The sequence below is a fragment of the Hemicordylus capensis genome, chromosome 3 (genome assembly GCF_027244095.1).
Source record: "Hemicordylus capensis ecotype Gifberg chromosome 3, rHemCap1.1.pri, whole genome shotgun sequence".
In the NCBI taxonomy this organism is placed as follows: Eukaryota; Metazoa; Chordata; class Lepidosauria; order Squamata; family Cordylidae; genus Hemicordylus; species Hemicordylus capensis.
In genome coordinates, this window is record NC_069659.1 from 16,754,524 (window position 1) to 17,315,510 (window position 560,987).

Consider the following 560,987-nt stretch of genomic DNA (forward strand, 5'->3'; position numbering starts at 1 on the left):
ATATGATGTACAAACAACCACTTTGTATATATTTGTGCTTTGGTAATGTACTGTATGCTTTGGTAGTTTGTTGGTTCAATTAAAAAAAATCTTTTTCTTTTTCTTTTTTAAATTGTATCTTGGAGAAGCCAGAGAGGGGACTTGGAACCATCTGCTCTCCCCAGAGCAGCTCCATTCTCGGAGGGGAATATCTTGCAGTGCTCCCACTTCTGGTCTCCCATTCATATGTAACCAGGGCAGACCCTGCTTAGCTAAGGGGACAAGTCATGCTTGCTACCACAAGCCCAGCTATTGGAGGTCCTTCCCTGTGAGTTATTGGGGAGCACTCCAGACACAATTTGGGTTTTTCACTGCGCCTTAGAGTGCAGCCTGACTTGTATGTCGGGTTAATCATCATCATCATCCACTTTTAGCATCAGGTTTTGGGGATCACTTTGAGTTCACAGTAAAACCTCTCAGAAAACTTGTGGTAAACTCTGGAGACTCTTCCTCCCCATGTTTTAAATATTTTGTTTATTTTTTAATGTGTGTTAACTGTATGCTGGTTTTTTTTGGTTTGGTTTTTTGAGCTGCCCAGAAAACATTTGGTATGGGTTGGCTATCTATTTAGCAACTCAGGGTAGATCCCCTGGTGCACGTGAGAGGAGAGGCGTTACAGATAGTGCTGTTACCCAGAATCTCCTTTGGAAGAGAGTTTGTGCGTTCACACACCAGCCAAACTTACCCTGAAGTCCCTTTGAGGTCCTTGGAGGCACTCCACACACAAATCGGGCTTTTGTCTTCCAAATTCTAGCTTATCTGGATGTATTTGAGTGCTGGACTAGGACCGAGGAGACCCGAGTTCAAATCCCCTTTCAGCCATGATACTTGCTGGGTGACTCGGCCATTCACCTCTCTCTCAGCCTAACCTACTTAAGTATGTAGTATACCACTCTGGGCTCCTTGGAGGAAGAGTGGGATATTATTTTATTTTATTTTTAATGGGCCTTCTCCATTGCGGAGGGACTTTGGAATGTGCTCCCTGTTGAAATAAGAGCTTCCCCATCTCTGGCAACTTTTAAAAAAGCACTGAAGACACATTTATTCACCCAGGCTTTTAATTAGTTTTATAGTTTTAAATAATCTTAATACTGGATTTTAAATCTTTTTAATCTTTTAAGTGATTTTAATTGTTAATTGATTTAATGTTTTAAATTATTTTAATTGTAAACCGCCCAGAGACACAAGTTTTGGGAGGTATAGAAATATTTTAAATAAATAAAATAAGAGGGATGTTCTCTTTAGAAATGTAGTTGGCTCTTTAGGAAGCTTCCCCCCCCCCCTTGGCTAGAAGGAAAACACGGAGACATGCAATGTGAACTTGCACCAAAACAAAACCTGAGAATAGAGGTGAAGGGCTGCTTCCCCCCCCAACCCCCCCACTTCTGTTCCAGAAATCTAATATGTGGGACACAGCTTGCCCACCCATAAATGCACTTTGTCCCTTCTCTGCCCCACCCTCATTTTTTCTAGTGCCTCCACTGTCCTGGGCATAGTTCCAATCACTACAATGTATGCGTGCAATGGGAGCCTGACCATGTTTACTCTAAAGGAGTCCCACTGAAGTCAATGGGTCTTGCTCTGCAGAAAGCGAGTTTAGAGTTGCATCTCACAGTGTTAACCAGTCTGGAATTATTACTGCATGCTCCCTGGTCCAGTATGTGCCAAAAACTTGGCCTTAGCCATTGTGGCTGGGGATGATGGGAATTGTAGTCAATCAATGTAGTCAGCAACATCTGGGGGCTCAAGTTTGAGAACCTCTGTAACAAGTAACAAGTTTGGACTATGAGGGGTAGGCAACCTTGGCTCCAACTCTTGCTGAACTCTGATCACCCACAGCTGCAATAAATTGTATGCATGCATCAGGTCCTCTCCAGATTAAGGATCATTCCCCAACTCTGATGTTGCCAGACAGTGGTAGGATCCTTTTATGTTGCTCTGATCAGTAAAATACACTGAATCTTTTCCAGCTTTTGAATCACCACCACCCCACTAACCCACCCAGAAGCCACAGAGCATATTTGCCCATTTCCAAGGGCTTCCCCGCCAAATCTCACCGGAATGAAGGACCCTTTTTCTGAAACGGACCTGTTCACAAAATGCAGCCCCTAGTGTTAGTTTAGGTTTGCATCCATACAATCCAATGTTAGGCATCTTTATGCAGAAGTAAGTCTAGCTGTAGCCAGTGGGGCTTGCTGCCAGGGAAATGTGCAATCGGTTGTGGCGCAAGGAACACTTTCAACATCTCAGTTACAGAGCTGACACAGAATGGCTATATCTGTTACAAAACGTGCAGAGCTAATGCCAGGGAAATTGTTGCTAGCTGCAAGGACTGACAGAATGGATGGGTGCATTTCCTTTATGCCAGGGGTTATCAAACACGGGTCCCCAGGAGTTGCTGGACCACAGCTTCCACCATCCCCAGCTTTGGGCCATTGAGGCTGGGGATGATGAGCGCCAGATTCAAGAACCCCCGTTATATGTAATTCACACCCAGACCTGTCTCACAAGTTCAGGCTTCTAAAGCCCCTCCTCTCCTTCTCTGTGAGAACTGCACAAACCCACACAGCCTGCTGCAGACCTACCATAAGGCAAGCTTAGGCATTCACCACAAGCACTGGATTTAGTGGTGTGCTCAAAACCAGAAAACCTAGTTTGGTTTGAGTCGAACCGGACTTGAGCCGAACTGGACCCAGTCCGGTTTTGTGCACGTCAAGCATCGTTAATTGGATTTCTGAGATGCTAAGATGCCCCTGATGCCTCTGCCACCTAACCTGCCAACCCCGTGCACTGTTGGAGATGAACTTCCAGTGCATCGGCGTTTTGCACCAACTGTCCTAATGGCCACTAGGGGCACTGGGAGTAGAGACGGTGAGTAAGGGTCTCCCTATCCGTCCCTGCTCTATGACCCCTGAACTGATTCTGCAGCACTTCCTGTGCTGAGTCACAATCCTTCCTTTCCTCCTAGGGAGCAGATGGAAACATATCTCTCTCTCTCCTTACCTATCCATTATGTAGTCCTTTAGATTAGATATAGGTCTTTCCTATCTAAGTGTATTTTAACCAATAAATGTTTAGTGTTTAGTCATACAAGGATCTCCATGTGTTTTCTCTAAATAGCTGCAACATCCAAACCATCTTCTGCTACCTACTCTGTAACTGGAGTGTGTGCTCATTCCTTAGTGATCTGCTGTTTTACCTATTGTGGGTAAAAACAACCTCTAACATGCACATCTAGGTAGAAGTAAATTGCATTGAACTCAGTGGGGCGTTCTTCTGAGAAAACATGCATAGGATCAAGCCCCACATGGCCTTTCTTGTATTCTGTATCATTCCACCATAACAGCCCTAACAGCTACACACATAAATATGACTGGCTTCAATTCTCACACCCACATTAGTCCATGAGCCAGCCCCCGCCAAATTGGCCATTTTGGTACCATCACAGTACTGATCATACTATCATACTGATTTTGGGCAGTGTGTCTAAAGACAGAAGATAGGCTTACAGCTTTTCCTGTGTTATCATGCTACTTTATTCCTACCCAAAAAAACAATTGGGGTAAAATTGCAGTCATTTTTTGCACAGAGGAAAGGGTTAGGGTCAGGGCTATGGTAGGGTTAGGGTAGCAACAAACAAACTGTTATACTCTCTAGGGATGTGCACGAAGATCCTCGGCGCTGGCGGGGGTAGCACTTTAAGGGCGGGGGAGGGTGTACTCACCCCTCCCGCCACATTTCCCCCGCTGGTGCGCTGTCGGTTTTAAGCCCCTCAGGGCGGCAGTGTTCCTCCCTGCTGCCCCGTCTCTACCATTGGCCGGAAGTGGCCGGAAGTCGCGAGTGCGCGTGTGCCCATTGTGTGCGCGCGTGCCCCTCTGCCGTGCACACGCACGACGGGCGCACGCACACTCGCCACTTCCGGCCGATGGCAGAAATGGGGCGGCAGGGAGGAATGCTGCCGCCCCGAGGGGCTTAAAACCGACAGCGCACCGGCGGGGGAAATGCGGCGGGAAGGGTGAGTACACCCTTCCCCGCCCTTAAAGCACTACCCCTGCCGGCGCCGAAACACCAAAACGGTCCCAAATCCAAAACGTTTCGGAGGCCTTTACAATGGCCTCTGAAATATTTCGGGCACATGCCTAATACTCTCTCCATGGTGTAACCATTGGGGGACATTCCTACCAATTTCCATTTCCATTCCTTTGGTAACACTGACTAAATTTTCTAGTAGCTTTTGTGTTTTTAAAACCTTTCAATGCTTAAAGGGGGGGGACTCCCTTGCAAATTTGGCCACTGCAGGCTCGATGGTTAGGATAATAAAAGCATAACACACCAAAAGCTGTGAGTCTTACAGTGCTTTCACCTCTTTTCCACCCCTAGGAATGTACCTAAGAATGGCGCAGCTGGATCAGGCCCAAGGCCCATCTAGTCCAGCATCCTGTCTCTCACAGTGGCCCACCAGATGCCTCTGGGAAGCCTATGGGCAGGAGGTGAGGGCATGCCTTCTCTCCTGCTGTTGCTCCCCTGGCACTGGAATTTATTGCCTCTGAGGCTGGAGGTGGCCCATAGACACCAGCCTAGTAGCTGTTGAAAGACCTGTCCTCCATGAATTTGTCTAAGCCCCTTTTAAAGCCATCCAAGCTGGTGGCTCTCACCACATCTTGTGACATGTAGACCTTGTCAAAAATCATGATGAGCATTTATCCCTGCAGATGTTGCTGAGCACCCCAGCTGGCTCATGTACTATCTATCTATCTATTTCTCTAAGGCATACCCATCACTAATCCCATGCGTGGCAGCTCTCACGAGAGTTTGCAAGCAAGCTGCTGGCAGCGGGAGAGGAAAGCGGCAGCACCAGAAAAGCCTGCGGGCAAGTGGGGGGAAAGAAGACAGCGGCTGGGTGGGCAGGGGACGAAAACAGTGTCAGCGGGTGGGCGGGGGAGAAAATGGTGGCAGGTGGGCGGAAGAAGGTGGTGGCGGGCGGTTGGGCGAAGAAAACAGTGGCGGGCAGACAATAAAAGTGGTAGCGGCAGGGGGAGAACTAGAGTTGCAGATGCTCTGCGCCCAGCCCAGCTAGTATCATATACTCCTTAACAGCCTAAATCCAGATGGCTCAGCTTTTGCTTGTACTGCCAATAAATATCTCCCTACTGCCAACAGACACACACATTTTGCATAACTTTGATGGAACGCAGAGCTTTCTCATAAATTTGCTGATTGCCGAAGGCTGGAGAGTAATAATGTGAGGGGAATGCCGATTGGAAATTTAGCATTTTCAGCTAGAACAAAACAGCCCAACAAAAGGAAACTGATTGAAATTAAAACTGGTGTGCAAATTTCATTACCCCCCAAACTGCTTGAAGTACGGCTTGCATACAGAGGAACTGGGGAGGGGGAGAACCTTCACAGATACAACTATGCACTGTGTTCTAGCAGGCAACAACATGCAGTGTAAATACACACATTACTGACAGATGGCAGGGACTCACACTGAAGTGAGATGTGGTTATTAAGGTTTCACAGTTTGCACGATCACCTTGCTCATTTCCAATCAGGGGAAATTGCATCTTCATTAACAGGCTTGTGCAACTGATTTTTGTTTAATATCTCTCAGTTAATTACTGTAGGTCAGCGTGGCAGCCCCTTTCAGGACTGACAAGCAGAAGAAGCATATTTGATGTAAATATTAGAATATGGCCCATGAGGGATGCCAAGAGGGATGGAAAGAATCTCTGTGCACTTATGGTCTCTGCTAGGGATGTGCATGAAATGGAGTTTGCGTTTCATTTTGAGCTTGAAACAATGCAAAACAGCAAAAACATTTTGCTGAAACAGCAATCGAACTGACTGTTTTGTCAAAATAACTCAAAATGTTTCGATTGTTTCAGCCATAGATAACAATGGGGAAACATGAAACACCACATTGTTCCCCATGGGTAGCTCCTAGGGACAGCAAAGTGGGTTGATTGGTATGGTGCTACCTACCACCCAACCCACAAAGAAATGGGCGAGCGGGTGATTTTTAACAATTTTTTTACCTTTCCCCATAGGATCTCATATGGGTTTGGGGAAAAGGTTAAAAATTGGTTTAAAATTGCCTGCTTGCCCTTTTTTTGTGGGTTGGGTGGTAGGTAGCACCTATCATGCCCTATCACACAACCCACTTTTAGTAGTGTGTGAGCTTGAATCCAGAATGGAGTCAAGCTGGCCCAGTCCAGCTTTGGACTTGGCCGAAACAGGTCCAATCCACTTCAGCCATCAAATCAGGCTGAACCAGTTTGCAGGCCGGCTCAGGTATACTTGTAAAGGGGAATCCTAGAGGATTGCCCTTTACAAGAAAGGAGGCAACCCTAAACGTAATGATGAAGGCGCAGGTAGGGGCAGGGGTTGAGAGAAGAAGCAGCCTCTGTAGGCATCCGTACCTTTAGCAGAGGTGGTGAAGAAGCAGTGGGGACTCCTCCCGAGTAAAACATGCCTGCCGGCCTCCCAAATGACAACCTGGGCTGGCTGCAGCCTGGATCAGGCCTCTGTATGTGCGTGCGTGGGTCAAGAAAATGAAATGCGCTCCATTTTCCAATGGAATGTGCGTGGGTCAAGATTGTGGAATGCGCTCCCTGCTGAGATACGATCCTCCCCATCTCTGACAATTTTCAAAAAACACCTGAAAACCCATCTTTTCGCCCAAGCTTTCTCAGCTTCCTAAATTTTTTGGGTTTTAATCTCTGGTTTATTTTTAAATTGTTACATTGTTTTTAAGGTTTTTGTATATGTTTTTAACTGGTTTTATGCTATTGTTAACCGCCCCGAGACGGAAGTTTGGGGCGGTGTACAAATATGATAAATAAATAAATGATAAAAATAAATAAGAAAATGACAGCTGGCCAGGGCTGTCATCTGGGAGACCAGCGGGGGGCTTGTCCGCAGCCCTCCACCGCCTGTGCCACTCCTTCGGTAAGTCCCAAATTGTGCAAACCTGTTCTTCAGTGAGGAATTTTTCCCCATGGAGTTTTTGTGGTGCAAGTTGAACAGCATCCTAAATGGACTAAATTACCAGATAGTGGGGCCTGTTAAAGGCAGGGCTGGGGTGTGTGTGGAAATGAGTCACAGGCATGACTCTTTCACACTGTGAGGGTGTGCACAAAACTGGGTTGCCCGGTTTGGTTCAAGTCCAGACTGGACTCGAACCGGACCGGGCATGTTTGTTTTTGTGCACCTGACCCCTCCCCGCCGGTTTGGTTTGGATTTGCCAGGTTCATGTTAAAACAATTCTTTTTAAAAGAAAAATAACTCCGTGGGGCTTCTCTGAGGCCGCGGGTGTGTGTGTCTCTGGAGGTTCCCCCTTTCCTCGCCGGCCTCCGTTACTGTCCAAATTACCCAGTTCAGGTGGTCTTCAGCCCATTCCGGGCCTTCCCTCTATGTTGGTAGCCATTTTGGAGGCAGGGTAGTGCTAGGAAAAAGGGTCAGAAAAATCAGGTCCAAGGCCTTTCTAGTCCAGCATCCTCTTTCCCACAGTGGCCCACCAGATGCCTCTGAGAAGCCCACAGGCAAGAGCTGAGGGCATGCCCTCCCTCCTGCTGTTGCTCCCCTGCAACTGTTATTTAGAAACGTCTTGCCTCTGAGGATGGAGATGGCCTCTAGCCCTCAGACTAGCCGCCTTTAGGAACATAGGAAGCTGCCATATACTGAGTCAGACCATTGGTCTATCTAGCTCACTATTGTCTTCACAGACTGGCAGCAGCTTCTCCAAGGTTGCAAGCAAGAATCTCTCTCAGCCCTATCTTGGAGATGCTGTCGGGGAGGGAACTTGAAACCTTCTGCTCTTCCCAGAGCAGCTCCATCACCTGAGGGGGATTATCTTACAGTGCTCACACTTTGGGTCTCTCTTTCATATGCAACCAGGGTGGACCCTGCTTAGCTAAGGGGACAGGTCATGCTTGCTAACACAAGACCAGCTCTCTTCTCCTCTCCTTTGATTGTCCTCCATTAATTTATCTAAGCCCTTTTTAAAGCCCTCCAGGCTGATGGCTGTCACCACCAGCCTGGTGGCAGAGAATTCCATAGGTTAATTATGCATTGGTTTAAAAAGTACTTCCTTTTGTCTGTCCTAAATTTCTTCGCAATCTGTTTCATATGATGACTCCTGGTTCTAGTGTTACGCGAGAGGGAGAAAAAAAATTCTCTTTGCTCTCTCTCCACACCGTGCATAATTTTATAGGCCTCTATCACTGCAGTCAACAGCATCTAGGAGTCCTTGTTACAGAGAACACTGTGGCCAAGTAGGTTTGCCAGTTTAGTTTGTTTTTACTAACCTTGTTCTTTTGCCTTCATCAGTAATTTGACACTCAGAACCGTAGCAAATGAAGCTTTACCTGGCATGGAAATAATCCATTGGAAAAGCCTGACCTGCTAGCTTTCTGTGTGCCTGGCTGGCCATAAAGGCACAGGGCTGAGGGTGAGGTGGGGTGGGGTAGGGGACCACTTGTCAGCATCAGGCCAGTGGACCATAGGGTAGAAGATACTGATAAGGAAAGCATTGACAAAATGGTGGTATTGATTTTTTAAAAAAATAGCTTGACTTTTCTTCAAGGGAGATCTGGTCGAAGGGAGGAGCATGAATTGTCCCCTTTGCTAAGCAGGGTCTGCCCTGGTTTTCATTTGGTTGGGAGAGTGCATATGTGAACACTGTAAGATATTCCCCTTAGGGGCTGGGCTTGCTCTGGGAAGAGCACCTGCCTGCTTGCATGCAGAAAGTTCCAAGTTCCCTCCTTGGCATCTTCAAGATAGGGCTAAGAGAGGCTCCTGTCTGTAACCATGGAGAAGCCACTGCCAGTCTGTGTAGACAGTACTGAGCTAGATGGACCAATGGTCTGACTCGGTATATGGCAGCGTCCTACAGGGGCATAGCTAGGGGAGATGGGGCCCATGTTTACCCCTCCTACCACCGGCCCCTCAGAGTGAGGGAGTTAATGAAGAAAATAGGGAGGGGTGGAGCTGGGGGCGGGCCCTCAGGAGCTGGAGGGTCCGGGTTCTTTGAACCCTCACGCTCAATTATAGCTACACCCCTGGCTTCCTATGTCCCTGTGACTTGGCCTAAGGACTCATGCTTTAAAGAGAGTGGCCTTCTAGCTTTTGGCCCTTGTCAGCACACAGTGAGCCGGGTCTCACGATCTGTGAGACCCGGTTTCATTTGGTGAGCGGGAAGAGCGGGCTAAGCCTCCTCACGAGCGGGGAGGGAGCCCTGGGCGGCCGGATTGGCCGCCCACACGATGCCCGGCACCGAGACGGAGCCGGCTGGGGTGCTCGGGGGCTGCGTGGCCCCCGGAAGCCCCAGTATGCCCTGTGCGAGCGCACAGGGCATACTGGGGAGACCCCCGAGCCGGGAGGCTGCTTTTAAGCCTTCCCAGCCGGGGGTCTACTCGTGAGTAGCCGCACCACGGCTACTCATGAGCAGTTAGCCCAGGTTTGCAGAGTGCTCGCTCCACAAACGCGGGCTAAGAGGTGGGCTACAGGAGCAGGTTAGCCGCTCCGGAACTACCGGGCCCGGTGGTTCTAACGATCACAAAAATCGGGCTAGGATTTTCCTAGCCTGATTTTTGTGATTGTAAGAATAGCCCCAGTAACTGGTGGCCACAACCTGTCCCAAGCACCGATGTCTCAACACTTATGGTTAAGTAATCACTGCTTGAGAAGTATAGGCCTTGCTACACAGTGTTTCAGGACAGGGATTTCCACAGAATAAGACAGGAAGCTGCAGTGGTTACACAGGTAAACAAGAGGTATTTATGCCTCAACAGATGTAAATCACTAACTGAGCTCTCGTGGATCATGGGGAGAGCCAATTAGGAGTTCACTAGGAATGAGGAACCCGGACCAGAACCAATCACCAAACACATAAACAAGCTGCACCATATTGGGATAAGGGTTCCTATGAGGGAAAGGGGTATCAAAGCAGAAGGACAATTTGGGTAATGGTCACCGGGGAGTTATTCGCACTTGGCTTCAGGGTCAATGTTGAGCGAAGCCACTTCAAAGTACCCGCGGCATTGAGGGAAGCAGCCCCTCCGCTCTGCTCTCAGTTTTCTTTTGAAACAAATCCACATGGCATGCTCCGTGTTTTCCTTCTAGCCAATGTTGGCGGGAGGGGGGGAGCTCCTGCAGAGATAGATCTGCATTTTTGAAGAGAGCATGCCTCTTATCATGCTAATGAATCTATGTCAGAGCCTCTCCCATTTGCTCTGGCCTTTTTAAAGAAAAAGTAGCTTAAAACCAGCATTTAAAAAACCTGGACATACGTCGAGATAAGCTAGAATTTGCACCACAAAGTGTGTGGGGTGGATCCAAGAATCTCGAAGGAACTTCAAGGTAAGTTTGGCTGGTGTGTGAACGCACACACTCTCTTCTGAAGGGGATTCGGGGCAGAAGCCCTTTGTGTAAAGCCTCCAGCTCTTCTTAAGAGACCTGGATGTCTTCCTTAGGACTGAGCTCCTTCGGCTAGCTTTTAAAGCAGTTGTATTTCCTCTGCAGATTTCTGTAACTCAAATCCATTGTTGAGAAAAATAAACTTTATGTGTGTTTGCATCTTGGTGATGTTTCTGACTGTTTTGCTTGTGGGTCAAATGGGCAAACAGATCTGGAGAAACGAATACTTAGTCTCGCTGTCCCTATGCTGTGGCAGCGGCTATGCCTCAGTAGATGAGAGCCAAATGTATAGTTTTCATTCATTTTAATTCCAACAATAGGAAACAAAGCACACAGGAGCCCTGTTCAGACATTGAGTGTGCACAGGTAGGGACCTGTATACAGGTACGGATCTGTACATGGGTACAGTTGGTCCTAGATGCTGCTACAAGAGGCTTCTCTGTTGCTGTACTCTGTATGACTGAATTCTTAACTGAATGTAGTAGTATTTGTTTGTATGTACATCTGAACAATGATTGCAATAAAGCTATTCATTCATTCATTCATTCATAGTTGGAGCTCTACACAGGTAACCATCCCCTAAGGGGAATATCTCACAGTACTCACACATATAGTCTCCCATTCAAATGCAAACTAGGATGGACCCTGCTTAGCAAATGAAACAATTCATGCTTGCTACCACAAGACCAGCTCTCCAGTCTTAAAGGGGATGATCACTATGTGCCATTTTTCTCGTTCCTGCATGACAGAAAGGCACCTGATGAGACTTCTGTCATCTATAGTACATAGCCATTAAAACAGGGGTTCTCACCTAATGGTGCGGCGGGGAAGCAACCTGCCCAGAGAGCAGGAGGCTGTTGGTCCAAATCCCCACTGGTATGTTTCCCAGAATATGGGAAACTCCTATATCGGGCAGCAGAGATACAGGAAGGTGCTGAAAGACATCATCTCAGACTGTGTGGGAGAAGGCAATGGTAAACCACTCCTGTACTCTACCAAAGAAAACCACAGGGCTCTATGGGTGCCAGGAGTCGACAACGACTTGATGGCATAACCTTTCCTTTCCCCCGCCCCACCTTGGGTCCCCAGATAGCCATTAATAGGCATGAATGCAAGGGTTCTTTTGAGTCCTCAGGTGTTGAAGGCCACTGTGTGAAATAGGATGCTGGACTGGATGGGCCTTGGGCTTGATCCAGCAGGGCTGTTATGTTTTTGGACTACAACTCCTGTCACAATGGCCTTTGTGGGCAGGGATGATGGGAACTGTAGTCCAACAACATCTAGAGACCCAAGGTTGGGAACTTCTGCATTAAAGGTAGCTGGTTTTTGTCCCTTGCCTTCAGTCATCTGAATAAGGAACCACCTCATAATGTTTTGTTAGGAGGATAGGATGGTCAGTGTTCCCTCTAACAGGGATTCCCAGATGTTGTTGACTATAATCCCCAAGCAAAATCCATTGCAGCTGGGGATTCTTCTGGGAGCTGTAGTCAGCAACATCTTGGAATCCTTGATAGAGGGAACACTGGTCAGGATTAGCACTTTGTATTTTGCAATATTTATTTATGTAATATGTTATTTGCTAGTCATTTTTTCTAAAAAAAATACTGAACAGCAATTTGCATTTACAATCACTTTAACATCGTTATTTTACACCTAGTTTTATACTCTTTCATCCAGTTTGCCCTGTCAGCTATAGCATGTCACTTTGGTTAAAAAACAAAAACAATAAAACACTGAACAAGCAAGAAGGTCAGCTTGTGGTATTGTTCTGGGTGACTTCTAAGCAAAATAACAATTAAATACTGGATGCAATTAGGAAGAAAAGCTTCTTAAAATATAAGAAACTACTGATTACATTTCTCTCAGGGGAATGTGGAATTATATTGCCCCCTTTCTATTTCCAGTTCCTTACCTCCTGCAATATTTATTTATTAAAGTTTTCTTATATGCCGCCTCCTCCAAAGACTCTAGGGGGTGAACAATAATACCAATAACAATTAATAATAATAATAAATAATTTGCCTGCGTTGTGAATTAGGTTTTGTATAAACAATATATTTCTAGATAAATCAGGTATATGTCACTTTCCCCCTCTAAAATATTGTCAGAACTAACCATACCATTTTCTCATCAGATCTGAAAGCTTGAGGAAAGGGGGCGGGATTTCTCTCCCCCACCACACACACACTTTTTTCTTCGTTAATTGCCTTTCCTTTTATTAATCATAAGGGACCTGATTACTTTTTATATGCTAACATAGTTTAAAAGAGGTCTCTTAGACATGCTCAGGCACTGTTTGTAACATCTCTATTAGGACATCAAGGATCTCTTCATGAGCAATACCCTTCCATTACTACAGATTGGGCAGTATCCTGATTAGTAGCCCTGCCCTTTGAAGATGATCCGCTCAGGCAAGGGGAGAGGGAAGATTCTCATCAGGGGCATAGCAAGGTTGGTGGTGGTCCTCGGGCAAGATTTAAGGATGGACGCCCCCTGTCCCGCCTGCTTCCTTCTTTGCTGCTGCCCGGTCTGTCAGCCACCCAACCAGGCACCTTCACGGCCTCCCCCCACCCCCAGTCCAGCCACCTGTTCCATGTGGTATGGCCTGATGATGTCACTGAGTCCAGAGTGGATGCTCTCTCTAAGGTGAAAACTGATGAGCCAGTGAGAACACACCTGCCTTAAAGGGGACACCTGTTCTCACCTGCAATTGCAGCAGCTCTGGGATTTTGGCCCGCACACATCCCAGTGCAAGATGTGCACGGGGAATTAACTGGTGGCCCCCGGGCAGTGGCAGGGCAGTGGCGGCCCTGATGCTGCCACACTCTCTGGCTCAATTGTCCCTAGATCCCTGGTTATCATGCATCCCCCCTTCCATCTGCTGCCCTTTAGCCTCCCACCCCATCCCTTCCTCCCAAATTTCTAAAAGTCTACCCTTGTGGTTTCTCCAACATCCACGGACTGTAGAGAGATGAGAGGATCAGTGGAAATCATCCTTTGAGCAGAAAATCTTCCATTCACAGAACTATTTGCCAAGAATCAGATGCTTTCCGTTGTTGAAAGTTCTTCACGGCCTGCTCTATGATGCAATAATGGACTCTATAGCAGCCTGTCCTCAGCTGACTTTGATGCCAAGAAGGGAATTGTTCTTTTGGTAATGCTATACTAAAAAAAAGCATAATTATCCTACAATATGTTATCGACAAATGCTGTACATATACTACACAGTGTCTGCAGTGTGTGAATTATCAAGCTATGCACACAGAGCTTGATGCCTTAGTATTCATGCATGTGCAATTAATTTCACATGGGACTCACATGAACAACATGGCATCCCCCACAAATGCAAAAAAAGAGAGGCAAAATGGGAGAGTGGCTTTACCAGGGACAGGTGCCCCAAAATAGGGACTGTCCCTCCCTGATAAAGGGACCATGGAAGGGTATGCAGTCTCCCAGTTCTCAAAAGGAGGGGTGCTTGGTAGAAGGAACAGAGCATGCCTTTCTCACACTCTCCAATCAGGAGACTGGAGATTGCTCTAGCATCTCGGGCTGATGGATGGCCCTCGGCCATGCCATAGATCTCAACAAGTGCCCAACCATGTTAACCACTGATGCTAGCCCTTGAGGTAGGGCCAGAGCAGTGAATCCTTGTGGGTAACCTCCTGGTGGGTGGGTTCTTTGGGCTCTTTAATTGTTTAGCTCATTTACGTTTTTGCAGTTTGGGAATTCATTTGGGGACTCGGGGAGGAGCAGAGGCAATGCACATTCAACTTGTGGAATTCTCTGCCACAAGATGTGGTGACAGTTAGGGATATGCATGAACACGTTTGGAGGCCTTTTTAAGAGCCTCTGAACCGGTCCAAGCAATCGGCTGTTTGGCCGTTTCGAAGGCGGGGGCGGGGGTCACACTTTAAGGGTGGGGAAGGGTGCACTTACCCCTCCCTCTGCTTTCCCCCTGCTGGCATTCTGTTTTTTAAGGCTCCTCCAGGGCAACAGCATACCTCCCTCCCACCTCATCCCCTCCTTGCCCCGTCCCCTCCTTTGGGTACTTCCGGGCGAGGGGATGGGGTGGCAGGGAGGTATGCTGTCGCCCCGAAGGAGCCTTTAAAAATAGAGCGCCGGTGGGAGAAAAGCAGGGGGGGTGTAAGTGCACCCTCCCCCACCCTTAAAGTGTGACCCTGCCTGCCCTCGAACCCCCTCCCGGTTCTGTGCACATCCCTAGTGACAGCCAACTAACTAGATGGCTTTAAGAGAGGTTTGGATAAATCAATGGAGGAGAGGTCCAATGTTCTCTCTAACTTTTTTCATCCGTGTGCGGAATGAGTTTTGTTCTGGGTAGCAGTATCAAGGCCGTGTGTGGGCACATGCATTCAGAGAGGGTCCTTCCTGATTCAACCTGCGTGGGATTTAAATTTAACTGAGCGGACATCAAGAAACTTGTGACCGTGCACACATGTGCACACCTTAGAAACACTGGAGAGATCTATCAAGATCTAGTCGGAGGGCTATAGGCTCCACCTCCAGCCTCAGAGGAAGGTTGCCTCTGAGTACCAGTTGCAGGGGAGTAACAGCAGGAGAGAGGGCATGCCCTCAACTCCTGCCTGTGGCTTCCAGCGGCATCTGGTGGGCCACTGTGTGAAACAGGATGCTGGACTAGATGGGCCTTGGGCCTGATCCAGCAGGGCTGTTCTTAACTCTGTGCCTCTCCACTTCTACCTTTCTGGGGCTTCCTAATAAATGATTAATCAAGGTACACACACACACACACACACACACACACACACACACACACACACACACACACATTCTTTTGCTGCAGGCTTTTGCACATCAGTTTTAAAATTCCATTCTGCTGCTGTTAATTTTAGAACTTGCTCCTGGGGATGGGGGAAGGGGAAATCCCTTTAGCAGACTTTGATTCAGAGGGAAAAGAGGAGTCCAGAATTGTGTGCAATTAATGAAATAATGTTAACAGGTGCAATTAGGTGGCATCAAAGTTTGTCATTCTTTGTGAACCCCGTGGTGTAGCAATTATCTTAATTAAGATCAGCCCTGCTAAATTAAGCAATCATGGGGCAATATCAGGGGATTTTCGTAACTGGCATGAGATTGGTAGGGATTTTACAAGCTGCCTTATAATGAGTCACGCCATTGGTCCAACTAGCTCAGTATTATCTACACAATCTGGCAGTGGCTTCTCCAAGGTTGCAGGCAGGAGTCTCTCTCAGCCCTATCTTGGAGATGCTGCCAGGGAAGGAGGAACTTGGAGCCTTCTGCATGCAAGCATGCAGGTGCTCTTCCCAGAGCAGCCCCATCCCCTAAGGAGAATATCTTACAGTGCTCACATGTAGTCTCCCATTCACATGCAAACCAGGGCAGCCCCTGCTTAGCAAAGGGGACAATTCATGTTTGCTACCACATGAAAGATGTGAATCCATGAAATATGTAAATCCTAACAGTGAGGAGGGCTATATTATAATCAGCAGAGATGATAACAGGATTAGGAAGACATAAAATGTATATCTGCATAAAATGACCACTTACCAATATTCTGTCACAGTTTACATAACCAAGTAACTTTGGTGGATGTCCTACAGTTCTATGAATGCAGAAGAAGCACTTCTGGACTGCCAGTGGTGGTGGAGGGAGGGGGGAATTTTCCTGCTTGCCCCTCCCTCCAGAAGTACTCTTCACTTCCAGAAATATTTTCCTGAAGGTTGCACAACCTTCAAGGACATATTCCTGAAAGTGAAAAGTCCTTCTGGAGGGAGGGGCAAGCAGCAAAAATCCTTCCTCTTCCACTGCGGTGTGCAACAGTGCCTGTTGGTGTCTACATTGTGTTTCTTTTTAGAATGTGTGTCTCTTTAGAACAGGCATAACTCCAATGTCCTTATTTACCGGGTGAGTCTGTTTTCTAGCATCTCTATTTGGTTAATTACTGTCCCTACTTTTATTTATTTTATTTTATTTTATTTACTTATTTGATTTATATACTGCCCCTCCAAAAATGGCTCAGGGCGGTTTACAACAAATAAAAACAATGAAAATCCAACCTAATTCCATTTTAATCTAAAATTAACTGAGTGAACATCAAACAATGTATGAGCGTGCATGCACATGAGCAGGCCTTGGAGTTGGCCTGCACAACATAAGGTCTGGGGACCAGATTCATCCCGTGGGGACTTTTTTGTTGGACCTCAAATAGAAATATTCTTCAGCAATAGCAGGAGCCATGCTCTTGGCTTGTTCCCTCTTCTCCAAGTATGGGGGCATCTTCTCTGGAAATTGGCTTTCAACACCATCTTATACAAGTTTACTCAGAAATACATCCCACAATTTACCCAGAAAGGCTTACTCCCAAGTAAGCATGCCTAAAATTTCAGGCTGGAAAGCAACATCAATGAGAGAGGAGAGGATTTGACATATATTTGTGGCTGGCGTGCACTCCAGGTGCCCTGTTGACTGAGCAGGGAGAGGGCCTATTTCCTAGTCACTATCCTTGGTTAAAATTGTGTGTGTGTTGTGGGGGGGCGGGGTCCACAAGTAGCTAATACTTGCTTTCATTAATATTGTTAATTAATTTGAATATAATAATATGCTGAAAATGGACCTTGGCCCCCCGCAAACTAAGTCATGCTTGATTCTGGCCCACTGGGGCACTAGAGTTGTGCCCCCCTGCCTTAGAGAGAACACCAGCTGGCTGTACCATTCCCAAAATGCCACATTTGTCTTCACTAAATCTTTTCATCCACTGAAAATCCAACCTTCCTGCCACTTCTTTTCTTTGGGGGCAACTCACACACTGTGAGGTTCACATGTAGTTTTGCAATTTACTAAAGAACCAAATGATTTGAAGGTTTTGGTCCAGTGCCATCTCCCTCAAATTGGTACACCAACAATTGACACTGATTAGGACTCTCAGCAGAGTATCTGAGAGTAGAATGGACAAGAAATCACTGTGGCTGAATGCCAGCAGGAAGCCGTCTGTCCCTACCTCCCACACATGCCCGGCGCCTGGAGGTCTTCAAGCAGAAGCTGGACAGCTTGGGGATGCTCTAGCTCTGGATATCCTGAATGAAATGGGGATTGGACTAAATGGCCAAGAAGTCCCTAACAACTCTTTTTTAAAAAGGACACTGCATGTGGAAACAGTGCCGAAATGGCCCTGACACACTCCGAAATGGCCCTGATGTGGCTGCAGCCACCGCATGGCTGCCTCAGCACTCCCTGAGGCTGCCGCAGCCACCGCCAACAATAAGTACCTCATGGTTTTTTAATGTTCCAATTCTAAGTGAAGCCCCTGGCCCCTACCCCCCTTGAACTGGGCCCAAACCAGCTCAAATTCGAGCCAAGCTGGGCCCCCCATTCAATGGGGCAAAAAATGAACAGGGCCAGTCCAGTTTGAACCGAACTGGGCAAACCGGTTTTGTGTACATCCCTACTAGAAGTTGGGGTAAGCAGCAAAGTGGCCAAATTTGCAGATGACACCAAACGATTTAGGGTAGTGAAATCCAAAACAGATTGTGAGGAGCTCCAAAAGGATCTCTGCAAACCGGGGAAGTGGGCGACACAATGGCAAATGTGGTTCAGTGTAAGCAAGTGTAAAGTGATGCATATTGGGGCAAAAAAACCCCAACTTCACATATAAACTGATGGGGTCTGAGCTGTCAGTGACAGACCAGCAGAGAGATTTTGGGTTTGTGGTGCACAGCTCATTGAAAGTGCTGACTCAATGTGTGGCAGCTGTGGAAAAGGCCAGTTCCATGCTAGGGATCATTAGGAAGGGGGTTGAACATAAAAATGCTAATATTATAATGCCCTTGTACAAATCTATGGTGCAGCCACATTTGGAGTACTGTGTGCAGTTCTGGTAACCATATCTTAAGAAGGACATTGTAGCACTGAATCATTGTAGAACCTGATCAAGATGATCAGGGGCCTGGAGCATCTCCCTTATGAAGCTACAGCATCTGGGGCTTCTTAGTTTGGAAAAGGGCGACTATGGGGAGACATGATAGAGGTGTATGAAACGAGGCATGGAAGGAACAGAAAGTAGAAAGAGTGGACAGAGAGAAATTTTTCTCCCTCTCTCACAACACTAGAACCAGTGGTCATCCCATGAAACTAAAGGCTGGGAAATTTAGGACCAACAAAAGGAAGTACTTTTCCACACAGTGCATAATTAATCCATGGAATTCTCTGCCACTGCATGTGGTGTTAGCCACTAGCTTGGATGGCTTTAAAAGGGCCTTAGACAAGTTCAGGGAAGAGAGGTAAATCAATCACTACTAGACTGGTGGGTATAGGCTACCTCCAGCTTCAGAGACAAGATGTCTAGTTGCAGGGGAGCGACAGCATGAGAGAGGGCATGCCCTAGGGATGTGCATGAATCGGTTTTTTAAAAATTTGATTTGAGCTTGAATTGCATCAGCCAGATTTGTTTTGAGCCCAAATTTGAACCCCCCAAACACTCCTGATTCAATTCAGATCCAGATTTTCTGAATCCAAATACAAATTGATTCGGGGTCAGGGAGGGATTCCTGGGGGCAGCTGATTAGGTTGGGTGGTAGTGTCCAATGGTGGTTTTCAATCACCATGACTTACAATCCATTCCGAGCGAATTGTTTGGTCGATAATCATTCATTCTGCACCAAAGAATCCACTCAGAACACCTCAAAAATTGTGAATAAGAACAGAACCCAGTACCCCATGGGCTTGTGGTTTGGGGGAGTGGTTGGCACCCCATGTGCACTACACTGAAACCCACTTCGGGTCACCCTGGCATCACCCACATGGAGTTATGGGGCCTCTGAAATCCCCATTATTCCCGATGGGGGAAAAATAAAAACGTGCAAACCTCAAAAAATTATTTTAAAAATCACCCCTTTGGCCAATTTCTTTGGAATTTAGGTGGTAGCTGCTACCCATTGGGAACTACCACCCAACTCACTGTAGTGCTCCTAGGAGGCTCCCACAGGTAGAAATTGTTACTTGTGTCCCCATTGTCCCCTATGGGTGGTACAGTGCATGACAACAAATATACTGCTTTCCAACAAAGGTTTCCAAAAATCACACACTACATCCACTTTGTCCCACCCTCCCCATCAACAGAAATGCAATTGATATACACAACAATGAGAAACAACGAAATGCACTGCCCACACACCCCCCCCTGCACCAAACGCAGGATAACAGCAGCAGCCAGCAACCAGCAAGTGGGACAGCAGAGACAACTAGGACCAACATCAAATGCCCTCTGTCCTCCAACCATTTCACCAACAAGCAACTAACACAACACCACTACACAATACATCCGCAAAGCTGAGACCTGTGTGTGCTACATTGACACCCGTCCTTAAGCAGATTAAGTTCAGATTCCTGGACACAAAACACAGCTGGCAGTGGCACAGCAAGGTTACTCATCCGCCCCCCCCCCCACACACAGGTAGAAGAGTGATGACAAAAAAAAAAAATCTGCAATGGAACATAGCCTATGGCAATAGCAGAACTTATTGTAATGCAAACAATCTAGCTTGAATAAAATGATGATGCTTCTTGAACACAAGTCACAAAATGACCCAATCTTCATTGCAAAGATGTCACACACAGAGAACCTGTGCCCATCCATGAGGTTACCAAAATATATGTACAGGCACAGCAACAAACCAAGGCACTTGAATTACGTACATACATATACTGCTAGTGATTATTAGCGATGGAGAAAAAACACAACATATACCGGTGCGTACTGTGTAAAAGGTTAGGGTTCTGTTTTGCCATGGCCTTAGAATGCTATGTCCTCTGTGTGACAGACAGGCTGACACATGTGAGGGCGCCAGCAGCAAGCTCATCTCTGGCCATGGCTGGGGGTGGTGGTTAGGATGGGTTGGGGGAGGTACGTGTGTATATGTCAGGCTTGCTCAACTTTGCCTCCCCAGCTGTTCTTGGACTACAACTCCCATAATCCCCAGCCACAGTAGCCAACAGCCAGGGGTTATGGGAGTTGTAGGCCAACATCTGCAGGAGGGCGGAGGTTGAGCAGCCCTGCTGTATGTGCTGCTTCAGTCACAGTCCTTCCATGGGAAAGAAACAGCAAAGCAAAGTTGCATACAAAGGCATTAAAGAAACAAGAGCAAAGCCATATTACAAATTCAAAGAAAGAAATCAAATCGCCATCATCAATCATATACCAGATCCATCCTTCATATTAGCATCAATTAATCAATGAAATCAATTCATATCAGCATGCAAGTACTTCCCAACAGAACACACACACACACACACACCCCTCCGGCCCCACCACATCACAGTGTCTGATGGATGGGTGCTGCTTCTGGGCCATGGTGGCAATAGTCCATCACCCACCACCATCATGGGCCTCGTGATAGGTCATGCGTGATGTGGATGCATGCAAGACAAATTCAACACAATGCATTCAACACTAAAGGAACACCAAACCCAACCCTCTGTGACTGTGCTCACACACCAACAGACATCACAGCCTCTGATGGATGGGTGCAGCTGGGCATGTGTGGAAGCATGTGAAACATACAAAAGCATGTATGCAGCATACAAAAAAAGCAGTAGTGCTATACAGAATGCAAACCTGTCCTGTGCTGGCAGTAGGCAGTGATTTCTCTCTCAGCAGCAGGAATAGGAGGTGGGGGGCTAAAAAGGAGGATCGATCTTTCTTTCCTCAGGGGGGAAAGCAGTGCAGCAGCAGCAGAATCCAAGGAAGGCAGCAGTGGTGGCACACAGGCAACACAGCTCTTCTCTGGCTTGCTCTCCCCTCCCACGAGGCAGAATGATGGCTGGCTGTAGCCTTCCTTAAGTACATTTGAAAATCCCTCCATCTCCACCCACCCCTCCCCCTTCCCCCTAGCCAATGCTGGCACAGTTACCCCTGGTAACACAAGACTGGCATGGAAGCAAGCCAATCTGGAACCAAGGGAGATTCACCAGCCAATCATTCACACTTGTAAGTCACCAATCTGAATCTTGGAGGGTGGGATTTTCAAAAATGTTTGCAGGGACGCAAAATGGAGAGCAAGTGACGTCGCCACAAAATAGAGGTCTGAATCTCCATATTTTTTTGCAATCTTCCTTCTCTCTCTTTTCTTTTATGTATGAGGAAAAATATGTTCCAGTTTTCAAAAAAAATGCATATGAAAAAAATACAGTCACTCCAATTTACTCAGGGTTGCCTCAGTGTTCTTCTAGTTTTCTTCCAAACCCTAATCCCACCATGCTGCCACCATGTCATAGCTCCTACCAGAGCCAGAGGAGGTCTGGGGAGTTCACTGGGGTGAATTTTTGACTGTAAGGGATTCACAGTAGGCTGCCACCATCCACTTTATTTTGATATAGGAAAACCCACTGTCCATATAAGATTTCTGAGGGGGTAAAGGGGCAAAACCCTCCCTAGAAGGGGCTGAGCATTCCTAGACCTCTAGAGGTATAACTAAGGCAAACCCAAAATGAAGAGTAGCACACTTCTTCCACGAGTGTTTATTATTAGATTAAAAGAAAAACAAAAGTATGCAATAAGAACAATCATCTCTTCATAAAGCAAATTGTAAGAGAGAGAGAGAGAGTTTTCATTAACCAGGCAACTCAGACTCAAGCAATATATTAAAGGAAAATAACTTCCCTCACACATCTAACTGAACAGGTCCGTATTTTATTATTCACAGGCAGAGATCTTCCTGCTGTCTCCAGCCTCCCCATTTCCCCAGCAGCTTCTCAGCCAGCTGCTTCCTCAGGGCACTCTTGGGACAGAACCAACAAACAGACCAAAGCTTTCTCTTCTGCTGGCAGCCGTGAGTGTAGTTCTTGCCCAGTCCTCTGGATTGGCCCTTCTGTTTTGATTTTCCTGGGCTTTTCATTTTCTTAGGAAAGGCCCATCCTCCTAGTAGTTGTTCTAAGTGAGGCTTTGTCCTCCCTCAAATCCTTCCCACCACTACAGTGATGTTGGGATTTTGCCATGGACATTGTCTCAGTTCTTTGTTTGGGGCATAGGGATGTGGAAACCAGCTTGAGGTTGAGCCAATTTACCATCAAACTTGGGGCTGGTTAGGAGGTTCGAACATTTTTTAAAATTTAAGAATGACTCATCAGTGGGTCTGGTGGCCTCAAGGGGTGCTGATGCAGCCACAGAGGGGATGGTGATCTCCACAGCCTCCCTCTCCCTCGCCAGCCTCACCCTGGTCTTCTAAGGGCCATTTTGGCTCATTTTCAGGGTCATGACCTGGTCACGCAAATGGCCAGAGCGAATGTGTGGAGGCCTCCAGAATGGCCACCACCACCAGGGAAAGGGCCAGAATGGCCCGAAAAGGGCCTGAAACAGCCCTTAGAGGACCGGAGGGAGGTCAGTGGGTGGAGAGGGATACTTTGGAGACCCTCCATGGCCACGACAGCACCCCGCCAGGCCGCCGGATCTACCGGTGAGTGATTCTAAAAATATACTTTAAAAAAAATGTTAGAACCCCCCCAATGACTCAAATTTGAGGCTTGTTTGGTGGCGCAAAACTGAACATCTAGTTCAGACGTGAATCGAACCAGGCAAACCAGTTTCATGCACAACCCCTAGTGGGGCATGCTTGCATATATCTGAATGGGTCTGCAAACTGCCTTGCTGGGTGGAGTCACTGTGGTTGTTTGTCTCCTCCTCACTTGCTGAATTCAAAACTGAGAGGTTCTCCCCCTCTCTGCATAAGAGACTATTAGTCTGTTTATTGTTTTCTTAGCCTATATTTTAGTTAGTAAGAAATATCAAACCCTTGTTTCTCAGTTAAAAGTTGTTTCTTGTACAATTACTTACAGAAGATAAGTAATTTCTCTGCAACATCTACTGTGGCTGGCAGTGGTCATAATAATAAAGCAAGCTCTCCCTCCCTTTCTCTATCTCCAGTTTCCCATTCCCAGACACATCTACTGTTGACCCAGTAGACTGTGCTTCTGACTTCCGCTGCATCTTGATTCCCCTCAATTCCTCCTGGTCTTCAAAATTCCTTGCCAGCTGCCTTCCCGTTTCCCTGGTTCAATGCCACCTCCACATCATGGGCTTTTTATATTTTTCTGAACCGAAATGACATTCTCTCCAATTGTCTCCTAGAGACCGCCTTTGATTGCACACCCTGTTGAGACTCGCTCTGCAGCAGAACTGGCGAGGAGGCTTGTACAAAGCAAATTGAGTGGTTTGAGAAAGTATATTGTTTTGGACTCTCCCTCCCTTTCCCCATCCCCTTGCAAATGCACAAAGGAGGTGGGGGGGGAAGCCTCTGAAATTAATCCAGATCTGAGCAAGCTTGTCACTCCGTAGTCATAATGAAAGATCCATAATACGCCATGTGACCACCCACACACGCAGAAAATGCTCACTTAATAGATCTCTGTCCTAGTTGACTGCTGGGTGATAATGGCAGCTTCTCGGCGACCAATGGCTTGTGCGAGAGCTCCTATGGTGCAGTGGGCGTTATGCGGGCAAAAGCTCCTCTTGCCAACAATTCTGGCCGCAGCCAGGAGTTCGTATCTCAAAACCCGTGACCGACTACTTCGCCCGGTTCCTTTGAGAGGTTCTTGGCAGCTTCAATTGGTTTTAGCACTGTCTGTCAGTTCCTCCCTCATGAATGTGGGAAGCATAGCATTGTAAGAACAGACCAGTGCTGGATTCAGACACAAGCTACACAGGTTATTGCTTAGGGCCTCACATTATGTGGGGCCCTTGGATTTTTAAAAAGGGACTGCGTTTCAATTCTTATATAATACATTTTCATGTAAATGTATTTCTCATATAAATAGGCTGATTGCAAAGTAATCAATTTTGTTAGATTAACAGGGTTTTTTGTTGCATCTCTGCCAAGTAAAAATAAAGCTTTCATATTTCTACTTTCATTGCCCCATCATCCCCAACTTATTTTGGCTGGGATGATAAGAGTTGCAGTTCAGCAACATCTGGAGTATCGCAGGTTGGGAACCCCTCGGTTAGGGCCTCAGCATATCATAAGCCAGCCCTGGAGCAGTTTCTGACCACATGCAGATTTTTATACTACTCCTGCTACTTGGTTGGGGGAAGCTGGTGGCCCAGTCTGGTCCCAGCTTCTCCCTCCAGGGTACTCTGTTGAGGAGCAGGGGAGGGGACATGGGTGGGGATGTGGAGTGGCTGTGGTCTATAAGAACAATATCTCCCTTGCCAGGATCCCTGTCGAAGGGTCTGACCATATTGAATGTGTGTACCTAGGTTTGGGGACCAGACATAGACTGGGACTTCTGTTGGTATCTCGATCGCCCTGCTGCCCAAGGGAGTCCCTAACTGAGCTGACAGACTTGGTCTCGGGTTTGGTGTTGGAGTCTCCCAGGCTTGTGGTGCTGAGGGACTTCAATGTCCACTTTGGGGCCAATTTGTCTGGGGTGGCTCAGAAGTTCATAGCGGCCAAGACAACTATGGGCCTATCCCAAAGGGTCTCGGGACTGACACACCTTGCAGGTCACACACTTGATCTGGTCTTTCACTCTGATCAGGGTGGTGTTCCATGGGTGGGGACTCCTGTGATTTCCCCATTGTCATGGACGGACCACCATCTGGTTAAGGTTGAACTCACAACCACATCCCACTTCCGCAGGGGCGGGGGGCTTATTAGGATGCTCCACCTGAGAAGGTTATTGTATTCAATAGGATTCCAAGAAGCCTTGGAGGGATTTAGTGTTGGCTCTGCTGGTGACCCTGTCGACATTCTGGTGGAGAACTGGAATAATCAACTCACAAGGGCAGTGGACACGATCGTTCCTAAGCGTCCTCTCTGACCCTCTTCAAAACTGGCCCCTTGGTATATAGAAGAACTACGGGGGCTGAAGCAGTGAGGTAGACAACTAGATCACAAGTGAAGAAAGACTCGACTCGAATCCGACAGATTATTACATAGAGTGCATTCGAAGATCTATGCTCTGGCAATGCTCTGGCAAAGAAGCAATTCTTTTCCTCCTGTATCGTGTCCACAAGTTTACGTCCAGTGGAGCTGTTCAGCGTTGTGAAGGGGCTAACGTGTGCCCCTTCCCTCTTGAATCGGTACTTGCTCTGTGCCTGCTCTGTGGCATTCTGAGTTGCGAGTGCAATTGCAGAAGGGCGCTAAAAGTAAAGTATGCCGCCAAGTCGATTTCGACTCCTGGTGCCCACAGAGCCCTGTAGTTTCCCCTGTGGTAGAATACTTGGTTTACCATTGCCATCTCCCGTGCAGTATGAGATGATGCCTTTCAGCATCTTCCTATATTGCTGCTGCCCGACATAGGTGTTTCCCATAGTCTGGGAAACATACCAACGAGGATTTGAACCGGCAACCTTCTGCTTGTTAGTCAAGCATTTCCCAGCTGCGCCATTAGGTGGCTTAGAAGGGTGCTAGAGCGCTAGTATTTTGAGGCAGTTTCCCATGCTCCAGAAGTGGTCTTTAGAAGTGAAAACAGGTTGCTATGCAGATTCTGGATGTTTTTAACCAGGCTTGTAATAGTTTCAAAATTTCAAAGTTATTTTTATCTATATTGTAAACTGTTTTAATGTTTTAATTTAAAACTGCCCAGAGATTTCTTAATGTTTGATTGTTAAAATGGTCCATCCTATCTGAAAAGCCAGTGTAATGTAGTGGTTAGAGTGTTGGACTAGGACTGGGGAGACCTGAGTTCAAATCCCCATTCAGCCATGAAACTCACTGACTGACTCTGGGACAGTCACTAATCCCTAAGCTAACCTCCCTCACAGGGTTGTTGTGAGGCTAACCATAACCATGTTCACTGCTCTGGGCTCCTTGGGGGAAGAGTGGGATATAAATATAAACAAATAAATAAATAATTTGAAATTCATGCAGCCCTGGGAAGGGCTGGTCCTGGGGTTTTTGGTGCCCTGGACAAAATTAGACTTTGGTGCTCCTCCAGCTGAGAAGTGTAGAACCTGGTTTTAACTTGAGCTGAGCAGGCTGCTCATTCAACAGGTCAGATGACCAGCTTGTGTGGATAAGTTGTGAATAACTAGCCTGCAGGGTTTGGGGATACAGTGGGAGAGGGGAAAGAAATGAGGATCTTGGAGTCTGTTCAATGCCTGCCTTTCCTTTATTACATCATTGACTGACTGGCTGGTATACTGTGGGGCAGGGTAGCACAACACCAATGCTTACCAAATCTTGATTAATTTACTTGGGTGGGCAGTGAAGCCAACTGCCCCTAAGAATTGGTGTCTAGTGGATAGGCCGGCCCTGACATAAACGCTTGGCCTGTGTACAGCCAGAAAGCTTATATTAGGAATCCCATCAAGTAGGCACCTATACCTGATAATAAATAAAGAAATATCAATTTATTTTTCTTAATAAGTTATTGTGGGCTGTTTGTTGTTTGTCAAACAACAGAGAGTCTATTTCCATTCCATTCCCTGCACATGTAGAAGGTAATGCAATATGTGCAGTTGCCAAAGGCTTAAATATAGGCACTGTATAGATAGCACTTAATGTTGCCCTGAAGAATTAGACAACTGCATATATGCAGCCACGGTATTATGGAGACAGAAGAAGAGAACAAAAGGCATGTGAGCAACAGGAAGTCTAGAGCTCAACATTTATTAAAATAGCTCCAAGAAAGCTGTGGTTGCTTGCTACAATTGTACAGCTCTCCTGCGGAGAAAATGTAATGAATAGTTTGGAGCTTCCTTTTCAAACAGCTCTATGTTTTTTTCCCCCTCCTGTAATTTTTTTAAAAAAGGTTTCCCCTCCTCCTGGCCTCCCTTTTTGCTTTCTATAGATATCCTTCAGTTGGATGTGACACCTCCAGTCCAATTAGTCTCAAATACCACCAAATGAAGGTAACCAAGAAAAAAGCATGCTGGTGCTGTCACAAAACAGAGACCTGATCCACACTGCAAACTGCAAAGGGCTGCTGGTCTGGAAGCAAGTGCATGGAACCAGTTCCAATGGTTCAATTCAAATTCAGACCAAATTAGAATCGAACCACTGGTCCGTGAGCCAGTTCGACCAAACTGGCAGGTGGTCCAGTCCATTCGGTCGAACCGGATCAACCCATTTCGACCTGGCTCAAACTGGTTCGAGGGCTGTGCTTGTAAAGGGTGGGGATCATTTAAAAAAGGGTGGGGAGAGGGCACCTAACTGGCTGTCAGGGGGGTGGGGATGTCACCTTACTGGAGTGGTGGCAGTGGCAACAGCATGGCGGCTTCTCTAAGCCCCGCCAGTGCTCCCCAACACACAGAAGTGCAGGCTTGTGGCTGTCCGGTTCCGGCCTCTATGGATGTGCAGAAGCCATTTGATTCGACGTGGTTCGGCACACCCCTCGAAGCAAGCATGGGTCAAGCAAGCATAGGAGTGTTTGCAGATCAGGTGTGCTAACACAAGACTCCTTTATTTCATCATTCTTGTGTACCACTTTCCAACCATAATGGAGATGGGGCTGTAACTCAGTAGTAAACCGTCTGCTTCACACGCAGAAGGTCCCAGGTTCAATTCCTAGCATCTGCAGGGAGGGCGAGGAAAGACTCTTGCACGAAACCCTAGAGAACCACGGAGCAGACAATACTGAGTTAGATGGACCAATGGTCTGACTCAATATAAAGCAGCTTCCTATGTTGCTGTGCTTTGCAAAAGGCTTCTCAATAATGCAATCAAACTGAGTACGGTCGTTCACACAAACAGCCCTATGGGACTAAGACAGGGCTACCCCTGTATCACTCCCTATCCCACTGCGCCTCCCCTGGATAGCCCTGCTTTTGGACCCAGGTTAAAGGTGATGTAGGACACGCATGCACCTCCTACCTCACTGCCAGGCCTGTGGGCTGTTGGGCTTCTGGCAGCCATTATAACCATAAAGCCAGGGGGAAGGAGTGGCCTAATAGCAAGGAGTTTCCCCAATGCATTGCACCACTCACAGTGCAATCTGGGATTCCTGGTGACCCAGTTGCGTTCCCCCTGCCTCCCAATCACCATGTTGTCCACAACCACACTGCTTATCTGTCTGTTGGCAGCAGAGCCCTGTTGAGGCTCTAGTCATGTGGGGGAAGGCAGGTAAGCTTCTGCTTTCCCCCAAGCTTCCCCCTCCCCTGGTTTGGTCATATGAATGACCTCATTGTCTTCTTCAGGCAATAATACCTTGTCTGTGGAATACTCTGAGCTGTCCATCATCTCAATTAAGCCCGGGATAATAGCCAACAAATGTGGCTCATATCTCTGATTCCCTCAAAGGCTGTCTTGCCAAAGGGAGGTCCAAGGAGGGCAAGTATTCTTCAGCATCCTCTCTCCAGTCCCCAGTTGTTCCACTAATGCTGCTCTTATTGTGAACTAGGAAGGTGATATCAGTGGTTTCAAGCTGTTAGAACTCTCTAGGGCAGTGGTTGTTGAAAGAACTGAAGAAGCAAGATAGTGTTGGAATATTATTTGCAAATAGCAATCAAACAGCCAAAAAAACACAGTTGGTTTGAACAGCACTAGCTATATACGCCTTATCAATGGAGCTTGCAGTGGCTGGTAGAGCCCCCCCCCCCCCCAACACACACACCTTGAGGATATTTTATGACAACACTGCCTTAAAGTATGTCTCAACAGGGAGGGGAGGGAAACCAGGCCAAGGCCTCAAGCCAGATGTCTTGAAAAGTGTAAGTGAGAAATATAGCACTTAGAAGCAAATTGGAACCTTTGGGGTTAAAAGTAACGCTTTGGCTTGTATACAATGCGCAGGTGCTAAAGTTGTTGTATATAAGAGTTGTTGCAAAAGTTGTTGTATATAAGATGGATGGGCTGCCAGACTTGGGGCGGCCGCACCCAAAAGCTTTTGCTAGCAATGAAATAGAGTTTTGTTTGAAACTTTGATACTGGTTACTGGTATCCGGTGAAAATACCTAACCAAAAAAGGAGCGACAGGGCGTAAATCTCTCTTCTAACAACAGGAAAAGTATTGACACTTTTGAACTTTGGTGCTGAAGAAGACTTTTGAGGAAAGCATGGACAGCCAGGAAAACAAACAGATGGATCATAGAACAAATCAATCCAGCATTTATACTCGGGGCACACATGTCCAGGCTCAAACTATCATACTTTGGACACATTATGTGAAAACCCAGCTCCCTTGAGAAGTCAAAAATGCTGGGAAAAGTTGAAGGAAAGAGAAGAAGAGGATGACCAGCAGCAAGGTGGATGGACTCGATTATGACAACAATGAGTGCACCACTGAGAGACCTTAAAGGCCACGTTGAAGACAGATCATCCTGGAGAGAATCTATCTATGTGGTTGCTAAGGGTCAACACTGACTTGACAGCACTTAATCAATCAATCAAAAGTTTGTGTTGCTGTTTTATCGATGTTCAATGGATATGTTGGTCTAGATGCAGGGGAATCAGGTTCCATTCAACTGTGAATTCTGTAGCATTGTAATGAACCAGTTCATGAGGCAGGTCTCACATTCCGTGAGACCCGCTTTCTGCCAAACTGTGCGGAGAGCGGGCTAAGCCCTGTCCACACGGTTGCCGGCTCCATGATGGAGCCGGCAGGGTTTGGGGATCTCGGGGGCTGCACGGCCCCTGGAAGCCCCAGTATGCCCTGTGTGAGTGTGCAGGGCATACTGGGGAGACCCCCGGAGCTGGGAGGCGGCTTTTCACCTCCCGGTCAGGAGTCTACTTGTGAGTAGCCACAGCACGGAGCTGCGCTGCGGCTACTCATGAGCAGATAGCCCGGGTTTGCAGAGTGCTTGCTCCGCAAACCCGGGCTAAGGGCAGGGGTTATCGAGTGGGTTACCTGCTGTAGAACCACCGGGCTCGCAGCCGAGCCCGGTGGCTCTGACCGACAAAAATCGGGCTAGGCTTTCCTAGCCCGATTTTTGTGATCGTCAGAATAGCCCCTATATCTCTCAGTCTAACCTATTGTTCTGGTTGTTGTGAGTGCCAGTACAATAAGACTACCAAGCATTGGTTATATTTAAAGAGACTTTAACATTAATAGTGTATCAAAATCTGAATCTCTCTTTTTCTAATCTCCTTGATCTGAATGACCAACCTGCCTTTGATAATTTCCTCCTGGCAGATCCTCGCTACAGGGTTGGGTTTACTCCTGCTACTCCTCTTCCTGCTGCCACTGCTGGCCCTTGAAGATGCCGGTTGTCATCCAGAGCAAATATTTGCGGGAGTGCTTGCAGGAGGATGTTGGGCTAGCACAAAACTGTTCTACTGGTTAGTTGTGATAAGTCTGGACTTTGTGCTATAGATGAGAGTTGTCCTACTGCAAGCCTGCTTGCTGTTGTGCAATAGTTGCACCACTGCGCCATACCTGGTTAGTTTTGCTTTGTGCAATAGCATTTTACTGCAATAGCACTCTTTCACAAACTCCCCCCCCCGCTTTTTTTGTACAACTAGGCTGACTTCTTAAGCCAGCACCAATTTGCTCATTCCGCAAATCTGCCATTGCTCTGGATATCAGCCACCATTTACCCAGGGTCCAACGCTGTTTGTGATACAGTGAAGGGTATGCTATTCAGACAACAACTACTACTACTACAACCCACAAAGTATGCCCAAGCCCATGGATGAACCTGAAGCCCCTCTTTGGAAAGAGGAAACATGTTGCTTCTGTTCAGCAAGGGCTGACCAACCAACAACAACAACAACAACAAATATTTATTTATATACCGCTTTTAACAACCAAGTGATGCAAATGCACAGGTGAATCTGTTTTCAAAGTCTGTGCATCTTGGCTTATGGTTCATGGCAAGTGCTTTCTGTAAAATTGTGCGTATTCACTCATTGGTTCCATACACTCGAGGACAATTAGAAGTAAAAAGTGTTTAAATCATGTTTATTATGCTTCACTTGTTATATGGATCTATTTGTATGAATTATTTAGTGAGTTTTGGAATGTAAAAATAAGGAGAGGTGGAGGGGGAGAGATTTCCTCTGGTTGCAATATTAGCAAATCACCAAAAGTGCTGTAGAACTCAGATAATTAAAAAGCAGTCAAGGATAAGAAGAAAGACGATGAAAGTCTCAGCAGGACTAGCTGTAGGTTTAGTTTTCTAAAGGAAGCCTAGCTTGTCTCATGCAGAGACAAATGCAAATTAAAAATACACCCATTTCAGCAAAAGGGGATTTGAACAGAATGGTGTCATATAGAGAAACAGCAGAGAATAGTGGGGAAATCATGAAACAGAGAAATTGATTAATTAATTAATTGTTTATTGGTGCTACGTTGGGCTGCATTTGTATGTAGTTTGGAAACTGCAGTTGGTACAGAATGCAGCAGCCAGGTTGGTCTCTGGGGTTGCCCAAAGAGATCATATTACACCCATTTTAAAAGAACTACACTGGCTGCCAATAAGTTTCTGGATGAAATACAAAGTGCTGGTCATTACTTAAAAAGCCCTTAATGGCTTGGGTCCAAGGTATTTAAGAGAATGCCGCCTTCTTCAACGTGGTGATTCTCTTTTATTTAGCAGGGGGAGAGTAATTGGCCCTATCCACCCCCAGCACAGTACCTCCAGTGACTGTTGCTGGTGTCTATCTTATGTTTCGTTTAGATTGTGAGCCATTTGGGGACAGGGATCCATCTTATTTATTTGTTATTTCTCTGTGTAAACTGCCCTGAGCCATTTTTGGAAGCGTGGTATAGATAGAAATCGAATAAATAAATAATAAATAAACCCCACTGCGTCTTAAGATCATCTGGTGAAGTCCAACTGTGGTTGCCACCAGCTCGGGTGGTGGTGACTCAAAACCGGGCCTTTTCTAGAGTTGCCCCGGGACTCTGGAACGTGCTTCCTAATGAAGCGAGAGTTTCCTCTTCTCTGAAAGTTTTTAATAAGGAACTAAAAACATATCTGTTTGGTCAGGCTTTTCGTTTATAGTTTTAAAGTTTGGGTTTTTAGGGTTTTTATTGTGTTTTAAATTGTTTTAATGGTTTTTATATTGTGAACCACCCAGGGACATTTTGTATAGGGTGGTATAAAAATGCAATCAATCAATCAGTAAACTTGTTTATTTGATTGCTTTGTATACCACCCTTCCTAGTGTGGCTCAGGGCACTTTACATTAAAATGAAAAACACATAACAATTAAAACCAAATACCATTTAAAAGTAGATTAAAATTAAAACTAGATATTATTAAAAGCCAGGCTCAAAAGATGGATTCTTAAGGCTCTCTTGAAGGCCTCCAAGGAAGATAATCTTAATCTCCACGTGGATCATGTTCCACAACCCAGGAGTGACAATTGAGAAGGACTGATCCCAGGTTGCCACCAGATGAATTGGTGGCACCCAAAGTCAGACCACTCTGGATGATCTTAATGAGCAGTGGGGGTCTTATAGTGAAAGGCGCTCTCTCAGGTAACCTGGACCTAAACTATTCAGAACTTTAAAGGTAATAACCAGCACTTTGTACTTTGACCGGAAACATATTCGCAGCCAGTGCAACTACTGAAGAACGGGCATAATGTGGTCTCTGCAGGACACCCCAGAGACCAATCTGGCTGCTGCTTCTTGAACTAACTGAAGTTTCCAAACTATGTACAAAGGCAGTCCTATATAGAGCACATTGCAGTAGACCAACCTGGCGGTTACCAGCTGGTGTACCACTCTTTTCAGGTCATTTTCCTCAAAATGGGCAAAATTGTAAAATCAGTCACAGCTGGTAAAATGCACTCCTGGCCACAGCCTCAACTTGAGGCACCAGGTTGTGACTCAGGTCCCAGAGCACTCTCAAGCTGTGAACCTGTTCTTTCTGGGGGAGTGTAACCTCTTCCCGAACAGGAAGTTCTATCCCATCTTGCAGATTATGACCCCCAACAATGAACACCTCTGTCTTGCTTGGATTCAGCTTCAGCTTATTATCCCTCATACAGCCCATTACTGCCTGTAGGTAGGCATTTAAGGGGCTAATGCCATTTCCTGATATTGATGACAAGGATAAATAGATTTGGGTGTCATCAGCATGTTGATAACACCCAGCACCAAATCCCCTGATTACCTCATCCATCACTTTCATGTAGACATTAAGCTTGGCTGATACGAACGATGAAGTCACCAAAGTGGTAGCCAAATTTATTTATGAGGCGATGAGAAAGACATCCCGCCACGGTCTTTTATAGGTTTGATTTTATGGTAGTTTAAGTTTTATCTGTATATGTGTTATATTTACTCTATTTACTGTTACTCTGAATGGTTGTTTTGTTGTCACTTTTGTTTCTGTTTGGCCTACGGCTGCAATAAAAGAACTACTACATGTAGATGTTAAAAAGTATTTGTGACAGAATGGAGACCTGAGGGACTCCATATAGTAGCTCCTGTTTGGAAGAGCAATTGTCACCAAGCGCCACCATCTGAAATCTACCTGAGACATCGGAGTGGAACCATGTAAAACAGTGCCTCCTATCCCCAAAGGTGATCCAGAAGGATATGATAGTCGATGTTATTGAAAGTCTCCGAGAGATCCAAAAGAACCGGCAGATTCCCACTCCCTCTTTCAATTCCCAGGTGAAGGTCAACTATCAGGCTGACCAAGGCTGTCTCTACCCCATAGCCCAGTCTAAAGTCAGTGTGAAATGGTTCTAGATAATTACTTTCCTCCAAGACCTCTTGAAGCTCATCAGCCACCACCCTCTCAATCATCTTACCTAACCATTGGAGGTTGGAGACTGGCCTATAATTATCCATCACCAGAGAATCCAGAGTGGGCTTCTTAAGAAGGGGTCTAACCACTGCCCACTGCCTCCTTCAAACAAGGTGCCATCCTACCCTCCCTCAGTGAGGTATTAATGATATCACCAGGCCAGCTCCAAGAACTTCCCTGCAAGATGAAATCAGTCATGCTGGGCAAGAACAGGTGGTAGACCATAACGCTCTAAGCAGCTTGTCCACATCCTCAGGAGTCGCAAACTGAAAGTGATCCAATCTAATCTCACAAGAGGGATTGCTGGACACCTCCTTAACTTCCCCTGCAGAAATACTGAAGCCCAGATCAGCCAGAATGTGAGAAATTTTATCTGCAAAGAACTCATTGAAAGGGTCACAGTGAGACATTGTTTCTAGAAACAGATTTGAAACAGAATGGGCTTGAGTTAAACTACAGGAGACCACACCCACAGAACACGCCCCCTGATCCAAGCAAAAGACCAAATCCAGCATGTGACCAGCAACATGCATAGGTCCCAGGACTAATTGGGACAGGCCCATAGTTGTCATGGCCGCTATGAATTCCTGAGCAGCACTAGCAAGCCAGTCCCAAAGTGGACGTTGAAATCACCAAGCACCAAAAGCCTGGGCGACTCCAAGACCAACTCACTGACCAACTCCATCAGATCATTTCGGTTAGGCAGTGGCGTGGATGGTACACCAAGGGAATCCCAGCCAGCCTAAGGTACACATGCACAATATAAGTCAATTCTCTCACAGGGATCCTGGTAAGGGAGATGTTATTTTTATGCACCACAGCCACTCCACCCCCACCCCACCCACTTCCCCTAACCGGCTCAGCAACAGAGAACCCTGTAGGAAGACGTTGGGCCCACACAAGACCACTAGCCTCTCCCAACCAGGTCTCAGTTATACAATAAATAAGTGAAATATACCAGATGTGGGGAACAGGTAGATAGGGGCCGGGCCAACAAGCAGGTCCTTGATTTGTTGTAGATTGGTGAGATTTTCCTGATTTCTAGTAGCTTCATGCTGACCAGTAAAAAAAATGCAAGCAAACCCACCCCACTCAGTTATGATTGGCCTTGTGCGAATTGCATCTGTCTCAGCCTTGGTGGTCCTCACCCGTTTTAAGTGGTTGCCTTTGCCCAGGTGTTTGTACAGCTTGCTGACCACTTTTGTGATTTCATTATATTTTTAATAATTGATATTCCACCTTTGTTGCAGAATAGCACAAGGTAGCTACAAACACATCTGTATAGTAAGATAAAGCAAGTTAATGTCAATATGATTTTTAAAAAACACCTAACTTCTTCCATAAAACAATAATTGGCAGCAATTTAAACAGCAGTTTTAATTTGTTGAAAAGGTGCATAGTGGATCAGTGGCAGAGCGCATGCTTGGCTTGCAGAAGGTTCTGGGGTCGAAACCTGGACTTCTCTGGGTAGGGCAGGAAACGACTTCTGTCTGAAATGCTGGAGAGTAGCTGCCAGTCAGTGTAGACCAGGGATTCTCAATCTTGGGTCCCCAGATGTTATTGGACTTCAGCTCTCACAATCCCCAGTCCTAGTGGCCTTTGGTTGAGGTTTATGGAAGTTGAAGTCCATCAACATCTAGGGACCCAAGGTTGAGAACCTCTGGTGTAGACAATAGTGGTCTGATTTAGTAGAAGGTGGCTTTATATGTTCACTGGTTCAAAACAGCTGTGGGGAAAAAAAAAGAAAACAAACAATCCCAGAGTCTTAAAACAGTTTACCTAAGTAAAATTGCCTTTGTTGCCTCCTTGGAAGTAGGCAATGAAAGGACTGGATCAATCTATCTATCTGTCTGATCCCAAAGGCCAAAGAAAAGGGAATGTTTTACAGCTCCCCGTCCCTGAAAGGCAGGCAAAGAGAAACACTTCCTCTATTCTAAATGGAAAGTATTCTACAGCCTTGGAACCACAGCTATAAAGGCCCCAGTTCTAGTAGCCAGTTGCAAAGCCAGTTGGTAGCTAAACCTGGGCTTGATTTGACAAAGGAAGATGATGGGACAGTTCATATGAGCAGAGATTCTTTTTTAGCTATATGGGTCTCCTTCTCCTTTAAAAATGTTGGTACTGCCATGTGAAGAGGGTGCTGTGAGGTGCCTAAAGTTGGCTTAGGAGCACACAACACGTTACACACACGTCAGAGAGTTCTCAATGGATGGTTTTTGTAATGAAAAGTAGTTCTACGTGTAACCACAATAAATTATGGTTGGGAATTATGGAAGTTGTAGTTCAGCAGCCGCTGGAGGGCCAAGTTTACCCACCCCTGGGTTAGGCCCTCAGGTCACAACCCACTCCCTTGCAGACATATGCTCTGGATCTAGTCATTCCATTAAGCAACAAATAGTTCACTGTGAGGAATTCACAGCCAGCCTGATAATGATTACAGGACACGTTTGACAACCCAGCATGCTAGCCTGAGTTGAGGAAAGGAGATGGTAGGCGTAAGAAATCAATTTTGGAGGAAGCAGCAATGTTCAGGGACAAGAAAGCAGGGCTATATAGATGCAGCAGAACTTGTTTAGATTCCCTTTAGAGTGTGACGAGGGTCCAAAAAGACATTAGCACTTTTCAAAGCAGAATTTATTTCTTCTTTGTTTTCCTAAGAAAGAACCATTGGCAGAATACTTATGGGAAAAAGATACCCCCAAATGGCGGCTGCTGTATTAACTGGACTAGCGTTCTACTCTCTTTCACACCTGCCTGGTAACTACCCACAGTGGTGGCAGTTTTTGTGGTGCAGTTGTGCCTGCCTGACTTGGCCTTTTAATGTGTACAGGCTCTCTAGAGCAGTGTTTCTCAACCTTTTTGGAGTCAAGGACCGCTAAATTCTTTGTGCGGAGTTTCAAGGACCGCTACATTCTTCATGTGCAGTTTCCCAGACCAGCAGTTAGTAAAGGGGTTTCAAGTTTATCTATTAGTACTATACTACAGGCGTGCACAACTCAAATGACCTGGTGGGCCAAAACTGGCTTATGGGTTATTTTAATTATTTTAATTATAATAAAAAAAATTGAATTAAAATTCTAATAAAATAAATACAATACAATCTGTACAAAATACATAATAATAAAATGTATTGTTCTTTCTTTCCCCTCTGCCAAATCATCACACGGAGCACTTCTAAGGAAAAAAATTAGATAAGTTTTTCTCTTAATTTTTGATAAGAAGATTATACTTTGATCCTTCACCACACAGGCTTTTATAAGAAGGAAAGAGAAGTGAGACGGGGGAAGAAAGAGGGAAAGAATAGGGCAGGCTTGGCTTGAGGAAGAGAATGGGGCAGGCTTGGCTTGAGAGAGAGAGACAGAGGGATGGAAAAAGGAAAAGAGGATGGAGCAGGCTTGAAGGGAGAGAGGGAGAGAAAGAGAAAAAGCTAAAAAAGAAAGAAATGGAAAGAGGATAGGTAGGTTTGGCTTGAGGGAGAGAGAGAAAGTCTCTATAAGCTGCTCAGATCTTGCAGAAGGAGCTATGTAAAGAGGCACAGAAAAAGCAAAATTAGGCAGGAGCCTGGGTAGGCAACAAGGTAATTGACAGGCCTAGGAAAGGATGTTAAGCTGAGGGAGCAGTCGAAGAAGGGCGGGGGGCAGGGGGAGAAGGCCAGAGAGAAAATGGGTATATAAGTGAGATGCATGTGGCTGGGGACTGCAGAGGTGAGAGAGATTGGAGTTAACCCATTCATTTGAAATAACAAATCTAATCTTAAGATGCAGACATCTACATTTTCTACAGACAATGCTAAAAAAAAAATAATAAAAATATTTTTTAAAATCCCAGTGCTGAGGGGATGGCTGGGGATGGCTGCTGGGTGGGTGGTGAGCCAGTAGTCCTTCCACCCCCCACCCCCTGAAAACCTCCGTGTTGTTTTTTGGGCAGGCAGGCAAGCAAGCAGTTTTCCGCTTGCCTTCCCCTGCCGCGAACCTCCGTGTATCTTTAAAAAAACCCAATGCTGAGGGGATGACTACTGGGGGGGGGGTGAGCCAGTAGTCCTTCCACCCCCCACGTACCTCCGTGTTGTAACCAAAATTCTTCACATTCCAGCTGCCGCGTGACTGAGGAGATAGCTATTGGGGTGTGTGAGGTAGTCCTTCCTATCACACACACCCCGGCGGTGGCGGGTGGCAAGCAGAGCGACGCTGTGGCCTGCCGTTTGGCCCGGCGCCGCTTCCCAACTGAGAGGCGCATCTGGGTTTTTTAAAGATACACGGAGGTTCGCGGCAGGGGAAGGCAAGCGGAAAGCTGCTTGCTTGCCTGCCTGCCCAAAAAACAACACGGAGGTTCGCAGGGAGGGAAGTGTTAACTCGCGAAGGCACGGACCGGCACTCAAACCTCCGCGGACCGGCACCGGTCCACGGACCGGCGGTTGAGAAACACTGCTCTAGAGAACGGAGTTTCAAACATTTTTTGTTCAGAATATTCTTTCCACATTCATTTGTCTGCTGAGGAAAGGGCTCTTAAATGGCTGCCACAGAATCCCAACACATTGCAAAGCATTCTGGGAAAAGCTGTAGGGCGCCCATTTAGTTGCCACAGGCACTGACAAGGCTTGTTAGGTATCACTGCCAACAAACTCCGCAGAACCCACAGAAACAGCAGGGGAAGATCAGAAGTGGCAGGCAAACTGCCTTCACAGTAGATAATTTTGGTCACTTTTGTATCTCACTTTTCCTCAGGGCAACGCACATGGGTGGTATCCATATGTAACCTACCTTGTAAGCTGTAGACAAGCTGTAGGTACCTTGTAAGGTAGGTTAGGATGAGAGGTAGGTAGGTGTAAGGTTGGTTAGGTTGAGAGACAGAATGAGAAGTTCTCTCACCCATTATGCTTCATGTCTCCCATGTTGAAGACCAACGTATGGTTCAGTGGCATAGTGATGCTGAAGGCAGACCTGCGACGAGATCTGAGGTAGTTCCCCACCCCTTTCTCTCTTCGTTGCCCCTCCCCATCACCCATATTTTGGGCCACTAAAGCTTACCCACTACTTATGTTCTGATCCTGCCACCCAGCCTGCCTCCCTTTGCTAGGCTGTGGCGTGGTCCAGTGATGTCTTATTCTGCTGACATGAGCCCTCGGTCCTATCCCAGCAAGAACAGGTGCCAGTGCAGTGATGTCATTTGGCTGATTGGCTGGCAGGGGCCACAGAGGCAGGCCCGGCCCCATGCTCATCAGGGGGCAAGGGTGATGTTACCAGAAATGCTCCGAGGTGCTGACTAGACATAAAACCTATCTGTTTGGCCTGGCCTTCCAGGGTTTTTAAACTGTTGTAAACTGTTTTAGATTGTTTTAAATGTTTGCCCTAGTTTTCCAGGGTTTTTAACTGCATTATTATTATTAGTAGTAGTAGTATTAGTATTAGTATTACCCCTGCTAACTGGGCAAAGAGGCACCTTTTACCGTGGTGATTCTCTTTATTTAGCAGGGGGAGAGTAACTGGCCCTATCCACCCCCAGCACAGTACTTCCAGTGGCTGTTGCTGGTGTCTATCTTAAGTTTCCTTTTAGAATGTGAGCCCTTTGGGGACAGGGTTCCATCTTATTTGTTTGTTATTTCTCTGTGTAAACCGCTCTGAGCCATTTTTGGAAGGGCGGTATATAAATCGAATTATTATTATTATCTCTTGTTTACACAGTCAGACAGGTGTTATTGACTGGTTTGTTTTATCCAGACATTGAGTCCTTCCCAAGGACCTGGGATGGCTGAATTTTATTGTCAGTTGTTATAGATATCGTCGCAGAATATAGGCTGTTCCCAATAAAGCTGCTTTTTGTAATTGGCTGATGGTGATTTCTGTGGCTCCTATGGTCTTGAGGTGCTCTTCAAGGTCTTTTGGAACTGCACCCAGGGCGCCAATTACCACTGGGATTATTTTGGTCTTTTTCTGCCAGAGCCTTTCAATTTCAATTTGTAGATCTTTGTATTTGGTGATTTTTTCTATTTCTTTTTCTTCTATTCTGCTATCCCCTGGTATTGCTTTGTCGATTATTTTCACTTGTTTTCCTTTCTTCTCGACTACAGTGATATCTGGTGTATTGTGTGGCAGATGTTTGTCTGTTTGTAGTCGGAAGTCCCATAATATTTCTACATCTTCATTTTCTTCAACTTTTTCAATTTTATGGTCCCACCAATTCTTGGCTACAGGTAGCTTGTATTTTTTGCAGATGTTCCAGTGTATCATCCCTGCTACTTTGTCATGCCTTTGTTTGTAGTCAGTCTGTGCGATCTTTTTACAACAGCTGATCAGGTGGTCCACTGTTTCATCTGCTTCTTTACAAAGGCGGCACTTGCTGTTTGTGGTTGACTTTTCTACTTTTGCTCTGATTGCATTTGTTCTTAGTGCCTGTTCTTGTGCAGCCAGTATTAAACCCTCTGTTTCTTTCTTCAAGCAACCATTCTTAAGCCATTGCCAGGTCTTGGTGATATCTGATTTTCCACTTATATTGTGCAAATATTGACCATGCAGGGGCTTCTTTTTCCATTTTTCTGCTCGGTTCTTGACTTGTTCTTTCTTATAGGCCTGCTTTCTTTCATTGGTGTTGAATAGTTTCGCGTTATTGACCATTTGAAGTGCATCTTCTTCACTGTCCTTGATATATTCTTCAAGGCCTCTTTTCTGCTCCTCTGCTGTTTTATGGACTTGCAGCATTCCTCTTCCACCTGAGCTGCGAGGGAGGTATAGCCTATCTACATCACTGCGGGGTTGCAGAACATTATTATTATTATTATTATTATTATTATTAATTGGTTTTAGACTGTTTTTATAGTTTTGATTTTAATTGTTAACTGGTTTGAATTGTTTTTATTCTGTTGTAAACCGCCCTGAGCCATTTTGGAAGGGCGACATATAAATCGGATAAATAAATAATAATAAATAACAGACACCTCAGCTATGCTTTTGGCTGGAAGTGGGGAAATTAGCTTGGCTTGGGGAGCAGTTTGGCTTCAGGATCAATTTGAGTAAGTTTTGGCATCTTGGAAAAGATAAGGAGACAGAAATACAGTTCAACAAGATTTATTAAGTGCATACGGGGGTATAGAAGTCAAAGGTTTAATTCGGCAGGGCAATAAATCTTAGCTGATATGGCTAGCAATAATTTAGCTTGAGGTTCTAATTGGAGATTGATCAGCTTGGCTAAGGTGCTTAGACCAGAGACTGGCTTAAGGCTTTCCATGGCAATTTTTTAAGAGCGGGGGACGCTGAAAATAGGCGGGGTGCAAGGAGGCTTAGAAGGACAAGAGATTAGTTTACTTATCCTTCCTGGTTTAAGTTGGTGTGTTCATTGCACATTGGCAAGGAGGCTTCCTCTCAGGGGATCATGCAGGGAAAGCAAAGAAGAGGAGCCAGGATCAGAGGGGTGACAACTCGCGTGTATGAGTGTCTGTAGGATAGAGATCCAAGCAGATTCCGAGGCCATCTGCTTTGGCTGGAGGTATATATACTTTGAAACATGCCCTGGTAGTTTCCAAGCCATTCTGCTTACTCAGAGGATGGCAGATTCCATGCAAGACAAAGATATCTATTGCCACTCAAACATAATCACTCTGAGAGTAGCTTGCCCAACAAAGGCATTGGTAAAGTTATGTAAATGTATTGGACCTGTTGAATAGAAGAGCTAGGCTTCAAGTGTCTAGATTACACACCACCAATTTTGATGCACTCATTCCCCTAAGTCCTTGCCAGCTGATTTGTTGATTTTGAACGGGTTAGGAAATGCACCAATTATCTGTGTGCTTCTCGAGTGCTCCACTATTATCTCTTGTGAAAGGGAGGATTCCTTTCTAGATTAATTCACCTTTTGAAATGGGGGTCTGCTCACTGGCTATTGCTTTCTCTCTGAAAGAGAGGGGTGGGGGCATCCCTTCCAGTCATTGCTATTCTGATCTTGGGGTATATTGCCCCACACTTTGTTCATGCTGAGTGACCAGCTGTGAGTCTTGCCAAACATAGGCAGGTGCAAAGTTCACCATGGAGACTGCAATCCCATAGTCTTGGGCTGTATAGCTTTCCCACGCATTACAGACAGAGGGGTGCTCTCTGGGCTATCCTAAAATCGAGCTGTCTGGCAACAGTGGGAGGGCACCACCTTCCTTCTTTATATCTGTGTGCCTGGTGGGTTTCTTAAGGGCCAAAATCAGAAATGAATTTGCAAGAATATAGTCATTAGAATATTTTTTCTTTGTTTTTGCACAGGAAATAACATTAGATATATATTCAGATACACATTTATTCCCCACTTCAAAATACAGGCACTCCCCGACTTACAAATGACCCATACTTACAAACAAAGCTCCATAACATATTACTTTAAGTCCTCAGCTTATGAATGCCAACCCTCTCTTACAAATTGTCCCCCATAGAAGGCATGTGTGTTCCAAATTATGCACAGGGCTGTCCTTAGGGTGGGGCAACTGGGGCAATTGCCCGGAGCCCCTCACAAGCACGGGCCTCGCTCTGGGCACACTGCAGTGCAGCCTGCTCTCCTCTCCCCCAGTCCCAGCCACTTATCTTTCCCTGCAACCCAGCTGGAGCTGATCTTTTATGCCTGTGTGCAGTTTGAAGGGCTCCCAGGCAAACTGCTAGAGCTCCATCTCTCCTGCCTCTCAGCTGTTTAGCAGTGGGCGGGGCTTCCGGAGAGGCTTCCATGGAGGCTTCCCTGAAGCCTGAAACTCAGGAAAGAAGCAAACAGTCGGGCAGGCAGGCAGGCAGAGAGTGTCCAGCATCAGAGCTCTCTGCAGACTCTCTGCCCAGCCTTGCCCAGTTTTAGTAATGGAGGTATGATGTGATTTCCTTTTTGTGGTTATCTTCACCCCACTTGAATATTTAAGGATTGGCTTGCCATAGGGCTTTGGTATTGAGCAGAGATGCAGGGCAGGGTGGGAGGAATATATATCTTTAAATTGAAGTGGACTGGACAAATTGTTGGTTTTTAATTTTTTTAATTTTAAAATAACCACCCAAAAAGTGGTGAAAACATGAAGTTTTCTGCTTCATGGAAGAAAATTACAAAAATGTCTGGAACTGAACCCCTTAGACCACCCCCCTTAGACCATCATTCCACCCCCATATAGAAGAATTTTCCCTTTTCCTTCATAAAAAAGGGTAAAATGCCCTTATTTCTGCCCCAGCCTTTAGATCACCTATCCTGGAATAACTTGGCATAGGGCTTTGATATTGAGCAGAGATGTAGGTCAGAGTGGGAGGAACATATATATATTAGGGATGTGCGGAATGTTTCGGGTACAGAACGATCTGTACCCAAAACAGCCAATTTCGGGTGATTCAGATCCGAACAGAATCACCCTTCTAGCCATCTGAAATTTTTCGGAGCCGAAACAAATCACCCCCGTTTCGGCTTCAAAATATCTGTTGTTTCGCCCCTCCATTTTGTGGCCAATAAATGCCTTCTTCTTCCCCCTGCATTTTGAGCAATGACGTCTATTTGAATTTCCTGCCCTTTTGCCTCCCATTGACTTCAATGCAAAAAGGTCTGATGTGACGTCTACTCGAATTTTGGGTCCGAGGGGCAAAATAGTGGGGTGTGGTGGTAGTGCCTAATGGGTGGAGGCTACCACCCAAATTTCAGAGTGATTGGGGAAAGGGCTGATTTTTGGTGAATTGTTGAATTTTACGCATCTTTAAGGTTTCCCCCCATTAGGTATAATGGAGGATGTATCGCTTCACGTCAGGGAGAAAGGGGTGGCCTAGAGCAGTGTAGGGTTGGTGGTAGTGCCAGGTAAGGGCAAGGAAGCTACCTGAATTTTTTCAAAGGATTTGGGCAGAGGGCTGATTTTTGGGGAATTGTTGAAGTTTACGTGTCTTTAAGGTTTTTCCTCATAAGGTATAATGGAGCTTTCAGCAGCCCCATAAGTGCACTTGGGGGGTGCTGGGGTGGCGAGTGGTGGTGTAGTGCACATAGGGTGCCAACCACCCCCATGGGTTTCTAACCCATGGGGTACAGGGTTCTGTTGTTTCTGAGGTGTTCTGAGTGTAGATTCTATGATAGCAAATGAGAGTGGATTCATGGTGTCTCATTGAAAATCTCATAATGATATGGAATGTTAAGGAGACCCCGCATATGCTGATTCTCCCCCAGCCCCGCACCCCCCTAGGGACAGCCCTGGTTATGAACATCCATTCTATAAACAAACTTTTGGAACACAACCCATTTGTACGGTAAGTTGGGGACTCCCTGTACATATAACTCCCCAAAGAGCAGTTAAAGTTCTCCTTGCTTGAAGAAGTCTGTGCTCTGAATCTCAGAGAGATGACTTACTCACTCCTGTTCCTCCAGAACTTACTGGTTACCTACTAAGATCCAGAAGAATATCAACACCCAGAGATGTAAGATTTGGGCGTCAAATAAAACAAACAAGCAAGCAAACAATGCCTTCTAATATACAGTATATACAGGTGAAACTCAGAAAATTAGAATATCGTGCAAAAGTCCATTAATTTCAGTAATGCAAATTAAAAGGTGAAACTGATATATGAGACAGACGCATTACATGCAAAGCGAGATAAGTCAAGCCTTAATTTGTTATAATTGTGATGATCATGGCGTACAGCTCATGAAAACCCCAAATCCATAATCCCAGAAAATTAGAATATTACATGGAACCAAGAAGACAAGGATTGTAGAATAGAACAATATCGGACCTCCGAAAAGTATAAGCATGCATATGTATTCAGTACTTGGTTTGGGCCCCTTTTGCAGCAATTACTGCCTCAATGCGGCGTGGCATGGATGCTATCAGCCTGTGGCACTGCTGAGGTGTTATGGAAGACCAGGATGCTTCATTAGCGGCCTTCAGCTCTTCTGCATTGTTTGGTCTCATGTCTCTCATCCTTCTCTTGGCAATGCCCCATAGATTCTCTATGGGGTCAGGTCAGGCGAGTTTGCTGGCCAATCAAGCACAGTACACTGTATACTTTTCAGAGGTCCGATATTGTTCTATTCTACAATCCTTGTCTTCTTGGTTCCATGTAATATTCTAATTTTCTGGGATTGTGGATTTGGGGTTTTCATGAGCTGTATGCCATGATCATCACAATTATAACAAATTAAGGCTTGACTTATCTCGCTTTGCATGTAATGCGTCTGTCTCATATATCAGTTTCACCTTTTAATTTGCATTACTGAAATTAATGGACTTTTGCACGATATTCTAATTTTCAGAGTTTCACCTGTATACACATATTAAACAGCCACCGTTGAAAGAACAAATCCCTATGCTTTTCCATTATCAATAGATTTAAACACGATGCAATCTGTATCATGAGCAAGCATGGGCCCCCAGTCTCAGAGCTCCAAATTGCCTCCCCCTCCTCCCTAAACTCTTCCAGAAAGGAAGTGCAGCAGAGGAGCACAAAAGATGGGAGATTGCTCCCTAGCCTCACCTAAGGGGGTACAATTTCAGTGCTTGCCCTAGGCACTATTTTTCCTATATACGCCTCTGCCTAACTCTCTGCTGCTTCCACCTCTGTAGGAGCTGTATTCTAATATTAGAGACTTCACATACATAATTATTCGGGGGGGGTGAATTTAAGTGGGGGCTGTGGGCACATGCCCCAGATAAAAGGCAGGCTGACTCTATTTTGATTTTTATCCAAGTGTGGCAAGTTAGCAGTATGTTCTGTGACATCATTTTAAAATGACTTCCAAACGTGTGTAGTTTGTTTTTAAAAAAAACATCTTCTCCCGCTCTTCTTGGAAAGGCACAGTTGTCTGGGAATTGTAGTCTTTTCTGCATCTACAGCCACAGCCATATAAAAGATTATAGTTTCCAGGAAACCCTGTACCTTTCTCAGGAGTGAAGGGGGCAAAATGCTTCCAGGAGTCATTTTTAAAATATACCTAGCAAAGCCTCTGATTTTGAAACAATTCAGTGTCAATTCACCTTCTGTGCAACTAGGTGGCGATGAGACAGTGCTCTGGATGGGAGAGAGACGTTTGTGCCCATGCTCCTTCAGCACATGGTTAAGATAGGAAAGTAGACAAATCATCCAAACTGGCCCATTAATTAAGTTCAGCTTCCCTTCAAGGACCACTACACCATAAGGGAAGATAAATAATTTTATGTTGCTGTGCTGCATTGTGTAATAAAATCACACCCCTTACACTCTATGCCTGGTTATATAATAAAATCTATATGCTCTAAGCAAAGCTAGATCTTTCCTTGCCACCTCTAACAAATCAGTTCATCCCACCTGAATTTTTAAAAATAGGGCTGAAAAGTCATTCTTCTCAGTTACAAGGACTGGCTATCAGTAAATGCTGTTCCAGTTCATGGGCAGCTGGAGAATGATTTGAGGCTCTCCCTTGGATAAGAAAAAGCTCCTTGCAGTGGAATGGAATTTATCAGTTTCAATCAAATTTCTTAAGCCTGGAAGAATGAGTACCTGTGGGTTAACAAACTAAGAATCTTTCTACACATGAGGCCCATTCACATGTCATGTTCAACACTTGTACGACATGTAGAGGTACAGAGGTACAATCAGGGGGTGTAGCTATAATTGAGTGGATGGGTTCAAAGAACCTGGAGCCCCCAGCTCCATCCCTCCCTATTTTCTTCATTATCTCCCTCACACGGGCCCCCTCTCCCCTAGCTATGCCCCTGGGTACAGTCTTTCACATGTTATGCTGAATACAGGTACAGCAGTACACTTCCGATTTGTACTAGGCATTTGAGGGGCCTGTACCCAGGTTTGCTTGTAACATGAATGTAGGTAATGTCTGAATGGGGCTATTTGCTGTCTGAATTCTGGAATGTATGTACCACTACAAACTTCAGTTTTGTGTATGTATGTGAGAAGAGTCCTAAGTCCTATCCACATGTTAAGCTCAACACTTAAAGCCCTCTTTGGGTGTTATGAGTGCCATGGGTGTTCATGCGTACAACAGAAAAATTGGGAAGGAAGTCTCACCCCATTGCTGTCACTCACCTTGTACACCCAGTTACGGTGCCATTTGTCTGAAGGAGGATATGCTGTAAGTATGTTCACCAGCAGGGCTGTAGCTATAATTGAGAGGATGGGTTCAAAGAACCTAGCCCCCCCCCCACCCCCCGGAGTGTTCCTTCTAACAGGGATTCCATAGCTTCCATGGTTTTTCTATAACTACTACGAATATTTATATACTGTTCTTCAACCAAAAGTTCTCAAAGTGGTTTCGTGGAAAACATTTCCCTTTCCCCCTCTCCCTTTTGCCATATATTTTACATCAATATTACAGCAAACTCATGAAGGAGGAAGAACAGAAGTGCATTGTGAACACTTGAGAGCAATCCCAATCAGAGATTGCACATATCAGGGATCCCTGATTGGCCACAACTACTGTGCATTTGTGTGTGTGTGTGTACACGTGCATGTGTGTGCTCCACATTAGAGGAGTCCCAAATGTGTGTTATCAGATGATCTAAAATTTGCATATCAGTCCCTGTGGCTTCATCAGCGTTATATCTGTATCACAGCAAACTCATGGATCAGGCAAAGCAGATGTTCATTTTGAGGGCAATCCAAATCAGGGATCCCACATGTCAGGGATCCCTGATTGGCCACAACTATCATATGTGTGTGTGTGTGTGTGTGTGTGTGTGTGTGTGTGTGTGTGTGTAAATGTGTGCGTGTGCATGCACTGCACATTAAAGAATAGGCACCTGCTTTTCACACTCTGTGTGTTTGACATGGGAAACATTGGTGCAGTCACAGCAAATGTGTTTGCCTCCTAAAGCAAGAGGTGCCCCCTTACAGTAAGTTAAAAAAGTGAGCTGTTTGGTTTTTTTAAGCACATGCAGCTTGGAGATATATTTTAGGAGACTATCCATGTTTCTCTTACAGTACATTGCTTCTGTATTCTTTTCAGCCTCTTCTGATGTGCTTTGCTCTCACTGTGACCTTGAGAGAAAGAACGCCACTATGGAAGGCAAAACATGAAAGGGAACAAAAAATGCCAGAGAAAGACATAATACATTGAGCTCAAACGGTTTATTTTCTTAGACACAGTCTCACACTCTATTGGCTCTCCCTCCCGCCCGCCCTCTGTCTTTGAAGGATGCTGTCTGTCAGCAAAGCAAAACAGACATGATGTGGGCGCTCCATAATGGGATTTCCTGAATTTTTCTTTCTTACTAAAAAGCAGCCGGGTGTCCATTTCACCACCACTCTTGAGACGTGGGGGATGTTCTTATCGGCTACTAGGTGGAGGGCTATAGGCCACCTCCAGCCTCAAAGGCAGGATGCCTATGAGTACCAGTTGCAGGGGAGCAACAGCAGGAGAGAAGGCATGCCCTCAACTCCTGCCTGTGGCTTCCAGCGGCATCTGGTGGGCCACTGTGTGAAACAGGATGCTGAACTAGATGGGCCTTGGGCCTGATCCAGCAGGGCTGTTCTTATGAAGTCATCATAGGTGCACGTAGGTAATTTTGGAACCTGGACCTAAAGGCCTTTGGAGGGCCCCCCTTGCTTTGTTGCTTTGAAGCCCCCTCCCCCCCACACACAATGTGACACACACATATTTTTTTACTGTTGTTCCCCTGCAACTGGTACTCGGAGAGGCATCCTGCCTTTGAGGCTGGAGGTGGCCTATAGCCCTCCAACTAGTAGCCGATAAGAACATCCCTCACCTCTCAAGAGTGGTATAAAATTTAAAATCCATCAGCTAAAAATTAGCTTAAAACATGTTAAAAACACATTAAAATTTAAAAATCGAATCTCAGTTGAAGGTCTGGGAAAACAGGTACGTTGTCAGGGTCCTCTTAAAAGCAAACAAAAAAGGAGATGCTCTTATTTCAGCAGGGAGAGCATTCCAAAGCCCTGGGGCAGCCACAGAAAAGGCCCAGTCCCGAGTTGCCACCAAACGAGTTTGCGGCACCTGTAGTTGGATCTCTCCAGATGATCTTAATAGGCAACAGGGTTCATGACAGAGAAGGCGCTTTCTTAAATACTCTGGACCTAAGCCATTAAGGGCCTTATAGGTAATAATAGCATCATCAATGATAGTTTGCCTGATTACTTGTACTTGCCTCATCTGACCAAGGAGTGGACAGCCAGTTTTATGGCAGTGAGCATGAATTGTCCCACTTACTATGGAGGGTTCACCATGGGTTGAATTTGGATGGGTGGATACATGTGAGCACTGTCTGCTGTATGATATCTCCTCTAGGGGATGGAGCTGTAGATCAGTGGCAAAGCATCTGCTTGCATGGAGAAGCTCCCAGGTTGAATTCCTGGCATCTCCAGGTAGTGTTGAGAGGGACTTCTGCTGAAACTCTGGAGGGCTGCTGCTGCCAGTCAGGGTACACAATACTGAGCTAGATGGACCAATTGTCTGATTCTGTCAGACAAATTCACTTCCAAAGAGATTAAGCTGATTTGGCCCTTCCCCCCAGCCCCAACTTCACTACCTTCTCCTGACCTTGGTAGATACTTTCTGGTTAAGGTAGGAAACAGGCTGGCTCTGTTTTAATTTTTACATGGGCATGCCCAGACAGCAGGATCTTAAGAACATAAGAACAGTCCTGCTGGATCAGGCCCAGGGCCATCTAGTCCAGCATCCTGCCTCGAACCAGATGCTACTGGAAGCCACAGGCAAGCGTTGAGGGCGTGCCCTCTCTCCTGCTGTTACTCCCCTGCAACTGGTACTCAGAAGCATCCTGCCTTGCTTTGAGGCTGGAGCTGGCCTATAGCCATCCAACTAGTAGCCGTTGATAGACCTCTCCTCCATGAAGTTATCCAAACTCTTAAAGCTATCCAGGTTATTGGCTGTCACCACATCTTGAGCCAGGGAATTCCACAAGTTGATTATGCATTGTGTGAAAAAAATACCTCTGTTTGTTAGTCCTAAATTTCCTGGCCATCAATTTCATGGGATGACCCCTGGTTCTAGTGTTATGTGAGAGGGAGAAGAATTTCTCTCTATCCACTTTCTCCACACCATGCATGATTTTATAGGCCTCTGTCATGTCTCCCCGCAGTCGTCTTTTTTCTAAACGAAATAGCCCCAGAAGCCTTGCCTCATTAAAAAAAGGTGCTCTAGGCCCCTGATCATCTTGGCTGCCCTCTTCTGCACCTTTTCCATTTCTACAATGTCCTTTTTTAGATGTGGTGACCAGAATTGTACACAGTACTCCAGGTGTGGCCAGACCATAGCTTTTATCAATCCCCTTCCTAATGATCCCTAGCATGGAATTGGCCTTTTTCACAGCTGCCACACATTGAGTCGACACTTTCAACGAGCTGTCCACCACGACCACAAGATCCCTCTCCTGGTCCGTCACCGACAGCTCAGATCCCATCTGCGTATACTTGGGGTTTTTCAGCCCAATGTTCATCACTTTACACTTGCCAACACTGGATCGCATTTGCCATTTTGTCACCCACTCACTCACTTTGGAGAGATCCTTTTGGAACTCCTCATAATCCATTTTGGATTTCACTACCTGAAAGAGTTTGGTATCATCTGCAAATGTGGCCACTTCGCTGCTTACCCCTACTTCTAGATCATTTATGAATAAACTAGTGGGCCCGGGCACAGAGCATCTGTGCCTCTAGTGCGGCCGGGCCCACCGCCGCCTGCGCTGCGACCAGGCCCGCCGCCTTACCTCCGCAGCCGGGCCCGCCGCCTTACCTCCGCGGCTGGGCCCGAGGGTGCCGCCGGCAGCGGCGGGCCGGAGAGTGCTGCTGCCGCGGCCGGGCCCAGGAGTGCCGCCGGGCCCGGCCAGGCTCGCCTCCGCGGCCGGGCCCGGCCAGGCCTGCCGCCTCGCCTCCGCGGCCGGGCCCGCCTGGCTCCCTGGCCATGGCCGCCGCCGTTCTCCTGGGTGCGCCAGGACCAATCAGGCGCCCCCGCAGCCCAGCCAATCAGCTGGGCTGCCGGGACGCATTTCTCCTGGGCACACCCAGGAGAAATATATATATATAGATTAAAAAGCCCTGGTCCCAGTACAGATCCCTGGTGGACCCCACTTCTTACTTCCCTCCATTGTGAAAACTCTCCATTTATCCCTACCCTCTGTTTCCTCTCCTTCAACCAGTTAGCAATCCACACATGTACTTGTCCCCTTATCCCATGACTGCTAAGTTTCCTCAGGAGTCTTTGATGAGGAACTTTGTCAAAAGCTTTTTGGAAGTCCAGGTAAACTATGTCAACTGGATCACCTTGATCCACACACTTGTTGACACTCTCAAAGAACTCCCAAAGGTTTGTGAGGCAAGATTTACCTTTGCAGAAGCCACTCTGGTTCTCTCCCAGCAGGGCCTGTTCTATGTGCTTTACAATTTTAATCCTTGAGGATGCTTTCCATCATTTTGTCTGGATTAACCGGCCTGTAATTTCCCAGATCTCCCCTGTATCCCTTTTTGAAAATCGGTGTTACATTTGCTAGTTTCCAGTTCTCTGGTACAGAGCCTGATTACAGGGGTAATTTATATATTTTAGCAAGGAGGTCGGCAATTTCACATTTGAGTTCTTTGAGGACACTTGGATGGATGCCATCCGGCCCTGGTGATTTGCTAGTTTTTAGTTTTTCCAGACAGTTTAGAACATCATCTCTTGTCACTTCTATCTGACTCAGTTCTTTAGCTGCCATCCCTGAAAAGCCTGTTTCAGGAACAGATATATGCTCAGTATCCTCTGCTATGAAGACAGATGTAAAGAACTCATTTAGCTTCTCTGGAAAGAACTATTTAGCTTCTCTTCCATGGCATATTTTAAAAATGACACCTGGAAGCACTTTTCCTCCTTCACTCTTGGGAAAGATACAGGGTTTCCTGGAAACTATAATATTTTCTGGAGCTGTAGCTGCAACTGCAGAAAAGACTACAATTCCCAGACAACTGTGCCTTTTCCAGAACAGCAGATGTTGTGAGGGAGTGCCACCATGAGTGGGGAGCCCGTGTTCACCATGAGCCCTAGCCTGAGGGAGTGCTGCCGTAAGTGCGGAGCCCGTGTTAGGAACATAGGAACATAGGAAGCTGCCATATACTGAGTCAGACTATTGGTCTATCTAGCTCAGTATTGTCTTCACAGACTGGCAGCGGCTTCTCCAAGGTTGCAGGCAGGAGTCTATCAGCTCTAACTTGGAGAAGCCAGGGAGGGAACTTGGAACCTTCTGCTCTTCCCAGACTGCTCCATCCCCTGAGGGGAATATCTTACAGTGCTCACACTTCTAGTCTCCCATTCATATGCAACCAGGGTGGACCCTGCTTAGCAAAGGGGACAAGTCATGCTTGCTACCACAAGACCAGCGCACCATGGGCCCTAGCCTGAAGTAGTGTGGCCATGAGTGGGGAGCATGTGTTCACCATGAGCCCGTGTTCATTATGTAAACATGGGCCTACTCCCCCCTTCCCCTCCACAAAGCCCCAAATCAAATTAGGCACTGAACTGAAACAGAGCTGCTTCACACAGCCCTAATATGTATTTATGACTACAGTGTTCAAAGTCTTCATGGAAGTACACAAGTACTCTGTGTGCATGAAGGGAACAACATAATAAGCTGTAAGGTTTGGAATTTAAAGTCTAATTTTCCCCTCCCAGACATATTTCATTCTATTTAGCCTTTCCCGTGCCTCTTGTGGAGAGAATTAATCAATTGCGGCTATCATATGTCATTAATGAATCTGTGTCTTGTCAGGGGCATTGCGTTAAGCAGAATTATCTGTGATGGTTACCACCTCACCTAATTAAGACCTGCTAAAGTCCCGTCTGAACATAATTCTCTGCTAATGTTAGCACATTTGCAATGTAACCAGGATTATGTGTCAGGTCTGATCATTTTATGGTGCTGAATCCCAAAGATGGCTGGAAATAAATTAATCTGCAATGGAAATATTTCTGCCTAGGATCTGGAAGTAGAATTACATTAGCATCGAGCAACCTAAAAGAGCCTACTGCACATTTTGTCAGACTAACATTGCATACTTAATTATTATGCTGAGGAACTAAAAGAAAGGCCTTTAAGAGTTATGATTGCATAAAACCCTTTACATATTGCATAAATGCATAAGATTGCATCAACCTGACATTATAGGAGCTCAGCATCACTGACGATTGCTCTAATATAACAGAGATATGTGAGATCAGGAATATTTTATTCTACTATAGCCAAGGCAAAACTAGAGTAATATAAGAAAGCAAAACCACAAGCTGGAATATTAGTAGGGCTTCTGTCTAGTCCTCTCATCTATCCATTGTGGAGTCTATTAAATGATCCCCCGTGGATTCTAATTTGTAAGAGATTTCAACAGTGTGGCCACCATCAGTGTGGAACGTATGCATCATCATATATAAACAACATAGTAGTAGCTGATGTGGTAGAAGAGGGGTGGTGACCCAATGCTGGACCTCTGGCTCAGGGGTGCTGGGCAGGCACAGCTGGGGGTGAGGCCAAAAGTGTGGGGGGTGAGGCAGCATCAGTGCTAGGCCAACACAGGGGTGAGGCCATAGCAGCAGGGAAAGAGAAGCTGTGGGACAGAGTTAATTATGGTGGGGCGATGCAAAAACAGCATGGTGACTCCCAGAGGAGTACAGACCTGTAACCGGGGGGGGGGGGCGCTAGGGAAGCCCTGTTCCCCAATTTTTCTCTGCCCCCCCTTTTATTTTTACAAATATTTTTTTAAAGAACTGAATGTTACTTGAACTTAGGACTGATAGGTGCCAGATAATATCCCCCCTAGTTATGGACCTGCGAGCGTATCACGGCTGCTGGTGGCCCTGGGGCACGATTTAAGGAGGGGCTCTCCGTCCCCGCCACCGCACCTACCTTTCTGCCTGCCAACCTCCTTCTCTGCGGCCCACCAGCTGCCCTATTGGCCGCCTTTGCCGCTACCCGCCAACCCACCTGTTTCATGTGGCGCGGCTTGATGATGTCACTGAGCTGATGGGACGGTGCCCAGAGTGGCACCTCTGTCTAAGATGAAACTGATGAGCCACTGAGAACGTGTCTGCTTTAAAGGGGCCACCTGTTCTCACTGGGATCAAGACCGCTCTGGGACCGCAGCTGGCAGAGTGGCCAGAGCAGGCTGTGTGTGGGTGTGTGGGGTGGGGAGGAGGTGTTTGGTGGCCCTCAGCCTGGGCAGAGTTAAGGCAGTGGGGGCCCCCGTGCTACTGCACCCCCCTCTCAATTGTATCTACACCCCTGGTAATGTGTCTGAGCGATACATAGCTAGCATTGAACAATTTGCAGCGGGGGGAACGCATGAAAGGCGGCCTCATTTGGCATATCAGTCTTACATTGCTCACCTTCCTGCTTTAGATGATCAATATAAATGCAGAACAGCATGGATAATTTGTTTTCCTGCCCCTCGCTAAGCAGGGCTCGTCTTGCTTAGCATGCCCTCTAAACTACTCTACGTTAAATAAGAGGGGAGCGTCTTGTTCTTGGCATCGCACAATGGGCCTGCTCATGTATTTTAGAAGGGATGCCTGGCCGATTTGGTTAATGAAGATACACAGCATTAATCCACTAACTACACTGTGCCTGAGTCCCAAATTTCCTCTCCGTTTCCACTGCGGCGACAAAAGGAAATATTTGCATATTTGTCAACACTGCAAAAGCAGTTAATTGAGTGTTGTAGTCCCCTGGTGGAAGGGTTAAGACTTCCAATTTCAGTTTTCGCTCCACACGAAATGGGTAATTGCCTTGAAGTTGAGCTCGACATTGATTGTGTACTTAAAGGAATCTTATCTCTGCAATATTCACTGGGTATTCCCATTGAATTCTGTTTTACCTCTTGACTGTAACAGGAAATATTGGTGATGCTTATGGGCTTGAAAGCATTAGCTAGAAATATTTACACTAGAGGTTAGGAACAGCAGAATTTCCTCCTCTTCCTCTAGAGAGGAGAGCTGGTCATGTGTCACATGCATGAATTGTCCCCTTTGTTAAGCAGGGTCTTCAATGGCTTGAATTTGAATGGAAGACTACATGTGAGTGCTGTAAGACATTCCCCTTAGGAGATGGGGCTGCTCTGGGAAGAGCAGAAGGTTCCAGATTCCCTCCCTGGCATCTCCAAGATAGGGCTGAGAGAGATTCCTGCCTGTAACCTTGGAGACGTCACTGCCAGTCTGGGTAGACAATACTGAGCTAGGTGGACCAAGGGTCTGACTCGGTATAAGGCAGCTTCCTATGTTTCTATGTACCAGGATCGTAAAACCATTGTAGATTTTCCACCACGTTAGGACTCCACCTGCCAGCTTACCAGGGGGTCCACCTGCCAGCTTACCAGAGGGGAAAAAAACCCACCATGATACCTTTCATTGCAGCTGGATCTGCAGAAAGCAGCAAGGTTCTGACAGCAAGAAGATAAACTTCAGTTAGTTCAAAATGTGGCAGCCAGATTGGTCTCTGCGGCAACCCGGAGAGACCATATTATGCTTGTTTCGAAACAGCTGCACTGGCTGCCAATATGTTTCCAGACAAAATACAAAGAGCTGGTTATTACCTTTAAAGCTCTGAACAGCTTAGAACCAGGTTACCTCAGAGAGCACCTTCTTCTGCACGATCTCCATCACACATTAAAGTCATCTGAAGAGGTCCGTCTCCAGTTACCACCGGTGCGTCTGGTGGCAACTCAGAGGCAGGCCTTCTCTGTAGCTGCTCCTGGATTGTGAAATGCACTCCCTGCAGAAATCCACAATTTGAATTCTTTATTGGCTTGGCCTTCCAGGGTTTTTAAATATGCTTTTAATGTTGTGACCTGGTTTTTCAGGGTTTTAAATTGTTCTGATTGTTTAATTGTTGTTTCACGATGTTTTAATTGTTAGTTGTTGTTGTTTTGTGCTGTTTTATAATTTTTATTTTAGCAATAGCAATAGCAATAGCACTTACATTTATATACCGCTTTATAGCCGCAGCTCTCTAAGCGGTTTACAATGATTTAGCATAATTTTAATTGCTAACTGATTTTAATGGCTTTGTTTTCATTGTAAACCATCCTGAGCCATTCTGGAAGGGCAGTATAAAAATTGAACAAACAAACAAACAAACAAACAAAAACAAATAAAATATATCACCTTCTACTGTCTCAAGCAGCTCTTATCTATCTATCTATGTATCTGTCTATCTATATTTTTATACTGCGCTTCCGAAATGACTCAGGGCGGTTTACAATTAAAAACAGAAACCATTAAAACCAATAACAACTAAAACTGAAATATAAATATGATCACCAATTAAAAAACATCTTTAAAAACTATTAAACTATCAGAACAATTAAAACCCTGAAAAACAGGTTAGCATTGAAAGAATTAAAACTAATTAAAAACCCTGAAAGGCCAGGCCACATAAATGGGTTTTAAGGGCTCTCTTGAAGGTCAGTAAGGAATTAAGATTGTGAATTTCTGCAGGGAGTGCATCCCACAGCCCGGAAGCAGCTACAGAGAAGACCTGCCTCTGAGTCACCACCAAACGAACCATTGGTAACTGGAGACAGACCTCCTCAGATGACCTTAATGTGCGGTGGGGATCATGTAAAAGAAGGCGCTCTCTAAGATATCTCAAACCCAAGCCGTTCAGGGCTTTAAAGGTAATAACCAGCACTTTGTATTTTTCCTGGAAACATATCGGCAGCCAGTGTAACTGATTCAAAACAGGCATAATATGGTCTCTCCAGGTTGCCTCAGAGACCAATCTGGCTGCCGCATTCTGAACTAACTGAAGTTTCCGGACTACATGCAAAGGCAGCCCCACGTAGAACACATTGCAATTGTCAAGCCGGGAGGTTACCAGCTGATGCACCACTGTTTTGAGGTCATCCTCTTCAAGGAATAGGCGCAGCTGTCGAATCAGCCGAAGCTGATAGAAAGCACTCCTGTCCATGGCCTCCACCTGAGATACCAGGGTGAGGTCTGGGTCCAGGAGTACTCCCAAGCTGCACACCTGCTCCTTCTGTGGGAGTGTAACCCCATCCAGCACAGGAAGATCTAACTCACCCCTCAGATTCTGAGCCTCCACAATGAGCACCTCCGTCTTGCTTGGATTCAGCTTCAATTTGTTATCCCTCATCCAGCCCATTACTGCCTGTAGGCAGTCATTTAGAGAATTTTTTTATTTTTTATTTTTTACATTTTATATCCTGCTCTTCCTCCAAGGAGCCCAGAACGGTGTACTACATACTTAGGTTTCTCCTCACAACAACCCTGTAAAGTAGGTTAGGCTGAGAGAGAAGTGACTGGCCCAGAGTAACCCAGCAAGTATCATGGCTGAATGGAGATTTGAACCGGGTCTCCCCGGTCCTGGTCCAGCACTCTAGCCACTACACCACGCTGGCTCTCATGAGTGCCATTTCCTGAATGAGTGCCATTTCCTGAAGATGAAAAGGAGAAGTAGATTTGGGTGTCATCAGCATACTGATAACACCCAGCACCAAACCTCCTGTTGATCTCACCCAGCGGTTTCATGTAGATGTTAAAAAGCATTGGTGACAGAATGGAGCCCTGAGGGACTCCATATAACAGCTCCTGTTTTGAGGAGCAGTTGTCACCAAGTTCCACCATCTGGAATCTACCCGAGAGATAGGAACGGAACCGCAGCAAGGCAGTGCCACCTATCCCCAACTCCCCCAGGCGATCCAGAAGGATACCATGGTTGATGGTATTGAACGCCGCCGAGAAATCCAGAAGAACCAGCAGAGTCATACTCCCTCTGTCGATTCCCCGGTAAAGGTCATCCATCAGGCCGACCAAGGCTGTCTCAACCCCATAGCTAGCTCTAAAGCCAGTTTGAAATGGTTCTAGATAATCAGTTTCCTCCAAGACTGCCTGGAGCTGGTCGACCACCACCCTCTCAATCACCTTGCCCAAGTAACCAAGGGAGATTGGAGATTGGCCTGCAACTGTCCATCGCTAAGGGGTCCAGGGAAGGCTTCTTTAAGAGTGTTCTAACCATTGCCTCCTTCAGACAGTGGGGCACCCTACCCTCCCTCAGCGATGCATTTATGATATTAACTAGGCCACCTCCAACAACCTCCCTGCTACACAGAAGCAGCCAAGCCGGGCAGAGATCCAGAGAACAGGTGGTAGACCGCACTGCCCCAAGCAGCTTGTCCACATCCTCAGGAGTCACAGATTGAAACTGATCCAGTCTAATACTGCAAGAGGGATTGCTGGACACCTCCTCCATAGATCTTGCAGAAATAGTGGAGTCCAAGTCAGCCCGAGTACAAGAGATCTTATTTGCAAAGAACCCATTAAAGGCTGGCTTAGGCATAGTAACAGTGACATGGTGGAAAAGTTGGCAACTTTACTGCAGATTTAAAAATCTATTTTTCTGAAAAGATGCACTTATGTAGAGTATAATTTACTGTCACTTTACACCGCAGTTTAAGAAATCTTTTATTTCTAAGTGTGGCCGTGCTTTAAATGTCAAACAGCAGGCGCTGGGATATTAAATCCTTCAAGTTATCTTCCCCTCACCCCACTTCACTTCTCCCCATCTTAAACATTCTAAATGTTTTGCTAGTAATTTGGATAGGCACATACATTGCAATTATGATCCTCTTGATGAGTGTTGAAATTACCTTAATCCGTCAGAAGAAAAACAGTTTTATGGAAATCAGATGGTTCCTAATCTTTTAAATAAGACTCTCTTGCTTGCATTTTATTTTATTTTATTTTTTATTCCTTCCTTCCTTCCTTCCTTCCTTCCTTCCTTCCTTCCTTCCTTCCTTCCTTCCTCCTGTGCAAGGCTCTTCTGAGTTTGACAGAATGCAGTGTGAAGGTGCAGTGAAGGTGGGAAAGCCACAAACTGAATGTCAATTGTCATGCTTCAATGTAGTGCGACCCTGACATAAAATGTTGGAAATAATAGTAATAATATATTATTTTAAAATAATAATTATTAGAAATAATTACTAGAAATACAGTGGTCCCTCGACTTACAATGTTAATCCGTTCCGAACGCACGTTCGGAGGTCGAAATTTTCATAAGTCAAAGGGCGCATCCACGGAGGTCTGAAAACATTTGTAAGTCGAGAAAGCCGCATCTAAAAATTCGTAGGTCGAGTAAGCCGCATCTAAAACGGCAACGACTTCCGGTCTTTTTTGTCATTCGTACCTCGAAAACATCGTAGGTCGAGTAGTTCGTAGGTCGAGGGACCACTGTAATAATTATTTCTAGTAAGGGTATGTTTACAGACTCACGGAGGGGGGGCCATGGCAGACCTTGATGTGCCCAAGAAAGGCATCAAATTCCCCCCCCTAGAGATGCACCTCCTCTTCTGCCAGATGCTGTCACCTCTTTTGCACACAAGCACATGCACACCCAACTGTGAGTCCACCTTCTCCTCCTCTGGGGTTTTCTGTGCAGTGTGTGCTTTTCTGTGCTTTTCTGTGCAGTGTGCACCTCCTGTACTTGATCCATTTGATCACCTGTTTTAGTGCACCTATTTGAAGACTTTGTGAAGAGTCTGCGTGTGAGTGGCATAGTAACTGCTAAGCAAAGAGCTGTTCCAATGACAGGGAGAAGAAGTGGGAGGCAGATAAAGTACAGGTAATGGTGGTGGGGCACCTTGCTGCCCCTTTGGTGCCCTAATAATCTGCTACTCTAGGTCAGGGATTCTCAACAGAGGGTGCCCAGATGTTATTGGACTTCAACTCCCATAATCCCCAGCCCCAGTGGCCTTTGGTTGGGAATTAATGGGAATTGAAGTCCACTAACATCTGGGGACCCAATGCTGAGAATCCCTGGTCTAGGTGACCATCTTTCCTCACCTCATGGAAGAACCACTCCCAGGGGGGAAAGAGATCATATCTGTAATCCTCCTATCACAGAGCTTTCTCTCTATGGTTCTCCACCCGTATGATCCTGTCCTTGTTCCGAATTCTCTCCTGAAGCAGAGAAGCCAGTTTTCTGAACCCCTTAGTTAATTTCTGACTATTAATGTGGACTTCCAAATCAAGCGCTGAGAGCAAAATATCTATTCCTTTCCTTGCAATGGAAGAGCAGATTATTAGAACTGAACATTGGTAAGGACTCTTCAGATACTTGTTGGTCCTGCCACAGTTTTTGCATGGTAGAAGAGGATTGTGTGTGTCCCATTCCACTCCACTCTTCAGCTAAGGTCACGTGTGATGAGAGTGCTTCATTAACATATATAAAGGCCATTGATCCATGTATTTATTTACTTACATTGCGGGGTGGGGGGAGATCTGCCTCTCACTTATATGGATTCCCAAGGAGGCTAACAATAACAAAAAAACCATTTATACAAAATTAACAGATGAAAAAAAATTAACAATTCCAATTCAGCAGCACACATTGACCTCCATTAAAAGTCAATGACAGGAAAAAGCAATTCTTTTAGTTGTTTTCTACTAACACCTTCAGAGTAGGAGAGTGCCAGCCGGCAATGAGAAGGAGTTTTAGAGACAAGGTGCCACAACTAAAAAGGCCCCGACTCTGGTTGCCACTCAACTCACCTCAGAATGTAGTGTCACTCTGAGCAGGGACTCTGAAGAAGGTCCAAATAGTCAGGTAGATGAGGATAAATAGGAAAGGAGGCACTTCTTAGGCGAAGGATGGGATAAACATGAAAACCTTTTAAAATGGCATGTACAATTTTGTACCAAACACACGACCCATTCAGTGAGCCCTTTCACATGATCATATGCGGGTGGTTCCGGGGCAGTAAAGAGCATCTACCCTGATAGCCATAGATGAGCACAACCTTGGTTTGGATCTGCAAATTCAACACACAGACGATCCAGGCAGTAGCAGTCTCCATTACTGAAATCGGGAGCTGGGTCCTCTGAGGACTGAAATAGCTATCCCAGAAATGCATTGCACTAGGGGACCAGAAACCCTGATTACATCATCAGCTGTTCTCTGATTGGCCATGGAAGGGCAGGAAGGCATTGCAAGCCAATGCCTCGTCTGAAGGCATTGCAGGCAAAGGATAATAGAGTGTGCTTTGCACGCCTAGAGCACCCGTCTGATGGTGGAATCCCCCAAGGATATCTGGTGGCCGGGAAAACAAGTCCTGGCCTCTGTTGATCAACACTGCCGGGAGCAGTGTGGATTGTGTGGGTGCACAGCTCATGTGCCAAAGAAGCTACCATCGATGATCTGGGGGAAGGTAGGCTGAACCCTGCCTTCCCTCCCCACTCAATCATCTGCCCACTCGGTCGTGTGAATAGCCTCAATGTGTGCATAACCCTAGTGCCTCAGAATGGGGAAAATGGATATCCAGCCTATCTGTGGCTTGCCTTCCAAGTATTTTCTTTTTCCATATAACACCTTACTGTTGCTCCCAAGGCTGTGTTTATTGCTATTGATTGCCTGTGATTTGTATTCTTTGTGAAGCATATTTAACCAGAAGAGAACAGATTCACTCTTCCTTTCTCGTCAAAGCCTTGAGCAGATAAAAATTCTTCATTCTATTAGCACTGCTGAGATATAACATCTCACATAGAATAGTTTGTTAGGAGCTTGCAGTTTGAGGGTTTTTAAAATTGGCATGCTCTTGTCTCCAGTGTTTGAGTAAGGAAGTCTTCATTCCCCTTAGGGGATGGGGTAATAGCTCAGTGGTAGCCCATCTGCTTTGCATGCAGAAGGTCCCAGGTTCAATCCCTGGTATCTCCAGGTATGGGCTGGGAAAGACACCTGCCTGAAACCTTGGCGAGCTGCTGCCAGTCTGTGTAGACAATAATGAGCTAGATGGATCAATGGTCTGACTCAGTATAAGGCAGATTCCTATGTTTCAGAAAGGCCTTTGGTTTCACAGGGCTGCAGGTCCCCCCTAACGTTTGAGGAGTTCCCTCCTCATTTTACTTAACTCCCCTGCCAAATGAATTAATTCAGAGGTTCCCAACTGAACTACAACTCCCATTATCCCAAGCTACAGTTTATTGTAGCACGTTCTAAACTGTCTGGGAATATTAAAAATTAACAAATCGCCAGGGCCAGATGGCACCCACCCAAGAAACCTTAAAGAACTCAAATGTGAGACTGCTGAGCTCCATGCAAAAATATACAACTTACCCCCACAATCAGGCACTGCACCAGAGGACTGGAAAGTAGCCAATGTAACACCAATTTTCAAAAAGGGGTCCGCGGGGGATCTGGGAAATTAGAGGCCAGTTAGCTTAGCGTCTGTTGCAGGCAGATTGATGGAAAACATTCTGAAGGATAAAATTCTTAAGCATATAGAAGAACAGGCCCTGCTGGGAGAGAACCAGCATGGCTTCTGCAAAGGTAAATCTTGCCTCAGAACCTTTTGAATTTCTTTGCGAGTGTCAACAGGTATGTGGATGAAGGTGATTCATTTGACATAGTATTGATTGATTGATTGATTAAGTGCCGTCAAGTCAATGTTGACTCTTAGCAACCTCATAGATAGATTCTCTCCAAGATGATCTGTCTTCAACTTGGCCTTTAAGGTCTCTCAGTAGTGCATTCATTGCTGTTGTAATCGAGTCCATCCACCTTGCTGCTGGTCTTCCTCTTCTTCTTTTTCCTTCAACTCAGCATTATGGACTTCTCAAGGGAGCTGAGTTTTCACATAATGTGTCCCAAGTATAAGAGTTTGAGCCTGGTCAATTGTGCTTTGAGTGAAAATTCTAGATTGATTTGCTCTATGATCCATTTGTTTGTTTTTCTGGCTGTCCATGAGCTTTCAACAAAGTTCCTCATCAACGTTTCTTGAGAAAGCTTAGCAGTCATGGCATAAAGGGACAGGTTCACGTGTGGATTGGTAACGGGTTGAAGGACCGGAAACAGAAGTTAGGTATAAATGGAGAGTTTTCACAATGGAGTGAAGTAAGGTCCCTCAGGGATCTGTACTGAGACCGGTGCTCTTTATCTTGTTCATAAATGATCTAGAAGTTGGGGAAAGCAGTGAGGTGGCCAAAGTTGCACGACACCAAATGCTTTCAGGTAGTGAAATCCAAAATGGATTATGAGGAGCTCCAAAAGGATCTCTGCAAACTGGGAGAGTGGGCAACTAGATGGCAAATGCGGTTCAATGTAAGCAAGTGTCAAGTGATGCATGTTGGGGCAAAAAAACCCAACTTCACATATATGCTGATGGGGTCTGAGCTGTCAGTGACTGACCAGGAGAAGGATCTTGGAGTTGTGCTGGACAGCTCATTGAAAGTGCCGACTCAATGTGCGGCAGCTGTGAAAAAGATCAATTCCATGCTTGGAATCATTTGGAAGGGGTTTGTCAGGGCTATAAGCCACCTTTTGCCACAGAGGCAAGATGCCTCTAAATACCGATTGCAGTGCAGCAACAGCAGGAGAGAGGGCATGCCCTCACCTCTTGCCTTTGGGATTCCCAGAGGTATCTGGTAGGCCTCTGTATGAAACAGGATGTTGGACTAGATAGGTCTTGGGCCTGATCCTTCAGGGCTTTTCTTATGTTATGATGCCCAGCCTGGGTTAGGCTGTGCATGAGAACTGCTGGGATTGGGCCTGATTCTGATGGCCCCACTTTGTAGCCCGGCTCTTAGCCAACGATAAGGGCTCAACGGAGCCCTTAACCAGGGCTCCGGGATCGTGTGTTCCCTGAGGCTTTATTTAGCCCCAGTGGACAGAGAGACAGGTGCCTAGAGTGCCCATCTCCTGGGGTAATCCCCCAAGGCATCATGTGTGTTGTGTGGTGCATGGTGGAATCTCCGTATGGCCGGGCATTGTCCCACCCTTCAGAGCTCCATGCTGCAAGCACACAGCAAAGCGAGTATTGTTTGGGAGTGCAATTTGTGCTCCCAGCAACTCTGCAGGCATTGTCTGGGGGGAAGCTGAGTTTGACCAGCCTCCCCCCTGCCCGCCCACCCAGTCCTGTGAATGACTTTGTCGAGTTGCTTCTGAATAAAGCCTTAGTTAGGCCAGCATAAGACGTCTTTGAGTCTACAGGGGAAGCAGCTATAAAATGGCAAGCTTGGCTCTCTAGCTCTTGTTGAACTACAACTCCCATGATCTCCAGTCACCATTTGTTGGGGCTGGGGATGGTGGGAATTGTAACAGCTCGAGAGGCAGGCTTGCCTAACCCTGATGTAGAGAAACCCGCCAGAGAGATAGGTGCATATGTTTTCCCCCAGTAATGGAATCTGAGAGAAAGGATGTGTGGGAAACAGAGAAAACTTCATTCCAAAGAACAATCAAAGCTAGATTCATATCACAGGTGGTTTTTTTTAATACTGTTCAAAAAGTACCTGACTCTACATAAACACCAACTATAACATGATGTAGGCAACCAAGAAACAAGCAAATGTATTTTTTCTTAAAATGCTAAAATAAATTACATTTTTTGTACAAGTAAGAAAGCAAAAAACAGAGCTGATAAAAAGGTTAAGATTTTGTTTAATGAAAAATCAGTCTCAGTTCACATCAGAAGAATAACTTTACATTCTCTATTGTTTTAATAGTTTTTAAAGCGGCAACAACGTTAAAAAAAAAAGAACCCCATATACTCACAGAATGTTCCAAAACCAAGTTGTCATAATAGGTTATTAGCAAATTAAAAAATAATTACAAGCACTTGTAGCCCACACAATATTGTTTAGAATTGGCACCGTCTCTCTAAAACATCTATATCCTATATAGATTTCTAATTATACAAATATCACCAGCAGCTGCCATTGAATCCTATTAGTACACGTAATATACGTAATATATTTGTTCACATTTGGCAGATCAGAGCGAGTTGGCATTTAGCAGGCGGCACTGTCTCTGATATCGTTGCGCTATCCTTGCTCAGACAAGACAGACTCAATCAATCATGCACACTGATTCCTTACTGAGATGAGAATATTTTGAGTTCCCTTCACTGATCTGTAACTTTTGAACAACATATAGCGATACGGTGGTGGTGTTATTTCACAGTATAAAATAGAAGAGATCTTGATAGCTTGGGTGCAAGAAAAAGCGGTAGCATAAAAGCAAAGTTGCACTATTCAATTGAAGCCTTCAGCAGTCCCCTATGAGGTTTCTCCATGGACATTTCTCCTGTGGAGGAGGAAATGGAAATTCCTGGGTTGTAAGTTAGGAGAATGCAGTAGAACCAAGAGGTGCCTCTTAGCGCTTGTCTGGAGACAAGTTCCCTATACTCTCAGCTGGGTGTTGTAGCTCACAACCAAGTATGCAAGAAACATGCCAGGGGAAGCCAGGTACATCTTTCCCTCATATACCCCAGTGGAGACCACCAGAAGCAATCTGAATGGACTCATCAGCCTGTGTCAGTCTTATGCCAGTAACATCATCACACAAGCCAGCAGAGAGCTGTCATTCACATCCACTATTTCAAAGAAAAACAAAATGGCTGCCCTTGTGGACATGCTCTATTTCAAGATGAATTCCTATCTGAACGAGCCCTTATTTATGGAGATCACACTCCCATGTCCTTTGGCACATTCTGCAATTTGCTACATTTCCTTCTTAGACTTCAGGATGACAGTAAACCTGGGGGGAAATATTAGATTGGGGGAGCAAATGTGTGGATGCTTGATTTCCTTTCCCTTTTTCCTGCTCCACTGTCTCTAGTACCCTTGGACAAATGCTACTAAAAGGTCAACTATCTTTGTCCAAGCGAGCAAAAACATAAAAATGTAAGGCCCAATTTACGAGCCCATCTTTTTTTGGATTGATGTTGACACAAGTTGACATTGGGGGTAGCGTTTCTGTTTGAAATGGTCTGGCATATGTCCAGCACCTTTCAAACTATGGCCAAATGAAAGTTTGACTGAACACTTGTAACTCAACACATTTCTAATTCATGGCTTTGAAGAAAAGAAAAAGCATCCCCATTCCAATATTCTCTATGCAAAATTCAAACATCCACCTTGGAAACACTTGTTTCTTAGCAACTTTTGAATCTGAAGTTCATATCAAATTTTGCATCTTCATATCTATAAGGTTGTGGGTAGCAAATTTCAGTGATGTGGCATGTTTGCTTCCCACATGAATGAATTTGAACATCAATACGTTTCTTGCATTTGCATTCAGAAGTCTGAAAAATTATCCACATTCCAAACATTCCACATTCAAAAACACCCAAATGTTGACATTAGAAGTTCATTTTTCTTCATGAATTCTGAACTTTACTAACACTTAACATCCACACAAATACCCCAATCTAGTGATTTATTGTCAGAGTAAGGACTCCAAATCACACAAGAAATTTTCAGGTAAGAAGAAATAAGGCTGAAAACTAGACTAAGTTATGCAGTAGTGCTGCTCAGGAGTTGCTTTAAAGGACTATTTAATTCCAATAGGACTTCTGTCGAGTAATTTAGTCAGAATGCCAGCCACTGTCTTTCTTTACAGGGGTATCCCCCCCCCACTCCTTAGATACATGGGGTTGCATCCAAAATTTCTCATCCTATGAAAAAATGAATCTTTTTCCAACAGAAGGAAGCTTCCTCTGAAGGAAGGATCCCTTCCTCTGGAGGATGCTTCTTCTGTCAGAGGAAGGGAACTTTTGGTTCATACCAGTGGAATTTTCCCATTCACTTCACTTGAGGGGATCGTCCAATGAATGCAAAAAAAAAAAGATCGTGTTGGAGCTCCATGTTTGCATTAGAGCATTCATGGAGACTTTGACTAGGGCACAACACAGTCTGAGGCTTGGTTCACACATGCATGATCATCACTCCATAACTGGAGCAGCAAGTGGTACTTGCATGTGTGAATGTGCTAGCACACATCAAACACCACAGGTAATACTTTCATGCTACTACCAACACAATGCTTTGCAGGGGAGTAAGTTCACATTGTCAACTATTAATCATTGCTTGCAAATTCATACTGTTCATGTATGGTTATTTTATGCATGCATTTTAAAATCTTTTTAGTTTGAGCTCTGTTTTTATTTTTTACCTTAATATTTTAATGGTGTAATTTTTATAGTCTTGTTTTAACTTTTCTGTGTGAACCGCCTTGGGATTGTTTTAATGAAAGGTGGCATACAAATTTAACAAATAAATAAATAAATAAATAAAATGTGTACAGCAACCCCGAGACACAGACTTTGCTGCTGGCTTCTACTTCTCAAGCACATTCTAACCTCAATTAATTTTTTAAAAATGATTATTTGATAGTTATACATTGACATGTGAAATGTGGGAATTCAAAAGCAGATTCAATTACTCAGATACAGCTCAAACTGTGGCAGCTTTGGGAATGTTGGGAATGTTCTTGGATGCACTCTCCATGTATGCAAGATGATGATGAGCACCTGCTCTGCACGCAGAAGGTCCCGGGTTCAATCCTTGGCATCTCCAGGTAGGGCTGGGAGAGACTCTTAAGTGAAACCTTGGAGAGCCCCAATCGCTATAGACAATACTGAGTTAGGTGGACCAATGGTCCAACTCAATATAAGGCAGCTTGCTGTGTTCCTATCTGCACATCACAATATGTGAGATAATTACTTTTGGCAGTGACCTAACCTAATCCCAGTCTCAATTACAATCGAGGATACTGTGTCAAATCTGTGATTCTTTATTAAGATACGGGAGTAAAGGAACCAAGAAAGTTCTCAGCATTCAACTTTTTATGAACTACCAATATATACTCACAATAGACTGTCCCAGCATGAAAATGGCAGCATCTTCCTCATATGTTTTCCTCATATTGGGGCAACAGTAACCTGTTGTTTAAATAGGGGTTAAACCCTCTTAGCGAGACCTCACCCTGATGGCATGTTGCAGCTGATGTTCATCTGAACTGGCTCCTTGATAAACTTTTCAGGAAACCTAGGTTTCCCCACAACACTAGACTGAATACCAGTTGCAGGGGAGTAACAGCAGGAGAGAGGGCATACTCTCAACTCCTGCCTGTAGGCTTCCAGCGACATCTGGTGGGCCACTGTGTGAAACAGGATGCTGGACTAGATGGGCCTTGAGCCTCATCCGGCAGGGCTGTTCTTTTGTTAACACAGTTTGAAACCTACTTATGTTTGGTCTCTCCACTTTCAGGATATTCTCCTTTGTCGTAACACTTTGCCAGACAGTCTCTATTCCCACTGCCCACTCTGCCTTAGACTCATGTCATCTAAAATCTTCACTGCCATATCTTCCTTGTGCATCTTGCCAAGGAAGGCAACTTGTGCCACAATGCACTTTTGGTCCACAAGACTTATGGTGATGTTTACGTTTATTGCTGACAGCCAAATTCATTTTGTTTTCATGGCGCCCTGATTATTTGTGAGACCACAAAAGCCTTGTATCAATGCCCTGGGTTATTATTATTATTATTATTATTATTATTATTGCATATCCTATGGACATGGCCTCCTACCCAGCCAAAATGAGTCATGTTTAAGCTCCACTGATATAAATGTGATGAACTGGCTGTTACAAACCGAAGCCCCATTGATTATAGTAGGACTGATGTGTAGACGCTAACCTTAGCTGGATTGGTGTTTGCAGGACAGCTGCTCTGATTCCACCTGGTGTCTTGACATGTGACCAGTGGATGTTGATGCAGTTCTGTATTGCCCAAGTCAGATGTTGCTGCTCCCCCTGCTGGCTAGGAGGACAATGACGGCCCAAGTAAAAGGAAGTGTCAGATTGCTGTGTACTATTGTAATATGTTACAGCTCCCCATGCCTTGGGTGATTTTGCTGCTGGTCTACTGAGCTATGGAGAAGAAAGTAGCACAATACAGTGGAGGCAAGCAGAAATACAGGCCTGACTCTGTCTTATCATCCAGTCTGAAGATCCTCATGCTCTAATCCAGGGATGCTGTCAGTGCCACTTATGGCACCAGTAACCCACCACCTACTGGAACACATCTCTCATCAAAGCAAACCATGATGATCTGGTATGAATGGCTTTGATCAGTGGACTTTCACCAGCCCACAACAAAACACAATTTCCTCCCCTTATCCATTCATATGTGAAACCTACTTTCCATCTCTATTGTCTCTCCGAGCTTATCTACACAACAAACCTACATGGGTTTAATACATAGCCTAGTACAATATAACTGGCAGTGACTCCCCAGTGTCTGAGGTATTGAACCTGGGACCGTCTAGCTTTGCATGTAGCCACAATTTATTGTGGCAGGGGATGATGGGAGTTGGAGTTCAACAACAGCTGGAGAGCCAGGGTTGCCTACTCCTGCTCTACATGCAATGTTTGTGCTCTCCCATTGAGTCATGGTTTTAGCTAGGATCTGAATCCACCATCTACATTGTCTCTTACTAGGCACATTAGTGCTCATGATTTTGGTCAACCATATTTATTCTTCTGCTGAAAGTTTCCAGAGTTTTTCCTCTGGAAAATCTTAAAACTGCAACGGATGTTCAAAGACTTCCTGCATTTTTGCAAACAAGGAACAATCACCTCTCCCCTCTGGGAATCACAAAACATTCCTATGGCAGTTTGAATTTGCATACTAGAAGTAAGTAAAGTTTGTAAAGTTATTCTTATAAATAAGTGCTACTTGTCCACAAAGCTCTAGCAGCATAATCAAATCATGTTCTGTCAATCACAACACTTGTCCCTCCAATCTCCTTAGTCCAAAATCAAGATCGGATGGTTTCTAGAGACATGCAAACCTGGTGAGAAATTTTGCTAATCTTGCTGGTCAATGACCAAATAAACTTATAACTAAATGTTTATTTCTCCTTGAAATTTCTGCAGATGCTCCACCTGAGCAGGACCTCTGAATTAACCTCAAACTTTGCTGTAGGTGAAAGCTGGCAGCAACTCTGTATGGTCTGCAGGAGATAACTTTCACCTTTCCAAACTCAAGAACTGCCCATTAATGTAGTGGAATATTGCACAGCCAACCTCTCAGACCATATGCTCATATCATCATCATTGCTGTCAATTGTGGGTCTACTCAGAGTAGAGTAAAATTAAGCCTCGGCACACGTAGGGGAAATTTAGCACACATGGCATCTTTCAGTTGCATTGGGTGAAGTGTTCTGCAAAGCCAACATATCCCCTGCCCCCTACACACTATTATTACACCTAATAAAATGTGCAACACTGTAAGAAATCTGAAAAGGGTTGGGGAGAGACTTGCATAATGACAACAGTGCTTGGATTGGGGAGGGTGAGGATGGATTTGGTAGTTTTCAACTACAGTATATATCGGATTTCAACCCATTAATTTTGTCTCAGAGGACTCAACTCAAGCCACTGGGAACATAATCTGCATCTCTATGCCCCATCAGCTGCATAACCCTGTCATTGGCTGAACTTCTTTGTTTACCTAGGATGGGCTCACACAAAGCGGGACCCTCCGGTTCCTCCAGTCTGAGGTATGGAGGGAACTTGAAGTCGGCGCTCCAAATGGTCACATATCTTAGTTGGTTGAAAGGAGCCAAGTGGAGCCAGAGATGCGCCCCCTGGATGCTATCCCAGCCTGCCTGGCCCTGCCATTCAACTGGAAAGCCTTTCCTACACCAGTTGCTTCCAAGTCCCAGTTGTAAAGGGGGCTGGCTTGCCTAGAACCAGCCAGAGGTTCATGAAGAGCATGGGCTCAGACATAATGTGCACCACAGGGGGAGCGACACCAAATCTTGGCTACACATCTAGGTTTCCTGCCCCAAGGAAACATGCACTTCCTGCCATAGGGTGGGTTCACACGACCACGGACAACTAGGTAACCAAGATTGCAGTAAGTTCCATGCTATGTGGTCTTAACATGTGGCACAGACTGAACTAAAGAACTGAGTTCTTTACACACAATATTTCCTGTGCTGAAAAAAAGAACACGGGAAGAAACGGTTGTTCGGATGAAGATGGCTAGTTAATCACCTTCAGCACTTTCCATTAACAGTTCAATTGAGTTGCACAATATAAAACCCAGGAGAGAACATCGTTTGAATGGTTCTGAGGTGGTGAACCATTGCTTCAGAAAGCTCTTTGCTCAGGATCGCGGAAGGGGGGCGGGGCACGGGACGAGGGCCCACAATTACTATTTGCACAGTATCCATGGCTACAAAGTAATAAGACAATTTTAAAAAATGCAGAGCAGTCTTTTTGCAAGGCTTCCTTCTATAAGGCTATCTTTGTATAAGGCTGTGTCGACTCCCTTGTGAACTGCAACACAAAATTAAACCAGAGTTTGGCACATGAGGGCAGCGGCTTTGAAGAAGGGGGTGCAATAATCAATGCGCATGCAGAGTTTCAATGAGAGGGAGAGCTTTGATTCATGCTTCTACCTATCAACATGATTTGATTTCTGTTCCTACATTCAGTCATTTCCCCTGTATATGAAGATATTTAAAGTAACATAACAGCAGGAAGTTCAGGAAGTTATAGAACCACCACTCAGATAGAGGGGTGTGTGTGTGTGCTGGGGGGGGTGGGGCTGTCAATTACCTTCTAACATTGGATGAGCTGCTAAGAAACAAAAGAAAGACTTTGTTGTTCTGTATCTCTTTAAGTCTTTTCTGTTTTAGGATGTCCTCTGTATTGCTTTGAAACTTTTTTTTAAAAAAGCATGGTTCGCAGCTGCAATGCACAGGAAAGTAAACAACGCTAAAAAAAGGATGCTTGTTACAGAATAGCAAAATTTCCTCTCATCAGATTGTGACAATTTTCTTTTCCTCACCCTCATTCTTTCTGGGGTGGCTTCACGCAACTGCCGGCATCTCCCAAAGCCTGGGAAATGTTGGTAGAATGTGTTGGAAAACACAAGCATACACATTCCCAGCAGGCGTGTTGTGTGAACCTGGTCTGGTTCCTGTGCTGTCTGCCTGACATTCTGCTGACTTCCTGTGCCCACTGGGAATCATCAAGATGCAAAGCTGGGTGGAGAACTTCAGTAAATGTTGGTCAGACAGCGTAGGGACTGGATTTCAGTAGGTTCACACAACACACTCACCGGAAGTGGGTGCTTACAGTTCCCAATATTCTACCAACATTTTCCTGGCTTTGGAACTTGACAGGACTTGTGTGAAGCTGCCCTTGATTTGAGGAAGTGAATTATGAGCATGTAACCTTGTCCTGAATATCTTCCATTTATTCCACCAGGGGTGTAGCTATAATTGAGTGAATGGGTTCAAAGAACCCAGGCTCCCAAGCTCCCCCCCCCAGCTCCATTTCTCCCTATTTTCTCCATTACCCCCTTCATTCCAAGGGGCCACCAGAGAGAGGGGCAAACATGCCCCCTCTCCCCTAGCTACACCCCTGATTCCACTGTGTCCCCAGAATTCTCTTCCTGTGCTCCAAATTGGTCACAAAACTCCTCAAAGCAAGTCAATGTGTTGAGCCTCCCCAATGATACATGGGAACCGCTTCTCATGATTCAGTCACCACATGGAAGGTGTCTTAATATATCTGCTCATGTTCATTGCAGCCCAGTCATGTGCTCATTTATCACTTGATGAGTGAGACATCAAGTGACCAGTTCCGTGTCTTGGTTTGGCCTACACATGAAGCAGAAGGAGATCATTGTTGGAGATTAATGTTCTAGGTCCCGAGGTGCCATTCACACTGGTGTGTATGTGTCTTTCTCTGTGTGTGTGGGGGGGGGGGGTAAGAGGGGGGAAGGGAGAGAGGGAGAGGTGGAGGAGAAGGAGGGAGGATATATATGTGTATGTGTGTATATATGTGTGTATATGTATGTATGTGTGTGTGTATATGTATGTATGTGTGTATATGTATGTATGTATGTGTGTGTGTGTGTGTGTGTGTGTGTATATATATATATATATATATATATATATATATATATATGAAAGAGAGAGAGAGATTTAATGCTCCCTTATTTTTTTTTAAGTCCCTGCAAATATAAAACTAGCACAATAAGGAGCAGTCTCAGCTAGAACCTCTCTCTGTTCTATAGGTGTTTTGTTTTGTTTTGACTTGCAGGAAGATTTTTTTGTACGTGAGGGAGCACTGAAAAGGGCACCTTGCCACTAGCGTAAAGTGGTACAGTCCTCTCGACCACCACAGGATTCCAGATCTTCGTTCTGCTGCATGTGAGGACCAAGTCACAGAATGAATGTCTCAGGCAGAACATTCAAATCTCTTCATGTAGTCAAATCTCATGTCCTCGAGGGCTGTGTGACCCTCAGGGAATATTTTCAGCAGGCATAGAGGCTTCAGAATGAAAGGGAGACTAACAAAAATTGCCCCTCCCAGCACCAGTGCACCATTAGCCGCATGAGAGCTGCGTTAATCTGGATGTCAGCCAATGCTTTTCAGTGATGTCCATTCACACATTCACCTGTGCATCATCAAGTACTGATAAATCAAAGGACAAGAAAGCAAGTGATGTATGTGCATGTGTGAACAAGACTCTTTGCAGCAGCAATAATGAACATTTGTGTGTGATCAGCTTGCTGTGCGAACTGGGAGCCTTCCAACCACATAGTTTGCCTCCATCCCATTGCAGGCTGTTTATTAGGGTTGTCACTGGATTAAAGAAATCATATTCAAAGGAACTATACCAGTTCCAGTCACTTAATCTATCACTTAAATTTGCACATATTCACATGTTGGTAAAACAATTGTTCTGAAGACGCATACTCTTTTGCTTTTCAATGATACACATGTGTGTCATGACAGGCGCTAAATTAGAGGAAATATTCCCTCTAGTGAGAGAGAAAATATATGTCACAGGGAATGATGCAGGGCTATCTGCTTTCCCTGTTGTGCATGTGCAACAGATGTGCAACACTTGCGCAAGCAGACTGCAAGATATTTGGAACAGCTTGCCGCATTTGCTCATGTGGCCTTCTTGCATGGGTGCATCTTTGTTCATTGCACCAGTGCAGGGATTTCCAACTTGTGGTACTCCAGAAGTTTCTGAACAACAACTCCCATCATCCCCGGTCATAATAAACTGTAGCTGGGGATGATGGGAGTTGTAGTTCATCAACATCTGGAGTACCACAGGTTGGGAACCCCTGCATTAGTGCAACGTTAGTCTAGTCTAGATGTCAACCAACATTTATGAATTGCTTCTGTAGTGCAAAGCACCCAAACTAACAATGTTAACTAAAAAAAGACCATTAGGAAAGATTGGTCACAGCTTGAGGCATGGCAGCATGAACTTGGCAAGGCTGGGTGTCTCCTCAGGGCCCACAGAGTCTGAAGAGTCCTGCTCCAAACGCAGCATAATCTACTTTCCTAATCCCTAATCTAACCTCCACCAGATAAGGAAGACATGGACTGCAGAGTGGTGTCTTCCTGCGGGTGGGTTTGGGAGGTAGTTCTACTCAAGTGTTTTGTCAAGATGTCCACAAAAGCCTGGAGCTGGCTTAGACACCAACCAAATGGTGGGGTTCCTCACTCCTTTAATGCACGTAGCACATTGGCACACACAAAATGGCTGGTTGTGTGAAGCGGCCCTTGCAGTGAGGCAGTTTCAAGCACCTTGCATGTGATGCCTGGATCGTGAGAAGCACCCCTTGACATAAAGAAGCCCAAAAGCATCTTCTTGTGCATGGACCAGACTCAAGGAGACTGAAAGGGAAGAGAGGGAGCAAAGCCACATTCTGGGCCTGCTTTATCACCTTAAAAAGTGGGGAGGGAGAACAGTGGCACCTCAACCACTCTGTGCCCCTGAGGCAAGGTGTCAAATGCTGCCTCCTTGTGCATACACTTCCCCCTTCCTGTTAAAGTGAGGGGCAAGACAGCATCCTGTTGCCTCACTGGTACTCCAGTAATCTGCTGCCTGAGCCAACCACCTCATCTTGCCTCATGGAAGGGACACTCCTGAGGGGGACTCACTGCTTGGAAAGTGAAAAACCTGTGAAAAAGTGATGGTTGCCTCATGGACTACACGGCATTAAGAATTCACTCAGCAGACAGGGACACACAGCCTCTTGTATTGCAGTTCCCTCTGCTTGAAAGAGAATGGGCAGTAGTCTAGTACTCTGTCTCTCCATCAAAAGACAGGTGGGAAGGGCTTGGAAGAATCTCTCGCTTCCTGACAACTGCCTATACCTCCCTCGAGAAACCCGCCTCATTCTTTGACTGCTCTCAGAGAAAAACGTCAGACAGTCCATCGCTTCCTTACGAGTAAAAGACCTTTCAGCCTGATAAAAATTTTGAGCTGGCAATGTTAATGTAAGAATGTCCATAAAAATGTGTGAATTGAATTTCACTTGGGAACACAGCTATGCTATGGCTCCACAACGCTGCTAGAAAGAGAACATTTTCCTTAACATTTGCCCTGATCAGGGAATTACAAAACAGTACTCCAGAAAATATTATTAATTTCTTTTTTGCTACTCCATTATTGGTTGGCAACATGGTGAAATAGTCAGGAAATCCTCCTGGAATTGTGTAGCTCTGGAGATGAATCCAATGTTGACAAATAAAAATTTAGATACTTATCTGAAGAGAATTTTTTTCCCCTCATAAACAAATCTGTCAGATGAGAAGTCTTTTTTTTAAGCCCTCTGTGACTGCAGTCAATCGCTGCAATGCATCAACTTACGTTTGTCAACATGCGGTGCACCGCTGTGTACATAATACGCTTTTGCCAAAATGGTTAGTTGTTACAGAATAGGTTACTATTAGTTGAGATCTTCATTAAAAAAAAAAAAAGAAACAAACACCATAAACCAAAACGAAAAGGAGCTGGATAGTTTGGTCCCAGGTCTCAAGTCTGTTAGAAAATGTACATTCAATGTTTGGTCTTCTATGTCTTGATAAAAGATCAAGGTTCACTTCCAGGTTAAGGAATCCAAGTAAACAAGCACTGGACCGCTGTTTACAATCGCCACCCTTTTCTCTCCCTGTTGTACGCATCAACAGTTCATTGTTGTATACTAATGCAAAGCACTTGGTATGTAAGTGATTTAAAAGACTCCTCAAAAGCCCTCCCAAATAGATGCAATTTTTTTTTTTCATTTAAAAGCCCATGTTTTTAAGGCCACAAGAATCTGCTTAAAGTTTTATTTTCTGTATGTGTATTTAAAAGAGCATACTCCATCTGTCATTTTCAAGTCTCCCTTCCGCGTTTTTTCAAGATGACCCATTATTCTCACTGTGTCTGTAAACACCGGAGATCCTGGAAGCTGGGCCTCCCCTCCCATTGACCTGAAGCTGTCGAGATCCAAGGTTGGACTTGAACTACATTCACAATGAAGAAGAACTTTGAGTATAATCTCTTATAATAAGCGAGTCATATTTCGGTGAGGAGGGGATACAAAGGGCAGATTCGGAGGCCGGGGAACTGGGAGAAGCGCTCCCAGAATCAACAGAGTCCCTGAAAGGAGAGGGAGGCGTTAAAGCCACCAGTTCTTCCAGTTCCGGCTTGGCTGCTGCTGGTGCTTCTGCTGCAGAAGGGCCTTCTTTGACACTCCCACAAGAAGGTTTCCTGGCCGATTGGGACGGTCTGTTGACCTCAATCGCAGGAAGTGGCTGGATCTCCGCAAACGTCGTCATGGTCGTAGGCAGCTGTATCTCTCTCGGGATTAGGTAGGAAGAACATAGAGGAGTCGCCACCATTGTCCCTGGTGTGGTAGTGGAAAGCATCATGGAGTTGAGTTCACTGATATTGGCTGTGAAACGGGTCACCACGCTGCTGATCTGCTCCATCAGAGAACCTTGGGAGGAACTGCTTCTCTGGGCTTGCTCTGTCTGAAAGGTTGAGGCATCGTCTTCCGTCCGGCTCAGTGAGGCAGTTCTGTGGCTCACTGTGCTGATGGGAGAGGGGGTTTGGACTCGGTACTGAGCTGGGTAGTGCTCTTCTGCTTCTGAGACATCATAAAGTGTTTTGGCACTGGACTCTGGAAACGTGGCGGTGGTGGTGGTAGCGGTCGTGGCGCTGCTGTGTCGGCTGCTGTCTGTGCTTTTTGAAAAAGGCTTGATCACTGCTGTTTGGTTGGGATTCTCTTTCTTGTTGATGTGAATGGAAAGCCTTTGCCAGAGGTGGGCTCCCCTACTCGTGCTCTTCTCATTCGGGGCCCACGTGACTGATTTCCCATTGGAGCTGCAATATGGAAGAGAGAGGAAGAGAGAGAGAGAGAGGCAAAGTGTAAGGGTTATGTAGGAAAGACTTAATGAAACGGTGAATTAAAAGCATCGATCTGATAGCCCCAGGGCATGGTTCTTGCAAAGCTGAATGTATAATATTTGCAGCTGCCATCGAAATAAGTATTAGCACACACCCGTGGATATAAACACTGTAGTTGTCAGTCAGCCTTGAAGTAAACAGTCACGATACCCAAGTGAACCTGCTGCTTACACTTAAATAATCTGTTTAGTATTAACGGTTTCTTTACCATGCTGAGGAGGTAAAGGACTCTGCAGGCATCACACAGCCTATGAGGCAAACCCTCATTATGCCACATATAACATTATGCCACACATAACACATTGGAAGTGTGTTGCACAAGGCCACACAGCAGTGTTCTTCATTGTAAGGCCTGGGGCCAGAGGAAGCCCACATCAATTCTCCCAGACAAATTGTTTCCTGGGCCTGTATGAAGCTTCAGCCAAAGCTGAATACTCTGCACAGCCCCCCTCATACCATGAGGAGATGACCTTTCTTACCATGCCGTGCTGTGCTTTTGCCCAATGCCAGTGAAGAGGCTCCTTAAAGGAAAATGGAGCCCTCTTGAGCCCCTGCCCTATCTTGGAAGGCATGCACAGACTGCTGGGAAGTCCAGCCTTTCCCAATACTTTCCCCACAGAGCTCTTAAGAGGGGGCTCCACCTTTCTTAAAGGGCATTCCCAGCACTGAGAAAAAAGTACTGTGCAGAGGTCACTCAGCGCCATGGAAAATGGTTCTCACATTGAAGGTATTTTTTTTGCCAAAGTGGCCCACACATGAAAAATAATGAAGATCACTCTAAGACACTGTGGACAGTGAATACGCCCACTCACACATTATGTTCAACACTCGCAAAATGAGTACACTGTACACTCATTTTATGAGTGTTGAACATAATGTGTGGACATAATGTGTACACTGTACACTCAAGTACAGATTTGTACCCAGGTATAGTCATTCACATGTTATGTTGAATGCAGGTACAGAAGTATACTTCCTGCCTGTACCATGCATTAGAAGGTCCTGTATCCAGGTTCACTTTTGAAATGAACACAGGTACAGCCATTCACACAAACACATGTACGAGTGTACAGACATCTGTACACTTGTACAACATAATGTTGGAATTGGGCTCACATAGAGCTTTAATTTGACATTTCCTCATTCTTGAGGGGGAAGAATTGCATGCATCAAGCCCATGGGCCTCTGTGTGGAGTGTCCATATCACAGGCTATTTATGTCTATGTGGTGAAGTCCATACATGCCCCGAAATCAGAAGAAGAGATTGGTAAAATTTGCTGCAAGACTGGGAAGTACAATATAGTACAAGTGACTACATGTACTCTGTGATATGATGATCACAGAGTATGGGGCAAATAACACAGAGATTATCACAGAGTATGGGGCAAACCCAGCCCCATAATCTAGTGGGTCACCACTAGAGATGTGCAAATTGATTTGAGTCAGATTGATTCAAGCTCGAATTGGGCCGATTCAAATAATCCAAATTTGAATCGAATCACTGTTAGAATAAGGGCCTGGTTACAGTGATCTGATGATTCAAGCTCAAATCGATTCGAGTGATTAAAGTGCCATTCTGGCAGGCTTTGCTGATTGGTTTTCTGGCACTGGTTTCTAGTTGGCTTAAGATCTTCTTGCTTCTTGGTTGGCTTGTTATCATACAAATTAAGTGTTGTCATGGGCAACTGTGGCCCCATTGGCTGGGTGGAAGGAGGAGGGAATGGGAACCAAAAAGGAGGGAATTTCAAAATGTTTTCAAAGGGCCTGGGGAGGGGAGGCAGAGAGAGCCCTTAGTATACCCTTAAAGAGGATACATAAGGAGAGGAGGAATGAATGAATCAAGGAACGCATGATTTTGTGGTTTTCTTTTCTCTGCACTGAGTATAATAAGCGGTACTATTGCTGCTAAATTAACTATCTGTTTTTGCTGGATCTCAGATTGACCAAGGCAGAACTTGGGTGCCTTCCTTCCTTGAGTTGTGGTTTGGTCTGTTTGTACATAGGAACATAGGAAGCTGCCATATACTGAGTCAGACCATAAGTCCATCTCGCTCAGTATTATCTCCACAGACTGGCAGCGGCTTCTCCAAGGCTGCAGGCAGGAATTTCTCTCAGCCCTATCTTGGAGAAGCCAGGGAAGGTACTTGGAGCCTAGATGCTCTTCCCAGAGCGGCTCCATCCCCTAAGGGGAATATCTTACACACTTCTAGTCTCCCTTTCATATGCAACCAGGGCGGATCCTGCTTAGCTTAAGGGGACAAGTCATGCTTGCTACCACAAGACCAGATGGTGTTGTGGTGAGAAATGGACAGTGGCAGCTCAGCTCTGTGTGTGTGTGATGTTTCTTGGTGATTTGAGTGATTTTCTTCATCCTGTCAGACAGTGTTTTCCCCCGAAGTCACAGGCTGGCAGCTGCCTTCTTTTTCTCCCAGATGCCCCTGAGAACGATGCTACTTAATGGAATAGTGTTGCTATGAATGGTCATCACAGAGTGTTGTTCTTGTGAGTTTCTTAGTGATTCACCTGGTGGCCAGGCCACCAGCCCACAAAATGGTGGCCACTAACCCACAGTCACCAGGTGAATCACCAACACAAAACAGGCAGTAGTCAAAAAAGGTAAACTGGGGGACTTTTAGCTCCCTTTGGTAAAAACATAACATCAGAAGAACTTTGCTGGATCTGGTGGTCCTATCTAGCCCAGCATCCTGTTTCCCCATGGTGACCCAGTAGATGTCTCTGGGAAGCCCCCAAGGAGATGAAGACATACCCCCTCACCTGTTGTTGCTACCCTCCAATTGATATTTCCCAAATGTGAGACAAAAGTTCTCCAATGAGAACGTTCAGTTCCGTCCTATCTTGCATAGATTCATTTCTCTCATGTAATCTCAGAATAGGATTTAAAAAGTCGAGGTGGGTGGGTAGTTGAGAATATTGTCCATTGGTTCAGGATGATTAAAAACCTGGTCTTGTTGGGAGTTAATTGTTTAATTACATACCACCTGCTGGACAAAATAGAAGTATGTCATTTAATAACCAAGGGGCATTGACTCTCTCATCTGAGGCTGCAACTGAATGCTGGGCCTTTTGCCATGTGGATATATAGAATGTGCCAACCTGTTTTTATTGCAGAGTCCTGTGTCACATTTATGTAGCAAATTAATCCTCTTCTTCCCCAAAGAGTGTCAGTCATAAAAACCAGTGGCATTTCCAGGAAATTGGAGGCACAAGGCCAGTTTCTGGGTTTTCAGCCTCGGGATGGATGTGTCACTCAGCCTGCATATCCAGGAGGTTTAATTGAGGGACAGTCAGCTCATATCACTGGCGTTCTCTTTGAGGGAAAACAGAGCAACGCACAAGTCTACAAGAGCTATCTTCCTGCCTCAAAGACGGAAGGCAAAGTTTTTGGAGAAGGAGATTGCAACAGCCCAACTTGCAAGAGGCTGTTAGTCTGAACTGGGCCACAGTGTCCAGAAAGTAGACGCATTTAAACACACACACACACACACACACACACACACACACACACACACACACTGTGGCAGATGAATCAAGCAAGTGAGCCAAGTCAGAGGAAGGCAACTCTCTTCTCAGGCATTAGCCAATGGACCCAATCCACAGACTTACATGCAACAAGACACTGAGGCTATTCGCAAGTGTGGGGCGGGGGGAGGCTTTGCCAACTTACCTCAGATAATTAACAGATTGCTTCTGGGAGTGTGTGTCATGCTCCCAGATGATCCATGCTGTTGTAAGCAGAGCAGATCTCCAGAGGCCGGGACAATGCACCCCAGTCTCCAGATATCCCACAATGCACCACACAACTAGCGCGGTGCATTGGGTGATACTCCCATGAGATGGGTGCTCTAGTCCCAGCAGCCCAAGCACAATCACGATTCCAGCGCTGGGGTTAAGGGTGCACTCCCACCCTTAAATTTGGGGTCCTCAAAGTGGGTTTAGGCAGTGCAGGGATCCATCCTGGTGCTGCACAGGAACAGCCGAACCCCGGCTCATGAGAACAGCGTACTGTGTGTGATTAGTACCACACAGTCCATGAGCCAGACCCACACATTTTGGGCATCATTGTGATTTGTGGCAATGTTTACCCCACTAGAGATGGAAAACAGGGACAGCATTGTTGCACTTACAGCCTTCTCTGTGTTATCACCCCTTCTTTATCCCTACCCCCAAATGATTCTAGTGAAAGCAAGGTGGTTTTTGCACAGAGAAAAGGGACAAGTTAGGATAACAATGAACAAATTGTTGTACTCTCCATAGAGTAATATACGGAGTAATCAAGAGAGTATGAGTTATCTATGGAGTATTCTATGGAACAATGGAGAACATCCCTGCCCATTTTTATGTCCATTCCTCTGACAATGACAACATTTTATAGCAGTGTTTGTGTCTTTAAAACTTTTCAAAGCTTTAAAAGCACTCTTGCAAATTTGGCCACTGCAGGCCCAATGGGCAGAACAAGAAAAGTATGCTAACTTTTCTGAAAGTTATCATGAAAGTATTGCAGCGCTATCACCTCTTTCCCCTTTCCCATCTCTAGGGCTGTAGACCTTGACAAAAATCACAACGAGCATCCATCCCCCCAGATAATACCAGCCACCCCAACTGGCTCACGTACTAACATGCAGAGCAAGGCACGTGGGTATGCATCCACACTGAGAGACGGAGGTGGAAAGACAGAAATGGAACCTGCACCCTCATTCATCCAGGGTAGGGATGTGGGCTGCATTGACGCACACGTGTGCATGTGGTTTGTCGGTCACTTGGTTTGCCTGCAGGCAACAACATCGAGGATTGACTCATAAGCAGGATTGGTAGGCTCTTGATCTGCTCTCTGCCCTGCACACAGTAGCAGCCGGTGAGGGCCCCACGGGGGGGGGGGGAGTGAGAGGCACCTTTAAGAGTAAATGAATTAGTGTTTATCTCCACTCTCGCCACACCTGAACGCTGCTTGGAAGCGACGCGCCGCCCAGCACCCCCTGCAGTGGGGGATGGCCTCTGCCACTCACCTGGCCTCCATGGAGCTGATCCTCCATCTGCAGCCAGGTGAGTGGTGGAGGCGATCCCCTGCCGCAGGGGGTGCTGGGCAGTGCACTGCTTCTTTGAGCAGCATTCAGGTGCGGCGAGAGTGGAGGTAAGCACCAATTCATTTTAAGAGAGGCACTCTTAAAGGTGCCTCTCCCCCCCCCCCCCGGATCCTTCACTGGCCGCTACTACCTGCACAGCAAGATCCAATATGGGGTCACTACATGCAGAACATCTGCTCTGTGTGTGGACATCCCCAACTGCATAGAGTAGCTGCTTGATCAGGACAAAGGCGTTCTGACCTGCAGACCTTGGGGACCCGGTCCGTGGCCTCTAAAGTCCAGAGGGGCCTCCAAAGGCCCAGGGGAACCTCCTGCCACCACCCTAACCCTGCCCTGTGGCGCCAAACTGCAGTGCCAAATACCTCAAGAATTCTAGCCATGCCAGGGGTGTGGGGGGTGTGGGGGTGAGCCGAGCATGCCTCCCCCACTCCCATGGTGGCAGCAGTGGGTTGAGTGGGAGCGACCACTGGGCTTGACCGTTTGGCCCAGTGGCCCTTGAGAACTGTGAAGAAGCTCCGTCCCCTCACCCCCACACCCTGGCCATGCACATGGCGCAGCTAGAATTCTTGTTTCGGTGCTGCGGTTTGGTGCAGTGGCGAGTTGGGGTGGCGGTGGGAGGCCCCCTGGGCCTTTGAGGTCCCCTCGACCTTTCGGCTCCACAGTAAAATGCAGGTTAGACTTTTTTATTATTTTTTAAAAATGACTTTTTACATTTTAACTCCCAGGGGTGGGGGTGGGGCTCCGTAGCCCTTTAGGCCAGGGCACCAAAATTACCTAGGTGCACCCTTGGATCAGGATATTGTGAGCCCTACTTGGAAATTCCTCCCACAACACCACATTCATTCAGATCTACAGCATGACTGAAATCCAACACAATGCCTGGGATGACCAAATGTGGCCATCTAATGTGAGACTTGAATCACCCACTTGCAAAACCATGGCCCCCTTCTTATCTGAACTCCCTGACTGCTATGCATCATTGCCAGAGTTGATATATTTAATTATACTGATGCTGCCAGCTGGAGAAGCCAAAGGGAGCTTAACATGGGACTTGCCATCTCCTAGGTGGAGAATGTCAGGTAGCAAAGGGAACCCAACATTGGCAACTTGACATTGGCATGTTCATATGTCACAAAATGAAACAAACTTGTCGCTTGGGGTATGCTCCCTGGGAACCTCTGGTGACTCCCAACTTACTTTCTGGCAGTTGTCTGAACCCATCCAGAGTCACAATGTAGCACTTCATTGCAAAGACTTAAAATAGGGATTCCCAACACAGGGTGTCTGGATGTTACTGGACTACAACTCCCATCATCCCCAAGCACAATGGCCAAAGGCCAGGGAGAAATGTAGTTGAAGAGCAGCTATCTGAGAAACCAAGATTCAGAACCCCTGGTTTCAAGGGATTCCAGGCAAGAGGACTGGGAAACACCATGACCTAAGACCCTGAAGACCCACTATCTGGATAGAGAATGCTGTGGTAGACAGACCAACTATCTGACTCAGTCTAAGCCAGCTTCAGATGTCCACCTTACATTGCGGCTTCATTTATGTGCAGCAAACCCACTGATACACACACACACACACACACACACACACACACACACACACACACAGCTCTGCGCCTTTGTGAAAAATCACCACAGTTGAGTGCTTGTAGCTGTGGATAAATCAAGTTAAAAGGCTTGATTCTGTAGTTGTAGCTGCAAGACAGTAGAAGTCTGCCTTGGCTTTTGCTTGAAAAAGATACTTAAAGCTTTTGCTTGAGCCGGAAGCTTACAATAAAACACCTACGTGGCTCAGGATTGCCCAAGATTGATCTGGTCTGTCTACCAATCTATCAGAGAAGCAGCATTTCTGAAGTTCAGACTGAACAAGACTCTGAAGTTCAGGCTGAAGTGCAAACTGTGCACTCAGGCAACCCAGACGATTTTTCTGCAGATAAATAAAGCAGTTGCCTTATCAAAAAAAACCATAAGAAGGGCTGGCTGGATGCCAGCCTCTCAGAACAGCCATCCGCTGTCTGCTGCCAAAGGAGGTTGAGGTGGCCTCAGAGGAGCTTCAAAGCTTGTCCCATCTACCAGCCCCACCCTAGTGTTGCTACCCTCAAGGCTCAGTCAGAACCCCAAGCTCCATCCACACCAAACCCTCCCCCTGGACTGGCCAGAAGGGATGTGCATGAACCAGCACTCAGCCGGTTTGGTGTGTGTGTGTGGGTGGTGGTGGTGGCATTGAGGAGCAGGAAGGGTGCTCACCCCTCTCCTGCTGCATTTCCCCTGCCGGCGCGGTCTCTAAAACTGCTGGTACAGGGTGGCAGTGTACTTCCTTGCTGCCCCAGTCAGCGTTGGACCGGAAGTGGCCGGTGCATGTGCAAGACGTGCATGATGCTGACTGGGGCGGCAAGGAGGAACGCTACCACCAGCAGTTTTGGAGACACAGTGCTAGTGGGGGAAACATGGCAGGGGAGATAAGCACCATCCCTGCTCCTTAAAAGTGACCCCACCGCTGCCACACCAGACTGAACTCTGTACCTCCGAACTGGTCCGGCAGTCTGGAAAGGATCGCTGAACTGGTTCATGCATCTCCCTACTAGCCAGTCCTCCCTTATATCGCTCCTGACAACTGCGGCAAATCTCGGGAGATCTCACCTTGAGATCCTGCAAGAGCCACTCCCGATTCTGTGAAGCTATGCTGTCTGTTTATGATAAGGCAACATCTCCCTGCCAGAATGCTTCCAGGTAGGCATGTTGATATCTACTTCTTCCCCCACCCAATAGGGTCCCCCCTGAAAGACCCAGGTGGGGGAAGCCCTGACATGAAGCTCACCGTGTTCACCCGTGGTGTGGAGCTCCACCTTGGGGATTCTCCTACACTGGATTAGACCAGGGTTTCTTAACCTTGGGCCACCAGATGTTGTTGGACTACAACTTCCAGAATCCCCAGACATGGCCTTTGTGGCTGGGAATTCTTGGAGTTGTAGTCCAACAATATCTGGGGGCCCAAGGCTAAGAAACCTTAGATTAGACTAAGGTCCAAGACTCTCCTTTGCTAGAAGTTTTCAAACAGGCTGAACAGCCACCTCTCAAGGATCTTAATCTAGAAGATCACCAAGGTCCTTTCCACCACTAAAATTCTATGATTCTATGATTTATTATTACTGGCTGACATCCAGCCTAATGGTACACTAGTGCAAAGAGCAAAGATGCATCCATGTGAGTAAACTGAAACAGATGCTCAAAGTTGCACTGTCTCCTGTGCTCTTGGTCTGCTTCTGCAAGCATTGCGCTTATGCAACAAGGATAGTGGGTAGCTTTGCATCATTTCGTGCCACACCTATGGATTGAAGAAGAGGATTCACAGCAGCAAGTTTGTGCAAATGCCCCCTGTTGCAGCTGTGCAATACTAGTCTGGAAAGCAAGCTCTCAACTGAGCAGAACTAGCTAGCGCAACATCCGTTCACTAGTGCAACATGTTTGCACTAGTGCAGTGCTAGTCTGCCTGTTATTCTATGTTGCTGCTTCATCTTTCAGCTCCAGTGGCAGGCTATACGCTGAGGAGGAGGAAAATGTGGAAGGGGCAAATAAACCCAGGCCATTGGCAGTTGCCCTCTTCAGCTACCCAGCAGTTTTGCCACTGCCATCTCATGCCCAGTTATCTCACCCCCTAGTTGCTTTGTTTAACATCCAGCCTGATGAAGAATTCTGGAGAATGCAAAAGCTTGCAAAACAGTCTCTGAGCCAGACCCACAAATTGTGGGCATTGGTCCCATCTCAAAGGGTGAATGCTCATAGTGATTTTTGGAAGTGACTACCACTCTAGAGATGGAAAGCAGGTTGCTGCACTGACAGCTTTCTGTGTTTTATTATCTCTTCTTTATACATAACCCCAAATGATTAGGGTAAACCTGTAGTCATTTTTGAACAGAGCAAAGGGTTAGGGTCAGAGTTAACAATGAACAAATGGTTGTACCCTCTCCATGGAGTACTTTTTGGAGGACATTCTTGCCAATGTCCACTTCCATTCCTCTGACAACATCAATATGGTATAGTAGTTTTTGTGTTTTTAAACTTCAAATGCTTTTAAAACACCATTGCAATTTGGGTCACTGCAGGCCTGATGGACGGGTCAATAAAAGCATGGTAACACTCTGAAAGCTGAAAGTATTATAAGTATCACCTATACGTAGGTGATAAAGTATTATCGCCTATTTTCCATCTCTGATAGTAAAGGTGAAGAGTGCCATCAAGTCAGTTTTGACTCCTGGCACCCACAGAGCATTGTGGTTTTCTTTCGGTAGGAGGGGGTTTACCATTGCCTCCTCCCGTGCAGTATGAGATGATGCCTTTCAGCATCTTCCTATATTGTTGCTGCCCGATATAGGTGTTTCCCATAGTCTGGGAATATGTTCCCCATATTCTGGGAAACATACCAGTGGGGATTCGAACCGGCAACCCTCTGCTTCTTAGTCAAGCATTTTTCCACTGCGCCACTTAAAGTGACATCTCTGATGGAAGACCTTGTCAAAAACCACAATGAGCATTCATCCCTATCCCCCCAGATGGTATTGACCAGTTGGCTCAAGTACTATAAGATGTTGTGTCTTTTTGTTGTTGTTGTTGTTGTTTTTGATGATGATCCTAATAAAGGGTTCATTTGTGATTTTGGTCCCTTCTCTCTGCACTTTCTCTACAGTTTCATGCACATGTCAGTGATGGCAGGATGACTGTCTAGAGATGGCCCACTACAGTCAGTGGGCTGGCGCATTAGTCCATGGCATAGCACAGAAACTTGCATGACATGTGCATTGAGAGACTCTCTGGACTATGAAACTTGTTCATGCATTGAAATCAATTCTGATGTTTTCTGAGCAGCACTGGATTGACACAATAGCTTTTGGCAATCAATCTTATCCACCAAGAAGGCTGTTCTTTTCTTCATCTTATGAGTTAAGAGAAATCACACTAATGCAAATGATAACAGAGGGAATTGATTCTGGAAAAGGAGAAAAAACATTAGCTCTTTTCACCCAGGCACTGATATCTGACTTGCATTGTTCTACGTTTCCCCCATCTGTGCCAAATATTCAGCATGGGTTTAATTTAAGTGTATACGGCTTAACTGACTTGTCATGAGAATCTCTCATTTGGGGTTTGAGTAACTGGCGGGGAAAAAAGCTCTCACCTGAATTATTAATCAGTTTCTTATTTGTTGCATTTAATTAAATCGGTAATTTCAAGCTTAAATTATAGCAGCAGTACCAAGATATCTATATTTTGACAGCCTCATAAAACATCCCATTGCATAACTGATTTTATATGATGAAAGGGAAAGCTATTCATGTGTAGTTGACGAGTGACGGTTTCTCAAATATATTCTTGCAAATAACCGACATGACATAAAGCACAAAATGTCACATTTCTGCAACACCTTTCACTATATGTTTTTTGTTTCTCCTCCTTGGTATGGATCACTTTGTGTGAAAAATCACTTGTGTGAAATTACCTTTTCAACTTAGTGCTATTATAGACTAAAACATAGTGGACAATATCCAAACTAATGCTGCACTAGTGCAACGAACCAAGATGCAGCCACACAAGAAGATCATGTAGCTAAGCAGATGCTCCAAGTTGTGCATTCTCTTGTGTTCTTGGTCACTTGTGCAAGCATTGGAGAGCAGATAGCTTTGCTTCATTCCCTGCAACATATGTGGACTGAGGAAGAGGTTTTGCAGCAGGAGGCATGCCACAGATTGAGTAAGCACATCCTGTTGCACCAGTGTGACACTAGTTTGGAATGCGAGCTTCTGACTTAGTAGAACTAGCTACTGCAACATCCTTGCACTAGTACAACATTCTTGCACTAGTGCAGCATTAGTCTGGATGTCAGCCAGCAGCTTTCAGCATAGGTTCTTATTAGGGGTGTGCAAACAGGTTCGGAACCGAACGAATTTGACTTCGAGTCGGTTTGGTTTGACAGTTCGGGGTCAAACCAAATTACCTACGGTTCGGCTTGACCCCGGACCAAACCTAATTTGGCCGTTCGTGCAGGTTGCTGACTAAATAGTTAAAATATATATATTGTTTTTAAATTTTCCCCCAACTTACCCCCTCCAGGGGGCTCCTCCAAGACCGTGAAGGTGTGTGTCCATGGAGGTTACCCCTCCCCCCGCTGGCCTCCATTATTGCAGCCATTGTCTGGTTCAGGTAGTCTTCGGCTCTTTCTGGCCCTTTCCCCTGGCACGGCAGTCTACAACATGGCAGATGGCCCCTGCGTGGCCTGGGTCATGACCACACTTGGATGGCTTTAAAAGGGGCTTAGACAAAGTCATGGAGGACAGGTCTATCAATGGCGACTAGTCTGGTGGCTATGGGCCACCTGCAGCCTAAGAGGCAAGATGCCTCTCAATACCAGTTGCAGGGGAGCAACAGCAGGAGAGAGGGTATGCACCTATCTCTTGCCTGTGGGCTCCCCAGAGGCATCTGATGGGCCACTGTGCCCATGATGCTGGACTAGATAGGCCTTGGGCCTGATCCAGCAGGTCTGTTCTTCTGTTCTTATGACCCCTGATTCTAATATTATGAGAGGGAGAAAAACCTCTCTCTCTATCCACTTGATCTGTACTGTGCATAATTTCATACATCTTTATCACATCCCCCCTCACCCACCTCCTTTTTAAGCCGCCAAAGCCTAAGCATTGTGGACTTTCCTCATTGGCGGGTCACTCCAGCCCCCTGATCATTTTGGTTGCCCTTTTCTATGCCTTTTCTAACTCTACTTTTCTATGCCTTTTCTATGCCTTTTCTAACTCTACAATATATTCTTTAAGGTGTGGTGACCAGAACTGTGCACAGTATTTATTCCAGGTATGGTTGAAACATAGATTTATATAGGGGCATTACTATATTGGAAATTTTATGTTCAACCCCTTTCGTAATGATTCCTAGCATGGAATTAACCTTCTTTACAGCTGCCAGACACTGGGTCCTAATTCTGCTTATACCAGGAGAATGTCTAGCCTTCTAGCAAACTAATTCAGCACATCTTCTTTAAAAGCATGCTTTCTCTCATCCCTCATCCCCACTGAAATGGAATTTATTGTGCTACGGAATGCATGTTCTTCACTGGGGGGAAAGATACAAGATGAGGATTGCATGTACTGGTGAAAAAACCCACTGTAAACAGTAGAAAACAATGCATGATTAATTGATATTTGCATGCACTTTTCTTCCCCACCAATTTGCTTCTTGTTTTTCAACTGAATTGCTTTAAGCAGAACAGATCAATCTAGTTGAATTTAGGAACAGAAACAATGACAAAAGGTGGTGGGGGGGGAGAGAACGCTGCACAGGGCCAGGAGGCTGACAAACAAATAGAAGCTGTCGATCAATCCAGAGCAGAAATGTGAACAAGAATGACCAGCTTTGACATGGTTGAAGCCCGAAAAGGAAATAAGGTGGGGAAACAGTGATCAAACGGACAACCTGGGCACCCCAGAGATCACCACCAAAAAACCACCCTACCATCCATAAACATGGACCGTGACTAGTTCTGATTGGCAACTTGGACCACCTACTGAAACTGCTGAACTACTAGTAGTAGTTGTTTATTTACGATCTTAGATCAAACATCAATATACACAGAATATACACGGTAAAGAGAGAAAACAAAAACGGAAACAAAGTCTAAAATGTCATCAAATACATAAAATCAGGAACCTTCAACAGTAACTGATTGCTGTGCTCTAGCTTCTCTTAGTTTGGTTAATGTGTAACAGAATTTAGCAACCGCCAGGGATATTGTTGGGTCCCTATCTTCTAATAGACATATAAGAATTGTCTCCACTGAGTGGCTTTTGAGATCTTTCAGATACTGAGATAAAAATAAATCTCTTTCATCAGTATAAAGTGGACAATGTAACAGTGAATACATCAATGTTTCGGGAGCAGCTCTGCAGGGGAGTTGTTGGACCACTTATGATAAACATCAGTCACTACTGGGATGCCTTTTAAGCTTTTTTAGGGAATTATCAATTTCTGTTTTCTCAGGGACAAAGAGAAAAAGCCATTTTTTCAGGCGAATGGTCTCAAGGCCCAGAAGTGTATTTTGTAAGGCTGCAATGTTTAATCAATTAATTGCCCCTCACATAATTTTTTTTTAAAAACCTCATCTCCAATATACCATGCTGTGAAAAATGGGCAGTTGGAGCAACACCCGTGCTGCTCTATGTGTAACCACCGCCGACAGTGTTGAAGAACAGGGCTGTTCTGCTATGGCAGCGGGCTTAAAGGTGCACAAATGCAGTTGTGCAATGCAACACCTGTTAATTCCAAGGAGCGCTGTGTGCCACAAGTGCATTTGCACAACTTTAAGGTGAAGTGGAACAGTCCTGTTTTGCAACACTGTTGGCGGTGTTTAGACACACGCAACAGTGTGGGCAGTGCTCCAGCTGCCCATGTTCTACTGCAGAGCATAGCTGGCGCCATTTGGATATTATAACCCCCCCCCCCCGCTGTAGCCATTTACAGCAGGGCGAAGGGGAGGAAGTCCGGAGGAAGTCAATCACCCTTGAGACCTGCTGCTCACGCTTACAGTGGGGCTTGTCCAAAGAGGGAAAAGCCGAATGTGTGATGGTGGGCAGTTCTGTGATTGCGAGACTGGATCCAGAACTGATGGAAGAATGCCTCTTCTAAGATGATAGCTGCTATGGTGCATACATACACCACCTGAAAACAAAGGAAGGATACCTCTTGTTTCAGAGTGATTGCTTTAATTTGTACACAAATGTGTACACATGTTGCCAAAAAGTGACCCCCTGCACAGGTGGTCAGGCTCTAAGATAATCTTTGCAGCCATCTAGCATTAAGAACTTCACCACGATGGAGCACAGATTAATAGTCAGGCTGTTAATACACACAACACACCAAAAGTGATGCGGTATTAAAGCATGCAATTTCTCTCTTTCTTAACATGCTTTTCAAAAACCTTTTCCTTACAAGTGAAAATGGGGCCAAGTGTTCTGCTTCACCATTTAAAAATGGTCTGGCTGCCATGGGCCAGATAATGTTGCTCTGGGGGCCAGCTGGCCTAGCTGGCATAGCTGATTCTTCCTTGTCAGCCATTAATTTAAATGTCAAATTTTGATCTGATCAAAGGCTGAAGGGCCATTGACTCATTAATCTATGAGCAAATCTCAGCAAACGATGTTTCCACAAAGCTTTTTGTTACAATGTGGCTTTTTTTTTTTAAAGGAACATTTCTGTGAGGAGGAGATCTATCTTTGCACCGCAGAAAATTATATGGAGATGAATCACAACCATCTGTGGCTTGCATACCACATAGGGATGTGAGAACTGGCTCAATCTCCCCCTCCCTCTGCTGACCTCCCCCATCTCTACCTGTGCTGTTTCAGCCGGGTCATATTTCGGCTGGGTCATGACCCTGGTCGTGCAAATGTCCCGTGCGCATGTGTGGTGCCCCCAAAATGGCTGCTGTGTGTGCAAATGGAGCTGAAACAGCCTGTGGGGAGAAGGGGGGAGGCCAACAAGGAGAGAGGGAGCCTCCAGAGACCACCCTGCAGCTGCAGCAGCACCCCTTGAGGCCGCACAGGCCCTCGATAGCTTTAAGTTGACCTTCTTTTTTAAAAAACAAATTTATTAGCACCTCCAAAACAGGCCCAAACCAGTTCAGATTCGAACTGAACCAGGCCCTCCACTCAGGGGTGCAAAACTGAACCTGCCCAGTTTTGGCATGTTCAAAACCAAACTGGATTCAAACCGGACTGGGCAAACTGGTTTTGTGCACATCCCTAATACCACACAAAAAACACAATATCTAAGAGATAGAGAGGATGCTGCTTGTGGGGTGTGTGTGTGTGTCTGCTCTGTGTCTACTAAGCATCGTGGCAATGCAATTGTGTTACTTCTCTTATCGTTATCAGTGGGAATAGTGTTGCAGCTGAATTAATGCTACGTTTAATAGACACGGAGCACCCCCAGCTCCACAAACAGCGTGGGCATGTTTTTACGGTAGCTCTCAAGCAGCACCTCTCTCTGTGATGTCTGGTTGCCTGACATCAATTAATATTTATCAGCTGGAGTTTTCTTCAAAATGTGTTTCTGGTCTTTTTCTTTAGAATGTCCCCCCCCCTTTTTAAACAGAGCATGCTTTTGTTTTCTTGAACATGTGATCTAATTGTACATCTGCAGTATATCATGCACCTGTATTCTGTATTTTCAGACCGAACACTGAAGATGGAGCCAGTGGCTGTCTTACACAGCTGAAGGGGAACTGAAGCAGAAATTGATTGGCACAAATGCTTTGTATGCCAAGAAGAACAGGGAAAAGGTGGGTAGGTGGGGGAGGAGAAAGCATATCAGGCAACAGAACAAGGTGTGCATCACCTCCTGGAATCTGTATTCGTGCATCAGAACGGAAGAGATACAATGATCATGTATTCATTGACACATTGGGCTGGAGACAGATGCATGTCATATTATCATTCCGACATACTGTGCACCATTCAGTCTACCTTGTAATGGAATTGCTCAAGAGCATTCCTAAGCAAGACTTAAGAATTGCGCCAACGCAGCTGCACAATGGATGGCCTTTGGAAATAATGGCCCTCCACTGCGCAACTGCATTTGCACAATTCTTGAGTCTTGCCCAAGAGTGCTCTTGAGCAGCTGTGCACATGTTCTGTTACAAAGCAGACGGAACATGGTGCAGTATTAGGGATGTGTGCAAAACGTATTCGGGATTCAGCACATTCAGTAGGGATGTGCCGAATCGCTTCAACGGGGCGGGTAGCGGGACCATTAAGGACGAGTAAATGAGGTCCTTAGCTGCTCCTCCATTGTCCCACTGCTTTTCCTGTTGCGGCGCTGCGCTGCTCAGAAGTCCGTGTGCAGCTGCTGCACTGACCCAGCAGCCTGCATGCAGCACAGGACACATCCAGGCTGCTGGGTCAGCATAGCAGCTGCGCACGGACCTCTGAGCAGAGCAGCACTCCAGTAGGAAAAGCAGTGGGGCAGCAGAGGAGCAGGTCAGGACCTGCTTTCCTTGTCCTTAAAGGTCCCGCTCTCCACCGAAACACTTTGTTCACGTCCCTCCCTACGCAGTGTCAGCTTCTGCCAGCAAGGTGTGCAGCTTGTGGCACACCTCCTATGTTTGCAGGGAACTGTTGCACAACAGCACAAGGGTGAAAGAGGTTGGGCAAGGTGTTTGAGTGGGTGGTGGCCTCTCAGCTCCAGGCAGTTTTGGATGATGCAGATCATCTAGACCCATTTCAAACTGGCTTTCATGTGGGCTATGGGGTTGAGACTGCCTTGGTTGGCCTGATGAATGATCTCCAATTTGCTATTGACAGAGGGAGTGTGAATCTGCTGATCCTCTTGGATCTCTCTGCGGCTTTCGATATCATTGACCATGGTATCCTTCTGGATCGCCTGAGCGGGTTGGGGTTGGGTGGCACTGTTTCACAGTGGTTCTGCTCCTACCTCTCTGGTGGATTCCAGATGGTGTCACTTGGAGACTGTTGCTCTGCAAAGCAAGAACTGAAGTATGGAGTTCCACAAGGCTCCATACTGTCTCCAATGTTCTTTAAAATCAACATGAAACCTCTGGGAGAGTTCATCAGGAGGTTTGGTGCTGGGTGTTATCAATATGCTGATGACACCCAGATTTACCTTTCCATGTCAACCTCATCAGGAAATGGCTTATCTTCCCTAAATGCCTGCTTGGAGGAGGTAATGGGCTGGATGAGGGATAACAAACTGAAGTTGAATCCAAATAAGACAGAAGTACTGACTGTGCGGACCCGATGGTTTAGATCTGCCTGTTCTGGATGGGGTTACACTCCTCCTGAAAGGAGCGAGTAGCATGGGAATGCTCCTGGACCCAAAGCTTTCCCTGGTTTCTCAGGCTGAGGCAGTGGCCAGGAGTGCTTTTTATCAGCTTCAGCTGATTCGTCAGCTATGTCCATTTCTAGAGGTGAATGACCTTAAATTCTGACCAGCCTAATGACATAGGCTGCTAACCTCCAGACTTGACTACTGTAATGCGCTCTACATGGGGCTGCCTTTGTATGTAGTCCGGAAACTACAATTCGGACAGAATGCAGCAGCCAGATTGGTTTCTGGGACAACATGAAGGGACCATATAACAGCCATTTGGAAAGAACTGCACTGGTTGCCAATATGTTTCCGGGTGAAATACAAAGTGCTGGTTATTACCTATAAAGCCCTTAACGGCTTGGAACCAGGCTATTTAAGAGAATGCATCCTCTGTCATGAACCCGCCCGCCTTTTACGATCTTCTGGAGAGGTCCGGTTGCAGTTGCCACCGGCTCGTCTGGTGGTGACTCAGGACTGGGCTTTCTCCATGGCTGCCCCAAGGCTTTATAATATGCTCCCTACTGAAATGAGAGCATCTCCTTCTCTGTTTGTTTTCAGAAAGACCCTCAAGACTTTCCTGTTCTTGCAAGCTTTTAATTAGAATTTTAATAGTTTTAATAATTTGTTTTATATTGTTTTTATCATGTTTTGTTTATTTTAACCTGTGATTTTAATATTGAGATTTGCACACCGCCTAGAGATTTACATATCAGGCGGTATTAAAATATGATTAAATAAATAAATAAATAGTGCCATTTTGAGCATCCCTGTGACTTCATGGAACTGTGCAATCTTCTTGCACTAGTGCAGCTTTGTTCATTGTGAAAGTGCTTTCTGAGTCTGGATGTCAGCCAGCCTCATTGAAGACATGTGAAACCATGAGCATGAGCAGTTTAGAAATAAAATGAAAGGGGGGAAAAGGGTGGGGGCACCACCAAAGAGACAGAAAATGAGAGGGGACCCTCAGAAGTCTCATTATCTTTAACAGGCCTTTAAAAATCATTTGTCAAGGGCACCTTCTTCCTAAGGAGGCTAAAATCAACCAACCTCACTACAGCCCTGCTCTGCTTAGTACTGAGGACCCTACTGAGTGTCTACTTAGTACTGAAGGTCCCCTCTCAGTTTTTGTCTTCAGAAATAAATTGAGGAAGACACTTGGTGATAAAACGGACTTTGCCCAGCCCCTCAATCCATGGGCATCACAGCTGCTATTCCTCACAGAATCATCTGGATGTGCATTTCAGACAGATGGCTGAAGAACTGCCAAGAGATGTGGAGGAAGCTCTTAATGTGTTAATAGAGGAGGTTTCCCAAGGGCCTGCAGACAGAGACCTCAAGCTGCTAAGCTGGTTGTACTGTGTCTCTGTGAAAATTACAGCAGACACCAAATCTTCTCCAGGGCACAACTCTATTGGAGGCCTCATCATGCAAAGTTCATAAATTGTAGTATCTGAGACTTTGCACCTGTTCCGTCAATGGCAGTACTCCGGAGATTACGTGGATGAGGACTCCAACAGTGATTGCCACACACGGCTGATGGCTATTGCCCAGGACATTGTGTTCTTGGCTACAAAAGGATGCAAGCAGACTCCCAGGCATGTGGGACTTGGAATGACAATTCATCAAGCAACTAGATCCAAATACAAGAGCAGTTTCTGCATGCAGCAGGCTGTTGGCTGAGCTATGACAGAGTCATACAGTACTTGCTGACACTGCCAGGGAATGTTGCACTATCAAGGTGCACTATCACGGTGTAATGAACTTGGGAGATGGTTTTGATCTGCCTGTTCTGGATGGGGGTCACACTTCCCCAGAAAGAACAGGTATGCAGTCTGGGGATACTTCTGGACACAAAACTCTCCCTGGTGTCCCAGGTTGAGGCAGTGGCCAGAAGTGCCTTTTATCAGCTTCGGCTGAAACACCAGCTGCGTCCATTTCTTGAGATAAATGACCTCAGAACAGTAGTACATCTGATGGTCACCTCCAGACTTGACTACTGCAATGAGCTCTATGTGGGGCTGCCTTTGTATGTAGTCCAGAAACTGCAGTTAGTCCAGAATGCAGCAGCCAGGTTGGTCTCTGGGTCATCTCGGAGAGACCATATCACTCCTATCTTAAAAGATCTACACTGACTGCCGATACGTTTCCAGGCAAAGTACAAGGTTTTGATTATAACCTATAAAGCCCTAAACAGCTTGGGCCCTGGGTATTTAAGAGAGTGTCTTCTTTGCTATGAACCGCATCACCCATTGAGATCATCTGGAGATGTTTGTCTACAGTTGCCACCGGCTGATCTGGTGGCTACTCAGGGACAGACCTTCTCCATTGCTGCCCCAAGGCTTTGGAACACACTTCCTGCTGAAATAAGAGCCTCCTCATCTCTTACAACTTTTAAAAGGGCAGTCAAGATGCATTTGTTCACTCAGGCTTTTAATTAGATATTGTTTTAATTGTGTTTTATTTGTGTTTTAATAATTTTAACTTTTTAAATTTTAATTGTTGAGATGCGTTGGTCTTTTTATTGGTTGTTTTTGTTGTCTTGTGAACCTCCCAGAGAACTTGCATTTTGGGCAGTATAAAAATTGTGTGAAAGAAAGAAAGAAAGAAAGAAAGAAAGAAAGAAAGAAAGAAAGAAAGAAAGAAAGAAAGAAAGTTTGGCTGACATGATGAGGAAAAATACTCAGAGTAGTCCCATTGAAATTAAAAGGACAAGTTAGACATTTCCTAACTTGTTTTAAATTTCAATGGGACTACTCTGAGTAATTTCCCTCCTATCATTCACTGTGTTTACAACAGCATTACTCACCCGTACCATTTTGTGTAAGTCTGAGTACTATTCATGTGGAAAGTTGCTGAATCAATTATTGTAGCACTGAGTCGGTTTAAAAGGAGACAGCTGTGTATGCAAGCTAGTTGCCCTCTGAGTCAGAAAAGAAAAGGTGTTCTGTATCCTGCTGCCTGTTCATACTCATATTATCTTTGTTTGTGGACAATACTCGGCAATTGCTTTTGTGCCCGACAGGATATACACATGACTATAGAATACACATATGACTTTTTCTGCATCTGATTACGAATTTCCTTAGGACAGTCCTTTAGTGGTGCTCTCTGGGTGGTCCAGGCATCATTTATGCTCTCCAGGCATGCTTTTTGTAGCGCTATCATTGCAGACTCTATGTGCCTGCGCATTGTTCAGTGATGCCAAGAGTGCCCCAGGAAGCCCTTGTCCAATCATCACAATGCATCTCTAGCATCAAACAGAATAAAGCCAATGGCAGATTTGGAACACATTCACAATCTGCATAGCTGACAGCTATACATTCAGGAAACTAATGCAGAACACTCTTTGCCACAGAGGCAAGGCCAAATATCTTCCTGCAGAAGCAAAGACCTCCCTGTCTGTTGGCAAAAATACAAATAATGGACAAAGTGGTTCCTGTCACTGAAATAGGGATGCTGGCTTTGATTTCCCCCTAGATTCTATACTTGCACCTTGAAATGCCGCTTGATCTGCAGACACGAGATGATCATGCTTCTGTGATCCATGCAGCCAATATCTTCACTTGCTGTAGATCAAGCGGCTGTGAAAGGTGCAAGGGTAGGTAGACCGGCTCGGTTTCTTTCCCCCTCATCCATTAGCAACCCTATTTGCAGACCTGACAACATTAAAAAGTGACAGTATCCAAGCTCTTAGAGACATACTGTATGGGATGCGCGGTGATCACAAACTGACGAACTGGACGACAGTGTTCCAGGAATGCTTTTCTGGCTGACAGACATCTGACATGGCCTGGGAGGGGGTGGCACTCATGCTTTTGCTTACCTGCTCATGGTCGCTCGCCCACCATTGCCCATACTCCCTTTTGGAGTGAAACACTCTATTTCCGACTTGTGCTGGGCCAGCCTCCTGCCTTTGTACCTAACAAATCATGACAACGACAGGAGCAACAAAAACAGAGAGAAGTGATTGTGTGCCCAAGTGTCCCCCTATCCTACAGCAACGGGGTGGAGGAGGGAGGGCCAGGCGCATGCAGAGACAGTGGTGCGTCTTCCTGAAGGCACTGTAGGCCTCGGGTGGAACTTACAGCTCAACGTGCGCAACCTGACTGCTCCTTGGTTTTTGGCAAATGGGACCCAAAATAGCAGTCCCTCAAGACACACCTTTGGAGCCCCATGGGAAGGAAGCTGCTGGAGGGATTGCAGGGGAAAGGGCTAAGCACGGCCACCTCGTGCACCACTTCTCGGAGAAAGTTCATCCATCATGGCGGCAAGTAAGTACAGAAGGACCACCAGTTCCCGCCGCGCATGCACTCCCACCTCAGCTGCCACCTCCATGTCACATGAAACTGGAAATATCAGCTGGAGAACATGGGGTACTCACTTCAGCCCGTCTTTCACTTGACATCCATAACCAACATTTGAAGTTGGCCTGTTGATGTTGGGCGGAGATGGGCACTGAAAATTTTAAGCGCAATATTTCTGGCTTCATACAACATGGAAGCAGCAGCTGTGGCAGGAGCACACACTTGGTGGGAACTGGCAGTTCTTCCGGGTTTTCTTGCTGCCATTACTTGTGAACCTGCCTTCTGCTACAAATAGCTCGTTCCTGAAATGCCTTTGCTGTGTTAGGGTTTTGTTACACACATGGGCATGTGGCACATAATTCCACCCAGGCAAGGTCAACCGAGTTCGATAGCTGCCCCGACATATTCTGTTCGCAGACATTGTTTCCTCCTCTTCTTTTGCTTTCCAAGTAAGTATTAGTAAGAGTTAAATAATGCAGTGTGATACCGTAATCAGATTGCTTATTTATTGACTGTTTGTTGGGTCTGGTCTGTGCAGATTGCAGAATGAGGTGGCAGAATCTTGAGGTGATAGAATGGATTGTATCACATCAGACCATGGTGGGGGGGGGATGCCACTTTTAATGCTCCCCCATTAAAAAAAAAAGACATTTGCAAGCTCAAAAAACTAGCACATCTGGAGCATTTCCAGAAGGGGCTTTTGGCTTGGAATGGAGGGTGTGCATTTACATGTCAACTGGATTTGCACTGAAGTCGGTGCATGATATTAAGGAGCCCTTCACACATAATACAGGTTTTTGTTAAAGCCCACCCTGATTTATGTCTGCCGTTAAAAAATCCACTTTTTGCGTCAGAATTTTTGGACAAATTTGAACTCGCAGTAAAGCCTTGTAGTAAAGCCTGCTGTCTGGGAAAGCTCTAGGAGAGAGGTTCTAGCCCTTTCCCTGCGATGCTAATTTTCTGCTTGCAAGGTTTTCCCCCTCATATTGGAATATCCATAAATGTGATCCCTCACCTGCAGTCCGAAGTGGAGCAATTCATTCTACCCCCTCAGAACTCCACCACCTCATTCTGCTGCATGTGTAGCCTAGGCCTAAATGTGAGCAACAGCCCCCAAAGATTATGCAATCCTGAGCCTGGAATGAAGCTAGCATTGTAGTAAAAGAGCATCAGCTGGGGTGCGTGTGTTGTGCTTTGGGGAGCAAAATGGTGGGTACGGTGTGGGATAACTGTAACAGAGTCACGGAGAGGGAGCAACCAAATAGAGCATCCAAGACACTGGCTTAGCAGCCAAGTACATCCAGAACAACCAAACCCTCGGCTTAGCAGCGAGTTACAGACTACATATCAAAGTGACATTTGTGAAGTAGCTAGGAGGATAATTTGACCTTTCAAATCTGTTACCATTTCCAAAAGCAGTGTTCTGTGCAAGACTGTGCCAAGATCGCAAGTTATAAATGAGAACCATGCAGGGTAGATAGATGAATATATACGTACTAATATACGTCGATTCCTACAATGGATGAAAAAAGCAGAAGCACTTACTTAAAGAAAGGAAAAAGCTGGATCGGCTAGAAGTAAATGAAATTCAGAGATGCCATTTCGATAATAAACAGTTTTTCATACCAGGGGGAGGGAAATTAAGTAAACTCCTAGCAAGCAGATTAAAAGCAAAACTGGATTCAAGATTCGTTGCAAGTATAAAATCACAAACATTTTGTTCAAGTCAGATGATAATTCTAACAAATTTGCTATTCATTATGAAAGGTTTTATTTCTCTAGTATGCCGGGGGGGGGGGGGGTGGAGACCCAGAAGCACTTGAGCTGCAGCTGAAATCACTGAAAGATACAAAGGAAGTCAAACTGGATCACACAAGTCCTGCCCTGACATGGACCCTTTCCTCAGAAAGGTAGGGGAACAAACTCACCAACAAGGAAAGGAATATTTAACAGACCATGAGGCTGTTCTCACACACACCCCTAAACCAGACTAGGGGTAGCGCCATCTAGCCCCATTAAAAAACCTGGCTCTTAGCCAGGGTTAAGGGCTTGAGCAAGCCATTAGCCCAGGCTCCAGGACTGTGTATTTGCTGGGGCTATGTTTAACTGAACTGGCACAGAGATGGGCACCTAGAGCATCTGTCTCCTGGGCAGGGACGTCGGTAGGCGAGAGGGGGCTAGTGTTCACCCCCTCTCCAGCGGCCCCTTGGAGTGAGAGAAAGAATGAAGAAGATGGGGATGGCTGGAACTGGGGGGCCCTCAGGAGCTTGGGGACCCGGGCTATTTGAACCCATCTGCTCAATTATAGCTACACCCAGCGGTTTAGCAAGGTTGGAGTGGGCCCAGAGACAAGATTTTTAAATGCTCCCCCCTCACTGAAGCTCAGCTCTTGAAGTAAAGAAATCTTAAATGAGGCTGAATAGTGGTAATAAAAAGCATAGCAAATATATATCCTATGTGCACAATAGAACATCATCCTAAATTATTTTTTTAAAGGTTTTGTAAATTGTGGACGATGCAAGTCATTTAATGGTACTAGAGAAAGACATGCTCTTCTGGTAGCTCCAGGTCTTAACACTCACATCAATTTCAGAGGATGAATACAACTGAAGGAAGCCTTGGCAGGTGTGCGGCTGGGGGAGTCAGTCATGTGACTTGCCTCTGGGGCCCCCTCCAAGGCAGTGGGCCCCCAGACAACTGTCTCCCCTTGCCCTATTATAGTTACGCCCCTGGCTACACCCCTGCTTCTGGGGGATTCTCCCAGTGCACTGTGCATTTCACGCAGTGCATTGTGGGAACCCTAGAGGCCGGGACACATCGTCCCAGCTTCCAGAGCTGGATGCTGTGCCACACAGCGCAGCTCATCTGGGAGCACATCCTGCACTCCCAGAAACAAGCCATCACTTGTCAGGGGGGACAGTAAGCATAACCAGCCTTCCCCCCTGCCCACTGGCCGCCCTGCCCACCGATGACCTCCATGTCTTTGTGACACAGACCCACAAAGCGTGCTGTGACATCTTGTGACATCTTGTTGGCGTGAGCCTTCATTACCAAAATCTTTCTTCATTTGATGCATGAAGTGAAATGTCTTTGATGGTCACTATAAGCAAGGTTGGTCAGATTTTTCACAGCTACAATCACAGAGCTCAAACTCAGAATCTGGCAACTGGTTCAGAGTTCTGCAACCTGGTTCAGAGCTCTGCAATCTGGTTCAGATTGCAGAACTGGTTCAACAGCTTCAGAGTTCTGCAATCTCTGCTGCAGCAGTGATTGCTGCTTAACCCCTTTAAATTCCACTGGTACATCTTGTTAAGGCATGGAGGCTCCATGCCTTCATGGAGTGCATTCTTACACTACCACGGCTACGCCCATTATTCCCAATGGGAGTGGGAGGACTCAGTAGCCATGGAGGCTCCCTGCCTTTGCAAAGCTGCGCCAGTTGGGTATAAAAGGGCTCAGAAATAGTGAGCTCATTTGTTGCTCTGTCAGGTAGTGGCAAGTGAGCCGCTAGTCCTCCTGGTTGTAAAGATAGGTGGACAAGTAAGAATGAGGGGTATTAGTATTTGTGGACATTTTTTCTATACTATACTATACTATACTATACTATACTATACTATACTATACTATACTATACTATACTATAAATATTTTGAGTCAATAGAATAAATAAACACTGCTAAAACCATCTCCAACCGGTGAAAGGTATAATTAAGGCCTATAATTAATTAAGGCCTATACGTCTCATCTGGAAAGTTCTGCATCTTGTGCTCTCTCATATTCTGAACACTATATTTTGTCAATAAGCATATGTAATAATTTCCCCTGGGTTTTAAAAAACGAATGGTTTCGATTCGCTAAATTTTCCACTTATTTTGATTTAATGCATTGTGTTAATTTCATTCATTTTTCATTCATGTTTGTTTTCTAGAGATTTTTGAGACTCAGCCAGTTTTCTATTGCCTGTGTCTTTGTTGTTTTCAATGGGATGGAGATTTCCAGTATTGCACTACACTCTCAAGGTATCAAACCTGCCAGATTTCAGACAGATTGGGGAAAGGGTCACCATTTTATAGGCAGTTAAAAAATGTATGCATAGTATACGAATCCCAAAAAGAAAAGAAAAGAAATGAATACTGGATGAATGCTCATATTTCATTCATTCTCTGTATAAAACAAATGGAAATGAATGGGGCAGATTTGTTTTCATCCCATGCATTTAAAAAACAAATTCACATTCCTATTTATTAATGGGTTCTAGAGGCATTAAAATCGAAGTGCTATTCACACGACCACGTGAGTGTTTGGGCAGGCAGGTGCGGGGAGGCAGGGTTCAACCTACCTTCTCCCAGATGACTGCTAGTAGCCCTGCTGTGCACAAGCCACAAGCCCACACAACCCAAGCTACCGGGAGCAACACGGATGACTGTCCACAGTGCTGCTGGCAGTGTGGGTAAACAGAGGCTGGGACCTGTTATCTGAGCCTCTGAGAACCCCACAGTGCACCATGTGCCAAGGACAGTGCACTGGGGGATTCCTGCAGGGGACAGGCACGCTAGGCAACCGTATTTGTGTCAGCGCAAGCTGCTTGCAGCTTGCAACCAAGCCCAGGATTGGCTGCTTAAGCCTGCGGTCGGCCATTGGTAGGGCAGCTTCCTAGTCTTAGATTTAGGTAAATACAGTAGTAAAAGAAAACAGTAGACAGTTCTGTGTCTTCAAAGGGCTCACAGTTTCACACATAACACACACAGAGACACAGACACAGACACAGACACAGACACAGACACAGACACACACACAACGCTATACAGGGCTGAATAGGGACCATTGCTCTCCCCTTGCTAAAGATAGGAGAACCACCATTTTAAAAGTCCCCCCTTTGCTCAGTCAGCGGGGATCACTTGCCTGTGTGGTGCTGAAATAGCACCCCTTGTGTCCCCTCCACCACCGTCTTTCATCAAGGAGATAGAGGCCCCACACAATGCAATGGGGGCACTTTAATTAATTTATTTATTTTAGTGTTAAATTTATATACCGCCTTTCATTAAAACAATCCCAAGGCGGTTTACACAGAATTTAAAGACAAGATTGTAAAAAATGACACAATTAAAATCTTATGATAAAAACATAAAACAAATCTGATTAAAAATTTAAAAGAACAAGTATAAAAACAGTACAAAATACAAAGAAGCAGCAGCAGAGACCATCATATAAAAGCCTGGGCAAAAAGCCAAGATTTAACATGCTTTCTAAAAACTGTGATGGAGACCGAGGAGCAAATAGCCACTGAGAGAGCATTCCGGAGTCTGGGGGCAGCAACAGAGAAGGCCCTGTCCCGCGTGCATGGCAACTGAGCCTCCCTCATTGTCGGCACCGGGAGCAGAGCCCCCTCAGATGACCTCGTCAAGTGGGCAGCAACCCTTGGGAGCAGGCGGTCCCTCAGGTATCCTGGGCCCAAACCATGAAGGGCTTTAAAGGTCAAAACCAGCACCTTGAATTGGACCTGGAAATAAACTGGTAGCCAGTGCAGTTATTTCAAAATGGATGTGATGTGCTTCCACCAGGCAGCTTCAGATATTACAGCAGATATTAGCAGTCTGCCAGGGAAGCATCTCACAAGCTTACACTCTGCTGGGTGGGAAATACCTCTGGCATGGGGAGCATAAGGTATGTTTGGCTTTCTCTCTGGAAAATGATTACTCTGAAGCATATCTTTAAATCCCATTGACTTCGATGGGTTGTAAACAGATAAGCAATTTGCTTACCCTTTCCCTTGTTTTGGTTCTAGAAATCCCACTCAGGGAGCACAGATTATTTCTCATAGCATACAGCATGCATGCCCTTTTTCTTTCACCCTATAGCATGTGAGAAAGAGCCCCAGTTTGTGACAGGACACCAACAATGCTTGGATTTTAATCTCTCTAATTAGGCAGTGAGTAAGCCCAATAAGTTTATAGAGGCATTTTTCAAAGATGTGCGAAAAATGAATTGAACCTGTGTGTGTCTCTCTGTGTGTGTCTATATTAAAAAGTAGTTCTGTTTCCAAGCATATGGAAACACATTATATCTTTCACAACATATTTATATATTGAATCCACAATAATATCTGGCTTTGATATTTGGGGGCGGGGGGAATATCCCACATTTCACAGCAGCAGGATAAACTCTGGCAATGGTAGATAACAGAAGGACATTCTAGTTTGTTTCTAGTTGGAAAGAAATAACACCCTATAATAGTATCATACTGTCCAACGTTTCTCACATGGAAATAGGGATATTCTTGTACTGTACTGAAGGCAAATGCAGAATTGAGGGAGTATGTAAAGTTTCATCCCATTACAAGCTAAGCTCAGACTACTCTGAATGCAGATCCAGCTTCAGATGGCGGTCACCACTGCTGTTAGAGCCATCTCAGGACACGGTCTGATACAGGATGTTTACTGAAGTTAAGCAAGTCTGGTCAGAGTCTTTAAAGGAGACTGCCTGGGAACTCTGAATACACCACCTTGAGTTCCATGGTGAGGGAAAGATGGGATATAAGTGAAATCTATATTCTATTTCTGAAAGTGTTGAAATTTGGGATCCTTATTTCTTTCTTTAAAATATTTATATCCCGTCCTTCCAATACAATACTGCCCAAGGCAGTGAACAACAGAAGTAATATAAAATTTAACACAATAAAGCAAATAAAACACAATGTAGAATAAAAAGAATTAAAATTAAAAAGAATTAAAAGAATTAAAAACCCAATTAAAATTTAAATTAAAAATCCATCAGGTTGTAATAAAACATATTAAAAAGCCTATCGAAATAATTATGTTTTTAAGATTTTTTTTAAAAAAATCTTAAGGTTTTTATGGGAGGGGAAGCAGAGTACCAACAATTCTTAATTGCTGGGGAGCACTGTTTATTCCCAGAAAGCTCCAGAACAAGGGCAGGAAGCATTGCCTTCACTCTGATTTGGCTTCATGATGACATCCAATGATTGATGTGGCATTATCATTAAGCCAAATCAGAATGAGGGCAATTGCCATTATTGATAAGTTTGCCCTATGCCTTTTCATAATTTGATCCCCAAAATCAACAAAATGGCCCCTAACTTTCCAAACTGCAAACTGGTTAAGAAGAGGATAAAATTAAGCTCAGCCCTAGTCAGGAGGATAATCAATGGCTAAGTTTAACAGAGCCAACTTTCCTCTCCTATTTCAAATACACATTTAAAAAATAAAGCAAAATTTCCAGAGTGATGTAGTTTCAACAAACAATTTAAAACCTAGCTCACAATTTTATTACTTAGCAATTTAGCTGCATCTATGGGAATAACCTAAAAAAATAGCTATTGTAATCAGGCAATCACATGTAATTGCAACTACTGGTTTACACTAGTTGAAATGAATTTTCATGATGTGCAAGTCTAAATTTAATCTCTGCCATGGACGTACCAGGTGGCCATAGACAAGCCTCTAGGCCAGTGGTCCCCAACCTGGGTTCCTCCAGATGTTGCTGAACTACAAATCCCATCATTCCCAGCTTTGGCTGGGGGTGATGAGAGTTGTAGTTCAGCAACATCTGGAGGAACCCAAGTTGGGAACCACTGATCTTGCCAGATTCAGATGATCACTGGTGCCTGGGATCTTGTGCCTGGGATTCTGGGAATCTCCAGTTTGGTGTCTGGGAACCTCCAGCTCCTGGGGAGTGCACACTCTCAGCAGGCGTGTCGTCAATCACCAAAGTCTGGTTTCCGACTTTCTCCATTCATTTGTACCTGCATCTGAAGATGGGCAAAGAATGTAGAGTGAAAGCTGGGTGGAAGGCTCAGGAACTGGACTTTTGAGGGTTCACACAACATACCTGTCAGGAATGTGCAATCCCTGGGAACCAGAGGTTCTTGTGGACCTGCAGTGGATTGTGTGAAGCCATCCAGTAGGTAATATTTTAAATAGTAGATCATAACAACAACAACAACCCATGCTCAGATTACTCTGAACAAAGGGCTATCTAGCCTTTATTGCTGTGTTCTCCATCCAAAAGCCCTCTCCCTTGGTTTTCTTCCAGTAGTATATGAGGCAGCTGGGGTGGCCAGTACCATCTGGAGGAACTGATGCTTGTCATGATATTTGACCAGGTCTACACCCCTAGAGATGGAAAGTAGGTAATAGACTTGCAATACTTTCAGCGTTCAGTTGTTATCACGTTTTTCTAGTCCTCACCATTGGCTCTGCTGTGGCCAAATTTGAAATCGTGTTTTTAAAAACACAAAAATAACTATAAAACTATCAATGTTGTCAAAGGAACGGAAATGCAAATTGGCAGGAATGTGCACCAAAGATTACTCCATGGAGGGAGGACAACCATTTGTTCATTGTTACATAATGCTGACCCCAACACTTTCCTCTGTGCAGAAATGACTGCAATTTGCCTGTAACGTTTGGGGAAGGGATAGAAGGGCTGACAACATACAGAAAGCTGTCAGTGCAGCAACCTGTTTTCCATCTCTAGAGGGGTAGACATTGCCAAAAATCTCTATGAGCTTTCATCCCCTAGATGGTACTAACAGCCAAAATTTGGCTGTTACATACATCATTACTGTACTGTAATGATGTACATACATCATTACTGTACTGAGTACAGTGTTTTTAAGAAACACCAATTTAAAAATCTGAGTTTTAAAGAAACAACTGAAGACACAACTTTTTAGAGAGGCTTTTAAATACAGGTTCAGTATCCCTTATCCAAACTGCTTGAGACCAGAAGTGTTCCGGATTTTAGACTTTTCCAGATTTTGGAATATTTGCACACTGTAATGAGATATCTTGGGCATGGGATCCAAGTCTAAACACGAAAGGTTACTGTGCACTGTATTTTATTTTTTTAAGCTTTTAATTAAAGTATAAAAACAAATAAGCATTGAATTTACGATAAATACAGGTAGCTGTAAATGTAATTAAAACTAATTGCAAGAAAATTGTCACGTAATAATGTTGCTGGTCATGTTGGACTCAAACATGGCATTTTAGGTGGAGATGAAATTCAGATTTTATGTGAAAATAATGTTTTGTTCTTACTAAAAAAAGAGAAAAAGCCGTGGTGGTTTCTGGATTTTGGAGCATTCCGGATTTCTGATGTCCGGATTAGGAATACTCAATTTGTATCTTATCCTCTGCTTTTATCTGGTAGGTTTCTTAGTGTTTAGCTTTTTATTGATAATTTTTATTTTCAATTTTTAAAACTTGTTATTTTAATTGTGGATTTAGTCTGATCTTTTCACTTTTTTTAACCTTATTTTTAAAAATTCTATATGTATCTTCTTCTATATTGTATCTTCTTCTATATTTTAATGATGTTGTACACTGCTCCAAGCAGCAGTGCACCCAAGGGGATGGCTATACTATACATATTCTTAATAATAAATTAATTATGATCTTCATCATCATTAAGGTGTGATCTTAGCCCCTGAGCTACTCAATGAGGCTTTCCTCAGTTTAAATCTCAGCTCTGCCATTGACTCACTAGGACTCACTCTGTCTCTGAGCTTCTCAATCTGCAAAATGGGGAAACAATACTGAACCTATTTTACAGGGTTGTTGAAAAGCACTGTCTTAACAGAGGTTTGGTTTTTCACACACATTTTTTAACTTGGTTGTGAAAGAAGGTGCTCCATTCATGCAGCCAGCCAAACCATTTGTATCACTCAGTCAAAAATTATTTAATCAGATTAATGCCACAGAACACTCCCCTAAGAGAACTCCAGTTCTGCATGCAAATTAAAATCCATTGTAATCACAGTGTACAAGAAGCTCAATTCATTACATGATGGAGCATTTTTAAGAGCAATTCATCAAAACCATTCAGATCTAATATCCTTCACCGAGTTTCACAAATATGTCCCAGCTATTTCTTTCCAATTTTAATTAATCACATTATCAAACTTGTCTAGAGAGGTGGCTGAAATAAATTATCTAGGCTGAATGAATGAGACAGGTTAGCCAGCGGCCTCCAAAATTCCAGACTGTGTGGAAGGACAAACTTGCCATAGAAATAATACACACCTTTTTAAAAAGGAATGTCGCTCATAGTACTGAAAGGATAACAAACTTGAATCATCCAAAAAGGAAGTTCTGAAATAAGAGATGGAAGACCAAGGCCCTGATATAGCTTTAGATCATGATCTAGCATTAGATCATGACTAGTTTTAGATCATGACTAGCAGGTGTCATTCAAACATGACACCTACTAGTCATGTTTGAATGGGGATGGACATCCCCAACTGCATCAAAAAACACTTCCAGTTATACAATGGGAGCAGAGCATTGCCTTCACTCAGTGGCAGAGCATTGCCTTCCCTCTGATTTGGCTTCATGATGACATCCAATGATTGAGCGATTCATCCCATTCATTTAAAAAACAACAACAGTGATTCAGTGGCAGAGCACATGCTTTGCGTGAGAAGATCTCAGGCTCAGTTCCCTGTATCTCCTGATCAGGATAACACCTGTTTCTGAATCACTGGAGAGCTGCTACTAGTCTTGTAGAGCAGGGATTCTCAGACTTGGCTCCCTAGATGTTGCTGGGCTATAATGCTCATTATCCCCAGCTACAGTGGTCCCTATAGTCTATGTTGTTGGACCTCCACTTTGCCCGTTGTAGCTGGGAATAATGGGAGCTGTAGTCCAATAGCATCTGAGGATCCCAGTTGAGACTCCCTGGTGTAGACAACGTAGGGCTAGACTAGCCGATGAGACTAGACTAACCTGGAGAAATAGATTTGGGTGTCATCAGTATGTTGGATAACCTCCCTAAATGCCTGCCTGGAGGTGATGATGAGCTGGATGAGGGATAACCTGAATCCAAATGAGATGGAGGAACTCATTGTGCAGGTTTGAAACTCGGGAGATGATTTTGATCTGTCGGATCTGGATGGGGTCACACTTCTCCAGAAGGAACAGGTATGCAGTCTGAGGGTGCTTCTGGATCCAAGCCTCTCCCTGGTGTCCCAGGTTGAGGCAGTAGCCAGAAGTGCCTTCTATCAGCTTCGGCTGATATGCCAGCTGCGTCCATTTCTTGAGATAAATTACCTCAGAGCAGTGGTACATATGCTGGTAACCTCCAGACTGGATTATTGCAATGCGCTCTATGTGGGGCTGCCTTTGTGTGTAGTCCGGAAACTACAGTATAAATAAGAGCCTCTCCATCTCTGACAACTTTTAAAAAGTTGTCACGCAACTACAATACACACAAACTACAATCAACTACAAAGTTGTCACACAGTTACAATACACACAATCTTTAAAGACACATCTGTTCACCCAGGCTTTTAATTAAATACTGTTTTAATAGTTCTTAGCTTTGTTTTAAAATTGTTGTAATGTTTTAACTTTTTGTGTTATTTATTTTGTTATAACTAATGTTTTAGCTTTTTCTATGGTCATTTATTTTGTTTTGTTGTAAACCACCCAGAGACATAAGTTTTGGGCAGTATTAAAAATATATTAAATATAGAAAAATAAGCAAAGCCTCTTATGTGGGATGGGTAGAGCATGTGTCCTACTGGTATCTCAGTGGTCTGGTAGCTCATTAGTACAGCATGTGCCTTGCAGGCTCAATGTTTCAAGTGCAATCCCTAGCTAGAGATGTGCACAAAACTGGAAAAACCAGTTCATGTCTCTGCAACATCATGTCTCGGTTTGGGTTAGAACTGAGCCGGTCTGAAAGGGAATCCAGTGAGGATTCCCCTTTACCAGTAAAGGACAGGGAGCAGGGGGCCGTCTCTAAAGGTAGATTGGGTGGGAGGCACTGTTCTCTCTAATTCTTTTCTCCTGTGTGTGGAATGAGTTTTCTTCTGGGTGGCAGCATCAAGGCAGTGTGCACGCACACATGTATTCAGAGTGGGGCCTTCCTGATTCAACCTGAGTGGGATCTAAAATTAACTGAGCGGACATCAAAAAACCTGTGAGTGCGTGCATGTGTGCACACCTTAGAGGGAACACTGGAGGGAGGGGTGTGTGTCAAAAAGTACCTTAAAAGTGAGGCAGCCTCAAGGGGGGGGGCAGTGGTGGTAGATCCACCCCCACCCCCACCCCCACCAGCCTCCCTCTGAGTAGCTTGGGCTGGTTCAGGCCTGGTTTGGGCCCAATCCAGGCCTCTGCGCAGGCTTGGTAGTCTCTAAAATAGCCTCTACACATGCACAGAGGCCTGATCCATGCCAGAACCAGGTCCAAACTGGCCCAGGCTACTCAGGGGGGGCCACCCCTCGCCTACCGTGGTCGCTGCAGCTGCTGGTAGCATCACTTTTAAGGTACTTTTTGACTCCCCTCCTTCCTGATCTACCTTTAGAGAAGCCCTTTGTATGTATCACAGCATTTAATAGAATACTATGGGAGCTATTTTTAGTTCCTGTTATTATACATATGTCTAATATGTATGATGATGCATGATGCATATGATGCATAAAGGGGAATCTTCACTGGATTCCCCTTTACCAGTAGAGTTCTGAGCCAGCTCTGCTTGAACTGGGCCTGGTTCGGTTTGAACTCAGACATGCCGAAGTTGTTCCGGTTCGACCCTGAACCCATCAAGCCAAGCCAGCTCAACATCAAGCCCAGCTTGAGCCAGGGCAGCTCGCACACCCCTAAACCTGGCATCTCCATCAGTCTCCTAGTTAGCAGAACTGGGAAAGACCTCTGCCTTGAACCTTTGGAGAGCTGCCCCCCATCTATGTAGGCACAACTTGGCCCAATCTTCCTAGGAATAGGAATGTGCATCCAGTGGCAGATGGGCAACCCTAATTTTTCTGGACTGGGATAAAATACACACAATCAAAACCCTTTCTAACTGTATTCTGAGGGGACACAGCACCCACGCTTGCTGCCCATCGTCTATGTAATATCACCTGCATTGGCTTTGCGTAACGTTATATCTCGTGTGCTTGCAAAGTTAATTCCCACCTTGGCAATATGCTCTTTCCCTCTTTGTTCTCAACCCCTCAAAGAAATGGTAAAATCCTACTAGTGATTGAGATGCACAGATTCACAAGAGATGCACACCATCTGCCTGGTTTTTATATTTCCAAAGGGAATGGAACTTTTTTACTCACTATGTGGACTGTTGCAGAATTTGAAATCTTATCAGCATGCCCTGTCCATAACTGAATTGAGGGCTCCTTGGCACAGCTGGGAACAGAAGTGTGCACCCGACTTCTTCAATAATATACCTACTTATTGTTTACAACTCTGGCCCAGGGCAAAGCCCAAAACAAAACAGAGAAATAACAAGTACAATCACAATGAAATGACCAGATGTAGCCTAGGGGCTGGTTCTCATGACCAATCAGGGTAAGAGGAGGAGTATCTTCCAAGCCCTGTATCCTGAGAAGTAGTTGTGTGTCAACGAAAACTGAGGTCATAGGAAGGGGAAGTGACCTTGTGCTGGGTAGGATGGTGTGGGATGGTGTGGGCCATGTGTTCCCTTCAGCCACAGTGCTGGGCACATGAGGGGCTTGGCGATGGCCGTCCTACTCAGCTCAGAGCTAGCAGATGATCACTTTCCCCTCTCCCTCCTTGATTTTTGCTGACACTTGGCCATTTTTGGGGAGCACACACAGGGCTTGCAGACTGGCTGGATGCTACTCCTAGCTAGATTTTGGTCATGAGAACCAGCTCAGAACTGGCTTCAGAGGAGAATCATAACGGCTCAACCACTCATACAAAACTCTGCTGGAAAAGCAGACTGTTTCTCCCTGGTCCTCACATGGTCCATCTCATCCTGAAGCCTTTCAGGCTCACCTCTTAAAGAGGCAGTACACCACAGGCAGAGTTGGTTTCATCTCCATGCAATGCTGCCATCAAGTCCCCAGAGATTTGGATGTGCCTTGATGCTGTTATTGGCCATTGCTGATCCAGATATTTGGCAACTCATCACTTCTTTGTATGTATCACAGCATTTAATAGAATTCTATGGGAGCTATTTTTAGTTCCTGTTATTATTGTTATGCAACCAGTATAATACTTTTGCTTTTCTGTAAGCTGATTTTAAAATCACTCCAATCTTAGTCCATTCAGCATATGTGTTTTGCTGGATCAATTGATTTGCTTTTGATATTCCCCTCAGGGGATGGAGCTGCTCTGGGAAGAACAGAAGGTTTCAAGTTCCCTCTCTGGCTTCTCCAAGATAGGGCTGAGAGAGATTCCTGCCTGCAACCTTGGAGAAGCCGCTGCCAGTCTGTGAAGACTGAGCTAGATAGACCAATGGCCTGACTCAGTATATGGCAGCTTCCTATGTTCCAGTGATTAATCAGTTATATGCATATGAACAAAACCAAGCATTTCATAGAAAAGAGCCTACAGTACTTCCTTCATTTATAGGTGCACATTTGTGTTGCAGTAGATGCTTTCTAAGGAGGAGCATTCCCTTTGGCGCATGAGAGAGAAAGGGAACTGTGGATTTAAAATTGTGCCAACTGTATCTGTATTACAGATACTTGGAAATTATCTATCTATCTATCCATCTGCTGCTCAGTTAATCAGGGACACATCTTTAGTCAATCAACAGATTTTAAATTGATTAAACATTTAATCATCCAACCTCCCCCCCCCAAAGTTGCATAGGTCATAAACTTGTTAACCTGTATCCATTACAAAATGCTGAGAGGTGTGCCGCTAAAAAGCAGAAGAGCCAGCCTTCAAAGTGCTAAGAGTCCATTAACTATGAAAGGATCACAAATTAGAAAGTGGTGTGCATGGATAAAATCCATGTCTCATACTCCATATGAGAGCAAGCAAGACTTGAGACCACAAAACTGGATGGTTCAGGGGGTGTAATGGGAGATAGAGGGATTTACACTGCAGCGAGCAAATCCTAAATCTTATTTTCATGGCAGCCCATCGGCATTTGACTTTTTAAAGATACAGAAATGAACTATGGGATCACTTCTTTGTCACAAAAATGTCACATGGGAAGTAACAGCTCCAGAAGAAGCAGAAACCAGAAGAGCACACATTTCCCAGCACAGAGATTCAGTGACGAAAAGAGCATCCTCTGCTTATTTTTTTACCAGTGTCTTTCCACTTGGGGTCGGATAGCTGCCATCTAAAAACAAAACCAGCCAATACTGACCCTGCCTCCTTGACTTCCACTAGCAACGGCCTCAAACTGACTTGCAGGTCCTGACTGTGATGCAGACCTCTTGGTAAGCCAATCTGGACTCCCAGATGTTTCACTAGCGGGAGGGAAAATAGCCCAGTGGTAGAGCAGTGACGTTACATGCACATTCAATCTCCAGCATCCCCAGGCAGGAACGGAAAGACCGCCCCCCCCGTGTCTGAAACCCAGCAGCTGCCAGTCAATGTTGACAATACTGAGCTAGATGACCAAGTGGTCTGACTCAGTAGATGGCAGCTTGCTATGTTCCATGTCCTGCTTCCTGCTGGGCCTGGGCATTCAGCTACTTGGTTTGGCCATTTATCTTTTCTGGCTGCACGATCTGTGATCCCAGAATGGTATCGGTATTGCCAGGTTGTAACCGGGCGGTTGGTTCACATTGTACCTTTAACAGCATGGATGCAAGAGGAAATAGGGGAGGGGTGTGGCTCAGGGACAGACGACAGGGTCCGAGATGCATTCCTTGCCATCTCCAAGCAGGGCCAAGAAAGGCCCCTGTCTGAATCCCTGGAGAGCTCCTGACGGTCAGCACAGACAATACAGGGCTAGCTCAATCAATGGTATGACTCAGTATAAGGCAGCATGTTCCTAAAAGAAGCAGCTGCGGCTTCTCAACAACACTGATGTTGTTGACTAGGAACATAGGAAGCTGCCATATACTGAGTCAGACCATTGGTCTATCTAGCTCAGTATTGTCTACCCAGACTGTCAGCGGCTTCTCCAAGGTTGCAGGCAGGAATCTCTCTCAGCCTTATCTTGGAGATGCTGCCAGGGAGGGAACTTGGGACCTTCTGCTCTTCCCAGAGCAGCTCCATCCCTTGAAGGGAATATCTTACAGTGCTCACACATCAAGTCTCCCATTCATATGCAACCAGGGTGGACCCTGCTTAACTAAGGGGACAAGTCATGCTTGCTACCACAAGACCAGCTCTACTCTCCTACAACTCCCCTAATCCTCAGCCAAAGGCCACTGCAGCTGAGGATGGGAATTGTAGTCAACAACATCTGGGAATATGGAAACACTGGTGTTGTAGTTTGACAACAGCTTACCTTGACTAAATCTTAGTTTGAACCAAGGCTGGGAACTCTTGGTCTAGAATTCCTGGTCTACTCCAACTGGAAGCATCTCTCCAATGACTCAGACAGGCATCTTTCCTCCACCACTACCAGAGATTCTTGAACCTGGGACCCTCTCCATGCAACGATGTGCTCCGTCACTGAGCTACAGCCCCTCTCATGTGGGCTATACCTACCTACCTACCTACCTACCTACCTACCTACCTACCTACCTACCTCACCACCACATCCAATATGGCACAACTGTTCATGCCAGCCTAGATCTTTTTCAGAGATTCTGCCAAAAAAAGCATCCTATTGGGGGGGGGGAGCCCTCTCGGCTTGTGGTAGCTGCACTGCTTTTGTTCAGCATCTTTAATGCTTCTTTTTAAATGCTCCTTTCAAAATTGACAACAAGCAAAATCTGGATTGTAGCCCTGGTGTTATCTCTCTGACAATTCTTTTGATGCAATCTGGCAGTGCCACATCAATTACCATCAAAAGGGCACAATATTAATGGATAGGGGTCCTACTGAGCCCTGGCATGATTTAAACAGCATGTTTCTTTAAGAACTTGGTGGTGACTCACTCCTTTACAAAATTCTGTACTATCTAAATATAACCCCACAGGCCCAATGCAAAAATCTTTTGGGGTGGGGTGCATTATTTTGGTTTGGTGGGGAAAGGTAGGTTTGTTACTGACAGAAGGGTTCAAATCAGCACTGTGCATAGCCTTTTCCTGAGAAGGAGAGGAAATGGCTTTGTGAGTGACAGAAAGGCCAGCCAATTAGCACTATGCATATTGGAGTGCTGCTTTCTGTTCCAAGAAAGGAGGGGTTGAGGTTTCATGACTGATGTAAGGACCAGCTAATAAGCAGAGCACTGCGCAAATCTGGTTTCTGCTGAAAAATCAGAGGTTTCCTCTGAGTTAAATCCAGTGGAAAAGATTATTTGTGTGCTCCAATTTTTCTGAATATCCTTCCCTAGAAGGTGCATTTCTAAAATTATATACATCTCTGATCTGAGATAATTGAAAAAGAAGTAGGTAGGTTCTCATTTTAACAGCAAAAGATAATACTGGTGTCAGGTTGCTGGGTACAACAGCGTTCTTGCACAACTGCACAAACATTAGTTCCATTGTGTGTGTAATGCTGCACAGCATGTCAGCCATGGTTGCTTTTGATGCTGGTGCTTTTGAGGACCAGTAAAAGTAAATGAATAGCTTAAGGTGGGGGTTCTCAAACTTGGATTCCCAGATGTTTTTGGACCACAATTGCCATCATCCTCTTTCACAAAACAATCCTGGTAGGGGAATTATGGGAGTTGTAGTCCATCAACATCTGGGAACCCAAACCCCTGGCTTAAAGTATTGCCAACAGGATGAAAAGTAGTATGTATGGAAGCTATGGGCCATACAAGGAGATATTGATAGGGATTACATGAATTAATTTTTTCAATTTTATTCAAATTCAAATCGGTTCAGAACAGGGTCAGATTCAGATTTGACCCTGTTTGGGCACCTTTTTAGCTAATCAGGGTGCCTGAATGGTTTTTTAAAAGTGCCAAAATAGTTGTCAAATTAATTTGAATCAATTCAAATTCGAATCAGGTCGATTCAGATTGGATTCGGATTGAATTACCCTTTTTAGGGGTGATTCAATTCAAATTCGAATCACTCAAATCACCTAGATTCGCGTCGAATCAATTTGAATTCGAATTGATTCACACATCCCTAGATACTGATAGCACCATGAATGTTGAAGTGCAGCAGAAAGCAATATATCAGAATAGTGGCAGACAAGAAAAGCAGTAGGAAGCAATGACAAAATGTATACTAGTTAAATCACTTGGAAAACATTCATGGAATTCCAAAAATAGCTGCTAATGATCTTTACTGAATGGTGAATGATTAATTTCTAGTTACAAAGCAATTAGGTTGTCTATTCACTGTGAGGAGATCTACTGTAAGCCAGCAAGTTTGACTATCAGCAGAGAGAAAGAGATTTGTGTTGAACGGCTTTAAAAAAAAAGAGGAAGCAATTTGCACATCTTGTTTTATACATACTCTTCTTTTTCTTCTTCTGACTCATATGCAGCTGAATTAATAGGTTCTTATACACCAGCCATTATGGTTGTGCTATGTTTCCTTTCCTAGTCAGGACATCCTTCATAGACAGGCAGTATACTAATGGTTGGAATGAGGGATGAGCATTTTCCTAGACTTTTTGCCACATTTCTGCATCCAATATAAGGTACGATCCTTCTCATCTCTTGCCAGTATGGTACAAATAGCTGCTTCACAAGCACACACAGAGGAATGGGAGCCATAGCTCATTACAAGATAATGTGACTCCACATGTATGTATGCTGAAATGATATTGGCACTGCCGAGTTTGTGGGTCTTTCCCACCAAACATCACTCAGCAATAATTTGGGAAAACTGATGTACTTTGGCTCACCCATGGAGTCCTGTTATACACATGCAATTGTGGGCAACTGGACCATAGGGAAATGACTCCATTGTGCGGAAACATGTGAAGAGGGGCAGACAACCAGCTCACCAAAAGGTTACATGACCATTATGGTGATTTCCCACTTGGCAAATGGTTCTCTGTATCCACCCACTGTGGTCAGCTATTTTGGTCTAATGGACTGGATATATTCAACCACTAGGCCAGGACTCATAACTGGATTGTTACCTGACCTAGGAAAGGTTGCATCGGTTTACAGAGGAATGGCAGAGAGAGAACAAGAAGGCAAAGAACGGAGAAAGAGGGAAAAGAAAAGAGAGAGGAGGATAGATCCAGATAGATAGATAATGTAAACAAAAAGCAATAAACAAGATTCAGGTAAACAAAAAGATTAAAATTAGGAATAAGGTCAAGAAAAAGAAACACACAGGATTAAACAATTAAAAGTGGCTGCCATGTTTCAGGATGCAGTTAAAAATGGATCCTGAATCTGAAAAGGTTCCTAGGCTTTGCTGAATAGTCTCATCCTTCATCAGATCTATAGCAATGTAGAAATGGCATTCTAATGCCTTCCACTGTCCACCCACGAAACCCCACTGTGTTTAAATCTCCTAACTGAGCAAGCCTCACCTTAGAGTCTCTCCAGATGACCCTCTTCTTTTCCACAGGTTGACCAAACTGCTTGAACGGCTGGTAGCAGAAGACGACTTCCCATCCCCAACGTGCATGCGGACCACAGTGGAGGTGGTAAAGGCGCTGCGTACATTCCTCTCCGGCTTGGCGAGGATGATGTATACCTTTGGCACAAACATGCAGCCAAGAGCGACGGTGGCACTCAGGCTGACGGAGAAACACATGGTGATGATCTTATAGTTGCTCCCGAAATAAATGGGCACGAAGGCCAGCCAGATGATGCAAGTGGTGTACATGGTGAAGGCAATGTACTTGGCCTCGTTGAAATTGGCAGGGACATTTCTTGTCTTGAATGCATAGAAGGTACAACTTAAAATGAGCAAGCCATTATATCCAAGAGGGGTCACGACCCCCAGGTTGGTGGTGTTGCAAATGAGAAAGACTTCGCTGATACTGGGGTAATCATGCTTGATATCTGGTGGCTCCATGATGAAAAGGGCGACAATGATGCCCAACTGGATGCATATTAGGATAAATGCAATGACCAGCTGGGCACAGGCGCTCATGAATCGAGGCTTCTTTGTGCAGATTTTCTTCTTGCTGCCGGCAAGGATCCTGGCGATGCGGTTGGTTTTTGTCACAAGGGCAGAATAACTCATTGCGGGAGAGAGGCCAATGCCAATCCGTTGCAGATAGCAATAGATCTGTTGAGGCTTTGCAATGAGGCAGAAAGTGCACAAGTAGCCCAAAAAGATGCCAGCCAGGATGATGTAGCAGAGCTCTCGGCTGGACGACTTGACCACCGGTGTATCACGGTACATGATAAATACGGCCGTAACAAACATGGTGGCCAGGAGACCCAAGCAGGCAAACACAACTGCTGCAATTGGTTCTGGATCACCCCATCGGAGATATTTGACTGGGATTAAATTGCAGCCTTGCATGGAGAGAGAGAGAGAGAAAGAGAGAGAGAGAGAGAGAGAGAGAGAGAGAGAGAGAGCAGTTAGTTTGTGATCACAGGAAGTTGCTTCATATAAGAACATAAGAAGAGCCCTTCTGGATCAAGCCCAAGGCCTATCTAGTCCAGCACCCTGTTTCACACAGTAGCCCACCAGATGTTTCTGGGAAGCCCACAACCAGGAGATGAAGGCCTGCCACCTCTCCTGCTATTGCTCCCCTGCAATGTTCCCTCTAACAAGGATTCCCAGATGTTGTTAACCACAACTCCCATAATCCCCAAGCAAAGGCTATTGCAGCTGGGGATGCTGGGAGTTGTAGTCAACAACATCTGGGAATCCCTGTTAGAGGGAACACTGCTCCCCTGCCACTGGTATTTGGAGGCATCCTATAGCCAACTGCTTCTACTGAGTCAAATACTGCTTAGTCTTTTACCTTTTACTACCTTATGCCTTTACTGAGTCTTCTGCCTTCTACTGAGTCATACCCTTGGTTCAGCTAGCTCACTCTTGTCTACATTTACTGCTAGCTCACTCTTGTATACATTTACAACCTCTCCAAGGTTTCAGGCAGGTGTCTTTCCCAGCCCTACCTGGAAATGCCAGGGATTGAACCTGGGACCATGCAAAACAGATGCTTTACCACTGAGCTATAGCCCCATCCCTGTGAACAGCATTGGGAGTGCTCTTTGGCTGGGAATGATAAATAAGGAAGTTGCATCTGATGTCTCTTAGTCCAATCCTTCCCAACAGCTCATGGGGTGTTACATGTACGGATGATATTTGACTACTCTTTTAACAGTGATGTAGTTGCACATTCAGAAGTGCAGGTGCTCTCCATGACAGCCCCCTTGGCCATGCCCACCCCAACACCTAGAGAAGCTGAAAAGTAATGGCGTTCCATCCCTGTGCACCCCCCCCACTATACCTCTGATTTTAAACCTTGCAGTTGCCATAATTTTGGGACCCTCAGAGGTTATCCGTAAGTCCTGAACCTGATCAGTCTATTACTGTCTGGCTTTCCCCAAGGTTGAGCTTTTTGACCATCAGCCCAGCATTAAGCTCTTTGAGAAATCTCACCCATGCTCTCACATCCCACCTGATTGCATTTCAGTATAATTTATAGCTGTATACCTCATTTGAATTATTAAAAAGGACACACCCTTTCCTAATCAACTTGGCCACAATGAGAAGGGTTATACTCTCTGTTAAAACCTGGCTTTCACCATCTCCCTCTTTGTAGCCTTCTGTAGAGGATAATCTATTTAGCTATTCACCCGAATATTCACACAAATGTAGTGGTAGTATTAGTAGCAGTGGTAATTTTTACAGCATTTTTTCTAGTGTTCAAACTGCTCCACATACATTCTGAATGGTGCTGGGGACAGATCCAGGTAATAGCTAGAAACTACATCTTTTTAAAAATGCAGAATATTATGTATTTGACCCACCAGGCCTTGGTGTGACCTGGAATTTGTAGGCCTTGTAGAGTCTAATCTAATTAAGTCTGCCTGATATTTCCAGCAGCCACCTAATAAATAGCACAGTGGGGAAATGACTTGACTAGCAAGCCAGAAGTTGCCAGTTCGAATCCCCGCTGGTATGTTTCCCAGACTATGGGAAACAAATATATCGGGCAGCAGAGATATCGGAAGATGCTGAAAGGCATCATCTATTACTGCACGGGAGAAGGCAATGGTAAACCCCTCTTTTATTCTACCAAAGACAACCACAGGGCTCTGTGGTCACCAGGAGTCCACACCATTTGACTCTCCCCACTGCCGTCCCTGCCTGCCAGCATCTCCCTGCCACTGCCCCTGCCCTGCCACTGCTACTTAACTGTTGGCCTCTGGTGCGGGGATGAGCCAAGTGGTAGCAGTGGCGGGCACTGTGGCTGCCTGGCAGGCCTTTCCTCTCCTCTCTGGTTGGCTGAACTGCGTGACTGCACAGTTTGAATACGGATGTTGCATGCCCGTGACATCACGGGCATGCAACGTCCACATTCAAACTGTGCAGGTGCACAGTTTGGCTGGCCAGAGAGGAGAGGAAAGGCCCGCCAGGCAGTCACAGTGCCCGCTGCCAATGTGCGGTGGTGGTGGCCTGCCCTGCTTGGTTCACCCCCCACCCCCAGAGGCCAACAGTAAAGGAATGGTGGGGCAGGGGCAGTGGGGTAGGGCTGGCAGGGTGGCCTGCTTGGGGCCCCCTGACTCTCAGGGCCCAGGGACATTTGTCCCTGTTTGCCCAATGAGTGTTACACCCATGGGCTAGAGTTAACTTCCTTCACCCACCTCCCCCAAACCCATTGGCCAACATCCAGCCTAACATGGCACTTGTCCAATGCATAAGGTTGTACTAGGGCAGGCCTGTTCAACTTTGGCCCTCCTGCAGATGTTAGCCTACAACTCCCATAATCCCTGGCTATTGGCCACTGTGGCTGGGGATTATGGGAGTTGTGGTCCAAAAGCAGCTGGGGGGGCCAACGTTGAGCAGGCCTGTACTACGGCAAGAAAGTCATGTAGCTGCACAATGTCACAGGGAATGTTCAAAGTTGCACTCTTGCACAAAGGTTCCCTGCAACATATGTGAAGAAGTTTTTTCACAGCAAGAGACGCACCACTGTGTTGCACAAGCATAAATATGTTTGCGCTAGCATGACACTATTCTAGAATGCAAACTGCTGTCTCAGAGCATCTGGCTAGTGAAACATCCTTGTGCTAGTGCAATAAGTCTGCACAAGCACAGCATTAGCCGGGAGGCAGGCCATTTCCGCCAAAGGCCATTGTGACTGGCCAGGATGGGAGTTGTAGTCCAACCAGATCTGGGGACCCAAGGTTGGGAACCCCAGGAGTTTTATCTGAACAAGACTCTCCAAATGTATTCCCCAAATGTATGAAAGACTCTCCAAATGTATGAAATTGGGGTGGCAATGCAACTAGAATTGTGTTGGCAACAGAGCTCCTTAGATCAAGAACTGCCAGCCAACGCCTCATTAGTATTCTTAAGATATGGCTACGCTGGCTGCTTGTCAGAGAACGTCTTGTGAGCTTACAGTTTAAGTGCTAAAGGGCTGATCTGTGAGAGCCAGGAGGAGGAGGAGGTGGAAGAGGAGGAGAAACTCCCAGGCAGGAGTGTCCTTAATTTACTCTATCCGATCAATTAGATGCTTTTCCTTGCAATTATAGTAAAACACACATTTCTAACGTCCCGCCATTAATGAAGGATTCAAGGCATTTCATGAACTGCAAAATATCTGGCTTCCTGGTTCTCATCTCAGAAATCAAATTGCCACACATTTAGAGGACATTTAGCATGAGAAACGCCAATATAGCCTGAGTGCTGGTGGAGGTAATTGCAGCCATGCTCCGTCCTTGAAGCTACTGCAACTACACTTTATTTACGAGGCTGTTCACAAGGGCAGCCAATCCTGGCACTGCCTCAGCCAAGCCCTGGAACTCACCCCAGGCTTTAACCTGGGTTTAAGGGTGCGAGCATGCCCTTAACTCCAGGTTTGGGGTTGTGTGCGTGTGTGAGCTGCAGGTGGCTTACAGAGGTCATACACATGGCCCGATTTGTCACCTGCCTCCCTGCACATGATCTCCCTCCCCCATTCACTCTTCCACTCACCACAGCACGAGTGGTGTTGTGGTGAGGGTCAGAGCAGGGAGACGGAGGAGGAAGTCCTTTGGCATCTCTCAATGCACACAGCACAAGAGCACCCGGTTGAGGGAGAATCTCTCAATTCACCATGCTTCTGGCGTGGTGTATTGAAAGATTCTGGAGGACTTCCTCCTCTGGTTCCCTGCTCTGATGCTTGCTGTGGCAGCACTTGTGTGCTGTGGTGAGTGGCAAAGTGAATGGGGGAGGGAGGTCATGTGTGGGGAGGCAGTTTCCTGCCTGCATCCCTGCCAGCCTTCCCCCTGGCAATGAATCGGGCCATGTGTATGACCTCTATAAGTTGCCGATAATGTGACTTGTGCTTATTGCCCCCATAACAGCGAGAATGGGAGAAGAAAGACACCAGCAAGAAGAGAGGAATAGTAAGAGCAAAACGCTGCCCTTTCAAACATAAGCATGATCCTCTAACCTCTTTCCACTAATATTGGCTCCACTAAACGGATGCCCTTTGAATGGTTAGTGACCCTAAGAGTGAGTGAGTGACGCAGGCACCTAAAGAACATATCCGCACTACTTTCAGAATCAGCTGGTGCCAGAAACCCAAGCTAGATAAGATCTCCTCAGAAGAATACCCCACCACTGCTTGGGTGGTTCAAGGATGGGGCCATAGTTCAGTGGAAGAGCATCTACATTGCATATGGAAGGTCCCAGGTTCACTCCCTGCTGTCTTTAGATAGGGCTGTGAAAGTAATGCCAGTCAGAGTCGAAAATACCGAGGTAGATGGACCAATGGTCTGACTTGATAGAAGGCAGCTTCCTATGCATCGATGGCTCCAGCACAAACTGGGACCAAGCACCTTAGCAGAAACCCCAAGGCTGCAACCCTGCAAAATGTCCCATTCAAGGCGTCTGTAGAGTCAAGGGACACAATGCATCTCAACCCAACAGAGGTTGTGATGCATCCAAGAAGAAGTCCAGTCCGACAGTGCCTGTTTGACAGCTTCAGGTAATGAAATTAACTATACTTTGGATCAAGGTGTCACTGATGCTCCAGGAAGGGGTGGTGCAGTAGAGACAGCAATAAAATCTCTCATGCTCTGCCCGGCTGATGCTGGTGCAACAGTTAGACATAGGAAGCTGCCATATACTGAGTCAGACCATTGGTCTATCTAGCTCAGTATTGTCTTCACAGATTGGCAGCGGCTTCTCCAAGGTTGCAGACAGAAATCTCTCTCAGCCTTATCTTGGAGATGCCAGGGAAGGAACTTGGAACCTCTTCCCAGAGCAGCTCCATCCCCTAAGAGGAATAACTCACAGTGCTCACACATTCATATGCAACTGGGGCAGTCTCCCATTCATATGCAACTGGGGCAGACCCTGCTTAGCTAAGGGGACAAGTCATGCTCCCTACCACAAGACCAGCTCTCTTCCCTGTTCTTTCTGCCCAGCTCCTGGCTTTGTGTTCCAATATTTCATTTCTTTCTAACCATGTATGTAGAAGAGGCCAGACAAAATGCTGGTGAAGGCTAGAGTCTTGGGCTGCCAGTTGGCAATCCTCAGTTTAAAGTAAATGTCTTTGACTTGCATATTTTGAGTGCAGAATTAGGATTTGTTGTTGACATCCTGACTAACGCTGCACTTGTGTAAGGATGTTGCATTAGTGCCAGGTTAAAATTTGCATTTCAGGCTAGTTTTGCACTTGTGCAAATGTGTTTGTATTTGCACAACAAGGTAAGTAATCTGTGGCACCCCCATATGTTTTGTGGGGAACTTTTGTGCAAGTGTGCATGATTTAGCACAGCTATTATTTATTTAGTACATTTATATATTGCCCCATACAAAAATGTCCCTGGGAGGTGCAATCTTATTGTACTAACACAAGTTTGTTTGTTGTGCAAGTGCTCCATTAGCCTGGATGTTGTCCAGTGTCAGGTTGTGTGTGAATGTGGAATATCTACATTCCCTCTTTTAATACACTCTCAAACCCAAAACCCAAACTGTGTTCAATATTCTGGAAAAAACAACATGGAAAACCTTTTTTTAAAAAATCTTGGCAATCTCCCCAGCTGGATCTCCCCAGGCTGGTTCTGACGGCCATGCCAGAAAATATGAAAAATCCATCTTCATCAATGAAGAAGGGGAAAAAAAGATGGAATCATATTTTAGGTTGGACAAGACAGATAAAGAAAAAGGTTTTAATTAGAGATCAAAATTCCTGACACACAGCAAGCTGTGCCTTAGTTGAGGACACTGGTAATAAAACACAAAGAATTATGCAAACAAACCCTACTGGTGATTTCTTGGCTGTGGAGCATACTTTTCTAGGCTATGTACTCTCTGCAACACACACACACACACACACACACACACACACACACACACACACACACACACATCTCAATTATGTGCTAACAAATGTTGATGTAATGCATAAATTATGCAAATTTAGCACATATGCAAATATTTATTTGGTACAGTTATCCTTGTGCCAATGTTCTAAAATGGGAACAATCAATATATTGTGTTTGTGTGGGTGGGTGGGGTGAGCAGATTGAGATCATGCCCACTGGTTCAATTCTGAGAGCCAATGAGGAGAGCTGATCCTGTGGTTGTGAGCATGCATTGTTCCCTTTTGTAAGTAGGGTCCACCTTGGCTTGCAACACGGTTTGCTACATGGGAAACTACACACGAGTACTAATCTGTGACTGGATAATTCTAATAATTTAGATATATCTATATCTATATATAGAGAGAGTTGTTCTAGTAACTAAGGAATTCAGTAATCCTATTGGACTGATTATATATCTTGTGATTGTTTTGTATTTTATTTTGCTGGTCAAAGACCATAAATAAATTCTGTTCTGTTCATGTGAGCACTGTAAGATATCCCCCTTAAGGGCTGGATCCATAGTCAGTGGAAGAGCATCTTGAGGCTTGCATACAGAAATTCCCAGGTTAAATCTCTGGCAGCATCTCTAGGTAGGGCTGAGGATGATTCTTGCCAGAAACCTTGGAGAAGCCACTGCCAGTCAGTGTAGACAATATTTATTTATTTATTTATTTATTTATTTATTTATTTATTTATTTATTTGAGACATTTGATATACTGCCCACTCCGAAGACTCTGGGCAGTGTACAACAACAGGCAAACAGGCACACTAAAATTACATTACATTAATAATTAAAAATTATTAAAGAACTAAAGTAACTACCAGAAAACAGCAAAATGAACTACAGGGCAAAGGCCTGGCGAAAAAGAAGTCTTCAATAGTGATCTGAAGATCGGTAAGGAAGGTGCTAGCTGGATCTGTAGGGGGAGAGAGTTCCCAAGGAGTGGGGCAGCAACCAAAAATGCCCTTTCACGGGTCCTAGAGCCCCAAACATCTCGGAAATCAGGGACTGACAGAAGGGCCATCTGAGCTGATCTAACCGGACGGGATGTAACTGGATGGGAGAAGTGGGTCTGTAGGTGGACAGGCGCCAGGCCCCACAAGGCTTTGAAGGTCAGAACCAGGACCTTAAATTGAACTCGGAAGTGAATAGTCAACCAGTGCAATGACTGCAGGAGAGGTGTTCCCCTGTCATATTTTCTGGCACCCATGAGTAGGTGAGCCGCTGCATTCTGGACCTGCTGCAGCTTCCCGATTGTCCTCAAAGGTAACCCTAGATAGAAAGCATTACAATAGTCTAAATGGGAGATAACAAGGGCATGGGTCACTGTCATTAATGCCTGCCGATCAAAGTAAGGGTGTAATTGGCGAACCAGATGAATCTGGGCAAAAGCACTTCTGGCCGCAACTTCCACCTGCTGCTCAAGCAAGAGGCGCGAGTCCAAAAGGACCCCTAAATCACAAACAAGCTCTTTTGAGGGCAGTGCCACCCCGTCTAAAACAAGGTTCACATCCAGCTGTTGGCCGTTATGAGGGCTGAATAAAAGTAATTCAGTCTTAGTGGGATTCAGTCTGAGCTTGTTTTGATTCATCCAGACGTTAATAGCTTCCAGGCAGCGAGTAAGCACAGAAACAGCGTTCCCAAAATGGTCTGGGATGGCAATATATAGCTGAGTATCATCAGCGTATTGATGAAATCTCACCCCAAACTGGGAAATGACCTGACCCAGCGGCTTCATATAGATGTTAAAAAGGACAAGGGCAAGAACCGAACCCTGGGGAACTCCATAAAGGAGTGGCCATGGGTCAGAGCACCTGTCCTCAATGCATACCGACTGGACACGCCCGCTAAGGTAAGAATGGAACCACTGTAAAACAGTGCCCCCGATACCCAACCCACGCAGGCGGTCGAGAAGGATAGCATGATCAACAGTGTCAAAAGCCACTGAGAGATCTAAAAGGACCAAGAGAGGGACACTACCCTCATCAAGGTCCCGAAGAAGGTCATCTACCAGAGCGACCAGTGCTGTCTCTGTGCTATGCCGAGGCCTGAAGCCCGACTGATAAGAATTAAGATAACTAGTTTCTTCTAAGACCCTCTCGAGCTGGGCACACACAATCCTCTCTAACACATTTGCTAAAAAAGGGAGGTTGGAGATCGGCCTATAGTTGTCAAAGACCTCAGGGTCCAGAGAGGGTTTCTTCAAGTGAGGGCGAACTATTGCCTCTTTAAGGGCTGCTGGCACGAAACCCTCGAAACAGTGCTGAGCTAGATAGACCAATGCTGTGACTCAGGAAGGCTATACTCATGATCATTCCTGGGTTGGGGAGGATGGGTGGGAGAGAAGGCAGGGATGGACCTACCTCCCCCCAAGATGATCGCTCATGGCCTCTTCGCTGTGCACCAACGTGCCCACAAAAGCTGTGCTATAGATCTATGGAGGCTGGGACCTGTTTCCCTGGCCTCCAGGAATCCCAACTTGCACCATGCAACGAACACAGTACATTGGGGGATTCTACTGGGAGTTGGGCGCTCTAGGAGTCTGACTCTACGTGTGCTTGGGCTGTGTGGGGGTTAAGGGCGCACTCGCATCCTTAATCCTGGCTAAAGGCCAGGAATCAAAGTCAGGTTAGGTGGGGGTGGAGTGCTGGGACTGAGAGTGATCCTGGTGCTCCACACAAGCAGCCTAGCCCAGACCTGGCTGCCCTAGCCAGGGCTAGGCTGATAGTGAGAATAGCCTCAGTCTAAGGCAGCTTCCTATGACCTCTGGAGACACAGATTGTGCGAGTGATCCTAACCCTCCATGCACGGATTGTAATTTTGCTTCGCCCCACACTTCAAGGTACCTTGTTCAGGGGACTGGCAGAAGTACAAGACCGACTGCAGTGTCCATAAACTGGCGGTCTTTAACCCTTCTCAAACATTCAAGTTGTATAGAATGAACACACCAGTGGGAGACACCAGCAGCTTGGCAGCAGGCTCCACTCCTGCTTACGTGTGTTCACAGTGGTAGTGCCACGTTGTAGAGGGCCTTGGGGAAAAGCTCTCCATGGGACCACCCATGGTGAGGTGGGAGCCCTGCCCCCCTCAGCTGACTGGAGAATGAGGGAGGGAGATGTCAGCATCAACTTTAGTGGCGGACAGGAAGCAGATGAGCACCACTGCACCCATTCTTCTCATTGGCCAACAGGAACTGTGGAGGAGGGAGAAGGAGGGATTGCCACATGTGTCTCTTGGCTAAGAGACTTGCATAACAGCTCCTTCTCTTTCCTTCTTCTCTAGTCCCCATTAGCCAACAGTCTTTCTCCCAAAGGCCTCTGTGTCATCATCAAGGGACTTGGGCGGTAGTTCCTCCATCTCCTGCCCTTGCCAAGGACTAGAATGAACATCCACTAGAGGCACTGCCTTCTAGGGGTGGTGGTGTTCCTCTTTGCTGATGATGCCAGCTGATGAAGGCAGAAGTGACAGAAGGGCATGGTTGAACTCTGGCATGTATCTTTGGAGAAATTACATGAGAGGAAATGCCTTGCCCCCTATAAGAACCTTTCTTTGGCGGCCCTCCATTGTGCCCTTGCCAAACGAAGTGAGGCGGGTGGCTACCAGGGAGAGGGCCTTTAAGTGAGACAGAGCGCCTTGCCCCCCGTAAGTCCCAACCCAGACATTAAGATCTTCTTCAGAGGCCCTCCTCCGCGTGCCCCTGCCGAAGGAGGTGAGGCGGGTGGTTACTAGGCAGAGGGCATTTTTGGTGGTTGCACCCCGTTTATGGAATAGCCTCCTTATTGAGATTCACCTAGCTTCATCACTTTGTTCTTTTAGATGCCAGGTGAAGATCTTTTTGTTCACTCAGGCTTTTTAAATTTAAAAATTTTGATCTGATTTTAACTGATTTTTAAAAAATGTCTTTTACATTGTTTTTAATTGTATTTTGTATTTTCTTCCCCTCCCCCTTCTTGGTCTATTATGATTTAATGTGTTGTGTGTTTTTATTTCATGGTTTAATGTTGTGTTGTGAGCCACCCCAGAGAACAAAATTGTATTTTTCATAATTATCATTATCATCATCATCATTATTATTATTGGCTGCATAAAGGAGAATAAGCACTGTTATATATTTTGACTTTAAAATTATAATCCACATACCAGTGAGTTCAGGGTTGGGCCAGGAGCCCAATTCACAGGCTTTGCATGTGTATTCATCAAAGACAAATTCATTTTCTTTGCATCGTGTGCAAGTCCAGCAGCAACTGACTTCTCCTTTGCGGATAACCTAAGAACATTAGACAACATATACTGATTTCTTACTTTTTAAGAGCTTTTGCTTCATTTTTGCATCACCATCATCATCATCATCATCATCATCATCATCATCATCATCATGCCCCATATATGTATTGTAGATGAAAAAAGGAGGAGGCAAATTCTAAAGGGGTTTCAAACAAGAAGGCAAATTCCAAATGCCTAGAGTAGCAGCAGTGGCTAGTATAGCAGACACTGCAGCCCTGCCCTGCCCACAGCCAGGACTTTCAGATGCAGGCTAAGTGGTGCATCAACCAATTCTGCAGAAGTAGTATCCTCATTGTGCTGCCCTTTATATCCTTTGACCAGGGCTCACACATTCAGCCCTCCATCATCCTTGACTATTGGCCACTTTGGCTGGGAAGGGTGGGAATTGGAGTCCAACAGCAGCTGGAGGGTCAGAGTTGTGCAGCCCCGACTTTGACCCTCAGAATTCTAACTGGACTTTGGACTAATCTTCCATGGGCGTCTGTCAATTCAACAACTCACTGGTCCATAACTCTGTCAAATGACTCTGTCCAATGACTCTGAACAGAATTTCGACCAGTTGACCAATTGGCACAATTACACAATGAAAGCACTTAGTAACATGACTTCCTTTCTCCTTTGGCCAACCTTTAATCTTTGCCCAGGACAATTTTCTAAATCTCCTGCCTGGATTCTCCACAGTATGACTTGGGTCTACAGTGGCCTTTGCTCCCCACTTCTCTTTCCGCCACGTAACATGGATGGTGATTAGGGTTCATCAATGGTGGCTCCAGACCTCCTTGCACCTGGGGCAGGACACCAAATGCTGCCTCCCTATGCATGCACTGTCCTTTCCTCTTTCCCATTTAAAAAGGGGGGGGGGGCAGGAGGGCATCTTGCTGCCTCGTTGGTGCTCCAGTAATCTGCTGCCTGAGGTGACTGCCTCCCCTTGCCTCATGGAAGGCCCACCCCTGGGACTCATGGTGGATTTAAGACTGGAAACTAGTTGTCAGGTGGTATTCAGGATACTAGCAGCATCAAACATTCCAAAATACATTTATTTACCTTGATCTCTCCTTTCTCACAAGGTTCACTGCAGACAGATGAGATGACAGTACTTTTCTTGGACCAAATTTCATCATCGTCCATTTTCAGTTCACCATTGTCCCAGCTTCCAACATTGATATAATCAAAGTAGTCCTTCCCCATTTTCTTAAAGTTCATGATCTCATACCTTTCAAAAACAGAGACCAATCACTCTGTTCACTTTAACACAGAGCTATGGACAATCTCAACATGAAAAATGTTTAAATACAAAACAACAACAGGCAAGGTGGCGATCCTAGGCACATGCTAGAAATTACTGTCAGGAATAGCATCAGATTATAAAACTCACAATTTTCCTCACCTCACCTAAAAATTCATGCAAGTATGATCATTAGATATGGTAGAGAATTCAGAAAAGTGGATGCCAAAATTTAAACATCTCGTGGACAAAAAGATGTGTTGCGACATTATTACAGAACTCCGTTTGAAAAATGTGTTATGTGAGTCTGAGATAATACTCATAGGAACATAGGAAGCTGCCTTAGGCTCAGACCATTGGTCCATGAGCTAGCTCAGTATTATCTAACTGGCAGTGGCTCTTCACGATTGCCAGCCCTACCTGGAGATGCCATGGATTAAACCTAGGTAGGACCTTCTGCACACAAAACGCATTCTACCACTGAGCTATGGCCCCACACATCTCCTGATGCCCAGCTCAATCCCATCCAGTCTTCAAGGCTAGATGCTATTCAGCCTATGAAAGTGCACCAGGGTCATCTCCTGAGACACTGTGCTCTTGGAGATTCCTTGGACCTCTCTCTGAAGGTTTTCTGGTCACTCTAGATCACTGATTGGGGGAAGTGAAACATAATCAGCTATGGTGGAGGCAATAACTTTGCTCATCCTATGTGGGAGTCCACTTGCCTTCGTATACACTCAGCATAATAGTTTAATTTGCTCTGACTATGAGCCTGGGGTTGCATGGTCATGATCTGACCATATTGGCTAACAGCCACTGTGATTTCCTGTCTCTGTGAATCTGTCTAGGCCTTTTCTAAGCTTCGGAGGACACAGGCATTTAAAAAGGTCTTATTAACAAGTAATTTCCATGGACAAGGCTTCCAAATAATTGGCGGCGTAAGTGGCTGCTGTTAGGACTGTGGTTCAGTAACCATTTGCATTGCAAACTGAAACTCTGCATATTAGGCTGCTTGCATTTCGCTTGAGAGCCCTCGCTTTTCTCCCTTTCGAAAATGATGAGGCAGCAAAGCTTAGTTGAAACTTGGAGTTGATTTTCTGTAACCCTGTAAAAAAGATATGCAAATCTCATGTGTCTGGAAATATAATTTCTCTTCTGAGGATAATATGATAGACGAGAGACCATTCTGGAGCATTCAGCAGAGAGAGGAAGAGTGATGGAGACGAGGAAATTTGACTGACTGCCAAGGAAAAAGTTTAAGGTTTTTGATGTCCTCTTACGGTGATCTAAAGCATTCACTGGCAGGGGTTTGCTGTCAATCGGCTAATTCATATTCAAAATCCAGAACGTATAAGAGTAAAGTGTGATTTGTATTCTCTATAAACACTGGAACAGACAGTTGGTCAAATCCAGAGTGGTATTTGTATGTTTAAAAAACAGCTTGCTCTATGGACATTTAAAGGAAGGAAGGAAGGAAGGAAGGAAGGAAGGAAGGAACACACAAATGCTGTATTAATCTAGATCAAGGATATCAAAGATAAGGCCCAAAGATAAAGTTCCAGCTGCAGGGCCGGAGTGGGGACACTGATAGGGTGGTGGAATGTATGTGGGGAGGGCGCCGGGTTTTGAGCAGAATGGGTAATTAAGGGCGGACTTCGGGGTGCAGGGGGGCCCTGCGGGGTGGGGGGGGTGCACCAGGAATATGCCCTGTGGGCCAGTCTGAGCCTGTCCAGCTGCAGAACTCAAATGTGCAGCACCTGAGCAGGGGCTAGCAAGTTGAGCCACTGTTGCGTTCCCCCCCCACTCAAGGAGCAGTATTTCTCCCCACTGGCTGCAGCTTCTTTCCTTCCCATCTTCCGTCACTCAGATTTATCTCCCTTACCCTCCCACCCCCGCCACTCATGCAGAAGCCACCACATTTGACGTGGCTTGCTTGCTTCCTTCCTCCTGCCACCACCACGGTCCTCCCTGCTTCATCCTCATGGCAGACTCTTCAGTCTGCAAAGCCCTGAGAGAAAGAGGACGGCAGAAGAAGAAGACAAAAAGGTGATGCAAGGCACCCTCTCCCAGCATGAGTGAGTGAGTGGCGTGCAAGGGAGGAGAAGGGACATAAGAACATACGAACAGCCTTGCTGGAGCAGGCCCAAGAAGGCCCATCTAGTCCAGCATCCTGTTTCACACAGTGGCCCACCAGATGCCGCTGGAAGCCTACAGCAGGAGTTGAGGGCATGCTCTCTCTCCTGCTGTTACTCCCCTGCAATTGGTACTCAGAGACATCCTGCCTTTGAGGCTGGAGGTGGCTTTAAGCCTTCCAACAAGGAAGAGAGTGAAAGAAAGAGGGAAGAGAAAGTGGTGGCATGAGGCACCTTCTCCCAACACCAGTGGGCAAGGGAAGGGGAGACAGAGGGGGAACAGGAAGGAAGAGAAGTTATTCACATGACTGAGTGGGGGCGGGTGGGTAGGGGGAAGGCAGGGATGGACTTACCTTCCCCCCCAGGTGATCATCAATGTTTGCTTGGGTGCGCCATTTTATGTCCACATGATCTGTGCTGCTCCATACAGCGCAGATCACTCGAGGCTGGGAAAACGAGTCCTTTCCTCCAGGAATCTCTATATGCATCTCACAATGAGTGCAGTGCATTGGAGCATTCCCACAGAACGGTTTGGGCCCGGGGTATCTGAGGGACCGCCTGCTCCCAAGGGTTGCTGCCCGCTTGATGAGGTCATCTGAGAGGGCTCTGCTCTGGGTGCCTACAATGAAGGAGGCTCGGCTGTCGTGCACTCGGGACAGGGCCTTCACTGTTGCTGCCCCCAGACTCTGGAATGCTCTCCCAGTGGCCATTCACTCCTTAGACTCCATCACAGTTTTTAGAAAGCTTGTTAAATCTTGGCTTTTTATCCAGGCTTTTACATGATTGTTTTTATTGCTGCTTCTATGTGTTTTTACCCGTGCATAGTTTTTATGCTTGTATTTTATAGCTTTTAAATTTGGTTTGTTTTTATATTTTTACCTTAATATTTTTATTGTCATTTTATTGGATGTTTTTTAACTTTTGTAAACCGCCTTGAGACTGTTTTTAATGAAAGGAGGCATATAAATTCAACAATAAATGAATGAATGAATGAATGAATAAATCTGACTCTGTGTATGCAGCCTGAGCATACTCACAGCCCCAGCATAAGGGCTGGGGTTAAAAGTTGGGCTGCCTGAGAGGTCAGTGCTGGGATCGGGATCTCTCCCGGTGGTACACACAGGCACCCTGACCCAGGCTGGTCTGCCCTAGCCTGGGTTAGGCTGTTCAGGTGCATAGCCCTAAGGAGTGAGAGAAAGAGGGATCGACAGGATGGAAGAGGAGGGAGAAGACAGAAGGTGGTATGAGGTGAACATGAGGGGACAGAAGGCAGCACAAAGAGAGAAGCTACAGAGGAGGAGGAAGAGTTGATACCAAACTCTTTCGGGTAGTGAAATCCAAAATGGATTGTGAGGAGCTCCAAAAGGATCTCGCCAAACTGGGTGAGTGGGCGACAAAGTGGCAAATGCGGTTCAGTGTTGGCAAGGGTAAAGTGATGCATATTGGGACGAAGAACCCCAACTTCAAGTATATGGTAATGGGATCTGAGCTGTCGGTGACTGACCAGGAGAGGGATCTAGGGGTCGTGGTGGACAGCTCGTTGAAAGTGTCGACCAATGTGTGGCAGCTGTGAAAAAGGCCAATTCCATGCTAGGGATCATTAGGAAGGGGATTGAAAATAAAACGGCTAATATTAGAATGCCCTTATACAAAACTATGGTTCGACCACACTTTGACTACTGTGTACAATTCTGTTCATCACATCTTAAAAAGGACATTGTAGAACTGGAAAAGGTACAGAAGAGGGCAACCAAGATGATCAGGGGCCTAGAGTACCTTTCTTATGAGGTAAGACTACAACACCTGGGGCTTTTTAGTTTAGAAAAAAGACAACTGTGGGGAGACATGATAGAGGTCTATAAAATCATGCATGGTGTGGAGAAAGTGGAGAGAGAGTAATTCTTCTCCCTCTCCCATAACACTAGAACCAGGGGTCATCCCATGAAATTGATTGCCAGGAAATCTAGGACCAGCAAATGGAAGTATTTTTTGTGGAATTCTCTGCCACGAGATGTGGGGTGACAGCCAACAACCTGGAAGGCTTTAGGAGGGGTTTGGATAACTTCATGGAGGAGAGGTCTATTGATGGCTACTAGTCGGAGGGCTGTAGGCCACCTCCAGCCTCGGGGGAGGGGTGCCTCTGGGTACCAGTTGCGGTGGAGTAACAGCAGGAGAGAGGGCATGCCCTCAACTCCTGCCTGTGGCTTCCAGCAGCATCTGGTGGGCCACTGTGCGAAACGGGATGCTAGACTAGATGGGCCTTGGGCCTGATCCAGCAGGGCTGTTCTTATGTTCTTATGTTAAGATACTAATATAACTTTATTCATAATTTATTTATTTTTGTGCAGCCCCTGGAGGTGCATTTGAATCAAATCCGGCCCATCACCCTATTGATTTTGACACTCCTCACCTAGATGTCTGCCAATATCTTACAGCCCAATAAATCTATGCATGAGACTGTATTCCAAGTTTCAAAATCAATTTTCTGTGTGTTATAGAAGAGAGGTACAGAGGCTAGAGGGACATTCTTCAAGAAGTCCTAAGGCTCATTGAACACATGGAGGGGTGTGGTGAAACTGAGACAATTCTCTGATATGTTTCCTTGGGAGGAATCCAGAAACTGCTCTTTGAATTTCACTTTGGAGAAATGCCTGTTCCAACTCTTTGTGGACCTAGCTTCTGGACATTGGAAGATGAATAACCTCAGTCCATTTTGGACAGTACTCTTCCCTGAGCTTCCTCCTATGTGTGGTGAATGAGCAAGAACACACCACCCCCTGCAATGCCCCCATCTTGTGCAAAGCTAGAACACATCTCTTTGTGGACGTAGCATCTGCATAAGGTGTACAATGTGAGAATCCAATATGTATAAGCCCAGATATCATTACTTCTTTGGGATACTGATTGTATTGTTCTGGGCCTAAGCGCATTAGATTGTATGCATGTCCATGCTATTCAAATATTATAGCCATACATGGATGTTTGGCAGGGAAGGCATGTATGGTGGATGCAGCAGAAAGATGTTATCTCACTCCTTCTACCACATGTAGAAGACAGTTCTAGATTGTCTGAACTAACTCCGTAGCAGAGGTTCTCACTCCAGTGGGTGCAATATTGTTGAATACCTTTAAGGAAATAATGGCCAACATTCTGATGAATGCTGCAATTTTCAATAATATTCAATAATGCAAATATTCAATAATGCAAAAAGATCACATCATTATGCTAAATCATGGGGATTTTTGGACTGGCACTATTGCGCAAAAGGTCCCCACAAAAACATGTGGATGTGCACCTTGTTGTGCAAGCACAAACATATTCCAAACAGTAGTCAGCACCAGACCTAGTGCAACTAGCTAGCACAACAACCTTTTGCTAGTGCAACATCCTTGCACAAATGCACCATTACTCAGATGCTGGCTAAAATAATTTAAATATGTTCATGCTTAAACTCTGAGTAATTAGCAAAATAAAACCCTTAATGTTGGCTAGATAAATAAATATTTACAGTACCGTCCTGGTGAATCTCCATTCTCATCAAACGAGATCATGTCCCCAGAAACCCCAGTGAAGTTGGACTTCATAAGAGAATCCAGGAGTTTCTGTCCATCGATTGGTCTCATGGCATCACAAAGACCCGCGTAGCCTGGGCACAGCGCCAGTTGCAAGTTATGGAGGCCATGTGCCATGGAGTAGATTGCGTTAATCACAAACCCCATCTTGGAATCTTGCACATGTTGTGTTTTCAAGGTCAAATCACCTGTTGGGAAACATTGCACATTGTCATCATTAGCATTTTAAAGTTAAGGTAGAAACCAGATGAACTTTTATGGGGTGTTTTTCCTCTCTCTCGGAAACTTTGGAATGTATTTGTAGGGGCGACATCCAGCACAGCCCTTCAGCAACAGACAGAGGGCTTCAGGACTTCAAGGACCCTGCAGTGAAGACCTCTTCTGAAACGGACTGGGTATGGGTGGGGGGAGCCATTTATATTTGTTTCAACATGTTCCAGAGGGCTCTACAATGCCCAGTCCACTGTGGAAGAGATATCTTCAGACTGCAGTGACACTGAAACGTCCTTGAAGACCCATGGTTCGCCCTCTGTCACTAAAGGATGCCGGATGCTGTATGTTGGCCAAAATATTTTGTGAATGTTTCAGGTTCTCTTGGACTTGCTTACAAACCTTCACCCCTCATCCAGGTCTGCAATAAAGCACCATTATTTTCAAAGAAGTCATCCCACAGGCTTCACAGATTAAGTGGCAGCCAACCAAGCTGCTGGCATCCCAACAAAGGCAGCAGTTTAAAAGAACAGTGGGAAGAAAATGTTCCTGGGCATATTAGGCATAAAGAACCAAGAAATTTCTCTGCAACCAAAAATATTACCATGACAACAAAATATTGTGAGATTGTCCAAGTAGCATGCCAGTGACAAAACACGTGGTTTTGACATCTCGTTGTGCCGTGGTGTAAAAGACATTGAGGACAAACAGTTTCTGTTGAAATCTGTGAGAGCTGTAAGCACACAAGGACCTTTGAGGACAATGGCCATTAAAAGTCATTCAACATGGAACTCACCCACACCTTCTGCTGGAAGTGAATGAATAGTGTTCAGTTAGAAAGGGGAGTGTTGGGGTTTGTTTTTCCCAAGAAGCTATTGGGTGCTCCGCACTCATCTTTTAAAAAGAACCATTTTATATAATCCCTATTTATTTATTTATTTATTTATTTATTTATTTATTTATTTATTTATTTAACATATTTTTATACTGCCCAAAACACAAGTTCTCTGGGCGGTTTACAAAACAATAAAAGCAACCAATAAAAAGACTGACATATTTCAACAATTAAAATTTAAAAGTTAAAAACAATTAAAACACAATTAGATACTCCAGCCTTCCCAAATGCTCTAAGAGGACCTATTCACCAAGTACAGTTCCCATTTTCTAGAATCTGCTCTTGCTATCCTTCAGGGACCAGCTTGCTACTTGAATACTCTACAAGTAATAGAGTAGTCTGTTACCCTTGGAGTGGGCAATGGATGCATCACAATTCTAACAGACTCTAACTGCCTTTAGAGACCTATAACTCCTCATGCCTCTAGTAGTCAAAATAAGTTACTGCGGTGCTAAGAGTTGATGCTGTAGAATTCTCAGTTCTAACAGACACCATGTCGCTACTATGCCTGGAGAGAAACACAAGAAAAATTGGTAAAATTCATTACAGCAATCTTTCCACGCAAATTCTTGGAAATCCAGGATAACACTTTTTCTGCATCCTGGTCCAGGCCAATTCTGGACATATGGCAAGCCTAGGTGGGTCACTGTGAGAAACAGAAGCTTGGACTAGATAGGTGTTGGACCTGATCCAGCAATGCTCTTCTTATGTCCTTGCTTGCAGTCTGACATGGGACAATCTGTTCTACCACTTCTGCATTCTACCACCCACCTGTGTATGCCAAGCCTTATTTCCTACTGGTGCCTTTGAACACATGTACACCATGTTGCCTCATCTTGCTTCAGTCTTTTTATTTCTCCCTAAGGGTGGATATACAGCTGGTAATTGCTTTTCTTACAGGAAAAAACCCACTTAGGAACAAAAGGTAAATATAGTTAGAATGTAGGAGGGAGAGAAGCATCTTGGATTTCTACAGCCTCAGCTTTGAGAACCAGTGACTGCATTTTCCTCTGAAATACAGCAATAAAGTTACCGTTTTGCCAAATTAACCTCCTTTTGAATGGGAGAATGTGTGTTCAGCTGTGTGTGCGATGAAGAGCAGCATCAATGTGGCAAACCATAGCGAAAAACATTTATGGAACTAATCAGATCCCATTGCTTAAGAAAGGAAAGTGGGGGAGAAAAGGATGTTATCTTGGTAAGAAAGCATTGATTTTTCTTGTATTCAGCACTCACAAATCTGATCATCATAAATGGACTAAATTTCAGGCAAGCGTCTCAGACGTCAGATCTTGGCTGCGATCCAGAGACTCTCTTCTGCATATGGAAGCCGGCTTCTGCATGTGGAGGAACGGCTTTCCTTACTGGAGATCTCCCATAAGGAATTCAAGCTGCATGCAGTAAATCTGTTCCACAGGTGTACGCTTCTCTCGTGGAGAGAATTGGGGCTGGCTCCAGGTTTCAGGGGGCTCTTGGCAAACTGCCCCACAGCCCCACTGGCCTGGTTGAGCCCAATTCTGTCCAATTCAGAAGCTAAGTGGTCCTGGTAAGTACCTGAATGGGAGACCACATGGCGGGTGTCGTAGGCCCTTTTGAGGGGTGAAGAGGCCATAGCTCAGTGGCAGCACATCTGCTTTGCATGCAGAAGGCTCCAGGTTCAATCCCTGCTGTCTCCAGGTGGGGCTGGGAAAGACTCCTGCATGGAACCCTGGAGAGCCACTGGAAGTCAGAGTAGGTAATACTGAGCTAGATGGACCAATGGTATGATTGGTCCCATGGTATGGACCAATGGGCAGCTTCCTATGTGCCTGTCCCTTCTATGGGGAAATTCCTATCTGAATGGGCCCCGAAAGAGTCTCTTCAGCACCACAAGATGAAGGCTATGGGTACAGGGTCATGTCAGAGAGTAGACCCTTGCATTCAACTTTGTTGATAAGCTGAACACAATAGGAAGAAACAAGTGAATGAGCAGATATCCATTCAGTCCTTTTGTGTCGCATCCACTCCTTTCCTTTTGCCAGAAGCAGCTAGGATTGACGGGACAGAGAGCGAGAATACAGGGAGACGTTGGGTCCTTCTCAAGCCCTTGGCTTCAGAGGAACAGTGTCAACACCTGATGCCAGACCTGGCAATAGTTATGAGGGCTGCGCTTCAGAACACCCAAAGCTGAATAATGTGCTGCACCACCTCTTTGGGACTATGTCGAGGCAGCTCCTCACAGTGCACACATCTCCACATACTACTGTGATCTTCTAGTATGGGGGTCTCCAGTGTGGAAACAAAGGCCCACAATACCTCAGTGATGGCCAGAAAGGCACACAGGGAGCATGGGGAGATGTGCTTAGAGAGCACTGGGAGATGTAGTCCTTTCCTCATAGAGCTCAGCGGATGGGGAAAGCACTTGAAATGACCTTTTCTTTGTTTATTTTCTCTACTATTTTTAGCCTACTTTCCAGCAGGCTTATGAGATCACCCGGCATTCCATGTCGTGTCTGTGTGTCCGTGAATGTGTGTGTGTGTCCCTATCAACTTCTCAATGCCTGGACCAATATGAACCAAATTTTGCTACAGCTGTAGGGACGCAGAGGGATACCTCAATGGGGTGGTTTGTAATGATATCATCAACCACGATTCAAGATAGCGGACACATGAACTTTTGAAGTGGAAGTGGGAACCAATCTGGACCAAATTTGGTACAGTTGTAGGGACACATAGGGACACCACAATGGTGTAGTTTGTGATGATGACATCCACCAGTGACATCCACCACTGTAATCCAATTCAAGATGTCAAATGCATAAATACTTGAGGAGCAAGTGGGATAACTTGTGAGCCACCTGACTGATTTGAACCAAATTTGCTACAGCTGTAGGGATACATAGGGACAGCTCAATGGCATAGTTTGTGATGATGTCATACACCCTGATTCAAGATGGCAGACATGTAAAAGTATGAGGCGCAAGTGGGCTAACGTGGACCATCTAACCAATTTGAACCAAATTTGCTACAGTTGTAGTGAGTGACACATAGGGACAACTCAATTGTGCAGTTTGTAATGATGTCATCTGCCCCAATACAAGATGGTGGACACATGAATGTCTGAGGTGCAAGAGGGCTAACTTGAGGACCGCCTAACCGATTTGAACCAAATTTGGTTCATTTGTAGTGAGTGACACACAGGGACACCTCAATGGTGTGGTTTGTGATGATGTCATCCACCCCAGTTCAAGATGGCGGACACGTGAATATTCGTGGTGCCATTTGGCTAACTTGTGAATTGCCTAACTGATGTGAAGCAAATCTGATTCAGGTGTAGCGACACATAGGGATGGCTCAAGGGTGTAACCTGTAATGATGTCATCCACCCTGATTCAAGATGGTAGACATGTGAACATTTGAGGTGCAAGTGTGAGCCAATTTGGACCAAATTTGGTACAGTTGTAGGGGCACATATGGACACCTCAAACTAATAGTTTGTGATGATGTCATCAACCCCAATTCAAGATGGCAGACACATGAATGTATGAGGCATAAGTGAAATAATTTATGAACTGCCTAACCAATTTGGACCAAATTTAGTTCAGTTGTAGGGATAGTGAAAGGAAAGTAGGCAAGTTACTTCTTTCTAGAACAATTTGTTTTGTACTATATTTGGCCACCTCCTCCCCACCCCCCGCCAACAAACACCCAAATCATAGCATCCTTCTGGGTCATTCTGGCAAAAATTATATCCAACACAAAAAATGATGGCTGCCAGCAGGAGGTGCTATTTCCCCCCACTGCCGCACAAAATTCATAGCATTCTAGGGTGTGGGGAAATGGCCATTGAGCAGTGATGGCAAAAATAGTCCCCTTAATCTTTCAAAGGATTTTGCTTTCTTGCAAAAGTCTCTTTCCCCTGAATTTCAAGCTGGAATTTCCTCCTCCATCAGAGTCCCCTCCTCTTTCTGGCTGGAAGATCTGTCTGGGTGGCTCAGAGCCTCACAAAGATTGAAGTCAAAAGTGTGTGAGGAGAAAAAATCTCTGTTTTAAAAGGCACCCTACCTGGGAAGATGTCTTCACTCAAAGCCTCATTTTCTGAGATTGCTTCAAAAATGATATAATTTCCCCACTGAGTGCAATCTCAGTGTGTTTTCCCCATCACCCTCCTTGCCTATTTCCCCCCATGCATATATTTCCTTTATTGCTTTCAAATGACTTCCTATATATCCTGCTTTATCTGTTCCTATTATGTTCTGAGTATATTTATTGCCAGATGGCACTAATAACCCTTGGGGCAGTCATTCATTTCTCTTCCAAGGCCTTCCAGCTCCCTATTGAGACATGCTTTGTCATTACTCAGCACTTTCTGCTATTCTCTAGAATCCAACTTCATCAAACATCAGCCTCCCCTGCTATTTCCCTTCCACCCCTAATAACTTTAATTCTCTTTATGCAGCCCAGTCCTCAGTAAGCAGTTGCTAGGCAACCCCCAAGGGCACTCTCCTTCCTGAGTTCTTTTGGAGCTGGTAGCAAAACGCTGGTGATTCAAACTAGCCCAATTCAGATATTATGCTGTATCCGTGAACAGGTGTCTGTACACTTGTACATCTGTTTGTGTGGATGACTGTACCTGATTTCATTTTAAAAGAGAACGTGGATCAAGGCCCTTCAAATTCATGTACAGATAGGACGTATACTTCTGTATCTGCGTTCAACATAACATGTGAATGACTGTACCTGTGTAAAGATCTGTACCTGAGTACACAAGGGGTGGGCAAACAGGTTTAAATTCAAACCGGCTCAACTTTGAACATGCCCAGTTCGGGGGTTCTACTTAACTTTTTTAAAAACCTGAAAACTGAAACCCACTTCCTCTGGGGGGCACTGCTGCGGAGGGGGAAGTGTGTCTCCGGAGGTTCCCACTCCCTCCGTCAACCTTCCCTGGTGTCATTTATGGCCTGGTTTAGGTGGTTTTTGGTCCATTTGGGCCTCTGTATACTTGTGGCGGCCATTTTGGAGGCTGCCGCACATACGCAATGGGCCTCTGCATGGCCGGGTCATGACCACCCTCCAGAGGCAGTGAGTTTCAGATAGATAGATAGATAGATAGATAGATAGATATAGATATAGAGACAGAGACAGAGACAGAGACAGAGATAGAGATAGAGATACACACACACCCTGAACTCGAACTGAACCGGAGGTTGTTTGTGGGTGTTCGGGTATACACAAAACCAAAGTTGCCCGGTCCAGCACCAGCACCAGCACCAGTTCGGTTTGGGCATACCTGTTTGGTGCACACCCCTAGAGTACAGTGTACACTCATTGTCCTAGTGCTGAACAAAACATGTGAACAGGCCTCCTCCTTCTCCTCTGTATGCCTGAAATGTGAATGACTATACCTGTGTACAGTTCTGTTTTTTGGTGCTTTTAGAATGTTAGACTCTAACAGTGGTTAGAGTGCTGGACTAGGACCGGGGAGACCCAAGTTCGAATCCCCGTTCAGCCATGAAACTAGCTGGGTGACTCTGGGCCAGTCACTTCTCTCTCAGCCTAACCTACCTCACAGGGTTGTTGTGAGGAGAAACCTAAGTATGTAGTACACCGCTCTGGGCTCCTTGGAGGAAGAGCGGGATATAAAATGTAAAAAATAAAAATTAAAAATAAATAAATGTGTGAGCACTGTAAGATATTACTCCTAGGGAATGGGGCCAGTGGGAAGGGCACCTGCGTGTTTGCACTCAGAGGGTTCCAAGTTTCCTCCCTGGCGGCATCTCCAAGATAGGGCTGAAAGAGATTCCTGCCTGCAACCTTGGAGAAGCTGCTGCCAGTCTGTGAAGACAATACTGAGCTAGATAGACCAATGGTCTGACTCAGTATATGGCAGTTTCCTATGTTCACTATGTAACCAGGTTCACTTTTTAAATGAACACAGGTACAGTCATTCACACAAAAACTTGAACAAGTGTGCACACATTTATACGCTTGTATGGCGTAAGTCCTATTCAGACATTAGGAGAATGAAACTGCTCCAAAAGTGTGCCAGAAGTCCCGCCTTGACCTGTCACTCACTCACCCCCTCCCACTCAGTGCATCACTCATGTGCCCCCCTTCAAGCTAGAAATGGCTTGACTACCAAGCCAGATGTTGCTGGTGCGAATCCCCGCCGGTATGTTTCCCAGACTATGGGGAACACCTATTTCGGGCAGCAGTGATATAGGAAGATGCTGAAATGTATCATCTCACCCTGCGTGGGAGGAGGCAATGGTCAAACCCTCCTGTATTCTACCAAAGACAACCACAGGGCTCTGTGGTCGCCAGGAGTCGACACCGACTCGACAGCACACTTTACCTTTAAACTAACAAACAGTGGAAGATTTCTTGGGGAGAGGGAAATTCCAGACCCTTGAAACACATCTTAGTTTACTTCTCAGTCAAGCTATTCCTATCAGAATTTATTTCTCCTAGAAAACAGGGTGTAATGGGCCCTCAACCTTGGATCCCCAGATGTTGTTGCACTACAACTCCCATCATCCCCAGCCACAATGGCCTTGTAGCCCAACAACATCTGGGGAACCCAAGCTGGGAACCCCTGATTGGTGCTATTGTGGTTCCTGGCCAATCGGGGCATTTGCCTCAAGCAAGAAGGCTGTGCCACTGAAATGTATGTTATCACATTGTTTGCTCCCAGCCAGGACAAACTGCACAGCTACTGGTACATCCGTCTGAACAGATGCAAACTCCCTCAAGCAGATAGTGCTTGTGTTTTACAGAAGGTAATTTTGTTATTTCATGAGGCAATTTTTTTTAAAAGGAAAATAAAGCCCACTAATATGTTTTATGGAAGATTGTGTGAGAAGTGGCTTTGCTGCAGTACTTTTTCAAACAAATGAAGGCGACACTTGCAAAATGGGCCTCTGCAGTTGCTCTGCAATGGGAAGCTTTTTGTACAGGTAGGGGCGATTCTCACGATTTCCGAGAACAGGTGGGCAGGTGGATGGGGAGGGCTTCAAAGAGCTTACCTTCCCCACAGACGATCGAGGCAAGGGTGGTGGGAGTTCGCTCCATGCCCCCACACAATCAGCCCTGCTCCGTGAAGCATGGAACAGGGCGAAGGGATCCAGGGTCGGAACTTCTTGTTCCATGAATCCCACAATGCAATGCACAACACATGCACTGCAGTGGAGGACTCCCCCAAGAGATGGGCACTCTAGGCACCTTTCTCCGTGTGCAGCCAGGCTGGAAGCAGCCTGTGCTTACACACGAGCAAGTAGCCAGGGGTAAGGGAGCACGCACTACTTTAACTTCAGCGAACAGCCATGGTAAATAGCGGGGCCAGGATCCTCATCAGGATCAGGCCCGATCCCAGCATTCTCACGCGCAGCCTAACCCAGGCTGGGCATCCCTATTCTGGGCTAGGCTGCATGTGATGACAGGCTCGTAGTGTCATATCCATCTGAACCACATTAATTTAAATCAAGTCCTTTCTTTCTTTCTTTTTTAACCCCACATGTATAACCCATAAAAGTGCTGGAGTGGTCCACAACCCCCCTTCTCCCCTTTGCAGTGCTGTGTGAAGCTGGAGTTCTGTACAGAAACTCCAGCTAAATGGGAGGCGAGCTGGTCTTGTGAGAGCGAGCATGAATTGTCCCCTTTGCAAAGCAGGGTCTGTGCTGGTTTGCATTTGAATGGGAGACTACATGTGAGCACTGTAAGATATTCCCCTTCGGGATGGGGCCGCTCTGGGAAGAGCACCTGCATGCTTGCATGCAGAAGTTCCCAAGTGCCCTCCCTGGCAGCATCTCCAAGATAGGGATGAGAGAGATTCCTGCCTGCAACCTGGGAGAAGCCGCTGCCAGTCTGTGTAGACAATCCTGAGCTGGATGGACCAATGGTCTGACTCGGTATAAGGCAGCCTCCCATGCTTCTAAGTCCCTATGTTACAAAATTCCTAGTCAGACATTATGCTACACATATGTACAGGTGTCAGGGGTGTAGGGAGGGCATGGGTGACCTGTATTCCAATGGGCAGCCCTCCCATGCTGGCTGTAGTGGGCTCTCTACCTTGGTGGCCCCTGGTGGTGATGATGTCGGAGGTGTGGCGGAGGTGGCCTCCCACCCCGAGCAATGCTGGAGGCATCCTTCTAAACCCCATGCTCTAGCCAACTTTGAACCTGAGTGGCTGGGAAGCAGCAGGGGACTCATCCCCATCATCCTGGTGATGGGCAGTGCACCACTGTTGAAGATAACAGCGTAGCGGTGGGCAGCAGGTGAGCTGGCCGGTGGAGGAGGGGAGGCAGGGGGCAGGGAGTGAGGCGGTCCAAGGGCAGGGCAAGGCGGCTCTGGAGGCAGTGGGGTCTTCTGCCCCATCTGACTTATTGTAGCTCCGCCCTTCACTGTCCACAGATGCATGTTTTCAAATGAATGGCTGCATATTTTGAAAGTCAACCTGGGTATGGATCCTGTCCAACGCAATGTACAGATTAGACGTGTACTGCTGTACATATGTTGAACATGATGTGCAAATTACTTTGGGTCGGTTTGGATGATACCTTAAGTTGAGGCTCAAGTAGGGGTGCCATTTGCATGAACAACCCCCTCCCCATGATAGAGCTGAAGGGCAAGGGATGGCAGCCCCTTGGGGGTGGGGCAGCAGCTCAGTGGTAGAGCATCTGCTTTGACCATAAGAACAGCCCTGCTGGATCAGGCCCAAGGAGGCCTCTCTAGTCCAGCATCGTGTTTCCCACAGTGGCCCACCAGTTGTGCCTGGGGAGCCCACAGGCAAGAGGTATGTGCATGCCCTCTCTCCTGCTGATGCTCCCCTGCAACTGGATTCAGAGGCATCTTGCCTCTGAGGCTGTAGGTGGCGTATAGCCACCAAACTAGTAGCCACTGATAGACCTGTCCTCCATGAATTTGTCTAAGCCCCTTTTAAAGCCGTCCAAGCTACTGATCATCACCATATCCTTCAACAGAGAATTCCATAGGTTAATTATGTGCTGTGTGAAAAAGTACCCCCTTCTTTGGTCCTAAATATCCTGGCAATCAGTTTCATGGAATGAACCCTGGTTCTAGTGTTGTGATAGAGGGAGAAAAATTTCTCTCTATCCCCTCTCTCTCTACTCCATGGATAATTTTATATACTTCTACCATGTCTCTCCGTAGTCACCTCTTTTCCAAACTAAAAAGCCCCAGATGCTGTAGCCTTGCCTCATAAGGAAGGTGCTCCATCCAGGCCCCTGATCATCTTGGCTGCCCTCTTCTGCCCTTTTCCCAGTTCTGCAATGTCCTCCTTAAGATACAGTGTCCAAAACGGTGCACAGTACTCTAAATGTGGCCACATCATAGATTTATTTAAGGGCATTATAATATTAGCATTCTTATTTTCAGTCCTCTTCCTAATCATTTGTGGTATGCAATTCTCCCTTTTTCACAGCTGCCATGCACTGAGTCAATGCAACACTTTCAGTGAGCTGTCTACCATGGCCCCAAGATCTCTCTTCTGGTCATTCACCAACAGTTCAGACCCCATCAGTGTATACATCTCCAGGTAGGATTGCAAAAAATTCCTGCCTGAAGCCCTGGAGAACCTATACCAATAAAGGAAGTCAATATTGAGCTAGGAACATAGGAAGCTGCCATATACTGAGTCAAACCATTGGTCCATCTAGCTCAGTACTGTCTACACTGACTGGCAGCAGCTCTCCAAGGTTTCAGGCAGGAGTCTATTATTATTATTATTATTATTATTATTATTATTATACATTTTATATCCCACTCTTCCTGCAAGGAGCCCAGAGCGGTGTACTACAGGTATATACTTAAGTTCCTCCTCACAACAACCCTGTGAAGTAGGTTAGGCTGAGAGAGGAGTGACTGGCCCAGAGTCACCCAGCTAGTCTCATGGCTGAATGGGGATTTGAACTCGGGTCTCCCCGGTCCTAGTCCAGCACTCTAACCACTACACCACACTGTCTTTCCCAGCCCTACCTGGAGATGCTGCCAGGGACTGAATCTGGGACCTTCTGCGTGCAAAGTAGATGCTCTAGTTAAAGCACTAACCCCTAGGGCAGGGCTACTCAGTTTCGGCCCTCCTTTAGATGTTGGTCTACAACTCCCATAATCCCTGGCTATTGGCCACAGTGGTTGGAGATTATGGAAGCTGTAGTCCAAAAACAGCTAGAGGACTGAAGTTGGGCAGCCCTGCCATAAGGGAATATTTCCCATCAGACAGGGCTCCCATGTAGTCACCCATCCAAACACAAACCAGGGCAGACCTTGCTTAGTAAAGAGGACAATTCATGCTTACTAGCACAGGACCAGTTCTTTTCCTCAGTCACCATTAGAGTGATTGCAGCTCTCAGGGACATATTTTGCAGCTCTCAGGGACACATGGCAGCTCTCAGGGACATATTTTCAGGGGGCACAGATTTCCCGGGGGAAGGGGAGCTTGCCCAAAGTGCCCTTTCCCTGCTGCAATTATCTTGGAAGTACTGTTAGTCTGCTCCGCTCCCTGCTCCTGTGTTTCATTGCTCTGGTTGTTCGCCAGCAGATTTAGAGAAGAGGAAGAGCCAGAAGCAGAGAGAACGCTTTAGCAATTAAAGATGGGAACTTTAATTTCTACCAAATACACAGCCTAGGTCTGCATGTGAAAATGCCCCAGTGCTCAAATATTGTGTTAGTGGGGAAGAATTCAAGGAATCAATAAAAGCTTTGCATATAGAAAGTTCTTAATTTGACCCCTGGCATCTTTTGTTAAACAACATCGCTAGGGCTAGAAAATATCTCTGCCTGAGATCCCTGGAAGGCTGTAGCCATCAAAGTTGATAATGCTGCTCAAAATTACCCATTGTCGGTACAACTGTGTAAGATACCGCTTTATGCCTTTGTAGAGAGAACTCTTAAAAATAAGCATATTAAAATGAAATTATGGAAGCTTGGAATTATGCCTCCCAAAACAGCCTCTCTGCTCCTTTGGAGCTTTTGCAGCTTGAAATGTAATTGCTTACTATGACTTCCTAATATTTAAATGTGGATTTATACCCTAATTAACTGATGTCAAATTATGATGTATACGCGATGCAGCATAACAATGTAATCCATTGTTCTAAAAGGAACAATAGGAGAGTGGGTTTCCCAGAGTCATCTGGTGGGCCACTGTGTGAAACAGGATGCTGGACTAGATGGGCCTTGGGCCTGATCCAGCAGGGCTGTTGTTATGTTCTTGTGAATAGAAAAATCAGATTTTATTACAAACAGACCACATGCTTAGTAATTGACCTAGCTTCTGCTGCTTAATTCAATAGCTTAATTCAAGCCATTGGACCATAATATTGGATTGTCTGGCATTGTGCTATAAAGTTCCAGTCTCGTGGATGGAGAAGCAAGAAATATTTTGGTGGGGAGTGCCCACTGGCCCTTGCTATGCCTTGGAACAATCCTTGAGAACTGGATTATGTCTACCTCTTGGCTGCCATGGGGCAAAAAAAAGGGGGGGGAGGAGGAGGAGGTGGTAAATGACCATAATAACCTACTTCTTACAGGAAATATCTGACTGGCTAATGTGGGAGACAAGATGTTGAACTAGATAGATCAGGGTTTCTTTACCTTGAGCCCCCAGATGTTGTTGGACTACAACTCTCAGAATCCCCAGCCACAAAGGCCATGTCTGGGGATTCTGGGAGTTGTAGTCCAACAACATCTGGGGGCCCATGGTTAAGAAACCCTGAGATAGATGTTCGGCTAACCCAGCAAGACTTTTGTTAACTAGCTGGTCCTTCCTGCTGCTGCTTGTTCCTGGACTTCTCCCTTCTTCTCCACTGCCTCAGTCCGCCCAGCCTTCTTGCCTGCTTATCTTCCTGGCTGGCCGGCCGGCCTGTCCTTCACAAGATCAAGACTTGTCCTGCAAGTCTTGATTGGCTGTCTTGAACCAAATGCCTAGGCTCAATTCATCTGGCTGGAAGAGATGCCCCAGCATGTGATTAAAACTATGTTTGTGTCTCTTGGCTAAATATATTAACAGGCTCAGACTGCTGGTCTCCCACTGACATTTGTTACCCTGGGAGATTCAGGGACCTGTGTCTGAGAAAGGGAAAGGAGGAAGGGAGGAAGGCATGCAGAAAGAGCCATCCTATCTCTTCTCTTCTTGTGAGGTAATATCTCCTCCTAATTAAAAATAATCAGCATAATAACTGCAATAAAAGATGGTACAGAAAATCCATTTTAATTGAAATTAAGTGGAACACTAAACAATAGATTGTGTTGCAATGTACAAAACTTTGATGAAGTATTCATCCTCAGAATTAAGTGTTCATGCACTATGCAATTAATTATACTAGTTAATTGCACCATGCATTTAGAGCAAGTTAGAGAAATCTAACTTGCTCCAGCTACAACATTTGGTTTCTTCTTTAATCTGAGATTTTTTTAAATGAACAACTTTCATGGATTTCAGGATGCTCTTTATTTATTGGGATCCATGCAGTTAGTTTGTATAAAGTGAATGAAAGGAGAGGAGAGCTGGTCTTGTGGTAGCAAGCATGACTTGTCCCTTAGCTAAGCAGGGTCTGCCCTGGTTGTATCTGAATGGGAGACTTGATATGTGAGCACTGTTAGGTATTCCCCTTAGGGTATGGAGCCACTCTGGGAAGAGCAGAAGGTTCCAAGTTCCCTCCTTGGCTTCTCTAAGAGAGGGCTGAGAGATTCCTGCCTGCAACCTTGGAGAAGCCGCTGCCAGTCTGTGTGTAGACAATACTGACCTGGATGGACCTATGGTCTGACTCAGTACATGGCAGCTTCCTATGTTCCTATGTTATACTGAGATTAGATTGTAACACACCAGTGAAGCCAGGCACTACAAGATGAATGGCCCAGAAAAATAAGAGAGCCTTACCAAATTGCAAGTCTGCCAAATTAGGCAAATTGTTCCTTTTTAAAACCTTGTGACTTGGAAGAGAGGGAAACATATGTGACTTTCAAAACACCATTGCCCATGGCTGATCCTTGACCAAGACGGCTCAAGGATGTGTCCCTGTTTACATATGCTGGTTCTTTCTATTAATCCGATTATTTTGAAGGGCTTGAAGGTACTGAAGGAATGAGAGTTGTTCTCATGATCCTCAATAGGGTGGGACAAGTTTCCTTCCCACTTTTGGGAGCTGTGCACACTCCTGTTCTGTGATTTTCTGTGAGTAAGAAGCAAAGTACGACAATGAATGCAATGATATTCTCATGACTGTGTGGAACCGGGCTAAGGGAAGCCACCCCGGTTCCGTGCAGTCATGTGCTGCAATGGTAGCCACATGGCTCCTGGCAGCAAACCTTTGGAAATACCCCTCACCTTAAATGAGGTCAGCGGAGTGCGTGCCAATTTTGGTGGTCATGAGTCGCCATGGTGCGGCTCTACACCGCAGCGACTCACAAAGAGACACCCAACTAGGAGGCTCCAACAAGCCTCCCAGCCTTGATGGGGGGGGGTCTCCCCAAAATGTCCCACGCACTCATGTGGGGCATTCTGGGACTTCTGGAGGTTGGGTAGTTATGTGGGTAGCCAATCCGGCTACCCAGGGTGACCTCCTGGCTCGTCTGCAGGGAGAGCGGGCTAAGTCCACTCTCCCCTCAGAGCCCAGTTAGGCTCTCCACACTACTTTTGTGGAGAGCCTCATATAATATTTATATAATGCTTTCCAACAAAAGTTCTCAAAGTGGTTTACACAGGGAGAGGGAGAGGGAGAGGGAGAGGGAGAGGGAGAGGGAGAGGGAGAGGGAGAGAGAAGGAAGGAAGGAAGGAAGGAAGGAAGGAAGGAAGGAAGGAAGGAAGGAAGGAAGGAAGGAATTAAATAAAATGGCTCCCTGTCTCCAAAGGACTCACAATTCAAAAAAAGAAAAAAGAAAAAGAAATGTAAGATAGACACCAGCAACAGCCACTGGAGGGATGCTGTGCTGGGGATGGATAGGGCCAGTTGCTCACCACCTGCTAAATAAAGAGAATCACCACTTTAAAAAGGTGCTTCTTTTGTTCAGTTATCAGGGTAGTGATCGTGTTTAAGGCTCATGCTTGATAGGATGACTTTTCATTCAACAGCTGGATGCAGCTGCTAGGTAGGAAAAAGCATGACCCTCACACACTATCACTTCTTTCCTCTTTAACCTTGCTCTTTACTCACAGACATTCACAAAATGGGAGCACAAACAGCTGCTGAACTTGGGTAGGACACATCTTCTACCCTATTAAGGATCATGAGAACATCCCTATTGTCTCTCACGCACTCTCCAACGCATCATAGATGAAAACAGGGACACCTTGTAATACCCCAAAATCACTGTCCAAGGTAAAAAAAAAAAAATCATTGAAGGCATGATGATTTTTTTGGTGTGACACTGTATGGTTTGGGCATAGTGTATCTAAACAACGATCTTCTCCCATATGATTCTGCCTGCTGGTTGAGTTCATCAGGAGAAGCTCTGATTTATATCCCACCTCTATCTGGGATGGTTAAACTAGGCCATGTCAAAATCACCAAAATCAGATGGGTTCGAAGAAAGTCCAGATCCAAGCTTGCCCAGCTCAGTTCAGATTAAAAGACCTTTTTAAAAGTGAAGCTTCCCAGAGATCCAAATGGCAGCAAGAGTATGCTCTTGTGTTTTTTTGCGATCGTCGCTGGGAAGGAGCATCCTCTCTGCCCACTTGTCTGCCTACCCATGCATATCACAAAGTATTTTACAAGGTTTTTAACCCATTTTTCACTCACAAGCTGCTAATTTCTGGGTTTCTCCAGAGATTCTCTGATGTTACATCACTTCCCCTACAACTCTCTGGTGTTAGGTAACTTTTCTTTTGGGTTCACAGTGAGTACCCACATCAACATCTTCAGGGTTGGATTAGATTGGGTCAGATCCGATTTTGACTTTTGTGTTCGAGCACAGGCCTAGAACAGCCTCTTTTGTGATCGCACTTATGCTCTGGAATTCACTTTTCTAGGAGGCATGTTGGAATTCTTGGGATCCTTCCCAGCTCGGAGCTCACTGCTCCCTAAAACCCCAATGAAGGCTCTGCTCATCTGTTCTGCATGGAATAAGGACTTTTCTAAGTCCCAAACACCCCCTTCTGATCATGTGCAAGTGCCCAATATCTGAATAGGGCTAGAGCTGATGTTAAAAGTAGGCTTGGGTCTCCAACCCACTTCCATCCATAACACGTAGTACAACTTCTCTCGAGTCATGACATCATTCCACCAACATCATTGATCATGACATCATCATTGACTGATGCAGGCAGGAACATGCTCAGTGTCATGAAATCAGGACATGATGTCAATTCTACTATTTATTAGGGAGATGGCAGGCTCAAAATGGGACTATTTTTTATAACATGCAGTTCTGTCCTAAGGGGGAAAGCGACACTTTTGATGGTGAAATCCCAAAGGCCCTCAGGCAATTACATGTCTCCTCACTAGAGCTGATTTTTTAAAAATCTGCCTCTTTGTAAGTCAAGATGGCTCACCCGAGTTCTCCAGTGACATGGACCTGAAGGCATTAAGAATCAAGTCGGATAACTCTGAAAACTTCTCACTTTCTATAATGCTTCAGCTGGGCAGAAAATCAATGCACTAAGCAGCGGTAGCAGCAAGTGTTTAAATTAAGTGTGCTGTTGAAAAGTTCTAGTCTAAAATAGGCTGGATGTTTAAATGTTACCCTCACCCTTGAATGAAGGACAAGGAAGCAAGATGGTTCTGCTCGATGACCCCCATGTTTTTTTCACTTCCACGCAGGCAGGAAACAGAAGGTCTCTTCTAGCTCAGATGGACCATCATACTGGGTTACTGGGCTGTATTTGACTTTCTGGTCACAGGTTGTACAGGACAGAAATAAATATCACAAATACTGGCTGACATACAGAGCAAGGATGGACCGGAGCAGCAAGAAAGCAGCCTACAAGAATTTCCCAACTAACTGCACTGGTGCACCAGGGAAAGGGTAATTTTTCACACACCCCACTTCCCCAGGAAGCCCTCTGTGCCGCCCCAAAAATATGCCCCTGAGGGCTGCGCAACTCTCAGGGATGCATTTCCAGACGACACAAAGGGCTTCTGGGAGAAGGGGAGGGGATCAAAAATTGCCACTTTCCTGTTGCACTGGTGCAGTTAATTCAGTAGTTCTGCTTAGTAGCAGCCAGTGCAGGTGCCGTTGGTAGGGTGGGATGGGCTTGTGGCGAGAGACACCTTTAAGCACAAATTAGAAGCACAAATTAGACCTTGCCATTCACCTGCCTGCCAGTGGGGTCAGCTCCACAGAAGCCAGGTGTGTGGCGGAGCTGATCCCCCGCCACAAGGAATGCTGGGTGGCATGCTGCAGCTCACAGGTGCTGCCAGAACAGAGGTAAGCACTTTCTAATGTATGCTTAATAAATGAATTGAGAATTGTTACAATGAAGCTATTCTCACAACCGCAGGAAAGCAGGCTAAGGGAGCCTAGCTCGCTCTCCTGCGGTCGTGAGAGCCACCAGGAGCCCTGCAGCTCCTGGCGGTTAGCCCGCTTAAGTTCCCCCACTTAAACGAGGTTAGCGGAGCAAGCACTCCGCTAACCCCATCTGACTGATCAGGTGCTGCTGCCGTGTGGCTCTGAGGTGACACATGAGTAGACTCCAACCGGGAGGCTACTAGCAGCCTCCCAGCATGGCGGGGGGTCTCCCCAAAATGCCTCGCACCCAACCTTGAGGCACTTCACTTTGATCGTGTGAAGCACCTCAATTACTTTCATAAATAAAAAAGACAAATTAAAAAATGTTATTTTGTCCAAAGGTCCAGTCTACCAGTGTTGTGTGGGCCCTTGGTGAAATGCCATTCTGGTATCCCTGTATGTATGTATGTATATATGTATGTATGTATTTAATTGTTAAATTTATATACCACCTTTCATTAAAACAATCCCAAGGTGGTTAACAGCAGAATTTAAAAACAAGATTGTTTAGTGCAGGGATGCTCAACTTTGCCCCTCCAGGTATTTTTGGAGTACCACTCTCATAATCCTCAACCACAGTCACCAATAGTCAGGGATAGTGGGACTTGTAGGTGAATATCTGTAGGAGGGCTGAAGCTGATCAGCCGTGCCTTAGAGGGACAGCTCCCTTAATGGTACAGCCATGCTGGCTGGTGCAGAATACCTGAGATTAGGGGGTCACTTGCATTAGTCTGGACCCAACAGCTGAATGCCTTACATGGTCTGGGTCCAGCATATATTAGAAAACATCTCTGCCCCATCATGAGTTCAGTTGTTTGTGCAAAGCCCTCTTCCAAATCCTTCCTTCAGAAGCCGGATTGGTGTCTCATAGAGGGCAGGGCTTTTTCAGTGGTGGCACCCACTTCATGGAGCTCTCTTCCCAGAGAGGCCTGCCTGGTTTTTTTTTATATTACTTTGGATCTCCAGAAAGTCACAGGACTTTCTCCAAGGCTTTTGGTTGGTGTTGAGGCCTGTTTGCCAATGCCCTCTTGGGTAGTATCCCCCACAAAAAATGGCTGGTTTTTGTGGGTGATCCTTTATGTTTATCAAGATTGTCCTGTGCAGGGGAATAGTGAAAATGGAGGGGGCCCTGGGACAAAAAATGAAAAAGGGCCCCTGCTCCCCCACCTTCTTCTTCAGAGATACACTACAGGGAGAGCAAGGGCCAAACTGTCATGCATCCAACAGGCACCACTCCCTCAGGGGTCCAAGTTATAGTTTTTCAGCCCAAGGACAACCCCTCCCCCCCGCCTATTCAGTTATAGTTATGCCTCTGGACCTCCGTGCCAAAAAAGGAGCAGAAAGATGGGCTATATATCAACATGCAGAATTCCGTAATTTGAATTCATTATCGGCCTTCAGGAGAGCCTGTTTGGCCTGGCCTTCCAGGGTTTTTAATTTGTTGCCAATGTTTTTAACTTGCTGTAACCTGGTTTTCCAGGTTCTTTAAACTGTTTTAACTGTTAATTGTTTTGTGCTGTTTTATAGTCTCTGTTTTTAATTGTTAATTGATTTTAATTGTTTTGTTTTAATGTAAACCGCCCTGAGCCATTTTTGGACGGGCGGTATAGAAATCGAATGAATGAATGACTAATATAACAACCTCAGAATATAAACTATATGCAATCTGTACATTACCAATGGAAATGGTCATTTGGATCTGCCTCAAGCCAGTGGCACAGAAAATATTTCCAGACATCATATCTTCATCCTGATATTCATACCTCTAATTCCCGTCATCCCCAAAGCAATTAACTACTTGGCCTTCATTCATTTCAAATAAACAAACACACAAGAGCAAAGGTTCTTACTGCTGCAGGTCTTGTTGAATTTGAAATTCTCATGAGGGGATCCCTTCAGCCGGCACTGGAACCGGTGTTGCCAAAATTCCTGAAACCATGGGTTTCGGTGATTGGTTTCCGGCTGGAGCTGCAGGTAATAATCATCAAACCACTTCACATCAGGAGACTGGAGCTTGATCGTTATTCCGCCCACAGCTTCACGCTGGTATCCGTCTGTCACATCATACCTGTCTGCCCAGCCATCGCTGCAGAGATAAATAAAAGGGGAAAGCTCTTTGTGAGGAGGAGACTGCTGTTATGAATCATGGAGAGTAATTATTGGCATGTGTCCTTGAAAACAGCGAGGGGACTCCAACTAAAGGTGAGATCTGGCTAGACATGGCCTGGTTCAAGCAATCATTTGCACCTAGCTTTAATGTGGGTGACTGCCATTAGTGTGATTGTGTGAGCCCATGCAGTGTTGGTAACCCACATCAAACCTAGACTCAAATGATTATGTGCACCAGGTCAATGAATAGGCTGGCTGACATCCAGATTAACAAAGCACTTGCACAAAGCTGTTGTGCTCGTGCAAGGACGTTGTACTCACCAGATGCATTCCATCAGGAGCTTGCGTTCCAGACTAGCACAGTGCTTGCACAACAAGATAGCACATCTCCCGCTGTGGAATCTCTTGCTCAAGTTTTGCAGAGAGCTTTTGCACAAGAGTGCAACGTTGGGATTTTGTGCAGCTATGTAGTTTTCTTTTGTGTGCACAACTATTTTCATTGCACAAGCGCTTCGTTAGGCTGTCATCGCTAGCAGTTACTTTATTGAGTATGTTTATATCCCACCTTTCTTCCACCATAGAACCCCAGGCACTGTATTTGGAGTTCCTGGGTGGTCACCCATCCAGGCACTGACCAGAGCTAGACCAGTTGAAGTGACGGCATGTTTCTGCAGACCATACCCTGGCAGAGGTTTAAGAGTTCATTCTAAATTCACACAGACTGCAAGAATGTGGACTCCTTTTGTCTTTTACCAAGTCACTTACTCAACATGGCCACCGGGGATTTAAGAACTTACGAATAGCCTGCTGTATCAGACCCAAGGTCTCTCTGGTCCAGGATCTCGCTTCTCACAATGGCCAAGCAGATACTAAGTCTGCAGCTGGGCATGAAATGAATAGTCCACTTGCACTGCCCCAGCAACTATTATCCAGAGACAGACTGCCTCACTACTAGGGATTTATACACAAAAATGGACCAGGCATGTTTGGTTTGGTCACCCCCAAACTTGGGGCCCGGTTTGGTTTGAATTTGAACCGCTTCAGGCCCGGTTAGAGGGTGCCAGATATGTTAGGAACATAGGAACATAGGAAGCTGCCATATACTGAGTCAGACCATTGGTCTATCTAGCTCAGTATTGTCTACACAGACTGGCAGTGGCTTCTCTAAGGTTGCAGGCAGGAGTCTCTCTCAGCCCTATCTTGGAGATGCTGCCAGGGAGGGAACTTGGAACCTTCTGCTCTTCCCACAGCAGCTCCATCCCCTGAGGAGAATATCTTACAGTGTTCACACTTTTAGTCTCCCTTTCATGTGCAACCAGGGTGGACCCTGCTTAGTTAAGGGGACAAGTCATGCTTGCTACCACAAGACCAGCTCTCCTCTCCTGGAAATTAAATACTAATGTTAAAATTAGTATTTTTAAAAGGCATTCTTACCACCACCAAGGGCTTCGGGGCCTTGGGGGTTGCTGCTGCTACGGCTCTGGTGGTTCCCTCCCCTGACTTTCCTCCTGTCTCCAATGGGATGTGTCAGGCCAAAACAGCCCCCAAACAGGCCAAAACAGCCCATAGGAGACTGAGGGAAGGCCGGTGTGAGGAGGGGTAACCTCCAGAGACCCCCCGCCCAAGCCCTCAGTGGCAGTAAGTCCATCTAGCCATCTTTACTAATAGATCTAGGGGCTGTTCACACAAGCAGCCCTACCCAGGCTTGCACAGCCCTACCGGGGTAGGGCTTCTTGTGTGGAGTGCCGGGATTGGTCCTGATCCCAGCACTGCTCTGATGGGTAGTCCGAGTTTCCCCCTCGCGGTTTCTACTGAGGTAGAAGGGGCACTTGTGCCCCCTTCCACTCCAGTCCCCAATTGTATGGGTGCTTGGATTGCCTGCAGCCCAAGCAGCCACAGAGCTGGGCTACTGGAGTACCTGCCAGTGGGGAAATATCTCACTGCACTGAGCTCCTCATGTGGTGGACTGTGGGATTTCTGGAGGTTGGCTCAGCCTCCAGATGGCTGCACTGTTCCTGGAAGTGCAGCTTGTGTGGGTGCATGAGCAACATAGCCCAAGCAAGGGAAAGGATCATCTGGGGGTGGGGAAGTAAGAGCGATCCTGCCTTCCACTCAGCCCTTCCTGCCCCACCATACAGGATCATATAGACCAGGGATTCTCAACGTGTGGGTACCAAGATGTAATTGGACTTCAACTCCCATAATTCCCAACTAAAGGCCACTCGGGCTGGGGATTATGGGAGTTGAAGTCCAATAATGTCTGGGGACCCACACGTTGAGAAACCCTGATATAGACAACCTTCTAATGTCCTTCAACAATTTGTCTTATCCTATTTTATAGCCATCAGAGCCAGCGGCCACAGCTCGTGAGACCATGGCTTGTGGTAGTAAATTCTACAAATCAGTTACGTGTTGTGTGAAGAAGTTCTGTATTGTGTCTGTCCCGAATCTGAGCTGAGAGCTGGTCTTGAGAGCTGAGAGCTGAGCTGAGAGCTGAGCTGAGTGGTAGCAAGCATGACTTGTCCCCTTTGCTAAGCAGGGTCTGCCCTGGTTGCATATGAATGGGAGACTGGAAGTGTGAGCCCTGTAAGGTATTCCTCTCAGGGGATGGAGCTGTTCTGGGAAGACCATCTAGCTTCCAAGTTCCCTCCCTGGCTTCTCCAAGATAGGGCTCAGAGAGATTCCTGCCTGCAAACTTGGAAAAGCCGCTGCCAGTCTGTGAAGACAATGCTGAGCTAGATGGACCAATGGTCTGTCTCAGTATATGGCATCTTCCGATGTTCCTATGTTTCTTGTCATCCGTTTTATTGGATGAGCTTGATTCCTAGTATTGTGGGAGAGGGAGGAAACATCTCTCTAAGGACTTTCACTACATTATGCATAATTTGTTATAAATCTTGATCATGTTCTGCCTCAGTTCCTAGAGGGCGGGAGCTATCTCGGAGATGCTTAAAGAGCTTCCTTCTCAGCTGCTGCATCTACATTTTGGTCAGTTCAACAGCAGGTCTCAAATATTGTCCCAGCACATTTTTGTTTGACAAGAGACCCCCATGGTAATCCAAAACCTGCAGCTCAGCCGCAACACAACCCACACAATGAGATTCATTTGGACAAACCAATTATGCAGGAATTCTACCTTTTCCATACGTGAACACCACAAAACTGCTAGTGAAAAAGCTAAGCTGGGGGTGGGAGGTGGCTTTGGAGCAACATTTCCACACAGACCCACATTTCAAATTGAAGAGCAGAACCCGGGGGAAGGACCATAGCTCAGTGGCAGAGCATCTGTTTTGCATGCAGAAGATCGTAGGTTCAATCCTTGACATATCCAGATAGGGCTGGGTAAGACTCCTGCCTGAAACTTTGGAGAGCCTCTGCCAGTAGTCTGGCTTGTTACAATGCAGCTTCCTATATGATTACCTCAAAAGAAGTTCAGGTCAGTCTTAGGTCAGTGCATTATTACTGGAACCATCTGATATATATGTGGTCAGTGAAGGACTACCTTATACAATATGAATGTAAGACATTGATGATAGCAACCATGATGATGAAGGTGGTGGTGGTGGTGGTGAGTGACGACCATGATGAAGATGATGATAATGAGCTTGATCGTGATGCATCAGTCGGCCCCTCTGGATATAACTGAAGTACAAAAAATAGCATTTCAATACAAGAAAAATTCATGAACTCATGAATGGTGTTGTAATGAGCATTGTTAAGCATGGGATTGACTGATATGTGAAGAACGTATTCATGAGATGATTTAGTTGCAAAAACGGGGTCATTCTTCCTAGGATAACCTGGAGAATATCAGTTCATCAGGCAACCAGGAATTTGGCAACTTCCCTCCAGCCATGGTTTGCATGTTCACCAGTGAGTCTGTAAGCAGAGAACAGGACAGTAAAATGGCCACAGGTGAGGGCATGTGAACTTGGGGGGGGGGATGACATCTGAACATGCCCACATCCGATTCCTGAGATTCTCCACCCGGCATTCTCCTGCCATTCTTTGGCATACTTCAAATTTTGGATTCAAATATTGCAAGAACGTTGGGCTGAGAATCTCAGGAAACAGACTTGGACAGGTTGGATATTATGTCCTCCAGGACCAGAGGTGCTCTTATGCCAGACTTCTGGGCAGGCCAAGGTCTCCACACACCCTGCCCCCCCAATCCGCTTTAGTCTGTCCTGGGAGGTGTGGTCGCTGCGCCATTGGACCACACTGCACCAGGCAACCAAGCATGACTGTGACCTTTGCTGGGAGGCTGAGAATGACCTCTGCTTTAGAGACAGAGGTGGGACTGGGGAAAGAAATATGTGGGATGGGGATATTTTAAGTTGCATGTTGAAATGTTTCTGCTAGAACATAGGCAGCTGCCATATACTGAGTCAGATCATAGGTCCATAAAGCTCAGTATTGTCTTCACAGAATGGCAGTGGCTTCTCCAAGGTTGCAGGCAGGAATCTCTCTCTGCCCTATCTTGGAGATGCTGCCAGGGAGGGAAGTTGGAACCTAGATGCTCTTCCCAGAGCGGCTCCATCCCCTGAGGGGAATATCTTACTGTGCTCACACTTCCAGTCACCCATTCATATGCAACCAGGCAGACCCTGCTTAGCAAAGGGGACAAGTCATGCTTGCTACCACAAGACCAGCTCTCCTCTAATGCATATTTGCATAAATATACCTGTTTTATATTCTTACATACTTGTGAGTTCATTTGCTGTTTGTGTCCTCAGGAACCTGCATATTAAAAATACTGTGTGTGGCGGGGGGGGGGGATGATGCTTAACATGCAGTGGTGGTGGTGGTTTGGGGGCTCCAAAGGCCTTTAGGTCCAGGCTCCAAAATTACCCACGTGCATGTGCTCTCACTTGCCAGCATTTTATGGACCTTCTTCCCTATTTAGTCTTACAGGTGACTTTGCAAACCAGGCCAGAGAGAATATGATGCTTCCTCTTTTTCTTCCTTCACATTTTTTCTTAAAACTCACTTTCCCCATGAAGCCGTTGGCACAGTCCCCATCCTCAAATTAATAATAGCATAAATATGTGAAACTGGAACAATTATATATATTATATTGTTAATTTTTTATACCACCTTTCATTAAAATCTCAAGGCATTTTACAAAACATTTAAAAACCAAACCAAACCATAAAAGTTACACAATTAAGAATTAAAATGGAACCTAAAAATACACATCTAATTAAAAGAAACATGTACCATATAACCATGAGATACAAAGCAGCAGCAAACAAAACGCTCATTCAAAAGTCTGGGTAAAAAGCCAAGATTTTACTTGCTTTCTAAAAACTGTGATGGGGAGCGGAGGCCCACCGGGAGAGCATTCCAAAGTCTGGGGGCAATGACTGAGAAGGCCCTGTCCTGCATACACAACAGGCGAGCTTCTCTCATTGCTGGCACATGGAGCAGGTCCCCCTCTCATGACATCGTCAAGCGGGCAGAAACCCTTGGGAGTAGGTGGTCCCTCAGGTATGCAGGGCCCAAACCATTTTGGGCTTTAAAGGCCAAAACCAGCACCTTGAATTGGACCCGGAAACAGATTGGCAGCTAATGTCGCTCTTTCAAAATTGAGTAATAAGGTCCCAGCGGGCAGCTGTGGATAACATCCTAGCTGCCGCATTTTGAACTAGCTACAGTTTCTGAATATTCTTCAAGGGCAGCCCCACATAGAGCACGTTACAGTAATCCAGCCATGACATGACTAATGCATGGGTAACAGTGGCCTGATCTGCCATCTTGAGGCGCACTAGCCGAAGCCATGCAAAGGCACCCCTGGCCACCGTCTCCACCTGAGCTTCCAAAAGCGGAGCAAGGTCCAGCAGTACCCCCAAGCTGTACACTTGCTCCTTCAAGGGAGTGCAACCCCAACCAGAACCGGTAGAATATCCTCATACCAACTGGATCTCCTCCTGACCAACAGTACCTCTGTCTCGCTCAGATTCAATTGCATATCCGTCCCTTGCTTCCCCTTGCCTCCATTTCCCTCCCCTTCCTCTCTTGCCTTCCTTGTGCTAATATCTAGATTGTAAGCCTCTTGGGATGGGGACTTGTCCTCTCATTCTTTGTAAAGCACATGCACATGGATGGTAATACATAATCAAGCAAAATGGAGTGGAAAATATAATGATGGAAAATATGTTGAAATATAATATACATTTAGACTATAGTTCTAAACACATTTGCTAGCAAGTAAATAAATTCCTCGGTTGAACATAAAGGAACTTGCTTCCTAAAAAAAACATGCATAGGATTCTGCTGTTAGATCTGCTGCTGTTTCTCTGTACTTACATCTCGTAAAGCTAAATAACTGTTATCACATATAGTATGATAGCGGCAAAAACTGCCCAGGCAAAGTAATGGAGATGTTTAAAAATCCACTATTAAACTTGGTTAATAAAATGTGGGAGTATACAAAAATCACCAACTATATACCACCAGTGCAGTGCTGGAGTTTCTGCTTTCCATGCAGAAGATCCCAGGTTCAATCCCTGGCACCTTCAGGTAGGGCTGGGCAAGACTCCTACCTGAAACCTGGGAGAAGCCACTGTCAGTGAATGCAGACCAGAGATTCTCAATGTTGGGTCTCAAGATGTTATTTGACTTCAACTCCCATAATCCCCAGCCCCAGTGGCCTTTGGTTGGGGATTATGGGAGTTGAAGTCCAATAACATCTGCAGACCCAGTATTGAGAATCCTTGATGCAGACAATACTGAGCTAGATGGTAGGGATGTGCACGGACCGGTTTGGAGGCCATTCTACTGGCCTCCAGACCGGTCCGGAGACGGGGCAGTTCGGATTTGGAAGAGTTAGGGTTGGGGGGTTCCATTAAGGGTGAGGGGGGGGCTTTACTTACCCCTCCCGCGTTTTCCCAACTCCAGCGCCGTAGTTACTGTAAAAATCCGGCGGCAGGATCCCTCCTTGCTGCCCGCTTCAATCTCTGAATCATGGCTCCTCCATGGTAAACAGTTGGGCGGCAGGATACCTCCCTGCCGCCCCCTTGAAGCCCCCTTCTGCCCCTTGAAGCCCCCTGCCGCCCCCTTCAATCTCGCCCCCACTGCTCGCTCGCGGCAGGGAGATGTCCTCCTGCCCCCTTCCCTGCCAGGCTGCAAAAGTCTTTAAGAAGCACGTGAGATTGAAGGGGGCGGCAGGGGGCTTCAAGGGGTGGCAGGGGGCTTCAAGGGGGCGGCAGGGAGGTATCCTGCCGCCCGATTGTTTACCACGGAGGAGCCATGATTCGGAGATTGAAGCGGGAGGCAAGGAGGGATCCTGCCGATGGATTTTTACAGTAACTACGGCGCCGGAGTTGGGAAAACGTGGGAGGGGTAAGTAAAGCCCCCCCTTAATGGAACCCCCCACCCCAGTGCCGGACCGCAGTTCCGCAGTTCCGCGCACACCCCTACTAGATGGACCAATGGTCTGATGCAGCAGAAGGCAGCTTCCATTGTTCCCATGTCAAGAAGCATCAAAAACTAGCCACATTTATAAATGACTTCGTCCAGCCATGAACACACAGCTAGGGGCATTTCCTTACAGATTGTTAATTCCTGTAACAATGGTCAACTCACTTTCATGTATTATCTTCACGGTGCTTCATATTATCATTATTATCAATATGTGAAATATATAAAGAGCTCTAAAAACAAAAATGAGTATATAGAAGGAACATCTCCTTCTTTATTTCATTGATATATTCAATGGAATATCTTCAATGAAATAGTCTTCTGTATGATCCCCACTGCACGTTAAGGTCATCTGAGGAGGTCCGTCTCCAGTTACCACTGGTATGTCTGCTGGCAACTCAGAGGCGGGCCTTCTCTGTAGCTGCTCCTGGACTGTGGAATGCACTTCCTGCAGAAATCCATAATTTGAACTCTTTATTGGTTTCTAGGAGAGCCCTTAAGACCTACCTGTTTGGCCTGGCCTTCCAGGGTTTTTTAATTGTTATAAAGCATTTTTAATGTACCTGTTTTTCAGGGTTTTAAACTGTTTTATTGTTTTATGGTATTTTATATTTTTAATTGTTGATTGATTTTAACTGTCTTTGTTTTATTTGTAAACCGCCCTGAGCCAGTTTTGGAAGGGCTGTATAAAAATTGAATAAATAAATAAATAATGATAAAATAAAGAGCAACATTTTTATGGAGGGGAAAAGCTTTCCTCCCCTATTGATGTGCTCTTATTCAGACACAATTTAATGTTAAGCAAATCGTAAATCAAAGGGTGGTGGAGTCTGCCATCCAAACAGGGCTGCATAAGCCCTGATTTATCATAGATCTGAAAAAGCAGGCCAACCAATCAGGGCTGCACAAGCCCCGATTTATCATAGATCTGGCATAGCAGGCCAGCCAATCAGGGTTGAAAAAGCCATGTTGAATTACAGAGGACAGCTGTCTCAGATGAGGGAATAGCACGGGCAGAGTTCTTTGGCCAACACAGCTTGTAGGTAACAGGAAACAAATACATAGGTCATCTCACATTCTAGTTCACTGCCCTAGAAGTTCTGATATTTGTTTTACAAGCATGATTGCCAGTGTACAACAATATCCACAGAGCTATAGAAAGTAACCATGGCAACTAAGTGTACAGATAATTTTATATGTGTGTGTGTGTGTGTGTGTGTGTGAAAATGAGGTTTCTTTATTGTTACTGTAAAAGGCATTCAAGTTTTCCCTCTTTTACAGTAACAATAAAGAATGCCACTGTGTTCTTTGTGTTATCTTCCATTTTGCCACTCACTTGGAAAGAGCATGGCAATTAGCATTATGTAACAGCTATAAACTGAGAATGGTTGCCATTCAGCAGAGCGCTATTAATTCCAGATATATTTGGCCTTACATCCATTTAGGTAGTTTACGGGCCTGACTGCATGATAGATGCAAATGCATATATCCAAACAGAAAAGCTGCTGTGGGAGGGGGTGGGGAGGGGTGCTTAAGGGAGTTGTGCAAAGCAGCATTGCTCTGATTCAGAGTCTGCTTTCGTACCTTGGAGGAGGCCCTGGTTCAAACTGGTGCTTTGTGGGGGACAATCCAATTCACATTGGTTCAGTTTTGAGGGCTGCTTCAAACTGGATTCATTACAACTCCAACTCAAGCCCACACTCATCCCCTCTTTACTTGTGGGGAGGGTAGGAGACAGCGGGGTAATCTACACTATCAAAAATTGTGTTCTAACTGGGCTTGGGAGCTGTCTGTGCTTCCAGTTTTCGGTTGTGTGGAAGCACGGAAGAGGGAAACCTGGGTAGAAGTGATTGTGTAGAAGCAAAGTTGGGGGGAAAGCCACCCAAGATTTTCCTCCAACTTGCTTCCACACAACCAAAAATGTGAAGCACACACAGCTCCCAAATCTGGGTAGGAAACAGTTTTTGATTGTGTGACTGACCTCAGGTCATTCTAATTTTTAATCATATTTTACTCACAACAGCAACAATGCTGTGGCTGTGGTGGCTTCCCTTTAAAAAAGACCCGACAGGGATTTTTCCTCTGCAACTTGAAAAAGCACAGGATCTCTTGCAAATCATAGCCTCTTCGGTGCCTGGAGCCATTGCATGTGACCCTGGAAGGATTACAATTCCCAAGAGATCTTGCACCTTTCCCAAGACTGAAGTGACGGGGAGGGGGGGAGAAGTCTTTTTTAAAGTGAAGCTGCTGCAGCCACTGTTCCCTCACTGCCAGGAGGAAAGAACAATTAAAATATAGACTTTCCTGCCTCCTGCCCATCCAGCAAATACAAGAGTCAGGGAAGTGTGTCTATAAATTCGTGTGTCTGTGTCTGTCTGTGTGTGTTGTGGTTTCAGAGGCCAATTTGATTCTGATTTAAAGTGGGCCACATTGGGCTGATAACATCCAGATCCAATTTGGCCTCCAAAGTCCCACACAACCCTATTGCTGAACCCTTTCCTCACCAATCACCTCTTCACTCACCAAGCTTTAAGAGGGGTCTAGATAAATTCATGGAGGACTGGTTTATCAATGGCTACTAGTCTGTGGGCTATAGGCCTCCTCTAGCCTCAGAGGCAAGATGGCTCTGAATACCAGTTGCAGGGGAGTAACAGTAGGAGAGAGGGCATGCCCTCACCTCTTGCCTGGGGGCTTCCCAGAAACATCTGGTGGGCCAAACAGGATGTTGGAATGGATAGGCCTTGAGCTTAATCCAGCAGGGCACCTTTCTAAAATGGTGATTCTCTTTATTTAGCATGGGGAGAGCAACTGGCCCTATTCCTGCTTCTGTTTGTCTTTTTTATGTGGTTTGGAGTGTGGTGGTTTTGTGTGTGTGTGTGTGTGTGTGTGTGCTTTATGGTTTTTACTGTTTAACGGATTTTAAGGTTTTAAATGCGATCTAAATGGAGTTTTATTGTATTTTAACTTTTGTAAACCGCCTTGGGATGTCTTATGAAAGGTGGTATAAAACTGAAATGCAAAAAGATTTCCAAACATCTACATTTATTTTTTTTAAACTGTATCTTGCTACCATGCAGTGACTATGGTAGCTTCACTTTAAAAAGACTTCCAAGAGGGATTTCCTCCCCTGAAACTCAAAAAGGCAAAGGATTTGTATTTTCTGTTTTGCAAATTATAGTGCCCTTAGAGTCATTTCAAGGGCTAGAGCCATTTTATTGACTGATTTGATTTGATTTGATTTATATACCACCCCTCCAAAGGTGGCTCAGGGCAGTTTACATTAAAAATAAAGATACCTAACAATTAAAATAAAAAAACCAATTAAAAGCAGATTAAAACTACATTTAAAACTAAGTAAGATTAAAACTGTTATCCGTTAAAACTGTTAACTGTTAAAACTGTTTTGTATCCCTGAAAGGACTACAACTGCCAAGAGACAATGAGGAGAGTCTCACAATCAGTGAGACCCGCCGTTACGGGGTTAGTGAGAGAGCGGGCTGAACCCACTCTCCCCACAGATGAGCAGAAGGCAGCACTGGGCGTCTCCATCACGGAGCTGCCGGCTCCATCACGGAGCTGCTGGGGACTGTGGGGATCAGGGGCCACACGGCCCCCTCAGGTTCCAGGATACTCCACATGAGTGCGCAGGGCATGCCGGAGAGACTTCCGAGCCCAGGAAGCTGCTTGCAGCCTCCTGGCCGGGGGTCTCCTCATGTGTTGCTGTGGCGTGGAGCCGCGCCACAGCAATACACGACCAAAAAAACCGGGTTAGCGGTGCGCTCGCTCCACTAACCTGATCTAAGGGGAGGAGGAGTTAAGTGGGTGACCCGCTTTGGGGAAACCCGGCCTGCCTGCGAGCCCGATAGCTCCCATGATGCATGGAAAGCGGGCTAAGCTCCCTTAGCCTGCTTTCCACGGATCGTAAGAATACCCTCCTTCTGTCTTTTCCCAAGACTGCGGGGGGCGGATAACTCTGCCAGAAATCTTTTTTTTTTTAGTCAAGCTCCTGCTGCAGTCACTGTTCTCTCACTGGCAGGTACAAGTACAGTTAACTAAACAGAACATCCTGTCACTTGCTTACCTGGCAAGTACAGGTGCCCGGGGAAATGTGGTTCCAGGTGAGGACTGGTTCTAGCGTGAGGGGGTTGGGGTGGGATTCAGAGGCTGAATTGCCTGTGCCTCAAAGAGGGCCAGATGTGGCTTATTAGATTGAGATCTGATTTTGCCTCTAGAATTCCACGCAGCCCTAGTGCTTAACCCCGTTTCCACCCTGCACTTCTTCACTTCAAATAGCAACCACCAAGCTACTTTCATGTTTTATTTTTTGGGAACCACCCTTAGCCTTTGGGGGGTGGGCAGTATAGAAATGAAATGAATAAATTAAACCCCCCAAATCCCTGTGATGTGCAGCTACAAGCATATGCCATAGTTAAAACAAAAGTTCACTAACCATTGCTTATGGGAGGCAATCATCAGAGGTCAAACAAAAACAGAATCAAGAATTGGAAGAAAAGATAACAGAAGGATTCCTCCACAGTGTATTTGACGGAGAGGGAATGTCTGCTCTGTCCTTCACCTAAAATACTTGTATTCTTTGTCTAGGAAAGGAGAGCTGGTCTTGTGGTAGCAAGCATGTCTTGTCCTCTTAGCTAAGCAGGGCCTACCCTGGTTGCATATGAATGGAAGACTTGATGTGTGAGCACTGTAAGATATTCCCCACAGGGGATGGAGCTGCTCTGGGAAGAGCAGAAGGTTCCAAGTTCCCTCTCTGGCATCTCCAAGATAGGGCCGAGAGAGATTCCTGCCTGCAACCTTGGAGAAGCCGCTGCCAGTCTGTGTAGACAATACTGAGCTAGATGGACCAATGGTCTGACTCGGTATAAGACAGTTTCCTATGTTCCTATGAAATGGCATTTGGCAGATGAATGCAGAGGCTGCTGGAACAGACATTTCAACCTCTCTGAAAGGTTTCTATTTGTTTTCATAGAATCCAGCAATTCTCTCTTGCATTTGGTTGGGGTGGAGGGGGGATGCAGAGTTAATTCATTCCCTGGCCCTTCTCCTCTCTGCTGCCCATGCCAATCCATTGCTGATGTCAAGGAGGTTAATGAGTGTATTCATTAGACAGCAGTCCAGTCTCTCTTACCTCATCAAAAGCTGTTCACAGCCCACATAATTATGATGGAAGCTGCAGTTCAACCCTCATGTAATCATTCTGCTGCCAAATCTCTGACTGTTAACACTTTAGCAGATAGTCTAAGATATCCCCTCCCCTCTGCAGAGTAGAATGCTTTTGACAAATTGGTTCTCTTCTGTTCTCTCCTGTTTTCATTCCATTGTATTTTACAACTTCCCTGGCTCTGACCGTCCACACCTAAAAATTCTAAAACTAACTGAACAGAAACCAAGTGGGAGTACGCTCCATTACTACTACAACAAATATTTATATACCACTTTTCAACCAAAGTTTCCAAAGTGGTTTATATAGAGAAATAATAAACAAAGAAACACACAAGTTGGATCCCTGTCCCCAAAGGGCTCACACTCTAAAAAGAAAAATAAGACAGACACCAGCAACAGTCTCTGGAAGGAGGTGATAGCATTGTTGCACTTATAGCTTTCTATGCATTACCGCCCCTTCTTTATCTCTACCCTCAACAGGGTAAAATTGCAGTCATTTTTGCACAGAGGAAAGGGCTAGGGTCAGGGTTAAGATAACAATGAACAAATGGTTGTCCTCTCTCCATAGAGTGATCTTTGGAGGACATTCCTCTAAATTTTCATTTCCATTCCTCTTACCAATAATATTTATTAGTAGTTTTTGTGTTTTTAAAACTTGTAAAAGCTTTCAAAATAGCATCGCAAATTTAGCTGCTACACAGGCCTGATGGTCAAGACAATAAATGCATTACACACTGAAAACTGTAAGTATCACAGTACTGTCACCTCTCTTCCATGTCTAGGCATGTAGACCTGCTCAAAAACCACAATGAGCATTCATTCCCCCAAATGGTACTGACCACTCCAGCTGGCTCATGTACTAGAGCAGGGGTTCCAAGCCTCTGGTACTCCAGATATTGCTGAAATACAACTCCTATCATCCTATCAATTGTAGTACTAGGGTCCCTGTATTAGGAGGTAGGGGTATGCGAATCGGTCTGGTTTGAAAACTGGTTCGACTCGAACCAGGGCAGTCCAAGTGGTCCAGGTTCAAAACAGACAGGCCCCAGTTCGAACTGGACCAGTTCGGAACAGTTTGGGGGCCTACTCATAAAAGGGAATCCGGTGAGTGTCATTGTCAGGGACAGCGTTGGTGGTGGCATCAGCTCCCACCTGATGCCACCTACCCCCACTCATCTCCTGCAGAGTGAATTGGTCTGTACAATGGTCCAAACTAGTGATCAAGGGTCCCTACACAAAGGCCCCCAAATCTGAGAGTAAATGGTTCTTTCTAAACCCAGTTCCCAGGCCATTTGGGGCTGTATAGACAAGAACCAGCACTTTAGCCAATCTCCTCCCATATCGACTCAGCCACAGAGCTCCACAGATCTGTATCTTGCACACACACACACGCACGCACGCACGCACACACACAAACACACACACACCCACGCACGCACACCCACTCCAACTGCTCCAAGGCAGCGCTCTAACAACTCATTCACACACCAGGGTACACAATTTGTTCCATTTCCCCGCGACATGTCCATAACTATATTTTGGGAGCGATTGCGCTAGCGCTGATTAACTTTACATCTGCTTGATTGATGGGATGGTTTCTTTGCATTATGTCTGCCAGGGGAAAAAAGGTAGCAAACATTTAATTGGTTTTCTGTTGGCTTGAAGATTTACAGCAGCTGCCATCTGCGGAATGATTTTCCATTAGATAGTCAAACATAGTTCTTACAGATAAGCTTGACGACTTTAGGCAATATATTCCTGTGTATTTACAATAATAAAGCGATATCAGAGGCAGCTCCAAATTAGAGCAGGAGTAGGACCATGAGTTAGAAATCTTTCTAAAAACCAAAATTCTACATATTTGTGTTGTTAATGGCTGAGTGACAAAAAGACTTTTTAAAAAGTTCGATAAACCATGAATTTAAAAATATTTTTGACAACAGGAGGTGTGAAATTGCATTAATAGCAGTCATTGTCACTTCAATCCAGCAATCTGTTCTGGATAGGGAGATTTGGAGTGTACAAGGAGACCCACATCCTTTACTGGCTCCCCCAAAATGTCAAGAGAAAAAGCCAATCCGCATTCATGCTGCATTCTGCGTGTAGAGGCATGAAGACCACCATGTGCCTAGCTGTCAATGTACAAATTACTTTTTTTGTATTTTGAATATGAGGGCATATGAGCAAGCCGAATGCCTTCAAAATGTTCTCTAGATTGCAGCACCAGCTTTGTGCATCTGAATCCAATTCATTCAGACAATAGGACTGTTAAAATTCAATTCTGGATGCACCTACAGGGAAAGGTGGATTGCCAACATGGATTTGTTAAGAGCAAACCTTGCCTAAACAATTTTGCTTCATTGCATGACAGAATAAGTGGTTCAGTGTTAACTTATGGGAGGCGAGGCAACAGAGATGAGAGCTGGTGGAGCGCAGCTGTCTTCAGACTGGGATGCAGGAGACCCTGAAGTTCAGGGGGTAGCAAGGTTGGGAAAGGCCCTGGTGCAGGATGGGTGTTCTGCCCACATCCCTGCCTGCTTCACTGCCACAGCTGTCAGCTGGCCAACTGACAGCCGGTTGTATTCTTTCCAGTATCTTCTATGTTTTGTTGTTTAGAAGTTTGTCCCAGTGGGAATCCGGTAGACCAGGGGTGCCCGAATCATTTAAATACCCTGGTGGGCCAGAAACAACCATGGCTTGGTAGGCAGGAGCCAAGGTACATTTTCAGCGCATTGATGATTATATTAAAATTAATTATTAAAATATTAATGAAAGCAATTACTAGTTACTCATTAAAGTTATTAATGAACACAAGTATTAGTTACCCACAGCATGAGGAGGGAAGAGGAGGCTCCTGGCAAGCTTTCCTCTTCCTTGTCCCTCATGCACTTTCAACACCTTCAAAGGTCAGTTTTGAAAGAGGGCTGACCCCCACCAGGTCCATGGGGCAAGGCAGCATTTTGCACCTCACCTCAAGCAGCACAATACTTTGGGCCAGCCCTGGGGCCAGCCAAAAAGTCACGGGAACATAGGAACATAGGAAGCTGCCATATACTGAGTCAGACTATTGGTCCATCTCGCTCAGTATTGTCTACAAAGACTGGCAGCGGCTTCTCCAAGGTTTCAGGCAGGAATCTCTCTCAGCCCTGTCTTGGAGATGCCAGGGAGGGAACTGGGAACCTTCTGCTCATCCCAGAGTGGCTCCATCCTCTGAGGGGAATATTTTACAGTGCTCACACATCAAGTCTCCCATTCATATGCAACCAGGGCGGACCCTGCTCAGCTAAGGGGACAAGTCATGCTTGCTACCACAAGACCAGCTCTCATCTCACCTATACGTCTGCACCTTATATTGTGCAGACCTGCTGTAGACAGTGTGTGTGGCGGGTGGGGATGGAGTCCGAAAGGAAAAGGGAGGGAAAGGAGAAAGACAAAATGGTGTAGTTTCTGAATAAATTATTAGTTAAATCTATATAATATTACTTTGTGTTTGTGAAGGAAGCAACTATAAAACATTTGGCAATGAGATTATGAACCAGCTAAGGAAGCATGTGAGCCTGCAAAGCTTGTGAATGTTCCTGCAACTTCATTTCATTGCATTACTGGGCCTCCATTCTTGAACTGCTTTCGGCTATCGCAGCTGCTGACTGCTTCTCCAGTTTCCTGGCCTGCCCTGAAGGTTCTTTTCCCTTACTAATCCTGGACTCTGTTGTTCAGTGGATGTTCACTCGATGCCCACTGCAGCATGGCTCAGATGCCACCACCACCCTTTTTCTTGTCCATCCCATGAGAACCTATTCTTCCCTGGAAACAATGGACAATACTGAGCTAGATGGACCAATGGCCTGACACAGACTGGCAATGGCTTCTCCAAGGGTGCAGGCAAGAGTCTCTCTCAGCCCTCTCTTGCAGGTGCCAGGGACCTTGGAACCTTCTGCACACAAACATGTAGATGCTCTTCCCAGATTGGCCCCATCTTACAGTGCTCACATGTAATCTCCCATTCAAATGCAAACCAGGGCAGACCCTGCTTAGTCAAGGGGGACAATTCATGCTTGCTACCACATGGCTGGCTCTCCTCCCAAAGACAGATCAGATTCATGTATATTCCACTCAGGTTTCACCACCAGATCTTGATTTATTTATATGTATACAGTATATTACTGTCCCACACACATTTATTTTCTTCACAAATTATAGAAAAGAAAGCGAATCATCCAGGTACAAAAAATGTTTTCATACAAAAGTTTGCTTCTAAGCAATGAAAAAAGATGATGGAAAACAAATCCAAAAAAACCTACCACCTACTATTGGAAGGGAAATGATGCTCTAGGAAAGTGCTGATGACAACATAAAGATGGATAGCTATGTTGCAGTTCAGTAATGCAACATAACTTTATTCTGCAAAACTATTTTCCTATCACTTCTCTCCCCAAACAGATTAGAGAAATAAATTATACACTATCAGCAGCCACAAAGATGCCATAAATAATGGAAAGCCAATGGCGCAAAATCTAGGGCCTGATTTCCAGAGTGACTAATACCTTGATGTGTTTTTTGGTTCTGGTACATTAGCCATTTTCCATATCAGAGTTGGATAAGGTACACTGCGGTGCTATCAGTTTGCCTCTGCATACAACACAGGAGCGGAACAATTTGCTGGAATCGGAATGTCTATAATAATAACCCCCCGATATTTCTTTCACAACAAGCCCCGGGAAAGCTTGACTTGATAGGATTAATCAGGCTATACCGGATTAGGTTATTAATTAGCTGGTGTCTGAGCTCCATCTATGGCAGCTGAGAAATCGACAGGTCTGTCACGAATACATCAGAGGGGACTCAAAGCCACCTTTCCACCTTCGGAAAATGGTACACTTAATCTGTTTTAAGTATACATGGAGTTTGACATTTCTACTTGTTTGTATCATTTTGCAGGTGGCAAAAGTCAAACACATATTACTGAACCTTTCCAGGACATTTTTTGTGGATTGAAGAAAACAGGTGAACAGCCCGAGACATGTCTAAATGGCTCCTTACCAACAGGGATGATTCCAAGGGGTATTGGGTGCTCCTTTCAAACTATTCTCCAATCCCCCTTTTACTCCCCATCCATCAGACTGGGACTTTACAGCAGTGCCAGACAATACAGTTGCAGTATATTTATGGTCCTTCAGCTGGCATTATTGACCTTAAAAGGTCACCATTGTTTAAAGAAGCCTCATTCGGTCAGTCCTCTTCCCCAGAACAAGCAGCAGAAGCCAATGCAACCAGCTAGGTAGGACACTTATTAATTACCTTCATTACTACTACTATTAAGGGTACAGGTAAAGTGTGCTGTCAAGTCGATTCCAACTCCTGGTGCCCACAGAGCCCTGTGGTTTTCTTGGGTAGTATACAGGAGGGGTTTACCATTGCCTCCTCCCGTGCAGTATGAGATGATGGGGCTCTTCTCACGATTAACAAAAATCGGGCTAGGAGAGCCTAGCCCGATTTTTGTTAATTGTCAGAACCACCGGGCTCGGCTGCGAGCCCGGTGGTTCTAGAGCGGGTAACCCACTCTGGAACCCCTGGTAAAAAGCAGGTATGCAGAGTGAGTGCTCTCATGAGTAGACCCCCGGCCGGGAGGCGAAAAGCCGCCTCCCAGCTCAGGGGTTTCCCCAGTATGCCCTGCGCGCTTGCGCAGGGCATACTGGGGCTTGCGGGGGCCGTGCAGCCCAGCCCGTCTCGGAGCCGACAATCGTGTGGATGGCCGATCCAGCCGCCCAGGGCTCCCTCCCTGCTCACCCAAAGAAACCGGGTCTCACGGATCGTGAGACCCGGCTCGATGCCTTTCAGCATTTTCCTATATTGTTGCTGCCTGATATAGTGCCAGTGGGGATTCAAATTGGCAACCTTCTGCTTGTTAGTCAAGCATTTCCCTGCTGCACCACTACAAATATGTATATATATCTGAACCGCCTTGGGATTGTTTTAATGAAAGGTGGTATAAAAAATTAACAATTAAACAAACAAATTAACAAATATACTGCTTTTCAAGAAAAGTCTTCATAGCGGATTACATAGAAACAAATTGTTTTACTTATGTCACCCTCTATACATATTAAATTGTACAGCAAAATTCTCAGTCCCCTAATAATGGTCTTTGCCACTCCTTGGCTCTCCTAGACTAGTTCTAGGGTTGCCCTGCTCACCATGCAGTTTGCCCTGAGCTGAGGTTCAACCCGTTTTACTAAACATCATGGGAGACATCTGCAAAGTAGAGGCTAGAAAAGAGAGGGTTCCTCCTGCTCTGTATTCCACACCTGAATGCTGCTGGTTCTCCAGCCTCCACACATTCACCCTTCAAGTTCCACACAACCCCCCTGAACTATCTTTCCTGTTCAGAACACAACAACCCATCTCTCAACTCCCAGCCCTAAACACCTCCTACTCCAATGCAACAAACTCCCACTCTCTCTCTCTCCTCTCTCTGTCTCAACTGCCTTTATTTTAAATCCCTCCCCCTCTGAACCTTCTGTACCTGGTTATTAGGGTAACCCACACACACTCACACACGCTCACTCACCAGCTCCTATATGCACATCCCATCACACATGCATAGGATTTTTGAGTCATCTCCTGTTTACTTGATCATGTAAACTATTCCTGATATTCTCATTTCAGAGGTAAAGAATTGGAAGTCACCCCTCCTACCTGAATTACAACAATTGGAACTGATATTCTGTCATTTTGTCATTACATGCCTGCTGAAGACCTTTCCATTTACCCAGGGTTTTGATTTTTTTTAAATGTTTTTAAATGCTTAAATTTGTTTAAATTAAAACCCTAGGTTTAGTTGTATTTTAGGTAGCTTCATTTGCTTTTATGTGTTTTTATTGTATGTTTTATATATTGTTTTACTGTTTTGTTTTTTGTGAGTCGCCCAGAGAACAGTTTTTATAAAGTGGCCATGTAATTAAAGTAGTAGTAGTAGTAGTAGTAGTAGTAGTAGTAGTAATAGCAGCAGGAGCAGCAGCAGCAGCTGTTGTTGTTGTTGTTGATATTTTAGTTTTCTGACATAACATGTATCTGCATAAGAACATAAGCCAGGGCTGCTCAACTTCAGCCATCATCATCATCATCATCATCATTATTATTATTATTATTATTATTAATTCGATTTCTTTACCGCCCTTCCAAAAATGGCTCAGGGCGGTTTACACAGAGAAATAATAAATAAATAAGATGGCTTTTGGACTACAGCTCCCATAATCCCCAACCACAGTGGCCAATAGTCAAGGATTATGGGAGTTGTGGGCTGGCCAACATCTGCAGGAGGGCCAAAGTCAAGCAGCCCTGACATTAGCCCTTCTGGATCAGGCCAAAGGCCCATCTGTGGTTGTTACCTTGGTTTTCTGACATAACATGGATTTGCACAAGAACATAAGCCCTTCAGGATTAGGCCAAAGGGCCATCTAGTCCAGCATCCTGCTTCACACTGTGGCCAACCAAGTGCATCTGGGAAGCCCGCAAGTGGGGAAAGAGGGCAATTGCCCCCTCCCATTGGTATCTCCCAGGATTCTATTTTAACCTGATGGAAATATATTATTATCCAGGCTAGCAGCCACTGACACCCCTATCCTCCATGGTTTTATCTAATCCCTTTAAAACACTATCTGGACTGGTAGCTGCGACCCCATTCGGCAACAGTGAATTCCATAGTTTAACATATTGTGTAAAGAGATACTTCCTGAATCTACTATCATTTAGCATCAATAGATGACTCTGTTTACTAATATTATGAGAGAGGGAGGAAAATGTCTCTCTATACACTTCTAATTTATGGCTCAATACCTTTGGGTTGTCAGACATGAGAAAAAACCATTCAGAGCAATCTCTTATTACAAACTCCTGACACAAAGCATTCAAGTCAGATACTGTCAGGCCTTGGAGAAGCTGAAGGTTGACATCCAGACTATTTTTTTAAATTTATTGTTAAATGTGTTTACCGCCTTCCATTAAAACAATTATCCCAATTATTATCCCAATTATGGGAGGAGAGCCGGTCTTGTGGTAGCAAGTATGACTTGTCCCCATAGCTAAGCAGGGTCTGCCCTGGTTGCATATGAATGGGAGACTTGATGTGTGAGCACTGCAAGATATTCCCCTCAGGGGATGGAGCCGCTCTGGGAAGAGCAGAAGGTTTCAAGTTCCCTCCCTGGCTTCTCCAAGATAGGGCTGAGAGAGATTCCTGCCTGCAACCTTGGAGAAGCCACTGCCAGTCTGTGAAGACAATACTGAGCTAGATAGACCAATGGTCTGACTCAGTATATGGCAGTTTCCTATGTTCCTATGTTTCCTAATCCCAAGGCAGTTCACATAAAAATTAAAGGCAAGACTATAAAAATGACACAATTAAAATATTAAGCTAAAATATAAAAACACATCTGACTAAGAAGAATTAAAACACAAGATTTAAAATGCTAATGTTCTGTGCATGGAATAATGTTTCACATGTGCATTGAGACACTGGAAATTTTCACCAATTTCTCCTTTCCTTGGCTGTCACTTCTGCCTCCCCAAACTGGCTGTTGCTGGTGTCTACCTTATGTTTCTTTTTAGACCATGAGCCCATTTGGGACAGGGAACCATCTTGTTTATTTTTCTAGTTAGTTATGTAATCCGCTTTGAGAACTTTGTTGAAAATGATATATAATTATTTGTTGTAGTAGTAATAGTAGTAATGAAAGCAATAGACATCTCCATAGCTGCTTAAAAACATAAGAACAGCCCTGCTGCATCAGGCCCAAGGCCCATCCAGTCCAGCAGCCTGTTTCACACAGAGGCCCACCAGGTGCTGTTGGAAGCCACAGGCAGGAGTTGAGGGCATGCCCTCCCTCCTGCTGTTCCTCCCCTGCAACTGGTATTCAGAGGCATCCTGCCTTTCAGGCTGGAGCTGGTCTATAGCCCTCCGACTAGTAGCCATAGATATACCTCTCCTCCATGAAGTTATCCAAACCCTTCTTAAAGCCATCCAGGTTGTTGGCTGTCACCAAATCTATAAGACTGGCTTCTCAACTGCCATTTAGGGGTATATATCCTCTGAACTCCTGAAGCTGCTGCCTGTCAATATCATAGGACAACCCTGAGTTTTAGAGCTACAATGATTGCTATGAGAATATACTCAAGCAGGAATGTATTATCGTCTGCCCTTGGGACAGGAAGAGGGTGAGGGAAACCCCTAAATAATAAGTGGATTGAGGATTTTGGTAATAGCTGATAGCAATGTATACTGATCAGAGATTTCAAGGATGAAGAGAAAGAACTGAGGGGTGTGTAGAGAAAAGCAAGCTGATTACATCTTTGAAAGCTGTAAAAAGAATGAATGGATGATTATGCCTCTTAGCTACTTTGCCACACTGTTAAGCAGGGGAAAATGGGTTTCATATGTCTTTACACTCACCGGGTATATAAGGCATAGCAAATCCAATACCGCTGATCTTCACAATTGTCAGTACTTATTGTTGCAATTCTGACTGAAATCTCTTAGAAAACAAAGTGTGTCATGATGAGGGCAAATGGTTGCTAGGCTCTTGCTGACACCCAAACAAAATCAAGTCCTTCATCAATGTAATTGAAGAGTTTAAGAGCATATTCCCCACCACCCAAGCGTTGGAGAGAAAAGTGGAGGAGTACTGCTATTCTCTTTGTTGTGTTCCTATGTCGTATCATTCTTCAGTTCACAGCCATAGACTGGGGATGCTGAATTTGGCAGTGAAAGAAAAAGCTACAACTCACTGGAACACTACAGATAAGGCGGTTGATGATAAAGCAAAGCTCAACAATTTGGGACAGATTGCATAGATCTGTTGTTCAAAGGAGAGGAGAACAGCTGACATGAAGATGATCCCATCTAAAAATGTTCATTCAGTTGTTCAAACCTCCTCCAGTGAGAAAACGTAAATAGGAAACAAAGTTCTTTGGCATTCATAAACAACTTGGTGTTCTTTTGTGTCATTGAATGTAAGCATAGGGCATCGCTACAGTACTAATTCATACAGCATCCATTTTATACCAATTGAATTGTTCTTTCTTTCTTGCAGTTTCGGTGAGTGAGTGAGTGAGTGTCTGTGTATAAACCAATACAAATTCAAAATTATAATAAAAGAATAATAATAATATAATTCATTGAAGCCAATAAAAAATTCAAAAACTAAAAATGGCACCTCCATCTGCCTAGGGAATTCTGGGAACTGTAGTTCTCTAAGGGTATGGCGTTCCAGGGGTAGTTCTCTACAGTACAAGGAATCTAGAGGAGAGCTGGTGATGAGAGGAGATCTGGTCTTGTGGTAGCAAGCATGACTTGTTCCCTTAGCTAAGCAGGGTCCACCCAGGTTGCAGATGAATGGGAGACTTGATGTGTGAGCACTGTAAGATATTCCCCTAGGGGATGGAGCCGCTCTGGGAAGAGTATCTAGGTTCCACGTTCCCTCCCTGGCTTCTCCAAGATAGGGCTGAGAGAGTTCTGCCTGCAACCTTGGAGAAGCCTCTGCCAGACTGGGTAGACAATACTGAGCTAGATGGACCTATGGTCTGACTCAATATATGGCAGCTTCCTGTGTTCCTAGAGAATTCTATTTCCTAGAAAATCTAGATAATTCTAGAGAACTACAATTGTACAAGTGGAACTAGTGTTGTGTTGGGGCAACAGGGTATGCTTGCACTCTGTGGCTTGCCTCCAGCTGTGAAATCTGTTCTTCAGTCCATATATGTTGCAGAGAATGATGCAAAGCTATTCCCTATCCTGTTGCATAAGCTCAGCAGTTGTGCCGGTGGATCAAGACTGCAAGAGATGAAGCAACCTTGGGCATCTGCTGAGCCACGGGACCTTTATGTGTGGGTTCATCTTTGCTTATTGCACCAGTGCAGTGTTAATCCAGACGGCAGCCTCTGAGGCTGTCCTCACACACAGGCAAAACCAGACTAGGGAAACCCAGCCCAGTTTTACCTGTGCGTGAAAACTGCCGGGAGCCGAGTGGCTCCTGGTGGCAACAAGGCAGAAAACCTACAAGGGAGCCCCAGCTGTTAGCCTGGGTTAGCCATTCACCTGGGCCGCTGTCTTTGGGCCAGATAGGGCAAGTGATTTTTACTAGCAACAATAATAAGACTCGTTGAAATGCTGGCAGGATCATAACTGCGGCAGTCTTCTGCCCTGAAACTTTTCCACTCTCTTTCCTCCTGCCTGCACAGTGAATTTACATATGCAATGCAATTTTTGTGTGTGCTGTTTTATAAATGCGATTCAGAGGCATGGTGATAATGGTTCTGTTCCGAAAGTACTGAGCTGAGCATCTGCATGCATGATGATGCCAGCCCTGTTTGCCCTCCCTTTTGCCATATGGCAGCACCAGTTTGACTCACTTCCTGCAGCCACCTGTCTTTATAGACTCTTGACTTGTCACTGTTATTCCTGTGAATGCGGGGTACAATCCCCAGAGAAAATAGAGGCACAACTGCCTCTAAGGAAGAAACACATGCTTGAAACACATCAGGCCATATTGAGTAAATTATTTAGCAACAATGGTTTGTCATCTTTGGGACCCCCGCCACTTCTTTGTCTCAGCTTTTTGGTGTGGTGTCATTTTTCTCCTCCCTCTCACAAAAAATTGTCCCCTATTGTCTCTACATCTAAGCAGGATCCATGGGGCATACAATTTAAGCCTCAGGCTGCTATGCTGCTCCTCTGGGCTAGATGGCCCTTGGGCTGATGTTCGTCTTTCAATTCCAGTATAGTTTTTGTGTTATGGTACCTCTAAAGTTTCTGCAATTCAAAACATTTCCAGATTACCCTTTTTGGTGTACAATATGAAAATGGCAGTTCATTTATGACATGTGAAATTGGAAACATCTTTTTAAAAAAGAGACCTTGTAGGGGAAAAAACAGTCATTATTTGTAACGGAAATTGACGGGCGGTTTGTTTCTCACCCATTATCTGAAAGGGTTCTCATAAATTCTTTGTACTGCAGGTTATGCTGTTGACAGCTTGCTCAAGAAATAAATGAGATTTCTGAACATTCATTAGCCCACAACTTCCAGACAAAACAGTGATGTAATGCCACTGCACATGCATTTCTGGCAGAGAACAATGAAAACTGGGTAGAACCTTTTTGAAGAAAAACATCAGGAAAAATAAGTTGCCATTACAAGGAGATACAGAATCGATTACAAAGCTCAGAATTCATTTTCGGGCCTTATTGGATTGTCCATAACAAAACAAGCATACAAAACCCCCAGAGTGGCCAAGAAATTCTATCTGGAGCAGAGCCAGCCGAGGGCACTGTGGCACTTAAGGCAAGGCACCAAATGCTGCCCTTGTCCCACAACCCTATTAGGATCATAGGAAGCTGCCATATACCAAGTCAGACCATTGGTCTATCTAGCTCAGCAGGAGAAACCGGGTCTCACTGATCGTGAGACCTGGTCCCAAGTCTCCCATTCAAATGCAACCAGGGCAGACCCTGCTTAGCTAAGGGGACAAGTCATGCTTGCCACCAGCTCTCCTTGCAAACTTTCAAAGTGGTGGAGGGGGAAGGGAGGAGGGAAGGGTGCCAGCAGCCTCTTTTTCTCTTTTCATGGTTCTTGCAAGCTTTGCAAGGAGTGAGAGGAGGGGTGTCCTGACATAGCTTGCAAAGGTCAGATTGTTCCTGAAGAGCTGTTCCGGTGGCAAGAAGCTTCTTGCTGCTCTGGAATAGTCTGCTGCCTGAGACAACTGTCTCATCTTGCCTCATGAAAGCAACCCCCCGCCGCTGATTAGGGATGTGCAAATTGATTCAAATTGATTTGACAAATTGATTCAAATTTGAATCAAATCACCCCCAAAAAGGGCAATTTGATTCAAATTTGTACTGAATTTTCAAAATTTGACTCAAATTCAATTCAAGAGCCGTTTGGCGCCTTTTTTTAACCCATTCAGGGCCTCTGAATGGTTAAAATTGTTTGTTTGTTTGTTTGTTTGTTTATTACATTTATAAACCACCCCATCCAGAGGCTCTGGATATACGACAACCTTTTAAAAAGACATAAAACCCACAATTCAAACACTATGCAAAAAACAATATAAAAACAATTCAAAAATGATTAAAACCATTTAAAACCAATTAAAATACTTTTAAAAAACAACAACACTTTACAAGCTTTGGAAGGCCAGGCCAAACAAATAGGTTTTTAGGGCTCTCTTAAAGGCCAACAGCGAGCCTAAACTGCGGATATCTGCCGGGAGTGCATTCCATAGGCCAGGAGCAGCTACAAAATAGGCCTAATTCTGAGTCGTCACCAGATGTACAAGTGGTAACTGGAGACGGACCTCTCTAGATGACCTTAATGAGCAATGGGAATCATACCGAAGAAGGTGGTCTCTAAGGTAAAAGGCACCAAAACTGGGTTGAATCTATTCAAATTTGATTCAAATTCAAATTGAATTCTCAGACCAGATTCAAATTGGATTCAAATTTGAAATGAATTTTCAGAATTTGATTCAAATTCTGATTCTGATTCAAAACAAGGTGTTAGTTATAACCTATACAGCCCTAAATAGCTTGGGCTTGGGTTATTTAAGAGAACATCTTCTTCATTATGAACCCCACTGCCCATTGAGATCATCAGGAGAGGTCCGTCTGGTGGCTACTGAGGGACGGGCCTTCTTCATTGCCGCCCCGAGGCTTTGGAATGTGCTCCCTAGTGAAATAAGAGCCTCTACATCTCTGACCATTTTAAAAAAGTCTTTAAAGATGCATCTGTTCACCCAGGCTTTTAACTGATACTGTTTTGATTGTTTTTAATGTTGTTTTAGAATATTGTTTTAAATTTTTTAAGTTTTGGGCGGTAGCAATAGCAATAGCAATAGCACTTACATTTATATACCGCTCTATAGCTGGAGCTCTCTAAGTGGTTTACAATGATTTAGCATATTGCCCCCAACATTCTGGGTACTCATTTTACCGACCTCGGAAGGATGGAAGGCTGAGTCAACCTTGAGCCCCTGGTCAGGATCGAACTTGTAACCTTCTGGTTACTGGGCTGCAGTTTTACCACTGCGCCACCAGGGGCTCTTACTATACAAATATGTTAAATAAATAAATAAATAAATAAATAAATAAATAAATGGAATTAGAAAAGGATCAAAAAATTGTTTCATGTACATCTCTACCTTTGATTCAGAGAACTAGAGTTATGGAGAACAGGTCGATCAATAGCTACTAGTCTTCATGGTTACATACTAACTTCAGGTTCAGAGGCAGTATAGGACTGAGTACCAGTTTCAGGGGAGCCACACTGGGAGAAGGAGCATGCTTTCATCTCCTGCTTGTGGACTTCCCAGAGGCATCTGGTTTGCCACTCTGGGGAACTGGATGCTGGACTGGATAGGCCTTGGCCTGACCCAGCAGGGGTCATTCTTGTTTGTAATTGTGATGGACCAATGCAACCAGGAAGGGCAGGGAGAAACCCACCCCCTCTTTGCTTGCTCCTGCTCCTGGCTGGCATCTGTCCAAGATGTAGCTCAGGCAGGCTTAAATTTCCAGGCACTGTGGTGAGCTGGCACTTGAGAATTGTTAAGCCCTGATGCAAGAGTATGTTTGCAAGCACACATCTGATGCATTCACACATTACCTCTTCAGATTTCTGCTCAAAGTATGCACAGTGGTAAGAGGTCCAAAATATGAGGCCTAAACAGTAATTTTCATTGCACCACTGGAAAATGGAAAAGAAAAATGAGCAATGAGGATTTTGTAAAGCAAATTTGCATGCCATGTGTAATCTGTGTACTTCAAAAAGAGAGAGAAAATAAGAAGTGACTTTGATGAAGGAGCTATTCGCACCAGCCCACAGACAACATTCCATGTGTCTAATATTGGATGGTCTCGGTGACTCAGGGTGAGATGCAGAGGCATCAGTTTCCATATCTCCATTTCAAAATAGCACCACACGCTTCTAAAGTGTTCTGTAAACAACTTTAAAAAAATACAATTATGCTTAATTAAAATATTATCATCTTCATGAGTGATTAATGTCAGCTGCCTGCATTTTAATGATGGGTGATATATATTTATTTACGCAAATTCAGAAAGTAAGTCATGATTATATGTAAGCCATTTACCTACTCAGACTGAATTTAGTGGAATTAATCAGGCACCTAAAGAAAAGGATATGAAAAATACACATGCTTGCCAGTAGATAATAAAGCTTCTGCTTGTCCTACATCCTCAAACACTTTATGAACTATGATTAAGTGTGATGTGGTGGTTAGAGTGTTGGACGAGGACTGGAGAGACCCAACTTCAAATTCCCATTCAGTCATGAAACCTACTGGGTGACTCCGGACCAGTCATGTATCTCTCAGCCTAAACTGCCTCACAGGGTTGTTGTGAGGATAAACATAACTATGTACACCACTCTGGACTCCTTGGAGGAAGAGCAGGATATAAATTTAAACATTAAAAAATACAAATAAACATTGATCTTGCCTCATTTCAACTGGTTTGCTTTGCTTTGCAAGGATGTGGTGAAACCATATGAGGCAATTTTCTGATGTTTTCTTTTGAGAAGAACCCAGACATTCTTCTACAATTTTCAGTTTCTCCCTGGAGAATCCTTGACATTTCTTTTGAATTTCCCTTTGGAAATCTGCTTTGCAGGCAGAAGGTCCCAAGGTCAATCCCTGGCATTTCCAGGTATGGCAAGTGAAAGACTCCTGCCTGAAAGCTTGGAGAGTTGCTCTCATTGGTCCATCTAGCTCAGTACTGTCTACATACAATGACTGTTCTGAACCAAGAGATGGTTCCAGTTAGGGTCATTCAAACAAACAAAATTTCCACTGGTTTATAAAGACATTTTTCTTCCAAGCATGCCAGATGACTCACATCTCAGAGGTTCATCATCAGCTTGTAGGTGGTTTGCAGTTCAAATGGAAATCAAAGTTCAGGAGATGGATTCTTGAAGATGGTGATTCATGGAAAGATGATGGCTCAGTGAAAAGACACGTGGGCTTTTTCTAACTGTAAAGGCCTGTGTTACTTTTATCTAATTACAAGGACCCACCGTAGAGTGTTTTTGCCCCATGGCGGCAGCCCTGAGAATCAGAATGAAGAACAAAGGTGAGAGCTGCTTACTCTGGATTGGCTGAGAAAAAGGAAGCTCTCTGCTTCTGGGTAATCTTACAGAGCATAGACTATTTAAATAGGCCACAACTTGGTAGATGAAATCCAAGCTGGGTGTAGGAGTCATGGGGTTTTTATTGGTGAGCACCCTTGAGCTGGTTGGAAACGGGGGATTAGTTAATCAGTCCTTAGAGGCTTTGTGGCTTGGGGCCATAGAGCCTCCCACCTACTCCCGCCATTTTGTACTTCACTATTTGGACTTTGGAGACATCACAAACCTCTGTGGGGAGAAGCCCACAAAAGGGCCCTGGCCCTCTAGGATTGGCAAAGAAGAGGAGGAATCAGCCATACCTGGAGCTTTTCCAAACAGATATTGAATGCAGCTTCACTACACTCAGGCTGGGGGTGAGGGAGTTCATATGAAGGAACCATTTACAGTGACATCAGGACAGTGACAGAAGGTGCCTTCATACATCCAATGGCATTTTCCAGCTTTGCTCCTGATGATTCGCAGTTACTGTGAGTTACATGCATCCTTTAAAAGCCGCACTTTGGTGCAGTGCTCAAAACAACTTAACTTTAGGTACTCCCTGACACAGTAAAGCCTCCTGTCTGGGAAGGCTCCTGGAGATGCCAGGGATTAAGACTGGGATCGTCTACATGCTAAACTACCACTGAGCAATGCTCCCATTCTCTTGGATGTACAAGGCATCTTCTTGGGTTCTTGAGTTCCTTTAGATATCTTTTAGATATCATTCCCTGCTAATTGAGGAAAGTGGCACATTTTTAAAGTGGTGATTCTTTTTATTTAGCAGGAGGAGAGCAACTTGCCCTATCCATCTCCAGCACAGCATCCCTCCAGTGGCTGTTGCTGGTGTCTATCTTATGTTTCATTTTAGATTGTGAGCCTTTTGGGGGACAGGGAGCCATCTTATTTATCTATTTATTATTTCTCTGTGTAAACCACTTTGGAAACTTTTGTTGAAAAGCAGTATATAAATGTTTGTTGTTGTTGTTGCATGCACTCTACACCCATGATGCCCCACAACAACACAATGACTGGCAGCAGCTCTCTAAGGTTTCAGGTAGGAGTCCTTCCCAGCCCTACCTGGGGATGCTAGAAATTAGGACCTTCTACAATTATCCTTTCATCTTGAACTGCCCTCCTTTGCCTTCTGGTGAGGCTAAAATGCTCCGGCTACATTCAAGTTGCTCAGACTTCCTTGTGTTTCTTCTCAGAGCACAGTCACCAGAACCATAATTAAAGCATCCTGAGCTGGAAGAATCCATACCTTTTTTCTTTTTCTTTTGGCACACAAAGAGGCACAACAAACATCTCACTTTGCTTGGAAAATGCTCCTCTCCTTGGAATGGCCCTGCTTGCCTACGGATGAGGAGCAGGCTGTGCCAACCTTCAGCTAGCTCAAAGCAATGGAAAGAAAATGTTCTGTGCTAAGTGGGGCCTTTGAGAGGCAAAAGATCCATCAGAACGCGACCTATTATGTGTAATTAAAGCTTCGGCTCTTCAGGGAAGGGAGTGTTCCATGGCTGTCCTGAAAGCCCCTTGCAAATTTTGCTGTGAATATTAGGAAAGAAGCCAATGTAATTCTAAAAAATTCTACTCAGTGGAAGCTGATGGCATCCAAATATGGCACCACCAAAATCTGGTGGATATAGATGTTCCACCTTCAAGCCCTGCCTCTAATCTGTTATTGCAAGCTTCCTCTGAGGACATATGCACACTGGCTTACGTGGAACATAGAGAAACTTTGGCCTAAGAAGAAGGCACCCATGCTGTTTGCAAGGCACTCTAAAGCGGGGATTCTCAACGTTGGGTCCCCAGATGTTATTGGACTTCAACTCCCATAATCCCTAGCCCCAGTGACCTTTGGTTAGGGATTATGGGAGTTGAAGTCCAATAACATCTGGGGACCCAACGTTGAGAATCCCTGCTCTAAAGCAGTGGTTCACCAGATTTTGCTGAACTACAACTCCCAGCAGCCTCAACCACAGTTTATTGTGGCTGGTGATGCTGGGAGTTGTTGTTCAGCCACATCTGGCAGACCCCACATAAAGAACCACTGCTCTAAAGCATGCCTGTGCATCTGTGGAGGCAAGGTGACTCCATGCCTACTAGGCATTGTGTAATCTCAGTTGTGATACTACTCTCATTATTCCCAATGGGGGTAGTGTTAACACTGTGATTATGCAACACTTAGTAGGCATCATTTATATTTTAGGGATTTTTGAGGTGTTTAGACTCTTTGGTGTGCATTGAATCCGCATAGGGATTCATTATGAGAAAGGTTATTAGACACCAAAGAGCCTAAACACTTGGGAAAAAATCCTAGAACATAAACTGAGTAGTACTCCTCTGCCTTGTGGGTGGGAGTGGGGTGTAGTTTGCACATGGCAGTTGATAGTTGGCACTGTCAAAAAGACAGTCAAAATGAATAGAAGAAATGAAGGCGTGTAATGAATCCTTATACGGATTCATTGAGGAAAAGTTATTATACACCAAAGAATCCAAACACTTGGAAAAATAGTGACTACACATTTTGCTCCATCACTTCTACAAGGGGTAGAGCTTAGCTTTTGTAAAAAATGAAAGCTGGGAATCTGGGGGAATTAATAAGAGGGATCCAAATCTTGAATCAATTCAGATTGAATCAGACGCGATTCGATTTGGACCCAAATCTAGCCAATGAACCACAGGGGTGATTTGTTTTGTCTTCAAATCACCCAACCACAGCCTTTGGTTCATCTACCATTAGTTCATCTAGCTCAGTATTGTCTGCACTGACTGGCAGCAGCTTCTCCACATTTTCAGACAGGAATATTTCCCAGCCCTACCTGGACTGACCAGGAGAGGGATCTTGGGGTCGTGGTGGACATCTCGTTGAAAGTATCGACTCAATGCGCGGCAGCTGTGAAAAAGGCCCATTCCATGGTAGGGATCATTAATTAAGAAGGGGATTGAAAATAAAACTGCTAATATAATAATGTCCTTATACAAAACTATGGTGCGGCCACACCTGGAGTACCGCGTACAATTCTGGTCACCACATCTAAAAAAGGACATTGTTGAACTGGAAAAGGTGCAGAAGAGGGCAACCAAGATGACCAGGGGCCTAGAGCACCTTTCTAATGAGGCAAGGCTACAAGACCCAGGGCTATTTAGTTTAGAAAAAAGATGACTGCAGGGAGACATGAAAGAAGTCTATAAAATCATGCATGTTGTGGAGAAAGTGGATAGAGAGAAATCCTCCTCCTTCTCACATAACACTAGAACCAGGGGTCATCCCATGAAATTGATTGCCTGATTGCCAGGAAATTTAGGTCCAGCAAACAGAGGCACTTTTTCACACAATGCATATTCAACTTGTGGAATTCTCTGCCACAAGATGTGGTGACAGCCAACAACCTGGATGGCTCTAAGAGAGGTTTGGATAACTTCATGGAAGAGAGGTCTATCAACAGCTACTAGTCGGAGGGCTATAGGCCAGCCTCAAAGGCAGGATGCCTCTGATCACCAGTTGCAGGGGAGTAACAGCAGAAGAAAGGGCATGCCCTCAATTCCTGCCTGTAGGCTTCCAGCGGCATCTGGTGGGCCACTGTGTGAAACAGGATGTTGGACTAGATGGTCCTTGGGCCTGATTCAGCAGGGCTGTTCTTATGTTCTTATGAGATGCCAGGGATTGAACTGAGACCTTCTACATACAAAACAGATGCTCTTCCACTTAGCTAAACCACACACCTTTAGTGCAACAGCCTGCAGTCCCAAAATATGGACATTACCGCTACAGCCAGGCAGCCTTTCACTATATGTCCGCCAATGTTTGAGAAGCATCCTGGGTCATATTATTCTCAATTCTATTTTCAAGGCTGAGAGAAAAAAACTGGCAGGGATCATTATTAAAATGAGTTTGCTTTCTAAAATGGTTTGAGGATTCTACGATGCCTCAGGCAGGTCAGGAGGGGCCTATCTCATTCACTCTTTGTTTATTCATCGTCTCCCATTAAAAGATAATGAATCCTCTCCTCTATTACACAGGTCCTTTCCCACACTGCTATGGTTATTTTAGCTTCTTCAGTGTCCCCCTGAAGCAGGTCTCTGGAAAACATCCATTTTCCTTTTGTACACTAACACAATTATGTGGTACGACCAACATGGTCACAAAGAAGTCAGGTTGCCTGTTCCTTTGATGGGTTTCTTCATCAAAGGACAACAGCCAGATTCTCAGTGGCGAGCTAATTACTGTCAAAGCGCAATGGTGCTCGGAACAAACATGGTGTGTGGAATTAGCTTTAATGGAGGTAATGCAGAATATGCAGGCTGGGCTTCATATTAAGCAATTTCAAGGAGAAGGAAAATTTATATATTTGGAGGTGATTTTCCATAATTTAGCAATGGAAATGCAGTCACTTTCTGCTTTGGGCCTACTTTCTTTATGCAACATTATGCCAAGACAGACAAAGGCAACATGATCACTGTTATTTACCCTCCCCTGCTAACTGAGCAAAAAGGCACCTTTTAAATGTGGTGATTCTCTTTAATTAGCAGGCGGAGAGCAACGGGCCCTATCCATCCCCAGCACAGCATCCCTCCAGTGGCTGTTGCTGGTGTCTATCTTATGTTCCTTTTTAAAGATTGTGAGCCCTTTGGGAACATGGAACCCGTTTCTTTATATCTATGCAAACAGCTCTGGAAACTTATGTTGAAAAGTGGTATATAAATATTCATCGTATTCATATTTATGTGTATGTAACATCAGCAGTATTCTGGGTACTGATGAAGAAAACCAATAAGTCATTCATGCCAGTCTACTTTCTCCAAGAGTAATCAGATCTAGGCACAGCAGCACACTGGTGAGAGGCAAACGGTGTTGCCTCCATTTCCCCCCATCTCTTTATGAAATGAGTTTTGTTCTGGGTGGCAGTATCAAGGAAGTATGTGCGCGTGTGCATTCAGAGTGGGGCCTTGCTGATTCAATCTGAGCGGGATCTAAAATTAACTGAGTGGTCATCAAAAAACTTGTGGGCATGCACACATGTGCACACTTTAGAAGGAACCCCAGTTGCAAATGAAAGACTTTGGAACTTTCATGACAGTGGAATCCCTCTAAACACCCCTATGAATACCAGTCAAGTATTTCAACACAAAGTCCACCCTTTTCTGTTAACTCATAAACTGAGCTATGCCACCAGACTCAAATGTCCTAGTTTGGAAGCATGAAACTTGGCAGTTCATAATGCTCCCCTCCAATAGCATTATGAGTCCATTGCCTTCCAGACCCCTCACCAGCTTTATTACCTTCTCCTATGCCCATTCCAGTTTATCAATGTCCTTCTTAAAATGCAGGGCCCAGAACTGGGCTTGTCGATCTGTTTAGGGCTGTGACTTTCAGATATATTCTGAGGAAACTTGAGATTCCTCAGAAGGAGCAATGGCACAGCAAATAATTTTTAAAAAGTGACATTCAAAGCGGCTGCACAATTCCTCCTAAAGCAAAAAATCTGAGATTTTTCAAGGAAAGCCATATGAGTTCTTGGAAGGCAAGTAAATTCTCTTAGTGGGTTTCTGCACAACTCTCTGCAGAAGCTTTTCATGGGTTCCTCAGTGATGGCAGAACAGCTTTCTTGAAAGACAGTTTGGCTACCACTACGGATCTTCTTCTGCAGTGTACAGCATTCCTTCAGAACCCACAACTGGTTCCAGGGTGTTGACAACTTGTTCCAATGAGGGCTCAGCCTCACTGAGACTTTAATATTTCTTGGGACAGATTATGCCTCTCACATCCTCTCCACATCCTGATGGAGGAGTGCCTTAGTGGGGAATCCCACCAACCCCTCTGGCCTGGTGCCTGGCACTCCATTTCTTTTTCATAATTTCTTTAGAACATAAGAACAGCCTTGCTGGATCAGGCCCAAGGCCCATCTAGTCCAGCATCCTGTTTCACACAGTGGCCCACCAGATACCACTGGAGGCCAACAGCAGGAGTTGAGGGCATGCCCTCTATCCTGCTGTTACTCCCCTGCATCAACAAACAGGCTGAGTGGAGCACCAGGCCTTTGGTGCTGAGAATGCCAACTCTTTGATGACATCTGGCCCCAAAGGTGCAATCTCTGAGGCTATTGGCTGAGGAGACTTGGGGGCTTCCTGATTCAGTGACTCACATACTATGTGGTGCATCACCCATGGAAGGGCTGGGAGTGTGTGCTGTCTCCATTTAGCCCCAAACCTCATTCTTGCTTCTCTTACACTCAGAGAGGCTCCATTGCTACTATTAATTGTGCAATCACTGCAGCTACAAGCTTCCCATTATTCTCAATGGGAAGTTCATCACTGTAGTGATTATGCAGATCTTAGTAGTGACAGAGCCTCTCCTAGTTAGATGGACTAATGGTCTGATACCAAGGCAGCTTCCTATATTCCCATGCCTCCCCCAAGAAGGTGGGAGGGCAGGGGTCAATCTTCACTTTTTGTCCCAGGGACTACTCCAAACTTCCTACGCGACTGATGGGCGGTGTGCTGTGCTGTATGTGAATCAGTGTCAGGGCCCAGGTCTAGTGTTTCCTTATTTTGCTTCACTGGCTCCTTGCCCTCTGTGTTCTTTGCCTCCTTGTCAGTCATGAGTCATGGCACTACCAACAAGTTGTTCTAGTAAGAACTAATCAGCCTACTTTCCTTTCACTATCTCTACAACTGGACTAAATTTGGTTCAAATCGAGGTCCACAAGTTAGCTCTCTTGCACCTCAAATGTCCATGCACCTGCTATCTTGGATTGGGGTGGCTGACATTATCACAAACTACACCATTGGGGTATCCCTATGTGTCGATACAGCTGTAGCAAATTTGGTTCCAATTGGTTACTGTCCACAAGTCAGTACACTTGTGCCTCAAATGTTTATGTGTCTGCCATCTTGAATTGGGCTGGATGACATCATCACAATCGATGCTGTTGAGGTGTCCCTATGTGTCCCTACAGCTGTAGGAAATTTGGTTCAAATCAGTTAAGCGGTTCACAAGTTAGCCCACTTTTGCCTCAAAAGTTTATGTGTTTGCCATCTTGAATCGGAGTAGATGACATCATCACAAACTATGCCATTGAGTGGCCCGGTGTGTCGCTCACTACAACTGTACCTAATTTGGTTTAAATTGGTTAGACAGTCCACAAATTCTTACACAGTGGACCACTTCCTTAGCTCTGCAGAACTGAATGTGCCACCTGAATTTTGTCCCTGAGGGTCGTGCAGCCCTTGGAGACATATTTTCAGGTGATATAGCGCACTTCCAGGGGAAGGATAGATCAATGAAAATCCACCCTTTGTGTGATCAGCTCTGCAGAGCTAAGGAAGGGGTCCACGGCAGGTATATTTCTTCTGCATGTAAGCTTGACAGCTAGTGGAGATGTTGGCCACCATTCATCAAGGCTTCCCCTCTGAGGGCCTATAAATGGCCTTGAACAATTCCTCACTGCCAATTTCTCACTGACCAGAACTGACAAAAAGGCAAAACATATGAGGAGGCGATGTACCAAGATAAATGCTTGCCACGCTGAGCCATTTAATTTTGAAACACAATTCGTTTGGGTTTTTTTAATGCAAGTCTCCTTCATTAGTTTCTAATTTCTTTTCAGAGGGATAGATTGGAGTTGTACCACACACTTCATCAGTGCTGAAGATCATGTTATCCCTGGCAGGACACAGTGGTTAGAACAGTGCGCTTGGTCAAGAGACGTTTCTAAAATTAGCAGCACTGTGAGGACAATATTAAATGCCTTGCTTATTCTGAGCATACTGTTCTGATACAGTGAAAATGGAGAAAAAAGAATTAGCCTGTATATACTGAATGGCAATCATTTCATGATGATATTCAGCCTGATTATGTTCCAGCTTGGGCTGGGATCCAATATTCTCCCATTTTGACTTCCAGGCCAAAAACAGTGTGTGCGCTCATGTGTGTGTCTGTGTAAGCTGAAACACTTCTTGAAGAATCTAAGTGCTCACATGTAGTCTCCCATTCAAATGCAAGCCAAGGTGGGCCCTGCTTAGCAAAGAGGACAATTCATGCTTCCTACCACAAGACCAGCAAGTGCAAAGTACCTGCATGTTCCCATGCAAAGCATGCTGAGCGCAATCGTGCCTTTTTGGAATGGACTGCCTGTCCTCCGCAGGGAAAGGGCATTTAAATCCCTTTAAATGCCATGCAAGCCCTTCATCTGACAGCGATTGCACTGCTGTCCTCATAAGAGCCCCACAACAAAACAGTCTCGCACAAGCATAATTCCTGACAGTGGGGGGATGCTGAGTGGTAGGGGTGTGCACGGAACAGGCTGGACCAGTTCAGTTCGGGTACAAACTGCAACATGCACCCGAACCTGACCAGGCCAGGGCAGTTCAGTCTGGCACCCCCTCAACCCCCCCCCCGTTCAGTTTGGTAGGAGGGGGGCGGTTCGCAATTTTTAAATTTTTTTTTTAAATTTTTTAAATTAAATTTACCTGTTTATAAAAAATGGCTGCTGGAAAAATGGCTGCCGCGCTTGCGCAAATGGTCCCTGCGAGACCCTAGGCCATGCCAGGCCTTGCAGAAGCCATTTGAGCATGTGCATCCAAACTGGTCGGTGATTTCAGAGGCTGGCGGGGGGAAGGGGAACATTTGTGTACCCCTCCACTCTACAGTCTTTAGGAAGCCCCAGAAGGGACAACAGGTAAAAAGAAAAAAAATTAATTTGAAAAATAAAAATAAAAATTCACGAACTGGGGTGGGGGTTTGGTTTGGTCCGGCCGGACCGGGTGTGTGTGTTCAGTTCTAGCCTGAACCCCCGAACCCTGAATCCCCCAAACCAGTTTGCACATCCCTAATGAGGGGCACTATTTTTCTATTAGGCAAGGGAAGGAAACATGTTGACTTCCTAGGAGGAGATATGTATATGAAGGTGAGCAAAGGATTCTGGGTTCTGGCCTGCTGTGACGAAGGATGCTCTTGCGACAGCTCACCCTGGCAAAGCAGTCCATGGAGACCAAATGACACTCCTGCCACTGTGGCCGCCCAGGGATTAGCCCTCTCATGAGAGGGACAGTCTACTGGGGAGGATCTGAGGCTTGAACAGCTCGGTCTTCCATCGGACTGCACGCTCATAAGTTGAGCCATCCAAAAAGAGCCCCCCCCCCCGCTTGTGTGGGGCCCTCGTTCTCTCTGGTTAAAGCTAGAACCTGTGCAGAGCGACCCTCTCCTCTCCAGAGAAGCCTTTGACACCTCCTCCCCCCCAGATAATTTGATGCTTCATGTGTCTGGGCATTGCCATGTGGGCCGACTGGGAACCACTGGGGACAGATCTTTACTCTTGTTCAGGTTTCTTGGGTTTGGAATGGCGTTGCGACATATGCAGATCTGCCGCCATGGGGAATCGTGGAGAGGGAGGGGAGCGAGAGGGGAGTCCCGGTTGTCTGCGAGCCCAAGAGAGCGAGGTCGCCATTCTAGGCAAAAATAAAGATGGATATGTTGAAATAGGCAGAGACGGGCTGGCAGAGGGCCTGCTTTGACTGCTTCTTCGTGGCAGTCGGCAAGTTGGGGAGAGCGGTTGCCAGGGTACCAATCCCTGAGGCTTGCTTGTAGAGAGCAACCAGGCTGGGTGGCATCTGCCATCTGGCCCGCATGCACGCCTCCGTGGCCTAACACTCTTGTGAGAGAGCGGTCCATGAGAGAAGGGCTTTCGTCACACATCATTTGTGATTCTGTCCAATCCCCTGTCTGGGAGAGTGGTCCACTCAGGAGCAGCATCCATTGTCATCACACATGTAGAATAGCTCCTGTCTGATCTTGCTGCCCGGCCCTTCTCATGAGTATGCCTAGGGACACATTAACCGCAGGGAAAGGACTGCCCCCCCCTCCTCAACATCACTGTACAAAAAATAGACCTGAGCCATTCAATAATTCCTGGGTGAGGCTGCATTTCTGGAGAGCAAAGCATTTAGTGCCCGTCTTGCCATCCTGTCCCCTTTCTCTCCTGATTGCCCAGAGGGGGGACAATGGACAGAGTGGGAAGAGGGCATGCCCCCATTTTATTTTTCTGTTTTGCAGGCTTACAATTTGGGATGGGATGTGCAGCGTCCTTGTTGCCAGGCAATCACTTTATTAGATCAAAGACAGAGGTGGGCCAAAGTGCTTGGAGAGGCCCGGGCAGGTCTGGGACACCCTGTCTATGACGATGGTTCCAGAAACAGCACAAAACTGGGGTTATGGTGGCATCCATGTTCTGATAGAATGCTGCCGCTGCGAAACCTCTGGCTGGAGCGGTGAAACTCACGACAAACCAAAGGTTCAAATTGGAATTTGGCAAAGGAAACCGCAGGTCACTTTTGCTGTGAAACCACATTCGGACCAGTGTTCCCTCTAACAGGGATTCCCAGATGTTGTTGACTACAACTCCCAGAATCCCCAGCCAAAGGCCATTGCAGCTGGGGATTCTGGGAGTTGTAGGCAACATCTGGGAATCCCTGTTAGAGAGAACACTGTTTCGGACGTAAACAAATTCCAACCTCTGCCGAATTTATCTGAGGTTTCACTTTATGTGTGAATGCTGCCATAATCATACATGCTCTGGAACACAGGTGAGAGCTGAGTGACCATTCTTTTCTTCCTTCCTTAAGTGCCACCATTGTGCTTGGCCCAGCTGATTCTGGAGAACATGAACTTAAAATGAACAAGGACAATAACCTGCTCTTAGATTATCTACCCTGAGTTTACAAAGCAGTAACTTTTGTTCTGGGTACTGATAAGTTTGAACCCTGATTTTCTAGTAGCCCCATAAATCTGATTAACGTGTCGTGCCACTGGTGATATGGCATAATAAAAAAGAAATACACCCCAATGGCAAAACATGCCTATTATTTATTTCCTCTGTGTGTGGGAATGTAATATAGATCCTGTAATGTTGTTATTAGAGATGGCCAAATGTTCCAAACAAGGCAGCACCTCTCCTTAAAGTCTGCACAGAGTGGTTCAAACAGCAATAAGTTACAGAGCTGGCTGAGTAGCGGAGGGCATATGTCAAAATTATGGCATCCTCAGAGTGTTATAAAAATAGCAACCTAAATCATAAAAATAAACCAGAGAAACAGGTTGCCACACATGTCTTTATGTGTGGGACTGAAAATCTATAATTATTTTTTCAAATTTCTTTGAACAAAATCTCTTATGTGATTGAATGAAAGTACTGAAATGAAAATACGAATATGAATATGACAAATATTTATATACCGCTTTTCAACAAAAGTTCCCAAAGTGGTTTACATAGATATAAATAAATGAATAAATGGCTCCATGTTCCAAAAGGGCTCACAATCTAAAACAGAAACATAAGAGAGACACCAGCAATAGCCACTGGAGGGATGCTGTGCAGGGGATGGAGAGGGCCAGTTCCTCTCCCCCTGCTAAATAAAGAGATTTACCACTTTAAAAAGGTGCCACGTTGCTCAATTAGCAGGGAATGATACCTAAAAGATATCTAAAGGAACACGAGAACTCAAGAAGTACATCCAAGAGAATGGGAGCATTGCTCAGTGGTAGTTTAGCATGTAGACGATCCCAGTCTTAATCCCTGGCATCTCCAGGAGCCTTCCCAGACAGGAGGCTTTACTGTGTCAGGGAGTACCTAAAGTTAAGTTGTTTTGAGCACTGCACCAAAGTGCGGCTTTTAAAGGATGCATGTAACGCACAGTAATTGCGAATCATCAGGAGCAAAGCTGGAAAATGCCAATGGATGTATGAAGGCACCTTCTGTCACTGTCCTGATGTCACTGTACATGGTTCCCTCAGATGAACTCTCTCACCTGTTCAGCTGTTCAGCCTTTGAGGTTTATGACGTCTCCAAAGTCCAAATAGTGAAGTACAAAATGGCGGGAGTAGGTGGGAGGCTCTATGGCCCCAAGCCACAAGGCCTCAAAGGACTGATTAACTGCTCCTTCATTTCCAACTAGCTCAAGGGTGCTCACCAATAAAAACCCCACGAGCCCCACACCCAGCTTGGACTTCATCTGCTGAACTGTGGCCTATTTAAATACTTACTTACTTACTTACTTAGGAAACATAGGAAACTGCCATATACTGAGTCAGACCATTGGTCTATCTAGCTCAGTATTGTCTTCACAGACTGGCAGTGGCTTCTCCAAGGTTGCAGGCAGGAATCTCTCAGCCCTAACTTGGAGATGCCAGGAAGGGAACGTGGAACCTTCTGTTCTTCCCAGAGCGGCTTCATCCCCTGAGGGGAATATCTCGCAGTGCTCACACATCAAGTCTCCCATTCAGATGCAACCAGGGCAGACCCTGCTTAGCTATGGGGACAGGTCATGCTTGCTACCACAAGACTTACTTACTTACATACTTATCAGATATGTATGCCACCCCAATCTTCTGTGTCTGGGCAGCTCACAACAACAACAACAACAATCTATTTATTTATTTATTTATTTATTTAAAAAACCAGAAATAAAAACCTCACAACAGTTTAAAACCACAATTAATTTTAAAAGTTTGGGTTTAAAGACAGGCCTTTAAAGATTTCAAAAATGTTGTCAGAGATAGGGAGGCTCTCATCTTGACAGGAAATGCAGTCCACAGTCTCGGTGCAGCAACAGAGAAGGCCAGCCCTTCTCTGTCAACTTAGGAGTTACACATAATTTGTAGGAGGTGGAATACTCCCCAGGCTTGACCAATCTGCTGGGGAGCAAAGAAATTCCTTTTCGGCCTCGAAAAGGACAACCAGCAAAACCCATTCTGTGCCCAGGGGCAGGAGGGAGAATCTGGCTGCTAAAGACTGAGCTGATGAGAGGATGGAGAACCGTACAATGACCGCACATGCCCCACCCTCTCCTGGCTCAGCCAATAGCCCATGCCTCATGCCTTCTTTAATTTATGGGGTGAGGCAATAGTGCCACCCCCAGCACAAAGCTGGGCTATGGCCATCTCAGTACATAATGGTAAATAATGAATGAATTGGTAAAAAAAGGCTAACAAAAATGCATCCATTAATGGAGTTCCAAAGATGATATATCCATTCATTGCACATGACATATTTTGGGATGCATGGGAAATGAAATCAATGGGCCACATTCAGTTGGTTTCCCATGCATCCTCAAAATGAATGCACAAGCCTATGAGCCTATGATTTGCTTTCTGGTTCAATACATGCTAAAGGCCAAGTTGAAGACTGATCATCCTGGAGAGAATCTACGATGTGGTCGCTAAGAGTCGACACTGACTTGACGGCACTTAATCCATCAATCAATCAATACATGCTAGGGTAGGAGTGGGCAAACCTGGCCTTCCAGCTACTGTTGAATTACAACTCTCATCCTCCCCAACCACAATTTATTGTGGCTGGGGAAGATGGGAGTTGTAGTTCAACAATTGTTGGAGAGCCAAGTTTGCCCCACCCTGTGCTAGGGGTTGTGTCAACTGATTTTCATGAGAAGGTGAGGATTCATTGGAGTGCAACGATGTTTCGTGTTTCACAGTTGAAGAAGTGAAGCTAAGCTCTATGAAAACAGGCTGATAAAACCAGGGATGCTTCATCCACTGAAAAGAAAACCTGTGATACTCTGCTAAAATGCTCTCAATTTTCAAATATTTAAATGATCTCTGAAGAAAACAAAAATATCAATGGTTCATCCTATCTATTGAGGACAGGATAAGAATTCAGTGTATATGTGAAAATTATACAACATCAAAACTCAACAGAAAGCAATAAGAGAGTGGATAGTGAGACATCCCTCCACTCCTGTTTCACAACACTAGAACCAGGGGTTATCCCATAAAACTGATTACCCAGAAATTTAGGGCAGACAAACGGAAGTAGCTTTTCAAACAGCACATCATTAATCTATGGAATTCTCTGCTACAGGATGTGGTGATGGTCACCAACTTGGATGGCTTTAACAGAGGCAGAGGCGTGTCTAGGGAAAATAGCGCCTAGGGCAAACACTGAAATTGCGCCCCCTGTCCAAGCATCTGACACCCATCTTTCAGATAACTTTACCATCATATCAGCTGAAAAATACAAGTCAAGCTCGTTAATCTTTTAATATTTCAAAAACTATTTAGCAGTGGACTTAGCCAGACCAAAAAATGCTGGAAAACTAAAAATTTCAGTATGTGGGGGCTCATGAAATACCCAAATACTATGTGGAGAGGTACTTGGAAAACTAAACAGAAGTGCCTGTCTAATTCTCTACTATGCATTGTAGCATCACCATTACATAAGTTTTAAAAATCAATGGAGAATTTGACTTTTCCCAGATACTCTGTAAATAATTAAAGGATATGCAGAGTAAACTGTGTCACTGCTTGGAATATATTCTAGTCTTTCAGAAAGACAGTTAAAATGAGAGAAAGAGAGCAAGAAACTCCCAGTGGGCCTTAATATTAAGGGTTTCACACTGATTCAAAGACAAACTCACCATTAATAGCCATATTAGCAAGACATCACATTTAACTCACTTATCACAAGAAGCAAAGTAAGAGCAAATGAATACAATCCTAGCTCTTAAGCGTCAGCTCAGTATTCACAAGCCCTGATTCTCTGTACATAGTGCCAATCTGAATATGTGTACAGTGTCTTATATTATATTTTAATTATTATTATTTTTATCCGTAGCCCCTTTGGGGGCTTCCTAAAGGCTGGGGTTGGTTTTTTTTGCAAAGATTCCCCCTCACCCTGCTGGCCTCGCAGGGACCATTTGAGCATCTGCAGTGGTCGTTTTTAAAAACAATCTTTTTTTTAAATAAAAAGGCCACTGAAAACAAAATGGCCACCGCGCATGCTCAAATGGCCTCTGCAAAGCCTGGCATGACCTAGAGCTTCACAGAGGCCATTTGAGCATGCACGGTGGCCATTTTGTTTTTAGCAGCCTTTTTTTTTATTTAAAAAAATTAATTTTACAAAATGGCACCCCCCTTCAAGTGGGCCCTGCCTGCCCTACCCCTAGATACACCCCTGAACAGAGGCATATTCATGGAGGACAGGTCAATCAATGGTGACTAGTCTTAATGGTTATAGGCCACCAGGCTCAGAAGAAGAATGCCTCTAAATGCCAGTTGCAAGGGAGCATCAGCAGGAGAGAGGGCATGCCTCCATCTCTTGTCTGTGGGCTTCCCAGAGACATCTGGTGGGCTACTGTGGGAAACAGGATGCTGGACTAGATAGGCCTTGGGCCTAATCCACCAGGTATATTCTTATGTTCTTATGCAATTTAGAGGATCATGCATTTCGGTTCTAAACGAAGCCTAGAAAAGATAAAACTTAATACGGGATTTATAGCAGTAAGAAAAAGTGGTTTATTTGGCATGCACTTATAAAAATGGTGGAGGGTAAAAAAAAGTGGGGGGAGCAGAAGGATGTGCTTATATTAACTCGGCCACAGTGGAAAAGCATTTCATGAAATGCATAGGCTGGCAGCAAGCCAGTTTTTATCTGTCGCCTGATTGCCAAAAATAAGCAATAAACTATCCACATCAGCCTGCATCCAATCAAGTCCAGGCAAATCAAGTCACACTGTGACTTGCCACAGAAATAAAAGCAACAAATCCCAGACTGGACAACAAAAGATTGCTTTATCCAATTAGCAGAGGCCTGATCAGAAATGACAGCCCAGACGCAAAAGTTCTCTTTAATGACAATATCTGCAGCTAAATGGCCACTTTGACATTTGCAGCAATGACTGCACCAGATGTAAAGAGAATGTAAAGACTGGCCCTCATTCCTCCCCACCACCCGCTTAGGAGAGCTGCGTAATTCAGGAACTAGCTGTTTAGAAGTTAATATGTGTGCACCATATCAAAAAACAGAAAGGCTGTTATGTATATTGAGCCTAAAGCATAAGTTGGGCTTCACATTTACAGTCTGTTCTAGTTCATGCTGACTTGGAAGAAGTAAGTCCCACCAAGTTCAGTGGGATTCACTTCAAAAGATGTGAGTTGAGGCTTGCAGATTGGAAAGAAGTCCCATGTAAATAAATGGGGATGGCTTCTAAGCAAGTGTTCATGTGAGTGCAGCCTTAGATAATTAAAACAAGGTTGGAATCCTAAATACACCTACTCAGGAGTAAGCCCCATGGGATACAATGCGACTTACTTTTGAAAAGATCTAGGTATCCATTGATTGATTTATATTTTTAAACTGCCGTTCATCTAAAGACCCCAGGGTGTTTAACAACAAGATAAAAACAACAATAAAACTTTGATTTAAAAATCCTATTTAAAAACAAAACAAAACACAAGTACATTAAAGAGAGAGCCAGGGAACACTTACTGGCCAAAAGCCTGTATAAAAAGGACTGTCTTCAGTTTCCTCTGAAAGACTGGGAGAGAAGAAGCCATGTGGGTCTCAATCCCCAGCAAGTTCCACAGCCTGGGGGCAATTACCAAGAAGGCCCTGTCCAGCATGCTTGACAAAACAGCCTCAGCTGGTGTCAGCACGTGGAGCAGAGCCCTCCCAGCTGATCTAGTTCCATGGGTAGTTCCCACCACCACCACTACTGCTACTATGAATATTTATATACCACTCTTCAACTTTCTTTAAAGGTAATAACCAGCACCTTGAATTTGTACTTGGAATGAAAAAGACAGCCACTGCATATAGGACTGTATTCTTTATCAGTCATCAGCAGAATACACAAAGGAAGGCAAGAGCAAAGGTACCAGTAATTCATGGCAAGAAAAGTAGAAAGAAACCAAGGGAAGTTACCGGCTATGATTTCCACCTCTCAGCCCAGAGATTCTCTAAAGCTGTCAGTTCCCTGAAGTACCAGTCACAACCTTGGACATGCACCCATAAGCCTTGCGTATTGATTCTTGCATTAGCTTTGTGTTTCACTTCTCTGAAAGTTTCAGAGCTCTCATGAAACTTCCCAATAAATGGGGTTGTGCCATATGCCAGACAAGGGCCCTCAGAGGGAATGTAATCATAGACTATAAATCCTTTCAAGGTAGCAATATAATCCAAGGATGAGGGTTATTGCAAGTTGGAGAGAAAGATTGCAAAGCGGAAGCGTGAAAACCTGAAGACCGCCGAGCAGTGTGCAAACACATCTTGTATCTAATTCTGAAAGAGCTGGAAATGTTATGACCCTTATATGGTATGACCTTTATATATGCGGAGCGCCTGTGGGAAGTAAGGATGTACATGGAACTGGTTTTCCCAATTTGGTTTGAATTCAAGGTGAATTTGAACTGAACCGGGAGGCTCGGACTCAATCCTGTACGATCCCGGTCCTGTATGACCATAGAGCCAGCTCTCAAGCCGGCTTGAGGGCTTGAAGGGCATACTTGTAAAGGGGAATCCAGCAAGGGTCCGACAGTGAGAGGCCATTTGAGTCACTCCTGGTTGAACTCCTGGTTTAACCCTCTGCCTCACTTTCTTGATTCCAACTGAAATCAGTCTCCCTTGGGTTGCATTTGTCATTTTTAGCCTACTTTCCAGCATTCTCTATGTGTGTCCGTCCTTGTGTTCCACTCTATCAACTTTGTAATGCCTGGACCAATATGAACCAAATCAGGTACAGTTGTAGGGACACATAGGGACACCTCAATGGCATAGTTTGTGATGATGTCATTCACCCTGATCCAAGATGGCGGGTGCATAAACTTTTGAGGTGCAAGTGCACTAACTTGAAGACTATCTATCTGATTTGAACCAAATTTGGAACAGCTGTAGTGAGTGACACACAGGTACACCTCAATGATGCAATTTGTAATGATTACATACACCCCGATCCAAGATGGTGGACACATTAACATTTGAGGTGCAAGAGATCTAACTCATGGTCCTCAGCACCAAATTTAGTCCAGATGTAGAGACAGTAAAAGGAAATCAGGCTGATTAGTTCTTACTAGAACAACTTGTTTTAAAAATGCAAGAGAACAAATTGGAGATCTCTTGCCATCTCATTGAGCTGGATCCTGAAAAAATGATTTCATGCAAACTGATTTGACTTTGCTAGCTAAAGTCAACACCATGGTATGGTATGGCTGGTTTAATGAAGGCCTTATTCAGAAGCAACTCTATTTTTTCTCCTTCTACTTTCCTTCCCTTTTCTTTCTGATTCCACCCTCACACTCTCTACAGGATCCCCACTGGGACCAAACAACGTCCAAACAACAAAATACAAAAGATTACTAGACAGAACACAACAGAATTTTTTTTAGCATCCCTTAGGTTCCAGCAGCTGTCCTCTGTGGTTCTGGACAGCTGAATTAGGAATGTCCCTTTAATCAGATCCACTGATTGCATATGTGACAACAAAGGACTCTGCAGGCCATTTGTTTCAATGTCCCATTTACAAGAAGATGACATAAATATCCAGACCAGCTTCTTGCTGGCAGAGACCATTGATCAAACCAACAAAAATTGAATTTTCTCTTGTAAACAGAGACAGGGAAATAACTGAAAAGGTTGCTTCATTAGCTTCTGTGGCAATGTGGATGCATCACAACTTCTTATTGGCCAAACGCCTGTATAGAATGTACTGCTGTAACAACCGGCTGCTGTAATGACAAGTGTTTGTATATTGGATGGGTTGGCAGTGTTATATTTGCATTTTATGTTTATGCTATGACCTGTCATGTGGATAATAAACTTATCTAGACAATAAAATGCACTTGTTATATTCTAAATTAGCTCTCTACCTATCAAAGAACCCAAACCAGCTATTTTGTGGTTTAATATATTGGTTTGAGATCGGGAAATTCTAATCTCCCCAATCTAAAACCAAGTTCAAATCTTAGAACATATATATGAATCTGGCCAATACTGAGCCAGACCAATGATAGTCTTGCTACCACAAGACCAGTGAAGAGAGCTGGTCTTGTGATAGCAAGCATGACTTGTCCCCTTAGCTAGGCAGGGTCTGCCCTGGTTGCATTTGAATGGGAGACCACATGTGAGCACTGTAAGATATTTCCCTTAAGGGATGGAGCGGCTCTGGGAAGAGCTGAAGGTTTCAAGTTCACTCCCTGGCTTCTTCAAGATAGGGTGAGAGAGATTCCTGCCTGCAACCTTGGAGAAGCCGCTGCCACTCTGTGAAGACAATACTGAGCTAAATAGACCAATGGTCTGACTCAGTATATGGCAGCTTCCTATGTTCCTGTGTTCCAATGACTCACTGAGCCCTGTATTATCTACTCCAACATGCTGTACCTCATCTGAGCCTCAAATTGAGATCTTCCTTATCACTTGCTATTTTACTTGGAGATGCCAGGGATTGAACTTGGGACCTTCAGCATGTGAAGCATCTGTTCTACCACTTATATATGGCCCCTCTCCAAAGTCAGCTCAGCCATGAAGCTGACCAAGTGGTCAGTCATTCTCTCTCAGCCTAATCCACCTCATCTGGTTGTGTGCAGCCGGCTCCCTGGGGCAGTGGGAAAGAAGGAAAGCCCCGATGTGGACATGTCCTTCATTGGCAGCAAGTTCTGGGCCAGAGTATGCCTGCATTGGGGCCTTTCCTCTTTCCCCACCACCCAGTAGCTGGCTGCATGTGGAGCAGTGGAGTGGTGTGAAGCGCTGCAGTGGGCATGTGTGGCAAGCAGCATCCCCACCATCCGGGCAGGCTGCTTTGGGGCGGCCAATGGTAATAAACACAAGCCCACCCTCCCCTACCTATGTCCCTGGTCACAGGGCAATTCACACATGTACATCACTTGATTGTTCTACCTTCGCTATTCATAGCTAAATATATGAACGACGGGCACCTTTGGAAAGCATCATATTTGGAACAATATGCAATTTCTACTCTATCGCTAGATTAATGACAGTTCATTCACACATACAAGTCACCATGTGGTGCTGCAGAGTACAGTCATCAAGTGATGAACATGCATATGTGAACTAGCTCACGGAGAAACACGGAGTCTGGATTATCCCCCAAGAAATGTGGGTTCTGTAGCACTAGGAGACAGTGGGTGTAGATGGAATGGAGACATGAAACGTTAACCCTGGAACCTAATGCAGAATAGATGTGATGTCACCACCAAGAAATAGCAGACCACAGGTTGGGCATCGTGACTAGATTTGTATTGCTGATCAAACCGGCTGCTATGTAGTCTCAGTGGTTCATAGGACTGGTCCTTTAGTTCTTGACCATACTTAGCTTTGCCCAGTTGACAATTTTTATCAAATAAATCAATTCTTCAGAAGACAGTGGTTGGAAGCCGCACCAGCAACCCTTACCTCTGAGGACAAAGCCAGGCAGAGGGTTGGCCTCCCCACCTCACGGGAAAATGGAGCCAGAGGCAGGGGGTGGGGACAGAGTGAACCGAGCCCGGGGAGGGCTCAGGGGGAGGTGCGCAAGAATGACATCACCTGAAGGGAGGAGGCTCGAAGGGGAGGAGGAAAGAATGGGAATGACAAGGGCTAGAGCTGCCATGGACAAAGGGATAATAAAGAGGGGCATTAGCCCCATAATTGGGGGTGGGAGTGGCACAGCCTGCAAAGGGGCATATAAGGAGCTGGCCTGGGATGAGGAGGAGGCTGGTGGTGAGTGCTGGGGCCCTCCAGAGAGAGGCCAGCACAAGGACAAACAGCCTGGGACGGAGGAGAGACAGGGTGACATTTAACCCCTCCCCATCCCTGCTCTGAGGTTGAACTCTGCATGCCCAGGTAGGCTGAGTGAAGGGGATAGAGATGCATCGCTGGACAGTATTATGAAAATGAAGCAAGTGACTTGAGGAAACTATGCAATTTTGCAGCAATAAGGTGGTTATTCCTTTCAGACAATTTTCATAACTGTTGCGTATATTTTCCCCAGAACCATGACATAATTTGCAGTTTTTATTATATTAGATATTTTGGTTTACCAAATGCAAAACTTTTGATCTGTTTTACAAAAAGGGAGCCTCTTAAATTGCCTCAAATTCCACAGTGCAATTTTGGAAGAGGGTTACGCCCCTAACAAAGCAGTGAGAGATTATTTAGTCACCCTGCAGAAATAAAACAAAACAAAATCCTTTCTGCTGTGGCAGTAATTAATTATGAATCATGTAATACTACTAAACCAGAATGGTTTTGCTATAATAATTAAATCAGTTGTGCAAGTGGCAATAAACAGATGTTATTGCACATAATTACAAAGATCAGCATTTTTGTTTTATTTCAATAATATTTTAGTAAATAAAAAAAATGACTTGCTATTTCTTCCAGGAATTGAGGATCTGATAAACTATTAATGATTTCTCCATTCCTTCCTTCCTGGCCCCAGTCCAGCTGGGATGCTGTGCACTCAATCAAGTGACAATTTGTAAATAATGTTATTTGTTAAGCTCAATTTCTTCCACCAACTGCTTTTCCCAGAGCCCCCTCCCCCAAACCAAATTCTAATTTTGTAACTCAGGAAAGTTGGCAGGAGGAGATACTGGAGTTAATCATGAGCCCAACAAGTTATTCTGGTAAGAACTCGTCTGCCTACTCAGGCGCGTAACAATGATAGGGCAAGGGGAGACAGTTGTCTGGGGGCCCCACTGCCTGGAGGGGCACCCCAGAGGCACCTCATGTGACTCCCCATTGCCCCCTGCCCAGCCCCATAGCCTCTCAGCCACTTGCCCTCTTCGCCATCTCTCCTGCTTGTTCTGCTGGCCCGCAATCGAAGCAGCAGGCAAGCTGCAAAGAGCTCCTTTTCTCCCGCCTCTCAGCTGATCGGCGGGTGGGCGGGGCTTCCACGGAGGTCTCCGTGTAGGCCGCAGTGAAGCCTGAACTCGAGTAGGGCCCAAGCAAGCCAGGAAGGAGGAGACAGCCAGAGTGTTCTCTGCAGCAGAAGACCCCTTGCTGCCCTGCTTAACCCAGACCAGCATTTGCCAGGTAGAGTGTGAACTCCTTTTTGTGGTTACCTTTCCCGCCCCCCCCCCATATATAGGGATATGCTTGCCATAGGGCTTTGATATGGGGGGGGGGGGACCGAGAAGTCTCTGAATATTTATTTTGAAACAGCTTGGAAAATTTGCTGACTTAAAAAAAACTATCTAAAAAGTCCTATAAGTGGCTTGTTTCATGGCAGAAAATTGCAAAAACTTCTGGAACAGTATTTTATTAATTTTATTTATTCATTCATTCATTTATAAATGCACTTATGTTCAAGTTGTTTTGCAACACAGAAGGTCTGAGTGAGAACTGTGAAGCATGTGTGGCGCTTTTATTTTATTTTTCTTGTGTGTGAACTGCTCCCCAATAACTTGCAGGGACTTCAGGGTAAATCTGGCCAACATGTGAATGCAGCACCTCTATTCCAGAGGAGATGTGTCTTAAAGGGCTTTAAAAGCTTCCTGTGAAAAACCTCCTGCAATCAAACTTGACTGAATTTGTTCAGAATTCTGAGAAAACAAACATAGGTTCACCCTGCATGGTTGAAAGTCTCCTTTGCTAATCTGCAGCAAGGGGCCCATTTTAATAATTCATCTTTCTAGTGTGTTCTAGGCATTAAAAGTAATACAAATGTATAGTACTCAGTGTATATCACTATATATTGTGACGTGTGTGTGTGTGTGTATTCAGTGAAATGTATTTGCAGGCAGCATACTTATTTTGGAATATCAGACTTAAATCCTTGGGGTCCTGGGGTGTGCGGAGGCCTGGACTTTGGGGTGGGGGCCCATTTTAAAATCTTGTCTCTGGGCCCACTCCAACCTTGCTACGCCCCTGTGCCTACTTTCTCTTCACTATAAGCTTAACTGATAATTACCATCCTCACAAGTTTGTTTACTTCAGCCTTAAATGTTCACACATCAGCCATCTTGAACTGGGGTGGATGACATAAACACAAACTACACCATTGTGGTGTCCCTATGTGTCCCTACAACTACACCAAGTTTGGTCCAAATCAGTTAGGCAGTCCAGAATTTAGCCTACTTGTGCCTCAAATGTTCATGCATCTGCCATCTTGAATCGGGGTGGATGAAATCATTACAAACTACACCCTTGAGCCATCCCTATGAGTCCCTACAGCTGTAGCAAATTTAGATCAAATCGGTTAGGTAGTTCACAAGTTAATCTATTTGTGCATCAAATGTTTATGCATCCACCATCTTGAATTGGGGTGGGTGACATCATCACAAACTACGACACTGAAGTGTCCCTATGTGTCACTCACTACAATTGTACCAGATTTGGTTCAAATCAGTTAGGCGGTTCGTAAGTTAGTCCAATTATGACTCAAATGTTCATGCGTCCACCATCTTGAATCGGGGTGGATGACATAATTACAAAATATGCCATTAAGGCATTCCTTTGTGTCCCTACATCTGTGTCATGGCTCAGACTTCTGAGTCAGAAGAGTCAGAGGAGGAACGGGAGAACTCGGCTGGGAGTACAGGCTCAGAGGCACAGCAGCAGGATTTGGCTGGGAGAACAGACTCTGGAGCTGAGTTGGAACAGCTGGCAGAGATGAGGGCTGAGGAGACTGATCAGGAGGAAGCTGGAATTTCACCTGTGTTAAGAAGTCTCAAGAGAAAGGCTCAGTGGGAGACACGCAGGCGCAAGATTTCACAGGAGAGGAAACAGAAGTGCTGAGTCAGGAAAGCCGGACTGGCTGCCGGTTATCTTGAGCCCTATATTAAGCAGACTGTTCTTGGCACAGATTACTGGGAGCAACTTTGCCTTTTCGCAGACAGTGTCCTCGTATTTGTATTTTCTCAATCTTCCCTGTTTCAGCCTGTCCTTGTTCTGTTCTTCCTTGCTCCTTTATTCCAGTTATTACTCAGTTATTGTAAAGGGGGGTACCTAGTTTAGTTTCAAGGGACTTTCTTTTGTTTATAATACTTTATCTTGAGAGTCATTCTTTGCTTCCGTTCGTGCAGCTAAGCTGCTCTTAGCTACAGAACTTTATTTTGACTCACACAAGTAGAGCTGAAGGGATCGTCAATCCTGTCGGGTCAGACATGCCAACAGTTTTACGACAATCTGTGGCAAATTTGGTTCAAATTGGTGAGGCAGTTCACAAGTTAGTCCTCTTGTGCTTCAAATGTTCACACATCCAACATCTTGAATTGGGGTGGATGTGACATCATCACAAATTATGCCCATAGGAGTCACCCCTAGGGGTGTGTGAGCTGGTCATTTGGCTGGCTCAGTTCGAATCCAGACCAGATTTGAACAGATCCAGCCTGATCTGGGCACAGGCAAACCAGGTCTGATCCGGCCATTGAGCAAGTCGAGCCAGCTTATGGGCCAGTTTGCAGGCCGGCCCAGGGGATATACTTTTAAAGGGGAATCTAGCTAGGATTCTCCCTTACAAGTAAAGGGAGATTACCTAGACTAAAAAGAGGTGACGATGAAAGGGGAATATTTACTGTTGGTTTCCCAGCGTTGGGGATGGATTCCCCTAGCCGGATTCCCCTTTACAAGGATACTCCCCAAGCCAGCCCGAAGGCTGGTACTTTGAACTGGGGGACATTCCAGTGCAAACTTGGACCAGCACTGGTTCAAACGCAGACCGCCCAAACTGGGCTGGCTCAATGTTGAGCCCAGCTCGATGTGAGCCGGCTCACACAGACTCAGGGGACTCCTCTGATGATCAGCTGGCCAGCAAAGAGGCTCCCCAACTTCACCAGAGCCAGAACCTGCCAAAAAGGGCACTGTCCCTCTTAATTCCAATAACTTCTGCAGGATAGTGAGTGGGGATGGAGTTAGGGAGCAGGAATATTTCAAGGATTACCTGAGAAACACTCCTCACTGGAACAACATCCTCCTGAACCTGGGTGGATGCTTTGCACTGAGCCTCATCACTGCTGCACTTGGATCTCTTCAAATCCTGAACCTGCACTGAGAACCAGTCCCTGGTCCTGTTTCCTGCTTGGCTTGATCTCCTGGCACCTCTGATCCTGGGCTCCCTGGAACCCAGCCAACCCCTTCTGGAACAGGAGAGCTGCCTTGCCCCCTTTGAAGGTGTCAAGTGACACTTACAGGTTATTAATCTGTTGCTTTTGCTGTAATGGCTGGCTGCTTCATGCATGCAAGGCAAAACCTGATGCTGCAGTGTTTGAGTCTCAGGTATATATGTCTGAACCCATGCTCAGGATCAGGATATAACAAAAAAGTAGGGATGTGAGTTTCATTTCGGATACAAAACATTTTGTACACAAAACAGGCCATTTCGGCTGTTTTGCAGCCAAAACAAAACACCCAATGCTCAAAACAGAAAATTTTGTAGCTAAAACAAAATGTCCCTGTTTCGGATACAAAACGTTTTGTTGTTTCGGCTGTTTTGGAACTCCATTTTGCAGTCGCAAAAAGTCTTTCTCCTTCAGTCTCCATTTTGAGTTTTGACATCTGTTTGAATTTCCAGCCCTTCCAGCCCGCAGATTGGCCCGCGAAAGCATGGGCTGATCTTCTGGCAATTGCCTCCTTATTCCTTTTAAGCAAATTTAAGGGTAAATTTTACCCTCATTGGCCAGTGGGGCAGTGTGCATTTCATTGTTGTTGTTTCAAACTGTTGTGTGTAGAACAATTGCATCTCGGGCAGGGTGTGTGTGTGGATGTGCATGACCTTTGGAAATCTGCCTGATTTTTTCCAAAGCTCTGCCGTTGTTGATGTGTGATGTTGATGTTATTTGGGGTGGATTTGGGGCAGATAGGGGGCTTTGGGGGGGCAGAAGAGTGGTTCAGGTGGTAGTGCCCCAATGGGTGCCTGTTGCCACCCAGTTTCCATAGGAATTGGGGAAAGGGCTGATTTTTAAAGAATTCCTGAAGTTGACATGTCTTTGGGGCAGATTCGGGGCAGAAAGGGGGCCTGAGGGGCAAAACAGTGGGTTGGGTGGCAGTGCCCCAAGGGGTGCCTGCCACAACCCAGATCCCAAAGGAATAGGGCAAAGGGCTGATTTCTTAGGAATTGTTGAAGTTTACGCTTCTTTAAGGTTCCCCCCCCACCAGGGAATAATGGAGGTTTTAGCAGACCCATAACTCCACCTGGGGGGCACTGGGGTGGCCAGAAGCGAGTGGTGGTGTAGTGCACATAGGGTGACAACCACCCCCATGGGTTGCTAACCCATGGGGTGCTGGGTTCTGTTGTTTCTGAGATGTTCTGAGTGTAGATTCTCTGGTAGCATATGAGATTTTCAATGACAAACCATGAATCCACTCTCATATGCTACCATAGAATCTGAATCTACACTCAAAACATCTCAGAAACAACAGAACCCAGTACCCCATGGGTTAGCAACCCATGCGGGTGGTTGGCACCCTATGTGCTCTACACCACCACTCTCTCTGGGCCACCCTGGTGCCCCTCAAGTGCAGTTATGGGGCAGGAATTATGGAGGTCCATCATCCCCTATGGGGAAGAACTTTACAGACGCGCAAACTCCATTACATCTTTAAAAATCAGCCCTTTGCCCAATTCCTTTCAAATAATTCTGGCAGCTTCCTTGTCCCCACTGGGCACTACCACCCACCTTACTCTGATCTGGGACACCCCTTTCCCCCCAACATGAAGCTATACTTTTGCTGAAACCTCCATTCTTCCCTATGGGAAAAATCCTATACTTCAAAAATTCATCAAAAATCAGCCCTTTGCCTTATTCCTCTGAAATTTGGGTGGTAGTTTCCACCCATTGGGCACTACCACCTCCACCCACTAGTTTCCCCCCGGGGCCATTTTTTAAAATCCAAAACATTTCAGATTCGGATTTTGCAATTTCGAACAAAGAACAAAATTGGGGTATTTTGGATTGACTGATTTTGAACAAACTACAAAATGGGGGTGTTTCGGATTTGGGTTAAAAACAAAACAGAAAACAACAACAACACATAACCTTACAAAAAAGCCATAAACAAGAGAAGCAGATTTCTGATCTGTGTATTCTAGCAGTCTATGACCACCATCCCAGGTGGTCTTGCCTTTGATCCTGAACAAAATGGAAAGTTCCAAGCAAAGGATCTTTCCCAGTTAGTAAGTCACCCTAGGGGTGACTCCTATGGGCATAGTTTGTGATGATGTCACATCCCCCCCAATTCAAGATGGTGGACACATGAACATTTGAGGCGCAAGTGAGCTATAGGGACACATAGGGATGCCTTAATGGCATAGTTTGTAATTATGCCATCCACCCCATGTCAGGATGGCAGATGCATGAATGTTTGAGGTGCAAGTGGGCTAACTTGTAGACCTGTTGTGGATGTATTTGGTATATTATTTAACCAATTGGCCTAGTAACAAGAAGTAGAATGCAACAAAATATAGTAATTAAAATAATTTAGATGTACTAGGTAGGGTTGTTCACGGAACCAACTGGTCCAGTTTGGTTCGAAACTGAACTGGACCCGAACCAGGCCAATTCAGTCCAGCACCCCCTTGAACCCCCACCCCAGTTTGGTCCAGTCCGGGGGGGTGGGGGTTCACAAGTTTACTTTTTTTTTCAAACTTAGGCAGCAGGGGGGTCCATGGAGATTCACCCTCCACCTGCCGGCCTCCCTTAGTTTCAAAATTGGCTGTTCTTCGGCCTGTTTTGGGGCCTCCCCCGCCAGCGCAGCAGCCATTTTGGAGGCCACTGTGCCTGCACAATGGGCCTCTGCATGGTCCATTGCACAGGTGCGGCAGCCTCCAAAACGGCCACGCACGGGGGGAGGCCTGAAAATGGGCCAAAGAATGGCTGATTTTGGAACTAAGGGAGGCCAGTGGGGGGAGGGTGAACCTCAGTGGGAACCCCCCCCCCACTGCCTCAGATAACTCCCCTGGAGGGGGTAGGTTTGGAGAAAAATATAAGTTTAAAAAATCGCAACCTCCCCCCCGCCAAAAAAAATTGGCCGATGGGATTTGGTCCGGGGTCAGCCCAACAAGAGGTGGTTCGGTTCGACCCCAAACAGTTTGGAGTCTGTTTGCACATCCCAAACAGACCTGTTTGTAACCTGTTTGCACATCCCTAGTCCTAGGGATTGGACTAGGGATCCTGTTTGCACATCCCTAGTCCTAGGCTGCTATCCCAATATTTTGAACAATTTCAAATGCCTTTTAGTACATTAATATTTTCATTCCTTGGGTTTTGTGATTTAAGCCAAATCCCTCCCGCCAACACACCCATTAAGAAAATGCAGTCTCAGTGAATTGCCCCATTTCCTTGTGCCACATTACAATCTGGCTGTTGGGTTTGAATTCTACAAAGGAGGGGGATGTGCAGATCCCGTCCAAACCTAATTGCAGAACTGATTGCCCATGACAATGTAAATAGAAAAGAACAGGAAAGCAGTTCTTTCCTTTGTCATCCTTAATCAATGCCTTGCTTTGCTCAGTACGCAAAGAGAAACTGAAGGCATGCCATGACCTAATAAAGCTTCCGTCGACAGGCTGGAACTTCTATGGGTTTCTTGCTTGGTTCTATGCAAATGACAGCATGTCAAATAATATATAGAGCTATTCTACCCTCGAGGAATAGCATTTCTAGTGGATGATATTAATGATGTATATTCTGGATCATGGGGCAAGGACATGTGCTCTGACTTCTGGCCGAACTCTGGTTTTGGGGTTTTTTTTGCTTCCCTTCTCCTACTACGATGTCCCAGGCTTTGCTGTCTAATGAACCTTAACTACTGGAGCTACACAGATGTTGTTAAATTTAAATGATGTATTTACAACTCCCTGGAAGGGCTCCTAACATAGACCTCTACAGGGTTGTTCCTACTAGTCTAAGGGAAGAGGGAGGGAGTCTGAAGGCTGGGCTAGTTAAGGCAAGTACTGCACAGTGTTGGCCCTCCAGCTGTTGTTGGACTACAGCTCCCATCAACCCCTGCTACAGTGGCATATAGTCAGGGATGTTGGGAGCTGTAGTCCGGCAACAACTGGAGGGCAAGGTTGTGCAGCCCTGACCTCAGGAGACAACATAGAGTCAATTCATTGTGGCTGGATCCCACACAAGGCTCAATTGCCAAGCTTCTGATGTCAATAGAATCTGGATCAGCAACTAGTTTAACAAGAAAACTTCTTTGAGAAGGGAGGGAGGGAATAACAGGCCAAGGTCCAAACTCCCACCCTTCTATGGACCCTTTCAGAGCATTCTTATTTTTATTCCCACTGTTCACATTTATAAGATCCAGCCCTGCTGGATCAGGCCCAAGGCCTATCTAGTCCAGCATCCTGTTTCACACAGTGGCCCAGCAGATGTTTCTGAGAAGCCCACAGGTAAGAGCTGAGGGCATGCCCTCTCTCCTGCAGTTGCTCCCCTGTGTCTGGTATTTCAAGGCATCTTGCTTCTGAGGAAGGAAGTAGTCTATAGCCACAAAATTAGGAACCATTCCTCTTTCCCTTCAGGACTGGTACCAGGGGTTGTGAGACATAGTACCAGGAGTTGTGAGATGAGCAGGTATCTATCTATCTAGCATATTTGTATACCACCCACTACTGAAGTCTCTAGGTAGTTTACAACATTAAAACAAAAATAAAAACTTTTTGAAACCACCTAAAACATATAGAAGTTCAAATTAAAATAGCTAAAAACCGCTTAACAACTAAAAAGCTTGGATGAAGAGATGTGTCTTCAGTTGTTTCCTAAAGGTCAAATCCTAATGGTGCCTTCAGCTGTTTCCTAAAGGTTGTTTCCTAAAGGTAACATCCTTCTGGGGAGTGGATTTGGACCAGGGATTGCTAGCTGCTGACCCCTTCAGGTAAATCATAATTGTCACGACCCCTGTCCTGAGCAGTGGTTTGGATTCTGATCCAAGCAGAGGCTGACCAGACTGGAGGGAAGGACACTGGATTCTGCCCCAGCTCCCATCTCTATGCTGGAGTCTGGGTCTTCCAGTCAAGAGACACTGGGGAGAAAGGACAGTGGTGTTCCTAGTCCATTCCCTGCAGCATATATGGCATGGAAAGGTGACACACTGGGACTGCATGGTGAGAGGTCCTTTTTTTAGAACTGCTGGTGCAGCCCCCTGTAAGGCATTACCTGGACTTAAACCAGGTAATCTAGTAGCTGAGCACTCTGGTGGCTGACTGACGATGCCACCAGTGCAACTGTCAGGCAAAGGGAACTATCACACAGAGCCATCAGGAATCCCTCTGGGTCCATGAACCTCTCACTGCTAAATGGGCAAAAAGGCACCTCTGCAAGTGGTGATTCTCTTACATTTAACAGGGGGAGAGCAACTGGCCCTATTCAACTTCAGTATAGAATCCCTCCAGTGGCAGCTGCTGATGTCTGTCTTGTGTTTGCTCCTTAGATTGTGAACCCTTTGGGGGCAGAGAACCAACTTATTTTTATTATTTTTCTATCTAAATTGCTTTGAGAACTTTTTGGTTTAAAAGATGAATTGATGACGATGATGATGATGTCAATGAGCAAGAAGGCAGGTCGGAAGGATGTCTCCAATTCAACTGTCTCATGCCCAGATTCATTGCCCAAAGCAATGCACTCCATGTCACTGCATGGATGAGACAACCCTGTGTTGTTGTTTTTTAATGGGAGTTACATTTCCCATGATGCTGTACAATCATAGTGGCCATAATCATAGTCAGCCTTCATGTGAGCTTCTAGACTCCAGGAAACATGGTGCAACCAGGGTGTTTTCACTGCCCTCTACCCAATTTGTCCAGAAAACATTGGAGGAATTCCATGAAAATTGAACTCCCAAATTTTGGGGGGAAGGTTAATCTAATGGAGATCTGACTGGTGGAAACTAAAGACGGGGTCCTTTCAGTTGTGGCCCCTTGGCTTTGGAACACCCTCCCGGAAAAGCTTTGTCATGCTCCCTCCCTCAGTGTTTTTAAAAAACAATTGAAGACACATCTTTTTAGAGAATCTTTTAAACACTTTATTGGCTGCTTTATCTGGTTGGTTTCTTAGTTTTTAGCTTTTTATTTGAAACTTTAAATTTGAAACTTTTAAAAGTTGTAAGTGTAAATGTGGTTTTAGCTTGGCTTTTTAAACTTCATTATTTTTTATTGTTTTATGTTGTATCTATTTTATTAATGTTGTAAGCCACCCCGAGCAGTAGTGTAATGGAGGGGCAGGGTATAAATAAATAAATAATCTGCAGAATTCCTCTGATGAATTTTGCTCATTCACACCATGCTTCAATGAAACTGGGCTATATATCAGGTTTTTAAAAGGTCTAAACATGTCAAGTTTACAGCTGCTCAGAATTGCAGATTTAGGGCAATGGTGCATTCTGGACGTGATTATCACCCATCATTTTATTTTATTTAAAACAATCATGAATTATGAAGGCAGATCTGTCCTTTTAGATGAGCTTCAAGCCACATGCAAACATTGATTTTGGATCAAGACGCCCCTGATCAAACTTAACTCCACACAGCATCATGTTTAAATGTAAACAGTTCAGTCTACTCAGTTAATCATATTTGGATAGGAAAAGGTCAGTTTATGGCTCTCCTGGTCCTTTAGATAAGCTTTAGAGATTTAAAAATCGGGCAAGGCTTCCTACCCATTGGAAAAATGGAAAGAAAAATGCAATTAATCCTAGTTGTGCCTGCAGAGTCAAGATCTCCTTATATGATTGATTATCCCATGTCACACTCACAGGAAACAAAATAGAAATACACGATTGCACGGGAAGATAATATGAAAATGGCTTATTAGGTCGAGAGGTGCCTTGGATCACAGCAACCTGTGCTTGTTCCTCCCATGCCTTGCACTCTCCCTGCCCTTGACATCTTTTATCTCCTTTGGACACTGTTAGAGCACTCATCATCACAGTCATCTGCCTTGCCTTTATGAACTGCTCATGCCCCAAGCAGAAAAGCAGAATAAACAGGCTGCCTCTTCACAGCAAATGCCACCATCTCTCCCAGTGAAGGAAGCCTGAGAGAGAAAAATCAATCTTGCTTGCTGCTAAATGACTCGTATATCAAGGGGACTCAACTTAACGGTGGGGGGAAAGCGGAAGCCGTAGCACAGGCAGACATACTGGGATGCTGTCTGGGTTCAGCACTAAACAGGAAACCAGAGAACAAAAATTAATAATAATAATAATAATAATAATAATAATAATAATAATAATAATAATCATTAGAAGAGGCATTTTCCAAGGGGACTCACTATCCCCTCTGTTGTTTGTAATCGCCATGAACCCACTTTCACAAATACTAAACTAAGCAAGCCTCGGATACCAAACATCTAAAACATCCAGTAAAATCAACCATCTGCTGTACATGGACGATCTGAAGTTGTATGGAAAGTCCCAGTCAGAAATTGAATCACTGCTAAGCACTGTCCGTATATTCAGTAGCGATATAGCAATGGAGTTTGGACTAGACAAGTGTGCTGCATTAATAATGAAAAGAGGAAAAATAACAAAAACAGAAGGAATAGAACTGCCCAATGGAAGCAAGATCAAGAACCTGGAAGAGAAAGAACCTTACAAATACTTGGGCATGCTACAGGCTATCATCGCACACACTGAAGTTAAAAGAAAAATTGGAAGTGAATACATCAGGATAGTTAGAAAAATCCTCAAGTCCAAACTCAATGGCGGGAACACCATACAAGCCATAAACACCTGGGCTATACCTGTTATCAGATACACTGCAGGAATAATAGACTGGACCCAGGCAGAGCTAGAGATGCTAGATCGTAAGACTAGGAAAATCATGACCATCAATCATGCTCTGCACCCCTGCAGTGATGTAGATAGGCTCTACCTCCCTCGCAGCTCAGATGGAACGGGAATGCTGCAAGTGCATCAAACAGTAGAGGAGGAGAAAATAGGCCTTGAAGAATATATCAAGGACAGTGAAGAAGATGCACTTCAAATGGTCAATAACGCGAAACTATTCAACGCCAATGAAACAAAGCAGGCCTACAAGAAAGAACAAGTCAGGAACCGAGCAGAAAAATGGAGAAATAAGCCCCTGCATGGTCAATATTTGCACAATATAAGTGGAAAATCAGACATCAGCAAGACCTGGCAATGGCTTAAGAATGGCAACTTGAAGAAAGAAACAGAGGGTTTAATACTGGCTGCACAAGAACAGGTGCTAAGAACAAATGCAATAAGAGCAAAAGTCGAAAAATCAACCACAAACAGCAAGTGCCGCCTTTGTAAAGAAGCAGATGAAACAGTGGACCACCTGATCAGCTGTTGTAAGAAGATCGCACAGACTGACTACAAACAAAGGCATGACAAAGTAGCAGGGATGATACACTGGAACATCTGCAAAAAATACAAGCTACCTGTAGCCAAGAATTGGTGGGACCATAAAACTGAAAAAGTTGAAGAAAATGAAGATGTAAAAATATTATGGGACTTCCGACTACAAACAGACAAACATCTGCCACACAATACACCAGATATCACTGTAGTCGAGAAGAAAGAAAAACAAGTCAAAATAATCGACATAGCAATACCAGGGGATAGCAGAACAGAAGAAAAAGAAATAGAAAAAATCACCAAATACAAAGATCTACAAATTGAAATTGAAAGGCTGTGGCAGAAAAAGACCCAAATAATCCCAGTGGTAATTGGCGCCCTGGGTGCAGTTCCAAAAGACCTTGAAGAGCACCTCAACACCATAGGGGCCACAGAAATCACCATCAGCCAATTACAAAAAGCAGCTTTACTGGGAACAGCCTATATTCTGCGACGATATCTATAACAACAGCAACAACATTGACAATAAAATTCTGGCATCCCAGATCCTTGGGAAGGACTCGATGTCTGGATAAAACAAACCAGTCAATAACACCTGTCTGACTGTGTAAAATAATTATTAATCGAATTATTATTGATATATACACACACACACACACACATATAGAAATCAAATTATTATTGATTTCTATACCGCCCTTCCAAAAATGGCTCAGGGCGGTTTACACAGAGAAATAACAAACAAATAAGATGGAACCCTGTCCCCAAAGGGCTCACAATCTAAAAATAAACATAAGATAGACACCAGCACCAGTTACTGGAAGTACTATGCTGGGGGTGGATAGGGCCAGTTACTCTCCCCCTGATGAATAAAGAGAATCACCACGTTTAAAAGGTGCCTCTTTGCCAAGTTAGCAGGGGTTCAGAATACCATATAGATCTAGATTCTTTGCTTGGATTCAATTATCCCAATAATCACTAGTCTGGTTCAGATATAATGAAAACCATTAACAAAACCATTAACAGTAAACAGCAAAAGGGATGTGCAGAACTGGTTCTATTTGAACCCAGTTTGATTTGACCCGGGCTGGTTCGACCGGTTCAAACACAAACCAGACTGCCCCCCCAAAAGGGAGGGGCAGTCCAATTTCAAACTGAACCAACCCCAGTTCTAATGGTGGTTCAAGGGGCAGGCTTATAAAAGGGAATCTAGTGAGGATTCTCCTTGACAGGTAAAGGGCCAGGAACCCGGCATTTAAAACACATCTAATGGCCACCAGGGTGTGTGTTTGTGTGCCACAAGAGTGCACCTTATCACTGCTGTCAGTGGCGGCTCCTCTAAACGGCAGAGCGTGACTGGCACTCCAGTGTGGCCCCGTTCCAACCTCTGTGCATGGGCAGAGGATGGAACTGGGCTGTGCTGTAGAGCCAGACCTGGTCCAAAGTTTAGAGGAGCTGCTGGTCCCATTTGTAATAAGGTGCCCTCTGTCCGCCTCCCACCCAACTGTTTGCTGCTAAATTAGAACCAATCCACCAGAATCCGTTCTATATACACCTCTACAGTAAGCCATGGTTTAGTATTATGTGAACAAGCTGCCCCATCAGCAGGGCAATCAGATATCCCCCCGTACTACTACTACTACAGCAAATAGTTATATACCACTTTTAACAAATTTCTCAAAGTGGTTTACACAGAAAAATAGAAGGGAGCTACCTTCTACTGCATCTATTAGTCCATCAAGCTCAGCATAGCCTACTCTGACTAGTAGCAACGCTTCAGGGTTTCGGAGAGCAGTCTTTCCCAGCCCTGTCTGGAAATGCCAGGGATTCCAGCTGGGACCTTCCGCGTGCAAAGCAGATGCTCTGCCACTAAGTTATGGCCCCATCCCTGAAAAATGGTTGGATTACATAGGGACATAGGAAGCTGCTGCTTTATACTCAGTCAGACCATTGGTCCATCCAGCTCAGTCGTTTCTACACTCACGGGCTGCAACTCTCCAAGATTTCAGGCAGGAGCCTTTCCCTGCCCTACCATTTCTTTTCTTTTCTTTTTTTGTTCTATCTGGTACGTTCTTTGGGGTGTTTTTAAAAATAATTTTCCATTTTAATATGAACATAATAATGATTGCGGTTTTTAATCTGACAACTTTGGTTTGTTTGTTTAATTTAGTTAATGATATTACTTGTATTGTATCTTGGGTCTATCTTATTGTTGTGAGCCGCCCCGAGCAGTAGTGCACTGGAGGGGCGGGGTATACATATTTCAAATAAATAAATAAAAATAAATACCTGGAGATTGAAACTGGGACCTCCTGCAGGCCAAGTCGATGTTCTGCCACTGAGAGTTACAGCCCTATCTCCACATGACTAATGCATATAGCACTCAACCAAAGTTTCGTGTTCCCTGTGAAATAGGCCAGTGACCACCTATTTTTGCTTCTTTTGCATAACATGGTTAATTTACAAAGCTGATTAATGATGATGCTCCTTTTCCCTAGAGCTGGTGTAATGGTTAAAAGCAAGATCTAGAAGCTAAATGTTCATTATTCTGGACACACCCTGAGAGTAATTCATTCTAAGGAGGTTTTTCAAAGGCAAAAGGAGTTGGATTCCACATGTTTAACCCAATATGCCCTTTGTTGGATATTACCGGAATAAATTGCACAACAACTGGAGGGAGATCCAACAGTTGGAACTCTGATTAAATTCTCTCCTATTGTTGTGGAACTCTGTTGGAGTTCCAGGGCTACATCCACTGCAGGAACTACAATTCCCACAATCCACCATGCTGGCAGGGGCCCTAAAGGGAAACAGACCTTTGAAAACAGAAGCTGCAGCAAGAGGGAAGCACTGAGCCCAGCAGCTGGCTCCAGCCTCCGAAAGAGGACATCCTGCTGCTGTCTCCTCAGGTCCAGGGAAGGGAAGAGAATGGGGAGAGGAACGGGAAAGGGCAGGGGAAGGCAGAAGGGAGGGGGACGAGGGGAGGGCAGTAGAGGAGGAGAAGCGTTCACCAAAATGTTGGAGAATTATTTGGTCCAATGTGATCCAACTCTGACATTTTTTTGGCGGGGGGGGGAAGGGGGATGTTACCTCTCCCCCACCCCCGTGCCCCCCACCACACACAATATTTTTGCTGTCAGAGCAGATCAGCTTAGATTGGATCTGACATTTTTCACCATGCACAGGCCTAACACACACACACACACACACACACACACACACACACACACACACACACCCCAGGAATTTTAAAAACCACCTGTCCACATAGTATGAATTATAGCCTTTATCATTTGCCAGAACGGAGCCAGCCAGAATCCAACGGCTGGCTTTTCCCTATGTGAATTGGCACTGTCGTGATGGCTGCATGCCATGGAGAATATTCAGAGCAATATGGATCTTCTGCAAATGAACAACGTTTTGAAGTTGGAGTGCCAAAGTCTGGGAATGCAAGATCCAATGTAGAGAGCGGGGATATCAGCTCCTGAGACTGGAAGAGACGCCTGAGAAAACTCGAGTTGAGCCTGAAACAGATGTATCAGGTGCTGGCTAGTGATATCTGTGACGTTTGTTTTGTTTTGTTTTATTTATTGTTCAGTTTTTGTACTACCTTACATAAAGCTACCACCTCAAAGAAAGCATCCCAAGGCAGTTCACAAAAGTTAATGAAATTCTATGAAAAAAATCTAAAACCTCAGAATCAGTTAAACAATAAAAACCATGAAACATGAAAAAGCCACCATAAAAATAGATAACAGAAGCTGGAGAGCTGAGAAGCCTGGCAACTCCTAAGGATTAAAAGCCTGGACAAATAAAAAGGTCTTGAGTTGTTTTTTAAAAGCAGCCACAGATGTCAAAAAGCAGATATTCACTGGGAGAGCATTCCAGAGCTTGGGGGCAACAACAGAAAACACCCTGTCCCACGTGCACGGCAATTTTACCTCTCTCAACGTCAGCACACAGAGCAAAGCCACCACCCCCTGATGACTTTGTTGGGCAGACAGAAACCCGTTGGAGCAGGTGGCCCTTCAGGTATCCAGGGCCGAAACCATTAAGGGCTTTAAACCACAACCTTGAATGGGATCCAGAAACAAATTGGCCACTAGTACAGCCTTTTCAGTTGTAGCCCCTTGGCTTTGGAAATCCCTCCCTGAAGAGCTTCGCCATGTTTCCTCCCTCAGTGATTTTTTAAAAACCAACATTTAAAAACACATATTTAAAAAGAGGCTTTTAAATGTTTCACCTATTGCTTAAATCTGGTAGGTTCTTTAGCTTTTAGAATTCTTAGTTTTTAGCTTTTTAAATAATGTTTAATTTGAAACAATCTTAAAAATAACTGAAATTCTGGTTGTAGTTTTAGCTTGGATTTTTAACTTGTTTTAAAATAATTTGATTAATTTTATTAGTCATATTTTAAATTGTATCTATTTTATAAATGTTGTGAGTTGCCCTGAGCAGTAGTGTACTGGAGGGGCAGGGTATAAACAAACAAACAAACAAACATCAGGCTAATAATGTTGCATGCACACAAGTTGCCCATTGGAAATAGTGCCCAATTGGAAATACTTTCATGTAACATGATTTGTGCAAAATTTGCATTTGCACAACTTGTGTAGCTTGTGCAGCTTGCGTGCATGCAATGCTACTAAGCTGACCTGCCATTACCCCTAGTTAACCTGATTTTCACTAGGTTTATGAGATCACCTGGCATTCTGTGTATGTGTCCGTGTGTCCCCCTCTATCAACTTCGCAATGCTTGGACCAATATGAAACAAATCAGATACAATTGTAGGGACACATAGGGGCACCTCAATGGCATAGTTTGTGATTATGTCATCCACCCTGATCCAAGATGGTGGATGCATGAATGTTTGAGGCGCAAGTGGGCTAACTTGTGAACTGTCTAACCAATTTGAACCAAATTAGGTACAGTTTAGTGAGTGACACACAGGGACATCTCAGTGGCATAGTTTGTGATGATGTCATCCACCCTGAGTCAAGATGGCAGACATGCAAACTTATGAGCTGCAAGGGCTAACTTATGAACCGCTTAACCAATTTGAAGCAAATTTGCTACAGCTGTAGGGACACACAGGGATGCCCTAATGGTGTGGTGTGTGCTGATGTTATCCACTCCAATTCAAGATGGTAGCTGTGTGAACATCTGAGGGACAAGTGGGCTAATTTTTGGACTGTCTAACCAACTTAAACCAAATTTGGTGCAGCTGCAGTGAGTGACACACAGAGACACCTCAATGACACACAGAGACACCTCAATCCCCCTCTATCAACTTCGCAATGCTTGGACCAATATGAAACAAATCAGATACAATTGTAGGGACACACAGAGACACCTCAATGGCATAGCCTGTGATGATGTCATCCACCCTGATTCAAGATGGTGGACATGTAAACTTTTGAGGTGCAAGTGGGCTAACTTGTGGACTGTCTAACTGATTTGAACCAAATTTGCTACAGCTGTAGGGACACATGGGGAAACCTCAATGCTGTAGTTTATGATGATGTCATCCACCCCAATCAAAGATAGTGGATGTGTGAATTGTTGAGGCACAAATGCACTAACTTGAGGACTGTCTAAGCAATCTGGACCAAATCTGGTACAGTTGTAGTGAATGACACACAAGGACACCTCAATGGTGTAGTTTGTAATTATGTCACCCACCCCAATCCAAGATTGCAGATGCATGAACATTTGAGGTGCAAGACATCTAACTTGTGGACCTCAATTTGAAGCAAATTTAGTCCAGTTGTAGTGACAGAGAAAATAGGCTGATTAGTTCTTACTAGAACAACTTGTTTTATACTGCAGTACTGTTTATAATTATTTTAACTTTAATTTTTTATTATAATCATGTTATTGTCTGATACTTGTATGCTGCTTTGCCTGAGCTGAAAAAATTTCAAGTGAACTTCATAAAAAAGAACAAATACCAATTGTTTCTTGTTTCTGTTGCCCTTTTATTTATTTATTTGTTTGTTTGTTTGTTTGTTTTTACATTTATATCCTGCTTTTCCTCCAAGGAGCTTAGAGCAGCAGTTTACATCGTTACGTTTACCCACAAAACAATGCTGTGAGGTAGATTGGGCTGGGAGATCATTGACTGGCCCAGAGTCACCCAGTGAGGTTCATGTCTGAACAGGGATTTGAACTTGGGTCTCCCCACTTTAACCACTATGCCATACTGGTTCTCTTTTAATTTGCACATTTTCACAATATGTATTGTTTCTCTTTCCTGCCACAAGACAATGCAATGAGGTTCTTTTCTATTATTCCCATGTGGCAGAGGCAGCAGGGAGGGAGTGGTGGAAGCAGCAACCACTGTTTTATAATTTATGGGTTTAAGTTTGAAATTTAAAAGTGATACACTGGCTGAGATACAGAGCAAAAACAGGTTGTAATGGGCCAAAAATGACTGGGGAGAGGCCGGTGCGGAGAGCCTTGCAGTCTCCATCTTGGCTATGAGCTCACGGTTCCGTGAACTCTGCACATACCCATATTTTGCAAAACTCTCAAGTGGGTCACTTAGCAGAAACAAACACGGGGTAACTATTACCCAAGGCCAGTATAACAAGCGACTGCAAGGTATAACCCAAGTATAACACTCTATTCAGAGAAGGAAGCTGGCTGAGCAGATGCAAGTTAAGGAGAGAGATTATTTCTCAGGGGAATAGTAAAACTCCCTTTTGTGATATAAAGGTTTAGTTTCACTAATCGTCTTCACAGGAACTCAGATAAGGCTGAGCACTCCCACCCCGCTATCGCTGCACTAATGATCTGGTATGGACCAGAAGGAATGGTCGCTGGTTTCAAAAGGATCATAGTGTTCCCACCTGGAAGGTCTTCTTGGTGTGCCATGTAAGCCTTGAGCTCCTCCATTCGCTCCAGCTCATACAAGTTGTCCCAGCCATTTCACTTTATTGTTCATTGAGATCACACCTACTAGTGATCGAATAAAGCAATATGACCTTTTTTGTCAATCATGGATTGACAAACAGCAAAGTGGTGTGACCCATTTATGGCCTGAAGGCACGATTTTGCCCATTTCTAGCCCAGACGCCAACAAATATTGTGCTTTATCTATAGCCATACTATCAGCTACAGCTTTTGCTCCAGCCTTGATTCCAGCTCGGATCCCAGCTTCTGGTCTGGATCTGTCTGACCCAAACTCTGCATCATGTTTTGCTGCTGCCCTAGAGAATTGGACCCTGGAGACCCGACTGTCTTTGGACTTTTCTTGGAACCAGACACTATCCTGGTTTCCTGGCTTGCATGTAGCATTCTTGCCTCTCCTTTTTCCTGCCTTGTCTCTGTGAGGAGACCCACCAATGCACACTACCCTGCAAGTGTGTCCAAAACACTACCGGATTTTGGATTAGGTATTACTAATTGCTTTTCTTCCTAACTCTCCTCAACCCCCGCCCCCAATTCTCTTTTCTCTTTAAGTCTAAAGCTGCTCTTCAGGCCCTTCCTCTAGCCAGCCTTGATTTGATTTGGCAGTAATTTGAACCTTAAGGTAAAATGCCCCGCCGTGAGATTCCAAGTTAGCACTATTAGTTAATATTTTATTGCATCCTTGACTGCTTAATCAGTTTTTCTCTTCCTGTACCACTAATTCACTAAGTAAATCTTGTTGTACCATATCTCTTTCTCTCTCATCATTTCCAGACCAAAACTTGGCACAAATTTATTCTGTAACAGACAATTCACTATAGCTCGCTAATTCTCCACACAAGCCCAAAAGTAGTCTCGGGGCATTCTGCCAGCGCTCCGGAACAGTTCTGTTAACAGAATATATAACAGTGCTCATATCTCCCATTCAAATGCAAACCAGGGCAGATCCTGCTAAACAAAGGCAACAATCCATGCTTAATACCACAAGACCAGTTCTACCCCCATGAGTATTGTTAGCCTCAGTATGGTCTACACTGACTGTCAGCGGCTCTTCAAGGTAACAGTCAAGAGTCTCTCCCAGCCCTGCCTAGAAATGCCAGGAATTGAACCTGGCATCTACTGCATGCAAGCAGGTGTTCTTCCATTGAGTTATGGCGCCATCCCCTAAGGTAAATACCTTACGGTGCTCACGTGTAGTCTCTCATTCAAATGCAATCCAGGGTGAACACTGCTTAGTACAGGGGAAAATTCATGCTCTCTACCACAAGACCAGCTCTCCTCTCTATTGCATGAATGCAATTAGTTGTGAAGTTCTTTTGGGCTGCTCTCTCACTGCACTGGTCCATCCATGTTCTGTCTGTCAGCCACTGGGTTGAAATGATATAATGATGCATGGAGCAGAACTATTTTTATGTAAACTAGCATGGAACACAGTGAAGCTGTCATTCATGAGTGGCAGTTTGAGTGTGACAGTTGAGAGTTATTAGTGGAAAGAGGAGGAGTGGATTTTGGGATCTGGTGAGAAGCTTTATACTTATCTCTCTATATATTTCTCCTGGGTGTGCCTTTAGAATGTGCGTCCCAGCACCCAGCTGATTGGCTGGGCAGTGGGCGCGCCTGATTGGCTGAGGTGCACCCAGGAGGATTGGTTGCCGTGGCGGCAGCGGGCCTAGCCACGGAGGCCAGAGGTGGCGGCGGGCCCAGCCCAGACACGGAGGGAAGGCCCAGGAGGGAAGAAAGAAGGGGGGGGCAGAAATGGCGGTGGGGAGGAGAGGTGGCTGGGCCCGGAAGCGGAGACTGGGGCAGAAGGGGGGTGGGGAAGAGGTAACCGCCAGCCTCAAATTGTGCACAGATGTTCTGTGCGGGGTCGGCTAGTAGAGATTAAAAACAGTCTGTGACAAAGACTGGGTGAATGGCAGTCTGTGATAAGGACTAGGTAAAAAGGACATTTCTAGGAAGGAACTGGGCTAAAGTTTTAAGTACTGAGTGAAACGCAACAAAGCTCTGCAAAAAGAAACAACATCGATACCATCACCAAGCAGGTTAACAGCCCTACTTAATAGTAGTGCACACAAACCTCAGAAAGCATCCTTAATAAAATTGTATCCTTCATTTGGTTTGAAACATCTCTGACTGGGTGGTTCCTGCCGACCACCTTCCCCACGTCTGCTAAGTCACGTTACCGGGAGAAGAAACCCGAAGTGTTACAGAGGCTTCAGAACCAACACATGGTGGCAGTGGAGACATAAGTGAAGTGAACAAGCCTCGCTAACCTTAAAGATGAAAAAACATTGAAATAAACTTCACAAATAGAGCAGAATCAGATCCGAACGCCACAGCCACTACCATCGTAAAACAGCAATCTGTTTTCATGAGCAATTGCGAACGCTTCTTGTTCGGTGCTTTCAGAAACTGGTTTTTATCTGAATGCTCTGCATGTGTGTCTGTGCATGGAAAAAACAAAAACAAAGAGTGCCGGCTTTTGCTGCACAATGGGTTATTTCCCTTAACACGGGCCAAGGCTTGGCTGGGCTTCTAGCCAGATACATTCTAGCGGATACATTTTGATACTTGCAGATGGCCTCTTGGCAGAAGGCCGTCATCCCCATTTGTCAGCCTTGTAATGTGGTCCCAGACTCTTGGCTTGTTTGAGTCATTGAGATTATTATTATTATTCCCGGCGCCAAGTGAACAAGAGAGTAGATGGGCAGCTTGTATCACATCAGGAGGGTGCTGGGGTTTTGCGGGTTCCCCCCTCCCCACTCCTTCATGAAATCTCTTCCCAGCCGGGAGCCTGTTGTGGGAGTGCTTCATCCCCTCCTGTTTGAAGACACTTGTCAAGACTTGAGTACTGAGGAAAGAAAAGGATACCTCTATCCCCTGCTAAGGGGATGGTGGCTCAGTGGGGAAGCAGCTTGCCTAAGGAGCGAGAGGCTGTTAGTTCGAATCCCCGACGGTGTGCTCCTCAGACTGTGCCTACTAAATATATATTTGTAGTTACCTATATCAGGCAGCAGCAATATCGGAAGATGCTGGAGACAGATGCTCACTTCAGTGACGACAGCAAAGGCATCATCTCAAACTGCGCGGGAGATGGCAGTGATAAACCCCTCCTGTATACTACCAAGAAAGCCACATGGCTCTGTGGTCGCCAGGAGTAGACACCAACCTGACGGCACAATCTTCAACTGAGCGAAGAGGCACCTTCTGAAGTGGCGATTCTCTTATAGAGGGAGAACTGTCCCCCTGGGGGAGAACTGTCCCTATCCAAACCCAGCACAGCATCCCTGTACTGGTTGTTGCTGGCATCTTTTTTTTTTAAAGGAATGTAAGCCCTTTTGGGCAGGGGTGACTCTAGAACAACTAGTTGGGGGGAGGCAAAGGGGTGGCAAGAAAGGGGTGGCTAAGATTTTGCTATCCACATTCTCATGCACAGCCTGGGTTCACAGCTGCGTGTGAGAACTGCTGGGATCAGGCATGATCCTGACAGGGCAGCACTGCCTAGCCCAGCTTTTTAGCCTGGGTTAATGGCACCAGCACACCATTAACCCAGGCTCTGGGATCATGTGTCTCCTCAGGATATGTTTCGCCTGAGGAGATACAGAGATGAGTGGCAAAGATGGTCATTGGGTTTTTCAATGGAACTCCTTCCTTCTTTAGGATACGAGCAAACCAAACAAGTATTTTCCCAGCTGGTGGATGATATAGAAGATCAAAATGAAGTTGACAGAATGCCTCAGTATATGAGGGGTTGGGCTGTAAACTTTGTATGGTAATCTGCGAGCTATTTAACAATGCTTACTTTTTCCAGGTTGTGAAAGGAGTTCTTCAGGGCTAGACAAAATGTTCTCCTTTCTGCACTTCTGCAGGGTAGATACTCTAAAAGAAAAGCCCTGCTGGATCAGGCCCAAGGCCTCTTTAGTCCAGCATCCTGCTTCACACAGTGGCCCACCAGATGAGCTGAGGTCATGCCCTCTCTCCTGCGGTTGCTCCCCTGCAACTGGTATTTAGAGGCATCTTCTCTCTGAGGCTGGAGGTGGCCTATAGCCCTCAGACAGCCCTCCAACTGGTAAACAATGATAGACCTGACCTCCATGAATTTATCTGAATCCCTATTAAAGCCATCCAGGCTGTTGGCTGTCAGTGTATCTTCTGGCAGATAATTCTATAGGTTAATTATACGTTGTCTGAAAAAGTACTTCGATCCTAAATTTCTTGGCAATCAGTTTCATGAGATGAGCTATGAGTTCTAGTCTTATGAGAAATGGACAAAAATTTCTATCTATCAACTTTCTCCACACCATGCATAATTTTATAGACCTCTGTCATGTCTCCCCTCAGTCGTCTTTTTTCTGAAGTAAAAAGCCCCAGATGCTGTAGCCTAGCCTTGGAAGGAAGGTGCTCTAGGTCTCTGATCATCTTGGTTGCCCTCTTCTGCACCTTTTCCAGTTCTACAATTTTCTTCTTTTAGATGTGGTGACCAGAACTGTGTGCAGAACTCCAAACAAAGGCCATACCATAGGGCAGTTTAATTTTCAAACCCCTTCCTAATGATTCCAAGCATGGAATTGGCCTTTTCCACAGCTACAACACATTGAGTCAACACTTTCAACGAGCTGTCCACCACAACCCCAAGATCCCTCTCCTGGTCAGTCACTGACTCTAAAGTGCTGTTAGCGGAGAGAACTTGCCCATGTGGGTCAGAGGAGATGGAATTGATCCAACATATGTTGTTATATTGCCCCTTTTATACGCACTCCCGTACAATGTATATCTCCCCACTATTGCAGAGGTATCGAGACAGACTGGAGGGGTTCTATACTAAGCTATTGCTTTCTGATACAAATCAATCCACAACCTGCATGGTAGCTAAGTTTTGTGTAGCAGTGGTGAAAACACGACAATTGACACAGTCATGATTCAGTTGGTTGTAATATTTTCCTTTATTGTTTTTAAACTCTGTATTTGATCTTTGATAGAAATAAACATTGGTTTGATTTACATGATGATATCACTGAAGGCAAATGAGGGCAACAGAGTGTGGGAAAGGGAATGCAAATAAATAAGCAACGTTTCCATGCACAGAAATAATCACAAATGGAAAACCTGTTTGGGCATTGCCAAGAACATAAGCCGAATGTTAAGAGTTATTTTGGTCCATTCAAATCTTTTATCACTACCTTTCACTTTACCCTCTAGATAGAATCTTATTTCTAGGCCCTTAATTATCTCTGCAGCTCTCCACTGAATCCTTTCCAATATTCATCTTTAGTGCCCAGAAAGAAACACACTTCCTTTAAGAAAAATTAAACCTTGGAGTCTCTTGGCTGTGATTCTTGCAGTTGGCAGGCACACGTGGCATCAACTAAATCTTTTAGCTTTCGCTCCAGTTATGAGTTTTACATTTCAAGGTCAGGAAGGCATTAGAAACGTAGCATCTTGCAACAGTCAACCTTTAAAAAATGTACACCTGACTGAAATAAATCCAGGCCTCACTCTGTGGGCCGCAGAAGTTCTATTCATTTGTTATTTAAAGTGTGGGTGTGGTACTCATGTAGAGCACCATAGCAACATAGAAAGCTGCCTTATACCGAGTCAGACCATTGATCCATCCAGCTCATTATTGTCTACACAGACTGGCAGCGGCTTCTCCAAGGTTGCAGGCAGGAGTCTCTCTCATCCCTGTCTTGGAGTTGCCAGGGAGATACCAGCACTCTCTTGGAGATATCAGCAGATGCTCCTCCCAGAGCAGCCCCATTTCCTAAAGGGAATCTCTTACAGTGCTCACATCCAGTCTCCCATTCCAATGCAAACCAGGGATGACCCTGCTTTTTTCTAGCTAGATATTGAGAGGTGATGCTTGCCCCTGTATACCAAATGTCACTATTAATACAGCATCAAGGAAATGGAATGTAAATTTCTTTTCTTGGAGCAATGGTGGTTTAAGAATGCATTGGTGGTAGTGGTGAGGTGGGGTTGTCTTTTTTTCTTTCTTTCCAATTTTAACCCATTCATAGGACCAAATATAACTTATGAAAGTTATATTAAACCATCCATAGAATCAGATTTTCCTAGCTAGATATTGAGAGGTGATGCTTGCCCCTGTAATACAGCACCAAGGAAGCGGAATGTAGATTTCTTTTCTTGGAGCATGCTCAAATGTAACAATAAGCGCTTTATCTATTTCAATGAGTGACTGAAAGATGCAGATTTTTAAGATTTTTTTTAAGATGCTGAAGACTTGGAAAGGAGATCCCTCCTGCCTGCAACCTTGGAGAAGCGGCTGCCAGTCAGTGTAGACTGAGTATATACTGAGCTAGATGGACCAATGGTCTGACTCGGTATAAGGCTGCCTCTTATGTTCCTTTCAGTATTGTGGCAGTGAGCCTAAATTTCTCCCTTTGCGAAGCAGGGTCTGCCCTGGTTTGCACTTGAATGAAGGACTACATGTGAGCACTGTGGACTGCTCACGTGTAAGATCTCTAAGGGATGGGGCCATAGCTCAGTGGGAGAACATCTGCCTTGCATGCAGGTGAAGGCCCCAGGTTCACTCCCTGGTAGCATCTCCAGGTAGGGCTACAGAGACTCCTTGCTGCCAGTCACTGACCAGGGATTCTCAACGTTGGGTCCCCAGATGTTATTGCACTTCAGTTCCCACAATCCCCAGCCCCAGTGGGCTTCAGTTGGGGATTATGGGAGTTGAAGTACAAGAACATCTGGGGACCCAACTCTGAGAATCCCTGGTATAGTCAATACGGAGCTAGATGGACCCATGTGCTTCCTATGTTCCTTGCTGGAAGGGGTCGTGATTTAGTCATCATTCCCTCACTTCCTAGTTCTACTGGCCTTTCAGCAAGATTCATGCAGCCAGTGAGCTGTGGACTGGGGTCATTTTTATAATCAGTAGATTTCTAATTAACATTCTCATCTCCTCCTCCAAAAGGAATAGTTGGGATATTTCAACATCCATTCCTTTGACTTTGACATGAATGTTTGTTGTGGCAGCAAGAGTGCTAATCAGCCCCAATTAAGACTGGAAGCATTTTTAATTATTCCTTCTTCTTCTTCTTTTTGCTCCCAAGGTCAGATTACAAAAACAGTTCATTAAAACTGGGACTTCATATCACCTCCTGGTAATGTTTTCATTTTTTAAAAAGAAATTCCCTCTATATTAAGTAACTGAAGGGTACAATCCCACAGTTCCTTCAAATGTGGTATAGTTCTATATCCTTCAACATTTCACTGAAGAAAACAGGGATATGAAATTAATGTTGGTGCATGGCCAAGCCACCTTGAAAGTGTGGCATATAGTTCTGACTACAAGCATGCTACAAATGGAGAGCAGAAATTACTATATGCAGAGCACCTTATTCCACATGAGCAAAGCAGATGATCCGAACCCATATCCCCCAATATTTTGCAGATGAGAAGAATGAAACACTTGTAACAACCAAATCAAATCTTTATTGTGTTGCTGAACTACAACTCGCATCATCCCTAGCTACACTTTGTTGTGGCTGGGGATGATGGGAGTTGTAGTTCAGCAACATCTGGAGTCCCAAAGGTTGGGAACCTCTGCTTTAAACAATATAGAATGCAAGTGATAAGAGACACAACACATTTACACACACACACACTGGAAGAGCTCTAATCTCTAATTTAAATAAACTACAAAAATTATAATTTACTTCGATTAGTGTTTACATACCATTTTCAAAGCTGCTACACAACGCTTTGCAACGTTGTAAGAAATGTCTGAATATTGATCAGAAAGTGGGAGAGTAATATAAAAATCATTAGGGCTGTTTGGATACTTATTTTAAAAAGGTGAAATTAATTTAAAACATATTTCCCTAGAGAAGGGGCAGTGCGGAAGAATATGACTACTGATTCCACCTCCAGATTTCCTCATGGGCACTTAGGAACATAGGAAGTTGCCATATACTGAGTCATTGGTCTATCTAGCTCAGTATTGTCTACACAGACTGGCAGCAGCTTCTCTAAGGTTGCAGGCAGGAGTCTCTCTCAGCTCTCTCTCAGCTCTCTCAGCAGCCAGGGAGGGAACTTGAAACCTTCTGCTCTTCCCACAGCGGCTCCATCCCCTGAGGGGAATGTCTTACTGTGCTCACACTTCTAGTCTCCCTTTCATGTGCAACCAGGGTGGACCTTGCCTAGCTAAGGGGACAAGTCATGCTTGCTACCACAAGACCAGTTCTCCTCTCCTGGAAATTAAATACTAATGTTAAAATTAGTATTTTTAAAAGGCATTCTTACCACCACCAAGGGCTTCGGGGCCTTGGGGGTTGCTGCTGCTACGGCTCTGGTGGTTCCCCCCCTGACTTTCCCCCTGTCTCCTATGGGATGTTTTGGGCCAAAACAGCCCCCAAACAGGCCAAAACAGCCCATAAGAGACTGGGGGAAGGCCAGCGTGGGGAGGAGGAACCTCCAGAGACCCCCCTGCCCAAGCCCTCAGAGGCAGTAAGTCCATCTAGCCATCTTTACTAATAGATCTAGGGGCTGTTCAAGTCATGCTTGCTACCACAAGACCAGCTCTCCTCTCCACTTGTAACAACCAATTCTTATACTGAGGATGTATCATGTCTCTAGTGTACCTGCACCCATTGACATGCAGGTACACTAGAGACATGATACATCCACCCACCCACCTGAATAATTAACGGTGGGATTGAAGTCAAGGTGGGATAGTAGAAGGGAGGAGGACAAGGGTAGTGGCAGGTAGTATGTGTGTGTCTTCCCAGCTGCCAGGTGAGGTTTGGGGGGACGGCAGGCCAGATGAGGCAAGGGATCAATGGAGGTGGCTGATGGGCAATCTGTTTCCTCCAGATCACCTAAGGCTGCTTCGCCAGCTTTATTAGCAGGACCACTGTGAGCTGAGAGAACATCCTCTGTTTCTATTGCCTGATTCTTCTTGTTTCTGGACCAGTGCCTGGAAAACAGAGCCGCTTCCAAGAATACAGAATTTGGATCCAGATTACAGAAGCTGGTGGAAGATCATGGAGGGGATCTCAAAAGGCAGCGTGATTGGGAAACGGATTTCTAAGACACCTGATGCCCTAAAAAGTCAGAGAAATGCCAGACTTGAACACCCCATGCAGCTGTAGAGACATATCCTGGGATTTAAAGCGATGAACTACAAGTGACTCACTTGCCATTCTGTTTCCCAGGAAGGAAAGACTGCCCAGATTGGCCGGCTTGGTCCAAGAATTCCCAAAGCTAAAGAGTGCAGAGAGTTCCTAACTCCCTTTACACCAATTGTTCAAACATCAGCCTTTCAAAGGGAGCTCAACAGCTTGTCTGCAAGTCAAACTGACATTTCATTTTCCGGTGGAAATAAAAGAATTAGAGCAGGCATTGAAGGACTGCAGTAGGAGCTTCTAAGCTGGACGGCCTTATTTAATGTCTGTAGCAATAACTGGCCCCCTCCACACTCCAGTGTCAGAGAGCCTCTAGAGTACCTGCACAGCAGGACTCAGAATACTGGTAAATCACTTTGAGTATGTTTAACAGAAAGCGGCTAGTTAGGACTGCCACCTTCATCAGAGATACTTCCTGGACACAACTGTCAAAAGTGGTGTGCGCACACATTTTAAAATCCGAGTGTTGGGCTTCTGTTGCAACCACAGTGAATTTGTGGTGGGCCTGGCTGCACTGTGGGAAGCTGGAGAGAAGGGAGACAGGGTGATGATTTGGGGGTGCCATCCCCAAGTCGAGGATGGGTCCAGAGAAGCAGGAGAAGGGCGGGGTTTCACAAGCGGAGAGCTGGTCTTGTGGTAGCAAGCATGACTTGTCCCCTTAGCTAAGCAGGGTCTACGCTGGTCACATATGAATGGGAGACTAGAAGTATGAGCACTGAAAGATATTCCCCTCAGGGGATGGAACCGCATGCCCGGGGAAGAGCAACTAGGTTCCAAGTTCCCTACCTGGCATCTCCAAGATAGGGCTGAGAGAGACTCCTGCCTGCAACATTGGAGAAGCCACTGCCAGTCTGTGTAAACAATACTGAGCTAGATGGACCTATGGTCTGACTCAGTATATGGCAGCTTCCTATGTTCCGAAGAGCTCAGGATCTTGCAAGACAGGATGCTGATCACTTGTGAGGCATGTACAAAGTGTAGGAAAACGTTTAAAAGCTGGGTCAATGACAGCTGCAGAGGATGCTGGCATCCTAAGAAGCTTCCAGGAAGACTAAGAAAGGACAAGGAGCAAAACCAACCATAGCCTTGCAGAGAGGAACATAAGAACAGCCCTGCTGGATCAGGCCCAAGGAGGCCCATCTAGTCCAGTGTCCCGTTTCACACAGTGGCCCACCAGATGCTGCTGGAAGCCACAGGCAGGTGTTGCAGGCATGACCTCTCTCCTGCTGTTACTCCCCCGCAACTGGTACCCAGAGGCACCCCGCCCCCGAGGCTGGAGGTGGCCTACAGCCCTCCGACTAGTAGCCTTCAATAGATCTCTCCTCCATGAAGTTGTCCAAACCCCTCTTAAAGCCATCCAGGTTGTTGGCTGTCACCACATCTTGTGGCAGAGAATTACACAAGTGGATTATGCATTGTGTGCAAAAGTACTTCCGTTTGCTGGTCCTAGATTTCCTGGCAATCGGATGACCCCTGGTTCTAGTGTTATGGGAGAGGGAGAAGAATTTCTCTCTCTCCACTTTCTCCACCATGCATGATTTTATAGACCTCTATCATGTCTCCCTGCAGTCGTCTTTTTTCTAAACTAAACTAAGGAAAACAACTTAACATCTGCTTCCCAGAGATGGTTGCTGCCCAGTGGTGAGAGACAGTGTTTCTGCCTTCTGCTGCTGTGAGCCTGCCAGCCTGTATGCCCCCAAACGTGTGGAGCTGTGGCTGCTGCCCTGTGGGTGATTCTGTGTGGGATTGGGGCTGGGGGCGTGAATCAGCAGTTCCTGAGGACCATCTGCCCAGAGGAGCCATCTTTCTGGGTTTGTAAAGGACTGCTGCCCTGTGGCGGCAGGCTCACCACCAGCGGACTTGCCACCAAAGGGGGACGCCCCTTTGGGGGACAGCGAGGGCTTCTGTTGTTTTTAGGCCCTGGGTGTTTCAGATGGCTTGTCTGGGGATGTTGAGACAGGGGGCATGTCCACTGACTATGGAGTGGCTAATCCGGTGGTGGTGGGGAATTGAGGAAGTAACATTGTTAGGTCAGTGAACTGTTACAGGGGAAGGGAAATCAGAAATCCAATAGCTGTTTCCCTTCCCGGCTGTCCTGCTAGCTCTTTGACCTTGAGGAGCGTGGCCAACCTCCCACAGACCCTCACTTTGCTCCTCTGTAATGCTAGGTCTGTTCAGAATAAGTCAGAAACCAACCATGACTTGATTCTGGATGAAGAGGCAGACCTGGTATGTATCACAGAGACTTGGCTGAGGGAGGCTGGTGGCTTAGTCTGGTCCCAGCTTCTCCCTCCAGGGTACTCTGTTGAAGAGCATGTGCAGGGACATGGGCAGGGAGGCTATGATCTATAAGAACAACATCTCCCTGACCAGGATCCCTGTTGAAGTATCTGGCTATACTGAATATGTGTACCTAAGTTTGGGGACCAGGGATAGACTGGGACTTCTGTTGGTGTACCAATCGTCCCACTGCCCAACAGAGTCCCTAACTGAGCTGACAGACTTGGTCTCGGGTTTGGCGTTGGAGTTCCCTAGGCTTGTGGTGCTGGGGGACTTGAGTGTCCACTTTGGGACCAATCTGTCTAGGGCGGTTCAGACATTAATAGCGGCCATGACAACTATGGGTCTATCCTAAGGGGTCTTGGGACTGACACACGTGGCTGGTAACACGCTTGATCTGGTCTTTCACTCTGATCAGGGTGGTGTTCCATGGGTGGGGACTCCTGTGAATTCCCCATTGCCATGGACAGACCACCATCTGGTTAAGGTTGGACTCACAATCACACCCCACCTTCGCAGGAGTGAGGGGCCCATTAGGATGGTCCGCTCAAGAAGGTTATTGGATCCAATAGGATTCCAAGAAGCCTTGGAGGGATTTAGTGTTGGCTCTGCTGATGATACTGTTGATGCCGTGGTGGAGAATTGGAACAGCAAACTCACCAGGGCAGTAGATGTGATCACTCCTAAGCATAAGAACATAAGAACATCCCTGCTGGATCAGGCCCAAGGCTTGTCTAGTCCAGTACCTGTTTCACACTGTGGCCCACCAGATGCCACTGGAAGCCTACAGGCAGGAGTTCAGAGCATGCCCTCTCTCCTGCTCTTATTACCTGGCAACTGGTATTCAGAGGAATCTTGCCTCTGAGGCTGGAGGTGGCCTATAGCCCTCCAACTAGTAGCCATTGATACACCTCTCCAGCCCACTTCAAAATTGGCCCCTGGGTATATGGAAGAACTAAAGGGGCTGAAGCGGTAAGGTAGACAACTGGAGCGCAAGTGGAGGAGGACTCGACTCAAATCTGACAGATTACAACATAGAGCACATTTGAAGATCTATGCTCCGGCAATATGGGCAGCAAAAAAGTGATTCTTTTTGACCCGGATTGTGTTTGCAAGTTTACATCCAGTGGAGATGTTTAGGGTTGTGAGAGGGCTAGTAAATGCCCCTCCTCCCTTGAATCAGAACTTGGAACCATCTCTTACCCACTGTGACGTCTTTAATGAGTTTTTTGTGGATAAAATCTCTCATATTCGGGCTGATTTGGATTTAGACCCCACAGTTACTGCACTGTCTGAATCAGAGGTGTCCAGCGACTTCTCTTACGTGGTCAGGCTGGATCAGTTCCAATTTGTGACTCCTGAGGATGTGGACAAGTTGCTTGGAAAGGTGCAGCCCACCACCCGTTCTCTTGACCCTTGCTTGATATACTGTATGGCAGGGAGTTTGTTGTAGAAGGCTTAGCAGAGATTATAAATGCTTCTCTGAGGGAGGGCAGGATGCCTCTTTGTCTTAAGGAGGCAATTATTAGATCAGTTCTTAAAAAGCTTGCCCTGGGTTCCTCAGAGCTGAGCAACATTAGGCCTGTCTCCAACCTTCCGTGGCTGGGCAAGGTAACTGAGACTGTGGTGACCTTCCAACTCCAGGCAGTCTTGGATAAAACCGATTATCTCAACCCATTTCAGACTGGCTTTCGGGCGGGCTATGGGGTGGGGACTGCCTTGGTAGGCCTGGTGGATGATCTCCAATTGGGAATTGACAGAGGAAATATGACTCGTTCGGCCCTTTTGGATCTCTTGGTGGCTTTCGATACTATCGGCCATAGTATCTTTCCGGAGCGCCTGAGGGGATTGGGGGTGGGAGGCACTGCTTTGCAGTGGTTCCACTCCTACCTCTTGGGCAGATTCCAGATGGTGTCCCTTGGAGACTGTTATTCTTCAGAATCAGAACTTTTGTATGGTGTCCCTCAGGGCTCCGTATTGTCTCCGATGCTGTTTAACATCTAAATGAAACTGCTGGGAGAGGTCATCAGGAGATTTGGTGCAGGAGATTTGGTTATCAGTATGCTGATGACACCCAAATCTATTTCTCCATGCCAACATAATCAAGAGAAGGCATATCCCTAAATGCCTGCATGGAGGTGATGATAGGCTGGATAAGGGATAACAAACTGAGACTGAATCCAGATAAAACGGAGGTATTTATTGTGCAGGGTCATAACTTGGGAGATGATTTTGATCTGCCTGTTCTGGATGGGGGTCACAGTCTGGGGGTGTTTCTGGACACAAATCGCTCCCTGGTGTCCCAGGTTGAGGCAGTGGCCAGAAGTGCCTTCTATCAGCTTCGGTTGATATGCCGGCTGTGTTTATTTCTTGAGATAAATGAGTCATGGCCTCAGAACAGTAGTACATCCGCTGGTCACCTCCAGACTTGACTACTGCAATGCGCTCTATGTGGGGCTGCCTTTGTATGTAGTCCAAACACTACAGTTGGTCCAGAATGCAGCAGCCAGGTTGGTCTCTGGGTCATCTTGGAGAGACCATATCACTCCTATCTTAAAAGAACTACACTGACTGCCAATAAGTTTCTGGGCAAAATATAAGCAGGGCTATAGGCCACCTCCAGCCTCAAAGTCAGGATGCCTCTAAGTACCAATTGCAGGGGAGTAACAGCAGGAGGGAGGGCGTGCCCTCAACTTCTGCCTGTAGGCTTCCTGCAGCATCTGGTGGGCCACTGTGTGAAAAACGATGCTGGACTAGATGGGCCTTGGGCCCGATCCATCAGTACTTAGGCTCTGGGTATGAAGGAGAACATCTTCTTCGCTATGAGCCCCAACTCCCATTGAGATCATCAGGAGAAGTTTGTCTGCAGTTACCACCAGCATGTCTTGTGGCTACTCGTGGACAGGCCATCTTTGTAGCTGCCTGAGGCTTTGGAATGCTCTCCCTGCTAAAGGCGCTCCCTGCTGAAATAAGAGCCTCCCCATCTCTTACAACTTTTAAAAAGTCTGTCAAGTTACATTTGTTTACCCAGGCTTTTAATTGGATACTGTTTTAATTGGATACTTTTTAATTGGATACTGTTTGAATAGTTTGATGGTTTTTTATAGTTTTAGCATTGTTTTACATCTTAAATTATTGTAATGTTTTAACCATTTTATTAGTTGTTGTATTGTTTTGTTGTAAACCGTCCAGAAAACCTGTGTTTTGGGTGGTATACAAATATAATACATACATACATACATACATACATGTGTGTGATCTTTTTCGTTAATCCATTCCTTGATCCAGGCCAGCTTTTGTATAGGGCTTTAGTTATTTGCATTACATCCTTGGCGTAGAGGCGGGGCTAATGAACAGCCCGCAGCAAGAGCACTGAAGGCAGACTCCACTTGACTCTCTGTAAATAATATCTGTTCCATTAAACCATTAATATCCCTGATTCAACTCCACTGTCTTGTCTTTGCATTCCACAACTCTGGATTCTACAAGGTAAAGAACCCCACCACCACCACCACCACTCCCTTACATCCTATTTCACATGCTGTGATTGAAGATTGGGTCATGATATGCCTAGATGGGGGTGTGTGTGTGATGCATCTTTCATTAACACTCTCTCCACTTATTCTCCCATGATTAGAACCCTGGGAAATGAAGGGAAAGAGAGAAGTAGCCCCCATAGATGTTGCATGACATAGCCAAAGGCATGGGGGACAGGGACAGTCACAGACATTTTGCTGCCTGAGGTGAAGGGCAATATGACAACCTCTGTCAATGAGGAATACACCCCAGCAGGGTAACAAAGGGTTATGGCAATGGATGGTGAGGTGGCACCTGTGGTGATGGAGGAGGCTTGGAACTTGCTGCCCCTCTCTGCACCTGTGCCTGAGACGACTGCCTCACCCTGCCTCATGGAAGAGCTGCCTCTCCATAGGGGCAACCACAGAGATTGAGTAGAGTCAATTTTGAGAGCAAACAGCTGAACATGGTTGAGTTGGAGCATAGGAAGCTGCCAACTTCCTAGCTTCCGAGGGGAGCTGATCTTGTGGTAGCAAGCATGACTTGTCCCCTTAGCTAAGTAAGATTTGCCCCTGGTTGCCTATGAATGGGAGGCCACAAGTGTGAGCACTGTAAGATATTCCCCTTAGGGGATGGAGCTGCTCTGGGAAGAGCATCTAGGTTCCATGTTCCCTCCCTGGCATCTCCATAATAGGGCTGAGAGAGATTCCTGCCTGCAACCTTAGAGAAGCCGCTGCCAGTCTGTGTAGACAATACTGAGCTAGATGGACCAATGGTCTGCCTCAGTATATGGCAGTTTCCTATGTTCCTATATGTCCTATGTTCTTATGTTCCTATATGTTCCTCAGTATGTGGCAGCTTCCTATGTTCCTGATACTAAGTCAGACCATTGGTCCATCTAGCTCAGTACTGCCTACAGTGATGAGCAGAGGCTCTCCACGGTTCCAGGAAGGAGTCTTTCCCAGCCATACCTGGAGATGCCAAGGGTTGAACCTGGGACCTTCTGCATGCAAACAGATGCTCTACCACTAAGCTAGGGCCACATTCCCTAAGGGATTTACCTTACAGAAGACAGCGCTCGCATGTAATCACCTCTCCAAATGCAAAGTTAGGCAACCCCTGCTTAGCAAAGACGACCATTTATACTTGCTGTGGGGGAATAGCTGCCTATACCACCTATACTTTTACTGCTCCCACCAGGTAGACTTTTGGTATGGTCTACTACAACAGCCCTCACACCTTTGCAAAAATTACCAAAACCCTAAAAAAAGAATCACTTGAGTGGAAAGGCTTCTGGGTGTGGGGTGGAGACAATTAAACAAGCTTCAATTAAAATGTTAACTTTTTAGTTTCTTTAAATAGCAACAAGTACCAAAAGAGCATAGAAGAGAATAGAAATGGTTGGAAAAACTCATAAACTAAGCTACCTAAATGGGTCCCTACACAGAGTCTTTTGCAGTTACCTTCTTCTCAGCAACTGACTTGTACAGTCTCTGGACCTGTATTATAAAGTTTTGGTTAAAACGGGTTTTTGCCAATGTAGGCCTGGCTTTCCTGGTAATGATTGATGACATTAATCATAAGTGGAAGACCTTGGTTAAAAATAAACTTCTTCCACTTGGGTTCTCCCAGGAGGAAAATCTTAGATTAGGACATGATCAGGCCTGGCAGGTTATTAAGCAGCGTATTGCTGATACAGAATTACAAGTGGATATCTAAGGAGTGGTATCTACTGTATCTGGGGAAACAACTCTTTAATTCCAAAACGGCAGCATATTAGGTAATATTCTTATCCCCAAATTTAGGCGTCCATTTACTCTTGCCCGCCTAAACACCCTTCCGACGGCTGTTAGGGATGGTAGATATAAAGGGATTCTGTTTAACTTAAGGATTTGCCCCTGTGGAATGGATGCCGTAGAAACTACCCCTCATGTTATTTTATACTGTAAATTTTATAGCGACGCTCATTTAAAACTAATTTCTCCTCTTTGGGGGACGTTTCCAGGTCACTTTGATGAATTTTATTTAGAGTTTTTGTTATCTAACTTTTGTAAAGAGATCACTTTCAATGTGGCTAGGTTTTGCTACACTCTTTGTATTACATGCTCTAGTCTTATGTAATGTTTTTTCTTGTACTGTCTGATCTGTGATTGTAATAGTTCATTCATTCATTCGTTCGTTCGTTCTCTCATCCTGGCCACAGTTCAAGCCTGGGGTTCAACCCAGCCTGGTTCTTTTTGTGATTACAGCTCTTGTTCCAGCCACAGCAGTGAATCTTTCAGCCTGTGTTAGCAATTCCTCAGCTCTAGTTCTCCAGCTGTGTCTTCAGAGAGACTCCCCTTCTCCCCCTTTTCCAAACTACATACTGACTTGCTCCAGAACTCTAACTTCTTCCAGAACTCTCCTGCAGACTAACTCCATGTAAACATATTTTTGCCCCCACAGTTTCTCAAACTATCCCATTAGAACAACTCAAAGTTCCCTCTATTTTTCAAAATATCTTTTCCCTCCAAAACCCAACCGTCAACTGATATTCTAAATGTGAAACTAAAAAAAACCAGTCATGAACGTTTGACCCTGGCACTTCCCAGATTAGACCCTGCAATGGGGTCATGGCGGCTCTCTGAACTGTGCTTCCACACTTCCTTTGTTGTGACACAGCAGTCCCTACGCTGACAGCAGGGTGCCGTTCACATTTCTGATGCCTTGTTTCGGATTTAATCGCTGCGATTTATTGATAAAACACTGTACATCCGGCATTAAAAGGTTGCTATTTTTTCAGGTTGTTAGTTTTTGCAAGACTGCTCCCCCTGCTGGGTGCCTTGCTATTTACATTTTGAATGCGATGTGCCTGAAAAGAAGCATTTTGCCACTGTTGAGCAGCTGTTCTGCAAAGCGCCCATGCCAGTTTTTGCATGCATAGGGACTTTGCAAGCATATTAAACACACAATTATTTACAATAAAGAAGAGTTTTAGGAATATTAATACAATGGTACAATGGCTTCTTGACAACAAGAAGAGATTGGGGAATATCAGTGTAGTTCATTTACAAGGGTTTATTTTACAAAAACAAGAGGTCTCTAGGCCTTATTCCTCCACACTTGCTACGGCAAGACCAGCTCTCCAGCCCTTGAGTGGAGGACTGAAGGTATGGACACAGACAGATATATATCAGGGCAGAAGAGCATAAAAATGCAGAGGAAAGCTCTAGAGATTGTTAAAGCAAATGACAAGGAGTTTACAGAGATGGAGGCAGAAGGGGATAAATCGATGATCATTGATCCTAGAGATGGCATAAGGAACAAGCAATGCAATTTTCAGCCAGGAAAACAAACAAATGGATCATAGAGCAAATCAATCCAGAATTTCCAGTCGAGGCACAAATGACCAGGCTCAAACTGTCATAACTGGGACACATTATGTGAAAACCTAGCTCCCTTGAGAAGTCCATAATGCTGGGAAAATTTGAAGGAAAGAGAAGAGGACAGCCAGCAGGAAGGTGGATGGACTCGATTACGAAAGCAATGAATGAACCACTGAAAGACCTTAAAGGCCGAGTTGAAGACAGATCATCCTGGGGAGAATCTATCTATGTAGTCGCTAAGAGTCGACACCGACCTGATGGCACTTAATCAATCAATGCAATTTTACAAACATGCATCTTCCATATTTACAGTTTCCACTTCTGAGGCTCTGTGTAGCATTCAATTCACCTTATTGGTGATCACAGGATTTTTCACAGATCACAGATAATCCTGGAGAGACTCTATCTATGTGGTTGCTAAAAGTCAACACCAACCTGATGGCACTTAATCAATCAATCAATCAGTCAATCAATGCAATTTTACAAACATGCATCTTCCATATTTACAGTTTCCACTTCTGAGGCTCTCTGTGTAGCATTCAATTCACCTTATTGGTGATCACAGGATTTTTCCAATTTAAAGGATAAAGATTAAAAAAAGTATCATTTGGCTCCTTTTGTTTGGAAAACTGCTCCCTCCTCTTTGGCTTCCTAAAACTCGCCTCCACCTGCCAAGATTTACAAGGCTTTCTCAAGGCTCCTGCAAGTGGGTTGAGGTTTCGAGGTTTTTGGTATTTCATCCACGTTATCAGTTGCCTTCAGCTTTAACCCCCAGAGGCACAACAGTTTCAATACAAACCATCAGTCAGTCACAATGAGGGAGAAATGTGTTTGCTGTTTGCTACTGTGTCATTTTAATCCTGTTGTAGGAAAATTAAGCATACGTCCTACTTTACAAATCAGAATTTTTCCTGACTTTTATTCTCCTTTCATTTCTTTCACTGAAGCTTGTAAAATGAAACATCTTGGTGTAAATCTCCAGAGTGCAGATATTGCTTTTGTGCATTAATCTCCTGGATAATTTTCATATTATTATGTGGATTGTTTTAAACATCAAAAAAAAGAATGATACCCATGTGTCCAGCTGTCCCTTCTTGTGCAAATTCATTAGATAAGGTCCAACAGGCTCAGTGAAGAAATGTTAAAATTGTCATAAATGATCACGTTTTAATCAGCAGTTGCCTTCATTTCCATGAATCAACAACTGTATAATTCTTACATATTGGGATCCAAGATCTTTGGGGTGTCACTCCAAGATTTTTTCCTCGACAAATAACATTTAACATTTAAATGTTAAATAACATTTAATTAATAATTTAAATGTCAAATAACATTTTTTGGCCCATAATAGAACCTGTCAGTGTTGCCTCCAACAGGGATTCCCAGACGTTGTTGACTACAACTCCCATCATCTCCAGCTAAAGGTAATTACAGCTGGGGATGCTGGGAGTTGTAGTGAGCAACTGGAAATCCCTGTTAGAGGGGACAGTGAACAGTGTCCCAACAGAAACATACGAAGTTGACTTATTGAGAGTCAAAATTCTAGACTTTGAGCCTAGTATTTTTTTATTCTACACTCACCAGCTGGGGCTCTCCAAGGCTGTTCAGATAGAACTCTTGAAATCCTTTAACCAGAGATGCTGATGCTGCGCCTGGAATATATAATCTACTGCTGAGCTACCGTGGTAACACCTGGTATAAGTCTCTCTTGCCTTCCTGCAAATTCTTTTACTGTTTCAGGAGACACTGAAATCCTTTTCGGTCTCTGAGGCTCTACACACGATCAATGTGTGGAGTCTCACCAGACTTGGTGGGGAGAGCGGGCTTAGCCCACTCTTCCTGCACACAAGCAGAGAGCTGTCCCTGGGCAGTCGAACTGGCCGCCCATAAGACTACTGGCTCCGTCATGGAGCCGGTAAGGGCGGTGAGAATTGGGGGCTGCCCAGCCCCCAGAAGTCCCAGGATGCCCCATGCAAGTGCGTGGGGTATTCTGTGGAGACCCCCGAGGCCAGAGGGTTTGTTGTAGCCTCCCAGTCATGGGTCTACTTGTGTGTCACCGCCGCATGGAGCTGTGCGACGGCGGCACATGATCTGTAAAAAGTGCTTAGTGGAGCGTTTGCTCCGCTAACCTCGTTTTAGAGGAGGGGTCCTTAGGCAGGCTAGCCGCCGTTTAGCCCGGTTTCCCCTCATCGTGAGAATAGCCTCATTATCTTGTACATGTCTACAAGTGACTATACACGTGCACATGTTAATATGTACATGGCCCCTGAAAACTGAGCAAAGAAGCACCTTTCAACATGGTAATTCTCTTTATAGTTAACAGGGGGAGAGCAACCGACCTTACCCATCCCCAGTAGAGCATTCCCCCACTGGCTGTTGCTGGTGCCTACCATGTCTTTCTTTTTCAACTTTGAGCACTTTAGGGACGGGAAACCAGCATCTCTATAGTACTCTTATTCTCTTTCTATGTAAACCATCTCTCAGCCTGTTTCTAAGTTTTATATGGATGAACAGACTCGTTCCCACCCACCTGCCTCACTCCAGAAAGAATTGCATTGCACTACCTACAGAGGAAGCAGGGAAAGCCCAGTTAGTGGCCCGGAGGGTGTGATTCTCCCATGCATTTGTGGTGCATTCTAGATGGCTGAGCATTATGGCGGATGCAGCTCCCATGATGTCAAGCTGCTGTGGACGTACAGGGACCGAGAACCTGTGGCAATCTTTAGCTGGCAAATGGAACTTCTACTGCTGCCCCCAGCAACTGACTAATCGTTTATTGGGCCTCTGTGAAGCTTTGCCCAAAGTTGTATTCTCTGCACAGTCTCACTGGCATTATAAGGAGGTGACCATTGTGTGCAGTGCTAAGATTTGCCCAGTGCTGGTGTGTGTGTGGGGGGGGCACTTCTTTATTATTTATCTGTTTATTTATTTAACATCTTTTTATACTGCCCAAAACTTACGTCTCTGGGTGGTTTGCAACAAGATAAAAACAACATTAAAACATCAGTTAAAAACAAAAACCAAGAAATTTAAAACACAACAATTTAAAATTTTTAAAACAATATTCTAAAACAACATTAAAAACAATCAGAACAGTATCATTTAAAAACCTTTAAGGGAAATGAAAACCCAGCTTCAACTCTCCCAAAGGGTTATCCCAGCACTGAGAAAAGTGCAATATTGTGTGGAGGTCAACGCAAAGGGAAATGGCTCTTACACTGACAGTTTTTTGCCAAAATGTCCTCTGCTTGCAAAATAGTAAATATCACTGAGGTAGGATGTGGCTGAATCCAACATAGATGTAGGGGGAAAGAGGTGGACAACTAAATCCAGGACCCTGTTTTCCTCCTCAAAAGTCTAGGTGTGCCACCATCACTTAATAAAAGTCGCTAGGCTTTATGCTTGATTCTTGGGCCACTTTCGCACATAACGGCAAACTGTGGGTTCAATGGACCCGCAGTTTGCCCCATTCCCCACCACCACCATGCTCCAAATGAAGCTGATCTGCAGTCTGGGAGACTGCAAGGGGCGGGGGGAGAACTGGCTGTGTGGGCTTCTTCCTTTGCATGAAGGAAAGTCACAGTGACCAATCGGAGAAGGAGAGGGGGAAGAGCTTTCCTACCAGTTTTACAAAGTGGCAGCTTTCAGATGGCACGGTGCCACTTTCTGACCTGAGGTTTTGGCAGCTAAACTTGAGAGGAGCCAAAGGTTCCAAATCAGGTTTGGGGTCAAAAACCTTGGGTCGCTTTTGTGATGGAGCTGTGGGTTCCCACATTGAGACAGCCACAAACCTGATCCTCTGGCATGGTTGCCTCTAGTTTAACATGATATCCAAAGGCGGCCACTGACTGAAGTTAACAGGACTTAAAAGTGCTCCATGCATTTAAATTTCGAATGGCATACAACGTATGGGAGGCTTGAGTCCCTAGTAACATTAGATGTGCAAAGTCTTCTGACCCAGTCTAAGTCAGCTGTAATTGTCAGTTGTAATAAGAGCAGTTAAAATTGTATGGGGGATGGTTGAGAGAACCAAGGATTATCACCGGGCAAATATGAAAGTGTGCTCTTTGATGACTCCTAATTCATTGCTTCATGCATAATCAAAGTACAAAGAAGCCCCTAATAACTATATTGATAGTCCATAATTGTGATGACTGTCACAGAGATGCATAAGAACACTTGTAATGGATGTCACATTGTAGTAGCAAAAAGCAGGGCTTTAAATAGAAAGTAAATATATTTTGTCTGGAAAGGAGGGCATCCCATCACTCCCTATAGAAGGGTTCTTGGCTTTTGTGGATGGAACAGCTGGTATAGATAAGGCCCACATTCTTATTCTCAGCCTAAGGCTGAGGATAGTGCCTCAGTCACTGATGCACCTGCACTGACATTATACTTCACCTCCTGTCTATTCGGTGCTGCCAAAATTATGCCTAGATGAAAGTGAAGCTGGATTGCTCCATTCCAGATAGGATGGAACCATCCTTGATACGGAACTGAAACTTTACAGTATCACAGGGGCATAGGAAGCTGAATTTTACCAAGCCATGAGTCGTATGGGAGGAGAGCTGGTCTTGTGGTAGCAAGCATGAATTGTCCCCTTTGATTAGCAGGGTCTTCCCTGGTTTGCATTTGAATAGGAGATGTGTGAGCTCTGTCTGGTTAAGATATTCCCCTTAGAGGATGGGGCCGCTCTGGGAAGAACAGAAGGTCCCAAGATCTCTCCCTGACATCTCCAATATAGGACTGAGAGAGACTGTTGTAACCTTGGAGAAGCTGCTGCCATCTGGGTAGATAACTCTGAGCTAGATGGACCAATGGTCTGACTTGGTATATAGCAGCTTCCTATGTTCCTATGAGTCAGACCATTGGTCCAACTAGTTCAGTATTGTCTGTATTGATTGGCAGCAGCTCTCCAAGGTTTCAGGCTTCCCCAGCCCTATCTGGAGATGCCCAGGATTGAACCTGGGAACGTCTACATGCATAGCAAATGCTCTACTACTGAGCCATGGCCTAATCTGCGTGCTGTCATTATTTTATTCTTATTGGTTCACATGCCATGCAGCCTTCAAAAGACAGAACAAGAGCTCCATCCTTGCAAGAAGTATTTTAAAATGTTTTAATTCTGTTAATGTTTTAATTGTTGTGTGTTTAGATTGTGAACCACCCAAGGACTTGCATATGGGGCAGTATAAAAATGTGCTAAATAAATAAACAAACCAAGCAAGCTGATTTGTAAAAATCAGGCCCAGGTTCATTTCACAAAAAGAAGGAGGGAGGACGAGGAGATCTAAACAGCCTTCAGCAGGAGATAAACATTTGTTCTTAACAGAAGTGTTTCAAGCTCCAATTGGCCATTTTAGGAACAGGAAGCTGCCATATATTGAGTCAGATCATAGGTCCATCTCACTCAGTATTGTCTGCATAGAGTGGCAGCGGCTTCTCCAAGTTTGCAGGCAGGAATCTTTCTCAGCCCTATCTTGGGGAAGCCAGGGAGGGAACTTGGAACCTTCTGCTCTTCCCAGAGCAGGTCCATCCCCTGAGGGGAATATCTTACAGTGCCCACACATCAAGTCTCCCATTCATATGTAACCAGGGTGGACCCTGCTTAGCAGGGGCATAGCAAGGTTGGCGTGGGCCCAGAGACAAGATTTTAAAATTCCCCCCCTCACTACATCTACCTATGTGCCACAATAGAACATCATCCTAAATTATTTTTTAAAAGGTTTTGTAAATTGTGGACGATGCAAGTCATTTAATGGCACTAGAGAAAGACATGCTGTTCTGGTAGCTGCAGATCTTAACACTCACACTAATTTTGGAGGATGAATACAACTGAAGGAAACCTGGGCGGGTGCGTGGCTGGGGGAGTCAGTCATGTGACTTGCCCCTGGGGGCCCCCCAAGGCAGTGGGCCCCCAGACAACTGCCTCCCCTTGCCCTATTATAGTTACACCCCTGCTGCTTAGCTAAGGGGACAAGTCATGCTTGCTACCACAAGACCAGCTCTCATCCCTCTCTTTTGAGTGTTCTCAAAACACTCTCTTTTGTGTGTTCTGAGATTGAAACAAAGTGCCCTTAAAATAAAGGATCTCTGTTGACCTTGAAACAAAAACAGCTCCATTTCGAGACAAAAAGTTTTGCATTTTTCAATCAAATGCCATTTTGGAAGGGCTGTTTTTTCAGGGAGAGCTGGTCTACCAATTGGGATCACCATGGACTGATTGGGATCGCTTCCACCCTGGACGTCACACATTGGCTCACCTAGGAGGACTGGTCTACCCACCGCATGAGGCAGGTAGACCAGGCCTCCACTGCGGACTTGGCATATTGGCCCACCTCAGAAGACTGGTCTACCCAATGCATGAGGCAAGTAGACCAGGCCTCCTCCCCAGACTTGGCATGTCAGCCCACTTCAGAGGATTGGTTTTCCAGGTAGACCAGTCCTCCAAGGCAAGGCAATGAGCTAAAGTCCAGGATAGAGGTCAGTCTGGGATGTTCTAGTCTCACAAATGTTGAGAGGGAGAACATCAGAGGAACGGGGAATGATCTTTTAAAACAGCCTCTGATGTTTGTAAGGTTTTCCTTTCTCCCAAAAGCTTGCTCCAATCATGTTTTCAAACATGCATGGTAAGATCTGAAACTATGGCACAATATCAGGATCTGGCACTGGCTCTCAAATGCCAAGCTCTTCAACATACTGACCAAGCGACTCCCATTTCTGGTGGCAGTTGCAGGACTGCTTGCTCCACCACAGCAACAGATCTGAGATGTCCTCGAATTTAACAGTTTGTGCCGCTGATATGACTGTGCTTTCATTGGCTGCATTGTGTGGGCTTGCCTGGATTTCTTAAAGGATATATGTTCCTGTTAGAGAACAGTTTAGTGAGCCGTGGCTCTCAAGGCTCTTCCTGTCATCTTCTGTTTCATTCCACTGTTGTTAGCTGTCAGTACAAGGAGATCTTTTGGCAAGAATGATGCATGGAAATGAAATGGCTGGCATCCAGACTCATGCTGCACTAGTGCAACAAACAAAGATGCACACAGGCAAAAAGGTCATGTTGCTGAGCAGATGCTCCAAGTTGCACAGTCTCTCGTGATCCTGGCCAGCTTGCACAAGCATTGAGCTTGTGCAACAAGGACAGCAGATAGCTTCGCATCATTCCCGGCAACATAAATGGACTGAGGAAGAGATTTCACAGATTTTGCATGCCATCAGTTGTGCAAATGCGCCAAGAGCACTCCCAAGATGTGTACCTGTTCCTTCTGGGGAAGTGTAACCCCATCCAGCATAGGAAGATCTAACTCATCTCACAAATTCTGATCCCCTAAAATGAGCACCTCTGTCTTGCTTAGATTCAGCTTCAATTTGTTATCCTTCATCCAGCCCATTACTGCCTGTAGACAGGCATTTAGGGAGTTAATGCCATTTCCTGATGGTGATGATAAGGAGAAATAGATTTGGGTGTCATCAGCATACTGGTAACACCCTGCACTCAGTCTCCTGATGACCTCACCCAGCGGTTTCATTTAGATGTTAAAAAGCATTGGTGACAGAATGGAGCCCTGGGGGACTCCATATAATAGCTCCCGCTTGTGTCCAGCAACATGAGTTGGTCCTGAAACTAGTTGGGATAGGCCCATAGTTGTCATGGCCACTATGAACGCCTGAGGCACACCATACAAGTCAACCTCACAATGGATATTGAAGTCACCCAGAACCAAAAGTCTGGGTGACTCCAACACCACCAGATCAGTCAGGAAGTCAGCTGGGCAGCGGAGTGGGCTGTACACCAACAGAATCCCAAATCTATCCCTAGTTCCCAGCCTCAGAAATACACATTCAATATAAGTCAACTGTCGCCCAGGGGCCCTGGTAAGAGAAATGGTATTCTTATGGACCACAGCCACTCCACCCCTGTCCACTTCCCCTAGCCTGCTCCACAACAGCGTAGCCTGGTAGGGCCACTAGCCTCCCCCAGGTCTCAGGTATACAAGCCAGGTCGGCTCCCTCATCCATGATCATGTCATGGATTATTTTGATCTTATTCTGAACCAACCTGGCATTGCAGAGGAGCAAGTCTAGGTTCTGTGGGTAGGTGGAACTGCTCCCTCAGGCCAGAGAGATGACAGGGCAGCCGGAAGTGGAAACAGTTACTAAATTACTGGTTTCTCTTCCCCTGTAATGCCTCCGGCATGCCTTCTTCTAATTTATTCTCCTAAGGGCTCCAGAAATCTCCCCTCTCATGAGAGATCTCTGGTCCTCAGGGACAGGTGGAATCAGTCAAGCACTCAGGTAGAAGGCACAGGTGGGACAGAAGAGCAATCAACCTGCAATCAACGTATCAGCAAGCAAAGGGGGACGTGTGGAGAGGCACTGATCCAGCCTACTTCCTCCTCTCTACCCCTCCATCACTATTAAGAGGGCTTCTGCTTCTAATGTAAGAATTATGCTGGAAACTTGAAATGTAAGCAGAGCCCTGATGGGTTGGACTCTTCAAATTAGCCCAGTTTCTTCCTTCCAGTACTTCTGGCAGTAGGACATGAAAGCAACAGCAGTTTATCACTATTTATGCCCCCATTGACTGGCATTCAAAGGTTTATTAACTCTCAGCGTGGAGGTTCTACTTAGCTACAGTATTTGTCGAGTCTACTTTTAAAGCTATCTAAAACACAGGTTTTGAACCTTGGGTCCCCAAAGCTTGTTGGACTATAATCCCCAAGGTGGCTGGGGATGGTGGAAGGTGTTGTCCCATGATATATGGGGATTCAAGGTTCAGAACCCTTGTTCTAATACTGGCTGGAGTTTGGGAGGATCTTTTTCGAATATTATATGCGCAAGAACGGTTGCCCAGTAGTGATTTGGAGCTTGATGCAAGGCTTCATGCCTCAGTGGGCACTGGTGACTTGCATGGGAATTGTGGCCTTAGTTAAACAACTTAAGCCTGGCAGAGCCCCTGGTGGTGATTTTGGTACAGCAGAAATTTTAAATAGCAATATGGAGAGGTGGACTCTGGTTTTGGCTCCCTTATTTACTTCTATAGACTGTGCTGTGATGGTCCCAAGAGACTGGGGTATAGCTATAATAATTCCTATTTATAAAAAAGGCAAAAGGGATTGATTGATTGATTGATTGATTGATTGACTGAAGTGCCGTCAAGTCGGTGTCGACTCTTAGCGACCACATAGATAGATTCTTTCCAGGATGATCTGTCTGCAACTTGGCCTTTAATGTCTCTCAGTGGTGTATTCATTGCTGTTGTAATCTAGTCAAAAGGGATATCCCTGCCAATTATCGTCCAATCAGTCTCTTTATAGTAAGTTGTATGCCAAACATTTAAATGAAAAACATTTGGATTGGTTAGAGTCTGAAAGCATCTTGGCAGAAGAACAAGCTGGCTTTAGAGCAAGCCATTCCCCATTGGACCAAGTTCTTATTTTGAAGCATTTGGTCAAAGAATATATGGATAAATCTAGCACTGCATTGGATGCTGCCTTTATTGATTTTAGGTTTGCTTTTGACCTAATTGCTAGAGTAAAGTTGTGGTCCAAATTTAAGAAACCTTCCATAGATAGATGGTTGCTTCTCTTATTGTACAAACTTCATGAAAACTCCTGTTTGAAAGCCTGGAGTAGTGTGCAAAGTCACCTTACTGAAGAAATTTCAACTTGGAGAGGTGTCAGACAAGGTTGTATATTGGTGCCTTAATTATTTAACTTCTATATTTCTATTTAACTCCTTTGGCATCTTATTTGAATAATTCTGCCCATCATCCTCAGAAGTTAGTAAACAAACATATCACAATATTACTTTATGCGGATGACAAGGTCCTGTTGTCTCAGACCCCAATTGGCTTAAAATGCACATTATACTCTCTTACCTCATATTGTAATGGGGAATCCTTAGAGATTAATTATACAAAGACTAAAGCCTTTGCCTTCGCCAAGTGTCCCCAAACCCACACATGGAAACCGAATGGCCATGAAATTGTACAGGTTCAAATCTTTAAATATTTAGGCATAGTCTTCCAAGCCTCTGGTAGGCGGAGTACCCACTTGGATTATGTTTCACAGAACACTCAGAAATCAGCCTCAGCCATACGATCTTTTTATTACTCTAGAGGTGCATTGTTTATTTCAGCAGCTGTAAAGCTATTTTTAGCCAAAGCCTATGCACAGCTTTTGTATGGAACTCAGCTTGGACCTTATGGAAATTTTGCCCCATTGGAGGCCATATGATAGAAATTTTAAAGAAATATCTTCCAAGCTGCATAGAAGATAGCCAACGTCAATGAGGCTAATCCTACTGGGGGGAAAGACATCTTAGTCAGTAAGCAAAAGTCATAGCTCTGTCTCCATCCTAATTACACCAGGTTCTTGGTGGAGAACCACATTAGGTTCTCCACCGAGAACCTATGGCTATGTACCTAATTAGGTACATTAGCTATGCCTATGTACCTAATGTGGTTCTCCACCGAGAACCTATGGCTATGTACCTAATTAGGTACATTAGCTATGCCTATGTACCTAATGTGGTTCTCGACCAAGAAGCTGGTGTAATTAGGGTGCAGATGGAGCTATAGCTATGTATTTTCACTTATTGGCTAAGGTTGTCTTTCACCCCCAGTAGGATTAGCCCCATTGATGTTGTATGATCATTTTGTTTCGAAGTCAAAAAGATCTATCCAGCACCAATTATATAATTATGTATTCTCACGGGAAGCTCTTATGAAGCTGGGCTTTGAGCAGGTTAAGAGAACACTCTGACAATGGGTATTGGTTATGGAAGGACAATTAGATCAATCTCGCCTTTCAAGAGATGTATTTTTGAGCCATCAATCTTACATTTTAAGGCCAGCAAGATATTTAATTCAGATGATGGTGTCAAAATTTAGAAGAGCTTTAATCCTTGCACGTTTTGATGTGCTTCCTACTGCAGTATTAGAAGGAAAGTATAAGAAAACACTGTATGACACTCAGCTCTGCCCTTGCGGTGCCAATGAATTAATGGCTCATGTCCTTTTATATTGTCCTTTTTATAAGGATATTCATACCCATTGCATTACTCCTTTTAAAGTTAATTTTCAGGTCTTTCAGATTTATTTTACCTTCAGTATTTACTGTCTGACCAGAATGATTTAATCTCTTTAAATGTCACTAAATTTTGTTTTATAAGATGCAAAATTCATCAAGAGCTGGTTAAATGTTCTTAGTTATTGTTTTAGTTTATTGTTGATATCATATTGTCTCATCTAAGTTTTTGTATATTTTGTTTTCTGGTTGTTGACTGTAATAAAGATGTTTGATTCAACATTTGCTCCAAAGCAGGCCTGCTAAACTTTGTTCCCCCTTGCTGTTTTTGGACTTGGCTTTCAGGTCTATACTGGGTTCACACATTAGGGTTATGCGTGGACCAAGGATTTGTGTTTCGGTCCAAATTCGGACCAAACCACTGGTCCATAAACTGGTTCGGTACAGGTTGGCCCAACTGTGAACTGGTTTGGTGGTTTGAGGGCCGGTGAGAGCAGTTTGCGGTTGGGCCAAACTGGACCAAAGTGGTTCATGGATGAGCAGTTTGGTCCAAATTTGGTCTGAATTCAGACTGAATCATGAACCCTCAATCCGCGCACACCCCTACTGTATTAACCCATAGGCTTGAAAACCAAGATTTTATTTCTTGTGTCCCACCAGACTGAATGTTTGAAGATTTCAGATTTGTTCTCTGTTTGGGGTTGCAAACCTTAGTGGTAGAGGAGGAAACTTTCAGGCACTGGTCAGGCTTCTATAGATGACCAGTGGACTTCATTTTCACTTGACAGAACAACCAGTTGTATGGGACTGCCTAAGTATAAATGGCTTCAAGTACATTACCAGGAATGAAACCTCTTCAGAACTTGCAGTACACACAGAAACTGCATATGAATCTGTATGGATTTAGACTTTTTTGGCACTATTAAAGCCAAGCATAAAATTAAATGAGAAACATCTCAGTGACTAATAAGGTTTGAATTCCAGGACAGTGTAATTTGCTCAGCTAACGAGGAATAAAAATCATTTTGTTTAAGACAATTAGTACCTTTCTATTTCTTCAGCAATATGTTCCAAAGAGAGCCAGAATGTTTCAAGAATCTTATTTCCTGGAGTCTAATCGGAGCCACATTTGGTGACCTGGAGAAAGCTCTGTGTCACGAATGCAAATGTGCTTAGCCATGTGTACACCCATTTATTAAGTAAAATAACTATATCGTTAAAGGAGTAGAAAATGTACTTTATGGCTGAAGTTCAGTGAGCTCACCTTTTCAGGCAGGATGAAATTCAATTCCACAGAGGCATTACAGGAAAACATATGCAAAGCATTTAAAATGTTTTCTTGGTGTTGGAGATGCTCCAGAGCTGTGTTGTATTGGCACTTAAACATTGACTATCTTCTGAGGTGAATTTGGAGATTCCTGCTCAGGAACCCCCAAATCAACTGAGGAATTTTGGAAAGAAGCAAAAAACCCCACCCAAAATCAGATAGAAATTGGAAAATAAATGAATAAAAATTTCCACTGGGTTATAATTTGCTTTCAGTCAACTTAGCAATATTTCACTCAAAGAAGCAATATTTGGGGGGTTGTGGTTTTTGATAGACCTGTGCACAGTCCAAAATGTCAGATTCTGATTCGACCCAAGCTGACCCCAATGGTGAGACTATCAGGAGGGACCACATCAGCCCCTCCATCCCTGCCCTCTCTTCCTCTCCCTCCTTTACTTTGGACCCTGGTAGCAGCAGCAGATAGACTGTATGACATCTTCTCAACCAGCCAATTGGCCTTTCGGTGCAGCTTCTGCAGGCCGCCCAGTCCTGGAACATGAGGAGCCCCACAATGTTGATGGTGAGGCCGAGTGCACGCGCACCCACCACCACCAGGATGAGGAAGGGTTTGCTGCCTGATCAGGCCGGGCCAGCCGCTACACAGCCTTCACCAAAATGGTGAATGAGAGCGCTGGCACCAGGAAGACGTTGCTCAAGATGCCCACCTCGGTGCGGCTTTAGCCGAAGAAGGCGACGGGGCTCCTTTCGTGCCGGTGAGAGATGCGCGCATGCACCCGGTGGAGATGCCCATGCACATTGTGATCAGGTCAGACACAACATGTGAAGGAGTCCGACACCAGCGTGTGCGATGGTGTTGCCCAAGTAGCACCGTCAGCACCAGCATGAAGATCATGCTTCTGTCGCTGGAAGCAGTGGCGCTCAGCACCCTCCAGCAGGCAGTGCCCCGATGCAGCACATCGTCTGCTTACCGTGATGAGTTGGAACTGCTTCTGCTTTAAAAGGCATTTTTTTTAGATTCTAGATTCTAGATTCCCTAGATCTAGATCTAGATCTCTAGATTCCCTTCTCAGGTCCCTGGCAGTGTTCCATCTAACAGGGATTCCCATATTTTGTTTACTATAGCTCCCCAAATCCCCAGCTGCAATGGCTTTTGCATGGGGATTATGGGAATTGTAGTCAACATCTGGGAATCCCTGTTAGAGGGAACATTGGTCCCTGAGTGGTACAAGTGGCACTGGAATTCATTAGGGTTTTTTTCCTTATGGTTGCAGCACAATCTTAGTTTTTCCATATCTGTTCCTTCTCTCACCAGGGTTGTGTTCTCCATCAGGAACAGATGGAATGCAGTTGGAAGGGGGCACATCAATAACCCTTGAAGAAAAACATGGGCAGCTTCTGCTATGGAAAACTGCTTTGAGGAGCCAATGTGGTGTAATGGTTGGACTAGAAGCAGGAAGACCCAGGTTCAAATCTCCACTCAGTCATGAAGCTCACTCACTGATCTTGGGCCAGTCACTGTTCCTCAGTCCAACTTACAGGGTAAGCTGTGAGGGTAAAGTGGGGAAAGGAAGATGGTCCCATTCATTCATTCATTTTTTCCTCCAAGGAGCTCAGAGTGGTGTACATGGATATGTTTATCCTCACAACAACCCTGTGAGGTAGGTTAGGCTGAGAGTTAAGTGACTGGCCCAGAGTCACCAGTTAGTTTCATGGCTGAATGGGGATTTGAACTCGGGTCTTTCCAGTCCTAGTCCAACACTCTAACCACTATGCTATGCTGGTCCCAGTGGAGGAAGGACAGACTAGAAATTTAGTTAATAACAACACTTGGGAGCACAAAAGGCATTAGTAATTAATTCTTTGGTGGCTATTTCAGGGCACAGCAAATTAAAACCCAGTGGAAATTTTAATTCATTTATTTTCAGATTTATTTCTGGCTTTTGGGTGAGATTCCCCAAAGCAGCTCTCAGGATTTCTGAAATATGGCTCCATTATAAAACCATATAATGTTAAAAATTAAAACCGTAAAATAAACACACCCATGAATAAGGGACAGGGGAGGAAGGGAACAGAATGGAACAGAATGAAAATAGAAGTTGAAAATACGAAACCCAACACACAACGTGACTCTCCAACTGTCCCTCTTTAGTAGGGACAGTTCCTGTTTTTTGTTAGCTGATGCTGGTGAATCATCCTCTGTATTTTGTTCTGGGTTTTGCCTTTTGGCGATGCCTTGTTAACATTGTGTTGATGTGAGCTGCTACAGAGGCCATACTTAAGAGTTCAGAGTCCTCTGCAGAGTCTCTAGGAGAAGTTAAGTCTCAGAGTGGGAAGTAGATGAAAATGTGTGTGTGTGCACATGTGTGTGTGTATACACTAAAGCCCTAATCAAAATGTGGTCATTGAATGCATTGGGGTGGGGGTGGGGAGCAGTGTTCCATCTAACAGGGATTCCCAGATGTTGTTGACTACAACTCCCAGAATCCCCAGCCAAAGGCAACTGTAGTTGGGGATGCTGGGAGTTGTAGTGAACAAATTGTGGGAATCCCTGTTAGAGAGAACAGTGGTGGGGAGTGAGTGGGCTCACCCTGGGCTCACCCTGACCTCTGCGTGTGTGGCAGAAGGTATGTGCAGCGCTCTCTACATGAAGATATGTGTGTGCACAGGCTCCAGTTGCACAATCGAGGAGAGTGATACAGTAGCATTTGCACTCGTGTGGATTTCACATGTGACTGTTACTAAGGAATATTCTGAACTGTTTCTAACTGTAGGGCTACTCTAGTTTCCTAGTTCATCTTCAAGAACGACTAACATTGTGTCTAGCTTTTAAATCAGTGCAGAACAGACTAGTTCAGTGGAAATGAATATGTTGGAGAGTATGAAATGAATATGTTGGAGAGTATGAAATGAATATGTTGGAGAGTATACACACCCATCCTGCCAATAAACAAGCAACTTTTTCTATTAGTTCCTCTAAATATGGAGGAGGCAAACCACGGAAGAGACAATTCTGACCTGATCTAGGAACAGCCATCTATTACTACTACTACTACTACTACTACTACTACTACTACTACTACTACTATTAATATATACTACAACAACAAAACAACCAAATATTTATATACCGCTTTTCAACAAAATTTTCCAAAGCGGTTTTACAGAGAGAAATGTAAAACCACTTTTCAACAAAATATACCATTTTTCAACAACAGTTCCCAAAATGGTTTACATAGAGAAATAAAAATAAATAAATAAATATGGATCCTCGTCCCCAAAGAGCTCACAATCAAAAGGGAAACAGAATAGAGACACCAAAGCAACAGCCAACAGATGCTGTCCTGGGGCTGGATAGGGCCCGTTGCTCTCCCCCTGTGAAAGAAAGAGAATCACCACTTTTAAAAGGTGCCTCTTTGCTCAGTTCGCAGGGGAATCTACCTTCATCTGCCGCCTCCTAGTCCAGGGATACTGAACAATTGGTTTTGTAGGTCTGCCACAGGGACGATCCAAGACATTCGGTTGCCTGATGCAAAGGACAACATGACAACCCACTCATGCATTCTCAGGCCATGCTGCTGAGGCAGTGAGACACAACCACTCTCAGACTATGCCACCAAGCCAGCTAGTGGTGGCGGGGCGTTCCACTGGCTGCCCCTTGCATCCCTTCCTGCACTTGTGTGGCAGCTTCCTCGCCTTGCCTCATAGAAGGATTGGCCCTGGGATGCTGACAGAAACATGGTGATGTCAAGCCACTCACATTTTTCCAGCGACTTCTTTACTTTTCTTACCTGAAATGCCCAGAAAGTGGCCATTGTTCTACCTTCTGCCCCCCGATAGTTTTAGCTCCCCTCCCCCCAGTTCACCCCAATCTCTGCAGCGCCTCTCAGTTCAACAGAGCACGTTAGACGTGTTCACTCAGAACGGTCACATGGAATGAGCATGTGGAAGGGAGTGATGGTGTCAGGATTTCACCCATTCACCCTGCTCCCAATCTCTTGACAGTAATCAGCATCTATCTATCTATCTATCTATCTATCTATCTATCTATCTATCTATCTATCTATCTATTTTTTATATCCCACTCTTCCTCCAAGGAGCCCAGAGTGGTGTACTACACACTTAAGTTTCTCCTCACACAACAACCCTGTGAAGTAGGTTAGGCTGAGAGAGAAGTGACTGGCCCAGAGTCACCCAGCAAGTATCATGGCTGAATGGGGATTCTGAACTCAGGTTACCCTGTATATTGTGCATATCGGCTGTAGAAAAAGAGAATTATAAGGTGGTCAAAATGTTATTCTTCCAATATAAACAACAGGGATGTTCTGCAATGCCATCCTTTGATGATCTGCGACTAAATTCACATTGACTGACCAGTGTTCCCTCAAACAAGGATCCCCAGATGTTGTTGACTACAACTCCCAGAATCTCCATGCAAAAGCCATTGCAGTTGGGGATTCTGGGAGTTGTAGTCAACAACATCTGGGAATCCCCATTAGAGGGAACACTGTGGCTGCCATGTGTAGCAAAATTACATGAAGTCATTCCATTGGCTGACGTGCAGAACAAGGATGTTCCAATGCAGCAAGACAGCAGCCTAACAGAACTTCCCAACTAACTGCACTGGTGCACCAGGGAAGGGGTAATTCCTGATGCCCTCTCCTTCCCCTCTGTGCCACCCTAAGGGCAGCATAAATATCAGGGATGTATTTTTAGGCAGCATTGAAGGCTTCCTGGGGAAGGGGAAGGTGTCAAATATTGCAGCTTCCCTGCTTCCCTGGCCCAGTTAGTTGGGAAGTTCTGTTAGGCTTCTCTCTTACTGCAATGGTGTATCCTTGCTCTGTATGTCAGCCAATGGGACTATTTTCTGCAATTTTCCTCATCATGTCAGCCACTGACGGAGAGTAGGAGGGAGAAATTTATCCAGCTTCAAACTGTGTTCATAAATAGCCTGCATATCCTCCCACCCTTGGTATTTATATCTGGACTGTATTACAACTTTGCCAAAACAACTGGTTCCACTGTATGGTTACTGCATTTCTATTTCTAGCTCTGTTTCCAAAACAGAAAGAAATTGACAGGGGCGCCATGTCCCACCAGAACACCCCTGTTCTACCAAGTTTATATAACATAGCCACACAGAGCTCAGTCTAAGATGGTGGATTCAGACAACTTTCCAATCAACAGTGATTTCTTCAATGATCAAGTGGCAGGAATCCTGTAGTAGAGATGTGCAGAATTGGTTCAAATAGAACCAGGATCAATTCAAATTCGAACCATACTGGTCTAAAGGGGGGGGGGGCAGTTCAACGCAGTTTGAGGGGCAATGCTTGTAAAAGCAATCTGGTGAGGATTCCCCTTTACAAGCAAAGGGAAATCCTGCTTTTAAAAGGTTTCTAATGGTGAGCAGTGAGAGGCCACCTTACCACCAGCGGCAGTGATTCCTCTAACCCCGGCGATCCTTCCGACACCATGCCCAAATGGCAGTGGCATGGTTCCAGGCTCTCTGCATCCGTATCGGATTCCCCTTTACAAGCGTCGCCTCTCGAAATGGTTCGATTGAATAGACAGGGCCACTAGCTGGTTCGAGCTGTGGTTTGGTTCAAATTGGGTTCAAATTTGCACTGAACCACCAAAAGCAGTTCCATGCACACTGCTATCCTGTAGAACCAGACTGGTGACCATGCTGATCTAAGCTCTGAAATGCTTACTAGCTAAAACTGTCCATTCCATACTGGGCATGTCCGTTCAAATGTAATGCCATTGTATTTCCACCAGCTGGTGTAGATTTCACCATTTCTTGGCTGAGCTAATTATTAGAAAAATATGAAGAGAGACGTTTGCAAGCATCTCCTTAAAAACAGGGGACAAGTATTGTACTTCCAAATGGTTAAGACTCCTCCCTTCCCACAACTACCTTCCTCAGAAGCAATTCCACCCTGGCTGCTCCAGAGGCAAAGGCAAGAAAGCAAGGTCTGCTCCATCTAGGACTATGCCATCTGGCTTCACCTCTCCAGAATTGCCTCCATTCAACCTGGCCACATTAAAAAGAGAGGTGAGATCAAGGGTGGTGCCAAATGGTTAGTTATAAGTTTATTCGGTCATTGACCAGCAAAGGTGCCAAATGGTGGGGTGGGGGCAGTTGAGGCAAAGTTCTAGGTGTATTAGCTAAAAACAAAAAAAACCTGATTGGATCCACATGTGCCCTTCTGCTAGCAGAAAGCCTCTTCCACTCATGGAAGGCTGCTCACTTAAGCCTTTCTCACACATTATGTTCTATGCATGTGAATCATGTACACATACATAACTCTAACTGCACACACAGGTATTCATGTTCAGCATATATACAGCAGTACACTCCCTATCTGTACGCTGCATTTGAGGGGGCCTGTACCCAGGTTCACTATTAAAATGAATGCATGTGCCAACATTCACATAGAGAGGTACTTGTACCGACACTACATGCATATATAGCGCAATGTCTGAACGGGGCTTTAGTGGAAGAGAGTCGCCTGAGAGGAGTTTCTCTAACACCTGTGTCAGAGATCACGGACATCATGTTCTCCTTCCACTCACTTTTCTCAGGAACCAAGCCACAATGCTTTTTGCTCCAAATATGTATTATTACCACTGTGCAGATTTACCAGTATAAAAAAACCATGTATCATTTTTTCCAGCATGCAAAAGCTCACGCAATCGATGCAGATTTCTAGCATCAAATGACAGTCCAACAAATGGGATGATTTCTCTTACATTCTGTTTGCATGAAAAAAGGCTTGAATGATTTCCAGCCGTACTCACCTGCCTAGCAGCAAAAATTCTCCAGCCAAGCCCAAACGCCTCATAGCCATCAGCAGCCCCCTCACAGTCATGCCTTCGCAGAAGCACGCCACGACTTTTGCCTTGGGTAAATGGCTTCTCAGCTTCTCCAACAGCTTGTCGAAGCTCTGCTCCCCGGCATTGCTGTAAATCTTGTAGGAATGGGCAATGCAGATCCCTTCTTTGGCTGACATGTCTCTGAAGGCTTCCATCCCACTTTCACCATAGTTTCCTGAACGGAAACAAAAGAGATGCACACAGAACCGTTAGGAAATAGGTTCCTGAAGTGGTGAGGAAAACGGCAGGAGCTGAAATTCCCAGGTCTGGCCGCCTTGCCCACGAGGGGTGTGTATTTATTATTTATGATTATTTATGGAGAGGAGAGCTGGTCTGGTGGTAGCAAGCATGACTTGTCCCCATAGCTAAGCAGGGTCTGCCCTGGTTGCATATGAATGGGAGACTTAATGTGTGAGCACTGCAAGATATTCCCCCACAGGGGATGGAGCCACTCTGGGAAGAGCAGAAGGTTTCAAGTTCCCTCCCTGGCTTCTCCAAGACAGGGCTGAGTGAGATTCCTGCCTGCAAATTTGGAGAAGCCGCTGCCAGTCTGTGAAGACAATACTGAGCTAGATAGACCAATGGTCTGACTCAGTATATGGCAGTTTCCTATGTTTAAAACATTTATAGCCCACCATTCCAGCTCCCTGATGCTCAGCGTAGGGGCAGATCTACCAGTGCGCAGCTGTGTGCACAGACCAACAGGGTGAGTAGCTGCAGGCCTTGCCATTCACTGCCTGCCACCCCAACTGCCCCTCCCCACCTGCTCACCCACCATCCCTCCCTCCCTCCCTCCCTGGTGGCAACATCATTAAACTGTGCCTCGGCCAGCTTGCTCTGTTTTGCTGGCCACAGCAGTGGTTAGTGGGGCTGAGGGTGAGCCAGGTGCAGGGGGGGCAGGCCACTAGGGATGTGCACAAATCACAATTCAAAGAGCAATTCACAGCACATCCCTAGAACTTTCAAAAGGGAGGAGAGAAGGTCCATATCTGCTCCTCTGTTGCTCGCTGCAGCTTCTTGTCTGGGCCGTGCACCCCCAACCTGCCCTCACATGCCGGCAGCACACACATGGCCTCTGCTACTACTTGTGGTCTTGTGGTAGCAAGCATGACTTGTCCCCATCGCTAAGCAGGGTCTGCCCTGGTTACATATGAATGGGAGACTTGATGTGTGAGCAGCGATGCAAGATATTCCCCTCAGGGGATGGAGCCGCTCTCTGAGAAGAGCAGAAGGTTCCAAGTTCCTTCCCTGGCAGAATCTCCAAGATAGGGCTGAGAGAGACTCCTGCCTGCAACTTTGGAGAAGCTGCCACCAGTCTGTGTAGACAATCCTGAGCTATATGGACCAATGGTCTGACTCAGTATATGGCAGCTTCCTATGTTCCGACTACTATGGATATTTATATACCGCTCTTCAACCAAATTTCTCAAAGTGGTTTACATAGGAAAATAAATAATACATAACTAAGATGGTCCCCTGTCCTCAAATGGCTCACAATCTAAAATGAAACATAAGATTGACCCCAGCAACAGCCACTGGAGGGATTCTGTGCTGGGGCTGGATAGGCCCAGTCGCTCTCCCGCTGCTAAATAAAGAGAATCACCACTTTTAAAAGATGCCTCTTTGCTCAGTATGCCATATATGGACCTGCTTTCCTTGCCTTTAAAGGTGCTAGGGTTGTGCTGTGAAATGCTCTTTGAATCGCAATTCAATTGGGCTAGGGTGGTATAAAAATGTGCAAAATAAATAAATAAATAAATAGATAGACAGATAGATAAAATTTGTGCACATCCCTCAGCCCCCACCCTGAATTTGGACATGCCCGCTACCAGTGTCACTAAGTCACCAGCTCAGGGCGGCTTGCAACAGAAGAGTAAAAACATAATATCCACAATAAAAGAATAAGTGCAATACAACACAATAAAACAGCCTCATAAAACACATTGGGGGCCCATGGAAAGGGATTCCCCAGTGTCTCCAGTTCAAAGTGGGAAAGGGGCTTTTGCATTAGGAACTGCTTTTGCCTCCGAAGCATGGAGCTGTGTAGCTGCTTTGCTGGATTTCTAGACCCTGCCAATCTTTCTGGTGTCAGATAAAAAGCAGCTGTTGCCTCAGATGTGCCAAAAAGCAGTCATTTTCGGAGCCCCAGCAGTCAGCGATGCCGCCTCATATAAGATGAGAGGAAGTGCTTCAGAAATAATGAGACCTCTTACTGAAGTGTTACAATTTTCAGCATTTGAGGAAGAAACGGGGAGAAAACTCCTCTCATCTCTGGCACGGTGAATCTAAACAAAATAAAAAGTTATGGGTGTTCCTCCAGCGGGGAAGAGGAGAGATGTGTGGTATATGCAGGCGCTTGAGGGCACACACTGCGGAAAACACAACACAGCTTTGCAATCAAAACGCTCCCATCCAAAAAGCACTTGTCGTGAATAAGCTCTCCCTAATTAATGTTTCATACGCATTATCCCGGTAGTGAGGGAGACATCATTTATTTATTTATTTATTTATTTTTGAGAGCGAGCGAGAACACATGAATACTTAATTGCAGCTATATGGGGGAAGTAATGAACATTTTTCATGGCAAGGAAATGGTTGTTTCTGTTGTATTCCCAACTGTGCTGCCATATATGCAGGCAGCACGGTCCTCAAAAGCTTCTGCCACCGTGAGTTTGCAGCTATGGTTTTGAGCAACCTCTGCTTTTAAATGTAACTCTTTCATGGGCGATTAGCTGCTTTTTTTAATAAGAGAGGAGGCCAAAGCTCAGTGGTCAGACATACAGGAGGACCCAGGTTCAATCTCTGCCATCTTATTTGAAGCACTGGAAAACTGCTGCCAATCACAGCAGATAATACTGAGATCGATGGGCCAGGAGTCTGATTCAGTACAAGGCAGCTTCCTATGCTGATGTCGATGTTTAAGATGGTTTATATATTGGATGTGCTGATTTTAATTTTTGTAAGCCCCCTGGTGAGGCAGACTCAGGTTTGTGGTGGTCAAGAAATGGTTAAAAGGGTCTGCAAACTGCTCTAATTGCAACTTGCTAAAAGCACAATAATTCTTGCTGACCTGCTGGAATGCAGGCAAAGGGGGCCCTCTGATATCTCTAGCTAACAAGGCGCTGGCCAGCAGTACCTTCAAGGCCACATCTGGAAGGGAGTGAAAAATAGTTTGGCTGTATGGAGGGATGAGGAGGAGGGGGGAAATGCTTAATTATAGCTTAGTAGGTGATTGGTATAATTGTAAGATGACAGTGCTTATTAATGAGAATTGTATCTACAATATGTAAATTACTATGAGTTTAAAAGGCGAAGACACAATGTAAACGGGGCTCAAGCTTTGGAATTTATTCCCTTGAGACTAATTGCTAGCAATAAAATCTGCTTTCTCTCAAAATGTTGGTGCCAGTCTCTGTTTATGAGACCCCGGGGGATTTCTGCTATACTGGTGCTAACTTAGGGGAAAGACAGGGTATAGATGTCACCGGCTTTTTTGGTGGTGACACATAAGAAAAGCCCTGCTGGATCAGGCCCAAGGCCCATCTAGTCCAGCATCCTGTTTCAAACAGTGGTCAACCAGGTGCATCAGGGAAACCTCAGAATTGGATCTTCGCTATAGCTGCCCTGAGACTCTGGAATGTGTTCCCCATCAGAATAAGCGCTTCCCCATCTCTGGCTGCCTTTATAAACTCTATAAGACCACACCTGTGTGATCAGGCTCTTTGTTGAATTTTAAATTGTTTAAATCGTTTTTGTTGTTTGTTTTTTAACTCTTTGGTGTGTATATTTTTTATGTAAGTTGCTGAGAGAGGGAGAGAGAGAGAGAGAGATGTTTATAAATATGAGACACAAACAAGTAAATATCCCCAATAAATATCATATTTTCCCCAACAGAAGATGATTCTGAATTTAAGATGACCCCCTTAAATATTAGAAGTTATACATGTATTTACTCCAAAGGAACAGGGCTCTGAATTTAAGAGTCTCCCCTCCGACCCCAATTTCTCTCACCAAAGAACTTGGGAAAAACCTAGGAGTTCTCCACACAGCAGGTTTTACCATGAGCTTTCTGTACAGCTTTACTGAGAACTCAATGCTATCCAAAAAACCCGATGCAAAAAGTGGATTTTTTAACCCCAGATATAAATCAAGTTGCACTCTAATGAGCAGTGAAAAACCCAAATTGTGTATGAAGTGCTCCCCAATAGCTCTCAGAGGCTTTGGGGTAAATCTGCCCAATATGTGAATGAACCCCCTCCATTCTGGAAGAGATGCGGGCTAAAAGTCGGATGTGGAAACTTCCCTAGTCACGGATTCAATTAAATAGGGTAAATAAACAATCCTCCCTTTAGAACCATTATTTAGTTAATGACCTGAGGTGATGTAAGGGCAAATCTAGCTAGATAGATATAGATACACACACATACACACACGTATGTAATAAATTCAGAGTAGTGCTGATGGCAGAGGAGTATTTTCTACTGCATTTGTTATCTGCTGAAGACAGAAAAAGAGTTTGTAATGACATTCCTCGAGTAGGTTTTCCTTTGCACAGCTCTGATACCAGCAAGATGCAACTGGATTTTCACCTGCCACAAAAGCTGTGCCAAATCTGTTCGCCTAATGTGAACTGGATCGACTCAGAAAACTTAAGAAGATTGAGGGGAGGGGGAAGAGATGGGGGGGGAAACAGATTGTGCTTTCTTCCTGATGAAATTTAATACAATCTGGCATAGAGCAAAGTGCCCAGAACTCCCAGTTTAACAGATTTTCCCCATTCTGTATTTGTTTTTTGAAAAGGACTATCTGGTGGGGATAGGCGGAGGGAATGGAGTGATCATAGTTTTAGTCTGTTCTACTGCTTTATGCAAATGTAAAAAAAATTCACATTCTGTTGGTAGATGTTGGCAGCTTTGAGTGATTCAGTCTAGAGAAAGAGACGAACAGAATGAAATTGTTTCTACTGGAGATACTATGAATGCATTCCTGCTTAACACTGCAATTCTATGCTTAATATACCATCCTTGTAGATCCCTTTCCCTGCCAATGGGCAATGAATAGATATAGAAACAAAACTTCTCATTCCCTCTTTCCCCACGTATTAGACATTCCTGATCATGAAAGCAGATGTCTGCGTGCCATGAGAACTTCATGATTATTAACCCTCATCTAGAGTCATGTTGTTTTACACACAAGTAGAACTTCCTACTCCCCAGTAGTCCACTGGTTACATTGGAAACACCCCCCCCAACTTTTTCAGGCCACAGAACCCACAATAATTTTACATTTAATTCCTGGGGAGTTCAGCGGTGACCCCCACATCCCAAGCATGGTGCCCTGTCTGACTGCACTACTCACTGAGAATGTAAGTTTTTAGCTACGGTAATAAAAATGAACATTTCAAACTCCACACTAATGGGAATCCAATCCATACAACATCCCCGTTCTGAGCATTTTAGCTGAAAGAACACGCTGTGACTGACCTAAAGGCAATCTGGGAGCTGTTCAAGTGCATGTTACAGGCCAGTCACCCACAGTCCACACATCTTTTTCTTGTCTGTCCTACGCACCAACCTCCTGGATACACACAATATCAACATCTGCAGTTCATCCAAGCCAAACACAGATAGCAATGCTTCCCTTTGTGAATGTGGTTACATCTCTGGGGGTATGTCTGGCTTGTTGTGTTTCATAGTGCCTACACAGGTCAACCCCTTGGTGTGAAGAGCCTTTGCTAGGAATATACTGGGACAAAGGTTATCCTTCACCACAATTCTCTGAGTGCAGGTTTAGATGAACATTGCCCTACATACACATCAGGTCTGTGGCAAGAATGCACTTGCCCTGATGTCACTGGTGGATGTGCTGATGCACTCCTGGCACATCCTTTAATTGCATGAGAGGGAAGCCTATATGAATCACCCCTCTAAACACACTTCAGCAAGTGGCACCAAGTGTTGTTCCATGGCTATACACATTGCTGCACAACTTGCATGCCTACTTGTCTTTGTTGCAGTCCTCCAGCTTTCTTTCCAAGGTCAACATCTCCTGTCAGTGAGTAGGATGTTTCTGCATCACAGCACCATCATAATTTCAAGCTGTACTTCTTTGGTTTGCTTGGAATGTGTTGCCAGAAGGGACAGCATTTTGGAAACCTAACAGCTGCTCATCAGCTGTGATGACCCAGGAATGTAGGAGTGTCAAACACAGGAATGTAGGTGTGCTGCAGGTTCTGCACAAACAAGGTCCAGATACCTGTAATGGTTGGTTGCCAGCTTGGCAATCACGCCTATCTCCTATCATGAGGCTTTGTCACTGAACCTTAAATTACTTGTGGTGTCTTCAAATCTTCTTAGTGGCATCGATACACAGAAGTAGGAAGACCCCAAAGAAACTGCCCATAGTCCCTGCAGCACTTCTTGATTCTCATGAAACACACCAGCCAGGACTAGCAGGCAAAGATACACTTTCAGTTCTGTTAGATCAAGGTGCTTCCATCAGGACATAGGAAGCTGTTGCCTACTGGGTCTGACTGTAGGTCCATCTAGAGCAGCATTGTCTACTTTGACTGTCAGTGGCTCTCCAGGACTTCAGGCAGTATTTGGATTCCTCCCTCAGGGTTCACAACATTCCCCCCACCACTCTCCATCTCTCTCCATCTCAGATTGCAGGGGAGGGAGTTGCTTCACTCACTGCCTCCTCCTGCTGGACTAAACTTCTCTTAGTCTGGCCTCTCACTGGAGGACACAGACTCCACCTCACCACTGTGCAGTGGGCAAGTAATAGACTGGTTATAGACCACCTTTTGCCATTTCTGCTTTTCAGGTAACCTATAATTAAATGAGAGCCATTTTATTTATTTATTATTTCTCTGTGTAAACCGCCCTGAGCCATTTTTGGAAGGGCAGTATAGAAATCAAACAAATAAATAAATAATCCTGGCTACATCTTCTTGCTCACTCTGCCTGGAACCAAATTCCAACACCCCTCAGTCTGGGCTATATTCCAGTAGGAACAATAGGAAAAGACCAGAGGTCTTTTTCACTGCAAATGGTTGAATCACTGATGCCAGGCTTACTAAAGGTGACATGTTGTGGTTGCTGATGTTGTGATCTTTTTGGCTTTGTTCTGTGGTTAAAATCCCTGCTTCTGAAAAGTCAGATGCTTCTGAATGCTTTACTTGATCCAAATCTGTGTGTTCTGAGAGAGAGACCTTGTGGCCAGGCTCCCTTCAGAGAGATGGTCTCCTCCCTCAAAGCTGCATCTCAGATGCAGATGATTCTCTGAAGGGAGGGGCGGAAGGGAGGCAATGGAAATTGGGATTTTCCATTGCGTGGTCATGAGCCAAAAAACGTGGTGGGAATTCAAACATCGTTTGAGCAATTGGGACCAAACTTGGCAAAGTGACTTGCCAGGACCCTACCAGTAACATAGGGTACCCAGGGACCCTGACAACCACCTCACACAACCAGACGGATGGATATGCAGTGGGCAGAGCCACAAACCCCCCAAACAATGCCGGGTACACTGTGCTAGTATAGAATATATTGCAGCTTATGCTGCAATAAACTTGCTAGTCTTAAAGATGTCACAAGACACTTTATTATTTTTGCTGCAACAGATCAACAAGGCTCTGAAACCTCCCCTCTGGAAGTTATTTCTGCCCAGGAACTGATTTAACTGTAGCCATATTAAAACAGACCCCAGGACTCCAAATTTGACTCCCAAGAAAACCATCCAAAACTTATTCTTTAAAAGAATCAGCTAAATATGCCAACCTCTGTTCCTATCTGATTAGAGGATGCTGGCTAGATAACAGAACAATCCAGCAGAATAAAATAAGAAGGCTGCAGAGAAACATCCTGATGGGGTGAAACAAATTGTTTTCATGTTTCACTATATATACATATACAGTATATATACATAACAAAAAAATACATCTATCTATCTATCTATCTATCTATCTATCTATCTATCTATCTATCTATCTATCTATCTTCTTGTATGGAAATCAAATGATACACTTTAAGAAATGTGAACACCGACATGGTAGTAGATTGTCATCCATTACCCAGTCTCAATGAAATGCTGTTTAGTTTGAAAGAGGCCTCAGTGTAGGGATGCATTTCAGCTATCTGATTTGCTGGCACCTCCCCTTAACTTACATTCCATTTAAAGCAGAGGAGAGCAGGTCCTCACAGGTTTGGAAAAAACAAAATGGCCACTGCGCATGTGCAAATGACCTCTGCGAGGCTCTGGGTCATGCCAGGGCTTACAGGGATCGTTTATGCATGCCCGGTGGCAACCAAAATGGCCACCGCCGTGCACTATAGAGGCCTGAATGGGCCCCAAATGATCAGTTTCCCAGGCCGCAGCAATGACCTCAGAGGCCTGCGGGGGGAAGGAGAATCCTCACAGACACCCCCCCCCCGCAGCATACAGGAAGACCCCCAAAGGGGCGGAAGGTACTTTAAATTTATTTTAATTTTTAAAAAATAAATAAATCTGTGCACGTGTCCAGACCTGGACCAGACCAGGGTGCGGGGTGGGGGTTTCGATGGGGGCCGGACCAGACTTGGCTGTTGTGGTTTGAGTCTGGTCTGGACTTGAACTGAACCAGGTCAGCCAGTTCCGTGCACACCCCTAGTCAGCTGATGCAATAAGAGTGGAGAAGTGAGCAGACTTCATCGCCCTTATCACCACGGAATACTCCCAAAGATAAGAGAGTAACCGTGCTCAGTCGGCTTCGGCATTAGTTTTCCTCCAGTGGCGCTCCAGGTATCTCTTAAGGTGCTTCATCTCCCTAAGCTCCCCAACGAAGCTGAGATCCACGAATCTTGAGAGGCCGTTTAGCGGCAATCTCATCCAGAGCCCTCGTGGCCTCAATGTTCCAGGCCTCAATGAGCTGTACTGGAGAGGTGTCCACCATATTGTTGGGAACATCCCCAAGAGCCCTCTGAAAACCATCAGGATCCATAAGGCACCTGGGGCGGACCATCAAAGTAGGTCCACTGCCCCTGTGGAGGCAAGGAGCCGTGGTAATCTGCACACAGATCAGCGAGTGATCGGACCATGGCAAGGGAGAGACGGCTATATCCCCCATATTCAAATCACATCGCCACTGCCCCGAGACAAAGACCAGGTCTAAAGTGTGTCCGCCGACATGCACTGTACGAAAAAGTATTTCCTTTTGACAGTCCTAATTATGCACTGTGTGAAAAAGTACTTCCTCTTGTCAGTCCTAAATTTCCCGACCTTCAGTTTCATGGGGTGACTCCCGGTTCTAGAGTTGTGAGAGAGGGAGAAAAAATGATCTCTGTCCACCCTCTCTACTCTATGCATAATTTTATACACCTCGGTCATGTCTCCCCTTAGTCCCCTCTTTTCCAAGGTAAAGAGCCCCAGATGCTGTAGCCTAGCCCCTTAAGGAAGGTGCTCCTGCCCCCTGATCATTTTGGTTGTCCTCTTCTGCACCTTTTCCAGTTCTACAACTTTCTGTTCTTGCTGCTGCCTATTAAGGATGTGCAATTAGATTTGAACTTGAAACGATTTGGATCAACAGGAGCAATTCACTGATTGGGCCTCAAATCGACTTGCCCTCAAAATGGAGGGTCCCATTTGGAGTTGAAAAGAATCACCCCCAATTTGACCCCAATTCATTTGGGTGTTTCGAGTGCCATTTTGAGGCCCATTTTGCTGGAAAAACAGGCCACAAAATTATGCTTTTTTCTGGGGAGGTCTACCAATTGGGGTCGTTAGGTAGACCAACCCTCAGCTCTGGACTTGGCGCGTAGACCTGTCCAGGTAGACCAATCATCTGAGGCAGGCTGATACGCTAAATCCAGATCAGAGGGCTGGTCTACCCACTGACCCCAATTGTTAGACCAGCTCAAAAGTGCCATTTTGAGGCCTGTTTTCCCAGCAAAATGGGCCTCAAAATGGTGCTCAAATCACCCGACTCAATTCGGGTAATTTGAGGGTGATTCACTGAGAGAGCTGGCCAAGTTGGCTGTTTTTGACAAATCAATCTGATGATTCTGCTATTCAATTCGAGCTCAAATCAAATTGCAGAATCTGATTTGTTCACAACCCTACTGCTTATTTGTGGGCACATTCTTTCTTGACTGTTCCTTCTCAAACTTTGCCCATCACTCTCCAGGTTTTCAGCTTGTCTGCAACAAGACAGACTGGATAAGCATTATGGAGTAATGAAGAACAGGTTCTGAGTACACACAATGCAGTAACCTTGCTGAAGTTGAGCACATCTGGGTCTGTCCGCTTCAGCTCAGGATCATAGAGTATGCTTTGCAGAGTGGCACATCCATGGATGGCAGCAGCTTAGCTGCAGTTCTCTATGGTTCCCATGTGATGGGTGTTCCATGTGATGTCTCGATAGAAGAGCTTCAAGATTTCTCATGATCAGAGAATCAAGGTAGGAGAACTCTCCTCTCCTTCACTCTCAGTTAAGAGCGGGGTAATAAAGTTGGGTCACCCTGCTTGGAAAAACCTGGGCTGGAGGGATTTCCATGCGTTCTCACCATCATGCAAAACAGGATAACCCAGTTCCTACCCTGGTTTTAATGTTCATGTGAACCAGCCTAGTGGCAGCATGATCCTGAAATGGGGGGAAAGCCCCATCCCAGATCTGGATTCAGGTATGATGGACTAGTTCCTGCCCATGACAAAACAACAAAATAACATAGGAACATTGGAAGCTGCCCTACACCAAGACAGACAATTGGTCCATCTAGCTCAATATAGTCTGCACAGACTGTCAGCAGCTCCTCCAACAATGCAGGCAGGAGTCTCTCCCAGCCCTATCTTGGAGTTGCCAGAGAGAGAACTTATAATCTTTCCAGAGCAACCCCTAAGGGGAATATCTTCCACTGCTCACATGTAATCTTCCATTCAAATGCAATCCAAGGTGAATCCTGCTTAGCAAAGGGCAAGGAAATTCATGCTTGCTACCACAAGGCCAGCTCTCCTAAAGACCAGTGTCTAGAAAGCTGCATAGGAACATAGGAAGCTGCCATATACTGAGTCAGACCATTGGCCCATCTAGCTCAGTACTGTCTACCCAGACTGGCAGTGGCTTCTCCAAGGTTGAAGGCAGGAATCTCTCTCAGCCCTATCTTGGAGATGCTGCCAGGGAGGGAACTTGGAACCTAGATGCTCTTCCCAGAGTGGCTCCATCCCCAAAGGGGACTATCTTACAGTGCTCACACTTCTAGTCTCCCTTTCATATACAACCAGGGTGGACCCAGCTTAGCTATGCTTGCCACCATAAGACCAGATCTCTTCCAGACTGCATTTGCTCTGCAATTCAAAAACAAACCTCATGAAATGCTGCAGCGCCATTACCCAGATGGTCGCGACACCTCCAGCCACCCTTAAAGCCAGACTGACCTGCTCAATTATTCACACCCAAGGATGCCGGTGCCAAATTGAATAATGTTGCCGACTCGTTTTGCAAATTAGCTGCTTGATGGCAGCACTGTGATTATTTACAGCTCTTTCCATTATTCAAAAACTGCGCAGTGCCCTGTTTTCTGAAAGTGCACTGGCCCATGCCTCAGATCTCAGCCCCCTCCTCTTAATTGCCTGGAGAGAATGCAAGTCACATCCTGCGATTTAATGGGCACCTTCTGAGCAAAGCTGGATCTGCTCACCCTCCTGCTCTGAACAATATTAGAGCCGACAGAGCAGCAAGGTCTCCCTGGAACTGCCACGCATCCGAAGTGACAACTGGATGTCAGGAGTCGAATTTGTCAGTTCTCCACAGCAGGGTTAGTCAGAAGGTTTCAGAAGGGGATAATATGGGGAATCATGGGGGAGATTAGCAGCACTTCAGGGAGAGCATGCTTCGAGAGCCTTCCTTTCATCCTCCATTCTGTAGAGACGTGTGTGTGTGTGATTATTTCTGAAGGAGGCATGTCTGCTCACAGGCATTTCATGTTAAGTTAGGGCTTATTGGCTCAGCCACTTCCATGGTCCCGCACTTGATGACTCACAGGAACAAGGGTCAGTAGGCAGCATGTCACGACAAGCACACACTCCAAAGATCTCTAGTCTTTGGCCTTGTGTCTGCAACTTGTTCCCAAGATTCCAGGCAAGATATCTCAGGGATGTTCAGAAGTGGCACATTATCACCATAATGTGGTGATCTGCAAAATGCATCCCATGAATGTGGATGTTTGTGGTGGGCATTGCACAGTCAGCTCATGCATCTGTAACTTTTGCAAAGTGGATAGAATTCACTGCAGTGCCTCTGATGCATATGAATATCTGGAATAGTGCATCATGTTCCCCATTCAAAAGCACAGGCTTCAGTACAGTTATGAATCGTTGCTGCATATTGCATGCACAATTGGGTTCCCTGCACATGATGTTCTCCACTGAAAAGCAGCGACAGCGGTTTAAAAGCAGCTCTGAGTGGACCGAAATCATATTGGCATATTATCCAGAATTGTACATCACATTCCCCATTCAAAACCATAGAAAGCAGTACAGATATCAGATGTGCAGCTGGCTTAATTGCAAACTATATTTCCCATTCAAAAGCACAGATCATTTTAATTTTCACTATTTCTGCTTTTGAATGGGGAACAAAGTTCATAATTAAGCCAACTCCACATACAGTTCATATCTGTATTGTGGTTTGTGATTAATTTTAATGCAGATCTGACTGACCAAATCCTCACTGTTCTTTATTTATTGTTACATTTATATACCACCTTTCACTAAAACAAACCCAAGGCGGTTTACACAGAAAAATCAAAACAAGACCATAAAAATGCACAATTAAAATATTAAGCTAAAATATCTGACTAAAAAGATTTAAAATACAAGCATAAAATAACCATACAAAAGACAATATACAAAGAAGCGGCAGAAGAGACAATCATATAAAAGCCAAAATTTAACACACTTTTTAAAAACTGATGGAGACTGAGGAGCGAATAGCCACTGGGAAAACATTCCAGAGTCTGGGGGCAGCAACAGAGCAGGCCCTGTCCGGAATGCACGGCAGCTGAACCTCCCTCATTGTTGGCACCCAGAGCAGAGTCCCCTCAGATGACCTTGTCAAGCGGGCAGCAACCCTTGGGAGCAGGCACTGTTGTGCAACAGATGTATATTAGCATCCACAGTTGTTCATCTGGTTCCTCATTCAAAGCACAGAGAACAGTACAGATCTGGATCATTGTTACGGATACAAACACAATGAATATTTATATACTGCTTTTCAACAAAAGTCCCCAAGGAGGATTACATAGATATGAATAAATAAATAAATATGTCTCCCTGTCCCCAAATGGCTGACAGTATATATAAAAAAGAAACATAAGATAGACACCAGCAACAGCTGCTGGAGGAATGCTATGCTGGGGATGGATAGGGCCAGTTGCTCTCTCTCTGCTAATAAAGAAAATCAGCACGTTAAAAAGGTGTCTCTTTGTTTAGTTAGCAGGGGTTTTATATCACATGCACCATTGACTTAACTGTACAATAAGAAAGAGCCAGCAAGGTTTAGTGGTTAGAGTGTTGGACTACGAACATGGAGACCTGAGTTCAAATTTCCATTTAGTCATGAAACTAACTGGGTGACTCTGGGCCAGTCACTTATCTCTCAGCCTAACCTGACTTATAGGGTTGTTATGGGGATAAACATAACCACCTACATTGCTCTGGGCTCCTTGGTGGAAGAGTAAGATATAAATGGGAAAAAAACATACAAACCACCCACCACTTTAACAGCAAAATAGCCACCACATTTTGTTTGGGAATCCAACAACAATGTTTGTGAAGAATTTCCCTGTATGGGACACTCAGCAGCAGCAACATTTATGTCATTTTACTTTGGGAATATAGATTTTTGTGGCACACGTGACAATATCTATATCCATGTTGTTAATCCACAGCACCTGGATAATATATCTAGGGGGAAATGGATGGTCCTGTAAGAATTTGTGGAAGCACCTGACATTGAGCAAGAGGCTTGGTCCACCAAGGAGAAGAGAGTTGGTCTTGTGGTAGCAAGCATGACTTGTCCCCTTAGCTAAGTAGGGTCTGCCCTGGTTGCATTTGAATGGGAGACTTGATGTGTGAGCACTGTAAGATATTCCCCCTAGGGGATGGAGCCACTCTGGGAATAGCAGAAGGTTCCAAGTTCCCTCCCTGGCTTCTCCAAGATAGGGCTGAGAGAAATTCCTGCCTGCAACCTTGGAGAAGCTGCTGCCAGTCTGTGAAGCAGGGGTGTAGCTATAATTGAGCAGATGGGTTCAAAGAACCCAGGCCCCCAGCTCCTGAGAGGCCCCAAGCTGCACCCCTCCCTATTTTCTTCATTATCTCCCTCACTCCAAGGGGCCACCAGGGAGAGAGGCGAACACGGGCCCCCTCTCCCCTAGCTAAGCCCCTGCTGTGAAGACAATACTGAGCTAGAGAGACCAATGGTCTGACTCAATATATGGCACCTTCCTATGTTCCTATGTACCTAGTCCAGTATCTGTTTACTTTACTCTCAGCTGCACTGGATCTCCAGGGTCTCAGGCAGATGTTATCCCCAGCCCTTCTGTGCTAGGCAAAGATAACAGGGTAGAAACTTGGACCATATCTCTGAAAAGCATGCACTCTGCTATTGACCAATGGAAACTTTTGGCTTCCAATAGCCATCAACACCCTATTATAAGAACATAAGGAGAGCCCTGCTGGTTCAGGTTTTGGGGGAGGAAGTCCAAACCTCTTCCCAAGAACCAAACACCACCCCCAGAATAAAATAAGAAAAGCCCTGCTGGATCAGACCAATGGCCCATCTAGTCCAGCAGCCTGTTTCACACAGTGGCCAATCAGGTGCATCTGAGAAGCTCACAAGTGGGGGGAAAGAGAGCAACGTCGCCTCTCATTGGTGTCCCCGAATACCTGGTGTTCAGGGCCATGCCTCCTCTGATCCTGATGGAAACATACAGTGATCTAGGCTAGTAGCCAGTGATAGGCCCGTCCTCCATGAATTTGTCTAATCCCTTTTTAAAACCATCTAGATTGGTGGTCATTGGTGGTATTCTCCAGGTATTCCTAACACACATAATAACAGCCCTGCTGAATCTTATGCAGCCTATCTGGGCCTATCTAGTCCAGCATTCTGTTTCCAACAATGGCCCACTAGATTTATTTTATTTTATTTTATTTATTTTAACATATTTCTTTACTGCCCCAAACTCACATCTCTGGGTAGTTTACAACAAGCAAAAAAAAAAAAAAGTTAAAACATTAGTTAAATATCTGCAGTTAGGCTCGCTGTCAGCCTTTAAGAGAGCCCTAAAAACCTATTTGTTTGGCCTGGCCTTCCAAGGCTTGTAAAGTGGTGTTGTTGTTTTTAAAAGCATTTTAATTGGGTTTAAATGGTTTTAATCATTTTTGAATTGTTTTTATATTGTTTTTAGCATTGTGTTTGAATTGTGGGTTTTATGTCTTTTTAAGAAGTTGTTGTATACCACCCAGAGCCTCTGGATAGGGCGGTTTATAAATGTAATAAATAAATAAATAAATAAATAAATAAATAAATAAATAAATAAATAGAAATGACAACAGAAAACTTAAAACAGTAGTTAAAACAAAATAAATGATATAGTAAAAATTAAAACATTATAACAATTTAAATTTTAAAACAACATTTTAAAATGAAGTTAAAACTTTTAAAACAATATTTAATCAAAAGCCTGGGTGAATAGGTGCCTCTTTAAAGACTTTTTAAAAGTTGTCAGAGATGGGGAGGCTCTTATTTCAACAGGGAGCACGTTCCAAAACTTTGGGGCAGCAGCTGAAAAGACCCGTCCTTGAGTAGCCATCGGACGATCCGTCTCTGAATAGCCACCAGATGCCTCTGGGAAGCCCACAAGTAGCTCACAATCATGTCCTTTCTCCTGCTGTTGCTCCCTCTGCAAAGAGTATTCAGAAGCATCCTACTTCTGTACCTGAAGGCAACCTGTGGTCATTCAGACTAGTATTCCTCTCATTAAACTGTAAATAATATACGTGATAGTTGCCACCATCACATCCAATGTCAATGAAATCCACAGACTTTGAGGGAAGCTCACCAGGCTTGGACTGGCCCACAGGGCAATAGGGCATATTCCTGGTGCGCCCCACCCGTGATGCACCCCACCACACTTGGCAGCAGTGAATACTCCCACCCTTAAGTACCCATTCTGCTCAAAACCCGGTGCCCTATCCAAATGGGAAAAAAGAAAACAACAGGAAGAAGGGATTCAGTCTCTACAACTCCAACAGCAGGATCACTATCAGAGAAAATGCCAATTGATTTAAATGAGATGCTAATTGCGATTAGAAAAGGTGTGGAAGAGAATGCTGCAGCTCTGGCGGCAAACTCGCAAACTCGGCTACTTTACAGATGCTTAGTCAAGATATGATAATTATCAAAGGACAAACAGCAGAACTGAGTGCCAGGGTAACTAATTTGGAGGAGACAGTTAAAAAGACGGTGGATGATGTTAATCAAATAGGGAAGAAAATGAACTCTGTAGAGCAAGATATAATACAACGAAAGGATTGCTCTGATCAACTGCAAGACCAGATGGCGATGTTGGAAATTAGACAGAAAGATAAAATATTAAGACTTTGGGGTGTACCTGAAGAAAAGGACCAAGATCTGAGACAATTGCTTATTACAGAGATAGCGGCCCTAATGCAAATGGATTATCGAGAGCTTGAGAGCCAAGTGGATTTGACTTTTCGTGTGAACTCCAATGCTTCGGCAAATAAGCTATCCAGAGATTGCTTAGTACAGCTTACCACTACATCTATTAAAGAGACGATTTTGGGTGCACATTTCGCTAATACACTCACCATTGGGGGTCATGTTATAAGGGTTCTGAAAGAGATCCTATCGAGAATCTTAAAGAAATGGAAGCATTATAAGTATGTGGCGGACGCTTTGAGGAAGAAAAATATAGCCTTTAAATAGCTATTGCCTGAAGGGATGTCTTTTTTTTTTTTTTTAAATAAATCTAAGAAATTTGTTATGAGGGATTGTTCAGAATTAGAAAAATTTTGGCGAAGATACAAAAAAGATTTTGATTCAGATCCAGCTATTATTTCAGAAGAGAATTGAAGTTAGAAAAATTATCAAAATAATAATTATATCAAGAAATGGAGTATTATTTAAGATGTTGTTTTTTATTTTAAATGATACTTGCAACTAATACTCTGGACATGTTGTAAATGTTGGTGCTGGCATGTGTATTTATCCTATGATAAGATCAAAGTAGAAGAAGTTTGATAATAGTTGGGGAAATTATTGAAATGTATAATTTGTTATTATATGAAGAAACAAGAGGAAGTGGTGAAATTAATAATGGTAAAGTGGGTACATGAAGTAGGTTATAATATTAATTTAGAGGTTTGGGAGAAGCGGTGGAAGAAAGATTTCAAATTCACAGTGTGATATAATGTAAAAGAGAATTTGATAAAATTGATGGCTGGCATTTAATATATAAAAAATTGGCTCTAATTTATAAAAATGTATCTAATAAGTGTTGGAGATGTAGAGAAAGCGACAGGGGTACTTTTATCATATGTGGCAGTTTTGTAGAGAAGTAAAGAGGCCTTAGGATATGATTTATGAGGAGTTTAAAAAGATTCTCAAATGTATGTCACAAGAGATTTGAACTCTTTCTGTTGGGTTTAATGAATGAAGAAACCCCGAAAGAAAACAGAAATTTCTAAATTTATTGTATTAGTAAGAGATGGCCATTCAGGATGTTTTTTTTTTGAAGAAACCCTCTTTGTGGTATAGGAAAAAATAAATGTAAACTTGGATTTATCAATGGGGCTTGAAATGTAAAAATAACAGCTGGGGAATTTGTTTGAGTAATGAAACTAAAGGATTATGATGGTAAAATATGAAGAAACAAGAGCAAATACAGATGTTACAGTATAACTATGTTGAAAGATGAACTGGAAGTCACATTGGTATATAGAAAACTAAAAAAAATATCAACAACAACAACAAAAAACCCCGGTGCCCTTCCCACATACATTCTACCACCCTCTTAGTGCCCCCAGTCTAGCCCTGAAGCTCACTTCTGCTTTCTGCTTGGGGCATAGTATAATCCAAGAGATGTGGCTTGGTTAGATTGCCAGGAAATTTAGGACCAACAAAAGGAAGTACTTTTTCACACAACTCATAATTAACCTATGGAATTCTCTGCTACAAGATGTGGTGGCAGCCACCAGTCCAGATAGCTTTAAGAGGGTCTTAGACAACTTCATGGAGGGCAGGTCTATCAATGACTACTAGTCTGGTGGCTACAGGCCACCTCCAGCCTAAGAGGCAAGATGCCTCTAAATACCAGATGCAGGGGAGCAACGGCAGGAAAGAGGGCATGCCCTTGCAACTTGCCTATGGACTTCTGCCATAGTTCCTACCAGATCCAGAGGGGGAGAGGGGAGAGGGGAGTATCTGGGGTAGGCTGCCACCATCCACTTTATAAAGTAGGCTGCCACCATCTACTTTATTTTAATGTGGGACAAACCACTCTCTCTATATAAGAACACAGGAACATAGGAAGCTGCCATATACTGAGTCAGACCATTGGTATATCTAGCCCAGTATTGTCAGGTTGCAGGCAGGACTCTCTCTCAGCCCTATCTTGGAGAAGCCAGGGAGGGAACTTGAAACCTTCTGCTCTTCCCAGAGCAGCTTCATCCCCTGAGGTGAATATCTTGCAGTGCTCACACTTCTAGTCTCCCATTCATATGCAACCCAAGCAGACCCTGCTTAGCTAAGGGGACAAGTCACGCTTGCTACCACAAGACCAGCTCTCCTCTCCATTTCTCCTTCTCTCCAGATTCCTGGGGTGGGGGGTGGGTGTAAAGCCCTCCCTAGAAAGGCTGAGCAGTCCGAGGCCTCCAGAGGCATGTAACTACGCCAAATGAAGATTAGCAAACTTCACCAACAAGGGTTTATTGTTTGATTAAAACAAGGGTATGCAATAAGAACATCTATCTCTTCATAAAGCAAATTGTAAGAGAGAAGTTTTCATTAACCTGACAACTCAGACCTGGGCAATACAATAAGTATGCAGCTTGGGAGTATTACTGGACCTGGCTCTGCTTTTGGAAGCTCAGGTGGAGGCGGTGGCCAGGGGTGCCTTTTCACGGCTTCGGCTAGTGCGCCAGCTGTGTCCCTTTCTTGAGAAGGTAGATCTGGCTACAGCTACCCATGCCTTAGTCACATCACAGCTGGATTACTGTAACGTGCTCTACATGGGGCTGTCCTTGAAGAATATCTGGAAACTGCAGCTAGGATTTTATCTGGAGCTGCCCTTTGGGATCACATCACACCCATTTGGAACAAGCTGCACTGGCTACCAGTTTGTTTCTGGGTCCAATTCAAGGTGCTGGTTTTGACCTTTAAAGCCCTTAATGGTTTGGGCCAGGGATACCTGAGGGAGTGCCTGCTCCCAAGAGTTGCTGCCCGCTTGACGAGGTCGTCTAAGGAGGCTCTGCTCGAGGTTCCAACAATGAGGGAGGCTCGGTTGTCGGGCATGTGGGACAGGGCCTTCTCTGTTGCTGCCCCCAGACTCTGGAATGCTCTCCCGGTGGTTATTTGCTCTTTGGTCTCCATCACAGTTTTTAGAAAGCATGTTAAATCTTGGCTTTTTGCCCAGGCTTTGATGATTGTCTCTACTGCTGCTTCTTTGTATTTTGTACAGTTTTTACACTTGTATTTTAAAGCTTTTTAGTCAGATTTGTTTTATATTTTAGCTTACTACTTTAACGGTGTCATTTTTATAGTCTTGTTTTTAATTTTTGTGTAAACTGCCTTGGGATTGTTTTAATGAAAGGCGGAATATAACCTCCCCAATTCCCCAGCTGCTTACTCAGGGTACTCTCAAGACAGAACGAACAAACAGAACAAAGCTTTCTCTTCTTCTGCTGGTGGCTGTGAGTGTCGTTCCTGAACAGTCCTCTGGATTGGTCCTCCTGTTTTGATTTTCCTGGGCTTTCCCCCTTATCAGGAACAGTGGGGAAACCCAGTTTAGGAACAGGGGGAAAGCAGCAGTTGCTCTAAGTGAGGTCTAGTCCTCCCTCAAATCCTTCCCATCACTACAGCTTCCCAGAGGCATCTTGTGGGCCACTGTGTGAATCAGGATGCTGGAATAGATAGGCTTTGGGCCTGATCCAGCAGGGCTGTTCTTATGTTCTCGTGGCTTATTCTCACATAGTTTGTGGGCCCATCTTTATTTATTTATTATTTAATTTTTTTTACATTTTATATCCTGCTCTTCCTCCAAGGAGCCCAGAGCGCTGTACTAAATACTTGAGTTTCTCCTCACAACAACCCTGTGAATTAGGTTAGGCTGAGAGAGAAGTGACTGGCCCAGAGTCACCCGGCTAGTATCAAGGCTGAATGGGGCGTTGAACTCGGGTCTCCCCGGTCCTCGTCCAGCACTCTAACCGCTACACCACGCTGGCTCTCTGGCAGCCTACATCTCTCTTGCCTCTCTTGCAGCCTACATCTGACTAGACGTCCATCATGCTCTTTTCATCCCTATCACCCTTTCCAAAGGAAGATCCCCTTGAGCAAAACTGCCATGTGCGACTTCACAGCCACACACGACCCAGTGCTTTACCCACTGCTCGTGTATTTCAGTTCACATCAGTTTGCCCATGACAGCGTCTGCCGTCACAGCGTTGACATATTTGGCATGGCAGACTAATGGATGCTTCAGGCCTTCCCTCTATCTTTCCAGCGCACATTTAATCCGACCCAGTCCACATGTGCCACTTTTGTTCTTTGCTACCGTTCAGAACATAACTAATGCGGCCACACAAGGGCCAGATTTATGGCTTGATTCCCTGCCACATCGTCGCTGAAAAGCCTAGAAGGAATAAGGCTGAGAAAATGTTTACAGATGGCAGAACCGGTCATGCTTCTGCCCACTGGCACAGGAAAACCAATACAGTGACTCAAAAAGCGTAGGGGACAAATCCCTCAGAGATGATTCGACTTGTCAGCAGCAACAAGGAGACGGAAACGGTGAGGACACCTGCTTTGCTGGACGGGTGGTGGGAAATTGCTGACAAGTGGCTTTGAGGACAAGGAAGAATCAATAGACACCGGAGCCCTGTTCAACCGTGTTTTGTAAGATGCCTTTAGTGCCTGCAGAAGTACACTAGCAAGCTCTGCTCCTTCCAATGTGCTCTGCAACTCCATTTCCTGAAGTCTATGATTTGAAGCCTTTGCAGAGACAAAAGCTGCACCTGAGGAAAGGTCCTCCTCATGATTAGGAATGGTGCACACCAGACCTGTTCAACTTTGCCCCCCTGCTGTTTTTGGACTACAACTACCATAACCCCAAGCCAGAATGGCCAATAGCCAGGGATTGTGGGAGTTGTTGGCCAACGTCTGCGAGAGGGCTGGAGTTGAGCACCCCTGGTGTACACCTGGTGATGAGAGCTGGTCTTGTGGTAGCAATCATGACTTGTACCCTTAGCTAAGCAGGGTCTGTCCTGGTTGCATCTGAATGGGAGACTAGAAGTGTGAGCACTGTAAGATATTCCCTTCAGGGGATGAAGCTGCTCTGGGAAGAGCAGAAGGTTTCAAGTTCCCTTCCTGGCTTCTCCAAGATAGGGCTGAGAGAGATTCCTGCCTGCAACCTTGGAGAAGCTGCTGCCAGTCTGTGAAAACAATACTGAGCTTGTTAGACCAATGGTCCGACTCCGTATACAGAAGCTTTCTATGCACCTATGCTAACTGAAGAAAGAGGCACCTCTGAAAAGTGGTGGCTCTCATATATTAAGATGTTAAAGTGGCTGGATATCCTACCCAGCCCCAGCACAACATCCTTCCAGTGGCTATTGCTGGTGTCTGCCTTATGTTTCTTTTTATATGGTGACCCCTCTGGGGGCAGGGAACCATCTTTATTTATTTATCTTTATTTTTCTATGTAAACCGTTTTGAGACCTTTTGTTGAAAAGTGGTACATAAGTAGTAGTAGTAGTAGTAGTAGTAGTAGTAGTAGTAGTCATAATAGTAGCAGTAGCAGTCCTGTCGTAGATGCTCACAAGGCTGAGGCTGGTCGAGGCAAGGCAAAGCTGAAGTGAGGCTGCAGGACCCCGGAGAGGTCCCAGGAGCATTTTCAGGCAGCAGGCTTTACCACAGATTTACTGCGAGGCTTTACTGTGAGTTTGAAGTCCCCCTTCCCCCCCCAAAAACCCAACACATATAGTGGGGGTTTTTTTTGCCCCAGATATAAATCGGGCTATGCTCTAACGTGCAATGAAAACCCCAAATTGTGTGTAAAGGGCTCCCCAATAGCTCAAAGGGACTTCGGGGTAAATCTGGCCAATATGTGAATGCACATCCTCCATTCAGGAGGAGATGTGAGCTGAAAGCCCTGCCTGAAAAAGCTCCAGGGAATAAATGGACTCGTTGCTATCTGCAAGCAGACTGAACCCTCAAGTGCTCTGGGGCTCAGACCATGCCTCCTGGGCTCGGCCTCCATGTCATAGGAACATAGGAACATAGGAAACTGCCATATACTGAGTCAGACCATTGGTCTATCTAGCTCAGTATTGTCTTCACGGACTGGCAGCGGCTTCTCCAAGCTTGCAGGCAGGAATCTCAGCCCCATCTGCTGAGATGCTGCCAGGGAGGGAACTTGGAACCTAGATGCTCTTCCCAGAGCAGCTCCATCCCATGAGGGGAATATCTTACAGTGCTCACACACCAAATCTCCCATTCAGATGCAGCCAGGGCAGACCCTGCTTAGCAAAGGGGACAAGTCATGCTTGCTACCACAAGACCAGCTCTCCTCTCTGATGTCTGGAGTGTCCAGGCTTTAAAAGGTTTGCCGCCTGGAGTCTAGCATTTCTTCTCTGTTCCAGCTGTTCGTCCCTGGATGGCTGGTGGCAGGCACTGGTGTGCTGATGTTAGGTGGTGTGATGGAGGAGAGGCCCAATTTGGGGCAGGTTTGGGTTCAGAGCTGAAACAAACGTGCTCACAAAAGCTCCGCTCTAACTGTGTCTTCCCTGTGGCTTGCTCTGCAAATGTGTGAACTCGCCCTTTGCCTTTCAAAGTGACAGCTGGGAAGAATGTCTCCGACAGCCTCAGCGTCACCTTTCTCTTTGGAAGACCTTCCTCATTTGCCGGGTTCTTGGAAACATTAAAGGCCTAGTTAGGCACCTGGTGCTGAAGGTAATGCATTAATCTGTCATCAATGAAGCAGCTTCTTCGTTGCTGTCACTTCCACCTAACTCAGGAGGGAGGGATTTTCTGAAAAGCCGTTTTGTAGAACTGCACATACAGTGGGTATAGGAAAGAATCACCCCCTTTGATAGACCTTAAATTCTGGTTCCCTTACATCCTGAAATGAAAACACAAAGAAAATTCCCTTCACCAGCTGTACTTATCCAATGCAACCTATAACATCCAACTGAATAACATCACAATTACAGTCCAGAAAAAGTGTCAGAAATAAAAAACAAGAATTACTGTGATTGAAAAAGGATCACCCCCCCCCCCAATGTCAATATTTTGTTGAACCACCTTTTACTTTAATAACAGCCTTGAGTCTGTTGGGATACTTCTCTATCAACCTTGCACATCTAGACAGAGCAATATTTGCCCACTCCTCCATACAGAACTGTTCAAGTTCAGTCACATTGGATAGTAGGTCTTGGACTGCTATCCTCCCTGGATCCGGTCGTCCCTCCAAACTGGATGGAAGAGCAAGGAGGAAATTGGTAAGAGAGGTTACCAAGAGGCCAATGGCCACTCTGAAGGAGTTAAAGGACTTCATGGCAAAGAGTGGTTGTTCTGTGCATGTGACAACAATTTCACGAGCGCTCCACAGATGTGGCTTGTTCGGGAGGGTCGCAAGGAGAAAGCCACTTCTCAAGAAAGGCCACATTAAAGCTCATTTGAGCTTTGCCAGAAGGCACCTTGAAGATTCTGATGCCAAATGGAAAAAGGTCTTATGGTCAGATGAGACCAAGATCGAATTATTTGGCCTCAACACCAAACAGTACACCTGGCGTAAATCCAACGCAGCTCACCATCCACAACACACCATACCTACAGTGAAGCATGGAGGTGGCAGCATCCTGTTGTGGGGGTGTTTCTCTGCCTCAGGGACTGGGGCTCTCATTAGGGTAGAAGGAAAAATGGATGGGGCAAAATACCGTCAGATTCTGGAAGAAAACCTGCTACCCTCTGCCAGACAGTTGAGGATGGGCAGAAGATTCACCTTTCCACATGACAACGATCCGAAGCACACAGCAAAATTGACCACACAGTGGCTGAAGGAGAAAAAAGTGAACGTCCTCATGTGGCCCAGTCAGAGCCCAGACCTAAATCCCATAGAAAATCTGTGGAGAGATTTGAAGATAGCAGTCCACCAACACCTACCATCCAATGTGACCGAACTTGAACAGTTCTGTATGGAGGAGTGGGCAAATATTGCTCCGTCTAGATGTGCAAGGTTGATAGAGAAGTATCCCACAGACTCAAGGCTGTTATTAAAGCAAAAGGTGGTTCAACAAAATATTGACATGGGGGGGGGGTGATCCTTTTTCAATCACAGTAATTCTTGTTTTTTATTTCTGACACTTTTTCTGGACTGTAATTGTGATGTTTTTCAGTTGGATGTTATAGGTTGCATTGGATAAGTACAGCTGGTGAAGGGAATTTTCTTTGTGTTTTCATTTCAGGATGTAAGGGAACCAGAATTTAAGGTCTATCAAAGGGGGTGATTCTTTCCTATACCCACTGTAATGCTTCCTTTTGCCTTTCTGCTCCTCGAAAACAAGGAGGATGGTTTTGGGGGCGGGGCTTTTGGAAAGGGGGGCATCTGAGGGCACCCCACTTCACTGACACCAACCATCATGCTTGCTCTCTCCCCCTGAGCCAAGTTCCCATCTTTTGGCCAGATGCTGCTGCTGCTGCTGCTGCTGCTTCTGCTTCTTCTTCTTCTTCTTCTTCTTGTTATTATTATTATTATTATTATTTCTTGTTTACACAGTCAGACAGGTGTTATTGACTGGTTTGTTTTATCCAGACATCGAGTCCTTCCCAAGGACCTGGGATGCCAGAATTTTATTGTCAATGGTTATAGATATCGTCTCAGAATATAGGCTGTTCCCAGTAAAGCTGCTTTTTGTAATTGGCTGATGGTGATTTCTGTGGCCCCTATGGTGTTGAGGCGCTCTTCAAGGTCTTTTGGAACTGCACCCAGGGCGCCAATTACCACTGGGATTATTTGGGTCTTTTTCTGCCACAGCCTTTCAATTTCAATTTGTAGATCTTTGTATTTGGTGATTTTTTCCATTTCTTTTTCTTCTATTCTGCTATCCCCTGGTATTGCTATGTCGATTATTTTGACTTGTTTTTCTTTCTTCTCGACTACAGTGATATCTGGTGTATTGTGTGGCAGATGTTTGTTGTTGTTATTAAATATTATTATTTCTTGTTTACACAGTCAGACAGGTGTTATTGACTGGTTTGTTTTATCCAGACATCGAGTCCTTCCCAAGGACCTGGGATGCCAGAATTTTATCATCAATACTGTTGGTTATTATAGATATCATCGCAAAATATAGGCTGTTCCCATTATTATTATTATTATTATTATTATTATTATTATTATTATTATTATTAATTCAATTTCTATACCGCCCTTCCAAAAATGGCTAAGGGTGGTTTACACAGAGAAATAACAAATAAATAAGATGGAACCCTGTCCCCAAAGGGCTCACAATCTAAAAAGAAACATAAGATAGACACCAGCAACAGTCACTAAAGGTACTATGCTGGGGGTGGATAGTTACTCTCCCCACTGCTAAATAAAGAGAATCACCACGTTAAAAGGTGCCTCTTTGCCAAGTTAGCAGGGGTCTGGCATGCTCTTCCACAGGTGGCATGCTCTTCCACAGGAAACTAGCCAATTGCAGCAGAAACATCTGACCACACAGAGGAGAGGGCAGGCGAGCAGCAAGCATCTGCTACTCCGCCATTCAATACATGGTGAACTTTTCATATTATTTACTTTGTTTCCTCTTTTTTAAAAAATGCAGATTCAATTTGAATGATGAACACTTCATATTTACTTTAGTTTGTGCTTTGTTGGAGCTTATGGTTCAAGCAATAAATGCACCTTCTCAGTCCCATGGCTACACTCTCAGAAACTGCAGGTGAGCAGAAAGCAATGGCAAGAAGCAACAGCAGCAGCAAATATTTATATACTGTTACACATCAGCAGCATTTCTGCTGCTGCAGCATATCATACACACACACACACACACACACAAAACAAGTTAAAGAATTAATTTTCACAGGTTGTTTCTCCACATTTATTCCCCCGATCTTATATCTGTTTCTGAAAGAGCAGGTGTCACATGGTTTTTAGCTCGCATCTCAGCCTGATGTCTGAAAACCCTCCTTATGGGTTATTATCCTTATGGGCAGATCACCAGAGTACCTGTGAGTGAGTGGGAGGTACCAGCAGACTCAGGGTAACCTGCAGATATGTCAGTGTTCAAAAATAAAAATCTTAATTAAAAAAATTAAGAAAGCCAAACCACCAAAGATTGCTCCATGTAAGTCAATGGGACAGAATGTGGTGGGGTCAGGGTAGAGTTAACAAACAAGCAGACGGGTGGAGCTGTTGGAACTCTGTGGCAAGGAGGGGAGATGAAGGGCTTGAACAAAAAGAGTGGGGAATCTCTCAGCTTGAAAAATACTCCCTCAGGACAGTCACAGCCTCTTCTACTTCTGAGGGGCACAGGATCAAGTGGCACATGCACACCATTTCATTATGAGTCAATACTTGTTAATAAAATAACAAACAACAAAACAACAACAGCAGCAACTAGCTGGGCCGGGAACAGAGAATCTGTGCCTCTAGTTTGCAGCCACTCCCCCCACCCACTGCTGCCGCCGCTCCTCCCCACTGCCACCGTTTTCTTCCCCGCTCACCTGCCCTCCACTGCCGCTGCTGCCATTCCCCCCCGCCTGCTGCTGCCGCCGCCATCTTTTTCACCAGCCCTCTTCCACCTGCCTGCCCGCCACCACCTTCATCCCCCTGCCCTCCTGCCCGCTGCCCACCACTGTTTTGTTTGCCTGCCTGGCCAGATGGCTGGCTGCCACCGTCATTTTCTTCCCTCCTGTCCATCCCCGTCGCTATCCGGCACCTGCTTGCAAACTTTCACAGGAGTTGCCACACATGAGATTAGCCACGGGTATGCCTTAGAGAAATATAAATAACAACAACAACAATAATTTGGGTTGATAGCCTAAAGCAAATCCTAAGGAACATATTAAGCCACTGCAATTCAATACTTTTGAAACGGGGTATCATCCTTAGATAGTGAAAATCCTCAGAGATCTTTACTGCAGCACTCTGTTAATACCCACATGCTCTTGCCTTGCATTCAACACACCGACGCTGCTGTCTGTCATGTAGTTAATGCACGCTTAGCATGGTTGAAAGTGCCGTTATGGGAAGGCGCTAGAGCAAAGCTAAGGAAATGTGGTGTTTTTCAGCTGCTGTTAGAAGGGTGACTGGTACAGGGCAAGGACTTGCACAGGCATAAAGGAAGCGGCCATTAACATTCTGGGTCTCAACTGAGGTCAAAAATGTATCTTTTGTCCGCTGTCTTGGAAGAGATAGAAGGTACCTGAGCACACTTTTTCCAAGGACTTCATGTCAGACTAGAGATACTTGACTGAGCAAAGTGATTTGCATTCTATTCACTGGTATGCTTGGCATTCCATCTGTTTCTATGTTTGTGTAACATAACATGTCCCATGAACACAGAGCAATCAGAATGAGAGTTGTCCCTTGAATAGGGATGTGTGAGCCAGCTTGCACTGAGCCGGGCTCAACATCAACCCAACCTGGTTTGGGCAGTCCGAATCTGAACTGAACCAGCTCCGGTTCGATGAACCAGCTCGCGGGCTGGCTTGGGGTCTATACTTATGAAGAGGAATCCGGCTAGGATTCCCCTTTACAAGTACAGGGGAACAAAGGGGGAAGTTGTGCACTGAATCTGTTAATCTGCTGATCATTGTATGCACACACACACATACACACATTTTATGCACGCACACACACACACAAACAATACACTCACAACATCCATCATTTTTTCCTCACACCAAGGATATTTTGCAACATTTTGTTGTGGCTCCAAATCGGTATTTGTTTTCTTTGCAAATACACAAGCAGTGGAAGCAAAGAGGCAGAAGACACACAGACACAGACACAGACACAGACACAGACACACACCTCCTCCCCTCATCTGGAAAGCATCACTTACTCATCAGAACTTGAAGAATCTCATTCAGAAACACAGAGGGGTCCTGACTATCAGAAGTTCATCATCTCTGAACCATTAGCTCCTAATGATGAAACACCAACCATCAACCAACTAATTGACTAGCAATCTACCCAATAGGGGAGTTGTCAGCCAGCAGCCATATCAATATACTGAAAGCAGAAAACCACACCACAATTCTATATCACTCTTGAGCACCAAGATGCTGCAGTGAAACCTAGTACTTATATTGACAAGTCTCTGTTGATATTCAGACACCAGCTGGACCCACACCTGTTTTCAAGTCCACAAAGCACAGATCAATAAGACATTGTAATGTATCTGAAGGGAAGCCTCTCCAACATTATGCTTTGTCAGTAGAGCAAACATTAGGCTATAGACTTCAATGGTGAGATTCAAGGTCAATGCATGTAAAATGAAGACTGGGTTTAAAATGGGTTGTAAACCACTTTATAATAGAGTCAGGCACCAGCCTGATTCACACATTATCCAAAAGCCTCACTTTTGCCATGTACAGTGGAGCAAAGAGGGAGGAAGTCCTACCCTGCCATGTGACTCAGCCATATGCCCCACTGCTCATGGTTGTGACAGGTCTTGTCTGAAGAGGGAAGAGCCATCTCTGTGATGGTGGGCTCATCTGTGAGTGTGAGGGTGGAAAGATCCATGGTGCCCACCATCATGGGGAGGGCTTTTCCCTCTTCTGACAAAACCATGAGCAGCAGGGCATACAGGTGAGTGATGTGCTGGAGGTGGGACCTCCTCCCCCTTTGTCCTGCTGCACAAGACTACAACAGGGCTTTTGGAGAACATCTGAAGGCGGCTACCTGGCCAAGGCTGAGATGTGGGTAGCTGCTACTAAGTGGCATAAGACTAGGACCAGGACCAGGAGAGCCAAGCAACCGGCTGGGGCTCAGGGATTCAAACTGGTAGTTGAAGATCAGGAGCACACCAGAAGTCAACCCAAGCAGACAGTCAGGAGACATGACTGAAGTTCATGAATACACCAGACGTCAAGTCAAGCAGACAGCTGAATGGAACAAGCAGGAACAAACACCAGCAGCAAGAAGAGCTTAAAACTGAAGCAAGGTCTGCTTCAGACAGGAAGTCTCTTATACTCTTCCTGTCTGCAGGGAAGTCAATAAGGTAGTTTATTATTAGGTTGTGAGCCCTTTGGGGACAGGGAGCCATTATTTATTTATTTATTTAGTCAATCTTTTTATTGAACCACTTAGGGAATGTTTGTTGAAAAGTGGTATATAAATAGTAGTAGTAGTAGTAGTAGTAGTAGTAGTAGTAAGTAGTAGTTCACACAATCATTACTTGGGTAGGGCAAGCATCCTACCTAGCTTTAGGAGCTGTGCACCCTCCCAAATTTCAGTCCTATGCTTGTAAAAACCTAGGTAGGAGGAATGGGGAGTGACAGTCTGTGAGGCATCAGCTGAGTAGGACGAGAGTGCATTATATTCAGAGTCCATCCCCAGCATTTGAATGAGGCTGGAGGAAAAACCATCCTGCCCAGCTGACGCCTCACAAACAATCATGCTCCCAGCCTCCTACCTAGGTTTTTACAAGCACACACCCAGAAATCAGGAGCGTCTGCATAGCTCCCAAAGCCAGGTAGGGTGCTTGTCCTACCCAGTCAATGATCATGTGAACTGCCTTATCAAGTAGCCTCACAGGATAGGGCCAGCATAGGACCTGGAAACATGAAAGCTGTTGTAGTACAGCACGTCACCACAAGGGGCAGTGGTAAGTAGAGCCCTGCCCTCAGGGAACGCTGACACATGTTTGCTCCTTACTATCTACATTGCTAAGAAAGCCAGCCAGAGGGTGGGGCTATACATCCTCCAAGACAATAAGCAAACCCCACTGTGTAGAATCCTCCTCTCCAGGTGATTAGGAAGAACCAGTGATCCCCAACCTGAACTCACAACAGGATGACCACTGATGTCAGTGCACAATCAAACAACCATTTCACTACTCTAGGAGTAGATCAGGGGCTCCCAACTTGTGGTAATCGAGATGTTGCTGAACTACGACTACCATCATTCCCAGCCACAATTTATTATGGGTGGGGATGATGGGAGTTTTAGTTCAGCAACATCTTGATTACTACAGGTTGGGAACGCCAATAAAGATCAAGATAATCCAGAACCCAAGATACTCTTGATCTGAATTTTCAACTTTGTACATTGTCTTTTCCTCCAGTTATCACTTCACCTAAATCTCCATATGGAACCCAATCACAGGACCATTTTAATTGGCCTGGGAGATATATGTGCACTTTTATGAGTTATGAATATGTTGGACAGTCTCCATCAAATGATATTAGAAAATGACTCAATATCAGCAGTTAGTTTAAAAAGTGAAAACAGCAGGATATGGTCTGTTCCCTGCAAGGCACAGTTAAGTCCTCATTATTTTTGTCTGTCTTAAAAGTAAATCCTCCGTTTCAGATTAATTTCGGTAGGGTAGGTCAGTTATAGAAAGGGAGAAAGATAGTTCTGCTTTCCAAACCTATTTTTAAAATGTTATCACATTCTCCCATACAGCTCTTCATGTTAAATGATGAACTTTTTCTTTTAATTTATTTATTTGCTAAATTTGTAAAAGGGCAGGGAGAAAGAGAAATTGAAGGGGAGAGAAATATAATTGCAGAAAGTGTAACTTCTTGCCATTTTATGCTCTAGAAAAAACTTGTTTTGTAGCATCATCCATATCCTACACACAATTCACCTGTTACCCTTTTCATAACTGAATTTTTAAAAAATGCACACACCTCTTCAAACTTTATTCATCAACTAAGGTTGTATTTGAATATATTCCTTTTTTAACTTCTGATGTTATTCTGGTGGAAACGTAAGTGGTAATTACTTAATTATGGAAGCATCTGCACACCAGCTGCACTGAAATTTAATTACTCTTGTTTTACCCTACTGTCTCACCCATGTTCATCTTATGCTTTGAACATATTGCTATCTTATATTGCTTCCATTCCCAAATCCTACGCTTCAAGGATAGCAAATCAGAGGCTAAGACAATCAGCCTAGACTGAAGAAAGAAAGGATTGTTTCTTGAAACCCATATCCCCGGGACTCTACACATACACTCCCCCCGACAAACCACTGGGTGAACTTTAGAGCAGTGATTCCCAAGCTAGCTACAATTATTATTGCTGGGGATGAAGAGTTTTAGTTCAACAACATCTGGAGGACCCCAGGTTGGGAACCACTGCCCGAGAGTGGTCCCCAGATGTTGATGGACTTCAGCCCTATAATCCCCAACCAAAGGCCATTGGGGCTGGGGATTATGGGAGTCGAAGTCCAATAACATCTGGGGACCCAAGGTTGAAAATCCCTGCCCTACAGTATTGTATTCAGTACAGATGTGCCACTTTGGAGGCTACCACTCATGCCCAATGGGCCTCTGCATGGCCAGGTCATGCCAGGCCACACAGATGCCCATTGGGCAAGCACAGCGGTCTCCAAAATGGCCACCATGACAGGGGCGAGGCCCGGAATGGGCTGAAACCACCCCCCAGGGGCGATTTGCATCATAATGGAGCACAGGGTGGACCTCAACAGAACCACCTTCCAGGCCTTTGAGAAGCCCCCCAGAGGGGGTAAGTACTAAATATTAATTTTTATAAAATCATTCATGAACCACCACCCCCGAAAGGCTGGAGGGGGGTGTTGGTCTCGAGTGAGGGTTGGTCTTAACCAAACTGGGTTTGTGTGTGTTCAGTCAGACACTGGACCTGTTTGCACATCCCTATCACAGAGTATCCCCTCTGATTAGTTTAAAATAAAAATTGGATGGTCAGGAAAAAGCCTGATCCCGGCTCTGATCCTGACCCTGAAATTCTGAAGGGTCCAAAGGACTCTGAACCGACATTTATGGGGTTGGGTCAGATCAGGTTGGACTCAGTTCTGACATTTGCAAACGTGCACAGCCCTAGTAGACAATACTGATCTAGATGGACCAGATCATTTGTGAATCTGTAGAAGACAGATTCATTTATTCATTGCCTTTCCTGACCTTTTCCCACATTGCTGAGAGCTCATGCTGAACACTGAATTTCATTTATTCTGCAAAAGCCTAACCTGTACTTGCTTCAGAAGGAAGTGCAGGAAAGTGGTTAAAGCAGCAGAGGGAGACCAGCATTCTAATCCTTGCTTATCGATGAAGTTCACCTGATGAGTTTGAGCCAGTTGTGCGCTCTCTCTCTTGCTCTCCCCCTCCCCTCATATTCCTGGTCAGAGGGCTCTCATCCACTGTTCCCTCTAATAGGGATACCCAGATGTTCTTCACTACAACTCCCAGCATCCCCAGCTGCAGTGGCCTTTGGCTGGGGATTCTGGGAGTTGTAGTCAACAACATCTGGGAATCTCTTTTAGAGGGAAAACTGCTCTCATCTATGTTACCAGTGGGAGAATACATTCCAAAGGCAAGTGGCCTCTTCCAATTCCAGCACAGCATCCCTCTAGTGGCTGTTGTTGATGTCTAACTTATGTTTCTTTTTAGATTGTGAGTTCATTGGGGACAGGGAACCATCTTATTTATTATTTTTCTATGTAAACGGCTTTGAATATTTTTTTTGTTGAAAAGCGGTATATAAATAGTTGTTGTTGTGTTGCACCAGTGCAGCTTGTGGCAGACCTGCTGTGAAACGTTTCCCTCTATCCATATATGTTGCAATGAATGATGCAAAGCTATTCTCTAGGCTTGTTGCACAAGCACAATGCTTGCACATAAGTGGTCCAAGAGGGCAAGAGATGGACCAACCTGCAGCTCCACTCAGGTACTTGGCCTTTGTGCATGAGTGCATCGTTGTTCGTTGACCTAGTGCAGAAGGCCTTCTGTATTTCAGTGGCATCTCCCACAACAGCACGAGGTCTTTTCTTTCCTCTTTGAATGCCAGAGATATAGAAGAAGCCATTGTTCTGCCATCTGCAGCCCAGAGAAGGCTGGTTTGTTATGAGCAGTAAAATATGGTATGCTCTAAGTGATCATTTTTCATTTACATATTAATACCTTTATGACTTTTAAGGACCTAATGAAGCAATAAAGCATATCTCAGGGGCTTTAAAAGGAACGGCATAAAAAGAATGAAGAAACCCAGGAGAAAATTCCAGCAATGCATAACAGCATTGTTCTTAGGATGTCTTTCTTCTCAGTTGTTATAAGTTACTTGTGGTGCCTCCAGGAAGGCCTTCGTGTAAAAGTAATACAGCCCTTTGTTAATGAGGCATTAAAAAGGGTGAAAGTATTATTCAATATTCAAAGGGGGGAAGAAAGAATGTTCCTCTCCCTGTATATAAATTATGTATAATTAAAAGACATTTCAGTTCTTTAGAATACATTTGTCCCTTCAACAATGTCTACCGCTATGCTAAGCAAAAATGGTGCTTTGTTGAACGGCACTACTGTGCAGCTCTTCAGAACGCACAGAAGATTGAGCTGAGTCAAGCTTTTGGTTTATAGTTTTAAACAGTGGCGTAGGGAGGCTGGGGCAGCCCCGGTTCAGCCTGCTGCCAGTGCCCCCCTAGCCACGCCCCCGCATCTGATGTCAGATGCAGGGGGCATGGTTTTGCTTGCAAATGGGGCCGCACGCCCTGCTTGCGAGCAAATTCCGGCCAGCGTTGCATTCGCAGCATGGCCAGAAGCGGCTCTCCCTGCTTTAATAGGCAGGGAGATGCATTCCCGGCAAGGCAGAGAAGATGCTCAGCTCCACGATTCAGAAGCGTAGCCAATGCTGGCTTCCCAGCTTGGCCACGAATGTGTCTCCCTGACTTGTAAAGCAGGCAGAGCTGTTCCCGGCTGCGCTGCAAATGTGGCGCTGGCCGGAATTTGTTCACAAACAGGGTGTGCGTGGCCCCGTTTGTGAGTGAAACCGTGCCCCTCCTCCTGTGTCCAACATCAGGCGCAGGGGGCATGGCTGGGGTATGCGGCGCAGTCCCTGAGCACAGTGGCCTGGGTGCTTTGAACCTCCTCGCGCAATGGTGGCTCCACCCCGGTTTTAAAGTTGTACATTTTAGAGTTGTTATCTGTCTTTTACCCTGTTTTAATGTTTTCATTGTTTCGCTTTTGGATTGTGAACTTTTTGGATTGTGACTTGCATATGGCATGGTATAAAAACGTGTCAAATAAATAGACAAACTCAGGACTGCCTCTGTTTGAATCTCATCTCTGTTTTGGGGGGGTGATGGAGAAACTGGCTGATGTCCAGGGCACGGATGCACTGGTGGAGTGAGAGAGCGGCCTGTCTTTTAGGTCAGTAATTCCCATCATTTCCTTTACATTGTCATTGACTACATTGTCATCGAAAGTTTTTGGTGAACACCATGTAAGCAAGTTGTTCTAAACATTTTTTAAAATAGCCAATTAATTAATTAATGGGTGGATGGATTAATTATACTTTTATACTCCCATCAAAAGGCTCTGGGGCTGTGTAATGCAAACACACACCCCAAACAATAATTTAAGACAACCAATACAAAAACAAATTTAAAAGCAGTTTACAACCATTAAAACAATTAAAAACATTTAAAAGCAGTTTAAAAACCCTGGAAGTCCAGACCAAACAAATAGATTTTAAGGACTCTCTTGAAGGCCAGCAATGAACGCAAGTTATGGATTTCTGCTGGGAGTGCATTCCAAAGCCCAGGAGCAGCTACAGAGAATGCCTGGTTCTGAGTAACCACCAGACGTACCGGTGTTAGCTGGATACGGACTTCCTCAGATGACCTTAATGTGCTGTGGGGATCATACAGAAAAAGGCACTCTCTAAGGTAACCTGGACCTCCGTTCAGGTATTTAAAGGTGATAACCAGATCCTCTGGCTGATGAGAGTCAAACTTACATATCAAGGAGTATTAGAAATGCAGCTACATCTAATAATTTATTATGCTCACTTGCAAATGTATTTGCACTCATCACAGTACATTTACTTGCATAATCTACCTGGATTATATTATTACATTATCTCTTCCCACTTGCCCCCACAGACCCCACAGTGGCTGACAGATCACAGGATGGGAACCACTGCTTTAGATCATATCTGCACTATAGAAATAGCCAAGTTTAAAAGTCATCCCATCTCTCCAGAAAAAGCTGGGAACTGTAGTTCTGTTAGAGGAGTTAGGGATCCATAACAATTCGTCTTCACTATGCTGTGATTGCCAGAATGCTTTGGGGAAAGCTATCATCATTAAATTAATATGAAACTAGTATGCCAATACAGGACAAGGAATGGTCAAATCAAATCTGAATCTAAAAGTAAACATGCAAAACCTGAAACACAGAAAGGATCCATAATACGAAGATTGATAACTTGGCTCCTACCCTCTTCCAAGAAAAACAAATTATCCATCATATACTCGGAAAGCTCCCTGAGCCTCTGCAACCAATTTCACCCCCCCCCTTTATTTCTTTTTTGAAAAAGAAAAACAGAGAGAGAACTGTGTCTTAGATTAGAGAAATGATCTTCAGTGACAGATGCTGAGAAAGATGGAGAGACCTTTTTGGTAAATTGATCACCTCTTCTCGGTGCACGAGGAAGAAAACATAAAACAGTCATCCCAATGATCAGGCTGCTTTTATGACCATTTTATAATCCAGAACTGCCACTATGAAGAACCCCCCCCCCGCAGTCTTTTCAAAATATATAAAATAAAAGCTGCAGTGAGTTATGCTAGAATTATGTCAGTAGAAACTTGAGATGAGACAACACAATACAGAGGAGCAGATCTTCATGCCCTGATAACAGGAAGTTGCTTCAGACATGAGATTTCCCATCACAGGTGAAACACAGGAAAAGGGTTCCTGAGTACACTGTCTTGTGTGATAATTGCACCATTTTAGTGGGTGTATACCAGTGTGATGTATAACAGGGATTCCCAAATGTCATTGACTACAACTCTCATAGTCCCCAGTCAAAGGCCATTGTGTGAAAGGAACTGAAATACAATCCAGTCTGGTTAAGGCTTTGTTGGTATTGATTGTTGATACAATACTGTCACCTTAAAAAGGAAAGCCCAGTAGAACTCTGGGGGGAAAGGGGGAGACCCAGAATAGTTTTAGAGTTGGCCTAGAAAGTAAGCAACCAGATTGTAAAAGTATTTGCTGATTTGTGAAGCAATAAAGCTTTGATTTTTCCCCTTGGGTTGTGTTGTAACATTTTGGTGGGCAAGCCAGGATCACCTCCTAGCAATGGGGGTGAAACTTAATAGGCTGCAACCCTAAGCAATGAACTTATCCCATTCTGGAGGACTGAGTGCTACAAGGGAGAATTTCTGAAGACCATAATGCAGAAAGAGGGGACTTGTTAAGAACTGCACAGGCAAGTGGCATTATGGCTGATAATGATACAGAAGGCCTGCTTATGGAGGTGGAAGGGCTTTTGTATCAACTGCAGGAGGATAAATTAAAAGTAGTGTGTGACTCCTGGGGCATTTCTGGGCCACACCATTCTAAGATTGCAACCAAGAACCATTTTGCTTTACACTTAAGAACATAAGAACAGCCCTGCTGGATCAGGCCCGAGGCTCATCTAGTACAACATCCTGTTTCACACAGTGGCCCACCAGATGCCTCTGGAAGCCACAGGCAGGAGTAGAGGGCATGCCCTCTCACCTGCTCTTACTCTCCTGAAACTGGTACTCAGAGGCATCCTGCCTTTGAGGCTGGAGGTAGCCCACAGCCCTCCAACTAGTAGCCGTTGATAGACCTCTCCTCCATGAAGTTATCCAAATCCTTCTTAAAGCCAACCAGGTTGTTGGCTGTCACCACATCTTGTGGCAGAGAATTCCATGAGTTGAATATGCATTGTGTGAAAAAGTACTTCCGTTTGTTTTTCCTCGATTTGCCAGCAATCAATTTCATGGGATGACCCCTGGTTCTAATGTTATGGGAAAGAGTGAAGAATTTCTCTCTATCCACTTTCTCCACAACATGCATGATTTTATAGACCTCTATCATGTCTCCCTACAGTTGTCTTTTTTCTAAACTAAAAAGCCCCAGCTGTTGTAGTCTTGTCTCATAAGAAAGGTGCTCTAGGCCCCTGATCATCTTGGCTGCCCTCTTCTGCACCTTTTCCAGTTCTACAATGTCCTTTTTTAGATGTGGTGACCAGAATTTGATGCAGTACTCCAAGTGTGGCCGCACCATAGTTTTGTATAAGGGCATACTAATATTCGCCATTTTATTTTCAATCCCCTTCCTAATGATCCCTAGCATGGAATTGGCCTTTTTCACAGCTGCCACACATTGAGTTGACACTTTCAACGAGCTGTCCACCATGGGCCCAAGATCCCTCTCCTGGTCAGTCACCGACAGCTCAGATCCCATCTGCGTATACTTGAAGTTGGGGGTTTTCATCCCAATGTGCATCACATGACACTTGCCAACACTGAACCACATTTGCCACTTTGTCACCCACTCCCCCAGTTTGGAGAGATCCTTTTGGAGCTCCTCACAATCTGTTTTGGATTTTACTACCCGGAAGAGTTTGGTATCATCTGCAAATTTGACCACCTCGCTGCTTACTCCTGTTTCTAGATCATTTATGGATAAATTTAAAAGCACCAGTTCTAGTACAGATCCCTGGGGGACCCTCACTTCTTACTTACCTCCATTGTGAAAACTCCCCATTTATACCTACCCTCTGTTTCCTGTCTTTCAACCAGTTAGCAATCCACACATGTACTTGTCCCCTCATCCCATGACCGCTAAGTTTCCTCAGGAGTCTTTGATCAGGAACTTTGTCAAAAGCTTTTTGGAAGTGCAGCTATACTATGTCAACTGGATCACCTTGATCCACACACTTGTTGACACTCTCAAAGAAGTCCAAAAGGTTGGTCAGGCAAGATTTACCTTTGCAGTAGCCATGCTGGTTCACTCCCAGCAGGGCCTGTTCTTCTAGGTGCTTTACAATTTTATCCTTGAGGATGCTTTCCATCAATTTGCCTGGAACGGACATTAAGCTAACTGGCCTATAATTTCCCAGATCGCCCCTGGATCCCTTTTTGAAAATCAGTGTTACATTTGCTATTCTCCAGTCCTCTGGTACAGAACCTGATTTCAGGGATAAGTTATATATTTTAGCAAGGAGGTCGGCAATTTCACATTTGAGTTCTTTGAGGACTCTTGGATGGATGCCATCTGGCCCTGGCGATTTGTTAGTTTTCAGTTTTTCCAGACAGTTTAGAACATCATCTCTTGTCACTTCTATCTGACGCCTCCATCTCTAAAAATCCTGGTTCAGGAACAGGTATATGCTCAGTATCCTCTGCCGTGAAAATGGACGCAAATAACTCATTTAGCTTCTCTGTAACCTCCATATTCTCCATAATAATCCCTTTCACTCCCTCATTGTCTAATGGTCCAACTGCCTCCCTGGCAGATTTCCTGCTTCTGATGTATTTAAAGAAGTTTTTGTTATTCCCCTTGATACTTTTGGCTAAATGTTCCGCAAACTCTCTTTTTGCCTCCCTTATTGTCACCTTGCATTTCTTTTGCCAGAGATTGTGTTCCTTTCTCTTCATTTGGACAGGCCTTCCAGATTCAGAAGGAAGACTTCTTCCCTTTTATGGCTTCCTTGACGGTACCTGTTAGCCATGCTGGCATCCTCCTGGACTTAGTGGTACTTTCCCTCCTTTGGGGTATACAGTCTAACTGGGCTTCTAGTATTGTGGTTTTGAGTAAACTCCATGCACTCTGGAGCGAAGTGACTCTCCTGATTTTCCCTTTGAGCTTTCTTTTCACCATACTCCTCATTTCGGAGAAGTTTCCTTTTCTGAAATTCAAAATGTCTGTGTTAGACTTCCTTGGTGATTCTCTCCCTGCATGTACTCAAATATGTAGTGCAACATTTGAATAGTACGGAACAAAGAGAAGAGGGCCTATTCACATTATTGAAAGTGAAAGATCAGATCGAGGAGTTCAGAACTGTAACTGAAGAGAAGGGACTACAGAAGCAATATCTTGAGAAAGTAAAACTATTAGAAGATCAGCTTTTTTTTTTTTTTTTTAAAGGAGGAGATAGGAAACCTTTGGAGTAGAGAAAATCATCTATAGGAATGGAACCAAAACAGAGGAGAGATTTTAACATAACTGGGCAGAGAGGCAACCCTCTGCAAAAGGACAGGCTGAGATTCGCCAGCTTGGCCTATCAGATTGAGAGTGGAGTCCGAAAGGGGTACAGTTGTTGTGCCATCGAGTCGGTGTCAACTCCTGGTGACCACAGAGCCATGTGGTTTTCTTTGGTAGAATACAGGAGGGGCTTACCATCATCATCTCCCGCACAATATGAGATGATGCCTTTCAGCATCTTCCTATATTGCTGCTGTGTGTTTCCCATAGTCTGGGAAACATACCAGTGGGGATTTGAGCAATTTAGGCTATTTCCCCTGCTTTTAGCCTCAGAAGCTATCTGGAAGGGAATAGAGGGACACATTATGAGATCCTACCACCAGGAAAAAGATGCAACAGAACTGTATTTAATCTTGTCAAAAGTAGTGCAAGAACCGCAAGAGACATCCCAGGATTTCCTAGTCTGACTACTGGATTTGAGACAAAAAATTCTGTTTGCCTCAGAGGAAGCAGACTCTGGCTTATTATGACCCTGCGCTTGTACAAAATATGTTACTGCACTCCTTCCTAACAGGACGTATGAGTGATAATATCTGGATCTTGCTGCAACCTCATTTAAAGGAACTCCAGATCACTGATTATGTTTTATTGGAAAACCTCAACATGGTTGTCAGTCAAGAACAAGGAAAGAACCAGAAATGGGGCAACGGGGCCCATGCTAAGGCTGGAAAAATTCTAACTGTTCCAACACCTATATCTAGAACCTGAGCCTGAGAGGAATGTGGTATTACCACCTGAGCAAAAGACCAATTCTTTGCTGACTGAGATGAAGGAGGAACTGAAAGCCAGCCTTGAAGAGATGGAAGAGATTAAAGCTGAAGTCAAGCTTTTAAAGTGAGCTGTTCAGAGTGCAAACCAACGTGCAAACTATGGGAATATAAGAGACAATGACAGCCAGTATCCACTGGTGGATTAAAGGAGAGGCAGCAGAGGTGGCTGCCTACGGCGGCAAAATTCCCCCAGCAGCAAATTTTGGAAACATTAAAAAAAAATCAGCATGCCTGAGTGACTGAGGTGTGTGTGTGTGTGTGTGTGTGTGCAGAACACAAGCAGGGGCGGGGCGGATGGACAGGATGGTGGCAACATAAAAACTAGTTGGGCTTGGTTGGGCAGGAAGGAACAAAGTAGCCTCAAAAGGGGGGGTTGCGCCATGGCTACAGACAGCATTATTTTTCTGTTCTCGATTTTCTACGGCAGCAAATCTTGGGGAGCAGCAGATCTTGGGGGACAGGGGAAATGTGAAATCTATTTTTTTAACCTTTAAAACTTCCACCGCACAGTGGTAGAACAGCGGTGAGGGCTCCTCATTAACCCGCCCGCCTCCCAAATTATGACAGTGCGGCAGGTACGAGATGGCACTGGCAGCGGAGAGGCAAGTGAGTTCCTGACACAGGTCCGCCTACCTCCCAAATGACAGAGATTGGGGCGATTAGAGGCCTCTGCGCATGGGCGAACATGAGGGATGGATCGAGGCCCAGTTTCAATTATCCTTAGATGATGATATCTTTACTGTTCCTGTGCTTGTCAGTTCACAGGAAATGGAGCATGTGGTAATTGGCTACCATGTTATTGAGGAGGTTGTAACATGTCATAGTAGTAGTTTAACCAGGAAAGCATCCACATACAATTTCCTCAGCAGAATGAAGCATGCATTCCCACATGTTGACGATGCAAAAGTGAAAACCTTAATAAACATAATTAAAGGCAACAATTAAAGGCCTTAAGGTAGGAGAAAGAGATATATTGATTCCGAAAGAAAAGACAATATATGTGAAATGATAGGCCGGTGTACAGCCTCACTAGTAGGGATGTGCAAGCCGGTTCAAATCCTAACCAGTTCGAATATGAACCGGAGTGGTTCAGAGGTTCGGATTCGAACTGAACCAGCCATCAGGTTAGAGCTGCAGGTTCGAATTCGAACCGAACCAGGGGGTGGTTTGATTCGAACCGGTTTGGACTCGTTTAGACCAGTTCGGACACCCAAACATTGGTAGGATGGTAGCTGGCACCCAGGGGTACCTGTCACCCAAACCCCAAAGCAATCAGACACTCGTACGATTTTTAATGAATTTTTGCAAATTATTATTATTTTTTCTCTAGGATATAATGGGACTCGAACCAGGCCATTATACCTTATTGTGGAGCACCCATGGGTGCCAACTACCACCCAAACCCTGAAGCAATAGGACAGTCCTACGATTTTTAATGAATATTTGAAATATTTTAATTATTTTTCTCATAGAGTATAATGGGACCCAAACCAGTCCATATCCCCTATTGTGGAGCACCTAAGGGCACAAAAGCAGGGTGGGTGGTAGACAGACAGGGGTGCCTAACACCCAAAAAGCCCCAAGGCAATTGGACACTCCTCTGATTATTGGTGAATTGTTAAAGTATTTTTGAATTCCTCATAGAGAATAATGAGGATTGCAGCAAATGTATAGCTTCACGTCGGGGGGAAAGGGGTGTCATAGAGTGGAGTGTGGTGGGTGGTAGTTCCTAGGGTGGGCAAGGAAGCTATCAGAATTATTTGAAAGGAATTGGGGAAAGGGCTGATTTTTAAGTGATTTTTGAAGTTTATGCGTCTTTAAGGTTTTTCTCCATAAAGAAGCATGGAGGTGTCAGCAAATGTATAGCTTCACGTTGGGAGCAAAGGGGTGGCCTAGAGCAGTGTGGGGTTGGTGGTAGTTCCAGGTAGGGGCAAGGAAGCCACCTGAATTTTTTCAAAGGATTTGGGCAGAGGGCTGGTTTTTGGTGAATTGTTGAAGTTTATGCATCTTTAAGGTTTTTCCTCATAAGGTATAATGGAGCTTTCAGCAGCCCCATAATTGCACTTGGGGGGTGCTGGGGTGGCCCAGAGCGAGTGGTGATGTAGTGCACATAGGGTTCCAACCACCCCCAAGGGTTTCTAACCATTATACTCTATGAGAAAAATAATTAAAAATATTTCAAATATTCATTAAAAATCGTAGGACTGTCCTATTGCTTCAGGGTTTGGGTGGTTGTTGGCACCCATGGGTGCTCCACAATAAGGTATAATGGCCTGGTTCGAGTCCCATTATATCCTATGAGAAAAAAATAAAAATAGTTTTCAAAAATTCATTAAAAAATCGTACGAGTGTCCAATTGCTTTGGGGTTTGGGTGACAGGTACCTCTGGGTGCCAGCTACCATCCTACCAATTTTTGGGGTGTCTGAACTTGTCCAAACTGGTCTGAACCTGTTCGAATCCGAATCGAACCAGGGGGTGGTTTGAACAAAACCAAAACCGAACCACCCCCTCCTGGTTCGAACCCGGTTCGAATCAGAACCGAACCGGGTGAACCGGTTTTGTGCACATTCCTACTCACTAGGAAAGCCTGCCCTCTATATTTGAAGCAGATCCAACTGCATTGTGGCCTGAGGACCTGTATCTTGAATAAACATTGGTCCATATACCAAGAGAAGCACCTTGCCAAATAAATATCCCCATTAATAACCCCACAAAACATATCCTCTGAAGAGGACGAACCCCACTGGGAAGCCTCCACCAGATCAAGTCTGAAACCCCAGTGGATATTCAGGGGCTGAAAATATTCCAAGTAACTTCAGACTCAAGACCCAATAGCAACAGGCTTAAGCATTCTGAGTCCCATCAGATGAAGTGAAAAGAAGAAAAGTTGTTGTGGATCTAAGTCACCACTCCGGCCCAAAAAATGTTGAGAGAATTAGGAGCATATCCCAGCGATAAGGGAAACCTGGGACAAATCCCCGCACTGCAAATACATATCAATCTGCATGACCAACAACCAGTTCAGAAGGCATACACCTCAATCCCACACCCATTATATAATGAAATAAAGGAATATCTGCAAAACCAAAGCATACATTACAAAATCAAAATCTGCACACTTAACTCCAGTAATCTGTGTTTTGAAGAAAGATGGGGGCCTCCATCTCTGTGTGGACTATCAGGAATTGAATAGGAAGACAATATTAGATAGACAGTCCAATCCCTGAATTCAGGATGTGCTTAATGGATTAAGGGGCAAAGCTTGGTTTTCTGCTTTGGACCAAGGAAAGGCTTATCACCAAGGATATATCACTGAACAAAGCTGTCACATGACTGCTTTCATCAATCCTTGGGGGCTATATGAGTTGGTCCGGATCCCATTTGGATTGACTAATGCACCAGCAGCCTTCAAGGAATAGATGGAAGAATGCCTAGAAGGACTCAGGGGTGACATTGGCATTCCATCTTTAGACAATGCCCTAATTTACAGTGGCACATTTGAGGAACAAGTGGAGAACATGAGAAGGGTGTTGCAGCAGCTACAGAAATATGGCATCAAAGCTTCTAAGTGCAATCTTTTTAAAACAGAAGTTTGGGGATGGTAGAGTCTGCTGAAAGTTACAGAATGGATCCTGCTGACATTTCGGTAGTTTGCACCCTGGCAAAACAAGCTCCAAAGATCATTGGGGAACTTGGCAGACTGCTAGGGTTTCTATATCGGAAGTATATCCAAGATTTATCTTGAATAGCTAAACCTTTCTATAACTTGTTAAATTCTCCTTTAGGATATCTGACATGAATGATTCTCAAAGAGCAACTAAAAAGGGACAAAGGCGGCAAGATCACAAGGGATCTCAGGGTCTCTGTCTTCCAAACAACCAATCAATTGGACTGAACATCATCAGTGGGTATTGAATGAGCTGCTTGACCACCTAGTGCAACCTCCAGCAATGGCATACCCAGATATGTCATTGCCCTTTATTTTACATGTGGATGCCATTTTACAAGCCACTGTTAGGCAGGAAGACCGCATCATATCTTGGGTGATGGCTGTGACCTGCAATTCAATGCCTGTTGATGAGATTGCGGAAGGTGTGGACTGCATCCCATCTGACGGGAAGAACACCAAGCAGCCCAGAGAGCAGATCCTGGCACTCCTTACATCCTGCAGCAAAGGCTTTGGGGCACAAGCCCACCAACTCTGTCCATACTAAGGGAAGCGTTGTTTTACTGTGGAAATGGCACCGCTTATATGTGAACTGTGAGGGGTTATTATATCGGAAGCGCAAGTCTTGGTAGTGGCTCTTCAAAATTTCAGGCAGGAGTCTCCCCTAGCCCTGGAGATTTTGGTGACTGAACCTGAGAACAACTGAATGCCAAACAGAGGCTCTACGACCACATGATCACCCTGAAGATGAAAAGCGAGCAGTGACAAAGAAAGCCGCAAACTGAGAGCTCATCATCTGGCTCTTTGAGCCCTGAGGTACAAGAGCCACTGATGAATACCAATGTTGCGGCAGAATCATCAGTTTTCTTCACAGCTGTCTCTTGAGTTCCTGTGTATTTACTTAACATGCAGTCAAAGGTGAAGAGTTTGTTAAATTTAAAAAAAATTGTCTTCAGCTAGCAGCATCTGTATTTTGGAATGAAGAAAATGCTAAGAGGGCAACCAGACAAGCCCTGCTCATGAAGGTATGTGCCCAGCACTCTTCACCCTCATCTGGAGGCTTTGCACACAGCCTTCTACCCCAAAACTGCTTTGGGAGAGAGTGTGTGTGGTGTGGTGTGGTGTGGTGTGGTGTGTGTTCACACACCAGCCAAACTTACCCCAAAGTCCCTTCGAGGTCCTTGGACCCACTCCACACACAAGTCGGACTTTGTCTTGCACATTCTAGCTTATCTTGAGGTATTTCTGGTTTTTTAAATGCTGGTTTTAAGCTACTTTTTCTGAAAACACCGGAGCAAACAGGAAAAAGCACTGGCATAGAATCATTAGCATGATAAGAAGGATACTCTCTTTACAAATACAGATGTGGCTCTTTAATAGTCTCTCTCTCCCACCCACCCACCATTGGCTAGAAGGAAAACATGGAGGCATGCCTTGTGAACTTGCATCAAAAGCAAAACTGAACGCAGAGGGGATGCACTGCTTCCCTTAATGCTGCGAGTGTACTTCAAATTGACTTCGCTCAACATTTACTCCACAGCATGAAGCCATGTGCAAATAACTCCCTGGAGTCATGACTTTTTTTTTTTTTTGCATACAAGTAGGACTTCCTACTCCTGAGTAGACCCATTGAATATATTGTAAACACACACCCCCCGTTTTTCAGGCCACAACAATTTAACATTTAACTCCAGGGGAGTGCAGAGGTGACCTCCCATTTCTCAAGCATGGTGCTTTATGCCATGCACGACTCACTGAGAATGTGAGTTCTCCTGTAAGAAGAACAAACACTTCAAACCCCACACTAAGAAGGATCCATACTTCAACAGCTCAGTCCTCAACATTTCAGCTGCAAGGGCACACTGTGACTGACCTAAAGGCAATCATCATAGCTCTGGATGCTGGTCAAGTGCCTTCTGCAGGCCAGTCTTCCACCACCATCACATCTTTGCTTGGTTTCTTGTCAGCTCTTTGGGCACCCCCTTCTTGGGTACACACAAGACTGTGATCTGCTGTCCATCCAAGCCAAACACAGATGACAGTGCTTTCCTTTGTGAATGTGGTTGCATCTCTAGGGTACGTCTGGCTTGATGTGTCGCATAATTGCTACATAGGTCAACCACTTGCTCTAGAGATCCTCTGCCAGCTGTACGCAGGGCAAGAAGTTACCCCCCCACCACCACCACCACCACAATGCTCTGAGGGCAAGTTCAGATAAACACAGCCCTGCACATGTGATAACTTTAGGGCCACAGCAATAAGGCATCTGCCCTGATGTCACTGGTGGATGTGCCGATGTGCTCATGGCATATCCTTCAATCATGTGAGAGGAATGCTAATCTGAATCACCTCTCTGCATGCACTCCAACAGAGTTTTGGAGTGCATGTAGGGTGTGATTCACTTGAAGTGGCCTCAAGTGTTGTTCCCTGGCTGTACACATTGATGCACAACTTGCAGCCCTACTTGTCTTTGCTGCAGTTCTCCTCCAGCTTGCTTTCCAAGGTAAATATTGCCTCTTAGTGGATATGATGTTTCTGCATCATAGCACCACCATATATTCAAACTGTACTTCTTTGGCTTGCTTGGCATTTGTTGTTTCAAGGGACAGCACTTCAGAAACCTAACAGCTGCTCATCAACTGTGAGGTCAAACCAAAGAATGTAGCAGTGCTGCAGCTGCTGCACAAACAAGGGTCGGGTACCTCTAATAGTGCCAGCTTGGCAATTAGGGGTGTGCATGGACCAAAAATCATGGTTCAGTTTGAATTCAAATCAAATTTGAACTGAATTGCATGTTGTTGAAGTGGTTTGGTCAAACTGACTGGCAAGTCCCGTCTATTCTATTATTATTATTATTATTATTTTTACTTTTATATCCCGCTTTTCCTCCAAGGAGCCCAGAGCGGTGTACTACATACTTGTATTTCTCTTTCACAACAACCCTGTGAAGTAGGTTAGGCTGAGAGAGAAGTGACTGGCCCAGAGTCACCCAGCTAGTTTCATGGCTGAATGGGATTTGAACTCGGGTCTCCCCGGTCCTAGTCCAGCACTCTAACCACTACACCACGCTGGCTCGAACCGGTTCAGTGGTTTGAGCATGGCTGTACTTGTGAAACTTCTAGAGCCTTTGGAGTCTGGTGGTATATAAATAAAATAAAATAAATAAATAAAATAATATACTGCTAAAGGAGAATCCAGTGAGGATTCCTCATAGGGATATGCACAAACTGCAGTTTGAACCATGGTTTGAACACATTTAGTGAGTGGGGCTTGCGAGCTTTAAGAAAAAGGAGAGCAGGTCCTTACCTGCTATTCACCACCCCATGCAGCTTCCCCATGCTGGGGTGGCGCACAACCCACGCTGGTGTGGCGCTGGGGTGGTGCACACCCCATGCTGGGGTGGCGCACAACCTTTGAAGCTTTGTGTGGCATCAGCATGCACATGGCATCCATGCTGACCACACCATGCTGACCACAAAAATGGCACCTGTGAATGCACAGATGCCATGTGAGTGCTGATGCTCCTAGGGACGCATGCTGTCCCAGGAGAAAGCTGCATGAGGTGGTTGAAAGCAAGTAAGGACCTGCTCTCCTTTTTCTTAAAGCTCCTTGGCCCCGCTCCCGAAGTGTGCTCAAATGGTGATTTGAACCACAGTCAATGCATATGCTTAATTCCCCCTTACTGTGTCGCTGATGCACATGCTCTGATTTGCTGAGATTGGTCATAATGTCCATACTAACTAATCTCAACGCATCCTGTCCTACTTTTGTCAAGGAACTCAGCATCTGTAACTTATGTCAAAATTTAGTCACAGGTGTCACGTTCTCTGAAGGAAGTAGGGCAGAGTGTGTTGAGATTAGTGAGTATGGAAATTATGAGCAATCTCAGCATATTGGAGTATTGTCAGGAAGTAGAGGCTCCTGTGAAGATGGGGGGGAAAGCACATGCCACTGGGCCTGTGCAGCGGTGTAGTAAATTGGAAGTGGGCCCCGGGACAAGAAGTGAAGGTCCCCTTGCTTTCTCCCCCCACACACAAACACACACACTCTAAATTCACAGATTCGGGTGTCTGCGGTCAGGAAAAAGACACCCAACCTCGGCATATGCAGGAGGGAGAAAAACACGTTGACCTCGCATATCTGCAGGTCAGAGATGGCTGGAAATGGCCACAGAGGTCATTTCTTGCCACCATTTTGTATCTTGGAGCCACAAAATGGCTCCCATTTTTAAAAAACAAACAGACACCCAATGGCAATTTTTCAATGATTTTCATGCATTCTGGGGGCACAATGTGCTAATCAGCTTGTGGAATTCTCTGGCACGAGATGTGGTGACAGCCAACAACCTGGCAACCTGGATGGCTTTAAGAGGGGTTTGGATAACTTCATGGAGAAGAGGTCTATCAACGGCTACTAGTCGGAGGGCTATAGGCCACCTCCAGCCTCAGAGGCAGGATGACTCTGAATACTAGTTGCAGGGGAGTAACAGCAGGAGACAGGGCGTGCCCTCATGTCCTGACTGTGGCTTCCAGCGGCATCTGGTGGGCCACTGCATGAAACAGGATGCTGGACTAGATGCGACTTGGGCCTGATCTAGCAGGGCTGTTCTTATGTTCTAACGTGACACAGAGAGAGGAGCAAAGCATGGTAAGAAGCTTCCCTCCACACTTCCCCCCCAAATTTGGCCGAAAATTGGCATTTCCCCCTCATTTTCTTGGTGACCAGGAACCTAGCCCCCAAATGCCTCACTATTTGCAATTTCCACATCTGCGGTATTGAGGTCCTTCTGAATGAGCAAGGTGAAAATCAAAATGTTTTCAGCATGCCTTTTCCGTTACTCCTATGTAAATAATAGCACACACTTTGGGAAGAATGAACAGCAGGCTGTTTTCAAGCTAGTGGGGACCCTCCCCTGTGGGCGCAGGGACAATTGTCATAGTCCCCCACACCTTGTTCAATTGTAGCTATTTTGTTCAACTGGGACTGTGGGTGCTTGCACAAACCTCGGCTGCTGCCTTTAAGAACATAAGAACAGCCCTGCTGGATCAGGCACAAGTTCCATCTTTTCCAGCATCCTGTTTCACACAGTGGCCCACCAGATGCCTCTGGAAGCCACAGGCAGGAGTTGAGGACATACCCTCTCTCCTGCTGTTCCACCCCTGCAACTGGGACTCAGAGGCATCCTGCCTTTGAGGCTGGAGGTGGCCCACAGCCCTCCAACTAGTAGCCGTTGATGGACCTCTCCTCCATGAAGTTATCCAAATCCTTCTTAAAGCCATCCAGGTTGTTGGCTATCACCACATCTTGTGGCAGAGAATTCCACAAGTTGATTATGCGTTGTGTGAAAAAGTACTTCCGTTTGTTGTTCCTAGATTTCCCAGCAATCAATTTCATGGGATGACCCCTGGTTCTAGTGTTATGGGAGAGGGAGAAGAATTTCTCTCTATCCACTTTCTCCACACCATGCATGACTTTATAGACCTCTGTCATGTCTCCCCACAGTCGTTTTTTTTCTAAACTAAAAAGCCCCAGGTGTTTTTTAATTGTTGAATTTATTTATTGTTGAATTTATATACCGCCTTTCATTAAAAACAACCCCAAGGCGGGTTGTTGTCTTGCCTCATAAGAAAGGTGCTCTAGGCCCCTGATAATCTTTACATGAGAAGCTGTCCAATAAGAGAGACAAAGGGATGTGGAGAAACCATCTGAGGAAATTCTTTGAAATTTCTCCTTGGTAAAAGTCCTGAAATACGCATCAAATTTCTTCCAAGAGAAATTTGGGTTCCAGACCTGTATTACTGGGCCCAACGCTCCGAGAAAACCCTCCTTCAGGGCCACTAGCTTGATATTCCATGTAGCAGTCTAATTCCAGAGCACAGTGCCCCAAAGAAGAGTTTTCTTGAGACATGTTGGGTCCAGTTAAGATTATGTTTGTAGTGCACATTGAGGATTGTCTCTCCACTTGTTCCTGCATTGGTGCCTTCCCTCCTCCTTTTCTTAATGCCTTGCTGAACTTCAAAAACCAAAATGGTGACTGAATAAGGTTTTGCACTGCTGGTGGGTATTGAGCATTCCCATTCCTTGTCCCGCCCCACTGAGGTTTTTCAAAAACCAAAGAGTTCAAATGGACATTCTTAATTCACATTCCTATTCTTCAAGCTTCAAGCTGCAGATAATGTATTTGATAGACCAATAAACAAAGAAATTGTACTTGATTTCCAATGGGGGCCAGTTTTATTCAATGTAGGAAAATTTTAATCAGCAGTGCTAAGAGTTAAGGGGGCAGTAATCTTGTTTGTTTTTGTTTTTTAAAACTATTTCTGTGTTCATCTATTAATGTAGTAAAAGACAAAAAAGAGACTATTCAAAAGGTCCTTCTCTGAAAATGAGAGATAACAAATATGTTATCCAACCTTTCCTGTAATTTGGCAAGATATAGATTTATTTAAATATAATATACTGTACATTTAGTTGATTATCTATTAACTGATTCATAAATTTTGTTGGTTAAAGCTAAATAGTCAATCAGCTAAAAAGGTTTTAATCAGTTGTGAGCTCTAATATACGTAAAATCTTAAAGGCTGATCCAAAATGCCCCTGCAATTTTACTACCTCACTCTCAGTGGTGAAAACTGTAAGCATTTTGGAAATGTTCTGGGGGCAGAAAAGTCCCCAAAGGGCTCACAACCTAAAATGGAGCATAAGGTAAACACCAGCAACAACCAGTGTAGAGGTGTTGTTCAAGGACTGGGTAGGGAGAGTGCATACAGAGTGCTCTACACATAATCTGATTTCTTCTTTAATGGAACAATAGATAAATCCTAATACACCAATTTGCACTTTGAAAACAAAATCATGGAATTTGGGTACAATTTGTAGAAGAGGTATTTCGGAAGCATCCATCGAGCCAAATAGGGACAGCATGGGAGGGAAGGATCCCCTTTATGGATGCTTCCAGAATTATTCTCCAAATTCTGGGTCCCTTTAATGCATGGTGTTAGAGTAATCTTTTGTAAGAATGGAAAATTGCTGTAAGTCATTTAAGTTCCTTCTCACACTGTGCATCTCACTAATAATCTGTGGTTAGGCAATGGCTCTTAAAGTGCTCATTTCCCTGTCTCCCAAGTAGAGTTTCCTTCCAATTATCTGGTACATAAGTCACATCAAGTTTACGGGGTTAGCTCTTTGTGTTCCTGATTTTTGCTTTTTTTGTTCCTTGTATTTCTGTGTGTGTTCTTTAATTATACACATGCAGAGTTCCTCAAAGTCAGCTTACTAATGGTGTTCTGCTTCCCATAGATAACCTTGAAGAAAAGGATCACTTCAATCTCTCATGAGAGATATATGCAATATATTTGGTGAACAAATATAGAAAAATAAGTTTTCTTTTCCTTTTTCCTTCCTTCCTACTACTATTTATATACCTCTTCTCAACAAGAAAATTCTCAAAGCAGTTTACACAGGAAAAGAATAATAAGAAAATGGTTCCCTTTCCCTTTCCCCCAGCATAGCTTTGTAGCCACTCATAAAAGATGTTGCACATCATATATTTATTGCTTGGTGTATATGAATGATGGTCAAAATCATTATTTGTTAATGGAAATCATATATACAGAGAGAGAGAGAGAGAGAGAGAGAGAGAGAGAGCGCATCTAAAACACCATTGCATTTGGCCACAGCAGGCCCAGTTGTCAGGACAATAAAAGCATGAAAACACACTGAAAGCTGAAAGTTTTGCAATGCTATCACCTCTTTCCCCATTTCTAAGGGTGAAGTCTTGTCCAATGGCCGACTACAGCAGAGGCAGAAGAGGCATCTACCTATGGCGGTGACATTTGAGGAGTGGGAACTTTTGCCGCTCCTCAAATTTTGCTGTGCCTCTCTCTGGGGGCGGCGGTAGCTGAGGGGGTGGGGAGGGAAAATCTCCCCCTTTTCACTCTAAAAAACATCGCTGCTACTGTGGCTGACTGGCTGGCTGCAGGGCGGGGGGGGGGCAAGGAGGGAAGAGTACCTTTTAAAATGCTCCAGCCCCACCACCCTCCAGGAACTGTAGCATGCCCTCTTTGGCTCGGGAAGCCCAGTGAGCTCCTCTCCCCTTGTGTTTTCAGGCAGCTGTTGCTGCTGTGTTTTCAGGCAGCTGTTGCTGTCTGAACAGCTTGTATTTCTCTTTCTCTCCTTCTAGCGAGGGAGAGAGAGGGAAATAAACACTGTTCAGGCAGCATCAGCGACCTGAAATGCGAGGGGGAGAGGAGCTTGCTGGGCTTCGAAGCCCTGGCCACGCCCCCTTTGCATGTGATGTGATGTCACACGCAAAGGGGGTGTGGGAAGCCCAGCAAGCTCCTCTCCCCAAACCAGGGGGGGGGGGTTTCTTCCTATATCGCTTCTGCCCATTATAGGTGTTTCCCATAGTCTGGTTTATATCTTATTTTTATTCATTCATTTATTTATTTATTTATTAACATATTTCTATGCCGCCCAAAACTTACGTCTCTGGGTGGTTTACAACAAAATAAAAACAGAAAGTAAAATATTAGTTAAAACAAAAATGAAAAGTTTAAAACATTACAACAATTTAAAAAATTTTAAAGAATATTTTTTAAAAGCATTAAAACCATTAAAACAATATTAATTAAAAATCTGGGTGAACAGCTGCATCTTTAAAGACTTAAAAAAAAAAACTGTCAGAGATGGGGAGGCTCTTATTTCACTAGGGAGCACATTCCAAAGCCTCGGGGCAGCAACAGAGAAGGCCCGTCCCTGAGTGGCCACCAGACAAGCCGGTGGCAGCTGCAGACGGACCTCTCCAGATTATCTCAGTGGGCAGTGGGGTTCATGACGAAGAAGATGTTCTCTTAAATACCCAGAGCCCAAACTGTTTAGGGCTTTATAGGTTATAACTAACACCTTGTATTTTTCCCTGAAACATATTGGCAGCCAGTGTAGCTCCTTCAATTCAGGAGTTATATGGTCTCTCCGAGATGACCCTGAGACCAATCTTGCTGCCGCATTCTGGACCAACTGTAGTCTCCGGACTACATACAAGGGCAGCCCTACATAGAGTGCATTGCAGTAATCCAGTAAACCTGGGAGACCAGGGAGAGGCTTCTTAATTAAGAAGTCCATGTAATCTGTCTCTATCGTAACCATCTCTCCTTCTCTCTTAGCCTTTGGAGTTTCAGGGCTGATTTGTCAGAGGATGGTTGCTTTTCAGAAAGTTCCTTGCTCTTCATCAGTACATGAGAAGAACCCAAGTCCCAAGACAGCAAAGAAGTGTGCATTTTTCCTGTATGGTTTCTTTTGACTCTGCTCTTGCACTTTAAAGTAGTTTGGGAAGGAGAGCTGGTCTTCCAGTAAAGGTAAAGTAAGGTGTGCCATCAAGATGGTGTCAACCCCTGCTAACTGGGTAAAGAGGCACCTTTTACCGTGGTGATTCTCTTTATTTAGCAGGGGGAGAGTAACTGGCCCTAGCCACCCCCAGCACAGTACTTCCAGTGACTGTTGCTGGTGTGTGTCTTATGTTTCTTTTTAGAATGTGAGCCCATTTAACCCCATTGGCCAGGGGAGATGTGAAAGAGGAACAAAGCATGGGCCGAGCGACCCCCCTTCAAATGGAACAACGAGTCTTTCGATCTGAGGTATTGAAAAATGAGGAAGTGTGTCTGAGCTAACAGGCTGATTCTCTCATATTAGACGAGAGAAGGTGGGGGCTTTCCTGAACAGTGGGCAAGAAATTACTCACTCAGCACGTCTTTGTTCCTCTTTCACATCTCCCCTGGCCAATGGGGTTAAATGTCAGAAGTTTCGGGTTAGTCGGAGGTCAGGAATGGCCAAGACCTCTCTCTCTGTCCAATCACGTTAGTGCGTGGGCAGATAGAGTAGGGGTACTTAGGACCCTGATCTGGAGCAAGAGGGGGTCAGTGGGACCAGTGGATGCAAGACCGTCCAGGCTCTCTCCCTCAGGGAGGGTGGCGCAGGCACGGCACACAAAAGGAGGAAAGGAGGAAGTTGGTCCGAGGCTGTGAGTATTATGACTGAAATGAGGCTGTTAGGTTTGTGTCTGCTTTGTGTGAGAGAAGTAATTTTGCTGCATGCTGTGATTCATCTGAATATTGGTAAGAAAATAAATCTGTTTTGATTAAATATAATCCCTTCACTTCTCCTCGTGTCTTCTTGGGTCTTGGGATTCTTGGCAGCCAGTACCATCAAAAGAGCCCATTGGTCAGTGTGAGAATTTTTGAAATCTTCAATTATTCCTGGTTGCAGGGAGTTTGGAGAGTCAAAAATCTCTTACATTTCATTTTCACACAACCAATCAGAATCAATTTATCTGCTCAGGCAGTAATTTTCTAAAACTGATTATTTTAAAAGGAAGGAAGATCACAACTGCCCCAAGGAATCAAATAGTTGGTAGGCCTTTCCACACAAGAGTTTCCCAAGGTTTTTGATCATGTTAACCAATGACTGAATTAGGTTAAAAGTCCTGCAGTTGAAAGCTACCATTTTTTCCTTTTGCCTCCTACTGTCAAAATTATTTTTTCATAACTCTAGCCTACTTGGTATATTTAGTTTCTGACTCATCCCTATAGAGAATGAGTCAAGGCCTAGGAATTCTCCCCCCACCCTCCCCTGACTCATTTGGAATCATTATACAGTTCTGGTATCACTACGATAAGTTTTCAGATTGTTTCTTCTTCTTCTTCCAATTGCCATCACTAATGACTCAGAACTTGTTTACAACTATGGTTCAAGGGACAAGGAAAAGAATGCTGGCATCAATCTCCAATGCCAATAACTAAATTTAAAAATACCAGGTCAGTGGGTGGATCCAGTCAAGGGGTGGGGGCTGGTGAGTAGCTTTTGGTGGATTAGGGGATAGAGACTGCTTCTGACAGTATATTGCATTCTGACTATTTCAGCCCAGTTTTGTCTATATATAGTCCACTAGCCAGGCCCAAACCTTTTGGCCATTGGTACCATCTTGGTGCCATTTCACAGTAATGTTTGGCAATCTCTACCCACCTAGATATGGGAAATGAGTGATAGCTTTGTTGCACTAACAACTTTCTTTATGTTATCACTCCTCCTTTCTCCCTGTCACCCAAATGATTAAGGTAAAATTGCACTCACAGAGCAATGAGTTAGGATCAGGGTTAGGGTCAGGACTGGGGTAACAATGAACAAATTGTTGTGCTCTTTCCATAAAGTAATCTTTGGAGGACATTCCTGCCAATTTTCATTTCCATTCCTCTGGCAACTTTGATACAATCTTATAGAAGTTTTTGTTTTTTTTAAAGCTTTTAAAACGCCATTGCAAATTTGGCCACTGCAGGCCTGATGGTCAGCACAACGAAACATGACAACATACTGAAAGCTGTGAAAGTATTGCAACACTATCACTTGTTTTCCATCCATGGGGATGTAGACCTTCTAAAAAACCACAATAAGCACACACACACACACACACACACACACCCCAATGGTACTGACCACCCCAGCTGGCTCATGTCTTAAACCTTGCTTCAGTTGCGGTTTACTTCTTAGTAATTCTAGCCCAGTTTCATATTGTGCTGCTAGGGTCAACTTTTATTTTGTTTTATTGTGATTTATTATTTTTTAAATCACTCTGAGAAGCAGTGCATTGCAGGGAGATGGATATAAATATTTTACTCAAATAATAAACAAACAAACAAACAAACAAATAAAGCTCCTCCAGCAGTCAAGAAATATGCCACAGACTACCACATTACATTTCCAAGGCAATGAAGGCCTTGGAAAGAATATTTAGATGCCATGACATGTCTATACCTACAAAGAATAGAATCTTTCGGAGAATGGTTTTTCCCATGATGGATGCGAAAGCTGGACTTTGAAGAAGCAAGATAGAAGATGACGCTTTTGAACTTTGGTGCTGGAGAAAAGACTTTTGAGGATACTATGGACAGGCAGGAAAACAAATATTTGGATCATAGAACAAATCAATCCAGAATTTACACTTGGGGCACAAATGACCAGGCCCACACTATCATAGTTCAGACACATTATGCAAAAACCCAGCTCCCTTGAGAAGTCCACAATGCTGGGGAAGGTTGAAGGAAAGAGAAGAAGAGGACAACCAGCAGCAAAGTGGATGGACTCAATTACGACAGCAATGAATGCACCACTGAGAGACCTTAAAGGCCAAGTTGAAGACAGATCATCCTGAGGAGGATCTATCTATGTGGTCGCTAAGAGTCGACACTGACTTGACAGCACAAAATCAACCAACCAATCCAAAGCCGTTAAGAAAGTCTTAAGTCCCCTCTAGAGCTTCTTCCAATGCAGTATGCAGAACTGCTATCAGACAGTTGCAATACATTCTGGCATTCTCTCTGCAAGCGAAAGTTCTTGGGTATGTTAACAGAATGCCTTGGATCCTGGCCAAAGCATTAGACTTGAAGGCCTACTCAGATTTAACTAGAAGATGGGAGTGCAGCACCAAACGAAACCATTAAAAAAAAGAGGTGAACCCAAAGATGCTGAAAAGAAATGGGGATGTCTTCTTATTCCATCTAATACATTTCAAGCAAATTACCGTATTTTACGGACTATAAGACGCTACGGACTATAAGACGCACCTTAATTTTAATCCAGTTTTTCAGAGTTTTAACATATTAAACTGTTAAAACATATAAGACGCTCCTGAATTTTGGCGGATATTTTTCGAGGAAAAAAGTGAGTCTTATAGTCCATAAAATACGGTAAATCTTCCTTGATGAAAGCAGCTAACATACAGAGCAAGGATGCACTGGTGCAGCAAGATGGCAGTGTAACAGAACTTCCCAACTAACTGCACCAATATAGTGGGGAAGTGGCAATTTTTATACCTTCCCCTTCTTCAGGAAGACCTCCATTCCATGAAAAATATGTCCTTGAGGGTTGCGCAGACTTAAGGGACATATTTTTGCATTGCACAGAGGGCCTCCTGGGGAAGGGGAAGGCTTTAAATATTGCCGCTTCCTCACTGCACCAGTGCAGTTAGTTGGGAAATTCTGTTAGGCTGCTCTTTCTTACTGCACTGGGTCATCCTTGTCACTGCTGTCTTCTGTTTTTTTTTTTTCTGTTTGTAGAGTTTGTGTGTATCTTCAAGGGTCCATAGTTACTTTGAGGACAGAAAAATTCTACACCACACAAAACCAGAAGACATTATTAGGGATGTGCATGAAATGGATTTTGCACATTTGTTTCTAGCTCAAAATGAAATGCAAAATCCTCAAAATGATTTGGAAAAAAGTGGCCAAGTTGGCTGTTTTGATGAATCAACCTCAAAATGATTAGAGTGATTCAAGTGATTCGGGCATAGGAAACAATAGGGAAACACTATGGGTAGCTCCCAGCAACACCAAAGTGGGTTGGGTGGTAGGGTATGATGGTGGCTTCCTACCACCCAACCCACAAAAGAAACGGGCAAATGAGCAAGGGTTTTTTAAAAAATGTAACCCCCCCACCCAAAAAAACAAACATAGGATAATACAGGTGGGCAGTGTCGGGGAAAGGTTAACAACTTGTTTAAAATCGCCTGCTTGCCTGTTTCTTTTATGGGCTGAGTGGTAGGTACCACAAATCATGCCTTACCACCCAACCCATTTTGGTGTCCCTCGGAGCTATCCATGGGGAACAATGGGGTGTTTTGAGTTCCCCATTGTTCCCTATAGCCAAAATGAGCTGTCCTCACAGAGTTCACACAGCAAGTTTTGCATTGCAACTTGTAATACCTTTTGTTTCCCTGCCTTGCAAAACACTGCCGATTAGAAGCACACAGTAAAAGTCCTCACACAGAACACACATTTTTTCAAAAACCATCCCCAAATGGCCAGAAACGAATCACTGACCCAGAATCCATTGCCAGCCACAGTGCCTGTTCTGCAGTAACAACATTGGCACATGTTGCTCTCTCATATGCAATTATTACTTCAGCATTGCAACAGCTGCCACAACAGCACCCTTAGCAGCAAGCATAGCCATAAGCTCAGCTAGAACAACATGTTCAGTCACATTTTGACTGAGTACCCCTTGCAATGCAGAATGCAGACTGCAGAGCAGACAAGACCAGAGTGAGTTTAGCACAAGTTAGTTTCAAAGTCAGACATGGAGCTCATCTCACAGCAATCACCAAGAAATACACACACACACACACACACACACACACACACACACACACACACCTGCCACTGTCCCATGCCACAACACAAACCAAACCACAGCTCAAGGAAGGCAGGCAGGCACCCAAGTACCACTGTCAATCTGAGATCCAGCAAAACCAGATAGTTAAGATAGCAGCAATAGCACAGCATATTATACTCGGTGATGATAAAAGAAAATCACAAAATCAAACCTTTCATGATACCTTTCTGTAGGGGAAGAATGGCAGTTCAGTCCCCAAATAGCAGAGCAAAACCAGTTTGGTGAGAAAGCAGCAAAGCAAGAGGTCTTGAGACAGTTCTTTAGTACTGAAAAACTACAAGGATTTATTTAAAGAAAAGGTTACAAACAAATGTGAAAGAGCCTGCAGCTTATGTCAGCTGTAGCTCATGGCTGAAGAGAGAGACCAAAACAAAAAACTTTCTCTGGAGAGATAAAATGGAGACTAACACTGGAAGAACAAAGAGGGGAGGAGTCCCACACTTTTATCCATGACCCAAAACCCTCCCTAGTGGTCAGTATGAGATATTGCTGCTGAGAACTGATGCTGCCAGGGTACTAGCTCCAACACTTCCTTCTTCCTCTCCTGAAATATCCTCTTCAAGGGCACACCAATGACTCTTTCTTCCTCCCCTCCCCTCCCCTCCCCTCCCCAGGCCCTTTGAAAACATGTTGAAATTCCATCCTTTTTTGTTCCCCCTCCATCCTCCCTCCCCCTAGCCAATGGGGGCACAATTGCCTATGACAACACTTGATCCTTATGATAACCAGCCAACCAAGAAGCAAGGAGATGTCAAGTCAATTGGAAGCCAGTGCCAGAAATCCAATCAGCAAGACGGGAAAGCCCATCAAAATGGTGTTTGAAACGCAAATCGATTAGAGCTAGAAACTGGGTCATTTCATGTGGTGGACCTGTGGGAAGGCTAAGGCCTATTGGGATATTTATTTATTCACTTATTTATTTATTTGATATGATATATAATGAGTTAAAGAAAATATTTAAAATGACATTTCCTAAGAAGCCAGAATCCTTCCTGCTGGGAATAACACAAGGAGTAATTTCTACAAATAACTTAACATTCTCTTTGTATGCTTCTACGGCGGCCAGAATAATATATGCACAGAAATGGAAGAGTAATGAACTGCCTTCAAAAGAAGATTGGCTGATAAAAATTTTGGAATATGCAGAGATGGCAAAACTTACAACACTGATAAGAGACCAAAACTTAGAATGTTTCAAAGAAGATTGGAAACCATTTTTGTTGTATCTAAAAAATTATTTTCCTACTATGGATCTTACAGCAGGATTTGAAATTTAGAAAAAAAAATGCAGGTTGGGTAGATTAACTGTGTTTGTAAGGGATTAAATTTATGTTTTGAATTATTATTATAGCAAGGGTAAATTTTATAGCTGATGTTTCACGAGAGAGGTGTGCAGGAAGTCCATTTTTGTTTATTCTGCTTGTTATGAATGATAATATTATTATTGTTAAAATCAATAAAAATTGAATTTGGGGGGGGGGGAGAGAAACTGGGTCATTTCAATTTGAACTCAAACCAGGCCCTTTATCTTAAAGGTGTTTTGTTTTGAGTTTGAATCACTCAGAATGGAATTGTTCTGCCCATCTATAGACACTATTGATGGCTTCCATGAAAGAGATAATTGGCTCAAAATGCATTAGGCAAAAGAAGGAGACCTAGAGTGTTTTTATAACATAGTTTTCAAAACTACCTTTGATGTTTGCCTCCTATATCTCCAGCCTGCTGCACTTTTCTTACTCAGCTATTGACTCACTAGATGTGGTTGGAGAAGCCATTCTTATTCGACAGGAATAATTTAAGAATAATATAGGAATGTCAGAGAAATTCTCTTAGCTAGGCTCAGATATGAATTTTGGGGCTCGTTAAATTTTGCCTCCAAGGAGAAGCAAATTTAAAAGCCCTTGGATTCTTCTTCAGATTAAAATCTGAGTTGAGAAAAATTGCTGGATTCCCTCGCTCCTTATTTAATGTTAATTGAGCTCTATGGCTCTGTTACACTAAACAGAGAGTGATTAAGGGTGCAGGAGGAAAGCTGATATTCCATGAAGGACCCATGGGGGAGTGATGTCTTCCCAGACCTCAATTTTTGCCTCTGAAGCAAAAGGTAAGCTTTGCACCTATCTATACAAGGCAAAGCTTTGCCTCTGCAGCAAGCTTTGCACCTATCTGTACAAGGGCATTCGTGAGAAACAATCAGAAGAGGCAACATAATACTGAGCTCCAATCTTACTATACCGGGAATGGTTCTACCAAAATTGACAAAACAACCAGTCTATTAATTTCAAGAAATATGAACACACAAGCCGACCCCTGCGCAGAGCATCTGTGCACTCTTTGGGGCCGGCTACCTCTCTCCTCACTGCCCCAGTCTCTGGCCGGGCTGAGTGCCGCGGTTCGGCCCGCCGCCGCCTCGCCTCCGCGGCTGGGCCAGACCCACTGCCTCTCTCCCCCCACTCCAGTCTCTGGCGGCATGCTGCCACAGGCGGGCCCACTGCCGGGCTGAGAGCCGCCGCCAGCGGGGCCGCCGAGAGCCGCCGCCGCCATCTGTCGGGCCTGCCAACCCCCACGCCAGTATCGGGGCCCGCCGCGCTGCCGCCTCCTCGCTCCTCGGCCTGTCCTCCCCGTCGCTGCCAGGCCGGCCCGCCAGCGGCCATGGCCGCCGCCGCTGTTCTCCTGGGTGCACCTTACCCAATCAGGCGCCCCCACAGCCCAGCCAATCAGCTGGGCTGCCGGGACTCACGTTCGAAAGGCACACCCAGGAGAATTAAATATTTAGATTGATTTATATCAACATACAAGGCTTATGTCCATAATCACTTGACAAATAGTTCTTTTCGAAACAGAGATTCACGAGGTCATCGTAGTGTATGTGGACATCTTTACTACCAATTTAGTTATAGACTACATGTGCTCTGTTCATGATACTCAGTCCGTGGATTTTATCATTTATATGATTATATCTATCATGGCATCTATTGTTGGTATATAACATTGAATTATGCATATTTAATTTATTCATATTGTATATATTTTACAATATAGCAATTTCTGTCTTATTGTGGTATTTCTCAAACTGTTGGTTATTTTATGAGGGATCCTTTTTTGGCTTTTTGGTGACATATTTAGATCCCAGTATGCTATACATATGTTGCAAAACTCTAAACACCCCATTGTTCCCTATGGGTAGTTCCTAGGAACACCAAAGTGGATTGGGGGTCGGGAATGGTGGGTGCTACCACCCAACCAACAAAAGAAATGGGGAAGTGGGTGATTTTAACATTTTTAAAAATCTTTTCCCCAAACCACCACAGAGTGCACTGCACACAAGTTTTGCATTGCAATTTGCAATGCATTTTGCAATCCTGCCTTGAAAAACACAGCAGAAGCACACAGTAAAAGGGAATCTGTCCCTCCCAATGCAGGACACACATTTCAAACACAGTCCAAAAATGGCCAAAAAAGAATCAATGACCCCAAATCCACTGCCAGCTACAGTGCCTGCACTGCAGTAACATCACTGGTACAAGTTGTTCTCTCACGCACAATTATGACTCCTTACATTCCTAGCTTTGCAACAACATTGCAGCACCCTTAGCAGCAAGCATAGCCATAAGCTTAACCAGAACAATGTGTTCAGCCACATTTTGACTGAGTACCACCTTGCAATGCAGATTGCAGAGCAGACCAGAACAGTGAGTGAAGCACAAGTTAGTCTTAAGGCCAGACATGGAGCTCATCACAGCAATCACCAAGAAATATCATACACACACAAAGCTGCCACTGTACATTTCTCGCAACAAACAAACAAACAAACAAACCAAACTCAATGAAGGTAGGTACCAATGTTCTGCCTTTGTTAATCTGAGATCCAGCAAAACCAAATAGTTATAGACGCAATAGCACAGCATATTATTCTTGGTGCTGAGAAAACCACAAAATCAAACCTTCCTTAATTCCTTTCTCCTCTCCTGACGTATCCTCTTCAGGAAAGGCACACTATAAGAGCTCTCTCTGCCTCCAAGTCCCTTTGAATACATTTTGAAACTCCCTCTTTTTGTGTTCTCTTCCTTCCCTTCTCCCTCCTCCCTCCCTCCAGCCTATGGGATCACAGTTGCCCATGACAACATTTGATTAGTATGATAACAACAAGCCAACCAAGAAGCAAGGAGATCACAAGCCAATTGGAAGCCAGTGCCAGAAACCAATCAGCAAGGTGAAAACAGGCCTCCAAAATGGTGCTTGAAATGTCAAAAAAACCCAAGTATCAAAATGGGGTTGTTGTTTTTGTTCCGAGCTCAAAACAAGCCCTTTATTTGAAGGGTGTTCTGTTTTGAGCTCAAAACACTCAAAACAGCCCATTTTGAAATTTAAATGCTTCATACATCCCCAAGGCTGACAGCAGTAAAAACATTCATGGATTCCACATGATCCGAGATGTTTTATTGATGTGCAGATTCAAATGATCAACTGATTAAAATGCATACAATGAACCAACTATGACTGTCTTTTTTATTGGATGACATCCCTATAAATTGTACTTTGAGCACAAAGCTATAATAAACACTGATGTCACTGGTTTGACAGCCTTAACATCCATTACATGCAAAATAACTAAAAGTAGGCTAAATTAAGTGTGTGAAGTAATCTATTCTAAGACTAAAAATAAGTGGCATACATTGGGCTTTACAACCTTCAAAGGCATATGGATCGCCTTTGAAATTTGGATGAAGAGCGACAAAGAAAATTCAGTATGAATACAAGCAAAGTAATGCATCTGGCTTCAAAACGGGAAAGCACAGAGGCACAACAAATGGCATGTAACTGCATTTGAAAACCCTTACAGAGAGCTACATTTGGTGAGCTGCTCATTAAAAATCCTGGAGAACACAGGGAAGTAATTATAAAGTTATTATATAAGCACCTCAGAAATGTAGAAAATAAGAAAGAAAGCGGGAAGGGGCGGGAGGAGAGAGATGTTGCACCAAGGCAAAACATAATTCAAGGCATTTTAATCAGACAGAAGGGAGCCAGCTTCTTGGATCAAGACAGGGGCTGATATACTGTGCAATGTTCCATGTGTGTTTTAACAAAACATGTGTGCAATTGTGCATTAGTGCTCTTGCACGAATGCAAACATTGCACACAATTGCATATGGATGGCCCTTTTTTCTAAGGTCTGTCCATTGGGTTGGGTGTCTGTCCATCCTGCAACTCTGTTTGTTCAATTGTGTGCATTTGTGGAAGAGCACTCTTGCACAACGGTGTGCTCATTTCATTATAACACACACAGAACATGGCACAGTATGTTAGCCAGGGGCATGTCAAATGAACACATACAAATGGTTGGATCTGAAGTGTTTCTTCTGCAAATTGAAAGCACTTCCATCTGTGTAAGAGACAGGGCAATTGGGGGGTGAGAGTGGCATGAGAGTGTGACATTGCTGGGCAGTTACCCAGGTCGAGTGTACTCACAAGAGCTGAAGATGACCCCTGAAGCTTTATTTAAGAATATAAGAACAGCCCTGCTGGATCAGGCGCAAGGCCCATCTAGTCCAGCATCCTGTTTCACACAGTGGCCCACCAGATGCCTCTGGGGAGCCCACAGGCAAGAGGTATCTGCCTGCCTTCTCTCCAGCTGTTGCTCCCCTGCAACTGGCATCATGCCTCTGAGGCTGGAGATGGCCCCCAGCCGCCAGACTGGTAGCCATTGATTGACCTGTCCTCCATGAATCTGTCGAAAACCCTTTTCAAGCCATCCAAGCTGGTGGCCATCACCTCATCCCAAGCTGGTGCCCATCACCACGTCCGGATGTCACCACAAATGTTGGTTGACATCCGGACTAACACTGTGCTTGTGCAAACATGTTGCACTACCACAAGAATGTTGTGCTAACCAGATGCTCTAAATCATCCACTAACATTCCATACTAGTGTTGCATAGTTAAAACATGTTTGCACTTGTGCAACAATGTATGCAACCCTCATGTGTTTTGCAGGGAATCTTTGTGCAAAAGTGCAGCTGCAGACACCCCCATGGGCAGGTTCACAGTTTGCTTGCAACTTCATTTATTGTAAAGGTGTGACATTAGTCTGACTATCAGCCACTAAGATCATTCACACAATAAAAAACAGTGTTCTACCTGGGTTTGGGAGCTGTGTGTGCTCCCAATTTTCAGTTGTATGGAAGCAAGGTAGGAGGAAAAGCTCCCAAACCTGAGTAAAACACAGGTTTTGATGGTGTGAATGACCTCACTGAGTTTAATTGTAAATCAAGACATTGTAGTGCTTAATAATGAATGCCAGTGACACTATGATGAATTTTAATTAGTTGCTTTAATCCATGGCTGTATAACTTTGGCCTTCCAGCTCTTACTGCATGTTAACTCCCATCAGAGCCAGTGTGGTGTAGTGGTTAGAGTGCTGGACTAGGACTGGGGAGACCCGAGTTCAAATCCCCATTCAGCCATGATTCTAGCTGGGTGACTCTGGGCCAGTCACTTCTCTCTCAGCCTAACCTACTTCACAGGGTTGTTGTGAGAATAAACTCAAATATGTAGTATACCGCTCTGGGCTCCGTGGAGGAAGAGCGGGATATAAATGTAAAAAAAATAAAAATAAATAAATAAATCATTCCTGACTATTGGTCACTGGGGCAGGGGACAATGGGAGTTGTAGTCCAACAACAGATGGAGGGCCAAGGCTGTGCAACCCTGGATTAGAATAACTAATTACAATTCATCATAGTGTAACTGGCATTCATCATCATACATTCATATGAAATACCAATGATTTCATTCAGTTATTTTTCTTGAGTACTTAAATGACGATTCAGTCATTTTGATTTATATCAATCCATTCTGCCCATATCACTCATACAGCTGCCTTGGTAAATAGAATGCAAAAGGCTTTCCTCCTTTCATGATGCAGTTCTCTTCAGGCCCCTTTCCACCAGAGATCCACCAGAAGCTCAAATTCTATTTTTCTAAAAGACTGGGATGTGTCAACCTAAACCAGAACATTCCTTACAATAACCATTTCCAGAGATGCCATCAGGGAAGATAAGGCTTGTGCCTCTAAATCTGAGATAATTTCCAAACTAGGAACTGCTAGCTTTGAAACAGTTGTCTTGAAATGGTCTTGAAATATTGTCAGTCGTGAGTCCTAAGATGGTGAAATTCTGCACATGTCTTTATCATGCCAAAGGGCTACAAGATTTGGTACAGAGAGTTCTGAAGCACATGTGCTTATGTTGGATATACAGACCCTACTCCTGTGCCATGTCACTCAGGGAAGAAAAATTTCTTCTTGGATATTACATACTGGCCAAAGTTGAATTAAAACAAAAAAAGCACTCATGGACATCTGCAGGAGCAAGAAAGAAGCATCACAAGAGCGCTCTGGTGCAAGAGTGCTCCCACATTTGCACAAGGGCACTCTTGCACAACGGCAAAGTTGGAATGTTGTGCAGTACATCTGCCTCTGATCATTTTTTGGTAAATATGGCTGATATACAGGGCTGTGTGGCTGCAGAAAATTACATTCTCTCTCTCTCTCTCTCTCTCTCTTGCTCTCTCTCTCTCTCTCATAGGAGCAAAGCTGGCATGAGTTCAGTTTGTTCTGTAGCAATTATTCTTCACTTTACAGTTCCCTCCATTAAGCAGCATGTGTCAAAACTATCGATCAACTAAGCCATCTTGAACTGGACGGCCCTTTTGCTTGGCTCAGCCTTGATATCATAGTCCATGTTTCTAATGCCTGCTAAAAGTCTGAATGAAGCAGCATTCACTAATATGGCCAACTGATTCTCAGATATCCAGGCTAATCACAAAACGTTAAAAATGGCAGTAGATTCAAATAACGCAGGAATTTCAGGAGGCTGAAAATTGTGCAGGTAGGGGGAAAGATGGGATGCTCATCAATTACTGGATAAAATATGGATGAATACACCTTTCTTTGTCTTAGTCCTCAAATGAATTTGCTAAGTACAGAAGGCCCTCTTTTTTCCAAGGGGGGTTCTTTTATGACCTATTGCCGTGAACGGGGAAACCATGAAAAAAGAAACCTTGAGTCTATGGGGATTGGGGGGTTAGGTTCCTCAGCACACTTAAGTGTGCTCAAATCACCACCACCACCACTACCACCACGAAGGAGGAGGAGGAAGAAGAAGCAGGGAGGGGAAGAAATAAGAGGAGTGTGGTGTGCCCGTTCAGGCGGTCTTCAGCCGGTTTTCGGCCTTCTCCTGGCGGGGCGGCGGCCATGTGGGGGGCTGGGAACCTGTGCAATAGGCCTCTGCATGGTCCAGGCAGGTGCCAAGCCCCCAACATGGCCACTGCCCCACTGGGAGAAGGCCAAAAACTGGCCGAAGACCAGCTGAACAGGCGCAGAGCCAGCTGAAATGGATCTTGCGGGCCATATATGAACCCCACCACCCACTGAGATAATCAGGAGAGGTCCGTCTGCATTTGCCACCAGCTCGTCTACTCAGGGATGGGCCTTCTCCGTTGCTGCCCTGAGGCTTTGGAATGCGCTCCCTAGTGAAACAAGAGCCTCCCCATCTCTGACAATTTTTTAAAAGTCTTTAAAGACACATCAGTTCACACAGGCTTTTAACTGATACTGTTTGGATTGTTTTTAATGTTTTTATCTTGTTGTAAACCGCCCAGAGACGTAAGTTTTGGGCAGTATAAAAATATGTTAAATAAATAAATAAAATATAGAAGGCTAGTGAGGGGAAGGGAACCCCCGGACACACACACACCCCGTCGCCTCCAGGAACCCCGCGGAGGGCTGCAAAGTTAAAAGAAAAATGTTTAAAAGACGTTTAAATGTTTGCGAAACCCCCGAACCAACTCAAGGGGGTTCGCCAGGGTACCGGACCGAACTGGCCCAGTAGGGTTCAAGTGCAGTTTGCACTCGAACCAAACCGGGCCAGCCGGTTCCATGCACATCCATATCAGCCAGTGGGGCTCATGGCTAAATGGGGATTTGAAAAGTTCCATGGCTAAGTGGGGATGGGGCTGTAGCTCAGTGGCAGAGCATCTGCTTTGCATGCTGATGGTCCCAGGTTCAATCCTTGGCAGCATCTCCAAGTAGGTCTGAGAGAGACTCCTGCCTGAAAGTGTGAAGAGTTGCTGCCAGTCAGTGTAGATAAGACTGAGCTAGATAGACCAATGGTCTGACTCATTATAAGGCAGCTTCCTATGTTTCTACTTACCATTTAATTAATGCATTAGACAGAGATGTTGTACCACATAAAAGATGAACAGACTGAGTTTCACTTATCTAAGTGATGTCATAAAATTGTTTAATTAGCCCAGCGCATAATATCCCTCTTCCCAGTACTGAGTTGTGACCCATACTTGAAAACCACTTCTCTAAGTAAATATATATGTCGTCTAATTTTAGGAAGGTTACATTACACTCTGCTTATTTAATGGATAGCTTTACTCATGGTGTATGCCAGAAGCAAAGGCGGGTATGTCATTACTGGACAAGGATTTTCATTTTAAGAAAATGAAATGTATGCATGCCGGTCCAAACTCACACGGTTACTCCTCTTTAAGAAAAACAACACACCTTTATTTATTAGCCACTCCATAACCAATTATATTCTCTGGACTTCCTCTGGAAGTCATCTTTATCACGAGGATGGAGAAAGTGGCTTCTGCATAATGAATGCATCCTGTATAATGCAGCAGACCATGTGGTCATTCCACCCAGCATGAGTAGTTTCCATGACAGCGGCAACTACACCAATATAACTGGCAAAACGATCACAGTCTCTGCATGCCAGATTGGAGAATCGCATGAAAGCAGCACTGAGCACTTGCATAGTGGTGTGAAAAGCCATCATCCTGCTGAGTCCATTTCCAGCTTCCCATATATGATAACAGCAAGATTTCTAGACAAGCCCTCATTCTGGGCACAGCCTCTCCTTTTAAATATTTTACTGTAGAATAGAGTACTTCCCTTCTGTACTGTCCACACTGCCAACTCAGTTTACTCCCCCAGTGAGTTTTCCTCTTTCCTCGCAACATTCTGAAGGCCGGTGGATTTGTATCCAACTTCAGAGCTTAGTTGCCAGTTTAACTACTTGGCTAAACCAGTATGGATCAGTGGTGGCTCGTTGGATTGGGATGCTTGAGGACTGTTGCTGAGTCGCCCCGCCCCCTAGAAGAACCTGTCGCTGAGTTGCCCCACCCAACAGGCTAGGAGGCATCCCTGAAGTCTTCTCCATTCACCCTCACCTTCCAGGGCACACTCTGGGCCACTCCACTCCTTGCTGAATCAGACAACTTCCGATTTCTCCATTTTCACTGGCCCATCACTCACTGCCTCTCTCCCTGCCAGTGCCACACTTTTGGTTCTGCGGCAAAGTGCATGGCCGCAGCAAGAGTGATGAGGTTGAGAAATTGTAGGCAATGCTGGCTGCCTGATACAGCAAGGAGGAACAAACAGTGGCATGTGCCGACCACAGGACAAGGATGGAGTGCATACTGCTTGCTCCTCCTTGCTGTATAGGTAGCGTTCCCTGCTTCCTGTTTCACTGAGCTGTTGCTTACGGCTTCTCTCCCTGTGCTGGAAGGGGGGAAAGCAGCGAGCGAAAGGGCCAGCAAAATGATACAGCGAGGAGCTGGGCTGGAGGATGAGAGCAAAAGGGGGCGGAGTCTCTGGTCTGGAAGGTGGGGCGGGAAGGAGAGGATGGGCTGAGGTGGGGAGGAGGGTATGCTGGCCACACAGGTGGTGGCAGAGGTGAGCCTGGAGTGACATTTAGGCAGGTGGGTGGTACCCACAATGGGGGACTGGGCAGGGTGCCCACACTTACCACTCCAGGCCACACTCATTACCTGAGGCCGTTGCCTTATCTGGCCTCATGGGCCAGCCACTTCTGGTATGAACTATCTGATTTGAAAACTGTATCCTGCAATCGGCTGGTTTGGGTCCAATGTCTGATCGGCCCAACCCTCCACATGATTATGTCCATGAACATGCATGTCCCACTCACAGCATCCTTCCAGTGGCTGTTGCTGGTGTCTATCTTATGTATCTTTTTAAAGATTGTGAGCCCCTTACAGATAGGGAGCCTATTTTTTCTTTATTTCTATGTGAACCGCTTTGGGAACTTTTGTTGAAAAGAGGTATATGAATATTCATCATATTTGTCGTATTTGTATTCCACTCTCCCTCTCTGTGTGCTGTTCCAGTTTTCATAATTGTAATTTAAATCCAATGTGTGCGAGGGAGCAGTTTCGACAACCACATCCCACAAGATTATGCAAATCCAAACAGGGCACAGGAAGGGGGATGGAGTGCATACACAGTTGTCACTAATGTTGCAGTGGAGGGAGACGCTTGAATGTATAACCCAAATGGGCGCAATCATTTTGTGACAGTGTGCCAAATTCATTCATTGTATGACAGGGAACAAGCTCAATAAGTGAGGGACAGTCATTCATGAAGATGAAGTGTGCAGCAAGTTGTGACAAACTCTTTTCCAACATTGATTCCAATGTATATATTTCCTGACATCCGAGAACAGAGGGAAACAACTCAAATGCCCCAGTGGGCCAGAATTGCGTGCAAGGGCTGGGATCAATTTTCAGCACTTTAATTGTTATGTTTAAATTAGTTAATTATTATAAACATTTATGAAAGTGAGAAGGCAGAGGGTTGGAGCCAAGAGGGAAGGTGAGGAAAAAGATGAATGGTGTCCGTGGGCTCTGGCCTAAGACTGGGGAAAATCTGGTCAACTCAAAGTGCAGAAGAGGGCAACCAAGATGATCAGGGGCCTAGAGCACCTTTCTTATAAGGCAAGGCTACAACACCTGGGGCTATTTAGTTTAGAAAAAAGGCAACTATGGGGAGACATGATAGAGGTCCATAAAATCATGCATGGAGTGGAGAAAGTGGATAGAGAGAAATTCTTCTCCCTCTCACATAACACTAGAACTAGGGGTCATCCCATGAAATTGATTGCCCGGAAATCTAGGACCAGCAAACGGAAGTATTTTTTCAGTCAACACATAATCAACTTGTGGAATTCTCTGCCACAAGATATGGTGAAAGCCAACAACCTGGATGGCTTTAAGAGGGGCTTTGATAATTTCATGGAGGAGAGGTCTATCAATGGCTACCAGTTGGAAGACTATAGGCTACCTCCAGCCTCAAAGGCAGGATGCCTCTGAGTACTAGTTGCAGGGGAGTAACAGCAGGAGAGGGGGCACGCCCTCAACTCCTGCCTGTAGGCTTCCAGTGGCATCTGGTGGGCCACTGTGTGAAACAGGATGCTGGAAAAGATGAGCCTTGGGCCCAATCCAGCAGGGCTGTTCTTATGGTCTAACTCTGTTGAGCAGCTGGTGCTGGTCAGCAGCAGTGTTGCCTCTAACAGGATTCCCAGATGTTATTGACTACAACTCTCAGCATTCCTAACTGCAATGGCCTTTGGTTGAGGATTATGGGAGTTGTAGTCAACAACATCTGGAAATTCCTGTTATAGGGAACACTGGTCAGCAGACCAGGCCAAGAGCCGTTCATGGCTCCTGCTGTTGTTGCAGGATATTCCTACCTGCGGGCCAACAACAACAACAAAAGCCTCTGTGGTCCAGTTCCATCCCCCAGACCTTATGTTGTACAGACCTGTCCTTGAGCACACACTTTTGCATTTAGATGTCCTAAATTCATACCTTTTATAGTCACAGCTCATCTCACTCTCAAATACTCCCAGATACTAAAATGTTGAAATTTGGTACTCATCATGAAGCTTTTCCCAAGCAAGTAAGGCAGCATTATACCAGCCAAAAAGGTGCAGATATATTCAAGTTAGGGCTTCATGTTCTCATCAGTTTAATTGCTAGATTAATCAGCAAACTCTAGTTGATTAATCTGTGAAGGGTAATTTATATCAGCACAGAGAAATTTTTAATTGGTAGGGCTGTAAGTGAAGGACACATTTGTTTATTCGTGTATGTTTACATGAGACTGTAATAGGGAATTTTAAAAACCACTATTTTGGCTTTTGTTTCCTATGATGAATGCCAGTTTTTGTTGAATGAATTGTAAATCATCTAATCATCTCACACTTCTTTTGATGTCTCAAAAGCCACCTATATTGAGGTTTTGTTGCTATGCAAATGCATTTCGTGGCATCAGTTGTTGAACTGATTAAGAAGCAGATGATAAACCAACTAAATATTATTTACTCAGTCTGTAGGTCTGGCTGAGTTCAATCAAGTATTTTGTTCCAGGCTGAGCAGAAATGGGAGGGACACAAACTTCAAAAAGCTCCAAGTAAAAAAGTGGGCAGGACCTTGGATAGCTCCAGATAAAAAATGAAGAGAGAGACAGTTTTTATGCCTGTTGTTGAGGTAAAGTAGATTGACCCCACCCCTTCCCTGAGGAAGGTTCTGTTGTTTAAAGAGGCCTTGTCTGATTTCCCAAGCTTGCTGGTGCACTACATGGGCTGGCAGGTCCTTGAGGGACACCTCCAATTTAGAGGATGAAGGCAAGGCCATATTTAAGCATCATGCTGGGGGTGCTGACTCTGGTTCCCTTCAAATGGCCCAGGTGGTGTTCACCTGGGAACTGGTCGTAGGGTCTCCCCACCCTGTCTTATCCCCTGAAGCATCCACCTCACCCTCCAATTGTATGTGTGCATGTGTGTCTTGGGGGTGTGTGTGTCACAGATCTGGAGTCACAACAGGGACCCCGGCTTCTGTAATCTCGGGGGCCACTCCATTCTCCACATCCAGGGCCATGGAGACTCTGCTTCATGATAAGCTGGGAGCACCATCTTGAATTCAGGGCTTCACAGTTAATGGAGTGCTTATACCCAAGTATAGCATTACATACAAATATGTACACATTGTAAACAGAAGCTCCAAAAGATGGCTGTGAGCCACTTAATTTTTTTTATGGTCTAGTGCTTCAAGTCCAAACTGCATCTCATATGTGTCTAGTTGGACATGTGAGAGGGCATTCTCAATGGCTGTACCACAATTATGGGCCACCTTGCCTAAGCGGGTGGGTGTCACCCCTTTCCTCCTGGCTTTCTGGCTTCAGGTGGGAACCTTCCCTTTAAGTAGGCCTTTAATTTCTAGTGTTTTTGTTTCTCTTTGGGCTGTGTTCCAGTAGCTCCCTTCAGTCATTCAAAAAGTGGGTAGAGTGTGCCTGGGTATAGGGAGCACAGGAGCCTACTGGCTAAATAACTTCAGAGGCACACTCCGGAGAAATCATCTCCTGGTTCAGCCTCTGAAGACAAGTTCTGAACATGGAGGCATCAGGGTCACATGATATATGACAAAGTAGATCACATGACATAAGCACTAGGTGTGTGAGGTGTGCTCCCATTTCCCCTGTGCCGGTATACCCTGTACCCATTTTGTAATCAAACACTTGGACTTGTTTGCAAGGTCAGCTCATGGCGGGGTGGTGGTGGTGGTGGTGGTGGTGGTGGTGGTGGCATGGGTGGGAAAGCCCTGAAAATTGGCTTCCTCCATACCCCATTTCTGTTTCAGAAATCTAATATGTGGGACACAGGTCACCCACCCACAAATGTTTTTGCCCCTTCTGTGCCCCTGGTGCCACTCCTTGTGTGTCCCTGTTTTTAAAGGATTCTTTCTTTCTTTCTTTCACATATTTTTATACCACCCCAAACTTACATCTCTGGGCGGTTTACAACAAGATAAAAACAAAAGTAAAACATGAGTTAAAAACAAACAAACAAACAAACAAAGAAATTTAAAACACAACAATTTAAAATTTTTAAAACAATATTCTAAAAACAACATTAAAACAATCAAAACAATATCAGTTAATGTGGTGATTTTATTATTGGTTTTATATGACATATTGTTTCCGTGTGCTGTCATGGGCACTATGTTGAAAGGTGGGAAATAAGTCCTGGAATAAATGAATAAAACCAGACCTAGGCAACAAAGGGCTGAATTTCTCACAGCCAAGAAACATGTTTTGGTAGGGCCACACTAGGGCCCAGATAGGGCAGGATGTACTTCTATATGCATGAGTATTTGTGTACGTACATCAAGGTCACACCTACTGATCCCCTCACTTCTTCTGGTCTCCAAGTGAAGGATGAAGGGCTCATCTTCACAGGAGCTACACTAAGGCTGTATCCTGGAAAAATGCAGGGTAATGTTCACACATTAAAATCCTATATGCATTGAGGTGTATGCATGTTGGCCCCCATGCACAAAGGACCTCCACTCCATGGAGGCTGAGGAGGGCAAGGGGATCAGTGTTAATGGACATTATCCTAACCCAGCATGTGTACACATGCACAGGGCTTTAGTCACCAAACCCCACTAAAAGCCATGGATTGGGCTCTTCAGTTCTGAGGAATACCATGCTGGTGTCGCAGAGGCTGTCCTCACGAGCAACCAAGCCCAGGTTTAAGCAGCCAAGCCTGTGCTTGGCTACATGTGAGAACCTCCGGGATCCACACGGATCTGGGTGCTGCTGCGGTGCCAAACCCAACGCTGCATCTCGGCTCTTAGCCAAGGTTAGAACATAAGAACAGCCCTTCTGGATCAGGCCCAAGGAGGCCCATCTAGTCCAGCATCCTGTTTCGCACAGTGGCCCACCAGATGTCGCTGGAAGCCACAGGCAGGAGTTGAGGACATGCCCTCTCTCCTGCCATTACTCCCCTGCAACTGGTACTCAGAGGCATCCTGCCTTTGAGGCTGGAGGTGGCCCACAGCCCTCCAACTGGTAGCCATTGATAGACCTCTCCTCCATGAAGTCATCCAAACCCCTCTTAAAGCCATCCAGGTTGTTGGCTGTCACCACATCTCCGTGGCAAAGAATTTCACTAGTTGATTATGCGTTGTGTGAAAAAGTACTTCAGTTTGTTGGTCTTTTACGGTTAAGGGCAAAAACACACCCTTGAGCCCAATTCCAGGGTTGAACCCTGCCTTCCCTCCCCATAGAATCCAAAGGAAAGTGTTGTGGGATGCAAGCACAAGACAGTGGAGTTGAATCAGGAGAGGCAAGTGCAGTCTGCCTTCAGTGCTCTTGCTGCTGGCTGTTTGTTAGCCCTGCCTCTACTCCTGGACTGGAATAAAAGTAATTAAAGCACCATTCAAAAGCTGGCCTGGATCAAGGAATGGATTAACTAAAAACACCACACACACTGCCTGCCCAACTGCATGTGTGTGTGACCATGTGAGCAGGCCTACAGTCTTCTCCGGAATTTATGCCTTCCACTTCAAACAATGGAGGAGACAATAGAACTGAAGAAGGAAACTAGGTCATGTTAATAGTCAGAGTAACGAGCAGGTGCATTCTTCTCAAGAATCACTGGAAATGTATGAAGAACGTCTTTCATTTCCCTTTACTTTCTTGTTTACAATCCTTTGTTACGTAGACTTCAGGGTTGTGCTCCATTTTCACAGACAAATTACAGGGGTAAATTGATCAGCACTAATTTAGTAGACCATGGGGGGGAAATCATGCTTTAGACTTTCATCTCTGCCTTCATTCATTCCCTGTAATGATAAGCAGCACAATAGGGGAATAGAATGCCATCGTTTTCAAAGACCATGAAGTTCAAAAGGTATATTTGGACTTTATTCTATAAATGTCAAGGTGATAAATTGCAGTGGTACATAACAAATGCATTTGTCTCACACCCCTTTGACCACCTCACCTGTATTTGAAGCCATTTTCCCTGAAGCCATCTCAACAGCCAGCGTTCAGGGTGGGGGGTTTTTTGGGGGGGGGGTTGTTTCCAAGAGAAAGAGCTCTAGGAAACCCTCAATGCCAGGATGTGAGAAAACATAGCACCACTTCACCTTAATTAGCAAAGTCTTTCCTTTGGAAAAACCAGAAAGCAGCCTTCTTTGGACAGCACTTTTCTAAAACAAACTTTGAATATATGGATATTATTTCTTTTATTTCTCTTATTTCTTTTTCTACAACACAAGGTCCACCACCTGGAGTTGGCCCATCCTAAACATAAAAGAGAGAAGCATAGGTGAATATAGCCTGATTCAAACATTATACTGAATGAGTGTACAGATGTCCGTACACTCGTACATGTGTTTGTGTGAATAACTGTACCTGGGTTCATTTTAAAAGTGAACCTGGATACAAGCCCTTCAAGTGTGTGGTACAGATAGGAAGTGCACTGCTGCACCTGTGTTCAACATAACATGTGAACGACTGCACCTGTGTACAGATCTGTACCCATGCACACTACACACTTGTTGTACAAGTGTTGAACATAATGCCTGCATGGACTTTTTGTCTCCCTTTCATCTGGTGCACTGTCAGCTGATCAGATGTAGGGATCGGGGGCATAGGGATCTCACCGCAGCCAGAGATCAAGCTCTTGCCAGCAACCCCCTCCCCTGTATTGTTTTGTGAACATACATAAGCATGCTCCGGCCACACCCCTGCACATGACATCATATTGGAGGGGCGTGGCCACTATTGGCAATAAAGGCCACGGTGCCCTTCTGCCACTTCCAGTCAGTGCTTTGTTCAAGTGCTGTTTGGGTGCTTTCTTTCTTTGAGTGAGGCAGAGAAAGAAGCACCCAGCCAGTGCTTGAACAAAGCGTTGGCTTGGAGCAGCAGAAGGAACATGCAGCTTGTATTGCTGATAGTGGCTACAGGTGAGGGGGAGAGTAGGGCACGAGCATCTGGCAGTCCCTGGAGGTGCAGGGGATGTGGGGGAAGCATTTGGTGGCCCCTGGAAGTGCTCGGGTTGGGAGCAGCCTCCCCTGTGCATTTAGAATGGGCCAGTCAGAATATTGTCTGGCTCTTTGGTGCACTATATGTATTATTATTATTTCTTGTTTACACAGTCAGACAGGTGTTATAGACTGGTTTGTTTTATCCAGACATCGAGTCCTTCCCAAGGACCTGGGATGCCAGAAGTTTATTGTCAGTTGTTATAGATATCGTCGCAGAATATAGGCTGTTCCCAGTAAAGCTGCTTTTTGTAATTGGCTGATGATGATTTCTGTGGCCCCTGTGGTGTTGAGGTGCTCTTCAAGGTCTTTTGGAACTGCACCCAGGGCGCCAATGACCACTGGGATTATTTTGGTCTTTTTCTGCCACAGCCTTTCAATTTCAATTTGTAGATCTTTGTATTTGGTGATTTTTTCTATTTCTTTTTCTTCTATTCTGCTATCCCCTGGTATTGCTATGTTGATTATTTTAACTTGTTTTTCTTTCTTCTCCACTACAGTTATATCTGGTGTATTGTGTGGCAGATGTTTGTCTGTTTGTAGTCAGAAGTCCCATAATATTTTCACATCTTCATTTTCTACCATTTTTTCAATTTTATGGTCCCACCAATTTTTGGTTACAGGTAGCTTGTATTTTTTGCAGATGTTCCAGTGTATCATCCCTGCTACCTTGTCATGCCTTTGTTTGAAGTCAGTCTGTATTATTATTATTATTATTATTATTATTACATTTATATCCCGCTCTTCCTCCAAGGAGCCCAGAGCGGTGTACTACATACTTGAGTTTCTCTTTCACAACAACCCTGTGAAGTAGGTTAGGCTGAGAGAGAAGTGGCTGGCCCAGAGTCACCCAGCTAGTTTTATGGCTGAATGGGGATTTGAACTCGGGTCTCACCAGTCCTAGTCCAGCACTCTAACCACTACACCACGCTGGCTCATAGGCATGTGCACCAGATATTGCTGCACTAAAACTCCCATCACCCCCAGCCACAATGGCTGAAGGGGATGATGGGAGTTGTAGTCCAGCAACCTCTGGGGACCAGAGGTTGAGAAGCCCTGTGGGAGAGAGAGGATGTGCATTCCTCCGAGTCTCCTTCTGGAGACCCTAGGGAAGGAGTGAAGACCTGAACGATAGTTGAAGCAACTTGCACTAACACATTTACAACATGGCATATATAATATAATATAATTTCAATATAAGGCAAAGGTAGAGGTAGTGATGTGCTAGGGAAAGGTACCAGAAAATAATGCTGTCCCTGGGAAACAGAGACAGTTGGAGTGTACAGTAGTCTATGTAAGTTGGGCACCAAGCAAAGGTGTTCCCTTGAAGCTAAACTCTGAAAGCAGTCTAAGAATGTAATTCAGTGAAACAAGCAGCATATGGACTTGCCGCAGAGTCTATAAAGCTTAATACTAATTGAATATTTAATCCTATAATGCCAGAAAACGTGTTGAGATGCTCTGATCCATCCACGAGAGCATCACACAACTGGGAGATCTTGCTACAAAGCCCAGTGAAGGACACAGAAAGGCTTAACTAAAACATGCATTCCCCACCCCACCCGCATTTTCTTTTAAATGCACCCAGAGTTATATGCTGAGATCAGTAATAAAATCTGCATAATAAGCATTACCTTATCTGGAGAAAGCAATTATGAAAAACTTGATTAAAAGCCAATTACTTTTGTGAGACTTACAGAATTTTTTTTTCTTTCTGTCTGTTAGAGAAAATGAAACAACATCTTCAAAGTCCACTTGCTCCTGGAAAATAGAGCCACCAATCCCTTGGCCATGGCCAGAGAGATGGAGAGATTGATGGTGCCAAAACAACTTGGGACAGAGAATCAGTCTTTGGCCTGAAGTTCAAAACTGACATTTGCAAAATTGAGCCATCGAATAAAACCGAATGGCAAGAGATTCAGATCAGACAAAAAGATATACTTCTTCACCACCCGCTTACAAATCAATTTACTGGTATTCACTGATTTGGAGAGCTGGTCTTGGGGCAGCAGGCATGAATGGTCTCCTTTGCTAAGTAGGGTCTGCCATAGTTTACATTTGGATGGGAGACGGCATGTGAGCAGTGTCTGCTGTAAGATATCCCCGATGGGGCTGTAGCTCAGTGGCAGAACATCTGCTTTGCATGCAGAAGGTCCCAGGTTAACTATGTGGTTGCTCCGGGTAGGGCTGGGGCTGAGAGAGACTCCTGCCTGTATCCTTGGAGAGCTGCTGCCAGTCAGGGTAGACAATACTGAGCTCGAGGGAGCAATGGTCTGACTCAGTAGAAGGCAGACCATATCTGTGTTCCTATGTGATGGAGACAGTGGCTGCCATGATGTGCAGTGTTAGGGCACCCTAATACTGTACACCAGGGCTTCTGTAGACTTCAAAGCAAACCCCAATGCTGTTCTGAAACAGCAGATGTGGAAGCAGCATTTCTGCAGGTTTCCCCATTGTCGCAAATGGGGAATCTTGTGAAAATGCTGCTTCTACTTCAGCTGCTTCTGAACAGCATCAGGGGGTTTGCTTAGAAGTCCTCAGGAGCCCCAGGATGCAGCATTACAGCATCACAATGCTGTGTGTCATGTCAGCCACTGATTGCTAACCCAGATGCTTTTAAAGATGATTAGACAATTCATGAAGGATAATTCCATGAGTATCTTTTAGCCATGACAGTTGAGTGGAATCTCTGAGGGAGTATGCCGGTGAATACCAGTTGCTGCATGATAAGCCATGAGAGAGGACTAGTGGCTGACATACTGCGCAGCGTTCCATGTGCATTTTTACAAAAAGTGTACACAGTTGCACCAGAGCACTTTCGTTGAAATGCACAATATTGTGCAAATGGAGTTTCATGATGGATAGCCATTGGAAATCATGGCTGTCCCATCGCAGCACTGAGTTTGTGTAAATTTTGCACTTGTGCAGGAATGCTCTTGCACATCTTCACAAATGTGGGGTGTTTTGCATTATGCCAGTGATTGTCTTCAAAGCCTGTTTGTGAGTTTCCTGGTGGAACCTGGTCAGCCACTGTGGGAAACAGGTCACTGGACTAGTTGAACTCTTAAGCCTATCCACGTTACATTCAACACTCATACAAACTGTGAACAGTGTACACACATACAGATATGTACACAGATACAATTATTTCCATGTTATGTTGAATGCATATAGAGTAGTATGCTTCTTACCTGTATCCAGCATTTCAGGGGGACTGTAGCCAGGATCGCTTTTAAAATGATCATGGGTATAGTCATTCACACAAAAATATGTAAGTATACAGGCATCTGAATGCAGATATAACATAATGTCCAAATAGGGCTTTCTTTTGATCTCAAAAAGACAAAATAGCTTCATTTGGTGGGTGCGTGTTACTAAACGTGCATGCAATTATTTATTCCATGTTTAAGGGACTCCCCCCAAGAAGCTCTCAGTGGTGTTATAATGTAATAAACAATGGGCAGGATCCAGAATAAATTAGGCATGATGAAAAAGATAGATGGTCTGGTTTGGGTTTTGATCTGTTCTAGTATGTTCTAGAATGTTTGATGTGTTATAGCACATTATTTCTTGTTTATTTTCTGGTCATTGACCATAATAAAGTGATTTGATTTGATGAGACGTGAAAAGTGTAAGTCCCGTTTATTTCAATGGGATTTAGTCATAACTAAGTCTGAATAAGTCACAGTCCCAATAAATGCAAGCATAGTCTCATATAACATAACAGTCTCAATAAGTGCAGGTAAAATCAAAATCTGCCCCCCCCCCTCAAAAAACTTCAGTAAAACAATTTTCATGGTTCCTCCTTTTTGTATCCTCACAACAATCCTGTGATGTAGGCTTAGGCTATGCTCAGGATTGGCCTAGGGCAGGGCTGCTCAGCTTCAACCCTTCTGCAGATGTCCTACAACTCCCATAATCCCTGGCCACTGTGGCTGGGGATTATGGGAGTTGTAGTCCAAAAAGAGCTGGCGGGGGGAAGTTGAGGAAGCCTGGCCTAGGGTCACCCACTGAGAGGAGTTGAACCTCTGACCACTAAACATACTGCCTTCCACATTCTTTTTGATCTGGCCTTTTCTATTTCTCTGTTCCAGAGATGTCAACACATACCTGGCCTTTCAATAAGCAACTTTGGATTCTCAAACATGCCAAGATTATTTTCCTGTCCTGTTTCCAGTTGTATTTGTGCAATGCATACTAAACCACTAATGCCTTTCCTGAATCCCCATCAGTTCTGTGTAGGTCACAGCGGGGTGAGCTTCAACGGCTGTTTGTAGGACCGCTCAGTTGTGCGTGACGTAAAAGGTCACTCTTCCCACTTCTTTGAGATGTGTGAATTTAGGAACCTAATGATGCTTTTATTATAACTATTTGAGTTCATAATCATAGCTCACAGATCTGCAAAAGGAAGCAATGGTGGGAATTTAAACATAATTCTCAATTCACAGTGAGCCATGTGAACTTTCCTTAATGTTGGCTGAAATTGTAAGTAGACTCTGGCTAATGAAGGACAATGCACATTAAAGCAAGTTGTTAAAGGGTGTCTGTAATAAAGACTTGTTTTCTGCCTTCTTCTTCTGCCTTCTTCTTCTGCCAAACAGAAGAAGTCTGTGATCCAGCAGGTGGTAGAAACACAGGAAGCTGCCTTCTGCTGAGTGAGACTATTGGAGTCCCCCAGGGATCAGTACTGGGACCAGTGCTCTTTAACTTGTTCATAAATGATCTAGAAGCAGGAGTAACCAGTGAAGTGGCCAGATTTGCAGATGACACTAAACTATTTAGGGTAGTGAAGTCCACACTAGATTGTGAGGAGCTCCAAAAAGATCTCTCCAAACTGGGGGTCAAAACAGCAAATGCAGTTCAATATAAGCAAGTGTAAAGTGATGCACATTGGGGCAAAAAAACACCAACTTCAAATATATGCTGATGGGTTCTGAGGTGTCAGTGACTGACCAGGAGAGAGATCTTGGGGTAGTGGTGGACAGCTGGTTGAAAGTGTCGACTCAGTGCGCAGCAGCAGTGAAAAAGGCAAATTTCATAGATTAATTATGCATGGCATGAAAAGGTACTTCATTTTGTCTATTGTCGTGGGGATGATGGGACTTGATCATCACATCCCATGGCAGAGAACATCTAGGGTGCTTAGATACTAGGGTGCTTAGATTGGGTGCTGATCTAACCCAATGCAGTCCACAACTCGAAATACAGAAAGAAGCCTAGCAGATAGTCAAAATAAAGTTAAATGAGCCAATAATAGCTATCAATATACAAACAAATGCTTCGTACACCACCGGACCTGTCAAGAATTGCCGAAGACCCAGAGGTGTAACTAGGGAAAATGGCGCCCGGGGCAAGCACTGAAATGGCGCCCCCCACGCCCCCCCCAGTCGCCCCCCCCAACATACTACATTATACTTAGGTTTTTCCTCACAAGCGCCCGCCGCCGCCAAGCCAGGCCACTGACTGGCCGCCAGGTGCCAGCAAAGCAATGGGGGGTGGGGGCACAGGCGGCACGGAAGGGACCGCTCGTGGGGAAGGAGGCACCAACGCGCTCCCTTGACTGCTGCAGCGCTGCTGCACTGAGCAGGAAACATTTGTATTAACAAAAAATTTAAAATTTTTTTTAAAAAATTGGTCATGGCGGCGCCCCCCATGTGACCAGAAAAGATGGCGCCCGGGGCACGTGCCCCCCCGCCCCCCCTATAGTTACGCCTCTGCGAAGACCCTTGAGCCAAAAATGTAATTTACCTTCGCAAAAGGTTCTACCTTCCAAGTTCGGTAACTAGCATCACATCTGAGAAACCGAGAGCCTGCTAAGCATCTTAAAGGTTAAGAACAGGAAATTTAATGTGCAGACTGTGATCGGTATTATTAGCATCTTACTGTCTGACCTAAATTGAACAGTGAGGAGAATATTGATCAGCATCAGAACTGGAAGCCTGAAAGGAACACTGAATATGAAATTTCATAATGTAAATCCATGCATACTTGTGAACCAGACTGAGCAGTTCATAAAGAGGGCTGTTATTCAGTGATAAACTAACAGAGCAGTGATCTTCACTATTTTTCAGGCAGGGGCACTTTGGCAGGGAGCCATCTTATTTATTATTTCTCTGTGTAAACCACTTTGGAAACTTTTGTTGTAAAGCGGTATATAAATGGTGGTGGTGGTTGATGTGGGCTCCCACACTGCCCCCTGGGCCTTATAATGAAGAACACTGTATTAGGGCAGGGCAATCTCTGTGCCCCATTGCTTGGAAGGGGTATAAGATAGCCATTCCCAGTATGAAATGCAAGAAGAAGGGAATCACTGATTTGGAGAGTAGTTAAGCAAATATAATACACCTTTATACCACTTTTCCACAAAAGTGTCCAAAGTGGTTTACAAAGAGAAATAATAAATGAAGATGGCTCCCTGTCCCCAAAGGGCTCACAATCTAAAAGGAAACATAAGATAGAGGCCACCAACAGTAACTGGAAGTAACTGGGGGGCTACGTTACGAAGGTACACAGCTTGGGGGTACTCCTGGATCCAGGCCTCACTCTGGTATCTCAGGTGGAGGCTGTGGCCAGGAGTGCTTTTTATCAGCTTAGGCTGATTCGACAGCTGCGTCCATTCCTAGAGGAGGATGACCTCAGAACAGTGGTGCACCAGCTGGTAACCTCCAGGCTTGACTACTGTAATGCGCTCTACGTGGGGCTGCCTTTGTATGTAGTTCGGAAACTTCAGTTAGTTCAAAATGAGGCAGCAAGGCTGGTCTCCAGGGCAACTTGGAGAGACCATATTATGCCTGTTTTGAAACAGCTGCACTGGCTGCCGATATGTTTCCGAGCAAAATACAAAGTGCTGGTTATTACCTTTAAAGCCCTGAATGGCTTAGGTCCAGGTTACCTTAGAGAGCGCCTTCTTTGGTCTGATACCCACCGCACACTAATATCATCTGAGGAGGTCCGGCTCCAGTTGCCACCGGCTCGTCTGGTGGCGATTCAGAGGCGGGCCTTCTCTGTAGCCGCTCCTGGACTGTGGAATGCACTCCCTGCAGACACCCGTAATTTCAATTCTTTATTGGAATTTAGGAGAGCCCTAAAGAACTACCTGTTCGGCCTGGCCTTCCAGTGCTCTTAAATTGTTTTAAAGGGTCTTTAATGTATCGGGTTTCTATAAGGTTTTGAATTGTTTTATTTTTTAGCTCCTTTATTGTATTTTTAAAAAAAATTTATGCCCAGTCATTGATTGATTTTAACTGTTTTATGATGTTTGTGAACCGCCCTGAGCTATTTTGTAAGGGCAGTCTAAAAATCAAATAAATAAATAAATAAGTGTGGTTCCCTGAGTAATTTCTTATTGGGCCTGCGTGAAGCTTCGGCCAAAGCTGAATACTCTGTACAGTGCTTCTGGCACCATCTGGAGGCAACCAATCCCACCATGCAGCACTGCGCTTTGCCCAGGTCCAGGAAGTGCTCTATTAAATGAGGTTTGGCTTTCTTGAGAGTGACTAGCCATCTGTGTTTTTGCAGCCTCCGTTCCCCACGGCCATAATGCCCACCAACTCTGCCATCAGGTGGATTCTGACCTGCCTGTAATGCCAGTGCCTTCATCTCCGCCATGCTCTTGACATGAGTGCCTTCCCCCCCAACTTCCCCCCAACTGGGGATATCCCTGGGTCCCCATAGTGATTTCTTAATGTTTTGTTATTGCAATGTTTTAAATAATTGCATGTCCCTTGGAGGAGGTCCATGTGGCTGAAGAGCAGGGCAGAAATGCAAGATGAATAAACAAACAAACAAGGAAATGACTTATGTCCAATTTCTGTGCAAACCCCACCACAAAGGGCCATCCGGCTACAACAGCTTCTCCGCTGATTTGCATTGTTCCATGATGATGAGCATTTGCTGTGTTCTAAAAAGAAGCTGCCTTATGCAGACTGCTTACATTCAGCACCCAGTCCATGCATCTTGCATGAGAGGAGGTATAATTATATGTCAGGCGGTATTCTGATTCATCCCCTTGCCCGCCCACCCCACTCTAAATTTAGACTGTAAGCTCCTCAGAGCAGGGACCAGTCTCTGATGATCCATGAAACACCCCATCCACAATGGGGGAGGGTCATTTACTTGTTTATTATTCAAACATGCATACCCCGGCCTGCGGAAATACTCAAGGCCGCTCAGAATGACAATGTTTTAAACACTAAACAGTCAATTGTAAAATAAAATAAACCAATAAAAGAATAACAGTTGCAGCACCAGAACATAACACCACCGTTGTCATGGGCATGATGGAAGACTCCGAGGAGGAGCTGGAGGAGGGGATGGAGGTTACAGCAGAGGAGGGAAGGCAAGGACCAGAAGTTGCAAAGGAGAGTGGGTCCGACGCACGGGGAGTTGAAAATGAGTTAGAGCTGGGTGAGGCAGCTCTTGTGGAGGAGGCACGACTGGTCTCAGCTATGGTGAGGCGTCGGTCCAAGAGACAGCAAGAGAAGGAACCGCATGTGTAGAACAACAGGCAAAGCTGCTGACTCAGGAACGCTTGATTAACACCACCGGGGGTCAGCCTGTTTAAAATGACTGCACCACAGCTACCCTGCTGATAGCAATGTGAATTTCCTGTGAGCTAATTGGCTGTGTCCGTGTATTGCCCTGACCGTGTCTGGACTCTGGACTGTGTTGACCTTGCCCATGGACTGCGATTTGGACTCTGTTGGATTGATTGAATTTGACTCGGACTGAACCTGGTTTGGAGAATTTCTTCCTATAAGGCTTTGCTATTCTACTTGTGCCTCTGCCTGTTTTCCGCTCCGTCTGGCTAGCCTGACAGATTTATGACAACAGTTCACATTGGCACTATTCAGACATTCACAACCAGAGATTCCTGAGTAGGAGTGGGTTAACCCAGGAATCTCTGGTCATCTGGAGCATCAGGAGTCATCCTGACCCTGCAGCAATGAGCCTGGGTAGTCCAGATCTGCTTCCTAGACAATGGCTGCCTTAACACATAATGTCAAACCACATGTTGAAGAACTTGAGGTTAATCCTTGAACCCAGGAATCATCCCGCAAACAATCTTTCAAACCAGGGTCGGGGGATCTCCAGTTTCAGGGCAGAGGATCCCCTCCCTCTCCCTGGCCCACTGAGGCTGCCTCCCAGCTAGCCCTGTGGAGCCTGTGTCACCAGACTGTGGGCAAGGCATCAGCATGTCTGCAGGGTGGCAGCCATTGGCCACGATCTTCAGGGAGGTGTGCTCAGCATGATCGTGCCTTTTTGGCATTCACTGCCTGCCCTAGGCAGGGGAAGGGCATTTAAACCCCTTTACATGCCCTGATTGCTGGCCAACAGCTGGAGGAATGCAGAGACAGAGGTGGGTGGGGCAAGTGCTCCAAGAGGCGGCCAGCGAAAAGTGCGACAGGCATAGAGTTGGTGGGCTCCTGGGCTGGTCTGAGCTGCCCTCTCTATGGTTTTGGCAGCAGTCACGGCACAAAACCCAGGTTACAGCAGCAACAGAATTCGAACAACACAATGGTGCCTTCAAACCTCAGGTTGGAGAAGCGGAACTCACTACAAACCAAAGGTTCAGATGATGGTTTCGGCTCAATGAGCGCACCCATCATGATGTCCTCTGTGGATGTCCCTATACACTTCCGGTGCATCCCTTTATCACATGTAGGTGCTGTTCACCTGAGTGTACCTTACACACATGCTCCAAGTACTTGTTTAAACATGAGCATTTGGTAAGTGTTTACCAAATAGCACTAGATCGGCACTAGATCGCAATATCATTTTCTCCTTCTGCTCACTGGCTGAGATCCTTGCACTGCATGTGTGCTTCTAAGATCAGGGCGCATACAGCAGTAGCACCCATGCTTATCCTTGCCCTTCAGAAGCATGGTGCTCTTGTTCATGGGCACCAATATTTCCAAAGCCCCCCTACACCCTGGAAGTACTCTGTTTGAGCCAAAACAAGTTGTTGAGTGCCAGCAATCTATTTTGGTTCTAACAGAGCATTTTGGGAGCACGGGGGAGTTCTGAAAGTATTGCTGCTCTTGTACAAGGGCGCCCACATTTTGGAAGTGCTGGAGCTAGCACAGGGTCTATCTCTGTGTGCGCCCCAATATTAGAAGCTTGCACACAGCGGAAGTCAGGCTGTCAGACACTGTTCTTTAGAGCCAAGCCAATGCCTGCCACAGGGGCCTATTTAATTTGTGGAATTCTCTGCCACAGGATAGTGTGATGGCCACTAGCTTGGATAGCTTTAAAAGAGCCTTAGACAAATTATTGGAGGACAGGTCTATCAATGGCTACTAGTCTGATGGTGACAGAGCCATCACCTTCAGCCTCAGAGACAAGATGCCTCCAAATACCAGTTGAAGGGGAGCCATGGGAGAAGAGGGGGCATGACCTCAACTCCTGCCTGTAGGCTTCCTAGAGGCAGCTGGTGGGCTACCGTGTGAAGCAGGCTGCTGGACTAGATGGGCCTTGGGCCTGATCCAGCAGGGCTGTTTTTATGTTCTTATGTTTTTAAGTTCTAAAACAGCATTGCTACCAAGTACTGTGTTTTTGCAAATATACCCCACACAAGCAAAGTATAACCCACACATGAGTATAACCTGCAGCTGATCATTGGTCCTGCTTGGGGTGGGGGGCATTTGTATTGCCTGCACCTGTATATTACCTGTGGGTGTATATGCAAATTTATGGTATTCCCAGCTAGCAGAGCAGGAGGCAAAGGAGCGAACCAGATGCCAGGGATTGAGCCATTAGAGCTAGGGAGGAACACAGGCAAGAGGGGTGGGATGGCACAGGATAGAATTGGCAGTTGCCAGCAGACTTGGTCTGGTGGGAAGTGTATCAGTTTGAGCATCTGGGCAGCTGTTGCTCTTGGGATAGGAAAGCTGCCGGGGAGAGGCAAGGGTCATGGCATCATTCTCCAGGAGGGAAGGTTGAGGGCCTCAGGATGACCAGCCAGGTAGCCCCCCTCTCAAGTAAAAACAATGTAAAATTATTTTACATTACCCCCACACCCACTTTGTTCCCCATACCACTTTTGTAGAAAACCAAAATGTACTTTTTTAAAAAATACAACTCACAGGTTATATTTGTGATCATACTGTAATTGTTCTGAAGAGCTCCATGGTCAGTCACTGGTTGACTGGACATTGGAGAAATAGGGCGGTACAGGAGGGCCTTGTTAATCATAGGTCTGGCACTCGTGGTTTCACATATCTGCAGCCGGGTGATGGGACACCTAACAGTATGCACAGGTGTGGGGTAAGTGGTCATTTCCTCGGAGGACATTTCCAGCCGCCATTTTTAGTTCAGCAGAGATCAGGAGCCATTTTATGGTTCATTTTTAAAAACCGCCCAAAAACCAGCCAATTTTTTACTCTTAGGGGGTGTTGCTGGACTGCTGGGGACTGGCAAAGCACAGTAGGCCACTCCCCCCATGTTTTAGGGCTATATTACCACTTTTTTGACATTTTTATGACCTCCGGGAACCTAACTCCTGGATTTCCATAGCCCAAATGATCCAGTATTTGTGGTTTCTGTGAATACTGAGGTTCTCCTGTACTGTGTCTGAAAGGCACTTTCCTTTTATTCTGAACAACCTTCTAGACATAGATACTTCAGCATGTATATCGGGAAACATACTCATGTGAATGAGCTGGCATTTCTGTCTTAGGAATAGCCTTTGGTCTGATTTGAGTGTGTAAAACACACACACTTTCCTCGACTGTACCACTAGAGACTACAGGCAGGGAAAACACATTGGTTTTTATTTTCTGTTCTCTCACATAAAAACACTCCTTGAATATTGAAAGCTAGCTTAAGGTTATTGTGGCTGGGGATGATGGGAATTGTAGTCCAACAACATCGGGAGATCCAAGTTTGGCAACCCCTCTCAAAAGCCTGTTAAAACTGCCATGTCTTGGCTAAACATCTGACTCCCCCCACTACAAGATAATGAGGGTGGCATTTCTAAGAGCACAGAATCCTTACCTCTGGAATGTGGCTAATCAGAGTCAGAATGAGGGCATCATGCAGATGCAGCAAAACAGTTTTTAAATACCTGTTAAGAATGTGGCTTCATAGGACCTGCTGGTCTGAGATGGTGATGGACACACTCAGCATCGTGCAAGATATATAGAGAAATAGTGAGGCAATGAGACATCCTCAAGGGAAAGGAGGAGGAAAGGCAACAGCCAGTAGTGGCCAGTGGGCATTGGAGCAGGAGGGGCAAGGGAGAACCTGGTCACAGAGGCAGACACCTATGCACCCCTTTCCTCCACACCAGTGGGCTCTGGTATTTACCCAAGCCTGCCAGCACTGAGGAAAAAAGAAAGAGGAAAAAGCAGGGGCAAAAGCAGGAAAAAATTAAACATTTTGTGGCAGGTGGGGAAGAAGGCAAAAAGCAAAAAGGCCAGGGCAAAAAGCAGGGAGAAAGTCAGAAAGCAAAAAGAAAAGGCAAAAGACAGAATGAGAGACGGAAGAAAGCAAGCAGGGATTGCATCTACCCTCCCACCAAACAAACCAGCTAGTAAAAGGTGAGACGTACCAGCAGCCAGAGAATCCTCTAGAGCAAGGAAGATCCTCTTCCTCCAGGCCCTCCTCCCCTGCCTCCAACTTCCTCTTTTGGTCTTACTGGCTGGAACAGCTGCTTCTCAAATTGCTCCAGCCAATCTGATTCCCAATATACTCCCTGAAGCAACCAGGAAGTGCATTTTTAACCCATTATTTTAGTTCTTCCTGGGGGCAGTGCCAGGAGGAGCCCCCTAGTAATCAGATTGGGTGAGCAGCTTGAGTAGCAGCTGCTCCAGCCTGTAAGACCAAAACAAGAAGTTACAGGCAGGGGAGGAGCAGCTGGAAGACGCTCCCTGCTCTGAAGGTTGCTGCTGGTAAGTCTGATCATTTGTTTGTTTTTGTGGGGCGGGGACTCCTGCCCTTACTGACCAGCCACCACTGGCAACATCACGGCAGGAGAAACAGAGCAACTAGCATCACACCAGCAGATCACGTCTATATGACAGTCTTAAACTGGTTTAGCAATCTTCTGGAGAAACCCGAATGAGTGGATCAATGATCTTGAACATAATTCTCAGGATCTTTACTACCAAACAACAGTTTGCATGACTCTTTGGGGGAAACCATGATGGCAGGGGCATAAGAGGGCTGGCAGTGGCTCCAGGGCACAATGGGGTGGGAGGGTTGGCACCGTGCCTGCCCACAGTGCTGCCACCATCATCAGGGAGTGCACCTACCCCCTTCTTAGCTGGGGGTGCTATCCCATATCAGGCACGCTCCTTCCAACTGTATCAGCCACGGACATGGGGGGCATTGCCAGCATTGATGAGGGCTCCATTCAATCAGCCAGTGTTTTCTTTGCTGGCCCAACTAGGTGCTCCTATCTGCCTTGCGAGCAAGGGAGGAGAAAGAAGCACCCAGTGGGGCTGCAAAGAAAGCACTGGCCAGATGGATGGGCCCTGTGTGTGCATGCAGTGGCAGAAGGGGGTGGGCATGGCACCTGGCGGCAGTGGGGAGGCGGTGTGGGTAGCTGCAGTGGTGTCACGCCCTCGATCTCGGACAGCGAGGAGGAAGGGGAAGCTGTCAACTTTCCAGGCGATGCAGGAGTGTCTGAGGGGCAGAGCCCGGCTGTCAGTGTTCATGAAACAGCTGTGGCTAATGATTCAGAGCAGGCACAACAACCTGAGGCAGCAGAAATCGTGAAAGACCAATCTGAAGAAGAGCTATGCAATCAACCCCCGCTGACTCCACAACAGCTGACTCCACAACCGCTGACTTCACAAGACGCAGGGATCAATTAGAGACTATTAGGAGAAGCATACGCCTCTTGCAGAGGGCTGATAAGCCTTGAATTCCTGCCAGCTGGGAGCTCTCGGCTTGCACTATAAATCACGTCACCAGTCTTCTACTCACTGCTGGAAAGCAACATTTGTCAACTCTTGTGTCGACAGCGTGCAGCCAAGTCTGGTCAAGATGAACTTCCCGAGCCGTATCCAGTTTCAGCAAATGCGCTTTGTCTCGTGATCATCCCTGGCAGTTGGCCAGACCTTGACAAGTGGCAGCTGTGGCAGCCACTGCAGCGGTAACACTAGGGGATGCGGAGGTGCCCAGGGGGAGGAGCAAGGGTATCCTGGCAAGCCCCATCCCCTCCCATCTCAGGGACATTTATACCCCTTGTTCAATGATGGCTACACCACTATATGACAGTTAAGGGGTACTGAGCCAATCTGTTTTTGTGAGAAACATGCCCTAAGCGAGGGGGAAGGAAGAAAGAAAGAGGGGGGAAACATATTCTGACTACCCATGGGAAGAGGAACATATAGTAAAAGGTAATGTATTAGCAGGCCCCTCCTAACTGAGCAAAGAGGCATCTTCTAAAGTGGTGGTTTGGTTATATTTAGCAGGGGAAGAGCAACTGGTCTTCTCCAACCCCAGGACAGCATTTTTCCAGCAGCTGAAGCTGGTGCCTACTTTGTGTTTCTTTTTAGATTGTACGCCCTTTGGGGGCAGGGAGTGATCATTATTGTTTGTTTGTTTGTTTAACACATTTTTATACTACCCCAAATACAAGTTCTCTGGGTGGTTTACAACAAAACAATAAAAGCAACCAAAAATAGATTTAAAACATTTCAACAATTAACATTTTAAATGTTAAAACTATTAAAACACTAATAAAACAATATCTAGTTAAAAATTAATTCTGTATAAGCCACTTTGAGAACTTTTGTTGAAAAGTTGAAAAGAACTTTTGTTGAAAAGTTGAAAAGAAGTTTTGTTGAAAAGAAGTTTTGTTGAAAAGTGGTATATTGTTGGGAAAGTGGTATATAAATATAGGAGGCCCTTATTATCCACGTTTTCATGTATCGTGGTTCCCTATATCTGCAGACAGGTCTTAGAGACCTGGTTTCTTTACTTATGGAACAAAAAATAGGCTATTTTCAACTATCTACAGTTCTTAAGTGGTCAGAAAGGACTTCCAGTGTCATTTCTGGTCACCACTTTGGTGCATAGAGAGCCATTTTGTTACTCTTTTTGTGAAGAAGAAGCAGAAGCAGAAGAAGAAATTCACAAAAAAACTGAGGATTTGGGGGGTTTAGGGGGCACTGCTAGAGAGCTGGAGAGCAAGGTGTTGTGTTTTCCTCCTTTTATTTCTGCCCTGCTTTTTTGTCCCTTTTTTGGTGTAAGGAACCTAACTCCTGGATTCCCATAGGGGTAAGATTTCTTTATTCACTTGTCTCCTATAGGTCAGAATGCAACCCCCATGAATAAAGAGGGCCTCCTGTATGCTTAGTAATGGTAGCAGTACTATTTAAATTTATTTATCACCTTAACCCAGTGGTTCAAGAAGGGGAACTAATATATCCTAATTAGAAGTGTGCAGAACCGGTTCAAATCAAACCAGCCCGGTTCGACCAGTTCAAATTTGAACCGAACCAGCCTCAAAAAAAGAAGGCCGGAACTGTGCCACCGCCACTCAGGCTGCACTACTTGCGGGGAGCGCTGAGGTTTAGAGGAGATGCTGCCACAGAGGGAGGTGCCCTCTCACCATTTCCCCCAGCCATCCTTAGAAACCTTTTAAAGGCAGGATACCCCTTTGCTGGTAAAGGGGAATCCTCACCAGATTCTCCTTTACAACCATTGCCCCTCAAACCAGGTCAAACCAGTTCAAACTGGGTTGATCCAGTTCGATTGAATGGCGCGGACTGCCAGCTGGTTTGACCGAACCGGTTCATGAACCGCCATTTCAGTTCTAATTTGATTTGAATCTGAACCGAACCATTAAAAGCAGTCCCATGCACATCCCTAATCCTAATGATCTAATAAAAACGAGAGGTTTATCCTTGCCAAAATAAGGGTAACTACCTTTTAGCTGACAAATGGTGGACAGTTTAGCCAAGTACCATGCCACTGGATCAGAGCAAGTAGAACAAGGGGATTGTCACAACCACCATATAATCATGGCTACTATCTAGTCATATTGCTTTAATTATTTTAATTATTAGATACAGATTTGGAAAACAGGTCACTCATGCTTAATAGTCGTTATGGCTCCTTATTATGCTGCACAGCAGTTTTAGTTCTGATGATGTGGAGGATAAACAAAGTAACACTGTATCATAATTCTACAAAACAGCTTGTCCTTATGTAATTCCTTTTTTTAAAAAAAAAAAAAACCTTCCTCCAGAAGTACATCTTGCATGTGGGAGGGAAGCATCATAGTTCTGTGACAGAGCAGAGGTTTTTGCATGCAGAAGGACCCAGGTTCAATCCCCAGGCAGGGCTGGCAAAGAGCCTTGCCTGAAACCTTGGAGAGCTTCTGGCAGTTAGTGTCGACAGTTACTGAGCTGGATGAATCCGTGGACTGACTCAGGCCAGGTTCACCTATAACACAGAACCTGAGGTTCCCCAGCCTGAGATACAGAGGGAACCTTAGGGTGGTCCAGCAGACGATCACATATTACGGTTGTCACATATCTCAGTGCTTTATATCCTGACTCCAGGGTACATGCGAGCTTTAAACTGGTTCTTCTTACTGAACTGCACCCTCCTCTCCAGAAAGTCAGTGCTGAAATATGGGGTGTGTATGTGTGTGTCTGAAAAAGCACCCATAAATCCTTGCTTTTATGTGCCACTGCAGATTACTCTGTAGTCATACACCATGGATTTGAATTGTAAAGATGTAATTTACATAATAGACTTCTAATTCTCTGGAGATTAAGGCAGTGAGGCTTAAAATGACAAGCATTTTACTCCGAGCACCAGCAAAGAGTGGGCAGAGGCAATCAGATTCCGCCCAGTTTTCCATTTTGCTCACAAACATACTTCCTTGGTTGAAGCAGAAGCCTAAATATTACAGATGTGCCCATCCCAAATCAATACATTTACTACCATCCTATTATCAGTATCACCACCATTTTTTGCTTGTATGGTTGTTTTACTGTTTTACTGTAGCTGTTTAGATAGGTTTTTATGCTCCTTGATATAAATATACCAACTAGCTGCATTGGTGAAGCAGGGAAGCAACAAATTTTGATGCCTTCCCCTTCCCCAGGAAGCCCTCTGTGCCACTCAAACATATGTCCTTGAGGGCTGTGCAGCCCTCAAGGACATGTTTTCAGGTGGCACAAAGCACTTAAGGAGGAAAGAGATGTCATAAAAAATGGCACCTTCGCAATTTAGCCATTGATTTCTAAACAGGTTTTTTAGACCTCTTTACTGCATAAAATAGAATAAAATAAATGAGAGATCTTCCAACATCAAGCAAACACATTTCAATGTCCAAACACCATTACCAATGCTCTATTTCACCACTGATAATAGTGTTTGGACACTGAACACTTTTGCTCGAATTTGGAAGATCTGTTGTTTATTTTACACATTAGATCTAAAAAAACATGTTTGAAGAACAGAAGTATGCATATATCATTGCCATTATGATTTTTAATGTATATCATCTTACTTTTGGAAGCCATCTTGAATGCTAAGCAAAGGCAAGTTAACAATCTTTTTAAACAAACAAGAGTCACTGAGATCCCAGCTCTGCACAAATAATACTTAAGCCAGCATTCTGATAAATTCCAATGTTCTCTGCCTTCTTCCCTCACACCACCTTTCTCTGCAAACAGAAGAACGTCCTTCTGGGATCAGACCAAAGTCCATTAAGTTCATGATCCTGTTTCACAAGAGCTGACAATCTTGGAATTGACAAGCAGGGCATCAAAGTAATGGCTTTCCCTTGTGGGTTCTCTTTGCCTGGCGCAGCGGGGAAATGACTTGACTAGCAAGCCAGAGGTTGCCGGTTTGAATCCCTGCTGGCATGTTTCCCAGACTATGGGAAACGCCTATAATGGGCAGCAGCAATATAGGAAGATGCTGAAAGGCATAATCTCATAGTGCGCGGGAGATGGCCATGGTAAACCCCTCCTGTATTCTACCCAAAGACAACCACAGGGCTCTGTGGGCGCCAGGAGTTGACACTGACTCGACAGCACACTTTACCTTTACCTTATACTGGCTGGCATCCTAATGCTGCACTATCACAAGGATGTTGTACTAGATATCTTCTAAGTCAGGAGCTTGCATTCCGGGCTAGTGTCGCGCCAGTGCAACAGGGTGGCCATGAACAAGTTGTGGTGCACCTCCTGCTGTGAAACCTCTTAGGAACCTAGGAACACAGGAAGCTGCGATATACTGCATCAGAGCATGGGTCCATCTAGCTCAGTATTAAGAACATAAAAACATAAGAACAGCCCTGCTGGATCAGACCCATGGCCAATATAGTCCAGCATCCTGTTTCACACAGTGGCCCACCAGATGCCTCTGAGAAGCCTACAGCAGGAGTTGTGGGCATGCCCTCCCTCCTGGTATTACTGGTGGCCTATAGCCCTCCAACTAGTAGCCATTGATAGACCTCTGCTCCATGAAGTTATCCAAGCCCCTCTTAAAGCCATCCAGACAAACCTTCTACACAAACTGGCAGTGGCTTCCAGAGGCATTCTTACCCCCAGAACTTGGGGTGCCCATCCATGGCCTCCTGTCTTGGGGGGCTCCAAATATCCAGGGGGGCCTCCTGCTGCCACCCCACGCCTGCCCCGATGCTGCCCTATGCCTGCCCCACTGTCAGTAGCCACCACCATGTGTGCATCTGGGGGTTGGGTGGTGAGCTAAGCAGACCTTCCCCGTGGTGGTGGTGGTGGTGGGGTGCAGTGGCTGGTGCAGCATGTCAGAATGAGGCACACAGAACAAGGTGTGTAAAGCCGATCACCAAGGAGGAAAAGGAGACAGTCAAGGGAGGGAGGAGAGTGTGCAGCAGCCAAGCGCGCGAACTTGAAGCTCGAATAACGGAGGCTTGGGATGTGGCAGGTTGGGGGCACAAGGCACGTGCTGAGCAGAAGCTTAGGTTGGTTGGCGCGCTCAACGTGCTCACGGGCGATGAGCCAGCACTGCACCTCGGAAAAGTGGATTCCATAAAGAAAGGCTGCTTGAGGTGGGTGGAACAAGTTAGCCTCTCATGGCCTTCAGGAAGGAGGAGGAAAGCATCTCTTCCATTCCTCTCCCAATTACTTCCCCCCTTTTTGCCAAGCTAAAGACAAGAGTCAACCTCCCCCACTGAGCTTGTCTTTCTTGTGTTCAATGGGGGGGGGCAGCTGTGTCCACATCTGCCAGAAAAAGCTCTCATTCCTCTTGCAAAGCCTTGGATCTCTCAATAATGCATTCCCTCACTCTGCCTTCCCAGCTCCTCTGACAGTGGGGATACAGACCTGAATGGCAAGTGACATCTGTTCCCTTGCCGGAGTTGTGGGCCTGTAGTGCTGTCTCTCACGGCCAGCTCCATGTCTGCCATGACAGTGCTGGGGACCCTGGCCATATATCTTTGGCACTGAGGACTCCTCCATTTTCACAGCAATGCTATTAATTCCATGGTGCTAGGGCAGCGGCAGGCTTCTGGGAGCCCCTCCAGGATATTTTGAGGCCTCCAAATGAAGGTTTCTTCTCTTTTTTCTCTTTAAATTTTCTAAGGGGGGGTACTCATGTTGGGGAGGGGGCTTGCGGGAGGTGGGGCTCCAAAGCCTTCAGGTCCAGGCACCAAAATCACCTAGATGCACCACTGGCAGCAGCTTCTCCGTTGTTGCAGGCAGGAATCTATCTATGGAGGACCTATCTTGGAGATACCAGGGAGTAAACTTGAGACCTGCTCTTCCCAGAGTGCCTCCATCCCCTAAGGAGAATATCTTAAGGTGCTCACACACGTTGCCATTTGTATGCAACCAGGGCAGACCCTGCTGAGCAAAAGAGACAATTCATGCTTGCTACCACAAGACCAGCTCTCCTCTCCCTCAGTCCACACATGTTGCAGGGAATGACACAAAGCGAACCACTATCCTTGTAGCATGACCACAATGATTGCACAAACGGGCGGAGACAGCAGGAGATTGATTGCGCAACTTTGAGCATCTGTTCAGCTACATGACTTTCTTGTGTGGGTGCATCTTTTGCTTATTGTACCAGTGGGGCTTTGGTCCAGATTTTGGCCGCTGCCTCTGGACATTTCCACCTCGCTCTCTGAAAAAAACAGAGGAAGCTGCCTTCCACTGAATCATACCATCTATCCACCCAGCTCAGCACTGTCTGTACTGACATAGAGAAGCTCTACAGGACTCTATATAGGAGGTATTTTGCAGCCCAACTTAGAGATGTCAAGGACGTAAACTGGGACCTTCTGCATGTAAAACATGTTCTCTGCCATGGAGTTACTGCCCTGTTCCCACTAAATCTCTGAATAATCACTTGCACAGACCCACTACAAGTTGTTTGTAGATGCCACCCACATCAGCCTGTCAAAGCTGCAGAGATAACTGTACAACACACACCCCTCACATAGTATCTTACTTTCAGTATTCAGGCACTGTTATTATCAGTGCATATGATACTTTCCAAAAAAGGTGCTCTTCTGTTTTAATTCAATTTATTTTACGTTTGCAAATGTGCAGCTTGTCTCTTCCAACACATTTTCACCTAATGAGTGGTATTGTTGGTCCTTGATGCTGGGAGGGTGAATCCCACCTGGGAGGGATCTTTCTACCTTTTCTCCTGAACTGCATTTCAGAATCAATGTACTGACAATTGTACTGACAATTAGTTTGAGTAAAATGCAACGTAAGCCCCCTCTTGTTTCTCAGCTGCTAACAGAAGTCACACTTCTAAATACCTGCAAAATAGGTTTGAGCACATCAGCACCTCCTTTTGCCTTTAGAGAGCCCTACCAGCATGCATTAGCTTTCAGTTCATTATTAAGGAGTACCTTAAAGTGATTTCTAGTAAACATGTCCTAACCCTGTCAGCTGTTCCAAGGTCATAAACAAATTACATTTCATTAACACGGCTTAATCATTTCCTTTGTGAGCTTTTCCACAGGAGCTCGGTCAATCTAAGTCCATAATTTTCTCGCTCACCTGTAAGGTCATGGCAATATTAAATCATGCCCACAGGACTGTTTAAATTAGGGGGAGGGGAATCATAAAATGCCACCATCAAATCAAATAAAGAAGCCTGGCTCTGCTGAAAAGCCATACCTTCACTAGGACCAACTCAAATGTCACAAAGCAGCGACTATGCTTCCAAACTCTCAAAACACTTCTTCAGGTTGGATATCGAGCAAAAAAATATGGTGGGGGAGAGAGAAATCTAGCATGCTGGGAAACGCTTGAAATCCATAGATTTTAATTGTCTTAAGCTGGAGTGCTGTATGTGTTAGGCAGATTTAATTAGACAATTAGAATTAATTAGGCTAGACTTGGCTACATGCAAAACAGATTTCAGCCTGCACCAAGGACTGTTGGCAAGAAGAAACAAAAATGGCTGTTCCCTTCATAGATTTCAGAGATTAACTGATCAAAGAGCCACCATTTAAAGTGGTGATTCTCTTATATATAGCGTGCGGAGAGCAAACGGCCCTATCCAACCCCCCAGCACAGCATCCCTCCAGTGGTTGTTGCTACTGTCTGCCTTGTGTTTCTTTTTAGAATGTGAGTCCTTTGGGGACAGGGAAACATCTTATTCATTGTTTATTCCCCCCCCCCCCCGTGTAAACCACTTGGACAACTTCTGTGAAACTGATATATAAATATGTGTAGCAACAGCAGTAGCAGTAGTATTTTATTTTATTTCTTTAATACATTTTTATACCACCTACTACAAAAGTCTCAAGGTAGTTAACAAACAAGTAAAAACAGCCAAACATTTAAAACAAAAATCAAAACAAACATGGAACTCATTTTAAAACCATTTTAAACCAAAAAACAGTAAACATTAAACTATTTATAATATCAACCAGACCCTCTCCAATAATCTCCCTACTAGGTAGTATGGCCCATGTTGGGGAAGGGTCAAGAGAACAGATGGGGTAGCAGCTTGTTTATGTCCTCAGGAGTCATGAACTGAAACTGATCCAGTTTGACCATACAAGAAGAGTTACTGGATACCCCCACAAAAGATTCTGCACCAATAATGGTATCCAGGTTAGTTTGGATATGAGAGATTTTGTCCATGAAAAACTCATTAAAAGTGTCACAGTGGCTAGCCGATGTTCCAGATACAAATCTGGGGAGGGATGGGTGCATATTAGTCCTTTCACCACCCTAGACAAGTCTGCTGGATGTGAGCTTGCAGGCGCAATACGTGTAGCAAGTCTGTGCTGCACGTGTTGCGAGAGCATAGGTCTTTAGCTGTGCTCTGCACTGAAATCTGTTGGATTTGAGTTGAGTCCTCCTCCACTTGTGCTCCTAGGTGCAGCCATCTACCTAGGTGCTTCAGCTCCCATAGTTCTTCCATGTACCATGTACCATGGAGCTAATTTAGAAGCTAGTTGGAGGGGTCACTTAGGAGTGACCCTGTCATAGTTCTCCCATGTACCATGGAGCTAATTTAGAAGCTAGTTGGAGGGGTCACTTAGGAGTGACTTGTCTACTGCCCTAGGAAGTTTGTGGTTCCAAATCTCCACCAGGATATCAACAGAATCACCAGCAGAGCCAACCCTAAAACCCTCCAAAGTTTCTGGGAATCTTATTGTATCCAATAGCCTTCTTGGGTGGATCACTGTCCTTCAGTGATCCTCTCAGGCCCTTCAGCCCTGCAGAGGTGATTAGTGGTGGTGAATCAGACCTTAATCAGGTGGTGGTCCATCCATGACAATGGGAAAATTATAGGAATCCTCATGCACAGAACACCTCCCTGATCAGAGCAAAACTGAGCTAGATGGATCAATGGTATAAGAAAATTTCCTGTGTTTGAAGTAGTAATAGCATTAGTAGTAGCAGCAGTAAATTTTATATTTTTAGTAACATGGGGGAACAGCCATTGTTGTTGCTTTGTTCTAGCAACTCTTGGTATAACCTGAAGTCTGTTTTGCACCAAGCAAAGTCTAATCTCATTAAGTCTAATTAAGTCTGGTTAACACCTGCTGCACTCTGCTTTAAGACTATTACAAATGGAAGGTTTTGAGGCTCAGACAAGATGCTCAACTTGTTCTGTGCCTCCCCACTTTGTTCAACATCCAGCTAAAAAGACTTCTGGAGAACTGGAAAGCTTGCTCTCTGTTTTGTGACCTTTTAGTTGGTCCAGATAAAAGCAAGACTGCAGCATTTGGATTTTTGTGCCCAGACCCCAGCCCAAAAAAGACACGGACACAGACTTTACTTTTTGGGGAAAGGGCCACGACTTTATTTTATAAGCATAGCGGACTGACAACCAATAGGTGATTAAACACCTTGCCTCAACAGTGCGGGTCTGCTAAGGTTGGGTTAAGATTACCTCATCCTTCCCCAAACCTTTAATGGCGACACACCTTGGCTCAGGCAAGAAGCAGGTACAACCTATCTCCCGCCTTCAAGGCCAACCCCCTCTCCTGAGGGGGCCTGAATACTTCTAGGTCTTCACCCGTCCTGGACCACGCAGCCCAAGGGCAGGTGAATTCCCGAAGCTGGTCTCATGGTGAATCAATCTCCCTGGGCCGCACAAACCACAAGGCAGCGATTGACCAATCGACCTGTTAATTATTCAAAGGTGCTCACTGAAATTAATTCCTAAAATTACCCCCAAACCCGCACTGTTCCTGCCCAGTCGTGACCTACCTAACTAAGCTACCTGCCTGTGAGCAGAACGGAGTAGGCGAAAAAAAACCCCAACAGTGGCCAATGCGTTGAGGGTAAAAAATTCCTACACGGCCCCGAAGCGACCAGTCCCTAGACCCGCTCTGCACCAGGGAAAGGGAGGTTGGGGAAAGCCGGGCCCGAACTGCTTGCTTGGGGCGGGCGCCGCGAATACCGCGGCCCAAGCCCCGCCCCCTTTCTTTGGCCCGGCCAATCAGAGGCCTTTTTTGGCCTCGTGCAGTGGTGACTGGCACAAATCGCCCTCCCCTCTGCACGAGGCCAAGGGGAGGGGCATTCTAACAGATCAACATGGCCTCCTATCATTTTTGTATGGCTATTTTTGAAATTCTGTGGTCCATCCACCCATCAGCACACGCGTCTTTATAGATAATGTTTTCTGAGATCTTCCCATCACCACACCTAGCAGATATACTGGTCTTCTAAAGAGAAGCTGTGAATAACTATCTCCTATGCAAGGAAGTGCTAATGCTGATCTCATATATTGTACAAAAGCGATCTGAAAAGCTATCATGCTGAATCATCTCCCACACTTGCCACTGGGGGTAACAGAGTGATTTCTGAAATGTTAAGAAAACAATTATGTGTTAGAAAAGAATTAGCCATAAAGAGATGGTAGGACAAGCCTTTACACACAAATTTCGATGTTCTCCATGCCACATAGTAGTTTCCGTTGTCATTAGGGGCATCATTGGGGTGGCCCATGGGGCACAGGCCCCCAATGAAGTGCTCGGAGCCCTGAATCTAATCAGCCACCTTCCTTCTTTCAGCACCATTGATGCTGTATTATAATATTAGAGATGTTAAAGAAACATATGTAATTATTCTTGCGGGGGGTGGGGATGATTGTGTTTAATTATAAGAACATAAGAACAGCCCTGATTGATCAGGACCAAAGCCTATCTGGTCCAGCATCCTGTTTCACACAATGGCCCACCAGATGCCCCTGAGAAGCTCACAGGCAAGAGGTAAGGGCATGCCTTCTCTCTTGCTGTTGCAACTGGTATTTAGAGGCATCTTGCCTCTGAGGTTGGAGGGGGCTTATAGCCACCAGACTAGTAGCCATTGATAGACCTGCCCTCCATGAATTTGTCTAAGCCCTTTTTAAAGTCATCCAACCTAGTGGCCATCACCATATCCCATGGCAGATAATTCAATAGATTAATTATGTGCTGTGTGAAAAAGTACTTCCTTTTCATTGGTCCTAAATTTCCCAACCTTCAGTTTCATGGGATGGCCCTTGGTTCTAGTGTTGTGAGAGAGGGAGGAAAGTTTCTCTCTGTCCACTCTCTCTACTCCATGAATAATTTTATACACCTCTATTATGTCTCCCCATAGTTGCCTAGAGGTCTGTTTGCCAAACCCCAGATCATTTAAGTAGCTAGCAGTGCTCCTGTCTGTCATACTCTAGAACTTGAACTCTAGGAATATAACCAGAGATGTGATTTTCCCACTCCTGAAATGAACATCACATAGTTAGGCTTGTAGATAACTGGCCCAAAAAAATAATGAGTTTGCAAATACTGGCTGACAGACAGAGCAGGGATGCACCAGTGCAGTGAGAGAGCAGCCGAACAGAACGTCCCAACCAACTGCATAGGTACACTGGGGAAGTAGCAGTTTTTGAAATCCCACCTTCACCAGGAAGCCCTCTGTGCCACCCTAAAATATGGCCCTGAGTGTTGCTCAGCCCTCAGGGACATATTTTCCAGGGGGACAGAGGGCTTCCTCGGGAAGGGGAGTGTGTTTAAAAACTGCCACTTCCCTGTTCCACCAGTGCAGTTTGTGTGGAAGTTCTGTTAGGCTGCTCTCTCATTGCCCTAGTGCATTCTTATGTAAGTCACTCTCTCAGGTCTCTAAGAGGAGAAGTAAGTTAATGTGCAAAATGGTGCACAATTAAACCAATAATTAAATGGTGCACAATTAAGCCAATAATAACCTGTCCATTGAGGCTTCAGAATGACATTAGTTTGTGCTTTTGAATGGGGAATGAGCAAAATAACTCAGCCAGTGCTTTTGAATGGAAAAGAATAAATATCCCAGAATCTTGCGAACAGCTCTGGGGAAAAAAACTACAATAGCCCAGTTTGTGTGTGGAAAATGAAGCATAATAGCTTGACTTCTCCTCTGAAATGGGTAACAATGAGCATTAGCTTGGAAGGATGCACAATAACCTGGGCTGTGCTTTTGAATGAGGAGTGATGAGTTTTTTTGTGAACGTGTTGCACAACAATGATGCACAATACAGACCCAAATGCCCTGAATATCCTATCAGTGCAAAAATCACACATCTGTGTTTGAGGGATAAATGTACCCAACATCCAATGTCAATGTTCAAGAAGGCAGAAATCTCTGCAAAGAATAGATAAGGCTTTTACACCCTTGCTGCCAATTTGCTTGCTCTATTTATACCTAGTTTCAGATTCTGAATGTTGTTGTATCCATATTCGTTTTCAAACCAGCAGAATGAGCAGAGATTTGGGAGTAAAGGGATCAGGATCAGATCCTGATCTGATAGCTAATATGAGTAATAGCTAATATCGATCCAGTGCTAAGGTTTCATATATGAGTGGCAGAAGAGCAACAGTCATAAAAAGATACAAAATCTCGCAGCGCAGCCCAGGGACAGGCAACCTCCAGCTGTTGCTGAACTACAACTCCCATCAGCCCCACCCACAATAAATTTTGGCTGCGGCTGATGAGAGTTGTAGTTCAACAATAGCTAAAGTGTTAAGGTTTCCTTTCCCTGGCACAGCCTATCCTAGAAAAGAGCGCCTGAGTAACTTGTAATAGACAGAGGCCATCATTTAGCCCATTGAGTGGATCTGATCAATCAATTAATTCCCCAGTTAATCAATTAAGCAATCAATTAATCAATTAATGGTAATCAGTGTACTGCTAGGCCTTGGAAGCACTGAAGGAATCCCATTCACTGACAACAGTCAACACAGGCATAAAACACAGAGCTGGCAAGATGGCCTTGGGAAATTAGAAGCCTAATATCGATTGGTGGAATTTCATTGGTTACAATGTCCTTTCAATGCAGTAGAAGAAAATGGATACACTGGGGAAAGAAAGGAGGTTTGGAAATGAGATCGGTACAATGGAAACTAACCTTACTGCTCATTTCCATCAGAAGTCCAAGGATTCAGAAGAATAAAAATAAGTACAAAGCGCCATAGAATATCTCAGCCTTTATCCAAAGGAGATTCAGGTGTAGGACAACAATGCTAATAAAAACCCTATTTGTTGAAATGATATGTCTTCCTGGAAATAATCCAACTTGATCCCTGACACAATGGTGATCTTCATCCGCTCATATTAGATTTCAAAATGAAATGGAAGGGACGTGGTCCATGCTCAACACACCCAATGAAGTCAATGGGGGGTAAATGCAGGATTCCCTACCTTGGGTCCTCTGATGTCGGACTCCCAGCATCCCCATTTCAATGGCCAAAAGGCCATCATTCCCGGCTGCACTGCCTAAAGACAGTGCAGCTGAGGATGATGGGAGTTGTTGTTAATTCAGTTTCAGTTGTCATTCAATAACATCTGGTGACCCAAAGTTGGAAGCTCCTGCTCTAATGGATATTCTCTAATTTTGTTTTAAAAACAACAACAGTCAGATTCCTATCTTTTCAGCTTTCACCTTGCCAAGTATTCCTACTATACTATCCAGCAACTTCATGTTCTCTGAGTTGGTGCTCCTTCTTGGATCCATCCCCCCCCCTTTGCTTTGGCTCACTTCAGCCTCATTGGCCCATGCTAGCAGGGGCAGCCCTTTCATGAAGCAAGGTGAGGCAGTTGCCTCAGGTGGCAGAGTAATAGGGCACCAGCAGCGTGGCAAAATGTACCCTGCTGCTGCCATCAGAGGAGCTCCTTGAGTTTTAACTCATCTGGACATAACAATGAGCCCTTTCTCATGATCCCGTGAGTGGGCTAGCTAGTGGGCGGTGGAAAAGGCTCAGGGGCACACCTAGGTAATTTGGGCACCTGGACTGCCCCTGCTCCAAGGCCCCCACCCACGAGCCCCCCAAAACCTACTTTTTTGGTGGGCTCTCCACACTGAACTTCCAATTTCTCTTATATTTCAGCCACCGCGTGACCGAGGGGTGGCTGCCAGGTGGGTAAGCCGAGCAGTCCTCCCTGCCGGCGGTGGCTGGAGCGACTGCTGGGCCTGTCCATTCAGTCTAGCAGCTCTTGCTAACTGCGAGGCGCACCGGCACAGTTGAGAGAGATTGTCGCAAGCCCGTGAAGTCATGGGCTTGTGACAATCTCTCTCAGCTGCGCAGCCATGCCTCGCAGTTAACAAGAGCTAATGGGATGAACAGACAGGCCAAGAAGTCACTCTGGCCATCATCACTGGGGGCGGGGAGGACTCAGGCTCAGCCCCTGGCAGTGACCCCTAGGTTGCATGGCGGCCAAAAAACCAAACAAAACCAACACCTGTAGGTTCAATGCGGCAGGGAAGCAGCAGGGTGGGCATGGGGTGGCTGCAGGAGCCACCCCCACACTGGCCAGTTGGAGTCCCCCGGACCTTGGGGGACATGGTCCGGGGTCCCAAGGTCTGGGGTTTAGAGCGCCTCTGGGAAGGCTGCAAAAACCTGCCTTCCTTGCAGACAATCCCCAGGACTGTCTGGGTGCGCGAATCACAAGTCCAGATGGTCTGCTGCTGACTGAGGCAGCACGGAGGCATGAGGACGCATCATCCTGTCCCCCGGATATCTCACAATGCACCATGCCAGTGTGTGGTGCATTGTGAGGAGCCCCCGCCCCGGCAATGGCTGGTAGTGGTGTGCAAAAACCACCTGGCCCAGTTAGGTTTGTACCCGAATCAATTTGCACATCCCTAATAACCATGCACAACATTCTGGGCTCCTTGGAGGAAGAGTGGGATATCAATGTAAAGATAAATAAAACAAAGTGTCATGACTCCGGTGAAACATCTGTAGGAATTGCAAGGGAAACCAAAAGGAGAGGTGAGCTGGTCTTGTGGTAGCAAGCATGACTTGTCGCCATAGCTAAGCAGGGTCCGCCCTGGTTGCATCTGAATGGGAGACTTGATGTGTGAGCACTGTAAGATATTCCCCTTAGGGGATGGAGCCGCTCTGGGAAGAGCAGAAGTTTCCAAGTTCCTTCCCTGGCTTCTCCAAGACAGAGTTGAGAGAGACTCCTGCCTGCAACCTTGGAGAAGCCGCTGTCAGTCTGTGAAGACAATACTGAGCTAGATGGACCAATGGTCTGACTCAGTATATGGCAGTTTCCTAATGTTGAGAAGATCAGCCCAACTTCCCTGGGGTTATGTGGGGAGGCTCTTGGCTATCGTTACATTAAAATGATTTTAACTGACTTTCTGGCCGAAGTTGTACTTAGCTGCTTTGCTAGAACTTTGTGTTTACCTAACAAACCCATCTGATTCCAGGATATTCTAGCAGGCGGTTCATCCAGAAGGGCCACTGGAAGCCCACTTTTTCAGGTAAATAATCAGAAAGCACATCAACTTGACATTGTAGCAAGCCGTTTGCCCTGCTGAGAAACAAGAACTGCAGCTCATCATGCCTTCCCTGTCCTTTGAACTGCACAAGAGGGAGATAATGAAGTACTGATGAATAATTCAACAGTGAGAACACTGCCTGTGAGAACACTGCAGTTTTTACGTTCTGAGACCAACAACTGAAATGGAGGGCAGAAAATCAAGCAATCTGCATGCCAGATGCAGTGTTTCTGGTGTGCCTCTCAGAACAATCTCAGACAATTGAGAGGCAAAAATTCTGTAAGAGAAATCGCTGCAGTCTATGGGATAGCCATCATAGGTCATAAAGCTTGGTCCAGAATACAGCAGCCAGATGTTAATTAAAACCCACTGAGATGAACGTATGGAGATCTTCACTGGTGCCTAGGATGCTTCTGGGTGGAATTCAAAGTGATAGTCACAACCAAATAAAAATACCTAAATGGTTTGGAAACACAATAATTCAAGAATTGTCTTAAACTGTATTTACCTGAATAGAAGACAACTCTGAATTCAAGACCACCTCCTTGAAAAATAGAGGTTACTAGCTGAACCCGCACAGAGCATCTGTGCGGTAGTTCACTTCCTTTTTGGGGTTAGTTGGGAGAATTTGTTTGGCTGGTCCTCCCACAGCTCTCTCACTCGCTCTGTCCCCCCCAGAACAGCTCTCTTGCAAATTTTGTAGTATGGAGTGTTGAGAGACAATGTGGTCTAGTGGCTAGAATATCAAACTCTAAAGTGTGTGTGGGGGGGTTATTTTGCCTTTAGCTGATTTCACATGCACAGCTGGATGCCATGAGAATGCAAATCTACTGCAAAGTATTGATGGCATATTTTCTTAGAGGATACTGTCACAATGTACCAGGCAGAAGTCCAAACCCTACAAGAAGATACTGTGGACCTGTTGAATTTCTGCCTGTACATTTACTATTTTAGGTGGCATTATGGTAGCACTGTGCCTTACAGAGGTACATCAGGCAGAAATTCATCAAGGGCATCTCTAGAAAGTGACATGGCAGAGAAGTTATGGTGACCTTCTTCGCTAGCTATTTCCATGCTTTTGAGAACATGAATGAAAATTGAAAATATCTTAACTCTCATCTTAAATTGAAAGTTTTTTAAAAAATATTTGAATGTTGATACGATTATTTCAGTGCTTGGGCAGATCTCTATGGTTAAGGTGGTCCTTCAAGTAGTCTGCACTCAAACTGTTTAGGCTTTTAAGGGCATCAGTAGCACCTTGAACTGGGCCTAGGAATAAATCAGAAATCTGATTCCTCATGTGTTGATCCATCTTGCAAAACATGGCCAAATAACTGATGGGGTCAAAGCACCATGATAGAGCATCTGCTAGCATCTGCTTAGCATGCAGGAGGTCCCAGGTTCAATCCCTGGCAGCATCTCCAGATAGGTCTGAGATAAACTCCTGCCTGAAACCTTGAAGAACCATTGCAGACAGAGCAGATGATACTGAACTTCCTTTGTTCCTAATTCAGAAGTTAAAAAATCCAGAAAGAAATTCAGAAGGGGAGCATTTCCAAAGCTTCCGTCATTTCAGGTGGCATGCTAGTTGCCAAAATACATTGTAGAACTGGAAAAGGTGCAGAAGAGGGCAACCAAGATGATCAGGGGCCTGGAGCACCTTCCTTATGTGGCAAGACTACAACACCTGGGGCTATTTAGTTTAGAAAAAAGACGACTGTGGAGAGACATGATAGAGGTCTATAAAATCATGCATGGTGTGGAGAAAGTGGAGAGAGAGAAATTCTTCTCCCTCTCACATAACACTAGAACCCGGAGTCATCCCATGAAATTGATTGCCAGGAAATTTAGGACCAACAAAACAAAAAGTACTTTTTCACACAACGCACAATCAACTTGTGGAATTCTCTGCCACAAGATGTGGTGACAGCCAATAACCTGGATATCTTTAAGAGGGGTTTGGATAACTTCATGGAGGAGAGGTCTATCAACGGCTACTAGTCAGAGGGCTATAGGCCACCTCCAGCCTCAGAAGCAGGATGCCTCTGAATAGCAGTTGCAGGGGAGTAACAGTAAGAGAGAGGGCATGCCCTTAACTCTTGCCTGTAGGCTTCCAGAGGCATCTATCGGATCACTGTGTGAAACAGGATGCTGAACTAGATGGGCTTTGGGCCTGATCTAGCAGGGCTGTTATAAGAATATTATATTCTTATCTCTCTCTTCTCTAATCACTGAAGTGTGGCAGGTGAAGGGAATTGCCACCTTTCACATTTTGAGTCCATTAATAATTTTAAAGGACAGAATAGTGTGGGATGGAACTCCTCTCAGCTAACATTGGCTTGTTGTGTGGCCCTGTATTTTCTGCATGCATAAATACTGTCTTACTGTTGACAAGCTGCGGAATGGCAAACCGGAAAATCTGCTGGGGAGACCCTGGAGGCTTTGGAATATGAAGTCCCTGGTGCTTCCTTAATTAGGTAGCTTCAGCAGCAAATCTAGTTAAGAGGCAAACTTCTCTTCCCAGGGAGAGTTGACAGTAAATATCTAAGTGGCTAATTTTGGCAGCGAGGTGTGGGGGGGAAATGGCAGGCACAGGATTCTTTTATGCTTTATGAGGCTGCTGTTAATTCTCTCATTTTGGATTCATTATTCCTCAGTGGTCCGTTGAGAGGACTCTGCAACTGGCCTGGTGCAAAGAGATGATCAGCATGAGCCTTGCTGTTGGGTATATCTGTGAACCCAGACAGTGTCCGGTTTCAACGTTCATCTTAATGCATTTGGGAACATGCCATTGATAATCTGGCAGGGAAGCAGCAGTGCAGGTCAGGGTCATTTTTGCACTGGAAGGAAAACCTTTTACACACACACACAAACACAATTTTATGATGTGGTGGCTGAAGGCAGGGATGTTAAGAGGCACCTTTTCAAGTAGTGCTCTTTTGTATTTAGTAGGGAGGTAGCAATCTCCAACTGCCACAAGAGCTGCTTTTGTGGTAGGAAGCATGAAATGTCCCCTTTGCCAAGCAGGGTCCACCCTGGATTATATTTGAATGGGAGACTACATGTGAGCACACTGTAAGCTATTCCCCTTAGGGGATGGGGTTGCTCTTGGAAGAGCACTTGCCTGCTTGCATCAAGAAGGCTCCAAGTTCCTTCTCTGACATCTCCAAGATAGGACTGAGTGAGAGACTCCTGCCTGTAACCTTGGAGAAGCCACTGCCAGTCTGTGTAGATAATAGTGAGATAGATGGCCCAATGGTCTGACTCAGTAGAAGGCACAAGGCAGCTTCCTATGTTCCTAAATTTGGCCCACCATGGTTATTTTCTGTGGTTTGACTTGACCAACATTTCAAGGTTTACCTGCCCCAGAGGCCTGTATCTGGAGGATCTTATCTCTGGCTGATGGTGCATAGGGAAAAATATAAAAAAAGAAAATAATGCCTCAGTATAAGGCAGCTTCCTGAGTTTCTATGTTCCTAACTACCCCTATTCAATCCAGCAAAGCATCCTTCCCAGTGGTTGTAGCTGGGGTCTTTATAAGATTCTTTTTAGACTTTTAACCCCCTTGGGGGCAGAGACCTATCTTCAGGCCCCCTTTTGGCACACAGTTTGGGAATTCCTCCTGCCAAGTGGGTAAAGGGAAAGCTTTGAAAAGGTCTCTCTCTTATATTTCACAGGGACATAGCAACTGTCTCCGTTTGACGCCAGCACAGTGTCTCTCCCAGTGGCTGTTTGCTGATGTCATCCTCCTGTCTCCTTTTAGGTTGTGAGTCCATTTGGGATAGGGAACCATTTCCTTGTCCTTTTTCTCATCTGTGGAAATGTGCTCACAATCCAAAAGGGCTGTACAGCCCTCAGGGACATATTTTCAGGTGGCACAGGGTGGGAATGGCCCACAAAACTGGCTGGCCCAGGTCGGTTCAAGTCCGCACTGGAACCGAACTGGACCAGAACAATTCGGTTTTGCACCCCATCGAACCCCCCTCCCAGTTCGGTTGGGGGGCGGGGGTTCACAAACTTAAAAAAAAAATTGGTCATGACCTGGCCATGCAGGGGCCCATTGCACATGTGCAGCAGCCTCCAAAATGCCCCCCTCAATGGGGGAAAGACCCAGAAAGGGCCGAAGAATGCCTGAACTGGGTTATTTCTGACATGAGGAAGGCCTCCATTTACCCCCCCCCCCCGGGTAAGTACTAAAAAAAACCATGCTTGCGAACCCCCTGAACAGCTGGGGGGTGGGGTTCGGCCTAGGATCAGACCGAACAGGGGGTGATTTGGTTCAACCCTGAACTGTCGAACCGAACCAGTTCGATGTCGAGCTAGCTCGACATCAAACCGGTTTGCATATCCCTAGCCCAGGGGGCTTCTTGGGGAAGGGGTGGGCATCAAAAATCACCCCTTCCCTGGTACAGCAGCACAGTTGGGAAATTTGGTTGGGCTGCACCTTCTCTTCCTTGCTCTGCATATCAGATTGTCTTTCCAATCTTGGTCCAAAATGTAGGATTTAATATTTTATAAGGATTTAAAAATTTTATTCCCTTTTGATGTTTGTGTCCAAGAATTCTCTCAGACAAATTTGGCAACCCTACTCTGCAGCTATGAAACTGCGGTATATAAATTTAACAATAAAATAAAATAAATAAATGGTGGTGAAAGTGGCAAGTCTGGCAAAGAGCCAGTGTGCTGTAGTGATCAGAGTGTTGGACCAGGACTGGTTGGACCCGAGTTCAAATCCCCATTTAGTCACAAAACTCACTGGGCGCCTCTGAGCCAATCACTTCTCTCTCACCCTAACCTATCTCAAAGGGTTGATGAGAAAATAAACATAACCATGTACTCTGCACTAAGCTCCTCAGAAGAGCAGAGAGATAGAAATGTAAACTATATATATATAAATCTCTAAGGTGTTCTTATGGCTAATCCCGTGTGTGGCAGCTCTCACGAGAGTTCATGAGCAGAAGCACCATGGTGATTGGGTAGTGGGGATACCATATGCAGATAGGGAGGAGAAGCCTGTGAGAGCAGAAACACCATGGTGATTGGGCAGTGGGGATTCCATATGCAGATAAGGAGGAGGAGCATGTGATGGTTAAGGTCAGTTGGAATGCAACTGTTACTAGTCAGCAGATGTTCTTAAATGCAGAGGAGAGGAATTTCTGTCTGTCTGTCTGTCTGTCTGTCTGTCTGTCTCTCTCTCTCTATCTATATGAATAGTCAGTCTGCAAAGAGAGGAGTCGTAAGAGAGGAGAGGCCTTTCAGGAGAAGGAGGCTGCCACTGTGTGAATTAGATGAGGAAAAAAGATGAATAAGATCTGTTAACTCAGGAAGGGAGAGAGAGAGAGAGAGAGAGAGAGATAAGGGAGGGGAAGAAAGACAGAGGGGAAGAGCAGGAGGAGAGAGAAAGAAGGGAGGGGAAGAGAGAAAGAAGGAAGGGCAAGGGACGGGCCTGAGCCTGTCAGTGGCCTGAGGGGAACGAGTGGTCATGGTGGTGGCAGAAGCAAGGAAGGGCCCAGTCAATCCAAGGCCATTGGTGGAGGGAGGGAGGCAGGCAGGCAAGGGACAGGCCCAGGCCTGTTAGTGGCCTGAGGGGTAGGAGAGGTCATGGTAGCAGTGAAGAAGGGTCCAGTTAATCATTGCTGCTGCTGCTCCTTTGGGAAGGAGCAGGAGTGAGGCTTGAGTGAGGGTGGGGAGGTCTCTGGGGATAGGGGTCTGCAGCTTGGCCAATAGGTGACACACCGCTGCAGCTGCAACCAAGAGGGGTGAAGGGGATGGAGTAAAGCGATGGAGGAGTGACTGAGAGGGGTGATGGGGATGGACGCAACAGGATGGATGAGGAGGAGCAGGCGTGCGGCTCAGGTGAGGGTGGAGAGAGCTTTGAGGTGAAGGGGGCTGTGGTAGGGGGTGAGGGGAGCAATCAAGTACTAGCACACAGATGCTCTGTGTGGGTTAAGCTAGTATAAATTAAATTAAGTAAAGGAGAAGCTGCTTTCATTTCTCCTTCTCCCATATTTCCCATTCAGTTGGGATGTTGCGCAGACACAGTTGTGTGGCAGGACACCCATGGGGGGAGGGAATACTGTGTTTGCCCAACTTTCCAACTGCCCTGTTGCATAACACCATCACCGGTGGTTATGGAGTCGCAGCAGCATGGGTGGTGCTCAGTCCGTACATGTTGCCCTGTGCAGTATGTGAACCACTAATACTAGTAATGATGGAAATGTTGTTCCTTTCTTCTGCAAGTGGTTATAATTGCTTGTGTTGAACTCACTTTTTAAAAAGCCATGAATAATGCCCTTTTTTGGCAATCCTGCAGCCATGTGAAATGTTGATCTTTATATAAATAGCCACAAAATGTCCAAGGTACATTATGAACTGGAGCCCTGCAGTGCCCATGATGGATTTGATACTATCTATTTTTATTCACTTCCAATCCTTCTTTGAACCCTGGAAGGAGGAAATATCCAAAGTGCACAACTTTGTTTCTTGCCAAAGAATACAGGATTTAATTTTTTTTTTGTCCCTCTGAAGGTGAATGAAAAATATTCCCTAAAATCTTTGGCCTGCAACTCTACAAGTTGGGAGAGCTGGTCTTGTGGTAGCAAGCATGAATTGCTCCCTTTGCTAAGCAAGGTCCACCCTGGTTTGCATTTGAATGGGAGACTACATGTGTGAGCACTGTAAGATAATTCCCCTTAGGGGACAGGGCCACTCTGGGAAGAGCACCTGCATGTTTGCATGCAGAAGGTTCCAAGTTCACTCCCTGGCAGCATCTCCAAGATAGGGCTGAGAGAGATTCCTGCCTGTAACCTTGGAGAAGTCACTGCCAGTCTTTGCAGACACTACTGAGCTAGATGGACCAATGGTCTGACTCAGTAGAAGGCACAAGGCAGCTTCCTATGTTCCTAAAGTTGGCCCACCATGGTTATTTTCTGTGGTTTGACTTGAGCAACATTTCAAGGTTTACCTGCCCCAGAGGCCTGTATCTGGAGGATCTTATCTCTGGCTGATGGTACATAGGGAAAAATATTTAAAAAGAAAATAATGTAAAAAACAAAGAAGGAGAGTCCTGCTAGATCACACCATGATAGTGTATCTACCTGACTCTAAGACTAGGTTTCCCCCCAAGTTTTTTGATATTAGAAATCAGGAGGTCATCACAAATTCAGAGTCCCTTTTGAGTAAATGTAGGTATAACCTGTATTTTAATCTCTACTTTTAAAGAGGGTTGTCTTAAATTCTGAGTCATCTTTGAGTCATTTTCAGGCAAATATGGTAGCAGCCCAGACATGTTATTGGCTGGCTATTTGCCAACCCCCCCCCCCACCCCCCCAAGGAAGCCAATGGGTTCTGAAAGAGCTGTAGAATTCCAGAGGGCTGATGAGCAGAAGTCTAGGCCAGCCCCTAGAAAATTTGTGGTGAGCGTGGCTCTTCCACAAGGCAAAGTGAGGTGTGGTTACCTTAAGCATGGGTACTGGGGTGCTGAGAGGGAAAATGAGAAGCAACTCCTCAATCAACCAGGGCTGAGAACTGATAGAGGTCCATAGGCAGGAGAGGCAGGTAGAAATGGAGGAGTGTGGGTTTAAGAATTTAAGAGCCCTGTTCAGACCAAAATTCAGACCAAAATTCTTTCTCGTCCAGCATGCTAGCTCCCACATGTATTACTTCAGGAAGTGAACAAGCAGAGGGTGGAGACAATAGCCATCTCCCTCTCACATCAGACAATTACTCACCTGGCACTTCAGGAGCTGTGCATAGATGGGGGCCGACATACAGACTAATGCTGCACTTGCATAACAAAGTTGTGCATCCACAAGAAGATCACATAGGAAACATAGGCAGCTGCCTTATACTGAGTCAGGCCACTGGTCCAGCTAGCTCAGTATTGCCTACACTGACTGGCAGCAGCTCTCCAAGGTTTTAGGCTGGAGTCTCTCCCAGCCCTACCTGGAGATGCTGCTAGGGAGGAAACCTGGAACCTTCTGCTCTTCCCAAAGCAGCCCCATCCCCTCACAGGGATTGAACTGGGGACCTCCTGCATGCAAAGCAGATGCTCTGCTGTAGCTGTAGCTCCATCCCCTAAGAGGAATATCTTACAGTGCTCATATGTAGTCTCCCATCCAAATTTAAACTAGGGAAGACCCTGCTTAGCATGGGGTTATTCATGCTCACTACCACGAGACTAGCTCTCTTCCCATGACTGTGCAAAGAATGAAGTTGTGCTTTTGCACACATCTTCCCTGCAGCACAAATGCATAGAAGGGGTTGCCCAGCTGGAGCTGCACCACAGGTTGTGTGCGACATATTGAGCAAGTGCTAGGGTGCTTCTGCTAGCAGAGGGCTGGCCTGGAACACAAGCTCCCAGCACAGTAGAATCAGCGAGCACCATGTCCTTGCACTTGCACATATGCAGCATCATTGGCCTGGAAGTCGGCCATTAAGGTCATTCTCATGACCAATCATTGGGGCAGGGGTGGGGCAGAGCAGAGGGAAGGCAGACTCCTACCTTCCTGGTCCCACACAATATGAGCCTCCTCTGGATCTGCCACTCATGCATCCACATGAGCAGTGTGATGGTGAATACCAGAGTTCAGGTGGGAGTGGCAAAATCAGCGTTGGGTCCTCCAAGATCCCAAAATGCACTGTGTGAGCAGCGGAACAGCTGCCTTCAGCATTGCAGCAGCTCCACTCTGCCTGGCCCCTCTTTCCCCACAACTCTCTGATTAACATGGCCGCCAGCCACCCAGGAAACGTCTTGCAAGAAGTGGTGACACAGACAACCAGAGGAAGAAGTAGGAAGGAGTTTATTCTCCTCCTACCTAACCTGGGTAGACAATCTGGGCTACTGAGGGACGCAACATCCCAGAGATGTTGGGAGGGCTCCCAATGCCACAGACGACCAGAGCTACCTGGAATAACCCTCTCCTACCCAGGTAACTCTAGTTGTGAGAACAGTTCAATATCGAGGATACACATTGGTGGTGGACATGTTCCCAATACACTGTAGATGTGAGAATATCCCAACAAATATTCCAGTACCGGCATTTGATATCCCAGTAGTAGAGCACATGCTACTGATAGCTCATTGGTAGAGCATCTGCTTTACATGTAGATTGTCCCAGCATCAGTCTCCTACTATCTCATGCCAAGATGGATCTCAGGTAAGAGAGCTGGGGCCAACCTTTACCTTAGACAGTCACCGCGAGTCAGAGTAGGCTGAGCTAGATGAGTAGACTGGCTAGAACAACGGTATGACTTTGTGTACAGCAGCATCATATTCAGAAATATGGCAGTAGCAACCAACATTTGACAATAGACCACATTTGACCACATTTGACTTCTTTGGTATGATCTCCATCGCTTGTTGAGGTCATCTGGAGAGGTCCGTCTCCAGTTACCACCGATACGTCTGCTGGCGACTCGGAACCGGGCCTTTTCTGTAGCTGCTCCTGATCTAACTCCCGGCCGATATCCGCAGTTTAGGCTTGCTGTCGGCCTTTAAGAGAGCCCTAAAAACTTACTTGTTTGGCCTGGCCTTCCAAGGCTTGTAAAGTGTTGTGGTTTTTTAAAAATTATTTTAATTGGTTTTAAATGGTTTTAATTGTTTTTGAATTGTTTTTATATTGTTTTTAGCACTGTGTTTTGAATTGTATGTTTCTATGTCTTTTTAAAAGTTTTTCTACACTGCCCAGAGCCTCTGGATGGGGCAGTTTAGAAATGAAATGAAATAAATAAATAAATAAATAAATAAATAAATTTTATTCTTATTTATTTATTTTACATTTTATATCCCGCTCTTCAGAGCGGTGTACTACATACTTAAGTTTCTCCTCACAACATCCTGTGAAGTAGGTGAGGCTGAGAGGGAAGTGACTGGCCCAGAGTCACCCAGCTAGTATCATGGCTGAATGGGGATTTGAACTTTGGTCTCCCCGATCCTAGTCCAGCACTCTAACCACTACATCAATAAATAAATAGGTGTCTCTACACGCATACATGTTGTTGTGCAAATGACTGTACATGCATTCATTTAAAAGGAGAATCTGGGTGCATGAAACTGATTGCCATGAAATTTAGTTACGTGCGGTTCCGTTACTCACAGTAGCAAGCAAGGAACAGAACCCCTGTGGGTAACGAGGTTCTTCTGTACATGCATACATTGTAGACAGATTTATGTGCATTAAACATAACGTGTGGATAGAGCTAAAGTATGATAGCTGACATGTAGCAGCAGTCAGCATTTGATGGTTTGGTTTCTGAAAATTAACCATCAATATTTGACGTTCTCTAGCAGCTGGTATGCAGAAGCTATCTATTTTCTTGTGATGGTATCTGTCATGCAGCTGTCAACACCTGACAATGCATTTGACAGTTGACATGCAATTTGTCAATATTTGACAGCATTTGACACATTGCTGTGAATCTTGTCCACATTTGACAGCTGATAGGGGCAGCAAGGGGAAGCAGCCACTCCTCCAAATACGTTTCCAACTCCCCCGTTCACTCCTCCATCCACCACACTGGAACTTGACAGCAAAGTGTCAGTCAATGCAGTCGTTGTATATTATAGAGGTTGGAGAGGGCCCTGGGACAAAAAGTGAAGATGGGATCCTGGTGCTTTGTCTTCTTTACCTCCCCTTCTCCTTTGCTGCAGAAGAACTGTATGGGCATGTTGAAAAATAAAACATCCCCCAAAATGCCCCCTGTCTTGCTCCTATGTAAATAATATCACACACTCCCCATGTACGTACACACACACACACACACACACACACACTTGTATGTGTGTATTCTTCTGCGTGATCCCCACCGCACATTAAGGTCATCTGAGGAGGTTCATCTCCAGTTACCACCAGCTCGTCTGGTGGCGACTCGGAGGCGGGCCTTCTCTATAGCAGCTCTGGGGCTGTGGAATGCGCTCCCTGCGGAAATCCGTAATTTGAATTCTCTATATAAATATGACAGACAGATAGACAACAGACAGATACAACATCAAAAATGCTTCTATCTATCTCATTTGCCCGTTCATGTTCTCTCTCTCTCTCTCTCTCTCTCTCTCTCTCTCTCTCTCGCACACACACACACACACACACACACACACACACACACACACACCAAAGTATTCCACAGGAAACTGAGTCCCAGATTTCACTTGAAAGCAAAACAAGTCCAACATACCAATATGTTAGGGAGATGGGAGGGGAAGAGCAAGCTGTTGACAGGTCCCCTCTCCCTCAGGGACCCAGGAACATTTGCCCTGCCCCTGTTCAATGATAGCTGTGCCCCTGACTAGCCTATTCTTGTCCTCCACCACCACTGGAACCATCTTTCTGCCAGTACTGTTGGCAACCCTACTACATGCAATCTGTCACCCCAAGGAATGACCAAAGGACTTCTCCTACTCCAGCAGCTACAGCATGACCCCTGTGGGAACCATTACCACCAAGTAATTGCAGGATATTATCCAATCAATCAAAGAATTACCCCCAAACCTGTCTAGAGTCCTTCGTCCTTAAGCAGAGGGGAAAGTAAACAACCTAGTCGAAAATAAAGGAAAGTTACTGCTCTACTGCTCCTGCCAACAACTTGATCAAAGAATGAGGCGTTCTGATGAATCTTTTCAATCGGTCTGGATGAAGTTAAGCTTGGCCATTTAAGCTTTGTCTCTTTTTTTCCTCCCTTTTCTCAGTCCTTACTGAAAACATTGCAGTGGGAAACAAACAGGTTATGAAGAAGGACATTTCCAACAGCACAAATGCCAGGATGCACATTTATCACCTACACAATTTCCTTCCTGAACTGAGGGCAGTGAGGCCAATGGCAGCATAATTGCTCTGGCGCCCTACCAAACAGAGATGCCAGATGACTCTCTCCCCACTGCTTTCCTTTTCTGCTTCTGCCGCTACACTAAAAAAGCTGTGTGGGTGGAGGGAGCAGCAGAAGTGAGGGATACAGCTCATAGTCAAGGGCGGGGGGGGAGGCAACGGTTAGAGAGGTTAAAATGGAGGAAGATAGAGACTAGGGATGTGCGAGGAGAGCTGGTCTTGTGGTAGCAAGCGTGACTTGTCTCCTTAGCTAAGCAGAGAACACCCTGGTTGTGTATGAATGGGAGACTAGAAGTGTGAGCACTGAAAGATATTCCCCTCAAGGGATGCAGCCACTCTGGGAAGAGCAGAAGGTTCCAAGTTCCCGCCCTGGCTTTTCCAAGCTAGGGCGGAGAGAGAGACCCGCCTGCAAACTTGGAGAAGCTGCTGCCAGTCTGTGTAGACAATACTGAGCTAGATGGGCCAATGGTCTGACTCAGTATATGGCAGCTTCCTATGTTCCTATGAGTGGGATCAATTCAAACCACAGTTCAAATCAAACCAGCCCGGTTTGCACAGTCCGAGTTTGAACCGGATTGGCTCCTATTCTAAGAACTGGTTCATGGGCCAGTTGGGTGATATACTTGTAAAGGGGAATCAGGCAAGCATTCCCCTTTACAAGTAAAGGGGGCATTGGCTATCATAAAGTCTGGAGACAGCGGGGGGCAAGAGGCAAGAGAAAGGATATTCTGTGTCTTTAGGAAGCCGCTGTGGAGGTGGTGGAGACGGTAGAGAGACATTAGATGCAGAGTGGGGAGGTGGCAGGGTTCCTCCAAGCCTCCTGCCAGCCTCTTAAATGACAGCCCAGGCTGGCTGCAGCCCGGTCCGGGCCTCTGCACATGCACGGAGTAACAGAAATGACAGCCGGCCCAGTCTGTCATATGGGAGGCTGGCGAGGGGCCAGGGGAGCCCCCACTGCTGCTCACTGCCACATCTGATGTTTCCCCAGCACTTCCATAGTGGCCTCCTTAAGGTACAGAGTACCCTTTCTCTCATCTCCCCCCTCCCTGCCCCGCACACACACCTTTAGGATAGGGAATGCACCCTTTACCTGTAAAGGGGAATTCTCACTGGTTTCCCCTTTACCACCGGCCTACAAACTAGTTCATCCTGGTTAGATGGCTGAACCTGACCAGACCCGGTTCAGATGAACCCAAGACTGGACTGGGCTGGGTTGGTTCGAATCCAGTCTGGATTTGAACCAAACTGGCAAAACTGGTTCTGTGCACATCCTTAGTAGAGACAGCTTAATTTAGGAACATAGGAAGTGGCCTTATATTGAATCAGACCATTAGTCCTTCCAACTCAGTATTGTCTACAGCAGGGATTCTCAACATTGGGTCCCCAGATGTTATTGGACTTCAACTCCCATAATCCCCAGCCCCAGTGGTCTTTGGTTGGGGATTATGGGAGTTGAAGTCCAATAACATCTGAAGACCCAACGTTGAGAATCCCTGGTCTACACAGACTGGTAGTGGCTCTCCAAGGTTAAAGATAGGAGTCTATCCCAGCCCTACTTGGAAATGACAGGGGGTGGACCCAGGACCTCACACATGCAAGCAGATACTCTAGCACTGAGCAACAGCCCCAACCTCTAAGGGGAATATCTTACAGCACTCACATGTAGTCTCTCATCCAAATACAAACCAAGGCAGACACTACGTAGCAAAGGGGACAATTCAGGGATGACTCCAAGGGGTAGCAAGTGCTTCCCCCAAAATATTTCTCATTCCCACATCTGCCAGATTGGAACTTTATAGCAAAGTGTCAGGCAATACAGTCATAACCGTATTTACCCAAATAGAAGATGATCCTTAAATTAAGATGACCCCCCCTTTAAAAATATGGATTAAATATAGGCTATACTATTTATCCAAAAGAAAGAGGAACCAGCATTTAAGATGACCCCTTCCCCCCCATTTCTAACATCAAACAACTTGGAGAAAAACTAGTCTTGCATTCAGGTAAATACAGTAGCATAACATGGCCCTATAGCTTCAATTAATTATATTAAAATGTCTCCATCGTTGAAAGAAGCCTCATTCACTCCCTCTTCCATCCCAAAATGAGCAGCAGAAGCCAGTGTGAACAGCTTGCTAAGGGTCTCCTCCAGGCTCCCAGCAGTCAGTCCAACATCTTAGCTTCCTTCCAGGCCAGGAACTGGACTTGGTGAGACCATGAGGCTGTTCTCACGACCAGCCTAACCCTGCCTGGGCTGCCCCAAGCAGACCCCTCTGCTCCCCACCCGCCTAACCCACTTAACAAACCGGGCTTGTTAGCCGAGATTAAGGGTACTCTTGCACCCTTATCCCAGCTACCGGGTATCGTGTGATTCCTCGGGCTGCAGCCGAGGACATCACAGAGGTGTCACAGAGACAGGTGCATAGAGCGCCCATCTGAGGGGAGGAATCCCCAATGCAGTGCACGTGCCCTGTGTTGCATTGTGGGATGTCCGGAGGCCAGAACAACAAGTTCCGGCCCCAAATCCCTCCGCCCTGCTCTGTGTTTCACAGAGCTGCATAGAGGAGGGCTGCCTGTGTGGGCACGCTGGAGACACACTGAGAAAGGAAAGTTTGTTCATCTGGGGGGGAGGCAGGTGAAGCACAGCCTCCCCCCCCCACACACAAGCCCTCCCAGCCCACCCGGGACGATCATGTGAATCGCCCCACAGTGAGCAGTGGGGTTCAAGGTCATATCTCCTGCAGATTTCTGGCGTGGTATTGACCTCTCTCCCCACCCCAGTCTGTTCTGCCACATGGTCTTGGGCAGGAAGAGAAAACTGGTCAGAAATGCAGACTGTAAGGTTTGGCCTAACCCTAAAAGGCAGCATTTTCTATGAGGAATCCGACCCATTTTCCGAATAAGTTCGAAAATATCATGGAAGCTTCATTAATAAGGTAAGTAAACTAACAACAATAATTACCTTCCCTCTATAAATATTTAATGTATAGCAAAAGCCTTGCCCCCTTAATAACATCCTTTACCATCTTTTTGCTTCCCCAAACTAGTTGTTCTAGAACCGCCCCCACTGCTGAAGCTGGTTCTGTGTCCACTTTATTTCTAACTGCCCTCAGAGACCAAAGCCCTGACTTTGGCTAGCAGTGCTGGCTTTCTGAATGCCTTCTTCCTTTTAGGTGCATGTGTAAAGAGGTAGAAAGGACTCATTGGCTTGAATCCTTGGGAGAGGCCTTTCATTGGCACCAACAGAAACCTCTTTCCTGTAGTTAACAGCAACTGAGCAAAGAGGTACCTTTGAAAATGGTGATTCTCTTATATTTAGCAGGAGGAGAGCAACTGGCCCTATCCGACCCCAGCACAGCATCCTTCCAGTGGCTGTTCCTTGTGTCTCCCTTGAGTTTCTTTTTAGATTGTGAGACCTTTTGGGGACAGGGAATTCTATCTATCTATCTATGAACTTATATTGCAGATCAATATACAAGTATTGGTTATTGTTGTCGTAGCTTCAGGGCTCTGATTTTTATCAGGACTGCAGCCTGAGGGGGAAATTGTTCAGTACACCTTTCCTGCACACCATGGTCCCAATCCTGTTCACCCCTCTCCACTTTGATGGCTATTTAATTTTTTTTTTTTAAAGCTGAGTCAAATTATGCTTTTAATGTAATGTCATTTGACCCATAGAAGTAGCAGAGTCCGTTTGAATTCAAAGAAAACTTGTAAATAGTGGTTGAAAAACTGAATGGTGAATCGGCCCTGTCTTATTAATCAATAAACAGTATCATGTGCTAATAACAACTCATAGTTGATCCCAAGATTGTTAAAACCACCAAACAAATCCATTCAGACATTATGTTGTATGGCTGTACAGGTGCTTGTACATTTGTACATATTTTTGTGAGAATGACTGTATCTGCATTATTTTAAAAGTGAACATGGGTAAAGATGCCTTCAGTTGCATAGTACAGATCAAAAGTGTCTTGCTGTACTTGCTTTCAACATTACGTGAATAATTGTACCTGTGTGCAGATCCGTATAACATATGTGAATAGGGCTATAGTCTCAGTCTGTCTCTCAGCTGCCTAGAACTTCCATTCCCTCTTCCACTTGCCTCATAATGATTGGCCCCGGCTTGAAACCTAGTCCCCATTCAAATCCCAGTCCAAATTCTGGTTTCCTTATCAGTTTACTAGGATGATGAAGAGAGGATAGGAGAGCTGGTCTTGTAGTCGCAACCATGACTTGTCCCCTTTGCTAAGCAGGATCTGCCCTGGTTGTATATAAAAGGGAGACGATGTGTGAGCACTGTAAGATATTCCCCTTAGGGGATGGAGTTGCTCTGGGAAGAGCGTAAGGTTCCAAGTTCCCTCCCTGGCATCTCCAAGATAGGGTTGAGAGAGATTACTGCCTACAATCTTGGAGAAGCCACTGCCAGTCTGTATAGACTATACTGGGCTAAGATGGACCTGTGGTCAGACTCAGTATATGGCAGCTTCCTATGTTATTCTAGCTGATTGTTGCATAAAGTCCAACAGTAGCTTGCATCCTAGTAAATCAGCAGCTCTCCACCTCAGGTCCCCAGATGTTGTTGAACTACAACTCCCATCATCCCCAGCTGCAATGGCCTTCAACCATTGTGGCTGGAAATGATGGGGGTTGTAGCCCAACATCTGGGGGTCCAAGGTCGAGAACCCCTGCAGTAAACAACTGAAGGAGTTAAAATCCTTTAAGCCTGTAACCCTTTTTTAATCAGTAGCAATACGCTAGATTCCCCATCATCTGGGATATTCCTAGAAGAACAGTTGCTTATTCATGGATATCTTGTTTTTTAGCAACCATTCCCAAAGTGGTGAACAAGCAAAATAATAAAAACTCACAGAATGCAAATTAAACAACCTCAGATGCAGTAAACAGCAGAGGAGATGAAAAATGCCCAACGGAACAAAACAGGACAGCCTGTTTGCAAAAGAATGACAGAAAGGCAAGGCAGGGGGTAGGGGCCATAGTTCAGTGGAAAAGCATCTGCTTTGCATACAGAAGGACCCAAGTCCAATCCCTGGCATCACTAAGTAGGGCTGGAAAATACTCCAGAGAGCCAGAGTCCACCCCATTCACCCTTCAGAGAGTAGCTACCAGGCAGTGTAGACAATGTTGACCCAGGTGGCCAATGGCTTGGCTCAGAATAAGGCCATTTGTCTACACCACACTCCTTTATTTGTGTTTCCTTGTGATTTTATTTTTGTGTATGCCAGCATGAATTCATGACCATGTGAAGAATGGCAGCGTATAAATGCTTTAAACTAGTAGGTGAGGCCCGTTGATTGGGCAAAGCCATTTGGTGAAGGTTACACTTATAGAAAAGCTTAAGAAATTAAATACTGTATATATAATAGAATTTTTTCATTAATGTACTTGCAAAAAGGAAGTAAAAGAACACTTCAAAATTTGTAGGATTTCAACTTCAAACATTCAATTTATTGAATAATTACATAACCGCCCTGAGCTATTTGGAAGGGCGGTATAAAAATTGAATGAATGAATAAATACATACATACATAATAAATATATGGTAAATTTGAATCATAGTAAATTTGAATCTGAGAAAGATCTTCTACTTCTCTTGGGCATGATGTCATTTTGGAATTATTGAGCTGATTATGGAGTGATAAAAAATTGACACACCTTGGCTCCAGGCAGCATCAACCCTTTTGCTGGTGCTGCCCATCTTGACCAACCTAATGTCAAGGCACCTGCCTTAGGGATCACCACCCGCAAGCCACCAAGTCTTTAAGGCTGGTGATTCCAGAGGCTGGTGATTCCAGAGCAGGTTGGAGTGAGTCCTAAGCCAGCGATCCCTGAGCCACACAGCTCTTGGGACTGCCAAGGACTCTTCCTAAATGCAAGTCTGAAGGTGCTCACCAACCCTACAATATCCCAAATAAACTGCACTATGCCTGCCATTGTGACCAGGAATCCAACTAACTAAGGCCCATAGTGCAAGGTAGGCAAAAAGGACCCCCAGCCAAGGCCAAACTGCCAGGGGCCAGTACATTCCTTCCCAGCTCTCTGAAGGACAACCAGCCAAAGCCCGCACTATGGCCAGGGATGGGTGGGAGGGGTCACTTCTCTAACTTGAACGGCAGGCTTGAAACATGGCCAAAGCAACGGCCAATTTTTTTCAGAGTATTCCCACTGAAATTAAAAGAACAGGTTAGCCTAACTTATCCTTTTCATTTAAGTGGCTAACATATAGAGCAAGGATTCACCAGAGAGCAGCCCAACAGAACTTCCCAACTAACTGCAATGCTGCAACAGAAAAGTGGCATTTTGAAGCTCTTTGCGCCACCCAAAAAAATGTCCCTGAGAGTTGTAAAGCCCTTGGGAACATATTGCCAGGTGGCACAGAGGGCTTCCTGGGGAAGGCATCAAAAATTGCCACTTCCCCGCTGCAGCAGTGCAATCTGTTGGGGAGTTCTGTTTGGCTGTTCTCTCGCTGCACTGGTGCATCCTTGCTCTGTGTGTCAGCCAATGGGACTACTTTAAGTAATTTTCCACATCATGTCAGCCAATGGAACTAAAGCACAGCTAGCTTTATTTAGAGTAAATAATCCCCCCACCCCAGTGCATATTTATAGATGGTAGCATTCACACTAGGAGGAATTTCACACAAGCAGTGTGAAGCACAGAGATGAGGTTTGCAGGGAGAGCTGGTTTGATCCTCTCTCCCCACAGACAATCGCTTACCCTTTGCCAGATGGGCGAATCACCACTGGGCTACCCCTCGAGCCCGCTGTTTCTCACGAGTGAGCAAACTAGGCTGAGGTCCCTTAGCCCAGTTTTGCTCTCTTGTGAGAATAGCGTCCATATTTTTGTTCCCAGTAGCTCTAACCATCAAATGACATATTATACTGCAAACCACTTAACAGCCACAAAGATTACGATGCAGACCGCTCATTCTTATTTCACTCAAATAAGGCATATCAGAGGAAAAAAGACAAAATATATATCTCAATACCAATTCTTAAATGCAGCCAAGTAAGCGGGGCGGGGGGGCTGTGTCTATTGTGTGGTGGGAACAGCAAAAACCATCTCAGACGCTCCGCTGCTAATTAAAACCTGCTACTAACTGTCTAGAAAATGCAGAGCAACCACTTCAGCCAGCAACAAACATTCGGGTTCCACATTTCCAAATGTCTGCTGTGATCCTGTTCTCAGACAGTTCCTCTCCATGAATGTCCAGCATTTCCTTCTCTGTTGTCTACAGCTGCCACTGACATGATGAATCTTCTCACTGCTGCCCAAAGTGTTGGATTCATTAAACTAATTAGCCAGACATTTTCAAAGTGTTGTCTAAGGGACTTCTGGGTTCCGCAGTGTATTTTAGTGAGAAGTGACATGGAAAACGAGAGCCAGCATGGTGTAGTGGTTAGAGTGCTGGACTAGGACTGGGGAGACCCGAGTTCAAATCCCCATTCAGCCATGAGACTTGCTGGGTGGCTCTGGGCCAGTCACTTCTCTCTCAGCCTAACCTACTTCACAGGGTTGTTGTGAAAGAGAAACTCAAGTATGTAGTACATCGCTCTGGGCTCCTAGGAGGAAGAGCGGGATATAAATGTAATGGCCCCCCAGTGAGGCACTACCTTGGCGTGGTTTTGGGGCTTGTGTGCTCTGAGGAAGGTGAGAGCTATGCCAGAGGTCCAACCATACTGGACAGGTCTCACTAGAGGAGCCAGACAAAGAGTGCCTCTCCCATCAACAATATGGTGAGACGTAACTTTAATAAATCTTTACCGGATCAGTCGTCGCCCGGGTCAACAAGGACCGTGCCAGGTGCTATAGTCCCTGGACATCTGGTGGCAAGTGGGCAATGGGACTCAGGATCTTCAGTTGAGCAATCAGGGCTGAAGACAGCAAAGTTACTGGAAGAAACGTCGCTTAAAAATGCCAACAAGGATCTATAACAACTGACAATAAAATTCAGCCATCCCAGGTCCTTGGGAAGGACTCGATGTCTGGATAAAACAAACCAGTCAATAACACCTGCCTGACTGTGTAAACAAGCAATAATAAAAACATTCTTCAGGTCAACAAAAAAAACCAACCCCCCAGGAGTCTGTGTAATGCTTACAAGGGAGCCATCAGCGGCTTCCCTTCGGCAAGTTTTCTTTTCCCCAGATGGCATGTCTGGGGCCATTCTCAAGACTCACCGGGAGGGCGGGGTGGGGGTGGCTTCCCAAACTTTCCCACCCCCCACTAGGAAAATAGGAAGCTGCCATATACTGAGGAGCTTCATATGACACATGTGAAGTGCCTGACGGGGTTCTGCAGGGAGGATTAGCCCGCTTTCCCCGCAGACAAGCAGCTGCCTGTAGCTGGGTGGCCAGATCAGCCACCCACCCGACTGCTAGCTCCTTCATGGAGCCGGAGGGGGATGTGGGGATCAGGCGCTGCACGGCCCCCAGAAGTTCCAGGATGCCCCATGTGTGAGCATGAGGGGCATCCTGGAGAGACCCCCAAGCCTGGGAGGCCGCTTGCAGCCTCCCGGTCGGGGGTCTACTCATGTGTCACCATGCGTCATGGCAACACACGAGCACAAAAACAAGGTTAACGGAGCGATCGCTCCGTTAACCTCACTTAAGGGGAGGGGGGTTTAATGTGGCTAGCTGCCAGGAGCCACGCATCTCCCGTTGCAGCACACAATCGCCCCAAAGTGGGCTGGGCTCCCTTGGCCTGCTTTGGGGTGATTGTGGGAATAGGCTCACTGAGTCAGAGCATAGGTCTATCTAGCTCAGTATTGTCTTCACAGATTGGCAGCGGCTTCTCCAAGGTTGCAGGCAGGAATCTCTCTCAGCCTTACCTTGGAGATGCTGCCAGGGAGGGAACTTGGAACCTTCTGCTCTTCCCAGAGTGGCTCCATCCCCTGAGGGGAATCTCTTACCATGCTCACACATCAAGTCTCCCTTTCATATGCAACCAGCTAGATGATAGTTTATTACTTGGTAGGCGTGTGAAGCGTGCTCCCCCACACACAGCCTGGCCCCTGTTTCGTGCAGGGCAGAACAGAGTGGATTGATCTGTGGCCAGGACTTGTTGTCCCAGCCTCCATGAATCCCACCATGCACCGTGCAACACACACAATGCATTGGGGGATTCCCCCAAGAGGCGGGTGCTCTAGGCACCCATCTCTGTGTACAGCTGGGCAGGAAGCCCAGCTTGCACATGAGCAAGTAGCCCGGGCTTAGAGTGTGCTCACTCCCTAAACCTCGACTAGCAGCCAGGCTGAAAAGCCGGGCTAGGTGGTGCTGGCCTGCTGGGATCGGGTCCGATCCCGGAAGTTCTCATGTGCAAAGTAACCCAGGCTAGGCTCCCTAGCCTGGGTTAGGCAGCATGGGAGAACAGTCTCTCCAGATCTTACTGTGGAAGCCATGTAATCTGAAACCCTTTTCAGATGTTATGACTGAAAGCCTGTATTTGTGCACAGCAGTGAAAAGCAAGGCCGGGATATGCCAGTGTTGAGCTGAAGAGGCAGGTGCTGTGTCTGTGATGGCAGGCACTTCTGTGATCAGGAGGCTGGGACTTCTTTGAATCACGGAAGCACCAACCATTACAGATAGGGTGTTCACCTCTTCTCCCACCTCTTCAGTGGAGAGAGGAGATTGTGAGTCATGGGCTGGAGCCGGACTTCCAGTCCCATTTTTCACGGCTGTACTCAAGTGCAGTCTTTCAGTGTCTGAATATAGAACTGTAGGCTCTATGCATCCACTGGACATTTCTAGAGGTTGCTGATGGGGTCACTGAGATACTCCACATGATTCTGGTGATCTGCATGGTCAGATTTATAGAAATGAAGCCCAAATACTGCATCTGCTCTCACATTAATCTCTTGTTATCCTAGCTTCTCTCACTACTCTCCTCCTTTGATTGTTACCCTTGCAGTCCAAAGAGGGCCAGCTGAAATTTTTCTCCCTCTCTCACAACATTAGAACCAGGGGTCACCCCATGAAACTGAAGGTTGGGAAATTTAGGAACGACAAGCGGAAGTACTTTTTCCCATCACGCATAATTAACTTAAGGAATTTCTTGCCATGGGATGTGGTGATGGCCACCAGTTTGGGTGGCTTTAAAAGGGGCTTAGACAGATTCATGGAGGTCTGGTCTATCAATGGCTACTAGTCTGGTAGCTATAGGCCACCTCCTGCCTCAGAGGCATGATGCCTCTTAATAGCAGTTGCAGGGGAGCAACAGCAGGAGAAAGGGCATGCACATACCTCTTGCCTGTGGGCTTCTCAGAGGCATCTGGTGAGCCACAGTGTGAAACAGGATGCTAGACCAGATGGGCCTTGGGTCTGATTCAGCAAGGCTGTTCTTATGTTCTTATGTTATGTTCTTATGTCACACAGAACTATTGTTGAAGCCTGGTACAGAAGAACCTTGTTATTTGCAGAACCACTATTTGTGGTTCCACATATCCACCATTTCCATTATTTGCTGATACGACAAGGTTAAAACCCATATATCTGCAGTTCCTAGAGGGCCTGAAGTGATCACGGAGGTCACTTCCACCCTCCATTTTGTCTACAGGAGCCATTTTGTGGCTCATTTCTTCACAAAAATGTACTTTCCCTCACAATTTTTCGTAGTTTTCTGAGACATTTTGTCCTGGGGAGGGCATTCCTTGGTACCTGGGGGACCCGTGGAGCATACTGTGGTATTTTGGCCATTCTGGGCTGGTTTTGGTCATTTTTTAAAAAATTTCCCTCCACCCTGGAACCTAACCCCCCCCCTTTCCCCATAGCAACAATGACTCATTACTCATAGTTTCATTACCCGTGGCATTAGGCGAAGAATGGAATCCCCAGGAGTAACAAAGTTCTCCTGTACTGTGCGACATCCCCTGGCCTCAGGAGAGCATGCTCCCCACCCTGCCCTCACAAATCTCCCAAGAATTATCCTTCTGATTTAGGTTAGCAAGAAACCAAGATCGCTTGTGTCATCTAAAAGGACTGATCTTGGTTTATTCTAACCAACTTGCCAGATATATGAACCCAAGGTTTGAAGTGGGTTCCTATGTACATTTATTTCAAGCAAGTTGTTTAGAATAAGCCAAGGAACTGGCACTTGATGTTGAGAAGAATCAGGAACACCAATGGATCAGTATGGATCAAGAAAACCTATGGATGACAGTGCTATGTGCCTCTGATGCTGAATGGAAACCACAGACCTAATGCTTATTTGGAAATCTTGCCTATAAAAAACAATTGATGGTTACATAGGCAACCAATGTAATATTTAAGATTCCAGCCATAAAGGTTCCTGTCAATCCATTTGTCATAAGATATGTAAAAAAAACACAAAAAACACAACAAATTGGAACACAAAATGAAATCAAACGGATCTAAATTTAGTATTGCAACAAAAATCCTAATAGCAAAAAACTGGAAATCAAACAGCTTGCCTTCAGTACAACTCTGGATTAATAAATCTTGGTCAGTTATTAGTCTCTTAAAGTTAACATATGACATGAAAAAAATAGAGGACAAATCACAACCTATAATAATTTTTTTTTTGTTTTTCTGAAAGGCATAGAATATTGTGAAAACAATTATAAGCTGCTTTAATTTGGATAGTTAGGTTTAATGTGCATACTGAGCACATATACTGTATGTCTACTCAGAGGTAAGACCCAGTGAGTTCTGTGAGAGCCACTCCTAGTCAAATGAGTACAAACCTGTAGTCTTAATCAATCAATCAATTAATTAATTAATTGTATAATATACTTATTGCTGTGTGGTTTGTAGTAATTTGATCCACTTGTGTATGTTGTATGTAATAATAACAGTAATAGCAATAATAGCTGACATAAAGAGCAAGGATGCACTAGTGGAATGAGGGAGCAGCCCAACAGAACTTCCCACCTAACTGCACTGGTGCAGCATGGAAGTGGCAATTTTTAACTCCCTCCCCTTCCCCGAGAAGTCCTCGCTGCTACCCAAAAATATGTCCCTGAGGGTTGTGGAGCATTGTGGGGACATATTTTTGGGTGACAAAAATATTTGTTTTATACACACACACACACACACACACACACAACACCCAAAACTCATGGCTCTGGGCAGTTTATAGTAAAACAGCACAAATTTAAAAAACATTAAAACATTAAAACAATTTAAAATTCAAAACAAGCTTAAAATCTATGAATCTAATTAAAGGCCCATTAAAATATGGGCTTCCTGGGAATATGGGGGGGGCATCAAAAATTGCCCCTTCTCTGCTGCACCGGTGAAGTTAGTTGGGGAGTTCTGTTAGGCTGCTCTCTTACTGCACCAGGACCTCCTCGCTCTGTATGTCAGCAAATAATGACAATGAAATGTACAACATACAGACAAAAACCAGTTATTTCCCACACTATAGCAAACGCTATAACCTGGAAGGTGGTACGTAGCTGTCCCCTTATCCCATGAGAATGCCATAGTTGGATGAAAGAAATCTCTTCCCTTACCTTCAGTATGCACAGCAGAGACATACGTCCAGTTGTATCTTTTGACAATGTCCACCATCGCCCGAGCCTGCTGAGCATCTGAGGGTACCACTCTCATGAAATATTTGAACAAGGTTTTGTCACTTAGGTCCTTGCTTGTAGCAGAGTAGGCAATCTGGGGTATGTTGAAAAGTTGCAACAAGTTCTGCACCTGGATTGCCACAGAACTGGATCCAGGCCCGATAACACCAACAATTGGCTTCTTGGAAAGTAAGGGAGCTATCGATCCTTCCACACACTTCATCAGTCCTTCCTCCTCGTCTGATGAGATGAGCGAATCCCGTATGAACTCGATACTTTGCTCAAGAGCTACTGCTGAATGCCAACACGAGTCCCTTATCTCACAGCCCAACGTTATGTTTGGCAACAATGTTTGGTCTAGGTTAATCCTGTCCAGGGTATGAAGCATTGCCTCCACTCTCTGGATGCCGTATTGCTCCCTCACCTCTCCACATTTCCTCTCGTGGACTTTGTCGACAGTTGGTTGATGGTGGACAGAGAACAAAGCCCCGATGATAAGGTCACCAGGCATGTAGGCCACAACCCTTCTTTCGTTGGACTGTGCAGAAACCAAAAGCCCAAGGTTCCCACAGACATCTTCCTTCAACACCAAGATTGCAAAGAATAGCAAAAGGACCATCTTAGGAAATGGTTTAAGCCAGTACAGGAAACATGATGGGATCACAAGGGGGATGTTGCTAAAAAGCTACTAAAGTCTTTCAGAGGAAAAGGAGCAATCAAGCTGATGGTCAACCGGCCATAACCAGTCATTGTTTAAAGTGTGGCCAACATCTTCTCTCCTGTTCAGAGGAGACAATGCGATCATAGGCTTCACAACCTTGAAGAGAAATTTGATTGAATTATTTTTTTTAAAAAAAATAATCACACACTTTTAGTATCTTTTCTATCTAGAGTTGTCACAGTATTTGTAGTAAACCAAAGTATGACATGAATTTTATTTATTTATTTAAACAAATTTCTTTACTGCCCCAAATTAGCATCTCTGGGCAGTTTACAATTAAAATACAATTAAAACAAAATTATAATGGTGATGCAATACGCATGATGGATCTGCTACAAAACTTCTCTCCAGGCCTTTTTTTATTGTATAAGTTAAAACATAAAAAGGGAACCCTTTTTTATGTTTTTACTTACACAATAAGAAAAGGTCTGGAGAGAAGTTTAAAAATTTTTTAAACATTAAAACAATTTAAAGTTTAAGACAATCTTAAAAGTGTTAACGCTATTAAAATTATAAATTTAATTAAAAGCCCAGGTGAACAGGTGTGTTTTGACTGACTAAAGTTGTCAGATATGGGGAGGCTCTTATTTCAACAGGGAGCTCATTCCAAAGCCTTGGGGCAGCAACAGAGAAGGCCTGTCCCCAAGTAGCCACCAGATGGGCCAGTGGCCACTGTAGATGAACCTCTCCAGATTAATGGGCAGTGAGATCATGGAGAAGAAGACATTCTCTTAAATACCCAGGGCCTAGCTGTTTAGGGCTTCATAGGTTATAACCAAGACCTTGTATTTTGCCTGGAGACTTATTGGTAGCCAGTGTAGTTCTTTCAATATGGGAGTAATATGGTATCTCTGAGATGACCCAGAGACCAACCTGGCTGCCATTCTGGACCAAGTGCAGTTTCCGGACTATGTACAAAGGCAGCCCCACATAGAGTGCATTGCAGTAGTGAAGTCTGGAACTTACCAGCATATGCACCACTGTTCTGAGGTCATTTATCTCAAGAAACAGACATAGATGGCATATCAGCCAAAGCTGATAAAAAGCACCTCTGGCCACTCCCTCAACCTGGGACACGGGAGAGATGTTTGGATCCAGAAGCACCCCCAGTCTGCATACCTGATCCTTCCAGGGAAGTGTGACCCCATCCAGAAAACCCATGTCCCATCTTATCTGGATTCAGTTTCAGTTTGTTATCCCTCATCCAGCCCATCACCACCTCCAGGCAGGCATTTAGGGAGTTTATGCCTTCTCCTGATAATGTTTACATGGAAAAATAGATTTGGGTGTCATCAGCATACTGATAATGCCTTGCACCAAATCTCTTGATGATCTTTACCTTATTTTCAAGCAAGGTAATTAAACATTTAAACTGTAGTCATCTCTGTTTTGGTCAGAACCAAACCATATCTGATGTTAAGGCCATTATGAGCAGATGTGCTTAAACCAGAAAATGTTTCAAACGTGGTCTTTTTGTGTCTAAAGCTGGGGAGACCAGAATGAAAGACTAAATAAATAAACAGCAGCAGATAAAACTGCAGCAGAACAGATCCAAAGATAAAGCACAAGTGACGAGAGAGGATGTTCTAAACTATGTTGAAAAACTAAAAATTGACAAATTGCCAGAGCCAGATGGCATCCACCCAAGAATTCTGAAGGAACTCAAATTTGTAAAGGTGTGGGAAGAGAATATCTCTTCCATTGTTAAGCTTTCCTGAAGCCCAAAGGGGGAACTTGGGGAATAGGGGAAGCCGGTTTGGGGAAAATACTTAAATGCACTGACATTTTACAAGATACTGAACTGCCATCTAGGGCAGGGATTCTCAATGTTGAGTCCCCAGATGTTATTGGACTTCAACTCCCATAATCCCCAATCAAAGTTCACTGGGCTGGCGTTATGGGAATTGAAGTCCAATAACGTCTGGGGACCCAATGTTGAGAATCCCTGGTCTAGGGCAGGCATCCCCAAACTGCGGCCCTCCAGATGTTGCTGAACTACAACTCCCAGCATCCCTAGACACACTTTTTTGTGGCTGGGTATGCTGGAAGTTGTAGTTCAGCAACATCTGGAGGGCCGCAGTTTGGGGATGCCTGGTCTAGGGCATCCAATGAACAGATAGAACCTGTAATATAAGGAAACAGACTGCACTGCAGTTCAACTAAGCTAAGATAACCCAGAGGGCAGAGACTCTTTGCAGAGCTCAGAGACTGCCTAGTGCTAAAGTCTGCTGGAAGGGCTCTCATCTGCATCCTGCCAATATTTGATGGGCATTTTGAGGGGTCACAGAATAGGGCTGTCTCTGGATAATTCCTTCTCTAGAAAGGTACAATTTGCCCCTTGGCAGCCTTCTACTGCCAGGTGAGGAAATCATTGCTTCTCCACCTTTACCCTGTAAGTGACTTAAGCTGGTTATGATTGCTGTGAAGGATGCTTCTTCTGTTCATTTCAGTTGAAAAAAATCTCATTAGCATTCTTGTCCTATAAACAGACCAGGGTCCACCTGTGCATGAGGCAAACTGGGGTGTCCTCCAAAGCACAGAACTGGGATTAGTGCATGTGTGCTAGCTATGGGCTGCCAGGAAAGCCAATCAATGGCTGCGGCCACTGTGCTTATGTTAGCCATGAGCCAGCTGAGAAAGGGGAGGGTTAAGCATGTTCGGGTAGGGTGGGCCTTGTATGATGACCCCATCTGTCTGTGTCTGCCTTCTCCTTGGGGAAGGAATGTCCCATGAGCTGCTTCTGCCATCCAGGGGCGGTCTTCTCATGAGGCAAGGTGAGGCTTTCTACTCAAGCAGCAGAATTACAGAGATGAGAATCTTTGGATCTACAAGCATCACAAGGAGAGAGGGCAGGCTGCTGGCAACCTTCCCTCCTTCTCCCCCACCACCTTCAAGGCTTATAAGGGTCCATTTTGAAAGAGGGGTGGCCGTCTCCAAGGGTGTGGGGTAAGGCAGCATTTGGTGCCTCATCTCAGGAGCCACACCACCTCTGGCCACCCTGGCTGCCACCACTTGGTGTATTCTGGGATCCAATGGAACCAGCAACCACCACAGCACTGAGGCTGTTGGTGGATCCAGAAAGATGGAGGGCACTGCCAGGGGCTTTTATAAGGTACCTCATAGTCCGAGGTTGGGACTCAATATACCATGAACTGTGTATGTTCTGGTTCCAGAGCCCTCTTCAAAAAGGAGACAGGTGCTCAAAACCAGGTGTTCCAACTCCTCTCCTGCATGTGATTGAAACGTCGTTTGAAACCTCCAAGGATTGGCTGGGACTAGTAACAATAATGGGAGCTTGTGCCCATCCCTCTGTCCTTGTCTGGTTAATACAGCACTATTTTCTGCCTGCTGTATTCAAGCTACAGCCACTGAACCAGTGGAATAGCTGCCCAAGACCCCAGCTTGGCTCTGATAGCCCTATTTCATGACCCACCAATTGTGCCAGAGCTTTGCCATTCCTTCAAAATGGTACCTGAACATTTGAGAGAGAAAGGGGTGTGTGTGTAGGTGTGTCCCCTTGTCATACCACCTACACACACACACACACACACACACACACACACACACACATTCTTCTGTATCCTTGGATCTCTCTTCAGTGTGCGGGTATCATTTTGAAGGAATTGCAAAGCTCTGGCACAATGGGTTCCTGTTTTGCTTAAAAGCTGAATTCATAAATTTGTCCCCCCAAATGGACCAAAATATGATACCCTTCAATCAAAAGGACTCCTCCACACACACAAAAAAGTCTTTTGAGAGCTACTGAGTGATAAGAACATAAGAACAGCCCTACGGGATCAGGACCATATAGTCTAGGGAAGTGTGAACCGGCCCGGTTCAGGTGGTTCCAGTACAGATCCTTGGGGGACCCCACTTCTTACTTCCCTCAATTGTTAAAGCTCTCCATTTATTCCCACCCTGTTTACTGTCCTTCAGCCAGTTACCAATCCACACATGAACCTATCTCCTTATCCCATGGCTGCTAAGTTTACACAAGAGCCTTTGGTGGGGAACTCTGTCAAAAGTTTTTTGGAAGTCCAAGTATGCTATGTCAACCGGTTCAGTCTCCACAAAGTGTGGAATCACAGTCATACATCTCATATCTAGTACTCACAGACATAAGCCTTATCTCCAAGGGTGTGAAGGGGTTACGACTCAGTGACAGAGCACAGGCCTTGCATGCAGAAGGTCCCAGGTTCAGTTCCTTGTATCTCTAGGTAAGACTGGGGAAGATCCCTATCCAAAATCCTGGAGAATTGCTGATAGTGCAGACAATAAGGAGCTAGATGGACCAATGGTCTGACTTGGTATAAGGTAACTTCATGTGTACAGTACTGACACAGCAGAGGAGCAAATGCCTCAGGCAGGTTCAGTCCCTCATGTGAGCCTGAGATCTTGCTGAAACCTCCATTATTCCCTATGGGAAAAATCTTAAAACTTCAAAAATTCACCAAAAAGCAGCTCTTTGCCCAATTCCTCTGAAATTTGGGTGGTAGCTTCCACCCATTGGGCAATACCACCCCCACCTACTAGTTTTGCCCCGGGGCTATTTTTTAAAATCCAAAGTGTTTCAGATTCGGATTTTGCAATTTCAAACAAAGAACAAAATTGGGGGGTTTCAGATTTGGGCCAAAAACAAAACATAAAAAAAACCAAAACAGAATGCACAACCCTATCAGGATCACTTTTCTCTCTGAGGTGCAGTATGGGTACCAGAGGGAGAGGACTGATCCACTCATTATGTGTAACACTGATGCAACAAGTGTACAATGTACACAGCTACAGAGGTATAACAGGTACAACCATTCATATGTTATGCTGAATGCAGGTATAGAAGTGCACTTCCTATATGTACCATGCACTTGAAGGGCCTGTATCCAGGCTCACTTTTTAAATGAACACAAGTACAGTCCTTCATACAAACACATATACAAGTATACAGACATCTGTACACTCGTACAGCAAAATGTCTGAATTGGGTTATTGACTCCTGGAGATGGGATTGAAATTATATGTAAATATGTAAGTAAACATGGTGATTAAGATACAGAGGAAGGAAGCATTGGTGCAGTGAGAGGAGCAAGCTAACAGGTTTGGATAAGTTCATGGAGGAGAGGTCTATCAATGGCTACTAGTCGGAGGGCTATAGGCCACCTCCAGCCTCAGAGGCAGGATGCCTCTGAGTAGCAGTTGCAGGGGAGTAACAGCAGGAGAGAGGGCACGCCCTCAACTCCTGCCTGTAGGCTTCCAGCGACATCTGGTGGGCCACTGTGTGAAACAGGATGCTGGACTAGATGGGCCTTCTTGGGCCTGATCCAGCAGGGCTGTTCTTATGTTCTTATGTTCTAACAGCACTTTCCAACTAACTGCACTGGTGCAGTGAGTGAGAGGCCATTGTTTATGACCTCCCCTTTCCCAGGAAGCCCTCCATGCCACCCAAAAATACATCCCCACCAGCTGCACAGGCGCAGTTAGTCTTGAAGTCCTGTCATCCTCCTTCTCTGGCCATAGCAGTGCTTCCTTGCTTGGTATGTCAGCCATTCCAGAAGGAATGGAGTGATGCATCCCCTCCAGTTTGGGGTGGAAGTTAGTTTGATTTGTTCTATTCTCAGCCTGCAACCCGAAATCCCCAGCATATCCATGCAGGGCTAGAAAAGGCCCTTGGCTGAAATATCAGAGAATTGCTGCCAGTCAGCACTGACCTAGATGGACCAATGGCCTGACTCAGTAGACAGCAGCTGCATATGTTTTGCCCTGCTTCTATCTATCTATCTGTCTATCTATCTATCTATCTATCTATCTATCACATTTCCATACTGCCCGATATATGCAGTGTACAAAGTTAAAAACATAACAAATGTAAAAACAATATAAAAGAATTAAAATGCATAAAACAGATAAAAACAATCTCAGTGAATAAAAATATTAAAATTAAATTTTCAGTTAAAAGCCTGGGAAAACAGGTACATCTTGAGGATCTTCCTAAAAGCAAGCAGAGAAGGAGATGCTCTTATTTCAACAGGGAGTTGTTTAATAATAATAATAATAATAATAATAATAATAATAATAATAATAATAATAATTTTTTATTATTATTATTATTAACATTTTATATCCCGCTCTTCCTCCAAGGAGCCCAGAGTGGTATACTACATACTTAGGTTTCTCCTCACAACATCCTGTGAAGTAGGTGAGGCTGAGAGAGAAGTGACCAGCCCAGAGTCACCCAGCTAGTATCATGGCTGAATGGGGATTTGAACCAGGGTCTCCCCAGTCCTAGTCCAGCACTTTAACCATTACACCATGCTGGCTCCAGAGTGCATTCCAGAGCCCTGAGGCAGCCACAGAGAAGACCCATGAAATTCTAAGGGATTTCACTTGTTCCGGGTATGATGGACTACATTAGGTTCAGTGGGTCATAAGAGGCATCCCGTGGGCCACCGTGTGAAACAGGATGCTGGACAAGATAATTCTTGGGCCTGATCCAGCAAGTCTGGTGTTAAGAAACCTTCCATGTGCCCCCCCACCCCACCCCACCCCAAGCTGGTCACCAGGTTACAGGATCCTGCTTTGCTTTATCCAGGATTGTCCTAAAATTCCCTCTGTGCGAGCAGCATTTTGGGCTGTCTGGTGTTGTGTTGGGAGGATGTATCACAGACAGTTCCCCCAAAGTTGTCTGAATAAATGTATCTTCTGTGTTGACAATGTCAGCAAATGTCTAGCCTGTATTTGCACTGCAGACAACTGTGGCCTGTGTACTGCATTTGCAGCTGGGTTTGCAGAGGAAATAAAAATGTGACAGCACACCCCTCAGTGTGATTCCTTAATCACCGATTGCTCAGAAGTGTTGGGAAGGGTGTCCTTTTTAACAGGGTCTCTTCTTCCTTCCTTCTCTCAAGGAAGACAACTGCATTTCTCTACAAACACAGCTATCATGAGCATGAGATGCATTTCAAACTGCTTATGTTATTGTAACAGCACCCACTAGTGGCACCACCTGGTAAGAGCCTTTTTTAACTTTTCCATTATATTTCACCCCACAGTTCCCCATTACTCATCCCTACATCCATTCAGAGAACTCGGTTGTTGTTTTTTTAAGGGAAAATGGCATTTTTCACATTAGACAAATGAGGTAAGGGCACTGCTGTTAGACATTTCTGTTTTCTACGGTCTAGCGATTTTCCAGTTGAAACCATCTCTAAGGACAACAGTTCTGTCTGAACCTTACAGTGTGATTCTATGAAGCCACCCTGGCACAGACGACAGCAGATGACACCACTACCAGCTAGCATGGTATCCTATTTATGTATGCATTTTAGAACAGAAGAACAGGCCCAAGGCCTCAAATCCAGCATTCGGTTTCTCACAAGGGCCCACCAGAGGCCTCTTGGAAGCCTACAGGCAAGAGTTAAGGGCATGCCCTCTCTCCTGCTGTTGCTCCCCTGCAACTGGTATTCAGAGGCATCTTGCCTCTGAGGCTGGAGGTCGTCTATAACCATCACGATGGTAGAATCAGGCCAAGAGTGAAACTTCAAGCATCCGCTCAGCCATGTGACTGTCTCATGCATCTTTGTTCATTGCTCCAGGGCAGCATTAGCCTGGAGATCACCCACTGTCAGCCTCGCTCACGACATGATAAGGGGTTTCAGCATTCACATTTCACTCCCCCTTCACTCCCCCTTCTGACGTACCATTCCACATCACATCATCACATCTGGGGGGCAATTTCTCCCAATCAGCCACTGTGATTTAAATACCACATGATTTAAATACTCACCACATGCTTTAAAGACTACTTTATGGTGGAATGTTAGTTATTTAAATAATTTATTCGCATGTTTGCCTATTTCTTGATTTAATTTGTACCCTGCCCCAAAAGTCCATCTCTGGGCAGTTTGCAGCAACACAAAACAAATTCAAACAGAAAGTAAAACCTTAAAACAATTTAAAACCACAAGACTAGTTTAAAAGCTTGGGTAAATAAATGTCTCTTTAGAGACTTTTTAACAGTTGTCTGGGGTGGGGAGGCTCTTATTTCAGCAGGGAGAGCATTCCAGAGTCTCGGGGTGGCAACAGAGAAGGCCCGTCCTTGTGTAGCCAGCGGAAGAGCTGGTGGCAGCTACAGATTGATGGGGCAGATGTTTTCTTAACTATCCTAGACCTAAGCAGTTTAGGGCTCTATAGGTTATAGCCAGCACCTCATATTTTGCCCAGAAACTTATTGGTAGCCAATATTGTTCTTTGAATATAGAAGTTATATGGTCTCTTCAAGATGACTCAGAGACCAACCTGGCTGCCACATTCTGTACCAACTATAATTTCCGTATTAAGTACAAAGGCAGCCCTACATAGAGCACATTGCAGTAGTCAAGTCTGGAGCTTACCAGCAGATTTTTTTACACTTACATTATATTTTTTTACATTTTATATCCCACTCTTCCTCCAAGGAGCCCAGAGAGGTGTACTACATACTTAAGTTTCTCCTCACAACAACCCTGTGAAGTAGGTTAGGCTGAGAGAGAAGTGACTGGCCCAGAGTCACCCAGCAAGTCTCATGGCTGAATGGGGATTTGAACTCAGGTTTCCATGGTCCGAGTCCAGAACTCTACTACACCACGCTGGCTCTCAATATACTACTGTTCTGAAGTCATTCATCCCAAGAAATGGATGCAGCTGGTATATCAGCCGAAGCTGATTTCAATTGCATGGGAAAGGCAATCTGGATGGTCCATCCACTCACACGATTAGACGAAGCAAAGTAACCCATTAGGAGAGGGGGGTGGAACATGCACATTCTATGGCCCTCATCACATGGGGTGGGGTGGGGCTGCCAGATGGTATTGTCCAAACCATCCTGCTGTAAATATCCCCCCTCCTTCTCCTTCTCCCTGCTTTTGTCTCCACTTTCCTGTGAGGTTTTCAACGGACATCTAATCATTTCTGTTTTAATGGCACTCTTTAGATGCGCAACCATTGACTTAATTTTACAAATAATACAGTCTGTCTGCTTTCTGCTTTCTTTAGATCCTATAAATAAATAAAAAAAATATTATTTATTTATTTACACAGTCAGGCAGGTGTTATTGACTGGTTTGTTTTATCCAGACATCGAGTCCTTCCCAAGGACCTGGGATGGCTGAATTTTATTGTCAATGTTGTTGCTGTTATTATAGATATCGTCGCACAATATAGGCTGTTCCCAGTAAAGCTGCTTTTTGTAACTGGTTGATGGTGATTTCTGTGGCCCCTATGGTGTTGAGGTGCTCTTCAAGTTATTTTACTGGGAACAGCCTATATTCTGTGACAATATCTATAATAACAAGAACAATATTGATAATACAGTTCAGCCATCCCAGGTCCTTGGGAAGGACTTGATGTCTGAATAAAACAAACCAGTCAATAACACCTGTCTGACTGTGTAAATAAATAAAATAAAATAAAATAAAATAAAAAATAGCCACCATTGTGCAAACGGGTTCAAAGAACCTTGGCCGCCAATGGTAGGGGCCGCTGAAGCCCCCAAGGGGGCATGGCCCAGGCTCTGGAAGAGCCCCAAATGAACTCCCCCTGCCCACACCCGGGCTACTAAGAGCCCTGAGTGAGCGCTGATGTCATGCGCAAAGGGGTTGTGGCCTCGAGCTCCGAAGAGCCCGAGCAGCGCTTCCTTGTCATTTCAGGCAGTTGCTTGAAAGCATCTCTTCTCCCTTTCACTCCCCCTTTCAGGCAGCAAATGCTTCCTGAAAAGGACGGGGAAGCCGTAGTACTCGCTGGACCCAGGCCGCTGCTCAGCTGGATCTGCTCCTGCTGCTGCTCATGTGGGCAGGCAATCTGCCCACCCAGGGAAGGAAAGGAGATCATCTGCGGGGATGGCAGGTTAAACCCACACCCTGGAGCTCTTCTCATATGCAATAGTGTGGGATCTGCTGCTGCCAGATGCAGGGATGGCCACTAGTATAGATGGTTTTTTAAAAGGGATTAGACAAATCCATGGAGGATAGGGCTATCAATGACTACTAGCCTGGATAGTAGTCTGGATAGATAATTCCATCAGGATCAGAGGGGGCAAGCCTCTGAACCCCAGGTGCCCGGGAATATCAATATAGAAACATATGAAGCTGCCTTCTACCAAGTCAAACCATTGGTCCATCTGGCTCAGTATTGTCTACTCAGACGGCTTCTCCAAGGTTACCATCTCTCAGCCCTATCTTGGAGATGCCAGGGAGGGAACTTGGAACCTTCTGCATGCAAGCCTGCAGGTGCACTTCCACTGAGCTATGGCCCCATCGCCTAAGGGGAATATTTTACAGTGCTCACACATGTAGTCTCCTATTCAAATGCAACCAGGGTGGACTCTGCTTAGCTACGGGGACAACTCGTGCTTGTTGCTCTCTTTTCCCTGCTTGCAGGATTGCCTGCTGTACCTGGTTGGCCACTGCATGAAATAGGATGCTGGACAAGAGAAGCCATTGATCTGATGCTGCAGAGCTTTTCTTATGTTCTAATGTTACTCGGGGGGTGGCTTTTGGTTCTTGGGAGAAGGTTTGGACTTCCTCCCCCAAAACTAACATTTTTGGGTATGCCTTTTGGTCCCTCCCAACACCTCCAAATGCCGCCACCCTTAACAGGAACTTGCAGAGCCTCTGTCCCTATTGACTGCATAGCCAGCAATATATTCATATATGGTTGTATAACATAACTCCCCACTCTGCACTCCAGTGAGCTTCTCCGAGTGGCTCACAATGTCACTTTAAAGCCATCCAGAATGCAGTTAAAATCATACCAAGAATGTAGGTAAGCATTACGGCATACAAAGAAAAGCAGAAGTGGTTTTTTAAAAGAAATCTTACAAGATTTGTGGGGAGGGTTTCACCAGGTTCTGAAAGAATGACAGACTTAGCTCGGGCAAACGGGTCTAAGGAGATCCTTCCAAAGCTGAGATGCCTCCACTGGAGGAAAAATGCTCTCTCTGGTCACCCTCCTTTCTGGAATTTATACCCAATTCAACTACTTCATGTTGCAGCATGATAAGGCCAGCCCTTTCTTTCCTATGCCCACCCCAAACTCATGGAGAGCAAAGGCATCACTTGACCATATAGGAACATAGGAAGCAGCCTTCTACCGAGTCATTCAAGACACATGCTCTACTAGGGGTGTGCAGAACTGACTCAAAAGCAAACGGAGTTCAGTTCAAATCCAGTTCAACTGGTTCAATACGGAGTGGTTTGACCTGGTTTGAGGGCTATGCTTGTAAAGTCTGGGTTTGGATAACTTCTGTTATCCTGGGTTTGGATAACTTCATGGAGGAGAGGTCTATCAACAGCTACTAGTCTGATGGCTATGGGCCACCTCCAGCCTCAAAGGCAGGATACCTCTGAGTACCAGTTGCAGGGGAGGAACAGCGGGAGAGAGGGCATGCCCTCAACTCCTGCCTGTGGCTTCCGGTGGCATCTGGTGGGCCACTGTGCGAAACAGGATGTTGGACTAGATGGGCCTTCTTGGGCCTGATCCAGCAGGGCTGTTCTTAAGTTCTTATGTAAAATCTGAACCGGAGTGGTTCGACCTGGTTTGAGGGCTATGCTTGTAAAGGCCAACACCACTGCCGACACCCCACCACAATGATGAAACCAGTAAAATGCCCTTTCTCTGCCCCCCACAGCCCTTAGAATACTTTAAAAGGATTCCCTCACCTCTTTGCTTGTAAAGGGGAATCCTCATCGGATTCCACTTCACAAACATAGCCCTGGAACTAGGTTGAACCTGGAACTAGGTTGAACCAGTTTGACTGAACGGATCAGACCGTTGGCCGGTTCAATTGAACCAGCTCGCAGACTGACAGTTCGGTTCAAATTTGGTTTGAATTCAAATCGTACCACCTGAACCAGTTCCGCACACACCCCTATACTCTACAACATTGCTATGACCCCTGCCTTTGAACTCTGAATTTCACTCTCCCCCCCCCCCCAATATCAGGTCCAAAAGGAACATGTGGTTTTGAACCACAAATGCAACTTAAGTCTTTGTCTAGAGCTGATCTGGGTTTGGATGGCTGTTGAATCCATCTGCACTAAAATCCTTCAGCTACTAGACACAGGGCACAGAGTTTAATGGGCTTTAGATTAGACCTTTTAAAAACCAACCATATGTCAGTCCTGAAAAGGCAAAAGGCATGGGGGATATAAACTGCTATGTTGTTACACTGACAAAGTGATAAAGGGAAATAAAGCTGGCAAAAGGATTCTAGGAATATTTATCGAGGTTGTAAATGTTTGAATGTAGGTTGTTAAGTCATACTACTAACTATGCCTGTATTCTACTGTTCATTCAACAATTCTTGGGCCTTATCTATATGGTCTCTATTCTTACATATTTTATATCCAGAGTTGACAGATGCCCCCATATAAAACTATATAGACTCCAAGATCATTGTGCCTTGTTAAAAATTATATATGGCCCAAACAGGAATAGGTATTTCCTGTTCTAGTCCAAACTGCATCTCTGACATACTACTAAATCTCAATAGAGTGTTGGAAATGAAAAAGCAAAGAGAGAATTTAAGAAGTATCATGTACAACTAGCTAGACAATGAATCTGTTGACTCTTTTTAATGTCACCCAAAATACTAACACTATGATACCAATGGCTGACATACTGTGCAAGAATACATCAGCCTAGTAGCGCTGCATTTCTGCTACTTTTGCTACACATGCATAAGCTCATTATTTCCAATGGGCTTACTCTAATTGAATACAAGTTGCATAGATGCAATGTTGATAAGCTGATGTACTCTTGTGCAGTATGTCAGCCACTGTGTTGTGGAGATGTCTTTTTCTCTAGGCTTTTAAAACTAATAACTCTAGATGCCTTGCTTAAAACAGCAGTGATCGTTGGTAGCCACAAGCTATCGAACACCCTTTCAGTGGGGAATGGTCCTTCTCCTGCACCGAATGTGGGAAGGGCTTCTGGGATCAGTGGCTGCTCCTGGCCCAACAGTTATGAAGAGAGCTGGTCTTGTGGTAGCAAGCATGAATTGCTAAGCAGGGGCCACCCTGGTTTGCATTTGAATTGGATATTGCATGTGTGAGCACTATAATATATTCACTTTAGGGGATGAGGCCACTCTGGGAAGAGCATTTGCATGCTTGCATGCAAAAGGCTCCAAGTTCCCTCTCTGGCATCGCCAAGATAGGACTGAGAGAGACTCCTGCCTGTAAACTTGGAGAAGCCACTGACAGCTTGTGTCGACAGTACTGAGCTAGATGGACCAATAGTCTGTCTTGGTACAAGGCAGCTTCCTATGTTCCTAGCAGCTGGGGTAGAAACTGGAGAGAAACAGTTTTGCAGTTGGAGTGTAGTGAGTGAAGGAGAAAGAAGACTGAAATTTGCAGTTGGCTGGCAAGAACCAGCTTTGAAGGGGGAGCTGTTAGTGCAAGCTGTTTGCTTAGGTGTAATGGATGCTGTTTCTAGGGATGTGCACAAATTGATTTTTGTGATTTGATTCAAGATTGAATCTGCTGCCATCGAATCTGGGTCGATTTGATTCAAATTCGAATTGATTCCACCAAATCTTTAAGGGCTAGGGGGTACCAAAGCAGGTTGGCTGGCAGGACCCCTTGGGTGCCAAATGCCACCCAACCCCCAAAGGAATTGAGCAAAGGGATAAATTTTTAGGCACTCTTATGTGTTGTGGATTCTCGGTTGTGAAATGACTTTTTCATAGGGAATCCGGTAAGCATCATCAAAGGTGATTTGATTCGAGGTCGAATCACTTGAATCGCCCGGAGTTGAGTGGGATCTATTCGACTATGAATTGATTTGCACATCCCTAGCTTCTTCAAAGATTTCCTGCCTGCCTCTGTGCAGCTTGTATATTTGTAAATAAGCAGATATTACAAAAACACTGAAAGTATCTAGTGTTCTTTTGCACAGCTGCCTCTTGGAGCTTCCTGCAGGTTGGGGAAGCAGGAGAGTACGCAACTATCTATTTTAGAAGTATATTGACAAGAAGATACAGCAAAGGTGTCTGCATCTGTCAACCAAAACAAATGGGAATTAAGCCAGCAAGACTTCCACTACCCATCCAGATTAACATTCAAATAATACTTCACCTCTTGGGGGTACATGTTTATCACATCTTTTGCCTAAATATGTACACAGGAAAGCCTATACACCCTTGCCATGGGGAGTTGTTTCACAGAAAGCTTTATCTTACACTTTTTGCTCAGAGATTTCTAGCACAGCCATCTGAACAGCACCAAGTAGACCTTGATCCAATTAGAAAGCGGGGGGTGGGGGGGAGATGGTAAACCATTCTACATCAGTTACTGTGTGAGCTATGGAAGTCCATCAGCAAGTGTGTCAGTGTTAAAGTGAGAGCAGATGGGTTCAAATCCAATCTCAGCTGGATATTTGCCCAGGACTTCTGAAGACAGTGGCCATGATCCAGTGAGAGACAGGTTTCTGTGTATGGGTATTCCAAACTGCTAGTGAAAAAGATCTCCTATAGGGTAATTGTGGGGATCTACATCTCTAGAACAACTATTACTGCTTCTATTAGTAGCATTACTACTACCAGGAGTATTAATAAGCCATATTCCAACAACAAAAAATTCTCAAAGCATAGAAAATAAATAATAAATAAGATGGTTCTTTATCCCCAAATGACTCACAATCCAAAAAGAAACATACCAGCAACAGCCACTGGAGGGATTCTGTGCTGGAGTTGAGGATGGACAGTTGCTCCCCCCCACCCCGGCTAAATATAAGAGAATCACCAATCTGCAAGGTGCCTCTTTCAACCTGAGATTGCCACTTCCCTGATCAGGGAAGGACTGATCATCTGGGTTTGGTGGGAAACCTCATCTTTTTCTCAATACCAAAAACACTTGATCATATCTTCCCTAGAGGAAGAATTGCATTTCTCAGCAGTGCACACCAAGTGACTTTCATTTTGCTTATGGTTTACAACATTTAGCCCAATATCATTTGTTCCCCATTCCAGGAGAGTTGCCATGCTAATGCTGTTCCTTTGGCTACAGTGATCTAATGCTATTCTATCTAATAATATCAAAGATCAAATGTGTTTTTATTGGCTGTAGTTATATCTTGGTAGATTCTTGTTTACATGTCCTAAGATACACCTAGCTACTTCCTGGATAGAGAATTGCAGCCAGTGTGAAGTAGTGGTTAGAGTGTTGGACTGGGACCCAGGAGCCCTGAGTTCAAATCCCTGTTCAGCTGTGAAACTCACTGGGTGACTCTAGGCCAGCCACTTACTGTATCTCTCAGCCCAACCTACCTCACAGGATTGTTGTGGGTATAAACACAACCATTTACACTGCTCTGAGCTCCTTGCAGCAGGAGCAGGATATAAATGCAAAAATAAATACATTAATGCAACAGTAATCATGGTACAGTGGTTGACACATAATACGCAGCATGAGTGCATGTTTGGATTTTTAATGGACAAGGCACTTTTGCTGAGCCAAAGTTTTAACCGATAACATTGGAAATAACAATGATCTGCCTCCAACATTCCGTAGACTTCCTTAGAGAAAGAGAGAGAGAGAATCTAAAAAATCCATGGGCGCTACCTGGAATACCAATTATTATGTATTTATTCTAAGGATTTAAATTCCTCTTTTCAACTATCCCTTCCTGAGTCTGAAGCTTAATTATGGATTTGGAATCTCTCCACTTCACCCATCAGCATACAATGAAAGTCTGAGAAATCTCCACACATTCACCACTCTATAAACACTACATTGCTTATGAAACAGGAGGCATTCTCATCCACACTTAACTTACAGTGCAATCCAATAAAATACATGTTTACTCAGAAGCAAGTCCCACGGCATTTTATGGGGCTTACACCTGTGTGTTTAGGACTGCAGTTCCAATTATTAACCCTTTCATGCCCTTCAACCAATTCATCAAGCTCAAAAAGATTGTGGTTTCTTCACCCTCCCGGTGCCTGATTACTGGCGAATCTAATCCATGTTAGTAACTGTAGGGATGGGAATGGGGACAGGGATGTTAAGGAATTTATATGGTGTGATCCAAGGATTGCAACAACAGCATGATCAAAGGACTAAAGGAGCAACAAGACCATCTGAAGGGATATGGACTAGCCACCCTGAGATCTGTCGCCTATAATCACTGGCAGCCCTGAGCCACAAGGACCACTGGTGTGACTCAGTCCATCGCTTCTCCCGCCTCAGGAGAAGACATGTCACAAGTTTAATCGATCTCCCCAATAGGATGTGGCTAATCCCCTAAAGCCGCCAAGCTAAATTTAAACGATCTCTTCCTTATCCAGCGACCGCAGAAACACAATGTGACTACTACCTCCGCCTTCTATTCGCGCTGCCCAACTTCGCTAGTTCCTCTAGGAGCTGTCCATGGTGCTGAACAGCCGACTAGCGGTAAGGAAAATGACGGAGCCCGACTCCCTCCTTCTCAAGCAACCAGCAACCACGGTTGGGACTGAAATAACCGAGTGGTGCGGGCTAAGGCATCCATGACAACTCCGGCGTTGCTAAATGGGGCGCGCGGGGGGGGGGAAGCATCGCTAACACGTTGGCGTCTCGCTTTCCTTGTCATTATGTGCATTGCACTGGTTTCTAGATCTGATGCATTTCTCTCTGCTGTCATTATCTAGCCACGCAAGTGATCGCCTCCTGTTTCAGCAGCCTGGCCCTATACTTCTGCAAAAGTGCACGAGAATACGAGAACATCACCCCTCTTATAGACAATTAAGCCTGAAGTCCAGGATGTGTTAGGCGCTTTACCCAAGGTCAGGGGAAGGGATCTAGGGCTCAGGGCTTGGGGACCGCTTCTTTACCCCCCGCCCTGCACTAGAAGGCTCATTTCATCCTTCTCCATCACCACTTGTTTTTAAAAAAACACCCCCTAAGAGGAGAGGTGCACAACGCCCCCTCCCCACCCCCCCACCCCCGCAGTTTAACTCGACCCCTGACTGGCTGGGATTCAAACCATCCTATCACCTCCCCAAAAGTCCTTCAGGCAACTTGAGATACTGATTCCACCTTTCCCCTCCCTCCAAACCTGCAGCCCCTACCTGGTGTCACTCCTGAATCCCTTTAACAGCTCGAAAGCAGACGCGCCTTCAAGAGAGACCTCGCACGCTCCCTTCCTCCGCCCAACACGCGCTGCATCCCTCCTCCTCCTCCTCCTCCTCCTCCGACCCACTGAGGTTCAAATCTACCCTCCAAAACAGAGAGCGAGCGAGCAGGACCCCTTTCCTCCATCCCTACCGTATCCCATTTCGGAATCCAGACACAGTCTCTCGCTCGCTCTCCCGCCTGGCGCAATCGAATCCGGTCCAGAGCCAGACGAGCAGAGATGGGTGAGGGAGAGAAAAGGCAAAGCCCGGCTGTTGCAGCCTGATGCAGAATTCCTTCACTGCTGGGCAGAGGACAGAGATGCCCCCAGTCCTGGGCAGCCTTGCCTTCGCCCTGGCAAGCGCCACTCGCTTCTCTGGCTCTCCCCTCCAGAGCTGCAAGGAAGGAAGAAGGCGGCACCTCCTCCTCCTCCTCCTCTCCCTCTTCTCTTCCCTGGCTATGGAGCATGCATCGCGCGCTCAAGCCTTCAGTCCCAGCGTCCTCCTTCGCCCATCCTCGCCTCTCGCATCTTCCTCCTCCTCCTCCTCCTCCTCGTCACCAGGTGATGGAGAGAGGAGGCGGCTGGGGCTGCGGACTGCCTGCGCTTGGTGCCTTCGCGGCGGACGCCGAGAGAGCCTCCTAAGCCAAGGCAGAGCAGCCTTCGCCTCCTCCGGCCGTCGCTCCCCCTTTTCCGCCCTTCCTCTCCTGCACGCACCACGCGGCTCTCGCCACTCCATCCACTCCCAGCACTGTCCCTGCCGCTTCTGGCAAGCCCAGGGGGTGGCCGACAGGTGGCGCCCTCTAGTCCTGCCCTGAAGGGACCTCAGAAGATCTGAGTCCCAGGGTGGCCCCAGGACCGGATCAGCCTCAGTTCTACAAGCTGGGGAATGGGACAGTCAGGATGTGCTGGAGGGGAGGGGAGGTCAGGGCTGAAGCTGAGCCTCAGATCCTTAGCGGTGAACTCCAGAACCCCCCTCCCCGGCAATGCCTGGTCCCAAACAAGGGTGGTATGAAGGGAGAGACTGTCTTGGAACATAAGCTTTTGATAAGGCAAGATGGGGAGCAGAGTAAAAGTGGGCACCCTGTGAATCATTATGATCTTACATTTATTTCCAGAAGAGCTGGAAATGTTATGATCCTTAAGGATGCCTCCTTAGGGATATGATCCTTACGATCCTTAGGGATAGGCCGCCCAGACACGTAAGTGGCTGCCCAGAGATGTAACTTTGGGTGGGGTATAAATTTGATAGATAAATAAATAAATAAATAAATAAATAAATAACTGGAGCCTCTTCAGGTGTGAGGGAGGTACAGATTTGGGGTGACCCACGGGTATGTTGGTGTTCAAAAAATCTGAGGAAAAATCTAAGCGGGGGGGGGACCCACCAAATACCCAAGATGCTCCCCATGTAAGTCAATGGGACGGGATCTTTGTGGACTGAATACAGTTAATAGTTAAGCAGGTTGGTGGAGCTAATGGAACTCAGTGGTGAAGGTGGGGAAGGAGGGCTTCGATAAAAAGAGTGGGGCATTTCTCAGCTTGAAAAATATTCCCTCAAGATAGGCACAACAATCCCTTCTGTGTTAAAATGGGATAATGTGCCTACAACTTTCACCATCCTCTGGTACAGGCTCTGGTAACACATGCACACCAGGGATGTACCACAACATGCTGTTGTAGATTCATACTTGTAATAATTATACTACAACTACAGCTCCGAAGAGGATTCATTCAACTGTCTCCTTCTCCCATTGATTTCTAGAGATGGGGAGGGTTTTCAGCCTTGACGCTGGTCCATCTCTTGCTTGCTACCATCACCCCACCAACTAGCCAGGATTTCTCCCAGATTTTGAGTATTTGATGATATCAAATAACAAGAAGCATAGAGAGAGCACTTGTTGACTTTCCCAAGTTGCTTCACTTCAGTTATCACAGCAGTCCTTACAATGACCTTTTTGGGCAGGTTGGTATTCTTCTTCACCTAATGCAGGCAGGGCTGAAGGTGAGAGGTGGGAGCTTTCTAAGGCTAGCTATAGTGGTGTGATTTGAATGGGGAACATGTAAGCTAATGATCTCTTTCCTTTCCTAATTCTGTTAGCTTTTTGATAAATGAACTGGCCACCCTTCAGTACAAAGTTCCTACGATGTCATACAATGTAAGACTCAAACCAGACATGACAGTAAAGAAATCACCATCTTCCCATTTTTAAAGAAATAGCAATGGGGCGGGGGGGGGGAGTGCAATCCAGTCCAGGACCATGACACAGATGGAGGGGGTGAGCTCATCCACCCATCCCACAGTCATAATGACAGTACCTCCCCCACCCCAAGATGCTATTAGGGCCAATAGTAGCGCCCCCCCCCAAGAGCAAATTGCTTTAGGGAGAGGAGAACTGCATCAGAACCACGCTTGGGGAGAAAGGGGGAAATCCTTTCTTTATCCACACAGTTGTCCTAATTCAAATGGAGGGAAGGCAGAGCTGCTATTTAAAATAAATAAATAAATGGAAAGACAATTTCATGTTCAGCATGACGTTCAGTTTGACACTACACATTTTGACTGACGTACATAGCAAGGATACACCACTGCAGCAAGAGAGCAGCCTAACAGAACTTCCCAACTACCTGCACTGGTGCAGTGGATATGCGGCAATTTTTGATCCATTCTCCAGAAAGTTCTCTTTGCCACCAGGGGGAAAAAAAATCTCAGAGGGTTGCATAGCCCTCAGGGACATGTTTTTGGGTGACACAGAGAGCTTCCTGGGGAAGGGCATCCAAAATTGTCGCTTTGCGAGTGCACCAGTGCAGCTAGTTGGGTGGTTCTGTTAGGCTGCTCTTCTGCTGCGTGTACACACAGTCGAGGTGTGTAGTGTGGAAAGTGGTTTAAGCCACGTACTGCTAAAGTGGGTGCCAAGCTAAGCTACATATCCTGGTACATGAGTTTGAGGGATGTGGCTGGCCAATGGCCGTAATAACAGACATTGATTGATTGAGTCTGAGGGATGGAATAAATCCTCTTCTTCCCCCCACCCCCACCCCTAGTGAAGCCTTCCTTTTTTTCAGGGTGTCTGAGGATGAATTAGATCATACTGTTGGAAAGGAGCCATGAAACAAATAGAATCCAATCCCCTGCCACAAGGGGAGTTGATCCATTACCAACACCCCCCAGATTCAACCCATGATGTTCTGCTGCCAAGAAAAGAGCGGACACACATACCACAGAGAAGAATCTACAGAGCAAAAAAGCACCAGCTGACTCAAGCCAGCTAAGTGAAGCTGTGCATTGTCCAGTGGGTTGCACACTGAGGCTGACATACTGCACGATGCTCCATGTGCATTTTAACTAAACATGCACCCAATTGTGCAAAGCTGCTCTTGTGCAAATGCAAACATTGTACAAGTGCATTTGTGCAAGGAGTGGTCATTATTTACATCGCACCACTCCATTTGAACCATGTCACATGTTGGTGCAAGAGTGCTGTTGCACAACTGCACGGGCATTTTGTTAAAGTGCATGCAGAGTGTTGCATGGTAATGTCAGCCTCAATGTGCTATAGGAAGGGAATGCTACTGGCAGCTGAAATACAAAGCATGGAGGCTCAAGTGCATCAAGAGAAACAGAGTAACAGCACTTCCAGACTAACTGCTCCAAGGGAAAGGGTAGTTTTTATGACCTCCTCTTCCCCAGGAAGCCCTCTGTGCCACCTGAAAAAAATATGTCCCTGAAGGCTGTCCTCGGGGACAGATTTCTGAGTAGCACAGAGGACTTTCTGGGCAAGGGGTGGGGGCTGTCAAAGATCACCCTTCATCGGTGCACCGATGTAGGTAGTTTGCAAGTGCCATTAATCCGCTCCTCTCACTGCACTGGTGCTTCCTTGCTCTGTATTTCAGCCAGTGTGGATTGGATTGCTACCTAAGTACCATGGATCCAAGGCCCCTCTCTCAACAATTCTCTCATTTCATTGATACAATTCATTGACATTTGTAGGTGATTTCCATTGGTCATTACATCCAAACCCTCTGCTTTTTAGATACCTTCCCAGCCCTACCTTCCATTAAACATTTGAACGTTTGGGAACTGCCTATAAATGACTTAATTAAGCAAATACGCTGCCTTCTCCAGCCAGGAACACAATATCTATATGGCTTCCTCTGTTATGATGATCCACTCTTAAGCTGGAAGACTCCAGATTCTCTCTTTTTGAGAGATCCATACAGAGTGTAAACATCTTCTGAAGGGGAGGTCCCGTCTACATGTCCCTTAGAATGTCCCTTCTAGAAACTCTCTCTCTCTCTCTCTCTCTCTCTCTCTCTCCCCCCCCCCCTCTCTCTCTCCTCAGATGTTTCTCCTTGTTGAATGACCCTCTTCACCCACCTCTCTGAAGTTAATATTCCATGACACGAGTGGTCAGTTTCTGGACAATTTCCAACTAGCCTTTGGCACTGAGGTCACAGACCCTCGGATAGGAGGGTCTGCAGGACCAGGGGTGAGAGGCTGAGGAGAGATAAACATGATACTCACGGCAACTTCAAGACCCCTCATTTTTTTTATATGGAAGCACTCAGGGAAGTGTCTCTAGTAAAGGAAAGGAACCAGAAAGGCCACAGCTCAATGAAAAATGCCAGCCTTTCACTTTCAGTCAAAGGAATCTGCCTTAAGCAGGGGGAAGCTCTCCTTCTCTATAGGTTTTCAAGCAGAGGCTGGATGCCTACCTGTCAGGGATGCTGTAACAGTTTTCTGCTCTGAACAAGGGGCTGGATTAGATGACCTCTAAGGTGATCGTGCAGAAGATTCCAAGTTACTTCCCTGGCATCACCAAGATAGGGCTGCGAGACTCTCCTGCCTGCAACCTTGGAGAAGCCGCTGCCAGTCTGTGTAGACAAGACAGAGCTAGAAGAACCAATGGTCTGACTCAGTATATGGCAGCTTCCTATGTTGTTCCTATGTCCTTCCCAGTGCTAAAATTCAGTTGTTTTATTATTTCAGGAAGCAGAACTTGCAAAAGACAGAAGCTGAGTCCTGGGGCAGTCAGAGCAGACAGGAACAGAGCTGGTCTTGTGGTAGCAAGCATGAATTATCCCCTTTGCTAAGCAGGGTCCACCCTGGTTTGCATTTGAATGGAAGACTATGTTTGAGCACTATTTAAAATTCCCCTTAGGGGATGGGGCCGCTCTGGGAAGAGAACCTACATGCTTGCATGCAGAAGGTTCCAAGTTCCCTCCCTGGCATCTCCAGATACGGTTGAGAGAGCTTCCTGGCTGCAACCTTGGAGAAGCTGCTGCCAGTCTGTGAAGACAATACTGAGCTAGATGGACCAATGGTCGGACTCAGTATATGGCAGCTTCCTATCTTCCTATGACAGTACTGCACTAGATGAGCTGTTGACTGGATACAAAGCAAAACAGCTTCCTAGATAATCATATGCCTCCAAGCAGACATGCTCCACTATACAGTAGGTTCCCAGTGACTGTCTGTATGAAAAGGGATCAGACATTTCCCCCTGTGGTTGCTGGTGCCTTGTTCTTCTTGCATCCATTTCCAAGTGAGCTCCACAAAGCTCCCACAACCTCTGAGTGTGATAAATCCAGATACATCTCTGTTCTGGAAGTTCTGCCAAGCATAAGGTGGCTAAACTTCCTTTCCAAGGTTGAAGGTGCCTTTCATCCTCCTCTTGTCTCCATCCTCTATCTACTATATTCTTAATATGTTTCAGCTCTATTTCCACTTCAGGATGTTTCTGTCTCCAGGGCTCCCATATCACTCTGGCTGCTCCCTCTCTCCTCTTTAGGTTGGGACTGTGCTTTGGTGAGCGACTGTTTGACATTTTGGCATTATACAGTCATCAGACCGCCTATTAAAGAAATAGCCTTCTTCAGGGATTGTTAGCTTCTTGATGAGCCACAACATCTTTCAAAAGCAGATGTGGGGCAGTAAGGCCCCTCATTATTATTTTTTATTATTATTTATTTATTCAGTTTCTATACTGTCCTTCCAAAAATGGCTCAGGGTGGTTTACACAGAGAAATAACAAATAAATAAGATGGATCCTTAATGTAGGAACATAGGAAGCTGCCATATATTGAGTCAGACCATTGGTCTATCTAGCTCAGTATTGTCTTCACAGACTGGCAGCGGCTTCTCCGAGGTTGCAGGCAGGAATCTCTCTCAGCCCTATCTTGGAGATCTTGCCAGGGAGGCAACCTGGAACCTAGATGCTCTTCCCAGAGCGGCTCCAGCCCCTGAGGGGAATCCAGTTTCCCATTCATATGCAACCAGGGCAGACCCTGCTTAGCTAAGGGGACAAGTCATGCTTGCTACCACAAGGCCAGCTCTTGTGGATAGACCAGCTCTTGTGGATAGAAGCCAAGCTTCTACCAGCTTGGCTGGACACACTGCCATTTGGCTCCTCTGTTCCCACTGGGGCCATTCCACCTGGCCATTATGTAACGCTTACATAGGAAGCTGCCTTATACGGAGTCAGACCAATGGTCCACCGAGCTCAGTTTTGTCTACCCTGACTGACAGCAGCTCTCCAGGGTTCCAGGCAGAAATGTCTCCAAGCTCTACTTGGGGATGCCAGAGATTAAACCTGTGATCTTCGGCATGCAAAGCAGATGCTCTTGAGCTAAAGCCCCATCCCCTGTGGGGACTCTCAGACAGCACTCTGATTTAGTAACCCATCTGAAGGTAGACCAAAGCAGACCCTGCTCAGGAAAGGAGTCGATGCATGCTTTCTACCCCAAGACCAGCTCTCCTCCTCCTCAGAATGTGATGTCACGTTATGTAAGAGGGTACTTGCATGGGCTTATCTTCCTGTGCCTTCCCTGCCCCTCTTCCGTTTGCATCGTGTCTAGTCAGTTGCAAGCCACTGTGGCAGAGACATGTCTATTCTAAACTTGGCATAGCACTTCACGGTATTAAAATGCAGAACAATTTTTTTAAAAACCCAAACCCCAGTCTTTTCCAAGCTCACTCTCTCTACATATATACAGAATGATCACCACTCTTTCCTGATCATAAAACTGAAAACTGATGCAGTTTTCTCTTTTCTTATATATATATATTTGTTGATCCACCATCAGTCCTGCATACTAAAGAGCCATCTCTTAAACCAGCAACTTCCTAACAATGACCAGAGGGAGATCTATCCCTATTCAATCCAGCACAGTGCCTCCCAAGCAGTCATCGCTGATGTTTCCTTTGGGATTCTTTTGATATTGTGGACCTCTTTGGGACAGGGAAACATTTTCTTATTCTTATTCCTTGTGTTGTTGTTGTTGTTATTGTGACATCCAGAGCAAGGAACCACCAGAGATAATTCCTAAGGACGCCTAGAGAGTTGCTAGCTTAGGTGAGAGGTGAAAGAGGCCAAGAGGCACTTACCCACCTCCTGTTTCCATCCTCTATCTAATATATTCCTAATAATTGTAATTACATTTAGCAGAGGGGTAGCAATTGTCCTTATTTCATCTTTATTGTTCTATGACCATAATATAAACCATGCATACATGCATCCATCCATCCACCAATCCATCCCTATTTAGGGAAGAGAGCTGGTTTTGTAGTAGCAGCAAGCATGAATTGCCCCCTTTGCTAAGCAGGGTCCACCATGATTTGCATTTGAATGGGAGTCTACATGTGTCAGCACTGTAAGATAATTCCCTTATGGGATGGGGCTGTTCTGGGAAGAGCATCTGCATGCTTGCACACAGAAGATTCTAAGTTCCCTCCCTGGCATCTCCAAGACAGGGCTGAGAGAGACTCCTGCCTGCAACCTTGGAGAAGCCACTGCCTGTCTGTGTAGACAATCCTGATGGACCAATGCTCTGACTCAGTATAAGGCAGCTTCCTATGTTCCTATCCCAGCACCACATCTTTTCCATTGGCTGTTTTCTGATATCTCCTTGTGTCTTAAAAAAAATTTTTTTTTAATGATTGTGAGTCTATTTGGACTGGAAATGCATGTTCTTATTTCTTTTGCTGTTTAAGCTGCTTTGAAAGCATTGTTGAAAAGTGATATGATGGTGATGGCGATAGTGATGATGGAACTTCTGATCCCGGCTCACAGCTCACCACAACTGCCTGCCGGCAGGGCAGCAAAGATCCACCAGCTCTCCTCACTGCACACAGCTGCATGGACTATCTGGAAAGACCACCAGCAACTATGCCCACGCTCCAGCTTAGGGCTGTAGGGTGTTGTGTGCGTGCAGATGTGTGCTATTTGCGCACCCGCAACTGGAGCTTGTGTGAGCTGGGAAGGAGGGGCGGGTGTTGGTGGGAAGCCCCTCCAACAAAGAAAAAACAGGGAAGTCTCTCATTGATTGCAAGCTATTATAATAAATAATGCCTCATCATCACCATTAATTATTATTATCATATATATATATATATATATATATATATATATATATATATACACACACACATATAAATATTATATTATTTATTATTATTTATTTACACAGTCAGACAGGTGTTATTGACTGGTTTGTTTTTTCCAGAAATCGAGTCCTTCCCAAGGCACTGGGATGGCTGAGTTTTATTATCAGTGTTGTTGCTGTTATTATTATAGATATCCTAGCAGAATATAGGTTGTTCCCAGTAAAGCTGCTTTTTGTAATTGGCTGATGGTGATTTCTGTGGCCCCTATGCTGTTGAGGTGCTCTTCAAGTTGTTTTGGAACTGCACCCAGGGCGCCAATTACCATTATTATTATTATTATTATTATTTATTATTATTATTTTACACAGTGAGTCAGGTGTTATTGACTGGTTTGTTTTATCCAGACATCGAGTCCTTCCCAAGGACCTGGGATGCCAGAATTTTTTATTATTATTATTATTATTATTATTATTATTATTATTATTATTATTATTATTAATCAGTCCTTTTAAGTAATCGCTGATCTGGCATTCAGCAGGCGATTGGGGCTATGCCCGCATATTTCCCGCCCCTCCCCCCCCCGCCCGGCCGCCGCGAGCATTTGCAAGGAGAGCGGATTAGGCGAGAGAGCACATCCATTTTCGAGAATTAACATACTTTGGAAGCTGCAGCGGTTCACATCCTTGTTGATTCCCGATTAACATCTGAGATATGGGTTCCCCCCCTGGCTCCCCACTGGGAAGAGGAGGTGGTGACCCACATCCCCCGAGCCCAAAGCGGCGGGGAAGAAGCTCCCTCGCTCCACACCCCGCCCCCCGCCGATCCGAGGAGGTGCTGCCCGCTGGGGACCCCCCCCCCGCTCGCTCTCCCTTCCCAGAAACGCACCTGTCAGCTCAAGGTGACTTTCTCAAACTTGCGGGGGGAGAGCTTTGGGGGGAGCGGGGAGGGTCGGGCATCCCACACACGCGCACACAGCCTGGCACCGGGTCCCCTCTCATCTCCTTCCCACCCAAAGGGAGAGGAGACGCGTGCTCGCCTCTGCCTCCCTCAGCAGTGCCAGCGCAAGAGGCTTACCTGGCGGGGGATCGGGGCTCCTCTCGCCTCCAAGGTCCAGCTTCAGCCCCCCAGCAGCCAGATCGCAGCCCCCCCGCCCCCCTCTTCACATCTTTGCAAGCCCACCAGGCAAGCGAGCCGCAGAAGCAGCGGCAGCGGCAGCAACACCCGCCTCGCCAATGCAGAAGCCGCTCCGCCAGCCAGTGTGTGTGCCTAGCACGTGTTTCCCCCCAGCCGGCGAGGAGCGAGCGCAGCTGGGCGTCCAGGCGGCTGCCTCCATCCACAAGCCATCAGCCTCTCGCCTCAGCCTCTGGATGGGCTGTTACGAAGAGCCGAGAAGAAGAGCGGGAGAGGGGGACGCAGCGCCCCCTGGCGAACAGACTGGAGCGTCTCGCCGGCGTTGCCCCTGCCTGACACCTCGTTGCAGGACAGAGCTGGTCGGAGAAGCAGAGGAAATCGACAGGCGACAGGCTCTGCAGAGCGGGGAGAGATTCCTAGAAGGGGCTAGGAGCCGCCCCAAAGAGATCAGGCCAGGCAGGAAGCAATAGGGCAGCCGGATGTATTTAGCGAATGCCAACGCGCAGATCAATGAAGGGACAGAGACGGTCCAGGCAGGAGACAAGTCGTCTTCTTTCTAGGAAGCTTCTTGGAAGCTAGCCAGGCAGGGAGCAGCAGATCTGGTTTTGCTGCTGCTGAGGAGGAGGAGGAGGAGAGAGGAACTGCCTTGCCTTTCAGCCAACAACCTTCCTTCTATTTTGCAGTGGTGAAGGAAAGTGGGTATTGTCAGCGGCAAAGTATTAGTGCGGAGACAATAGACCACCCTGCGCTATAATCCTTTAATGTTCAAAACATGTTTAACCTGCTTTGCTGTGGCTGAAGCCTTCTGGTTGATTGTGTGGGGCAATAAGCAACACTACTTTAAAATCGTCTCTGGGCTGACACCCTGCCCACCCCCCACCCCGGCAATTGGTTTCCCCCTTCCATAATTACTGCTCCTCACCGGAAAGACTCCCCCCACTTTGATGCATTCATTCTGCACTGGCCTGCGCTATCATCTCATCGAGGTCATTCACACAGTCAAAAACTCTGAGGGTATTCACACGCACAGGCAAAACCAGCCCAGTTTTGCATGCGCGTGCCAACCTCCGGGATCATGCCCTATCCCAGTGGCTACACAGCGGCAAACCTGCCAAAGTAGCCTCCCTTCTAAATGAGGTTAAGGGAATGAGCACTCCCTTAACCTCATTTATTTGAGGGTGTGTCAGCCGCAGCTGTGCGGAGAGGGGGATTCTAATAACGCACTGTGCACTCACGCGGTGCATTATTGGAGGTCCAGGGAGTGGGGCGACACACGACAGCACTTCCCTGCACCCCGACCCCCGGAGCTGCAAGGAGCAGCCACCGGTCGTCTGGGTGAGCAATCCATCCACCTAGGGAACCATGGACAATCATCTGCGGGGAGGGTAAGTGTAACCCACTCTTCCCACAGACCTCCCTGGAGCTCTTCTCAGTGATTGTGAGAAGTGCTCCTCTGTTTGGAAGCTGTGTGTGCTCCCACACACACAGTGGAAGCAAGGTGGGGGAAAACCTGGGTAGAAGTGACTGTGTGGAAACAAGCTAGGAGGAAAACCTGGGTAGCTTTTCTTCCTACCTTGAGGCTCTTCTCACGATTAGTGAGAAGAGCCTCTAGGAGGTTAGTGGGGAGAGCGCTCTCCCTGCACACGAGCAGCAGTCTGCTCTGGGCGGCTGCAGCAGCCACCCACATGACTGCCGGCTCCGTCACAGAGCTGGCGGGGGCTGGGGAGTTTGGGGGCCGCACGGCATTTGGAAGCTTCAGCATGCCCTGCGTGAGTGTGCAGGGCATACTGGAGAGACCCCCGAGCAGGGAGGCTGCTTTATAGCTTCCTGGTCGGGGGTCTACTCATGAGTTGCCACAGAGCAGAGCCGCACCATGGCAACTCACAATCAGAAAGCCTGGGTTAGTGGAGCACTCACTCCGCTAACCTGGGCTTAGTGGAGGGCTACTTAAGCAGGTGACCTGCTTTGACTGAACCAGGCTTGGCTGTGAGCCCGGTGAGTCTGACGATTGGTGGAGAGCAGGCTAAGCATCCTTAGCCCACTTTCCACTGATCGTCAGAATAGCTTCCTTGTTGACTCCAGACAATAAGTTTTTTCCTCCTATCTTGCTTCCACACAACCGAAAACTGAGAGCACACACAGCTCCCAAAACCAAGTACAGTAGAAAATAGATTTTGATTTTGTGCGTGACTTCATTGTTTAGTACATTGCATCTCACTTGAGTCTAGTGTTCCTTGTAACAGGGATTCCCACATGTTTTGGACTGCAACTCCCATAATCCCCAGCTGCAATGGCCTTTGGATGGGGATGATGGGAGTTGTAGTTAAACAACAAGAACAACCGGGAAACAAAGTTTGAGGACACCTGTCGTAGCAGACGATGTGCCGGGTCTCACAATCAGTGAGACCCAGTTTTGGAGAATGAGTGGGGAGAGCGAGCTAAGTCCGCTGTCCCCGCACACGAGCAGGGCGGGAGCCCTGGGCGGCCAAATCGGCTGCCCAAATGATTGCCAGCTCCGTGATGGAGCTAGCGGGTCTTGGGGGGAGCAGGGGCTGATCAGCAAGTGCGCAGAGCATGCTGGCGAGACCCCCAGAGCCAGGATGCGGCTTTTTGCCTCCCCTCCAGGGGGTCTCCTCATGAGTAGCTGCGGCGCAGAGCCATGCCATGGTTACTCACGATCTTGAAACCCAGTTTTAGGGGAGGGGTACTTAGGTGGGTTAACCGCCTTGGAGCCACCAGGCTTACCTGCGAGCCCGGTGGCTCCCACGATCAGGCAAAATCAGGCTAGGCTCCCCTAGCCCACTTTTGCCTGATCGTGGGAATAGCGCCATTATATTCTCTAGAGTTTAAACAGGGCCAAGAATCTATCTCCAGTTATGACGATCTCAATATTGTAATAATATCACATAATGAAGTCATTCACATAAACAAAAACTGTTCTACCCAGGTTTGGGAACTGCGTGTGCTCCCAGTCTTCGGTTGTGTGGAAGCAAGGTAGAAGGAAAACATGGGTAGCTTTTCCTCCTACCTTGTATCCACACAAAGGGGCTATTCTGACAATAGGCAAAAATCAGGGTAGGAGAGCCTAGCCTGATTTTTGCTGATCATAACAACCACTGGGATCGGCTGCGAGCCCGGTGGTTCTAGAGCGGGTAACCCGCACAAGAACCCCTGCCCTAAAACCAGGTTTGTGGAGCGAGTGCTCCACAAACCTGGTTTTAATAATCATGAGTAGCCACAGCACGGCTTCGCGTAGTGCCTACTCACAAGGAGTCCCCTGGAGGGGAGGCGAAAAGCTGCCTCCCAGCTGTGGGGGTCTCACCAGCATGCCATGCGTGCTAGCACAGGGCATGCTGGAGCTTGTGGGGCCAATCGGCCCCCACTCCCCCCAGCCCCCGTTGGCTCCATCTCGGAGCCGGAAATTGTGTGGGCGGCGGATCTGGCCACCCAGGGCTTCCTCTCCGCTCGTGAGTGGAGAGACCTCTCTCCGCTTACCCTGCAAAACCGGGAGGCGGGTCTCACAATCCGTAAGACCTGCTTTTTGCAAAACTGCAGGGAGCCCTGGGTGGCTGGATCGGCTGCCCACACAATTGCCGGCTCCGAGACGGAGCCGGCGGGGGCTGGGGGGAGTGGGGGCCAATTGGCCCCCACAAGCTCCAGCATGCCCTGCGCAAGCACGCAGGGCATACTGGGGAGATCCCCGGAGCCGGGAGGTGGCTTTTCACCTCCTGGCCTGGGATCTACTCACGAGTAGCTGCACCCCAGAGCCGCGCCGCAGCTATTCATGAGCAGATCGCACGGGTTTGTGGAGTGCTTGCTCTGCAAACCCAGGCTAAGGGGCAGGTTACTTGAGCGGGTTCGCCGCTCATGAACCACTGGGCTTGCTTGCGAGCCCGGTAGTTCTTACAGTTAACAAAAATTGGGCTAGGCTTTCCTTGCCCGATTTTTGTTAATTGTGAGAATAGCCCCTGGGTCTCACGGATCATGAGACCTGGCTCAATCACTTCTACCCAGGTTTTTCTCTTACCTTGCTTCTATACAACTGAAAATTAGGAGCACACACACCTCCAAAGCTTGGGTAGAACACAGTTTTAGATTGTGTGAATGGCCTCATATATCACAATCCTTTTGGCAATTCCCCATGCTTGAAGAATCTATTGTTCTTTATTTATAGATAAATTCCATACTTTGGGGACATACCTCCAAAAGACATGCATATCTTTAACAACCAAACATTACTCATAGAGGCTATTTCCATGATCAGGCGAAATTGGGCTAGGGGAACCTAGCCCGATTTCGCCTGACAGTGAGAACCACCGGGCTTGCACGCGAGCCCAGTGGCCTTCAAGCAGTAAACCCGCTAAAGTAGCCCTCCGCTAAGCCCAGGATAGCGGAGCAAGCGCTCCACTAAACTGGGCTCTACGATTGTGAGTTGCCGCGGCACAGCTCCGCACGATGGCAACTCGCAAGTAGATCCCTGACCAGGAGGCTTAAAAGCTGCCTTCCGGCTCGAGGGTCTCTCCAGCATGCCCTGCGTGCTTAGCCCGCTCTCCCTGAAAACCCTCTGGAGGCAGGTCTCATTGATTGAGAGGTCTCATTGACCCACCTCATAGACATATTAACAATTTTATTTATTTCCAACAAAAACAATGCAACAACAGCACAAACCCAGACCATGTGTGTGCATGTTTCATCTTTTAAATTGCATCACCAGCATTTGGGAGTCAGCAACAAACCTTTTCTAAATGGACTTTGTGGTGTCCAATAAGTATGAAAAAGGAGGTTTTGCTGTATTAGCCTCATTCTGAGGTTTAAAGAAGCACATTTTACTGCCTTAGGGCTACTAGGGATGTGCGGTTCGGTTCGGATCCGAACCAGTTCGGATCCGAACTGAACCAGGGGGTGGTTCGGACAAAACCAAAACCGAACCACCCCCTCCTGGTTCGGATCCGGTTCGGACCTGAACCAAACCAGGCGAACCGGTTTTGTGCACATCCCTAAGGGCTACTTACCATTGATTTAAAAGTTTAGGACACTCGAGCTCCCTATTCTAGAGTTCTTGTATGTAATTAATATCAATCTTATTGATCTCTCTAAATTTTTGATTAAGAAAAGTTGCTGATTTAGGTACACCCCTTAAATATTCCAAATCTAATAATAATGACAGAGTTTTTAAGGCAGCAATTACATCTGGTCCAAAAAGCGTGGCCGTTTAGCAAATGTTTAAGCTGAACCAACTGGCAATTAGCTGTCTGTGGTAATTCAAATTCAGACCTCGAATTATCAAAAGATCTAAAAACAAAAACTCAGATGTAATAAGATGATCCAATGTATTAAGGCTTTGGAAAGCCAAATTACTCCCCCCCCCCGGATTTATAAGAAATCTTTAACCCTCAGTTTCCCAACAACGTGAGCATACAGGGATTAAAACCCTGTCTATGCCCCCAAATTTTCCATATATCTCTTACAGCATAAAGCACAGGCACAAATACAGATTCGTAAACAAACACTGGACCTAAGACCTGCCAAGATTTTAATGGAGCCACATAATGAGGTCATTCATATAATCAAAAACTCGAGTGATTCACACTATCGCCCTGGGCGGGCTGGGAGGGTGCAGGGGGAAGGCTGCACTTAACCTACCTTCTCCCCAGATGACCAAGCTTTCCTTTCTCAGAGCGCCTCCCACACACCCACATGGACAGCCCTGCTCTATGCAGTTCCGTGAAGCACGGAGCAGGACAGAGGGATCCGGGGCCAGAACTTTTTGTTGTGGCCTCTAGGCATTCCTCAGTTGGAATGCACATTGGACTGGGGATTCCCCCATCAGATGGGTGCTCTATGCACCCATCTCTGTGACTCCTCGGGCTGCATGTAGCCCAAGGAATCACATAATACCCGGTAGCTGGGGTAAGGGTGCAGGAGCACCTTAACCTTGGCCAAAAGTCAGGTTTGTTAAGGGGGTTGAGTGAGTGGGGAGCAGAGGGATCTGCAAGGATCCTGCCACTTCTCATGACCAGCCTAACCCTGCTTGGAGCAGCCGAGGCAAGGTTAGGCTGGTTTTGAGAACAGCCTCACAGTGAGGCTATTCACACGATGGGAGAAAATCGGGCTGGCGGAGGCTAGCACAATTTTCTCCCATCGTGAGAACCACCGGGCTCGTCTGTGAGCCCGGTGGTTCTTAAGTGGGTAACCCGCTGAATTGCCCCTGCTTTAAGCCCAGGTTAGCTGAGCGAGTGCTCCACTAACTTGGGCTTTCTGGTCGTGAGTTGCCACGCTGTGGCTCCACGCCGTGGAAAGTCGCAAGTAGAACCCCAACCAGGAGGCTGAAAAGCAGCCTTCTGGCTTGGGGGTCTCTCCGGCATGCCCTGCATGCTCTCCCAGGGCATGCTGGAGCTTCCAGGGGCCACGCGGCCCCATATCCTCTCAGCCCCCTGCTGGCTTTGTAATGGAGCTGGTAGTTGTGTGGGCAGCTGCTTCGGCTGCCCGGAACAGACTGCCTGCTCATGTGCGGGGAGAGCGGGCTAAGCCCGCTCTCCCCGCTAACCCTCCCCAGGCGGCTCCCAGTGATTGTGGGAACAGCCTCATTTTCTACACAGCTTTGGGAGCTGTGTGTGCTCCAAATTTTTGGTTTTGTGGAAGCAAGGTAGGTGGAAAACCTGGGCAGCTTTTCTCCTATCTTGCTTCCACAGAATCACTTCTACCCAGGTTTTTCTGCTGCCTTGATTCCACACACGGAGAGGCGGTTCCCACGATCAGTGGGAACCACCAGATAGGGTTAAGCGGGGAGAGCGGGCTTAGCCTGCTCTCCCCGCAGACGATCCTGCAGTCTTCCCTGGGCGGCCGGATCAGCCATCCACACAACTGCTGGTTATGTTATGGAGCCGGTGAGGGCTTGTGAATTCAGGGGCCGTGTGGCCCCCGGAAGTTCCAGCATGCTCTGTGTGAGCGCACAGAGCATGCTGGAGAGACACCCCAAGCCAGGAGGCTGCTTTTTAGCCTCCTGGTTGGGGGTCTCCTCGTGAGTTGCCAGGCCGCGGAGCCGCGCCGTGGCAACACACAATCAATTAACCCCGGTTAGCAGAGCACTCGCTCCGCTAACCTGGGCTAAGGGGAGGGGTAGTTAGGGCGGTTTGCTGCTGGGAGCCGCTCGGCTCCTGTGGCAGCACACAACCACCAAAAAGCAGGCTAGGCTTCCTCTGAGGCTATTCTCACGATGGGAGAAAACCAGTTTTCTCCCATCATGAGAATCACTGGGCTCGTGGGCTCGCCCGGTGCTTCCCTGGTGGTTAGCCCACCAAAGAAGCCCTCCTCTTAGCCCAGGTTGGCAGAGTGACTGCTCCACTAACCTGGGTTTCCCAATCATGTGCGGCTGCAGCGCAGCTCCACGCCATGGTGACACACAAGGAGACCCCCTCCTGGATGCTCAAGCAAGCCTCCCAGTCCCAGGGGCCTCCCCAAAATGCCCCATGCACTCACGCGGGACATCCTGGAACTTCCGGGGGGCAAGACAGCCCCCGATCCCCACTACCCCAACCGGCTCCATGACAGAGCCAGTAATTGTGTGGGTGGCCCGACAATTGTATGTGGGGAGGGGTAAGTTAACCCACTCTCCCCGCAGTCCCGCCGAAAGCTCTTCTCATCAATTGTGAGAAGAGCTTCAATCACTTCTACCCAGGTTTTCCTCTTAGCTTTCTTCCACACAACTGAAATTTGGGAGCACAGACAACTCCCAAACCTGGGTAGAACATATTTTGGTTGTGTAAATGATCTCAAAAACTCTCAAGCTGTTGCCAAAATGAAGCTGCAAGTTGCTGCCATCCCACTACAGAAGCTAAAATATGAGCCCAATGATAATCTTGAAAATATGGAAAATTAAACCCACCTTCTCCCACTGGCAACTGTGATTTACCAAGAGATAATTTAGGAGGGCTCCCTTGCCACAAAAACTTTCTCACCGATCTATATACCCTCTTGAAATAGGAAACGGGCATTATTAATGAAACTGCTCTGGAGTGTTGGCTATGCACTCCTGAGTAACCTTTGGGCTTGTGTGGAAATTGGCAGATCAAGTGAGCAGCTCATTACATAATAAATTTGTGCAAAGCTTTGGTCTTGGAAATGACTGGCAGATAATCGAGGTAAAATATACAGTCATCCCTTGCCAACCGTAGGTTTCCCAACTGCGGTTTTAAGTATATGCAACTAGGAAATTATGGAAGGTCTCACGAACCATGACCGGAGTATCAATGGTTTGGTGAGATGTTTTGGTAAGGGGGGTGGGTTGTGATTTCTGGGGCTCAGGTATGATTTCCAAGGCTCAGGGGGTGATTATTTTCTATTTTTAACTGTATTTTGTGATCTTTTCATGACTGTGATTCCCCTAATCCCTTGTTTCCCATTGGTTTTAATGCCTTGCCATTTGTGAATTCACCAACCAAGAGATTTTCCCAGAACAGAACCCTCACGGTTGGTGAGGGATGGCTGTAGTCAGGTTTATATAGGGCTTTAGGAGAGAAAGGAAATCTTGAATAATAAGCAACACAATGAAGCTATTCAGACGAGCAGAAAATAGGGTTACATTCTGAAAGCAGATAGAACTCTATTTTTACCTCATAGCAAACAGACGGGTACATGCTGCAAACCCGGCAGGGAGTGTGAGTGACAGACGATTAACTTTTTCAGGTTCTCCAGCCATTGCTAGCATTGTTGGTCCTCCAGCCCTGCCCATGACAACAGCAGTCCGTGAGTGGACAGAGCAAGCACATGACTCAAGGAGACCACTCAGAGGGCTCCAAGCTGCAGTCCCGCTTTGTAGCTCTCTGATTGGTAGCTTTAGTTAACCCTTTCCTGGCAATTGCAGCACTGTCAAAGGAACTGAACCCTGTCCTGATGCCCAAAAGGAGAGAGAAGACTAGAGCAGCTGCAGCTGCCAACCAGCCCCAAAGGAAGAGTCACACACACACCCAACGCACTCCTCAGATCCAGGAGGGACCCAGCAGATGTCCCCTGGAGCAATTGCCAGATGCCGATGAGAGCAATTGCAAGATGCCCCCATAAGTAGTCAGGCACAAGGCACACTCCGTACACTGCAGCATGGTTTGGGAAGGCAGAAGGGGGAACCTTCCCCTCACCCGCTCACCCTCCCCGCAGCTGTGGCTGTCGCCTCCGTGGCACCCCACCCCCACCCCACTGTATAGTGTGTGTAGAAGGTAAAAGGGAGAAACCCCCCCCCCCACTGCTGCCATAGCCAAGTGGCGACTCTGCCTCCCCATCAATCCGCCACTGCCACCCCTTGCTAGCCTCTCTGGGCATAGGAGGGTGGGCATGTGGGGGAGGGTGTCCCCATCACCCACCTGCCCTGATGCTGCCACTTGCCACTCTTGCAGTGCCAGCAGGGTGGGAGAGTGAGTGGCAAAGTGTCAGCCACACCTGCACACCCTCATTGGCACTGCTACCCTCTGCATCTTGATGATGGTGCAGAGGGTGGTCCGGTGGGTGCAGTGTCACACTGAGGCAAATTGGGCACCTGGACTGCCCCCGCCGTGAGGCCCTCTGCCGCTGCTGTGAGCCCCCTGCTGCCACCACGAGCCTCCCCCCACTCCCATTGCCACCATGAGGCCGAACCAGTGACCCTTGCGCGGACAGTCATTCCAGCAGTCGCTCCCACTCCACCAGCAGATGGAAGGAGGATCTGGTGGGGCCCAGAGTGGTGTACTACATACTCAAGTTCCTCCTCACAGCAACCCTGTGAAGTAGGCTAGGCTGAGAGAGAAGTGACTGGCCCAGAGTCACCCAGCAAGTCTAATGGCTGAATGGGGATTTGAACTCGGGTCTCCCCAGTCCTAGTCCAGAACTTTAACCACTACACCACGTTGCAGGCAAGGGCAGCTGCAGGCAAGGGCAGGGACACTCCTGCTCTTGTCCAGTGACTTGCAGGGGACAGGAAGGAGCACAAAAATCCCCATTTAGCCATGATACTTGCTGGGTGACTCTGGGCCAGTCACTTCACTCTCAGCCTGACATACTTCACAGGGTTGTTGTGAGGAGGAACTTGAGTATGTAGTACACTGCTCTGGGCTCCTTGGAGGAAGAGTGGGATGTTCTATATTATTAATTCTTCTAGACGGGCCATGTGCCCTGTGGGGCGGCTGGAAAGCAGTTTGACAGTTGGATTGAGGGCGCTGTGAAGCAGCAGAGAGCTCGGAGGCTGGAGGCAGCTTCGGGAGCTGGACAGTTGGCTCTGAGGGCTGCGGGCGGCAGACGGTTGGCTGAGCTGCGCTGTGAAGCGGCAGGGAGCTCAGAGGCTGTCAGGCGAGCAGGTGACAGTCCCTGGCAGTGGCGGGGGAAGCAAGGACTGTGAGACAGAGATAGAAAGACAGAGGACAGAGAGCACGAGCACGAGAATTGCGGGGGGGGAGAGACTTGCGTGGGGCGAGCGGGGGTGGTGAGAGTGAGCAAGAGCGTTGCGGGAGTAGCAAGAGACTTGCGGGGGGCGAGCAGGGGTGGCAAGAGCAATCGAGAGCGTTGCGGGAGTGGCGAGAGACTTGCGGGGTGTGAGCGGGGGTGGAGCATTGTGGGGGGTGGTGAGAGCAAGCAAGAGCGTTGTGGGGGTGCAGTGCCACAGGCTCAGTGCAAGACCACACAGATGCTCTGTGCAGGGTCAGCTAGTAAAATGTAAAATGAATGAATAGTATGACATGTGAATAATAATAATAATAATAATAATAATAATCGCCCTTCCAAAAATGGCTCAGGGCAGTTTACACAGAGAAATAACAAACAAATAAGATGGAACCCTGTCCCCGAAGGGCTCACATTCTAAATAGAAACATAAGATAGACACCAGCAACAGTCACTGGAAGTACTGTGCTGGGGGTGGATAGGGCCAGTTACTCTTCCCCTGCTGAATAAAGAGAATCACCACGGTAAAATGTGCCTCTTTGCCCACTTAGCAGGGGTATTGTGCAACTATTCCCCTTAGAGGATAGGGCTGCTATAGGAAGAAGGATTTGAGCTCCCTGCCTGGCATCTCCAGGTCGGGCTGAGCGGGAATCCTGCCTGAAAGCCTCGGGAAGCCACTGCCAGTCTGTGTCGACAGTACTAAGCTGGATGGACTAATGGTCTGACTCAGTGGAAGGCAGCTTCCTATGTTCATATTTTCCCTTGGGCTTATTTGCAAGGTGCCTGCCACTTTACGGAAGCTCAGTGCTGTTTGCTGGACAGGCTTTCCCCTCCTTGCTTTACAGCCCACTCTGTTATCCAGGCTCTATGGTACCCCCGGGGAGAGAGCCTCAAGCAGGGTCCCACAGCGGTTCCCTGGCTCCACACGGGCACTGGGAGGGGGTAGGCAACCTCCCCTGCTTGCTGAACCTGGTTTTAGAGGAGGGGCTGGGAACTGGGTGACCCTCTTTTGACTGAGCCCTGTTTGGGAGTTTGCCAAGGTTCCACATGGTAGTGCTAACCCCGCCTTCGGACCTCAAGCCCTCTTTTTGCTGGTCGTGAGAATAGCTTCAATATTGACTAACCAAACTAACCAGGCTAATAATATTAATAATACAATATCAATAATACTAGCCTGAAGCTCACAAAGAGGCGTTTTAGCTGGAGAGCCAATTTAAATCCAATCAAGGCTGACCAGAGAAATTGTCTTAGAGAACAGATTTAGACTTTGAAGTGAGTTGGAAGAGAGGGTTGCAAGAGATTTCAGAGCAGAGATTAGTACAGGTTGAGTATCCCTTATATAAACTGCTTGGGACCAGAAGTGTTCCGGATTTCGGACTTTTCCAGATTTTGGAATATTCGTACACTATAATGAGATATCTTGGGCATGGGATCCAAATCTAAACATGAAAGGTTACTGTGCTGTTTTATTTAAAATATAAGAACAAATGAGCATTGAATTTACGATAACTACAGATAGCTATAAATGTAATGAAAACTAATTGCGAGAAAAACACCAGTCTTCTGTAAGACATTTCACACTTACACCGCTGTCCAGTTTCTCCAACAGCTTTACTTTCTGTGCTATAGATAAACATAAATGCTTCCTCTTTTCCTTATCACCGTTACCCATAGGGGTATCAACAGGCCTTTTTGACATTTTCGACAATACACTGTATTGTACCTTTACAAAACAGAGCAGGCACCAACAGACCGCCAAAACAGACACCAACAGAGCAGGCACCAAACTGAGCAGGGAGTGGGGGGGGGCTATCCCCTTTCATCCCACGCTCCCTCATCCCCCTCCACTTCTTTCCCTTCCTGTCCTCGATTTACACTTCGGCAGTGGCAGCAGCTGCCGGCTGCTCCAGTTGCAGGGCTTGTTCTCCCTCACTCACCTTTGTCTCTAGCACCAAAGTGAGTGAGTGAGCTGAGGCGTTTTGTTTTTTGTTTTGTTATGAGGCGCTCAGCCACAACGGGTCGGTGCTGCGGGTGCACGCCGTGGTGGTTTCTGGATTTTGGAGCATTCTGTATTTCGGATGTCCGGATTAGGGATCCTCAACCTGTATGCCTAATTAGAACCAATGGCTGGTGATTATTCATTCATTCATTCATTCATTCATTCATTCATTCAGTTTTGATACCGCCCTTCCAAAATGGCTCATGGCGGTTTACAATTAAAACAGAGACCATTAAAACCAACAACAATCAAAACAGAAATATAAATATAAACACCAATTAACAATTAAAATATCTTTAAAAAACAATTAAACAATCAAAACAATTAAAACCCTGAAAACCAGGTTAGAACATCAAAACAATTAAAACTAATTAAAACCCTGGAAGGCCAGGCCAAACAGACAGGTTTTAAGGGCTCTCTTGAGGGTCAATAAAGAATTAAGATTGTGGATTTCTGCTGGGAGTGCATTCCACAGCTTCGGAGCAGCTACAGAGAAGGCCTGCCTCTGAGTCGCCACCAAACGAACTGGTGGTAACTGGAGATGGACCTCCTCAGATGACCTTAACGTGCGGTAGGGATCATGTAGAATTAGATGCTCTCTAAGATAACTTGGACCCAAGCCGTTCAGGGCTTTAAAGGTAATAACCAGCACTTTGTATTTTGCCTGGAAACATATTGGCAGCCAGTGTAACTTTTTCAAAACAGGAAAAATATGGTCTCTCCGGGTTGTCCCAGAGACCAATCTGGTTGCCGCATTCTGAACTAACTGAATTTTCCAGACTATGTACAAAGGCAGCCACACGTAGAGTGCATTGCAATAGTCAAGATTAGAATACACTTGTGGTGTATTCAGACACTCGTTGCTCTCTCGATACTGAAATACCTCTCTCTGCAGGGACAAGCAGGGAGGCGGGATGTAAGAGTGGGGACGCGTGTGCCACTCACGGGTCAGGAAGCAAGCAAAAGTCCAAAGCTGTTCGGATCCCAAAAGAGCAGTTTCTTGCTGGAGCCAAGTGTGCTGCAGGCCTGGAAGCAGGGCCAATCTGGAGGCAAAAAAGCAGGTTGATGCTGAAACACTGACAGGTGCCTACCTGTCACTGGGGCAATCCCCACAATGCACCACACACTCCCGTGGTGCATTGTTGGATTTCCAGGGGCCAGGACAAAGCATCCTGTCTCCTGCACCTCTGTGCTGCCTGCGTCAGCCACAGGACCTGGTGTCACGGTCCGTGAGACCCGGTTGGGGGGGGGGGTTTAACGGGAAGAGCAGGCTATGCCCGCTCTCCCTGCTCATGAGCAGGGAGGGAGCCCTGGGTGGCTGGATCTGGGCACACGAGCCCAGGGCACACACGATCTGGGCACACGAGCCCTGGGAACACGATTGCTGGCTCCGAGACGGAGCTGGCAGGGGCTGGGGAGCTCAGGGGCCGCACAGCTGGAAGCCCCAGTATGCCCTGCACGAGTGCACAGGGCATACTGGGGAGACCCCTGGAGATGGGAGACGGCTTTTTGCCTCCCCTCCAGGCGTCTACTCATGAGTAGGAATGGCACGAAGGCATGCCGTGGCTACTCGTGATAATTAAAACCAGGTTTGCGGAGCGCTTGCTCTGCAAACCTGGTTTTAAGGCAGGGGTTCTCGAGCGGGTTACCCTCTCTAGAACCACTGGGCTCAGCTGCGAGCCCAGTGGTTCTTACGATCGGCAAAAATTGGGTTAGGTTCTCCTAGCCCCACAGACTGTTTGGGCACATGATTTGCATGTCCAGCAATAGGGATGTGCGGAACCGGTCCGGCGGTCCGTGGTCCAACAGTTTGGTCTGGGGGTTTGTGGGTTCATGATCAAGCCGGAAAGCCACCCACCCCCGGTTCCATCGGACCAGAACCGGACTGCAGGCCCGCGAACTTTAATAAATAAATAAATGTTAAAGCAAGTACCTGTAGCGCCTTCGGGGGGCTTGCTGTAGCCATGGAGGGAGGCGGTCCACGCCGGTTCCCTCTCCCCCCACAACCTTCCTCATCACTGCTGCGCCCGGGTAAGCATAGCCTTAGAGAATCTGAATCTCGAATCAATTTGAATCAAATCTGGCACGATTCAATTTGGAGTCAATGGACCATTTGTTCTAGCTCCATATCGCCTGAATCAGCTAGGTTCGGGTACAAATCCATTTGTACCTGAATTGATTCGCACATACCTAACAGATTCTGTGAAGTACATACATTACGTTACTGTTCTTTTGGCCATTTTCAGATATGGATACTTCAGGCAAAGACATTTTGTAACTTTTGTACTGTTCACATTGGAGGTGGATTTGGTCAAGTGAGGGAGTGACAAAGGTGATGTTCTGTTCTTTCAGCATTTGTTGATTAATCTGGGAGCTCATTTTTAATCATTGGTGTTAAGTTTTAAGAACATACTTCTTTATTTTTTGAGGTTATTTTGTTTCCGGTGAGTCATGGGGAGGGAAAAATATGGCAGCTCTTTCATCTAACTAGAAATTGTTACTTGTATTGATTAACAGCACACTCCTATGAATATTTAGTAGGAAGTAAATTCCATTGTGTTCAGTGGGACTTGTTCCCAGGTATATGACTGAGTAGTCAGTCTGCAATCCTAAACATACCCTAGAACTGTGGTGAAAATTATAGAGTTTTTTTCACACTCCTATATTTCAAAGAAGTGAAAATATATTTGAAGGATGCAGGATATATTGATGTTTTGGTGAGATGCCAACTCATTTGAATTCAATGGCTTGATGATGAAATCAATTGGTTAAAAGGTGCATGATTAATCTACAGAAATGTATTTAATTGGTTGCCAGCCACACATTGTAATTACATGCATATCTACTCAGGAGTAAACTCCACTGTGCGGCCATTCACACACAGTCAATGAGGCTGTTCTCACAATCCGTGAGAAGAGCCTCTAGCAGGGTTAGGGGCTCGTCACCCACACGACTGCTGGCTCCGTTAAGGAGCTGGTGGGGGCTGGGAGGATCGGTTGCCACGTGCCTACTGGAGAGACCCCCAAGTGGGGAGGCTGCTTTTAAGCCTCCCGGTTGGGGGTCTACTTGTGAGTTGCTGGGGCATGGAGCCACGCTGGGGCAACTCACAATAAAATAAACTGGGTTTGCAGTTTAATGATTTATTTAGCCCCTATATAAAAATGCCCAGGATAGTAAAAAACAAAACACAACACTTATTATGTCAAGGAGAAAACTAGCTTATATGTTCGCGGTGTATTCAACTGTTTTTACATGCAGTGTTATTTTAATATAGGCAGATATTTAAACAGTCAACCCACCCACGCCCCACTTGTAGTCTAAAGTGGTATATGCTACAATTACATAAGACGAGTCTGCTGATAGTGCAGGTCAGCCCTTTGCGCTGTTTCATCTGTTCATGTGTAAATCAGCCTTGAATCCTGATACGGGAATTAAAAATGAGAAGTAACCAACAGATGTTAAGAAGGAATATGTGCTCTGATTCTTGGACTGTTTAACATGTGGACATTACCAGATTAGGGCCTGACCTATCTTTTATTGAATGTTATGGTCCATCATAGACAAAAGAACCATTTCCTTTCTAGAGAAAAAAGTAGAAACCCAGAAAAGCTGGACATATAATGAGGCGATTCACACAATTGCTAGGGGTGGGCTGGGAGGGCGTGGAGGGAAGGCTGCTTTTAAATTACCTTCCCCCACCCCCCAGATGTCCAAACCATCCGTCTTCATCTTGCCTCCCGCCTGCCCATATGGGCAGACTAGATGGAGCAGGGTGAAGGGATCTGGGGCTGGAACTTGTTGTTTCACCCGCCAGATATCCCATAATGCAATGTGCAACACGTGTGTTGCCTTGGGGATTCCAGCACCAGATGGGTGCTCTATGCCTCGGCTAACATCCGGGTTTCTTAAGAGGGTTAGGCAGGCAGGGAGCAGAAGGATCCGTGAAGATCCTGCTGCTTCTCACAACCAGCCTAACCCCAGCTGGTCTGACCCAGGCTGGGTTAGGCTGGTTGTGAGAAAAGCCTCAATAGCCTCAATATGTAAAGATTGGTGGTGTCTAATGAAGTTCCTAGAGGAACAGATCAGGATCATGCCTGCCAAAGTGGGGGGTATAGACTGGAACCGAGAATGCATGGAAGCTGGGGGGCAGTATAGGCGACTTGATTCCGACTCTCCCTCCCCATGCATTAACCAGCATGTAGGGGTGTGCAAACAGATTCGAAACTGAATGGTTCAATGTCGAACTGGTCCGGTTTGAAGATTCAGGGTTGAGCCGGACCCCCTGGTTCGGCTCGACCCCAAACTGAAACCCCCCCTGTTCAGGGGTTTGATGGTCATGACCTGGCCACTCAGGGTCCCACTGCGTAGGTGCAGCGGCCTCCAAAATGGCCACTGCACCAGGGAATAGGTGTGGAAAGGGCCAAAGATGCCCAAACCGGGCAAGTTTTAATTCCTCAGGAAGCCAGCAGGGGGAGGGGGAACCTCCGTGGACCCACCTACCACCTTGGAGAAGCCCTTGGAGGGTGTAAGTTTTTTAAAAATTGCTTGTCGAAACCCCCCCCCCGACTGAACTGAACCGGGGGGGGAGGGGCGAAGGAGCCCCAATCCGAACTAGTTTGGTTTGAACTTGAACCGAACCAGGCCAGGTCTTTTTGTGCACATCCCTACCTGTGTGCCCTTTGTGCATCTACATAGTGCTAATATATCAGCTACATGTGTGAGCTAGGTGGATTTCTTCCACACGCCCACACTTAGTTCCAAACAAACATGCAGCACAAGAACAGCTATATATATGGATTCATGGCTACTGAGTGTGTCTCATCCTCTTTAGAGATTCCCCTCTGAGTGCCCCTGCCAGATGTCTGGAACAGCTGGAACAGCTGGATCAAAGATTAAAGCCTAGTGAAATAAAATGGAGGAGGAAAGCGCTGGCACTTGCCTACCTAATGTGTGTTATTAACCTTCTCATCAAGCGTCTTGCAAAAGGAAAGTCTTTTCAAGTGTGCTTCGCAAATAACATGGGATGGGTGCTTGTTAAATCTGACCCTGCTCAGCAACTGAGTGCTCCGGCTTTTGAACTAGTCCCTTTTCGTGAAGAGCACAATCCTGTGTATGCTGATTTCCCCTTTAGAAAAATGCTAAGAACCTGCAGAAAGCCTCCTTGTGAAAAATGACGTGTCAAACCACTGATGCTCATAAGATCTGTTCCTTTAAGCCAACTGCTATGTGACAGAAGTGGGCAGTATGTACGTATGTATGTGTGTGAAATATTGAAATCCTGCCCTCTCAGTGCAACGCTGCTTAAAGAAGCTTACAATAATAGTCACAACCAAACCGGGGTGGGGGGTGGGGCTGAGGGGGTGCTGGACCAAACTGGCCACATCTGGTTCGGGTCCAGTTCAGACTCGAACCAAACTTGGCCAGCCGGTTCATTGCACTCCCCTAGAAAAGAGCTCTGGGGCAATTTTCGGGGAGAGAGGGTCTCATTTACCTTCTCCCCTTCGGGGAGAGTGGGCCTCCCTTCCCTGGGTAGGCGGATCATCCGCCCAGACTGGCTGCACTCTCGGCAGCTCTGGGTGTCGGGGTGCCATGACATGCTGTGGCGCATCGCCCCACCCCCCGCAGCTCTGATAATGCACTGCACGAGTGTGTGGTACATTATGGGGATACCCCTCCCCTCCCCTCCCCTCCCTGGGCTCCCCACAGTGTGGTAGCTGCGATGGCCACATGACCCAAAACGTCAGGTTAAGGGAGTGCTCACTCCCTTAACCTCATATAAGAGGGTGGCAAAATAGGGGAGTTTGCCGCCATGTAGCCACTGGGATCTGGTCCGATCCCGGCAGTTCACACGAACGTGCAAAATCTTGGCCCAGTTTTGCACGGGCGTGTGAATAGCCTCACTGTCATGCCTGTGAGAGATAAATTTGAGAAACAAGTTGTTACACTTACCAGAGAAGCTGGGAGGGGAAGGACAAGAGGCAAACACAGAATATAAATAAACCATTCTTTAGTCATGTGTAATTGCACAGTTGCTATTGATACACTGCTGAAGGGAAATTTTAAAAAACTGTCAATAATGCCTAGTCAAGAATTCCTTGCAGAGTTTTGTCAGGACAAACTCCTCATTGATTCCTGAGAACTGTCTTTGCCTGCCAGCAAATCTCCAAGGTTTACCGTGCCAGTCTCAATCTTGTTTCACAATATCCAAGCTCTTATTTGTTCAAATGCAACTTCAGCCTTTTAATGAGAACATAGTCTCTCCGTGTCTTTATGACCCATAGTCATCAAATTATTCTTCAGTGGGTTGCCGCCAAACAAGGCTCAGAGAAAAGCCTAGGATGAATTATTCCCAAGAGATAGTTCAGTCTAACCCTCACTGGATTAATTTCTTTAGACTAAACAACACAGATTCTATAGACTAAACTACACACACACACACACACACACACACACACACACACACACACACACTGAGGCTCTTCTCATGATCGGTGAGAAGAGCCTGGAGTGGGTTAGCGGGGAGAGTGGGCTAAGCCTGGTCTCCTCGCAGACAACCCAGCAGTCTGCTCCGGGCAGCTGAACTGGCTGCCCACACAACAGCCAGCTCCATTACAGAGTGCTGGGGTGGGGGGGAGCGGGGGAGTGGGTGCTGGGGGGGAGCAGGGGCTGATCGGCCTCCCCTTTGGGGGTCTCCTCATGAGTTGCTGTGGTGCAAAGCCACACTGTGGCAACTCACAATCAGAAAAACTGGGTTTGTGGAGCACTCGCTCCACAAACCCAGTTTTAGCACTGGGCTACTTAAGCAGGTGACCCGTTTATGAACCACCGGACCCGTAGCCGAGCCCGGTGGTTCTCACAGTCAGGCGAAATCGGGCTAGGCTCCCCTAGCCCGATTTCTCCTCATCGTGGGAATAGCCTCATTCTGTAACACTCTAGTGTGACCAAGAAATAACACAGGGTGGGGCTGTGAAGATGAGGGGTGGGGTTATGCAAAAGAGCAGGTTTGTTTCTCAGTGCTCCTGTTGTGGGAGAAACTGAATGAACGGAAATCTGGGGAAGTAAGGAGTGAATCTGCCTCAAATGCTCGGTCACCATGGGCAGAGGGCAGTTTGGCTGCCCATTCTGTAGATGTCCCTGAGGAGATTCTCAAGATCCACCAAAAGTGGGCTAAGGGAGCTTAGCCTGCTTTTGGAGGGCTGTGTGCTCCTAATTCCCCCTCCCCTTAGACGAGGTCAGTGGAGCGAGCAATCCACTAACCCAGTCTATTTGATCGTGTATTGCCGTGGCGTGGGTACGGGCCATGGCAACACATGTGGAGACCCCTGCCGGGAGGCTGAAACAAGCCTACTGGCCCTGGGGGTCTCTCCAGGATGCCCTGTGCACTTGCCATGCAGCCCCCGATCCCCACAACACCCGCCGGCTCTGTGACAGACCCGGCAGTCATGTAGGCGGCCAATCTGGCTGCCCAGGGCTGCAGGAATGATCATCTGTGGGGAGAGTGGGCTAAGAAAATAATGTATGTTTGAGGCTTGTCCTTCCTGCTTGCAGATGCTGAGAAGTTGCCCAACAATCACAAAACGTTGTACAATATCCATTGCACAACCTTGTATATGTCCTGGATACATTGTGTATGTCTGTCACTGAGCATCATAACTTTGTGCAGTTCCACAACCTGCTTTCACAAGTGCAACTTTGTTCGTTGCACAAGAACACACGAGGTCATTCACACGATCAGCAACTGTGTTCTACCCAGCTTTGGGAGCTGTGTGTGCTCCCAGTTTTTGGTTGTGTGGAAGCAAGGTAGAAAGAAAACCTGGGTAGAAGTGATTGAGGCGATTCTCACGATCACCAAACAGTGGGCTAAGGGAGCCTAGCCCTCTTTTTGGCGGTCGGGTGCTGCCACAGGAGCCATGCAGCTCCCGGCAGCAAACCGCCAAAACTTCCCCTCCCCTTTGCCAAGGTTAACGGAGCGAGCGTTCTATTAACCTCAGCATTCTGCTTGTGTGTGGCCATGGAGTGTGGCAACACACATGCAAGCAGCCTCCCAGGCTCGGGGGTTTCTCCAGGATGCCCTGTGTGCTCACGCGGGGCATCCTGGAACTTCTGGGGGCCATGCACCCCCCAATCCCCACAGCCCTCGCTGGCTCCATGATGGAGCCGGCAGTCGTGTGGGCGGCTGATACGGCTGCCCAGGGCTGCAGGCTTGCTCGTCTGCGAGGAGAGTGGGCTAAGCCTGCTCTCTCTGCCTAACCCCCTTCTGGTGAGTCTGACTGATTGTGAGACTCGCCTCATCGTGTGGAAGCAAAGTAAGAGGAAAAGCGACACAGGTTTTCATCCTCCTACCTTGCTTCCACACCATCACTTCTACTCGGGTTTTCTTTCTTCCTTGCTTCCACATAACCCAAAACTGGGAGCACACGCAGCTCCCAAATCCGGGTAGAACACAGTTTCTAATTGTGTGGATGACCTCCATGACTCAGGGTGTCAGCCATTGTTTTCAAATGTCTGTGAGGCTCTTCACATGAGCAGGTGGACCAAAGTAGATTCCAAAGGAGAGAGTGGAGAACCCAAATGCTGTGAATTGGAATGGCCAATGGCAAAAGGCCAAATAGGCCTGCTATTTTGTGTGTGTGTGTGTGTGTGTGTGAGATTTTGATTATTTCCAGGCTAGTCTGATATGAACTTTGAAGAGTTTACTCATCTCTAGTGCCAACCTTTCTTATAATGCTTCTGTAAGAGGCTCAGGTTTGGTCTTTAAAGCGTCCCCAGTGAATTGAAGTAGCAAAGGTTTAGAGGGGACTGACAGAAGGGAATTCTTGTGTTGACATGAGACAACTATGTTAAAGCTAGTTAAGAGATGTTAGTGATTTGTAGAGGCTTTTTGCTCTAGGGTGAGCAACACGCATGCCTGGTGCTCTGGTCACCTAGGCAACAAGTGATTGCATCTTATTTTTGGCAAAACCTCGTAGGTGCCAGGGAAGTTCTGAAGCATGTGCCCACACAAAGAGGGAGTTGGTCGCCAGCTGTATGAAAATTAGAGCAGCAAGAAGGAAAGGAAGGATCACCTCATGGCCAAAGGAGGGTGGTTGGAACACCAGCTGTTATAGTCAGAACATTGAAACCAAAATCAATAGAAAATCTGCTCCTACTAAGAAATGGTTAAGAATAGGAAAGATAAACTTGGGAGTAAGCCACATAAGGAGATTCTGGCTGGAGTAGAACAAAAATCATGTCGAGTAACCTGTGTCCAACTGTGTTCAGTCAGATATCTCTTGGTACCCAGAATAGAGTATGAAGGAGATCGTTTTCTCTTTTTGTATTACCCAGTATTCGGTATTTTGAGAAATACTGTCTCTAGTTGTGGAAGTTCTACTTAAATTCATGGTCTGCTATCAGTCATGATAGCTGCAGTATCGAACCCCTTTTAAAAACCACTAAGCTAATGACAATTAGCATATCTGATCCAGCCTGGTTCAAATCTGGAGCTGGAAAAAGCAGTTTTGTGCACATCCCTATTAAATATCTAAAACATCATAGAGAGATGTGAACAATACATAATGAAATCTCGTATTTTCATCTGCTCTAACTAAAGAGCAATGGGGCATTGACTTTTTAAGAGGGGTGGGGTTTTTTTGTTTTTGTTTTGCACTGTGCAGAAGCTGAAGTCACATTATTTTTGTACCTGCCTATGAGCACCTACTGTAGGGAATAAACAAATTGCTCCCATTCCATTTCACAGGTCAGCTCTGCTTTATGTTCTGCTTCACATATCTATTTCTGAAAGAGCTGGAAATGTTATGATTCTAATGTACATATAGTCAGAACACCTATGGGTGAGAGAGAAGTGTATCAGCAGACTTGGGGTAATGCTCAGATATGATGGTTTCACAAAAATCTGAAGGAAAAAACCTCGCGGCACCAACCCCCACTCTCTAACTGCATCAGTGAAACTCAATGGAGCAGAATTTTCATGAACTCATAGGGCACTTAACAGGCAACCAGGTGGGTGGAGCTAATAGAATTCAGTGGTGAGGAGGGAGAGAGGGAGGGAGGGAAGCGGGCTTGAACAAAAACAGATGGGAATTTCTCAGCTTGAAAAATACTCCTTCAAGACAGCCACAACCCCTTCTGCTTCTGAGGGGAAAGGTACCTAAAACTGTCACTATGCTCAAGTACAGGGTCAGGCACATGCCCACCTGGAATATACTGCAACATTTTTTGTGGATCCATTCTTGTTCCTTTTGATTTAACATGAAAACTTTCAACAACAAAATTGTGTGCACACATAATTCTCCAACTGCCTCAGAAATGGAAAGAACTCATTTTGCAGTTCTTTCTGGTCATGGGTGCCTCTTCTCCCCATCCCCCATGCAGGTTGAAATGTTCATAAGCCCTGGTGCATGCATAGATGAAGAATCACACAACAATGAATTGTGTTGCATTAGGATTCTTGCTTTGTGGTGTGTTTAGTCAGGCCTGCACAACATAAGGCCCAGGGGTCAGATCTGGCCCATGGGGACTTTTTTGCTGGCCTCAAGGATTGTCCAAAGTTTTTGTAGTGCCTGAGGTGAGGTGCACAATTCTGACTTGCCCCATAGCCCTGGTGGAAGGTCGGCCCCCTTTCAAAATTAATTTTTGCAAGCTTTGAAAGTGCACAAGGAGAAAGGAGGATCAAAGGTTGCTAGCAGCCTCTTCTTCCCTCCTCATGCTGTGGTAACTAATAACTGCTTTCATTTATATTTAATAATTAATTTTGATGTAATCATTAATGTGCTGAACATTTACCTTGACCCCCACACACCAAGTTATGGTTGGTTCTGGCCCACTGGGATATTTGAGTTGTGCATCTTTGGTTTAGATCAATACACATATAAACACTTTGACCTTTGATTGGGTGAAGGACCTCAGTGAACAGAAGGGATGGATAGTTGTAGTGACCACACATGCACAGACATCTGTATAATTTAGATTTTTTTAAAAAAGGAAAAATACTGAATTACTAGTGCATTTATATTGCTACACAAGCAGGACCATGTGATCTGAAATTCCAAAATCTAACCAAAAAAAATCAGATGAGGATAATTTTCTAAGCATCCCCACACCTTTCTTTTTCCAAAGTCCAATGAGAAGATGCTGCTTTTATGCCGCTTGCACCACTATGCTATTGCTTCCTGCAGGACCAGGGTTGATTTGATTGATTAAGTGCTGCCAGGTCGGTGTCAAATCTTAGCTACCACATAGATAGATTCTCTCCAGGATGATCTGTCTTCAACTTGGCCTTTAAGGTCTCTTAGTGGTGCATGCATTGCTGTCGTAATTAAATCCATCCACCTTGCTGCTGGTCATCCTATTCTTTCCCCCCAGCATTATGGACTTCTCAAGGGACCTGGGTCTTCACATAATGTGTCCAAAATATGATAGTTTGAGCCTGGTCACTTGTGCCTCGAGTGAAAATTCTGGATTGATTTGTTCTATGATCCATTTGTTTGTTTTCCTGGCTGTCCATGGTATCCTCAAAAGTCTTCTCCAGCACCAAAGTTCAAAAGCATCAATACTTTTTCTGTCTTGCCTCTTCAAAGTCCAGCTTTTGCATCCATAGAATGTCATGGGGAAAACCATTGTTTGAATGATTCTAATATTTGTAGGTATAGACATGTCACGGCATCTAAATATCCTTCCAAGGTCTTCATTGCAACCCTACCAAGTGCCAGTCTGTGGCATATTTCAGGACCAGGGTAGAGGTTGCTATTTTCCTGAAAAGTCTTTGGTGAATGAAAGTTAGGAGCTGGGTAGAACAGCTTTTATAGATCTATCTATCTATCTATCTATCTATCTATCTATCTATCTATCTATCTATCTATCTATCTATCTATCTATCTTTTTTATACCACATGATATGAACATCTCTACCTGTTCCTCCTACCTTGGTCAAATGCTGGATATGGGACAATGCTGTCCTACCCAGTTCCTGTCTCCCACACAATGACTTCTCCTACCTAGTTGTTTGCTCCCACACAACTGAAAATTGGGAGCACACACAGCTCCAAAACCTAGGTAGGACACTTCACCTACCCAGTTATCAGTTGTGTGAGCAGCCTCACAATCAGTTAAGAACATAAGAACATAAGAACAGCCCTGCTGGATCAGGCCCAAGGCCCATCTAGTCCAGCATACTGTTTCACACGGTGGCCCACCGGATGCCGCTGAAAGCCTACAGGCAGGAGTTGAGGGCATGCCCTCTCTCCTGCTGTTACTCCCCTTCAACTGGCACCAAGAGGCATCCTTCCAGAGGCTGGAGGTGGCCTATAGACCTCTGACTAGTAGCCATTGATAGACCTCTCCTCCATGAAGTTATCCAAATTCCTCTTAAAGCCATCCAGGTTGTTGGCTGTCACTACATCTTGTGGCAGAGAATTCCACGAGTTGATTATGTGTTGTGTGAAAAAGTACCTCCATTTGTTGGTCCTAAACTTCCAGGCAATCAATTTCATGGGATGTCCCCTGGTTCTAGTTGTTGGGAATTCTCTCTAGTAAGAGAAACCCTTTTTCATTATAGCAGAGTGCACAGAGGCACAACACAGCGGAATTTAGTTAGGCATGTGTGTATGCTGAAAGTAAAGTAACTTGGAGCCAGTTCATAGTTTCAAATCAATATAAGTAGTATTTATTAGAGAACTCCATTCTAGATAGGAAAATGAGGAGATGTGTGAAAAAGTACCTCCATTTGTTGGTCCTAAACTTCCAGGTAATCAATTTCATGGGATGTCCCCTGGTTCTAGTTGTTGGGAATTCTCTCTAGTAAGAGAAACCCTTTTTCATTATAGCAGAGTGCACAGAGGCACAACACAGCGGAATTTAGTTAGGCATGTGTGTATGCTGAAAGTAAAGTAACTTGGAGCCAGTTCATAGTTTCAAATCAATATAAGTAGTATTTATTAGAGAACTCCATTCTAGATAGGAAAATGAGGAGATAGAATCTCTAATCTATCTATCTAGCTGGATGCAGATAGATTCTGCATCTCTGCACACATGGTGCAGGGGAGAGGAGCTTGCATGTTGCAAGGAAGAAGGAAGGGAAGAGAAAGGGATGAGGAAGTGGCAGGAAGGAAGGAAGGAAGGAAGGAAGGAAGGAAGGAAGGAAGGAAGGAAGGAAGTCCCTGAGATTAGCAATCTACATATCAAAGGGATAATGTCAGAGTAGTAGAGAAGAGATGACCAATGTCTTGACCCTCTAGCCCTCTGACTCACTAGTCTGTCCCCCTATGTCATTGAGACAAGAGACCACGCATAGTCGTTCACTTCCAACACTAGCATTATGTGAGAGGGAGAAGAATTTCTCTCTATCCACTTTCTCCACACCATGCATGATTTTATAGAACTCTATCATGTCTCCCCACAGTCGTCTTTTTTCTAAACTAAATAGCCCCAGGTGTTGTAGCCTTGCCTCATAAGGAAGGTGCTCTAGGCCCCTGATCATCTTGGTTGCCCTCTTCTGCAGCATTTCCAGTTCTACAATGTCTTTTTATAGATATGGTGACCAGAATTGTACACAGTACTCCAGGTGTGACCGCACCATAGTTTTGTATAAGGGCGATATAATGCTAGCAGTTTTATTTTCAATCCCCTTCCTAATGATCCCTAGCATGGAATTGGCCTTTTTCACAGCTGCAACACATTGCGTTGACACTTTTAATGAGCTGTCCACCACAACCCCAAGATCCCTCTCCTGGTCTGTCACTGACAACTCAGATCCCATCAGCGTATACTTGAAGTTTGGGTTCTTCATCCCAATGTGCATCACTTTACACTTGCCAACATTGAACCACATTTGCCACTTTGTTGCCCATTCACCCTGTTTGGAGATATCCTTCTGGGGCTCTTCATAATCCGTTTTGGATTTCACTACCTGAAAAAGTTTGGTATCATCTACAAATCTGGCCACCTTGCTGCTTACCCCAATCTCTAGAGCCCCTGGTGGCGCAGTGGTAAAACTGCCGCCTTGTAACCAGAAGGTTACAAGTTCGATCCTAACCAGGGGCTCAAGGTTTACTCAGCCTTCCATCCTTCTGAGGTCGGTAAAATGAGTACCCAGAATGTTGGGGGGCAATATGCTAAATCATTGTAAACCGCTTAGAGAGCTTTCAGCTATAGAGTGGTATATAAATGTAAGTGCTATTGCTATTGCTATTGCTAGATCATTTATGAATATGTTAAAAAGCACCGGTCTCAGTACAGATTCCAGGGGGACCCACACTTCTTACTTCCCTTTACTGTGAAAACTCTCCATTTATGCCTACCCTCAGTTTCCTGTCCTTCAACCAGTTAGCAATCTACACATGTACTTGTCCCCGTATGCCATGACTGCTAGGTTTTCTCAAGAGTTTTTGATGATAAACTTTGTTGAAAGCTTTTTGGAAGTCCAGGTATACTATGTCAGCTGGATCACCTTTATCCACACACTTGCTAACACTCTCAAAGAACTCCAAAAGGTTTGTGAGGCAAGATTTACCTTTGCAGAAGTCATGCTGGTTCTCTCCCAGCAGGGCCTGTTCTATGCACTTTACAATTTTATCCTTGAGGATGCTTTCCATCAATTTGCCTGGAATGGACATTAAGCTGACTGGCCTGTAATTTCCCGGATCACCCTGGATCCCTTTTTGAATTGCAGGGATAAGTTATATAATTACTTAGTATAATGAGTAGAAGAAGCTAGAAGTTAAAACTATGAACATAAAACTATATATAAAAGTTAGTCAACCCTAATAACAGAATGACACTAAGTATAAAGGTAGCAAGACAGCAAAATTATGTAATTAATGCAGAGTGGTGTTAAATCTCATCCCATATTGTAGTCTATACTTTGTATGGCAGCAACATATCCAGCGAGTAGAGGCTTGACTTTACCTGTTAGCCATGCTGTCATCCTCCTGGACTACTACTTCTTCTTCTTCTTCTTCTTCTTCTTCTTCTTCTTCTTCTTCTTCTTCTTCTTCTTCTTCTTCTTGTTATTTCTATACCACCCAAACGCATGACTTTGGGCGGTTTACAATTAAAATAATTTAAAAGATTAAAAACATTTAAAACCTAGTATTAAAATTGTTTTAAACTATAAATCTAATTAAAAGCCTGGGCGAATAAATGCATCTTCAATGCCTTTTAAAAAGTTGCCAGAGATGGAGAGGGTCTTATTTCAACAGGCAGCACATTCCAAAGTCCAGGGGCTGCAACGGTGAAGGCCTTTTTCTGAGCAGCCGCCAGATGAGCTGGCGGCAGCTGCAGGTGAACCTCTCCAGATGATCTTAGCAGATGGTGGGGCTTATGGCGAAGAAGATGTGCTCTTAAATACCCAGGGCCTAAGCTGTTTAGGGCTTTATAGGTACTTAGTGGTACCTTTTCTCCTTTTGGGTATACAATCTAACTGGGCTTTTAGTATTGTGGTTTTGAGTAAACTCCATGCATTCTAGAGAGAAGTGACTCTCCTGATTTTCCCTTTCAGCTTTATTTTCACCATACTCCTCATTTTGGAGAAGTTTCCTCTTCTGAAATTCAAAGTGTCTGTGTTAGACTTCCTTAGTGATTCTCTTCCCACATGTATGGTGAATTTGATCGTACTATGGTCACTGTTCCCTAAAGGGTCGATGACACTGACATCCCGCACCAGGTCCTGGGTGCCACTCAGGATTAAGTCCAAGGTTGCCTTCTCTCTGGTTGGTTGGTTCCAAGATCAACTGTTCTAGGGCACAGTCATTCCACATATCTAGAAATCTGACCTCTTTGTCATGACCTGACTGTGAATTTACCCAGTCTATGTGTGCGTAATTGAAGTAACCATTATTACTGCCCTGCCTCTCCTTGACGCCTCCCTGATTTCCTGCTGCAACTCCCAGTCACTGTCAGCATTTTGATCCAGAGGGCGATAGCACGTCCCCAGTAGTACGTTTCCTTTCAGGCCTTGTGTTGTCACCCACAGGGTTTCTATGGAGGACTCTGTTCCAGCTAGGTTTTCTACCTTGTTAGATTCTATCCATTTAACATACAGTGCTACTCCACCTCCAAGGCGCCCCTCCCTGTCCTTTCTATAGAGTATATATCCAGAGATAACAGTGTCCCACTGGTTCTCACTATTCCACCATGTTTCTGTTATGCCCACTATATCTATTTCTGTGTTCGCAGCCAAGCACTCCAGCTCACCCTCCTTGGCTAAATGCAGAATTACATTCACTGTGGACTAAATACAATAAAATAAAATTCTGTCCCAAACAAATCTGGGATATCTGCAGCAGAAAATTTGAATGAGGTGACTGTCTCATGATTTGCAATATCTATTTGGGGAGTGTCAGGCGTCTCTGTGATGCCCCTCTCAAACACAGGGAATCTTATTCAACCACTTCTCTGTCTTCTGAGATTTTGCTGGCCATGCACATTCAAATGAATATCCATAGCCATATTTGTTTATTTGGAGATTTGGAGTGTATGCCACTCCTGAAAGAAAATGTAGATCTGCCCACAGTTTAATCAATACATATTGATGTACTATGATGGCTTGATGGAATCAATATATAAATGCAGCTAAGTCTTTGACCCCTGGCTGTCTTGGGGAAGAATGTTTGTGACATTTTCTACATAACTGGGTGGGTACAAGATAGCTGATTATAGAGAACACAGTTCAGCAAAACAAAGCTGAAATCTGCCATATGGTCACTGATGAAGATGATCCTCAGGATGAGTTAACGGACAGATAACAAACAACTTGGCTATAGGGGTGTTCACGAATGGTTCACCTTGAACTGGGGTTGGTTCAAAGTTTTGATTGTAGACTGAACTGGGGATGGTTCATCCAGGTGGGGTTGGTGAGAGTTGGAAAAAGCTTCTTACCCAGTGCACCACCGCTCACCATCCTGGCACAGCTCCAAGCATGCTCCCCCCTCCTTCATCAAGCCTTCGGGGAATTTATTACCTCTCTTACACTCCTTCACAAAAGAAGCCCCAGGGCAGCAATGGGACTATGGAATCACGAATGGATTAGATCCCTTGGCTGTTTTAAAGGAATGAAATTCAAGGTTCTGTACCCAGTAACCATATTCCATGGTTAGAAACCATGTTTTTCTGCAATCCCATGAAATGGTGGCATATATGGACACATGAAGTTGTCTTCTACTGAGTCAAACCACTGGTCCATCTAAGTCAGGATAGTCATCCACACTGACAGACAGTAAGGTAAATTCTCACAACTAGCCCTTTCAGGCTAGTAATCAGGGTACAGTGGTTCATCTGGATCCTCAGAACGCTCTCCCACCTAGCATCTGTCAAGCTGGGTTATCCAGTTGTCCTACCCTGCCCATACCCAAGGTAGAACAAAAATGTCCACCTTGCTTTACAGTCATGTAGGTGCTGTTTGCAGCTCCCAGGGCCAGTGACCATGGAGTGCTGTTGCTTGCGAGGCCAGGGAAGGAGCCCTCATGCATTGGCATGAGCTGCCTCTCCACTTCCTGTGCCATGCACTGTGGGATACTGGAGGACTACCTCCTCCAGATGTCAGCTCTGCCGATCACTGCTGTGCCAGTCATCTGGTCATGCAATTGACAGAACCAAAAAGAACATGTCCTTTGCTACTAAGCTACCTCCTCTCTCATCCTCTCTGCTTATAAATAGCCCTTGTTATATGAATCCACCAACAGTGCTGGGTTGGTTGGCAAATCATTCTGGAGCAGATATTTATGTGACAAAGCGTGTGATATCTGTTCCTTTTGTTGTGTCCCCAAGAAGCCAGATCCTTTCTTGCTAAGGCAGCAGCATCTGATGTGCATAAAGGAAATCACCATGCAAGCAACATGCAGACTGCTTGCTGCAGGCAGAAAATTAATAATTTCCTTATTTCTTCAAAATGTCCTACATTTTCTACAAATCTAAAGACATAGAAATGAAGTCATAAAATCTGTATCACTTCCAATGGTTTATTCATTTAGGGTCACACTCTTCATGGCAAAAAGCAAATGCTATTACTGAGTGTTATGCTAATCAAGATAAGATCATTTTGATAAGCTTTGGAAGTAGGCCCAGTAAGAATAGCTATCTAAGGAAAGATAGACCCAGTAGAGATAACATCTCTCAGATTCCAAACGTCTTTGTATCACATCAGCTAAGAAAGCTCTGGAAAGATGACTTTCAGAAAGTTTTCAATTTGCATATGAGAATTTCAAAGGGGGTGGGTGGGTGGGGATGACTCTGTATCTTTTTGGGAACCCTGTCAGCTGATTGGACTTTTGCATAATAGTTCATGATCCAGGTCCACAAGTTGTGGCCATCATAGAATCTCAGGGGATGAATGTTTGTACTGATTTTTGCAATGTCTACCTTCTAGGGATGAAAAATAGGTGATTGCACAGGAGATGGAAAATAGGTGATTACAGCTTCCTGAGCATTATCATCCCTTATTTATCCCTACCCCCAAATAACCAGGGTAAAATTGCTGTCAGGTTTGCACAGGGGAAAAGGTTAGGCCTGGGTTAGGGGTGTGCATGATGGTTCATAGCAGAACCAGTTCACCTCAAACCAGGCTAGTTTGTGAGGATTGATCATGGACTGAACTGGGGATGGTTCAGTTTGTGATCGAACTGAACCAGGTCTGGTTCAGGCTAACGGTTTTACAATGGTACGGGGCAGCTGGGCGGGGGCAGCGAGCGAGGTAAAAAGCTCCTTACTCGGCTGGTGCGGTTAGTGACACCATTGCTTGCCCTCTCAGCACGGCCACAAGCACACACACCCCTCATTTACCTACAAGTGGAAGGGGAGCACACTTAAGGCCACACTGGGATGGTGGGCAGTGGTGCCAGCAGCTGCACTGACCAGGCAAGGAGCTTTTTACTTCCCTCTCTGCCCCACCCGTCCTTCCCTCAACTTTAGCAGAGTCCCCCATCTCTGTAGTTACCGGATTCCCCTTTACAAGTTTATTGTCCTCACAAACTGCCGAACCAGTTCAATCAAATAGACCGGACTGGCTGGTTGGTTTGACCAAACCAGTTCAGAGCAATGCAATTTGGTTCGAATTGATTTGAATTCGAACTGAACCACGTTTTTGGGTTCATGCACAACCCTAGTTAGAGTCAGCGTTATTTATTTATTATTTATTCATCATAGTTATATACATGTTATATAGTTATATTTCCTGCTAACTGGGCAAAGAGGCACCTTTTACCGCGGTGATTCTCTTTATTTAGCAGGAGAGAGTAACTGGCCCTATCCACCCCCAGCACAGTATTTCCAGTGAGTGACTGTTGCTGGTGTGTGTCTTATGTTTCTTTTTAGAATGTGAGCCCTTTGGGGACAGAGTTCCATCTTATTTGTCTGTTATTTCTCTTTGTAAACCACTCTGAGCCATTATTGAAAGGGTGATATAGAAATCGGAATTATTATTATTATTACTTGTTTACACAGTCAGACAGGTGTTATTGACTGGTTTGTTTTATCCAGACATCGAGTCCTTCCCAAGGACCTGGGATGGCTGGATTTTATTGTCAATTGTTATAGATATTGTCACAGAATATAGGCTGTTCCCAGTAAAGCTGCTTTTTGTAATTGGCTGATGGTGATTTCTGTGACCCCTATGGTGTTGAGGTGCTCTTCAAGGTCTTTTGGAACCGCACCCAGGGCACCAATTACCACTGGAATGATTTTGGTCTTTTTCTGCCACAGCCTTTCAATTTCAATTTGTAGATCTTTGTATTTGGTGATTTTTTCTATTTCTTTTTCTTCTGTTCTGCTATCCCCTGGTATTGCTATGTCGATTATTTTAACTTGCTTTTCTTTCTTCTCCACTACAGTTATATCTGGTGTATTGTGTGGCAGATGTTTGTCTGTTTGTAGTCGGAAGTCCCATAATATTTCTACATCTTCATTTTCTACCACTTTTTCAATTTTATGGTCCCACCAATTTTTGGCTACAGGTAGCTTGTATTTTTTGCAGATGTTCCAGTGTATCATCCCTGCTACCTTGTCATGCCTTTCTTTGTAGTCAGTCTGTGCGATCTTTTTACAACAGCTGATTAGGTGGTCCACTGTTTCATCTGCTTCTTTACAAAGGCGGCACTTGCTGTTTGTTGTTGACTTTTCTACTTTTGCTCTTATTGCATTTGTTCTTAGTGCCTTTTCTTGCGCAGCCAGTATTAAACCCTCTGTTTCTTTCTTCAAGTTGTCATTCTTAAGCCATTGCCAGGTCTTGGTGATGTCTGATTTTCCACTTATATTGTGCAAATATTGACCATGCAGGGGCTTATTTCTCCATTTTTCTGCTCAGTTCTTGACTTGTTCTTTCTTGTAGGCCTGCTTTCTTTCATTGGTGTTGAATAGTTTCTTGTTATTGACCATTTGAAGTGCATCTTCTTCACTGTCCTTGATATATTCTTCAAGGCCTCTTTTCTCCTCCTCTTCTGTTTGATGGACTTGCAGCATTCCTCTTCCACCTGAGCTGCGAGGGAGGTATAGCCTATCGACATCACTGCGGGGGTGCAGAGCATGATTGATGGTCATGATTTTCCTGGTCTTACGATCCAGCGTCTCTAGCTCTTCCTGGGTCCAGTCTATTATTCCTGCATTGTATCTGATAACAGGTATAGCCCAGGTGTTTGTGGCTTGTATGGTGTTCCCGCCATTGAGTATGGACTTGAGGATTTTTCTAACTCTCCTCAAGAATGCCCAAGTATTTGTAATGTTCTTTCTCTTCCAGATTCTTGATCTTGCTTCCATTGGGCAGTTCTATTACTTTTGGAGATTTTATTTTCTAATCTAATCTTCCATTTAGGTGATGTACAGCTTTCCTTTTGTACAGCTCCACTGATCTTATATCTGAGCTCTTGTGTTGTTATTGTTGCTGCACTGTACATTAGTTGGTTTGTTTCTTGCAAATTCTTGGTTGTTATTTCTGCAAGTGCAGCATTGACATCTTTTAATGCCTGAGTGAGTTGTTTTTTGGCAACTCTATTTACAGCTGGAAGTCGAACCCTGGTGGTTGTTTGGTTCATGTGCTCAGTTATTTTTTGCTTTAGTTCTTGTTGCTTTTCTGTTAAATGGCATTTGGGTTTTTGAGGTGAAGGCAAAAGTTTTTCTTTTCTTTCTTTTCTTTTTTTGAGGTGAAGGCAAAATGATTTTCCTGGTCTTACGATGCAACGTCTCTAGCTCTGCCTAGGTCCAGTCTATTATTCCTGTAGTGTATCTGATAACAGGTATAGCCCAGGTGTTGGCTTGTATGGTGTTCCCGCCATTGAGTTTGGGGTTGTTGTTGTTGTTGTTGTTGTTGTTGTTGTTATTATTATTATTATTATTATTATTATATACTGTCTGATATGTATATCACAATTTAAAACAATACATATAAAACAGAGTAAAAACAATTAAAGCCATTTCAGAGAAGTAAAAGGTAGAACAATTTCCTAGGATAAAAATAAACAATTTAAAATTAATTTCAGTTAAAAGCCTGAGAAAACAGGTGTGTCTTGAGGGTCTTTCTAAAAGAAATCAGAGATGGAGATGCTCTCATTTTGATTTATTCCAAAGCCGCAGAGCAGCCACAGAAAAGGCCTAGTTCCGAGCTGCCATCAAACGAGCCTGTGGCAACCATAACTGGCCCTCCTCAAATGATCTTAATAGGCGGCTGGGTTCATGACAAAAAAAGTTGCTCTCTTAAGTACCCTGTACCCAAGCCATTAAGGGCTTTAGCGGTAATAACCAGCACTTTGTATTTTGCTCATAACAATGAACAAATAGTACTTTCTCCATGGTATAATCTTTGGAGGGCCACATTTAAAATTTTCCATTTTAATTCATTCCTCTGACAACTTCAATACAATGTTATAGTACTTTTGTGTTTTTAAAACTTTCACATGCTTTTAAAACACCATTGCAAATTTGCCTGCTACAGAATCGATGGCCAGAACAATAAAAGCATGACAACATGCTGAAAGCTGAAAGTACTGCAATGCTATTACCTATTTTCCATATCTAGGAGTGTAGCCCTTGTCACAAATTTCAATGAGCATTTGTCTCCCCAGATGGTACCAACCACCCCAGTTGGCTCATGTACTTAAAGGTCATTAAACACCATATTATTATTAAGGCATTGAGAATGTGCACAAAACATGATAAACAGGGAATATTACACATCACAGTCTCCAAAGCCGCATTCACACATTATGTGGAACTCTTGTACAATGAGTGTACAGTGTACACAGGTAGAGATCTGTACACAGGTACAGTCATTCACATATTATGCTGAACATAGATACAGCAGTACGCTTCCCATCTGTACCATGCATTTAAGGGTCCTGCACCCAGGTTGACTTTTAACATGAACGCAGGTACAGTTTTTCACAAAAACACATGTACGAGTGTACAGATATCTGCACTCTCATACAGCTTAATGTCTGAACCAGGCTCAAGTGATATTAGAATGTGCAACTTCCACATTCCAAAATATTTTGGACACAGAGTTGGCAGAACTAGAGGTGTGCAGAACTGGTTCAAATCAAGCTGGGTTTGATCCAGATCAGTCCTGTTTGACTGGTTCAAACTTGAATTGAACCGTCCTCAGAAAAAGAAAGCCGGTCTGAGTTCGAACTGAACTAGGCCTGGTCCATTACAGACCGGTTCAACCCGGTTCGAGGGGCAATGCTTGTAAAGGGGAATCTGGTGAGGATTCCCCCTTATAAGCAAAAGGAACTCCTGCCTTGAAAATGTTTCTAAGGGTGGTCAGGGTGGTGGTGGGAGGGCACCTTACCAGTGTCGGTGCTGGCGATAGCTCCTCTAAAGCCCGGCGCTCCCCCAAGCAGTGCAGCGCACGCAGTGGTAGCATGGTTCCAGCCTGTGCAGATGTGTGGAGGCCCTTTGCGTGACCTCTGTGCATGCCCGGAGGCCACAAATTTATGTGGTCACTCAAATGGCCTCCATGCATGTGCGGAGGTCACGCAAATGGCCTCAGTGATTCCACAGAGGCTGAATCCATGCCACTGCCGTTCACCATGCTCTGCTGGGAGGAGCACTGGGGTTTAGCAGAGCCACTGCCACCAGTAAGATGCCCTCTCGCCGGCTGCCCTGGCCACCCTTAGAAACCTTTTAAAGGCAGGATTCCCCATTGCTTGTAAAGGGGAATCCTCACCAGATTTCTGTTTCACAAGCATAGCCCATTGAACTGGGTTGGACCAGTTTGACCTTGTCAGCTGAACAGATCAGACCACTGACCACTTCAACTAAACTGGTTTGCAAACCAGCGGTTCGGTTAGAATTCGGCTCAAGTTCGAACTGAACCGCCAAAAACGGTTCTGTGCACATCCCCAAGCAGAACTTCATTCTGCTCATTTTAACATCTTCAGGGTAGGTTTGGAAAATGATGAGCTAAAAATGGCCTGGTCTGTTCCGGTACTTGGTTTTCAAAATCAGTGGGTGAAGCTTTGCATAACATGGAGATAATCATTATCCCCTGCTAATTTCTGCACACCAAGCAGCTGCTAATGAACTCACAGGAGCAGGAGCCAAACAAGAACCTGACTATCTTAGTCTGATCTCCAGATTCATTAGAACATAAGAAGAGCCCTGCTGGGTTCGAGCAAAGGGTCATCCAGTCCAGCATCTTGTTTCCCACAGCAGCCAACCAGATACCTCTGGGAAGCTGGAGGACTATAGCCCACCGCCAGCCTCAGAGGCAGGTTGCCTCTGAGTACCAGTTGCAGGGGAGTAACATCAGGAGAGAGGGTATGCCCTCAACTCCTCTCTGTAAGCTTCCAGCGGCATCTGGTGGGCCACTGTGTGAAACAGGATTCTGGACTAGATGGGCCTGATCCAGCAGGGCTGTTCTTATGTTCTTAAGCCCACAAGCAAGGCATCCAATTGGCTTCAACAATAGGGTTTTTGCCAAGTTTTGCTTTCAGAAATGCTGGACTTCTGGGAGATGGAGCCAGGGCAGAATATAGAATTTACTGGCATTTCAGACCCCATTACTGGCTGACTACAGAACACAGATCTATTAGTGGGACCAATGAAATCCTTGCCGACTGGCAGATTTAAAAGTGTAGGGGAATCTCTGGTTTGCAACTTAGTAACCCTGTATTTAATAGCTGTATTCTAGATGAAATTTGGACAGCTAATGATTATAATAACCTTTTCACAACAAGCTGTACATTACCCCCTAAAAGTTGCTCTTCTAGCCAGCTATTAAGAGTACAGGAACCCTGGCCTTCTTTACATTTGGACACCCTCTTCGTTCCAAATCCATAGGAAAATGAAAGAGAGAAAAGATCTAGTCTAGAAGTTCCTCTACCCAACTGTGCAGGAACCAGCCCAACAACAACCTAAGTAGTGAATACCTCAGTATTCCTAGCTGAGATAGGTTTTGTGCTGCCTTTCCAGGGCTACAAAAAGACTGACTTTCCACAAAACAGCTTATCAAGTTTGGACCCATCATCAAGCTCTAAACTAGGGTTGCCTTCCAGCTTGTGGGACTACAGATTCCATAATCTGTGACTATTGGCTAGGGATGGTGGGAATTCCAGTCCAACAATGTCTGGGGCAGCTCTGAACTCAAACCAATGATGTTTTTTCTGGGAGGTGGTGTGTGTGTGTGTGTGTGTGTGTGTGTGTGTACAAAGCAGAGAACAAGGATCAAACAATAAAATCAATTTTAAAATCATCACTAGTAATTGACTCAATAAACTAAAAGAAGAAGCAGCCAAACAACATTGCGTACAGTGATAGGCAGGCAGGCATTTTGGTGGTTTGCCATTATTTCCTATGGGATGATGCATAATACTGATACAATGCATTGGACAGATTCAATGCATGCTGCCATTTACATCAGAGGAACCGTACAATAATCTCTTGAACCACGTGGGAATGAAAGGCGATCTGATATTTTGGTCTGTTTGTAGCCTGGGGAAGGGTGTTCCAAAGCTCTGGGGTAACAACCAAGAAGGCACAGCATGCTTACCAAAACAGCATTGCCACACTCTAATATATGGGACAGCTTACTACAAAGATGGACATCGTGACATTACAGCCATGAAACCCACTGGGTGACTCTAGGCCAGTCACTTATATCTCACCCTAACCTACCTCACAGGGATGTTGTGAGGATAAACACAAGCCATAAGCCATGCACACTGCTCTGGGCTAATAGATAGATAGATAGATAGATAGATAGATAGATAGATAGATAGATAGATAGATAGATAGACAGATAGATCTTAAGTGCGGTTCTCAAGAAGCTGATTATTTGGGTACTGTACTGGGAGTCATGTAATTGTATAAAGTCACCTTATACAGAGTCTGACGATTCACCCAGCATTTTCTGTTTTCCCTGGCAGAAGCTCACTCTCAGGGTGAGGTCTTTTCCAGCCATGCTAGGCAAGTGCTAAACAGACATGACTGTGGCAGATCAATGTATTTAATCCTGGATCACACAGAAAGGGGGGTGGAGTTCTAATTAAAATGATGTAAGCAGTGCATGAGTGAGATGTGCTGAACCCTCTCCCTTCCTTTGCAGTGGGACTATGGCTGCATTTGCACATAACGTGGAACCACAGGTCCAATGGACCAATGGTTCCATTACCCCCCCCCCCCCCACACACACTCTCCTGTTCAAATTCAGACAAAATGGAGAGCAGGGAGCCTGCAGGTAGCAAGATTGTGGAGAGGTTGAGGGAATTGCTGTGTGGGCTTCCTTCTTTCATGAAGGACAACCCACACAACCAATGACAGCTGGAGATTGGGAGGAGCTTCCTCCCTGAACTCTGGTTTGAGCAAACACAGCCTGCATTACCGCATCCAGACATAGCACAGGCTGTATCAAACCTTGGGTTGGAATGGTGATGCTCACTTCAACCCAAGGGTACAAATTGGAGTTTGGAGAGCAGAAGCTTGTGTCACTTTCCACATGGAACCAAAGTTCCAAAGGGCTGCCTTGCATTTGGACATAACGATCTGGAAACCTCTGGTCCTTTCAACTCTGGTTCTGCATTGCACACGGATGCAGCCTATTTCTGACCTCAGAAACATGAGTATCAGGGACTCCTAGTGTTCATCTCAATGAAGAGGCAAGTTTTACAGCAGCCAAATATGTCTGACTCATATTTTAATCTGAATTGGAGAAGAATTCTCCTTTCATGCAACCCACACCCAGCTCCCTGATAGGATGGAACCTGAGAGACCTCATATATGCAAAATATGTAGTACACATGTTCTGCTACTTAGTTATGTCCCCCATACAACAAATCCAGTATTATTACATCTTGAAGCTCTTCCCACAATCAAGTGGGAAGGGCTACCCTGTTATGCGGGGAGGAAACCTGAAAGTGCTTACCTCCCTGCAGATGATCAAATGGGACTCCCTGGGCCGGTTGACTGCCTGCCCAGATAAGCAGTGGCTTCACTTGGGCACTGATGCATCCGGCCGCGGCCCATCTGGCCGCTTGGGGGTAAGGTGAAGGGGAGCTCCGCCATGTGGCTGCAAGCAGCCTCAGCAGACACATGACCAAGAAAACAGGGTTAACGGAACACTCACTCGTTAACCTCATTTTAAAGGGGGAGGGCATTTAGGTGGGCTTGCTGCCAAGAGCCATATCACCCCCCTTGCTGCACACAAGCAGCAGAAACCAGGCTGGGCTCCCTTAGCCCAGTTTCTGCTGCTCATGAGAATCACCTCCTTCTGTTTCCCAGGATTCCAAGTACCTTTGGAGGCTGCTTGAACTGATGAGTCCTTCACATTATTTTTCCACCTCCTAATTCTGCTAAATCTTGGTACACTTCCAGTTCCTTTCTTCATGATTACCAGGAGAAAAATGCCTAGCAAAAAGAGCAAGGAATTATACCAGTTCTACTTCCAGATCTATTCATATGATCCACACAGCATATATAAAAGTAGATAAAAGGCATATATTATTTAGCAATCAAGAAACCCTATTAACCTTCCATAACTCAGCCTGACAGTACTCTCAGGGTCATCTGCAATAATATACTTCAGAAGTATTAGAAGACATTTCAGAATCCATCTCCCTCATCCTTTAGATGGCCTCCTTATGGGAAATGCAGTTTCAATGAGTGTTCCTGGTTTTTGTTTTTGGTTTTGGTTTTTTTAAAAAAATAGGAACTGGACCCTAGCAAAAATCACTTTCATATAATGGGGAGAGAGAGAAATGTGTGGCATGAATAAGATCTCTTAAGACAGTAAGAAGGGCTGTCCTGAAGCAGACAAAATTCCATATAGTCCAGCATTTTGTTTCAGGTGTGTGTGTGTGTGTATGTGTGCGTGCGCATTCTGGGAAATTTACAAGTTGGACATATAGACAAATAGTCCTTTCCCACTGTGGCTCCCCTGCAACTGGTATTCAGGGACATACTGCCTCTGAAGCTAGAGGTAGCATTGTATTTATTTTTACATTTGACATGATTGCTTTGGGTGTCCTTCTCTGTCTTTGCATGTATGATCTGCCTCCGGAGGGTAGCCTTACATGCCCCATCTCCTCCCTATAGTGTGTGTGTCGGGCCTTCCCACTGGCTGTGGGCGGGGAGGAAAGGGAGAAGGAGAAAATGGAGTTGTTAGTTAAATCTATATAGGATTTCTTTATGTTTGTAAGGGAGGCAGCTATAAAAAGTGGGTTGTCAGGTGCTGCTGAGATAGAAGGGGCAACCGGGGGTGGGGGGGGGCATCTTGCTATCCCATTGATACCAAATCCAAGTTGTTCCTGCTGCAGTAGTATTTTCAAAAAGAAACCAGATGTTCTGGTAAGAACTAATCTGCCTACTTTGCTTTCAGAATAAGCTTAATTGATAATTACCATCTTCACAAGTTAGCCCACTTGCGCCTCAAACATTCACGTGTCTCTGCCATCTTGAATCGGGGTAGATGACATTATCAGAAACTATGCTGTTGTGTTGTCCCTATTTGTCCCTACAACTGTACCAACTTTGGTTACAATTGGACCAGACATTGGGGCTATTCTCACGACCTGCAAAAAATCGGGCTAGGAGAGCCTAGCCTGATTTTTGCAGATCGTAAGACCCACTGGGCTCTGCTGCGAGCTCGGTGGTTCTCGAGCGGGTAACACGCTTCTGTAGCCCTCCCCATAGCCCGGGTTTGCGGAGCGAGCACTCCGCAAACCCGGGCTATCTGATTGTGAGTAGCCACGCCGCAGCTCCGCACCGTGGCTACTCATGAGGCGACCCCAGAGAGGAGGCGGAAAGCAGCCTCCTGGCTCCAGGGGTCTCGCCAGCATGCCCTGCGCACTCACGCAGGGCATGCTGGAGCTTGTGGGGGCCAATTGGCCCCTGCTCCCCCCAGCCCCTGCCGGCTCCATCATGGAGCCGGCAATTGTGTGGGCGGCCAATACAGCCGCCCGGGCCCCTGCAGCAATCGTCTGCGGGGAAAGCGGGCTTAGCCCGCTCTCCCCACAGTATCAGCAAAAGCGGGTCTCACTGATTGTGAGACCCACCTCATTGTTTGATAGGAACACACATACAATAAGGTCATTCACACAATCAAAAACTGTGTTCTGCCTGGGTTTGGGAGCTGCATATTCTCCCAATTTTCAGTTGTACGGAAGCAAGGTAGGAGGAAAACCTGGGTAGCATTTCCTCCTACCTTCCTTCCACACAATCACTTCTACCCAGGTTTTCCTCTTACCTTGGTTCCACACAAATGAAGATTGGGAGCACACACAGATCCCAGAGCCAGGTGGAACACAGGTTTTGATTGGCTCAGTTCACATGTTCAGTTTAACTGTAGTTAGCACTAACTGGAATTAAAATCCCTAACTCCAATTCGTGCCACAGACATACAGCTAACGTTGTTTGCCTAACTGGAGTTAAGGGAGAGGGGAGCCCCTCCCTGTTGCTCAGCCTCCCAGCCTGATCCCAGCCAGCTCTGCGGCCAGACTGTGGGAAAAGTGGCACTGCGTCAGCCGCTCGGCTGCAATTGGACATGATCTCCAGTGGGGCATGCCGGGCAGCCATTCAAAACTCCTGGGACAGGGCCGGCATTGTGTCATAGGTAGACGTAGAGGCACAATGATTCCTGGGAGTAGAGATCCCCATGTTCAAGCCACCCAGGGACGGCTGCGTTAGCCACTGGGGCCAGCCACTACTGTGCACATCTTCACATTGGTTTGGCGGCTTGGCAGGGTGCAGGGTTTGACAGTGGCTTGGCGGCGGTCACTGAGATGAGGAAAGCACTTGTCTGAGTGCCCATCATAAGAACATAGGAAGCTTCCATATACTGAGTCAGACCATTGGTCCATCTAGCTCAGTATTGCCTTCACAGACTAGCAACGGCTTCTCCAAGATTGCAGGCAGGAATCTCTCTCAGCCCTACCTTGGAGATGCTGCCAGGGAGGGAACTGGGGAACCTTCTGCTCTTCCCAGAGCGGCTCCATCCCCTGAGGGGAATATCTTACAGTGCTCACACTTCTAGTCTCCCTTTCATATGCAACCAGGGTGGACCCTGCTTAGCTAAGGGGACAAGTCATGCTTGCTACCACAAGACCAGCTCGCCTCCATCCCCATTTCCCACAGCTTTCCTGCATGGAGCATCCTCCCTTGCTCCCCCTAGTCTGCCATTCCTGTAAAAACGCATCCCATTGGATAATGGGCCGATATTGCATTCTAGTCCAGACACAGTTCACCCTTGTACTGTCTGCATTATTACCCAACAGATGGTTCTGCTCATAATTTAGACTTAGGGAGCAAAACATCCCCCCCATGGGGAAGGGACTGGGGCCCCCTTCCCCACCCTCTCAGTGTGAAGAATAAAACTTGGCAACCGCAGCTTCCCTGCTTGGGCCCACCTTGGGACTCCCCCCCCCCGCCTTCTGGCACCAGTGATGGGATGCCCTGCTTGTGCTTCCACTTGGGGTGTTTGTGCTTGTGGACACCCATGCCTGTTGCCCCCAAGCAGCTTAGTGGCTTGACAGGCTAGCCAGTCTGGGATGGGGCATGTTGGCATCCCTGTAGCCTGGCAACTCCATATCTGCTTGGCTGGCAGGAGGGGTGGGTCTAGTTTTCTGAGCAGCTGCCAGCAAGAAGTACTGCAAGCCTGGAGCAGCCGCGTCCTTGGGTGGGTCTGCGCCACTGCCTCTATGATTGGAACCAACAAACAGAAGTACTTTTTCACGCAACATATAATCAACAGGTATGCAGTCTAGGGGTGCTTCTGGATCCAAGTCTCTCCTTGGAGTCCCAGGTTGAGGCAGTGGCCAGAAGTGCCTTCCATCAGCTTCGGCTGATACGCCAGCTACGTCCGTTTCTTGAGACAGACGACCTCAAAACAGTAGTACATCTGCTGGTAACCTCCAAACTGGATTACTGCAATGTGCTCTATGTGGGGCTGCTGTTGTACGTAGTCTGGAAACTACAGTTGGTCCAGAATGTGGCAGCCAGGCTGGTCTCTGGGTCATCTAGGAGAGACCATATTACTCCTGTATTGAAGGAGTTACACTGGCTGCCAATGTGTTTCCTGGCAAAATACAAGGTGTTGGTCATAACCTATAAAGCCCTAAACAGCTTGGGCCCTGGGTCTTTAAGAGAACGTCTTCTTTGTTATGAACCCCACCGCCCATTGAGATCATCAGGAAAGATCCATCTGCATTTGCCACCAGCTCATTTGGTGGCTACTCAGGGACGGGCCTTCTCCGTTGCTGCCCCAAGGCTTTGGAATGCACTCCCTAGTGAAATAAGAGCCTCCCCATCTCTGACATCTTTTTAAAAGTCTCTAAAGATGCATTTCTTCACCCAGACTTTTAACTGATATTGTTTTGATTGTTTTAATGTTGTTTTTAGAATATTGTTTTAAAATTTTAAATTGTGTTTTAAATTTCTTGCTTTTAATTTTTTTGTTTTTGTTTTTAATAAATGTTTTACTTTTAATCTTGTTGTAAACCACCCAGAGACGTACATTTTGGGTGGTGTAAAGATATGATAAATAAATAAATAACTTATGGAATTCTCTGCCACGAGATGTGGTGACAGCCAACAACCTGGATGGCTTTAAGAGGGATTTGGATAACTTCAAAGATAGAGCTTAACTGGGGGTTTCTGCATTCGGGTGTTCTATAGTTCCAAACACTGTTGGCTTTGACTGCAGTTAGACTGTACGTCCAGGCCATTGTGTGAATGACCTCAGTTAAATTTGGGTGATCTCATAATCTTACTTTCTTAAGGAAAGTAGGCTAAAGCCAGAAGTCCCAATAATCGAACTCCTACATGTAAATTCACTGAATCAGGAGTTCTCAAACTTGTGTCCCCAAATGTTATTGGAGAACAACATGAGAGGAGAACTGGTCTTTTGGTAGTAAGCATGAATTGTCCCCTTTACTAAGCAGGGTCCACCCTGGTTTGCATTTGAATGGAAGACGTGTGAGCACTGTAAGATATTCTCCTTAGGATTAGGCAGTAGGTTCCAAGTTCATGCAGTAGGTTCCAACGTCCCTGGCATCTCCAAGAAAGGGCTGAGAGGGAGTCCTGCCTACAATCTTGGAGAAGCTGCTGCCAGTCTGCATAGACAATACCAAGCTAGATGGACCAATGGTCTGACTCGGTATATGGCAGCTGCTTATGTTCCTATGTTCCTATTTTGAACTGTTTTCTACCCGTTTCAGAGATGGGCCACGGAAGCAAGTGTAGAACGGCTCAGAGTCCAGTCACAAGCAGGGACCAAGCAAGGAACCACGACTGAGTAGTCAATCTAGGAACCAGACCAGGAAAAGAGCCAGCAATCAGAGCCATAAGAACAGCTCTGCGAGATCAGGCACAAGGCCCATCTAGTCTAGCATCCTGTTTGACACAGTGGCCCCCCAGATGCCTCTGGGATGCCCACAGGCAAGAGGTATGTGCATTCCCTCTCTACTGCTGTTGCTCCTCTGCAACTGGTATTGAGAGGCATCATGACTCTACTGCTGGAGATGGCCCACAGCCACCAGACTAGCCGAAGTCAAATGTCAGAAATGAGTGGTCAGCTAGAAATTAGAAGAAAGCCTAGAGCCTGGACTGAAGTGAGGAATCAAAATCATGAAAGAAAGCCAAGAATGACAAACAATGGGATGGGTGGGATGGGCTCATAAAACCCAAGCCCCACAGTTCCTGAGGGGCCCCCAGCTACACCCCTTCTTATTTTCTTCCTTATCACCCTCACTCCAAGAGACTGCTGAGATGAGGAGTGAACACACAGGCCCCCTCTCCCCAGCTATGCCCCTGCTGCTAGGGGATGCCTCTCAGGCTGGTCTTGTGGTAGCAAGCATGACTTGTCCCCTTAGCTAAGGAGGGTCTGCCCTGGTTGCATATGAATGGGAGACTACATGTGTGAGCACTGTAAGATATTTCCCTCAGGGGATGGAGCCACTCTGGGATGAGCATCTAGATTCCAAGTTCCCTCCCTGGCAGCATCTCCAAGATAGGGCTGAGAGAGATTCCTGCCTGCAGCCTTGGAGAAGCCGCTGCCAGTCTGTGAAGACAATACTGAGCTAGATGGACCAATGGCCTGGCTCAGTATATGGCAGCTTCCTATGTTCCTGACAAATTCCATCATCTCCAGCCACAGTGACGAAAGTGTATTGTGGCTGGAAATAATAGTTGTCACTGACGTGCACGCGTGCAAAGGATTACTGGGAGTTTTTATAGAGCAAGATCGGGGAAGGGGCGGCAGGGAGGTATCCTGCCACCCCAATTACTCATTACATTATGGCGCCAGAGCGAGAAAGCGGTGGGAGGGGTAAGTAAACCCTCCCACCGCTCTTATAGCGACCCCCCACCCCAGTGCCGGACTGCAGTGTGGTGGTTCCGTGCACACCCCTAGTATTAAACCCTCTGTTTCTTTTCTTCAAGTTGCCATTCTTAAGCCATTGCCAGGTCTTGGTGATGTCTGATTTTCCACTTATATTGTGCAAATATTGACCATGCATTGGCTTATTTTTCCATTCTTCTGTTCATTGGTGTTGAATAGTTTCTCATTATTGACCATTTTAAGTGCATCTACTTCACTGTCCTTGATCTATTCTTCAAGGCCTCTTTTCTCCTCCTCTACTGTTTGATGGACTTGCAGCATTCCTCTTCCATAGGGATGTGCGAACCGGTTCGATCCCAACCGGTTCTGGTTCGGCGGTTCTATCCGAACCGAACCCCCCCGGTTCGGTTCAGATTCAAACCGAACCGGGGGTGGTTCATTTCGAACCGGTTCAGACCGGTTTTGACCTGTTCAGACATGTGAAAATTGGTAGGATGGTAGCTGGCACCCAGGGGTACCTGTCATCCAAACCCCAAAGCAATCGGACACTTGTACGATTTTTTAAATGAATTTTTGAATAATATTTTTATTTTATTTATATTTATTTTATATTTATTATTTTATTTTTATTATTATTGTTTCTAACCCATGGGGAACAGGGTTCTGTTGTTTCTGAGGTATTGAGTGTGGATTCTATGAAAGCATATTAGAGTGGATTCATGGTGTCTCATTGAAAATCTCATTTGCTATCATAGAATCCACACTCAATACCTCAGAAAAGAGAACCCTGTACCCCATGGGTTAGAAACCCATGGGGGTGGTTGGAACCCTATGTGCACTACACCACCACTCGCTCTGGGCCACCCCAGCACCCCCCAAGTGCACTTATGGGGCTGCTGACACCTCAGTGCTTCTCTATGGGGAAAAACCTTAAAGACGCGTAAACTTCAACAATTAACCAAAAATCAGCCCTCTGCACAAATCCTTTGAAAAAATTCAGGTAGCTTCCCTGCCCATAACCGACACTACCACCAACCCCACACCGCTCTAGGCCACCCCTTTCCCCCCGACGTGAAGCGATACACCCTTCATTATATCTAATGGGGGAAAACCTTAAAGACACGTAAACTTCAACGATTAACCAAAAATCACCCCTTTGCCCAATTCCTTTCAAATAATTCAGGTAGCTTCCTTGCCCACCCTAGGAAGTACCACCCACCACACTGCACTCTATGACACCCCTTTCCCCCCGACATGAAGCTATACATTTGCTGCAATCCTCATTATTCTCTATGAGGAATTCAAAAATAATTTAACAATTCACCAATAATCAGAGGAGTGTCCAATTGCCTTGGGAATTTTTGGGTGGTAGGCAACCCTGCCTGTCTACCACCCGCCCTGCTTTTGTGCCCCTAGTTGCTCCACAATAGGGTATATGGACTGGTTTGGGTCCCATTATACTCTATGAGAAAAATAATTAAAAATATTTCAAATATTCATAAAAAATCGTAGGGGTGTCTGATTGCTTCAGGGTTTTCATGGTTGTTGGCACCCATGGGTGCTCCACAATAAGGAATAATGGTCTGGTTCGAATCCCATTATATACTATGAGAAAAAAATAAAAATAATTTTCAAAAATTCATAAAAAAATTTACGAGTGTCCGATTGCTTTGGGGTTTGGGTGACAGGTACCCCTGGGTGCCAGCTACCATCCTATCTACTTTTTGAGATCCAAACAAGTTTGGATCTGAACCGAACCAGGGGGTGGTTTCAACGAAACCAAAACCGAACCACCCCCTCCCGGTTCGGACCCGGTTCGGACCCGAACCGAACCGGGCGAACCGGTTTTATGCACCTCCCTACTCTTCCACGTGAGCTGCAAGGGACGTATAGCTTATCTACATCACTGCAGGGGTGCAGAGCATGATTGATGGTCATGATTTTCCTGGTCTTACGATCCAGCGTCTCTAGCTCTGCCTGGGTCCAGTCTATTATTCCTGCAGTGTATCTAATAACAGGTATAGCCCAGGTGTTTATGGCTTGTATGGTGTTCCCGCCATTGAGTTTGGACTTGAGGATTTTTCTAACTCTCCTGATGTATTCACTTCCAATCTTTCTTTTAACTTTAGTGTGTGCAATGTTATCCGCCAGGAGAATGCCCAAGTATTTGTAATGTTCTTTCTCTTCCAGGTTCTTGATCTTGCTTCCATTGGGCAGTTTTATTCCTTGTTGTTTGGTTTGGTTCATATGCTCAGTTATTTTTTGCCTTAGTTCTTGTTGCTTTTCTGTTAAATGGCATTCAGGTTTTTGAGATGAAGGCAAAGGGGAGGTTGCCTGGTTTTGATTTTGAAACAGTTCAGCAACAGTGGTATCCTCTATTTCCAACACCTCCTCCACTGTGCCTGAGCAACTTCTTCAGTTGGTGGTAATTCTTCTTCCATATCTTGAGCCTGTGTTGCTTTTTGCAGTTCTTCCAGCTCAACTCCTGTGAATACTTCATTTCTTATTATGTATCTTCTCTGGTCTGCTAGCCTTTGTTCTGTTATTTCTGTATCTGGATGCTTCTCTTTCCAAATTTGGTACATTCTTTTTAAATAACCTCTTCTAGTTGGACTAGACTTGTAATAGCAGATCATTATTTCCTTGTTGACATCATCATCATCATCATCATCATTATTAAACATGTTTCTATACTACCCAAACTCACGTCTCTGGGTGTTTGATGGGAGTTGTAGTCAAAGAACATCTGGGGTGGGGACACAAGTTTGAGAACCTCCAACCTAGGTAGTCTTAAGTGAACCATTCTTTCTCAAATCCTCACCATAACACCTGCAGTGTGAGTGTGATGATGATGATGATGATGATGATGATGATGATGATGATGATCATCATCATCATCATCATCATCATCATCATCATCATCCACAACAAACAGCAAGTGCCGCCTTTGTAAAGAAGCAGATGGAACAGTGGACCACCTAATCAGCTGTTGTAAAGAGATCGCACAGACTGACTACAAACAAAGGCATGACAAGGTAGCAGGGATGATATACCGGAACATCTGCAAAAAAATACAAGCTACCTGTGGCCAAAAATTGGTGGGACCATAAAATTGAAAAAGTGGTAGAAAATGAAGATGTAAAAATATTATGGGACTTCCGACTACAAACAGACAAACATCTGCCACACAATACACCAGATATAACTGTAGTCGAGAAGAAAGAAAAACAAGTTAAAATAATCGACAGCAATACCAGGTGATAGCAGAATAGAAGAAAAATAAATAGAAAAAATAAATACAAAGATCTGCAAATTGAAATGGAAAGGCTGTGGCAGAAAAAGACCCAAATAATCCCAGTGGTAATTGGCACCCTGGGTGCAGTTCCAAAAGACCTTGAAGAGCACCTCAACACCATAGGGGCCACAGAAATCACCATCAGCCAATTACGAAAAGCAGCTTTACTGGGAACAGCCTATATTCTGCGATGATATTTATAACAACAGCAACAACATTGACCATTAAATCCAGCCATCCCAGGTCCTTGGGAAGGACTCGATGTCTGGATAAAACAAACCAGTCAATAACACCTGTCTGACTGTGTAAACAAGAAATAATAGCCTATCTTGCAGTGCTGTCTTAAGGACTATCAAACAGACTATGTGAAGTACTCTAAACCCTGAAGCCTAGGACATAAATGCTAGGGATGTGCGGAACCGGTCCGGCAGTCCGCAATCTGACGGTTTGGTCCGGGAGTTCATGGGTTCGTGATCGAACTGAAACCCGCCCCCAGTTCCGTCGGACCAGTTCTGGACTGCCGGGTCTGGTCCGGCAGGTCTGCAAACTTTTTTTAAAAATGTAAACATAAAAGTAAGTACATGTAGCCCCTTCAGGGGGCTTGCTGTAGCCGCGGTGTGTGTGTGTGGGTGGTGTTTCCACACGGGTTCCCTCTCCCCCTACCAGACTTCTTCTTCACCGCCGCAGCTGGGTGAGCGAAGCCTTTTTGGCTCTTTCTGTCCTCCGTAAAAGCGAGTGGGCCACCACTTTTATGGAGGCCCGTAAGGGCCAAAAAGGCTTCACTTACCCCGGCTGTGGGGGTGAAGAGGAAGGAGAGGGAACCCGCGTGGACACCCCCCCCTGCAGCTACAGCAAGCCCCCTGAAGGGGCTACAGGTACTTGCTTTTATGTTTATTTAATTAAAAAAAAAACTTTGCAGACCGGTCCGGGACTGGACTGGACCAGACCTTGGGGGGGGGGTGCCGTGGCATCGATGGGGTCGAACTGGTCCGGTTTCGTTCAAACTGGTCCGGCCTCAAACTGAACTGGGCCAAACAGTTCTGTCCACACCCCTGATAAATGCTAAGCTTTAGAGTTATAATGAGTTGAATCTAAATCCCACTGTGTTCAGTGGAGCTTACTCCCAGGTAAGAATGCACAGGATTGCAGTCTTGCAAAGTGAGCTGTTATAAGGATCCTTCTTTGCCTCCTTGGGGTGAGTGCAGGGGTGGAATAAATTTGCATAATTATCTGTTTCTCAAGTGTCTGCCAAATCCCCTTTGCTTTGAATTTCAGAGTGGAGCTTCAAGAGCCCTACCATGATTAAACGCACCTGCAGCCACATCAATCAAGACCTCAGATGTGTCTTGCAAGACATGAGCCACGCTGGTCTTGTCGGGAATGTTGATTATTTAGGGCACTCTCTGACAGATGCTCTGCTCCTTTCAGACACATGAAGCAGCGTGATCAGAAGTTTCCTTTTCTAAATTCCAGCAGGCCTTCCAAGCTTCTTGTTAGGCTAGAAAGGTCGGTTAAGGTAATTTGAGTTCTGCCTCCCAGATAAACCAATCCAAATGGCAAATGACTTCCTCTCAAGAAAAGCAAAGATTAAAGCTATGTAGGGGTTATATTGGTCACTTGACCTTTTACTTTCATTTAAAGTGGAGGCTTAACATCCATCTTCTAATTATAATAATACATACTAATATTATAATTAGGCCTGCCTACAAATTAAAGTTGTTTTTTATGTGATTATCCGGGCTGCTTGAACTGATTAAGTGATCAATTAATCAATTTTTAAAACTCCAGCAGAATCAGCATATACTTTTTTCTTTCTTTCAGGTGTGAAAAATTAGAAAAGGAAGAGGGTGTTTGAATCAAGTAGGCCACTCTGAATTCTTGGCTGTCTTTTCACTCCTGCCTTTAGCGGCAAGGCAGCAGGCAGAAATCCAACAGGTGACATATTCTCCCTGTATGGTGATACATGTGATGGGAATAGATTTACCTGTTTGATTTTCTGCCTTCAGGCAACTGTTACCTGCTCTCAACAGAAAGTGGTACCGTAGCCTCAGCCTGTTTGTCTACAGATTGCTTGAGAGAAGGAAGAACTGGTAGAAAGAGCAAATGAAAGTGAGATTGCCTAGGGTGGGTCATTGGAGCTAGCTTCTGATTTAGGCTAAGATTAAATTATAGGTGATGATGCATAAAGTTCAAAAGCCAGGAACCAGAAAACCCAAGGGACTGTTTCCATCCCACGTGTGCCACCACAACCTTTAAGATTGACTTGGAATGCTCTCCTAGGGATACTGGCTGACATTCTAACTAACAAAGCACCACTTCAACAGGAGAAGGACTGGCGCTCCTGAAAAGTTCAACTAACTGATTTGCTGCTGGCTCAGTGGTAGGCGTAAATTTCAGCCACCTCACCTTCCTCAGGAAGTGTTCTTTGCCACCTGAAAATATGTCCCTGAAGAACACACAGCCCTCAGGGATTTCCATGGGAAGTGGAGGTCACCGAAATTTCACACACACACACACACACACACACACACACACACACACACACACACCCATGCTGCATTAGTCTGGAACTCAGCAGAAGCAACAGTGCTTTTCCTGTCACACCAGTGCTTCTAAGTCAGGATGTCTTACAACATCTATAATCTATATTAGAGCCAGAACCTCAAAGTTGTTATGTTCTTGGTGGCTTCTCCTAAACTCTAGAATTCCTTTCACTTAAAAACTCAAAGCCAAAGCCAATGAGTGAATGCAGGTAGCCCTTTATGAAGTGGCAAGTTATCATGGTGAACATGTAATCACTGGGTAAGATGGCCATCTGTAGAGTCCTACTAAATAACTAAGATAAACTGAAACTGTCATCTGTTTATTTAAATATCTGAACAAGTGTGACAAGATTTTCCTTTCCACTTAGCATAGCAATCCAGATGATCAGCTTAGTAAAGGGTTGTTATTCCCCATATTTCTCCTCATCTGAATTCCTTCCTAGACCTTGGAGTCCCAAATTATCCTGGCCTTGCTTTCATTTAAGTCCCTAATTACCCTGGAATCCCTTTGGTGTTCCAAATTATCCTGGTCTGTCACTGTGTTAGGAATTCTCCACTGTTCCTTCATACTTTGTAGAGTGCTGTGTATGCATTTGTACCGTAATGATCAGGCAGTAACAGCCTCTCCTTTCCTGTAAAGAGAGTACCGGATGTGTACCCTGTTCTGACTGACAGGCTAGGGATCAGTCACTCAGCACATGGTGGATGGGACCTAGAGGGACATGAGGCAGGAAGAGAAGCGTGTCTTTGTTCAGAAGGAGCTAGGAGGGAGATGGGAAAGGACAAGCAGAAGGCTTAGTGAGCATCAGCAATGAAATCTTGCTGGCTCATGGTCAACAGCCAGCCTGTAGAATTCTCTCATGGAAGGACATCTGATCCTTGAGAGACAGGATTGCAGGAAGCTTGAATTCTCTTTTGGAGTTGGGGGTGAGTTCGAAGGGAAAGGAAGCCAAGGGCTTTTGGCTTCGGAAAGGTTTAGCCAGGAAACAGTGTGTTAGCTCACGTTAGATTAATTTCTTTTGGTGTGCTTTGCAAATCCTTACAATTGTTCTAGGTTTGTAACATAAGAAACACTAATCCAAGTCAATCCAGCGTGCTGCAAAAGTCTCTGGAACCAAAAGGGGCTTTTAAAGGTTCCTATATCCCTGTTCCTTGCAACTGGGGTGCTTTTTGAAGTATTCGTGCAACTACTGAATGTTTCTTTTACCTGTAACTAAAAGCTGAGAAAGCTTCAGATGGAAGCAGTCTGTAGTATCTTGAATAAAGCTTTTCTCTTTTTGTTCTTTGTATTTTACCTGCCTCTGAATGGATTTTTAACTCAGGAAAAGGGGTTTTACTCGCATGCAACATACATCTCAAATTTAATTGCTCAGCAACACTACCAAGTGTTTTCATCACATGTAGCCTTGCATGTGGAGGTTTTTGTGTACTTTTCCAATAGTCAAGAGAAGGAGAAAGTCTCCCTGGACATCACTGGGGTGGGGGGTGGGGACTCTGTAAAAATTAGTGTGTGGTGGCAGTGCTACTGAAGAAGCAGTTTTAGTTTTAAAGGAACAGCCTTTTGAGGTGAAAACAAGGGAGAGGATGATTCACCATTTTTCATCCCCTCATGTGGGCTTGCTTTGAGACAAAGGCTGGGTTAAATTTGCTACAGCATTGTTTGCTGCAAATTTCAGTTCTTTTGGACCTTGCCCTGCACTACATTATTGATGCACATGTGAGCATTGATAAAACACTACAAATAAGCTATTTTGATCTGATGAAGCATATAGATGCATGATGATTCTTTTGCACAGTACTTTACCAATCTGCAAGTGCACAATTGCACACCAGTTTTTTTTAAAAAGGCACAGAAATCATCTTGACACGATTGCATGTACAGTCCCATCAAGACTGCTTCTTTGCAGTGTCTTATCAATACACATATGTTTGCAGAATATGCAAACATGTTAAAGGAATGGAAAACTATGGCAAATTTCAAATGCAGGGGTGCAGGCAGAGAAAAAGCTTGAGGAGCAACTCCTCACCAGAAATGTGGGGTGGAAATTTTTCAGATATTTTATTTTTATAGTGGAAAATTTTCCATTTTTAACATTTCATTGAATGGCTCCAGATTAGTATCACACACATACAGCAGTGTGAGTTCCACTTTGATTTGTGTGGTTTTGTAAATGGCCCAAACTGGGCTGCAGCTGGCCTGGGCTGTCCTTCAGGAGGCCATCGGGGGGCTTGGAGGAGACCCCGTCACCACCCCCGCCAAGGCCAGTGCCTTTGCCACCTGCGCAGTGGCCTCTGCTAAGGTACATAGGACCCTTTCTCTTGCCCCCTGCCAGCATTTAGGATAGGGAATGCCCCCTTTACTTACAAAGGGGAACCCCTTGCCAGCTTCCCCTTTACAAGTGTATCCCCGAACTAGCCCACAAACCGGTTCAGCCCACTTCGATGGCCAAACTGGACTGGACCCAACAAAACCCAGAACCTGACCAGACCAGGATGGTTTGAATCTGATCCATATTCAAACCAAACTTTTCTTCTTCTTGGTGGACCAGGAAGAGGGAGGAGCTCGCCTGCCCTGAATATGGAGGTTGACAGACTATGGTTGGATGAACGTCTGCTATGTGATTCAGGTTAGAAAAATTAATTTTGGTTCAGCAATCTCTGGTTTCACGTTACGTGCAAATGTGGCCAGAAACTATATGAGCAAACAAGGCCTCCTGCATGCACAACAGGCATGCTCTCAGTACATCCTCTGTCTAGTTGCATGGGGAAGAAATGTATTGTCCATATCAGCCCTTAGTTAAACTGGAATTCAGGAGGAGTGAAATGCAGGACCAAGCTAACTCATAAAGGAACCAAAGAGGAATCCACCCATTCCTGGTCAGGAAGAATCCCATGGGGATGGGGCCACTCTGGGAAGAGCACCTGGATGCTTGCATGCAGAAGATCTCAGGTTCGCTCTTTGGCATCTCCAGGTAGGACTGAGAGAGACTCCTGCCTGAAAGCCTGGAGAGCCCCTTTCATCCAGTGTGGGCTGAGAGTCTGTCTAGCAACATTGAGCTAGATCAATTTAGACCCCCCCAGCTATTTTTGGACTACAACTCTCATAATCCCCAGTCACAGTGGCCAACAGCCACTTGAGAGTTCCCGCCTCGTGCATCTTGGCAGGGGGCTGAGGCAAATGGGCCACGCCACCCAACAGGGCAGTGAGCAGCCAGATTCTGTCACATCTGAGGATACATCTGAGGATGGGGAACTGTGCATTGCTCGGAACATAGCTCATTTACAAACCTAACTTACTAACCAGGATCAAACTTAGGTTTAATGTATTAGATTGTGGACTGTGTTGTGAAGCAACCACAGTTCTGCCTATTCAGACTTAGTGGGAATTTTTTTTCTTTCCTTGTGGATGAAGAAGGGAGAAGCGGGGCGGGGGGATATAAGAACAAAAGAAGAAGATAGGCCAAGCATCCTGTTTCTAGTCCAGCATCCTTTTTCCAACACTGGCCCACCAGATACCTCTGGAAACCCCACAAGCAGGAGATGAAGGCATGCCCACTCTCCTGCTGTTACCCCCCCCCCCGCCCGCAACTGGTATTTGGAGGCATCCTGCCCACAAGTCTGGAAATAGCCTATGGCCATCAAGACTAGCAACCATTGTTAGATGTGTCCTCCATGGTTTGTCAGGACATTAGGTAATGTGGCTTCCAGAAATGGTGTAAGATGTTTTTATTCACACAGATGGCTAGGGATAGGATATAATAATTAACAACTTTTTACTCATCCCAATTTGGGAGGGAGCAGACTAAATATCCAATTAAGCAAACAAATACATAAATAAAGTGGGAACTAGCCCTCTATAATAAGCAAAAGGCATCCTTTTGTGTGAGTAGAGTTTTGTGTGAGTAGAGAGAATAGCAGTCTTTAATGTGACTAGAGTGGTCACCAAGTTTCACTTACGAGGAAATCTGGAGGCAAATGTGGATGTTCTGAGGAATCTCAAAGGAAGCAGAAACTGATCTGAAATTACTGGTGATAAAGCTACACATTGAGGCGAGTCTCATGATCAGTGAGACTCTCCTGAATGGGGTTTGCAGGGAGAGCAGGATGATGATGATGATGATGATGATGATGATGATTACATTTATATCCTGCTCTTCCTCCAAGGAGCCCAGAGCGGTGCACTACATACTTGAGTTTCTCTTTCACAACAACCCTGTGAAGTAGGTTAGGCTGAGAGAGAAGTGACTGGCCCAGAGTCACCCAGCTAGTTTTATGGCTGAATGGGGATTTGAACCCGGGTCTCCCTGGTCCTAGTCCAGCACTCTAACCACTACACCACGCTGGCTCTCCCCGCAGACAATCATTCCTGCAGCCCTGGGCAGCCGGATCGGCTGCCCACACACCTGCCGGCTCCATCATGGAGCCAGTGGGGGCTGTGGGGATCAGGGGCCATGCAGCCCCCAGAAGTTCCAGGATGCCCCACGCAAGCATGGGGGGGCATCCTGGAGAGACCCCCCAGGGCCGGGAGGCTTGTTTCAGCCTCCCGGCAGGTGTCTCCTTGTGTGTTGCCACAACACAGAGCCACGCCGCGGCAATACACAATCAAATAGATGGGGTTAGCGGAGCGCTTTCTCAGCTAACCTCATCTAAGGGGAGGGGGGATTAGGAGGGTTTGCTGCCTGGGAGCCATGCAGCCCCGTGGCAGCATACAATCTTCCAAAAGTGGGCTACGCTCCCTTAGCCCGCTTTTGGTGGATCAGATGAATCTCCTCCTTCTCAGTCCTGAGTTGGAGTTTGATACTCAGACAACTCTTCTGCCTTGTCACCACCAGGGGTATGGCTATAAATGAACAAGGTGGGACAAATGTCCCTGGGCCCCTGGGGAAGTGGGGGCCCACTGACCGGGTGACAGGTCATTCTTTGCTCTCCCTCTCCCACATCCCAGTTTACTGGCATACAGTCGGCTTCTAAGTGAAGGATTTGTCTCGGCTTCAAGCAAGACAAGTCCTCCAGGAGAGGACCGGGGAGAGGAATCAGGCAGAGTTCCTCTTCCTCCTAACTGACTAATGCTCAGGTTCAGCCTGACCCTCAGTCTGACTGATTGGTTCCACAATATCGGAAATATCAATGAACATCAGCCAGGCCGACACAAGAAGCGGAGGAAGGAGGAATGCTGCCTGACACCTTCCCCATCTCAATTAAAAGAGCTTCGGGACCCTTTTTGAATCCTACTTTTGTTTAAAAACAGAGGGTAAAGCCATAATACTCTCCCCCCCCCCCGCTTCTCCCTTGACTCTGCAGCAACTGGGTTCAGTTAATTTACCCCGCCCCTGCCCCTAAATCCTGGGGCAAAATCTGGGACTCGCTTTGACTGGTGTGTGCATGTGTGTTTGAGAGAGGGGGGTGCAAACTGAGGAAGATGCATTGTCGGTGCTGTATGAATATATTTATTTATTGTTGTTCAATTTGTATACTGCCTTTCATAATGCATCTCAAGGCAGTTTACAAAAGTTAAATGTGAGTGTGCTGAACATAAGCATAATTAGACATCTTTTAATGACTTAATTTCCTTAATTTTAGTATGGAAATCGTTAAAGTACATTTTCTTTTTAAATGTACACGTTCAACTTAATCTCAGCTGTATAAATCTCAGTCACAATGTCCTCTGCAGATGCGCCGCAGAGGACATAGTGATACATCTTGGTGATTGTAGTTGCTATATATGATTTCAGAAATGTTTCTGAGCCAAGGGAGTACAGATGCACAAGTATGTGTGTGTGTGTGTGTGTAAGCATTTGCATGTATGCAGGGTGCGTGATATGATTTGCATAGGATTGCTGTGGACTGCCCAAGAATGTTTCACTTTTCACCACATCTTTACCATTCTTCCATGGTGAAGAGAAGGGGTGAGAGGAGAAGAGAGGAAGGGGAGAAGGAGGAGGACAAAGGAGGCAGGAGCCCGTCTCTCACTTCTTGTCCCAGGTCCCACACCAACCTTGCTATGTCCCTGGTCCCCATAGTCTTCTTTTGACAGAAGACACCAGGCAAGCAGAAATCCAACAGATAGAGATACCACCTTCCCCAGCCTGGAGCTGCTGTAGAGAAGCTGCACTTGCTGAATTTCTACACGTCTGGCAGCCATTACAAGTTCAGTCTTGGTTATTCTCCTTCACTGCAGAACAGTGTCTCGAATCCTTCTTCCACCCGTGTCCGAAATGAAGCCAGTGTCAAAAGCCTTTTCAAAATGTCTGGTTGTTAAACCTAGCATGCAAAATGAAGCAGTATATAGCAAATGTTAACTGTCTGTAAGTAGAGCTAACTTCAAGAGGGAGCGGGGGAGTGGAAGCAGGAAGAGAGAAAGAAACAGCAAAAATAGCGTCAGAAGCCCATGGCAGCCGCTGAGGCCCTGTGATAATCTGTCTGCGATTCCTGAGCCAAGGGGATTAAAGCACCTCGTGCTTCTCAGCAAAATCATGTGATGCCCCCTGAATTCTTAGAGAAAGGCAGGCAAAAGGTTCACTTCATTGAATATATTCTAGCTGATGGCTTCCCATTCTTTATTTACCATGGAGCCTTTTGCAAATCTAGTGTTCTGTTTGCTCTAAAGTAAGTAGGGGTACTCATGCACATATGAAGCTGCCTTCTACTGAGTCAGACTTTGGGTCCGTTGAGTTCAGTATTGTCTACACTGACTGTCAGCAGATCTCCAGGGTTTCAGGCAGGGGGTCTTCCCCAGTCCTTTCTGAAGATAACAGAGATTGAACCTGGGACACTTTGCTAGTCGGTATAAATGTTCAGCAAGATTTTGACTTTGCCCACGAGACACCAGAATTTCTCCCTTAGCATGTTCCCTTGCTCATGCAGAAACATTATATCCAGAATGGCAATGAGAACCTCACCATGGCATCTGAGCAGATGCTTCTGACTAAATGTGCAAATGGCATTTTTCATGTGCAGTTTTCCCTTGCTGAACCAGGGCAATTGTATGCTTGGTATATTCAGATTTTGTCTTGTAAGCCCATAAGTTGAGATATGAATATAATGGCTGACATGATGCTCAATCTACCATTGAGGGAAGTGGTGTGCCCTGGGGCTGCTGAGGACGACAAAAGAAGCTCCAGTGCTTTCCCAAGGAATCATAGGTCAAAGGCCTAGCTGCACTTTCCTCTCAGTCCATCATACCATATTAAGGTGTATTGATTAAGCTGTGAGCAGGTCGAACATTTCTTTCATAGAAAGTTCATGAAAGAGGTTTTATTTTATTTTATTTAACATATTTATATACAGAAAAGTTTCTCTCTCCACTCTCTACACACCATGCATGATTTTAGAGATCTCTGTCATGTTGTTGTTATTAATATATTATTATTTACGTTTTATATCCCACCCTTCCTCCAAGGAGCCCAGAATGGTGTTCTACATACTTAAGTTTCTGCTCACAACAACCCTGTGAAGTAGGTTAGGCTGAGAGAGAAGTGACTGGCCCAGAGTCACCCAGCAAGTGTCATGGCTGAATGGGGATTTGAACTCAGGTCTCCCCGGTCTTAGTCCAGCACTCTAACCACGACACCACGCTGGCTTGTTGACCCTCAGTTGTCTTTTTTCTAAACTAAAAAGCCGCAGAAGCTGTAGCCTTGCCTTATATGGAAGGTGCTCCAGGCCCCTGGTTATCTTGGTTGCCCTCTTCTGCACCTTCTCCAGTTCTATAATGTCCTTTTTGACGTAAGGTGACCAGAACCTCAGGGCCTAGGAAGGAATGTCTATTATCCCAAACAGCCTGATTAGGTATGCAAAGACACTAGCTCTCTCATGATGTCAATGATTTCTCTCATCAAATGTCTAGCCTACATCCACTATCCTGGGATGTTCCCAAACACTTTCTATTCAAATAAGTCCAATTCTTTTGTTTAGCACCATTAACAGCCATTCTAGAACCATTAATGGTCATCCCAGATATGATGAATTGCTGTCCTGAAACTATTGCTATACTTTAAGGTCATTCTCACAACTGGTTCTACCAAGGCAAGGACTGCCCTACCTGGGTAGACCTGGTCATGAGAAGTGCCAGAATCAATCTCAACCTTGGCGCTCTGCTACCTGGTAGCCTGGGTTTTTTACTGGGCCTAATAGTGGGGTAGAAGGATATGAGCATGCCCTTCTATCCCACTTTTCATTGTGTGAATGCCCGGGCTGGGTGGCAATAACACCTAACAGTGGGGCCCATCCCCTAAGGGGAATACCATATAGTGCTCACACATGTATTCTCTCATTCAAATGCAAACCAGGGAGGACCCTGCTTAGCAAAGGGGACAATTCATGCTTGCTACTACAAGACCAGCTCTCCTCCCATTTCACGGAGTTGGCGTGGCTTATGGAATTCCTTGTTTCCCCTCTCCTACATCCCTGCTCAAGTGTCAGTCCATATTTTCCATATATTTGCAGCCGAATGAGGAAGGTGAGCATCAGCTACCTGTATGCAGTCTCCTGTGGGGAGCTTTCGGGCTGGGGACCCTGAAGCAAAATCCTTCTTTCAGATTCCCTGCTTAGTCTTCAATTCTCCTTCTCCGGCGTGGACGACAGGTAAGACTGGCCTGCTGTCTTTTATAACTGGACGTGCAGGTGTTCAGGCAACTTCATGGGGTTCAACAGTGAGGACTGCAAATTCAACATTGCGGGCCACAACTGCACTGAAGGAAAGATGTGGGTGAGAAGAGACATCTTCCGGCTAAGTGCCAAAGACATACCAGTTCCTTTATAGCCTTAATTTGGCTATGTACCAGACTTCGTCATTGCTACTGGAATTCACCCAGACTTCATCATTGCTACTGGAATGTATGCCCAGACGAACAATGGCTTAGTTCCACAACATTGCTGTATATTAAAGGTGTGCATGGAACCATCAGCGGCGAACCATCAGCAGTTTGAACCTGAGTTTGAACTGAACCACTAGTCCGCAAACTGGTTTGTCAGAACTGGTCAGAAGTTCAGTTCGTGCTGTCGAACCGGTTTGACTTGGTTTGAGTGTCATGCTTATAAAAGGGAATCAAGTAAGGATACTTCTTTACAAGCAAAGGTGATTCCGTACCTATAAAGGGGTTCGAGGGACTGGCAGAGGGCATGTGAAAGGGTACTTTACTGGTGGTGGTGGTGCCACCACCGACTCCGTGGTGGCAGCGGCCCCTCTTGGTACCACTGGTGCTCTCCCCTCACCATGGGCCAGCAGGTATGTGGGTGAATGGCCTGGTTTCGGCCTCAGCACATGTGGCGGGTGGAACTGGGCTGCCCACCAGCTGGTGGTGCAGGCGGGAGCACTGACAGGGCCGTGAGTGGTCACTGCTGCCGCTGCTGCTGCCACATCTGACAAGGTGCCCTCTCGCCCACTCCTCAAACCCATTTATATGTACGGAACACTCTGCGCTTGTAAAGGGGATTTCCTTTTACAAGCATGGCCAAACTGCTCAAACCATGCCAAACCAGTTCAATCTGAACCAAGTCTGGTGCGGTTCAAACTCAGACCAGCCCCCTTTGGGGGGCCCAGTCCTGTTTGAGCTCAAAGCAGTTGAGCCAGTTCTGCACACTCCTACTACATATAACCTCTTTGCATGGTTGCAGTATTGCTCGACTCAGAACACAACACTTTCCATGAAGACAAAAATGTTATCAGTGGACTTTGACTATGAGGGACCAGGCTTTGTTACATGGCATCGACTTTTCTTGCTCAGATGAGAACATGACATCCAGAAGCTAGATACTGGACAGAAGACAACAGGGAGATTCCAACCTGCTTCGCAACTCACTCCATGAAACCAGCTCTACACTCTTTAATAGGGCTATGTGAAGCAGCCCTGCTTCAGTTGTGGGGGTGCCCAGGCTCAGACTGGCCCACAGGACAACAGGGCAAAGTCCCAGTGCGCCCCCCCCGCGGGGTGCCCCTGCGCCCAGATTCCCACCCTTAATTACCCATTCTGCTCAAAACCTGGCACCCTCCCACATACATTGCACTACCCTCTCAGTGCCCCCAGTCCAGCCCTGGGGACGCCTTGTTGTTTTTGGAGGCACCGCTTCCATTTCAGCCTTTGGGGTTTCCCTCCCTGATTTTGTTAAGTACCTTCCGGAGTAGGGGGAATTGCAGGGTTGGACCAAAGTGAAATGCCTGTCAGAATCCAAATAGGCTGCTAAAGCTTCAAACAGTCCTACTCTTGAGTATTGTGAACTCACATGGTTGCAGATCTGAAACTCCATTCAAACTTTTGGTGCAGCTGCAACGAACCAAAAAAATAGGCCTGTATTACTCACCCCTTCATATTAGGCCTATTTTAACAGGGTGAATTTATGTGTGTTTGTCTATTTCTAAAGAAGTATAAAACGATCCCTTTCTCCAAAGCAAGACTGAGCAACTTTCGACCAATTTTCTTTTCCGGTGTTGAGATCAGAGGCACTCATTTCACATAACAGAGCTGGCATGGCTTGTGGAATGCCTTGCCTTTTCCACGCCCTGCTCAGCCATCGGTTCTCATTGTTCCACATATAAATGCAACACGATGATATCAACCGTCCAAATTCCTGTGTGTGACCAGAGGCGACACATCAAAAGCGATCATGTGCTAGGCAGAAGACGAGGGCTTTATAGTAAGTCTCTGTATATGTGCAGCCAAAGCGGGAGGGTGGGCACCGGTTACTTGGATGTAGCCCAGAACATGTGATAATCAGATTAACAGAAAAGTGTGTGTGTGTGTGTGTGTGTGTGTGTGTGTGTGTGTGTGTGTGTGTGTGTGTAAGGAGGGGTGGGAAGTGGCAGCAAAACCAAATGATGTACAGGAGAGAAGGATGTAGGGGAGACTTTCCCGCTGGAGGAAGGGAAACTCTTTCTTTCTCAGGGCTGTGATAAGGATCACATCTTCTTCACGGATGGCTGCTGGAACTATTGTGTCGTGGCCTCCCAGCTGCTCCAAGAGGATGTTTCTTCTTGCCATAGGGGTCCTCCTAAACTTTCTCCCCCTTGGCTCCAGCCAGTTCCCTCGGGCCTGTGCCAACGCAGACAGCCTATTGCGAAAGGAATGCTGTCCTCTTTGGCCTGGAGATGGTTCCCCCTGTGGGGAGCTTTCGGGCCGGGGGTCCTGCAGGGAGATCCTTCTTTCAGATGCCCCGCTTGGTCCTCAGTTCCCCTTCTCCGGCGTGGATGACAGGGAAGATTGGCCTTCTGTCTTCTATAACCGGACGTGCCAGTGCTCAGGCAACTTCATGGGGTTCAACTGTGCTGATTGCAAATTCAACTTTGCGGGCCCCAACTGCACCGAAAGGAAGCTGCGGGTGAGAAGAGACATCTTCCGGATAAGTGCCAAAGAGAAATATCAGTTCCTTGCCTACCTCAATTTGGCAAAGCACACTACTAGCCGAGACTTTGTCATCGCCACTGGAACCTATGCCCAGATGAACAATGGCTCCTCTCCCATGTTCCGGGACATCAATGTATATGACCTCTTTGTCTGGATGCACTATTACGTCTCTCGGGACACACTCCTTGGAGGCACAAATGTCTGGCGGGATATTGACTTTGCCCATGAGGCACCAGGCTTTCTCCCTTGGCATCGTCTCTTCTTGCTCATGTGGGAACATGAGATCCAGAAGCTCACTGGAAATGAGAATTTCACAATCCCCTACTGGGACTGGCGGGACGCTGAAGGCTGTGACATATGTACAGATGAATATATGGGAGGCAGGCACCCCACCAATCCTAACATACTCAGCCCTGCCTCTTTCTTCTCCTCATGGCAGGTAGGCATAGGCAAGTGTGTGGCAGGTGATGAGGTTTGCATTCATTGGCTATTAGTCATGACGCATGATGATTGTATAGAACCTCCATGTTCAGAGGCAGTGTGCCACTGAATACCAGTTACTAGGGAGTAACAGCAGGAGAAAAGTATAGCCTTGAAGCCCTGCATCTGAGCTTCTCAAAGGCATCAGGCTGGTCACTGTGAGAAGCAAGATGCTGGATTAGAGGGACCTTTGGTCTGATCCAGCAGGGCTCTGTTCTTGTGGCATGGAGGAGGAAGCAATTCTGTTTCTACAAAGTTATATGAAATAATGCCTCCAATTCGTTTCAAGTCCGCTTTTGGGTAGGGGTGCTCTTGATATCTCTATCTTTTTATTTTTATTCCAAATGCCTGCATATTTGCTGTTGTAGGTAAACAGGCAGAGTTTGACAATATTGAGCTTTGTTCTATTTAACATATTTATCCCTCACTTTCAGACTGTGGTTAAAAGTTTGCAGTAGCTCACATTAGCGTGCAGCGTCATGCAGACATGTTTCACAGCACAGGCACTGCTGCATATTCCAAATGTAAGCTGCACATAAGTGCATTTGTGCACTTGTGAATAGGCCAAAAATGCACAAGGGAGTTGGGTGTGTTTGCACAGCCATTGGAAATAAGGGCTAAGTGGTCAGGCAACTCCCTTGTGCAATTTTGGCATTTGCACAAGTGCACTGGTGTGCAACTTTAATTGAAACACACACCAGCACTGGCCTACATCTCCCATAATCTCTGACAATAGGCCACTGTAACTGGGGATGATGGGAATTGTAGTTCAACAACAGCTGGAGGGCTAAAGCTGTGCATCCCTGGTCTTAGAATTAGGACAGGTGTCTAGTAGAATGTTTCATAAGATGGACATCTGTGTGGGCTCTAAAGCCTGGTCATTCCACATAAAGTGGAATGAACTAAAGTTCTGAAGTGTAGAAGGCATTTCAGATCTCAGTGGGGGATAATGTTTTGGAATGATCCCCGGGAAGTATAAACTAACACAGCAGGGAATGGGCAGGACAGATCATTTCCCCCTTATGTTATAGCTCCTGTATGTATGCAGAATGTGGTAGTAAGCATGAATTGTCCCCTTTGTTAAACAGGATCCACCCTGATTTGCATTTGAATGGGAGATTACATGTGTGCACACTGTAAGATATTCCCCTTAGGGGATGGGGCCACTCTAGGAAGAGCACTTGCATGCTTGCATGCAGAAGGTTCCAAGTTCCCCTGCTGGCATCTCCAATTTGGGCTAAGAGAGACTCCTGCCTGCAGCCTTGGAGAAGCCGCTGCCAGTCTGTTCAGACAATACTGAGCTAGATGGACCAATGGTGTGACTCAGTATAAGGCAGCTGCCCATGTTCCCATATAATGGGAGAAGAGTCAAAGTGGCACATGCCTTTGCAGTTTGAAGTGGTAGAGTTCATTATACTCCCTCAGGATTCTGGCTCAGTTCATGCTACCCCCTCTGGATTCTACCATCTGATTGTACTGCATGGGTAGACCAGGCCTTAGAATCCTGAAATAATGGTCGTGTGTAGCATATGGTAGATATGTGTGGTAGAGCATATGCTTTGCCTGCAGAAGGTCTCAGGTTCCATCTCCAGGTATGGCTGGGAAATATCCATCTGCAACCCTGGAGAACCACTGCCAGTCAGCACAGACAAAGATAGAGCAGTGGTCTGGTTTAGTAAAAGGCAGCTTCCTATGTAAGGTCTCACATCTCTCCATTTGGCTGGGTCTTGAGAATATTTTCTGGAAATTCAGGATAACCAAAGTAAGGCTATGATCCTAAACACACTTACCTGGAAGTAGGAGCCATTAAAACCCGTGGGACTTACTATGAAAGATACATTCTTGGGCTGCTTGTATGTCAAAATGTTTATTAGGGATGTGCAAATTTATTCAAATTTTAAAAAGCCCCTGGTGGCGCAGTGGTAAAACTGCCACCCTGTAACCAGAAGGTTACAAGTTCGATCCTGACCAGGGGCTCAAGGTTGACTCAGCCTTCCATCCTTCCGAGGTCGGTAAAATGAGTACCCAGAATGTTGGGGGGCAATATGCTAAATCATTGTAAACCGCTTAGAGAGCTTCCAGCTATAGAGCGGTATATAAATGTAAGTGCTATTGCTATTGCTATTGCTATTGCTAATCAATTCAGCTCAAATCTGGGTGATTCAAGTGATTTGAATTCAAATTGAATCACCCCTCAAAAGGACAATCTGATTTGAATGGAATTCAAATTTTTGAAATTTGATTTGAATTCAATTCAAGAGTTGCTTGGCACCTTTTATAAATCATTCAGGCCCCATGATTGGTTTAAAAGGGCACCAAAACAGGGTCAAATTGATTTGAATTTGATTCAGATTTGAATTGAACTTTCAGACCAGATTCTTATTTGGTTCAAATTCAAAATACAGTTTTGGAATTCAATTTGGATTCTAAATGAATCCAAAAATTCACTTCATGCACATCTCTAATGCTTATGCTGAATAGAGACATCAAACTAAGAGTGTTGAATGATCAAACAGGGGCAACATAAGCATAGCACTGGGAGCTTCTTTCTGCAAAGAATAAAGGAAGAAAGATTTTCCCCCTAGAGCCAATATTTTGGGAATGAATCAATTAAACATATACCTTCACATAAAAGAAAAGATCTCAAGTATGCCCAGGAGAACTAGCTGTTCAGTTAGCATTGTTTATTACCAGAGACAGTTCTGGATCTCATTAAGAAAGATAGCCATGAGTTACCCGTATGCTAGAAATATAGTGGTGCTTCACAAAGTACTTTGTTTTAAGTCCTGAAGCCTTAGGCCAAAGCAAAAACAAATAAAAACACTGGAATAAAAAGCTCATTAAGACAGGCTAGGGGAGGCTAGTGGCCGGTCCAGGGGAAGCAAAGTCAGAAATTTAATAGCCGTCTTCCCCTGTGGCTGTTCTGCCAGCTCTTTGACCTCAGGGAGCGCTGCCAACAACCCACATAGCCTCGCCTTGCTCCTTTGTAATGCCAGAATAAACCTGAACTCATCCATGATTTTATTGTGGATGAAGGGGCCGATCTGGTGTGCATCACGGAGACTAGGTTGGGGGAGGCTAGTGGGAGGGCCAGTCTGGCCCCAGTTTCTCCCTACAGGGTATTCTGTAGAGGAGCAGGAGAGAGGACGTGGGCGGGGAGGTGGAGTGGCTGTGGTCTATAAGGATAACATCTCCCTTACCAGGGTCCCCATTGGGGTATCTGATCATATTGAATGTGTATACTTAAGTTTGGGGGCCAGGGGTAGACTGGGACTTCTGTTAGTGTACGGATCGCCCTGCTGCCCAACAGAATCCCTTACTGAGCTCATGGACTTGGTTGTGGAACTTGCGTTGGAGTCTCCCAGACTTCTGGTGCTGGGGGGCTTCAAGGTTCACTTCAAGACAAACTTGTCAGGGACAGCTCAAGAGTTCATAGTAGCCATGACAACAATGGGCCTATCCCAGGTGGTCTCTGAACCAACACATGTTGCAGGCCACACACTTGATTTGGTCTTTTACTCTGATCAGGGTGGTGTTCCATGGGTGGGGACTCCTGTGATTTCCCCTTTGTCATGGACAGACCACCATCTGGTTAAGGTTAGGCTTACAACCACTTCCTACCTCTGCAGGGGTGAGGGGCCTATTAGAATGGTCCATCCAAAGAGGTTATTGGAGGATCCTAAAGAGGATTCCAAAAAGCCTTGAAGGGATTTACTGTTGGTTCTGCCAGTGATCCTGTTGATGCCATCAACTGGAACAGGAAGCTCATCAGGGCAGTAGACAAGATTGCTCCTAAGCGTCCCCTCCGACCCGCTTCAAAATTGGCCCCTTGGTAAACAGAAGAACTATGGGGGCAGAAGTGGCAAGGTAGGCAACTAGAGCGCAAGTAGAGACTCGACTCGAATCTGACGGATTACGACATAGAGCACATTTAAAGATCTATGCTCAGGCAATACATGTGACAAAGAAGCGGTTCTTTTCTACCCGTATTGCATCTGTTAACTCACATCCATCAGGGATGTTCAGGGTTGTGAGGGGGATAGTATATGACCACCCCTTCCTTGAATCAGAACTTGGAGCCATCAGTTACCCACTGCAATGTTTTTAATGAGTTCTTTGCAGGCAAACTCTCTTGTATTTGGGCCAACTTAGATGGAGTCTCCGCAATTATTGTGGTGTCTGAATTGGAAGTGTCGAGCAACTCCTCTTATATGGATCGGGTGGATCAGTTTCAGTTTGTGTTCCCTGAGCATGTGGACAAGCTGTTTGGAGTGATGCGGCCTGCCACTTGTTCTCTTGACCCTTGTCCGACATGGCTTGTTCTATCTAGCAGGGAGGCTGTTGGTAGGCCTGGTAGAAATCATAAGTGCTTCTCTGAGGGACGGCAGGATGCCTCATTGTCTTAAGGAGGCAATCGTTAGTGCTATTCTAAAGAAGCCTGCATTAGATCCCTCAGAGTTGAGCAACTATAGGCCTGTCTCCAACCTCCCATAGCTGGGCAAGGTAATTGAGAAGGTGGTGGCCTCTCAGCTCCAGATGGTCTTGGAGGAAACTGATTATCTAGACCTATTTCAAACTGGCTTTCAGGTGGGCTATGGGGTGGAGAAAGCCTTGGTTGTTAGGGGTGGGAGGCACTGTCTTACAGTGTTTCCGCTCCTACCTCTCAGACAGATTCCCAATTGTGTCAATTGGAGGCTGTTGCTCTTCGAAATCTGAGCTTATGTGTGGCGTCCCTCAGGGCTCCATACTGTCTCCAATGCTTTTTAACATCTACATGAAACTGCTGGAGAGATCATCAGGCGATTTGGTGCAGGTTCTATCAGTATGCTGATGACACCCAGATCTATTTTTCCATGTTAACATCACCAGGAGATGGCATAACTTCCCTAAATGCCTGCCTGGAAGCAGTAATGGGCTGGATGAGGGAGAATAAACTGAGACTGAATCCAGATAAGACGGAGGTACTTATTGTGTGGGGTCAGAACTCCAGAGAAAATTTTGATCTGCCTATTCTTGATGGGGTCACACTTCCCCAAAAGGAACAGGTACACAGTCTAGGAGTGCTTCTGGATCCACACCTCTCCCTGGTATCTCAGGTTGAGGCGGTGGCCAGAGGGGCTTTTTATCAGCTTCGGCTGATACACCAGCTGCGCCCGTTTCTTGAGATGAACAACCTCAAAACAGTGGTACATCTGTTGGTGACCTCCAGACTTGACTTCTGCAATGTGCTCTATGTGAGGCTGCCTTTGTATGTAGCCTGGAAACTTCAGTTGGTTCAGAATGCAGCAGCCAGATTGGTCTCTGGGTCATCTTGGAGAGACCACATCATCACTTTGTTGATAGAACTTCACTGGATTCCAATAGGTTTCCAGGCAAAATACAAAGTGCTGGTTATAATCTATAAAGCCCTAAATGGCTTAGGTCCTGGGTATTTAAGAGAACATCCTCTTCATTATGAGCCCAACCTCCCACTGAGGTCGTCTGGAGAGGTCCTTCTCCACTTGCCACCAGTTGGAGCATGGGCCTTCTTGGTTGCTGCCCCAAGACTGTGGAATGCACTCGCTACTGAAATACGATCCTCCCCATCTCTGACAATTTTTAAAAAGCACTTGAAAACCTACCTCTTCACCCAAGCTCTTTCAGCTTTTTAAATCTTTGTTTTAACCTGTTTTTGATTTTTAGATTGCCTAAATTGTTTTAAGATTTTTTGTATGTTTTACCTTGTTTTATGTTATTGTTAACAGCCCAGAGACAACAGTTTGAGACAGTATACAATTTGACAAACAAACAAACAAATAGCACCATTTCTAAACTAAAAAAATACATTGTGATTGGCTTTCTTATGCCATTAGATGCTAGCCTAAATGGGAATGTCTGAGAATGCAACTACAGGGTTCTAACAATAACAACCAAACCAAACACACACACCCCACACCAATATTAAAATACCCAACACAACTATTTGTTTGTTTGTTTGTTTGTTTAACATATTTCTATGCCACCCAAAACTTGCATCTTTGGGCAGTTTACAATTAAAATAATATAAACATTAAAATCATTAACAGTAAAATAATTTTAAACCCAACATTAGAAGTATTAAAAACTACACATCTAATGAAGAGCCTGAGTTAACAAATGTCTTCAGTGCCTTTTTAAAAGTTGACAGAGATGGGGAGGTTCTTATTTCAACAGGGAGCACATTCAAAAGCCACACCGGAGAAGGCTTGTCTTTGATCAGCAACCAGATAAGGTGGTAGCAACCGTAGATGAACTTCTCCAGATTATCTCAACGTGCAGTGGGGTTCAAGGTGAAGAAGATATTCTCTTAAATCTAAAAACATTTAATAATAACAAGGCAACAAAATTACTATTGAAATAAGCAAAAACAAGTCAAATAAAGACCCATGTGAATTTGAAATCCTGCATGGTAAAAGATCTCAAATTTCCCAAAGAAACATCTCAGTCCATTAAATAATAAGATTATCTTAAAATCACTATTAAATGATACTATTATTTATTAAATGATACTATTAAATGTTTCCATCATAAATACATTTAATGATTTGTGCTGGGTATTTTAATAATTTTAGGATTATTTGGTTTGAAAGAATGCAAAAAATCCGGAAATCTAAAATTTTGGTATGTCCTTATTCAGAAGGAATTGCACTCCTATGGATTTTTTAAAAATGCTTTGTTAGTAATTAGTTTCCTAGTTTTCAACTTCTCATCATATCTGCATCGCAGGTAAAACATGACAAACCAAACCTGGAAGAGAATAGCAACAACTGCTTTCCCCCTAGGGAAAAGGGGCTAGATGAATCTGAAGGGGAAGCGAGTTCCAAAGAAGTGGGGCAGCAACTGAAAAGGCCCTTTCGTGGGACCTAGAACTCCAAACCTCTCGAAAATCAGGGACTGATAAAAGGACTATCTGAGATTATCTAACTGGACGGGATGTAACTGGGTGGGAGAGGCAATTCTGTAGGTAAACAGGCACCAAGCCCTACAAGGCTTTGAAGGTAAAAATCAGGAATTTAAATTGAATTTGGAAGCGAATGGGTAACCAGTACAGTGACTGCAGGAGAGGTGTTATCCTGTCATATTTTCTGGCACCCATGAGTAGGTGAGCCGCTGCATTCTGGACCTGTTGTAGCTTCCGGATCGTCTTCAAAGGTAACCCTAGATAAAGCGTGTTACAATAATCTAAGCGGGAGATACAAGGGCATGAGTCACTGTCATTAATGCCTGCCGAACAAGGTAAGGGCGTAATTGGGGAACCAGATGAAGCTGGGAAAAGCACTTCTGGCCGCAGACGCCACCTGCTGTTCAAGCAGGAGGAATGAGTCCAAAAGAACCCCCAACCAAAGGTCAATGGGGCTGGGGATTATGGGAGTTGATAACAATAACATTTAGGAACCCAACACTGAGAATCCCTGCCCTAGACGGAATACTGACTGGCAGTGTTATATTCTGGCACTGTTTATGCACCCCCTAAGAATTGGTGCCCTAGGCAGCCATTTGGTATGCCTAGTGTATGGGCTGTTCCTGATCCCAAACTAACCTACATGACACAGGCTAAATTGGATAAATTGCATCAAGACTGATGCATACCAAAAAGTAATGTGATGTCTTGGATTCACACAAGTTAAACAAGATGAGCCTTACAAAATTGAAAAAGAAACAGGCTCTCCTTGGTGTCAAAGGAGCCCCAGCTCTACTGTACTGCATGCCAGAGCACTGTCAGGCAAACAAGAAAACGAATAAAGGATGAATGCAGAAGAATGAAGGCTTTTCAGACTGTGGTGAAAATTGAGTTGGCAAATAAAGCAAAAGTGTTTTTCAAAGCCGCTATTTTGCCAGGGAATGAGGGGCCCAAAGCCTGCAGTTGGAGAAAATCTAACTGTAATAAAATAGCAACAATTACACAAAAGAAACTTGGGGGACACTTAAGAGTTGTTGTAGATTTGTTGCAGGGCGGGAGGAAATGTAAAGTGCCTATTTCTGACTTGGCGTCCCCTCTTCTAAAGAAAGAAGAACATACCGTTGAGAAGTTGCCATGGCAACAGGGATAACTGTGAATGCAGGCTGAAATGCTGACTTCTTTCTCCCCCTCCACAACCTTTTATTTCCCCTCAGCCAACTGCTGTTGCTCCTTCGCCAAATGAATTTGCAAGCCACATTCCTCTCATGTTTACAATCTTCACAGGTACTCCTGACTGATTTTCCTGCTCGTGCCATCAAAGCTGTGAGAAACAGCTTGCATTTTCCCCTTTTCCTGAAGTCAATTTAAAACAGTTGTGATAACTGTTCTAGTTACGGGCCTGGAGTGATATGTTACTGGCTGGTCCAAGATGTTTTAGCACCTGAGACAGAAAATGTGAATCGCCCATTTGCATGGTTAAAAATATAATGATATATTCAACAACTGACTAATGCAGCACCGAATTTGCCACCTGACGGCCAAACTAGACTCGTTAAACACATTGTTTGGACCACAGCAGGGGAAAATGGTTAAATCCATCACCTCCCACATGATCCCAATCAGTTTGGACATCCCTGAGGCCACTGTTTACTAGGACCATGGGTTTTTTTGCAATTCGATGCAAATTTGAACCGAATATATAAATATAAATATGAATATAAATATATATATATATATAGAGAGAGAGAGAATATAATTTATCTGCTAATGCTAAAAATAAAGGTGCCTCTTTGTCCAGTAAGCGGGAAGAGCAAGTAGGCCCTCCTCCCTGAGTTTTCTGATAGGCCTTGGGTTTTCTGCTGACCAGAAAATTTGCCCAAACAGATTTTTCTCCAGCTATGGTTCAATTGCCTGAATTTATTGCATATAAGTCAGAAATTTGGTCAAATTGCCATTTAAGGGCGGAGAGAATATAAAGCTGGATTCTTTTAGAATTCAGTCCTAACATCCCATTTCATTCACTGCTACATGTCAAACTTCAGGACGTATATGTTTGGTTGCTCCATAAAGTCTCCCATCAGAGATCAAGCAGGTTGGGGTGGTGGCGGCAAAGGGACATGGCTGTTGTGGGGATCGTTCTCACATCCAGTTCCACATTTGGCTCTGTGACCTGCCTCAAGTCCTGCCCTCTGGAGACCTCCAAGTCCTGCCCTCTTGCCCTGGCCAGATACAAGACTTTTTGAAACTCTTGCTACGGTTGTTGTTACAAATATTTATATACCACATTTTAACCAAAGAAGCTCACAAAGTGGTTCACATGGAAAAATATATACGATAGTAAGAGGCAGCATGGTGGAGTGGTTAGAGACTTGTACTAGGGCCAAGGAGACTTGAGTTCAAATAAAATTGTATTAATAAAATCTCCACGGGGAGGGGGGTTGACTGTGTGGGAAAGACCCATGTGATCAACCCTAGCTCCAATACTCACTCGTATGAATGCGGGGGACTATGTACTGGGGAAAATATGTAAGTACTGCTACAGAAAGGCTAGAAGAGATTCAGAGGTGGGTGGGTGTTCGTTAGGAGATTCAGAGATGTGCCAAGGAGAAATACTGTTGTCATACCAACATGAAGCACAGACCACATTTTTACTTTCTTTTCTGCAATAATTCTGACAGAGAAGCAGGAATTATTCTGAATCTATGCAATGTGTAATGGGAGAACAAACAGAGTCCTTCTGTTCCCATTATTTTTCCTGAAATACAGTAAGAAATCTAAAGATAGTGGTGACAACCAAAGCAAGGATGCAACAGTGCAGCAAGAGAGCAGCCTAACAGAACTTCCCAACTAACTGCACCAGTGCAGTGGGAAGTGGGGATTTTGGACACCCTCCTCTTCCTCAGGAAGCCCTCTGTACCACCTGAAAATATGTCCCCAAGGGCTGCCCAACCCTCAAGGACATATGGGGGGGAGTAATAGAGGACTTCCTGGGGAATGGGAGGGCATTCGAAATTCCCACTTCCCTGCTGCATCCTTGCTCTGTAGGTCAGACAATTCTGAAGGACTGCTTTTGCAGAATGACTGCTTTACAATATTCACACAGTCCTTTAAAAGATAAGCATGTGCTGGGATAGAAAGTTAAAACAAGTACAAGGAGGATCCTTACTGGAACCAAAGAGCAACAAATTTCCAAAAGGATTAAGGGAAATATCCTTTTATTTTTTGTGTAGTGAATAGGCCTGTGCAGATTCAAAACTGAAAATACAGATTTTATCCAAAATTGCACCCCCCAAGTCAAAGGAATGTCTTTTTCCTCCACATGGGGGGGGGGTGGAGTGATGGTCCAAGGAGGGGCTTCAGATCCAGAACCTTTTATATAATTCTGGCTTGAAACAAGCCAGATTTCACCATTTTAAAAGAAGAATTTCAAAAATTCACCAAAAATCAGGATATTCACATAGCCTGGGCGGGGGGGATTCAAAGAGTCCTGCCAATGTGGACTTCAGGTCATTTCATAACTGCATGTCACATCCATTCTGGAAAAATAAGGGGGTATGCTGTTACCCCTTTTCATGAAGGCAAAGGGCAGATTCCTCCACATGCTGGTGGGATGATTCTCCCAGAAGTGTCTTCAGTTTCAAAGTGCTTTGTAAAGTTCTGGCTTGAAACAAGCCAGATTGAACCATTGAGAGCAATTTTTAAAATAGTTCTCTTCAAATTCACTACAGCCAGCCCTGACCTCCTTCCCCACAAGTGTGGCAAGTTTGAATATGCTAGATGCAACTGGTAATTTTTTTGTGCTTTTTTATTTCCCCATTGATCACTATGGGCAAAAATCCGAATTTAAGTCAGAATTCATATTTGAATTCTGAATCCGATCCGTTATCTGATATTGCCAGAGCCCATAGAATCTGAACCTAATATTGTCAAATTTGGATCCGATCAGATCCAAATCCAAATCCAAATTTTCTGAATGTGCGTAGGCCGCCTAGTAAACTGAATGTGTTAACATGGGGAAGTTAAAATGAATAACTCAGTAACATTCCAGCTGGGATTGGATATCCATATGGGGGACAAATGTATCCAGAGGCAAGCCGTGTAATGATGCACTTTGCAAAAGGACTTAAGAATTCTCCTGCTTCAGAGTTAAAGCCTCCTGCTGGACAGGGATTATGGTGACATTTTAATGAGAGCAGATTATCTCATATCTGCTTGTCCTAAAGTTTTTGCACTTCTGCTGATGCATCTGATGATGGCCAGTGATGGAGAAAGGATATTGAATTACAGTGGCCACAGTTCCAGTGTAATGTGATTTATTCTGTACTTTCCTTTCTGATAGCCAACAACATTCTCCTCTGAAAATATGTATGTATTTAATTTATATATTTTTTGAAATTACCTCATCATTCTCAAAAAGACACAAGGCAACTTGCAAAATAGATTCTACTGTATTTATGCAAACTGACGATGACTCTGAATTTAAGATCATCCCCCTTTAAAAGTAGAGGTTAAATATATGTTATACCTGCATTTACTCAAATGAATTTAAGACAGCCTCCTGATTTCTAAAATAAAAAAGCTTGGGGGAAAACTAGTCTTGGATTTAGGTAAATACAGTAAGAATGAGTGTACAGTGTACATAGGTACAAACCTGTACACAGGTACAGTTGTTCACATGTTAATATTGAACACAGGTACAGCAGTACACTTTTTATATATATAGCCTGCATTTGAGGTATCTGTATAGAGGTTTACTTTTAAAATGAACACAGGTTATGTCATTCACAAAAAACATGTATAAATGTACAGACACCTGTAAATTTGTATAAAATAATATCAGAATAGGAGTTCTACATATAAGTGTTAAGCATAACGTGAATAGGGCCATTGAGAGTTCTAAACATGGAACATCCACATCACATCTAGTTTGACTCTTATTTGTATTCACACCTTGCTTATGCCTCCAGTTCCTGATTCAGTAAGTGACACATAAATGGAAGTTTGCTTACATGTGTGGATCTCCTTAACTAAATCAGAGTGAGTGCTTTCACAGAACATAATTAATCTATGGAATTCTTCACTATGAGATGTAGTGATGGCCAACTGCTTGGATGGCTTAGACACATTCATGAAGGAAAAGTTTATCAGTGGCTACTAGTTTTGATGGCTATAGGCTACCTCCAGGCTCAGGATGCCTCTGAATACCAGTTGCAGGGGAGGGACATCAGGAGAGGGAGTCATGCCTTCATCTCTGCTTGTGGACTTCCCAGAGACATCTCATGAGCCACTGTGGGAAACAGGATGCTGGACTAGATAGGCCTTGGGCCTGATACATCTGGGCTCTTTTTATGTAGATTACCAGACTATGAAAATTAGCCTTCCTCTCCAAATGCACTGTTGCCAATGGTACATCTATCTCATAGGTAATTTGCAGTCAATCAGAAGAATACAACAGTCGTCAAGAACTCTGCAATGGCACTAATGAAGGGCCCATACTTCGAAATCCTGGGAACCATGATAAAGGGAGGACTCCTAGACTACCATCTTCAGCAGAGGTTGAATTCTGTTTAAGTCTGGTGCAGTATGAGTCTGGGACCATGGACAAAATGGCCAACTTTAGTTTCAGGAACACTTTGGAAGGTAAACCCTTTTTTCTTTCCACTATGGCATGTGTGTCTATAAATGTTATTCCACCTGTCCCCCATTCACCAAGGATAGGGTTCCAAACTAGAAAATTGGTTTTGATTGTACAAGGAAGCCTGTAAAGCCAAAAACACCCTGCCTTCATGTCATGGACATAAATGCCCAAATAACTGGTGTCATGGTTCCTCCTGCAGTAATAGAAACATTATACTGCACTGTGTAAGGGGGCGGGAGATGATGATCAACATTTCACATGTGAAGATGCCAACACAAATGTGAATGTGTTCTAATGTGTTTCGGAAGTTCCCACATTTTCAAAAATAATTTGCTATGCAGCACCAGGGAAGGGCTGCCATTTGAGAAGCACAAAACCAAAGCCCCTTTGAGTGTGCGGAACTAGTTGCATGGCCATAGGAGATCCTGGTCTTCAAGTTCCAGGGCTGATTCACATACCAGCTGCATTCAGCATATTGTTCAGGTGGATGTGATCATGGAAACTCAAGAATGCTGCTGCTATGTAAACCAATTGGTGGCCCTTTTATGTTGAAAAGTGGCATATTCCTACTACAACCATGACGACGACTACTACTATTACTACTACTGTACTATGAATATTTATATGCTGTTTATGAACAAAGTTCTCAAAGTGGTTTACATAGAAATATAAATAAATAATAAATGGAATGGTTCTCTGTCCCCAAAAGGCTCACAATCTAATATTATGATATGATGAACATATAAATTAGCCTGGCTTTTAGTAATATGTGAATGTTTAAAATTGTTTTAAACTGTTGTTTTAATGGTTGTTCTATTTTGCCTTTATTGTATGTACTTTTTGTGAACCACCTAGAGCCTTCAGAGTCAGGCGATAGATAGATAGATAGATAGATAGATAGATAGATAGATAGATAGATAGATAGACAGATAGACAGATAGATAATTCATAATTATAATAGTATGTTCCAGCACTGAAGCTGCCATGTTATAGGGAGTGGAGTTGTCATGGAATTTTCCAAGGATCATGGGTCATGTTGCTGAAATGCTCCCTGTAGAATCCAAGGGAAAGAGATGTGGTATGCAAGGACAAGGCACTGTGGAATCTGGAATATTAATAGTTTAATGAAATAGATAGCATGTACAGAGAGGTAAGTGCAGACTGCTTTTCCGTGCTCTTGCTGCTGGCTGTTTGTTAGCCCCGTCTCTACTCCTGAACTGGAATACAAGTAACTAAAGCCCCATTAAAAAGCTGGCCTGGATCAAGGAATGAGTTAACCAAAAACACCACACTCCCCTCTCAGCTTCACCATTCTTTGCATCGGCTGTGAAGTTTGGGAACATTTTGGTAGTTTGGGAGGCAGAGGTGAACACAGGAGTAATGTGAGGTGAGCATATGTGGGGTGATTGTGTTCTCTGACAGGCATCATATTTCTTTACCCACAAATTGCTCACAGGCATCATGTTTCTTTACCCACAAGACTCTTGATTAAGGGCAGGAAATAGCCTCACATGGTTCATTTGGAGATGAGGTCACATGAGGATGTGGCCTCCTCATGAAGTCAAATCAGCGTGATGGCATAGCTTCTTGCACTGACTGGAGCTCTGTGGGTTAAAAATAAAAATCATGGGGAGTCCGAGCAATGGCTGGGACTCCCAAGAGCATACCTGGTGAAAAAGGCAAAAGAAAGCAGTTTGGTGATCTCTCTCTCTCTCTCTCTCTCTCTCTCTCTCTCTCTCTCTCTCTCTCTCTCTCTCTCACACACACACACACACACACAGTGGTGAATGGAGGCTGGCAGTGGCCCATATTCGGCCACCACAGCCCCCTGGCCCCGCCCCCCATGTTCGACGTCAGACGCGGGGGCTGGCTTCCGATGTCCGAGGCGGTGGAGTCTGGTGCCGCGAGGCCAATAGTGACTCTGCCCTTGCACACTCGGACCAATAATAATTGGTGAAGAACTTTTAGCTCAGTGTAGGTTATGTATGTCAGGCCTGTACAAGTTGAATGTCAACCAATAGCCCTGTATGATGACTCTTTAGAGTACTGATAAACTTCCTGTTTTGGTTTGGTTTGCTGCTGTTTGAGCCTGCAAAGCAAACAATGACTAGTTGGTTGCATCTGGCTTGGTGGGTTGAAAGTTGTCCAGACCTCATTTATGCTGGTTTTGGCCAACTACTTCAAACCATATATTGATTGAGCATCTTTGCCAATATGACATCTCTGCCCAATGAACACCTTAACATGTTGGCTTAGAGTATAATTGCATCCTATTACATTATATTGGAGAGCTGTCATTAACACTCTTTTGTTTCAATTTATTTCCCATGATTTGTAACATTTTTGTTTTTTTTTAAAATGCATCCCGCAATACATCTACACTTTCTGGGGCTGTTACCATTTGTTATGCAGCTGCACAATTGATGTTTACCATTCATCTCCCACTGGAAATGGTAGGCTCTGCTGTAGCAATAAAATAAAATAACCGTGCTTGCTCCTTCATAGATTGTGAAATTGACAACCACACACTTCTTTAATTCTCTTTCTTAGAGTACAATCAAGGCAAAGTTAAGCACTTTAAGGACCATCGCTTTTAATGGAAGGGAGCTAAGCACAAAGTTAAATCTACTGAACACTGGAATAGGCAGGGCACAGGTGGCCCAGGTTCCCCTGAGCAGTCCGCTCCCCATGGGGGCAGCATGCTCCCTTACCCAGCAGCCTGCAGGGAGGTAGCCCTGCCCCCACTGCTCAGCTGGCCTCTGCACATGCGCAGTGGCCATTTGAGTGCTTGACATGGCACAGCTGAGCAGCGGGGATGGGGCAGGGCAGACCACCCACAGATTGCTGAGTCAGCTGCCACAGGAACATAGGAGCATAGGAAACTGCCATATACTGAGTGGGGCCATTAGTCCATCTAGCTCAGTATTGTCTACACAGACTAGCAGGAGCTTCTCGAAGGTTACAGGCAGGAGTCTCTCTCAGTCCTATTTGGAAATGCCAGGGAGGGAACTTGGAACCTTCTGCATGCAAGCAGGCAGGTGCTCTTCCCAAAGCGGCCCCATCCCCTGAGGAATATCTTACAGTGCTCACACATGCAGCCTCCCATTCAAATGCAAACCAGGGAGAACCCTGCTTAGGAAAGGGGACAATTCATGCTTGCTATCACAAGACCAGCACTCCTCATGGCTACTAAAAGACCAGTCATGCTTCCCAGAGATTGACAAGCGCCTGCAGTGGTGAGGTGAGTGGTGCAGAGATCCCATGGACAGGAGAAGGGGCAAGCAGAGTGGACCTAGAAATGAGTTGGGCGGCCCTGGAGGCAGGGTGGCATAGGTTCTTGGGACCTGTGCTGCCTATTACAGCTCCGCCCCTGCGACTGAAATCAAATGGTTTATAAAGCAGTTAAAATTTGCCTGATTTGATCCTTACATAGGGCACAATGCAGTCAAAGTTAGATGTTTTTAATGACACTTTCATGCATCAGAATAATAATAATAATAATAATAATATTTAATAATTAATAATAATTAATTATTAATCATAATACAAGTGGCCCTCGTTATTTCCAGAGATTCCATTCTCACCTAAAGGTGTGAATACAGGAACCACAAATAATGAAACTTTATCCTCATGGGAATGTAGGGGTTAGGTTCGTTAACAGCTCTCCAGCAAGCCCCCCCCCCCCATTTTTGTGTGTGTGAATGTTTGCAAAAATTGTTGGGGATATTTTTAAGAGCCACAAAATGGCTCCAGACTGCAAAATGGCGGTTAGAAATGACATCAGAAGTCATTTCTGGCCACCCATGAACTGCAGACAGGTGAATTTTTGCCTATTTTTAAATCCATGGATAAAGATACTGTGTCTCTAAGACCCAATTGGGGATTTAAAAAATCACAACCCATGAGATCATGGATAACGAGGGCTACCAGTATACTGCTTCCCCTCCACCCCCCCAAAAGCAGTTTACATAGAAAAAAAATACAATCATAATGATAAGGTACTCAGTTCCCCAAAGGCTCACAGTTTAAAAAGACACACAAACTAGACACCAGCAACAGCCACAGGAAGGATGCTGTGCTGGGGCTGAACAGAGGCAATTGCTCTTGCCCTGCTAGATATAAAAGAATCACCACTTTGTGTCCCATCTTTAAGAAGGGCAACAGAGAGGACCCTAGGAATTATCAGCCCATTCACCTCCTAAATATCATCAGCAAGCTCTATGTTAGACTTTTATTTTGGAAACTGCAAGCTTGGGTGGAGAGTGAAAACTTAATCATGGTGGAGCAGGCTGGATTTCGTATGGAAAATCTACTTTGGATCATGGGTTGGTTCTCAGACATTTCATTGAAAAACATTATATTATGTAGCATTTATAGATTTTAAATTCACCTTTTATTCAATTTCCAGGAATAAACTATTGGAGAAACTGGGAAGCTTCCTCCCACCCCCGCATTTGAAAATTCTATAACAACATGTCCTTAAGAGTCCACTATAATTTACAGGGACAGCTTACTAATCCATTATCTATTTGATAAAGGAGTCAAACAGGGCAGTATCCTCCTCACTGTTCAACTTCTATGCTAATTCCTTATTTGAAAAATTGAGGGGGCAGGATTTCCACTCCCCCCAAAACCTGCAAATAATTTTGTAAATGAACTCCCGTATTTGGACGACATAGCAATATGTTCCAGGATGCAAACTGGGCTGAAAAGAGATCTGAGAGTATTATCCCTATGGAGCTCAGAGCTAGTGATAAATTACAAAAAAACCAAAGTAGTAGTCTTTGCTAAGAGACCCTCCCAAAACCCCACACAAATGGAGGATGAATGGAGCCCTTATAGAGGAAGTTAGATGTTTGAAATAATTAGGGGTAGTTTTCCACTCCTCTGGGAAATGGAACACTCATGTGAAATATGTACCTCAGACCGCCCAAAGAAGTGCTGCCACAATTTATTATTATTATTATTATTATTATTATTATTATTATTATTATTTTAGCAATTAAGCTTTTGGAAACAAAGGTAATGGCACAACATCTGTATGGTTTACAGCTCGGTCCTTATTCAAAATGTTCTGCCTTAGAGGTGTTGTAGACTAAATTTTTAAGAACAATTCTTCAAGTGGCAAAACATGTTCCTAATGTAGTACTAAGACTGGAAGCTGGACTATTGAAGATAGAAGCTAAAATTTTGTTATCTGTTATAAATTATTGGTTAAAACATAGGCGTTTTCGGTTGGGCTAACTTCCTTGACATTGGAAGATTCCTTTAAATTAACTTGGTATCGACAAATAGAGACAAAGTTTCTACTATATGGGTTCTCTTCAGAGACCTTACTCTCCTTGGGTTACAATCTACCCAGAGAGGTTTTGAAACAGTGTGTAATAGATATTGAGTATCAAAGGGATATAAGTTTATTACCCAAATCTATTAATTTGGAAATGCAACTGTGGTTTCAAACAGGCAGAATACCTCTTTACTTTAAAGGTTTCTAGTCATAGAAGGACTTTTACTCTGGCACAGTGTAACACTTTACCATCTGCAGTGCTATTTGCAAAATTTCTGAAAATCCCATATTTAGAAAGAACTTGTCCCTGTGGGAGTCCCCCTGGCTCTTATGAAATTGAGGCAACTGAACACATATTATTAAACTGCAAATTATATCAAAGAAATCAGAGTATTTTTATCACTCCTTTGTTGTCATCTTTACCAGGGCGTTCAGAATTGTTTTATGTAACATGCTCGGCAGATCAAAAAAGCAAATATAATGTTTGCAGTGTCTAAATTTTGTGCTGCTGCTTATAAAATGAGATGCTACCTATCTAACAAGGAGCAGAGTGCAAGGCAGCTTGTTGTACTGTATTGGGAACATAGTTTGAATGTAAGTATTATAACTGGTAATAGACTGAATAAAATTATTCATTCGTTCACTACTTTGAAAGGTGCCTCTTTACCCAGTAAACAGAGACATTACTAGTAATGTTTTTTCAAAGGTGAAAATTGTGCAGTGGGAATTGTACAAGAGTAATCCCATTGGAAATAATGGGCTTACTCTTCTGCAACTCCCATTCTACATCCCCCCGCTGCCACTTTTGCACATTGCAAATATGCAACTGCACGCATGCAACGTTACTAGGCTGATGTAACATTGCACAGTATGTTAGTCAGGAAGTACAACAGGAAATACCTTATTGAGGTGGAACTTCCTGTTGTGAGGACTTAGAGCTGAAAAGATGGAACGGTATCATCAGGCATGGCAATGACCCCCCCCCCACAAAAGCCCAAACAAAACTGGATGCCACATCTATTTATTTCATAGAAAATATCATGATGCATTTTAGAGCTAAGATAATCCTATCAGAAGATACCTTTCAAATGAAATACACACACTGTTAAAACTGAACATAATTCTAAAAATTTATATTTAAGCATTCACAACACTACACACACACAAACACACACACACCAGATGTGCCATTTTGAGAAGAATGCGTCTGGCTATGCATGCACTTAAATAGCTGTGCAGTTAATAGGGTTTATACCATCAACCTTTGCAAAGGATAATGGAAAACAGATTTAACCCAGTACCTTAGAGTCAGGGATTTAGACTGTGGCAAAGCAATAATTGTATTTTAGCCGAGAAAGAGACACATTTTCATGCCAGCTTTCCATTACCCTCAACTTGCAGTTTTCTGATCCTCTTAAAAGATTTGTCTTCTTGGGATCAAAACCCACCCTTTACTGCAATGTAAACACCAAGGTGTATAAGCCACCGTGGCGGCCTGTTTTGCAAACCAACTAATGTTGTTCTTATGTTTCATATTCAGCTAGTGTGATGTCCCACCAGAGATTTTGCAATTGTATAAGGAAATATGACTGCAAAGAGTAGGCCTACAAGATTCAGTCCTGCTTTGTTTCAGGGACCACTCACCGCAGCCCCCTTCAGCTCCATTTTGAGAGCACTGGAACCTTTCAGCCACTCAAAGATTCACTTCAGCACTCACCTCACCCACCTACCCCTCATGCTACTTACTTGGCCCAGCAAAGGCCAGAGAAAAGCCTCTGTTCTGCCATGCAAGCTGCTACTTTCCATGGCTTGACTTTTAAAATGTATTCCCCCCCCCCATCTTCTCTAGAATCCAGAGAATGGTATGGGTGCTACTGGGATTTGTAGTCTTTCCTAAGGTTACAGCCATTGCTGCAGACCATTGCCACAGCCACAGGGAGGAAAAAAAAACCACACCAGAATTCAGTCAGCATGCAGCTTTGTGTTGGGGCAAGAGAACTGATTGGCTTTACTGGCTGGTGATGTCACAGCTGCCATTCACTCAGCATGTTTCTTATTGGTGTTTCCAAGGGCAATGTAGGACTTTTCTTACAGGCTCAAGCACACAGGTTTATGGGGATGTGCAAGCTTCTTCTTCCTGGGACTGCAAGATAATCTCTGAGTTATTTTCACCCTTCAGGCCTGCATAATGGTGGTAGTGGTGGTGGATGTGTGAGTGGTAGAGGTGGTGATGATGATGACTTTGAGCTCTTTGGCTTGAGAGGCTTTGGGTTGAGTCGAACCGGGTGAATTTTGGTTCACACTGGCTCAAAATGTACTGGTAAAGGAGGGGGCAGTGGGCTTAGTTATAGCAAATTGGGGCAGGAGGGGAGTGATTTTTTTTTAACCTTAAAGGTGCTGCCAGTGGCTGCAGCAGCCTACGGGGTGGGTGAGGGTGGTGCTGGGGTCTCTACCTCATCCCCGGCCAGAACAGGCAGGCCCAGTTCAGGCCTTCTTGGGGTGGAGTTTGGGCATGTGGAGGTCAATAAAATGGCTACACATGTGCAGAGCAATTATGTGGTCATGCAAATGGCTGCTGTGCATGCATGGAGCCCATTTTATTGACCTCATTGCATGCGTGGAGGCCCCAGAAGCTACTGCAGCCAACGGTGGTGGCACCTATCAGGTATAAAATATCACCCTTCCCACCCCAACTTGCTATAACTAAGCTCCCTGGTCCCCCCTTCCCCTTTACTGGCAAATCCTTACCGGATTCCCCTTTACCAGAAAAGCTCCAAATCCCCCTGAATTGGGCTCAGTTTGAACCAATTGGGCTCAGTTTTGAACCGGTTTGAGTGTGCACAAAACCAGACTGGACCTGGATCAGCTCGAGTCCAGTTCAATTGCAACTGACCTGGGTTTTCCAGTTTTGTGCACATCCCTACAAACTTCCCAAACCTAGTCTTCCTATGCTTCTTGGCTTCCTTCTGGTACCTCTTGTGCCCATGTGCGTGAGACCATTCATGAGGATTAAGGTGGACAGAGAGATTTGGGTGCAGACATCTGGGAACATTACTATAGAAGACTGGCTTTTCAAGCATTCTGGCCAAAAATGAAAGAAGGCGGGGGCAAGGGCAGATTCTGCTTCTAGTGACATTGATGGAAGGTCTTGATGTTCTAGTATGAACTGCCAGTAGGGTCTCCTGCTGTGTCATATTAAAGGCAACAGAACTCTGGGGTGACATTCAGCAGACTTTGTAAGCTTTGATGGAGTGAACTTTGATGCAGGAGAGCTGGTCTTGTGGTAGCAAGCATGACTTGTCCCCATAGCTAAGCAGGGTCTGCCCTGGTTGCATATGAATGGGAGACTTGATGTGTGAGCACTGTAAGAGATTCCCCTCAGGGGATGAAGCCACTCTGGGAAGAGCAGATGGTTTCAAGTTCCCTCCCTGGCAGCATCTCCAAGATAGGGCTGAGAGAGATTCCTGCCTGCAACCTTGGAGAAGCCGCTGCCAGTCTGTGAAGACAATACTGAGCTAGACAGACCAATGGTCTGACTCAGTATATGGCAGTTTCCTATGTTCCTATGAACTTCCCATTGTTCATGCTTCACTATATCCTTTTTGGGAGCATTTTGTGCATTTCTCAATTGCTTCTTCTTCCTGGGATTGCAAGATAATCTCTGAGTTATTTTCACCCTTCAGGCCTGCATAATAGTGGTAGTGGTGGTGGATGTGTGAGTGGTAGAGGTGGTGATGATGATATTATGGCTAGAAAATTGCTCAGCAGGCTGCTCTGTCTTGGACTTCTGGGACTTGTAAGCATGTAAAACCATGGTTGTGCAAGCAGCGCTATTACAGTTTTCCCCATTATGGCAAATGGAGATAACTGCAGTAGCAGTGCTTGTGCAACCACTTGTTCAGAACAATGTTGGGATTGCTTACAAATCCGCTGTAGTCCTGGGCGAGAGCATTCTTGTGACAATACATTGCCCACCATGTTGCTCAGTAAAAAGAGTGGCTGACATACTGTACACCACCCGGAGCATGTTGCAACAGCGAATGTGTGCAATTGTGCAAATGCAAAAATTGCATAAAAGAAAAGCATTAGAGTAATCCCATTGGAAATTAAGGGATTACTCTTGTGTAATTGCATTTGCAATTTTACACCTGAGCAATAAATGCAACTTTGTAATGTGCTCCTAGCATTACTCTGTATGTCATTCAACAACAACAATAACAATAATAATGGCTAACATCCTAACAAAGAGTGTGCCTATGATGCTAAATGTTTTACTTAGTTGTACAGGTCTGGATGTGCAGCGTAGCCTAAATGAAATGTAAACTAAGGGCAGATTATCATGGATATTAATAATAAAATAATCCCTTCTTTTCTTCTTTCATTTGATTCAACTCTGGCCTAGAAATTGATTCTCTTTTCATTTGTAACCCTTTCACCTGAAATTGTGAAATTTCAAAGATGTTTTCCCAAGCTGTTTTTGCATATATAAAAGCATCTTTTGTATATTCAAAGAAGTATGTGTGTGGGGGTGGGCGGAGAGAGCAAGAGGGGGGGGGGAAAGAGTGAGAGCGAGAGAGCTGTTCTCTGCTCCTGAAGCATAAGGATTAATGAAGGAATTAATATCTACATGAAAGAGATTAATTAATTCTACATCTGAATTGGACTAATAATAAGGCTGTAAACAAGGCAATATGCAGGAATAATCAATAGAAACATTTATGAATAAAATGTGGATGTATTTTTCTAGTTATGATTATCTGCCTGGTCATGATAAGTTTTAGGATATAGAGCATCCAATGGAAAGTCAGGAAGGATGCTCTTCAACACTTCTCCTGACTCTGGGCAGCTTTTGGAAACTATGGGTAAGATTCTGAATGAAAATAAATATTCACCAACATACCGCTCAATGCAACGTGGGTGATAGGAGCGCCACCGGCAGTACTGCATGCATGTAAACACTGTTCGTGATGCTGTACCCCAGTTCCACTCTGCTCCATAAGAACATAAGAAGAACCCTGCTGGATCAGGCCCAAAGCTTATCTAATCCAGCATCCTGTTTCCTACTGTGGCCCACCAGATGCCTCTGGGAAGCCTAACCACCATGAAGGCATGCCCCCCTCTCCTGCCTTTGCTTCCCTGCAACTGGGATCCAGAGGCATCCTGCTCCTTAACCTGGAGGTAGCCTAGAACCATCAAGACTAGCAGCCCTTGACAGACCTGTCTTCTAAGAATTTGTCTAAGCCCCCTTTAAAGCCATCCAAGCTGATGGCCATCACCACATCCCGTGGCAGAGAATTCCACAGTTTATGTGCTGTGTGAAAAATTATTCCCAATGGGCTTCCTGTTGTGCATTTCCTGACAATCATTTTCATTGATTGAATTGTTCTAGTTCTAGCGGCTGATGTTGCCATGCGGGAAAAGAAAATCTGAAGCTGCAAAGACAGAATTACAACGGGAACGTGGAACCTAAGAAGCATGAATATGGGAAAGCTCAACACAGTGAAAGATGAAATGAGTTGACTACAGATTGACATCTTGGGCATCAGTGAATTAAAATGGAATGGAATAGGATACTTTCAGACAGAAAATCATACTGTTTACTACTTGGGATACAAAAAAACAAAGGAACGGTGTTGCTTTCATAGTCAGAAAGGATATAGCAATGACAGTACTTGGGTACAATGTGGTCAGTGACTGACTAATATCAATTAGATTTCATTGACAACCCTTTAACATGACGGTCCTTAAAGTCCCAATGACTGATGCAGAAGAAGAGGAAGTTGATGAGTTTTATGCTCAAGTTCAGTCTGAAATTGACAGGATATGCAAGCAAGATGTGCTGGTGGTGGTTGGAAATGGGAATGCCAAAGTTGGAAATGGTAAGGAGGAAAACACAGTCAGACTGTATGGCCTAGGAAACAGAAACAGAGCAGGAGAATGACTTATTAGTTTCTGTCAAGCCAATGATCTCTTCATTGCTAACACATTCTTCTAACAACCAAAGCAATGCCTATACACATGGACATCACCAGATGGAGTATACAGAAATCAAATTGATTAGATTATTCGTGCAAGGAGGTGGAAGAGCTCAGTTATAACAGCAAAAACATGGCCGCGGGGAGGGGGCAGCGATTGTGGAACAGATCACAAACTGCGCATGTGCAAATTCCAAGTCAAGCTAAAGTGGAAAAACAAAGCTATGCAGTTTCCACAATATGATCTTGAGAATGTACCCACCATTTTCAAGGAGAACATCAGGAACTGCTTTGAAGTTCTGAACCACATTGATAGAGAACCAGAGGAACTGTGGAATGAAATCAAAGAAGTTGTTAAGGACAAATGTGAAAAGAGACTGCCAAAGACCAAGAAACAGAAGAAAGCAAAAGGGATGTCAGAACAGATGGTGCAAATTGCCAAGAAGAGGAGAGAAGCCAAAGTCAAGAAAGATAAAGACTTCAGGAAGGAACTTAATAGGGAATTTCAGAAAGCTGTTAGAAGAGACAAGGAGCAGTACTACAACATTTGTAAAGAACTTGAGGATGGAAATAGAGATAGAAAAACAAGGAAAGGTTTCCAAAAGATCTTTGAATTCAGAAGGAGGTTCCAACCTAGAATTGGTACTGTATGTCAAGGTATGCCAAAGGACAGATAGTATCTGATTCAGAGAAGATCAAACAGAGATGGAAGGAGTATACTGAAAATCTGTACAGCAGGGATGTCAACATCCAAGATACTCTAGAAGATATTCCCTACTTGCAAGAACCTCTAGTACGGGAAGATGAAGTTAGATCAGCACCCCAGTCATTATTACCAAGTCGGAAGGCTACAGGAATTGATGGAATAGCTACAGAAATATGGCAGAAAACAGAAGAATCAGTCAAGGCTTTAACCAAACTATACCAGCAAATTTGGAGAATGACACAATGGCCAACAGATTGGAAGTCTACATACCGATACCAAAGAAAGGAGACTTAACAGATTGCGCAAACCATCGCACAATATTCTTAATTTCACATGCTAGCAAAGCTTCCCCCAGGGCCTTGCCCCCTTGATATTGAAAGATGAGTTTCACTCATCTTGGAGCAAGAGCCTCCCTGACAATCTGGGTAGATATGGCTTCTCAACACAATATTTATTGTCACTATGTCACGATGCTGCCAAAGAGATTATTAAACAATGTGTGGCAGATATGGAGAAGTAAATGGATTTAAGCCAAGTTATCATCAACAGCACCACAGGTGGCTTCTCAAATTACCCCCAATCTGCTGTATACCTTGCCGACCGACCACTTTAAATCAGAGGAGAGCCTTCTTGCTAGCCCAGTTTAATGCCTTGCCCTCTGCCATTTTAGATGGTAGATTTAAGGGGATCCCATTAAGGAACCGGCTATGTCCATGTGATGCAGGTGATATTGAGTCAGTTGCACATGTCCTTTTACATTGTGTTTACTACAGGGACATTTGTACTACCTGGATTGAACCACTTCCAAAAAATAGACTGGGTCGATCAGAAGAGTATTATATTTCCTATTTCCTGGCGGATTGACATGAAGAGGTCACAACGCAGATAGCAAGATTTTGTGCAACAGCTTGTAAATTGAGAAGAGAACAACTTAGTTGTAACTGAGATTCTATATAATTTGATACAGTGCCACTAAGTAATTGTTTTGATTTTGTTCTATTATGTTGACTTATGCTTTGTGTGTATTTTGACTGGTCATGGACCATAATAAACTATTACTTACTTACTTACTTACTTACTTACTTACATGCTAGCAAAATAATACTCAGGATCATCCAACACAGATTAGAGCCCTACATGGAAAGGGAAATGCCAGATGTTCAAGCTGGTTTCAGAAAAGGCCAAGGAACAAGAGACATCATTGCTGGTACATGCTGGATAATTGAGACTGCCAAAGAATACCAAAAAGAAGTCAATATGTGCTTTACTGACCACAGAAAAGTCTTTGATTGTGTTGACCATATCAAGTTGTGGAATATCCTGAGAAAAGTGGGTGTCCCATAACACCTAATTATTCTCATGAGAAACCTATACACAGGGTAGGAAGCCACAGTCCAGACAGAACATGGTGAAACAGACTGGTTCCAGATCGGAGTAAGACAAGGCTGTATACTGTCTCCTTATTTATTCAGTTTATATGCTGAACAAATACTGAGAGAAGCTGGATTGGATGAAAATGAGCATGGTTTTAAAGTCACCTGGATCTGATCTCAGGCTCTACTCATCTCAGACTCTACTCATGGCCTAACGGAGAACTGGTTGGTGCGGACCAGAGACAGGGGCTTTTTGGTTGTGGCCCCTCAGCTTTGGAATGCCCTTCCCAGAGAGCTCTGCCATGCTCCCTCCCTCAGTGGTTTTTTTTTTTTTTAAACCCAATTAAAAACACATCTTTAAAAAATGTTTTTATCTACTGCTTATATCTGGTAGGTTCCTTAGAACATAAGAACATAAGAAAAGCCTTGCTGAATCAGGCCCAAGGGCTATATAGTCCAGCATTATGTTTCACACAGTGGCTTAGCAGATGCCTCTGGGAAGCCCACAGGCAAGAGCTGAGGACATTCCCTCTCTCCTTCTGTTGCTCCCCTGCAACTGGTATTTAGAGGCATCTTACCTCTGAGACTGGAGGTGGCCTATAGCCCTCAGACTAGTAGCCATTGATAGACCTCTCCTCCATGAATTTGTCTTAAAGCCATCTAGGCTCTTGGCTGTCTTCACATCTTGTGGCAGACAATTCCATAGGTTGATTATGTGTTGTGTCTATGCGTTGTGTAAAAAGGTACTTCCTTTTGTCGGTCCTAAATTTCTTGGCAATCAGTTTCATGGGATGACCCCTGGTTCTAGTGTTATGAGAGAGGGAGAAAAATTCCTCTCTATCAACTTTCTCCACCCCATGCATGATTTTATAGATCTCTATCCAGTCTCTCCTCAGTCATGTTTTTTCTAAACTATAAAGCCCCAAGAGTTGTAGCCTAGCTTCATAAGGAAGGTGTTCTGGGCCCCGATCATCTTGTTTGCCTTCTTCTGCACATTTTCCACTTCTACAATGTCCTTAAGATAGTTTTTTAAAATAATTTTTAGTTTTTATGGTTCTACGTTTTTAGTTTTGTAAATAACTTTAAATTTGAAACATTTTTTTTAAAAATGTAATTTTAAATGTGGTTTTAGCCTGGTATTTAGCCTGGTAACTTGTTTAACCTTATTAGTCTCATTTTATTGTATCTGTGTCATTAATGTTGTGAGGTGCCCTGAGCAGTAGTGTACTGGAGAGGCAGGGCACAAATATTTTAAATAAATAAGTAAATATTTTAAATGAGTGAATAAATAAAGTGACATTTAGCTATCATGGCTATTACACATATATAGACCTGTCTTCTAAACATTTACCTACAACGCAAACTGTTCTGGCTCTTTCTAGACAAGATGTCCTTCAATCACACCACTTAAGATTCCTGAAATGAAACCCATTTTAGGCATTTCAGCCTCCTTCGGTGTACCGTATTCCTCAAACCACCGCATCGCACACAGTTAGCTAATTCTACAGCTCACTGACTGAACTCTCCTTGACTACATGCTATTAGATATTAAACATGCAAGAATAATAATACATAAGTATAGAGAGGCAACAAACTCTGAGAGAGTCAAATGAAACTCCCCATAATAATGGTAAGAGTAGATGAAAATATGTGAATCCACTGACTGTTAATAACAAGTAAGGAGTTCTTCCAAACAGAATATATTGATGAATTGTGCCAAAAGTACTGGTAAGTTGTTCCAGCTATCATCCCAAAGATAGTTCATACTTCTTCCCAACACTTGGGTCCTGAGCCAGCTCCCTATGTAAAACGTAGCTCCTTAAGTGAATGATCTTTATCCTGAAGGTATTGAACCTGGATGTTCTCTATCCAGAAGATGTCCAAAAGGTATTGTTCATTTGCTCAACAGGTGTCCTAGGCTATATAAACCTGTTTCTTCCTGCAAAACGCAGGACTTCATCAGGAGAAAAGGAGATTTACACTCTTCCAATAGTGCCCCTGCACTACCCGGTGGCTTCTGAATTCAGATATCCTACCGGATACTAACTAGTAAACATTTACCTACAACGCAAACTGATCTGGCTCTTTCTAGACAAGATGTCCTTTAATCACACCACTTCTTTAAGATTCCTGAAATGAAACCCATTTTAGGCATTTCAGCCTCCTTCGGTGTACCATATTCCTCAAACCTCCGCATTGCACACAGTTAGCTAGTTCTACAGCTCGCTGACTGAACTCTCCTTGACTACATGCTATCAGAAACATTAACTGCTCGAGGCTCTTCGGTGTTCAAAAAAGACGCCTACCTTCTGCCTGTCATTGCTCAGCACAAATCTATCTCAAGACACTGTCAGACTTTTCCTCCCAAAATACTTGCAGCAGCTTCTTGAATATTCCAACTCGTTAGCCTTTAAAGGGCTCATTCCTGACTGTAGCTTCTTCTCTTCTTGCAGTCAGGATTATGAAAATAATTGGTATCCAAGCAAGCACCGAAGAAGCACAGAATGGTGTTATTGAGCATAGAATCTGGACATAGAATGTGGCACTGGCAAAGATGCTAGACTTCCTGAGATTCTAGATTTTGTTTCCTTTAAAAAGAGCAAGCTTCTGTGAACATAGAAAGCTGCTTTCTAATGAGTTAAACCATCTAGGGCTGGGTCCAACGTAACACAGAACTGTGGGTCCAATGGTCCCACAGTTCCTTGACCCCCCTCGACCCGCTCTCCAGACGTAACACTCGGGAGGCTCTCGAGTGTCAGCAGACTGCAGAGAGGCGGGGGAGCTGGCTGTGCAGACTTCCTTCTTTCCTGAAGGACAGCCCACAAAGCCAATAGCAGCTGGAGAAAGGGAGGAGCTTCCTCCCTCAATTCCGTTTTATGATGAAGGCAAACTCCGCTCCCAAGTTTGGACTTACCTCTGGTTGGAAAATACAGTTTATGGCAGTGAAATGTACCGAAGGTGACAAATGGAGTTAGGGGAGGGAAACTGTAGGTCATTTTTAAAAAAAACCCGTAATTGCCCGTGTTTGGGAACTGGAGGTGAAGGGACCTCTGTTTTCCCATTACCTATGAACCGGTCATACAGTCTGACCGGATCCATCTAGGAACATAGGAAGCTGCCATACGCTGAGTCAGACCACTGACTTAGACCACTGACTCCATCTAGCTCAGTATTGTCTACACAGACTGGCAGCAACTTCTCCAAGGTTGCAGGCAGGAATTTCTCTCAGCCCCATCTTAGAGATGCTGCCAGGGAGGCAACATGGAACCTAGATGCTCTTCCCAGAGCAGCCCCATCCCCAAAGGGGAATATCTTACAGTGCTCACATGTAGTCTCCCATTCATATGTAACCAGGGCAGACCCTGCTTAGCAAAGGGGACAAGTCATGCTTGCTACCACAAGACCAGCTTTCCTCCCATAGCTGAGCTCGGTATTGTCTGCTCTTACTGGAATCAGCTCTCCAGAGTTTCAGATGAGAGTCTTTCCCAGCTGTACCTGGAAATAAAACCTAACACCTTCTATATTCAAAGCATGTGCTTTTCCACTGATTTATGAACTGATTCTAGTCTTTAGGTTTGCACAGACAGGCTTAAAACACTATGGGCAAAAAGCCGAAGAAGCTATTTTGATATGATGGTGGTGGTTGTGGTGCAATCACAGAAGAAACCGGAGGAATGCAGCTGAAGGGGTTGTAGAAGGCTGCTTGATTTCAATAAGTTTCCCTAGTGTCCCACCTTGTCCCTAGGGGCAGAAAGTAAGCAAAAGAAGAAAACCCGTTTCTTATTTAAGGAAAAGGGGAGAGGGGAATCAAAGAGTGGAGAAAGCTTGAAATGCATTGGGGAAATGTTTTTAAAAATCAGTCTTACTGTGGGTACACCAGTCTTGTTTGTGGCTTGTGAAATCTCAGCTGGATAAGACATTTAGTGGTCTAGATTTGTCTCAGTGCTTCACAGAACTTCTCTCTCCATGACTAGGAGAAATGGGGGGGGGGGATTTCAAAACTAGTCAATTGGAGTAGGATAGTATGCATAGTAACAGATCAGCTATACCATGACATTTGCTTGATTTGCATAATATATAGAGGTTGCAGAATTCAATTTGTTTGGTGCAGAATTCAGATACGTATATACATAGCACACAGCTGCCTCCTCCTCCTATATACTGCTTCCCACATCCACCATACCAGATACTAAGGAATGTATTTTCATTAAACAGCCCCAAATGGCCTTAAAGTCATAAGCCTGAATTGAAACAGAAAGTAGATTCCAATATTCAGCAGATGACTCTGGGATTACCAACTTACCACCCCGCTTCTGAAGCTATGCCACTAACAACAGCTTGTTGAGCTGCTGTTAGTTGGTAATGGTCCCTTTTAAATATTACCTCAGCCTGCTTTTCCCATTGCAGCTGCTGCATGACTGGAGTAATACTTAAATGACTCAACCACGTGGAAACATCCCAAGGACGTGGAACCAAAAATTAAGGCCGAATTGAAAGTCATTAACCTTCAGCTCAAATGGGGGGCAAAAGGCCCCCCAGATCACCTTTTTCACTGCCATCTGTTTCACAGCAGCAAAGGCACTGAAGCCCTTTCAGCACAATGCTACATTATGAAGAAGGGATGTCTGGGTTTTTTAAAAGATGGCCACCAGCAGTCTCCAAGAGGAATGTCACCACCGGTGGTGATAACATCACCCATCTTTCACTCCTCACTCCCCCCGCCCATAATTCCTATTACTTTGACACCTTCTGTTGAGATGGTGAAATTAGAAATTGGCAGTGGGGGCATTTTTACTCAGTACCATTGAGAATCCCCCTGCATTAGGATGCCAGTTCCATGACTGGGACCCCTGTGTGCTCAGTCCCCATCTATGTGACTATATTGCTTTTAAAGTGGCGATTCCCTTATTTAGCAGGGGGAGAGCAACTGGCCCTATCCATCCCCAGCACAGCATCCCTTCAGTAGCTCTTGCTGGTGTCCATCTTGTATTTCTTTTTTAGATTGTGAGCCCTTTGGGGACAGGGAGACATTTTATTGATTGATTTATATCTATGTAGGAGCAGCGGGGAAATGACTTGACTACCAAGCCAGAGGCTGCTGGTTTGAGTCCCTGCTGGTATGTTTCCCAGACTATGGGAAACACATATATTAGGCAGCAGCATGATAGGAAGATGCTGAAAGGCATCATCTCATACTGCGTGGGAGATGGCAAGGGCAAACCCCCCCTGTATACTACCAAAGACAAAGACAACCACAGGGCTCTGTGGGTGCCAGGAGTTGAAACCAACTCGATGGCACACGTTACCTAAACCGCTTTGGGAACTTTTGTTGAAAAGCGGTATATAAATATTGGTCATATTCATCTTTGTATTGCTGCCCCCAGACTTTGGAATGCTCTCCTGGTGGCCATTCGCTCCTCGGACTCCATCACAGTTTTTAGAAAGCTTCTTAAATCTTGGCTTTTTATCCAGGCGTTTACATGACTGTTTCTATTGCTGTGTCTATGTGTTTTTATCCATTTATAGTTTTTATGCATGTATTTTATAGTTTTAAAATTAGATTTGTTTTATATTTTTAGCTTAATGTTTTTACTGTCATTTTATTGTATGTTTTTTTAACTTTTGTAAACCGCCTTGGGGTTGTTTTTAATGAAAGGCGGGATATAAATTCAACAATAAATAAATAAATAAATAAATAAATAAATAAATAAATAAATAAATAAATAAATATTTGTATTAAAAATCACTCCAGTTATGCAGGACCTGCTCATAGAAAAGGGGCTGTCACACTGGTTTGATAATGTTTAAAGGACCTCCAACATTTTTCCATGCTGCAAAAATGTCACTGATCTCTGTGCATCAGGCTTCCGTTGAAGGTCCAGGTCAGGGGAGGCCAAGCTCCTTTGGCACCTCTAGATGAATCATGCATCCGATGAGAAGGTCAGCATGAAGAAACCTTTCTTCTGATTGTCATCACCCACAGATCTTGAAAAAAGCCATTATTGAGAAAGCCAACACATGATGGGAGCTTCCGGCAATCAAGTTCTATCATGTGATACTTTAACCCAACAATGTGATGCTGAGATACAAAAGCCCAAAGATTCTTGAGACCATATCAACAAGTTCATTCTTCCCAAAGCTTGGGAAATAATAGTCTAGGGCCAGGCAATTGGCAGCCTGCGGTCCCAACCTAGCCTCCAAGTGTTTTCCCATCTGGCCTCCAACATAACACCTCAGTCCACTTTATTATGCATCTCATCCACTTTTTCTCAAGTCAAGACTTTGACTTATACAGGATGTAGGACACTGGGAAAGTTCTTACTCGCACATGTTTCCACATGTGCCCAGTCACGCGGATGTGCATTGACAAGAGTGCTGGTCCAATCACGGCTTAACTTAGTGAACTAAGCGGGGGGTGGGGTGGGGACATAACATGATATGCTGGGTTGTCTCTTGCATGTATTCTTTCCAGGTCCTTCAAGACTTTCCTGAAGGTTCACCAGAGGACAGTCACTGGGGTAGCCCTCCAGCCCTCCCCTTCCTAGCATACTGTCTCCAGCCGTAGTGACTTATGTGTGGGGATCTGAGAGCATTCTTGAACAGCATCCATTAGCTCCTAGCCCCAGTCCTCCTGCACAGCAACACCACAGCCTCCAGAGCAGACAAAAATGTCTGGCAGCAGATACCTCCCCATGGTGATACATGTCCTTCTCAACTCGTGCTTTGAATATTGCAGTGCAGTCTGCATTGGGCTGTCCTTGAAGACCCTTTGGAAAGAACAGTTGGTGCAGAAAGCAGGGACAAGCATCCTGATGGATGCCAGGCATTCAGATCAGATCACCTAGCGACTATAGCCTGATTCAGACATTATGTTACACAAGTGGACACACATCTGTACACATGTGCACGTGTTTGCGTGAATGTACCTATGTTCATTTTAAGAGTGAACCTGGATACAGGGCCCTCTTCTGTACCTACATTCAACATAACATGTGAATGACTGTACCTGTGTACAGATCTGTACCTGTGCACACTGTACACTTGTATGAGTGTTGAACATAATGTGTGAATGGACCGTATACCATCTACCCTTCCTGACAGTGTATTTCTGCAATTGATTTAAGGTGCTGGTTACCAGTGATCCCTCCTAGATGATGTTGACTACAGCTCCCAAAATCCCAAGCTGCAATGGCCTTTGGCTGAGGATTATGGGAATTGTAGTCAACAGCATCTAGGAATCCCAATTACAGGGAACAATGCTGGTTACTACCTGAAAGCCCTAGATGGCTTAGGGCCATGTCATCCATGGCCTGCCTACTCCCACTCATTTCTGCCTAGCCCATAAGATCATAAGAGAAGCAATGCATCCTGTCACCTTCTGTGGCTGGTGGTGATGTATGGGTGAGCTTCCTCTGTGGTGCCCTTGGCTCTTTGGAACTTCCTGCTCTCTGATCTCTGGCTAATTCCCTCCCTCTTAAGTTCTAAATGGAAACGGAAGACTTATCAGCAGGCCTTCCTTAATATTATATTATGGGTTTTCTGTTGCCTTTTAATACCTAACACAGCCAGCTGCCCATCCAAGAGGGATGCAGGCTTGCTGACTCCATGGCACTCATCATCACATGGATGCTCCTGTTTATGATGGGGGGAAACTCCATCCATCCTAGGCACTATGTCAGAGCATTTGTGACCTGCTCTCATAATTCCCAATGGAAGTATGTCACAGTATTGACGTGTTTCCGAAATCCCTTCTTTAGATGATTGGTTCTTGAAATTATGAGATTATGCCTCAATTTCCAAAGTTTTGGCTTACATGAATGAAGTCTCAACTGAGTCATTTATGTTAATTTGGGATCCCTTTATAAACTTTAATATCCGACAAGGACATCATTTGTTCCCAATGTCTGGATTTGATTTGTGAAGCTTTATGTATCCAGTGTAATCAGGGTAACCAAGTGTTGAACGGGCGTAATCAAATGTCGATCATTGCTGCTGAACTTTCTTAGAACTGTTAACATATTTAGAATGTTTCCTCTTTAGTACTTGTTTAAAGAAATATTATAATACTGTACTTTCTTCTTTATGTTTCAATAAAATTGAAAAAAATAAAAATAAATTTTAAAAAGGAAGTGCTTACTAACAACAACAAAACAAAAAAAGGAAGTATGTCGCAACTGCTCTGACTCAGGGCCTAGGATGGATGGAGTTTCCCCCATCATCAATAGGAGCAAACATGCAATGCCGAGTGCCGTGGATCCAGCAAGCCTGCATTCCTCTTGGATGGGCAGCTGGCTGTGTGGTATGTTCGCCATTAGGCTTGTTCACGCTACCTTTGGCAGGGTAGGAGAAGCGCCCAGTCTGGGTAGGAGAACTGGGCGCTTTCCGGGTTTGATAGTGTACAAACATCCTGGATAGGAAGTGAGGAGAATGATCATGTGTGAAGAGGTATCTGAAGAGGATGAGCGCACCCTGCCCAAATTCCATACCCAGCCGTCCTACTTAGCTGCCGCCTCACACACAATTATTTCCCTCACCTCCTACCTGAATGTTTGCAAGCATACGACCGAAAATCAGGAGTGTCCCCATCTCTCCTACCCAGGCTAGGTTCTACTCCTACCCTACTAGGTTCATGTGAACAAGCCTATCATCTCTTAATAACTGGTTTTTATGGCCATACCTATTGCAATTGGTTTAACTGATGCACTGTTGCTGTTTAATTGTGTTTTTATTGTGACTCTAATGAGGGATGTGCGCGAGCTGGTTCAGCACCTCTTTTGGGAAGCATCAAACTGGCTCAGGCAGCTGCAGACAAACCGGTTCAGCAGGGCAGGGAGCAATTCCCTTAAGGAGCCAGTAAGTAGGTTCTTACCTGCTCTGCGGCTGCCCCACTGCTTTTCTGGACATGACACTCACCCTAGCAATGGTCACATGCGGCACTGTTCCCTGCAGCCTGCGTGTGCAGTGTTGGCACACACATGGTGTCCACGCATGCGCAGACACCACTTGTGTGGTCAGCAACACGCAAATGGTGCCTGTGCATGCGCGGACACCATTTGTGTGCTGACACCATGCACGCAGGCTGAAGGGAACACCACTGGAGCTGCGCATGGCCATTGGTAGGGCAAGTACCACACCTGGAAAAGTGGTGGGGCAGCAGCGAAGGAGGTAAGAACCTGCTTACTGGCTCCTGAAAGGAACTGCTCCCCGCCCTGCCTGCCCATGCATGAACCATTTGTGCACATCCCTAACTCTAATTTATTATTGCAAGTTGCATGAGATTCATGTTGTGAAAAGTGGTGGAGTGTGGGTGTTTCAAATAAATGGATGGATGGACGGATGGGTAGTTTTTAATGAAAGGCAATATATAAATTTAACAATAAAAAGATGATAGATAGGTAGGTAGGTAGATAGATAGATAGATAGATAGATAGATAGATAGATAGATAGATATCCTGCCCTCTCACACTTATGCTTCAAATCCTAGACCCTAGTCTCTTGTAACTACTGCACCATATTGGCGTTCCCCTGGAAAGCATGGCATCTGAGGCGATGCAAAGTGACATGAACATGAAGTGCACATGAACTAACTGCCTCTGCAGGTAGATCTGGACTGGTTCGTGATTCATTCAAACATGCAGATCATCACTGGAAAACAGACATGCATGTGTGAATCAGCCTGCAGGGCTTTGAAAGAGACTGAACATTAGAAGAAGCCCCTTGATTTCCGTGGCGATGACGGGTCATCGCTGTTTAGACAGCAAGCAAAGTTATGCAGACAGAGAATGATGTAGGCGGCATTTGACATGACTCCTTGAGTAACCCTGACTAATTGATGCTTGAGAGGTTTGTTCTGAAAACATTTGTCTGTGCCCTCTCCTGCCAGCTGAGCCGCAAATGAGGCCTGCTGAAGCGGCAACAGCACTTGACTTGCTGAGTCCTTGACTTCAGTATATGCTAATGTGCAAAGGGGCAACTGGGGGGTGTAATTTAGTATTTAGGAACAGGAAGTGAGTGAAGGTGGGGAGAATAACAGCTATATGAAATGCTGGAACTAGGGATGTGCAAACTGGTTCTGTATCAAAATGCTGGAACTAGGGGTGTGTAAAGTGGTTCAATATCAGTCCAAGATCGAACCAAACCTTTCAGGCTGGTTTTGGCCCAGTTTGAGGGTGGCGGTGGGTGCAAAAATAGTTTAAAATAAGCTTGCCACTGCCAGCAGCTGTTGTAGCTGCGGGGTGTGCTCTAGTGGCCATGGGGGGGGGGGTCCTCCAGAGGCTCCCCCTCCCCCGCCAGCCTCCCCCTGAGTCTCCCAGGGCCAGTTCAGTCCATTTGGGGGGCATTTCAGCCGTGTGTGTGTGTGTGTGTGTGTGTGTGTGTGTGTGTGTGTGTGCCATCTTTTGTCATGCACATGGGACTTTTGCCATCTCCCTCTTTCTCAGCCAGCTTTATCCAATGTGGTATAATGGTTAGAAGGCTGAACGAGAATCAGGCTGAGCCACATTCAAGTCTCCACTCAGCCAGGAAGTTCTCCTCTTACTCTAGCTCACAGCATTGTTGTGAAGCTAAAACGAGTGAAGAGAAACAAATGCCCACCACCCTAAACTCCCTGGGGGAAAGGTGGGATAGACGTGCAGTTAAGAATGATATGAATGCATCTGTTTGTTTTAATGGAGCCTTTACATCCTCGGTCAGCAAGTCGTTTTCCTGGAGGATCACTTTGAGAAAGATTTGAGGATTATCAGGTTAGTACCACATGTCCCAGTCTCAAAAGGGGGCTGCTGGCAGTGTCACCAGGGTTATGAAGGAAAGCCGGAAACGGGCTGCAGATCGCAGAGCCCGGTGGCCGTTCAGTCACCTAGCAGGAGGGGAGGAGGACAGAGCTTGCCGCTGCTGCCTGGTTAAAAGGGGGGGGCACAGTGACTCTCCCCTCCTCTCCCCCCACCCTCTCTGCAGCAGCAGCCAGCCCCCACCGCGCACCCTGTCCCGTCGCCAGAAATTTTTAGGGGGCAAAAGGGGTACTGCCACAAAAAGTAAAAGGGGGAACTTTCCCCTCCTTAGAGCTAGTGCCGCCACCATGATTTTTAAATAAATTAAAGGGGGAACTTTCCCATCCGCCCCCCCCCCGAGCTTTTTATTTTTTTAAGGGCAGCAAAAGCCTTTTTGCATATGGGTGGCAAAAAGGTTAATCCGCCCCTGCCCGTGTCAGAGGATTCCACAGATTGATTATGCACTGTGTGAAAAAGAGGAAGTCTAGACGACATCCCTCAAGGAATCTGATTTGCCCCAAGCATCTCTGGCTGCTAAGCCCCAGTCTATGCACTATGTATGATGCATCTCTTCCTTTCACTCGCCGCATCACTGACATGTGCCCTAATGTTGCCGCAGTGATTTATGACCGCGGTTTTTAACACACACAAGTAATTCACAAGCGACACTGAGGCATACCGGAAAAAACGGTTACAATTTCAAACAGAAAAGGGAAATCATGCCTCATTAATCGTTAATATAGGAAGTATGTAAAACTGCTCTCCCATAAAAGAATATTAAATTACAGCAGACTGCAGATTCATGCCAAGTTGCCAATGATGTCAAAAACACGATTCTCTGGCAATTAGGGCAGCTCTTAAATATTATTTAGAAATTTGGTCCAGAATGTGGTTGCATGGATATTAACAGGTGCAAATCACAAGGCTTGTAATCAAGACCAACTGTCTGCCATTCTTGAGTACCCACCCAGACCCATGACCCAGTGGGGTACAACTCCCACCATCCCTGGTCACAATAACCTTCACCATGGTGGCTGGGGAGGATGAGAGTTGTAGTCCAACAACATCCGAGTAAGGATGTGTGAGCCAGCTCGGTTTGAGCCGGCTCGTCTCGAAGGGTTTTGGATCGAACTGAGTTTGAATCAAACTGGCTCGGAACTCTACTGGTAAAGGGAGATATGGTGAAGATTCCCCTTTACCAGTAAAGCGGGGTAGGGGTTTTCCCTAAAAGTAGAGCAAGTGAGTGGGAAGCAAAGAAGTACATTTAAAATGCTGCTACTGGTGGCCATGGGTGGGGAGTGGGATGATGGCTCCCCCCATCCCTTATGACTTTCCCCTGAGTAGCTGGGGATAGTTCAGGCCTGGTTCAGGCCTATGCACAGGCATGGAGGTCATTAAAATGGCCTCCATGCATGTGTGGAGGCCATTTTAGTTACCTCCACCCCTGTACAGAGCTGAATTGACCCAGGCTACTCAGGGAAAGGCTGGCAGGGGTGGGGGGAGTCCCCCCCCCCATGACAACCACCACAGCCACTGCAGGAGGCACTTTTAAGGTACCTTTTTACTCCCCTCCCACCAACTCTAATTTTAGGGAAGCTCCCCTGCCCTTCACCCTTTAAAGGGGAATCCTCACCAGATTCCCATTTACCTCTAGCATTCCGAGGCCTTTTGAACCAGCTCAGTTTGAACTCAGACTGGGTCCAGTTCGATGGTGCATGGGACTGAGCCAAGTCAGCTCGAATCTAGTTCGGATTTGAGCCAAACTGGTTTTGCTGGTTTTGTGCACATCCCTACATCTAAGGACCCAAGTTTGAGAATCCCTGCTTTAGGTACTGTAACTAGTGCTCTCAAGGGCTTTAAAATGTAAAAACAACACTTTGAACTGTGCCCAGAAACTAAATGGTAACCCAACACCATTTAGTGGTATATGTCATCTACAACAATAGCTAGTTAAAGCTATTGTTCTGTGTTCTGTGTTCTGTCTTTGGACCAGTTGCACTTTCTAGACATTCTTCAAAGGCAGCCCTGTGTAAAGCTCATTGCATTCGCCCAGTCCTGGGGTCATTAGGGATGCACCCTATACAACTTACTTGGGAGTAAAGCTCACATATTTCTGAGTAGACTTATATTGGATTGGGCTGTGTGTGACATGTAGCAAGATGGACAGATCTTAATTTTCCAGGAGAAACCACTAGATGGACCTGATCCAGCAGAGCTTTTTCTGATGTATCGTTCATAATTGCTTTTTACCGCTAGATTTCCTCTTCATCAACAGGCTTTGCAGATCCAAGTACTGCCATCTCAAATCTTTCCCAAAGCAGTTTGCATAATGCTTTGCACATCTACATGAATGGTTCGATGTCCCAAGTCCAAGGATCAGCGAATGATCCCATCTTTATCCTGCACCATGCCTTTGTTGACAGGTACGTTTGACACTACCTGGTAGAACTGAGATCTTTCATGGGTTTAGACTGTATTGGAACTTTTGATATTTGAAATGTTCCTGAAATGGAAGTGCACTCCAATGTACATAATATATTCATTCATGCATCCATTCATTGTATTTATACTCTGTTTTTCATCTAAGACTGTGTCCAAAGTGGCTTACAAGAAAAATCTATCAGAAGATTATTTATTTATTTATTTATTTATTTATTTGATCTCTATACTGCCCTTCCAAAAATGGCTCAGGGCAGTTTACATAGAGAAATAATAAATAAATAAGATGGATGGATCCCTGTCCCCAAAGGGGCTCACAATCTAAAAGAAACATCAGATAGACACCAGAAACAGCAACTGGAGGTACTGTGCTGGGGGTGGATAGGGCCAGTTACTCCCCCCCTGCTCAATAAAGAGAATCACCACGTTAAAAGGTGCCTCTTTGCCTAGTTAACAATGAAATGTATGTGTATGTATGGTGAAGAGAGGAGGAGAGATGATGAGGAGGTTGTTCACACGACTGATTGGGCGGGGTGGTGGGTGGGTGGTGGTGGGGCTAGCTAAACTCACCTTCTCCCCAGACGAATACTCTTTTGTTGCTCCCAGACTATCTGCGCTACATTCTGCAGTGGTGAACTCTGGAGACCGGGACGATGCATTCTAGCTACTGGAGATCCCACAAAGCACCACGTGACACACACGATGCATTGGGGTATTCCCCCAGGAGACAAGCACTTTCGGTGCCCGATCACTCCCTTAACCTTGGGTAACAGCCAGGCTGAAAAGGTGGCACAGCCACAGAGGGATCGGGACCAATCTCAATGGTTCTCACATGCAGCCAAACCCAGGCTGGGAGTCCCTTGCCTGGGTTAGGCTGCGTGTGAGAACGGCCTCGATATTTGCATCTCATGAATCCAGCTTTGTCATCTTATATTTTGAGTTGCTTTTGCCACACACACCCTGCATAGCTTGTTTATTCCCTCTGTGCATATTTAACAAATTAGATTTCTGCCATTATTTCACATCTGACAGCAATCATTTGTTCTCGTAATAGTACTGTGAACACTCCTGGGTGTACACTAAATTCCTCAGAGCATCATTAGGTGAATCATGCAGCAACAGGTTCTAGAACAAGAGTATTAAGAAGTGCCTTGTCAGCTTCCCCATATCTACTACTACTGCTACTACTAATACGATTACTACAAGAATTTATCTGCCACTTTCCAACCAAATTTCTCAAAGCGGTCTATATAGAAAAATAAATAATAAATTAGATGGTTCCATGTCCCACAATCTAAAAATCTGTATCTGCATCTGCAGAGTTTTCTTCCCTCGGAGTCTGAGGACACATTTTCACAGTCAATATAATATATTTTATTGATTGATTTGATTTGATTTCTATACTGCCCTTCCAAAAATGGCTCACGGTGGTGTACACAGATAAATAATAAATAAATAAGATGGATCCCTGTCCCCAAAGCGCTCACAATCTAAAAAGAAACATAAGGTAGACACCAGCAACAGTCACTGGAGTTACTCTGCTGGGGGTGGATAGGGCCAGTTACTCTCCCCCTGCTAAATAAAGAGACTCATCGCGTTAAAAGGTGCCTCTTTGCCAAGTTAGCAGGGGTTAGCATATATGTGATTGTCTTGGTGTGGCTGGTTTAATAGGCTAAAGCAGAGGGAGGATTACTGTTTTTTAATGTACTGTGAAATGGGCTGTGCTTTGTAATGCTTGAAATGCTTGTAATTTGCTTGTAGGTGTCACTATAGCGAATAATATTACTTCTTTTCATTCACCCTGCCGCCTATTAAGATCGGCTAGGGAGATCCAGTTACGGTTGCCCCGGGCTTGTCTGGTGGTGACTCACGGCCGGGCCTTCTCTGTGGCTACCCCGGAGCTTGGGAATGCACTCCCTGTCAAAACACGAGCTTCTCCATGTCTGATTGCTTTTAAAAAGGGCCTTAAGATGCACCTGCTTTCCCAGGCTTTTAATTAAAACAAATATTTAATTGTTTTATTCTGTGAATTCTTTTTAATCTGTGATACTCTTTTTAATTGTTTGGTTTTATTTTAAATTATAATTTGGACTGCGTATACCTCCTAGAGCGTTTTCACACGTGACTTTACTTTCAGCTCTCGGAGTATCTGATGAGCGAAGTCATTTCGCCCTGGCTCTCTCCTCCGAGCAGCACGGTCAGATCTGCAAAGAAGGACTTTGGAGCCAGGATCCCTCCACGTGATGTGTGTGTGTGTATTATGCGCGCGCAATGCGATCCCATTAGAGGGCTCTTTGTTATGTTAATGTGATATCTGGTAGCCACTCCTGGTTTATTTAGAAAGAACTCACTAAACAACAGGATTTTTTAAAACCAAGACAGAAATTGGGATAAAATTGAATTTGGAAGGGAAACCCCAAATTGTGTGTCAAGTGCTCCCAAAGATCTTGCACTGACTTCAGTGGAAATTTGCCTGAGGAGGCTGATAAAAGTGATGGACAATCCTCTGTACCAAAAAACCCTGCATGGCAGGAGACCACCTAAAAGACTTCAAGGCTTTGGCACTGAATTTTAAATTAATTAATTTAAATTAAATTAATTCAATTCTTGTTATAAAGGGGAGAGATGTGTTGTATTCGATCAAGTAGTTGTTATGTTTTGTTGTTGAGAAGTTTGTCCCAGTGTGGATCCTGCAGATAATTTGTGGTGCAGAAGAGGTAGAGAAAGGAAAAGAAGAAAATGGAATTGTTTCTGAATAAACCTTTCATTAAATAAACATAAAATTTGATTGATTGATTGATTGATTGATTGATTGAGTGCATCAAGTCAGTGTCAACTCTTAGTGACAACACAGATAGATTCTCTCCAGGATGATCTGAACTTGGCCAGGATGAACTTGGCCTTTAAGGTCTCGCAGTGGTGCATTCATTGCTGCCGTAGTTGAGTCCCTCCACCTTGTTGCTGGTCGTCCTCTTCTTCTCTTTCCTTCAACTTTTTCCAGCATTATAGACTTCTCAAGGAAGCTGGGTCTTTACATAATATGTTCAAAGTATGATCGTTTGAGCCTGGTCATTTGTGCCTCGAGTGAAAATTCTGGATTGATTTGTCCATCCATTTGTTTGTTTTCCTGGCTGTCCATGGTATCCTCAAAAATCTTCTCCAGCACCAAAGTTCAAAAGCATCAATGCTTTTTCTATCTTGCTTCTTCAAAGACCAGCTTTCGCATCCATAGAGTGTCACGGGGTAAACTATTGTCTGAACGATTCTAATCTTTGTAGATGTTAGACATGTCACGGCATCTAAATATCTTTTCTAAGGCTTTCATTGCAACCCTACCAAGTGCTAGTCTGTGGTGTATTTCTTGACTGCTGGATCCTTTACTGTTGATAGTTGATCCTAAAAGGCAGATGCTATCCACCATTTCAGTGTCTTCATTGTCAATTCAGAGGCTGGTTGCTGTACCTGTTGTCATTAGTTTAATCTTCTTTCCATTTAGTTGTAATCCCATTTTTTCACTGTGCTCCTTGACTTTCATCTTTAGAGCTTGCAGATCACCTTGTGTTTATGAGGGAAGCAGCTATAAAACATAAGGCATACTTTTCCTCCTCTGAGAGGGTCTCTTCTGTATCAGAGTTCAGGTGGATTGTGACAGGTAGATCTGATGTATTTTTTAAAAGTTCCTTTTCTTCTAATCAGCAGTGCTGGATAACTGACCTCTTTCTTGTGTGTTTCTAATCTGTATTTATTATATCTTTCTTTTGAAAGGCCTCTTTGTTACTCTCTCCTGTCTTTGAAAGATAAAAGAGAACATGGAGAACCAAATTATACATGAGACAAGAAGTCACCCATGATTGGATTTCCCAACATGTTTCTCTGTTACTAAAGTAACCCTATGAGCTTTATCTCACTCTTCCGGGGATGAAATCAGAAAGAGGTTGTTACAAGTTCCTATCTTTATTTTCTAACAACTGTCACATGTGATTGCTGGTCTTGAACAAATCCAGTCAGACATTCAGAAAGCCATTTCTTTGATGCAAGATAAACTTCTTATTCTACACCTACAAACATGCCCCCCCAACACACACACACACACACACACACAAACACGCCGACACAAACACACCAATTCATTTAATTTTCCATATGAGCTTTTCTAGATTGACATTATCTATCAATAAATGCACAGTTGTCACTTACGTATTGCATGTGCATGGCATGGCTGAACCCTGCTAATCCTGCAAAGAGGCACCTTTTAAAAGTGATGATTCTCTTATGTTTATTATTTTATTTTATTTTTTAATTATTTATCAAATTTGTAGACCACCCCAAACTTCTGTCTCTGGGCGGTTTACAACAACATACAACAGATTAAAAGGAAAACCTTAAAACAGTTGAAAACCACAGTCAAGTGAAAAAGCTTGGATGAAAAAATAAGCCTTTAGGGACTTATAAAATGTTTTCAGAAATGGGGAGGCTCTAATTTCAGCAGCCACCTATTGGTGCAGCGGGGAAATGACTTGACTAGCAAGCCTGAGGTTGCCGGTTCAAATCCCCACTGGTATGTTTCCCAGACTATGGGAAACACCTATATTGGGCAGCAGCGATATAGGAAGGTACTGAAAGGCATCATCTCATACTGCACGGGAGATGGTAATGGTAAACTCCTCCTGTATTCTACTAGCAACCACAGGGCTCTGTGGTCACCAGGAGTTGACACCAACTCAACAGCACCCTTTACCTTTACCTAATTTCAGCTGGAAGCTCATTCCAGAGTCTCTGGGCAGCAACATCCCAACATAGTCATGGAAGGCCCTTCCCAACATAGTCATCAGATACTTTGGTGGCAACTGCAGATGCACCTCTCCAGAAGATCTCAGTGGGTGGTGGGGCTCATGGCTCTTTTAGTATACGGTAATAGGGGTCATCCCATGAAAGTGATTGCCAAGAAATTTAGGGCTGACAAAAGGAAGTACTTTTCCACACAATGTATAGTCAACCTATGGAATTCTCTGCCACAAGTTTGGTGACAGCCTGGATGGCTTTAAGAGGGGTTTAGATAATTTCATTGAGGACAGATCTCTCACTGTTGACCACCTCACTTTTACCTTCTGCTCCAACTACCATACTGCCATTTCCTTTGCCCAGGTCATGGGAAGAGCAAGGAAAGTGAGGTGCTCTTGGTGCCAAGGTTGGGAAGCCATTCTCCAGGTCACAGGTGGATCCTGAGGCTTGGCTGCTGTGGCTGGATTCCAACGCCCTATCATCCATCATACCAGGGCATGATGGGATTCAGAGTCCAACACTAGTAGGCAGGCCAAAGTTGGACAGTCATGCTCCAGATCAGGGGTAGGATGGCTATCCTGAGGCTTGCCAGCTGTGGTTGGACTCCAACACCCATTGCCCTATTGTCCATCACAGCAGGGCATGATGGGAGCCGGAGTCCAAGATGTGCAGGTGGGCCAAAATTGGGCAGCTACTTCGCAGGGTTGTTGTGTATGAAGTATGCGCCTTCTTCAGTGTGACAGCACCTCAGATGTCTATGGACTGCTCTCTTCTCCTATGTAGCTCTGAGATCCTTGCCTCTTTATATGGAATTAGTCTACGTCTCCAGTTTTTTGGAAGCAATAAAATAATAATAATAATAAAAGACATGCACAAAACACAGCGTACACTGTACCTGGTGTGTGGATTGGTTTGCCAGAATTCTTATCTCTTCTCTTCCCCCCACCACTGAGAAAATATCACCCATTTTCTACCATTGACTTGTTAATGTTCACAATGTAGCCCATCTCCTAAGAGAGATTAAGATGAATTCTGCATACCAAAGGTTTACTGGTTTGTAGCCAAACAGGCTTTGCCAGTTTTGTGCACATCCCTTATGTGAGACAGCTTCCAAAGGACAACTGCAGGGCAGGAAAGGCAGAGCTCTTGAAATCCATCCTCCTTTCAATATGCCTTAACGGCACACATTTCCAAGCAAAAGGAGAGGGCTCCTTTTCAGTGGGTGACCTGTTGTTTCACCCAGCCAAGTCATGTGGTGCAAAGCAATACACACACACACACACACACACACACACACACACACACACACACCAATTTCACAGTATTAAAGGACCTTTTTTTATTTTGCTTCAAAAAAATAAATAAATAAAGAGGGAAGCATAACTAAGACTAATTCCATATTGAGGCAGGAATATCAGAGCTACATAGGAGAAGGGAGCAGTCCACAGACATCTGAGGTTCTGTCACACTGAAAAAGGAGCATATTTCATACACATTTTAATGTAAATTGCCCTGAGCCATTTTTGGAAGGGGGGTATAGAAATCAAATAAATAAATAATAAAGAAATACACACCCCTGTAAAGTAGACTCCAGCTCCCATCATGCCCTGCTGTGATGGACTAGAAGGTGGACCAACTTTGGCCTTCCTGCAGGTGTTGGACTCTGAATCCCATCATGCTGTGCTGTGATAGGCATTCAAGTCCAGCCACAGACAGCAAGCATCAGAATTCACCCATGACCTGGAGCATGGCTGCTCAATTCTGGTTCACCTGAAGGTGCTGGACTCTGTCTCCCATCATGCCCTGCTGCAATGCATGATAGGCCAATGGGCACTGGAGTCTAGTCACAGACACCCCACCCCTGCACTGGGGCATGGCTGCCCAACTTTGGCCCCCCTGCAGGCATTGGACTCTTACTCCCATCATGCCCTGTTGTGATTGACAATAGGGCGATGGGTATTGGAGTCCAGCCACAGCTGGGGACCCACAGGGAAACAACATAATTTTAGAGTCACAAGGTACAAATCTCTTTGTATATATCTGAGTATAGACACATCATTGTCTTCAGAGCAGTGGGAAAGGAACCCATGTCCTATTCTCCTTCTAAACCACTAAGTTAACCAGGTGACCTTGTGCCAATCCCATGCTCAGATTAATCAAAAATCAAATGTATTAATGGGGGAAAAAAATCTTACTTCTATACCTTAAAACAAACTGCCTTTTTCAGACTCTACCTCCCCTGCCGAAAGACACAATTTCCTGGTGCTAACTTGGTCATTGCCTGGTAATTTTAAGATTGCAAACCCTTTAGGGACAGGAGACCATCTTATTTATGTATTTATTTTTCTTTGTAAACCACTTTGAGAACTTTGGTTGAAGAGCGGTATGTAAATATCCTTAATAGTAGTAGTACTAGTGGCAATTGATTTGAAAAAAGGTGCAGATTAACTTTTCATTTGCAAAAGAAGCCACAGCGTGATAATTATTTGGAGAACATTTTGAGAATAATTGGAAGTCCCGCAGGATATTCTTGGAATTCCCCACCTCACATATTTGCTATAAGAATCCTCTGAAGATTCTTATATTCACCCCAAGTCTCTTCATCACCACCACAGAAATGTTATGGGTGCAACAAGAGATCAGCAGTAGCCCTTCTAAGGACTCTTGGCAGCATCCCAGTAATACCAGCCTCTATACTGGTCCTGGAGCTAACATTTGAAGGTCCCAAGGAAAGCATCTCCGAAGTGGAACATAACCTTCAGGGACACTCATTGGAATTGCTTAACAATTACCTCTGAAAAGCCCAGAGGCCTACAGGAAACATTCTCGCTTCAGAATGATTATATGTAGCCAGGAGAAAAAGTTCGAATGTGTCAAATACCACCCCAAATTGCAAAGTAGAACAATCTATTATTTTCTGTTATTGCATCCAAGCTGTTTCTCAGTGCAGCTTCTGTGTGGCTTTATGGAGTTAATAAGCTATGAAATGTAACACATTTTGGTTTTTCAGGCGTATTAGTGGCACTCCTCTCCGGAGAAACATCATTAAGTCACATATGCTAATGCAGCTAACCTACCACAACTAAAAGGCAGTTGCCCTGAAATGGTTGCATAATTTCCTTTCCAGTATCTGTAGTTGTTGCCCTGAAGAATCAAGTTGCTTCAGACTAAGGGATGGTAAATGGCTTTAAACGGTTATGGTTAAAAGAAATGTAAGGGCGAATCTATGAAAACTGAAACCAGACATGTCTAAAATCGCAGGACAAAAAAAAAATCTCGGACAGGACACCTCCCTTTAAAACTGAGGGCTCACACAGCCCCTTTAAATCGGAGGAGAGCAGGTCTGTACCTGCTCCTTCGCTGCTCACAGCCATTGCTGCCATCCTGGTGCTCCCTCCGCTATGCCCGCATGTGTGGCGCTGGTATGCATATGGCCTCTGCACATGCTCAGTGTGCCAGTGCTGAGCAAGGGAGCTGGGAGATGCCCCACTGGCGCATGGGCATAGCTGGGGGTAGAGGTGCACACAGGTAATTTTGCAGCCTGGGCCTAAAGGCCTTTGGAGCCCCCCCCCCCCCCCGCATCACCCCCCTACACACATACACAGTGTTTTTAACATGTGGGTTCTTGAGGGCACAAACAGCTACTGAACTCACAAGAATGCAATATCAAACTGGTATGTTTATGCAAATATGCATTAGCAGAAACATTTCAACATGCCACTTAACATCTTCCCATCCCACATATTTCCCCCCCACTCCCCCCTCTGTCTCGAAAGCACCTGGCTCAGGTCACAATCTCACTCGGCCACCTGGCACAGTGTGGGCCAGTGGTGACCACACCACCCAGACTAAAGAGGATTTGGGGGCACGCAGGGTGTGTGGAGACCCTGGACTTTGGCCCTGAAGTCCAGGGTTAAAAGCACCTCTGGCTGGGGGGAACACCAGGATGGGGGGGGGACACCAGGATGGCGGCAATGGTGGTGAATGGAGGAGGAGCAAGTATGGACCAGCTCTCTTCCGCTTAGACAGTCGAATCGCTCTCGATTTAGATAGCCCAATCACATCTTGGCACATCCCTAATGAGTGTAACTTTGACACTGCATGAGCACACTGTTAAGATGTCAACCACTGTGTTATATTTTTGCCTCCTTTTGAAAGTGTTTTAGTTTAGGCAGGAGTTTAACTGGGTTAGCTGAAGTTTCTGTGTTTCTGAGGTTTTTCTCTGCAGAGCAAATTTCATTGGCTGTCCATCTCCAGAGCAGGGTTCTTGTGCAATTTTCACAGCGCCACCTGATGGCTAGCTCTTGCATTTCATGATGAGCTAATTACTACTTTTAGAGCAAATGGTGGCTCTTCACGAAATGCAAGTGCTGGCCAGCGGGTGGTACTGAAAAAATCATTCTAGCACTTTGCACTGCTTATGAACAGTGAGTGAAATTGTGCAGGCTGGGATTCCAAAAGCACACTGAAATGTAAGAAAAAAATAGCCAGAATGTGCTTGAAAATGTGCTATTCCAGTGCTTCTTGCTGCAGTTGGAGCATATGGAGACTTTTTGTAGTGCTTTAAAACATCTGCTTGATCAGAGAACATAGCAGGACAGAAAAATATGTGTGTGTTTACTACGCATAATGATGGCTCTATGATATTGTCTTCAAACCTATATTTTTAATGCAACTTCAAATGAAGACAATCACTACACAAGGTCAAAGGTCAGAGAAATTCAAGACAACTTGATTTCTCCTCAGTTTTGAAGCAAGTTCCATATTTATGCCATTGCCCAATATGAGCTTAGCTACATGCTATTTAAGTGTATCACTAAGTGTGAATGCAAGAGGTCTTCAGAGGTTGCACTCTGTGTTCTCCCATCCATGGAAGTGTGGAGAGTAGCAGTGCTGGACAGGGCCTTCTCTGTTGTGGCACCAAACTTGCTCTCCAGAATGGCTCCCTTTGCTTCTTCATTAATTGTCAGACCTTAGATGAAGACTGTTGAATTTAAGAAGGCAATTGAGATCTATTGAGCTATGAAACTCTACTCGTTGCTGGTGCTTCTCGTACACATCTCAATTTTATTGTTTCATTTTATTTAGTCACCGCTATTGATGATCTTGTTAATTTGTTTTTTCTTGTCACATCTCTTTGCATCGAGAAGAGGGATAAAAAATATCTAGAATTATGATAATGGTGATAACTAACTGGAGTGCTTCCTTGTGCAGCATTTTTGAACAGTGGCTCCGAAGACACCAACCTTTGCGTGAGGTTTACCCTGCTGCAAATGCCCCCATTGGACACAACCGTGAATCTTACATGGTCCCCTTCATTCCCCTCTACAGGAATGGGGAATTCTTCATTCCCTCAAGAGAACTGGGATATGACTATGAATACCTAGCAAATCCAGGTAATGAAGTGGTAGCCTTTAAACTGGTAGCCTTTATGTGCTAGATCTGAGGTCTTTGTGTAGGGCCAGGAGGCCCCATGATAATTCATATTGAGACCCCAGACTGACATATCCCTGTATACTGGGAACCTTTGAAATAACAGTGGGAGAGCCATGCCTTTAGGAGAGGGGTTTTGTGGCTATATACACACACACACACACACACACACACACACACACACACACACACACACATTTACACACACACACATTTATATCCCACTCTTTCTCCAAGGAGCTCAGAGCGGTGCACATGATTATTTTTATCCTCACAACAACCCTGTGAGGTAGGTTAGGCTGAGAGATGTGTGACTGGCTCAGATTCACCCAGTGAGTTTCATGGCACTTCCCAGTTCTAGTCCACCATGCTGTGCTGGCTATGGCTCCGTGGTAGAACACATGATTTGCCTGCAGGAGATCCTAGGAAGGGATCTTCTGTATCTGCTGGTAGGGTGGATAATGACCCATGTGTGAAAACCTTGAAAAGTTGCTCCCAGTCAGTGTGGACAACATTAAGCAAGACGGACCAGTGGTGTGACTCAGTATAATGCAGTTTCCTATGTTGCACAAAAGGTCCCAAACAATCAGGGTTAATTTCTCAATTTGTGCAATGCAAAAAACCTGTGGCTTAGTCAGCATGCTATCGAATCTTGGAAACAAAACAAAGAAATTCAGCCTTAGCACTCACCAGTTTGATTTCCCAGCCTGCCCCCGACTTGTCTTTCTAGTATACTATTAAGCCTGGGACAGAGTAGTCAGCAATTACTGCATGGAGGTGTTGGTTAGAATAAGAGAAAGGACTTACCAAAATGCTGCACACTTACTTTGGATATAAATAACCTTTTCCCTTCTCAATGGATATCCATGCAAGTGCTCATTCTAGAAGACTGCCTGCATTGCCTGTTCCTACAGCTGTTTTGCAGTGGAAGGAATGAGGCACAAGGGATGGAAAAGAAGGAAGCTCAGGAGCACCATGTGGGAGGAACAGGAAGTACTGAAACACCATACTTTCTGGCCAATGGAAAGATGGACCCTGCAATCAGTGGTGATTTCACCGAATATTACCCATGTCTTTTAAGCCTTTCCTCTACAGCAGAGATGCCCAACTTTGGGTCCCCAGATGTTGGTCTACAACTCCCATCATCCCCAGCCACAAAGCCATTGTGGCTGTGGGTGATGGGAACTGTAGTCCAACAACATCTGAGGACCCAAGTTTTAGGACCCCTGCCCTACTGTAGTTATTTTAGCCAGTATATTTTAGAAAAAACAGCCTTACAGAACTTTAGCAGCAGCAGTTTCTGACACCCTTCCCTTTCCCATGAAGCCCTCTATGCCATATGAAAGTATGTCCCTGAGGGTTGTGCATTCACTTCATGGAATCGGGGAGGATGTCAAAGCTTGTTGCTTCCTTGCTACACCAGTGCTGTTGGTTGGGGAGTTCTGTTAGGGTGCTCTCTTGCTTCACTGGTGCATCCTTGCTCCCTATGACAGCCTGCTCTTTTGAAGCAAAGAAAATATCAGAAAATTCTGTCACAGATCTCCTATCTGATGTCCACCTAAGGCTAGCCAAGGCACCTATATACAGCAACTAAAATTTGACACCAGAGTTCTAAGATGGCCTGAAATTTAAGTGGGAATGCTGGATAGCCTTAACTGCCGTTAATGTTGCTGTCAATTTAATATTTAACCAAAGTTAAGGTGTGAAGAAGGGAATTCCTTCCAGAGCAAGGAGGCTATGGGAGGCAAATCCATGCAATCCCACAATTCCTCTCATGACATCTGCAACTGGCTTGAATGGATTCTTCTACAGCTGTTTGTGAGGGGTGTGTGGGGGGGGAAATTGGAGCAGGACTACAGAGCTGGAGGAGAGGGGGAATCAACTTTTCCTCCCGAACCTTCTCTGTCTTAAATTGCCCCCCCCATACTGTTGCCCATGGAGGTGGATGGAGAAGATAGGTACTAGGGATGTGCAAATCAATTTGGGTACAAAACGGTATGTACCCAAATCTACCTGTTTGGGGAGATTTGTGGACAAAAACAAGTCACCCCTGTGCTAGCTGGCCAGATTTGGGTCCAAAACAAATCGCTCAGATTTCGGACCTGAAAAAATTGTAGATTCAGACCTGCATTTTGTGGTGATATCTTTTGCTGTCTCCATTTTGTGTCAGGGAAGTGTTTTGAAAATCCCGCCCTCCCAAGCTTCAGATTGGTGACTTACAGTGTGCAATGATAGGCTGATGATCCCCACCGCCCAGTTCCAGATTGGCTTGTTCAAATCTTGAGTTGCCAAGGGTGACTGACTTTGCATGGGCTAGGGGAAGGGTCAAAGAAGGGACAAGGAGTTCAAAGGATGGATTTTCAAATGTACTTAAGGAGGCAGCCAGCCACCATTCTGCCTCATGGGAGAAGAAAGAGAGAGCCAGAGGAGCTTTGCTTTGTCTTGCCTTGCCTGCCTGCTTCCTTGAGTAGATTCTCTGCTTTTTGTTCCTGCTTTCCTGATTGAGGAAAAGAGAAGAGAATTTTTTTCCAGCCTCTTCCTCCTGCTGAGAGAATCACTGCCTGTGCTTGCTGTCTTTGCGAATCCATTTGGGTACAAAACGATTTGTACCCAAATCTACCTGTTTCAGGAGATTTGTGGAGAAAACAAAGCACCCCTGTGCTAGCTGGCCAGATTTGGACCCAAAACAAATTGGGGGTGATTCGATTTGGGTACAAGTCGAATCAAAAAAATTGATTTGTGCATATCCCCAATAGGTACCTGTATTGTCTTTTCCTTTCTCTCCAATACTAAAGCCGCTTCAACAAGGCTGATCTGAGTCAGGGAAATGGTGAGAAAAGAAAAGGTCTAATGCCTGCCCCCCACCATGGCATAGTCATGTCACAAATTGGTACCTCCATCTTTTAACCAAAGGAAAAAGATGTGCACATACTGCCTCTAACCCAGAAGGTTCCATGTAGTCAAAATGGGTATATGGAGCTTCCATGTTATACCACTGAATATCAGTCACTGGCAAGCAACAATGAGAAAGGGGTATGGCCTTTGAGCCCTCCTTCTCAGAGGCATCCCACTAGCTACTGAGGGAAACAGGATGCTGAATGAGATGGGTTGTGCTCTGATCCAGCAGGACTCCTCTTATGTTCTTATATTGAGGGATCACATTGCACTTTCCCATATTGTGTCAAGGCCTTAAGCCTTGATGAACATCTGGGGTGGCCCAAATTTTGTACGCTGCCTGGAGATGTACATATCAGGTGGTATAAAAATATGATAGATAGATAGATAGATAGATAGATAGATAGATAGATAGATAGATAGATAGATAGAAGGTGTTGGTGTACTTGTGGCAAAGCAACAGATGTTGCCTTAACCCATGCCCCTGCCACCCTAATCCTTGCAAGTTTTGGAAGTGGGGCAGGGGGCAGGGAGGAGGGAAAGTTGCCAGCAGCCTCCTCTTCTCTCCTCGTGCTTCTTGCAAGCTTTTCAAGGAGTGTGAGGAGAGGTGTTCCCTGCAAGTGTGCAATGGCCAGTTCAGTCCCAAAGAGCTGCTCTTATGGTGATGGTGTGGGACCCATTTTGCCACCCCATTTGGTTCTCAAGTAATCTGCCACCTGAGGCAACTGCTTTATTTCGCCTCATGAAAGGGCCGCCCTTGTGAACGTCACCGCTGATGTATTGCTTAACCACTGTTCAGGTATGAGTGGGTAATCTGCTGCAGAAAAGTGAGGCACTGGAGGAGGAAGAGCCTACTCCATCAGGCTACTCCTGATCCCTTTACTATGGTTAAGAAAGTTTTTCCTGCACTATGTCCACACCGGCTCCTTCAAGTCCATTGCTTTTTCCTTCCTCGGTTTATTTTTCAAAGGGGGGAGGGATAGATTGCCAAGGGCTCTCCACCGCCCCCTTTTCAGTGCTTGCTACAAAACCTTGTAGGATCTGTTTATCCTCAACTGAAAATGTGATTTGGAGCCACGAGGCTGGGAATTGGACTTCAAAGGCAGCCAAGACTTTTAAACAACACTGATGTGTAAATGGCTCCCTCTGCACACACACGCCACACATACACACACATTTTGTCAGAATGACAGTTTTAGGACTCTGGGCAAGCGCTGCCCCATGGAAACATTTCATCTTCTGACTTGAAGGTGCGTGAGATGCATGCTGTTCTTAGCAAATTGGCCCCCGCCTCAAGCATTCAGCCTATCCCATTCTATTCTTCCGCTAAATCCAGCGTGCTGATTCAGTGCCATCCGGAATTTGTTTGCCTTTTAAAATGCCCAGTTCTTTTGTTGCCCAATGGAAAAACATGGCTCTCTGTCAGTAGCTGTTCCGGCCACCATATTAGACTTGTTAAAACAGCAAGTAGCAATCGCTAGCTTCACTGCCTGCATATGCCACTGTAAATAGAAGTAACGGTTCAGAAGTGCCACACCGGATAAATGTGTTAGATTTTTTAAAAAAAGAATATAGATAGATTATTGTAGCCTACAAGTGTGGTCAGAGGCACCTAATAGCACAACGGGGAAATGGCTTGATTAGCAAGCCAGAGGTTGCTGGTTCGAATCCCTGCTAGGAAACACCTATATCGGGCAGCAGCAATATAGGAAGACGCTGAAAGGAATAATCTCATACTGTGTGGAAGGAGGATATGGTCAACCCCTCCTGTATTCTACCAAAGACAGCCACAGGGCTCCGTGGTCGCCAGGAGTCGACACCGACTCAACAGCCTACTTTAGCTTTACAAGTGTGGTCAGGAATCTCTTCTCAGTTTTTATCCTCCCTTGAAATGCGGACTCTCCTCAAGCCACAGAAGCCTTCTGGCTCCAGCCTCCCAGCTCAAATTACTCTGAAAAGTGGATGTTATACAGAGCAAGGATGCACTAACAGAACTTCTCAACTGACTGCTCCAGTGCAGGATTGCACAGCCCTTGGAAGCAAAATTGGTGAGGACGGGGAGGGTGTAAAAAAAAAATGCCACCCCCCTCTGCTCCACCAGTACTGTTAGTTGGGAAGTTCTATTAAGCTGCTCACTCACTGCTCTGTATGCCAGCCAATAATACAGAGAATCAACACTGGGAATCCACAAGAGCTTGCATTATATTGTTGGCTCCATCTACAGGGAATCTGCAGCAATCAGTGAAGCTACCGCCATTTCCCCTACTTCTTTGATCCTTTCTTTGGAAAATGATGGTTGTTTCATGATTGTTCACTGATTGCTGCAGATTTCCAGCAAATGGTGCTAATATAACACAATACAAATATGATATGACAAATATTTGCATACTGCTTTTCAACAAAAGTTTCCCAAAGCGGTTTACAGAACAATAAATAAATAAAAGTAAGTAAATAAAATGGCTCCCTGTCCCCAAAGGGCTCACAATCTAAAAAATAAACATAAGAGAAACACCAGCGACAGCCACTGGGGAGGTGCTGTGCTGGGGATGGATTGGGCCAGTTGCTCTCCCCCCACTCAAAAAAGAGAATCACAGCTAAAAAGGTGCCTCTTTGCTGGGGATCAGACTATTTCCTAGTGTAGATTCTCCATTTTATGGTTCATAAACATTTGAGCTGATGTTGGAATGTTTCCGCATCTGGAAGGGCCCACTACTGTAGCCTCAGGTCCTTTTAACTGTAGGGAATTGAACCTGTGACCTTCTACATTCACTGTACAATTATTGCCTTTGATGAACCATGGTGTAATATCAAATGGCATCACTATTCTTAGGTCAGGGTCTACTTCCCCAAAGACTTCATAATGGTTTCCCTTGGAAGGCCCACAGTATGTCTTGGTCACGCCATGTTTTATTCAAAGAAGAAAAATCCCTCTTAAAAGCCTGACACATTGATTTAGAATCCAGTCAAATACAGCAAATTACCCTTTGATCTTCTCTTTTGATCAGCTCATGGGGAAATTGTTATTGTTTTCCTCCTGCTAATTAAGAGGAGGCTTTGAAACGAGGCAGCCTGCTACAAGCTGAGTTTCCTTGGAAGGAGAGAATTTGGGAGACTTACAGAGTTCTTGAAACATCTGTTCATAAGTACACAGCTTATAAACATGGGGGAGAGGCCGGCATCCAAACGGCTCTTCAGTAATGCTGCATAGCAAGCACAGAATAGTTCTAAGCCAGGGGTTCTCGGGTCCCCAGGTGTCATAGGGAGATGCCTTCTACTGAGTCAGACCATTGGTCCATCTAGCTCAGTATTGTGTACACAGACTGGCAGCAGCTTCTCCAAGATTGCAGGCAAGAGTCTCTCTCAGCCCTATTTTGGAGATGCTGCCAGGGAGGGAACTTGGAACTTTCTGCATGCAAGCATGCAGATGCTCTTCCCAGAGCATCGTTGGACTACAACTCCCATCATCCTCAGCCTGGGATGATGGGAGCTGCAGTCCAATGACATCTGGGGACCCAAGGTTGGGTACCCATGTTCTAGTCTACAGCGGTCACTCAGAAGCGAACAACATGATCCTGGAACATTCAAGGCTCTCTTTTGCCAGCCATGAACCAGCTTCAGACTCACATGCTCCTCTCCTCTTTGACTTCCTTTTTGGTGGCAAAACATAGTTTGCTATTACCTCTGAACCAAAACATTGTGACTTGTGCAAGTCATAGTTAGTCTTCAAGTTGGAACGGGAAACCATGTTTTGGGGATCTCAACTACCTCATCACCTAAAAACACCACTGACATACTCCCAGACTTCCAATAGAGCCACCCTTGCCACTGATGGCACAAATGGGAGGAGAGTTGATCTTGTGGTATCAAGCAGGACCCTTTGCTAAGCAAGGTCCACCCTGCTTTACATTTGAATGGGAAACTACATGTGAGCACTGGAAGATATTCCCCTTAGGGGATGGGGCTATTCTTGGAAGAGCATCTGCTTGCTTGCATGCAGAGGGTTCAAAGTTTTCTCCCTGACATCTCCAAGATAGGGCTGAGGGAGACTCCTGCTTGCAACCTTGGAGAAGTTGCTGCCAGTCTGTGTAGACAATACTGAGCTAGTTGGACCAATGGTCTGACTCAGTATATGTAAGACAGACTAACACCAACAAACCTGGAAGTCACACCACTGTGTCAACAAACCATTGACTGAGCAAGGCAATTTGTGCTAGCAACTGGCCACAGCATAGATGGAAATGAGCCAAAGGTTTCTTGTGAGAGTGGAGCAAGCTCTTGCAAGGCTACTGGGTGCTTGAAAGAGATTTCAGAAGGAGAAAGAGAGGAGGCCGAGGAAGAGAAAATGTCGAGTGCTGATGGCCAAAGGAGGGAGTAAAGAGATGTCCTGCTGGGCAGATAAGAAATAGGGTGATGACTGACATACCTCCTCCACTCCATTACTGAGGTCTCTGGGGAAGAATAGAAACCATCACGGTTTGTGTTTCTTAATTCCGGTCCACTGGTGATGGTTTGTGCAAAATATAGAGCCCTTTCTCACAACCCTTGAGAAGGGCTTGAAGGGGTGAGGGGAGGAAGCCTCAAAAAGCTTACCTCCCCCACAGATGATCCTCTCCTCATTGCTGCTGGGTTGGGCAGATTGCCCACCCAGATGTTTGCTGGCTTCTGCCTGCAGCAGGGACGTTGGGGGGCTGGGAGACCTCCAGAATGCCCAGAATGCACCACCTGAGTGTGCAGTGCATTATGGAGCATTCCCTGACACTGGCCAGGAGGCTGCTGGTGTGTGGGTGCCGCACGGAGGCGATCAGTTAGCCCGGGCTAATGGCATGTGCTAACAGGTTGCCTTGCAGGTTGACCGCAGTGAGAAGCATGGCTCCCAGTGGTTCTGACATGCAAGCAAAACTGGGCTGGACTTCCCTAGTGTGGTTTTGCCTGCGCATGAGAACAGCCTCGTAGTCTGCCAATTCAGATGAAATGGCATATTATGGTGTGCTGAGAACCAGGAACCATAGGGGATAACCGGAACGTGCAGGGTGAGGGAGAGGAGGGAATGCAGGAATCTAAGGCTTGTTCAGGTAATGCCAAATCATAAGCGGGCATTACATCCTCATTGAGACTATGCATTTATTGTTATTTTTTAATTTTAAAATATTTTATACTGCTTTTCAACCAAAGTGTGCTCAAAGCAACTGACATAGCAAAAGAAGATAGGAGATGGTTCCCTGTCCCCAAAGGACTCACAATATTAAAATAAGAGCAACACAACAAAAGAGACACCAGCAACAGCCCCTGGAGGGACACTCGCCCAATCCAGACATTGTAGTGTACAAGTGTACACTACATATCTGTACATTTGTACATGTTTGTGTGAATGATTGTACCTGTGTTTGTTTTAAAAATGAACCAGGATACAGGCCCTTCAAATGCATGGTACAGATAGGAAGTATACTGCTGTACCTGCATTCAGCATAGCATGTGAATGACTGTACCTGTGTACAGATCTGTACCTGTGTACACTGTATACTCATTATATGAGTGTTTACCATAATGTATGAATGGGCCTATGTTGGGCTGAATAGGGACAGTTGCTCTCCTCACTGCTAAATATAGGAGAACCAATTCTTTAAAGTAACCACCTAATGGTGCAGCGGGGAATGCCTTGACTAGCAAGCCAGAGGTTGTCGGTTCGAATCCCTGCTGGTATGTTACCCAGACTATGGGAAACACCTATATCGGACAGCAGTGATATAGGAAGATGCTGAAAGGCATCATCTCTTACTGCACGGGAGGAGGCAATAGTAAACCCCTCCTGTATTCTACCAAAGACAACCACAGGTCTCTGTGGTCGCCAGGAGTCGACACCGACTTGACGGCACACTTCACCTAATTCTTTAAAAGGCACTTTTTACTCAGCAGTACATTTAGAATGACGTGGTATAATAATGTGAACCTATCGGGTTCTGCCTAGGCTGGAATTCTGTATGCTGCTGGCCCTTGTGGCAAGTCACTAAAATGCAACAGCCCTTGAGTCCTTAGAGCCCAGGTTCTCAAACTTGGGTCCTCAGATGTTGCTGGACCTCAGCTCCCATAATCCCCAGCCCTTGTGGCTGGGGATTATGGGAGCTGAAGTCCAACAACAGCTGGGGACCCAAGTTTGAGAACCCCTGCCTTAGAGCCCTAGCTAAATCCCGCCCTATGAGACCAGCCCTTGTTTCTCCTCCCAAGAAGAGAGGAGAACTTCCAGCCTTGGAACCAGAATTACCCCAGGATCAAGGTCTTCTTCCTCTCCCCTCTCCTAAACGATCTGCTTGGCTTGACCTCTGGCATGTTTCTGACCTTTGGCTACTGCTTTGCCCCGATTCCTGACTCTCTAATTGGCTTGAGCTCTGGCGTGTTCCTAGCTATTGGCTTGATTCCTACCTACTTGGCTTGACCCAGGGTGTGTTCCTGACATCTGGCTACCAGTTGTCTTTTGCTTCCTGATTGACTACTTGGCTTGACCTCTGCCCTGACTGGTTTTCTGGCTTTCCTGGTCCTGTTTTCTAGCCTTGCACCCTTAGTGACTGCTGTCTACAGTTTAGGCCTGACAGCACCTAATAGCCTACTGTTGTTTCTGAGTTATCAGGAAGCAATGTGGACTTTGAAAGTGCAATTAGGTCAAACAAGCATGTGGGATATGTTGTAAAAATGTAACCCCAAAAGCTGCTTTGGACCTGAGAGTTGCCAACAAAGTAGTATTATGAGGATTGAGGCAAAATGTTGATGGTTAGCCGATTGGCTGTAATTAGAATTGACAGTGCATAGGAAATATCCTCTTGAGGGAGTATTGAACTCCCTAAGATGTGTGGCTAGGGAAAATAAGAATTAAATTATCAAGTTAAAGAGGAAGATTAGAAAGAGAATTTTAGCCACAGGGATTTCCTCAGGCTGCAGGACAATAAAACTAATTCAAAAGAGAACAGTAGGCAAGGGAAAAGTTCCCCTTGTGCAGAAAATATGATGTGGCTTATTACAACCGTTATCTGCACTGACTTAATTAACAGCACAAACAGCCGATTGTTTAAGAAAAAGTAATTATCGTTTGGTTTCGAGCCTTTTGGAGCAGGTCACTATCCGGTGGAGAACTTGGAAGGGATTGGAAAGAAGCATCTTCCAAAAAATATAGGGAAGCATCTGAAATTACTGCAGAGGCAAACATTTCAGGGGGAGTGGAAATAGCCAGAATGAAAATAAAAATTGCACAGTCTGAGCAGGAAATACATGTGTCAACTTTCTCCACAAATGGCACTTTTAGGCCTTAAACCAGCGCTACCCACCCCACTCCACCAAGCCAGGGTTGGAACTGAGATTTAAAAAGCAAACCACCACCAAAACCCAGCTCATTTATATCGAACCCAACTCCAAGTCTGTTTCAGGTCCTCTTGCACCTCCAATGATGTCACGGGGAAGACGCAGGGTCTGATCTCTTCCTTGGCCTCCTTTCGAAAATGTCCAGTTCCCCCTCACCCATGTACGCCTGCCTCCTCCCAGGCCACCTCCCTCCCTAGGGGAGCAGAGGCAGATCGTTCTCCCCCTCCCTTCCCTGATACCTGGGACATTGCTATAACTGTGTGCTAAACACAAGAAGCACTGGGAAAGGCACACAAGGAGTCCTGGGGAAGGTCATTTCCCCTATAATACTGACATGGCATGGAAAGGAGGAATGAGCTCGCCAAAACAAAACAAACAAACCAAAAAACTTGTGGGATCATAATGCTTGTGCTGTTTTGAGATCAGCATTTGGAGGCTGCCTGGCTTTGCGGCCCAAGCTGTGTTCAGAGCCATCAGTAACTAGCACCCATTCCTTTATGGAGGATTCAGGATACATGCCTTGCATGTAGATAGTCCCAAGTTCAGTCCTTTACTATCTAAGAGATTTTAGGAAGGGATGTGCGAGCAGGTTCGGAACCAAACCAGTTCGAGGTTGAAGTGGTTCTGTTCAAAGGCTCAGGGTCGAGCCGAACCACCTCCAGTTCGGCTTGACCCCAGACTGAAACCCACCCCATCCTGTTTGTGTGTGTGGGGGGGGGAGGGTCACAGACTGTTAATTAAAAAAAAAAAACTTACCCCCTCCAGGGGGCTTCTCCAAGGTGGCATGGGTCATGCCCAGGCCACGCAGAGGCCCAGTGCGCGGGCGTGGCGACCTCCAAAATGGCTGTATCACCAGGGAAAGGCCTGGATGGGCCGAAGAACAGCTAAACAGGGCCATTTTTGAAGGAAAGAAGGCGGAGGGGAGGGGGAACCTCTGTGGATCCCCCCCCACTGCCTCAGAGAAGCCCCCTGGAGGAGTAGGTTTAAAAAAGGTCCGCAACCCTCCCCCCTGGACCAAAGCTGCCTGGGGGGGTTGAATGGGTGCCGTACCGAAGTGGCCCGGTCCTGTTCGAGTGTGGACTCAAACCAGACTGGACCAGCTGGTTCTGTGCACACCCCTAATTTTATGTGCCAGGGCTAGGAATAAATCTTTGCCTCCATCGCCTGCTACTGGTCAGTACTGGCCGAGATGGACCCCATGGTCTGATTTGGTCAAAGGCCATTTTCTGCATTCGTTATCTAGATGGTGTGAGGGGTAAGTCAACCCAGTGGTGTTCTGTGCGTGCAAGTTGCGCATATATTGCGCAAACACAAAAACTGCACAAATGACGATACACAAGCATTAACCCATTGGAAATAACGGGCTTGCTCTTGTGCCGCTCCGTTTGCACAATTTTTGCGTTTGTGCAATTTGCGTCACTTGCAGAACTTGCACGCTTGCAGACTGACTGAGCTGGCACACCCTTGCACAGTACAGTATGTGGGCCACCAGCACCTGAAATCCTCCATAGTCTGAGGAGGCTGAAATGTCTGTTTACTGCCAAACTGACTTCTATGCTGCCTTCTTTCCATAAAGCACCCCTACAGTGACTTACATACAACGCATCATTTAAAAAGAAGTCTATTGACTTGAATGAGCTATGCAGATGAAAAGGCATGGCAAAAACAACAACAAGGCCCCAATCAGGGGCCCTCTTTGAGACTCAAGTTGCAAACTCCTGCTCAAAGTGATTCACTGTCATTGCAACTAATCACAGTTTGCTCTCAGTCCACGGACTGAAATCAGCCTCACTTCATCATGGACCAACCAGCCAAGTCAGGGAGGAGTGGAATAGGCTTGCCCCAAACCCAAGAGTGAATAGGCTTGCCCCAAACCAGCTTCGAAGCAGCAGGAGCCACTTGAAGAGAGATGATCTGCAGTGCACTTTCTCAAGAGAGGGGAGTATTCTGACTGCCTTCTTTAAAGATGCGGTTGCAATCGGCAGCACTTCAAGAAAGCTATACGCAGAACATAATTTCCCCTCTCTCGACAAGTGCTTTGAACAAGCCATTCCATAACACTATGCTATGCCCAGGGCAATCCTCCCCCTTCTGTTGCATCTCTTGTAAAGGAGGCTGTCCAGGGCACTACGCACAGCACAATCCTCCCCCTTCCTTGGCAAGCATTTCAAAGGAGGCAGTCCTCAGCACTATGCACAGTGGCAGCACAAGCCTAACTCTTCCATTGCATGACTTGCAAAGGAGGCAGTCCACACACACACACACACACACACACACACAACACTATGCACAGCAGAGTTCTCCCCACTCTCCTGACAAAAGCATTACAGGAGACAACCCACAGCACAACAAGACCTGCCAAGAGATGGGGATGATCACGCTGTGCATAGAGTGGAGAATTACCTTGCTGTTGCCACTTGAAAGGAGGCAATCTGCAGCATGGCCGCAGGATGACTCTGATTCCCTGCCTCTTGGCACAGCACCAAGAGAAGGGGGATCATGCAGTGCACAGTGCTGTTGCTGATTGCCTTGTCTGAAGTGGTTGCAGGAGTCTGTTGGTGTCCCTCCTGAAACACAGCTGGGACAGGAACCCCCCTTTCTGCAGGTTGGACCAAAATGTTTTATGAAGATGGGTCCCATGTTTTGGCTCAGCCCTTTCAAATCAGCAGCTACCACCACCCGCTGAGTTATTGGTTTACTTCAAAGCACAGGACCCTGAGATCACCAATTAGCATTAATTACTTGGTCTTGATTACGGAGTTGTAGCATTACTGGTTTACTAATCTTTATCCACAAATTGTTATTGAATAAACTCAGTAGCTCAGCCATAACAGGAGAACAGCTGTTCAGTAAGAACCTTCTTATTGCTCTTACCCATACGAACATAAGAACAGCCCTGCTGGATTAGGCCCAAGGCCCATCTAGTTCAGCATTCTTTTTCACACAGTGGCCCACCAGATGCCTCCTAGGAAGCCCATAGGAAGAGCTGAGGACATGCCCTCTCTTCTGCTGTTGCTCCTCTGCAACTGGCGTTCAGCGGCATCTTGCCTCTGAGACCTCTAGTCACCCAGATTAGGAGAGAGGTTCATTTAAGCAAATAGATGTGTTTGTTGTTCATTAATGTAGGAGAACGTAGATTTATAGTCTAAAAGGGAGATGCTGATATTGCCCCAAATAGACTCAGGACAATAGAGCTATTCACACATTACATTGTACACACATACAAGTCTTTGTGTGGATATTTGTGGATATTCATTTTAAAAGTCAGCCTGAGGACGGGACTCCTCAAAGCATCAGCACTTTATTAGAAACACGGGGGTATGCATTTTGTGTCTACTGCTGCACGTCCATTGAATATAATATGTGTGAATAACTGAACGCACATAAAGATTAAGAATGTGTGTTTACAGTACAGAGATGGTACATGCATTCAGTGTAATCTGTGAACAGTCTTTATATTTGACCCTGAAAAACCCCTTTGACGTATGTGGCTGACCAATTTAGGTTTTGGCTGCAGCACTTGATTGATTTGAATTACTTCTAGTATTGGCAGATGGTGGGGGCGGGGGAGAAAATGAACCTCAGGTGAGGCTCTTTCTCACTCTTCCCGCCCCATCCTGGTTGCCTCTCCCTGCCTTGCCACACCTGGCCATGGCATCAACCCCTTGCCCGTGGGCTGGTCATTTGCCTAGTTTCCCAACCAGCATGCAAAAAGTTAACGCTGAGGGAGAGCGAGGCTGCTGGGACCGAGCAGGAGGTGTAAGCATAAGACTCATCTAAGGCTCACTTACACACACACTCTGATCCACCTGAACCAGCCACTACTGCCTGGTAGTACCAGTGGCCTCCATCTTGAATCCAAAGAGGGGGGAAAGTGGGTTCGGGGGGTGGGGGGGAACCAAGGCACTATGCAACTGAATATCAGTCTTGATTCAGACTTTTGGAATCATGTTTCAAGCTCGCAGCTCTTCCTCAGAGGCAAAAATGAGGATGTTGATTGTGGTGTTTTTGGTCAATCCATTCCTCGGTCCAGACCAGCTTTTGAATGTGGCTAGTTACTTGTATTCCAGTCCTGGAAGAGAGGCCAGCAGCAAGAGCACTGAAAAGCAGTCCACACTTGCCTCTCTGTACACAATATCTGTTTCATTAAACTGTGCATATTCCTGATTCCACTCCACTGCTTTGTCCTTGAATACCACAACTTTCCCCCTTGGATTCTACATTGATGTCCTTTCTAAAAAGTATGTCTTGTATCAGCATGCAGCAAAAATCTAATGAGCTTCTTTGGATCCATTTGGTAAGATGTCAATTTTTTCCTCTTCTTCCCCCGCCCCCCATCCTGAATCCCCAAAGCATTGAGTGGCACTGTGGATGACACAGATTCATATCATGTTTAAGAATGTTGGGAAAGGCCCAGTCAGCTTTCTGCATTTGAGTTGTTTAGATAAAAGTTACATAGGAGCCTTTAGCTCTTCTCAGTCTACACGTCTCATGTTCCCTCTCCTCTAGGTATCTTCCACTGATCTCTTTCATGAGACCCAACATAGTTGGTCTCTACTCAACATTTTCCTTTTCTGGCCAGTTGACCCAAGGGGAAGTAAGACTGTAAAAGACAATGGTCAGTGATCCCTGTAAAAGGGATTTCCAGATGTTGTTGACTACCGCTCCCAGAATCCCCAGCTGCAATGGCCTTTTGCCGAGGATTCTGGGAATTGTAGTCAACCTCTGGGAAGTGAGAGTGACCTCAGCAGCCCTGAGAGGAGCGCTGGCTGCATGGTGGACCTGCGGTCCTTTATACTTAGGAGGCTCTATTTGTCAAATGGACAAACTGGCCTTGGGGCACAAGAGAAGAGCACTTTATCATTGTGCAATGGATGGAGTGCAAGGCAATGTTGGAATTTGTTCACTGTGGTATTTCCCCCTCTCATTTTGGCATTCTGTCTCCAAATTCCATTACTTAATTTACAAGGGCATTCTTCCCTTTTGTTTTTCACTGCAGCCAACCCTTTCCAGAACTTCTTTGTGCCGTATTTGGAACAAGCTCGAGAGATCTGGCCATGGCTGGTGGGAGCAGCCGTTGTTGGTGGCATCATCACAGCACTGATTGCTGGATTCACGGCTCTAGGATGTCGGAAGAGGAAGAAGGGGACCTCAGAGGAGACACAGCCTTTGCTCATGGAAAGTGAAGATTATCAGCACGTGACCTACCAGTCACACTTATAACACCTCCTAAACTGCCCAAAGTTGGGGTCAAACTAGACATTTTGAGAAATCTGTTATCAGCTATCTCAATATGTTTTCCAGAGTTCGATGAAAGTGGAACGTATTATTGTTTGGGGCTCACAGTACAGGGCATATTTTTTTGGGGGGGAGGGGTGGTATTTCACCCTTTCTTCCACTCAGTTATCATGATCAAAATGTCCCAAGTTATTAATAGACTTAATGACGGAGGGAAACAGATACAATATGGATACCTCCTATCCCCCTGCCCACATTAGCAGCTTTGGGGGGAGGATAAGGACCATGGCACAGAGTTAAGCCTACTCGCTAAGCATCATGGCCCCAATCAAATACCCCATCCCACCCTATGACTGCTTTTAAGGTCTGGAAAAGACATCAAGAGATCTGATTGCAAATCTGCTTTATCATGTCTAGTTTGACCCTTAATCCATCAGCAATTCTAAGGTGCTAATTGAAGTTAAGACCACTTAAGGTACCTATTCCCTCCTAAACACACTTCAAACATTCTGTTGGGCCCACAATCAGAGTTAAAGTTGGTAGGTTGAAGCTGCTGGTTAAAGCAGAGAACCCAGGGGTTCTCAAACGTGGGTCTCCAGATGCTGGATTACAACTCCCATCCAGTGTTCCCTGTAACAGGAATTCCCAGATGTTGTTGACTACACTTCCTGGAATCCTCAGCCAACGGCCATTGCAGCAGGGAGTTCTGGGAGTTGTAGGCCACAACATCTTGAAATCCCTGTTACAGAGAACACTTCTCCCATCATCCTCCAATACCATGCCTTCAGCTGCTGTGGCTGGAGATGATGGGAGTTGTAGTCTGTCAACATCTGGGGACCCAACTTTGAGGACTCCTGGGTTAAAGGATGATCAATGTGTGGGTTTTCTCCATTCTTTATGTGCACGCTGACATCCTGCCAGGTTGCAGCCCAAAGATTTGCATTAGTCCTTTTCAAACCATGTGGCAGAGCAAGTTCTCACACCTGTATCTTTCCTGCGCTGCATGTCAGGCAGGAGAGATGGGTGGTGGTGGGGAAGCACTGAGGAAGGGAGAGTGGAAGAGAGTCCTGCTTAATAAGTAGTTTGAAAGCTACCACACATATCTCTGACAGTCATTTAGCAGCCCTAGTTATGTATGGTGAGCCTTCAGATCTCTTAACAGTTCTGAGTCAGAGCCCAGAGTGTGGTAATGATTCCAGATTAATAGGTCTGGCACAAAAGGGGCTGACCTCACTGCTGGTTATGACACCAATCCCAAGGAACATTACAGTATCTCAGTACAAGTGATATTTAAAGCTATATGAGAACACACCATGGTTAAATGGGGGCCCCATCAGAGGATGCATCACATTACAAGCACACTTTGAACTGTACTGTATGCCATCATTTGTGTGATACACAGCACTGTCATTTATGTCGAAACTGGTCTTTGTCTTTTCTAAAGACAGATGTATTTTTCTGTGCATGTTCGGGGCATACACTGCATAGCTTACCAGAACAAGCGATTTCCTTTTGCTGGAAGGATAAAAGGGTATCCCCACAGAACCTATCAGTCTGTCTGTTTTTGTTCTTCCTTACCCTGCATAATCAAGATCCTGGTGAATGCATATGGATGGGTTACCTTATCAAAATATAGTGGGCTTATTAAATTATAGCAGGCCCAGGTACTGGGTAGAGCAGGCACCACCAACCTACATTTTCCCCCCAGCATTTTATCAAGAGTGGACAAAAAGCCATCCTACCCAATCTTGGCTCCCATGTGACCACCCTCCCCTCCTCCCACCTCGATCTTTGTAACTGGTGGTTAGGGGTGTGCATAGTTCTCCTTCCGCGGCTGGGCACTCCTCCTCCCCTGCTTTTGATCATGAGAACAAGTCCTAGGAACAAAGATATATTTCTGAAGCTGTTTAATCATTGTCACAATTTAGCAAAGAATTGAACTGTGGAGGCGTCCCTAGATAGCAGAGCGTCTGTTCGGTATGCAGCCTCTGGCCCCAGATTCCATGCCTGGTGACTTCAATCAGTCTTAGGGAGCAATGTGGGGAAATGGCAGCCTAGGACATTGGAGAGTTGCTGCTGTTTGTTCGAACCAACAGGTCTCATTCCGTGCAAGGCACTGCAGAAGGGCAGTATGCAGGTGGACTTACAAGTGGAGTCCAAGTGGACTTAAAAGTGCACGGCAGCTGTGAAAAAAGCTAATTCCATGCCAGGAACCATTAGGAGGGGGATTGAAAATAAAAAATGCAAATATTATAATGCCCTTATACAAATCTATGGTGCGGCCACATCTGGAGTACTGCGTACAGCTATGGTCACCGTATCTTAAGAAGGATATTGTAGAACTGGAAAAGGTGCAGGAGAGGGCAATCAAGATGATCAGGGGCCTGGAGCACCTTCCTTATGAGGCTAGGCTACAGCATCTGGGGCTCCTTTCCATGGAAAAGAGGTGACTAAGGGGAGACATGATTGAGATGTATAAAATTATGCATGGAGTGGAGAGGGTGGACAGAGAGAAATTTTACTCCCTCTCTCACAACACTTGAACCAGGGATCACCCCATGAAATTGAAGGTTGGGAAATTTAGGACCAAGAAGCTTGGATGGCTTGGAAAGGGGTTTAGACATGGAGGACATGTCTATCAATGGCTACTAGTCTGATGCCTGTGGGTCATCTCCAGCCTCAGAGACATGATGCCTCTCAATAGCAGTTGTAGGGGAGCAACAGGAGAAGAGAGGGCATGCACATACCTCTTGCCTGTGGGCTCCCCAGTGGCATCTGGTGGGCCACTGTGCGAAACAGGATGCTGGACTAGATGGGCCTTGGGCCTGATCCAGCAAGGCTGTTCGTATGTTATTAGCTAGACTTCAACAGTGCACTCTAGATCATAGGCGGACATCCTAGCTTATGCAATAGCATTGTTCAATGATGTGTGCAATGTCACTTCTGCAATGACATGGTGCAAGCACAAGGCTGTTGCACTAGCAAGTTTGTGCTAAGTCCGGAGTTTGTGTTGCAGCCCAATGGCATGAATAAAGCATGCAAATAACACATCCATTCATCCAGACTTTTAATTAGACTTCCAGAATCCATCATATGTTCAAACATTGTTCTAATGTTTCAGTTTTCTTTTAATCTGCGTTGTTTGACTGTAAACTGCCCGGAGACTCAACTGGGGTACATTTGCTGCCCCCGCCCCTATTTATTACTCATAATAAATAAATAAACAAACATCACACTTGTGCAGACATGCTTGCATCTGTTCCAGAACGTGCCAGAAAAGTCCACAGAGTGGAGAGAGTGGACAGAGAGAAATCTTTCTCCTAGGGGTGTGCATGGAACCGGGCCAGTTCGGTCCGCCGCCCCCTCGAACCCCACCCAGTCCCATCCGGTCCCGGACCGGTCCGTGAATTTTCTTTATTTTTTCAAAAAAATTTTAAAGTATATTTAAAATACCTTTAGCCCCTTCGGGGGGGGGGGGCTTGCTGAGGCTGCTGGGGGGGATCTGCGCAGGTTCCCTCTCCCCCCTGCCCGCCATCCTTATCACCTCCGCAGCCCGCCGCGGCTGGGTAATGGACCATTTTCGGCCCTTTCGGGCCTCTGTATAAGCACACAGCCGCCGGCCACACGCTCATACAGAGGCCCGAAAGGGCCAAAAATGTTCAATAAGGGCTAAAGGTATTTTAAATATACTTTAATTTTTTTTGAAAAAATAAAGAAAATGTGTGGACCAGCCAGACCGGACCCAGCGGTCTGGTTCCGGTCCTACGGAATCAGGTGGTGGTGGTTCGGTTCGACCCCGAACCCCCGGACCAGACCGCTGGACCGCCGGACCGGTCCGCACATCCCTACTTTCTCCCTCTCTCACCACACTAGAACCAGGGGTCATCCCATGAAACTGAAGGCCAGGAAATTTAGGACTGACAAGAGGAAGTAATTTTAGACACAGTGCATAATTACTCTATGGAATTCTTTGCCATGGGATGGCCACCAGCTTGGATGGCTTTCAAAGGGACTTAGACAAATTTGTGGAGGACAGGTCTATCAATGGCTATTAGTCTGAGGGCTATAAGCCACCTCCAGGTGCAGAGGCAGGATGCCTCTGAATATCAGTTGCAGGGGAGCAACTCCAGGACAGGGGGGCATGCCTTCATCTCCTTCTTGTGGGCTTCCCAGAGGCATCTGGTGGGTCACTGTGGGAATCAGAATGCTTATGTTCTTATGGCTGATTGCTCCTTCATTTAAAGGAGGCCTCTCAATACCAGTTGCAACAGCAGGAGTGAGGGCATTCCCTCACCTCTTGCCTGTGGGCTTCTCAGAGGCATCTGGTGGGTCACTGTTTGAAACAGGATGCTGAACTAGATAGGCCTTAGACCTGATCCAGCAGGGATGTTCTTATGCATGCCTTCTCATAGGCTTTTCAGGAGACATCCCCGTGAGTTTGCACAGTTGTGTGATCTTGCACTAGTCCAACTTTGTTGTACAAGTGTAGCATTTGTCAGGGTGTTGGCCATAGTTTTCAACTGGGTGCAAACATACTTAATTCTGCATTGGATGGTGACCATGAGTCACTCATTCATGACTATATTGAATCATGGCAGAATGATACAGGTTAAACATCAATGCTTAAACACCACTGAAATGTATATAACGTAGTTCCTTGCCCCGTTGCTTTCAATGAGATTTGTGTATGACTTCCACTGGATTGGGGCCATGTGATAAAAATGCCATTACCACTAGACATATTTTTAATTGGAAGAGTCCTAATTAAAATAACATTAAAATCATCTGTAATGAATGAATGGCCAATTAACCAATGCTTTCAGCTAATAGGTGGATGCACAATGGATTAACAGATCTAAGTTCTAATGCTTTGTTTTATAGAATTGCCATTTACTGTATCTACATGATATAATGCACACTGTGTGGAAGGCACTATGTCCATGCTAAGAGTCATGGTTCACTACTGGGGGAAAAAGCTTATTCATAGACAGGCTTGAAGGCTGACTTACAGTGGGATGTGAAACCAATTGGATGGACACTTTCCCAGTGATGTCATCATAGGCACACAGGACTTGTGGTAGCAAGTCTGAATTGCCCTCTTTGCCAAGCAGAATTTGCATTTGAATGGGAAGCTACATGTGAGAACTGTAAGATATTCCCCTTTGGAGATGGAGCCACTTGGGGAAGAGAGGCTTGCATGCAGAAGGTTCCAAGTTCCCTCCCTGGCATCTTCAAGATAGGGCTGAGAGAGACTCCTGCCTACAACCTTGGACAGACTTCTGCCAGCCTGTGTAGACAATACTGAGCTAGATGGACCAATGGTCTGGCTCAGTATAAGGCAGCTTCCTATGTTCCTAGGTCAAGTTATTACCTCCTGGGGGGGCGGAATAGCTTGGATTTCTCAGCCCACCTACATACTGAACTGAAGAAAGGAGGGAATTGCAACATTTCCAAAAATTGTGGCTGATTTCCTACTTGAAAAGATCTCATGTAACTGAAAAAGCTTGCACATTTTCCCCTACAGATGGAAATCCATTCAGTGACTGATAGATTATTCTCTGCCTTCTCTGATTATCCTAGCACCACCCCCCCCCAAAAAAAACAGGGGCAGGTCACCTAAATGGGTCCACAAAGAGCCCTCCAAAGGCTCCCCTTTCCCTTTTTAAACATCTCAGCAGCGTTTTGAGGCTGCTGTTGAAACTGTTGAAACCGTTTCCGGATCGGATCGTAACAACCTGGGAAAAAAAATATTCATTGCTCCATGAGCACGTTATTGAATGCTTCTTTTCATGGTGATACATCTCCGTAATGCTGCAGTTCTCTGCCAAGTACACCTCTGGCAATTGCTGCAATCAATACGATGAAAGGCAAGTCGCTTGCAAAACCCTTGAATCGTGGGACTGAGCCACGTCCAGATTTTCCCTTCTCTCTTGAGCTGTTCACATGCGGGAATAATGAGACCTACCACACACCCCATTGAATTCACTGCCCCAGGCATTCAATGGACAATGGTGGCAGTGGGTGGGATGTATCGCCTCTAGGAAGTTCAAACACAGAAAGAAAAGAATAGCTCTGGTATCTTGCTCAAAGCCCCAAGCAAAGCAGACCTAAGAAGTATTGGAATTATTTGGCAGGAGTATTATTGCACACTCTCCATGTTCCCGAGAGGCGGAAAATATCAGGGCCAGCTCTACTCAGGGGTTAGTTTCCTTTGGACGAAAAAGCATTGGCGACTTCTCATTTGACTCTATTTACAGACATACAAGTAGAGGAAAGCAGCATGTTGATTCTAAAAGGCAGTGGGATCCCATCAGGTGATCTTTTTGAAAGAACTACACAGGCTGCAAATAGGTTTCCAGGCAAAATACAAAGTGATGGTTATTACCAAGAAAGCCCTGAATGGCTTGGGCCCAGGTTGTTTAAGAAAACGCCTCCTTTTTCATTAACTCTGCCACCTATTAAGATCATTGGGAGAGGTTTGGTTGCGGTTACCATCAGTTCGTTGGGGGGCGACCCCAAAGTGGGCCTTCTCTAAGGTTGTCCCAGGTCTCTGGAACATGCTCCCAAATGAAAACAGAACCTCCCCATCTCTGGCTAGTTTTAAGTGACTTTTGAACATGTACTTATTTCTTATGTTTTACAGTTTTATTGATGCTTGTTTTAATTTTTATATGACTTAAGCTTTTAATTGTGTTTTAATTTGTAAATCACCCAGAGATTTTATATGGGGCAATATAGAAATGCAATAAATAAGTTAATAAATAAATAAAATAAGAACAGCCCTGCTGGATCAGGCCCAAGGCCCATCTAGTCCAGCATCCTGTTTTACACAGTGGCCCAGCAGATGCCGCTGGAAGCCTACAGGCAGGAGTTGAGGGCATGCCTTCTCTCCTGCTGTTACTCCCCTGCAACTGGTACTCAGAGGCATCCTTCCTTTGAGGCTGGAGGTGGACGCAGATAGACCTTTCCTCCATGAAGTTATCCAAACCACTCTTAAAGCCATCCAGGTTGTTGGCTGTCACCACATCTTGTGGCAGAGAATTCCACAAGTTGATTATGCATTGTGTGAAAAAGTACTTCCATGGTCCTAGATTTCCTGGCAATCAATTTCATGGGATGACCCCTGGTTCTAGTGTTATGGGAAAGGGAGAAGAATTTCTCTCTATCCACTTTCTCCACACCATGCATAATTTTATAGACCTCTATCATGTCTCCCCACAGTCATCTTTTTTCTAAACTAAATAGCCCCAGGTGTTGTAGTCTTGCCTCATAAGAAAGGTGCTCTAGCGCCCTGGTCATCTTGGTTGCCCTCTTCTGCACCTTTTCCAGTTCTACAATGTCCTTCCTTATCACAAATGGTGCAGCCAGTTCAGACAAAGTATTATTCAAATTGACCCCAAAGCATGTATATATGTTCAGAAACCTGTACACATTTGCAGATACTTGTCCATATATACAAAATAACATCTGAATAGGGCTAATACTGCGACTGACATTTTCAGTATTTCCCTAGGGATGGCTGCAAAATGGTTTCCTCCTACAAACCTTTCACTAGAATATAGAAAACTGCCTAATACTGATTCCGACCATTGCTTCGAGTTCTGTATTGCCTGCACTGATTGGCAGTGACTCTCCAGGTATTGGTCAAGAGTCTTCCCCAGCCCTACCTGGAAATGCCAAGGATTATATCTGGGGGCTTCTGCATGCAAAGCAGATGCTCTTCCACTGTGCTACAGCCTCACCTCCTATTCCATATTGTATCTGATGAACTGAAAATAATGTTTTGGTATGTAACCCTACCAGAGTATAATCATCCCTTCTAAGGAATGTACATGGCCCTCCATTAAACTCTTGACAACATTGATGTAAATCAGCCTGATACTTCAATGGTCCTATTTTTGTTTCATCCCTTTATTGAATAGCCAAGTTGTACTAATTACGGAGTCTATTTCCAATTACTAGGCCGGGTTCAGACGCAACGCGAAACAGGAGGTCTCCCCACTTCTGGTTTTGCTAACTGAACAACTGAACACAGCAAACTGCAGTTAGAGGGGGAAGTGGACCTGCAGTTTCCCTCCCCAAACTCCATTTGTTACCTTCAGTTCTTTCTAAGTTTCATTGTCCCAATCTCCAATTTGGCGGTGCATTTCTCCTTGCAGTCATCTTTTTTTCTAAACTAAAAAGCCCCAGGTGTTGTAGTCTTGCCTCAGTGTTACATCCTGAGCACCTTGTCAGCCTATATGACTGGAGGAGAGAAGAATGCTGCCTGACACTCCTCCCCTTCCCCTCCTGGAGAGGGAGCCAACAGTGTAGCATGCAAGTGAGCCAGAGAGGAGTGTATTCCATGTAAAGTAAAGTTGTGCCTTCGAGTCGGTGTCGACTCCTGGCGCCCACAGAGCCCTGTGGTTGTCTTTGGTAGAATACAGGAAGGGTATACCATTGCTATCTCCCACACAGTATGAGATGATGCCTTTCAGCATTTTCCTACCAGAGGCGCACCAAGGTAACTTGGGCACCCGCCCCAACAAAGCTCCTTTATTTTGGTTTTAAAACTCTTACCACAGTCGAGGGGTGGCTTTGGGGGGGGTGGTGTGGAGCAGTCCTCTTCCCTTCTCCCCCCCCTCCCCTGGCAGCTGTAGGGTGTGAGGAGGAACGATGCTGAGTCCTCTGTTTGGGCCAGCATCTTGAAGCAACTGCGAAGCGCGCCTGAGCAGCTGAGATTGTTGCAAGCCCGTGACATCACTGTATCACTACTGCCCGATATAGGTGTTTCCCATAATCTGGTAAACATACCAGTGGGGATTTGAACTGGCAACCTCTTGTTCACTAGGCAAGTTACTTCCCCGCTACGTGCCCCCTACAAAATTTCAAAGGACCCCCAGGGATTCAAGTACCCCTGGTTGAAAATCTCTGATCTAGGCAGATTGGCAACAGCTCTCCAGCGGCTTCTGCCAACCCTCTCAGGAGATGCCAAGGATTCATCCCAGATACCTGAGACCTTCTGTGTACAAATTGGTTGCTCTCCCATTAATCATGGTGGCCCCCACATGTTAGCCCACACACAGGCTAACAGTCACAGTCAGTAATCCATAAACTGATCCCAAAGCCACTGTGTTCTCTCCACTGCTGCTCCCCCCCCCCCGACCATCTCTAGTGGCCTCCCCCCAAGCATTTCCACCGCATGCTGCACAGCATCCTAATCACACACCCACTGCATTGAGTGCACACCGGGACACTCTCTGCAAGAGGGGCTGATTGTTTACATCTCTCAGGGATTATTAATGGGAGGACCGGGATACCTACCCTCTTTGGATTGAGCTCGAGCCAGCATACAAATGCCACTTACCCAGAACTGGCAGGGTAAGGTGGGAATAATCAATCAGCCGAGCAGACGAAGATACAATCTTTCCAAAAGGGGGTACATCTACATTAGGAACGGCACTGCAGCAGATTGGAGATGTATCTCTCCGTTGTCGGGAGGGTGTGTGCGTGGTTGTGTTCTCCTCTCCTTGCCCAAGTTCCATCTCCAAAGGAAGGGGGGGGCAGATGATGATCAGAAGGAGTAGCACAATGACCTTCCAATGACAGAATTTTAATGTGTGGCTGGCGGAATTGAAGCAATGCAGCAGCAACCTTCCAGCCTCTCTCTCTCTCTCCCTCCTAGTGTTGCTGTGTACACTAGACATTTATGTAACACTGCTTCTTCTCAGCCTTCACACTTGTCCTTACCTGGGGTCAATAAGCAACTAACCCAAGATGTATTTATCAAACTGTCAGGTCCGCTTACAGTCAGAAAGCACAGTCTCGGTTTCACTGAAGTACAAGGTGGCGGCAAAGGAGTTAAAGGCAGTGACATTCACCAGCAAATGCCGATGTTCAACACCGGCGTGTCGTGTTGGTGTCAATGGTGTTGACTTTCAGATTCAGTCACTGCAGGCCAGCAGGGATGTGTTTCCAGATGCAGAGGGGCCAGCGCAATGCTGATGCGGTCCCCATCGGACACTGGATAATACGTCTCATCTGGATGGTTCTCATGCGGGGCCATTTGCAAGCAAGAGGTGGGTTGGGGCTAATCTATATTCAGAACTGGAGTGGGGGCAGGGATACTATGAAGTTTTGATGTTGCCCTATGCTCTCGGCCAGAAATTGCTCCCACTGTGAATTTGTGTTTTACTCTGTGCTGCTTTGTTCTCTGATTTTTTAAAAAAGAATTTTATTATTGACCCTGCTGCAACGGATAATAAATATGTAATATAGAAATGATGAAAAGAAAGAATACATGCATTCACTAAGAACATAAGAACAGCCCTGTTGGATCAGGCCCAAGGCCTATCTAGTCCAGCATCATGTTTCACACAGTGGCCCACCAGATGCCGCTGGAAGCCACAGGCAGGAGTTGAGTGCATGCCCTCTCTCCTGCTGTTACTCCCCTGCAACTGGTACTCAGAGGCATCCTGCCTTTGAGGCTGGAGGTGGCCTATAGCCCTCCAATTAGTAGCTGATGATAGACCATCAAGTAAGCTTGGGATCTCTTTCCCTGCATTGAACTTTATATCATTCAGAGCTTAAGAACATAAGAAAAGCTCTGTTGGATTAGTCCACGGGCCATGTAGTCTAGCTCTGCTTCTTGGAGTGACCAACCAGGGCATTTTTCACACAGGGCTCTTAGCTCACATCTCCACCAGAATGGAGGGTGTGCGTTCACATACTGGCCAGCTTTATCCTGAAGGTCCTGCGAGCTATCGGGGAACACTTCACACATGATACGGGTTTTTCATTGCACGTTAGCATGCAGCCCTATTTATATCAAAGTTAAAAGGCAACTTCAAACTCGCAGTAAACTTGCGGTAAAGCCTGCTGTGTGAATAACGTCCTGGTATCTTAGGGAAACCTTCGTGCAGAAAAAAGAAGGCAACTATTGGTGCTTCCTACCACCTGGTATTCAGGGGCATGCCCTGTTCGATCCTGAAAGAAATATACAGCTATCAAGGCGAGGAGCCATTGATAGCTCTGTGCTCCATGAATTTGTTTAATGAGCCTTTAAAAAAACCATCTAGATGGTTATCACCACATTTGGTGGCCGCAAAAGCTTAGCTTCCTTTCCTTTTCCTTTTTCAAATTAATGCTTCCAATCCTCATAATTCCACCAAACAGCTTAAAAATTCATGTGGACACTGTAGTGAAACCAGAGTGGAGCTCAGATCCATAGACGTTTTAGAGCCCTGTCCTCAGTTGGCTGCCTTTTCCTTTTGCTTCCTATCTTTCGCCCTGCCACTTTCAATGCCAGATTTTGGATTAGGATAAATTTCGCAATACAAATAAATACATGCAAATGTTTTGCATTTGCATAATCTATTCTTGGCACTCAGTTTGCGTTCCCTTGCCATGGGAATGTGCAGGAAGGAAAATGTGGCATTTTCCCGACCTGGCATCATTCTTAAGAATGGCCCATCCACTTCTGTGCATAGTGGGGAAATTATTTGATCATGAATTTATAGATCAGGGGTGCACTGCTCAAAAGCCCTGGGTAGGCCAGAAACCAACCATGACTTGGTGTCAGGGGCTCTGGACTGTGCAGTACTAAAATTCAGTACTAAAATACTAACCCAGGCAGGGAAACACTAGTCAATCTTTTTCTAGAAATGAGCCTCTTGCAACCCACTAGAAGGAAGGGAAAACATGGTGGACACACATCCATTTGGTGCACAACATGTAGGGACGTGCAAGCTGGTTCGCATCGAGCTGGCTCGTTTCGGGTGATCTGAGTTCACCTAACTGCCCCCGCTGCCTAAAAGTAAAAAGGAACCTCTCTCCTACCTGCACCTACCCTGCATAACTACAGAAACCCCCTTTACTTGTAAAGAGGAATCCTTACTGGATTCCCCTTTACAAATATACCACCCCCAAGCCAGCACACAACCTGGCGCGGCTGTACCCGGCATGACACTGAACATGTAAAGAGGGCTGCTGCTCACATATGCTTTGCATGCAGAAGTCCCAGGCTGAATGCTGAGAATCTTCAGATAGGGCTCGGAAAGGTCCTTTTCGGAAACCTTGGAGAGCTGCTGTTAGAGTAGACAAATCTGAGCGAAATGGACCAAATGTCTGACTCAGCCGAAGGCTGCTTCATATACATAAGAAGCTGCTGTCGACTGAGTCAAACCCTTAGTCCAGTGTTGTTTACACTGGCTGGCAGCAGCTCTGCAGGGTTTCGGGCAGGAATTTTTCTCAGCTGAACCTGGAGATGCTGCGTATTGAACCTGGGACCTTCGGCACGCTAAGAAGACGCTTTCCCACTGAGCTACAGCCCCATCCCCTTTACAATTCATTTGACAGTTCATTCTGCATTAATCCAGAACTATACTCAAAATCACTAATAATGACTCAGAGAACGAAACCATTACCCAGTCCCACAAAACCCCAAAAACAGTCCAATTAATTCCGAGCCCAGTTGGATCCTGCCATATGCAGTCAGGAGCATGCCAGGTCCTGATCCCCCCAGTCTTTCCCCACTGAGGCATCAAACATCCTCCCTTCCACCCAGCCCACCCCCCACCCCCGCTCGCTGACTTCCTTTCTTCTTTGCATTTGAGGCAATTTTTACAAATGAATGAAATTCATATGCTGGCATCACTAAAGCAGATGAGAATCTCCAGTTCATCCACAGGAATGCAATGCAAGTGCATAAAAGAATCCTCCTTCGTTTCTCCCTAATTTTAAGTGCAACAAGAAAGAAGGCACCACACACTGAGCATCACACACGTGACAACATGAACATGCAGTTGCCCATGTGTGCACTTGTGCAAGTGCAAAAATGGAAACTTTTTTTTTTAAATTGTAATTTTAATTGTGGTTTTAGCCTGGTCTTTTAACTTGTTTAACTTAATTTGGTTAACTCTATTAGTCTTAGTTTACACTGTATCTATTTTATTAATGCTGTGAACCACCCCGAGCAGTAGTGTCCTGGAGGGGCAGGGTATAAATATTCTAAATAAATAAATGAATAAACAAATAAAATAAGTGTAATCCCATTGGACATAATGTGATTAATCTTGTGCAAATACATTTTGTGCAATTTTTGTGGTTGGGCAAGAGCACAGTTTCACAATTACATGCTCACAATGTCACAATGTGCGTGTTGCATTGTACAATATGTTCCTTCCTTCCCTTATCAACTGCCATGTAACTTTAAGCATTTAAATTCCTCCAATACCCTCTGCTATTTGATATTTGTGTTACGAGGCCATTTACCTGCAAGTCCAAGACCTCTCCATGACTTCTCTCCCCTACAGGAATACTACAGATCATCAGGGAAAAGGTGTAAAGTTAGGTCTAGAGGTGGACGATTTTTGGCAGTGGGATAAAATTATACACACCTTTTCAGTGCTGAAATTTATGATGCTTTAAATGTTCTTGTGCACAGATGTCTTACCTAATGCTTTGCTGACACATGTCATTCATCATGGCCCAATCCTGCCCAGGAGCTGAACATCTACAGTCAGACCCATTTTTAAAAAGTGAGTTCTTTGGAGACTAGCAGTGAGCAAGAGTAGCAAACCTAAGAAATCAAAATCAGAGATGACACTCCAGATGACAGACGACTTGCTGTAATGATCGGCTGAGCATTCAAAGTTGGGAGCATCTGACTTTGCCTAATGCTTTGCTGACACCTATCATTTATCACGGCCCAATCCTGTTCGGGAGCAGAACACCATCCATATCACCAGGACTGATGCAAGTGGAGGAAAGAGGCTTCTGTGTGTGAATTTCTAGCCTGATGAGAAACCACATGCCCAGCAGTGTCAAATGCCAAGGTTACCTGATGGACCCCTCTTAGAATATAAGGCTGTTCACATGACCCTAAAGAGAGTCGGAGGAGCACCAGCTGGGGTAGAAGAGCCTCCCATGTGCGCTCCCAATCCACAGTTCTGTGACTTCAAAAATCAAGGGAGGAGGAGGAGGAGACGAGAGGGATTTGTGTGGGAGGCGGGAGCTGGGTAAAACAGCTTTTCATCTGCCCTCAGCAGAACTCTGGAGAGATAATCTGGGTAGGCTGAACCCATCTTATCCAGCCCTCGCCTGCCACACGATTACTCTCCCCCCACCTCCCTTTCTTTTCAAATCCACATGACCACAGATCAGAAGAGCACAAGGCTCTCCTACCCTGACTGGGCACTCCTTTGACCTTGTTTAGGGTCTTGTGAACAGCCTTTATGTGTGACATGATGAAACCGATAAATATTTTTGTACCGCTTTTTCAACAAAAGTCCCCAAAGTGGTTTACACAGATATAAATAAACAAACAAGTTGGATCCCCGTCCCCAAAGGGCTCACAATAAAAAAAAAAAGAAACGTAAGATAGACACCAAAGCAACAGCCCCTGGAGGGATGCTGTGCTGGGGATGGATAAGGCCAGTTGCTCCCCCCTGCTAAATAAAGAGAACCACCACTTCAAATACATCTAGAGTTGGATCAACACCGTTCTTGGGGACCAGGTTTTGTACCAACTGAGTACAAACCATTCATTTACCTTTTAAAAGTACTCAGGTGTGCGATTCCAAAAGAGCTGGTGAACGTCTCTGTCTCCAATATTTTTTAAAAAATAATAATTGTAAAAACAAGTCAGGAGAATATGGGGGCAGTGATTTCCTTCCCTCAGTTTCTCTACTCCCTCATTCTCCAGATGTAGGATTTAACCCATGTATAATTTAAAATGAAGTTTTAGTAGTAAATAGGCATAGAGAGCAACCTAGGATAGACAGCCAATATTACATGACCAAGAAACTTGGGTTTGACTCAACACTGAGCTGCTATCTATACTTGCTCCCTGCATTCTGTAGGCCTGTGCACAGATCTAAAAGTC

At 45.3% G+C, this 560,987-nt stretch overlaps 2 protein-coding genes and 1 long non-coding RNA gene across 6 annotated transcripts; 2 read left to right on the forward strand and 1 right to left on the reverse strand.

Moving 5' to 3' along the window:
* Positions 1–64,239: 64,239 nt before the first annotated feature.
* On the reverse strand, positions 64,240–418,774 carry GRM5 (glutamate metabotropic receptor 5). Of its 4 annotated transcripts, none has more exons than XM_053306229.1 (10): positions 418,464–418,774; positions 391,105–391,981; positions 261,667–261,916; positions 155,242–155,477; positions 135,788–136,034; positions 129,962–130,130; positions 128,774–128,900; positions 117,668–118,607; positions 97,877–97,972; positions 64,240–76,976 (listed from the first exon to the last, which is right to left on the reverse strand). In XM_053306229.1, exons 2-10 carry the CDS (start codon positions 391,781–391,783, stop codon positions 76,121–76,123), a joined length of 3,600 nt encoding a protein of 1,199 aa, XP_053162204.1. In that variant the 5' UTR covers positions 391,784–391,981; positions 418,464–418,774; the 3' UTR covers positions 64,240–76,120. The 4 variants fall into 4 exon arrangements, with proteins under 4 accessions (XP_053162204.1, XP_053162205.1, XP_053162206.1 ...); XM_053306230.1 differs by lacking the exon at positions 418,464–418,774 and adding an exon at positions 409,159–409,692; XM_053306231.1 differs by lacking the exon at positions 418,464–418,774 and adding an exon at positions 408,963–409,026.
* LOC128349624 (uncharacterized) lies at positions 337,410–339,535 on the forward strand. The gene is made up of 3 exons (XR_008318886.1): positions 337,410–337,536; positions 338,258–338,304; positions 339,340–339,535. It is a non-coding gene; the product is annotated as an uncharacterized LOC128349624 (long non-coding RNA).
* Positions 418,775–480,466: 61,692 nt separating the features above from the next.
* On the forward strand, positions 480,467–547,669 carry TYR (tyrosinase). Its single transcript, XM_053304926.1, has 6 exons — positions 480,467–481,285; positions 493,669–493,885; positions 520,266–520,413; positions 530,426–530,607; positions 541,098–541,100; positions 545,886–547,669. Exons 1-6 carry the CDS (start codon positions 480,467–480,469, stop codon positions 546,107–546,109), a joined length of 1,593 nt encoding a protein of 530 aa, XP_053160901.1. The 3' UTR covers positions 546,110–547,669.
* Positions 547,670–560,987: the final 13,318 nt, after the last annotated feature.

Excerpts from the sequence above, each read along its gene's own strand:
- TYR (XM_053304926.1), top strand. The coding sequence starts at position 480,467 with ATGTTTCTTCTTGCCATAGGGGTCCTCCTAAACTTTCTCCCCCTTGGC. Across the intron at positions 493,886-520,265 it reads TTTCAGGAACACTTTGGAAG|GCTTTGCAGATCCAAGTACT; the intron begins GTAAACCCTTTT and ends CTTCATCAACAG. Across the intron at positions 520,414-530,425 it reads CACCATGCCTTTGTTGACAG|CATTTTTGAACAGTGGCTCC; the intron begins GTACGTTTGACA and ends TTCCTTGTGCAG.
- GRM5 (XM_053306229.1), bottom strand. The coding sequence starts at position 391,783 with ATGGTCCTTTTGCTATTCTTTGCAATCTTGGTGTTGAAGGAAGATGTC. Across the intron at positions 130,131-135,787 it reads AATGGAGATTCACCAGGACG|GTATGAGATCATGAACTTTA; the intron begins GTACTGTAAATA and ends TGTTTTTGAAAG. Across the intron at positions 97,973-117,667 it reads TCATCTGGAGAGACTCTAAG|GTACAAAGGCAGGAGGCTGG; the intron begins GTGAGGCTTGCT and ends ATGATTTGTTAG.